The following is a 576,716-nucleotide window of genomic DNA, read 5'->3' as shown; positions in this document are numbered from 1 at the left end:
TTGTGTGAACGAAATTTCGACTTTTTTATGACCGTAATTTGTTTTAGTTGCTATAGTTTAAATGGAATTACAATTTAACATTGGTGGCCCAATTTTTCTATGAAGTCCGGATAGTTTTTTGTTTTTGTGGAAAAATTCAACGAAATAAATTTAAAAAATCTACTATCGGTGTCTTTCCGTTGAAAGGCTGTGAATGCAGAAAATGCACCGACATTCATCTTCCATGAGGCTTCCCGGTGCTATCAGCGCAAAGGGAAGTGGGAAAATGTTGTCCCAATTGTTCGTTTAATTTTTATGCTGTCCGATGGATGCTGAATTCCTTCTCATTATGCTGTGAGCGATGAGGGACTTTTGCCAATAACGCAGTGTTGTGTGCAGCGGCAGTGTTAACAGTATTAAGGACGGGATATAATTTAATTTTTCCCGTTCCGTTCCTTTATTCTTCACTCCAACTTCATCTCCAATCTCAGCTCAACAAAGGAAAAATAATTTAAAGGAGTCGTTTTGATAGGATCCAATTTTTCCCACTGCAATTAGCCGTTGGCAACTTTAAATTTGAGCAACATTCGTGAACGTTCTTTCCAGGCGCCTAGGGTGGTTGTGTTCGATGCTTTTTTTTAGTGATGAGGGGTCTAGTGTAAGTGGGATCATTCGGTAGAAAGCGCATCCATACAGTTTGGTGAGCCGCATTCAAAACGATCTCCACAAAAAGTTGGTACTTATCGGTGCTTGCGCTGACCGTTGCTGACCACGGACGGACGGCTCGAAAATTCGAGCAACACTACTCGAGCCAGCACTTCTTTAGAGGCGGAAAAGACCGATAGCCAAGTCCGGTCAGTGAGTATAATAGCAAACGATCAAAACGAACGGAAATTATGTCCCACGAATTGAGATCCGTTAGCTTTTAGCTTGAAGTGAATATATTTTTGGCTCAGAACCTGACCCTTCAGTCCTCGCACTGGCAGTCAAGGCTCGAGTCAAGGCTGGATAATAATGAAAATATAGTTCATCTTTATTGGTAAAATGAAAAGTTTCTCTTCAAGAACGGTCCGAAAATAGGACTTAACCACCACTAAACAGTACTACGCACAGGACGTACGCGAACACCCATTTAACGTTTTCGCTCAACTGCGAAAAGAGAAAACTGCGGCTTGCTGACAGATTCGAGCGAAAACGTTAAATGGGTATTCGCGAGCTTCAAACGACGCCTTTTAGTGTATTTTGGGCCTTATGTAGGTCCTTGTGATTGAGATTATAGTGCGGTGTAGTCAGTGGCGGATTTAACGGTGCGCGGACTGAGCGGCCGCGGGGGGCCCCGAGCTTGCAAGGGGCCTCGAACCTTCAGCGGCCAAGTTTGTAAAATTTATTCTTAAACAAATACTCGATAGAATACATTAATTTGCTCTTAGGATCAACAAGTAATAAATAGTAGCTGGTCAATAGTGCATTTTACTGTATCCTATAAAAGTTAATGCTAAGAACCATAATAAAATAAAGAAAGTTTGGTCCGGTATATAATCAGAGTTGAAGAGTAACAGAAGATACAATTTTTATAGCTTATTAATTGTAAACAAGCATGTATTTGCATCAAAACAACAAAATTTTGGAATATATCAAGCATAAGTAATGAAAAACTTTAATGAAAAACTTAAACAATTTCAATGTAAGCAATGCGTTTGTTCTGCATACCATTTTTAATAACAAATATTTATTGCATAATACTTGTTAAACAACATATAGATAGAACTTCGAGAAGTCAGCCATAAAACTTTTTTGTTTATAAGATAATATCTAACATTGATTTCATTGAAAAGCATATAAACTAGACGAAAATCTGTTACTTTTTACGGTAGTGCGGGGGCCCCATTCATTTTACCGCTTAGGGCCCCCAAGTGTGTAAATCCGCCACTGGGTGTAGTAAGCTTTCACGTACCTCGCCAATAATAGTTGTGTAGGTTTGTTATTGTTGTACCGAGCGTGGCAAAGGAGAAGTTTATAATTAGCAATCATGCTAATGAATAATTAAGTTGTAAGAAAAAAAATACGTTGGATGTGTGTTTGTTACTCTAGAGTGAATTAAATATAAATAAGATTGCAAAGGAAATTCCTCTTAAAATAATCAAGCGTAACATAACGATATGTAATTTGAAAATAAAGGAAAACTCTTTCCTTTACAGCTGCGTTGTATACTCCATTGAACAACTTTTTACAACCATCGCACACATGTTGCATATTGCCAGTGTACATAATCTTGCTAAGATTATACACATACATGTGTGGATCAACCTGCAATGGAACCTTCATGGCGCATGATATAGCTCGGTACCGTTTTTGTACAGAGGAACAATTTAATTAAATATATTCATGTGATGTGTTTGATGTTTTACGATGCACATTCCTTTGAAATGCGGTTCCGGCACTCGTAAGGGTATGGGTTACAAATCAAAACGCGAGCTGCTACGTCCACTGCGGGATAATCTAAGTGGTGAAAACGGCTGGTGGTTGGCGATGTTTGAGGTGAAGTTTTTTGATTAAAATCATTTATCCATGGAGAGAAAATTTTCGGAAACACTTGCCGTAATTGCTTCCGTATGATGGTTGAGGCATTTAAGAAGCATTCGATGGAGCCTTACCTCATCAACCAGCGTTATTTACCTGTACCGGTACCAAAACGGTACGAAAGTGTTTGTTTTTTTTCTTAAAATTCAGATCAAGCTCAAGCTGGCTGAGTGGAACTGGAAGATAATGTTTTTCAAATCCATTTGCTAGTATAGCATTATTAATTCTTTACAACAAAGCTGTTCCACATATGCCTGAACAAAGTACAGTTTGGAAGGGAAAAAGATGATGAAATTTAAATTACATTTCAAGAATAAGCGTCCGCTCGTTTTCTTTTTCTTTTTACTTCCAGCTCGTTGTCTAATACCGTTTTTTTCTCCCAACGCTCGTGGCTACCTTTACATCATTTGGCTTGATTTACATGGAATTTCCACGAATAAAAAAATGTGACTGAAGGCAACCAACCAGCTATTCAGGAGCCAAGTCGGGTTGAGGTTCTATTCAAGTTTCTTTCTCTCTCGTTTTGGCTGAACAAGCGAAGGTGAAGCTTGCTGTGGAGCTTAACCATTGGATCGGTGGCGAAAAAAAGGCACTAGGAAAACGGTAGAGTAACCAAATCATGACTCTGGTGGATCGCGTTTGAAGTGCGACCAACAGGCATACAAATCCCGTGTCTCATTATTTTTATCTCCGTCTCACGTTTCCTTGTGCCTCTGCTCTTCTTTCCAGTAGCTTACCAGTTTCCACGTTCGAAGCTCCACGACAATGAGAGTCATTATAGAAATGAGCAACGATGTAATTGCAGACTTCCGCTGTTTTTCCAAGCTATGGACACGAAAGAATGATGCGCGTGTGTGGGGAGGTTCGTGAAAGCTGCCAGTAAATCGCTTTCCTTGGAAAAGGTAGAATGTTGTAAACCACATAACACAGCAGGCATGAGAGCGTGAACCCAAAGACGCGTCACCAACGGCGACGACGAGTGGTGTGTAATCTGGTGGGAGAGGGGTTTATTAGATTTCAAAAGTTCGTTACCGGTGCCGCTAATTCTTATTAAAACATTTTTCTCGTTCACAACTTATTTTTACAACAAGCCACCCTCGGGAAAGTTCCACTGTACGCAGGCTTTCGTCTTATGTTTCGTCCGCCCGAGAAAGAAGAAGCCGCACGTAACGTTTTTGGTCTTGTTTTGTATCGTTTAGAAGAAATTCGTTTTTCCACTAAGTGACAATGGTATACGTAGGAATGGATTGGTGGATGATTGTTGTAACGTTCGGAATGAATTTTTCATGCGTTTAAAAATTGTCCATAAACATAAGTTTTCATCGCTCGGATTTTTTATTGTTGCGTTACAGCTGTCACAATTAAACAAGACTTTCGTGTATTGATTTCTCGGTGGACTTGTGGACAATAACTTGAATAAGAGAGGAATTGAAATATGCAGTACAATTAAATGCAAAAATATGCAAAATATTCGGAAAATGCGCATATGGTATCTAAGACTTCAGCAATAAGACTATCGGTCGGTTGAAATACGATTCATTCAAGTATCGCATTGAAGCGAGATAAGTCATCCTCTATAATCCGGCTGACGGATGGCGCAGTATGAAATTTCATGAACTGGGTTGAACTTGATAAATTTTCCGTCTACTCATCCATCCCGCAGATTGTCACCATCACCATATGCATTTTTCTTATCGAAAAACGACAATCTTTTTGTTGCGGCTCAAAGAGGGAAATTTCGTTAACCTCCCCTCGGTGTTGTGAGTGCATTTTGCATTTGGATTTGATCGAACTTTGCGCACGAGAGCATTTGCATAAACGCCACATCGCCTCTCGCCTCTCGTCTCTTATCGTTTTAAAGCAGCCGTGCGGTAGTTTCTCGGGGCTTACGGTCGGCCACAATCATTTTCATAAAATATGCATGGGGAGTGTAAAATCAAGATGATTCTTCTCCCTCACGTTCACCGAGCACCGGAGCAGTTTTTGGTTGCGATCGATCGATAGGATCGGTGAGACTAGAGTTGACTGGGGCCGGTGTTGTAATCTTAGCACACAAGTTAAAGTGTTTCCTACCCCAGCGTAACCGCCTCGACCCATAAATTATCGGATCGATATTTACCGAATGGCACGATGCGGCAATGTTATTTTACGATCGCCACCCATTTTGGCCGGGATGTAGCGACTGTAAGCTCGTTTGTCGACGGTAGAAGGGTTTGCTCGTGGTGCCTGCTTTTCGGTAACATATCACGTGCGAGATTATCGCCTTTAACCAGGCTTGGGCACCAGGCTATTTTGAATCAGTTAAAATGGGGTGTACAATCAAAAAATTTATTTCATTTGTATGAAAACAAGAAAAACTATTTTACAAAAAAAAACAACTCTACAGTTATTTCACGAACAAATCTACAAGAGTTAGATACGATGGTGCGTCCGAGGGTGCAGATATCACATGGGTGTATGTTTTAGTGTGCAATTAATAGATGTTTTAAAACACTCCAGGTGCCGATGATGGCAAGTAAAACCGATGCTGGTGTAACGGTAATGCTCGAACTGGCTTTGAAGCAAACGTTATCCTTTTCGATGTGACCGGGCAGGCAGACGCATGCATTCATGAAGCACTCCATTGTTTGTCGTTGGTTGGGTTTGTTTGTTCGTTGTTGCAGCTATCGCCATGAGCGATCTTGCGCTCACAAACGTTCCGTATCTTCTGCTGTCCACTCGTGGCGTCGCTGGCGTGCACCGGAAACTGGAAGTGATTGCTATCGCACACGCACCGCTGCTGATAGCAGATCGAGCCGGCCCCCATGCCGTCTGTGCTGCTGAACGTCTTTCTTCGCTAAAGAACGGGTTTGAACTTGACAACATTCTGATCGTGCAATGTGATCGTGTGATCGTCTGATCGTTTGAATGTTTTGTATTCGTATTCTTTATTCTAAAATAATACAATTACATTAATTAGAATCGGTTAACAGCTAAAACGTTACGTGTGCCGAAAAGCGATACCGTCCTGGCCAACGGTCGAGGTAGAAGACACCCCCACTTGACAAAAATTCAAACTTTTTGCAGCTGTAATGTAGTTACAGCAAATTTTTCCATGGCAGATTGCTGGGACTCTTGCTGGAACTACATGATACCAGCAAAAATTTAAATTTATGTCAACCGGGCACCTTCATGGGAGCCTACCGACGAACTCAGAGGTGAAAGAGGCCACCCGGCTCAAAGCCTCTATAAAACATATATACTACTACTACCGACGAACTCCAGCTCACCCCATGGAGGGTTCGCCAGTCGACTGTCACCAGTCGACAACTTAATGATGCTCCACACTGTGGCTCCCAACAATAAATAAATCAAATTGGAAGAGAGGATGGCAACATTCGAACCAACTTAATCCACTGAAATCCACCAAATGTTCGTATTACGAATTAACTAGTGTTGCATCTTATACACATACAGAAAGTGAATCGAACTAAACATGTCCAGGAAAAGTTTGTTTTCATAAGGAGCTTCCATGGTATGCATACATTCATCTAGGGATGTTTTCATTTATTCATTCGATACAACGCGCTGGTTCCGTTTCTGAAAAGAGAGAAATCGTTTTTTTTTCTTTTTTGTTATTTTACCAGGAGAAAGATCTTCTGGTTCGGGAGGGCAAGTGTTATCCCCGATCAAGACACCCATTCTCCTAAGAGAATGGGTAGTGTGGGATTCCTACCCACTAAGAAAACTCCTGGGACATGAGTATTTTTATTTTTTATCTTTTTGTTTAGTTTGGAATACTAAAATGTAACCGGTTAAAGGGTTAATGAAGCCTCGAGCGTCGTGTTTCTTGGTTTTGCTAGTAGCAAGATCATCCATTGCCTAGGCATACGGGAAGATGTTCATTGTTTATGGGAATCTTTGCTGTTGACGCCGTTACTGCCGCCGGAGATTCGATAATAGCTGCTTCTTTTCACCAAACGTAGCTTTAGACATGCGATTCAGAGCACTCTTTCTAGCACACCGTTTTCTCAGACATTTGGAAGGCATATCAGAACATTTTTTTTTTAATTTTAGAGACTGATCTTCTTTGGGAATACTCTGATCGGAACATCCCCGAAGGACCACTCAATAATTTTTTTATAAAACTTTTTTTTTTAATTTTAGAGACTGACCTTCTTTGGGAATACTCTGATTGGAACATCCCCGAAGGATCACTCAATAATTTTTTTATAAAAAATATTTTTTTTTTTAAATTTTAGAGACTGATCTTCTTTGGGAATATTTTGATCAGAACATCCTCAAAGGACCAATCAATATTTTTTTTATAAAAAATAATTTTTGTTTTTTAATTTTAGAGACTGATCTTCTTTGAGAGTATTCTAATATGCTTGCAAATGCTTGAAGAAATGCAGTGGTAGAAAGAGTGCATCGAATCGGATTTGTAAAGCTAAGTTTGCGGAAAAGAGGCTGCTATTACCGCATTACCCGCCGCAGTTAGGGCTTCAACGGCGAAGGTTGCCATAATCAAGGCACATCTTCCCGTGTGCCGAGGCAACGGCTGTATGCATACAGCAAAACCAGTAGACACGGCACACGAGGCTTCATTTTGCCTTTACCCGATTATTATTAAAACATTTTAAAAAAAGAAGAAAAGAAAAGAAAGAGAGAAACCTAAATACATAATTAATCGATTACTGAAAAACTATTAAACATCAGAAGAAAATTTCCTCATTTTCATCAATATCCGAGAGTCTCGGTTTCTTCGTGATCTGAAAATAAATAAAACGAAAGTTGATTAATTAGCATTCTTCAATCAAAAAACACCTTATTATAGGAAAAAGTTGTTTATATCTACTTACAGGCCTATAATTTCTATCTCTATACCTATATTTGTAAAATATAGGGATCTGGGTGTTCCTCCTGCGTTCTTTTTCTTCCGGTGTATAGCCATATTTGTCGTTGTCTAAGATGGTGAACAATTGTTTAAACCCTTCGCGTCTATGTGTTGATTTTCTTTGGCAATCTACACATTTCCCCACCACATTTCCCATTTTCGGTGAAGACCTTTTCTTTCTGCAAAATATAAAGTCCAGAAAGGCGCTAAGTATAGTTGTTTGGGTTGAGCGCCTTTTTGAGCGGGAGCGAATAATATCACATCTGCAAGCCATCTCGTCTCATAAACAATTGATTCTACATGGGTGCTGCGTTTGATTTATAAACATTTTTGTTACATTTTCCACAATAAGACTACTTGATGCGAAGTTTGGTAGACTAATTTCCAAATTTTTCAATTTCTCAACAACCACGGTAGGCTGTGCGTTTATATAGTTTTGTTTCAGTGCGAGCGGATTCGTAGCTCAAAACGTTTAGTATATATGAAAATAAATGAATCAAATTCAACCACTAGAAGAGAGGATGGCAACATTCGAACCAATTTAATTCACTGAAATCCACCAAATGCTCGTATCGCGAATTGACTAGTGCTGCATCTTATACACATATAGAAAGTGAATCGAATTAAACATGTCGAGGAAAAGTTTGTTTTCATAAGGAGCTTCCATACATTCATCTAGGGATGTTTTCATCTATTCATTCGATACAACGCGCTGGTTCCGGTTCTGAAAAGAGAGAAATCGTTTTTTTTTTCTTTTTTGTTATTTTACCAGGAGAAAGATCTTCTGGTTCGGGAGGGCAAGTGTTATCCCCGATCAAGACACCCATTCTCCTAAGAGAATGGGTAGTGTGGGATTCCTACCCACTAAGAAAACTCCTGGGACATGAGTATTTTTATTTCTTATCTTTTTTTTTAGTTTGGAATACTCAAATGTAATCGGTTAAAGGGTTAATGAAGCTTCGGGCGTCGTGTTTCTTGGTTTTGCCACATAGTAGCAAGATCATCCATTGCCTCGGCATACGGGAAGATGTTCATTGATTATGGGAATCTTCGCCGTTGAAGCCGTAACTGCCGCCGGAGATTCGGTAATAGCTGCCTCTTTTCACCAAATGTAGCTTTAGAAATGCATTGCAATGCACTCTTTCTAGCACACCTTTTTCTCAGACATTTGGAAGGCATATCGGAACACCCCCAAAGATATGCAATTGATGGACCACTGAATAATTTTGCAGTTTTTTTTTTATTTTACAGACTGGTCTTCTTTGGGAATATTCTGATTGGAACATCCCCAAAGGACCACTCTATATTTTATATAAAAAAAAATGTTTTTCTTTTGAGTTTTAAAGATTGATCTTCTTTTGGAATATTCTGATCAGAAAATCCCCGAAGGACCACTCAATATTTTTTTATAAAATTTTTTTTTTGATTTTAGAGACTGATCTTCTTTGGGAATATTCGGATTGGAACATCCCCAAAGGACCGCTCAATAATTTTTTTATAAAAAATTTTTTTTTTTTGAGTTTTAGAGACTGATCTTCTTTGGGAATATTTTGATCGGAACATCCCAAAAGGACCAATCAATAATTTTTTTATAAATTTTTTTTTGTGTTTTTTCAGAGACTGATCTTCTTTGGGAATATTTTGATCGGAACATCCCCAAAGGACCAATCAATAATTTTTTTTATAAAAAATAATTTTTGTTTTTTTAATTTTAGAGACTGATCTTCTTTGAGAGTATTCTAATATGCTTGCAAATGCTTGAAGATATGCAGTGTTAGAAAGAGTGCATCGAATCGGATTTGTAAAGCCACGTTTTCGGAAAAGAGGCTGCTATTACCGCATTACCCGCCGCAGTTAGGGCTTCAACGGCGAAGGTTGCCATAATCAAGGCACATCTTCCCGTGTGCCGAGGCAACGGCTGTATGCATACAGCAAAACCAGTAGACACGGCACACGAGGCTTCATTTTGCCTTTACCCGATTATTATTAAAACATTTTAAAAAAAGATGAAAAGAAAAGAAAGAGAGAAACCTGAATACATAATTAATCGATTACTGAAAAACTATTAAACGTCAGAAGAAAATTTCCTCATTTTCATCAATATCCGAGAGTCTCGGTTTCTTCGTGATCTGAAAATAAATAAAACGAAAGTTGATTAATTAGCATTCTTCAATCAAAAAACACCTTATTATAGGAAAAAGTTGTTTATATCTACTTACAGGCCTATAATTTCTATCTCTATACCTATATTTGTAAAATATAGGGATCTGGGTGTTCCTCCTGCGTTCTTTTTCTTCCGGTGTATAGCCATATTTGTCGTTGTCTAAGATGGTGAACAATTGTTTAAACCCTTCGCGTCTATGTGTTGATTTTCTTTGGCAATCTACACATTTCCCCACCACATTTCCCATTTTCGGTGAAGACCTTTTCTTTCTGCAAAATATAAAGTCCAGAAAGGCGCTAAGTATAGTTGTTTGGGTTGAGCGCCTTTTTGAGCGGGAGCGAATAATATCACATCTGCAAGCCATCTCGTCTCATAAACAATTGATTCTACATGGGTGCTGCGTTTGATTTATAAACATTTTTGTTACATTTTCCACAATAAGACTACTTGATGCGAAGTTTGGTAGACTAATTTCCAAATTTTTCAATTTCTCAACAACCACGGTAGGCTGTGCGTTTATATAGTTTTGTTTCAGTGCGAGCGGATTCGTAGCTCAAAACGTTTAGTATATATGAAAATAAATGAATCAAATTCAACCACTAGAAGAGAGGATGGCAACATTCGAACCAATTTAATCCACTGAAATCCACCAAATGCTCGTATCACGAATTGACTAGTGCTGCATCTTATACACATATAGAAAGTGAATCGAACTAAACATGTCGAGGAAAAGTTTGTTTTCATAAGGAGCTTCCATACATTCATCTAGGGATGTTTTCATCTATTCATTCGATACAACGCGCTGGTTCTGGTTCTGAAAAGAGAGAAATCGTTTTTTTTTTCTTTTTTGTTATTTTACCAGGAGAAAGATCTTCTGGTTCGGGAGGGCAAGTGTTATCCCCGATCAAGACACCCATTCTCCTAAGAGAATGGGTAGTGTGGGATTCCTACCCACTAAGAAAACTCCTGGGACATGAGTATTTTTATTTTTTATCTTTTTTTTTAGTTTGGAATACTCAAATGTAATCGGTTAAAGGGTTAATGAAGCTTCGGGCGTCGTGTTTCTTGGTTTTGCCACATAGTAGCAAGATCATCCATTGCCTCGGCATACGGGAAGATGTTCATTGATTATGGGAATCTTCGCCGTTGAAGCCGTAACTGCCGCCGGTAATTCGGTAATAGCTGCCTCTTTTCACCAAATGTAGCTTTAGAAATGCATTGCAATGCACTCTTTCTAGCACACCTTTTTCTCAGACATTTGGAAGGCATATCGGAACACCCCCAAAGATATGCAATTGATGGACCACTGAATAATTTTGCAGTTTTTTTTTTATTTTACAGACTGGTCTTCTTTGGGAATATTCTGATTGGAACATCCCCAAAGGACCACTCTATATTTTATATAAAAAAAAATGTTTTTCTTTTGAGTTTTAAAGATTGATCTTCTTTTGGAATATTCTGATCAGAAAATCCCCGAAGGACCACTCAATATTTTTTTATAAATTTTTTTTTTTGATTTTAGAGACTGATCTTCTTTGGGAATATTCGGATTGGAACATCCCCAAAGGACCGCTCAATAATTTTTTTATAAAAAATTTTTTTTTTTGAGTTTTAGAGACTGATCTTCTTTGGGAATATTTTGATCGGAACATCCCAAAAGGACCAATCAATAATTTTTTTATAAAATTTTTTTTGTGTTTTTTCAGAGACTGATCTTCTTTGGGAATATTTTGATCGGAACATCCCCAAAGGACCAATCAATAATTTTTTTTATAAAAAATAATTTTTGTTTTTTTTAATTTTAGAGACTGATCTTCTTTGAGAGTATTCTAATATGCTTGCAAATGCTTGAAGATATGCAGTGTTAGAAAGAGTGCATCGAATCGGATTTGTAAAGCCACGTTTTCGGAAAAGAGGCTGCTATTACCGCATTACCCGCCGCAGTTAGGGCTTCAACGGCGAAGGTTGCCATAATCAAGGCACATCTTCCCGTGTGCCGAGGCAACGGCTGTATGCATACAGCAAAACCAGTAGACACGGCACACGAGGCTTCATTTTGCCTTTACCCGATTATTATTAAAACATTTTAAAAAAAGATGAAAAGAAAAGAAAGAGAGAAACCTGAATACATAATTAATCGATTACTGAAAAACTATTAAACGTCAGAAGAAAATTTCCTCATTTTCATCAATATCCGAGAGTCTCGGTTTCTTCGTGATCTGAAAATAAATAAAACGAAAGTTGATTAATTAGCATTCTTCAATCAAAAAACACCTTATTATAGGAAAAAGTTGTTTATATCTACTTACAGGCCTATAATTTCTATCTCTATACCTATATTTGTAAAATATAGGGATCTGGGTGTTCCTCCTGCGTTCTTTTTCTTCCGGTGTATAGCCATATTTGTCGTTGTCTAAGATGGTGAACAATTGTTTAAACCCTTCGCGTCTATGTGTTGATTTTCTTTGGCAATCTACACATTTCCCCACCACATTTCCCATTTTCGGTGAAGACCTTTTCTTTCTGCAAAATATAAAGTCCAGAAAGGCGCTAAGTATAGTTGTTTGGGTTGAGCGCCTTTTTGAGCGGGAGCGAATAATATCACATCTGCAAGCCATCTCGTCTCATAAACAATTGATTCTACATGGGTGCTGCGTTTGATTTATAAACATTTTTGTTACATTTTCCACAATAAGACTACTTGATGCGAAGTTTGGTAGACTAATTTCCAAATTTTTCAATTTCTCAACAACCACGGTAGGCTGTGCGTTTATATAGTTTTGTTTCAGTGCGAGCGGATTCGTAGCTCAAAACGTTTAGTATATATGAAAATAAATGAATCAAATTCAACCACTAGAAGAGAGGATGGCAACATTCGAACCAATTTAATTCACTGAAATCCACCAAATGCTCGTATCGCGAATTGACTAGTGCTGCATCTTATACACATATAGAAAGTGAATCGAATTAAACATGTCGAGGAAAAGTTTGTTTTCATAAGGAGCTTCCATACATTCATCTAGGGATGTTTTCATCTATTCATTCGATACAACGCGCTGGTTCCGGTTCTGAAAAGAGAGAAATCGTTTTTTTTTTTTTTTTTTGTTATTTTACCAGGAGAAAGATCTTCTGGTTCGGGAGGGCAAGTGTTATCCCCGATCAAGACACCCATTCTCATAAGAGAATGGGTAGTGTGGGATTCCTACCCACTAAGAAAACTCCTGGGACATTAATATTTTTGTTTAAAACTTTTAAACTTTTTGTTTAGTTTGGAATACTAAAATGTAACCGGTTAAAGGGTTAATGAAGCCTCGGGCGTCGTGTTTCTTGGTTTTGCTAGTAGCAAGATCATCCTTTGCATAGGCATACGGGAAGATGTTCATTGTTTATGGGAATCTTTGCTGTTGATGGCGATTTTTCGCTACCCAACGAACCAACCAAACTCTGCTCTCGTGTACGGTTATATTGAGTGTTTTCGTGCTTTCCGACGTGTGCCCAAGAAACCAAATTCACCGACCCACCCCTTCGGTCGGGAATTTACATTGGCTTGAATAATATTTCGTCTCACATTAATTTTGCCGGGGGTACATCGCTTTCCACGAACAAATGTAAAAAAATTACCAACACGAATGTTACGAAAGGGTGCTAGCTCATGAGTGTGCTAGCTCATGAGTGTGTGACAAACCAACAGATACTAGAAGGGGACACACGACAAAAATAAAAATCGTCCTTTAGAGAGGTTGTGGGCGTTGTTGGAAAATGTAATTACGGTGCAACAATATTGCGGTTCTATGAAAGCGAAGATACTTTTGCACCGTCTAGCTTCTAGCACAGCGCAGCTATTATCGTGGATATTAGAGAACACTGAATTTAAAAAGCTTTCCTGTCCTCCGGATAGAAAATTGAATTTTACTGTTTTGTTTCATTGAGTTTTTCCCTGTACTTTTATCCTATTTCGACAGTTGCTTATAGCGCTGTACGGAGAGAGATTAATGAAAATGTTATATTTTCCTTTTTTTTGCCAAGTGGACAGTACCCATCTATAACTCCGGTTATTTATGTTCATATTACTTATCGTCTATATCATTATACAACAGAATGCATGACCTTCATGACTATTTAAAAATGACAATCCTAGTTTTTGAACGCTATTTTACCTCCTCTGCTTGGAGTTTGGAGGAGAAATAAAAGTTCTCTTAAGCTAGCGTGTATTGTACCGCAAAGAAGTATTTTCCTTGCGTCCAGCACCAAACTAGTAGGACCGACATGCACCATCATTTATCCCATCGTGGAGACCGATTTTCTCGCTACTCTCTCCGCAACATTTTTTTTTTTTTATAAAATATCGTTTATTGTACGTGTATATAAGTAAGCTTACATTTCTATTTTTAAAAGTTTTTACATGGAACAGTCGAGGACGTTTATGTCAATCACAGCATCATTGTTTCCAATGATGTGGATTACATAGTTAGAGAACAAACGTAAAACAGATATTCGTTTTGTCGGGCTAAGTCCACTTAGTCGTGGAAAACGAAGGTCGACGAAGGAGGACGGACACCCTGTTGCTTCTCCTCTCAGTCGCTGCTGCAGCAGGTCCCAGGCCGGAGCGACTCGTGGACACAAAGCAAATTTGTGCTCCAGGGTGTCTACAGACGCACAATACGAACAGTTGGGGTGTGTGGTTTTCCCCATTTTCAAGGAAAGCTCTCCATGTTCAACTTTCCCATGTGCCAGCATGAAAAGTGTTGTACGCTGAGTGGCAGACAGTCTCTTGCTGCCGATGTTGGCCCAGACAGGCTTCCAGCGGATTGCTGGCGCCCTTTGGACTACTTTGGGGTCAGGTAGTCTACTTATCATCATCCGACGGAGTGATCGGGTAGACATCTTCCTTCTGGTGTCAGCGTCGGCATAGGCGAGATGTTGAATAACAGTCCGCAGGCAAGGGTACGTCGATGGTACTGCTGCGATATTGGGCGGGTTTCCCGCAACTGCGATGTGCTGCGAACCAATACGCAGGTATCCCTGCTCGGCGACGTATCTGTTAGTCAACAGCGCGTATGAGGTGATGCTTGGGATGTGCAGGTTCAGCCCACACATAGTAAGGGTGCGCCAAAGGCTAATGGGCAGGAAAATTTATCGTGAACTGTACCGTACGTTCGTCCCACAAACCCTCTTATATTGAGCCGATTTTCCTTTCGACAAAACCATTTTCCAATAAATTTGCTCGAGCTTATCTTTCTAACGAGAAAGATTCCAAATAAAAGTAAAAGTAAACACTGGAAAAGCGCGAGTTTGTGGATCCGAGCAACGCAATTGGGTGCGATCGTTCCGTGATATGGGATGAACTAGTAATTGAAGCGCAAGCTAATGGGAAACGATTACAATTCCAGAAGGACTGAAGGAAAATCGTACTTCTCGCGAGTTTGCAATCGTTGAAGGTGTTGTGCGTAGATTTAATTAGAATGAAATAAAATGTATGGAGTGCGGGTGAGACTTTCGTAAGGAAAGTATGTCACAGTGGTTGTAGGTAGATGGAAGTAAATGTCATTGGAGGGCACACACAAACCAGATCAGCAATGCACAATCCTCCCTTCCCGCTGGTTAAATAAATTTAGAGTGAATAATAATAATGTATTCCCCTTTACTACATTCATTCCAGCATCCTAAACATACACCTTAAAGAGAGACCTCAACAGACTTAGTTGTATTCTCGCCCAAGTCATTGCTTCTCCCCTTGTCTGCTCCGGGAATGGACTCGGGCGTATATTTATGCTAATGTAATCAGCGGCAAACATAGGCGAGTTTCGTGCGACCCGACTGTGGGAAATTTTAATCGATTGATCGAACCGGCAGAATTTCCTCGTTAGCACGACAGGGAGGATATTTTCACCAGAACTGACACGATTTATAATGGGTTTTCATTTTAAGCGAACAGAGTTGAGTTTATTCTTCCCAATACTCACCCATTGGTCGTAAATCCAGCATAGAGGGAGGTTTATGTGCATTTCAGGTTAGATTTCAATTTGTTAACGGTTCAAAGCTGTTCTCTCTGAAGAAGAGCTGAAAGAAACCAGAATTCTAAGTGTTGCCTTTCCGTTGTGACTACCATTATACTGAAGGCAAACATGTATTCGCAAAATATTCGCTACTTTACTCCTGTTTGCCACTTTTCCCGCTTACGAATTTTGTAATTTCGCTCGCTAATGTTTGTTCTGTTTCTTAAATGAACTTCTAGCGCACAGTAGAACCGGTGCTGCTCCGTTACTAATGTTGACATCTTCTAATCTCGAGTAATCAATATTGCTTTAATATTAATATTATTTTATCCATTCACAATGGAGCCTGTTTTCCCTTTGACGCAGGCATACGAGTTCCAACCGATTGTCAGTAAGCTGAACCTTATTGTATGTGAGCGAAAGTGGCTCCAACAAGAGTTATATTTCGCTCTTTTCTTTCCGTTTTGATCCTTTCGCTCCTTTCGTCGTGAAGTACGGTGGCACTGTTGCCACTGTGATGAACCGTTTTACAGTAATTGTTTTTCATAGATTTGAACTTTACTCACCTCGTTCGATTTGTGCTTTTTCTACATGTTCTAGGTGTAGTCACGGTACCGGTGTCCACTAGTACCTGTTTTAATGTTTATCGGTTTTCACACATTCCGCCTGCAACCAGCTGATAACAGAGAGAAGAGGAGCGAAAGGAGTGAAAAAAGCGAAAAAAGGAACGAAAGGAGTGAAAGGAGCGACAAAGAGTGAAAGGTGCGGAGCGAGAATGTCGTGCAACTCTTTTTAGAGCAAGCCAGCTCGCTCCGCTCCCCTACGTAGGGGAAATATGCCCGCTCCGCTCTTCAAAAAGAGCCGATTTTCACAACCCTATTAATAACGCTCTTTTGTGTTTTTATCCGTCGGGCGGTAAATATGACAAGAAAAGGAACGAGAAATAGAGAGCACCTTTACCGGCGGAACTTTGTTCGATACTATTTTGATTCACTCTAGCTCAACCAAATGGAAAAGGGTTGTTTGACCACAGAATGGTAGGAAAATGAACGAATAAGCACGTCAACTTAGTTGCGGCAGGATCACTATCCAGTACCCAGTGTTAATATGTATAATAGCGTGTTTTCATTGTTGTTAAGCCGACCGTGTTGTTTCTTCGCCAAGCGGCAATCCATTGAAAAGATAAACAGCAACTTATACGAGAAACCATTCGGTAAATATTCATGCAAAGTCAAAAAGGAGATCGAAAGTCCACGCTAGTGCTCGGAGCTTCCTTCTTGCTCTGACCTAAGGGTGACCTGAAAAAGTCGCCAGCTACCCAAAGTTCGAATTCAAAGTTCGAGACCCACCGTTGCAAATTTGAGCGGCGGGAAGGCTCCCGGAGTCCTTAAACATCACAGGCCTATCTTTCACCGGTGGTCAATGCAGGGTACATATTTCTCTCCACGGGTGGTGAAGGAAAAGGGAGGACGCAAAAATAAATTATAACAAGATATTTGTATTTGGTGGAAAGTATTCGAGGGCGTGGGAGAAGATCACGTCTTGATAAGGGTAGAAAACTGATGAAGCGCAAAGAAATACCTCATTGCCGTAGGAAAGGTATGTTTTCACTTGACAATCGATTCTTGACTCCCGACTTGTTCTTCCCCAGAGGCCGAGAGAAAAAACAATTTCTGCTCCATAATAACAGAAAAATATTTCAGAGGGGCTGAGATTGTTGTATCAGTAAAGCAAATAAGGTAAATTTTTCAAGCAGATATGGAAAAGAACCATAGAAACTAACTAAACCGGTTCCATCATCAGAAATATAAGATAATAACAAACGGGGGTGAAAAAAGAATTTGCGACTGTATACAAGACTTGGTGAACGGTATTGTCCTTCCTTGGATTTATGTTAGTTTCCTTTTTCAATTTTGTTCCGTCGCTTCCATCAGCATATCGAACGTCATTGAAACGTGCTCTACTTAGGGTATTTAACCCTCGGGAAAGTGGAAACAGAGGATGATCCAATGCTGATCAATTTTTCTTTATGCCGTACCAAAGAAGTTCTTCGAGGATGGATGCATTACCCGAAGCAAATGATTTAATATCATTTGATATCGTTGGGATCATTGAACCGAATCCGGTCCCTCGTTTCGGTTTGTTTGCGCTGCTATTTGAGTTTTGTTGGGTTTTCACAACACAACATGTGCGTATTACTTAAAGTCAACAACTGTAGAAGTTATCCATCGAAGGATAAAATCTACTTTCCATCCTATATGGATAAAGAAAAATGGAATTCCAATCGACGCAAATGTGTGTTTAAAAGTCGATAAAACTATATGATGATGCAAAAGGTTTTTATTAACCCCTTCACAGTTTTGCCCAGTTTTTGTCGCCTATTTTGTTTCTACTTTCGTTGTGCGACGTTGATTCTAAGTGTACCATCTTCAAAAGCGCGTCATTACATGTTTGTACATTTTAATTCATTTATACGATACTAATCACTGAAATTGAACAAAATTTAGCACAGTATTGATCTAAATCATAAAAAAATCTAAAAAAAAAACACGGAAACTGTGAAGGGATTAACATAGCATATAAATTGTACCAAATCATTAGAATGAACATAAGAAGTCTCTCCTTTTAACTTTAAGTGGTGAAATTGCAGTCATCGAAAAGCAATGACCCCCAAGCAAGCGCATCAGTTTTATTTTGTGGATAAGTTCCCTTGCTCTTGGTTGTAATCCTCAAAAGTATAAATTACTAAGTAATGAACATTCGTCCATTATCAAACCACTCCACCGTATATTTTTAAACTGTCACTAGGTGCTTCTTGTGGAGTTAAATGGTTTTAGGTGTTAAAAAAGTGTTTCTGTCCACTTCAAACAAAAACTAACACCCTTCCACACATGATGTCTCACACAAACACACGCTACGTCATCCTGTGGTGGTACCATTCGGCCGTGTTTCGTTACATGCCGGTGAATCAATGGGTAGGCGTCCGAAGTCCTGCTGGGTAGTCTTTGCCTTCAGCCTCATTCAGTCGAACCCAATCAAGGTATAAGGGGTGTTAGCACAGCAAGTGGTGTTAGTGGCGTAAAAATTTACAGTTACCTAGTGGAATGGTAAAAGGAGTCGATCTGTTCGACAACGAAACGGTTCTCTTTCCCTATGCAGTGCGGCATTCAATGTGTTATGCATCTCATCCCACGTTTCAACCACCCGGGTGTGTCATCTATAGTTTTTCCTACCCGCTTTACCACTCGAAAATTGCCGTAGGGTGGCAAGGTAGGTGTATTCATTCGATCAACATCTTTGTAAACATCCCGACTTTCAATATTGTATCATTGCAGAGGATGACGAACCTGGCGGAAAGAGGAAGGCGATTGAATGAGATAATGGCCATGAGGGTGCTTGCTGGTAGAGTTCTTTTGGCCAGCAGTGACATTGTGAGGAGATTCGAGTTTTGGATTTCTGGTGAAGCCGTTACGCGAATGCCAGCATCGTCATGCCGAGTGTTACACAGTTGCAAAGGTTGCCGATGAGAAGGTGGTGCGGTCCCAGTATGACCACTCTTAACAACACGGGTGCTTGTTCCTCACGGTATTCCACATTTTCCTACCCTCTCCACAGATTGAGGAACCTCTTGTCCGCAGTGAAACACTTTTTGTGGTAATGAGTTTCGTTGGAAATGAAATATGAATCGTACCTCACTCACTCACGGTACCTTTCAGGGCCGTTTTCTCACGTACGTCATACGCCCTGTGGTGGTATGTGCACGTGAACAAAATGAATAGAGAGTCTCCCCCAGTAGAACGATCGTTCATGAGGTGGAAAAGTGAACGACGAGCTAGATGGATAAAGCAACTCCGGACGAAGCCAAAGCCGCTCTATTCTTACAAATTCTTCTTCTTACGTACCATGAACTGAATTCTGTGATGAGCGCACGGGAACGAAGGCGAATTCGTGGCCATTTGGGCGAGTCGTTGTTGTGTTGTGTACTGCGAGCCTTGAAGAGCTTCCGGCCTGATCATCGACAGTAAAAGACTTGTTTGCGTAGCTTACAAAGGAAGAGTGGGTACTTGCGGTGGTAGAATGACAGCCGGAAGTGATAGATGTGATTGTTTACCCACCCGGTTTGAAGTGGTCTCCTTCCTCCGGAACAGGGCTTCGCGTGAGCAAACAAACGTGGCTGGTGGCTTTTATTGTGGCTGGCGTGAGGATGAAATAAGAAGACTGTAAGCATTCTTGGTTTCCGTCGGTTGTAAAACATTCGCAATGGATTTCTATTTGCACGAAACAATCAATCAGTGGGCTAATGTACATGTGTGTGTCATTGATTTGTTAAGGATAAGAAAAGGAACAGCACCAGTAGAGCGAAAATAACAAAGAATTGTGAACACCCATGGTTATAGTTTATTTTAAGTAATGTAAACCGATGTCAAATGTAGAAGGCAATTTGTTAATTTATTTACAGTACTATTAACAAGGCTATGAGTAGTGTAGGTGAATGTATGTATGAGAATAATTATTAGTATGCAACACATAACAATTAAATGAATGTTATACTATATCCCCAACCATGAAGGTTATTACATTTGAATTTTCTCTTAAATCACTCACAGTTTTTTTATTGAGCCATATCTTTTCTTTCATTTCATGGATGTTTTCGTGACATAATACCACACAATATCTTGACAACATCTATCAATTCCGTTTGCCGAACAACCCGACTTGTTGCATGTCCGAGGATACTTTTCAAACCCGGCTCAATAAAGTTTATTTGATTTGATAAACCCGTTCCTCTTCAAGCTTTGCGCAACTTCATCCTGAACAGCAATGTTTTCTCGGGGGAGAAAGTTAGCGAAATTCAATCGAAAGTCACGACGAAACGAATGCAGCAGACAAGTCATTAGCATAAAAGTGTATCATAAAGGCATAATGGGAATGTAATCTTGCTCTACGGTTATTTAACGACTCGCCGTGCTGGGAAGGAAACTTGAAGAAAGAGTCATGGTTAGTGAACGGCTGAGAATGATATTGATTAGGTTTCGCGCTTGTGCCGAGTTGAGGGTTGGAACTTTTTGTGCCGATTCTTGTTGGTATGGGTGTTGATTCTTTCGTTTTCGGTTAAAACGCCCGGAGCTGGTTTTGTTTTACTTCCTCCTTGCTGGAACCGCTTCTAGAGACCAACAAGTTATTCTCGTTATGATGATGATGATCGTTTGCCTAGGTATCATGATACAGTGACTTAAAACGGTCGCAGGAAGACAAAAAAAATCAATGGAAAATAGGACCAAGAGTCACAGGAGAAAACATGTGGCCTAACAGTCACGGACGGGGGTCGTTCTGGGAACATTTATAGTCACGAGCGTGGCCATCATCCGCTCGGTTGCAGAAGTCCGATAACCCTACCCTCACATGCACTTCCCCGTTGTCAACCCACTTTTCACACAGATTGACATGCGGGCAGGTGGAAATTCGGTGAGACCGAAAATAAATCATAAACACGCAACCTGAATTATTTCCGTGCTGTGTTTTTCAATTTTTCATTTTAAACCTGTGTTTCTCCACCTTTCCTCTCGAGTCCTGATCCTTGCCATTACTCTTTTGCAGTTTTTCTTTCATCGCGGGTTAAAGAGGGCCATTTCGACCGTAGACGACAATGCTATACCACATGCACGTTTTTGCGCTGGCATAAACTTTTCATCGGAAAATTATGGGCCATATCAAGTCATATAATTTGCATTACTACTGATTGTTACATTCGGGATGTCGTGTTTGGGATTTTTGCATGAGAAACGTTGATGTTCTGGGTAGGAAAGTGATGCCTTGATTTATTATGTGCAGTGCATAAGCTTAGCTTGAAGTGAGTGACCTCACGTGGCTTACAATTAAAGAAAATTTGTCAAGGTGTGTAGAGGAGATTATCAATTTTGTAAACTAATGTTCGGCTATGGATTTGTGTCTTTACTCCTTTGACGTTCATACCATTTTCTGCTTGACGAGTATTGATGTTTTCCCAACATCTCCTTTTTCATTCAAGGTCGGTGTGCTTTTACTTGTGTTTGGAAAAACAAACATCGTATGGTGTTTTCAAGACTCATTTTGCTAGGTCTATCCTCTCTGTTTTCTCTTTTTGGTTTCATTTTATAGTGGTTAGGGCGAAGAAAAACAACTTGCACCTCATTTTGAATATAAATTCTTTCCATTCGTTCACTCGCCCTTCACTCCGGCTGACGATGATTTATGATTTATGCAAGCCACCATGTAGGCAGGAAGGTGAAGAAAAAATACGAAAAAAAATGTAATTCTTCAGCCGAAAAGATGGGTAGCTTTTCGTAGAGAGAAAGTATGAAGGTAACGAAGTGGAAGCTTATGACGTGAAAGGCAATCATGAAGCATTCTTGAAAGGATGGTTGATGTAAACAACCCGGAGCGTCGTGAATTACGATATTTCATGGTAAAAGCGAGCGCTTAAGAGGTGGGGAATGATGAAGTACTGAAAAGGATTTGAATGGTACTTTATTTGTCAATAAAGTTTTTAATTGTCATCTTGGACTTAAGTTTTTCTAATAATATTAATGTAATATTTTCTGTGAAAAGTACAACCTCACATTGGTGAGGAATATCAAAACCCTATAACATTAGCTGGTAGTATTTCTCAGGAAATTTCTTGATAATTGGCACGTACGCGGCAACGTAAGAAACACCCTGCTCGATGGTCGTCATACGTAAAAGTAACCTCTGTTACCTATTACGCGTAATAGTAACCGTAAAAGTTAACTTCGCACGTAGCGAACTCTGTTTCACAGGAAGGAAATCAATCTAAACGTTTTCCTGTTTGAATGCTCTATTGGCACACACACACACATACACACATACACAACCCTTCTCCTTTTGGCTGGGTGGGAGAGGGCAAATGGCCCCAATTTCCGCGAACCCCTATGCCATCGTTTATCGAGGTGTTTATCATTGCATCTAGATTTATTGTGCGAATGTTAAATTACTTCCTGCATTTTTCGGTCGTTGCTCGGTGGAGTACACTTTCCGGTTCGTAGGGCAATTGTAACGAATGGCGCAAGTTGTGGATCGTGTGTTGCACACAGTTCGCATAAAATAGAAGGTCTGACTCCCGAGTTGATTATAGTACACTACCGCAAACTTAGGCCATAAATCAAAGCACTTTTAGAGAGTGTTTTTTGAGTATTTCCAACACGGGAATACTACGGGATTTTTGCTACGTATCATATCTCTGAGGCAATGTTAATCCAGTTTCATAGTTTGTTTACGTGAAATACTGTATGTGTTCGGTTGTTTTTTGCTTCCCAAACAGAATACTGGTGAAATGCTTCCGAATCGACCCAGATTAAAGAAAGTTACTTCTACAAACTCCTCAACCGTGTTCATCCATTTCGAAATTAATCCGGTGACTCCAATTCAGCTTCACCGCCCCTAGCCGGCAACATCTTTGTCAACACCATTTAAATATCAAACCAGAATTTGATAGCAGGATCTCCTAACACGATCTGTGCGTAACGGAAGTTCGACGGCACAAGGTTTTGAGCTAGCTGAGAGAATTTATCTTTCAATTATTATCTGTCAACCGCAAGACACGGGCCGTCGTGAAAGCCGGTGAGGTCACCGCCGGCTGTTTGAGAAAGTTGTTTGAAACTTGTGCCGTTGGGACAAGAGTGGATTCCCCGCTGGATGATAATTACCGGAAGGTTGGATCGACGGAGCGACGGAATTAAGGTCGCAGCTTTAGTGGTACCGGTGACGTTGGCTTATCGAAGAAGATCTGTTTGAAGTTGATTCGGTATGCTTGGGTGTTTTTGCAGCGGGCATAAGCAATATTCGCGAAATAGCTCATTTGAAGGCACAGTTTCATGAATCTAATCTATCATAATGCACCAAAATTAACGCCTAACATCGTCGTCGAGTCGTGGCGATCCGGAAACACTGATAATATGCCGTGAATGTATCGTAAAATTTTTCAGGGATCTAGTCACCGATCGTAAAGGCGATGAGCTGGAAAAACAGCGGGAAGTGAGAGGAAAGAAGCTTCGGAAAAGGCCTTGATGCTGCTGACAAGCTTCGACATGGTCGCCTCTCATTTTCATTTATTTGCTTCTCACTTTTATTTTCTAATGATAATGCTGCCCTTGTTTCCCCTTACCGGAATGCCATGCTCTATTGTACGAATGATGCTTCTCAGCTCACGCTGCGCTTTCGCTTTCTATTCGCAAATCGAAGATTTGTCCGTTTTCAACCATAACAGCAGCCGGTCGAAGCTCTTGCGTTTATCATTTTAATAATAGCGCCCCATGGGGGAAGGTTAACAGAAAGTGCTCTGTAGGTCGTGCTCAGCATGAGAGGTCATTCATCGGGCGAGCCAGCAGGGACGAGAATCCCACCTGACAATGTCTCTTCGCCAGGTGTACGTCAACGAAATGGCGAGCTCTACTTACTGTAGCCTCGTGTGAAGTGAAAGTGAGTGTGAGTATATATGTTTCAATAGACGGCCCAGTAGGAACGGACGATAGTGGAGCACATTTTTGTTTGCTCACTCGAAACGAAAGTCTCAGAAAAGGGCCTCAGCTTAGCAAAACAGTACCAGCCGACCTGATGGGAAAAATGTGCGCGGTTGATGCAATGATAAAATTTATGACTGCCAGGACGGTCAATACTGGTGTGCTGCTACCTGCTGCGAATGGTCGAGATAAAATAAAGATTTATGTGTGATTTTTGGCGTGTTACAGTGCGACGCCATTGTTTACAGTAAACGGATCTTTTTACTACAGTGAAAAAAGTAAATAAATTGAGGTGAGGTCGGACGTAGATAATAGAGAGATTTGATAGAAAAATGTTGGGAAGTATTTCGTTTTTAATAGCAATAAAACAAACACACCGAAAGGGCAATCATGAACATGTTATATTTTTATGAGATTCATTTTATAACATAACTGATTTTCTTCGTGGAGCTGTTGTATAAAAATGTGTCCCATGTGTTTCAAATTCTGACTTTGATGGAGGCGCCTGGTCATGATGGAGACGCCTGGTGTTTCTCTTCCTAATGACTCATGGAAAAAAACTACGTTCAATGCCAATATTTTTTGATATGAGCAAATTTGTGTGAAAAATGAATAGTCTCTGTTTTGAGGATCATTTATTCGAATGATTACGTCATGTGCTAATGGAGATGCTTGAATACGATGGAGGCGCCTGATGTTGTTAGTTGCCTTTATTAAGTCTTCCAAGTCGTTAACTATACAGTTGATCATAGTTCTATCTTTTATCCGACATTAGTCCTATTATCTCAATGGGCCCATTGATGCAATCGCTAAATAATCATTCGCTTTTGTAAAACAGGTTATTTTTTCTTCTTCATTACCAGCAGGTTCGGCATGAAGTTAGCAAGAGATATGCCGTGTCTGTTTCAGAAACACGCAAAAAGAGTAAAAAAAAAAAAGATTATGAAACATCCGGGAAACCTCCGAGGAGCCACTTCAACACAAACAGCTAGTTCTGTTGAATTCCGATGCTTTGGAAATTCACATTCCCCAGGGAGTGGACCTGGTCAGTGTATTTGTATTTTTTTTTCTTTTTTCAGTCTCACTGACCTTACCCTCTCAATGATACTTTCCACTCTCGCCCCCTTCCAACATGTCATGGTCAGTTCCGGGGTAAGACAACATAATTTGTTTTTGCACTTTTTATCGTCAACTTTGCATAAACGTTAGTAAACGTTTCACAGTAAACGAACCTGCCGAGCGGGACTGCTGCCCGGAACAGTCGGGAAATCTGTAGGGATCGACCGGGGGCCCGAAGCCACCATACACACATAGCACAATCTGGATGTTTTTCTTTCTGCTCTGGATAGCCTGTGGTTTTTCTTTTTTGGGCATGTGTTGCGTTGCCCACAACTGATGTATTTCTCACAAAGTACCAACCCTTGCCCTTGTGGAGAATTTTTACGCTAACGGAATATTTGTTTAAAATTATTTTTTTGCTGTTACCTTTAACAGTTACCTGGAAATGTGGCCGCCCCATCTGCCAGGGTCATTAAAATGGCATACACCGCTGTAAGTTCGTTTCACATCGTGTCAACGAACAAACGTACCTTGCGTCCCATACATGGACAATTTAAAAGCATGCCACTTTACCTCAGGCAATAGAAAGCGACGGGTGAAAAACGCTCATGAAAAGTTCATCAATTGAACGTTCTGTCCCGCACAACGTTCGCTATCTCACTTCATTTCCTGTGGGTAGGTTTCTCCACAAGCTATTATTTAGCGTACACACTGTTTTCTAGTTACCCAGTGTTCCCTCCCAAAGATGCGAATTTTCCCTACGGAACCCGATGTTGATAAAGGTTTTACGGACGAGAGCCATGTAATTAATCGTGGTAGAACAGCCGGGATGTTTTGGGCATGGTCGTGGACTAGTGAAGAGCAAAAAACCGATGAGAGAAGACAAAAACGCATAGTGAAGAGGTATTTGAAACACCCAAAAAGGGGAAAAAACAACATGCAAAGATCACGCTAGCCTTAATAGGGTTAATTAGGGAATTCAGCTTACCCCGTCTGCTAATGGCCACCCACCGAAATCAAGGTTAGTCCAGGGCTCAAAGGACGGGCTCGCTCTCTAAGAGCTGCACTTATTATCGCATCAAATTAATTTCAATTTCGCCACAGCCAAGGTTCGTCTGCCGCTTCAGCCGGTGGAACGAAGTGATGTGTTGTTTTTGTTTGCACTTGAACTTTACCAACGAGTACAAGTTTGATTGTAGGACATTGGGACATTGGTATTCGGCACCAGAGAGTATTCTTGTTTCAATTTAAATGCGAAAGTTACTCATATGAATTCCCTTCCCCGGATGGAGGTTCGCTTCTTTCTGAATAATTATCATCCATTTTGATTCGCTTCCATTCAGTAAATAATTCTCTTTTCAAGTGAAATCAAATGTATGAGCTCCTCAATCACCGCAATTGGTATAAGTGAAAAAGGAAGAAAAACTACAGGTCAACAACATAAGCACACCAACGATAATTTTCCTATACACAGACCAGACACACACACGCATCATTCACATTCCGGTGTCGATAAATAATTTCCCGTTTACCATTTAACTGAGTTCGGGTCGGTAGCTGATTCGGTCCAGAGAAATGAAAACAACCCTGGCTCCGGTGGTTTAGATCGTTTATTAATAATTGCTTGCCGACTCATGATGAGTCCCACCTCTTACCCCAACACAGGCACAACTCATCGCCACCACTCATGGAAATGGTCACTTGGAACGAAGCGAGCGGGTTGTAATAGGAAATTAAATCAAATGTTTCGTTTCCACGAAACACTCCGACCATCCTAACGCACACCACCGACCGTTCCGATCGCCAAGTGTTCCGGGCTTGTTTTTGGGGGGCCTAGGCGGCTCCGGACGGCTCCGGCCCCGGTCGGTTCCGGCTGCCGACTAGCGGCTCCGGACGGTTCCGAACGGTTCCGGACGGCTCCGGACGGCTCCGGACGGCTCCGATGGCTCCGACGGCTCCGACGGCTCCGACGGCTCCGACGGCTCCGGCTGCCGACTAGCGGCTCCGGACGGTTCCGGACGGCTCCGGACTATTGCACCTACTTTACGGAGCCGCTTCCAATATTGGTGGAGTCATTCGGAAGCGGTTCCGATTTTTTGTCGAATTTACCCATCACTAGTGAGCAGTGGAAACTTGATCGATGGGATCTCAAGCGTGTTTTAATGGACCACGTTTCTGCGCATCATCTGAAGGCTTATTTCTTTTGTACCAGTTCCTCTTATTTCAATTTGTGTTTGCGCTACCGACCCTTACTAGCAAGCTCCCAATAATTCCACTCAAAATAAAAGCAAAAACCTACAAAGGTATATAAAAAACCGTTGTTAAACAAGGCCTTTGACTGGTCATTCATTCATACTTTCAAGCGAAAAAAAGAACGGTCGGCACGATATTAGTAATCTACTTGATATTGTAGTTAAAATTAAAAAATACATATTGTGCACATGTGTATGGTTGCTGGCATCGGCTGCGACTGATAAATAACGCCACATTAATTTCTACCACTCGAATGACATTTTCTTAATGACGAATTATCGTACCCACTCAGGTGTAACACTTTAATAGAAGGGAGCGTCACAAAAAACGACATGATTTTCCACTATCGGCAACTGTCAACCTGGTGTTGGGAATGGGGGTATGGGAAATCTCTCCACACCTTGTTGACATGTTCGTCCCCGTTCGGTTGAACGGTGTCGACAGAAGGACGGACATGTCCATGGCCACCGACAGCAACAAGCGCTCGTCAACAAAGTGCCAAGACTTGTACCGCTATTGAGATGCGGAGCTGGTGAATAATGTATGCAAGGTTTCGACGATAAGGTTCATCCACCTCGAAAAGCGATTTTAAGTACGCATCTTAAAAGCAAGGATCCGTATCAGAAGGTGGAGCAAAACGGTGATTCAATCGAAATGTAGAGTCCTTTAGCCTGCACCTTTTCTGCGGAGCCCAAAGTTGGTTCTTTATTCGTCCTTGCGATCGCGAAGAAAAAACCACTGAAAAGTAAATTGCTGGGAATTTCGTTCTTTCGTTTGATGGCAACTGCCCCATTTTGCCCGGACGTGCTATACCCTTTTTTACCCTTTTTATGTTTTCTTACTACATTTCGTGGTTTTTTATTCGGACTATCTTTACTAAATAAAATTAACAGCTGGCGTTAGGAACGAAAATGATGCCTAGCATTAGTATAACAGGCATTTCTCTTGCGAGGGTCATGAAAAATTGTGAATGAAGATCAGTGCAAAATTAAACGGTGGGCAAAGGAAAGGAAAGGAAGATAATGGATTGGCATTTTAATTTGGGAGAAACTATGATCAAATATGAATAGAAAAAGTGCCAAAATGAATGCCGCAATGACTCGGCGGATTTTTTTGTTCGAAACGTTCGACTAACTATGGATCCCCTCCAGTCGAAGAAGGAACTGGACAACGATCTCCGGCTTCATTACGTACGGCATCAATCATACACTCGTTAGCTCATTTCCGCAGTCGTCTTTCAGTTCTGTCCAATGAATGGAGCACAGATCAGATACACCGGACTGGTGCCAAAGACCTGCAACGGTCATCGCTGTTGCTCGCCCGACCCAAAAAGCAGATGTGCGTTGGAAGTGGAAGGTTTCTGCACTGTACCTCTCTTCCGTTGAGCAACGAGTTTTCCAAAATTTTCTTCGTGTACCTTTCCATCCTATTTTCACATTCTCTCACAAAAGCTCACACGAACACAGAAAATACACTGAGACGATGGCTCATTCGTGCAACCACAATTTAACCAGAGAAAAGCGAAAAGTGCTCTACCCCTACATACACACGCATACGCGCGCCATTTCTTAAGTTCGTGCACGTTGGGCTCAAAAGAACCGTAGGAAAAGGTTGACGAAGGGACGACACTCGAATAAATTCACATTCCTCGCCACCATCAGCTCAGTATCGGGTTGGAGTAGCCGGTATCAGTACTGGCGTCACCGGACAGAACTCAATACTACCAAGTGTGTCTCTGCAGACGGTTTCGTTTTAGAGATTTTGGTTTGGCGAGAGAAAATTGTCTCCTCCCGGAAACTACCGGATTTCACTTTCTAACTGGTTCAGCCGGCTTCTGTAGTGCGTCAATGAATTTCACAACGTCTAACGCAAGGAGCATCCATGGTAGACAACCAGCTACGAAAAGTGATTCAAACCCAAACAAACCGATAAAACTCGGGCAGCTCCAGCAGTTTTAGAAACCCTCTGCATAAGGGTATTCCAATAGACTGATTTTCTTTCGAACCGAATCACTTGGCAAAGGTCCTGTCAACGGAGCAACCCTAACGGGTACAGCTTCGGCTGTTACAGCTGTTTTGGAGCGTGGTGTACGAACGATGGGATGAACAAACTCACTTTCATAGGTTCTATATTCATCTTGAGTTTTCACTAGCTAATGCGATGCGTGAATATGAGAGTTGCCACTCTACCGACGGCAAAGCTGGAGAAAGTGGACTTTCGAAGACACAATAATGAATCGTGCGTGTATTGGAAATATCTGATGCCTTCCACATGGTTGTGCAAGGGTGTGTTTACGCCACGTCGGTTCCTAGGGACTGACGAAACCATGACCCTTCCGTCCGGCGATCTGTGTCAGTCCGCCAGCGTCGGTCCGTCAGCTTCGGTCCGCCAGTGTTAGTCCGCCAGTGTCAGTCCGCCAGTGTGCTTCATTTTCATGCACTCTTTTGGTTTCTTTCTTTCAACCTCGTTTCGTTACACCAGTGCTTATCATGCCAGTGACTAACATCGAACGAAATTGCAGAAAATAGGCTGGGCGGTTAACGCGTTAATGCTTTTCAATTTCAATTTACAATTTCTGGCACCCTGCTATTTGGGAACAGAATGTTTTCGACCTAGCGAAAATTGTAACAAGTCATCTCTTATCAAACGTGCATTGCAGGAGTAAATTGGCTAACAAGATAATAAACCATTTCGCAAAAGAAATATCCCCCCTAGTGAATCAATACAGGATGTCACAAGAATGGGCAATCTGTTCATCATTAGGGAAACATACTAACGCATCATATCCTGCTGCGGTCGGTGCTTGACTTTGCAGCAAAACCACAGACGTACATCCTTTTGCATCGGTTTTCATCGGAAAACAAACAAATTTCCGAACCCCTAAGCTACGGCAAAACAGCTATTTGGTGCTCTACCTCCTACTCAGAACCCATTTGCCCAGAGTTTAACCAACTGTAGGATTAGGTATGAATAAATAATTGTTTTCCGTATGCGTCCGGTCCGTAATCATAATGGTTTGGCCGGACTTCCGTCACTGCTAAGCTTTCCTCCCGAAGTAATGAGTAAGTAAGCCATAGCTACTACTGGGTAGAAAGCTGGTATAGACCCTGTTTCGGGATTCGCTTCCCTTATAGATAACCATTCAGTTTGTATTGCTGACATTTTTTAGCTCAACCGCTTGCGAAAACAGTATCCTTTGTTTTGGCAATGACGTAAGGCGTCCGGGTCATAGGATGGGTTTAAATGTTTAACTCATTCCTTTCGGTGGTTTTGGCGTGGGATTTTAATGTACCGATAGGCGCCTGAACCGGAAGCCACCTTGGCATACGTTAATGAGCACAAAGCTGAAGTGTGGTGTTAAAGTTATGACGTAAGCTCCCGTTCCATCACGGAAAGCTTATGCTGCTGGAAAATGTGTTTTCCAACAATGGATGCGGATGACACGTGCACAGATATGTCCCTTCCGGCATGGGGCCGTCATTGAAGTATGGGTTCGGGTTCGGGGTTTACGAGTCCCTGCACACCCATTGTATACCGGATTACACTTTCATCCTTCTCTTTTCATTCTGTTTCGTTTCAAAACCGAGAAGTTTGAAACTATTTTCGTACTCCCTCATGCAGCTCTGTTCCAGAGTACCACGATGATGACTCCGTATTGAACTCAACATTTCAAACGTGGCATCAAACGCGTGGAGATTGTGACAAAGCCGGCGTACGTTTCCGAAGAGTGGTTTGGAATATTCACTAATTAACACACCACCAGCACCATTTCCGCTCCAATACTCTCGCCGCTTATCATCGAAGACAACATAAGCAGGAAGAAAACGTAACATTTTGTTATGTTGAAATTGACCCACAGTCCATTTTACATCATCGAAGGAGCAACTTTTAAACCGTCCTTGGTTCGAGCGACCAAGACGGTCCTTGTTATTGTATTAGCACTTCAGGTGAAGGAGCCCGTCTCGACCCGATCCATCTTGGAAGTTAGTACGTCCTGAACTCGGATGGAATCGCTTCTTGTAGCCCACCGCGCTACCTCTCGCCGAAAAAGTAGTAAATACAATCAAGAACATGTTGGATTTAAGCGCAATACAAATTAAGTGAACAATTTAGCAAAATACGAGGCATTAGTTAACTTTATTCTTTTCTGTGTTTTTTGTGAATTTTTTGCGCGAAAGGGTTTTGTTTAAATTGGCCTGTCGTTGGTGATGGATACGGGACGACATTCATGAAATTGCCCAACGTGAGTTAAAGAGCACATAACTTCAATTGAAGAGAAAACTAGGGGCAGGTACGGTTTGCATTTTCTCCATGAATGGATAAGATGAATATTGATATTTTACCAGGGTTTTTAAAACTTTTCCCAAAGGTTATATTTCCACATTTACAACAATGAATATCCATAATGTTTTAGTACAAAGAAACTCCTGCAATATTGTGTTAAGGTTCCAACAAAAAGGAAACCAGTATCAATGTAATTTTAGTTATTGTAAGAAAGCATGTGAATTTAAGAATAATAAATATCCTATACTACTACTACTACTACTAATATTGATATTTTGCAATACAAGAAGTAAAACTTTTTCCGATTTTTTTGCCCTTATGGATTTAAGCACCGCATAATATGTGGTTTCGTGCACATGTTTAAATTGTGCATAAATAATATCTTGTTTCCGATACACTAATTCCAACCCAGCACGCCGCTGCTTCACCACCACTTCCATGTAACCTGTCGCATCCTGGAGTGCCAGTTATCCAGGTCTATTGTGTGACCCGAATATGCGACGGCGATGATGTCGTTGTAGTCTCCTTTCTAAAAGGTTTCATCTTCTGTTTTTGCGGGTGGTTGTTCTTCGTTGTCTTTGGAAGTTCGTCTCATCGGTCCAGAAATGATTGAGAGGAGTGAGGAGGGAGGCGACAGGGTGCGATAGGAGACTAATTAACGAAAGCAGCAACTGGATGTACTGGAGCTTGGAATTGCTTTTCGATGTTTTTAGGCGACGGCACCATAGTCGTTATCGTTCGGCAGACAGATTTTTTGCGACGACTGTTACTTACGAACAAACACAGAGAGAGATAAAGAGATAGCGAACAAGAGGAGAAAGTATGTACCGGTTAGCGAATGGATTCCCCCTTCTTTCGTTTAAGGGGATATATTTATTTAATTTTCTAATACTTCATCGTGGACTGTGCGCGCGTTATCTCACAGCTTGATATACTCATTTTGTGTTCATCGGCAAAAATAGGAAATTGTTTGTATTTAAAGCTGCTTTAAACATCGGCCCTTGGTGTGCACGGCGAAACGCTGCGAAACCTTCGAGGCTCACAATCTTGCAAAAGTCGTCGAGATCATTATTTGATAACTGTGTAATTATTTGTTAACAGCCTTATAAATATGTTACAGTAAAACATGTCAATCTTGTTGTTCCATTCATTTATGTCCTATATTAATCGAATCATCATGAGCATAAGGTGCAAGTTTAAATAGCGGCTTTATTAGAACTAATACCATCTAATGCAACATACAAAGACCATTAAACTGTTCTCCTATTTGTGCTCGCTCTGTTCCCGTCATCACCACTGGCGGTTGTGGTGCTGTCGGCTAAAAGTTTCCATCTCCGTGACCGTGTTTTCGCCAATGCCTCGACGAATGCTAGTGATTAAAGTTTCCGGTCATGTTTGTTCCAGTTTTCCACCACGGCAGTTCGCTGATAGTTTATATCGTTTCAGCGGGTGTTTAATTTTCCCTTGTTGCCATTTCGCGGTGCAACGTTCATTTCTAAGCGCAACAGAACTCCAACTCCAAACCAAACGAGGTAGCGATTTTAGCGCGACCAGAACGGACTAAGTTGAAACTGTGAGTGCGGTGTCGGAGAGGAAAAAGTTTCCCCTCTGCAACACTTTTTGTCATTCATCCCCAGGAAATGGCAGCAACTCTACTGGTGGCGTAATGGAAAAGCTCCAACAACCGGTGCAACCCGGGTCTAACCTAGTGGGATTGGAAATGGTTTTAGTTTTATTTTCGGGCAAAATCTTCCTCCGTCTTCTAGTGTCTACCTAAACGCAATTCCGAGGCTCGTAAACCACTCTGGAAGGTTGGTGCGGTACGTGTTTAGTATAATGATAGTTTTTGGATTTGTGTGACGGAAAGAGATTTTCCAACCATTTAATTTCACATTCAACCGGGCGCACGAACAGACGAGGACTATCAACAGAGGCGCTAGACGTGATTACGCTTACTTTCGGCTTTCGCTAATATGGACGGGTAGATAAATGAACACTAAGTGCCACACTTTCGCACACAACGAGGAATGGTTTTTAATAATTTAAATTGCAAATTAGATGCACGGTGGTGCAGCGGACGTGTGTTGGCACCTGTGATCCAACAGCTTTGCTCTTGGCTGGGCGCAAAACGTGTGCAACCGTTTAATTGAATCAAGAAATTGATGGCTACATATCACGCCTTCCGTCCAGACGGTGAGGGGTTTGGAAAAACCTTTTAATGCAGGAACATTATCGTCAGGTGCGCCACTCGCAGTTCGTGATTGGCGGCTGGGGGCCTCCAAACGAATGGGACGATCGTTATACCTCGAATCGCTCGAATATTGTGACAAAGGCGTTTTCGAAACGTTTCGTAAAGAATTCGAGCTGCACGGCATCGGAAAGCAAAAATGTTTCAAATGGCTTGCTATAATGAAGTGAACTTTGCACATTTTAAAATATGCTCAACCTATTTTGGTAAAATTATTGAATCTCCAACCTTCGTTGGGAACCGAAAAACATTCCATAAGCCAGCCATAGGAGCAACAAATGCGGTAAAGATAAGTGTTGAGTACAGCATCGTTTGCTGGAAAACAGAAGCCAATTTTGCCTTTCGCCTGAATTTGCAACAAATACTGGAAATAACCCGACCGGCTGGCAATAAACACCCGATTTAGATTCTCTACTTTGGGGCAAGTTGCATGAATTTCAATATTAATTGCGTCCGGTACTTCCGGAAAGTTACTCGGTGGTAAACTCCCTTCTGAGAAGGTAATTTGTGGAAGCATCTCCGAACCTCCACAAAAACTGCGATGCAGTGTTTTACATATATTTGCAAAATAATGATGAGCGAAAATATTCTACCAAGAGCGCTTGCATCTGCTTTTCTTTCATCGTAGCCAATGAATAATTTCCATTCCCTCCAACTCAACATTGAAGACTTCCAGGAGATGTTGATAAAAACCATTTGCCGGGTTGTACGAGCAGAAAAAAGAAAATGTATTTCCTATGCTGCGTTTGTTGATTGCAGGAAAGAATAATCCATTTCACCCGACCCGATATTATCAACAACGGTTAGTCCGCTATCCTCGCTTTAGCCCCGGAAGCGTTACATGGACCGCTGCGCCACGGTTGGAACAGAAAACATCAACCGTTTGAGAAAGAGGAAATAACTCCCCGCCAATTCAAGGAAGGTAAGTAATAAAAGTAAAAAGGCACAGTACAAAATATGTTGCCCAGCAAACTCCGAAAGGGCCGCTTCTGGCTTCGGAATAATTTGTATCAAAAGGAAAACGAGGAGTCGTACGGTACTTGCATTACATTTTCCCAATGTTTTCCCTCATTACTTGCGGCCAATGGTGTGCTGTGATCGAGATGAACAAAAGCAACCAGCCAAACACAACATGAAAAAGAAGTAAACAAAAATTATAATAAGGAAAAGAGTAGTGGCGTTGGATCAGCTGTGGGCTTTAGTAATTAGTCGAAACAACACCCTTGCGGGAGGATTGCACTGGATTATTATCGTAAGCTGGTTTATCTGATTTCCTATAGTGTAACGATTTTCGGTACGGTGTTGTTGCCTAAAACAGAAAAAGCCAGTAAAATATTCAATGATTAGGAATTATCATATACTTTCTACCCTTTTTCTTTGCGTGCGAATTTTGTGTGAAAGGATTTTCTCTAAACTATCCATATTGTCCTGTTACTTATTTCTGTATCGTTTTGTTATTCTTTTTACCCTCATTCTACACATCCACAAGACTTTTCAGTACCTGAAGCAGGAAGTATAAGCTGCTAAAATCACCACAATTGGATCACTGCACCGTTAGGCTTCCGGATGATGGTCCGGAACAACAAGAGCAGTAAATAGTCCAACGCTACACGCTACCACGGTTCCGGGATTTTCCCAAATCATCTCACCGCCGGAGCCTTTGGAACTGCGTAGCAGAAATCGACCCAAACGGCGGAAAGCTCGTTTGTTTCGCTTGCGAATGAATAGAGCAAATTTTTTATCCGTTTTTTTTTGAAAAATTCGAACACGACGGTACCGGTAGGGTATCCGTTATTTGCTTGAACTCCTCTCGCGGTACCAAGACCGGAGGGAAATGGGTCGAAATGGGTATCGGAAGCAACCTCAAAACCTTCCTGAAAAACGATTTTCCAAACTGGCGACCAACGAGAAATCATCTCGAGCTTCGTTGTGCCAAATCAAGGAACAAGGACGACGGCTACGGGTTTTGTTTTTTTTCTCAGGACCAATTACCAAGCGCTGCGGTCATGTGCAATCCGCTCAACTCGCTATTAGCAGAGTAGATCCCTTTTTCTGAATTCACCAACACCATCGCGTTAGCATCGCTCGGATGCGTTTCCGATGCACCGCAACCGTTTCACAGTAGATCGCATCCTCCCTAACCACCGGAAAAGTTACGGACTAATTCGGCGAAAGTTTTCCCCTTTTCAACCAACCAAACTTAACAAACAAACCAACACGCTGTCGTTGGCCACTTTATCGTCTCTGCCTTTTCATCCACTTCCTCTCTAGTTGAAACTCTTGGGGAAACGTAAAATTTAACGACATCTCAACCATACCACTTTAACATGGCGCTTTGAAAATCGAAAATGGTGGCAGCAGTTTGCGAGTTGATAAAATTCGAATGACGAACATTCCCTTGTGACAGCACCCAGCGGTTTCCTTCCCGGTGCCCGAAGCAGTGCTTACAACAAAATGGCTTTTCCATTTCCTCGTTGTAAAAGCCCCATCGTGTCGCTAATGCGTCGCCTAAACGCCGTAAGGACGTCCTGTTTGACGCTTGAGCGCGCAGAATTTCCCTGAATACTTTCGATGAAAATGAGACAACTTTCGACCACAAGTTTCACAACTTTTACGAAACAAAAACGAAAAATGTGAAGCCAGTGCATGGGACGCGCACAGGCGAGTAATTTACATTTACGAATTTCGATACCGTTCGACGGTAGTTGTGTGTGGTTGGAAAACTCGACATTTCGCCGATGGTCAAACTCTAATAACGACGTTACCATAGCGACAGCCGGTTTTGTCGAACGAATTTGATTAACATATTTCCATGGTAAATTAGCCTGTCTGATGAACGATTCGAGCGAAGCAGAAAACTTTACGAGATGTGGTTTTCAGTATATGAGATTTTATTCAACTTGGCCACCTGTTTTATTCAATTTGGCATGATTTGTCGTGTCATGCCGGTGATAGTTTTGTTGGATGGGGAGAAACTCTTTGTGCCAACAAGTAGAAACACGTCGAAATTATTTCTCTTGATATGGAAAGGATAAATTATCCGAAAAGTAAAAGAATGTAATTTATACTGCGTATAACTTTAAATAATCATCGATGGATGGAACAGAGCAAATAATAATTTTTTTTTTTTAATGGCACGACATCCCCTAGTGGGACAAAGCCTCCCTCCGAAGAGAGTTTGTGTGACCGAAAGACGGTATATTATAGATCGGTGGTCAGCCGTTCGTAATACCGGAGGGTGCTAGACTCGAGATTCGATCCCACACCTGTGGTGTGGTGTTTCCTCGCGCTACCGCTGCGCCATGGGCACCCCGAAAGTGAAGAATAATAAATCATTAAAATTTGTTTCAAAGTTAAAAAAAATCATTTTCAAAAAATTGTCAATGCACAAAACCAGTATCAAAACTACACAGCTTGAAACACTTTCCGCTCTCACCTCGAGGAGGTTTGGATCCGGATAACAATTCGATCAGACCGGATAGAACATCAAAAGCAATCAAATTAGATAGCTTTTAACTGTTAATAGATTGATCGGTACTGCTTCCGGTTGGGATCCTTTACCCTATCTTAGAGAGAAAGGTGAACAGAATAATTCCCTGTTAAAGTCTGTCTGACCAAATTTTTGCTCAAATCCTGAATCACCTATCTTAGTCATCAAAAGAAAACATGATGAGAACAATATATATACTATTAAATCGGATAACGGAAGCCACCGAAAGGTCTCGGCCATTCCCAAGGGTAGGATGACATATCTCTTTATAGCTCGTTGGTTCTTTTTTCATTTTCTTCTTCTTTGTGTGTGTGTGACACCTGTGATTGTCGTATCTGAGGGCCTGGGACAGCAACATCTTCTTCAGAATTTATCTCCGACCTCGAACCTTCATCTCCCCAGCGATACAAGCATTCCGTAAGGATCTAACGACTTCTAATCTCTTCGGAATCCCTGCTTTTGTGGAACACCCGATGACCTCACCTGGGAATTGATGGAAGTGAGGGTTAGCTTTGCCGATTCCACAAGATTCTGGCTCTAAATTCCCGTTCCACATGGATGATGTGTCGCCATCAAGAATCAGTATGCTTTTCGGTTCTGAATTTCTATTCCAGATTTGTTCATGTTTTTCTTTTTGTTCTCCTTTCAAGGTAATGCGGATGTTTTCCAATCAAAATACCTTGACACTAATTTGTCCACTTCCAAAGAATGCTATATGTTTCCCTACCCGGAGAGGGACGGAAAGCGATAGAGCAAATTTAATGACGCTGAACCCGGTCGACACCAAACAGATGGGGCTAGAATAGACTTTACCTTGTTTTTCATTTTCTCTTTGTTTATTTTTTTTTTCATTCACGATTTAACAAGCTCACCCACTCCAGGACACGATACGCGATTGAGTCAGAATGTAGCTTTTGACCTCAAGAAAAAGAAAAAGAAAAGAACAATTGAACAGTAAACCACCACTGGAAGCTTTAGCAACCCTCGAGATGATAAAGAAACACGGATTTCATGGGAAGCGAATCATTCAATCGTGGACATGAAATTGAATGAACCAGGGGTTAGAAACAATGGAATATGATCAACTTGGTTTAATTCCAGGAAATCGATATAATGATCATATATCATGCATTTCAGGAAGCTTTATAATCTTAATGGAATTCGGAAATCTTCATTTAGGTATCCTACATGTGCTGGATTAGCTGATGCTATAGTGAAATAAATCTTACCGAGAAGCTTTGAAATCGATGAAGGTTACGTCACGCTCATTACAGCATAATTAACTTCATTAGCAATCTGAACCTGAACCGTTGATGATGCTATTTGCACATGTCCATGTCCATGTCCATACCATTTGGTATACTGTGTTGTGATGAGGAAAGTAGAAGAGGTATTTTTTCACGCACTTTGTTTGCGAATCACGTTTGCAGGATTGATGGGATTTATGGGATTAAGCCTTAATCATCATGCAAATCAAAAATCACTTTCCCAATTAACATTGGATCTCGTTTTGTGTGTTGCGCTGTCCAATCTATTATTTTTTTTTTAATTTTGGCCTTGACACAGTTGACGGCCATGGATAAAATCAGCTGATGTGATTTTATGTACATCGTTCCGCGGTGGGACATATGTTTAAGCATGCCAGGATATTTGATGGTTGTTAATTTTATACACTCCATTCAATACCGTTTACGCTTGAATATATTTAAAGCTGTTTTGCCGTGAATTTAGACATTCACGGCAGTAATAAAACTAGGATGGTTTCGGATTTGACTAAAATGTTTGAAAATCATTGCGCGAAGATCTTACAGCAAGGAGTAAATTTAATCATGTTAAGCACCCTACGTAGGGAACCATCAGCTTTCCAAATCCCATCAAATATGCTGGATTACCCGTCTAAATAGAATCATGAACTTCTATTACGTTTCTTTTTTTCTAACTTTGCTAGACAAGTGATGCATCGAGAACGACCTAAACGACCACACTATGTGCATGAAGGTCCGAAATTAAATTTCCTATGCTAGCGCATTAAACGATCAAAACGAAAACAATCACGAAAACTTATGAAAAAATATCTCCCACTACTAATCACGAAGAGCTTAAAACACTTTTGCCAAAACTACGGAAAAGCAATTTCACGCTGCGTTTCCCTGTTTGCTCAATTAGATCGGTCGGATAACGGATCAACGTTTCAGCTGCAGGCCATTAACATCCGTTGGCATCCGTATACTGCCCGAATAGAAGAGAACTGAAAATGGTCGAGCGGAAATGGCACCATAGAACCATTTATAAAAGGGAACACTGCCGCGTGCAATAATGAAGTTTTGAAAGGAGTTAAGTGGGTGTAAATTTATGTACTGGTCATGATTTCATTAATCACTTCTTCCATCGCCCTTGAACGCGGATCAGTTTATATTTTCTAAGCAAATTGTACGTTCCTTTTCATTTTGCAGACTTGCCATGGCTGGTGGAAATCAAAATACAAACGACTCCCGGGACGCAGAACGAGATGGAACTCCAGATTCGTTAGCATGCGTGAAGCAATTATAATCACTCATAATTAAGCCGGTAACCGGGGTGAAAATGTTCATAGAGAATGGCCGACATGTGAGCAGTTACCCGTGGCCAACAGGCTGCACATATTCCGGTATCAAGCTTTTGTCTATCTGCAGGCCAAATTACCGACAGAAGTACTGGAAGAGTCATCTGTGTCTGCCTTGGAAGTTAGTTAAATGAAACGCATTTTCCTGACAGAACCTTTGGTTACCCAACGGTAGTTTTCCCAGTTCGCGATCACAAAGCCACCATGTAAATCATGGCGTGTGTTTTAGGAACGATTCCGTTTTTTAAATACTTTTTTGTGTGGAAAAGCTGAATGTATGATTTCTACTTTTCACCTAATGGGAGTCCTGTAAAAATATTCTTTCACACAGTTAGTGTTGTGTCAAGTAGCTCTTTTCATTGAGCAGAGCAGAGCCTGCTCGCTCAATTAGATGAGCAGAGCGAGCCACCTAGCTCAGCTGCTCAGCTTGCTACTGAGCTGAGCTGTTGTTACTGAGGTGGCTCACCAACTGCGGTGGCTCACCTACTGAGGTGGCTCACCTACTGAGCTGGCTCACCTACTGGGGTGGCTCACCTACTGAGGTGGCTCACCTACTGAGGTGGCTCACCTACTGGTGGCTCACCTACTGGTGGCTCTTCAAACTCATTTGTACCGGTGGCTCAGTAAACTCAGTTGTGCTGGTGGCTGAGCAAACTCAATTGTGCGGTGGCTCATCAAACTCAATTGTACTGGTGGCTCTTCAAACTCATTTGTACCGGTAGCTCAGTAAACACAGTATGTTTTATGTCCATGAACCGACAGTTGAGTAACATTGTAAAACTGATAAGTTAGATGGTCAATCATGTTCGTTTAATGCGGTTGGTAACACGTTAACCGCCATGTCAGTCCCTGGGGACTGACCGTTTCCGTTGGGTGAAGTTTTCGTTCACGTCACGTCGGTCCCTTGGGACTGACAAATCTATGAGTCGTGTCGGTCCGCCAATGTCGGTCCACCAGTGTCGGTCCGCCAGTGTCGGTCCACCGGTGTCGGTCCACCAGTGTCAGTCCGCTGGTGTCGGTCCACCGGTGTCGGTCCGCCAGTGTCGGTCCGCCGGTGTCAGTCCGCCGGTGTCGGTCCACCGGTGTCGGTCCGCCAGTGAAAGAGATAGCGACATACGGTCTTAGGCAAAGTGGAAGGGTACGATTTTCCCCTTCGTGCCCTACTTCTTGTCTCGTCCTTCGTTTTTGCAGGCTGTTTGCTCTGAGCGAGGCGCGGATATCGCGGCGCGTTTGGGTTATGTTCTTTCTTTTGCTTTTATTCTCTTTGTCGCACTTGCACGAATTGCATGCGCGTATGTGTGATTGTGCACGGGTCTATTGGACCCGTTAGTTTTTGCAGGCCGTTTGCGCTATGCGCGATATCGCGGCGGTTTGGGGTTGTTTTTTTTTGTTTCTTTTTCTCTTCGTCGTATTCGTACGCATTGCGTGCGCGGATGTGTGATTGTGTACGGGTTTATTGGAACGTTTGTACCAGCTTTGTTTCTACAAACGGTGCGGTTACTTTTTCGTCTCGTTTGCGTTTGAACCTTCTTCGTGTTATTGCTACTTTTTAATGATGCGATGCATATTAAAACCAGACGATCGTGGAACTCTTGCTTCAGCTATGTAGAGTGGGTGACATTTGCCAACAAAAAAATCTGTGAAGCATATTTGTGCAGCAGAAGCATGTAGCGCATCTACACGGATTTTTACGAAAAATAATCAATAAAAAAAATCAAATCAATCTCCATATGTCCAATCTCCAATCTCTAACTCATCTTCAGCATCATATGTTTTCTTTCATTGGCATGTTGGTTAAGTTTTCTTTCGTTTTTTTTTCTTTCTTCCTTAACTAAAATGTTCTTTTGAATAATAACGCATCAAAATATGGAACGTACAAAATATTTCGAATTTTATTCATATTGATAATGCAAATAAAATAAATAGATGAATGTAGTCGCAGTCCAGTTCTTCTCTTACGAAATTGCTTTCTCTTCCGCCTTCTCTTTTCACCCTGTAAATATATGGGCGCAGTTGTCTTCCACGTGTCTGTCAGCGTATCTTGGCAGGATAAAAGTTTCGCTGGGAAAAAAAACAAACCAAAAAAGCAAATAAAGAATTTTGAAATCATTGAAAACATAAAATGGCCCTACATCACGGGACAGTATGTTACCTTGGCCATAGCTCATGGTATCACGATGATTAGCACATCACATCTGCACCACATTGATACACCGATTCAGATGTTGAAGCTGCACAGTCTTGTGCGTGTGCATGGTCGCTGTAGTAATTAATTTGCTGATCAATCCAGTTGTTCTCTTTCGTAAATACAGATACGGGTGCAGTTATAAATGTTGCTAGGGAAAAAACAAAACAAAACTGTAAACGAAGGATTTTAAAATCAATGAAAAACTAAAACGATATCTATAGTAGGGAGTATGTTACCTTTGCAGTAGCTCATGGTACCAGGATGATTAGCGTGCCGCCCACAATCTTGCCTTTGTCGCGCCGAGTCTATGATCATTGCTTCGGTGGATGATAAGCTGTCTGGTGCGTGTAGAAGATCGTCTTTGTAGTTCATACGTAGAACAATAAATTGTATCGATTTGTTTCTCATTGTACCCTATCTCTCCATTGTTTGGTTACATTATCATTTTGTTTAATAAATAAAATCTTCCTGAATTTTTTTGACAGTAACCTATTTCTCTTACTAGTTTCAATATCACCTGCTTTCGAAAAAACCCGCTCGCAAGGCACCGATGACGCCGGAATGCACAACCTTTGGATCATTAATTTATAAAGCACAGGATACTTATACTGCTTAAGTTTCCACCATTCAAGGGGATCATCTGCTCTATGAGCTAAGGGCTCGGCATTATAGTTATCTAATTCAATTTGGTGGGATGTGCGCGTATGGAGCATCGTGTGGGGTTGATTTGGCCCTGAATCATATTCATCCCATATGCTCTCGGGCTGGTTATCTAACGGTGTTATAGGTATTGATTCGATATCAGATTCGACATTATCAGAAATATTTTTACTAATTAGATCCATTTCTTTTAGAACCGTTTTAGAGAACTCTTCTATGTCTTCTTTGTCGTCAACGCTTTTCTGTTTGAATCTTGGATCAACTAGCGTGGCTTGTTTAACAATATCGGACTCTATATACTTAAACTTGTCTAAAAGCCCAAGTTGTAGCTGTTCTACTAGTTCAATCACCTTTTTATGCTGTGTTTTGTCACTAGCATAGCTATCAACTTTTTTCTTTATCAATAGATGGATTACGCGAATTTTTGAAAGTGTCACGCATTTTTCAGCACTAATTTCTTTAGTTACTAAATCAAAAAATTTTAATATGGATGATGCTTCTTGAATTATTTTCCAATCGGCATCATCGAGGCTAATATTATAATTTAAGAGTGCTAATGAAGATATAATTGGTGCCTTATTTGCACTAAATCGGTCTATCATGTAGTATGTTGAGTTCCAACGGGTTGGAACGTCTAAGATTAACTTTTGCTGTATGTGATTTAAATTGGTTTGCATATCTTTTAGTTTCAATGTGGCCAATGCGCTTTTTCTGAAGTATTTTACTATTTCTTTTACTTTGTTAACTGTATCCAAAATCGATGTAGCTATTGCACTTTGCACTACCAAATTCAAGGTATGGGCAAAACAAGGCATATGATCTTTTTTTAAAATGCGCACTGCTTTCTTCATGTTCGCTGCATTATCAGTGACAATGCAGCTTACTTTGTCCGAAATATTAAATCTTTCCATTACATTTTCTAGCCATGCTGCTATATTTTCCGACGTGTGTCTATCTATGAATTCTTCGCATTCTAGTAAAACTGATTGCAAAACACAATCATTGATAAAATGTGCTGTCACCGCAAAATAACTTTCATTTTTGAAATTTGTCCAACCATCAGTGGTTAAGCAAATATGTTCGCTAACGTTTACCTTAGACTTTACTGTTTCTAATAACTGCTCGTAACTTATGTCTAAAAGTGTGTTGCTTAGTGTTTTACGGGTGGGAAGACTATAGCTTGGGCATAACGAATGAAACAAATCCTTAATATCATCTGCATCAACTAAATGAAAGGGTAATGCATGGTTACAAAATACTCTCAATAATTTACTATCTAAATTTTTCTTGCAATTAGCACTTAAGGGTTTAGAAATTTTTACATACTGTTCCAGTGATTTTTGAACAGTTTTACTTTGCGATGTACCTGAGCTTGTACCCGCAGATGTCGAAGGGGTTACATCGTGCTCAATATCGGAATCTACATGGTATTTAGGACGAGCTACTGAAACTGTAGGGTGCCTGGCTGCGATATGTCGCTTCATGTTGTATGTTGACTTCGACTTTAAATGCAAAATTTGCTTGCATATTTTACATTTGAACTTATTCTCCTCTGCACACTGGTCAAAATAGCTCCAAATTTCACTATATTTTTTATCGTCTGACATTTTTGAATTCTATGGTTTGGAACACTTTAAAAAAATTCTTATCCTATTACCCTAATCTTATTTATGTACACGTAAATTTCACTGGTACATATGTAGCTAGAAATATGTATCTAAAAATAATTGTATAAGTTCTTGATATAACTGAGCAAGTTATACACAATTTTCTGAATATTGTACTCACAGTGTTCTCAATAAATGTAGATTCATCGAGAATTTCCAAAGTTGTTGTCTGCAGTCGATGCGATTTCCAAATACGCTAGGGGAATACCTCTTTTTGAACTAGCATGCAAATAGCACTGAAAAGAAAACCCGAATATGGACACGATAAGCAAACACTCTCATTGGCAAATGCACTTTTCTTTAGACTCACAGTGTACACAGTGTTCCTATTCGATCAACTTCCAAAGTCGAAATGAGCTCTTATCGTCTTGTCTCCCGTATATATAACCTTGTACCCCAAAAGAACGCTGCCCATCCGCCCACCACAGACCCCTCGGTCAGAAAATTGGGACCCCAGCACAACCAGCAAGTACTTTTATTTCGATCTTTACCGGAAGTACATTTTTTCCTAGTAACATCCAATTTCGCACGAAAATTTTACTGATGCCATAGAAGGTAAGAAAAGATAGGGGAAGGAAGGTAGGAATGAAAGGAAGTAAGGCTGTAGCTAGAGATACTGATGCGTGATCCCTTTTTCCAGAAAATTCATGGGGTCAATGTTTTTTTTTAACATTGGTGTAAAACTATTGCTTAAGGGCAGACTAGGCTACCAGCAGTGATCATTTGAGACGGAGGAAGGAAGTAAGGTTGGTCATTGACCCAAATTTCCCGGTAAATCGCAAGGGGGAGTTCAGGTCCTTTCATTGCATCCTTCTACTTGATCACGCTGGAAACGACACGAGCGGATGGAGGCCGGAAGTAAAGTTGAGCGTTGCAGCAAATTTCCCGATAACTCGTAAGAGGAGTTCAGCCCAAAGCATTGCATCTTTCTACCTCATCATACTGGGATCGGTGTATCGAACATTCGTCTGGAACCTTTGTCTAAGAGAAAAATATGTTGGCTGAAATGGCTAGCCGCGTCGTTTCGTTTCCGCGCATCATCTCGACGCGTAAGTGGCGTCGTCTTGGATCGCCGAGAAGGTATCCCTACGGCCGGCCATTTTTTCGCTTTTTTCCAAAGTGTTGTTTACCTTTTGTATGGGACAGCGTCGAGAAAACTGACAACACTTTGGAAAAAAGCGAAAAAATGGCCGGCCGTAGGGATACCTTCTCGGCGATCCAAGACGACGCCACTTACGCGTCGAGACGATGCGCGGAAACGAAACGACGCGGCTAGCCATTTCAGCCAACATATTTTTCTCTTAGACAAAGGTTCCAGACGAATGTTCGATACACCGATCCCAGTATGATGAGGTAGAAAGATGCAATGCTTTGGGCTGAACTCCTCTTACGAGTTATCGGGAAATTTGCTGCAACGCTCAACTTTACTTCCGGCCTCCATCCGCTCGTGTCGTTTCCAGCGTGATCAAGTAGAAGGATGCAATGAAAGGACCTGAACTCCCCCTTGCGATTTACCGGGAAATTTGGGTCAATGACCAACCTTACTTCCTTCCTCCGTCTCAAATGATCACTGCTGGTAGCCTAGTCTGCCCTTAAGCAATAGTTTTACACCAATGTTAAAAAAAAACATTGACCCCATGAATTTTCTGGAAAAAGGGATCACGCATCAGTATCTCTAGCTACAGCCTTACTTCCTTTCATTCCTACCTTCCTTCCCCTATCTTTTCTTACCTTCTATGGCATCAGTAAAATTTTCGTGCGAAATTGGATGTTACTAGGAAAAAATGTACTTCCGGTAAAGATCGAAATAAAAGTACTTGCTGGTTGTGCTGGGGTCCCAATTTTCTGACCGAGGGGTCTGTGGTGGGCGGATGGGCAGCGTTCTTTTGGGGTACAAGGTTATATATACGGGAGACAAGACGATAAGAGCTCATTTCGACTTTGGAAGTTGATCGAATAGGAACACTGTGTACACTGTGAGTCTAAAGAAAAGTGCATTTGCCAATGAGAGTGTTTGCTTATCGTGTCCATATTCGGGTTTTCTTTTCAGTGCTATTTGCATGCTAGTTCAAAAAGAGGTATTCCCCTAGCGTATTCGGAAATCGCATCGACTGCAGACAACAACTTTGGAAATTCTCGATGAATCTACATTTATTGAGAACACTGTGAGTACAATATTCAGAAAATTGTGTATAACTTGCTCAGTTATATCAAGAACTTATACAATTATTTTTAGATACATATTTCTAGCTACATATGTACCAGTGAAATTTACGTGTACATAAATAAGATTAGGGTAATAGGATAAGAATTTTTTTAAAGTGTTCCAAACCATAGAATTCAAAAATGTCAGACGATAAAAAATATAGTGAAATTTGGAGCTATTTTGACCAGTGTGCAGAGGAGAATAAGTTCAAATGTAAAATATGCAAGCAAATTTTGCATTTAAAGTCGAAGTCAACATACAACATGAAGCGACATATCGCAGCCAGGCACCCTACAGTTTCAGTAGCTCGTCCTAAATACCATGTAGATTCCGATATTGAGCACGATGTAACCCCTTCGACATCTGCGGGTACAAGCTCAGGTACATCGCAAAGTAAAACTGTTCAAAAATCACTGGAACAGTATGTAAAAATTTCTAAACCCTTAAGTGCTAATTGCAAGAAAAATTTAGATAGTAAATTATTGAGAGTATTTTGTAACCATGCATTACCCTTTCATTTAGTTGATGCAGATGATATTAAGGATTTGTTTCATTCGTTATGCCCAAGCTATAGTCTTCCCACCCGTAAAACACTAAGCAACACACTTTTAGACATAAGTTACGAGCAGTTATTAGAAACAGTAAAGTCTAAGGTAAACGTTAGCGAACATATTTGCTTAACCACTGATGGTTGGACAAATTTCAAAAATGAAAGTTATTTTGCGGTGACAGCACATTTTATCAATGATTGTGTTTTGCAATCAGTTTTACTAGAATGCGAAGAATTCATAGATAGACACACGTCGGAAAATATAGCAGCATGGCTAGAAAATGTAATGGAAAGATTTAATATTTCGGACAAAGTAAGCTGCATTGTCACTGATAATGCAGCGAACATGAAGAAAGCAGTGCGCATTTTAAAAAAAGATCATATGCCTTGTTTTGCCCATACCTTGAATTTGGTAGTGCAAAGTGCAATAGCTACATCGATTTTGGATACAGTTAACAAAGTAAAAGAAATAGTAAAATACTTCAGAAAAAGCGCATTGGCCACATTGAAACTAAAAGATATGCAAACCAATTTAAATCACATACAGCAAAAGTTAATCTTAGACGTTCCAACCCGTTGGAACTCAACATACTACATGATAGACCGATTTAGTGCAAATAAGGCACCAATTATATCTTCATTAGCACTCTTAAATTATAATATTAGCCTCGATGATGCCGATTGGAAAATAATTCAAGAAGCATCATCCATATTAAAATTTTTTGATTTAGTAACTAAAGAAATTAGTGCTGAAAAATGCGTGACACTTTCAAAAATTCGCGTAATCCATCTATTGATAAAGAAAAAAGTTGATAGCTATGCTAGTGACAAAACACAGCATAAAAAGGTGATTGAACTAGTAGAACAGCTACAACTTGGGCTTTTAGACAAGTTTAAGTATATAGAGTCCGATATTGTTAAACAAGCCACGCTAGTTGATCCAAGATTCAAACAGAAAAGCGTTGACGACAAAGAAGACATAGAAGAGTTCTCTAAAACGGTTCTAAAAGAAATGGATCTAATTAGTAAAAATATTTCTGATAATGTCGAATCTGATATCGAATCAATACCTATAACACCGTTAGATAACCAGCCCGAGAGCATATGGGATGAATATGATTCAGGGCCAAATCAACCCCACACGATGCTCCATACGCGCACATCCCACCAAATTGAATTAGATAACTATAATGCCGAGCCCTTAGCTCATAGAGCAGATGATCCCCTTGAATGGTGGAAACTTAAGCAGTATAAGTATCCTGTGCTTTATAAATTAATGATCCAAAGGTTGTGCATTCCGGCGTCATCGGTGCCTTGCGAGCGGGTTTTTTCGAAAGCAGGTGATATTGAAACTAGTAAGAGAAATAGGTTACTGTCAAAAAAATTCAGGAAGATTTTATTTATTAAACAAAATGATAATGTAACCAAACAATGGAGAGATAGGGTACAATGAGAAACAAATCGATACAATTTATTGTTCTACGTATGAACTACAAAGACGATCTTCTACACGCACCAGACAGCTTATCATCCACCGAAGCAATGATCATAGACTCGGCGCGACAAAGGCAAGATTGTGGGCGGCACGCTAATCATCCTGGTACCATGAGCTACTGCAAAGGTAACATACTCCCTACTATAGATATCGTTTTAGTTTTTCATTGATTTTAAAATCCTTCGTTTACAGTTTTGTTTTGTTTTTTCCCTAGCAACATTTATAACTGCACCCGTATCTGTATTTACGAAAGAGAACAACTGGATTGATCAGCAAATTAATTACTACAGCGACCATGCACACGCACAAGACTGTGCAGCTTCAACATCTGAATCGGTGTATCAATGTGGTGCAGATGTGATGTGCTAATCATCGTGATACCATGAGCTATGGCCAAGGTAACATACTGTCCCGTGATGTAGGGCCATTTTATGTTTTCAATGATTTCAAAATTCTTTATTTGCTTTTTTGGTTTGTTTTTTTTCCCAGCGAAACTTTTATCCTGCCAAGATACGCTGACAGACACGTGGAAGACAACTGCGCCCATATATTTACAGGGTGAAAAGAGAAGGCGGAAGAGAAAGCAATTTCGTAAGAGAAGAACTGGACTGCGACTACATTCATCTATTTATTTTATTTGCATTATCAATATGAATAAAATTCGAAATATTTTGTACGTTCCATATTTTGATGCGTTATTATTCAAAAGAACATTTTAGTTAAGGAAGAAAGAAAAAAAAACGAAAGAAAACTTAACCAACATGCCAATGAAAGAAAACATATGATGCTGAAGATGAGTTAGAGATTGGAGATTGGACATATGGAGATTGATTTGATTTTTTTTATTGATTATTTTTCGTAAAAATCCGTGTAGATGCGCTACATGCTTCTGCTGCACAAATATGCTTCACAGATTTTTTTGTTGGCAAATGTCACCCACTCTACATAGCTGAAGCAAGAGTTCCACGATCGTCTGGTTTTAATATGCATCGCATCATTAAAAAGTAGCAATAACACGAAGAAGGTTCAAACGCAAACGAGACGAAAAAGTAACCGCACCGTTTGTAGAAACAAAGCTGGTACAAACGTTCCAATAAACCCGTACACAATCACACATCCGCGCACGCAATGCGTACGAATACGACGAAGAGAAAAAGAAACAAAAAAAAACAACCCCAAACCGCCGCGATATCGCGCATAGCGCAAACGGCCTGCAAAAACTAACGGGTCCAATAGACCCGTGCACAATCACACATACGCGCATGCAATTCGTGCAAGTGCGACAAAGAGAATAAAAGCAAAAGAAAGAACATAACCCAAACGCGCCGCGATATCCGCGCCTCGCTCAGAGCAAACAGCCTGCAAAAACGAAGGACGAGACAAGAAGTAGGGCACGAAGGGGAAAATCGTACCCTTCCACTTTGCCTAAGACCGTATGTCGCTATCTCTTTCACTGGCGGACCGACACCGGTGGACCGACACCGGCGGACTGACACCGGCGGACCGACACTGGCGGACCGACACCGGTGGACCGACACCAGCGGACTGACACTGGTGGACCGACACCGGTGGACCGACACTGGCGGACCGACACTGGTGGACCGACATTGGCGGACCGACACGACTCATAGATTTGTCAGTCCCAAGGGACCGACGTGACGTGAACGAAAACTTCACCCAACGGAAACGGTCAGTCCCCAGGGACTGACATGGCGGTTAACGTGTTACCAACCGCATTAAACGAACATGATTGACCATCTAACTTATCAGTTTTACAATGTTACTCAACTGTCGGTTCATGGACATAAAACATACTGTGTTTACTGAGCCACCGGTACAAATGAGTTTGAAGAGCCACCAGTACAATTGAGTTTGATGAGCCACCGCACAATTGAGTTTGCTGAGCCACCAGCACAACTGAGTTTACTGAGCCACCGCACAACTGAGTTTGTTGAGCCACCAGTAGGTGAGCCACCAGTAGGTGAGCCACCTTAGTAGGTGAGCCACCTCAGTAGGTGAGCCACCCCAGTAGGTGAGCCACCTCAGTAGGTGAGCCACCGCAGTAGGTGAGCCACCTCAGTAGGTGAGTTGGTGAGCCACCTCAGTTTTTGTTTCAGAGAGGTAGCTCATCTGCTCACTACACAACACTACACACAGTGCTTTTCACAACCACATGTTCCAAATCATACATAGTGCCAACTCCAGAGTCTCGGGCATTTCCGAGTGGCAGGCTCGAACTTGCTACCCTTGTCGTGTTTTTTATTTCAAATGTCGATCTTTCATGCGCCGTGTAGATAGACGGATTGGGTACACACACAAGCAGGATTAGTAGCCAACGTTTTCTACGAAGAGCAAGCAAATTGTGAATGTCTTTGTTTGCTTTCGCTTTTAAACCACGAGCCGCTCGGTTTATGGGAACGTTTAACTGCCCAATAGAAAGCCTTAATGACTGACCTTTTTGCATTTTTATGTAGAGACATACGAGTCGGAAAAGGTTCATTGTCGAGTGCAAGTATTTGAAAAGACGTTCTGTACAACTAGGTTCAAATGGTTCCATTAAATGAATCCCAGTATTAACTATTATCGTAAAGTTGTTGCTATAATTAAAATTGCCTAATGTGTATGTGATAATAACATGCCTTTGCGTTCTATTTGATAGTGTCTGCTGGATCATTGTGGTTGCCCGGAGCACAATAATTAAATCTAGATCCATTGCAAGAGATGATTTCATCACTCTCCGCACGACATTTTACATCGTCATTTTTAAACGCAGTTTATTTTATTTTTCTGGGTTACATTTTAAAAGCTTTTACTTAAAAGGGAATAGTGAAAGGCATGAAAAAGCGTTTATTTAAAGAGAATATATAGCATCATTTATTAATTTACACATTTTCCTCTTAACCATTGCCCATGTTCTAACAAGTATGTTGAAGGTTTCAGAATAACATACTCACTTCATCAAAACGACTTTTAACACTTTAACGTCGAAGAGTCTTAAAAATCTTCACACGTTTCAATAGAGCATCTTCTTACCGTCACATAGTACATAGTATTCCACGAACGAGTGCGCATGAGGTGAGGATATTGAGTGTTTTCAAAGTCGCAAGCCGGTCGAACGGAGGTACATGCATAGTTTGTATCGTTTTGCTTGTGATATGGTTATATTTTAATTAAAATCCAACCGAAACGCTACTTTCACGGTGCGATGCTAAGAACTGAAAGGCCAGAAGAAGAAGAAAAGACACCCACCGTAAGTATCTTATTAGCGTCTTCACTTTGGCGGGTTGAAGCATCTGTGGTCGCTTTACCGCGATGTGACTAACTCATCCTAAAATGAACCACCTTCAAGCGATGGCATCCCTGTCAGGAAGTATGCATCCATTCGCTTTCCGGGAACATACGGATATACCACACACACTCACACCTGCCTTCCAGGTACACGTACAACGGAGACAGCTTAATTTGTCACCGAACCGTTGTCGAACATGATGACACCGTTCCGATGATGCATCAGCTTCGGAGACCATACTTACCGATCCTGACTTGTCGGCGGAAGACAAAGCAAGAGCCATCGGTAAACGGTGAGTGAGATAGCAGACGTGATTGGTTGTTGCCCGTCGGCACTTGATGGGAGTTTTTCAATTAATGTGAATTTAATTTTCCCTAATTGAGTTTATAGTGCTTTAGTTTCTGGTAGTTTCGCTACGTCATTTTCCCGGCGCAGATGGCAGCCGCTGTCGGCTTAGCAAGATAAACACGTCCGGGTGGAGCCGCTGCTGATAGTGGTGGGAAAACTTCGACCTGGCTAAATGGCAAACACAATTCGGGCTTTGACAGTGTCGTCAAAGTTTGCACAACGCGCAAGTTTTGCATAAAATGTTGGAACTGCAAACATACGCAAGTGTTCCGGTTGTTGTCGGTGCTTTGCAACACCCGCTGTGGGATCAACTGGTTTGTGGCGATTGCTTCCGCATACAAACGAGCGCAATCGATGGGTACGAACTGCAACTCTAATGCCAGATGCCGTTTTCGTCAATTGATTTTTCCCGTATCCTACATTGAGACAGATTTTCCCTCACCGAACCGATCGCCCGGGTCAAAATGGTGAAAAGATGGTGAAATTAAGCTGTCTGCCTAAGTTTTTGCTTGGAGCACCGTAATCCGGCTAGACGGTTACAGAACGATCAATTACAATGGTGTAGATGAAAACGGTGTAGATGAAAAGATAAAAAAAAAGTGGAAAGACTGATTACATTCGAAAAATTAAATGTATTACTCATACGCTAAGCAACCGGCTGGAACCTCATGGAGCGTAGTGTGTTTTAGGGACGGCGAGTTAGGTTTAAAAATTGGCCCACGCTACAGAGCGCATCACATGTATTCGCTCCGATACATCAGCAACAGTGTCGACACTGGTTACGAGGGTCCCAAAACGCTTGGAAAAGGTCAACGTTTATGGCCCAGCGTATGTGCTACGAGCACCGAGAATATTCGCATACTAGTCAGGGTGATCCTTGTTTGATGATTGCGAAGACCAGGATTAGCTGAGTAATAACGGAGCCTTGACAAAATGTTTGGCATCCGCGTCAGCCAAAAGATAGCGAAAATAATAATCAAGTGCACCGCACTCGTCATCACGGTCTCACAGATGATGATGATGAGATTTTTGTTTTGCAATGTAAATAAAAAAAATGAAACAACATATCTTTGAGACACGCGCGTGTAAAAGTGGAAATTTGAAATTGATCGTTCTGTAGGAACTCCATCAGTCGCTTTTGTACAGTCACGTGGCAGGCACCTCGAATTAATCCATTGATGATTTTTTCGACGCGACCAACTGTTTCGCGGATAAGATTTGCCCCTCCATATGTTGGACAAGGGAGATACCGGCTATACGAATAGGAGCACGTGTACTCCGGAGAGTGGTTCCACAATTTCTGTCTTTTGGAAGTTGTGCTAACCGCTGTACGCAAGGAAAAGAGAGCTGACTGGTATTTTTCGTGAAGGGTCAGAGAGGTGGGACTCATCATCATTTTAGTACACGGTTTAAGAAGCAGGCGCAAAGTAAATGGGGGCGTGATATATTGGAACGGTTACACTTCAAATTAATTGGACTATACGGAATTCATTTTGATATTCAAAATGCCTTGGAAAGGATAAACTGATGCTACACTCTGTGTGATTTCAACTTACTTCCGAGCTACAGAGTTATACATTTTCTTGGTTAAATTTTACTTGCTTGATTAAAGGCCTGTTACGTGTTGATGTTGATTTTCTAACAAGTTATTTCCAACCAGAATACCCTCCAACGTTGTACGGTAAATGATTCTATTTTCATTAGGAAACTATTATGCGCCCCAAATAGAGTAACTTTGTCCAGAAAAATTGTAAACTCATCTCCGAATTAATTATTAAAATGAATCTTCCCTTGCCCCAGCATCCCATCCCGTCTGTGGCATCATGGTGTCCGCCAACCATGTTCTGGAGCACGTTTTCGCCCACGAACCACAGCGGTTTGATTGTGAGATCCATTTTAGCTGGTACAGATTTTTCTCCGTAAGTAATGAAGGGGAAATGGGCTGAAAAGGCACTGACTCCCGTTAACTGTTACTCGAATTTTCTCTGTTTTTTCTCTAGTATGGCAGGTCGACCCTTGAAAACTGTAATGCAAACCGCTCACCAACCGCCAAACGGCGTTGTTCCAGCCCGTTGGAAACCTCATCGGATCTCAGCCTACACACTTGAACTCAGGGTAAATTTATTCACTTTCGTCCTTAACGGGCGCTGAACATGGAGCAATTAAAACATATATTCTATTTCGCTTCCAGAAGGGGACCAGCAACAGGGACCACAACTCCTTTTTCCGGGCATCCGGATTTTTGGGCGTCCATAGCGGCCCTCGCAACTCACGGGCTTCACGCTTCCTTCTCCGCGGCTGACAATTTCTCCATGCTCCTTTCACTTGTGCTCATGTTGGGGTTGTTGTTTTTTTTTTTTTTTGTTAGTTGGCATGCCATTTTTCATGCGGCTACGTAATTAAATTTTTCGCTCCACTCAAAACCGGGTATTAGCGGGGATTTTTCGGGGACCAACCGTGCCACTTTTAAATGAAATTTTACCTCCCGGCTGCAGCTACCTGGATTAGGCGAGGATTACAGTGACGCGGTGACACTTTACGGAACACTCCAGGTCGCTAATGAATTCTAATGAAGCGCCTCTGTTAAACATTTTTATTTAAGCGGACGAGTTTGTTTCACTTTCGCAGAGCAGTTTCATTTTTCCATTGTTTATTATCGAGAGTGTTGTTGTGTCCTCCATTGGCTGGATGTATTAAAAACTGGAAAAACGACATCAACTTTAACCATATCGTTTGCCACTCAATCTTTTCCAAAGCCTGTTTTGCGATTCGCCAAGTTTTCAAGTCGATGTTTCTGACTTTCCCTTAATTGCAATGCAATTTCTCTCAAACCTACGGGAAAACTTCACCACCATTCCCCACCATCATCATTAGTGTCCGGGATATCGTTCTTTGGTACCTGTTAGGTGCGAGTATATCACAATTTCATCATCTCGATGAATGTTGAATCAATTAACACTTTTTGATGTGGCACAGTTTAACACAGTAACGTGTGATACAGCATGGCTATTTGTTCAGCAACACCTTTAGATTTTGGGCGGTTTTATACCATTCAATTGCTACTAACCTTTTCTCAGATAAACCAACCGGGTTCCCGGTGCCATGGTTGATGGCGATACGTTTGGTCGCACGTAACTGTGACGATGAGATTGGCGTGAGTTACATGTTGCTAACTGGCACCGGATTAAAGTTCTTCTTGGCGTAACGACCTCTTGGTTATGCCCCCACGCTGTTGTACGTGGAAAGTCAGTCCTCTCGTACAGGGGACTGTATTAAACATTCGCCGTATTTCGACGATAAATACCTTACTGGTGATCATGCAGAAAAAATATCCGCTTACCAACATGTTGAAGCCATTCCTTATACAATAAGTTCGTTTACTCGCGTTCTTAGTATAACCCCGATTCAATCACAAATTTACCTCTCGTTGTTTCAGTCGGGAAAAATCCGAATATGAATCGATCGCTATTAATAATTGGGTATATTTATTACAAGAGATAAACACATTAACGGCTTATTATTAAGTGTATATTATAACATCGGTGATCAGCTGTACGTAATACCGGACGTAGTGGCGACCTCAAGATTCGAACGTGGTGGTATGTCCTCTTGCCAGCTAGTAACCTCCCCATCGCAGTAACGTCTAAGAATTCGTTTTATTGTTTTACATTCCTCACAAAACGCAATAAATTCCACACGACTCGGTAGACAAACTTCCGGACAAATGGATCCAATGTAAACGGGTACGCCGCAATAATCAATTTGGAGTCCACAACGACCGGCTCTTACAGGCTGACAAAAAACAACTGTCATTTATTCGCGACTTTCTCGCTAATCGTTACGTTAATGTTTTCACCCTCGACCTTATCCCCATCGAACAGAAAGGAAAACATTAAACAGGGGTTTTTAGCGAAGCAAGCCTACGAAAGCCGTCTGGCAACGGCTGGTATGCATAACTTTTCCGACCAAAATTGATGATAATTGGTAAAAGTTTCGTGGAGCGATTTTATTGCATTAAATGCCGGCGTAGCGCGCAAGTTACCACGCGTGACGGAATTAAGAAGAATAATCATTGTGAGAATTCATTACTTTGGATATCGTAGCTACGAAAGGTTGAAAAAAAAACGAAAAGGCTATCGGGAAACGGAGTTATTGGTAAGCAACTAAGCAGTTAAAATATTCAAATTTAGACGAGGAATTTTAGAAGAATGGTACTTTTTAAATGATTAAAACAGAACTAAAAACAACCAACCATCTCAGCAAACTTGACGTCGGTTATCATTCTGCACGCGCAAACATGATTCGTTAATTCAAACAGCGGATCAGGATCCTTTTTCCTTTCCAAACAAACCAAACCAATCCTTAAACAAGCATCCATGAGGAAAGTCATGCTGCGGGCTTCCACAAGGAAAAGCGAGTTTAACACGAGTTCAAAAAAAAAAAGCAAACAGGACATCCATCTAACTGCTGACGAAAACTGCAGGAAAACATCTCCCTATTTCCATCCTGTTTTGACTAAACTGAACCAACCAAAACCCACAGTAAAACCGTTGGCGGTGAAAATTCTCAACTCGACCGAATCGTTGGCCGCACACCAGGAGTACCAGATCGTGTACCTGTTGACTGGGGCGCGCCCTTATGCGGTCATGCAGTGGACGAAGAGCAAGAAGACACTGAAATGCGTCAAAGAGCATTCCGTACGCAATACCACCGTCTTGGTGCTGACCTTCATTCCGACGGTCGAGGATGATGGTCGGTTGTTCGGATGCCCGGGGCAGAACCCGAAGGAGGTGGGAATTTTCCTCGAGCATTTCCGACATATCAGCGTGCACTGTGAGTACCATCTCCTGGTGAACCTCATCAACGTTTATGACCCATTCTTCGTCTTTTCTGTTTGTCCCTATTCGCTTCTCAGTTCACGGCTAACCTTGATGATAGATAGTTATCCTTCATCTCGGCTCCACCCTTGCAATGGACGACATCAAGGGAGGCGACCACATCTACTTCGAGTGCAAGATACAATCAAACCCGGCTTGATGTAGACTAACCTGGCTGCACAGTGTAAGTATTGTTCATGAAGTTGCGTATGTCCCGGGGCAGAAGAAAGGTTTGCGAGAGTGGGATTCATTTGTGATAGATATTCCATAGGTCGTACGAATAAACCCTTCCGTAAGGATTTATCCTATGGCGCAACTAATATCCCACATTCTCGTTGATGCATACTACTCTCTTTTGCTCGCTAGTAATCCTACAAGTCCGTCGGTAAGGGACGGCCTGCGAAATCCATTTTGCAAGCATCTGTCCAACATGATTGTCATCAGCATTCCGTTTGTCACGAAAAGCACATAATTTCAACATTGAAGGTCTATCCGTCCAGCACGTATGCCTCAAATGATAGACATTCTTGCACGTTTCATTTCTTTTTCCAGCATTCCGAACGTACAAAGCAGCACCAAAAAGTCCTATTAATTTATCAAAACCACTAGCGACACCATTCGGAATGTTTTCCCTGCTGGGATGATGTTCTGCGGTTCATCTTGTTCAGAAACATCTGCAATTACAAGTCATTTGCATAATTTTGTTGACGGAGTGAGTTCGGAATGATCTCTCCCATCATTAGGAAGGTAGAACGGATTAGGACTTAGAAATATTGGAAGCATGCTGTCGGCTTCTCTACCGTCATCTAGCTTCAAAAGAGTGCGGTTCCAAATTTTCGTAAAAAGGCGTTTGATGATTCGCCATCTATGTTATCGATCGCTAAGTGGAAGAACAAAGATCCTGGGACAAAGGAAAACTATGAAAATTCGGACGCCTATAGGTTTAACCAGATTCATAAAGGACAAACAGCATCTTCAGCTGACAAGACACGGAATGAATCGATTGAGAGGGCCAAAAGATTAAGGAAAACCATTTAATGAATTTACCTCACTCGTTAGCTCCACGTGAACCTTTAAAAACCTGTTGATTGTTGACCGAGGTAGAAAAAGAACTTAGAGAAAGGAAGGTGCAATACTCATTCGAGTCATCTTTAACGATTCCGGTTCTTAGCGGCTATTTCTTCTGGAGTGGAGAACGAAGGAAGGAAAACCGGATTGAAAAACTTTCTAAATGATCCCGTTGCTCTGCCCCTTTCGGAACTCATTACAAAATTGGTGAACAAACAATATTTAGCGAACGCGGCAACAGATTGCAGTGCGGTTCCGAGAAAAAGCTGCATATGGAAACGATTGTTATGTGAGTTTATGTATGATTTAACAATGGTATAGGAAATGCATTGGCATGGCCATACATTTGAAAAAAAAACCATCATTCAGGGGATAAATGATACGGAAATAGTGTTTGTTATCGTGAAAGTTTTATTGAATGAATAGTTAACATCTCGGCTGAAAAATTATGTATAATGTGATAAACTTTCACAGAGAAAACAAGAAAATTAAACCAGAAAATATGATTTGTGGATATGTGTAAAATATATGTCTCACTTATACCACTTTGTAACTTCTACATCGGTTAGTTTCTACTTAAGGCAGATATTTTTAATATAAAATTAATGAGCTTTTTATTTTAAATTTCGTTTATGCATCCTAAAGGTAGGCAAGCCTTAAACCAATTTTAAATTACTTCAAACCATATCCAAACACATTGAACGTCGACGCTCATAGGAACAAGCTCGTGTCGTTCCCACGGCAACAGGATCGAGTTTGACCTTGACGGCTATATTTGAAGTTCGACAGTCGAAAACCACATCAGGTATGCAAAGCGCGCTCAAACACAAACAGTTTTTCACCACACCAACATCACCGCAGATCAAACTTAAGCCCGCAAGGTGTCGGAGAAGCAAAAAGGCACAAGAAGATTGAAAGAAACTAACCGAAAAAAGAAAAACAACTGAAGAATACGCAAACCGAGCGAATTGATTTGCTATCGTGAAGGAGACCGAGTTAACCGTGAACTTCAACATTTCTTCGAATAATTCCCCTTCTGCCCTTCCAAGCCTGCTTCGGTTGCGACTGCAACGGACACACTTTCGCATCGTTTAAGGAAAATTTTAAGCCGGCTTTGACCGAGGTTCCGATCGTCCTTTGTGAAGAGCCTTCGGTTTTTTTGTACGAGCCGTCGAACAACAAATTGTTGCTGTGGAAGAGCTCCGCTACGCTCCGATCCCAGCTGGATCCGGTTCCATAGGTGGCGGAGATCATTCTGGGAACAGGAACTCCTTTCAATTGTCAAATGATTGGTGCTGAGACAGTATGGCCCCAACCGGCAGTGTTGTGAGGTATAAGATATCTGGAAGAGGATTTGGAAGCAGCAAAGATTGGTCCTAATACCAAAAGTAGGCAAACCACCGAAAGACTCAAGCGCATATAGAGATGCCTAAGATACGGCTCTTATCGAGCGATTGTGAACAAAGCGCAAAACTCTACGGTAAACAAAATCGCGTGTACCTTTAGCAACGTGTTGTACGATGTGTGTTATTGCCGGAGTGCTACCAATACACCTGGAAAGCTGCTAGAATGCTCAGTGCTACGAGCTACGGCACACCGGCAGAGACCCGAGGAAAGAAATAAAGGCGGAGACTATGGCACTCTGGTAGGAACAATTGGACGCAGCTAAGCACAGATTCGTACTCGCGAATACGTCCCAGACATCACCAGATGGACATCAAGGAAGCATGAAGAAGCCAACCTTACACAGGTTGTAACGACGTGGGATTGTCCGATCAAGCGCGAAGGTAGCTTGACCGTGTGCGTTGGTCGTCTCCAACGCGAACACCTTTTAATGCGCTCGACTCCTTCGGCTTTAGTATCAACGTGTTCGGTCCGGGCCGTGACTATGCCGACACCGGAGAAAACAACGTGTGATACTAAAACCTTGACTTGACGATAACCGAGAATTCGGTCCGCGACGTGACTACGCCGCCAACGGAGAGAGATTCTGGCGAATTATCGTTAAGTCTTTCGGATAGGGTTAGGAAGTTGGCTTTCGGTACGATCGGTCCGCGCCGTGACTACGCCGACAACGGAGAAATCGCGACCGAGGATGGGATAGAACCTTGGATCTTTCGAGAGTTTGGTCCGTGCCGTGACTACGCCGACGCCGGAGGAGACGCTCTCGAATTTTCCTAAGTCTTTCGGACTGGGATAGAAAGGTTGATTTGGTACGATCGGTCCGCGCCGTGACTACGCCGACAACGGAGAAATCGTAACCGGATTGGGATGGGACTCGCGGATTTTTCGGGAGTTTGGTCCGTGCCGTGACTACGCCGACGCCGGAGGGGACGCTCTCGAAATTTCCTAAGCCCTTGGGTAAGGAGGGAATTGAACTTGTGGATTTCCTGGGAGTTTGGTCCGTGCCGTGACTATGCCGACGCCGGAGGGGACGCTCTCAAGATTTCCTAAGTTCTTAGGGTAAGGTTGCTGAAAGGGTAAAAATAATTAGACCGGACTTCCTTTCCTCTAAAACGTCGAGGTTAAGATGATGAGAACATCCACGAGCCTCGTACCAAGACGGTCAAGGTGACCGCCTCGGATGGATTCCCATGAAAGTCTGATTTTATTCCAAATTTGTCCGTCTTATATACCTAAATGGTTTCTATGGACTAAAGAGCGCGAGCGAGTTAGAAGATCTCACTCCAGAATCCAGATTTGTTCGCAGTTGCGTAGATTCGCGTAAATTCCTGTTTCAACTTGTTCATTCATGTTCGTTCGAACATATTCGCAGTTTTTTCTGTAGAACTTGAAATCGAACATTGGCCTTTGTAACTACATTGTTGTTTTGGTTTAGATGCTTATGTTTTGGCCTGACTCACTGACTTTCGCATGATTTGGTCACGTATTCGAATCTTATGCTGGCCATGTACTTGAACTTATGTCGATCGCGTAAACAATTGAAGATTGTTTACGAGGTCGGTCGGAGCGCAACGTTCGTCAACGCGCTCTCGCTACGTTCGATCGTTCCTTCTACAATGTTGTTTCGTTGGAATTCGGCTATCTGGATTTGTACTGGATAATACATTGTTAGATTGCGCACGCTCGCGATTCGTTCTACAATGTTTTATCGTTGAAATTCGGTTAGCTGAATTTTGTTCTCGTTACAACATGTTAGATCGCGCCCGCTCGCGATCGTTCGTTCTACAATGTTGGAATTTGGTTATGCTGAAATTTGTACTTGTTACAACATTGTTAGATCGCGCCCGCTCGCGATCGTTCGCTCTACAAAGTTTTATTTATGAAATTTGTTTCGCTGAATTCTGTTTGGCGTACGCATACGTGTGGCGTCTCGACTTTGTAGTCTTAAGCGATCTAGCTTTCCCGGTCTTTGCTCCCACGCGTTGAGCAAGCCATGTTTTGATTTAATTACTAATAGGGGTTATCATGAAATCGTCGTTTCGTTTTAGCGGTCGCTAAAGGTACTCATTTGTTCATTTCAGTCGCTAAAAGTTCATTATAATGAACAAATGAGCACCCTTACCGACGAATGAGCGCCTTTAGCGACCGCTAAAACGAAACGACGATTTCATGATAACCCCTAATATTTGTCGCGCCATACGGTTAGCGCTGTCGTTGCACGCATGCTTACACATCTCGTTCCCGATGAATCGTATCCGGGAAGTCATGTGTATTTTGATCCACGATTGTACTTGGTACCGAAAGTAACAATCGTTTCCTTTACCGATTTACATGCGCGTTTGCATTGGTGCAACGACAGCGGTAATCGCTGTTTCTATGCTTTGCGTTTATCCTAAACTTTACTCGTGGTTGTTCTGTGTTAGACCAACAACCTTTTCTGGCCAATCCAAGCATATTATGGCCATCTTTGTTGGCTATTTGTTCCTTCCTTTACTTTCATTTTCTTGTCTGTGAGTAAATTTTATATTTTGACATGCCAAATTGAGAACCGATTTTTTAACTCGAACGAGACCTATCGTCCGTCCGTAACACAGGTACTGTCTAGGATTGGTTTTCTTTAGCACCTACCAGCACCGGATCGGTAACGCCCAGTCACCAACACGTTCTGCATGTCCATCACCCTCATCCATACTAAAATCAGGTGAAATGGTATTTGGGTGTGGCCAGGGTTTACAGGCTGGGGTTAGGTTTTAGTCGAAAAACAAGCGCAAAAATCAGACACTCCTCATCCACCGTGCCAGGTGGGCACCGTTTGAAGGTTTTTGCCTGAAAAAAAAACAAACAAACAAAAAGGTCCTTTTCACCACATTATGGCCTTGTTGCGAGGAGCAGTTGGGGAGCTGCTAACAAATCGATGAAAAGACGGAAATCGTCGGAAAATCCATTCCATTCCAAAGAATGTGAAAAGAAAAGTCCCCGTCCCAAGCAGGATGGCTGCCCTCCGGCGCCTGCACCGGATAAGAACTGCCATGGACCTGCTGAAGTGTGCAAATACTGTTTAAAAGGTGCGATTTCTACGCTCCGATCCCAGTAGCCGCCACTATTACAGTCACCATCTCTCAGGCGGAACGAACCGAACATTCATGAGAAAGCGCTTCGTTCGAAAAGTCATTCCAAATGGACCGCCTGAAAGAGGCACGAACACCGGAAGTAAACCAGCATCCACGTGTGTGCCTGAGTTTGCGGTGAGTAAATATTTGAGTTATTATCATTTCACTTCGAAGAGATAGGAATCTATTCCAGCATCGGCACGGGACACTTGCGGTGGCCATCATACGTTTTCTGTCTTCCAAGATATGTCAAGAGTATGTGTGTGTGTCGATTTACCGTAGTGTCCCTGTCATGGGCTGCATTTGCATATCGCGTTTAGTTTCCTTGTGTCTCGTTCGGGATCATGCCGTCTGCCAACAATTTGTGGGTGGGATGGGTAACACAAGAGCACACAAAGATAATGACTAAGAAGGGGATGAAAACGGTGACAAAGCATAAGAAAAATCAGTCAGAAAAAGGGTGAATAACGGGCAAGACCAATTGGTGCTGATGAAAAGAAACGAATTTTCCCTCACTATCTTATATATTTTCTTGTTATTACAACCGAGTGGTTGACCACCTCGGTCATCGTTCGTCGATGTTATTGATGGCGGAGAAAACCTCGGAGAAAACCACGCACTAACCACAGGCAAGAATTGTTTGTTGAATACGTTTGTGATCGTCATTCTTTTGCTTTGATTGGCGATCGATAATCCGTATAAGCTTGTCCAATTTTATTTCATGTTTCAATAATTTGTCTTAGAATCTTACAAAAGTATTCAAATAAAGTAAGATATACAAGAATCATAAAAACCCTATTTAATTTTTTCGCACCTTGTTAAATACAAATTTGACGAAAAACTTGTCTTCCTTTTCTCCGCGGTTCTTTCTACATTTGGCTTCGGACATTTATTTGCCCACGATAAAGCTTTTATTTTCCTCTTCTAGACAAATTATGCATGTCAATTCTAATGAAGAACATTCGTCATCTTTCCCGGTGTTCAGGACTCCAACTGCTTGTCGGAGTGGCTCACAAATGTTAATTAATTCATATCGAGGCGTCACCTACCCTGGAGCACTCGAGATAAATGCGACAACACGGTTTCCGCAGGCGTCCTTTTTCTTCGGGAGGCATACAATTTCAAAGATAAGAGCATACAACATCGAGAAATAAAAAATAAAGTAAGTCTTCAAGTAAACCTAAAGACACAGATACCATTACTCAGGCATCGCCACGTGGCATAACTCTTTCCCTTTTGGGACGCAGGTGACACCTGCGATTCAAATTTCGTCCACGCCTGGGTGTTGGAAGTGCGAATATATTTTTCGCGATAATGTTTGCTTATCTTTTGCACGACCGTTTTCTTTTCGTGGGTGCGCTGCGAGAGTGTTTTTAAAATTTATTTCCCATTTTATCTCCGCCTTTGGCTTTGTGTGTGGCGTGAAATATGCAAGAACAAATGAACAAAATAGGCCGAATGGCAAAGGAAAAAATACGAAACATAGTATTTTTTCTTCGCCATTCGGCCTGTCTTATTCCATATAATTTCCACCATTTTCACACCGGGGGCGTGTATGCCTTTTAAACCGTTGTTGCAACAATTGAATTGTTAGTTTTTCCACATTCCGATTTTGGAACGAAACATTTTTCCGCCCGTTGCCTGTGTTGCTGTTATATCTGGTTTTATGTTTTGCTGTTGCGCTCTATTTTGAATTTCATTTGTTTTAATCCAGCTTCCCCGCTTAATTGTTAACCTTTCAGTTCGGTTTATTTTAACGCCAACTTCCTCGTTGGGAAAATCGGTACAAGAGACGAACGAAGCTCCGAAGCTCTTGTCCCACAACCGGGAGTTAATTGAGTAACCCGAAAGGGTGGGAATTAAATTCCGCTAGCTGATTAATTCGATTGCGCGTGAAAACAAGAGGATGACTGGGAGAAAAATTCATGCAACGGGGGAAAAGGAGGATTCGTGCTGAACCTAAAACGAAACTGACATACTTTCAAACCAGTCAACAGCATTTTGAGTTTGAAGATTTTTTTTTTGCTAGTGTCTGTGGGTCCATGTCGTTTTTCACGAGGTAGTGGTAGGTGGTGGTGGCCAGAAACTGCTCAATATTTCAACGATTATCAGCGGGTGATTAAGTTCTGTTTGATGTTGAGCAATTTACGCACGATGCGTTTACGCTTACCGAACAATGCCGTAGGGGTTGAAAATTCTCGATGAAAAAGAGGACGGGAGAAGCGAAAAATTAATATGCAGAATTATTTCCGACCCATTTTTAACGACTAGAGGGTATAGGTGGCGGAGAAAGCTGTTGGCCCCGCGTGACAGAACAATTCGATTCATGTTTCATGCTGAGTTGCTCTTGGGTTGAAAATAATGTCATGTCTGTTCGGGAATCATACACGACCCCGTTTTTCTAACCGCCTCACCTTGTCATATCAGCGTTTTGCTCCGCTGAAATGGAGATGAAACGGACTATTTCCATCCAATTGCATCAGAGCAATATAGATTAACAAATTTGGAAATGTATTTCGTTTAACATCACAGTTCAGTTTTTATTATAACACAGCACGAGAAATCTAGAAAAGTTTCAATATTTGTCATGTTTCATGTTCCAAGAAAGTTCATGCCGGGAATCTTCTTGAAGCGACAAAAAGCCTTCCTTGAAGCGACATCATCACTTTGTGTACAATCAAACCTAATTGATGGGAAAGTGTCTTCGCTTTGCATGGCGGTCCGTTGACGGTACTATTCGATGCCGATCCGGTTACATTCGCATCGTGCTTACCATCGTCTAACAACTCAACGGCCATCCCGCTCTCTTCGGAAATCATCGCTTAAAAAGTTTCTCTAGAGTATAAAATGCTCCAAGAAAAAGAAACCTCTTCAAAAGAAAACCTTCGCTCTAATAAAGAGCTAGAGTGGCAACATTAGACATCGAATCTTTCTCCTCCGAGGAATTCGTTCAATCATGAAGTGGAAAACACTAATTATCCTTCGAGCATCTTTTCTTTCCTAGCACACTAGAAGAGTCGCAGGCGAGGGTCCATAACATTTAGTTATCATTTTCATCAGACTTTACGAGGAGGGACTACAAATTCTTAATTATTGTCCGTGACGCATTTTCTTACCATAAGCACTGGAGGAGAAGGTGGTAGGAACTGTGTTACCTGAGCTGGAAAGAGCGAGGTGCAAATAGCCAAATTATATGCTAAAGACGATAAGACGCCATTTGGTTCGTAGTTCTTCGTCCTTAAAAAACGCACCATGCGCTCATAAAGATAATGTTTTTAATCGTAACGTTTATGTCTTAAGGTGTTCTCTGAAGCATTTCGTTTAAGCGCTTCACTTTTAGTATGAATGCATTAAGTATGCAGCTGTGTCAATAATTTTGCTTATGAACATTTTTCATCATCATCGGAGGACAAAGAGTTTGTCGTGCAGCAGCGAACCTTAAACCTAAGGTCTCGACCTAATCTTTCTACCGTTTCACACGAGCAGCATACCCGGGTACACTGTCGTATCGATCATTGAAAACTAAAAACTAAGGATTATGCACCTTCTAGAACTATATCTAAAACATACCAAGAATAAAAACTGCAAAATGACTTAGACTATCAGAACCAAAGGTACTTCCAAAAAGTTCATCCATCCAAACCCAGTATATGATATCGATTAAAATGGTAAAAGGTCACCATAAATTCACTAGTTTTAAACAAAACATTGCACCTTTCTTGGCATTTGGCTTTCCAGTTTGTTAACATTTTAATCGTGTGCATAGGAAAGGAATGAAATATTAATTCAATTTAAATTCATGTTCTCAAACTGATTGCACGTAGCACTCGCTCGATACTGTACACCAATTCACTTGGCACGGGTCTACCGGATCACACACACAAAATGCGCAAACATGGTTGAGAAATGGTACACGGTTTTCGGCGAAATCAGCAAACATGTCTTATCGTGTAAAATCAATCATGCATTCACAGCTAGTCCTGCATAGTCACAGGCTCTCTACACTTACACCGTGGTTTTCCATTCCATAGTTGATAGAAAGGTTGAAGGAGAAAAACCCTGAACCACAGCAAACACATTTTTCTCGCATTCATAACACCATCTTTTTTCTCAATTTGGAGATGGATTTCTTTAAAACGAAGGAAGTCACACACATGCATGTCTTGTACACATAGCTATGAACATGTGTAGCATTTTGGAGGGAAGGAAAGAAAAGCGAAATTTTAGCAGAAAGAAACTATCTGCCTGCAGATGTTGGTAGGTGAATCAATTTATCAAATTGATGCACACACCAACTGCACTTTAAATATGCATTGATTCTGCTATGCTGCCGAGAAGCAAACAACTACCTAGGTCTGGCATACGTGTCATTTGTCTGCGAAACAGGAACAGCAGCGCACACGGTTTGACTGATGGGGAAGACGAATAGTGTTTACTTCGTTTGGGTCCGTCGGGTGGCATATGGAAACCCATTTATCATAAATATACAGCAGGGAAACGAAGACAAGCACCGTCGTCATCGTCGTCATGTTGACTTAAAACCTAGGCACTGTTAACGAAACGGGAACTAGTGCCAATGGCCGTGAATTCGAGACATTGGGCGAAGGAGCCAACTTATGTAGCTCTTTAACCTATTCGCACAAAAAATGGTTTTCAGTTCGCCCGAGACACCGAAGCAGATGCTTTTCGAGAACGGCATTAGAAGTAGCCTCATAAGCGTATAGGTTGAGCAGATAATTTACCCAAGTGTCCGACCGTCGGACAGGTGGATGGAAAATGTACTTGTCGAGAGGAATCAACGAATTGTTTGATCCGCTCTGTGTCGTTCGTGTTGCTTTTCAACAATTCTGTCCATACCACTGTGGTTGGAGGAAAAAATTAAGTCAATTTGCACGCTAGCTCTTGTTCGGGTTCTTTGACTTCATACGTCTGCATGCCGCAGTAAAAACTCCTATTATCAACATTAACGAACGAGCTGACTCTCACTGGCGAAAATATTACATGTTTCAACCAAATTCGACGTAGAATGTTGTTGAACCTATTTATGTAAATTAATTAAATCCCATTCAGACACTGTTACTGGTGCCACTGCTAGCACCTCCCAAACACCCGTGCATGAATCCATCCGAGCTCGTAAGGATCACAGGAGCGGTTACTGCAAATATAATTACCAAAACATTCACGAAGCCTTAGCGAGCCGATTGGAGAAGGCAAATGGCCGGGAGAGAGTAGAGGAAGAGGAATCTACAAAACCCGGAACCATAAGATTCCCCCTCCAAAACCCTTGAGGTCGGTTACGAAAAGCTCCAAACTTTCGCTTTTAAATGTTTCGTTACGGCGATGATTATTCCCCAAACGATTGAGCGAATCTCGCTTTCCTCGGGCGAAGGGAAGATAGAAATGCTAATCGGTGGAAAGGTTCTGTCGCTGGTGGTGGCAGGGAAAGCCACTTTCCGCTAGCTTCGGTTCGTTACCCGAATTTTGGTTTACGTCGCAGAAGAACAAACAAACCAAACAAGAAAACGAAAAGATGATTTGAATAATGTAACATGAAAACTCTCTTTCTCGGGAACGTTTTGAAGTCTAATTTATTCTAGTTTTCTCCTCCCGAGAGCGGTAGGGTATGATTTATAATCCCAGTGATAAACCCAATGCGATGGATGCATTAGGCGCTGAGTTTAGATTGTGAGGCTGTTGAGAGGGAAATTTTGAGCCAAATCTGTTACTAATGGCTGCCAAAGTTTTCCTTTTTCCATCGGCGGGATTGACGCGCTTCCAATGAAGTTGTAATCAACCCATCAGTTTCGACTTTGTATATTTTAACGAAAAGAAACAGCTTGCGCCTACGATGAATTACTTCGTAACCATAACGAAATGAGACTATTTTACTACTGTGTCCAAAAAGTAAGGTGACTTTGGTGCTCAAACTGAGCGCGTCAAAGGTATTGGTGGATTGTTATTTTTTTATTGTTGCTATATGTGTTTTTGATTTTTACAGCAAGTTTCATGTAAAAATATTCATCCGGATAGGAGATACGATTTATTTTGTGCGCTACTACACGTATGACCCTCGTTGGGCTAGTTTTTCAGTTCTGGCTTATTCCTGGCACGGTATTTATTCGATTGATTGATTGTTTTACAGTCTGAAGCATAGTTACAAGTCTCGTCTACAGTAATAATGCACTTCGTCTTGTCAATTTAGTCGGATAGCGCTGTTTCACCCACTTCAACGCAACACCTTTTTTCAAAAAAATTCAACGATTTTGGTACCAGTCGAGTTCCAGGCCCAAAACCTCCTCTAAAATGGTATTTACTGATACTTTCGATATTTCAATATCATCGGTGAAGTCTCTAATCATCAATCGACGATTATTTAACATTGATTCCTTAAAATTTTGAACGTGAGCTTTGTCGAATGACGAATCGTTGAGGATGATGTGTCCCATGACGCCATTTTGGCCATTGTGGCCATGGCGGCCATTTTGGAATTCACTAAACCCCTCGTAAACATTTTTTTTCGACATTACTGCATCGCCAAAAGCTATTTCAACGAATCCGCAGCTAAAAATTAGTTACGCATACAAAATTTTAAGCAAATTCTTTGCTCCCCAAATGTGCCCAGGGTCGGGTCAACGAGGGTCATACGTGTAGTAGGCCACAAAAAAAATCATATCTCCTATCCTGATGAATATTTTTACATGAAATTTGCTGAAGAAGTCAAAAACACATATTTTAACAATTAAAAAATAACAATCCGCCAATACCTTGGACGCGCACAGTTTGCGTACCAAAGTCACCTTACTTTTTGGACACAGTAGTAAGTCTATTGAGTCTAAGCAACTAATTAACTTTAAATTATTTTTAAGCCAGAACTTCTCTCTTAGATATTTAACACATATTTCATCATTTGAAACTTGTTTTTCCTATACAGGCCGGCCTCGGTTTTCTTCACCAAATGGGACTTTGACAGCAACGAAAACCGAGGCTACTGACTTGACTGACACAAAACAAACGGTGGTTGTGTACATTCTTCTTGACTGAATTTTCAGTGGTTGATATGAAGGTGTTCTTCAAACAGAACCAAAGTTCGTGTGTTTCGCCATCAAATCAATGGCCATCAATCATTTTATACTACGTTTTACTTCCTTGGTTTCCATGCCGTATAGGTTTACATTAATACATTCAGTGCTTCAATCGAAATCGATTTCTGTAGTCAAAAAGTAGTCTGAAGCAGAAAACCTGCACCACTCGTTTATGAGACCATGTTCGAATCTTCTGCGAATACAAAATGCATTGAATCCTATGAGTAAAGAACAAAGCACGCTACTATAAAGCAGCTTCGAAAGATTTGTCAAACGACGAAAACCGAGGTCGACGAAAACCGAGGCCAGCCTGTAATTGAATATCAATCCTCCATTATTTTGCCCAAAGACTACCACTTGTTTCTAACCCAAATACTTCAGAATGCTCAAACTCGAATAGATTGCTGTTTCAACAAGCTTGTTAATTTTTTTTTTTTTTTTGAATGTAATGCACAAGCACTAAAAGAGTTTTAGTTTATTAAATAATTTAATATTGCTCTGAAGATTAGTTTCGAAAAGTCATCATGAGTCTCAGTGAAAAAAAACTTACCGCAGAGATTAAAATACAATTTTCACCGACGAATTTACCGAACAATTTTACCCCGTTGTTGGCTTTCATTTACCCGAGGCATCGAACGCACCTTCAAAACAGTTACAACCGTTACTCGTTGGCACACCTAGCATCACCATAGGCATCGTTTTTTCCGCATTTGTCATTCATTCTCTTCCGCTCCATTGTGCAATTTGATGAGAAAAGTGTAGATTCGATTACGATATGGCAGCAAGTATGTTGAAACGAACGAGCTGAGACCAACTCGACGGTGTCACGTGTGGCAGCACGAATTTCCGGCCACACCTACGCCACCGGACGGGGCAAACAGAGACATGATTAATGTGTCATGTGCCTAACGTGCGATACACCTCTGTCATGGCGTACTAGTTTCCGTGTTGCCATGCATCTGGTGGCTTATGCTGCTACCTTCCTGCTGCACGATAGAAACGAAGGTGCGTGGTATGAATTCACAATAAGGTGCAATGAATGCTTCATTCACATTCATCAGCCCGATATCCCGATTTTCCGATGCGTTTGCGAACACAAACCAAATCGCCTTCCATCGTGCATGTACGCATCAAAGGGTAACACTTTCGATTAGCGTGGCTATTGTTCTTGGATCGGTCCTTAATATTTTGCGACAAAGACACGTTAAAAATTGAACCATCATGTTAAAATATGCAACAGTGTGTACAACAGGGCAAAAACAAAATCACCTGTCCTCGGGACATTCCTTTCCAATTTTCTTTTTTTGAGCCTTGCGACTTTCAACCGAAATGTAATCGCACCAAGTAGTGTTTCGCTCGCTCGTCAAAGAGATTAATTATTCCTTCAGTAGATGGAACACATTATCGCTTAATGATGTTTACCACATAGTGACGGACGTTGCAATCCTTTGTGGGTCGCTTTTCTAGGGTTTTTCCTCTTTGTTGGCTATATCTTCAACATATTTCCTGGAAGATGATCCCGACGCGGAGTGTTCGGATGAACAATGTTGGATTTCAGATGATGGATTTCTGTGGAAAAGCTAAAGTAACAGAAAAGCTCTTCTCCATTTTGGCTTTAATTATTACGTCGAGCACCAGCAAAGATGAGGAAAACCACGTTCATCTTAAGAGTGTCTCGGAAAAATAACTCCACCAGTCAGTTAATAGGTATATGTGATATCGTCGGAAATTGAGTCGTAAATAACAGTGAAAAAAGAATCAGCCAATGTTCGAGATTTTCCTTGTAACAAAAATGTTTTTGGGGATAAAGACAGGATTGTGGTAAATGTAATACAGCTATAAATAAATACAATTTTATTTCGCTGTTAGAAGCGTGTGAAATTGGCACTATATATGCATAATAAGATAATTTACTTTACTGTCTGGACGTATAGTATCACCTCGTATTTTTCCCACTATTCGTACAAGAATTGAATTCAAATTGTTTTTCAAACAATACAGTGTCCATTAGATCCCCACTCACTATATCCAAGATATATTGCATTCTTTTCTGATGTGCGAAAATACGACCCAAATAAAATATACGCTATCGATAGGCGCTTATCGATATCTTTATACCGAAGAAAGTGAACCCTTCACATCCTACCACCTTTCGATATTAGATCCTTTTTTTACAATCAACGATTTTCTTTCGTTTATTTTTGGCGAAGAGAGGCGATTTGCATGAAAAGAAGGGAAGACGAAGAAGAGCAACGGCTTTTCCAAAGGTTGCTTGTGGTAAATTCCATCCAGAACCACCAGGCGCCTCCATTTCAAGGCCGGCTGTTTGGGATTGTTTGCATTTTAGTATTTCTCCTACCGTAACGGTACCGTAACATCGTCAGCATTCAGTTTTGTAGAGAAAAGGGAGTAGGGAATATCTCTTGACTGTTCACTCAAATCCCGCCTGTTGCAAGGCTGGTAACATTTTTTTATTGCTTCTCTGTCAAAAGCAAGAGTAAAATGGAGCTGGAAAAGTGAAACTTCAAATCCTCAACCAGAGATATGCAAGGTAGAAAACATTCCACAGTCTACGCCAGCGACCGACAATAACAAATGAACTTCGCCCTGATTCACCGGAAATGGGAATCCGGAAAAACCGTTCTCGGAACGAATGCTAACGCAATCAAAGCAAGCCAGCGAGCGAGCGAGCCATGGATGACGAGTGAATTATTTGTGTGAAGTTTATTTGCTTCCGGAAAAACATTTCCTTCCAATGTGTGTCCCTTCCGGAAAATGTTGGATTAAAAAATATGCACAAAATACGCTTTTCATTTCCGTCGTCACTTCATTATGACCATTTTTTTAAATTCTTCTCATTGAAGTATGATTAGAGAATTCCAAAACAACATTCCGTCAATCCTTCAGAAATTGGGATTCAAAAAGTGGAATTTTTGGGATTATTCTATCAAAAATTTGATTGTTCATACATTAAACTTCAAAACTGAAATAATCCATTGGGAAGTTCAATAATTCACAATAAGTAAGATGTTTCACCTACGTCTACCGAGTCTCCCAGAAGTACCTAAGCCACCATGACTCACAATAAATTCGAAGTTCCATCGGTGTCTACCCAGTTTCCTAGAAGTACCTAAGCCTCAACCGAAGCCAAACCACAACGATGCTTCAAGATTTGTCGCACTTAAAATGCAATTACAAAAAATCAGACCTATAATCCTCGGACTGGGGCGACTGCTGCTGCAATGGCTGGTCGCACGATAAACACAATCTGGGCTCTACTGTATTTTCTGGCCCCAGAGGTGACCATAAACCCTCTCCCTGTGGGGGTGTTCAATCAGATTTGAAACCAGTTTCCGGTTGCAAAGATTGAAATGAAGCACTGTTGCTAATCGTGTACCGACTGTATGACGCGTAGCGAATGATTTGTTTCTGCTGTAGGAAAAGTAACCGTTTTTCTCCCCTCAAGTCCCCTGTCGCACGTGACGCACCCTTGCACCCCCACTTTCCTTGACAGGGGCTGCAAATGTTTACACAAATCGGTCTTTCATTGGATTCAATATTAATCGGCGCGATACTCTCTTCTGCATATGTTTGTTAGGATTGTATGTATGGGGTTGCTTATTCTTTCCAGCCTCAACCCACTTTCACCCACCATACCGATTATCCAAGCCTGCGCGGAATCGATTTAATCTTTCGCAACTGGCTCTAGTGCGCCAGGCAATAGATTTTATTTTCAACCGCATTTAAATGGGCGCAATTAGCTCGTCCCGGTGGTCACCCTTTTTCCTAACAAACCCTGCAGTCATCCCCGTGAGTGGGAGTATAATCTATCTGCCATCAGAAATTCAATAATCTCCCATGTTAGTGCACTTCCTGTAAATGACGCATTGTGGTGGATCGAACGACAAATCATTGAACACTGATGTTGCTCGGTACTTCAAACGATTGAATTGTAAAGTGTTTAATATGCTCAGGTAGAGTATTGCATTCACAAAATGTATACTAAATGTTTTGGAAAATAAATGTTCATATTTAAAGGCATACGAAAAAATCTGACAGGAATTCTTCCAATCCTCAAAACGATATGTCACACATATCCGACATAAATCCTCAAACACTCTTCCAAACGGTTTTAAGCCAAGGTTTGAGTACATCGAATACAAAGAGCGTAAAATGTTGCCTTTGCACAACCCGATTATATCAATCACTGGCTAACACTGAGTTTAAGTTCTGCCACAGGAGATTTATGTTGTAACCACTTACGATGAGCATGTCAACAACGATGCACCATATGTCAACTTCATTTCTCGGAACATGTCGCTGGATTAAGCACTACAACCTTGTCCACGGAAAGGAGGTAATGTTGAGAGTAAACTAAAACGACGAATGTGCTTAAAAGTCGTACAATTTACAGCTCTTACACTGAACCTCTTACAGGATCCTCCTTTTTCGAAGCAAATATGTTGAAGTTTGTATTACAGATAATAAACCGCAATCGCCATCGTTTGGAAGGAAACACCAGGAAATCTAGTCTTGCCGCTGGACTTTCAACTAGCGTCAAGACAATTTGTCACGAGCCACAAGTTGTCATCGTAATTTCCGTTCGCATCTACCCTCACCTGGCAGACAAAAGCTCTAGCGAAGGATGCAAGCAAATGGACAAACTTTTGCTAAACTATCAAACATGTAAGGCTAATTCGAAATGTTCACAAGCAACGCTACAACATTATCAGTTTCCGTCCTCGACCTGCATTCCAGATGCTTGGTGCTTTTGCCCACACGAATGTTCTACTCTGTGGCCGACATGAGAGTGTCTCTCCTCGAACGAAACAATGTAAACATGTCCAGAGAATCACCCAAACATCAGAGTCAGAGAATTATCTATACATGGACTATTTGTTAATAGTTGCATGTATCGCAAAGAAAATGGTGACAAATCGTCCCTATCTACCAAAGCTGGAACGAGTTTTTACCAACAACGAGAAAGAAACAAGCGAGGAGTGTACGTTAAGCTTTCGTTTGAAGCTAACGAAGAGAAAAAAAAAAATCTTGGGGAATCATTGTAATCTGCGAAAGCGATGGAACGAAATTAAATGAACAGTTTTCTTTTTCCACTTCACGTATCAGAATTGTATTCCTCTTTATTCCCGGAGTTTGTTTTCCTTACACCACCAAGGTGATTGAATTTGGTGGTCCATGTTTCCCCTTTTTTTATGTTCCGTTTATATTTTCCTTCCTCCACCGACTCATCTTTTCTTAACCATTGTTGCGCCAGCTGATGCATCCTTTCAAAACGGTTTCATCCAGCTACCTTATCAAGTTTTTCGGAGCATTGTTTTTTTCCTTACGGCTACCTTCCTATCAAATACTGCACTAGCAGGAAATGGTGCAGCTGTTGAAATCTGAATACGATTAAGGGTAATGCTTGCGTTTGCATTTTCTTTTGGTTGGTTGCCGGGAAACGAAGCAATGTCACATCTCGGAAGCATGCTGTGGATGCATGGGCGTAAAAGTAACTGCAGTTAAATGTAAACACATGCACACATCCACCCAGGCAGCCAGTACAACTCTAACGAACCCGATGCCAAGATGGCAACCGAGCTATGTAGCAAGTTTATCGGCGGAAACGGAGCCTCGGTTTTGGGAGCCAGATGGGCCCAACCTCGTACTCGAAATCGGCTAAATATGCGCAAAAATGATGAAGCATGCTAAAAGATGCCTGTGTGTGCAGTGTTTGGTCTTGCTAAGGCCCGGAACCCGCCGGATGTCATTGAAATTTAATAAGTAACCCGAGAGAAACAGGCTAGTGAGAGGTTTCATGTCTGCAATATGGTAAAGCAAACATGTAACGTGTTCAGTTCAATCAAACGTAGAATCTATTCAAAGAAGGGAAAAAATAACTATGAGAACATGTTTTATTACTTCGATAGACCCGTTCAAGCCTTTTAAAAGGTATAAATTCTTTGTTTTGTCTCCATTCAAGAGTATAGAATGGCTGTAAACAAAAAAAGAATAAGGAAATCCCTTTCATAGAACCGCTAACAGCCCATTAATCGAAAACAAATCGATACATAATTGAGGCGTTTGATCAAAACTACATTTGATTGTATGGAATATACTCAAAGTGAGCCTCAATTACGAACCCCGGCCAACATGTTCCTACAAAGATAAACATTTTTATTATTCGTTTTTCTGAGTATCGAGAAAAGAGCAATTCCAACAAATAAAGATTGGCTCAATGAAAATAATATCTAAGAATCGTTCAAATCAAGCATCATGAAATTACTACCGCTTAACGGGAATTTCATTCCCTTCGTTGTGCAAAGAACGCCGAGGGGAAGACAGAAGAACAGTCGTCGGCAGAATTTCAGTAACCAAGGCGTGAGGTAATCAATCTCGGTACCAATCACTTCAGCCCGGCCCCTTTAGATCCAAACAACGAAGCGCCACCGGAGGAATCCAATCAAAAATCAAATCGAGCCACCCCACGCTCAACAACTCGAAGAGCACCGAGTCTACTGAGGCCCCTACATAAATTTGTCCATCTTACCTTCCCTTTAGTTTCCTTTCTTTTGCTCAATCACCAGGCGCCTCCATTTCGGAAAGTATGCAAGAGGCAAAGAGCGTTTTGCAAACAGGAAAGGAAGGAACCGTTTTCTCAGTCATTTCCCGTCTGCCCGTGCGACAGGATGCTTCGCTTCTGATCGCCGAGTTCCTTCCCCCATTCTTGCTCGAGTATCCAAGAGAGCATCGCCCAAGGAACTTCCGGTTTGTTGCCAATAATCTTTACCAAGCAAAGAAAAGGAAGCGATCCGTGTTCCCCCACGTAGATGATTAAAGTTCTATAGTAGAATCCAAATAGAAAAAAAACATACAAACAGCACCAGACAACGATGATATGTAATAAACACACCAGCAACAGCTACTACCAGTAGCGAATGTTGCGAAAGTAGCATGATCTATAAGCATGTTTGTTGGCATAAAAGATCTTATATCCCTATTTACTGCCCCTCCCGGCTTCGTTCGGTTATTATTCCTAACTCTTCTTTTTAGGTTTGGCACAATCCCTCAAGGGATCGAACCCCTGAATACAACTGCCCGAATCGAACGTGTTACGTCGGTTCATTTGGCATGGGTATTCCATAAGTATTCTCCTTATCCGTACGACGATGAAGTTGGGGCTAGCCGTCGCAAAACGCGAATACACGATGGGAGCACGATAAATCTTCGATCCAATTTTCGAAACTCTGCAGGAATCTGAGACGGTGTTCCATTTCGTGTGCGAAATTAGATCGGTAGGGTGGTATATGGCTGCAAGCCAATTCTAGAGTTGCGAGCGAATAACAAGACATCCATTCCCCGAGCATTTGTGGCGAGAGTAATTTCATCAAATTACCTTCAAAGATCACTTGTGGCCTTTTTTTGTGGTCACTCTAGGTTTTATTTGGTAGCGAGCTAAATTATTAAGCTGTTTATGACACATTTTCACAGCATGAACAAAGGAGTGGAAAGAGATTTTCTTCTTCAGTTATTTTTTTTTCTTGTTATATTTAGTTAATAATTCTTTATTAATACGAATTGACGCGCTCTTATCTGTTAAAATTGGGTTGTAAAATACCTCTCTCAGCTACAACTTATTTACAAAATGACAACCCTGACCGTAATTTTTGAAATGGTAACCTTAACGACTCCACGATGAAACAAACTTACAAAAAAGTCCCCTTCAGAAAGACTATTAACCATCTTCATTACATCCATCGACTTGAAACCCGATACCTGTCATCAGGTGCTAAGTGGTGCGAAAGTGTGATAAAAATAAACCACGGTCCCGTTAGCCGCGGGAAAGAAGAGAAATTATCCCAAGTCGAAAAATCGAACTGTCTTAAGAAAAGGGGTCTACATTAAAAGTTATTTTACACCGCGAAGGTATCACAAAGCAGTAAAGTTTAATTAGCGGTCGAGACAACGGGTCCGGAAAAAGGTTGGGGCACTAAAGGGTAGAAGTTTACCTTTGTTCAGTTGAGGGGATTGGGAAAATTCGTCCGTTTTTCTAGCTATTAATCGAACTCTGACGTGGAGAAGGTTTCCTTCAAATAGATCCCGGCGCGAATGAAAAGCTGTAGGACGGAAATATGGTATTAAAACAAAAAAAACTTGTAAAAGTAGCGTAATTATACTCCTTCTCTAGAGCGCTTTGTCACATCGATCGCTAGAGAAACTTGCTATTATCCTTTATACCCCTTTTTGCTCGACTTTGTGCGTATGTCTCCGTTCGAAATACAAACTTTTGATAATCAGCACAAGTTTCATGAAAATAAGAAACCCTTCAGCTGACGAGAAAACTTTACACTAAAAGAAAATTAACAATAAGCATGTTTAGAGCAGATCTTTTATGTCGAATTGTTTACGCTTCCAAGAATCATCTTTTATATTTTGGAGTTATGTTATTTGAAAATAAAAAAGTTACAGCAAAGTGCAAAGCAATTTATTGTCGCCTGTACCAAATTAAATCAACTAATGATTATGTAATCGTTTGAAACCGAAAAATAAACTTTGGATTGTACAGGATAGTTTAAAAATAAAGCTCAAATATCCCAATATTGTATTATTAAGCTACCTTGAGAGGTGACAATTTTTTGGACAGTTCATACCACAAAAAAAGAAAATGATAATGCGCGAAGAAGCTGCAAAGTGAATTAGACTCAAGGAAACAGCTTTGTGAAATGCATATATAAGTGACAAGACCCAAGAAATTATCAAAATAAATCTCAAGATTAATAAAACGCAGACAATACAATTTAAGAATCTCGTAACTACAAACAAAATCATAAAAAATATACTTCCTTTAAATATAAGAGATTCATAGCATGTAGATTTTTTCAAAATTACTTCGTTTTTTTTCTAATACAGTGAAATGCAGAAAACATAGCAATGAAGTACGTTTATGTACTGGACGTGTTACCACCATTCAAAGTACTTCAAAGAAGTCTCCCAAGGAAGTTCAAAAACGAAAATGTCGAGCGTAAAAGAAGTGAAGTTCGTATCCTGGAACATATGAAATGAAATTCATGAAGTCTCTGAATGTGTTGCTCTTTTAAAGCACATTCCAGAAAAAAATCATCGTACGTTTTTCCCATGCTTAATACTTTTTACGAACCCTACACACCTTTCCATGACATAAGTATCAGTGCATTTATCGAAACTCTGAAGGTATCTAAAGCCACCTTGCACCTTACATTATTAATTGCCGACATGACCGACTCAAGGAGGTTGCTATTTTGCCCGTACATTACGTTCCATGGGAACTGTATGCGAAGATTAAAGTGAACTGTGTGTGAGGATGTGAAAATTAGTGTTTTGTTTGATTGTTTTTTTTTTTTTGAATTGTTCGACGAGCACCACCGTTTGGGACAACGTTTGGGCAAGAAACTCGGACCCTGTGCGTGCCGGGAACACACATTCATTTCATAATCAGTTAGCCTGCCAAACATATTACCCCATCGGGTATTGCCAGATCTCAAACTAATCGATAGAAGCCCGAACCCCGAGAAGGAATTGTAGATTCCCGTTTCCGGATAGGAGTCCGTTTTGCGAAAATGAACTACCGAAAAGTTGATTATCATTCTGGACACCGCGAGTCAGCTGCTTCTGTGTGCCGTCCGCAAAACCCGAGGGTCGGATCACAGAAATACTGGGAAGGTCTGTTATGCCACCACCACTCTATCGTTTCTAAACACTGGACATTAGATCCAATATATCGTCCGCAAGCCGATCTGGGTTTTTGTGCGGACCGATTCTTCAAACGGGGGCGCTCTCAAGCACTTAATGTATTCGAATCACTTTTGGATCCATCCCTCCGGATGGCGAAGCTGTCGATAGCGATCTTCTAACCCGAACGTTGCCATCACGCATCCGGTCTCAAACCTCAAATACCTAGTGCAAAACAAACAATAAATAACGGCCGCATCCGCTAAAGCCACCGAAGATAACCAGTACCGAAGATATCGCGATTAATTTTCTCACACTCCCTTCTCCAATCGAGGTCGAAGTTGCAAACACCGTAAGCGTCCTCGGGATGATTCACATTTCATGGACTAACGAAATATGTAGTTTGGTTCCCTCTTTCCAGAATGATCTTGCAGATTTCCTAGGAACGGTGGATAGTAAGGTGGCCTGTACCATGTACGAAAGCCCTAGTCCTACGAAGTAAGCACGAAATCGGTAGAATATGGGTTGCCATTGGCAACCCGGTCTTATCAGGCTCCAAGAACGTGACCACATGAATCTCATCCCCTCCGAAATCTTTCCAAAGGACAATGGGATGTGCCAGAGCATCCCATCCATACGTGCCCCACAGATTGGCGACCATTTCTTTCAAACTTACCTAGTTGGCTCGTGAGACATCGTTTTGCTCATTGATTCTGTGTGGCCGGGCTTCCAATGCAACCGTCGTTTCGAAAACGATGGTAACGGTCAAGGGCGACTTCGGTTAGTTTCAATGAACATTTTCAATCATTCATCGTCCGTCCGATCAACTATTACGATGCCTACTACGTACGGAAACCACTTAGCACTGGTGAAGGCTGACGTTAAGAGGTTTGTAAATGCTTCAGCTGTGTTTCACCGAATTTCACTTTCTTTGATTTTTGAAAAGTTTCCTTGACCTTACTATTTATTCAATAAGCTTCACACTTTGGCCACACTTTGGCCACGAGTGCTTAGCTTTGTGGAGATGCATGACAACCATCAGCTGGTAAACCCGTAATAGTTTTCTAGTAAAATGAAGAGGAGGTATACTTCATTATGTACACACGTTACACTAGCACTGTCGAGACGCCTTCTTTACTTTAAGCTATGGAGCTTAGAAAAGCATTGTAGGGATTGAGCCGAGTTAGATAAAAATGAAATAATTGAACGAAACGAACGAATGAATGAGTGTTGACATTATTCGCAAGCTAGCTGGCGATGAAAATTTGGAAGAACTATAGCCTACTAGAACGGAGATAGACCTGCGTTTTGGAACAAAGTAAGGAAAAGTACATATATTGAAACGAGAACAATTGAACAGTCTTGTGATTGATGTTGACTTGAGCGGATGAGATTAAAAAAAGAAAAGAAGCGAGAAAAATATTGTCGAATTCGAAATTTAAAATAAAAACATAGAAATGTTTCGTGGAGATCACGACAAGCATGTCAATACACTTGTCCGTGGTGGAACATATTTAACAAATATTGTTAAATAAATGAATTTATCTTATTGCAGTAAAAGACATCAAGCTAATCCCAATCCGCTCTGATGAAGCTTGATAATTTATTAATTACTTACTTTCAGGCATCCTTTGAACAGCTCCACCTCGCCCGAGGATATTTGAAGCTTCCAAGTGATCCATTTCCCGGCGGCTTTGTTGTGATGAAAGGTGATGAAAATTTAATTACGGCAACAACAGAGGGACTAGCGATTAGTCTTGTCGTACGTTTGATAATGGGTCAATTAGGCCCATTCGTCAAGGTAACCATTCGTCGGTGGCCGTCCGACGTAAAACAATCGACCGACTCGAAGTGTGGTGGAGTGGAGCAAGCAGAAACTTTGCCTTCATTGATAAAAGTTCCACTAAGACCTTTCGATTGCCACAGAGCTTTCCAAATGGCGAAAGGGCTGCTCATTCTGGGATAGTTGAGAGCATAATTGATTTGCTGGAGCGAAAATCATCCCACCACCACGAGGGGTTCAACAATACGTCTGAAACAATTAAAATGGCACTCGAGTAGTTCGCTCTCGATACAAAAGTTTGCTAAATTGCAATTCAATCAATTCGAATCAATTTATTAAAAGTTCTAAACCACCAGCGAAGCCGCTTCCTGATACCCTCCCGGATGACAGTCATGGAAGATAAATAATGGAAAACATCGGTTCGTTGGATTGGAGTCAAGATCACGCAAGTGTGCTAATTAAAAGTTGTTGAAGGAGTAGGATCCGATCCCATATCGGTGGCACACTTGAAAGCCCGCACTCGTCAGTGGCTGGTATGGTGAAAGTTTTTCCCCTCCAAACATCGTTTCGTACGATTTACCACTCCCATGAGAAACTCCTTTCCCTGCTATTTCTCCAGCTCCGAATCGTTAGATGAGCCCACACGTGCAACAACGTGCCATAATAAAAATCAGAAAAAGCTTTTGAAAACTCCGCACGACTGCATCGAAAATCACACACACCCTCGATTCACAGCGCACAATCACACAAAACTACTGCGGCATCCATGACTAAAATGAAAACGTCCTAGTGGCACAGGTAAGTGCCAACTCAAACAGGAAGTAAACTTTCCCACCGCAAAGCAATTGCTTCCATCCGTTGAGTAAAACGGGAAACTCGTTGCACGCCAGAAATGCTCAGCTCCTATAAAACTTCCCATCCCTCATTGGGAAACTGCACCCACGGGAAAATGGAGTCCGAGGGCGACTTCCGGAAAAATCACTCTAAAAAGTGAAAGTGTGGAAAACTTTATAAAAAAGGAACATTTCAGACAACTCAAATCGGGCCATGTCACTTCAGCGGAATGCTGGAGAAGTAAAACAGCAAACCTACCCTTACCCACACAAACACTTACGTTCACACCTTTATCTACGAGAAATAAACAAGTTGTTGAAACAAGTTCTAAGTAAATTACGAGTTCGAAAATTATTGAGGTGAAATAATACCTCACCCGGCGTTCCGAGTCTTCCCGTGACTCCATTTCGGGTTTTCTAAAGAGTAACCTTTTTATTTGTCTTTTAAAAGTTCGACGCGCTCGACGTGAAAATGAATGGGGGTTTTCCAGGGCCCTGCGCCAAGTGGACTCTCTGATCACAAAACCATCTGCAGAAACGGTGCCGAATGTGAGAGTTTTTGATGAAAACTTATAGCTTATTAAACTTTTTTCCCCGACCGTCATCTAACGTGTCCCATCGTCCAAGGTCGATGAGGATGGTGAAAAGGCAGAATACGATTGCCCTGCCATTACTGCCCTTCCGCTGTTGATTTTCTTTGGAACCTTTTTTTCTTCTGCCACTTACCAACCTACCGACCGCGGCCGCTTGGGAGTTGGGCTGCAAATAACGGGGCCCAAAAGTACACTTTATTTTATCTCGTGGACGGGAGGGCCTCGAACTTATCCGTGACGTCACCCAAAAGCGTTGCCTCGCTTGGCCAGCAAGCAGTCAAGTACATCATGAATTACTGCAAAGAGGTTAGGATGGTCGCCCCCGGACTCGAAAAGACATTTTTCGTATGCTTTCAGCGCCGTGACAGTAAATAGGAACCCGACGAACCATGGGACGACTTATCGTTATCGTTGCCATCATCACCATCAGCGTTGGTCACACTTTTCGGTGTGACATGGAAAATGTTTCAATTTTGCCGAACCATTTTTCATCGTTTCTATCACACTGTCTTAGGGATAGAGAGAAACGCAATGGCTTAGAACACAAACAAAGTTAAGTAAATATCCATCATTTCGTCGTGGCCGAATAATTTGATGGTACTTGAATATGTTTCGCGAAGCATAGGCACTTTTTCCTTATTAGCTTGTTTAATCTGCCACAAACTTCTCGAGAGTAAATGAGGGAGATAGCAGAGAATGAAAATGAACAACAGAAAAAAAAAACTTAGATGCCGTTCAAAACATCCAAAATGGAAATATAAGCATAACGATCCACCGATCCAAAATAAAAATTGAAACAAAGGATCAAAATAAAACAAAAGGAAGGCGTTCGTTTTACCTCTTGTGCGGAGAAAATGAATGGTATGAATTTAACTGACCGTTTTAGGACATGGACTTACTACTTCGGGTAACATCATTCATTCCGTTTCATTGTAGTTTCCTCCATGTTTACGTGAAATTCGCTACCATTTTGGTATAATGATGAAGAATGATTAAATAAATGTAAATTCCATAAATCATATTAGCTCCTTTTACACTTGAAAGATGAAAGCATCAGCACTTAAGGATGAAATATGTTTCATGCCGAACGTTATTTTGATTTTTTACTCACCATATTTCCTTGAAGAGATATCATGTACTATATTTAGTCTTTTTTTATAGGACTCAATTAAATCATATCATATAATGTATCATATAATTTATTTATTTATTTATTTATTTATAATATATGTTTATGTTGTATATTTATAATATATGTTATTATAAAAAAAACTGTATTTTATTTTTTTTTTAAACAGAAACATTAATTTTAAGGTGTATAAAATTTATTAATAAATTTATGTTTTCATGCAGGCTCCGCCAGAACGTTCCATTTTCATTCTCTGCTACTTTCTATAAAAGCTACATCGCGAAAGTTCGAAAAATTTTCCGTTAAAACTCAATTACTTCTAGCCTTTGTTTCCCACCAAAAAGACAGCGTCGTCTCCCAAAAAACAAAATCCCAATGACTGGCCGGATGGCTGCGGGAGCAATCCAATGAAACATCCTCACTTTTAAGACCACCGCTTCAAAACTATCCGATGGCATATGAAGCGTCTTAAAATCGCTTATCCTGACAGCTGAGGTTTCAAAAAAGAAAGAAACAAGGAGTGAAGGTTCTTCATAACCCGTTTTACTCGCCATCAACCTGCTCGGAAAATGAGAAAAATAAAAAAAGAAAAGTACAACACATGTGACAATCATGATCTCTGGTTCCCAACTGTGTGTGTGTTTGTGGCTCGCTATATGAATAAAAAATAAATGTGAATAGAATTTCATGAATATCAAATTTCCTTTATGCAAATTACGGGAAAATGATGATAGGATTACTTTCCGACTTTGAGTCACCTGGCAGTTTCCCGAACGTAAAGCGAAAACGGCTCTCGGGAAGCATCTTCGCGAAGGATGGGAGGAAAAATAGCCGGATTTTATATCATTTCACGGGCCACGCGCTGGTTCGTCCGTTTAGACATATTTAAGTGAGTGCTGGAGCCCGATCAAAGCTTCCGTTTTCCACGCCCGAATCCTAATCATTTATGTTCAGCAACCTGCTGCTTGGAAGCAACTTTTGCTGATGGTGAAGCAAAAGAGTAGCATCAAAATTCACCTATCTTGAGTTTTGAGCGGAAATTTTAAACCGGGAATCCTTTCGCACATACATTCACATACTTCGGACAGGTCACAATCCGCCGGGGAAGTGGGGTTCCCTTCTGGGAAAGAAAAAAGGAAAACTTTGATCAACTTAGCAACAAACCCATCCTAGTAAAAAAGAGGGTGGGGGGAGGCTTCAAAAGGGAAAATACCGACGAGGGGGCCCGCACGCGTCCAAAGCATTATTGAGGTCGTTTTGAGAGGGGGCGAAGAAAATTCCCACACGCCCGGTTTGCCATAAAATGTTGCCACAAAGTTTCTGCCTCGACCCCTCGTAGCTGTCGCTTGCGTTGGGAACAGTTTTCAGGAAGAATTCTGCGAGATTGGGTTGGAAAAAAGGAACAAAGATGTCCACCTGCAAATGCCTGTGCTGAATTTTTCCCTGTTTGCCCCACATTTTTTATCCTGGGGTGTGCTTCAATTGCTCTTTAGTAAGCTTTTTATCGTCGTGTACCTTCACTCTTCTCCCACTTTCACCAATACACCTCGTAACGAGCCACGGTTCGGTTCTTTATAGAAAAAAAACCTCTCCTGAGCAACTCCCCCGATCATAGAGTTTCCTTTCGGCTTGAGATCAAATTGAATTACTTTGTTAAAACTGTGTCTTCATCGAGCGTCTAGAGGAGCAAAATAAGGGTGATCACATTCTCCGCATTCCTGCGGATATCGGCTATCTTCCCTTATCACTTGTCCTCAAAGAGACAACAGGGACGAACGGACTGCAACTGTCCCGAAGAAATTATTGGACTACGGAAGAGAGCTCCTAAGAGTTCTCCAAAAACAGTTTACGCTGGAAGGAAGAACTAACTATTTTCATTCAGTAACGCCTAATCGCAATTCCATTGCCTGTTTGTCATCAAGTTGCTAAAGGGAAAAAGCATACCCCGCATTAAAGGCGGGAAATTGATGTTAACTGCCAAAAGTTTTCCAACACAGCCGCCAGCCTTTGCAAGTATTTAGTGAAGAATTTTTTTTTTTCATCACTGTGGACAACAGAAACCGCCACCGACCGAGGTCGGTAAGTTGGTCGGCAACACGTTAAGATAATGCTTTCTTCCGTTACTTTCCCATGATGCGATGATGGGCGGGTGTGAAACATTTAAATGCCTCGAAAAAGGCCAAGATACTTTCGCCAAACTCCAGTTACCGCATACCGGGGGGTCTTTCCGGAGTACCGCGGGAGAATACTAACGGGACAGTTTTAGACTTTCTGCTAATGAAAGCTTCTTATCGCAAGGAGAGTCAAATTTTACATCGTTTAGACAATAATATGCGATGAAAACTGTTCCTGGTCCGGTGTATCAGAATCAATTGGAACTGACAAACATCGCATTCGTTATGGGCGCTACTGCTCGACTAATTTTTAAATTAATTATTGTGTGCACTCCACAAAATTTTCCTCTCCCTTATCTTTAAAAGGGCAGTTCTTTTCAAACAACAATTTGTTTCAGGAACAAGGAAGATTAGCCCGGGCTCGGAAAGCTCATCCACCCATATTACCTTAATTGAATGCGGGACATTTTCCGAGGGTCAGAGCGCTGCCATTAGAACTTTCCCGGAACACGGTAAACGGTGTTACGCAGAAATTGTTAACACCGACGGCTACTTTGTGACATTTCCCGGCAAAAAGGTGCAAACGCCTACTACTTGCTTGACGCTTTAACCGCTGATACATGCTAAGGAACTTCCTTCCACTTCTTCTTGACTTCTTGACAACGAATCTCTAGGAGGATGACTCGGTGAGAAGTTCACATGAACTTCACCACCCATACATACACACACACTTACTGCACATATCAAGAGCCAGGACCTTCTCTTAGTAATGAAGCACACGGCTTTCTAAAGATGAGCTTCTGGTGGGCGATACAAACGCAGCATATATCCTTTTAGCCTGCGAGTTTAAAGTGCCATTTAGAATTATAGAGCCACATAAGGTGGCGGAGATTAGGGTCATGGATTACAAATACCTCTGTTACTTTCGCTTAAGAGCGTCTGATGAGTGTTGAATTTTTCGAACATCGACCACCGTGGACCATTACACCGTTTTCGAGCCCACGTAAGCATCGTTCAACTGCTTCTGTATCACTGTTCAACCGTAAGTAAACATTTGACGTCCAACTGAAATACTGTTGCCTATCTGTGCATGATCCAAACGTAAATGAATAAAGTTCAATCGCAATCGTAACGGTCGTTCCCGCATTGTATGGGGAAAATTTTTGCTGCTCTTTGAGCATCCGTTCAATCGCCTACCTGGGTAGTTTTTGGAGTTTTATTTTCAAATAACTTTTGATAGGATTATCGTATCGGCATGAAACTTTCAGAATGACTAGAAAAACTAATTTTCTATCGTTTTGCTGAACCAAAAATGTTTTTAAAGGAATTTAAATAATTTTTATTTGCATTTTTCGGTTGACACTCGTACTCGTACAACCGGACACCCCGTGCAGTCTATAAATTTGTATGGGAGATTCCGTTTCCTGTACTTTAGACCTCATATCTTTTTATTGCGATGTCGGATCGATTCGAAATTTTCAGTTATGATACTTGAGGGTATTTTCCAAAATATTGTATATGAGTCATAAATTTAAAAATTCTTCCTTCACGTCTACAACATACTACCAGTGTAGACCATATATTATAAATCGAAGGTTGCTTTTTATGCAGTTTAGTTCTGTCCTGAATACAGAATTATTCAAAGTTTTCGGGAAAGCTACATAAAATATTTTAAAACGAATAAACTTTCAGTCATTTCATACTATCGTCGTTTTTTGTTGCACTCTATCTGGGAACAGCGATATTTGTCCGATACTTTACTCTTTTTTCGTCCGCAATGTTGGTGCTAGTCATTGGTCTTCGTGCCTGTTTGGTGTAATCCATTCTTTGTATTGAGTTTTTTCATTACTCTCACCATTTACATTTACATTTATGTGGTACAATTGTTTGTATACAATACAAAACTTAAAACTAGCCTAAATAGGGTGAAGGACTCTGGGAGAGAATACAGGAACGGAATTGGGAGTTGGTGATATTGAAGTCAAATAAACCGCTCATTGCATTTAAGGTCGATAGCGACCGAAGCAACGGATCGTTCTGACCAGAACCTTTCCGGCTGGTGGGAAGCAGGAAAGGAGGTTTATCACGAACGAATCCCGCGAAGGGATGTAGCAGGGTAAGGACGATTGGAGGAGAGGGGCATCAAGGTTATGGAGGAGGAGGTTCGCGATGAACAAGGGTGGCCACATGTATTTTCTAAATAGTTTGAAGTCCGAGCAAATGCGATGCGACGGGTAGGGAGGAATAGAAAATGCAGGGTCGTTGACAAAACGTCTCGTAGCAAGGCGAGTAGTAAACTTGCGCTGCACACTTTCCTGCCTGTTCACTGCTGTAACCCCCGCAGGGAACCATAAAACACAAGAGTATTCGAATATTAGGCGGACTCAACAGCAGTACAGCACCCTCAAACAAAAAGGGTCCCTTAATTCTGTTGACATGCGCGTTATAAGGCCAAGTGTCCTGATCGCACTATCCATTATTGAATTGATGTGGTCAAAGAAGGTGAGTCGGCCATCCAGCCACACTCTAAGATCCTTTACCGCAGATACCCTCGTAAGTGGATTCCCACAAAGTAATCGAAACGGATCGGATCATGAATGCGTCCGAACGATACATTTTTGTGGAGAGCACTAGGCCGTTTACGGTGCACCAAGCTGAAAGGTCATTGAGGGATCGTTGGAGAGAATGGCAGTCAAGGAGGGTGGATACACCAAGGAAAATCTTAACACCATCGGTATATAGGTAGTACCCATCACCAGGAAGGACACCCTTGCAGCCGTTGAAGAAGATGGAAAATAGAAGAGGACTCAGGACGCTCCCCTGAGGGACATAAAGAGAAAAGAGAAGTGATTAGCACTCTGACCCTATAGGAGCGACCTGAGAGGAAGGATTGAAACCACGATAGCAATGGATCGCCAACACCGAATCGTTCGATTTTCGTCATCAATAGATTGTGGGGTAGTCAGTCAATCGCATACTTGAAATATGTGTAAACCACATCTACCTGGCGGCCAGAGGTATGGCAGGCCACAGCCTAGCCATAAGCGACAATAAAGCTCATAGCTGTGCATGCTGGAAGGGGAAGAGGCAGTTACTGAACCAGAGGATAAAGAAGGGGGGGATTAGAGGGTTATCTCAACGGGAGCTTACGAGGCACTAGAACGTCCGGGGGTTAGTCGTGAAACGAGCTTGCAACCCGTAGCGGATGCGGTTGTAAGACTGGAAAATAGACGCGTCATAAATAACACGTTAAGCGCTATGCGCAAATTGCATTTCCGTTCTGGCAGCAATTCGTAGAAACGCCGGCCTAACTAACGGGCTCTGTCGGTGCGAGCATACCGACGCCGGCTTACGGGAAAGGACACTGTTGGCCCCACGGGACCGACGAAGCGCTTAACGTATCACGACGGAACGGGGTGTGATGAACGTATTCTTGGGCACATAACTAGGTTTTAGATGTGAAAGGTGAAAGTTTTTGGAACCGCAAATAAATATACGTAATAAATTTTTAAATTTATAACTCATACAGTATATTTTGAAAAAAAATACCCAAGTATCTTCACTTGAAATTTCAAATCGCTCCGACATCTCAATAAAAAGATCTTTTGTCTGAGGTACAGGAACATGGAATCTCTGGGAAGACCGGTTGAACGTTTACGTAGGTGACACGTGAAGGTTAACCAAAGCTTTTGGTGATACACATTTAATTTTCTCATGTTTTCAGCATCATTTATGATGGGAAAATGAATAAAATTCATGTTTTCAGCAATTGTAACTACACAAATCACATTACAAACGTAAACAAACTACAGTAAACAAATGACACGATTGATTTCGGCAGTAAAAATACCGCCTACTGTAACGAGCACCTGGCACCTGAAACAGTTCTACTATCAAGAGCACCTGGCAGACAGAAGGTCTTTGATACAACATAAAAATCTTAAGTCAATTATTTAATGAATCACTAATTCACTAATTCAATTATGTAGTCTAATTTTACGACCAATGAGCTCGGCGACTCAATCATTCCAACCTTACGTAAACAGAGAAAGCATGTGCAACGAAACTAAAGGAAAGTGGTATTGAAACAGCATCGATCACTGAATTGCTACTGAAAGGCAACTTCATTCAAGGTGATTTTCTTCATGCTTGACGCGATGCAATCACGCTACAAACGGTTGAAAACGAACCAAAACCTAAAAATTAATTTGGGTTCTTATCGACATTTCCTCAGTGAATTTGAAACAATTTTTAAACTAATATATTATTCTTCGTTCTCGTTGGCAGTTTTAGGTCTTGCCTCCAAAAAAAAACCTATCAATGAATAAACGTTTGTGCAATTTTGTTACTTACTCACTTATATATTTAGCATGTATTTTTATTTGGTTACTTGTATACTTCGTATTATGCACTAAAATTTCTCTTCTTGAATTTTCTTCTAGTCAGATACCAATATTCCCAAGGAAATTTGCGATAGTCAAAGGGCAGTTTATCGGTTAACACTAGAACACATTGCTTTGGAATCTTGCACCTCCCTGGTGCGTATTCCAGAACGGAATGAGTGGTTCAAGGTGGCTCTCTTGTAGGTACTTATTCAGTATTCATACCTTCCAGAACGGAGAGTGGGGAAGGATTGGGCTTTTGACATAACACTTCTCAAATATGGCACCCCTTCCAAAGCGACATAAAGTCACCTTCTATATTTATACACGCTATGTATTCTATCGTAAAACGCTGTAACAACGATTTACAAGAACACTGAGTCCGGTGATGGTGCATCGAAAATGATATTCGTGGAAAATTATTCTCTTAGAAAGTTATTGATGGTTTCGCGTGAAATAAGGCTTTGAAAATTAGGTTTCTGGTAATGAAAACTTTTCAATGAAATAACATCAAGTAAAATGTTAGTATCATTGAAATTTAATTTATTATTAAAATGTGTTGTTTAATCTAAATTGAAATGTTATGACCTTTGAATTAAAAAAATATATGGTGAATGTATTGAATGTTTCTGGGGCCTTCCATTTATAGCTGCTCTAGGCCTCTAGAGCGCTTAATCCGCCTCTGGGCTAGAGTAATTCTTCAACATGTAATTTAAATGATTTAAGTAAGGCATAAACTCATCAATTGAAAGAGATCTTGAGATTTTGATGCAAGCGGCAGACAACAAAATTGTGGAACATTGTGATATATCGTATTTCAGGAAGGGAAGTGATACGCTTAACAATGTTTCTTAATTATATTAAATTTTATTTATCTTTTATTATGTACATTTACTATTGCGCTTTACTTCGTAACGTCTTGAACGAATGAGGGACCGAGAAATCTTATTTAATTACTAAACTAATACTACTGCGATTGTGTAGAACTTGTGGACGCAATTTTTTCCTGTTTTTCCCATTCGACCGATAAATCTCTCGCCGGTAAACCTAGCAACATCAGCAACGTTCCAATGTACACCCGTTTTTGAGCCACGAGCGTTTTGTAGTTTGTGTTCTTTTCGGTAGTTTCCGCGCACTGTTTCTCCAGCAGTCCTCTCACAGCTCGTGCCTTGGCCCGGGAAACCCGTGCCGCATGGGTGTTCCGTAGACGACGCATCCTCTGTTCCGGCGTTCTTTCCTCAGTACTGAACGATCGAGCCATATTTTCGTGGTACGTCAGGTCCACCTCGAGGGCGCCGGAAAAATTCAACGCAGGCAAGCTCACTCCCATTATGCGCTTCCGCAACTCGATCGGTTGTAAGCAAACCTTGGCCGGCTGCGCTGGAATCGCCTCATCCTGCACGTAATCAACAACTATCGACTCTTCTGTAGTTTCTTGTGGATACGTTTCTTCGATGGTCAGATCTTCCGGATGTTCGGCCGGCGCTTCAGTGACGGTTTGATCTACGGCAACACTCGATCCAGGGGGTGAGGGCGGTGCGATATTCTCAGGGAAGCTCTGATGACGCTGTTGTAGTTGCTGCATGAGCCTCAACCTTTCCTGGCAGATTGACTGCATCAACAAGTTTATCTGGAGCAATTGAAGTTGAGGGTTTGTAGCTTCCAACTTGCTTTCCTCGTTAGCCTCCTGCTGACGCTTGATTTCGGCGGCCAGAATATTTTGCACAAAGTTCTCCATTGCGGATTAACACACAGATTATGATAGAAGGTCTTGGTTTGGTAACTTTCCGCGCGAAGGATTCAGGTGGTTATGATTTGGAAATGCAAAAGTGCACCCAATATATACGCATATAGCTTTGTTTTACCTCCAACCTATCAGACCTTACGAACGTACCACTGTTGCGTAGATTTCGCATTGTGCATCGTGTAGGTAACAAAATTACTCAAGCACCAGGTAACATTACGCGGGTACGCTCCAACCAAACGGATTCTGGTGTCCTAAGGTGAGGCAATTGTTACCCAAGATATTTTCGGTTTACAATGGGTTAGGGAAGTTTACACGATTACCTCTCACGAAATGTTAGGCTGAAAAATATGTTGTACGTAAAAATAAAACTGTTTACCCGTTTGAGTGAAACCATCGGTTTCAACCAGTTAACGTTCTCCTCTGCAGACCTATCGTTTACCACATAGTTCAGGGTAATATAACTTTTTCCTTGTTCCTGTCGATCCAGTTGTCGTGTCAATGTCGATATTTCGAGTCCATAATATACAAATTGCAATATTACACAATCGATTCTCGTTATTTATTCGTAAGGAAAGATCACCTTAAACTTCCGGTTGTTTTTTTGTGCTTTGGAAGATGTCTGTTTTTTTTTGTAAATGCCGTATAGATTCCATTTGGAATTTCTTCTAACGTCGTCTCTACTGCTTTTTCTATGTTTGCTATATCGATTGGATGTATCGTCCTTACATATCCGATTTGAACTTTAGTGTTTCCGTATTAATATTATTCCTTATTTCCTTAGATTCACTTTATGAATTTTTCGATTGTTTAAATCGATGATATACGTTGGATGATTCTCCTTTACTTTTATTATGTTGAAACGACTTTCGCGTTTATTATTTGTTTTTTTCCTTTCATATACATATTCGTTTTCTTCATAGTCTTTATATTTTTCATCTTTGATTTTTTCTTCATTCTTTTTGAATATTTTGAGTATTCTTTCATTTGTTGCTTCTCTTATTATTGCTCTTTCTTGTGGATCATCTGATCGTTCTCCTACGTACACATTTCTTGGTGTATCCTTTGTAAATGAGTGAATGCTATGATTATATTTATAAACGGCTTGTTGCACTAATGTAATAATACTCATCTCTGGATTGAGCTTTTTCGTACATCTTGCTTTTTCTCTAATAGTCGAAAGACATCTCTCTATTTGACCATTTGTTTCTGAACGATTTACTGGAGTTTTGTAGATTTTTACTCCTAAATTTAATATGGATTGTTCGATTACATTCGATACAAAAGTACATTCGTTGTCTATAACAATTTGGGCTGGCAAGTCTCAGTCATATAAAAGTTGTAGTAATACTTCCTTTATGTCAGCGATTGATTTCGATTTTATCGGTCGTATTTTAACGTACTTTGAAAATTTATCAATTAACGTGATAAATAAAAAATGTTACCGTTATATGCAAATACACCGTTTTCACATAAAGTTTTTATGTGCCTGAATTATAAATTATATTTATTTTTATTCTAATGGTCTTTGCAAATGAAATCAACAAAACGAAGTTAAACCTTTATCATGTAAATGTATCAGCTTGAATACATCAAATGTTTCGTAGCGATTGAACTTGGACGTCATTTACGTTTGGATTCATTTACGTTTGGATCATGCACAAATAGGAAACAGTATTTTACTTGTACGTCAAATGTTTACTTACGGTTGAACAGTGATTTAGAAGCAGTTGAACGATGCTCACCTGGGCTCGAAAACGGTGTAATTATATCTTACCTGGAAATATTGAATTTCTAATCTAATGCCAAAAAGATTAATTTCCTTTAACTTTTCCCGAAGGAATAGGAAAACGTGCTGTATAAATCCACATTCTCCCGCTTGCACGAGGAAGCGATGAAAGGATTCCATTTTATCTAAATTCAATCATTTCCCCATTCTCAATCATTCTCCTTCTTTCTCACTCGCTTTTAGACGGCTTTGCGCAAATTACTGTTTTCAATGTAGATTTTTCATTCAGCTCCCCTCCTTGTGGCGTACTACAGGAAGTTGAGCACCATTTCGCACGTCTTTTCAATTAGGAGATGACGTAAAAAAAGTGGGAAACCCCGGTAAAGTACCGCGTCATCCAATTCAGGCTTGATCAAGCGACCCACTTGCACGTTTCGAGTTTTCCTTCCACTGCACACTTTTTCTTGGTAACATCTTTTTCGTCCTGGATGGAGGAAGGATTTAATTCGTGCGTTGGCCATGACCACGTCTACCGTATGCTGATGACGATGATCATTCTCTCTCTCTATATCTCTCTTTCTCTTTCTCTCTCTCTCTCTCTCTCTCTCGCTCTCTTTCTCTCTCTCTCTCACTCTCTTTCTGTTTTCCTGGGACGTAAAATTTTCTCCTTCTTACACAAGTGGCCCATATAAGGAATTTCCTCTGGTCACACCATACACCATAAAACTGGATAATTTCAATGTCAGTGGAATCGATCCGGGAAGTGAAAAACTGACGGAAACTCCAGGAAAACTCAGGTAGCAACGTTCGGTTGAAAGCATGTGTGCGACTGAAAGGCAGATTGCATGATAAAAGCATTGACATGGGAAAAAAACAGAAGTTTGCAAGCTTTAATAAAGAGAAAACGTGGGAAACAAACACACCCACACAGTATATGACCTTGTGGATGGTGGAAGAAAAATTGGAGCCACCATAAGCGGATAAACCAGCGGGTTCCGGCCGAATTCGAGGGGAAAATTGTTTCGTTGGTGGGAAAACCGGATGCTTTTCTTTTCACACGCTCCCACAACTCTTCGCCCTCCTTTACCGCTCCCGTCCTGTTTTTTTTTCTAGTGTAGGGAATGGAAGAAACCGTATTTATTTGCACATGAATAAATTATGTAGCTCTCTCCCTTCCACATGGTCCGCAAATAAGAGCCCATGTTTCTTTGTGTTTCTGATAGCCTCTTGTTCCAATACCTTCCTTTCCCTTCCTTTGTTTGCGTGCCACGTACGGTACGGTACCAATGGTACCTCTACGCCCATCCAGACGCACAATCTAAGGCGACGGGCTTATGTTGCGGACGTCTGTAGAGCACCGTGCGTTCCTGGGGTCGTTCCTGGTAAACACTGATTAGTAAATAGAGCTACCCTGGCCAGTAGCCCTTTACCTTTTTACTCCTTTTTTCAAAGATAAGACTTATCGAGGCGGGAACGGTGGTACATAGCCCACTCCTGACTCCAAGCAGTAACAGTGCGAACGTTAAAGCCAGATCAACCGCCAACCAAAACTTAACCCTAACAGATGTAATCCCGATAAGCCCAGATATCAACAATCTCATTTGCATTGGGTAAATATCAAAAGCTCATTAAGATTCGTTTCTGAACTGTTCGGGAAGGTGAGGAGGTAGTTTCACAAAATGCATGGCACAAAGGGACACAACACACAAAAAAACGTAGAAACATTTAAAAACATGTTGTGTCGGTCAATCAACGTTGAACATGGTGTATGGTTTACGAGTGGATTAATATTTTAATGAACTAACATGACCGCCGACAATGATGTATTATATAAACGAAAAGTGTTCTCTTCTACCGAAGGGGGCGTAGAAAAATAGCCACTCGTTAATCTTTTACCAGCACGATAAATCTTTTGTGGAGTATGAAAAACACAAAAAAGCAGTGTAAAATGAATTCAGTGGGTAAATCATAAACCGCCAATTATGGGGTGAAGGAGGGGAACTCATTTTATTTAGCTCTGTTATTTATGTTGACCAAAAAAACAGAAATAAAGGTTCTCTACCGGAAATTGAAACAGAAAATCACGTTGCCCCAGGCTCGGTGGCTAATTTTTCAGGGTAATTATTCGAATCAACTGACGATGGGGGGAAAAAAAGTGAAATTTAAACATGAGACCGATTCCCAGCAAACGTTCACGGAAAATGAAATGAAATTTAAATCAGAAAAAAGTATTGAAAATACTTCAGCACCGTGCATGATTCTGTCATCTGTCACCGAGAGCAAGTCTGTCGCACATGCAATAACGTACTAATCCATATGAAATTAATTTGCTTCAATTCAACCCTGACTTAAATTAGTCCCCCTGCTCGTACGACTGTGCATCTCCTCCTCGTTTGGTTGGTTCTTTCAGTTTGTGTACAATCGCTTCAACGTGGTACCAGATTGCCGGGTACCAGGCCTTCACTTGAAATTACAATAACGCTACATTCTATTCCTAATCCAAAGCAAATGTATGAAGCCTCCGATCGTATCGCTTTGGGTAGGACCACAAACAGACACTGATGAGCCACAGCTGCAGCGACACACAGCGTAATCATCTCGAACGTGACTCAGCAATTTCTGTTTCACCTTCTCAGCTTCGCGGTAACAGATTACGTAAGCAGATTAACCCAGCCATCATTCGTAGCAGATTCAATTTCCTTGTCGTAAGCTGACATTATCTATGATTTATTATTATGTGTCCCACTTAGACTGTCACAAGCTCGGAGGAGTATAGCAGGGTGAGGATAAGCTGTTCGCAGACGAGCGCTTCAACAAAATGGGCACACGAACTGGTGAACGGGTTAATTATCGCCAACAATGCTGTTTATAATGCACGGAAGCTGGAAAATTCCTTGCCGTTCCGTTAAGGAAATAAGAGCTTGAATATTTACAAACAAGCGTGCTCAGCAAGAGATCGTAAAATCTTATTTGTATAATATCGAAATACAGTTCCAAATCGAATGTGGAGCTTTTTGTAGAGTAAAATTCCAAGTCGCAAATTGGTCTTCTCACATGTATGATACTGTGCCAGCAAACCCACGATACTGTGCCAGCAAACTTTATCCCACGCCACTACCCAAAACAAATACTAGTACGTCAAAGTGGAAAATTTGGATAGCCAAACAACTCAAGAAGCAACAACAGCAGAAGGAAATATGATGAAAAAATAAAAAGAAACGTAGGGAAGAAAATACCGCAACCCCTCCAACAAACTTCTGGACGGGAACCACGTTGCTCGGTTGCCCTCTTTTGGTTGCAACTTGTTTTCGGAAGAATTTTCATCGAAACAGTGAACCATCGAGAGTCAAGAACCATTCAACCGACCGAACCAGGGCGTACTTTTAGCGTAGGAAAACTTACCATATTGAGTAGCCCTGGGAAATTTCGAATAAAACTACTACGTTTTCAGAGGATAGCTTTCTAAAATCTCGGCCTTACTCTTGGTCCACTCAGATCCACTAGAGAATGGCGTAGCTGGCAACAACTTATGCCACGTTGGGATACCAGCTTCCGGTACCTCACTGTGCAGCATTCACCAATCGAATGCTTTTAAATCTCTTCAAGCGTGGGGGAAAACTTTTGGCAAATGAGTTGGTGCTGGTGTGCTAAACTATTCCAATGAAGTTTTTCTTTTGGCAAGTTGATGGATATGCAGCAGCATGAAAATGTGGAAAACAAGCTAAATATGCAATTTTTTCTCTTAATTGATTGTTAACTAAGGATTATGCATGAATTAAAAAAGTTTTGTTTAAAACACTTTCAACATCGACCGTTCGGTTTGACGTGATTCAATTGAAGGAAAGTTATATCAAGTCCGGAAAATCGTTCGCTTCCCATCTTGCAAATCCTCGTTGCATCAAACATGTTATTTGGATATCTTGTGGTTTATTTCTCTAAAAAAAAAACCTTTCATCATGTAACCATATCTCACCTAATCACTTCGACACACCTCAGAGGAAATGTAAGTTCGTGAGCCACGTGTTAAGTTTACGTCCCGTTGTCTTCCGAAAAAGAAAATCCAATCTTCTATGTGAGAAAGGCGTGGGCCCACGACAGTACAGATTGCGGCTCGGTTTAAAAATAATTACCAATTACATTATCTTGCACTGTACTTGCGCTTGCTTCCCACCGTGCGCTGTTGCTCACGATACTTTCCACCCCATGAAGCAATTTATAGTCCATGGTCGAGCCATATTTTTTCTTGCGTGCTGAAAACCCAGCACGTGAAGCAGGATTTAAAAAATCGAAGCACACAATCATAAAGAGTATGAAAAATACAAAACACAGTTTTCCACAAAACAACCAGAAAAGTTAGTTGAGAGATTTTTCACTGTTACATTGTTGCCAGCAGATGATGATTTTGTTTTCTTTTTCGTTCTTGGAATGATAAATTAACACTCAATTAAGCACCGTCATGAATCCAGCGCATACCAACCACTGTTACGGATTTTTATCACGGCAGATTTCTTACCACAAAGCGTTTACAAGTTCTGTATCAAAACAAAAAAATACACAGATGGTGCTTTAATTTATTAAAAAAAATATTCCTGCTGGTTTCGTCGTATTTTTCATAGATTTTCTTTCATGTATTCAGCGTTTTTCAACTTTCGGTTGCAACATTAAAGTATGATTAGTTCTTAATCAAAAAATAATTAAACCAAAAATTCAAGATCAAAGTAAAGTGTGTTAAAGTTAACTAAACCCGATTCAACTTCAAACATTCCTAAGCTTTTTCGATTGATGTATCGCAGTGTAGCACCGTGCATCAACCCGTCATCAACTCACAGGCACCATTAGCATAGAAATGGGAAAAATGCTAATAACCGTCTGCAACATCCCGAGCCTCATCCTGACGGCACAAGCAAACTGGTTGTATAGAGTGATGGTAACACTCCGGTTCCGTCAAGTAAGCGATCTGGCTAAAGCCGATTGTACGTTTTATTCGACAGACGCCAACGCGATCTAGGTAAAACTATAAATTACATTAATAAAGTAAATGAATTCCGTCTATGAATAACTTAATCTGCGAGTTTGCGATGATGACTGCGAAGTGTATTGAACCTGTGGGATGGAAAAAACTAAAAGTAGAAAGCTGATCACCTTGATGCTCCACGGGATTTTGATGGAGCGTTTAAATCAATTAAAGCGAGAGTATAAAGTCATTCTCGAAATAGAGTTGTTCTTACGGAACTCTTCAAGGATGCATTGGAAGGATTCCGGAATCGCATGAATGCTTTTCTTACAAACTGATACACCTTTTCCAACAGGCAAAAAGATTAAAAAATGTTACGATTCAAATGTTAAACACGTCTCGTTTTCCGATACGAAGTAAATCCCATCATTTGCAACTTTTCCGGCCTGCTTATGTTTGTTCGTGGGCAAAATAACCAATTTTCCGTTATTTGGTTGGACACATGCGGTCTGGCTGCTTGCCGAACCTGAACTGCTGGACCAAAAATCCAAACTCGGGGCCAACGGGCTCGGCACGTATTTTATGATTAATTTTATCGCCCTTTGCACCGTCAGCAACAACATTGTACACACTTTCTCTGCTGGGCAATAAATAAGCGATAAAAAGGAGAAATTATTTTATTTATGATTTCGCACGTTTCATTGAATCTGAATTTCTCATGCCACGTTAATGTGACGCGAACAGTGAAATAACCTGTTTTGCTGCGTTGAAAATACTGTCCTCGAAAATAAAAGAATCTACCAAGAGGTAACGAAAGACGAAAAAGGAAACCAAGTGAATAAGAAGCAACCATTACAAATCATTTTCCTCGTCATTATCCTCAGAGATCGCGGAAGATGATTGTTTCTGCTTTTATCACTTGTCGTGACTACACCTTTTTCACTGAATTAGGTTGGTCTAAAGTGGTCGATTCTTTCGATGCCGATGATCGGTGAAGGAAGCACTCCGTTGGCGTTTCGTTTTTCTATGAATAAAAAACAGCATCCATAGCGGGCCTATGGGTAGATGTAATCTCATTTTCAACACCCTCCCTTCGCGCCAAGGGTCTTCCCCAATTCTCCCGACCGGTAGCAATTCTAGGTCAACCATGAAGCAGAACCCTGGGAAATACAAACGAACAACAAAAATTTACACCGCACCGCACCACAAACGCACCGCACCCGCTTACAAAACCCATCCGGTCGTAATTAATTTTCTCATTAAATCATTCATCGTGTCGGTAGGAACCTTTTGCCCTCGAAACACCGTGCTAGCAAGTTGGTGCCGCCGGATGGACCGGAAAACTAAACCTGCTTCGAAGAGCGGCACCAGATCGCACGTTCCACCCAAACACGCGAACTTACCGTTCGGTTGAACAATCAATGGGGGCCCAGGGCTCAAACCGTGATGGTACGTGAAATTCAATTAGATCCGTTGTCCTGTGCCGCATTCTGAGTATGCCATAGCCCTCGGAGAAAAAGAAACCATCATCTCGGAGACGAGGAGTATGAGCAGCTGCACGAAACGCCTGTGGACTTTCGATATTCCTGTCCCGATGTGCCAGTACGGAGATACACTTCAGCCGTGAGCCATTTCGACAGAACATCAAACTAATTGAACGCCACGAATTCAATAAGGAACATTTTTAATAAGATACACTTCCTGGGATTTGGCTATGGAAAACCTGTGAACTGCTATACGACTATTAAGATGAGAAAAAAGGCATAAGATATACACGATGATACTATTCGATGCCACAAGTTTTTAAGGATCCGGTGTGAAGCAATTTTGATTTAATTTGAACAGTTTTTCCCACTTCCGTTGACACATGACATCATGTTTCGGAAACTTGAAATCCTAGGAGCATTTATAAGATTGTAATTAATCAATATAAAGTGAAAACTGGACTCAATACAATTTAATTCATTCTACCAGAAACATGTCCGAATATTTTTAAAGCGAAAATCTGTTTAACTGATTTTAAACAGTCGTATGAGATTTTTGATGCAGTAAAATATTTGGTAAATAATTATATTTGAAATATCGCGAAGTTAAAACCAAAATATGAACAAACTGAAACCGAACACATCTGCCACTCAAAGGTGTGTAAACACTTTCACAGCGGACCAGGCGTACCCATGAACATAAAAAGAATAATTTGCCCACCAACGTAATGGTTCCCGTATGATTAGTTAATCTGTTTTCCTACCAAATCGCGGACCGATGGTTGGTTTCATCACCACCCTGCATACCACATAATCTGTAGTTTGCTCTGGGGGAATCATGAACAAAAAATGGACATTCCTGCTCTGGGATACAATAATCAACCGACCACAAAACAACAAGTCCGGTCAGCGAAAACCTACCGGGATCTAGTTCGAGGGAAATTTTTCGGTCTCTGCATATGCACGACATTAATTGGGCACAATAAAATATGTCCGTTCGTAACATCACTATTAGGGTTGGATCATCGGGATCTAAATCATCACGCGCAGCATAACCAATGGTAGCGGCTTGCGAGAAAAATTGCAGCTAACCCCACTGCATCGAAATAGAATTGCAAACAATTTCAAACAAATGATGCATGTGAAATAAATACAAAAAAAGGGAAAAGGATCGATAGTGCGAGTGGCAATAAATTCAACTAATCTGCATGAAATTTGTTTGAATATGTTTTATCTTTTCGCTCTCCAACACCGGAGGGAAAAAAAGACGGGAAGGCAAACATAAACCGTTTGAGGGAGAAAAAAGCCTGGATTTGCTTATTGGATTGTGAGGATGAAATATGAAACTGAGTAAAACCATCCGCAAAATAAAACATCACAACAACAGATCGAACAGAAAAATTTATGTTCAGCTGTCAGACCAACATACCAGCTCGGATTGCAAATACATACGGCTGGTAGAAGGTAACAGAAAATAAGCAAAAAAAAATCACTAAGCCGATGAAACCCCTTTCTACTTCAATTTGAAAACGGTTGCAATCTTCCTGGCGTGAGGAATTGGGTTAGTTCCTACAAGGCCTGCAAATTAAAGTCGAATAAAATATAACACAATTTCTTTTCAACTGTACGAGTATGTGTTATTTCTCTTTGCATCGAAAACTATGCACGCTTTGTACTTTCATTGCAAACCAATCGTTTTCCCATTATTGTTTCAATCACCAATCATCGGAGGCTCCCATACATATTCATCAAACAATTAAACGCAAATCCCGGATCATTATTTTTTCTGTTCGTTCAACAATTGGCAAAATTCAATGGAAATCGTTCCGAAGCTTCTTGTGAGTTGAATGCACAAATTCTCACCACCATTTCTCCGCAATTGCTCATCCGCAAATTCAAAAATCCAATTCGTAACCTAAAAAACGCCGACATGGACAAATTGTTATCTGGGAAAAACATGTTAACAATAACATTGGTGAACACGTAAACGTGTTCTCTTGCTACAACATCTATCCGACGCTAAGCCACCGCACGTGCTCATGCATATGTGAGTGTAGAGTGTTTGTGCAATCAAATAGTAAACCCTGCGAATCATGGTTGTTTCTTTTTGGCTGAGTTATTATGCCCGGGTCAGAACTAATACAAACGGTAGTTGAAACACTAAAAAATCTCATTCGAAAAATTGAAACAGGCTTGCTGACAGTATAGCGGAATAAAGCACATTCAAAAAGCTATGAAACACAAAAATGTCACACTGTTGCAGTCGTCAAGTGAACAATTAAGAGTAAAATCATTTTGTGTTATGGACTTACTAAATTCCAAATTGAAACAAAATACAAAGCTCTTCTAACAACTAAATATAAACAAAACACCAAAAAACAGTAAGCAATAGTTTGCTAAAACCTTTTTTTCATTTCATGGCTGGAACGCTTTACACTGTTGTCAAAAAAAATCTTAAAAAAAGTGCAATTGACTAACAGGTCGAGCTTCAGGTGAATCTTCTCTACATCGTGTAGTTTGAAGTGAGACTATATCTCTTCCAAGCCCTTCCAGACGCAATTTACAGCAGTAAAAAAAAGATAAACATACAAACAGTAGCTAGCAAAAATGTCACGATTCCACTAGTGTCACGGTACACTTCAGCAGAAACCATAACAATCATTCACATTCAACACGTACTTCTGGAAGCCAACAGGGGACATGCACTTCACTCCGAACATCACCCGTTGTTTTCCCCGAGCAATGTTCATCTTTCCACTGCCATAGGTGGCGTCAGCCAGAAAATGCTATTATAAGTCTTGGACGCAAAAGAAACAGCCATAAAAATGAAATATGACGCCGGATGCATCCCCGTTGTGTTACTACGCGACCCAGATCCCCATGCTATTCTTGTTGTGAGGCGTTGTTTCTGTATGTGAGCCTTACACCATAATTTCGCCACGTGCACGGTGGTGGGATGACAGAAGTAAAAGAAAGCACAACATATGTACAGTCAATATCGGAGGAGGTCTTGACGACTTTGTAGCTTGTGAGCCCAAGATAAACCAACTACAGAAGGGAAAGGCCACTTTCGACGGATGCCTCTTTTAGCTGCTCGACGGGCCAAAACTTGGAGGGAAAAATGCAGGCATGCACCGAAGAAAGCACCATCAAAGATGAGATATAATTTCCTGCCCCTTAGCTCTTTGACTTTTTTTATCGAAGTACACACTAAAGGTGATAGAAATAATGAACCATAAACCACAGAAACTTAAACGCGGATGTAAGACGATAATACGGACGACGTAGAATACTTTGTGCGCTAAGATGGTAAATTACCGTAAGTGCAGTGAACATATATGAATCTTATATCGAAAACGTACTGTGTATTACGTTATGAAAAACATAATTTATTGCATATTTTTACTTTTAAAATTGATTTAAAGAAATAGTTGTTTTTTTAATATTTATGTGCATTTTATATTTGTGATAAATGTTTTAAAAACCTCCAGCGTCTGTTTTTAAAGCACAACGTCACTGATCCTTATTGTGTATGTTTTCATTCAAAAATGTGGCATTCAAAATATTATAAGCCACTGATCTTATAGTAAGAAGTTATAACAGTAGATTGATTAAAGCGGACTTTAAAAAAACCAACATTGTTCTTTTGTACTTTTAAGATAATTTATAATTTACTTAAGTTTAACAATAGGAATCGATCTTACTTTCACACCGAGATCACTCGAATGTGTTTTTTAAAAGAAAAGAAAAATGAAAAATAATTGACTCCACCATCATTTGTTTGATTTTTCTCTCCTTCAAATGTAACCTAGACATCACACCCGAATTGTAGTCTTTCAAGATGTACTTACTGTTATTACATATTTACACAAAAACACACTTGTATCCCTCCAATCATTCACCCTGGGACCCGCGACAAGCAAACCGCCTGGTTTTGATTTATATCCCTCTGTGTTCGCCAGCGTTCCAAAGCGGAAACATTTTCGATCCGTGTCCTTGGGGCCTAAATTTTATTATTGCGTTCGTTAATAATTGATAGAACCGTAATCGAACGAGAACAGGCATCTGGCAGGGTTTGCAGACTGTTCCCTTGAGGAAACCCTACAGAATCGGTTCGATTCGCAGACCTGGAAGCGATTGCTGCATCGCCGACTACCTGAGAATTTCACATCCGTTCGAGTGATACTCTCTTCGAATTCCGGGTACCGACTCGATTGACTTGTCTGCGGCGTGTATTTTGCTTTTCTTACCGGAAAACTGCATCCAGCCCAGAAAAAGGAATCACTTACAAAATTGTGTTGAAAGGTGCTTTCGAGTCGGTTCGTGGAAAATTATAGATGTATCTTTCCTCAAAAACGGGTTTCGCGCAAATGCTCACCGAGTGAAGCCTCCGAAGTTTCCCAAGAACCATTTCTGCTTACTCGAAGTACTCGGTAGCTTTGTAGGTTCGTGGAAAAGCGGCGTTGACTCCTGTCAGTTTTTAATCGACTTTATAATTATTTCACGGTCAATGCAGATGTGTCCACCGCTCGGGTGAAACCAAGAAAGCCAAAACTAGGGCTAATAAATTCTTTTCCCACTTCAGTTGGTAATGAAAATTTGGAAAGCAAACTTTTACGTCTCCTCCGTTGTCGTCCGTAACAATATTGAAGCTTGCCAGTTCAGTGGCAACCGTAATCAACGTTCGCACTGACATGATTATCATACTTTCCGACTTCCCTTACGTACGACGACAATCAATCTTTAATGGTATTATAAAATTAACTGAATAATTGATGGCCATACTCGCTGTTTCGCTGGTGATGATACATTGGTAAAATTGATTTCGCATCATTTTGGCGTATTTCCCAAAACGTTATCGATGGCTTTCTATAAGAGTGCATTTCGGTGCTTGTTTAGTGTGAGTGTCAGTGGTTTTATCCTTGTTTTTGCCTGCATAACGACTTTAACAGAATGCAATTAACAATTGAGCAATTTAAAGTGTTCATAATTTAAACACACAACCACAAACCAAAAAGCTGCTATGGGTGGGAAATTCCGTTAACAGTATTCAAACGATACGATCAATAGCTATTTAACTTAATTTATCTTATTGGTTGAATGGTTTCCACATATAATGCGGATAGTGGGGAACAGCAAAAATTAAATTTAATCCTATTTAACCTCGTTTGCCTTTTCCGTTACATTCCGTTGAATTTATAACTTGTAAAACAAATTGATATACGATCAATCTCGAGAAAAGTTCAGGCAGAAGTCTTTTTCAATAGGCACGTATCATTAAATTTTGTGTGTTTTCTCTTTTCTTGATAGTGAAAACATGGTTTATGCTAATGGTTATCATTTCGTGCGAATCTATTTGCTGCGTTAGACATTGTGTTTAAGATTACCAAAACTGTGCAGCATGACACAAATATTTTCATAACATTCATCCTTACATACATATCAATCTATGAATCCTTGGCTTCCTAATAATCTGCCCAAAATTCGAAATCAAGTAATAATTTTTTTGATTTATAAAGCGTAATCGGAGTATTCTTTAGTCGAATATTTGCTCTTTGCACTATCAAAAGCTCCCAATTTATGCAATCATCACAGCAACAGAAGAAGTATCGTCATATTTGAAAAGTTAAAAAACATCACCACCAGTCTATTTGCCGTTTTCAGAGTGAAGCCATCGATTGAAGCATTTCAGTCGCGAATGTATGTCAACAGTTCGAATTTGTTTCCCCGGTTTCACCCCGGCGCCATGCTGTACCTTCTACTGAAATTGCATCAATTTTCTGCCAGAGGCGCGTTTTGAAATCTTACCGTTCGCGTTATGCCAAAGCATTTCCGTTAAAGCAGGCTCCGGTGATTCGTTCCGGTGGTTCCATTATCAATAACTACGAAAGCGTGTCCTACCCTGTACGTACCAAAACGCCTGGTAACGGGTGAATCCATCGAAACACGATGCAGCCAGCGCACGGTTTGCTTGTAAAAATATATTCCCTAGCTTTGACAAGATGCGTGAACCTCTTTCTGTCGATGCAAACGATTTCACACCTAGCGCTGCAAAATTTTCAATTTCCGCTGGCACTTTCGATTGCACACAACTTGAACTCTATGCACAACATCGCGCTTGAAGTGTATTCAATCAAATGTGTTTACATTCGCTACTCCGTCTGACAACCGGCTGCGATGAGTAAACCCAAAAGGTAGGTGCTGTGGATGGTGTGACTCGGGGTCCACACTACAGCGCGACGTCGCCTGACAGGAGCTGAACTCCATATAAAAAAAACCTTGCGTGATGTCGCGCGAATCGCGCTATGTTTTTTTTGCATGGAGTTCAGCGCCTGTCAGGCGACGTCGCGTTACGCGACGGTGCAGTCTGGAAAGCGTGTGAGAGAATGAACCTGCGATTGGATGAGAAAAAGTGATGAGATGAAATAAGTATCCGGCCGAGGGGATATCGAAACCAATTTAGGATCCGGAATTGTATCGAAACACTTGGTATGTACAATTCGTACAAATTAAACCGTAAACCAAACGGGGTCTGTTTTTTTCCTGTTTTATGTATAATTTTCGGTACTGGGTGGGGTTTGTTTTGTGAGAAAAGCGTTCACCAACTCGGAACAGGCCCGGACACAAACTGAATCGAGATAAAAGGATTGTGGTATGCGGTGTAAATTGGTTCGTTTCTGCTGCAGCTGATAGCTACTACCATCTAAATGCATACATTAACACACACGTACTAGAGGCTATTGTTCGTGGCATTTATTTTGTCAACAAAATGTAGCATTATTCCCCCTCGCACATTTCATCCCGTCGACAGCAACGTAATGTTAGTGCATCTAGCGCATATTTTTAACGTGGAAATAGACCGTGGGGCCATATTGCATCATCGTACTATCGGTAACATTAATCCATACCTGGAAACCACCTTGCTTCCGCTTCCAGACCGCACTAAAGTAACAAATCCCGACTTAGAACACTATTCCCTCGCCGGGGAGGGGTGACGATTAGATGGGGAAGACTGCAGTTGATGATAGGGTTATGTCTTTCGGCAGAAATGCAATTTAATTAGTGTAGATTTCCGACAATTATATTTCGCATCCAACGAAGCACCACGTCCTCCTCCTCTACCACCTAGAGATGACGTGTGGCATGTGGGTTTATCTGGCTTAGATAAGCGAAAATCTGCTATCCAAGAACTTTTCCATCGCAAACCATCCTATCATACCAACGGTTCTTATTCCCCCTGTAAATTATCCAAACAATACGAGAAACAGAGATCTCTCTGTGATGGTTTGTTAATATGAATGGAAAGAGGTGTGCCAATTAAGTAGTAAAAATAGTAACCTGAGGCTTGCTTACCAATCTAAACCCTCCACCATTGACCTGCAAAACAATTACATGTGCGGTTTTTGCCGTTATTTGATCATAATATGACAATCGTTTCAAAAATCCGTACTACTGCACCACATTTAAAAGTTTGAATGTTTTAAGATACCTTATCCTTTAACACGTTGACTGCCAAGCACACTTTTTTAGTACAATCCTTTTTAAAAAAATTTGTTTATAACATTTATTGAAAAAACAACTTTCAATGCTATGCAAAAACTTACCTTCTCAAAAAATTGATATTAAATATTACTATAATTTTTATGTTGCATTTTCATCTATTCTTTCATTACATTTATGAAACCAGCGAGTTTTGAAGGCCAATCAAAGCTTAGCTTCCCAAAGAATTGATATTAAACATTACTATAATTTTTATGTTGCATTTTAATTTATTTATGGGGCAAACATTTTTTAGAACTAATGCCAGCTGGCTATCAAAAATGATAACCATGACATTCAACGTGTTAATATTACCGCTATTGCCACAGTTTGGACCATCATAATCTGTTAGATCATAGTTTAGAGCATATATTTAGAAGAGTTTTTCCTTACATTTATTAAACGAAATATGTTACAGAAAAAATTCAATTTGTTCCAAACGTTCTCTGAATTGGTTACTCTGATGTATAACACCAAATTTACTTACTTACTTCATTCAAAAAGGAAATAAATCTTGCTGAAACCTGAAGCTTGGTTTTCTCCATTACGTCATCAAACACCAATGTAAATATGCAAGCGCAGAAAAATCCACTTAGCACGTGTCGTGTAAACTTTTCTGCATAAATAATGCAGGCAAATGAAAAAATACTCTCACTAAGGGACGAAAATAATTCACTTGAAACAAACAAAATGACCAGACGAACGAAATTGAAAACAAAAGATACACAAAAATGCACTCTGCAGCGGGGGGAGACGGTGGTTAATTTTCCCTTTTATATATAATCTACCAATGAAGCCGTTGCATGAGTGCACAATCACATGGATATTTTTTTATGCAGAAGCATTGTGTAAAAATCGTGATAAATTTTCGTAAAATCGTGAGGGCGTGATCGATGGGTAATTTAAGGAGAGCAAAAACCGAACCAGATTGGAAATGAAGACTTCAATCCAACTAAACCTCAATGTGATTTTTTTTCAACTAAAAGAGTATGTGGTGTGAAGGTCTGAACAAATGGAGCGAAAATTTCCAGAAAAATTAGAAAACACCGAGGGGGAAATTCAAGAAAAATTAGAAAACCTTAAATACCAACACGGCTCGAAGTTTATGGTAAACGAAAGTGATGCATGTCGTTATTATAAAGGATTAAATTAGTTAACTTCAAATAAACTCCGGCAGCATCATTTACTCGCCAATATGCTGTCAGCTAAATTCAGGTCATCTCAGACAAGTTTGTCCATGCAACTGGCTTCACTGCATAGTCGAAGCAAATCTCTTGCCAAAAAAATGGACAAAACAAATCGCTCCAAATAGTCTCTCTACGGTTCGAATCCAAACCGACACCGGACCCTACCCTGAACGAGAGGGCCAACCATCATCGTTCACAAAGGGAACAAATCTAGTAAGCCCCTAAGGGGGCAGGCATCACTGAAGACGGTCGTTACTCCAACAAAAATGAAGTACCCCCTGTCTGTCACTGTTTCGTCCTGCCATCTCCCGTTCCTCCTTTGATTCGCTTCATCAGAGCCCCAGGAACCGACCGCAGTTGACGCAATTCGATGCTTCATTATGAGGATTATCATCGTTTTTATTTAATCTTCACTCGGCTGCCATCCGTTGCTAGTGGCTCTGGTTTTCTGTGGAAGGCTTAATCCTCGTTATGGAAGGGCGTAAGGATGGTCTCCGTGAGAAAGTTCTGCATGTGTATGGGTGTTATATATTATGTGTTTGTTGTGTGTAGCTTTAGCTAATGAATTATGGTTTTCAAAATCATAACTCATCCGCCGACGAGCGAAACTGTAGGAAATGAAAACGGCTCCAAAAAATAAAACGAAGTAGAACGAACGACTGAGCGTGCGATTTGACATTTATGCTGACTCTCATGCCCTGGGAAATCGCGACTCGTTTACTTGATTGCTGTAATGGTTCACGGTCGTCGCTGGAAAATAGTTCCCAGATCGCCATAATCCATGAAAATTCAATCCACGCGCCATCAGCCATGAAAATGCTTTCCATTGTGGTTTTGAGGGCTTCCGCTGCACCGAATGGCGTCCTGAAAAGGTAAAATCTCTTCAGTCATCGTCAACACGTTCAATCATTTGTTTTTACCAACACAACCAATGAGGCGGTTTTTTAATATAAAACAAAGAATCGGATTTTATAAGTGAATAAAACAAAAATTCTAACTGAGTGACTAAAAAAGAACTCTTGTACCAAAACCTTCCCAGAAAGGATATAACAATCTTTGAAAACTGCTGAGAATCGATTGAAAGAAGATTTATGAAGGTTGATCTTGATGCGCGTGGTCAACAGCATTCTCATCGTTATTAGCATCATCTATGTTAAATGGAAGACCTAAGCGTCACTGTGACGTCCTTAACCTTTCACCTATATTGCAACTGTCTCGTGACCTGAACTCCTAAAAAAATAATGGATGAACACTATTTTACAATAAACCGACGTAAAACAGTCTACCTCTTATATGTGCAGAATTTCTATACACTAATGCCTCAACTTCCTCCCATCATACTCTTCACACTTGTCTTCCCAACCTCAGAAAATCCTGACAATTTTCACATTCTGAAACCCCACCCTAACGATATATCCCATTCTTGAAGCAACGTGGTCGACCGAAAGCTCCCAGGTACTCCATGTCACCAGGGTGAAGGTACCGCCAGAAGTCTCCTTCGTACATGATCACACTTATGTTATGAGCAATAAACTTGATGTTTTTTGCTAGATTACCCGTTTTGTAATTAAGACCAGCGGAGTTTACTCGAGCTCTTTTTACGGTCGGAAGTTCTAGTGAATCAAGAAGCGAAACAATCAAAACTGCACTCCTAACGAGATGCTCCTTTTCAAAATGAGGTGAATTAAAAAAAAGTACACGAAACGATTCAATGTTGAATGTTGAAAGTCGAAACAGTCAAGGGAAAATAAATGAAGAGAAATCACGACTTGTAATGAACATCCCATGAGATGTGGATGAAACGGATCTGCTTCTCCTGTACTATCTCCCTTTTTATAGCCGGTAGTTATGCTGGTAGTTATGAAGTTATGGAATTCTCTGCGCAAAGTCTCTTGTCGGTTGCATATTTAATTATTATTTTTCCTCGTTTCACCCTTGCATTCCAGAGTTCCTTGGCGAGGTCGAGCATGTGCACGTGTATGGCTTACAAATAAAATGCAATTAAATTTACCCTACGACACGTGCACTTCTCACAATTGGTTAATTGCCAGCGTGCATTCGGTGAACAAATAAACCCACGGTGAACAAATAAACGGTTCGGTGAACAAATAAACAACTATAGAACTATAGTTCACCCACAACTACTCACACTATTCCTCAAACATTACGTTCACCAACTGCTTTAAATGTCCTAAGTTCCGTCCGAAACGACCAATAAAATTCAGCTAAACCCGGTAAAATGCGTCCGTAAAAGCGTGTGTGGTTAAATCGCACACACGGTGCGGTTGCGGGCAAGTCAGTAGTGGAGATAACAGAAACCGAAACGTTTACGGCACTGAGCCAGGTGATACCGAACCGGAAGACATCCCATTTCGACTCCATCGTATGGCAGGAACCGGTTGACTGCATCATCAATTCCAATTCATTCCCAAAGGAAATCAACTCCCATTTGGTGACAAACAGAATCCGTTCGAACGGAACGAGCTTTTCGGAGGGGCTAGCTGAATCAAAAAGAAAAAAGATAATCCCGGCAAACCCAGGAAAAACTCATGCATTCCCATCTCAAACGCGCTTCGAGTCGAGGTTGTGGTAAACGTTCAGAATCGAAACTTTGCACAATGGTTATACGTTCTTCGTTCATATTGAAAAGGTAACTTTTTTGTCCGCACACCGAATTGTGTCAGTTTTTCCCTCCGCCTTCCTGGAAAAGCTTTCCTTCCACTCGACACTCAGAATTTTTCGTAAATGTGAGGTGCAGGGCCACGGTTCGGCTCGTTCGTTTTTCCCGAATCAGAATGTTTCGGTCCGAAATTTGCGCATCAATGCGGTGCAAATGCAATATGAGCGGGTTTGAACCTGAGATCGATTTTTTAGTTATGTTCTGATCTGCAGACATTAATTTCACTGCAAATCGATTGAAACAGGATTGCAATGTTTTGCCTCTCTTTTAGTGGGAAAAAGAATTCGGATGTTTAAATTTTTCGGTGGTCGTATGGAATCCTGCCGATGATATTTCGAGCAGCGGTGAACTGAATGTTTGGAACATTCTCAAGAATCAAATATTTGATTGAGAAATGGGTATTTTTATGGAATCAATTGATATTATTGTTATGTCTTTAGACTCAATCGTTCTCTTTTAATCCTCGAACCACTTTTGTGCTCTATCAAACTAATTACAAAAAACTACATTAAATAACCACTATACGCTTAAAAGATGTTTTATGAAAGGGCCCCATAGAATTTAATGATTTTGTGAAGCTTGAGGCATATTCTGACCGTAAACCAGGCTTATAAACAGTGCCGAAAATCGTAGGATTTCCTGCTATCCCAAGCTATTATCTTTTTGTTGGTGCTCCTATAAACGCGGCTGGCATTTCAATAAATCACCACAAAAAGATGATCATTTTCTCACAAAACAACATCCGGATCCGAATTGCGTGCTGCTTAATTTATTTCATGCAACAAATCTGTCTGTAGAAACGAGGGAGAGGGATTGGTTCTTGCATGCGTATAGGAACTGAATTCAGACCCAAAAACACCTCCCCAGGCCAAACTCTCGGTGTGTTCCCCTTTACAAAACCTCGAGCAATGGAACGAAAAGATTGAAAGGGTCATTTTTCTTCGATTGGTTGATTGTTACAGTGCTCCGGGAAAAGGTTTCCAGCCATTCATTTGTATGATTATTGATAGTGACGAATGATCTCGGCTTATTCATGTCTGATGCGAAGGGTTGAAGATTGATGGTTGGTATTGAAATTTATTACCTCTCTGTCGGTGGCGAACCCGCAGGGGTTATCCAGATTTGGACAATAGTTTGTGGTTTTCCTTCTCGTATCGGCGTAACGTTATCTTGTCACATCCACATCTTGTAAATCATCCTTTGCATGGGTTCGATTGGAGGCTAAATAATATTATTTCCATGTACAACATGCACTGAAGTTCGAATCTCAAAAGTTATTTTTGGAAAAAACCTAACGAATATAACCAAAGAGTTCTCCAAATATGAAATAACTGTATACTTTTATAATGTCTTTTCTGTTCTAAATTCACAATTATCTGGAGAGCACCTAGGCAGAAAAAGCAGCGATTGTTGGCATTGAGCTCCGGTACTGCAAGCCCTAAGTACGAAAAGTATTTCCGTCTAAGCGAAGCAATCGCCGTTTAAGAAAAAGAAGAGAAATGTTCGCAAACGTCTTTCATTCCACTTCATCGACAATTCCCTTTTCAAGACGCATCAGCCTAACATTTCGACCCAACCCACCGTTCACAACCAGTTCCGCTTCGTTAGTAACAGTTTAGTGTTCCAATTTTCACAATTTCCCCCCACCAAATGATGGGACGCAGATTGGTGTCGGATCGGCATCGATACCACTCGGAGCGAAAATTAATGACCATTCTCGTTGAACTTCCACGGCGCGCCAATTAAACCAAATTTAAGCGGAAAATCACCTCTTTCAAGCCGAGCAAAGAGCCAGTTCTCTCGCGATTCCATTCCTTCCATGGTGACACTCGGAATCGGAAAATCCCATCACTGAACGTAAAATGCCCTTAGTCGCCCTTCAGCTCTACGCGGCGGAATAGTAGACTAAAGCATACCGTTGCACAAAGAACTAGGAAACGTTCCAACTATAATTTCAAACATTCTGAAGTAGGATCGTACTCTTTGGGTCCTTTCTTGCGAAATTAATGGAAAATAAAAAATTAAACGAAAGAAAACACCCTCGCTGCTTAAACAGTTTATTTCACACGTACCGCTGTTTTTCCTCATTTTCCTTGCCACCGAATCCTCACGAAGTCAAAATTTGTCAACAACAATTCCAAAGTTTTATGAAGAACAATCAAAATTGTAATAAAATTGTATAAAAATGCGTTGTAACTAATTCAAGGCTGTGGAAATTGCTACTCATCAGGGATTAGTGTTTTGGTATAGGAATGGTTTTTCAAATAATTATCCACCCATGGTTTTCTGGGGATCATTGAAAAGTTTTTTTTCAACTTAATCCCATCCGTTTGCTCTACTTTCGATCGAAGGGAGTTGATTCAAGTCTGGAAGTTATTGACAGCGATTTTTATTGATAAAACGACTCTCGCTAATTTTTAAGCTACGAAAGTCAGATACAACAGAAGTGTGTCCCACTGTTTCGGAACATGCGCTTCGTTGTAAATTATTTAAGTTTGACTACTTTAGTTGTGCAACAAACGATCTAATATTCTGGCCAGAATAGCCCTGATTCGTTAGTCACTTATAACCTTTTTCAACGAAACACGACATTATGACATAATTGTTAACTTCGTAATACTCGGTTTGAAAAGAATATTTCTGTTTGAAGAAGATAATAATTTTCCGATTCCGATAATTGGTAAGAGGCTTAATGGTAATAGAATTCCATAATTAATTTTTACGGAGTCCAATCAGGCTCATCAAAGGTCCTTCCACCGACTCACCACTGTTTGCTTGTCATGCAAAGTCAACCATCAAAACGTGATCAACCTGTTACATATGTTAATGGGCCCAAAATGGAGTCCGATGCCAAACGTACCGTGTTTGCGCCAACACCACATACGTTGTCACCTCTTAAGAGCGACAAACTGGAGTAACTCCGTCTCAAAACCGTACCAGAAGAACTTCGCTAAGAAGGCACCATTTTTAGAGTCCTCGGTAAAAGAGAGCCACAGTCAGCCACTGTGACGAATGTATGTTCCCCATTCCCCATTTCCACTCTGACATGTCATAGATGGCGGACTGGAAGGTTGGAGTGTTTCCACATAGGCCACTTCCGTTCCAAGAAAACACGTGAATGCCCGGGCCGGATGATGAGGATGTCTTCTTTGAATCTTCTCAACTTTCGCTATTTTGTCGTTTGAGCTTTAATTACAGAAGAGGGTGACAAGCCCAAAACCGAAAACAAAAAAGAAAAATTCTTCCGGATGGCAGGAAAAAAGGTGACGAGGATCTCTTAGTTGGAAAGCTAGCAGAAAGGGTTGTTCAAGAGATTCGCTGTGCAAATACATGATCTTTTTTTGCTACTCTTGCTAAGTAGATTCAGCACAATTAAAAAGTCAGCAAACATAGATACGTTCAGAGGAGGACCAACCGTTCTAGGGGCCTCAATCATTTTTCAAATTCCAATTTAGATTAAATCACACATTTTTAATTCCATTGAAAAGTTTTCATTGCCAAAAGCCAGATTTTCAAAGCAATTTAGTAAGAGAATCATTTTCTTCGAATAACATTTTCTTTAAACCAAATTGACAAGTAATTAATTTTTTAATTTTTAATTCATTTTTGTTTTAGTCGATTCAAGATTCACAAACATGAATTTAAACTAAGAGGAACTACTTTTACTAAACATTGAATGTTTCAACTTGTCCCCAAAGAGGAACAATCAGTGCTTTCTCTGTGAATAGTTTATGGTTCAGATCGCCAAGGAACCGAGGATTGTTTACCCACCATAAACTTACCAATTGATTGGCTATAGGTCACCCACATCCTGCGCCCCAAGAATCTCCAACTGGGATACATTTTTAACGCTTTCCCTTTTGCTACCCTTATGCCTTATAGCTTAAACCATCCGGTACTGAGGAAGCCATATTCCATTGTTACGAGTTTATTGCCAATTAAACATTCACACAGTTCTACCTGAATCGGCGGCATGCACTCCTGAACTTGGTGATGCCCTCCCTATTGGAGTATGAAGAAGTTCGTGCATGTCGGCTTAGGCCTCCGTTTGATCTTTACTCCCAAGTACCAGTGAACGAGAACATTCTTATTATGCCTCCCTCAGGAATAATCTTGGAAAAGCAATGCACAATGCCATAGCGGCGGGCAAATCCCTCGCACAAACAAGTGCATTCTAATTAAGTTCTCCCAATATGTTCTCGAACCGGCTTTACTCTGCTACACAATCAGTCCTCGGTATAATTTGGTCGGGCGCTGGACGCCAATTCAATTTATTGATTGGTTTAATTAGCACAATGAACCCATCAGTGATCTGTAAAATCAATAATCGAGACCTGGAGGTCCGACAATTGTATCAAACCGAAACGGCAGGATATGCCTACGGAGTGGGTGGAGTTGATTTAGCTAATTCGATTTAGCTGAATATGTGGGTAGTTGCTTATGTAGGCACGCGTGAAGCAGTTTTGCTTGATTTTAACTTTTTATTCCTTTTATTTTAATCTTTCTTATCAATGAGAACTTCTATTGTTTCTATGTTTCGACGAACATAAATATGAAAATGCTGGTAGTTAATTTCAAATATTGTATACATTTGTTGGAATCTAAGTGGATAGCGCCACCTATATGTCACTGTTGGAAATATAGTTTAAATTTGAATGTTTCTTACGTGTGCCTCAACGTTAAATGTGCAAGATTGAGCATAGAAAAATACTAAATACTGAGCAGAACTTTAATCCAATAATTATTATGTTACTGAACCCTTTTTATTGTTTTGGAGGCATTTTCTTAAATTTAGCAAAGGCTTAGGTGCAATAACCAGCATTTTGCAAAGAACTCGACGGCCTATTAATATCTACACAATAACTGTTCATATCTAAAATAATGGAAAGGTAAATTTAATATAAAGTAAAAAAAAACTCATTACACTGAATATTTGTCACATCATGTATTTTTTATATGAAACTCTTTCTCTAAAAAAATGACTGCAGTTGATGAAGTCGTTTAACTGACACCGTTAACCTCTAGTCTGACAAAGCCGAGATGCAGCAGCTCCTAGCAGTCCTGCGTGTTCACCTCCACGACTCGTACGAGCGGATTTGTACGCGTCCCACCAGATGAAAACTATTTCGGTTACTTCACCTGGCATTGTGCCAGCACCACCGTCGTTCACTGCGTCAAGGTCCGTGCCGTTGGTGTCCTTCGGGCCGGCCTGGACGCGGATTTCAGCGATGGACTGGACGTTGATGTTTGCCGAGAATACGCGTACTGGTTGATTGGCGAAACGTTAATGAATGTTGGCCCGGTACCGATCACGTCGAACGATTCGAGCGGGGTCCGGAAGTGAGGATAGACGTTCGGAATTTTTAAGAGGCTACAACAATCAATCGCTTCCTTCAGCAGCACTCCCAGCTTGTACTTTCGCACTACTTCCTTGAGTTTGTCTTGGATCTTCGCAATAACAAAAAAACAGTGTGAAAGTATACGAAACGTTAGTAAAGACTTGATCACGATTTCAACACAACAAGCAATGGTAATACTAAAGATCAGCCATAATCCAATCCTGTCCAGTTTAGACCCCACGGAAATCATAAAACAACGAACCTGCGAACATTGTCTCATTCACTCGGGATAGATTTTCTCGAAACATGATAAAAACCCCTGTAACCCCGAAACATGACGGAAACCATGACAAAAACCCCTGTATTTTTTTAAATATTTGTTTTCAATATTAGTTTGCAACCAAAATTAGTAGCTATAAGTCAACTGCTACCACAAAGATTATCACAACGGAAAGACCCATTCTCAAAAAAATATCCGTGCATAAAGTTGTGTAAACATAAAAGTAAAATTAGCGCTATCACACAAAACCAATACATCGTTTAAGGATTATAAAAACATACCTCCACATTTTATTTTGATCTTATTCCTGTAGTTTCGCAGGCATATAATTAAAATATTTCAAAGTTGTTTCCATCTTTTGAACAAAGTTTCACACATTTTGCAAAGTTGAAAAATGTTTTCAGCGGAGCTTTTCTTTGCCACATTCAATTCAAATTGCAATCTAGACAATATGTCGCCATAATTCCAAATTTCTATTCGATGATTTAATTTCGAAGCAATGATATTAAAATGCCATGGAAAGAATCGTACATTGCATACTAAAGGAGTGCGCATAAATATATTCACATACAGTAGAACAGGGAAAGAATAAGACAAATCTAATTTTTTTATTATTACAATCGACATTTGCAATCCAAACGATCGTTAAAATAAGAGATAATAGTGATTATTGTATAGGCATAGAGAAAAGTGTTTCCACCACGTGTTTAATAGAATTAATGTGTTATTGATTTTGATTTAAATCTAGGCCTACAGGACAGAAAAGTATAACATTCGGTACGTATGTAAATTTGAATGGAACGCTTGTATTTGTGCCACATTGAACAAGCACATCGATCGCGACTGGCAGCTCAATGTCCTGTCGCTCGAACGGAGGTACAATGCAGGCTAAACAGGTTGCTTTAAGAAACTTTCTGCAAGGTTTAATCGCAACATGAAGTGTAGGGAATCTAAATATGACTAATGCTTCCCTGGTAAAATTTTTCCCGAAAATCATTAGCCTCAAGCCACCATGGGCAGAAGAGTATGCATGGGATACCATATCCAGTACTGGCATGACTTCTTCCTTACTCCTCCTATAGTACATCATGTTGGATCGCATCTGCAGTTTGTAGATGCTCCCGATATCATCGTAAACAATCGTGCGAAAAGCAATATGAAAGCCCTTGGCCCCCTTTTTATGGATGGCTCTAAGTTTCATCTTTGGAAAGCGTGTCTGCAGTATCTCATAGGATACGGCGCGAATGCCAATAAAATCACAACACAAAGCCATGCCCGGTGTCAGGTACACAGAGAGCATTCGGATGCCACCCACCACTTCCTCTGTGCACAGATTAGAATGTTTCGAGGGGATCAAGAACACTTCGTAAAACTGATGTGGCCGCATGCGTCCTTTCATAGAGACGGCGAAGATCTGCACAAACACTGGGTGCCTAGCTATTTGCGTGCTGATTATTGGATACTGGACATTGTGAGACACCTGATTACGTACGCCAACAATATTTTGCACGATGTCCATTGCTCGAACCAAATGGGTTCCAGCATCGTAAGTCAACGAAACATGGCTAGTGGGAATTTTCGTTTCACTAAAACTTGAGATAAATTTAGCAAAGTCGGCAATGCTTTTCGATGTGATATCTTTCAAAATTTCTCCGTCAATTGCCGTTGACAAATCGATCACGTTATTCCGTTTCGGCTGCTGATCGGCGTGGACCCGTTCCATTTCTTCTATACCAGTTTCAGTCACACTGCTACTCGTCATCCTGTGCAGCTTCAATGGCAATGTCCTAGGATTTTGAGGTTAGAATTTAGACAGAGTGTATGTGAAATCGGGCACATTCTTTAAGATTGGATTCAACGCAAGGATATCACTCACCGTCAAAAAATTATTAAAAGTTTTTGGCTCCAGAGATTAAACATCAAGTACTTTCTCGTTGAATTGAATTGTGATTGATGAGAAGACGATAGTTATCGTGAATAATTGAGTAGAGTTCCGCTTCAAATTTCAAATGATGGAATTGTTGCAACCTGCAAGCACCTAACTAACACGCGTGCAATTTTGTTCTGCGTCGTTTTCCAATGTCATTCCAGACTGAACTGAGTTGAGAACGTCGTGGAAAATGAAACAGTGGTAATGTTTAAACTGTGCGCGAATGTAACGTATTCACGTATCCTAATGATAATCACATATAAATAAACTATTTTTTGGAAGCCATTGTGATAATATTTTATGTAAAAAGATTATTCAGTTGAATAATTATTTTGCTTTATTCGACCGTGCAGTTTCATTTTCCAGATTGTGGAACATCGAGCTGTCAAATTGTGCATGAATTGACAGAATTGATTGTAAACAGTAGGATCGTGGATTTTCAGACGCTCTATCTAGTAGGCACACGTATTAGGTTGTTAAAAGTTTTTAAGTGTTATTTCATGTAATAGTGAAGTGTTATTTCATGTAATAGTGAAGTGTTAGTTCATTCCAATTTGTGTTTCAGTTCGAAACTATGAATTAATCCGATGGAAACGATTGTACGTGGTACCTTATTTTGGTGAGTTTGTTGATCTCTCGCGATATCTGAAGCATATTTTCTGTGTTTGTACAACTATCTTTACATAATGTTAGACCAATGCTGTTTTGGGGAGAAAAACGGAGCATTCGCTACTGTGCTACTTACTGAACATGATAGCAGTATGGAATGGTGTTCGTGCTTCCTCTAATGTTGTGTCCTTTACCATTTGAAACATCCATACATCCGGCGAAATAGTAGAGTTATTCCCGCGATTCCGGAAGTAGATCTTTTTGTTTACCAGGAGTCAAGGGAGTTCATTAAGTAAATGTTTGCTTGTTCAAAGAAGCTTGAAAGTTTCACTCGGAAGTGAATGCCAGCTAGGTCAAGCTACAGTAACGTATGGTTTATACGCCTTTTCTTTCATTCGTTTCATTCGTTAACTAGATTAGGGAAGCATGAATATTATGTGTTTTTATGGGAAAATATTTCACTTCGTCCTTCTCACAGTATTTTTTTTTTCTTGCAGGCAGAGGATTATTTTTCTTTCTCGTCTGACTGAAAAATATTAAAAAAAAACCAAACCTCACCGTCAGCCCTGGAACCCTGCACCGTGAGCATTAAAACTAAAATAGAAGCATAGACTTTTGAAATAAGCTCCAAATAGATCTTTTTTTTTCGTAACATAAAACTTGCATTGATCTGCGAGGGTTCGTCTACAAAGTTTTCCCTTCGTCTGCGACATTCCAAATATCAAAAATCCGTCATAGGCAAAAGAAGACGCGTATTATACGTACCATTGCGCCATCAGAATCTCGCGGATACTTGCTTTTTGTCACATTTTGCCACACACAGCTCGTGCAGCACCAAATCTGGCGTTTTTATGTTTGGCCGCATCTCAGCTGGCAGCCTTTTTCGGGGTTTATGGAACTTTCATCTAGCTCAGCTCGGTCTCGGTGGCGTTTGGCTTATTTTTAGGCTTACCGTACCACCACCGCAATGGCCATGGTTTTGAGACAATGAACTTTGGTCAACTGATGTGCTCTTCGTTAGTTGCATTTATTGCAGTGCGCTGGAGCGTAGAAAGTGAAAGAGAACAGGACATTTTCCAAAAATTTGCCTCATAGTAGAGACTAAAAAAGAATACTGGTGACAGTATTTGCAAACAGCAAATGATGCTTGTACATCTACTCCTTTGAAAAAAGGAGGCAAATTCAAACCAACCCACGGCGGCATAGTTCCAGCGAAATCAGAGAGAAAATGTCTGGCCAACAGCCTCAGGGCGGCGAAAGTAAAGCTCGAGTCGACTAACAAGCATGGCGGATTCGAGGAGATTGATTGATATATAATAGGATCATAAATGAGCTTCTCGTTAGAACTTTTCGCCAGCTTCTTTCGCTAACCGTTGTCTGGTGGGGCCTGGCTGAAAAGTGCGCCGTCGGATTCATGTCAAAACAGGGGAGTTTCCACCAACGGAGGCTGGTTCGGTTGGCATGAATCAACAGTCCTTCCGATGGCTTTTCATCCGTAACCCTCCAGTCAGACAAATATGTAAGATAGCAAAGTTAGACTTCTTGCTGTTGAAAGTCTTTGTACTCTTTTGATAAGTCTTTGTAAGTCTTTTGATTGAAAAGAATAAATAAAATTTGGTACAACAGATTATTCTATCACGTTGATTGATATTTCTATTAACAAAACAGTCACTAGCTGTAAGAAGTGAGGTAGAGTAGTTTCTCTTTATTAGGCTTTATCATGAGAATGTGTTCGGGAAGTAAAATAAAAAAAAAACAATACTATTATAAGTTTACATTTTCAATGATAAAAAAAAAATCAGTACACGTTTTGCCGCAGCCGAATCCCCGGCCGAAATTTATGAGAAACAGATCATCTCCTTCCTTTTTTGGTACGATTTTTGCACTATTTATGACGTGCGGAGCACCGGTCCAGGAACACTGGCTTCGATAGCGGTTCTGTGGGAAGAAAGAGAGGAGAAACGACATGTGAGCGTATGCGATGTCCGGTGTGAAAGGATGGAGGTTTGGTAGGGCAATTTGGCAAATTTTCTCATCAAATCTCCTGCGCTAAGGGTGAATATTTTGTCGAATATATATGTCGATGACGCTGGATGGCGATTTAGCTTGTCGTTCGATAAAGATGCATATCGGGGTATCGGAACTGTCTACACAGTCTTGTTGAAAAATGATGCCACTTTCCACACCGGTTCATAACTCTTTTTAACAGCATTTTTTCTCTTCCCAGTTCCAGTGTGAGGGCAAGATTCTATCGGATGGGGAGAAATTATTTCGATTTGCTCGTAATCACCCGTTCGCCAAGCGCTATCCTCGATCGATCTTTACGAGCAATCCACCTTGGAGGAAAAATATTCGATCACAAACCCTAAAAAGTCGATACCGTGTGAGTATAGGAGGAGATCGGGTGGTGCTAGAAGAAGGGGAGTGGGTGCTTGTGAACGCTGCCGAAGCATGCATGTTCACTGATCACAGTGAGATTGAAGGGAAAGCTTTGCGTTTGACTATTTTGGAAATCAACCAGGCAGCGATAAATTCCTTAGTCATGGCGTTTAATTTCCTGCAGACAAAGTAAACCGGATTCAATTCACATACATGCGCTCAGTTCGCAATGATGTGTATCGACAGAAGGAAAAGGGAGAGAAACATAAATGGAAAACGTTAGCGAATATGAACGAACATTGGGCCACGGTTGGGAGATGTGCCGAAGCGCACCTGAATGAAAAAGTGGATAGAGAGAAATCGAGAAAAGAAATCATTGACAAGGCTAAAACGAACCGGTTATCATTGAAAGATGGCTATTAGTATGACACGGTTTTGCTATCTCATCGAGAGTCCTTCGAATGTATGGAATTTAATTTATCCAACGCAAAAAAGGATTTTGATCATTGTGTTGTAAACGATTCCAACGAATATACGTTTTTTCGTATGTAATCTAACATAAGTAAGGAAATTAATTTACGCATAAAAATTTTTCCATTGCAAGAAGTCTTGCAATGCAGGTATACTCCATGCACGAGGCTTACACGTCTTTAGTCTAATGTTTGAACGGAAAAGTCTAGTTGTGTATGCCCCAACGAGTCCTGCCATATTTAATAATGTTTACTATATCACCATCGGGCTGTGATCCCATGGATTTATCATCCCAAACGGTACGCCCTAAGCGATATTGACAGAGTGGCGTATCGTGTACCGTATCGAACTCGACAAAACATTACTTAAAATCTTGCTTCGACTCGGCACGGGAAACCCTTTTTTTGATCTCGATTTAATGAAAAACAACACTCGGAAAAAGCCGTTGTTCAAACGATGTTCCAGCGTGGTACATTGTGCTGTTTGATGGCATTTGCTTTCTGTCGGTGGGCATTGTGCATGGGCACTAACCTTATGTCGTATGGCAAAAATAAAAATAGAAGAAACAGAGCCCTGGCTAAAGGGAAACAATTTATCTTCCGTTTGTTCGCACTAGCAAAGATAGTGTGGTGTGGACCCCTCAGCCGTAGCTCTGTCAACGTCGCGCGCAACTGGCTTGGCCTCCATGTTGTCTCCGGTTGGAATTTGTATTACCAACTGCTTTCCTGTCCAACCTCATGTGTATGCGCTTTGGGTGTGTTAGTGTTTTGTTTCCTTGCTCCGTAACACAATATTTTTTATCGCCTTTTGCAGTAATGAAGCTAGATTTGAGAGTGCCACTATCGACATTTCAAGTATTTTCTAAACTAGTGGAAAACGATTTATATAAAAAAGCAGCACGAACTTTATAAAGTACACTGCTGGACTGGCACTGCTTGAAGCTATTCCCAATCTGACGGTCCCTTCGGTTTTTTTTTCAATGGGTTTGTTTTTATAGTACAAAACAAAATAGATGTCCGTTTCTTCAATGACCGGACGCGCATGGAACGAAAATCCGTCCTACAGCGTCCAGCAAATGTCCCAGCTGCCTTTCCGGTTATGGTCCAAGATATATGGCAGAAACAATGAGATAATCCGTACCAGTTGTTGATAAGGCAAAATTGTCTTTTGTCTCGATTGTAACACTTTGCTGTGGGGCGATCGGAATTGAAACGGTTTCGTTTCCTTTTTTGTTCCCCATTTCTCGTTCGCGTTCCCGAAATCAAAGTACGACAGTCCAAACACATTCCGCTGGCACTGAATATTACTGCTTTTGCTCGCTCATATTGCACACTGTTTTGTGGCGGGGTGAACACTCCTGCTTCTACGCTGGAGTTCAAGGGTGTCAGTAATGGGGTGATGACTGCTGGTTGTAACTTTCGCGGAATCCCAAATCTTTGCAGCTCGTCAGACAATTTCCCGATGCACTTCCGGCTGCCATTTACACATTTACTGTTTTGGAACTACGACGATGGAAAAGTTTTCCAGACGGGAAGGTAAGGGTGGGCAAATTTCACTCAGACTGATCACCGTTGGTTGAATTCGTGTTTGTGGCAAAAAGACTAACCGGTCACTTACTACGCTTAAATCCTGGCCCTGCTGTTTCCATTACACATTTCACCCTTAATCGTTTGCCTTTTTCCAGACTTGAAAATTACAATGGTAAACGAACGACGACCGCATGCTGGAGGAAATCCACAAAGGAAATTGTGTCCCAGTGATTCTATATAAATTGTTATCTTTTTATTATCATTTCCGTTTTATTTTGGGTTTTGTAGCATTTTCCGTTCTATATCTGCCTCCCGGACAATCGTGTACAATGGGTACGACTACGTAGAAAGTGCTCGTACCGAATAAAAGAAGTTTTGCTGGCCTGAGGTCCTGTCAGTAAGAATGGTTGTGTGCTTTTTTGGACTTTCATTTCGTATTCGATGTCAACCTGGGTTTTCCAGAGGCGAAGAGACATGTCGTCAGGTTCCCGTGAATGCCGTATGTGTTTGAGAGCATGTGAGTATGTATTTACTTACCTTTTTATTGAGAGTGCAAATATTTTGTAACGAACGCTCCTTTGGATGGTTATCTCTTTGACTCGCCACCTCCCTTTTCTCGCTTTCGAGGTAGTTGAGTAAATGTGTAGTGAAATATTTTAGATAGATATTTCACACCAGATTGACTACTCGTATCAGCTTAGGAATGCCTGATAGCAATGGTATCGAGATGGAAAGTGTCAAACAATTAATTAATTTGGCTGTTTCCGAAACTAGCCAGTGGCCTGATCGTACTTGACATGACTGGAATTGGGGGTCATGCAATTAGCAAATTGTTTTGCTAAAACAATCTCTACCCAAAATCTGAAAAGAGCAACAAAAATGTTATAGAGTGGCTCGTGATTTGGAATCTTCCCAGTTAAATGTATAAAGTTGAACCAGGAAAATGTAGAGCGCAAAGAGCCTCAATTTTTCCTCGTTTGTTCAGGGTTTTTTTCGTTCGCATTCTACATTACATATTTTTGTCCATAATTTTATTAAACTCACACCCAATGGATTTAAAGAGCTTGTTACATTATTTATAAAATGGTAATAATGCTTTGAAACTTACGGCTCATTATAATTTTATCGCACTCAAGTGTATGATTGCGTACATTTTTCTATAGACAAGCTTTTTGTTCCGAAGCATCAGTTTTTCTTTATTTCTTTTCACAAGCATTATTCTATCGAGTTGCACATCAACTTGTTGCATTTCAGTGTCTGCTAGAATGTAGACCAAAACATTTTTTTCCTCTATCCTCCCGTACTACCGGGGCCCCAAGAAGAACTAGGAGTTCTTGCCTGTTTCGGTAAAAAAAAGAAAGCTTGATTGAATAGTGTAATATATGCACAACTCGCCCCGATCTTGCCATCCAATCGAAGGGACGAATCCGATAAATTTGTTCGGCTCGTACTGTCCTCCTAGCTGGCTGGGACAATACATTTCCTTGATCGATTGTATACGAATCTATGTCCGTGTGGGTAGAAACAACGTCATAGGGTTGAAGAAACGAATACTAAAACATTACCATCACCGAATCCATTCAGGAAAAGAGAACGGGGGAACGATTTTCGTACGTCGTGTGAATACAAAGTAGGATATTTGCCTCCGAGATGAGGTGACCAGCCTTTTTGCCAGCCGGTGCTTCGTCTTTCCTCCACGTGCTCCCTCCATGCACATACTGTATCTCCAGCGAACTGCATGAAAAAGCTCGTGATCTCTTTCTGCCTAGCCCAAGGAGCTATAGGATTTTCCCAACAGCCATTCGGTGGTGTGCATACGATTGCGCCCATCTTTGCGAGATTCTTTTTCAAGCACATCGTGTGGCCAAAGTGCACAGCAACCGAGTTGGGCATTCAGGCAGCGCGCTTTTTATCCCGTTTTTATATTTCATGAGGTGTAAAATGAGGTTCGTTTGTTTGTTGGGATTGAATGGGGTTGTTTGGTGCAGTGTGAGCCACCTGCATGTTGCAGTAACATGTGAGGAATGCCGAGGCGCCCCTTAAACAATTCGCTTCGACGTGCTTAATGCGATGCTCAATTTAGCGACTTCTACGGATTTGTATGTAATGGATGCAATTGCGGCAATTGATTCGTCGAACGTTCGATTCCCACTACGCTGGTTGGAAGGTGTTGAGAAATCATAAATCGGATCTACCACAAAGAACATATGAACAAAATACATACACTGTACCCATAAAGTCAGTACACAGCAGGCTAAACCAGCTACAAAGGCCAGTTACTTTGTAAGGAACCAATGTTTTAAAAAAGTAAAAACGAGGGATTGTTTCTGGCACTATCCTCTTCATTTTGATGTAATTTGGCCGCGATACGACTTTGGGTTGCCGAGATATGGTCAAAATAGTGTCACAACACCCTAAACACGCACCAAAAAAGTGAGTACACAGCAGAATGTTTCATCATGTTTTGTATTGTAGTTTCCTTTTGCGTGGTATTTTGGTGGTTGTTTGAAGTTTTATGACATAAAATGAGAACGTTCTAATCAATTCATCAATGGTTGATAACGAATTCACTTCTTTTTTGGCCCAAAATGGCCAGAAACGGAACTCCTTTGCAGAAGAGGTCCGATATCATCCGATTACATAAAAATGAAGGAAAACGGTACAATAAAGTTGCTATTTTATTGAACTGGAACATAAATACAGTAGTAAGAGTGGTTTAGCGATGTGAAATGGTTAGCCGTCTTGAAAATTTATCAAGAATCGATCATTTTACCGTCATACTGAATCGGATGAAGCGCATGATTGAGACGATTGTGGCTGCTGGGCCCAAAACAAGTGGCCAAACTGGTGGACAATATTTCATTAGAGGTATGGCATATCAATCAGTGTTGAATCTATTCAAAAATCATGCACACATTAAACTTAAAAGCATACAATCAACGTAAGAAGTCTCGCAATAGAGCCGTACATTCCCAGCGGTGATGAGGGTGCCCAAAAAAGCTAAATAAACGATTCCCTCGGGTTCTCATAACAATGCAAGTAAAGATCAAGAGTAAATTTACTATTTTTCAAAGGGATGGTGGAACAAAAGTGTGGAGAAAACCCACGGTAGAACTGAATCCCGCTATACGCTAAATACCAAGATGAAGGCGTCATAGTATGGGGCTGTATGGGTGCAAGAGGGGTAGGGAATCGGCAAATTATAAAAGCCAAATTGATCAGTATGTCAGCATAGATCTCATACACTATTGTTAACACTGTTTTGGCCACTTATATTGCGACCAGCAGCCACAATCGTCTCAATCATGCGCCACATCCGGTTCGATATGACGGTAAAACTATAGTTTCTCGATCAAATTTCAACACCGTCCTCGTTTTTCCGTTGCTAAACCACTCTAGCTACTGTTGTTTGGTTTATATTGAGTAAGATAGCATCTTCATACTAACTTGTTGCTACATTTTCGAACAATTGGATGATATCAAACCTCTTCTGCAAAGGAGGTCCGTTTCTGGCCATTTTGGGCCAAAAAAGAAGTGAATTTGTTATCAACCATTGATGAATTGATTAGAACGTTCTCATTTTATGTCATAAAACTTCAAACAACCACCAAAATACCACGCAAAAGGAAACTACAATACAAAACATGATGAAACATTCTGCTGTGTACTCACTTTTTTGGTGCGTGTTTAGGGTGTTGTGACACTATTTTGACCATATCTCGGCAACCCAAAGTCGTATCGCGGCCAAATTACATCAAAATGAAGAGGATAGTGCCAGAAACAATCCCTCATTTTTACTTTTTTAAAACATTGGTTCCTTACAAAGTAAATGGTCTTTGTAGCTGGTTTAGCCTGCTGTGTACTGACTTTATGGGTACAGTGTACAAAAAACAATGTATGTATGCAAAATCTCTCAGAAGGCTCTGGTAAGCACCTAAAAATATACCAAAGCACTTTGCAATACTTCCCAAAGCGGAATATCCATCGTTCGTTTGTTGACCGACGTTCTTTGCCGTTTCAGTAATAATTTCAAGCTCGTTTTTTCGAGCGCTTGTTCTTGCATATGCACAACGATAGATGGATAGCGCTTACCTGTACAGTGGAATGCCAGTGATGTCCCTAAACCACAGGACCATATTGATTTTGGCTTGGTTCGGTGCTAGAAGCGGACAGTGCAGTATTTTTTTATGGTCCTCGATTGCTTCACCGTCCGTGTTCTTGATTGCAGCCGGTTGGATGTTGGGGTGAACCATGCGTCGTTGCCAAGGACGGTGAGTTTTCATTACACTGGAGCAGAAAAAATAGATAGAGAGAAAAAAACTTAAGTATCGCTCGGAGGGAAGAGCGAAGCTTTGGCAATTAAAAGCGAGGAACAAATGGGAGCCTAAGTATGATTATCCTTGATCAAAAATGATAAAAAGGAGATGCACCCTATCGAACTCGCGTCAGCGCCGCTATCAAACGAACAGAATATCGAATAAAACGCAACAATTAACGATTCTAATTTTCTCCAACATTTGCAACCACGAACTGCAACATCATTTGGAAGATGAAAAAAGATGATCAATTCATAAAGGATAACCAAGAATAAACTCTTGTTCGGTGGTTTCAAAAAGTGTTTGAGAACATTTTCAAACGTTTCCCATTTTTTGTATCCAACGGTTCTAACGAATGTTCCATTGGTGGGAAAGAAAACAATCTTTTTCCTGTTTGGGTTTATGCTGAAACATATCCATCGCCACCCAGGGCAAATGCAAAAATGGATATGGATGATAAAAATAAAATTTTATAGTTCGCTATAAAACATTTCCGTTACCGCTGACCGTGGGAGTTCTTCGTCTTCATACGGTGCGTATGTTTTCGGACTAGCCAACCACATTGGGCTGAAAAGTACGGATTCAAGGCAGTGCTGAGTGTAAACCCCTCACTTGGATGGTAGAAAAAAAAGAACAGGCTCTAGCATTAGGACCCTCGGAAAAGCACCGGAGGGAAAGGTTTTGTCCGCATTCGAGATGGTCCTTCCAGATTTCTTTCAGTCCTTCGGTTACTGTTATTGCAGACGATTTTTCCGACGCTCTGGTTGGACGTGCTCTGCCAGACAGCGACGTATTCTGAGGTATGTACGCAAAGTGCGAAGAGAAAGAGTGAGAGGGATTGACGTTAGCTGTAATCTTTCCGTCGTGGCACAGTCGTCAAGTATTTTTCTCGAGATATGTTTTAAGCTTCGATCCAACCGAAGGTGGGATGGGAGTTTACGGGACTGTGCAAAGAGGAGAAGAAAATATAGAAATATCAGTGTTTTATGTCTGTGGGTTTCGGGGATGGAGAGGAGATTTCGTGCCGCTTTGGCGTTGGACAGCATCGTTTACGGTTTGTTTGTTACCGCCTCGGAAGGTCGTCCGAGTGGCGTGTCTTTTGGAGGAATCCAGTGGGAGGTGTTGGAGCATGGTTTTTCAATTTAATGGACTCGTTGTCGTGAGAGCCACTGATTGCGTGTTCTTTGTTTATGATCGAAGCTGGCGTTAAATTTTATTTGACATGGCATTTAAAGCACTGAAATGGGCGATGCAGCGATCCTTGCGGGCCGAATGCTTTTAGCAAACGTTTAGCGGACAAATACAGCGGCAGAGTGCCTTCCATCGCTGTAGCGGATTATTTACTTTTGCGAAAAACGAGAGAGCTCTCGAAGGCGATGGATGGGATGAAGATAAATTTAATGGTTTCGCTTATCCCTGTTTTGGAATTCGGTTTATACTTTACCATAATTTGTTACTGTAGTTATACTTATACTTAATTAACTTGCATGCATTTTTCCGTTAAAAAAATGAAATTGATTTAAAAATCTTATTTTTGTGCACTCAAGTGAAAAGGGTCTGCAACAAGGCTGCTTCGCTCTATCCTGAAAAGCTCTAAAAATCATCTACCAACTGGCTTCCAGCTAGGACACAAAGAAGCATGACAAATTTGTCCCTATTGTTGGTTTAATTTGTAAATACCGTTATACTTCGCGCGAGCCAAGGCGCAAACTGTTCAAAATGGGACAGATTGAACTGCGGCGTTAACCGTATTAAGGGCTGGAAATAAGCTACATTTTCCGTTCACGATTTTAACCTTTACCATCATAAGGGGGTAGATGAGGGAAACATAATTTGTATATTATTAGTGTAGCGCTGATAGGATTAAAAAATTGTGTTTGCAACTTTTCGTAAACGTTCTTCTCTTTCGGTTAAAAGCACTCCCATACGGTTCGGCGAACAACATTTAAAACGATTACAACGGAAATTTGGTGCTTATCGATTCTTGCACAGGCCGTTGTTTCTCGAGGATGTTTCCAAAACTTGAGGAAAACACCTCGTGATAGTACTTATCCGGAGGCAAAACGCAACTACAGCATGTTTGGCATTGCACTGATCCACCACGAAACGGTTTTATTTTCAACACAGCAGAACACATCAAAGTACAACATTCTGGCTCTGTTAATTGTTTCGAGCTACAAATTGATTCGGAATGCTATGAAAATCTCATTAGCTGTTATATTTAATGTTGGGCATTTTGTTGGTCCTTACGTCTGCGTTTATGGTGCGGTGTAGTCTGCTTTTATGTACTTCAGCAATAATAAATGTGTGCATTTTGCATTATAGTGTACCGATCGTGGGAAACGACAATTTTATGATTTTTCATCTTTTTTGCTAGCGCAACGACCGTCTTCGGTGATGCCTGCCGCATGAGAGGCTTCCTAGATCTGTTCCCTTTATGTACGTCGATAATCAGTCCACAGAGAAAGACCCAGTCTCGGTTGGGGTTTGATTCCGATGTTTGTAATTAGGAACCATGATAACAAATAATTATTTTTTTAAGCATTGCGTGTTTATAATAATTAACCTATGAAATTAGTTGAAATTCAACTATCATTATTGTTTCATATAATGTACCTGTATTTATTTTAAGCTTATATTTCGAAAAACATTAGATATTTACTGGTGATTTAAATGATAATTCCTATTGAAATAGCAAAGTTTAATATTCAAAAAAGAAAGAAAACGGTGTAATGTCGTCCGTCCGTTCAAATACATTTTTTGGGATACCATTATTAGTGACATTAGCCTTTCATCAAAACTGTAAGATCTGTAAGTGTGAAATTTAAATTACATCTATCTCATGCAAAAACGTGTGCATGTTTTCTATTTTTCCTGTGTTTTGAGCACGTTGTGCCATCTTACCATCATTCGGTGTTGTTTGGATGGTATGTAATTGGATAAAAAAGAACAAACTTTGACTGTTCCACACATTCGTACAGATGGGCTAATTCGCACAGAATGGCTTCTAAAGAACGGGAAAGAAGTAGTATAAAACATATCGAAGTCGAATTGATATGACAAGCGGAGAAGCTTGCTAGAGAACCTAACGATTCTATAGCGTCTATACACGAGACGGATGGAAAGTAAAGCACTAGGAAAATGCTTCGGTAACCCAATCAAGAAAAAGTGTTTGAAGTGGCAGCAACAGGCACACAAATCCAATTTCTCATTGTGTTTATATCCGTCGCACGATTCCTCGTACTTCTTCTCTTCCTTCCAGTAGCCTACGTTTTACCACATCCGAAGCTCCGTAACAACAAGAGTCATTATAAAAATGAGCAACGATGTTATTGCAGAGTTTCCGCTGTTTGCCCAAGCCATGGGGCATGGAAGTGATGTCCGTGTATGTGAAAGCTGCCAGTAAAACACATTGCTTAAAAAAAGTGGAAGATTGAAAACCACATAACACAACAGGCATAACGACGTGAAGGCAAAGACGCCACATCACCGACGACGACGAGTGGTAGGAGAGGGTTTAAAAGTTCGTTACGGTTGCTTCTAATTCTTATTAAACCATATTTCTCGTTTACAACTCATTTTCTGCGACAATCCACACACGGGAAGGAGCCACTGTGCGAAACCTTACCGGCGCGTTATGTTTTGCAGATAACGGTTTTGGTAATATAGCGTACGACTCCATGCATTGTTGTCGTTTGTGGATAATTTTTCATGTGAGTAAATTGTTCAAAAACAGATGTTGGTTTCAAACTTGTCCGTCAGTATTAGCGTTATACTAGCGTTATAAGTGTCTCACTTAAACGAGACTTTTAATATGCAGTTCAAATGATTACTCGCACGATGTATGTATTATTTGTCTAAGATTTAGCATTATGCCATTCCGTTTGAAAAAATACGTAGATAGTCTCCAAGACCTTTGCAATAAGGCTATCAATCGTTTGAAACGCAATTTCAATTAAGTACCACACTGAACCAAGATAAAAATCCTGCATCATCTGGCTGATGGATGGACCAATATGAAATTTCATGAACCGCGCCCGAGTGTGTTACTGGTTTACCTATTACGTTACGTTATTACGATAAAATTTACGTTTATTTCTTCCAAGAGAGATTGTCATTATTTCATTTTCGGGCCAAAGAAAATTTCGTCATCTAGAACCGGCAATACTTTCGTCGCGGCTCGAAAAGGCAGTTAAAAGAGTTCGTTTTGCTTCCCTAAATTTTGTGTGTTAATTAGGCACTTAAGTTTGATCGTACCTTGCGCACGAAAGCGGATCGTTTTGCATAAACGCTCCATCGTCTTCACCTGTCTTCTCTTATCGTTTTAAAGCAGTGGTGCAGTAGTTTCTCGGGGCTTGGGGTCGGCCACGATTATTATCATAAAATATTTATAGGGAGTGTAAAATCAAGATGATTCTTATCCCTCAAGTTCACCGAGCACCGGAACAGCTTTTAACTGCGATCGATCGAAAGGATTGGTGAGACTAAAGTTGACGGGGGTCTGTATTGTAATCATAGCTAACGACTTAAAGGGTTTCCTCCCCTAGCGTAACCGCCTCGACCCATAAATTATAGGATCGATATTTACCGAGATGGTGCTGGTAGTGGCACGGTATTGCAATATCATTTCAAGATCGCTCCTGGAAAAAGGGACGGAAAACCGAGTCGTATATCAACGAAAATGGAGTTTGCTGGTTGTGCGTGCTTTTCGGTACATATAAGGTGCGAGAATTTCCCCTTTAACCATCTTTGCGAATCATTAAAAATATTGTTTTTCTTAGTTAGGGTTAATTACAAGTTGGTCGGATTTTATACAATGCGGTAATTGAGATGGTTTTTCATAACGGTTGAGAAGGACACAATTTTTATCATAAACCACCAGGCGCCTCCATCATACCTAGAGCAAAATTTGGTTTTCTGCATGCAGTATTAGATTAATTTATGAAATTGGTTTTTGATTTCTAAATAGATATTTCTGAGGTTTCCATAATAAATGCTCTAAATTTTACCATTTGCATCGTAAACAATTTACAGTTCTCAACAGTTAATTTAGACTCAACAAATGCGTAGGGTAGTCTCCAGGTCTCGAGGTTTCATATCTAATTTATTTTGTGGTTCTTTTAAAATATGTATAATGAAGTTTGCTACTTTTGAGCAAACTCCAAACTTAAGTGATCGTCAAAATAATCGCGGATTTGTTTCGGTTATACACCCATTGACGCTCGTTGTTTCACTGACACCGAAGGGAGAGACTGGAGAAAATCCACCGGTAAATTGCAGTCACGATGCAAATAGGAACCGATCGAAACGGGCAGCCCCCGATAATGAATTGTTTGATAACACACTATCTACTTTGGTCCTTGGTATCTTCTGTTTGCTTTCGACTGTGCGTTATCATCGTTGTTTTCGATTGATTGTGGCGGAAGTTTGGGACTCCCGTGTTCCAACCGTAGTTATTTGAATGCAGTGCTACTTGTTTTATCAGCCATTCAAATCTATCGCACTCTGGTTTGATGTATCGAGGTTTTCTTACTTTTTAATTTGACATTAACGAGATGCGTTCGCCATGTAGAACAGAGAATGTTCCAGTTCGTCAGCTGTCGTTGGTGGGGCTTAAGTTTCCAGCTGTGCTTCCATCACCGATAGTCTGTCTTCCTGCGATTTGATGGCGATTTTTAGCCAACCAACCAACCAAGCTCTCTACTCTTTGCGGTTGTGTTGGGTGTTTTAGTATGTTTTTCGACGCGTCGCATAAGATGCCACGTTTTTTCACCTCCTCTTCGGTCGGTTGTTTTGACTGACTTGATGAACATTTCATCGCACACTAAACTCGCTTGGCGTTTCTCGTTTTCCACGAACTGCAAAGAGCAAATGTAAAAATTGTACCAACATTAATGTTGTTTTAGCTCCGTGTGCTAGCTCGCGTGTGTGTATGTGTGTGGCAAACCAACAGATGCAAGGAGGGATCACATGGCAGAAATGAAAAAAAAAAAAAAATAAAAACCTAAGGCACGTCGCACGCTCATCGTCGTTTGGAGAGATGGCGGGGGGTTTCGTGGGAAAATGTAATTACACTACAACAATATTGTGGTTCCATGAAAGCGAAGGCACTTTTGCGCTGTCTAGCTTCTAACGGAGAGCAGCTTTTGTGGTGGTTGGTAGAGACAGTCGGCAAATTTAAAATGCGTTCTGCAGGATAAGCATAGACAAGTTAAGTTATACTGTTTTTGTGCCTGTGTTTCTTTTTTTTTCAAAAGAGTAGCAGACATCTAAAGCTGCGATTATTTATGTTCATTTGACCCATTGTCTATGTTATTAATGAAATAATATATTAAATAACGAAAATTAAATAGTAATCCCATCGATTTGACTTCTTTTTTAAATCCTCCTTTGCTCTCGGCTCGGAGCTTAGATGCAAACAAAAAAACTGTTAAGTTACAGTTATCTTCGGTAGTATAATGATTTACCTAAAAGAATTATTTTCTTAGCGCCCTTACATCCCTTTCTATCGTTGCGCGTGGCATGCACCAAAATTTTCGCCATTTTCCCGCTCCCTCAAAATAGATTAAGCATGTGCCTCAGGCTAATGGAAAGGAAAATTGATCGCCAACTGCAACGTACGTTCGTCCCACGAAACCCGCTTATCTCGATTGCCTTTTCTTTTCGAAAAAGCCATTTCACAATAAAGCCGCCCGAGTTTATCTTTCTAACGAGAAAGATAAAAAAAAAAAACACTGGAAAAGTGTACGTTTGCGGATCCGAGCATCGAAGTAGAGTACCATCGGTCCCTGATTTGAAATAAATTGATAATTGAAGCGCAAGCAAACTGGAAAATGATGACCATTGGAGAGGGGCTGGATTAAAATCCTACCTCTCGTGAGTTCACAGTGGTTGAAGGTGTTGAGCGTAGATGTAATTTAAATGAAATAAAATGGAACCATTTTCGTAAAGAAACACCGTCCCCTTGGTGATTGAGTTGGAAGGGCACACACATGCACACATACTCATACAAGCATGCTGGTACACAATTTCTCTACCCGTTGGTTAAACAAATTAAGAGTGAATGATAAAACAACCTCCCCTTTACCCCTCGCTTGTGGTTCATAGGGAAACCTCAATAGGCTTGGTTGCGCACCCGTTCGAATCACTCCTCGCTCCCTCTTCTACTCCACGAACCACCCGGGTGTATGTTTATGCTAATGTAATCAGCGGCAAACATTAGCGCGTTAATGGGGACTCCGAGGTTCGCCCGACCCGACTGTGGGAAATTATAATCGATCAATAGAACCGGCAGAATTTTACCGTACGCAGGGCCAGGAGCACATTTTCACCGGAAGTGGTTCGATTTATGGGTTCTCATCGCTAGCAGAGCCAAGAGTATTTTTCCTTATAAATGGGTTATTCGTCAAGCTGAGGTGGGTGGTGTGTTTGTGTGTGTGTGTGCTTGTAAATTTTCGTAATACCAGATGCTAATGACGACAGTTCGACACAGGAACGAAATCTTTTTGCCGATTATAAAGGGAAAGGCAAGGTTCCCGATTGGAAGAGACGGCAAAAATAAAAAGGGGGGGGGGGTGAAAGTGCTGTGCAAAGTTAGCATCGAGTAGTAGGACCGAGAGCAAAGTTAGTAGGATAGAAGAGAACAGAAGTTGGTGGAGAGAAGTAGAATAAAACAGTCTTCCGAGTTCTGAATATACCAGGGTCGCTTAACGTGAAGATCAACCTAAAAGTAGATCTTAGTTTCCCAACTTCAAACGTTCAAACTAAAATCAGAAGTGTCTAAAATCACAACCAAGCTTAAAACAAAATGTGAGCCACCCTGAGTGAACTGTGGGTATACAGCGGAATCGGTACAATTGTTGACATATTCAACCATCGCTTAATCAATATTGATTTTATCATACCATTAATTTGCCTTTCGCTAACGTTCCCATGCAGTCGTAAGTAAGTTACATAATTTTATCTTACCGAGACGGATACTATGTAACCCGATGTGGGTGCAATTTTTTATTCATATTATTCATTTTAATAATGCTTGTTTTTCGAGGAAAAAAAGGAACGAGAAATAGAATCCACCTCAACCGGCGGAAGATCGTACCACACCGTACCGGAAGGATCCTTATTTTCCGTAGTTATTATGTTGAGATACTCCAGCTCGACCGGATGGAAAGGAGTTATTTGAGCAAAGGAAGGCAGGAAAATGAGCGAATAAGAACTACAACATAGTTGCGGCAGCATCTCGACCCAGCACCCAGTGTTTATAAACCTAAGTTGATGTCTGTGTGTGCATGGTAGCTTGTTTTTGTTGCCGTGGAGTCGATCACATTTACGGCTCTCGGGTTGTTACATTACTTAATGTTTTTTCCCCTCCTCCTCCCCTTCTGTGTACATATCGCTGCATCCGGTATTCACATCTTGTGTTCCAGCGTTCACCGATCCGGCCGGGATGCCAAGCGACAGGCCGTTGGAAAGTTAAACAGCAAGTAATACGAGAAAGCATGTCGAAAAAAGGATACACAGTTGAGCAAGAGTAAGAGTAAGCTTGTACTCGGAGCTTTCGTCTCACGCCGAGGAAACGCTTGAAAATGCCGCCGGCTACCCAAACAGACGGTACGAGACCCACCGTTGCAAACTCGAGCGGTGTGAAGTTTCTTGGAGCTCTTAAGCATAACAGGCCTATCTTTCATCGGCGCGGTATGTGGGCACCGGAGGGGACATATTTCTCTCCACACGGACTGAGGGAAAAACAAATGCGAAAAAAACTCGCCTACAACAAGATAATCAAACTGTGTAGGGTTTGGAGAACTGTGTTGGAGGGAATGGAAGGGGGTCATGCCTTGACAAGGGTGGAAAAATGAAGAAGCGCCAAGAAATACCTCATTGCCTTAGGAAAGGCACGTTTTCAGGTGACATTCACGTTAGATTGTGTACGCCTGCAAAGGATCCCTGGTTTGCCTTTGGCTTTCCCCACGCTTCTTACTCTCCTCCTTTTCTTCCCCAGAGACATTACGAGGGCTCTGAAAAACTTTCCTATCCCAGGGGTAAAGATAACGGAGATGTAGAACAGCAATCGGGTTGAAACGAAGAAAGTAAACAAATTCCTTTGCAAAGTGAGGATAAAGCATTGAGCCACAATGTTGCCGACGGTTTATCGATCCCGTCCGATGGCTGGGATTTTGTGCGTCAGAAAGAAAAGTTTTCAAGCAAATGTGGAAAACAATCTACAAGACCAATGGTAGAAACTAACGGAAACATCTCCATCGTCAGAAATGAAAGATGACAGATAAACAGAGGCGAGAGGGAACGAAGTGACGGTGGCCACGAAGCGATATGTTGGTAAACGTTATTGTCCTTCTGGGTGTCTGTTCGATTCCTTTCTCAATTTTGTTCCGTCCTTCCCATCAACAAATCGAACGTCATCAAAAGGTTCCCTTCTCAAGGTAAGTCTACCAATTGGGAAAGGAACGGTGGAAACCGGGGTGGACCCCAATTGGGATAGGAAAGGTTGAGCGATGATCCAATGTTGATCAATTTCTCTTTATTTCGTGCCGAAGAATTGTCATTTCTTCGAAGATCCATTACCCGGAGCAAATTATTGAATAACATTCGATATCGTTGGGATGATTGAATAGAAACCGGTCCTTTGTTTCTGTTTGTTTGCGCTGCTCTGTGAGTTTGGTTGGGTTCTCGAGACCTAAATGCGAGAGACTGCATCTTCAAATTACCCATAACGATCAACAATTCTAGAATCTATCCAGGGAAAGATGAAATCTATTTTCGAACCTGCCAGATGCGGTGAAGGAAAGGGGAATACTTGCCAAGTCGATGTAGAAACGGTTTGTTTTATGCTTGGATGGGACGGAAAATGCACGATTCAATTCATTAAGGGCACGGTAAACGTAGTGTAATCGCAGATGTTATCGTAAATTACGCTAGTCTCTCGTGTATTATCGATACCCGGGCGTATTCTGCGCTTTGTTTATGTTTTGCATTATTTGTGGGCGATGTTTCACTAGCAAATTTGGGCAAAAGTTGAAAGATTTTTTCGACGCTACGGCTTCTATATTATTGCTTTTGGTTGAACATACAAAAACTACATTCAATAACCACAGGATTTCAATAAATATTGAATTATAGCGCGGTCAAATGAACTGCTGGCTCGTTTGTTTACGTTTTTAACCGGATTACGCTTGCGATTATTGGGTATGATAACCAACATTGTTTTTGACAGATTGACTAGCGTAATTCACGATTACGCTAGTGATTACACTTCGTCAATCTTACCTTTTAGAATTAATAATTCATTATAAATCCTTTTTAAGCAAGCTCATCACATCCACAAACAAATATCATTGTCAATGTTCAGTAAGTATCTTCCAAATTTAGGGATTAAATTCACCTGCTCCAGCTTGCAATCACCAAGAGTATAATTGAAATGGTTACATACTAAGTAACAAGCATTCATCCATTCACTGGAATAACGAAGATGGCCTCAATTCAACCACTCGACCGATTACAACAACTGCATCGATACTTAAACTGTACTGTGAAGGTATTCATTAAAACACCTGCTTCTCTTCGTTGAGAGAGCGAGTCCTTTTCCACTCCAGACAAAAAGCAACATCCTCCCTGTTGTTGTGCCACACACAAACACACGCTGCGTCATCGTATGGTTCCATTCAACCGAGTTTTGTAACATTGCAAGGGATGAATAGGTAGGCGTCCGGTGTCCCGTTGGGTAGTTCTTGTATTCATCCCCATTCAGTTGACATCGGAACCAAACAACTTATACCGTCCTCATAGTACTAAAGGTGGTGTTACTTGAGGACAAATTGAAGGTTGGTGCAGTATCGAAAGCTAACCGATTCGCCCGTCAATGGAACGGTTTCCCTCCCCGGTGGACGGCATTCAATGTGTTATGCACCTTGTCACGCGCCTCAACCACCCGACCATGGTCGAGTTTTCTATGGAATTTCCTGCTGGTTCAACCGACCGAGGATGGCCGTGGGGTGGCAAACAGTACCCATGGTGTGTACCGTCTCGTGATGTATTCATTCGATCAACATCTTTGTAAACATGTCCGCTTACAATAGTGTGTCTTTGCAGAGGCTAACGAACCTGGCGGATAGCCAGCGAGGAAGTGTAAGAGATGATAGCCGTGAGAGGGTGCTTGCCGGTAGAATTCAGTTTGCCAGAAGTGACACTGCCGGGAAATTCGAGTTTTGCGGTCGAGTGAAGCCGTAAAGCGAATACCACCACGCCATGCTGAGTTTTATTTCGACGGATGCGGGTATAGAGTCGCCGGTAGGACGGTGTTGCGGTATCCTTAAACCCAGTAAGGCCACTCTTCACACCACTGGTGCTTTTTCTTGTCGATCTACCGGCTTTTACCGTTCTTCCCGAAGATTGTGGCACCTCTTGCCTGTAGCGAAATACTTCTTGTGGTGATGAGTTGCGTTGGAAATGAAATATGAATCGTAACTCACTCAATCACGGCTCCTTCCAAACAAAAGGGCCGTTTTCACACGTACGCCCGTACGCTTTGTGGTGGCATGTATACGTGAGTATTATGAATAAACAGGATCCCCCATCCACAGTGGAACGATCGTTCACGAGGTGGAAAAGCGAACGACGAGCTGGATAGATGTACCAACTTCGAACGAAGCTAAAGCCGTTCTGTCTTTACCGTTTCTTTTCCTTACGAACCGAGATCCTGCGGTTCTGAGGTGGACAAAGAAGGACGAGGTCTAAGTCGTGCCCATTTGGGCGAGTTATTGTTGTGTTGTGCGAGTTGTGTAAAGCGTCCGGCCCGATCGTTGGACGGTAAAAGTTGTCATTTGTGTTTGTGTGTTTGGTTTTCAAGGAAGAGTGGGTGCTTGCGGTGGTAAAGTGACAGCCGGAAGAGATAGATGTGATTGTTTTCCCTCCCGGTTTTAAGTGGTCTCCTTCCACCCGAACACGCGCAAGCAAACAGACGTGGCTGGTGGCTTTTATTATGGCTGACGTGAGTACGAAATAAGGAGATATAAACATTCTTGTATTCCATCGGTTGTAAAACATTCGCAACGGATTTGTATTATCACGAAACACTCAATCAGCGAGTCAATATGTGTGTAATTCATTCGTTACGGACTAGAAAAGGTACCGCTCAAGTAAAGCGTCAAAGTAAAGACATTCCATTAGAGATTGTACAGCATTTTTTTCTAAATGTGTTAATTTTGGGATTCGTAAGAAAACATTTACATTGTTGGTATGCTTTAAGTGGATTATAACCCAACATCATGACTTCTTTCTATTTTATGTACAATGCAATTTCTAAATTTGTTAGCAGTTTTTGAAAAGTGTCAAACATAAACATTTTCATTGTTCTATAAGAAATAGTACTCCGATGGTTCAAAATTTCGCAAACGACTATTACTCTTTTATACGTTGTACAGTTTAGAGAATTATCCCATGTTTTACGATGGAACATGAATCCTTTCTTTAATTTAGTTGGCGTTTTACTACCACAAGAAGCCTTCAAAACATCAATTCCGTCTTCCGATGCTTTTCCAACCGATGCGATGGTTCAATAAAGTTGATAAACAATTTCAGTTCCTCCGCATGCGTTTCTCATCTTCATCGTGAACACCCGTTTTTTCTCAGAGTTTTTGCGCGCTCAGGCGTTATAAAAGAAAGCTGAAGAAATTCAATCGAAAGTCATGACAAAACGAATGAGGCAGATAAGTCGTTAGCATTAAAATGTACCATAAAGGAATAATGGTAATGTAATCTTGCTTTACGATTATCCAATGACCTTCCGTGGCGGACGGGTCTTAGAAACATGGACATGGAAAACCACCACATGGCCGAGTGACTGGAAATTATATTAAGTAGGTTTCGTGTTTGTGACGAGTTGTCCGTTGGAATTAGATTCTGGGTGATATGGTTTATGGTTTATTCGTTTTTTGGTTAAATATCAAACTTCAATATCTAATCTGCAGGAATTGCATAGCGTGGAGAAAATAAATGTACACGATAGTTGTAACACGCGGCTGCGAAGGTAGCAATCGTCATCTGGAGAGAAGGTAAAGAAGCCGGTCATTTTTTTTTTGTTCCTACATGATTTGAGTCCGGATGCCAGAAAGTCATTCGTTCATGGTGATGGCCGTTCACTAGGGCACCACGGTGCAGTGACTTCACGGTCACAGAAAACAGAGTAAAAATAATCGATGGAAAACTTGTAACACCAGCCGGAAACATGTGACCTAGCAGACACGTGGGTCGTTCAGGGCTCAATGATGAGTTAGGGCAGCAACAAGAGCACAGCCAACATTGATTCACGCGGTTGAGGAAGCTCGATAGTCCTGCCCTAACAGTGCCCTCTGTCCTTGTCAACCCACTTTTCGCACAGGTTGACATGCGGGCAGGGAGAAATTCGGTATGACGGTATGAAAATAAATCACAAACACGCAACCTGAATTATTTCCGTGCTGTATTTTTCTATCTTTAATTTTCTAACTTTTTTTCTCCCTGCGATGATTTCCCTCATAGCGATTTCATTCCCCTTGTATCTCGATAATTTCCGTGACTGTTTTTGCTTTTATTTCTCGTGGAAAAGGGAGTCATTTCGACCCCACATCACGACCACTATTTCACTTTGCTCCGGTACAAACTTTCCATAGGAAAATTATGGACCAAAACAAACCATATAATTTGCATAACTACTGATCGTTACAATCAGTTGGTCATATTCGTATTCGGTTTATGCATAAGAAACTTCGATGCTCATGGTCTGCAAGTGATGTTATAATACATATGTGTAATGCGTTAGCTTTGCTTGAAGTCCAGGGAGAGCTTAAGAGAAAGAAAAATGTGTCAAGGTGTAAGGAGCTGCTTATTTGACTTTTCAATCAATTGTTCGGTTATGGTTTCGGGCCTTTCCCTCTTTTGATTTTCATAAAGTTTCGCATTTGACGAGTGATGAAGTTTTTCAGTTCTTTTAAACTTTCTTTCGTTTCGTTTAACAGCTCCATTTTATTCTTTAGTCTTTTTCAAGTGATTCGCTCATCCTTGTCGACAACAAACATTGTGTGGTCATTTCATGACTCACTTTTCTCACCCTCCCATCCCCTTTTTTTCCTTTTTGTGGTTTTATTACCGAGTTCCCCCACTATACAGTGATTCAGGCGGAGAAAAACAATTTGCACCTCATTTTGAATATAAATTCGTTTCATTCGCTCACTCGTCCTTCAATCCGGATCCGATGATTAATGAATAATGTCATGAAGGAGAAGAGCGAAAGGTTGTGAAAAAAATACTTAAAGTAATACTTCAGTCATAAAGACTGGCTCTATGTTGATAGAAAATACGAAGGTAACGAAGACCAGAGAAGCAATCATTAAGCCTTTTTCAATCGATGGTACAACGAATAACGCTCAGTGAGGAGAATTATGATATTTTCATAGAAAAGGCAAGCGGTTAATGGATGGGAATGGCTGTAAATGAGACTTACGATGTAAAGAACGACTGCAATGAAGAAGAGATAATTCAAGTAAAGTCAAATGTTCATTCTTCTTCGAAGTAATCATTTCACAAATTCGAAGCAATAGATTTCAACATTAGGGTACATTTTTAACACCCTATCTTTATCATCAACTAATGTTTGACTAACATAATTTTTGTCAAGCCTGAAAAGCTTGTAGACACCGGAGGGAATTGAGGAAAATACTACCCCGCAATGAATGGTATCAAAATCGTATAACATTTTCCGCTAGTATTTCAACGGATAATTTTACCGTACGTGACAAAGTAGCATACACTCTACTATTTCTTTGTCGCCACACTTAAATGGAACATTAAGTTTTTACTGTAAATCCAACTGTCCATCCAACTCTCCCAATAACACCCATTCTTCTTTCAGTTTAGTAGTGGTTGTTTCGGTTTCCGCGGACTTCCAGGTTTCCTTTTATCGTTGTACAAGGATTTATTGTGCAAATGTTAAATTACTTCCCTTATTTTTCGGACGCCGCCCGGTGGAATTCACTTTCCGGTTCGTCGGGCAATTGAAATGAATGGCTTAAGTCGGGAAGTTTTTGTTGCGCACAATTTGCATATAATCCAGCAGGTTGAGATTATCTAGTTCATTAAAGTCTGCTACCAAAAATTTAGGTCATAAATCAACGTGGTTATACCCTCAGGGTTTGTGTATTTCCAACCACCTGGAGCTATTACAACAAATGGATGTATGCATGCGACGCCCTGCTGATGACTATTTTTTTGTTTTCATACGTAGCTTCATGTTTTATGTTTGCTTCCAAACCCACATTTTTCCAACTCTCATCTGATGTTGAATTTTTATTCTGCATGTGTTCGGTTTTTTGTTACTTCTATCCCTAAGAGAAAATTGTTGACTTGGTTTCGAAATAGAGTAAGTTGCTTCCGCAAATCCCGTATTCATCCAATGTACCACTGTATTGTAATTCATGAACTTCAGTTCAGCTTCGTCGCCCCTAGTCAACATCTTTGGCATGCCGTTTACCGTTTATCAACACCATTCAACTATCAAACCCCCATTCGAGGACAGCAAATCCCCGTCTCGCGTGTCATTCCGCAGTGAAAGTTCGACGGCACAAAGTTGCGGGCTGACGAAAAGCAATTACTATCTGTCAACCGCAAGGCACGGGCCGTCGTGAAGACCGCCGAGGTCGCCGCCGGTTGTTTAAAACTTGTCCCCGCCGGTGTTCAGTTGGATTATCTGATAGGCCGGATGGGACGATAATTCCCGGAAAGGTGGAACGATGGAGCGAAGAGATTTAATTGGCTTGGCGATGCCTATGGCATTGGCTTATCTAAGATGAACTGTTTAGTGTTGATTTGGCATGCGTGGGTGTCTTTGCAATGGGCGTAAGTAATATACGTGAAATGGCACATTTGAAGGCACAGTTTCATGAATCTAATCCATCATAATGTACCAATAATAATGATAGCATCATCGCTGGGGCGTGACGATCCAGAAACACTGATAGTATGTCGTGAATGTACTGTAAAATTTATATCCGATCGAGTCATCGATCGTAAAGGCGGTGCACTGGAATAGCAACCGAAAGTTTGGTAAAAAATTGGAAAAAATCTCGGAAAAAGGATCTGATCCTGCTGACAAGCAATGGAATGGTCGCCTCTCATTTTCGTTAATTTTTTCTCATTTTTATTTCCTAATAATGGCTCCGGAATGTCATTCAGCAGGACGGCCTCAGCTGAGCCGGATGTGCTCACAATATCCTGGTGTTCAGATGATGCCACTCAGCTCCCGCTGCGCTTTTACTTCCCATTCGCACATCAAAGATTCGGCCGGTTTGATCCATCGCTGCGGCCGGTCGAAGCACTTGCTTTTATCTTTTTAATAATAGCGCCCCATGGGGGAAGGCTAACAGAAGGTGCGCTCTAGGTCGTGCTCAGCATGAGAGGTCATTCGTCCTCGTTGAGAGCAGAAGCAGATGGGGTCGAGGAAGGGGAAAATAAAAACGAAAAGACGCTGGCAACTACAGCCTCGTGTGAAGTGGCACAAAACAAACGAAAAACATTCTTCCCACGCCCTAGTTTATGTCATCCATGCTAAGTGAGTGTATGTGTGTCAACGGACGGCTCGCAGGAATAAACGATAGCAAATTTGAGCTTGCTCTCAAAAAAAGTAAATGGAAAGCGTAAAAACGGACCTCAGCTTAGCAAAACAGCACCGGCCGACCTGACAGGAAAAGGTGCGCTGTTGATGCCATGATAAAATTTATGACTGCCAGGACGGACAACGCTGGTGTGCTACGGCTGGCTGCGAACGGTTATGATGAAATAAAGATTTATGTGCGATTTTTGGCGTGTTTCAGTTGCGACGCCATTGTTTAAAGTAAACAGATCTTTTCATGACAGCAAAAACAAAAACGTCCTAAGTCTCGACGGCGAAAGTCAGGCGCAGATAATAGAGATATTTAGTTGAGGAAATTTTGTGAAACTTTTACGATTTCAATAGAAAAAATACGAAAAGGAAAATCTTGATTATCGGCTAATTTTATGAGAATCATTTTTATAATAAAGTGTTCTGAACTTTTATGGATCACCTAGTCATGGTGGAGACGCGTGGTGTTTCACTTCATAACGACCCAAGGATAAACATCTACGTTCAATCCACATAGTGCATCATATTTCGAGCAAAGTTTTGATACATATTTTTGAGAAATATTTATAGGAATAAGTATATCATTGACTTAAACAATGCCCTGATGGGTTTCTTGCAAATGATGGAGGCGCCAGGTACTTCACGTATAAAACGCGAGCCAATTTAAACATTAAAGTTTAGTACGAGTCTACAAACTTTCCATTTCTTTAAAAAACATTTGCCGACATCGGTACTAAATCAATACACAGAAAGTCACAAATAGTGTTCGGGTTTAATGCCCTCGAAAAAATATCATATAGCGAATAATTAGAGTACACAATTTACTGTAAACGATGCAAATTGTAATGACAATGCAATCTAAAAAAGGAAGGAAGGGGTGATTTGACGACACAGCTATGCTAATGGGCAATGGTAAGATTTATGTTACATCAATTCTTTTTATTTTACCTTCCTCGGATTGACTCCACCATAGAAACTGGTTCGTTTTGCAGAGTTCATTGTTCTCACCTTTGGGAATCAGTAATTTAAAAAGACTGCCAAATTTGTAGACCAAGGTAATACGCTACGCTGCTCATTTCGACTAATCATAAATTTCGCACAAAAGCCGTTTCCCACTTTGTTATGTTGTGATTTTCACCTCCTGTATTTCAGTCAAAATATCCAATATTCAACGACCCCATTTTAACCATCGTCAACAGATCACCCTGTTTTGTTAAACAAACCCTATTGGGGTGAGTAAGAGATACAGCATGTCTGTTTGGGGAACATAAAAAGGAATGAAAAAAGTAGAAGAGGATAAAATTTCCGGGAAACCTTCTAGAGGCTACTTCAACACTAACAGCGAATGCTGTTCAATTTCAATGCTTTGTGAATTCTCATTCCTCTGAGGAGTGGACCGGGTGAGTGTACTTGTCATGCCACAGCTTTTTATCATACTACGGCTTTTTCTGCTCGATTATGCGTTCCAAGATCCAATCCAGCCTCCCACACCCTCTCCCAACATGTTGGGGTCCGTTCAGGGTAAGACAACATAATTTGTGTTTGTACCCTTTAACGTCAACTTAGCATAAACGCTCGTTAACGTTTCACCGGTCGGGCGAGGGGCAGCTGCCCGAGAAATGTGGAAAAATGGGTTAAAATCTGTTGGGATTGACCAAGGGTCGATCGAAACCACAAAACAAACATCCGCACAACCCGCGATCGACGGTGTTTTTCTTTCCACACTGGTGGGCTTGCATTTTTTTTTTCCTTTTGTGTTGCGTATTTCGTTACCCAGAATTGATGTATTTCTAACATGTCATCCCTTGCCCCTTTCGGAGAGTTTGTAAACAAATGAAAGGTTTTTTTTTACTTAAGTTTTTGTTTTGTTTTTATCTTTAACAGTTACCCACAAGCGCTGCTGCCGCCCCATCAGCCACGGTCATAAAAATGGAACACGCCGTTGTATGTTCGATTCACGTCATGTCCACGAACAAGTATACTTACTATATATGGACAATTTATTTACATGCCACTTCAACACAAGCCAGCGCCATTTTTGGATCGACAAGCGAATTAAGCTCATGAAAACTTCATCAATCGAACATTCCCCTGAGTAAGTTTTTCACAAGTCGTTTTTCAACACACACTGTTCTTTTTCTCGAAATACGGTCCTCTTCACGGTAGCTGTTTTGCGCACGAGAACGGTAGAATTATTCGTGGAAAAACATCCGGGATGTTTCGGGTATGGTCGTGTGTTAACGAAATTCAAAAAAGAAAGAAGCACTCTACAAAAAAAGAGCTTTCCCTCGGAGAAGACGTGAACACGTAGTGGAAAAATATTTGTGGGGCGCAAAAAAGCGATTAAAAAAAGCACAGTTTACGCTAGACTTAATAGGGTCAATTAGGGGATGTTGATGCTCACTCCGTCTGCTCGGGCTACCCTCCGAGGCCAAGGTCAGTATGAAACCCAGCCTCTAAGTGCTGAACTTATTATCGCATCAAATTAATTTCAATTTCATCACAGCGGCCAAGGTTCGTCTGCCCCTTCAGCCGGTGGAATGAAGTGATTTGTTTGGATGAGTAAACGACGGGCGTGTTGGTTTTGTTTGTCGTTGAATTCGGCCGACTGGTACACGTTTGATTGTAGCACATTCGGCATCGGTGAGTATTCTTGTTTCATTTTTAATGCAAACATTACTCGTGTGAATGGCACTCCTCGGATGGAGGTTCGCTGCTTACTACTTAAATATTCATCCATTTTCATTCGCTGCTATTCAGGAAATAATAGTCTTTTCAGGCTAAATCAAATTTGCGAGCTCCAAAATTGCCGTAAAAATGTAGGCGAACAACAAAAGCACAACAACGTTCATTTTTGCCAATCCCAGGCACTCACACACGCAACATTCACACCCCGGTATCGATAAATAATTTCTCGTTTACCACTTAACTAACGGACCTTACCCAAGCCGACCCACATCCAGTCCGGGTCGATTGCTGAAAACAACCCTGGCTCCGGTGGTTTAGAACGATTGGTAATAGTTGCATGCCGACTCATCGCCACCACTCATGGAAATGGTTCCTTGGAGCGAAGCGAGCGGGTTGTAATAGGAAATTAATTCAAATGTTTCGTTCCCACGAAACACTCTGGCCATCCTAACGCCCACCATCGGCCGGTTCGTCCGCCTAGTGTTCCGGGGGCCATTTTTTGCCGTCTGCAAAAGATAAACGAAACTTGCGAAATGGGTCACTACCTGAGAGCTTTGAGGTGTTTCTTTTGTTGCTTCCGACTTAACAGGAAACACTCGACGAGAGCTTTGAAAGTGCCGGAAAATAAGGGAATGGTTCTAAACTTCGTTCTCTCCGTCCCCCGGATCCTCCTCATTTCTCCATGTTGTTTAATGGGTGGGGAGGGGAGTGTGAGTGCCGACGCTTAACCTTGGCTTAGGAAGGTTAGAAGGGAAAATTAAATGACGTGCACCATATAACCGTGGCATAGCGTTACGTGTGAAAAGCTAATGGCTTTCCTGTCCGGTTGCCGTACGAAGAGCTTTGTGCTCCGCTTTTTATTCACTCTCTTTCTCACCCGGGTGGCAATATTGGGGTCGGAGAACTCTACCCTCACGGCGTAGCAATGATGGTGAAACTAATATTAGAGTAAATTCTTCGTTTCAAGGTTCGCTACGGCATTCCCCGAGGTGGTGGAAACCTGGTGGAAATCTGGTGAGCTTCGTGAGCAAGTGAACAGGTACTGTTGTTAGAATTTAGCGCGCCCGCAACCAAAAGCTAGTCAGTGGTTTTTGACGCGTGTGTGTGTTTCTGGCAGGTTTATGTTGAACTAGCTTCTTTTCCCTTCAGTCACCTCCCTTTCGGGCTTTGATTCGTTTTCGTGTGGCCAGAGTTGGTTGATGGAAACTGAAGCGTGTTTAAATGGATCACATTTCTCCTTCATCCTATAAAGGTACTCTTTACTAGCAAGCACTTAACAGTTTTACTCAAAATTAAAATAAACGACTGTTCAGGAAGGGGTACATTGTACTTTTTTAAACATTTGCGCAAAAATTAAAGGGGTTAGTTTACATAGATGAGTTATTCATTCGATAAACCTCGCCACAAAGGGAACCTCATAGGGAACAGCGTCATGAGTGGTGGGTCAATTAGATAGCAGATAAAAGGATCGTTGCACGATATGAAAGGAAAATTAAATTAAATTACAGTTTACCGGATATGTCGTGACGTAAGTTTATCCACACCGGATAATTTGCATACTTTCACGAGAGGTGGAGAGATAACAGTAGGCGCGTATTTCTAGTCTATTTGTTATCAATAACTAAAATTACAACAACAAATATCCTGTTGCTTTTTTGCTCTTAAGTAGCGAAAGTCAATGCTATTGATTTAATCGATTCGAACCTAACCTTTTTTGTGGATCCTACATTTGGTTCTTGTTTGGTACGTTGGGTTCCGGTTCGGTACTAGATTTTGAGCAGGCAGAAATCAAGAGGAGAATAAAACTGCCTTATTGAGCTCCAAGGCATTTATTTTGTGGACGTTAAGAAAAATGGCAATGGGAAAGAAGAGACAATGTGAAAGGGAGCAACCTTGGAATAATTTTAAACTATAGAAAAATGGCAAGAAAAAGTGCCCAAACAGAATGCTACTATAAGTCAGAGGATTATTTGTTTCGACACGTCCGACCAAGAATTGTCCGCCTCTCCAGTTGACGAAGGAGCTGGAAAACGATCTCCGGCATCATTACGACCGGTATCAATCTTTCACTCGTTAGCGCACTTCTGTAGTCATCGTCCGGTTTGGGCAAATGTACGGCAGACCGGACTGGTGGCAAAGCCGCCCTGGTCGTCAATGTGGCTCGCCCAAGCCAAGAGTGTGGGTGGAAAATAGAAAATTACACGTCTGCCGATTTTTTCTATCCCATTTCCTTTGGTCGAAGCCAAGACAGAGAACGAGATGCAATGGTGATGATAAATGGAACATATTTCATGTCTCCGCTTAAAGACTCTTGAATTGGTCGATTTATAGGACGAATCTGTCTCATTTAGATTTGTCACTTGCTGTGTGCCACTTTTACACGCTCTTGTCACTCCATTGTGGTCCTTCGTTTTGGTTGAGGTCACCACATCATCGGGATCCGGTTCAAATAGATTTATACTTTTTGATATAATTTAATGTCAACACCTAACTTGTTAAAAAGATTATTTTATATGATTCTACCGCAGTGATTCACCTTGATCTCCATCCCGATAGTTACTAGTTGAAATTGTAAACAACGAAGCCTTTTCATTTTGATTAATATATCAAAAATATTTCTCACTCTACTTGTTGAGCTATATCCCACACTTATGTCCGAATACTCACACGGTTGGGGTAAATATTCGCAGTGTTAGCATCCAATAAATTGGTCCGTTGGGCCAAACGTGGCCAATCGAGATGATCGATGTTGTATCAGTTGTCGTTTTATCGAAATCATCGATCGTAAATCTTCAGTGATTCTGTACCACACCCATTTCCTTTCGCTCACTTTTGACCTTTGAAATTAGTCTCAAAGCAGGCACCCCTCATCACTTGCCCGTCATCATAGTATTTTTGCCTAGAACGTCACGAGCATCTGAAAAAAATATAAGGACCCTTTCTACGGAGCGTTTCTGCATTGTGCCTGTCTTCCGTTGAGTAATGGGTTTTCCAAAATTAGATTCACTTCTTCATTCGCATATTTTTCGCACACGCAGCACATAAGCTAACGAATACGCACACACCAAACAAATTGGCATTATCGCCCACGCGTGCGGCTGCAATTTCACTGAAGAGAACGCAGCGGACCGTGCGAAAGAATTTCCATTTCAAGTGGATTTTCCACTCGTTCTACTCCTACATAAACACATACACAAACGCTCACCATTTCATCGTTAAGCGTTTCTTAGGGTGTTCTCGAAAAATCCGCGTGAGGAGGTGGGTGACGGGACGACGTTTTGCCGCTCGAATAAGTTCACATTCTTCGCCACCATCACTGACGACATAAGACATAACCCGAGTGTGTCCCTGCAGACGTTTTTCGTTTTAGGGATTTTTGTTTGGCGAGTGGAGAAATCCCCATCCCAGAAACCACTGGATCTCGCATTCACTTTTCTGCAGCGCGATAATTTATTTCACAACTTTCTACGCAAGCATCATCCATAGATCGTCAACCAGCACAGGAAAGTATCAAAGAAATCGACCATAGCCGGACAGCTCGGACAGTTTTGGAAACCCTCTGCGGGAGAGTATTCCAACGGACTGATGGTAAATTCGTACGAACCGAATACACGTAAAAGTCCTGTCAACGAAGCCACCCGAACAGGTTCTGCTTCGGTTCTCACAGCTGTTTTTGGGGATGGCATGCCTACCAGGGGATGAACAAACTCACTTTCATCGATTCTGTATTCATCTTGGTTTTTTCACTCGCTACTGCGATGCGTGAACATGAGAGTTCGGTTCGTAGTTTCCCAATCCGGAGAGAGTGGAGTTTGGAAGAGATTAACCGCTCCGGAAGATTTGAAAGCAGCAAGAATGAATCGTGCATGAACCGGAAAAGTCTGATGCGGTCCCGCAAGGTTGTGTTATTTTTTAAATTACATTCAATTTCGGCATTTTAACAACTCACAAAAGTCACTAAAATGTTATCTTTTTTTTAGTTTCAATTTCCAACACCTGACATCCAAGAATGACTGCAATTGGTTACAGCATAATGGAAAATAATCAGTAGCTCTCATCCGAAGTGTGTTGCATAAGTTTTTTGGTTGATAATAAGCCAATTGCTCAAAAGAAATAGCTTCCCGAGTTAATCAATATACAAGAATGTCACAAGAATGGACAATCTGTCCATCTTTTTGGTCACATGCAAAACTATGAGTTCCTACGGCGGTCGGTACTTGACTTCGCAGCAAAACCACAGACCTTCTTCCGATTACATCGGTTTTCACCACAAAGCTAACAAATTTCCAAACCCTGAAGCTACGGTATTTTAGTGCTATTTAGTGCTCTACCTTCTCCTCAGAACCAATTCGTCGAGAGTTCAACCAACTGTAGGATTAGGTATGAATAAATAATTGTTTTCCGTATGCGTCCGGTCCGTAATCATAATGGTTTGGCCGGACTTTCGTCGATCTTGGCTCTCTTTCTCACAGAGCAATGTGTAACTAGTCATTATGGCCAGGCCGTTACAACTAGTACACTTGTAACGTGCTGCTATCGCTTGATTGAAAGTGGGTAGAGTACCTATTTCAAACTCCGGAGCCGTCATAGATAACCTTTTTATTGTGGTGCTGAAAGATTTGCTAGCCACTGCCGCTTTTGAGAGGAGGATCCCTTTTTTGCGATGACGTAAAACGTTGGGTCTTACGCTGGTTTTAATGTTTTATATCCCCTTTCTGACGTAATGGCGTGGGATTTTAATTTACCGATAAGCGCCTACCTTGGCATACGTTAATGAGCACAAAGTGTACTTCTGAGCGGCAGTGGAGTGTTAACATTATGACGTAAGCTTCCATCCCACCTGGAACAGCTCGTGCTGTCGGCGAACCTGCTTTTCCCAGTCAGATACTATACAACATTGGCTGCGCAAGACAAGAGGACACGTGCACTGATATGTCCCTTCCGGGATGGGGCTGAAACATAGCCTCTGGTTGAGACTTTACGAGTCCCTGCACACCCATTATACACCGGACTACCCTGGCCTTCTCTTTTTATTTCGTTTCGGTGCGAAAACTAGATGGTTGGAACATTTTTCGTACTCCATCGTTAGGCTCTGTGCTGGAGTATCACGATTATGGCCCTATATTGGAATCTGCACCCTATACGTGGCATCACGCGCTCGGAAATTGTTCCACAGTCTGGGTATGCTTCCGAAGAGTGGTGTGAAAAGTTCACTAATTACCACCACCACCACCAGCCCCATCTCCACACCAACATCATCGCAAACCAACATCAGCGCAACTCGTCATCAAATACAGTATTAGCAGGAAGGAAACATTATATCCTACCTCGATGGGGACAAGCTACCGGCCCATTTTAAATCAGCATACCAGCAGCGTCAAAACTTTTACCCCCGTCACAAGTCCGTCTGAATTTTAAGGCAAGGAACAGACTCGATTAATCTTTGACGTTAGTTTACTAGAAACTCGAATGGCCATGTTTGGCCCCCACGGCATTGTTTTGCCTTTGATGGGTTCTAAACAAGAAAATGCTGGCACCAAACTCAATACAAATTAAGAGAAAAACTTAACCAAACTGGAAGCATTAGCTAACTTCCTCCTTTTCTGCATTTTTTGTGAGTGTTTCGTGTGGAGAAATTCATTAAATTTTTCAACGTGAATGAAAGGTTAGCTAAGGCTTAAAGCCTTTATTGATGGGGAAAACTGTAAGCTACTTTGCGGTTTCACTGGCGTTTTATTTGTGGAGCTTGTACTTCTTCTGTTCGCAATCGAAGAGAGATCCTCACGAGCGCATTTAGACTTCTTTTATACCACTCTGGTACTCTACCTTCGGTACTCTCGTCGTCTACCTTCGTGCTTATCTCTTGCCTGACCTGATTTAGTGTGCATGTGCCTGATTTAGTGTTCATCACTGCTAGAAGCAGCTACACCAAATGTCAAATGGCAATGGACAGTAGTGCGGTATCACCACAAATCGATCATCGATCCTCTCGATCAGCCGATCCGTCAGCTGATCGATGAAGTTCCCTTTTGGCTTATCAATACTATCAGGCTGTCTGTTCTAAGCCGAATTGACAGCTGCCGTTAGAAGCAAAAGTGTTTCTAACAATCCGCGGGTTCGTTAATTCATTTATGTTTCTGTTTCAATATACACTTCAATTATTACAATTTGTAAAAAAAACTTGTTAATAAGTAAAATAGCATTAAACCTATGATAAACATTGGTTCCTTACATATGTTTTCCTTTTTAGATTTTCTGATCAATTTTTTTTAGATGTTTTAGCTTTTAAACACAATCTTTCGTTAAGTTCCGGTGCGTTTGCTTCCAAGTAACGTCGTAGAGACCAGACGAAAAATAGTTTGAGGACCCCTATGTTTTGCAAAACGGATACAAAATAATTCATTTGAGAGAGATTAATTTTTATTATATTTTCAATGCATAATATTTTCTCGAATTCTAGCCTTTTTCTAGCAAATTGGCCATGGAGTATGGGCTTCGCTTCAAACACTTTTAGGAAAACCATGTATTTGAAAAAAAAAAAAATGTATAGGTTGGTGAAGGGTGTTCAAATTTTAGTTATCAAGTTTTCAAAATGAGCCGGGGTCGTTTCCAATCACACGGGAGACCAACCGTAAATATTGACTACAGTAAAAGCTGTTCAGCCCCTTGAACGAGCTTCGTGCTCACGCACTTGGTTTTACGTTTCCGATAACGCCCAACACGTGGTTCTGTGCACATGTTTAAATTATGCATAAATAATAGGTTGTTTTCAATACCCAAAATCTCAGCCGGAGCCTCTATTGCTACGCCGCCCCCATTACCGCGTCTCTTGCGGCATCCTGGCATGTCTTTTTCGAGTTTTGTTGAGTGACAAGTGGCTCGAAAATTCGAATGTGAGACGGGGACGTTGCCGCTATGGTCTTATTCGTAGTAGATTTCATCTTGTTTTATTTTTGTTTATATTTGCTTGTTGTTCGTTTCTTTGGAACTTCGTCTCATCGATCGTGAAAAGATTGGGAAGGGTAAGTCGAGAGAGAGGGTGCACTCGACGACTAATCAACGAAAGTACCAACTGGATGAACTGGAGCATTAAATTGCTTTTCGATGTTTTTTTTTGCCAACGACCGTTCTGCAGGCGGGTTTTTCCAACAACCGTTAGTAACGAGCACCGAGAGAGGTACAGTATAACGGTTAGAGGATGGAATACTCTCCTTTCGGTTCAGAGGATATATTTATTCGATTTTCTAATACTTCATTGTCGAGTGTATCCGTTATCTAACTTCTTTCGTGTACGCCAGCAAAGATTGGAAATTGTTCGTAATTCAAGCTGTTTAATCCTCGGCCCCCGGTTGCGCAAAGCGATTTGTTATGCACAACATGAGGTGTTTCCATCAGTAAAACCAATTTCCGTGTGGAGCAGCGGAGGCAAAACGGTGTGTAATGGAGAGATTAGCCATTTCACTAACAATGGATTTGAAGTGTTTTGCCTTCGTTCTATTTCGTTTGAAACCCCTGAATGAAGAAACATTATTTTGCAATGATAATTTTGATTTTGTTGGATGTTTGATTATTTTTGAATTTTAAAATCGCAACTTGTTTTTCTAAAATCGCAACTTCTTTATTTAAACTAATATCATCGAATGCAACATACAATAATCATGAAAAGGTTCTTCTATGTATGCTCGCTTTTTTCCATCATTACTACTGGCGGTTGTGGTGTTGTCGGATAATAGTGTTCATCTTCGTGACCGTGCTTTCGCCAATGCCTCGGCCAAAGCTAGTGATCAAAGTTTCCGGTCATGGTTTGTTCCAGTTTTCCACCACAGCAGTTCGCTGATGGTTTTAATCGTTTCAAAGGGTAATAGACCTTTTTTTTTGTTCCGGTGCAATGTTCATTTCTAAGTGCAACAAAACTCCTCATCCAAAGCCAAGGTACTGTTACTGCAATTTGAAAGTACAATAAAACGGCGGGCCAATTTGAACTCGAACGGCTCAGTACCATAAAACCCAAAACGCACAGTCGCGTTTGTGGGTTTGAACAGAAATTTTGAGTTGGTTTGGGGAAAACGCTTCCTCTACAACACTTTTCATTATCCTCCCCAGAGAGGGAGCAACTTTTCCGGTAGGGTTATGGAAAACCTCCAACATCAATTGCAGGCTATCCTCGTATGGTTTGATTTTCGGGCAAAAGCTCCCTCCCTTTACTGGTCTGGTTTCTACTAAAACTCAACCCCGAGACTCGTATCCACTTGGGCAGGTGGTGGTACGGCCGGTGCGGTACGTGTTTAGTATAATGATGTTTAGATCTGTGGAACGGAGGGAGATTTGCCTTCCATTTATTTTCCTAAAGGAGTCGACAATATTTCCCAACGGAGTTGACAAGGCACTGGACGTGATTACTCTACAAATTCGCGAACGTAAACGACTAACAAACAGAATTCAAATGTATACACTTTCATGCTGGAAAGGATTTTAATGATTTAAATTGCAAATTACATGCACGATAGTACAGCGGACGTGTTTTGGCACCTGCAATCCAAAATATATGCTTGCAGGTAGGGGCAAGACGTGCGCAACTGTTTAATTATATCAAGAAATTGATAGCTCACTGGCACGCCTGTTGCGTCCTGACGGTGAAGGGTTTGGAAAAACTGGTTGATTCAGCGTGGCGTTCGTAATTGTTCTGGGCTTCCAAACCTATAAACCAGAGAAAACCTTAATTCGAACAGAGTCACGTTTTCTAAGCTGTTCGTATAAAATTCGAGCATGTAAAGAAGTCTCAACCAAAACAGTTTTATTAAATTTGGGCGATTTAAAATGGGTTTTTTTATTCTTGTTTTGGTATCAGCATTGAATCTCCAACCCTCATTGATTTACAAGTTTTCCCTTAATATAAATGATTTGTGTATTTGCAATTCAACTAAACCAACGGTGAAACAAACCAGAGCCCGTAGGTTCAGCATAATCGTTTGCTTGAAAACAGAAGCAAGCTTTCCTGTTCGCCAGAATTTGCAACAGATACTGGTAATAAATAAACCTCTCGGATGGTAATAAACACCCGGTTCAGATTATCTACTTTGGTGCAACAATTTTCATGAATTTAAAAAGTAATTGCACTCTTCCGAGTTCTAAGAACGTGATTTGTGAGGGTATCCTTTACACTCAGCAAAAAATACGATGGTCTGCTCAACATTATATTGCAAAAAGGGATAATGGAAGAAAATATTCTTCCTGGAGCGCCTGCATCTGCTATTCTTTCAGCGTTATCATTCAACCATTTCCCTTTCTTTTAACTTAACCACAGGGACCTTGGAGGTGATGCAAAGAAAAACCATTTGTTGCAAGGCTGATGCGGAGAAAAGAAGTTGCATTTTCCTTGGCTACGTTTGTTGATAGCAGGAAAAATATGATCCTCTCCTTCCGGCCGGTTTTTACCACACAACGGCCACGTTTATCTCTTCAAACAACTAACGTGCATTGTCCACCACCTTTGGCTTAACCCCGGAAGCGTTTCATGGGCCGTTGCGTCACGTTTGGTACGTCCAACCCCTTTCGAGAAAGGGAAAATAACTGTCCACAGTACCTTTCAATTTTTCCCAATGTTTTTCCTCATTACTTAAGGCTGATCGGATATTGCGATCGAGCTAGAGAAATCGCACACAAACACAAAATGAATATAGGAAAAATACAAAATAAAATATGCGAAAAGTTTTCCACTTAGTTTAAACAACACCCTTCAAGGAAGTTAGCAAGGGATGTTTATCATCGGCTTAAGCAGGTTGATGTTAGTTCCCGTTGTGGACGGTTTTCTACGGTGGGTCTTGTTTATGTTTGCTTATAAAATTTGGCGAAAACAATATCCAATGATTATGTGAATTCTAGAATACTTCCATTCCTGTTACTTTTCATATAATGCATTAATTTAATGAAATAGAGTTTTTCCTTACACTATTAGAACTGACCCTGAACTCCATAAATAGCTCGGTTTGGAGTCTATTCCTTTCGTGTTTTTACTTTCCACTATTTCGCTCATCCATTCGGGAACTATTCAGTATCTGAAGCACGAAGTAAAAACTTGTGTAAATCACCACAATTGGCTTTCAGTAGTGATGGGTAAATTCGACAAAAAACCGGAACCGCTTCCGAACCGTCCACCACCGGCTCCATCACTAGCTTCCAGCACCGTGAGCCTTTCGGATACTGGTCCGAAACAACACTGGAGCGATAAATAGGTTAACGCCACATCACCACCACGGTTCTCACATTTTCCCAATTCTCGCCCAGAGCCATTGGAACCGCGTCGCAGGAATCGAACCGCACCTCGAAAAGCTGGGGAAAATAAAAGTTTTTTTATTTTATTTTTCTTGTTGGAAAAAGTAGAACCCAATGGTAACAGTAAGCTATCCGTTTTTTGCTTGAACCCGTCGCACACTACCGACCTGGAAGTAAATGGTCGAAATGGGTATCGGAAGCGGCCATAAAAGCATCCTGACAACAATTTCCCGAACTGGAAACCAAAGAAAAATCATCCCGAACTTCGTTGTGGCAAATGGAGCAACAAGGACGACGGTGTACCTATATTCATTTTTACCAGAGCCAATTACCAAGCGCTGTGGTTGTGTACAATCCGCTCAACTCGCAGTTAGCACTGTAAGTCCCTATTTCTGGATTCACCAACACCATCACGTTATCATCGCCCGGATGCGTTTCCGATGCACCGCAACCGCAATTCTTCCCAACCACCGGAAAAGTTACGGACTAATTCGAGGAAAGTTTTCCTCTTGCCAACAACCAACCAAACAAACAAACAAACCAACTACGTTCCTCTCTGCGCTTTCACCACTGCCCCACTTGCGGAAACTTTTTGAGAAACGTAAATTTTAACGACATCTCAACCACATCACGTTCATATGGCGCGTCGACAATCGAAACTGGTGGCACCAGTTTGCGAGTTGATAAAATTCTAACGACGAACAGCCATGGTGCCGGAACTTTCCGTTGTGGCAGCACCCAGAGTTTTCCTTCCCGGTACCGGATGTGGTGCACACAACACAATGCCATTCCCATTTCCACGTCGCGAAAGTCCCATTGTTTCGCTAATGTGTCGCCTAAACACCGCAAAACAAATCGACGTCCTGTTTGACGCTTCAGTGCGCAGAATTTCCCAGAATATTTTCCATGAAAATGAGACAACTTTCGACCATAAGTTACATAAATTCCCAAAAACGAAGATGAAAAATGTTATAACGCGCACAGGCGAGTAATTTACATTTATGAATTTCGATACCGTTCAACGGTGGTGTTGTCGGAAAACTCGACGTTTCGCCGATGGTCAAACGCTAACGATGTTACAATAGCGACAGCTGGTTTTGTCGAACGTATTTGATCAACATATTTCCATGGCAAATTAACCATTCCGGACGAACGATAGTGTGTGGAGATGGTAGGCAACTTTACGAGGTGTGGCTTTCGGTGTGACAGATTTCCAACCTGTTTGATTAAATTTAAGTTAATTTGTAGAAATTATTCCACTAGATACGGAAAGGACAAATAATGGAAAAAGTAAAAGAACATTATTTATACAGTGTATAATTTTACATATTCAATTGATGGAACAATACAAGAAGTAACAATTCATTTAACATGATTTTAAAACACTGATGGTGCAAAGCATTTGTGTCAAAACCAAACAGGTTGAAACACTTTTCACTTTCACCTTAAAGAGGTTTGAAATAACAATTCTATCAGAATGGATAATACATCAAAAGCAAGCAGATTAGATAGCTTTTCACTGTAAACAGACTGATCGGTGTAGCTTCCAGTTCGGATCCATTTCCCATTCCAAGCGAGAAAGGTGTACAGATTAAAACCGTGTTAAAGCATGGTCTTGATCGAATTTTCCTCAAAACCCGAATCAACTACCTCCCGCCTATTTCTCAACTTTGCTTTATCTTTTGACACGCATCCCGACCACGTCATCAAAGGGGAACGTGACCAGAATAATATAGATACCAATAAATCGGTTAACGGAAGCCACCGAAAGGTCTCCGGCGCACTCCCAAGGGTAGGCGGCATATCTCTTTATAGCGCGAAGTCTCTTTCTTCCATTTTGTCCTTCTTTCACCGTGTGTGACACCTGTGAATGTCGTATGTGAGGGTTTGGGAGAAAAACACGCTCCTTGGAAACTTTCCTCGGTCTCCACCCTACATAACCGTACCGGAGATGCGAGCATTCCGAAAGGATCTAACGACTTCTAATCTCTTCTTGGTCCCCTTTGTGGAACAACCGAGAATGTTGGGGGAAAGGCATGACCCTTGGGAAGAAAGGCATTTTCGACTCCACCAACTCCCAACACTAAAACTCCGTACCACGTGTTCAGTGCGTCACAATCATGAATCGAAATACTTTTTTGTACATTATTTTGAACAGTCTAGGAAAAAGGCTTTCCAATCAAAATACCTTGACACTCATTTATAGACGTCCGAGAAATGTTATTTGTTTCCTGTCACGGAGAAAGACGAACATACAGACCAAATCTAGAAATGTCTAGTGTTTCGACAGCAAAACAGATATTGGGACTTAAATAGGAATTAATTAATTTCCATTTTCCTTTTTGTTTAATTTATTTTCTTTCACGCTTTAACAAGCCCACTCGATATCACGTGTAGCTTCGTATCTGAGCACCGCGTAAACAATAAGGCGATTCATGCAACAGTAGAACGTTCACGATTGGAAGCTTTAGGAAGCCGCGAATAGCGAATCATTCAACCGTGGGAATAAAATTGATTCCGGGTAAGAGAAGGGATTCAACAATCATCTTCTGGTGTCGGATGAAGGAAAGATATTGAAGGGATATGTTTTTTGCATTCGAAATGGAGTTTTTCATCCAAAGCTCAGAATGTAATTCAAATGTACATTCATATTTGCTTCGTACAACCTTTCGATTGATGGAATGGAGCTGTTTTTCAAAGTCAACACTTTTTAACTTACGAACTACTTATAAGATAAATTTAGACACTGATACAAATCTATGTATTAGTGTTTTGCTACTCTAATTTTATTCAGCTCGGCGGCTTAAGGTATGATGCTGTACTATCCGTCGCATAAATAGCTCTTTGAACCCTAAAGTTAACCAAGCGCATGTTTTTCTCTTTCCTAAATTACTTATACATAATTTAGTAATTACTTATACATAAAATAAGTACATTATCAACTTCGTTGAAATCCAGGGAATCTCATCATGCGTTAAGAGCACTCGATCTATCGATCGTTCCAGGGTGCTATCCAATATTTGCGACAGTCATCTGCAAATCTCCTCAGTGCTCGATTAGTATGTGTCTTGTTTAATTTCCATCATCCGTTGGATTTCCATTAACTGTTTTGAATAAAATGATGGACAGCACAAATCAAAAACCGAAAAGAAAAAACCTTTCATCCGGTCCAACGTTGTTGAAGTAATAAAATTGTATTCGTGCTGAAAATCTCTCAGAGCTCCACCATAAAAATTAAAATCACTATCCCAATTGACAGTCGATCTTGTTTTGTGCTTATTGTAGTCTACTTTATGTTTTACTTAAAAACATCAACATCCAGCACACCGATGGCTTTACCCTGGTAGCAGTTGGATGGAGGCCTTGGATACAATCAGCTGATGTAATTTGATGAACATCGTTCTATAGTTATTTGGTTGGACAGGTGATTAAACACGAACAACACAGATTGTTCAATGACTGTTGATTTTAAACACTCCGTTCAATTACGTTTACGCTTGAACATACTGAAAGCCATGTTGCTGTACATTGAGACCTTGAATATGTTTGGAGATCATTAAATTTTAATCATCTTATAGAACAATCAACTTTCAAAATCCCTTCAATCCTGCGACGATTCACGGTCCAAATGCAATTCTGAACTTCCATTACGGTCCCTTTTTTCTAACGCTGATAGACAAGTGATGCATTGATAACAACCTAAAACGTAACACGAAACACATAAAAGATGAAAATTATACCACGTCTTGCAGCTCCGTTCGCACTTCAAACGACCAACACGAAGAAAAAACCCTGAAAAAATATCTCCCGCTGCTAATCGCGTAGAGCTCAAAACTCTTTTGCCCAAACTACGAGAAAGCAATTTCACGCTTCGGTTTGCTGTTTGCCCAATTAGAACGTTCAGATAAAACATCAACGTTTCAATTGAAGACCCTTCGCATCCTTTTGCATCCACTTGCAGGGCAAATACAGGAGGGAACCGCAGGATATTTCGAGCTGGAAATGGTCGTGTGAATGAAGTACCATAGAAAGATTTCGTAATGAGCCATTGAAAGGACATACGTGGGTTTAATTTTATATACCGGCCATGATTTCATTTCATAGTCGATTAAAGAGGGTTTATTTATGTTTTCTAAACAAAATGTATGTTCTTTTCATATAGCAGATCTCGAGCTGGATATGGAACACTCTGGCAGACGTAAATCAAAATGCAAACGAAATCTGGGAAAGGGAACGAGGTGGAAGATACGAATCATTTGAATGAGCAAAGCTATTAAAATTCGCATATAATTAAGCCGATTTAACTCTGGTCAGTAATAAAATGTTCATAGAGTTTGCCAAAAACGGCCAAGCGACCTGGAAGGAAGGAAACGAGCTGAATCAGTTGTAACCAGACCAGGACCATTACATTCGCGGCTGCATTTTACGACAGGAACGAAACGCATTTTTCTGACAGAGCATTCGGTTTCCTAAGGGAGAGGTATCTCGGTTCGTGACCACCGAGTCACCTCGTTTACCATGGCGCATGTTTTGGGAAGGATACCCGTTTTTAACTGCTTCTTGTAATATGGAAAAACCTGCACCATTGCTTGCCCGAAGCGTAGGTGTCTTATGAAAATACCATGTTCATGACAAGCTCTAAGTGGAAAGCTAAAACAAGCCGTCACTCATAAAAATCAAAAGGATTATTTCATCGTTTTCACTTTTCTTCATTTGTGCATGAATTAACCTTTCTTCTTCCTCGCCCCATCCGTCTCTTCACATCACTTTCTAATGACCTGGTGCTGTTCACCTTCCTCTCATCCCTTCGAGTAGCATCAAAGGGCTCATTCATCTCGTAGCCCTCTTTCTCGAGAACTTGGAACTTAATTCTTTCTGCACAGCGACAAGAAAAACATCAGCGCTATTTCAGGTGCTTTTTGCGAATCAGTTTTCCATTTTCCAGCAACGGGTTTCTCAAATTTCGTTCATTCGTACGCCGCGTAGATAGACGGGAACATACACTCACACACACACACACGTAGGATTAACGTTTGCTATTTGCTGACCAAAGTTTGCTGCGAAGAAGTGCACAGCATCCCTTTGAACTCGCCTTTCAACTAGCCGCTTTATGGGAACGTTAAAAGGCGTAATGGAGGGTCACAACTTGCGTGTAGAAAAAATGCGTTGGAAATTATTTATCGTAAGGTGGTGCTGGGCAATAAACATAAAAGCTCAGGAACCACTCTTCGACCAAACCAGCCAGGTTGCGCTTTTTAACATATTCATAGAAAAAAATAAATAAATAAATGAAAGGGTTGGAAAAGACATTCTGGAAACATTAAATGTTTCGGTAAAGTCAACTCCAGTATTCCATCATATCGTAAAGTACTGCAAACACTGATTGTCCTCGGGGCGACAATCCTCATTCCCCTTTAGGGAATAATTAAAATTGTCCAAATGTGACTGGTATGCCTTTGCGTTTTATTTGATAACGCAATAATTAAATCCGGAACGTCAAGGGCAGTTACGGGTTGTGTCCATGGCGAGAGATGATAACATCCATCTCCACAGGACGTTTTACATTCACATTTTCACGTCAGTTTATTTTATTTTTAGGGTCGTGTTCTGGAAGCTGCAATATTTAGGCAAAGAAAACAGCCGCTTGTTCGTCTAAGAGAGTTTATGGAACCATTTAGTCAATTTATTACATTTTCAACTAAACCACCTCCAATAACGATTGCATTAAAAAAATAGACAAATGTTCATCGATGATAAAAAATGTACCCAAAGTAAATGGAATGAAGTAATTTTTATTGTAAAGTTACATCTTTTAAGTACTTTCAAAAAATATTTCGACGGCCGGCTCACTGGCCTTACGGTCCTTGGCCGAAACTTTAGCCATAGCCGACAAAACCAATCGTGTAAGGATGTGTTTCAGTTGTTGTAAGGCATTCATGACTAAATGTTACTCCGTTTAAACTTTAAAATGTTGGAATAAGTCCTACCTGTTAATGTTTTTTCGATTGGTTGTAGTTCAGAGGCATAAGGAGGGTTAGCGGTGTGGGGTATTTCAATTATATTTGAACCGTTCAATTCCTCCGATGCTCTTTGCGCATGATTTACTGTGCCCAGGTATGTCCAAACCACTGAATCTTACCCATTATGATGTTTGCTGATAGTTGTCTTATTTCGGAAGACACTCCACACTATACACTTCTCAATTGGCCGGAAGTCTAGACAGGAAGAACTGCGACTTTGTGCATAGTTTTCTCACAGGTTTTCAGCCATGATATGGCGTTCTATGGAAGTTAAGGGATCCCAAAACATTTTAAATATACAGTTAAGGGATCCCAAAACATTTTAAATTCCCAAAATTTTTAGAAAAATATAATTTTTTCTTTGTTTCTAAATAAAAAACTATACAAAAAACGCAAAAAACAGTGTGACAATTTTTTGAGCCATTTTCTCAACTTGGCTGAACTGTGAAGGGGTTATGATGTAACCAAAACGCGTTTTTCACGGTATGATGCCAAGAAGCAGAAGGCCGAAGACGGCAAGGCACAGACGCAAGGGACGACACGCGTGGAATATTATTTGCGTCTTTACATGTCGTCACTTTACCGCCCTGACAAACACGTCCAAAATAAATCACTTACAAGCGATGGCATCCCTGTTGGGAAGGCTCCATGCATTCGCTTACCGGGAGCGTACGGGAAGACTACAGCCACATGCATTCATCCCATAACGATGCAAACGTTATAAAGAGCGAGCTTAATTTGTCACCGAACCGATGTCGAGCATGATGACAACGTTCCGATGATGCATCAGCTTCGGAGATCATATGTACCGATCCCGATTCGATGGCGAAAGACAAGGCAAGAGCTCCCCAGGACAGACGGTGAGTAAGATAGCAAGCGAGTTTGCTTGTCGACCGTTCGCGGCAAAGGTGCCACTTGATGGAAGTTTTTCAATTTATGTAAATTAAATTTTCCCTAATTGAGTTTGTAGTGCTTTAGTTTCTGGTGGTTTCGCTACGCCATTTTCCCGGCGCAGATGGCAGCTCCGGCCGCTCTCGGTTCGACAACACAAACACGTCCAGGTGGAGCCGCTGCTGATGTTGGTGGGAAAACTTGGACCTGGCTAAATGGCAAACACAATTCGGGCTTCGAAAGTGTCGCCAAGTCAAAGTTTGCACAACGCGCTGGTTTTGCATAAAATATTGATGCTGCAAACAAACGAAAATGCTCCGGATGTTGTTTGTACTTTGCAGCACTTGCATGTTGGATTGGTTGGTTTAGGGCGACCAATCGCCCTCGAATCGAGCGCAATCAATGGGAAACCGAGTGCATTTTTTCCTATCACAAACATGCGTCACGTGGTTATCGAATGAATGTTAATGATTTTATAGAAAATTAACTTTAGTGTCGTAGTTATGCGTTTTGTCTTGTTTATGCCCTTATTAGACAAGGATTTTATCTACCATCTTTGCTCAGACTTTTACTATCAAAGAAGGCTCCAGTATGATAGCATAGCTATCATTGCGGTAGATCCTAGAAAGCGACGAATTGTCTACTTGACCCGTTTGTGTTGCCATTTGGAGGTTCGGCGATTCAACATCATATACTTTACAGTAGGCTAGCATTGTTTGATGCTTAGTTTACACGAGGCGCAACACTCTGAAAATACAGGCGAAAATATAATTTTTTCTGTCACTTTTTTTCGCTTCGTGTAGACCTTAACATTCATAAGCCGATGCAGATGTTAGCGCGTTCAGTGTTGATTTGGCTGTTTAATTGTAAAAAAAACGGCACAGAGGTATTGTGTACCTTCGTGTATGCGCTTCGTGTAGACCAAGCATGATGCCGATTTTCTAACCGAAGCTACCGCTCGGCTGTCGCGGACCCCCTGGAGGAACTAAGCTGTCTATCTTACTACTTGCTCCGTCATTCGGCTACACAGGTGTAATGAAGAGATTAAGTGTGTCAGGCTTAATAATTGCACGGTGCACCAATACATTACCACCGTGTAACGATTATTTTCCCAAAACGGTAGAAAAAGGCCAAGGATCTTGGAATAGCCTATGTGATTAGAGAAACGCGTATATTTACCCTTTCTTCGGGGATAAAGGCCCTGCGCTGGGTTTTAGTTATGCAAAAACCGAGCCTTTGACAAAATATGAACCATCCGTGCTAACCAATTGCCTGTGCATTTCTAAATGCAACTCGACTGATCCTCGAACTATCTCTTTTCTCCCCTACTGCATTTCGTCCACCGAAAACTCCTATGAAAACTGCTTACCAGCCGCTAAACATTTTCGCCAAGACGCTTTTCCACCTCGCTCGTAACCTCAATGGCTATCAGAATACACCTTTAAACCCTACCTAAAGTTACTCGCTTGCGTTCTCAACGGACACAATTTTGAACATTAAACACATGTAATCTATTTCACTTCCTGAAGGGTTGCCTTCGCGTGATGCAGCAACAGGATCTACTACTCCGTTTTTTCGGGCACCGTGGCAGACGGTTTCTCTATCCTTCCTTCACTCTCATTCAATCCCATTTAGTTCAGAAGACCATGCTGAGCATTTTCATACTCCCACTTCGGAGTGGCTACTTTACGTTATTGATTTTTTTTTCTATTTTAATACACTTCCTCTCTTCCCTGAAAGTAAGCTGTTTTTCATCTGGTTAGCGAAATTAAATAATTCTCCCCGCTAAAAACCCAGTATTAGTGGGGACTTTTCGGTGGTCACTTTTTCACGCAATTTCACCTCCCGACTAAAACCACCTGGCTTTGATGAGGCTTACGGTGACGCGCTGACACTTTAGGGAACACTCTTGATCGCTTTTGAATTTTAATGATGTGCCTCTCTTAAATGGTTTTAGCGCACCAGTTGAATTTATTTCACTTATTCAGTGCATGACAAACACCATTACAGGGTCTATATTCTACAAATTATGCGGCTTATTATTATTAAAATCTGATTAATTTACATGAACTTTAAGTATATATCTTTTCTCTATCCTGTCCTCTTTGCTTATTTTCCAAGTTTACACCTAATTTGTTTTCCAACTTTCCCGTTATTGAATTTCTCCGAAACCTTCCAACGCTGGAAATCATCACCTTCATCGCCGTCACTACCATCGACATCATTGGCTCAGGGATATTGATTTTCGTTAACTGTTATGCGAGAACAGATTACAATTTATCGTTGATGAAGGCCACGTGCATCACAACCTTCCTTGGGATCACTAGCGTGGTCTGAGAGTCAATATTGCAATGTCTTCCTTCTCACTCACTCCAAGCGCCAGCATTCCACGTTGAGCTCTCTGATGTATCATCTAGCTGCAATTCGCTGAGTATTTGTTGCCCACTGAAACGAACGAATTGTCAATCTATGCAAGCGCTTCATGTGAGCCTGCATTTTCTTCATGGGTTGCGTAATAGATATTTTCAATAACTCGTACCGACTCTAGCTGGTTACGATCGATTTGAAGGTTTCCAAAAAGAATCCTTTTCCAATAAGAAGGTTTTTACGTTTCGTAACCAAAGTAAACATATTATTCCCATAGGTGTGTGCACCTGCTGCACCTGATGTACGTGTGAATGCTTGTGTTGTTTCAATCTTACCATGGTTCGTTATCGGAAACGGTCGACAGGAGCAATGGAGCTCGTAAGACAGTACTTAATCACTAGCTACAGGTGATGACAAATACGCAGACTACTCGGAACACAAGGCTTTCTCAGAACACCGGTGTCACTTACGAAAACCCGCGAACGTGTTTATTAGTATGAGACTCCTTCTTAGGGAAACGAGGTCAACGTCTTTCATTTTAACCATTGTCGTCATCACCATCCATCAGCATTAAAACATATTCTGTTGTTTACCAGTTATCAGAAACTACTTGGCGGTCTTAAAGGATTGATGGGGTGGCAGAATTGGTTAAATAGCTTCTTGATTCTGGCGCCAACTACAGGAGGAAACATTTGATTATACAATCAGTGCCATCAGTTTAGTCCTTCTCCGTAGTATCTCGCAATGCACTCCTTACTTTTACCAACAAATATTAGTGATAACTGCCGTTGGATTTTAGGTCTTTTGTAACTTTTGTATTATTTGGTTGACATAACCAAACAGTTAGTGCACATTTTAATAGATAAACACATTAGCATGTACGAGTATGCAACACGCAACAAATCATTTACATTTCGGTTCATAATTTTTAAAACTTCCGGACAACTGGATCCAATGGCAACGGGATACGTCGTAATCATTAATGTCGAATCAAAAAAGAATTCAAAAAGATCGTGGGGTGAAAACTATCCGGTACCGATGACCAAAACCATCCGACAATCGTTACGCTAATGTTTCGACTCTCGAGCTCTCGAAATCATCGAAAAGGGGATAGAGGCCTTTTTTACCAAAAAGTGATGATAATTGGTTAAAGTTTTGCCGAGCGGTTTTATGTTGGTTTCTTGATTGCCTTGAAAACCAGATCGTCGTAGCGCGCGTGCCACCACCACGCGTGACGGAATGAAATGCGAATGATTATCGTTGTAAGCGCCTATTCGTTTCCATTTGTTGCTACCATCCTTGAACATTCTTGGGTTGTTCGGTGATTGCTGTTCAACTTTACAACTATTTATAATTCTTGGAAAAATGTAGAACCGAGCTCAAGAAACCTTCAGCATAGTTGTGGCGGATTCTTTATATTTCTGTGGACGTAAAAAGCATTGTTTTGAGGTTAATTTTTATTTTTTTAAACTAATTTTAATTCCAGAGCGGTTTATAGTGACTTTAAATATATGCTTTATAAGAAACTACCATAATTAGCATTCTGGCTCAGCTTTAACAGACAACTTATTGATCTTGTTAAAGTACGACCTAATTCTAGAATATCTGATATGCTAGTAACGTCCCTCAACTACTAAAATGCTTAGATGAATAAATCTGCAGAAATACGAGTACAAAAGTTCAATGTAGAAAACACGTTATTATTGCAGTTGCGGCAAAGAAAACTAACACTGCTAGAATGTGTCTTCGCTAATTTGCTCGACTTGACTGTTATGTTCTGTTAAGCTTTGCTGAGCTTTCATTTCGGTATCCACTACAGTAATATGCGAGGTTCCTTCCACTATTTGTTCCGTCGGAAGCGGCATTTTAGGTTTCGTGATAACGACAGCCGAAGTTTGCTCAGCTTTGGAACCGTTTTGTGGTGACCCTGCGTGGGAGGAAAAGTATCGAACATTAAATGGGTTGTTACTCGGACTTCCTTTTTGTCACTTACAGACTGATTCGTTCACGTAAACGCGAAGTGGAGTTTTCGGTGAACCCGCCTTCTCCAAAGCGCTCATGTGCATGTACGGCTCGTTTAGTCGCGCATATTGCTGTCAAAATAAAAGACGATGAATTATTTTGTCTTCAACCTTCACTAACCGGTCGACATACGCACCTTCCGCAATCTATTCGGCAGCCGGCTGTTGAATTCATCGAACAACTCCTTGAAAGTAGGCCTCGCACATGGATCTTCCTCCCAGCAGCTCTTCATAAGCGAATAAATCTCCGACGGAGCATACGCGGGTTTCTCCATTCGATAGCCCTGCGTCAACAAACCAAGAATCATTTCGTTCACCAGGACAGTCGAGTACGGTTCAGTGCCGAGCGAGAATAGCTCCCACAGCAGCACTCCGTACGCCCAAACGTCTGAGCGGGTGCTGAAGATGCGATCCCGGATGCTTTCCACCGCCATCCAGGCCAATGGAAGCAGTGCGTCGTTGTCCGATTTCCTGTAGACGTCATCGCGACGGATTACTCGAGCCATTCCAAAGTCACCGATCTTCACGATACTGCCCTCGCAGAGAAGCACATTGCGTGCGGCCAGATCACCGTGGATGATACCGCTCGTACTGAGATACTCCATTCCACAGGCGATCTGGCTCGCCCAGTACAGGAGGTCGGTTGTGCTGAACGGATACCCGGCAGCTCTGAAAGTGGTCATGTAAGAAATGTAACGAAAACAATTATTCGTAAAATCATTTCGTTTTCTTGCACTTAATATGGCATCTCACCCAGATTCTGGAGCAGCACTGCCAAACAATCCGTCGTCGACATTATTTTCGAAATGCGGTCTGTTTTGTTGCAGAAAATGTTTCATATTTCCAAACCGACAGTATTCCATTACCAGCAGTAGCTCTCCTGAAGGTAGAAAACAGTTTGACAACATGCATAATTCTACTCCTTCGGTCCTGGGCATCCTTACCTTCACCCAAATTCTCCACTACAGCACCGAGTAAATTGACCACGTTCAAATGATGACCGACGTGGACGTGCACTTTCAGCTCGGATAGCAGCGTGATCAGCATCTGTTTACTGGGTCGCTCCTTGGGCTCCTTAACGGCCACCACCGTCTCGAGCGATGGATCTTCTGATATTCCGGACACTTTCCCCATCCAGGTAACGCCAAACTCACCCTGCCCGAGCCGTTCGTACAGTTGCACCTGCTGTCGGGATATCTTGTACACGCCCGGAAGGAAGTTTATGCTTTCGCCACCCGCACCGTCCGTACTCTTAGCACCATCTTTGGGTAGTTTCACTTTACCCTCGGTGTACTTTCGATAGCCCCAAACGATGCCGACAAACAATAGTACTCCGACGGTGGCAATGGCAAGCACCTTGGTTATAATCTTGCTGTTCAGTATCGCCTTCGCTTCACTCTCCGAGTTTTGCAGTATAGTCTCGGCGAATCGCGTACCGTGTTCTGAAAGAACTTCACACACCACAATACCAAACTCTTTGGGAGTTATCACAAACACATGGTACACTTCGAACGCTGTACGGTGCATAGAACTGATCATCTGTGTTGGATACAGTATGTGTTTATTATTATGGCATTATTATGGATTTAATTCATCCTGATTTTCAATTACCGTTTCAAGTTGTTCCTTGTCGCCAGTGTCTCTGCACTTGTCCCAAGTTTGATAGTCACACTCGATGAAGTAAAGCTGAAACGTTGGGCTATCAACGCCACGACTACGACAAACCAACTCAATGGGATCCGACGATACCATTTCAACACGCTTCGGAGACAACGTTACCTCCCAATCACCTTATAACACCGTAACAATCAATTAGAATAACTAGCGATAAGTGTATTTAATTCGTTTTACGAAACTCACCTTCGATGAATACGTCCCGACTGGTGTTCCGTTTGATCCCATTGCCCACACGACACTCGACCGTATACCGTCCACTCTCCCATATGGATGGACGGAGGATGGTCAGTGAATCACGCTTCCACTCATGCCGGATCATGTACCGCTGTGTACAGTTTCCACACAGCGCTTCGGTTGGTGTATCATCCCGAAACCACGAGCAGTATACTTTCTCCGCATAATACTCGTAGTTGAACGCAATTACTACCGGTTTGCTAGCGACGATATCTTGACCATCGGTTCCAGATTCCTTCCGTACTCGGATGGTTGTGGCATTGGTGTTTCCCTCCAAGAAGTAGATAAAATCTTCCGTCGAATTCAAAACATACATCTTTAAGCTACTAAAGTAGGTGATGTTTGAATCCGAGATTTCCGGCGTTTCACATCGGTAAGTTCCTGAATGTTCTACCAACGGGTTGATAGACCACCCTTTGAGTTCTTGATGAGCTGTTCTAGTTATTGATGATTCAATTGACTTGGACACTAAATTAGCTAGCGCTCCATTTGCCTATAATAAACAGTATGTATCAGTATGCCGTTAAAAAGCTTTTGCGAAATATGTCATACCTTTTCGGCTTTCAAAGCGGCGGGAATAATGGACAATCTCGGTGGAGCGTAGCCAGAGCCACATCCAAGATTTGTCAATTTACCAGACGGAATAACGATATACGAAGCCCACATCTGAAATACAATCGAATACATTCCTTTGTCAAACGAAATTTTTTCGTCAAACGTAACAACATACCTGGTGGCTGCTCGTAAAATGCGGTTTTTTGTCGAAATCTACAACCACAATCTATTCGTTAAGTATCGGTCGACATTTAGCGTCCACAATCTTTTGCACTCACCGTCTGTTCTATTTTTTAAAACAAGTTCATGCTGTTTGTCAAAGCGATCCCGACACAAGAATCGGCTTTGATCATTATACAGTCCATAGTAAATTGTCAGTCCATACATGCTGCTGTAATCGCCTTTCACGGGATATCCCTGGAATGGTAGGATTCCTTTGGAATTCCCTTGAACAATTATCCTAGAAACGTTACCATACTCACATCCATATCAATCAAATCTACCTCTGCTCGGGGAGATGTTGGCTTACAGGGTACGAGCCACACGCTACCGATGGCAATAATGCTGTTCCCGGGCACTAGCGGCTGCTCGGGATCGTCCACGAACAGATAGAACGATGTCGCATGAAACTCTGCTTCGAGATCGCCCAAATGTAGGCGGAACACATCGTCGTTGATCCATCCGTACTGCTCCCGGTATTGTCGCACTTCAGCATCCTTCGCACAGTAGTACCGTCCGACCTGCCCGATGGACGCGTTTGTAAACGTAATCGACGCACAGTGCGAACCGTGGGATTGATTCGGTTCGCTGCATGCTGCCAGTACGGTAGAATTCTGAAAGTGCGATAACGTACACTCACACTGCTTGGTTGATCAGCCCCAAACTGATGTGTGCCCTTACCCAAGGGTAGTTTTCCTCACGATACCAGCTTATCGGGCTCGACGAAACGCACCGCAACGATTCCGACCCAGCGCCTTTGTCCAGGGTGTACTGCTTGACGTACGGTTCAATCGTAGGTGACCGCATTTGCCGATCGTACTGCAGCATATAGTCGGTAACGTAATTCGCTACGAGGACATTTTTCATTAACCATAGCTAGTTCGTACTCACGTGTAGATATTTACCATCGAGTGTGGAAATCTGCGACACATCTCGTGCAGAAGCAGTAAAAACCAATATCACTAAAATGAAAATGATCATCTTTCGAAAAAGTGCACTAGGGCAACCTTCTTGCAGCGGATCGGTGACTGAACTGAGACGAATAAAATTAGCCCATTCAAATGCCACTTATTGCACACTCGCCTTATCAACCAAAGTATAAAAAATCAACTGTGTCGAGTAAAGCAGTTTCGGGGTACGTAACAGCCAGCTGTAGACTAACTGATAAGTGATATGGATATACATGTTTGTTTTCAATTTGGAATTGTTTCCAACTCGCGCGGTCTGACTTTTGGCCTGTGCTGAATTGTAAGTCAGAATAATGGGCGAGCCAAGCGAATCCGATCAAAATGTAAAAGAAAAAAAAACCCTTTTTGTGCTGGGCCAGTATAAGTAAGCCGTTGTGCTCCTCCACATCATTGGAGAACCACCGTTAGATTCGTGTTTCACGGTGTATAACGGGATACTTTTCCAGCGCCGAGGACGTTAGCACCGCGTCCATCATTCAAATTCGCAATCAATCACCCAAAATGGCTTCGATGCCGATGATGCTCGAATTCCTATGGTGCTCCCATCCAGTGCTGCTTCTGTGGGGATTGTTTCCAAGTTGGCTGCACATCTGTTCCAATCGCACTGCTTGTCTTTGTAAAAGAACGTCCCGATCTGCATTACAGCTGTTCTGCATGTACCGATGCTTTCAACAACCTTCGATGCAAGAAAGTGAAAACTGTGAGTAGGCCTCCAAGCCGGCATTTCCTCGACCATCGCAGCAATAAAACCTACATTTATGGAGACAATGTTGAATGAGATACGCTCTGGTCTCGCTTTTTTCCGGCAGCGCATAAACTTCTCAGCCAGCCCTCAGACCCCGTAACTCTATCTGATCATCGTTGCACGTGTTCTTGCTGATGTCTTTCATCCGTCAGTAATCTTGATCAACCTCAACGGAACCATTGCCTATGCAAACAGCAATATTAAACCCAACGACAACAACGATTTCAGCCAGCAATAGAACCGTTTCGTCACTCCCTATGGCAATCATCGGCATCGGTTTAACGTCCTCGGCTCTGATTGTCGCAAGAAGTAACACACCATGGTGAAGCTTAAGGTGTATCAAAAGCCAAGCTTTTGTCATTTGTATCCTTGGCCACGTTGTTTAACCATGAAAGTATGATGTCGAGTCGGTTTTTCTTCAGAAAAGATTGAATAATTTTGTTTCAAAATGAATAAATATATATCCCAAATTTTATCGCAACGATTCCTTTGGCTAATAATATCAAAGAAATTGCATTGCACAAATGGTTTTGACATTTCTTTTTGCTTTATCATTTACCACATAACCTTGAGTTCAACAGCCTTAGTGTAAGCTATCGAAACGCCATTGCTGAGATGTGTTGATAATTCTGTGGTGTAGAATCGTGTGCCGAAAAATGTGCAAAATAGTGTGTATATTGGTGATGTGTCATAAGAAATCTTACATTGGAAAGTAAGATTCCTTGTACAGGTAAGTGTTCTTCATAATTTTTCATTACAGCAACGAAATACCTCCAGCAACACCTTATGGTATTCATGGTACGTGTAGTACAATTGTAATTGTCTGGTCAAAGCTATTAATCAAACGTAATTGCTTATCTTTCCTGTTCTTTCAGGGTTCAGTGCAACAACGATATGCGATGTATAAATAGAGTGAAATAGTGTGAAAATTAAAGAATACATTGTGTCGATGTTTAAGTTTGTTGATTACATTTCAGCTCCGGGCATTCGGGGGGCCCGAGTAGGGGAGTATGGTTAGGAGGGTATGGAAAGGGAGTGGGGAAGCTTGAAATTGGGGAAAAACCACTCAAAAGTCACTCAACAACGCACACAATCAAACAAAATCCTGTAACAAGAATAGTCATGTAACAGGAACGTTAGGAGCATGTTACAGGAGCTTTTCATCAGGGACACATTTTAAGGCCGCCGACTTACATTCCGACGTCGTGTGTGCACCGCTGCACCTAGAGCAAGTTTCCTCTTTATTGCACTCGGTGCTCTTGTGCCCAAACTGCTCGCACCGGAAACACCGCAATACATGAACAGAAGTGCTTATCGCACAACTGTCAAAACCTATTTTGACCTTTTTGAGGTCCTTTAGATATTGAGCCGATTCTTTGTCCACATCAATCACGACATTGTAGTTCTGTCACTTGTAGAACCTGCTTTCGTACATTCCAACAAGCTCCAGTGTAGTGAACGGGATCCCTGCATTATGTTCTTTCAGAACGGGAAGCACGTCCTCGTCAGAGTACTTCTCCGTCATCCCCATTATCCTTACTCTGGACAACGGCAGACAAACGGAATAAGCATCCTCGAGTTTGGACTGTACTTCCTTCCTAACCTCATTTAACGTGACTTTAGGACACTGCACAAAACCCTGACCTTTCCTACCAAGTTCGACACCTGCTGCCTCCTCGGATCCAACCGGTCGACTCATGTCTTGTCGCAAGATTGATCCACCTTCGGTACTATTACCAAGGACTTGGAGAGCTTTTGATTCGCTACTTTAGCCACGTCCTTTTTTCCATTTTTTGGCCCAGAGCCAGCCCCCTCCTTAGCACTCTTAGTTGCCACGGGCTTGGGACAGCTCTTCCCACGTACAAATTGCTAATCATATTTTTAACGCTATTTTCCAAAATACTACTCGCCCCACTTTTTTTGGCCACTACTGTAGTAAAGCTATCACTCGCCTTATCCATGGTATCGGTACAAGTATCGCACAAAAACATCACATTTTTTGACTTCTTAATTGCCTTTGCAACCAACTTTGTCAGATCGGTGCAGAGGTAGTGAAAGTGACGGCCGCAATCATTGCAGACGATCGGGTCATCACTAGACGAAACGACCACGGAACATTTCTTACACTCCATGGCCGTTTAAAACAAATCCGAGCAAAACGTTCGCAAGTAAAAGACCGCTCCACACGCTGCCGGCTTCACCCACATAAAACACTTGATCGTTTGGCTACCTAGACCAATACAAGTACACCGCGGAGAACACCGCTCCCTCTAATGAATAAATAAATAAGTAAATAAATAAATAAATAAATAAATAAATAAATAAATAAATAAATAAATAAATAAATAAATAAATAAATAAATAAATAAATAAATAAATAATAAAATTCCTCTCATCTTTTTTAAGTCGTGAAACAATAGGTGGAATCGCATACGGATTTGTTTATTTAACCATGGTTTAATCTGCCGTCTAGCGTTCATTTTGGATGAACCGCGTTCATTTGTCATTCATTTGTGTCAAATTAAACCACCCTACTACCAATTTTGAATGAACTTAGGCCTATCCCCGTGGATCGGAGCGAGACGCAGCGACTGACTTGTGCTCCGTCGCATTCGCGCTGCAGCGCCGAAATTTTTCAACCCGCTCTTGAGTGAAACTTTGCATGAAGAATGAAATAAAGCGACGGATGGAAAGCATAAACCGTTACAGTTTGAACGGAAAGTTTATTTATTACCTTTGGATGGCACCGGCGCTGCCAACAACGGTAGAACATTTTCCAATGTAAACAACATTGACGCTTTCAAATCTATTATCGATGCACAATAAAGAGAAGAAATAAAACAAAAAAAGCCCCTTAATGGTTATTCCTAGCCAAGTGCATCACTCAGAAAAAAGATAGTCCCACTAAATACCTATGCCATAATATTTATATCATCTCAATCGCCTCAGAAATGATTGTGTTTTAGATGATCAAAGATGTATGAATTCAAAAGCATTCGAAGCATTCTCGTGCGGTCTCTTCAAAGCAACACTCGATAGAATAAAGAATCCTTCGACAGAATTTCTATATGTGGGTATGTTTTCATTTACGTTATTACAAAATCGTGTAAGTGTTACATACCTATAATGACAACGAGAAAATAGACAAATATAATTCAATTTATTGATGATATTTATCAGTTAGCTCGGAACGATCTGTTTGCGCATGCACATGCACATGCATATCAGCAATTCCTGCGTTAGGAAAACAAATTACAAGTTTGCCAGTTGCTGGCTCAAGTTATGTTCTAAGAAGGGTGGATGCGATATTTTTTCTCTCCCGTATTCAATTTTTACTCTTCTCCCGCAGTTGCTACCATTGCTACCGCTGTACGTTTTACACCTGTGAATGCATATCAAAGGTAAACGAATGCATATCAAACTAACATATGTTCGGCTATTCACAAAGTGTGTCCATTATATTCAAAACATCAAAAATATATCTCAGCAATACATTGATCTTTTGAATCAATGATCTCGAATGGCAATTATTGCGAGGTGTTTGACGTTAGAGATTAATGTTCGCCATTTGATATTTGAAATATAGAATTCTTTTCTCGACGGCGTGGGTTCGAATCCCAACCGAGACCGGACCCTCCCCTGTACGAGAGGACTGACTATCCACGTACAACAGGGAAACAAGTCTCGTAAGCCCTTAACGGGCAGGCATGACCAAGAGGTCGTTACGCCAAGAAGAAGAAGAGAATTCTTTTTTGAGTTTTATCTTCGGGCGTGAAAGATGTCCAACAGTGGGGCGTTTTATTTTTTAAATAATCGACATAGACTGTCCTTATACCGATTAAATCTTGATTAGTAACGAACGTTTGCATTTCGGGAATAACGTTGACATTTAAAAAATGAGACAAATTTTAACGACTTTTCATGAAAAAACGGAACACGTTAGAAACTTTCTGTTAAAAGCAAATTAAAGAGTAGCATTTCGTTTAAATTTAAAACAAGTTTGACAACAACCATCTACGTTTGATTGTGTGTTAAACATCCAGCTTATTAGCGGACCACGTGACCAACGATTGTTTAAAACCAGATGGCGACAAGTGGTTAAAAAGCCTAGTATTTTATATTACTTTTGAAGCTTGTTACAGTAGTTTTAAAGCCAAAATTTTATGTTTTTTTAATATAATAAATTTTAAAAGTGAAAATCAGCGAGAAGGATTTGCCCAAAGTCGCTGTTCTTCCTGTCAAGACTTCCGGCGTATGGAGAAGTGTATAGTGTGCAGTGTCTTCCGGAATAAATCCACTTTATCAGAAAACACGATAAAGACCATTCAGTGGTTTGGACATACATAGCCACAGTAAATCATGCGTAAAGAGGATCGGAGGAGTTGAATGGGTCAAATATAATTGAAATATCCCTATCAACTACAACCAATCGAAAAAAAAAAAACATTTACAACAACTGAAAACATTCCTACATGGTTGGTTTGGTTGGCTACGCCAAAGTTTCGGCCAAGGCCAACTGGCCGTCGGAAGTTATTTTGAAAGTACTAAAATCTTAATCTTACAATAAAATTTACTTTATTCAATATGCTGGGTTGACTTTTTTCTTATCGTCGACGAAATTTGTCTATTTTTTAATGCAAACGTTAAGGCCGTGTTTCTCAGTTCAAAGGTTAATTACAAAGTAACGGTAATCTTTGTCCGGTAGTGGTTAATTTTCTATTCAGCTGAGCAGTTGCTACACGAGTTTATGTATTTATATTAGGGTTACCAGCATTAAAAAAACGAATGCATTTTGACTAAGGAGTGCCATTAACCTGCTCTCTTTTAAACTGTCAATACATGATTTCACCTTATGCTGAGAAACGAATATGTTTCCGGCGGAAGAAGATGTTGGAGCGCATTTTGCACACAAAACTCGCTTTTGATAAGAGCTAGATTTTTATCCGTTACTTCCGAATGCTGTCTCCAATCGGTGTATAGATCTGTGTGTAGATCTTTACTAGTTTCCAAAAGACGTAATCTCATGAAACAATCAAATGCTAAGCAATGAAAAATGCGATGCGACATCGAAATCTGAAAAAAAATCATTGCAACTTGCAGTTGGATGTAGCGGATGTGGGTAAGCTGTGCAATTAGTTTTTACCAGATTTTGGCATGGCCTATCTTTGTAAAAGTAATTTCTTATCTGTAACATATTGCAAGCTAGGTATGAACCAAAGTTCGTGGAGGAAAAAGTACATCTTTGATCATTCGTATTGTTCTTTGCTCCGTTCTTTCGTTTTGCATGTTCTTAACGTATAAAGCACATGTTACACAAAAAACATGCAACTTAGTCGCTTGGTCACTGTTAATGACGAAGGCAGTACACTGCGCCTAGCGCCAGTTTGTATTTAAATTTAAATCAAACATTTTGCGGTCATATTTTAGTACCTTTTATTACATGTTAAAAATGTGACGAACAACTGTAATGATAACACAAAGAAATTCCATGCGCATATGTATATTTAATGCTGCGCGAAAATATAACAAAGATAATCATACGGTGCGATCGGTTGTCGCCACACCAGTGTGGCAAAACAAGAATCAGCTGGTTCTTGTTAGCGGTTCTATTTACAAGGTCAACGCGCGTGCGTTATACACATGTGTGTATCAAGCGACGCGTGCGTGCAAACACCAAAGCGATTAAAGAAAACCCTAGTTAAACCCGAGGGTGTACAAGAATCTCGGTGGACTACTGGAACAATTCGAGATTAACACCTCACACGCTTCGGACTGGCAGAATCAAATGGTAAGTAAAAACTTTAATAACAAAGACAAATATATACATCATTCACTCTCAGGCAACATATCAACTCCCAAAGCCGAAGGAACGGCGGAACACCTGCTACCAGGCGAGCAGAACACATCAGGAGGTTACAAGAGGACCGCAGAGGGGAGCGAGGCAGCAGAACGAGAAAGGCAGAACAGAACAGAAGAAAGAGAAACAAACGGAACAAGAGTTGTGAAATGTTTTTTGAATTTTTTCACATTGTTTTGCAAAGGTTCAAAACAAAGCTTAAATTTGTTGAATTATTTCATTAATTATTTCATACGCTTCAATTATTTCATGAACTCCGGTGCTGCATCAGAAATGAACGGAGCTGCTTTAATAGGAAAAGTAGCCGAACACTTCACAGAAAAGCAGCGGTCATTTTCCATAGCGAAATGTTGGTGGGGCATGGTTTAAAACTAAACAAACGATTGTCTCGCACCCTAGGGTTCTGCGGGTAAAAGTTTCGAGCAGTATAATAAACCATGGTTTCTGGCATCGCATACGCTCTGACTTCAGCGATGACGATGGTTTATTATATGATGTGTCTGGGGTAGTTGTTTAATAAACAAATCTTCCGCGCAAGATATTTTATTGTAAAATATCCTAAGGGAAGTCGATATTTTTGTGGAACTAGGCAAAATAATATACATTTTTAAAATTGGAGTGGATGAAAAGCTTTAATAAAAAAGTAAAAACACAAATAAATACCGGTTATGTCGCCGATGGGCAAACGAGTGTTTAAAGAACATTCGGCAATTTAACACCTAAGTTACTATGGATAGGACTAGCCAACGTGCATCTTTTTCATATTTATTAGCTAATCGAAAGCACGTGAGTTTTTTTTTAAACAGAGTTGGTTGGATTATAGGGCTAAACCAAATTGGGTATTCCCAGTCTTCAGCGAACCGAACCATATCCGGTTGTGTGAACAAAGGCAAAAAATGGCGTATTCCATCTAATTTTTCTAAAAAAAGAGGAAACGGAAAAGTGAGAGATATGTACGCTATATATTTTAGCATTTTCTTATAATTTGAATGCAGTTTCCAGTTGAGCCAAATGCCTTGCTTCGATACGAATCAGTCGATATAATTTTTTACGAAATGGAAATCCACTAGAATATTTTCTGTGGCATGAATTAGTGGCAGAAGATTTATTTTGCTTTAATTCCCGTTGTAAAATTTCCCACCACTTGTACACAAACCAAAGCAAATGGCAGAATGGCCAATGTTTATTAGAATTACACAAGGTAAAAGATTTCACAGGTTTGTGTTTTCCGTATCGTGTTGTTATTTTTTCATTTGTAGTTAATAAAAATGTACCAATGCCAAGAAAACAACTAGTGAAAATTTTAAACAATAAAGAAAAACAAAGAAGTTGTTTTTTTTATTAAAAATTGATTTGAAAACGTTCAGAGTAACATTTCAAATTGTTTGTAATCAAAGCGCAAAGTAGGCTTTGTATCAAAATTGCATCCAATGGTTTAACATTTAACCATGGTCAATTGAAACGGTACGCGATACCAAATTCGAGCGGCTAAAATAGACCATCGCTTAATTTAAGCCATGGTTAAAAATTAAACAAATTCGTATGCGATTCCACCTAATGTGTTAAAAAGTATCTTATTGTTTTTATTTGCCTGTAATTACCATCTGTAACCGTAAACTGCCCTCAGTTTGAATACGTAAGGACCGGACACGACCGGTTCCGATTGTCTTTCGACTAGAATTTTAATGTCAAAATGGCGATTTGTTTACTTTTGGTCTGTTGTTTGCAACAGATTTTGTTCGTTACTCTAGGTTGAACATTACGCTAAAGCCTGTTTTGGCAGTAAAATTCTGGGCAAGATGACAGTAAAAGCCTTCGTCTAATAAGGGTATTATAGAGAACTACAGTAATAACCATACTGAGTCTCTTTTATCAGATAACTTATTAATCTTGTTAGCTTAATCAATACATATTCTTCATTTTACAATATCAGATATGTTAGTAACGTTGTTCATCTACTAAAATACGTAAATGAATAAATGTGTACAATGGTTGAATGTAGAAAAAACGTCACTACTGTAGTTACTTCACAGACTGCTTAAACTGCTAGGGTAAGTGCACCCATAGTGGAGCTAGTACCAATAGTGGTTGTAGTGGAATAAAATCCTAGCTCTATGCCGATATATATACAATGGAGTTATTTGTTCTTCTATGAAATGTTCTTTGATCTTCTGCGGAGTGTTCAAACGATGAACCATCCCATTCCGTAATATAGAAGCTCCAAAATTCATATTTTTTAAACAGGTTGTCCCAACATGCTGCATTCCTTAAGAATCTATAACGAATATCATGATTTCCTTAAGGCTATAGATCACTGCAAAATCATTAAAACCATATGATTTTGCTATTTACATACTCCAATATAATTGATTTACACGAAATTAGTGTATTTTAGCTTAATTTTATTATATTTTCATAGTTTTTACCATAGTGCCACTATAGGCACAAAAACCAGAGTTGTTCCTATAGTAGCCATAGATTTTTTCTCAAGTAACACACAGAAGAAAGGAACGAGTATATTTTAGTTTTATTCCGTTTTTGGTCCATATAATCAGGTTAATTTAGTGATTTTATTCTGTTTCTACAAAATAAACAAAGTGGAACTGGAGAGAATCGAAAAAGCAAGACTTAGACGGCGAAAACAGCAAGAGGCTCAGCAGAAAAAGCAGAGAAAAAAAGAAAGCAGGCGAAGGATACCCTATAAAGCATGTACTCTAGTTTTAGATGTAATATTCAAAGCATTTTTTATTAATTAAAATTGGACATATTTCGGTAAAACAATACAGTCTTTTCAATGACAATGCATTGGTCAAGAAGCATTTTACCGTTCTGTTTGAAATATGCTTCAAAAATAAGCTATAGTCAACATATATTCAAGTTTTTCGTACTACCACCACTATAGGAACACGATACCACAACTATAGGAACCATACCACCATAATAGGAGCAACCGACTAGGAAGAAAAATACGCTTTTTTTCGTGTATTTTGTATGGTTTACGGTGAAAATAGATGTTTTTCAGAAGAAAAGTCATGTTTCGATCATAATTGATTCAAATATGTAGAATATTGTGTTCTTAACACTCATAAATTACACTCAATTGGTATTTACAGTGCTAAGTGCACCACTATTGGTACAGTTACCCTAGTATGTGTTTTCGCTAATTTGCTCGAACTGCCTGCTATGTTTTCATAATCATTGCTGAATATTAATTTTGGAACAGGAATCAACAGTAACAGTAACTTGCGAGGTTTCCTCTACTGTTTGTTCTTTCGGAAGTGGCATTTCAGGTCTTGTGATAATGATAGCCGTGGTTTGCTCAGCATTGGAAGCGTTTTGTAGTGACCCTGCGTGTCAGGAAAAGTATCGAACATTAATCGTGAGGGTCTTCAATCTTTCTTCCTTCATGTCACTTACAGGTTGATTCGTTCACATAAACGTGAAGTGGAGTTTTCTGTGAACCCACCTTCTTCTCCAAAGCGTTCATGAACACATACGGCTCGTTTAGTCGCGCATATTGCTGTCAAATTAAATAATGGGCAATGAGTTATTTTGTCTTCAACCTTCTCTAACCGGTCGACATACGCACCTTGCGCAATCTATTCGGCAACCGGCTGTTGAATTCGTTGAACAACTCCTTGAAGGTAGGCCTCGCACAAGGATCTTCCTCCCAGCAGTTCTTCATAATGGAGTAAATCTCCGCCGGAGCGTACGTGGGTTTCTGCATTCGATAACCCTGCGTCAGCCAACTAAGGATCGTTTCGTCCATCAAGACAGTCGAGTACGGTTCAGTGCCGAGCGAGAACAGCTCCCAAAGCAGCACTCCGTACGCCCAAACGTCCGAGTGGGTGCTGAAGATGCGATCCCGGATGCTTTCCACCGCCATCCAGGCCAATGGAAGCAGTGCGTCGTTGTCCGATTTCCTGTAGACGTCATCGCGACGGATTACTCGAGCCATTCCAAAGTCACCGATCTTCACGATACTGCCCTCGCAGAGAAGCACATTGCGTGCGGCCAGATCACCGTGGATGAGACCGCTCGTACTTAGATACTCCATTCCACAGGCGATCTGGCTCGCCCAGTACAGGAGGTCGGTTGTGCTGAACGGATACCCGGCAGCGCTGAAAGTGGTCATGTAAGAAATGTAACGAAAACAATTATTCACACACTCATTTCGTTTTCTTGCACTTAATATGGCATCTCACGCAGATTCTGGATCAGCATTGTCGAACAATCCGTCGTCGACATTATTTTCGAAATGCGGTCTGTTTTGTTGTAGAAAATTTTTAATATTTCCATACCGACAGTATTCCATTACCAGTAGTAGCTCTCCTGAAGGTAGAAAACAGTTTGATTACGACTATCATAAGAGAGATTTTGAATAAGACCACACCTTAGGGCCTGGGCGTCCTTACCTTCACACACATTCTCCACTACTGCACCGAATAAATTGACCACGTTCAAATGATGACCGACATGGACGTACACTTTCAGCTCGGATACCAGCGTGATCAGCATCTGTCTATTGTTGCGCTCCTTGGGCTCCTTAACGGCCACCACCGTCTCGAGCGATGGATCTTCTGACATTCCGGACACTTTCGCCATCCAGGTAACGCCAAACTCACCCTGGCCGAGCCGTTCGTACAGTTGCACCTGCTCTCGGGGTATCTTGTATACGTCTGGGAGAAAGTTTATGCTATCGCCACCCGCACCGTCCGCACTATCACCACCAGCTTTGGGTAGTTCCGCCATACCCTCGGTGTACTTCCGACAGCCCCAGGCGATGCCGACACACAGAAGCACTCCGACGGTGGCAATGACAAGCACCTGGGTTATGATCTTGCTGTTCAGGATCGCCTTTGCTTCGCTTTCCGAATTTTGTAGTAAAGCCTCGATGCGTCGCGTGCCGTGTTCTGAAAGAACCTCACAAACCACAATTCCAAACTCTTTAGGAGTTATCACAAACACATGGTACACTTCGAACGCTGTACGGTGCTCAGAGTTGGTTATCTGCAATGAATAAAATATGTCTTTGCATTTATTGCATTTGATTGAATTCATCCTGATTTTTGTCTTACCGTTTCAAGTTGTTCCTTTTCGCCAGTGTCTCTGCACTTGTCCCAAGTTTGATAGTCACACTCGATGAAGTAAATCTGAAATGTTGGGCTATCAACGCCACGACTACGACACACGAACTCAACGGGATCCGACGATACCATTTCAACACGCTTCGGAGACATCGCTACCTCCCAATCACCTTATGACACCCGATCAAACAATTAGAATTACTAGCATTACCTGTATTTAAATCGTTATACGAAACTCACCTTCGATGAATACGTCCCGACTGGTGTTCCGTTTGATCCCATTGCCCACACGACACTCGACCGTATAGCGTCCACTCTCCCATATGGATGGGTGGAGGATGGTCAGTGAGGCACGTTTCACCTGAAGTCGGATCTCATACTGCTCGGTACAGTTTCCGCACAGTGCTTCAGTTGGTGTTCCATCCCGAAACCAGGAGCAGCTGACTTCCTCCGCGTAATATTCGTAGTTGAACGCAATTACTACCGGTTTGCTAGCGACGGTATCTTGACCACCGGTCCGAGACTCCTTTCGTACTCGGATGGTCGTAGCATTGGTGTTACCCTCCATGAAGTAGATAAAATCTTCCGTCGAATTCAAAATGTAGACCTTTAAGCTACAAAAGTAGGTGATGTTTGAATGCGAGCTTTCCGGCGTTTCACATCGGTAAGTTCCGGAATGTTCAACCATCGTGGGCTTGATTTGCCACTCTTTGATTTCTATACTGCCCGATCTTGTTAGCGATGGTGTTAATGTCTTGGACCGCACATTCTCTATCGTTCCATTTATCTGTAAAGGACGATATGTATCAGTATACCATTTACAAAGCTTTTGCGAAACATGTCATACCATTTCGGCGTTCACCGCGGCGGGAATATTGGACAGTGTTGGTCGAGCGTAGCCAGAGCCACATCCGAGATTTGTTCGTCTACCAGACGGAATAACGATGTACGAAGCCCACATCTGCAATACAATCGAATATAATCCTTATGTTTCTTCGAACGTACCAACATACCTGGTGGAAGCTCCAACAATAGGGTTTCCTTTCAAAATCTATAATTACAATCAATTCTTCAAGTTTCGGTCGACATTTGATGTCCACAATCTTTAGCACTTACCATCTGTCGTATTTCTAAAAATTACTTCATGCTGTTGTTTAAAGTAATCCCGACAGAAGAATCGGCTATGATAATTATACGGTCCACCGAAAATTGTCACCCCATCCATATCTTTGTAATAACCGTTCACGGGTTTTCCCTAGAATGGTGTGATTCCTTTGGAATTCCCCCGTACAATCAACCTAGAGACGTTACCATACTCACATCCGTATCAATCAAATCTACCTCTGCTCGGGGAGATGTTGGCTTGCAGAGTACCTGCAATACATTACCGATGGCAATTATGCTGTCCCCGGGCACTAGAGGCTGCTCAGGATCGTCCACGAACAGATAGAACGATGTCGCATGAAACTCTGCTTCGAGATCGGCAAAATACAGGCGGAACACATCGTCGTTGGTCCATCCGTGCTGTTCCCGGTATTGTTGCACTTCAGCTTCCTTCGCACAGTAGTACCGTCCGACTTGCCCGATGGACGCGTTTGTAAACATAATCGACGCACAGTGCGAACCGTGGGATTGATTCGGTTCGCTGCAAGCTGCCAGTACGGTAGAATTCTGAAAGGGCGATAACGTATACTCACGCTACCTGGTTGGTCAGCCTAAACTAATGTGTGCGCTTACCCAAGAGGAATTTTCCTCACGATACCAGCTTATCGGGCTCGACGAAACGCACCGAAACGTGTCCGACCCAGCGCCTTTGTCCAGCGTGTACTGCCTGACGTACGGTTCAATCGTAGGTGACTGCATTTGCCGATCGTACTGCAGCATATAGTCGGTAACGTAATTCGCTACGAGGACATTTTTCATTAACCACTGCTAGTTCGTACTCACATGTAGATATTTACCATCGAGCTGCGGCAGATCCCGTGCATAAGCAGTAAAAACCAACATCACTAAAATGAAAATGATCATCTTTCGAAAACGTGCACTAGGGCAACCTTCTCGCAGCTGATCGGTGATTGAACTGAGGTGAATAAAATTCACCCGTTCAAATGCAACTTATTGCACACTCGCCTTATCAACCAAAGTATAAAAAATCAACTGGGTTCGAGTAATGCACTTTCGGGGTACGTGACCAAAGAGAAATCATTATTCCCATACAAAAAAAAAATAAATGATTTCATCAATTTAGAAAATTTCTGGAAATTGACTCAATTGAAATATGAGTCTCCTGATTAAACCTAGCATGACTGGTTCAGAAAATGACTAAACCAAAGCTACATTGCAAAATGCCAATTTATTACGTCATCAGTTAATCGTTATGCCAACGTAACGTTCCTTAGTATCCACATGCTTCGAACGACCCGAAGTGTGGTCAGAATCAACGAACTGCAATCGATGGAAACTGATTGTCTTCCATTATAGTTGTAGGGCTCTACAAGATTCTCCAGAATTTTTCTTAACCATAAAGTTTCCCGATTGACTTCTTCAAAAGCCACGTATTCTAATTCCATAGAGGATAGTGTCACGCAATGTTGTAGCCCACTTGACCATGGTACTGCTCCTCCTGCGTACTTGAATACGTATCCTGAAGTTGAGCTACGTGTTTTTAAATCACCAGTCCAGTCGGCATCTGAGTATCCAACGAGCGCTTCTGTTAAGTTACCAAACTCCAATCGAACATCTTTAGTCATGTTCAGAAAACGAAGCACTCGTTTAGCTGCTGTCCAATCAGCTTAACTAGGTGGAAACGTTTCTGCCAAGGATGGAAGCACTTACAGCTGTATCCGGTTCTGCACATACGGCTATATATAGCAATGCACCCAGTGCGATACAAGTGGAGCACTAGAATCGATAGTCGACGTGAATCCAGTATCCTTTGGACTCATCAAACCCGTGGCATCTAGAAGATCGCAACGGGAAACAATTTCATCACGCCAGAGAAACGCTGTACTGGCGATTACGACGTTGAATATTCTCTCCCAGGAATAGTGCAGGTCCTCCGTAATTTCGAATTTACACTTCAGAACGTCCTTCACACAATAGATATCTTCCACGTCGCTACTTCTGATGATGATATCGTCTACATAGATAAGAAAATAGATACTTATCCCGTCAATTTTCTTTACATACGTTCATTGGTCCGAATTGGTCCGAATTGATTTGTTTGAAATTCAGACGCAACAGTACAGCATGTATTGGGTGGTTCCAACATCTTGCCGATTGTTTCTGGCCATAGATGATTCGTTTTAGTCTGCAAACGTAGTCTTCCTTTCCTTTCTCCAGGAGTCTAGGTGGCTGCTTCATGTACATTTATTCCATTAGCTCACCATACAGGTAGGCGGTCTTTACATCCAAATGACGAAGATAGAGGTTCCGCCGTGATGCCACCATTAGGAAAGTACGTGATCTTGTTTGCATGGTAACTGGAACGAATATTTCATTACCATCATTGCCAAACTTCTGTTCGAAACCCTGTGTGACCAGCCGCGCTTTATGTTTCAGCACGTTACCGTTGACGTCTCGTTTCACTTTAAACCAAGATGATTAAATACTGAATAGGTGACTTTTTAGGAGGTATTTTTTTAGAAAATGGCGACCGTGGCTTTTGACAGCATGGTGATAAACAGCATAGAATGTAAACAACTATGCAAGTAACCAGAAGGTACGTGATGTGAAACTTCGACACATTTGGTCGAAAAATAGGTGACCCACTACAGCCGACGGCTTCTTAAACATTTGCCATCCGAACAAAATGAAAGCAATTGAAGAATCGGTTTGTTTGGTTCTCAAGCGTTGTTGTTTGTTTATCTTCTAAGGACGATTCCCGCCAAATTTGAGTATCAGCATACTGTCAAAAGCTATTTTTCGATTTTTTGCAGTATAGACGTCAAAATGCTCTACATTCCGCTACCTTATATAGTGTGTATTTATCTTGCTTTAATCACTCATTTGCTCCCGATTGTTTCCCTCCTCCTCAGGCAACTTCATTAGCTCCCAGGTGCCCTTTTTTAGCTTGCGATTTGAGCTCTTCCTGCATTATTTGGTACTTTTCAAATTTCGAAGGACAAGACAAAGCTTCCTTAAAATATCTCGGTTCATTCATGTCAGCTTGTAGGGGTGGATGGGGTAATACGCACCCCTTAAGGAAAACTAAAATTTTCTAACAACTTGGCTCTTGATTGTTGATTTTATCACTGGATAGGATTCATAAAGGTTCAAACTAGTTACCAATTCAGGAATGTTTGCTTTTTTTGCTAAGAAAAACGTATTTTTTTCAGTTTTGAAAAAGTTCAATTTTTGATCGATCTGTATCTGGTTGAGGCAAAACGCACCTTTGCTAGGGGTAATACGCACCACAACAAAGGGGCAATACGCACCACAACAAAGGGGCAATACGCACCATAACAAAGAGGCAATACGCACCACAACAAAGAGGCAACATCCACTGTCAAATAGAGATAGTTTGTTTACAAACTGGTGCATTTTACCCCGACATACTGGGTGCATATTGCCCCCATTCATAGTTCCCCACATTTTCAACTAAAATATGAGTAAATTTGCATACTTTCCAAAATTTTCATGAATAGTCTCAAGCACTGATTCTCAATTCACTAAATTTCGTATTCCTCGTGGGTAAATATCGGTTTTTGCACTTAATATTCCTTAGCGGAATGGTAAGTCACATTATAACAAAAACTGTCTGAGCTGAGAATCATTTTGTTTTGCGTTTATTTCGCGTTTCTGTTGATGTAGAGCTATCAAACTCACAGGGTGACCATATTTCAGGTTGATCTTGCAGGGTGACTACTTTTTACGCGTTGAAAACTCGTTTTTCAATGGAAATGGGAAAGGGTGCGTATTGCCTCAGGGGTGCGTATTACCCCAGCCACCCCTACGTCCATCTCGTACATGTCGTTCCTCTTTGTTTCCCACAAGCCATGCATTGTGATTGCATCACAACAATGATTGTACGATACAATGATTTCTTTTGGGGCATCTTCGTTGAAACGTGGTTTCTCAGCCAATTCAGCTCCAGCAGTCAGTTCAAGAAATCGTGCGTCTTTGTTCACTGGACCGAAAAAGTCCGTGTCCAGGCTGGAGCCCCTTTTACAGCCTTTTACGATGGATAGCGTAAGCTGAAACACGTTGATCGTCTTTGTGAACTCCGTTATCGCATCTTGAAACCGGAATATGACATCTAGCAATCCTTCATTAATGATTCTATACACTCGAATATGCCATCCTTAAGCTTCATTATCGCCCTGTCAGATTGGAGACCGGTTTGTTTTGAGTTTCATAGATGCAAATTGTGTACACATACATATATAGTCAACCATTGGAAAAAGACGTTACTGTTCACAAATTGTATCCGCGCTGTGAATGAATTATTTTAAACGATTGGACGGTTCTATTGAATATCTGTTATGAAAATGGTATATTGTGGTATACACAAACCATAAGAGGGCCCATAGAAAAGTAAATGTAAGATTTATTCTTATCAATCTAGTAAGCTTAGATGTGCTGCAGTGAAGGTAATTGCAAGAGAGTATTTCAGATTCCATGATAAACAAGCTCAGCGAAGGAGAAACAGTATTAATTTGCCCACTGAGGAGCAGTGAGTTGGCCTTTTATGCCCTTTGAAACGGGAAAAGAAGTGGACGGAACCAACCAACGGAAGTTAAGACGCTCAACTATACGTTAAAACGATTGAATCTGGTGCCAGAGCGCAGGGATGCAGCAATACAAACTCGAACGACTAATATGTGGGTTGGCGGAGAAAAGATAATGTTTGTGGATGAAGTAGGGTTACAGATTATTGACCAGCGACACCAAATTTTAACCCGATCGATTGTCCCCGACCCCCGCTCACAACGATCTTCCGTTGATCGACAACTCACCGGTTCTGCACTTCACTCGGTGCATCGCACATGCACGATCTTCATCAGCTGAGTGGGATTCGCAACGTGAACGCACGCCAGCTGAACCTTGTGCTGGCGAACTCAGTTTTCCAGCCGTCAAACCTCTTCTGCCCATTGACCCGCACCACCCGCCGTTTGATTTAGCAGTTAATTTTACAAACACCTCGCAGCCTAGTGTTTCTAGTCGACCCAGGATGAATAATTTTGCTAAAACTAATTGTCACAAGCTGAACGGTATTCTCTCCCGCACCCGCATGTTCCGCGACGACATTTCTGCGGACAATCCTGTTGGTATCGCGTCCCTTTTCCAACGACGACTAACCTTGTTGATTTTGTTTCTACTGTCAATGCCAACCTCGATAAAGGCTGCCAAGTGGACGCGGTCTTCACCGACTTTAAGGCTGCTTTTGACAGAGTATGCCACAGTCTACTTTTGGCCAAGCTCCTCAAACTGGCTTCTCCGAGATGATCACGGCTTGGTTCTCCTCCTTTCTTTCTCCTCGCGCCTGTCGGGTTAAAGTGAATCATTGCTTTTGCGGTCCTTTTTCTTGTCCTTCCGGTGTCCCGCAGGGGAGTGTCCTTAGTCCCCTTCTCTTCCTCATTTATGTTGATGATATCAGCTATGTACTCCCACCCTCGTCTTACCTCCTGTTCACTGATGATCTTAAAATCTTCCTTCCCATTCACAATCCCTCTGATTGCTTGTTGTTACAATCCCTCCTGAACCTCCTCGTGGATTGGTGCTCTGCTAATTTCCTTACACTTCTCTTCTCCAAGTGTTCCACTATTTCCTTTACATTCATTTTAATCCTATCCAATTTTCCTACTCTCTCGCAGGCACACCTCTCACTCGCGTTGATACCATCCGTAACCTAGGAGTGATCCTCGATTCAGGTCTTCTCTTTAGGAATCGTCTCGAGTAAATTATAGCCAAGGCCTATAGAACCCTCGGTCTTCTTCGCAAATACGCAGCCCATTTCACCGACCCCAAGTGTTTAAAGGCTTTATATTTCAGCCTGGTTCGCTCCATCCTAGAGTATGGCAGTGTGGTCCGGTGTCCCTCGTGTTCAGGCTGGATAGCGAGGCTTGAGGGTGTCCAGCGTTCGTTCACTAGGTTTGCTCTCTACCGCTGTCTTGACTTCCTGGCCCCTAGAGCAGACTACCAGACTCGGTGTCAGCTTCTGGGTATTGAGACCCTCGAGTCCAGGCGCAATAACGCGCAGACCCTGTTCGTTGCGGTAGAAAAATGTAGAACCGAGCTCAAGAAACTTTAAAAGTAGTTGTGGTGGTTTCTATGTTTTTTTCTATTTACCTTACACGTATTTTTGTGCGTTACTTCTGTTTTTGCAACTTCTTCTTCTTCTTAGCGTAACGACCAAGTTGGTCATGCCTGCCCCGTTGAGGGCTTACAAGACTTTTTTACCCTATGTGTACGTGGATAATCAGTCCTCTTGTACAGGGGAGGGTACGATCTCGGTTGGGATTCGAACCCACGCCGTCGAGGTGGTGAGCCCCGGCGCTCATGGGCCGATTTTCTAACCGGCGCTACCGCTCGGCTGTCGCGGACCCTGCAACTATGTTTAATTTTACAGCAGTTACAAAAAAACTTGTTGGCTCAAATATATGCAACTTATTAATCCTGCCAGCTTAAAATATGATCAAATCATTCTATTCGTATGCATTAACGTGTATGTTAGCCCAAGTAACATTTTAAGTTTTATCATGGTTCTAACGATGTTGTTCATGCTCATCATTGAGTCTCATCTCAAGAGTAAAATATCTTAAAGGCTGTGATAAAACATTCATAAACCCGTTTTAAGTGTAAGAGGGCCCACTCTACAGAACGTTGTCAAAACCATCCCTTAAAACCTTTTCTAGACCTAAAATCACTGATTGGTTTTAAGAGAAGGTTTTAAGAAGGACTTAACAGCGTATTTACAGACTCTTCAAGTCTACTAAGATTTTAGACTTAATGAGCGGTTTTATAGCTATCCTCAAAAGGTTTTAAGGATGTCAAAATTATTAAAACTATTTTGCCTGCTGAGAAACCTCTAAAAACCAATTGGACTTGGTACCCCCATGTTAAAACATTGATAAAACTTGTAAAAATCTATTAGGTCTTGAAAATGTTACTTGGGTAGTAACGTCTCTCAACTACTACAATATTAGGATGAATAAATCTGTAGAAATTCCAAGTATCAATGTAGTACGAACGTTATTTCTGCAGTTGCGCCACAGACAGCTAGAGAAGCTAAGGCTTGGTTCATTTAGAAATGGGGCACTTTATCTGAAAGATGCGTGGACAAAAATGGAAACTTTTTACAGCGTTTGGTGACAACAATATACACTTCAGTTGGTCAAATTTTCACGCTATTTAGTTATTCCTGCTGACAAAACCGTTAAGTTTGCCTAAGTCGTCCGTTGCGCGAGTGATTAAAAAGTACAAGGAAACACAGACAACTGCCTGCAAGGTGCAAACTAAGCGGCGGAGTGGAATCGTGAATCGTCAATTGCGATTGAGAGTCATTTGGAAAATCAAGGCTAACCCAAACATCTCGCACTATAATTTGGCAAAAAATCTTAACGCCGACCGCTCTACTGAACGGCGAATACGATTTCGAGAAGGTTTTAAGTGTTTTAGACCCAGTAAACATTCAAATCGAAACTTGAACTAACAGACAATGGACAGAAACCGGGTTCAAAAGCTGTACTATCACGTGGTGACGAAGCCGCATGGTTACATTTTAATGGACGATGAATCGTCGCTACGTTAAAGCCGATTTTAAACAAATTCCGGGCGTTAAATTTTATAAGACTTATGCTCGTGGCACTGTCCCCAATAGGTTTAAAATTGTTTTGGCCGCTAAATTCGCTAAAAGATTATCATATGGCAAGGAATCTGCTCATGTGTCTAAAAGACCACCGTGTTTGTGACGAACAAGAACATGAATTCGCACTTGTATAGGATGGAGTGCCTTATGAAACAAATTTTGCCAATTGTTATGTCTCATGATGGTCCAGTCATGTTTTGGCCTGATATAGCAAGCTCACTTTATAGCAAAGACATGGTACAATAGTACAATGATAGCGGTGTAAAATTCATATAAAAAAAAGCTGAATCAACCGAATTGCCCCCAGATCCAAGAATTGAGAAACAGAGGCCCTCTCTGCCCTAGTAATGAAACAAAAACTAAAGAAGAAGGGAGCAGTAACTAAGGAAACTAAAACAAATGAAGAATTGGTTTAATTTACTGACTAGAACAGCGACTGATGCTGCTGTGTGCTGGTTGATGGGCGGTATCAACAGAAAAGTTCGAGAATTTATTGGTAAAATTGAAGTATATTTTTTGTAATATTATTTTTAAATATATTATATCAAAACCTATGATTCATTCAAACAATTCAATTTCTATTGAATTAACGGAATAAAAGATACACGCAATTCAAATTGCCCCATTTCTAAATAAACCAAACCTTAGAATGTGTCTTTGGTAATTTACTCGATTTGCCTGCTATGTTGTCATGAGCATTTCGGAGCATTAAATTCGGAACAGAAATCCCCTACTTTACGGTGAGCGAGATACCTTCCACCGTTTGTTCCGTCGGAAGAAGCATTTTAGGTTTCGTGATAGCGATAGCCGTAGTTTGCTCACTGAAAGCGGTTTTTGGTGACCCTGCGTGAAAGGAAAAGTATCGAACATTAAATGAGTCTTTACTCGTTCTTTCCTTTTGTCACTTACATACTGATTCGTTCACGTAAATACGAAATGGAGTTTTCGGTGAACCCGCCTTCTTCTCCAAAGCGTTCATGTGCATATACGGCTCGTTTAGTCGGGCATATTGCTGTCAAATGAAATAATGGGCAATGAGTTATTTTGTCTTTGACCTTCAATACTCGGTCGACATATGCACCTTCCGCAATCTATTCGGCAGCCGGCTGTTGAATTCATCGAACAACTCCTTGAAGGTAGGCCTCGCACATGGATCTTCCTCCCAGCAGTTCGTCATAAGCGAATAAATCTCCGCCGGAGCATACGCGGGTTTCTCCATTCGATAGCCCTGCGTCAACAAACCAAGAATCATTTCGTTCACCAGGACAGTCGAGTACGGTTCAGTGCCGAGCGAGAATAGCTCCCACAGCAGCACTCCGTACGCCCAAACGTCTGAGCGGGTGCTGAAGATGCGATCCCGGATGCTTTCCACCGCCATCCAGGCCAATGGAAGCAGTGCGTCGTTGTCCGATTTCCTGTAGACGTCATCGCGACGGATTACTCGAGCCATTCCAAAGTCACCGATCTTCACGATACTTCCCTCGCAGAGAAGCACATTGCGTGCGGCCAGATCACCGTGAATGATACCGCTCGTACTGAGATACTCCATTCCACAGGCGATCTGGCTCGCCCAGTACAGGAGGTCGGTTGTGCTGAACGGATACCCGGCAGCGCTGAAAGTGGTCATGTAAGAAATGTAACGAAAACAATTATTCACACACTCATTTCGTTTTCTTGCACTTAATATGGCATCTCACGCAGATTCTGGATCAGCATTGTCGAACAATCCGTCGTCGACATTATTTTCGAAATGCGATCTGTTTTGTTGCAGAAAATGTTTCATATTTCCAAACCGACAGTATTCCATTACCAGCAGTAGCTCTCCTGAAGGTAGAAAACAGTTTGATAACATCCATAAGTCTACCCCTTCGGTCCTGGGCGTCCTTACCTTCACCCAAATTCTCCACTACAGCACCGAGTAAATTGACCACGTTCAAATGATGACCGACGTGGACGTACACTTTCAGCTCGGATAGCAGCGTGATCAGCATCTGTCTACTGGGTCGCTCCTTGGGCTCCTTAACGGCCGCAACCGTCTCGAGCGATGGATCTTCTGACATTCCGGACACTTTCGCCATCCAGGTAACGCCAAACTCACCCTGCCCGAGCCGTTCGTACAGTTGCACCTGCTCTCGGGATATCTTGTACACGTCCGGAAGGAAGCTTGTGCTATCGCCACCCGCACCGTCCGCACTATCACCACCATCTTTGGGTAGTTTCACTTTACCCTCGGTGTACTTTCGATAGCCCCAAACGATGCCGACAAACAATAGTACTCCGACGGTGGCAATGGCAAGCACCTTGGTTATAATCTTGCTGTTCAGTATCGCCTTTGCTTCACTCTCTGAATTTTGCAGTAAAGTCTCGCCGAATCGCATGCCGTGTTCTGAAAGAACCTCACAAACCACAATTCCAAACTCTTTGGGAGTTATCACAAACACATGGTACACTTCGAACGCTGTACGGTGCATAGAACTGATCATCTGTGTTGGATACAGTATGTGTTTATTATTATGGCATTATTATGGATTTAATTCATCCTGATTTTCAATTACCGTTTCAAGTTGTTCCTTGTCGCCAGTGTCTCTGCACTTGTCCCAAGTTTGATAGTCACACTCGATGAAGTAAAGCTGAAACGTTGGGCTATCAACGCCACGACTACGACAAACCAACTCAACTGGATCCGACGATACCATTTCAACACGCTTCGGAGACAACGTTACCTCCCAATCACCTTATAACACCGTAACAATCAATTAGAATAACTAGCGATAAGTGTATTTAATTCGTTTTACGAAACTCACCTTCGATGAATACGTCCCGACTGGTGTTCCGTTTGATCCCATTGCCCACACGACACTCGACCGTATACCGTCCACTCTCCCATATGGATGGACGGAGGATGGTCAGTGAATCACGCTTCCACTCATGCCGGATCATGTACCGCTGTGTACAGTTTCCACACAGCGCTTCGGTTGGTGTATCATCCCGAAACCACGAGCAGTATACTTTCTCCGCATAATACTCGTAGTTGAACGCAATTACTACCGGATTGCTAGCGACGATATCTTGACCATCGGTTCCAGATTCCTTCCGTACTCGGATGGTTGTGGCATTGGTGTTTCCCTCCAAGAAGTAGATAAAATCTTCCGTCGAATTCAAAACGTACAACTTTAAGCTACTAAAGTAGGTAATGTTTGAATCCGAGATTTCCGGCGTTTCACATCGGTAAGTTCCTGAATGTTCTACCAACGGGTTGATAGACCACCCTTTGAGTTCTTGATGAGCTGTTCTAGTTATTGATGATTCAATTGACTTGGACACTAAATTAGCTAGCGCTCCATTTGCCTATAATAAACAGTATGTATCAGTATGCCGTTAAAAAGCTTTTGCGAAATATGTCATACCTTTTCGGCTTTCAAAGCGGCGGGAATAATGGACAATCTCGGTGGAGCGTAGCCAGAGCCACATCCAAGATTTGTCAATTTACCAGACGGAATAACGATATACGAAGCCCACATCTGAAATACAATCGAATACATTCCTTTGTCAAACGAAATTTTTTCGTCAAACGTAACAACATACCTGGTGGCTGCTCGTAAAATGCGGTTTTTTGTCGAAATCTACAACCACAATCTATTCGTTAAGTATCGGTCGACATTTAGCGTCCACAATCTTTTGCACTCACCATCTGTTCTATTTTTTAAAACAAGTTCATGCTGTTTGTCAAAGCGATCCCGACACAAGAATCGGCTTTGATCATTATACAGTCCATAGTAAATTGTCAGTCCATACATGCTGCTGTAATCGCCTTTCACGGGATATCCCTGGAATGGTAGGATTCCTTTGGAATTCCCTTGAACAATTATCCTAGAAACGTTACCATACTCACATCCATATCAATCAAATCTACCTCTGCTCGGGGAGATGTTGGCTTACAGGGTACGAGCCACACGCTACCGATGGCAATAATGCTGTTCCCGGGCACTAGCGGCTGCTCGGGATCGTCCACGAACAGATAGAACGATGTCGCATGAAACTCTGCTTCGAGATCGCCCAAATGTAGGCGGAACACATCGTCGTTGATCCATCCGTACTGCTCCCGGTATTGTCGCACTTCAGCATCCTTCGCACAGTAGTACCGTCCGACCTGCCCGATGGACGCGTTTGTAAACGTAATCGACGCACAGTGCGAACCGTGGGATTGATTCGGTTCGCTGCATGCTGCCAGTACGGTAGAATTCTGAAAGTGCGATAACGTACACTCACACTGCTTGGTTGATCAGCCCCAAACTGATGTGTGCCCTTACCCAAGGGTAGTTTTCCTCACGATACCAGCTTATCGGGCTCGACGAAACGCACCGCAACGATTCCGACCCAGCGCCTTTGTCCAGCGTGTACTGCTTGACGTACGGTTCAATCGTAGGTGACTGCATTTGCCGATCGTACTGCAGCATATAGTCGCTAACGTAATTCGCTACGAGGACATTTTTCATTAACCATAGCTAGTTCGTACTCACGTGTAGATATTTACCATCGAGTGTGGAAATCTGCGACACATCTCGTGCAGAAGCAGTAAAAACCAATATCACTAAAATGAAAATGATCATCTTTCGAAAAAGTGCACTAGGGCAACCTTCTTGCAGCTGATCGGTGACTGAACTGAGACGAATAAAATTAGCCCATTCAAATGCCACTTATTGCACACTCGCCTTATCAACCAAAGTATAAAAAATCAACTGTGTCGAGTAAAGCAGTTTCGGGGTACGTAACAGCCAGCTGTAGGCTAACTGATAAGTGATATGGATATACATGTTTGTTTTCAATTTGGAATTGTTTCCAACTCGCGCGGTCTGACTTTTGGCCTGTGCTGAATTGTAAGTCAGAATAATGGGCGAGCCAAGCGAATCCGATCAAAATGTAAAAGAAAAAAAAAACCCTTTTTGTGCTGGGCCAGTATAAGTAAGCCGTTGTGCTCCTCCACATCATTGGAGAACCACCGTTAGATTCGTGTTTCACGGTGTATAACGGGATACTTTTCCAGCGCCGAGGACGTTAGCACCGCGTCCATCATTCAAATTCGCAATCAATCACCCAAAATGGCTTCGATGCCGATGATGCTCGAATTCCTATGGTGCTCCCATCCAGTGCTGCTTCTGTGGGGATTGTTTCCAAGTTGGCTGCACATCTGTTCCAATCGCACTGCTTGTCTTTGTAAAAGAACGTCCCGATCTGCATTACAGCTGTTCTGCATGTACCGATGCTTTCAACAACCTTCGATGCAAGAAAGTGAAAACTGTGAGTAGGCCTCCAAGCCGGCATTTCCTCGACCATCGCAGCAATAAAACCTACATTTATGGAGACAATGTTGAATGAGATACGCTCTGGTCTCGCTTTTTTCCGGCAGCGCATAAACTTCTCAGCCAGCCCTCAGACCCCGTAACTCTATCTGATAATCGTTGCACGTGTTCTTGCTGATGTCTTTCATCCGTCAGTAATCTTGACCAACCTCAACGGAACCATTGCCTATGCAAACAGCAATATTTAACCCAACGACAACAACGATTTCAGCCAGCAATAGAACCGTTTCGTCACTCCCTATGGCAATCATCGGCATCGGTTTAACGTCCTCGGCTCTGATTGTCGCAAGAAGTAACACACCATGGTGAAGCTTAAGGTGTATCAAAAGCCAAACTTTTGTCATTTGTATCCTTGGCCACGTTGTTTAACCATGAAAGTATGATGTCGAGTCGGTTTTTCTTCAGAAAAGATTGAATAATTTTGTTTCAAAATGAATAAATATATATCCCAAATTTTATCGCAACGATTCCTTTGGCTAATAATATCAAAGAAATTGCATTGCACAAATGGTTTTGACATTTCTTTTTGCTTTATCATTTACCACATAACCTTGAGTTCAACAGCCTTAGTGTAAGCTATCGAAACGCCATTGCTGAGATGTGTTGATAATTCTGTGGTGTAGAATCGTGTGCCGAAAAATGTGCAAAATAGTGTGTATATTGGTGATGTGTCATAAGAAATCTTACATTGGAAAGTAAGATTCCTTGTACAGGTAAGTGTTCTTCATAATTTTTCATTACAGCAACGAAATACCTCCAGCAACACCTTATGGTATTCATGGTACGTGTAGTACAATTGTAATTGTCTGGTCAAAGCTATTAATCAAACGTAATTGCTTATCTTTCCTGTTCTTTCAGGGTTCAGTGCAACAACGATATGCGATGTATAAATAGAGTGAAATAGTGTGAAAATTAAAGAATACATTGTGTCGATGTTTAAGTTTGTTGATTACATTTCAGCTCCGGGCATTCGGGGGGCCCGAGTAGGGGAGTATGGTTAGGAGGGTATGGAAAGGGAGTGGGGAAGCTTGAAATTGGGGAAAAACCACTCAAAAGTCACTCAACAACGCACACAATCAAACAAAATCCTGTAACAAGAATAGTCATGTAACAGGAACGTTAGGAGCATGTTACAGGAGCTTTTCATCAGGGACACATTTTAAGGCCGCCGACTTACATTCCGACGTCGTGTGTGCACCGCTGCACCTAGAGCAAGTTTCCTCTTTATTGCACTCGGTGCTCTTGTGCCCAAACTGCTCGCACCGGAAACACCGCAATACATGAACAGAAGTGCTTATCGCACAACTGTCAAAACCTATTTTGACCTTTTTGAGGTCCTTTAGATATTGAGCCGATTCTTTGTCCACATCAATCACGACATTGTAGTTCTGTCACTTGTAGAACCTGCTTTCGTACATTCCAACAAGCTCCAGTGTAGTGAACGGGATCCCTGCATTATGTTCTTTCAGAACGGGAAGCACGTCCTCGTCAGAGTACTTCTCCGTCATCCCCATTATCCTTACTCTGGACAACGGCAGACAAACGGAATAAGCATCCTCGAGTTTGGACTGTACTTCCTTCCTAACCTCATTTAACGTGACTTTAGGACACTGCACAAAACCCTGACCTTTCCTACCAAGTTCGACACCTGCTGCCTCCTCGGATCCAACCGGGCGCGTAGATCGACTCATGTCTTGTCGCAAGATTGATCCACCTTCGGTACTATTACCAAGGACTTGGAGAGCTTTTGATTCGCTACTTTAGCCACGTCCTTTTTTCCATTTTTTGGCCCAGAGCCAGCCCCCTCCTTAGCACTCTTAGTTGCCACGGGCTTGGGACAGCTCTTCCCACGTACAAATTGCTAATCATATTTTTAACGCTATTTTCCAAAATACTACTCGCCCCACTTTTTTTGGCCACTACTGTAGTAAAGCTATCACTCGCCTTATCCATGGTATCGGTACAAGTATCGCACAAAAACATCACATTTTTTGACTTCTTAATTGCCTTTGCAACCAACTTTGTCAGATCGGTGCAGAGGTAGTGAAAGTGACGGCCGCAATCATTGCAGACGATCGGGTCATCACTAGACGAAACGACCACGGAACATTTCTTACACTCCATGGCCGTTTAAAACAAATCCGAGCAAAACGTTCGCAAGTAAAAGACCGCTCCACACGCTGCCGGCTTCACCCACATAAAACACTTGATCGTTTGGCTACCTAGACCAATACAAGTACACCGCGGAGAACACCGCTCCCTCTAATGAATAAATAAATAAATAAATAAATAAATAAATAAATAAATAAATAAATAAATAAATAAATAAATAAATAAATAAATAAATAAATAAATAAATAAATAAATAAATAAATAAATAAATAAATAAATAAATAAATAAATAAATAAATAAATAAATAAATAAATAAATAAATAAATAAATAAATAAATAAATAAATAAATAAATAATAAAATTCCTCTCATCTTTTTTAAGTCGTGAAACAATGTGTTAAAAAGTATCTTATTGTTTTTATTTGCCTGTAATTACCATCTGTAACCGTAAACTGCCCTCAGTTTGAATACGTAAGGACCGGACACGACCGGTTCCGATTGTCTTTCGACTAGAATTTTAATGTCAAAATGGCGATTTGTTTACTTTTGGTCTGTTGTTTGCAACAGATTTTGTTCGTTACTCTAGGTTGAACATTACGCTAAAGCCTGTTTTGGCAGTAAAATTCTGGGCAAGATGACAGTAAAAGCCTTCGTCTAATAAGGGTATTATAGAGAACTACAGTAATAACCATACTGAGTCTCTTTTATCAGATAACTTATTAATCTTGTTAGCTTAATCAATACATATTCTTCATTTTACAATATCAGATATGTTAGTAACGTTGTTCATCTACTAAAATACGTAAATGAATAAATGTGTACAATGGTTGAATGTAGAAAAAACGTCACTACTCTAGTTACTTCACAGACTGCTTAAACTGCTAGGGTAAGTGCACCCATAGTGGAGCTAGTACCAATAGTGGTTGTAGTGGAATAAAATCCTAGCTCTATGCCGATATATATACAATGGAGTTATTTGTTCTTCTATGAAATGTTCTTTGATCTTCTGCGGAGTGTTCAAACGATGAACCATCCCATTCCGTAATATAGAAGCTCCAAAATTCATATTTTTTAAACAGGTTGTCCCAACATGCTGCATTCCTTAAGAATCTATAACGAATATCATGATTTCCTTAAGGCTATAGATCACTGCAAAATCATTAAAACCATATGATTTTGCTATTTACATACTCCAATATAATTGATTTACACGAAATTAGTGTATTTTAGCTTAATTTTATTATATTTTCATAGTTTTTACCATAGTGCCACTATAGGCACAAAAACCAGAGTTGTTCCTATAGTAGCCATAGATTTTTTCTCAAGTAACACACAGAAGAAAGGAACGAGTATATTTTAGTTTTATTCCGTTTTTGGTCCATATAATCAGGTTAATTTAGTGATTTTATTCTGTTTCTACAAAATAAACAAAGTGGAACTGGAGAGAATCGAAAAAGCAAGACTTAGACGGCGAAAACAGCAAGAGGCTCAGCAGAAAAAGCAGAGAAAAAAAGAAAGCAGGCGAAGGATACCCTATAAAGCATGTACTCTAGTTTTAGATGTAATATTCAAAGCATTTTTTATTAATTAAAATTGGACATATTTCGGTAAAACAATACAGTCTTTTCAATGACAATGCATTGGTCAAGAAGCATTTTACCGTTCTGTTTGAAATATGCTTCAAAAATAAGCTATAGTCAACATATATTCAAGTTTTTCGTACTACCACCACTATAGGAACACGATACCACAACTATAGGAACCATACCACCATAATAGGAGCAACCGACTAGGAAGAAAAATACGCTTTTTTTCGTGTATTTTGTATGGTTTACGGTGAAAATAGATGTTTTTCAGAAGAAAAGTCATGTTTCGATCATAATTGATTCAAATATGTAGAATATTGTGTTCTTAACACTCATAAATTACACTCAATTGGTATTTACAGTGCTAAGTGCACCACTATTGGTACAGTTACCCTAGTATGTGTTTTCGCTAATTTGCTCGAACTGCCTGCTATGTTTTCATAATCATTGCTGAATATTAATTTTGGAACAGGAATCAACAGTAACAGTAACTTGCGAGGTTTCCTCTACTGTTTGTTCTTTCGGAAGTGGCATTTCAGGTCTTGTGATAATGATAGCCGTGGTTTGCTCAGCATTGGAAGCGTTTTGTAGTGACCCTGCGTGTCAGGAAAAGTATCGAAGATTAATCGTGGGGTCTTCAATCTTTCTTCCTTTATGTCACTTACAGGTTGATTCGTTCACATAAACGTGAAGTGGAGTTTTCTGTGAACCCACCTTCTTCTCCAAAGCGTTCATGTACACATACGGCTCGTTTAGTCGCGCATATTGCTATAAAATTAAATAATGGGCAATGAGTTATTTTGTCTTCAACCTTCTCTAACCGGTCGACATACGCACCTTGCGCAATCTATTCGGCAACCGGCTGTTGAATTCGTTGAACAACTCCTTGAAGGTAGGCCTCGCACAAGGATCTTCCTCCCAGCAGTTCTTCATAATGGAGTAAATCTCCGCCGGAGCGTACGTGGGTTTCTGCATTCGATAACCCTGCGTCAGCCAACTAAGGATCGTTTCGTCCATCAAGACAGTCGAGTACGGTTCAGTGCCGAGCGAGAACAGCTCCCAAAGCAGCACTCCGTACGCCCAAACGTCCGAGTGGGTGCTGAAGATGCGATCCCGGATGCTTTCCACCGCCATCCAGGCCAATGGAAGCAGTGCGTCGTTGTCCGATTTCCTGTAGACGTCATCGCGACGGATTACTCGAGCCATTCCAAAGTCACCGATCTTCACGATACTTCTCTCGCAGAGAAGCACATTGCGTGCGGCCAGATCACCGTGGATGAGACCGCTCGTACTTAGATACTCCATTCCACAGGCGATCTGGCTCGCCCAGTACAGGAGGTCGGTTGTGCTGAACGGATACCCGGCAGCGCTGAAAGTGGTCATGTAAGAAATGTAACGAAAACAATTATTCACACACTCATTTCGTTTTCTTGCACTTAATATGGCATCTCACGCAGATTCTGGATCAGCATTGTCGAACAATCCGTCGTCGACATTATTTTCGAAATGCGGTCTGTTTTGTTGTAGAAAATTTTTAATATTTCCATACCGACAGTATTCCATTACCAGTAGTAGCTCTCCTGAAGGTAGAAAACAGTTTGATTACGACTATCATAAGAGAGATTTTGAATAAGACCACACCTTAGGGCCTGGGCGTCCTTACCTTCACACACATTCTCCACTACTGCACCGAATAAATTGACCACGTTCAAATGATGACCGACATGGACGTACACTTTCAGCTCGGATACCAGCGTGATCAGCATCTGTCTATTGTTGCGCTCCTTGGGCTCCTTAACGGCCACCACCGTCTCGAGCGATGGATCTTCTGACATTCCGGACACTTTCGCCATCCAGGTAACGCCAAACTCACCCTGGCCGAGCCGTTCGTACAGTTGCACCTGCTCTCGGGGTATCTTGTATACGTCTGGGAGAAAGTTTATGCTATCGCCACCCGCACCGTCCGCACTATCACCACCAGCTTTGGGTAGTTCCGCCATACCCTCGGTGTACTTCCGACAGCCCCAGGCGATGCCGACACACAGAAGCACTCCGACGGTGGCAATGACAAGCACCTGGGTTATGATCTTGCTGTTCAGGATCGCCTTTGCTTCGCTTTCCGAATTTTGTAGTAAAGCCTCGATGCGTCGCGTGCCGTGTTCTGAAAGAACCTCACAAACCACAATTCCAAACTCTTTAGGAGTTATCACAAACACATGGTACACTTCGAACGCTGTACGGTGCTCAGAGTTGGTTATCTGCAATGAATAAAATATGTCTTTGCATTTATTGCATTTGATTGAATTCATCCTGATTTTTGTCTTACCGTTTCAAGTTGTTCCTTTTCGCCAGTGTCTCTGCACTTGTCCCAAGTTTGATAGTCACACTCGATGAAGTAAATCTGAAATGTTGGGCTATCAACGCCACGACTACGACACACGAACTCAACGGGATCCGACGATACCATTTCAACACGCTTCGGAGACATCGCTACCTCCCAATCACCTTATGACACCCGATCAAACAATTAGAATTACTAGCATTACCTGTATTTAAATCGTTATACGAAACTCACCTTCGATGAATACGTCCCGACTGGTGTTCCGTTTGATCCCATTGCCCACACGACACTCGACCGTATAGCGTCCACTCTCCCATATGGATGGGTGGAGGATGGTCAGTGAGGCACGTTTCACCTGAAGTCGGATCTCATACTGCTCGGTACAGTTTCCGCACAGTGCTTCAGTTGGTGTTCCATCCCGAAACCAGGAGCAGTATACTTTCTCCGCGTAATATTCGTAGTTGAACGCAATTACTACCGGTTTGCTAGCGACGGTATCTTGACCACCGGTCCGAGACTCCTTTCGTACTCGGATGGTCGTAGCATTGGTGTTACCCTCCATGAAGTAGATAAAATCTTCCGTCGAATTCAAAATGTAGACCTTTAAGCTACAAAAGTAGGTGATGTTTGAATGCGAGCTTTCCGGCGTTTCACATCGGTAAGTTCCGGAATGTTCAACCATCGTGGGCTTGATTTGCCACTCTTTGATTTCTATACTGCCCGATCTTGTTAGCGATGGTGTTAATGTCTTGGACCGCACATTCTCTATCGTTCCATTTATCTGTAAAGGACGATATGTATCAGTATACCATTTACAAAGCTTTTGCGAAACATGTCATACCATTTCGGCGTTCACCGCGGCGGGAATATTGGACAGTGTTGGTCGAGCGTAGCCAGAGCCACATCCGAGATTTGTTCGTCTACCAGACGGAATAACGATGTACGAAGCCCACATCTGCAATACAATCGAATATAATCCTTATGTTTCTTCGAACGTACCAACATACCTGGTGGAAGCTCCAACAATAGGGTTTCCTTTCAAAATCTATAATTACAATCAATTCTTCAAGTTTCGGTCGACATTTGATGTCCACAATCTTTAGCACTTACCATCTGTCGTATTTCTAAAAATTACTTCATGCTGTTGTTTAAAGTAATCCCGACAGAAGAATCGGCTATGATAATTATACGGTCCACCGAAAATTGTCACCCCATCCATATCTTTGTAATAACCGTTCACGGGTTTTCCCTAGAATGGTGTGATTCCTTTGGAATTCCCCCGTACAATCAACCTAGAGACGTTACCATACTCACATCCGTATCAATCAAATCTACCTCTGCTCGGGGAGATGTTGGCTTGCAGAGTACCTGCAATACATTACCGATGGCAATTATGCTGTCCCCGGGCACTAGAGGCTGCTCAGGATCGTCCACGAACAGATAGAACGATGTCGCATGAAACTCTGCTTCGAGATCGGCAAAATACAGGCGGAACACATCGTCGTTGGTCCATCCGTGCTGTTCCCGGTATTGTTGCACTTCAGCTTCCTTCGCACAGTAGTACCGTCCGACTTGCCCGATGGACGCGTTTGTAAACGTAATCGACGCGCAGTAAGAACCGTGGGATTGATTCGGTTCGCTGCAAGCTGCCAGTACGGTAGACGTCTGAAAGGGCGATAACAACGTATACTCACGCTACCTGGTTGGTCAGCCTAAACTAATGTGTGCGCTTACCCAAGAGGAATTTTCCTCACGATACCAGCTTATCGGACTCGACGAAACGCACCGAAACGTGTCCGACCCAGCGCCTTTGTCCAGCGTGTACTGCCTGACGTACGGTTCAATCGTAGGTGACTGCATTTGCCGATCGTACTGCAGCATATAGTCGGTAACGTAATTCGCTACGAGGACATTTTTCATTAACCACTGCTAGTTCGTACTCACATGTAGATATTTACCATCGAGCTGCGGCAGATCCCGTGCATAAGCAGTAAAAACCAACATCACTAAAATGAAAATGATCATCTTTCGAAAACGTGCACTAGGGCAACCTTCTCGCAGCTGATCGGTGATTGAACTGAGGTGAATAAAATTCACCCGTTCAAATGCAACTTATTGCACACTCGCCTTATCAACCAAAGTATAAAAAATCAACTGGGTTCGAGTAATGGACTTTCGGGGTACGTGACCAAAGAGAAATCATTATTCCCATACAAAAAAAAAATAAATGATTTCATCAATTTAGAAAATTTCTGGAAATTGACTCAATTGAAATATGAGTCTCCTGATTAAACCTAGCATGACTGGTTCAGAAAATGACTAAACCAAAGCTACATTGCAAAATGCCAATTTATTACGTCATCAGTTAATCGTTATGCCAACGTAACGTTCCTTAGTATCCACATGCTTCGAACGACCCGAAGTGTGGTCAGAATCAACGAACTGCAATCGATGGAAACTGATTGTCTTCCATTATAGTTGTAGGGCTCTACAAGATTCTCCAGAATTTTTCTTAACCATAAAGTTTCCCGATTGACTTCTTCAAAAGCCACGTATTCTAATTCCATAGAGGATAGTGTCACGCAATGTTGTAGCCCACTTGACCATGGTACTGCTCCTCCTGCGTACTTGAATACGTATCCTGAAGTTGAGCTACGTGTTTTTAAATCACCAGTCCAGTCGGCATCTGAGTATCCAACGAGCGCTTCTGTTAAGTTCCAAACTCCAATCGAACATCTTTAGTCATGTTCAGAAAACGAAGCACTCGTTTAGCTGCTGTCCAATCAGCTTAACTAGGTGGAAACGTTTCTGCCAAGGATGGAAGCACTTACAGCTGTATCCGGTTCTGCACATACGGCTATATATAGCAATGCACCCAGTGCGATACAAGTGGAGCACTAGAATCGATAGTCGACGTGAATCCAGTATCCTTTGGACTCATCAAACCCGTGGCATCTAGAAGATCGCAACGGGAAACAATTTCATCACGCCAGAGAAACGCTGTACTGGCGATTACGACGTTGAATATTCTCTCCCAGGAATAGTGCAGGTCCTCCGTAATTTCGAATTTACACTTCAGAACGTCCTTCACACAATAGATATCTTCCACGTCGCTACTTCTGATGATGATATCGTCTACATAGATAAGAAAATAGATACTTATCCCGTCAATTTTCTTTACATACGTTCATTGGTCCGAATTGGTCCGAATTGATTTGTTTGAAATTCAGACGCAACAGTACAGCATGTATTGGGTGGTTCCAACATCTTGCCGATTGTTTCTGGCCATAGATGATTCGTTTTAGTCTGCAAACGTAGTCTTCCTTTCCTTTCTCCAGGAGTCTAGGTGGCTGCTTCATGTACATTTATTCCATTAGCTCACCATACAGGTAGGCGGTCTTTACATCCAAATGACGAAGATAGAGGTTCCGCCGTGATGCCACCATTAGGAAAGTACGTGATCTTGTTTGCATGGTAACTGGAACGAATATTTCATTACCATCATTGCCAAACTTCTGTTCGAAACCCTGTGTGACCAGCCGCGCTTTATGTTTCAGCACGTTACCGTTGACGTCTCGTTTCACTTTAAACCAAGATGATTAAATACTGAATAGGTGACTTTTTAGGAGGTATTTTTTTAGAAAATGGCGACCGTGGCTTTTGACAGCATGGTGATAAACAGCATAGAATGTAAACAACTATGCAAGTAACCAGAAGGTACGTGATGTGAAACTTCGACACATTTGGTCGAAAAATAGGTGACCCACTACAGCCGACGGCTTCTTAAACATTTGCCATCCGAACAAAATGAAAGCAATTGAAGAATCGGTTTGTTTGGTTCTCAAGCGTTGTTGTTTGTTTATCTTCTAAGGACGATTCCCGCCAAATTTGAGTATCAGCATACTGTCAAAAGCTATTTTTCGATTTTTTGCAGTATAGACGTCAAAATGCTCTACATTCCGCTACCTTATATAGTGTGTATTTATCTTGCTTTAATCACTCATTTGCTCCCGATTGTTTCCCTCCTCCTCAGGCAACTTCATTAGCTCCCAGGTGCCCTTTTTTAGCTTGCGATTTGAGCTCTTCCTGCATTATTTGGTACTTTTCAAATTTCGAAGGACAAGACAAAGCTTCCTTAAAATATCTCGGTTCATTCATGTCAGCTTGTAGGGGTGGATGGGGTAATACGCACCCCTTAAGGAAAACTAAAATTTTCTAACAACTTGGCTCTTGATTGTTGATTTTATCACTGGATAGGATTCATAAAGGTTCAAACTAGTTACCAATTCAGGAATGTTTGCTTTTTTTGCTAAGAAAAACGTATTTTTTTCAGTTTTGAAAAAGTTCAATTTTTGATCGATCTGTATCTGGTTGAGGCAAAACGCACCTTTGCTAGGGGTAATACGCACCACAACAAAGGGGCAATACGCACCACAACAAAGGGGCAATACGCACCATAACAAAGAGGCAATACGCACCACAACAAAGAGGCAACATCCACTGTCAAATAGAGATAGTTTGTTTACAAACTGGTGCATTTTACCCCGACATACTGGGTGCATATTGCCCCCATTCATAGTTCCCCACATTTTCAACTAAAATATGAGTAAATTTGCATACTTTCCAAAATTTTCATGAATAGTCTCAAGCACTGATTCTCAATTCACTAAATTTCGTATTCCTCGTGGGTAAATATCGGTTTTTGCACTTAATATTCCTTAGCGGAATGGTAAGTCACATTATAACAAAAACTGTCTGAGCTGAGAATCATTTTGTTTTGCGTTTATTTCGCGTTTCTGTTGATGTAGAGCTATCAAACTCACAGGGTGACCATATTTCAGGTTGATCTTGCAGGGTGACTACTTTTTACGCGTTGAAAACTCGTTTTTCAATGGAAATGGGAAAGGGTGCGTATTGCCTCAGGGGTGCGTATTACCCCAGCCACCCCTACGTCCATCTCGTACATGTCGTTCCTCTTTGTTTCCCACAAGCCATGCATTGTGATTGCATCACAACAATGATTGTACGATACAATGATTTCTTTTGGGGCATCTTCGTTGAAACGTGGTTTCTCAGCCAATTCAGCTCCAGCAGTCAGTTCAAGAAATCGTGCGTCTTTGTTCACTGGACCGAAAAAGTCCGTGTCCAGGCTGGAGCCCCTTTTACAGCCTTTTACGATGGATAGCGTAAGCTGAAACGCGTTGATCGTCTTTGTGAACTCCGTTATCGCATCTTGAAACCGGAATATGACATCTAGCAATCCTTCATTAATGATTCTATACACTCGAATATGCCATCCTTAAGCTTCATTATCGCCCTGTCAGATTGGAGACCGGTTTGTTTTGAGTTTCATAGATGCAAATTGTGTACACATACATATATAGTCAACCATTGGAAAAAGACGTTACTGTTCACAAATTGTATCCGCGCTGTGAATGAATTATTTTAAACGATTGGACGGTTCTATTGAATATCTGTTATGAAAATGGTATATTGTGGTATACACAAACCATAAGAGGGCCCATAGAAAAGTAAATGTAAGATTTATTCTTATCAATCTAGTAAGCTTAGATGTGCTGCAGTGAAGGTAATTGCAAGAGAGTATTTCAGATTCCATGATAAACAAGCTCAGCGAAGGAGAAACAGTATTAATTTGCCCACTGAGGAGCAGTGAGTTGGCCTTTTATGCCCTTTGAAACGGGAAAAGAAGTGGACGGAACCAACCAACGGAAGTTAAGACGCTCAACTATACGTTAAAACGATTGAATCTGGTGCCAGAGCGCAGGGATGCAGCAATACAAACTCGAACGACTAATATGTGGGTTGGCCGAGAAAAGATAATGTTTGTGGATGAAGTAGGGTTACAGATTATTGACCAGCGACACCAAATTTTAACCCGATCGATTGTCCCCGACCCCCGCTCACAACGACCTCCCGTTGATCGACAACTCACCGGTTCTGCACTTCACTCCGTGCGTCGCACATGCACGATCTTCATCAGCTGAGTGGGATTCGCAACGTTAACGCACGTCAGCTGGACCTTGTGCTGGCGAACTCAGTTTTCCAGCCGTCAAACCTCTTCTGCCCATTGACCCGCACCACCCGCCGTTTGATTTCTAGTGTTTCTAGTCGATCCAGGATGAATAATCTCAGGCTCCTTAATTTTGCTAAAACTAATTGTCACAAGCTGAACGGTATCCTCTCCCGCGTCTCGCATGTTCCGCGATGACATTTCTGCGGACAATCCTGTTGGTATCGCGTCCCTTTTCCAACGACGACTAACCTTGTTGATTTTGTTTCTACTGTCAATGCCAACCTCGATAAAGGCTGCCAAGTGGACGCGGTCTTCACCGACTTTAAGGCTGCTTTTGACAGAGTATGCCACAGTCTACTTTTGGCCAAGCTCCTCAAACTGGCTTCTCCGAGATGATCACGGCTTGGTTCTCCTCCTTTCTATCTCCTCGCTCCTGTCGGGTTAAAGTGAATCATTGCTTTTCCGGTCCTTTTTCTTATCTTTCCGGTGTCCCGCAGGGGAGTGTCCTTAGTCCCCTTCTCTTCCTCATTTATGTTGATGATATCAGCTATGTACTCCCACCCTCGTCTTACCTCCTGTTCACTGATGATCTTAAAATCTTCCTTCCCATTCACAATCCCTCTGATTGCTTGTTGTTACAATCCCTCCTGAACCTCCTCGTGGATTGGTGCTCTGCTAATTTCCTTACACTTCTCTTCTCCAAGTGTTCCACTATTTCCTTTACATTCATTTTAATCCTATCCAATTTTCCTACTCTCTCGCAGGCACACCTCTCACTCGCGTTGATACCATCCGTAACCTAGGAGTGATCCTCGATTCAGGTCTTCTCTTTAGGAATCGTCTCGAGTTAATTATAGCCAAGGCCTATAGAACCCTCGGTCTTCTTCGCAAATACGCAGCCCATTTCACCGACCCCAAGTGTTTAAAGGCTTTATATTTCAGCCTGGTTCGCTCCATCTTAGAGTATGGCAGTGTGGTCCGGTGTCCCTCGTGTTCAGGCTGGATAGCGAGGCTTGAGGGTGTCCAGCGTTCGTTCACTAGGTTTGCTCTCTACCGCTGTCTTGACTTCCTGGCCCCTAGAGCAGACTACCAGACTCGGTGTCAGCTTCTGGGTATTGAGACCCTCGAGTCCAGGCGCAATAACGCGCAGACCCTGTTCGTTGCGGTAGAAAAATGTAGAACCGAGCTCAAGAAACTTTAAAAGTAGTTGTGGTGGTTTCTATGTTTTTTTCTATTTACCTTACACGTATTTTTGTGCGTTACTTCTGTTTTTGCAACTTCTTCTTCTTCTTCTTGGCGTAACGACCAAGTTGGTCATGCCTGCCCCGTTGAGGGCTTACAAGACTTTTTTACCCTATGTGTACGTGGATAATCAGTCCTCTTGTACAGGGGAGGGTACGATCTCGGTTGGGATTCGAACCCACGCCGTAGAGGTGGTGAGCCCCGGCGCTCATGGGCCGATTTTCTAACCGGCGCTACCGCTCGGCTGTCGCGGACCCTGCAACTATGTTTAATTTTACAGCAGTTACAAAAAAACTTGTTGGCTCAAATATATGCAACTTATTAATCCTGCCAGCTTAAAATATGATCAAATCATTCTATTCGTATGCATTAACGTGTATGTTAGCCCAAGTAACATTTTAAGTTTTATCATGGTTCTAACGATGTTGTTCATGCTCATCATTGAGTCTCATCTCAAGAGTAAAATATCTTAAAGGCTGTGATAAAACATTCATAAACCCGTTTTAAGTGTAAGAGGGCCCACTCTACAGAACGTTGTCAAAACCATCCCTTAAAACGTTTTCTAGACCTAAAATCACTTATTGGTTTTAAGAGAAGGTTTTAAGAAGGACTTAACAGCGTATTTACAGACTCTTCAAGTCTACTAAGATTTTAGACTTAATGAGCGGTTTTATAGCTATCCTCAAAAGGTTTTAAGGATGTCAAAATTATTAAAACTATTTTGCCTGCTGAGAAACCTCTATAAAACCAATTGGACTTGGTACCCCCATGTTAAAACATTGATAAAACTTGTAAAAATCTATTAGGCCTTGGAAATGTTACTTGGGTAGTAACGTCTCTCAACTACTACAATATTAGGATGAATAAATCTGTAGAAATTCCAAGTATCAATGTAGTACGAACGTTATTTCTACAGTTGCGCCACAGACAGCTAGAGAAGCTAAGGCTTGGTTCATTTAGAAATGGGGCACTTTATCTGAAAGATGCGTGGACAAAAATGGAAACTTTTTACAGCGTTTGGTGACAACAATATACACTTCAGTTGGTCAAATTTTCACGCTATTTAGTTATTCCTGGTCTAAGATATTCGACATGCAAGAGGAGGAGCGTAAACTAATTGTGCACAACTATCTGCAGCATCCATCAGTGTCATCTTGGGAGCTGACAAAACCGTTAAGTTTGCCTAAGTCGTCCGTTGCGCGAGTGATTAAAAAGTACAAGGAAACACAGACAACTGCCTGCAAGGTGCAAACTAAGCGGCGGAGTGGAATCGTGAATCGTCAACTGCGATTGAGAGTCATTTGGAAAATCAAGGCTAACCCAAACATCTCGCACTATAATTTGGCAAAAAATCTTAACGCCGACCGCTCTACTGAACTCGAGAAGGTTTTAAGTGTTTTAGACCCAGTAAACATCCAAATCGAAACTTGAACTAACAGACAATGGACAGAAACCGGGTTCAAAAGCTGTACTATCACGTGGTGACGAAGCCGCATGGTTACATTTTGATGGACGATGAATCGTCGCTACGTTAAAGCCGATTTTAAACAAATTCCGGGCGTTAAATTTTATAAGACTTATGCTCGTGGCACTGTCCCCAATAGGTTTAAAATTGTTTTGGCCGCTAAATTCGCTAAAAGATTATCATATGGCAAGGAATCTGCTCATGTGTCTAAAAGACCACCGTGTTTGTGACGAACAACATGAATTCGCACTTGTATAGGATGGAGTGCCTTATGAAACAAATTTTGCCAATTGTTATGTCTCATGATGGTCCAGTCATGTTTTGGCCTGATATAGCAAGCTCACTTTATAGCAAAGACATGGTACAATAGTACAATGATAGCGGTGTAAAATTCATATAAAAAAAAGCTGAATCAACCGAATTGCCCCCAGATCCAAGAATTGAGAGACAGAGGCCCTCTCTGCCCTAGTAATGAAACAAAAACTAAAGAAGAAGGGAGCAGTAACTAAGGACAGTAAAACAAATGAAGAATTGGTTTAATTTACTGACCAGAACAGCGACTGATGCTGCTGTGTGCTGGTTGATGGGCGGTATCAACAGAAAAGTTCGAGAATTTATTGGTAAAATTGAAGTATAATTTTTGTAATATTATTTTTAAATATATTATATCAAAACCAATGATTCATTCAAACAATTCAATTTCTATTGAATTAACGGAATGAAAGATACACGCAATTCAAATTGCCCCATTTCTAAATAAACCAAACCTTAGAATGTGTCTTTGGTAATTTACTCGATTTGCCTGCTATGTTGTCATGAGCACGGAATAAAAGATACACGCAATTCAAATTGCCCCATTTCTAAATAAACCAAACCTTAGAATGTGTCTTTGGTAATTTACTCGATTTGCCTGCTATGTTGTCATGAGCATTTCGGAGCATTAAATTCGGAACAGAAATCCCCTACTTTACGGTGAGCGAGATACCTTCCACCGTTTGTTCCGTCGGAAGAAGCATTTTAGGTTTCGTGATAGCGATAGCCGTAGTTTGCTCATTGAAAGCGGTTTTTGGTGACCCTGCGTGAAAGGAAAAGTATCGAACATTAAATGAGTCTTTACTTGTTCTTTCCTTTTGTCACTTACAGACTGATTCGTTCACGTAAATACGAAATGGAGTTTTCGGTGAACCCGCCTTCTTCTCCAAAGCGTTCATGTGCATATACGGCTCGTTTAGTCGAGCATATTGCTGTCAAATGAAATAATGGGCAATGAGTTATTTTGTCTTTGACCTTCAATACTCGGTTGACATACGCACCTTGCGCAATCTATTCGGCAGCCGCCTGTTGAATTCGTTAAACAACTCCTTGAAGGTAGGCCTCCCACATGGATCTTCCTCCCAGCAGTTCGTCATAAGCGAATAAATCTCCGACGAAGCGTACGCGGGTTTCTGCATTCGATAACCCTGCGTCAACAAACCAAGAATCATTTCGTTCACCAGGACAGTCGAGTACTGTTCAGTGCCGAGCGAGAATAGCTCCCACAGCAGCACTCCGTACGACCAAACGTCCGAGCAGGTGCTGAAGATGCGATCCCGGATGCTTTCCACCGCCATCCAGGCCAATGGAAGCAGTGCGTCGTTATCCGATTTTCTGTAGACGTCATCGCGACGGGTTACTCGAGCCATTCCAAAGTCACCGATCTTCACGATACTTTTCTCGCAGAGAAGCACATTGCGTGCGGCCAGATCACCGTGGATGAGACCGCTCGTACTTAGATACTCCATTCCACAGGCGATCTGGCTCGCCCAGTACAGGAGGTCAGTTGTGCTGAACGGATACCCGGCAGCGCTGAAAGTGGTCATGTAAGAAATGTAACGAAAACAATTATTCGTAAAATCATTTCGTTTTCTTGCACTTAATATGGCATCTCACCCAGATTCTGGAGCAGCACTGCCAAACAATCCGTCGTCGACATTATTTTCGAAATGCGATCTGTTTTGTTGCAGAAAATGTTTAATATTTCCTAACCGACAGTATTCCATTACCAGCAGTAGCTCTCCTGAAGGTAGAAAACAGTTTGACAACATGCATAATTCTACTCCTTCGGTCCTGGGCATCCTTACCTTCACCCAAATTCTCCACTACAGCACCGAGTAAATTGACCACGTTCAAATGATGACCGACGTGGACGTACACTTTCAGCTCGGATAGCAGCGTGATCAGCATCTGTCTACTGGGTCGCTCCTTGGGCTCCTTAACGGCCGCAACCGTCTCGAGCGATGGATCTTCTGACATTCCGGACACTTTCGCCATCCAGGTAACGCCAAACTCACCCTGCCCGAGCCGTTCGTACAGTTGCACCTGCTCTCGGGATATCTTGTACACGTCCGGAAGGAAGTTTATGCTATTGCCACCCGCACCGTCCGCACTATCACCACCATCTTTGGGTAGTTTCACTTTACCCTCGGTGTACTTTCGATAGCCCCAAATGATGCCGACAAACAAAAGTAATCCGACGGTGGCAATGCCAAGCACCTTGGTTATAATCTTGCTGTTCAGTATCGCCTTTGCTTCACTCTCTGAATTTTGCAGTAAAGTCTCGCCGAATCGCATGCCGTGTTCTGAAAGAACCTCACAAACCACAATTCCAAACTCTTTGGGAGTTATCACAAACACATGGTACACTTCGAACGCTGTACGGTGCACAGAATTGTTTATCTTTGATGGATACAGTATGTGTTTACATTTATGGTATTTGATTTTCTTCATCCTGATTTTTGTCTTACCGTTTCAAGTTGTTCCTTTTCGCCAGTGTCTCTGCACTTGTCCCAAGTTTGATAGTCACACTCGATGAAGTAAAGCTGAAACGTTGGGCTATCAACGCCACGACTACGACACACCAACTCAACGGGATTCGACAGTACCATTTCCAGACGCTTCGGAGACATCGTTACCTCCCAATCATCTTGTAACACCGGAACAAACAATTAGAAAAACTAGCAATACCGGTATTTAAATCGTTTTACGAAACTCACCTTCGATGAATACGTCCCGACTGGTGTTCCGTTTGATTCCATTGCCCACACGACACTCGACCGTATAGCGTCCACTCTCCCATATGGATGGGCGGAGGATGGTCAGTGAATCACGCTTCACCCGATGTCGGATCTCGTACCGCTCGGTACAGTTTCCACATAGTGCTTCAGTTGGTGTACCATCCCGAAACCACGAGCAGTTGACTTTCTCCGAGTAATACTCATAGTTGATCGCAATGGTTACCGGTTTGCTAGCGACGGTATCTTGACCACCGGTCCGAGACTCCTTTCGTACTCGGATGGTAGTGGCATTGGTGTTTCCCTCCATGAAGTAGATAAAATCTTCCGTCGAATTCAAAACGTACAACTTTAAGCTACTAAAGTATGTAATGTTTGAATGCGAGCGTTTTGGCGTTTCACATCGGTAAATTCCTGAATGTTCAACTTTCGAGGGCCCGATAACCAACTCTTTGATGGTGACACGTGCCATTCTAGTTATTTTTGATTGATATAGCATGGACAGCAACCTACTCACCGTTCCATTTGCCTATAATGGACGTTATGTATCAGTATGCCGTTCATAAATCGGTTGCGAAATATGCCATACCTTTTCGGCGTTCAACGCGGCAGGAATAATAGTCAGATTCAGTTTTTCAAAGCCAGAACCACATACAAGATGTACCCTTATACCAGATGGAATAACATTGTACGTAGCAGTCACCTGAAATACAATAAAATGTAATAACCGAAGATGCACCGGTAGCCATCCGGGGAATAATACCTTGGAATTTAGGTGTATTACAGGAAATATTCCATCTTTTGGTTGAAACGTAACAATGTTTTTGTCAACGCTCGAAAAGTGCGGTTTATCGTCGAATTCTGCAATCACCATCAAATCGAAATTCGTTACGATCAACATTTAGGGTCCACAATATTTTGCACTCACCATCTGATCTATTTTTAAAAATGAGCTCATGCTTTTTGTCAAAGTGATCCCAACAGAAGAATCGGCTATGATAATTATACGGTCCACTGGAAATTGTCACTCCATCCGTACTGCTGTAAACGCCTTTCACGGGATGTCCCTGAAATGATAGAATTTCCTTGGAATTCCCCCGGACCATCAACCTAGAGACGTTACCATACTCACATCCATATCAATCAAAACTATCTCAGCACGGGAAGATGTTGGCTTACAGGGTACCTGCAACACGTGACCGATGGCAATAATGCCGTTCCCGGGCACTAGCGGCTGCTCGGGATCGTCCACGAACAGATAGAACGATGTCGCATGAAACTCTGCTTCGAGATCGCCCAAATGTAGGCGGAACACATCGTCGTTTGTCCATCCGTATTGCTCCCGGTATTGTCGCACTTCAGCATCCTTCGCACAGTAGTACCGTCCGACTTGCCTGATGGACGCGTTTGTAAACGTAATCGACGCGCAGTAAGAACCGTGGGATTGATTCGGTTCGCTGCAAGCTGCCAGTACAGTAGACGTCTGAAAGGGCGATAACGTACACTCACGCTGCTTAGTTTGTCGGCTTGAAACGGTGTGTGCCCTTACCCAAGGGGAGTTTTCCTCACGATACCAGCTTATCGGGCTCGACGAAACGCACCGAAACGTGTCCGACCCAGCGCCTTTGTCCAGCGTGTACTGCCTGACGTACGGTTCAATCGTGGGTGACTGCATTTGCCGATCGTACTGCAGCATATAGTCGGTAACGTAATTCGCTACGAGAATATGTTCCATTAACCACTGCTAGTTCGTACTCACGTGTAGATATTTACCATCGAGTGTGGAAAGCTGCGGAACATTCCGTGCAGAAGCAGTTAAATTTATCATCTCTAGCATGAGAACTATACTCATCTTTCGAAAACGTGCACTAGGGCAACCTTCTCGTAGCTGATCGCAGACTGAACTGAGGCGAATAAAATTTGCCTGTTCAAATGCGACTTATTGCACACTCGGCTTATCAACCGAAGTATAAAAAATCAACTGCGTTCGAGTAATGTAGTTTCGGGGTACGTAACAGTCAGCTGTTGGCTAACTGATAAGTGATATCCTTATACATGATTGTTTTCGGTTCGGAACTTTTCCACTCAAAGTTTGTTGGGAAATAGTTATGCATAAATTAATAAATTTTGTATATAATAATAATAAATCGTTCCTAAAGCAGTGACCATGCAAATAAATGCAAAAACTTTGCAGGATTGCTTTCATGTGGCAGGGGAGACGCTCCTGGATTTGATTAACCAATCGATGGAGATGGATGTTTTTCCGAAGGCATGGAAGGAATCATTGGTTGTACCTATTCCAAAGCTGACTGGAGCTATCAAAGCGGAAGAGTTCCGCCCCATCAACATGCTTCACACTGTCGAGAAGGCCCTGGAGGTTGTTATCAAAGACCAATTGGTGCAATACCTGGACCAGACCGGACTACTGGCCCGGGAGCAGTCGGGATGTCGGGAAGGACATTCCTGTGAAACTGCTCTGAACCTGGTGCTTGCGAAGTTGAAGGGGACAGTGGACAGCCGGTGCTTGCAGTTTTCTTGGATCTAAAACGGGCATTTGAAACATTATCGAGACCCTTGTTGCTCACAACACTCAGACGATTCGGTATTGAGGATAGGGAACTCAGTTGGTTCAGCGATTATCTGACAGGTAGAACCCAGAGGACTATTTTCAAAAACTCTGTTTCAGATCCTGTTGGAAACACCCTTGGGGTTTTTTGCCAATCCTGGAAAGTGGTAACTCCCCTCCATATGTTGGATAAGGGAGATACCGGCTACATGAATAGGAGAGATTCCTGTCTTATGGAAGTTGTGCTAAACGCTGTACGCAAGGAAAAGAGAGCTGCCTGGTCTTTTTCGTGAAGGGTCACTTTGATCCCACCACTTCGTGATTTGCCTTGGATATTGCTTACAAATATCTTATGATAACTCCGCCATTCTCAAACCTGTGTTGGGGTAAGAGGTGGGACTCATCATCATCATCATTAAATAACGAGCGCAGTTAAGTGGTCCTGTTGTGCCGAATGCTCGGTAACATGGACCGGTTGGGACACAATCGATGGCCCCGGAGTATCGTCGGAGGGTTCCGACCTTTCCGTACTCACTGTCACAAACGAAAGCGCCGCTGAAGCAAGTGTAGCTGCTGTGGATGCTGCTGGTGCCAGCGTTACACGAGATACCTCGAACAATACAGGTGGTTTACGCTGCGGCCTCTCTTTAAACACAAGCGCGGTATCGTTCTGTTTTTGTGCCGTTACGGTGCGCATCGGTGGTAGGAAAGAACGATTAATTTCTCTTTCTTTCTCCGGGACCTTATCCGGCATCGCAATCGTTGCGCTCTGGCAGCCTTCCGCATTCAACTCCGTCCTGCCGTACCGCAATTTTAAGTGTTCAATCGCAAGTTGAACCGTTGGAGGAAAAATCAACGACATGTCAACCATTTTGCGCGCCTTTCCTTGGAGAGCTTCTCTCAGGCGCTGCAGGTTTTCGATGTCGCAGAAGCCACACAGTTTCGTCGACCTTTCGTAGGCTTCGATAAACCTCGGCCACTGTTTCGGCGACCCCGAAAACACCGGCAATCTTCAATCCGTCACCTTACGTGCGCGTATTTGCTCCTCCGTGAATGGAGCATAACTCGGACAGGCTGCTTCCTATGGTGTTTTAGTATTCCGTGGATCGTATTCAGTGCCGTTTGCCGTGTAGTGTCGTGATGTGTGTGAATGTGTAGTGTAGAGTGCATTTGCACTAGAAGTGATGTGTTTCGTGGTGTGCGAAAAATGGCGCTCCGCTTGCGCCAGCGCGTCCATTTCGCGTTGCCACTGTGTATGCATCGCTCACTCCCTTGCGATGCGTTTCTTCATCTCGAGCTCGTGTTCCCTTTTTTCGAGCTCTATCTCGGCAAGCTCAACTTGTCTTAATCTAAACTGATAGCTTTGCTCCAGCTCGTGCTCCTTTTTTTATACTGTACTAATTTTTTAGAATGTTGCAAATGCAACGTGGGTGTGAAATAAAGGAATTCTTTGAGAATTTCGCTTGTGGGAAAAACTAAAAAACTAGTCCTTTATTGGTCTATTTTTTCACACTGAGTGTGCCACATGTGTGGCGCCCCTTTATATCCTTTTGCCCGTGAGTTCCACGGGCAAAGTAATCTGTTGGTACTCAGCCCGTTACATTGAGCTGCTCCGTTACAAGGTTTTTACAAACCATTTGTAGCAAGCATATACGGCTCATTTAGTCGCGCATATTGCTGTCAAATTAATTAATGGGAAATGAGTTATTTTGTCTTTGACCTTCACCAATCGGTCGACATACGCACCTTCCGCAATCTATTCGGCAGCCGGCTGTTGAATTCATCGAACAACTCCTTGAAGGTAGGCCTCGCACATGGATCTTCCTCCCAGCAGCTCTTCATAAGCGAATAAATCTCCGCCGGAGCGTACGCGGGTTTCTGCATTCGATAGCCCTGCGTCAACAAACCAAGGATCGTTTCGTTCACCAAGACAGTCGAGTATGGTTCGGTGCCGAGCGAGAATAGCTCCCACAGCAGCACTCCGTACGCCCAAACGTCTGAGCGGGTGCTGAAGATGCGATCAAGGATGCTTTCCACCGCCATCCAGGCCAATGGAAGCAGTGCGTCGTTGTCCGATTTCCTGTAGACGTCATCGCGACGGGTTACTCGAGCCATTCCAAAGTCACCGATCTTCACGATACTTCCCTCGCAGAGAAGCACATTGCGTGCGGCCAGATCACCGTGGATGAGACCGCTCGTACTGAGATACTCCATTCCACAGGCGATCTGGCTCCCCCAGTACAGGAGGTCGGTTGTGCTGAACGGATACCCGGCAGCGCTGAAAGTGGTCATGTAAGAAATGTAACGAAAACAATTATTCGCACACTCATTTCGTTTTCTTGCACTTAATATTGCATCTCACGCAGAATCGGGAGCAGCATTGTTAAACAATCCGTCGTCGACATTATTTTCGAAATGCGGTCTGTTGTGTTGTAGAAAATGTTTCATATTTCCAAACCGACAGTATTCCATTACCAGCAGTAGCTCTCCTGGAGGTAGAAAACAGTTTGATTACGACTATCATAAGAGAGATTTTGCATAAGACCACACCCTAGGGCCTGGGCGTCCTTACCTTCACACACATTCTCCACTACTGCACCGAGTAAATTGACCACGTTCAAATGATGACCGACATGAACGTAAACTTTCAGCTCGGATAGCAGCGTGATCAGCATCTGTCTATTGTTGCGCTCCTTGGGCTCCTTAATGGCCACCACCGTCTCGAGCGATGGATCTTCTGATATTCCGGACACTTTCCCCATCCAGGTAACGCCAAACTCACCCTGCCCGAGCCGTTCGTACAGTTGTACCTGCTCTCGGGGTATCTTGTACACGTCCGGAAGGAAGCTTATGCTATCGCCACCAGCACCGTCCGTACTCTCAGCACCATCTTTGAGTAGTCTCACTTTACCCTCGGTGTACTTCCGATAGCTCCAGATGATGCCGACAACCAGAAGCACTCCGACGGTGGCAATGGCAAGCACCTTGGTTATAATCTTGCTGTTCAGTATCGCCTTCGCTTCACTCTCCGAGTTTTGCAGCAAAGTCTCGGTGCGTCGCATGCCGTGTTCTGAAAGAACCTCACACACCACAATTCCAAACTCTTTGGGAGTTATCACAAACACATGGTACACTTCGAACGCTGTACGGTGCTTAGAGTTGCTTATCTGCAATGAATAAAATATGTGTTTACATTGATGGCATTTGATTGAATTCATCCTGATTTTTGTCTTACCGTTTCAAGTTGTTCCTTGTCGCCAGTGTCTCTGCACTTGTCCCAAGTTTGATAGTCACACTCGATGAAGTAAAGTTGAAACGTTGGGCTATCAACGCCACGACTACGACACACGAACTCAACGGGATTCGACGATACCATTTCAACACGCTTCGGAGACATCGCTACCTCCCAATCACCTTATAACACCCGAACAAACAATTAGAATTACTAGCAATACCTGTATTTAAATCGTTTTACGAAACTCACCTTCGATGAATACGTCCCGACTGGTGTTCCGTTTGATTCCATTGCCCACACGACACTCGACCGTATAGCGTCCACTCTCCCATATGGATGGGCGGAGGATGGTCAGTGAATCACGCTTCACCCGATGTCGGATCTCGTACCGCTCGGTACAGTTTCCACACAGTGCTTCAGTTGGTGTACCATCCCGAAACCACGAGCAGTTGACTTTCTGAGAGTAATACTCATAGTTGATCGCAATGGTTACCGGTTTGCTAGCGACGGTATATTGACCACCGGTCCGAGACTCCTTTTGTAGTCGGATGGTAGTGGCATTGGTGTTTCCCTCCAAGAAGTAGATAAAATCTTCCGTCGAATTCAAAACGTACAACTTTAAGCTACTAAAGTAGGTAATGTTTGAATGCGAGCGTTTCGGCGTTTCACATCGGTAAGTTCCTGAATGTTCAACTTTCGTTGGTTCAATAACCAACTCTTTGATGGCGGCATGTTCCGTTCTAGTTATTGTTGATATAAATTTCTTTGACAGTAACCTATTCACCGTTCCATTTGCCTATAATGGACGTTATGTATCAGTATGCCGTTCATAAATCTGTTGCGAAATATGCCATACCTTTTCGGCGTTCAACGCGGCGGGAAAAATAGTCAGATTCTGAATTTCTAAGCCAGAGCCACATACAAGATGTACCCTTGTACCGGATGGAACAACATTATACGTAGCTGTTACCTGAAATACAATCGACTGTAATAACTTAAGATGTGCCGGTAGCCATTCGGGGAATAATACCTTGGAATCTAGCTTTCGTTTAAGATATATTCCGAATTTTGGTTGAAACATAACAACGTGCTTGTCAGTGCTCGAATAATGTGGTTTCCCTTCAAATACTGCAATTACAATCAATTTGTTAAGTTCAATTTGTCTAATCAATGTGTCAAGTCGGTCAACATTTTGCGTCGGCAATTTTTTGCACGCACCATCAGATCTATTTTTAAAAACGAGTTCATGCTGTTTATCAAAGTGATCCCGGCAGAAGAATCGGCTATGATAAGTATACGGTCCACTGGAAATTGTCACTCCATCCGTACTGCTGTAAACGCCTTTCACGGGATGTCCCTGGAATGGTAGGAATCCGTTGGATTTCCCCCGAACAATTATCCTACAGACGTTACCATACTCACATCCATACCAATCAAATCTATCTCAGCTCGAGAAGATGTTGGCTTACAGGGTATGTGCAACACGTGACCGATGGAAATTATGCTGTTCCCGGGCACTAGCGGCTGCTCGGGATCGTCCACGAACAGATAGAACGATGTCGCATGAAACTCTGCTTCGAGATCGGCCAAATGTAGGCGGAACACATCGTCGTTGGTCCATCCGTACTGCTCCCGGTATTGTCGCACTTCAGCATCCTTCGCACAGTAGTACCGTCCGACATGCCCGATGGACGCGTTTGTAAACGTAATCGACGCACAGTGCGAACCGTGGGATTGATTCGGTTCGCTGCATGCTGCCAGTACAGTAGACGTCTGAAAGGGCGATAACGTACACTCACGCTACTTGGTTGGTCAGCCCAAACTAATGTGTGCGCTTACCCAAGGGTAGTTTTCCTCACGATACCAGCTTATCGGGCTCGACGAAACGCACCGCAACGATTCCGACCCAGCGCCTTTGTCCAGCGTGTACTGCCTGACGTACGGTTCAATCGTAGGTGACTGCATTTGCCGATCGTACTGCAGCATATAGTCGGTAACGTAATTCGCTACGAGAATATGTTCCATTAACCACTGCTAGTTCGTACTCACGTGTAGATATTTACCATCGAGTGTGGAAAGCTGCGACACATCTCGTGCAGAAGCAGTAAAAACCAACATCACTAAAATGAAAATGATCATCTTTCGAAAAAGTGCGCTAGGGCAACCTTCTTGCAGCGGATCGGGGACTGAACTGAGACGAATAAAATTCGCTCATTAAAATCCGACTCACCGTAGCAACCGAAGTGTAAAAAATCAACTGTAAATTCTCGGTGTTATCATCTCTTCGGGTAATGTAGTTTCGGGGTGCGTAACAGCCAGCTGTTGGCTAACTGATAAGTGGTATCGATATGCATAACTGTTTTCCATTCGGAATGCTTTCCTCTCAAAATGTGTTGAGAAAAAACTATGAACAAATTTCTAGGTATTTGAGGCCAGCTTTCCTATCGCTCCATGGAATGTTCCATGCCGTTCACGTTACCCTTTCTAGGTCTTTCTGTAGAAGGTGTATTGTGTCGGAAATTGGACATGAAATAATCAGGCCCTCTTCCTGTTCGACCAGTTCCTGATCTTTAACTCAAGACCCCATCGACATTAAATGCAAAAGCACTGTTACATCGCAAAAGTTGCCTAAAAACACGTCTATCAAACAGTTCGGTTAGTATGAGGTTTTCCAAAGAAAGGTACTTGACCCGAGTTACAGCATATTGTACCAGTTTTTGTGCTCCACCGTACATGCAAGCCCTACTACTTTAGCTTCTGCTACGCATGATAACCCACATTATTGCGATGCGAACCCCCTCAAACAGGAATAAAACAATCAGTTTCAGGAACAGTTTTACAGTGCGATTCCATATTTTCTGGCATATTTAAATATCGCCTACGTGTATTTAAAATCCTTTTGACCCAGGATGTCACGGATCGCGGTCGCTGGGGACCTCCCCAATACCTGGAGCTCGGCTAATAGTTCGGGAAGTGCGCAGTATTTACGTGGAACGAATTGTTATCAATGCAAATTGTTGTTAAGTTTTTATAATTAGCTTTTTTGTGAGTGAAACCGTTCCGTTTATTGCGCAGTATTAAGGTGTTATCGTTAGTTTTTATTAGCTTTATGTGTGTGAACACTATAATTATTTTTGATTGTATCGGTTAGCACCAGCAGTTTTTTTTGTCTGATTCTGCGCCAGCATCAGAGGAGGCGTAAAATTTATGTCAAGCTTAGGGCCAGCGGCAGCCGAGCGGTAGCACCGGTTAGAAAATCGGCCCATGAGCGTTATGGCTTACCACCTTGATGGCGTGCTTTCAAATCCGAACCGAGACCAGACACTCCCCTGTACGAGAACACTGACTATTATCCACATACACAAAGCGAAGACGGCCGTTACACCAAGAAGAAGAAGAAGAAGAAGGGCCTACGAACGACGTAAAACTTCTTTACGCGAACGGACACCACGCGCGGCTCGTTCGTGCCCGATACGATCGCGATCCCCAGCCGAAGTGAGTGAGCTATCAGTGAATGGACCACGGCTTATCCATCGGGTCAGATCCTATCACAACAACTATCGCTTTAAGCGCCTTTTCGTTCCCGTTTATTGATACCATCCTCGAACATCCTTGTGTTGTTCAATGCTGCATGGTGATTGCTCTTCAACTTTATTCGGTATTGAGTTCAGAGAAAACGTAGAACCGATCTCAAGATACTTTAAAAATAGTTGTGATGGTTTCTTTTTATTTCAATCACCATTACACGTATTTTTGTGTGCTACTTCTTGTGTTTTACCAATTTTAATTTCCGAGCAGTTGTAAAATAGAATAACTAATTGCATCAAATATATGCTTTATATGAATCTACAATAATTACCATTGTGACTCAGCTTTAACAGACAACTTATTCATCTTGTTAAAGTACAATCGAATTCTGGAATATCTGAAATGTTTCTAACGTCCCTCACCTACTAAAATTTTAAGAAATACAAATGATCAATGAACATGGCCGTGCACTTTCAGCTCGGATACCAGCGTGATCAGCATCTGCCTATTGTTGCGCTCCTTAGGCTCCTTAATGGCAACAACCGTCTCGAGCGATGGATCTTCTGACATTCCGGACACTTTCGCCATCCAGGTAATGCCAAACTCACCCTGGCCGAGCCGTTGCACCTGCTCTCGGGGTATCTTGTACACGTTCGGAAGGAAGTTTATGCTATCGCCACCCGCACCGTCCGCACTATCACCACCAGCTTTGGGTAGTTTTACTTTACCCTCGGTGTACTTCTGATAGCTCCAGATGATGCCGACAAACAATAGTACTCCGACGGTGGCAATGGCAAGCACCTTGGTTATAATCTTGCTGTTCAGTATCGCCTTCGCTTCACTCTCCGAGTTTTGCAGCAAAGTCTCGGTGCGTCGCATGCCGTGTTCTGAAAGAACCTCACACACCACAATTCCAAACTCTTTGGGAGTTATCACAAACACATGGTACACTTCGAACGCTGTACGGTGCTCAGAGTTGATTATCTGCAATGAATGAAAAATGTGTTTGCATTTATTGCATTTGATTGAATTCATCCTGATTTTCAATTACCGTTTCAAGTTGTTCCTTTTCGCCAGTGTCTCTGCACTTGTCCCAAGTTTGATAGTCACACTCGATGAAGTAAAGTTGAAACGTTGGGCTATCAACGCCACGACTACGACACACCAACTCAACGGGATTCGACAGTACCATTTCAACACGCTTCGGAGACATCGCTACCTCCCAATCACCTTGTAACACCGGAACAAACAATCAGAATTACTAGCAATACCTGTATTTAAATCGTTTTACGAAACTCACCTTCGATGAATACGTCCCGACTGGTGTTCCGTTTGATCCCATTGCCCACACGACACTCGACCGTATACCGTCCACTCTCCCATATGGATGGACGGAGGATGGTCAGTGAATCACGCTTCCACTCATGCCGGATCTTGTACCGCTGTGTACAGTTTCCACACAGCGCTTCGGTTGGTGTATCATCCCGAAACCACGAGCAGTATACTTTCTCCGAGAAATACTCGTAGTTGAACGCAATTACTACCGGTTTACTAGCGACGGTATCTTGACCATCGGTTCCAGATTCCTTCCGTACTCGGATGGTCGTGGCATTGGTGTTACCCTCCATGAAGTAGATAAAATCTTCCGACGAATTCAATACATACATCTTGAGGCTACTAAAGTAGGTAATGTTTGAATCCGAGATTTCCGACGTTTCACAACGGTAAGTTCCAGAATGTTCAACCAGCGGGTTGATGAACCACCCTTCGAGTTCTTGATGAGCTGTTCTTGTTATTGATGATTTAGTTGACTTGGACACTAAATTAGCTAGCGCTCCATTTGCCTATAATGGACGTTATGTATTAGTATGCCGTTTACAAAGCTTTTGCAAAATATGTCATACCTTTTCGGCGTTCAAAGCGGCGGGAATAATAGACAAATTCGGTCGAGCGTAGCCAGAGCCACATCCGAGATTTGTTCGTCTACCAGACGGAATAACGATGTACGAAGCCCACGTCTGAAATACAATCGAATACATTCCTAATTTTTCGTCAAACGTAACAACATACCTGGTGGATGCTCGAAAAATACGGCTTTCTGTCGAAATCTACAACCACAATCCATTCGTTAAGTATTGGTCGACATTTTGCGTCCACAATCTTTTGCACTCACCGTGTGTTCTATTTTTTAAAATAAGTTCATGCTGTTTGTCAAAGCGATCCCGACACAAGAATCGGCTCTGATCATTATACAGTCCATAGTAAATTGTCAGTCCATACATGCTGCTGTAATCGCCTTTCACGGGATATCCCTGGAATGGTAGGATTCCTTTGGAATTCCCCTGAACAATTATCCTAGAAACGTTACTATACTCACATCCATATCAATCAAATCTACCTCAGCTCGGGGAGATGTTGGCTTACAGGGTACGAGCCACACGTTACCGATGGCAATAATGATGTTCCCGGGCACTAGCGGCTGCTCGGGATCGTCCACGAACAGATAGAAAGATGTCGCATGAAACTCTGCTTCGAGATCGCCCAAATGTAGGCGGAACACATCGTCGTTGGTCCATCCGTACTGCTCCCGGTATTGTCGCACTTCAGCATCCTTCGCACAGTAGTACCGTCCGACCTGCCCGATGGACGCGTTTGTAAACATAATCGACGCACAGTGCGAACCGTGGGATTGATTCGGTTCGCTGCAAGCTGCCAGTACGGTAGAATTCTGAAAGTGCGATAACGTACACTCACACTGCTTGGTTGATCAGCACCAAACTGATGTGTGCCCTTACCCAAGGGGAATTTTCCTCACGATACCAGCTTATCGGGCTCGACGAAACGCACCGCAACGATTCCGACCCAGCGCCTTTGTCCAGCGTGTACTGCCTGACGTACGGTTCAATCGTAGGTGACTGCATTTGCCGATCGTACTGCAGCATATAGTCGGTAACGTAATTCGCTACGAGAATATGTCATTAACCACTGCTAGTTCGTACTCACGTGTAGATATTTACCATCGAACTGCGGCATATCCCGTGCAGAAGCAGTAAAAATCAACATCACTAAAATGAAAATGATCATCTTCTGAAAACGTGCACTAGGACAGCTGATCGGTGACTGAACTGAGGCGAATAAAATTCACCCATTAAAAACCGGCTTGCGGCACAATCGCCTTAGCAACCGAAGTGTAAAAAATCAACTGTAAATTTTCCCTGTTATCATCTCTTTGAGTGAAGTATTTTCGGGGTGCGTAACAGCCAGCTGTTGGCTAACTGATATGTGGTATCTACATACATGACTGTTTTCCATTCGGAATTCTTTCCTCTCAAAATTTGTTGAGAAAAAACTTGCGTTCCCGCAGGTCCAACTCGAACTTTGGTATGTTCACGTTCGGGCTCAGTACATTCCACTCGCCACAAGTTTTCGCTATGCCCAAGTAACATTTCCAAGACCTATTAGACTTCAACAAGTTTTATCAATGTTTTAACATGGGTGTACCAAGTCCAATTGATTTTATAGAGGTTTCTCAGCAGGCAAAATAGTTTTAATTATTTTGACATCCTTAAAACCTTTTGAGGATAGCTATAAAACCGCTCATTAAGTCTAAAATCTTAGTAGACTTGAAGAGTCTGTAAATACGCTGTTAAGTCCTTCTTAAAACCTTCTCTTAAAACCAATCAGTGATTTTAGGTCTAGAAAAGGTTTTAAGGGATGGTTTTGACAACGTTCTGCAGAGTGGGCCCTCTTACACTTAAAACGGGTTTATGAATGTTTTATCACAGCCTTTAAGATATTTTACTCTTGAGATGAGACTCAATGATGAGCATGAACAACATCGTTAGAACCATGATAAAACTTAAAATGTTACTTGGGTGCCTACGAGCGTCTCCATAATGCGCCGGAAGTGAACTCACATACTGGCACATGAGCATCGCTGGTGCAATAGGCCGTCGGCAGATGTAGTAGCAGGTGTCGAAATTGTTTGTTTGCAATACCTGCAATTGAAGCAGGTATTTGTCCGTGGGCTGGGAACCTTCAAATGGGCGAAAGGGAAGCAAGGTATTCCTGACGGTCCAGGTACCTGGCCTCAAAAAACCTAGTTGGCAATTATAAATAATTGCCTTAACACGTTCCGTACCAAGCACAAAACGGTATAGTTTCCTGCGGGCCCAAAAAACGCAAATTTTGCTTTGCAATCGTTCGTACGATTGCGAATGGAATCGTTCGTACTGTGTGTGGGACCGATCTACCCTTTGGTCCGTTGGAGAGAAAGAGATAGAGTTATTGTCATCTCGTTCTTTCTAGCCGAAAGGTACCGAAGTACTATTTTTATTAGCGTCTTCCACACTTGATGCGGTTCCGCTAAAGCAAACGCTTCACCCATATTTGGGTACGCGGGCCCCCAGGAAACATAGCCGTTACCCATATTTGGGTGACGCGGTACGGAACGTGTTAAAGACCAAATCGGCGTAGTGCGAGTGCCACCACGCGTAACGGAATAAAATCGTCCTATTAAATTTAGTTTGAGCGTTACTTAGCGTTATTTCGACCAAGCGTTTTTCGACTGTCGCGCCTCATCAGGTGTTTCAACACCTCAAACCAAACACGCGAATAACAAACAGTAGATGCTTGGTTGGTTTGTTTCCACAACATACCATAAATAAAATAATCATTTAATAACCGAAACATAAAAGTCAACATGAAAGGTACGTCAACTGTCCTAACCTTGGTTATTGATTCACCATACTTTTTATGGGATTGTGGATGTAGTGCGCAGTATTTACGTGGAACGAATTGTTATCAACCCTAATCGTTATTAAGTTGTTATAATTAGCTTTTTGTGAGTCAAATCGTTCCGTTTATTGCGCAGTATTAAGGTGTTATCGTTATTTTTTATTAGCTTTATGTGTGTGCTGTGTTTCGAGCTTTGTGTTTTTGTTTTTTTGTTTACGAATTCAAATTTGGTGAAACATTTTGAAAACTATAATTTCTTTTTGATTTTGGGGGTCCGCGACAGCCGAGCGGTAGCGCTGGTTAGAAAATCGGCCCATGAGCGCCAGGGCTCTCATCACTTCTGCGGTGGGTTCGAATCCCAACAGAGACCGGACCCTCCCCTGTACGAGAGGACTGACTATCCACGTACAACAAAGAAACAAGTCTCGTAAGCCCTTAACGGGCAGGCATGACCAAGAGGTCGTTACGCCAAGAAGAAGAATTATTTTTGATTGTATCGGTTAGCACAAGCAGTTCTTTTTGGACTGAAATGTCTGATTCTGTGGATGTACAAGATGTGGCTCGTAAGCCCTTAACGGGGGCAGGCATGACCAACTTAGTCGTTACGCCAAGAAGAAGAAGAAGAAGAAGAAGTGCTGCCATTATTCCAGGAGCCACCACCTGAGCTTAGCCAATTGTTTATCAACAAGTCATTCATTGACAATATCCCCCGATGCAACGGTGTATTTGCTTTCACCTCAATGGGCGTATCGGTGAAAGCAAGAGATCGCGGACAGCAGACAGTGAGTGGCTCAAGGCTTATCCATCGGGTCAGATCCTATCACAACAATTATCACTTCGCTTCCGTTTATTGATACTATCCTCGAACATAATTGTGTTGTTTAATGTTGCATGGTGATTGCTGTTCAACTTTATTCGATATTGCGTTCTTGGAAAACGTAGAATCGAGCTCAAGAAACTTTAATAATAGTTGTGATGGTTTCTTTTTATTTCTATTAACTTTACACGTATATTTGTGTGTTACTTCCGGTTTTTGCAACCAATTTTATTTTCAGAGCAATTATAAAATAGAATAAACTAGCTTGACGCCCCGGCGTTGCTCGGTGCCGAAGGGATTGAGAAAAGAATTATGGTTTTAACTATTACTTGAATGATATGTTTGAATTTAGTAGTTACAATAACGACATATTTAATATCTTTGTATAAACCTTAGGGTGCCTATGTTGGATGATGGACACCTTGACATTTGTTTACATGCTTGTTTTGTCTGTGTTAGTAAAACTGAGTTTAAATTGTACAATTTAGATGATTTCATAAAAAAAAATAGTGATCAAACAAACCTTCAACAACATCTGCAGTACTTTAACTTAATGTGTGAAAAGTTTCAGAAGCGGCGGTTCAGTATTGGTCGAGTTTTTAGTGTAATCAGAACTCCATACATAAAAAAAGCTAAAATATGTAGTAGATAATTGCACCACATATGTGTGATTTGTTCGAAACGGCCTCGAAACTATCGCTACTAGCTTTTTTTAATTCCTACGTTGTATTTATGTCTTTAGCTCAATGCAAAACGCGTACTTGTCGTGCCACTATCCAATCGCAAGAGAGCTACGATACCGGTAAAATTTATCCTAGCCTGCTGCGTTGGTAAAAAATGCACCCTTGAAACGCAGAGTTGAGAAACGTCTACTCGAACCTACTTGGTACGTGTTACACAATTCAAACCAGCCTTGTGTCTTCGTTAATTTGGTCAACTTTCTTTGATTTCAAGACAGGAATCCCCTACTGTAATTTGTGAGATTCCTTCCTCCCTTTGTTCCATCGGAAGTGGCATTTTAGTTTTCGTGATAACGATAGCCATGGTTTGCTGAGCTTTGGAAGCGGTTTGTGGTGACCCTGCGTTTGAGGAAAAGTATCGAACATTAATCGTGTGGGTCTTTAATCGTTCTTCCTTTATGTCACTTACATACTGATTCGTTCACGTAAACGCGAAGTGGAGTTTTCGGTGAACCCGCCTTCTTCTCCAAAGCGTTCATATGCATATACGGCTCGTTTAGTCGGGCATATTGCTGTCAAATCGAAATAAAGGGCAATCAGATATTTTGTCTTCAACCTTCACTAACCGATCGACATACGCACCTTGCGCAATCTATTCGGCAGCCGGCTGTTGAATTCATCGAACAACTCCTTGAAGGTAGGCCTCGCACAAGGATCTTCCTCCCAGCAGTTCGTCATAAGCGAATAAATCTCCGCCGGAGCATACGCGGGTTTCTCCATTCGATAGCCCTGCGTCAACAAACCAAGAATCATTTCGTTCACCAGGACAGTCGAGTACGGTTCAGTGCCGAGCGAGAATAGCTCCCACAGCAGCACTCCGTACGCCCAAACGTCTGAGCGGGTGCTGAAGATGCGATCCCGGATGCTTTCCACCGCCATCCAGGCCAATGGAGGCAGTGCGTCGTTGTCCGATTTCCTGTAGACGTCATCGCGACGGGTTACTCGAGCCATTCCAAAGTCACCGATCTTCACGATACTTTTCTCGCAGAGAAGCACATTGCGTGCGGACAGATCACCGTGAATGAGACCGCTCGTACTGAGATACTCCATTCCACAGGCGATCTGGCTCGCCCAGTACAGGAGGTCGGTTGTGCTGAACGGATACCCGGCAGCGCTGAAAGTGGTCATGTAAGAAATGTAACGAAAACAATTATTCGTAAAATCATTTCGTTTTCTTGCACTTAATATGGCATCTCACCCAGATTCTGGAGCAGCACTGCCAAACAATCCATCGTCGACATTATTTTCGAAATGCGATCTGTTTTGTTGCAGAAAATGTTTCATATTTCCAAACCGACAGTATTCCATTACCAGCAGTAGCTCTCCTGAAGGTAGAAAACAGTTTGATAACATCCATAAGTCTACCCCTTCGGTCCTGGGCGTCCTTACCTTCACCCACATTCTCCACTACTGCACCGAGTAAATTGACCACGTTCAAATGATGACCGACATGGACGTGCACTTTCAGCTCGGATAGCAGCGTGATCAGCATCTGTCTATTGTTGCGCTCCCTGGGTTCCTTAATGGCCACCACCGTCTCGAGCGATGGATCTTCTGATATTCCGGACACTTTCCCCATCCAGGTAACGCCAAACTCACCCTGCCCGAGCCGTTCGTACAGTTGCACCTGCTCTCGGGATATCTTGTACACGTCCGGAAGGAAGCTTAAGCTTTCGCCACCCGCACCGTCCGTATTCTCAGCACCATCTTTGAGTAGTCTCACTTTACCCTCGGTATATTTTCGATAGCTCCAGATGATGCCGACAACCAGAAGCACTCCGACGGTGGCAATGGCAAGCACCTTGGTTATAATCTTGCTGTTCAGTATCGCCTTCGCTTCACTCTCCGAGTTTTGCAGCAAAGTCTCGGCGAATCGCGTACCGTGTTCTGAAAGAACTTCACACACCACAATTCCAAACTCTTTGGGAGTTATCACAAACACATGGTACACTTCGAACGCTGTATGGTGCATAGAATTGGTCAACTGTGATGGATACAGCATGTGTTTACATTTATGGTATTTGATTTTCTTCATCCTGATTTTTGTCTTACCGTTTCAAGTTGTTCCTTTTCGCCAGTATCTCTGCACTTGTCCCAAGTTTGATAGTCACACTCGATGAAGTAAAGCTGAAACGTTGGGCTATCAACGCCACGACTACGACACACGAACTCAACGGGATCCGACGATACCATTTCAACACGCTTCGGAGACAACGCTACCTCCCAATCACCTTGTAACACCCGAACAAACAATAAGAATAACTAGCGATAAGTGTATTTAATTCGTTTTACGAAACTCACCTTCGATAAAGACATCCCGGCTTGTGTTCCGTTTGATCCCATTGCCCACACGACACTCGACCGTATAGCGTCCACTCTCCCATATGGATGGGCGGAGGATGGTCAGTGAATCACGCTTCACCCGATGTCGGATCTCGTACCGCTCGGTACAGTTTCCACATAGTGCTTCAGTTGGTGTTCCATCCCGAAACCACGAGCAGTTGACTTTCTGAGAGTAATACTCATAGTTGATCGCAATGGTTACCGGTTTGCTAGCGACGGTATATTGACCACCGGTCCGAGACTCCTTTTGTAGTCGGATGGTCGTGGCATTGGTGTTTCCCTCCAAGAAGTAGATAAAATCTGCCGTCGAATTCAAAATGTAGACCTTTAAGCTACTAAAGTAGGTAATGTTTGAATGCGAGCGTTTCGGCGTTTCACATCGGTAAGTTCCTGAATGTTCAACTTTCGTTGGTTCAATAACCAACTCTTTGATGGCGGCATGTTCCGTTCTAGTTATTGTTGATTTAAATTTCTTTGACAGTAACCTATTCACCGTTCCATTTGCCTATAATGGACGTTATGTATCAGTATGCCGTTCATAAATCTGTTGCGAAATATGTCATACCTTTTCGGCGTTCAACGCGGCGGGAAAAATAGTCAGATTCTGAATTTCTAAGCCAGAGCCACATACAAGATGTACCCTTGTACCGGATGGAACAACATTATACGTAGCTGTTACCTGAAATACAATTGACTGTAATAACTTAAGATGTGCCGGTAGCCATTCGGGGAATAATACCTTGGAATCTAGCTTTCGTAAAAGATATATTCCGAATTTTGGTTGAAACATAACAACGCACTTGTCAGTGCTCGAATAATGTGGTTTCCCTTCAAATACTGCAATTACAATCAATTTGTTAAGTTCAATTTGTCTAATCAATGTGTCAAGTCGGTCAACATTTTGCGTCGGCAATTTTTTGCACGCACCATCAGATCTATTTTTAAAAACGAGTTCATGCTGTTTATCAAAGTGATCCCGGCAGAAGAATCGGCTATGATAATTATACGGTCCATTGGAAATTGTCACTCCATCCGTACTGCTGTAAACGCCTTGCACGGGTTGTCCCTGGAATGGTAGGATTCCCTTGGAATTCCCCCGGGCCATCAACCTAGAGACGTTTCCATACTCACATCCATGTTGATCAAATCTATCTCCACTCGGGAAGATGTTGGCTTACAGGGTACCTGCAACACGTGACCGATGGCAATAATGCTGTTCCCGGGCACTAGCGGCTGCTCGGGATCGTCCACGAACAGATAGAACGATGTCGCATGAAACTCTGCTTCGAGATCGGCCAAATGTAGGCGGAACACATCGTCGTTGGTCCATCCGTACTGCTCCCGGTATTGTCGCACTTCAGCATCCTTCGCACAGTAGTACCGTCCGACCTGCCCGATGGACGCGTTTGTAAACATAATCGACGCACAGTAAGAACCGTGGGATTGATTCGGTTCGCTGCATGCTGCCAGTACAGTAGACGTCTGAAAGGGCGATAACGTATACTCACGCTGCTTAGTTTGTCGGCTTGAAACGGTGTGTGCCCTTACCCAAGGGGAGTTTTCCTCACGATACCAGCTTATCGGGCTCGACGAAACGCACCGAAACGTGTCCGACCCAGCGCCTTTGTCCAGCGTGTACTGCCTGACGTACGGTTCAATCGTGGGTGACTGCATTTGCCGATCGTACTGCAGCATATAGTCGGTAACGTAATTCGCTACGAGAATATGTTCCATTAACCACTGCTAGTTCGTACTCACGTGTAGATATTTACCATCGAGTGTGGAAAGCTGCGGAACATTCCGTGCAGAAGCAGTTAAATTTATCATCTCTAGCATGAGAACTATACTCATCTTTCGAAAACGTGCACTAGGGCAACCTTCTCGTAGCTGATCGCAGACTGAACTGAGGCGAATAAAATTTGCCTGTTCAAATGCGACTTATTGCACACTCGGCTTATCAACCGAAGTATAAAAAATCAACTGCGTTCGAGTAATGTAGTTTCGGGGTACGTAACAGTCAGCTGTTGGCTAACTGATAAGTGATATCCTTATACATGGTTGTTTTCGGTTCGGATCTTTTTCCACTCAAAGTTTGTTGGGAGTTAGTTATGCATAAATTAATAAATTTTGTATATAATAATAATAAATCGTTCCTAAAGCAGTGACCATGCAAATAAATGCAAAAACTTTGCAGGATTGCTTTCATGTGGCAGGGGAGACGCTCCTGGATTTGATTAACCAATCGATGGAGATGGATGTTTTTCCGAAGGCATGGAAGGAATCATTGGTTGTACCTATTCCAAAGCTGACTGGAGCTATCAAAGCGGAAGAGTTCCGCCCCATCAACATGCTTCACACTGTCGAGAAGGCCCTGGAGGTTGTGATCAAAGACCAATTGGTGCAATACCTGGACCAGACCGGACTACTGGCCCGGGAGCTGTCGGGATGTCGGGAAGGACATTCCTGTGAAACTGCTCTGAACCTGGTGCTTGCGAAGTTGAAGGGGACAGTGGACAGCCGGTGCTTGCAGTTTTCTTGGATCTAAAACGGGCATTTGAAACATTATCGAGACCCTTGTTGCTCACAACACTCAGACGATTCGGTATTGAGGATAGGGAACTCAGTTGGTTCAGCGATTATCTGACAGGTAGAACCCAGAGGACTATTTTCAAAAACTCTGTTTCAGATCCTGTTGGAAACACCCTTGGGGTTTTTTGCCAATCCTGGAAAGTGGTAACTCCCCTCCATATGTTGGATAAGGGAGATACCGGCTACATGAATAGGAGAGATTCCTGTCTTATGGAAGTTGTGCTAAACGCTGTACGCAAGGAAAAGAGAGCTGCCTGGTCTTTTTCGTGAAGGGTCACTTTGATCCCACCACTTCGTGATTTGCCTTGGATATTGCTTACAAATATCTTATGATAACTCCGCCATTCTCAAACCTGTGTTGGGGTAAGAGGTGGGACTCATCATCATCATCATTAAATAACGAGCGCAGTTAAGTGGTCCTGTTGTGCCGAATGCTCGGTAACATGGACCGGTTGGGACACAATCGATGGCCCCGGAGTATCGTCGGAGGGTTCCGACCTTTCCGTACTCACTGTCACAAACGAAAGCGCCGCTGAAGCAAGTGTAGCTGCTGTGGATGCTGCTGGTGCCAGCGTTACACGAGATACCTCGAACAATACAGGTGGTTTACGCTGCGGCCTCTCTTTAAACACAAGCGCGGTATCGTTCTGTTTTTGTGCCGTTACGGTGCGCATCGGTGGTAGGAAAGAACGATTAATTTCTCTTTCTTTCTCCGGGACCTTATCCGGCATCGCAATCGTTGCGCTCTGGCAGCCTTCCGCATTCAACTCCGTCCTGCCGTACCGCAATTTTAAGTGTTCAATCGCAAGTTGAACCGTTGGAGGAAAAATCAACGACATGTCAACCATTTTGCGCGCCTTTCCTTGGAGAGCTTCTCTCAGGCGCTGCAGGTTTTCGATGTCGCAGAAGCCACACAGTTTCGTCGACCTTTCGTAGGCTTCGATAAACCTCGGCCACTGTTTCGGCGACCCCGAAAACACCGGCAATCTTCAATCCGTCACCTTACGTGCGCGTATTTGCTCCTCCGTGAATGGAGCATAACTCGGACAGGCTGCTTCCTATGGTGTTTTAGTATTCCGTGGATCGTATTCAGTGCCGTTTGCCGTGTAGTGTCGTGATGTGTGTGAATGTGTAGTGTAGAGTGCATTTGCACTAGAAGTGATGTGTTTCGTGGTGTGCGAAAAATGGCGCTCCGCTTGCGCCAGCGCGTCCATTTCGCGTTGCCACTGTGTATGCATCGCTCACTCCCTTGCGATGCGTTTCTTCATCTCGAGCTCGTGTTCCCTTTTTTCGAGCTCTATCTCGGCAAGCTCAACTTGTCTTAATCTAAACTGATAGCTTTGCTCCAGCTCGTGCTCCTTTTTTTATACTGTACTAATTTTTTAGAATGTTGCAAATGCAACGTGGGTGTGAAATAAAGGAATTCTTTGAGAATTTCGCTTGTGGGAAAAACTAAAAAACTAGTCCTTTATTGGTCTATTTTTTCACACTGAGTGTGCCACATGTGTGGCGCCCCTTTATATCCTTTTGCCCGTGAGTTCCACGGGCAAAGTAATCTGTTGGTACTCAGCCCGTTACATTGAGCTGCTCCGTTACAAGGTTTTTACAAACCATTTGTAGCAAGCATATACGGTTCATTTAGTCGCGCATATTGCTGTCAAATTAATTAATGGGAAATGAGTTATTTTGTCTTTGACCTTCACCAATCGGTCGACATACGCACCTTCCGCAATCTATTCGGCAGCCGGCTGTTGAATTCATCGAACAACTCCTTGAAGGTAGGCCTCGCACATGGATCTTCCTCCCAGCAGCTCTTCATAAGCGAATAAATCTCCGCCGGAGCGTACGCGGGTTTCTGCATTCGATAGCCCTGCGTCAACAAACCAAGGATCGTTTCGTTCACCAAGACAGTCGAGTATGGTTCGGTGCCGAGCGAGAATAGCTCCCACAGCAGCACTCCGTACGCCCAAACGTCTGAGCGGGTGCTGAAGATGCGATCAAGGATGCTTTCCACCGCCATCCAGGCCAATGGAAGCAGTGCGTCGTTGTCCGATTTCCTGTAGACGTCATCGCGACGGGTTACTCGAGCCATTCCAAAGTCACCGATCTTCACGATACTTCCCTCGCAGAGAAGCACATTGCGTGCGGCCAGATCACCGTGGATGAGACCGCTCGTACTGAGATACTCCATTCCACAGGCGATCTGGCTCCCCCAGTACAGGAGGTCGGTTGTGCTGAACGGATACCCGGCAGCGCTGAAAGTGGTCATGTAAGAAATGTAACGAAAACAATTATTCGCACACTCATTTCGTTTTCTTGCACTTAATATTGCATCTCACGCAGAATCGGGAGCAGCATTGTTAAACAATCCGTCGTCGACATTATTTTCGAAATGCGGTCTGTTTTGTTGTAGAAAATTTTTAATATTTCCATACCGACAGTATTCCATTACCAGTAGTAGCTCTCCTGAAGGTAGAAAACAGTTTGATTACGACTATCATAAGAGATATTTTGCATAAGACCACACCTTAGGGCCTGGGTGTCCTTACCTTCACACACATTCTCCACTACTGCACCGAGTAAATTGACCACGTTCAAATGATGACCGACATGAACGTAAACTTTCAGCTCGGATAGCAGCGTGATCAGCATCTGTCTATTGTTGCGCTCCTTGGGCTCCTTAACGGCCACCACCGTCTCGAGCGATGGATCTTCTGATATTCCGGACACTTTCCCCATCCAGGTAACGCCAAACTCACCCTGCCCGAGCCGTTCGTACAGTTGTACCTGTTCACGGGGTATCTTGTACACGTCCGGAAGGAAGCTTATGCTATCGCCACCAGCACCGTCCGTACTCTCAGCACCATCTTTGAGTAGTCTCACTTTACCCTCGGTATATTTTCGATAGCTCCAGATGATGCCGACAACCAGAAGCACTCCGACGGTGGCAATGGCAAGCACCTTGGTTATAATCTTGCTGTTCAGTATCGCCTTCGCTTCACTCTCCGAGTTTTGCAGCAAAGTCTCGGTGCGTCGCATGCCGTGTTCTGAAAGAACCTCACACACCACAATTCCAAACTCTTTGGGAGTTATCACAAACACATGGTACACTTCGAACGCTGTACGGTGCTTAGAGTTGCTTATCTGCAATGAATAAAATATGTGTTTACATTGATGGCATTTGATTGAATTCATCCTAATTTTTGTCTTACCGTTTCAAGTTGTTCCTTGTCGCCAGTGTCTCTGCACTTGTCCCAAGTTTGATAGTCACACTCGATGAAGTAAAGTTGAAACGTTGGGCTATCAACGCCACGACTACGACACACGAACTCAACGGGATCCGACGATACCATTTCAACACGCTTCGGAGACATCGCTACCTCCCAATCACCTTATAACACCCGAACAAACAATTAGAATAACTTGCAATACCTGTATTTAAATCGTTTTACGAAACTCACCTTCGATGAATACGTCCCGACTGGTGTTGCGTTTGATTCCATTGCTCAAACGACACTCGACCGTATACCGTCCACTCTCCCATATGGATGGGCGGAGGATGGTCAGTGATATACGATTCCCCTTACGTTGGATCTCGTACTGCTCGGTACAGTTTCCACATAGTGCTTCAGTTGGTGTTCCATCCCGAAACCACGAGCAGTTGACTTTCTCCGAGTAATACTCGTAGTTGAACGCAATGGTTACCGGTTTGCTAGCGACGGTATATTGACCACCGGTCCGAGACTCCTTTTGTAGTCGGATGGTCGTGGCATTGGTGTTTCCCTCCAAGAAGTAGATTAAATCTGCCGTCGAATTCAAAACGTACAACTTTAAGCTACTAAAGTAGGTAATGTTTGAATGCGAGCGTTTTGGCGTTTCACATCGATAAGTTCCTGAATGTTCAACTTTCGTTGGTTCAATAACCAACTCTTTGATGGCGGCATGTCCCATTCTAGTTATTGTTGATATAAATTTCTTTGACAGTAACCTATTCACCGTTCCATTTGCCTATAATGGACGTTATGTATCAGTATGCCGTTCATAAATCTGTTGCGAAATATGTCATACCTTTTCGGCGTTCAACGCGGCGGGAAAAATAGTCAGATTCTGAATTTCTAAGCCAGAGCCACATACAAGATGTACCCTTGTACCGGATGGAACAACATTATACGTAGCTGTTACCTGAAATACAATCGACTGTAATAACTTAAGATGTGCCGGTAGCCATTCGGGGAATAATACCTTGGAATCTAGCTTTCGTTTAAGATATATTCCGAATTTTGGTTGAAACATAACAACGTGCTTGTCAGTGCTCGAATAATGTGGTTTCCCTTCAAATACTGCAATTACAATCAATTTGTTAAGTTCAATTTGTCTAATCAATGTGTCAAGTCGGTCAACATTTTGCGTCGGCAATTTTTTGCACGCACCATCAGATCTATTTTTAAAAACGAGTTCATGCTGTTTATCAAAGTGATCCCGGCAGAAGAATCGGCTATGATAAGTATACGGTCCACTGGAAATTGTCACTCCATCCGTACTGCTGTAAACGCCTTTCACGGGATGTCCCTGGAATGGTAGGAATCCGTTGGATTTCCCCCGAACAATTATCCTACAGACGTTACCATACTCACATCCATACCAATCAAATCTATCTCAGCTCGAGAAGATGTTGGCTTACAGGGTATGTGCAACACGTGACCGATGGAAATTATGCTGTTCCCGGGCACTAGCGGCTGCTCGGGATCGTCCACGAACAGATAGAACGAAGTAGCATGAAACTCGGCTTCGAGATCGCCCAAATGTAGGCGGAACACATCGTCGTTGATCCATCCGTACTGCTCCCGGTATTTTCGCACTTCAGCATCCTTCGCACAGTAGTACCGTCCGACCTGCCAGATGGACGCGTTTGTAAACGTAATCGACGCACAGTGCGAACCGTGGGATTGATTCGGTTCGCTGCATGCTGCCAGTACGGTAGACGTCTGAAAGTGCGATAACGTACACTCATGCTGCTTGGTTGATCATCCCCAAACTAATGTGTGCGCTTACCCAAGGGGAATTTTCCTCACGATACCAGCTTATCGGGCTCGACGAAACGCACCGCAACGATTCCGACCCAGCGCCTTTGTCCAGCGTGTACTGCTTGACGTACGGTTCAATCGTAGGTGACTGCATTTGCCGATCGTACTGCAGCATATACTCGGTGACGTAATTCGCTACGAGGACATTTTCCATTACCCACTGCTAGTTCGTACGTACGTTTAGGTATTTACCATCCCGAGCAGAAGCAGTTAAAATCAACATGTCTAAAATGAAAACGATCATCTTTCGAAAACGTGCACTAGGGCAACCTTCTCGTAGCTGATCGCAGACTGAACTGAGGCGAATAAAATTTGCCTGTACAAATGCGACTTATTGCACACTCGGCTTATCAACCGAAGTATAAACAATCAAATGCGTTCGAATAATGTAGTTTCGGGGTACGTAACAGCCAGCTGTTGGCTAACTGATAAGTGGTATCGATATACATGGTTGTTTTCGGTTCGGAACTTTTTCCACTCAAAGTTTGTTGGGAGTTAGTTATGCATAAATTAATAAATCTTCTACAGTGCTTATCCATAATAAATCGTAAATGATATATCCGCTATAAATCGTACCTAAAGCAGTGACCATCGAGATTCATCGTTGAAGGAATGACTTACCGGTTTGCCTAAAATGTATCAAACTGTTTTCGTTCGTGTGAACGATTTCTAGCTTCGGATCGTTTCGAGTAATCTTCGATATGCGACGTTGGCTTCTCTTTTTTCTTTCACGGTGTTTTCTCTTTTATTTTTAATTTCTCATCCATAGAAAGTTAGTTATCATCAATAAGGTTTGATTTCTAATCCTATCGCTTGTAACTGGAGCTGGCAGCGTGGAATTAGTCAGTTCTGTCGAAGAAAGGCATACGGTTTCACGAAAGAAAATAAAGCATCTTCTCCTATCCAACCATCCAAAGTAACGGTTGAGTTTCGTCTGTTTCGGTTTACCCTGGCAAGACAATGTATCCACCTCGAAGACCATCAGTTCAGTCCACGGAAAGCTACCTGATCCTTAGATACAACCGTCTGCAGTAGTGGCCTCTTCTGTCCTCTTAAACATCCGGAACACAAGCACTCATAATACGTGCTTGTAGCTGATGTCACTCACACACACACATGCCGGACGTTCCTGTTTCTTAGATAACGAGCTGATTGCGGAAGCGAGGAGGCTCCGGAAAATCTCCCAGGTACTCCGAGTGCTTGATGCCGAAGCTGTAGGACGGTACATGGCCCAGGTTGATCTGCTCGGTGTGACGTGATCATGATCGGAATGGTTTGGATGATTGGAGACGATCACCACGATCGCAAGCGTATTGTGAAGGAAAGCAAGACACGAAATGCGTAAAGCAAAAAAAAGAACATAACGAATTGTTTATAAAAAATGGATTTATGAGACTAAAATTTAGTTTTCAACACCTTCAAGGAACTGTTCGGGATTTTCAAGTCCAATAACAGGTCTTAAGACTGTTCACATATTTAGGAGCCTTCTGGGACAGATAGTCCGAGTGCCGGATGGAAAAGGAATAGGCCGGTCCATTTCGGAACACACCCAAGCCCTGGGGGGATAGTTCACCCAAAACGAAAGATGTGGACGTAAATGATGACGAAACGATGAAGGATGGCACATGCATAAACAAAACGAAGAAATGAAAACGATATTGCCGATGTACAGAGGAAAGATAAGAAATACAGGACAAACACACACGTAGGGAATGGTTAAGAAAAAGCGGCGACAGTCCGCACGCGACGGAAAGCAACCATACCTTTTCCGGATAGTGTGCCGCCGGGCCCGGCTTGAGCGCTTCGTCCGTCGGCCGCCGGAAGCGGGTGGCCATCGAGAACATCGGCGCCCGTCTTACCAGCGGATCGATCTTCGCATCGTAGTGACCGGGACCGGGGAACCCAATGCACTCAGGAAGAGTCTGCTTTTGCCGGCCGGTGATTGTATACGCGGGGGCCGAACGGATCGGGCCTTCCTTGCTCGAACCGAGCACATTCGGGATGTGGTATTCGTTCGGGGCTGAGATTTGGAGTTTTCGGTTGGTGTGTGTGTGTGTTTTACACGATACAGCAGCAGCATGATAAAAGTAAATGAAACAAACGAGTCAGGCTGTTGTGCTGTTTGCGTTCCCCAAATGGGCTGTGAGAACCCAATCGACAGCTAATCGTATCGCATATTTATAGACCGACCAAACTACCTCCCCCGCACAAAAAGCCTTCCTTTTTTGAGGCCAGAAGGCAAGCCTTTTTTTTTTGAGAACTAGATCAACACAGAACAGTTACAGATGAACGGGGCGGCACATACTCATGCGGTACGGACGGCCTCAGCCCTAGCGAACAAAAATGAAAGTAAGCGGCCATAAACGGCAAACGAAAGCATTCGCAAACCTGCAAAGGACTACAGTGGGAGAGTGGGCACTAGAAGCCCAACTCAACACCAAAGGCAACGGAACTACAAACTAATGCCTAAAGACAAACGTGCTACAGTAGTAAACAAGAGGAATGGAATCGTGTGCATCCAATGCCTTTGAGACTGCGTGTCCCTTTTAGGCCCGGAAGTGTCCGGTGCAAACCATGCGCTGATGCTGGACGTTAGCGAGCTGCTTCACTCCGGCGATGCAGTTCGGCACCAGCCCTTCGCCGATCGCTTCGACCGATGCCGAAGAACGCTCCTCGGTGGTGGTCTTCCGTTCGCGGATCACCTTCATGCCACCGGTCGTGTGCGTGGTGGTGACCGTCTTGGTCGTGACGCTGCTCTCACCATCGCGTCCATTCTGTACCGCACCGGTTGTGCTGGTTGTGGTTGTGCTATTGCTACTGCTGCGATGGTTACTAGCGGCGTTGGCAACGGTTCCGTTGGCGATCACCACCGACCTGGAGGTGGATACGGCCGTCGACTCGCCACCGTTCACCACAACTAGCAGTCAAATCACACGTGAAGTTGGGAAGATAACATAACATACAGGCAGGAACACAAGCATAGCAGATGAGCGGCGCGACGAACCGAAAATGATATGTGGAGGGGAAAAGAACAAATAACGGAAACGATACGACCATAAGACAAACTGAACATGCGCTTGGGGAACTGAGGGTTCGCCAGATTGTGGGATGCTGCAGTGCGACATTCGCCATGCGCAACACACACAACGCAACAGCGGGTTCCGTGAGAAGCGTATAAAAAGCATTACCTGGGCCTTCGTGTGTGATCGTTTCGTGATTTACCTTCACGCCGAAGCTGTATGCCGGCGCGCAGTCAGTGCGGCACTTTTCCGGCTGGTACGCCGAAGGTGCTGGAAGTGGAATACAGATTGTAAACGCTACCGATGTATGGAGAGACAACATTTAACCGTGGTTCACTTCCAACTTACCCGGTGTATCCCGCAGTGTTTCACCTTTGTGCTTTATACCGAAACTATAGGCTGGCGAGTGATCGAGCTTCACCTTATCTGGATTGTACGCACCGGGCGCTGTGAATACATAACATTTGTTTTAAGTACTTCAACTCTTGGGAGGATCGTTTGGGGTGTAATAAAGTGCTTTCACCTAGTCAAAAACATGAGAAATTTAATAAACGCCTGTTAAGAAATTTTTTTTCCAAATTCTACAATACCATGAAGTTCAAGCATCTTTGATTGATTCAATTATTTCTACTTTTGATTCGCTATCCTTAACTACTTCCTACGTCTATCGTTATCTGTCATGCTACCATTCTACAGGAGAACCCTCAACATACCTGGAACTTCGTTCGGTTTCTCGCGGTTCACTTTGATACCGAACGGATACGCCGGTGAGTGGTCCAGTTTCACCTTCTCCACCGAGTACGTGCCAGGTGCTGGCGTTGTGTCCACCTTATCGATTACGGGCCGTACGCCGAACGTATACGCAGGGCTGGTGTGTTGCTGTACCGTCTCCGGATTATACGCACCCGGCGCTGGAATGACGTCGATCTTGTCGATGTTGGGCCGCACACCGAACGTGTAGGCCGGATTGTGGAAGGTGTACTTCTCGGGACTGTAAGTGCCTGGTGCGGGCGTTGGGAACGACTTCGTCGAAGCTGGTTTCGCACCGAACGTGTACGCCGGGGTGGTCGAGTCGTGTACCTTGTCGTTATCGTACGCTCCCGGGCCGGGTATGGCACTGGGTTTTTCGACGTTCGTCTTCACACCGAACGAGTACGCCGGGGATGTTTTGTCGATCACTTTATCCGCATCGTAAGCACCCGGACCGGGGATGGTGCTAGGCTTCTCCACGTTTGTCTTCACTCCGAACGAGTAGGCAGGTGTGGACTTATCCAGCACCTTGTCGGAGTCGTACGCACCCGGACCGGGGATTGCGTTTGGTTTCTCCACGTTCGTCTTCACACCGAACGAGTACGCCGGTGAGGACTTATCGACCACCTTGTCGGAGTCGTACGCTCCCGGACCGGGCACCACGCTCGGTTTCTCTACGTTCGTCTTCACACCGAACGAGTACGCCGGAGTTGATTTGTCGATCAGCTTGTCAGCGTCGTACGCGCCCGGGCCGGGAACTGCGTTCGGTTTGTCGAGGTTTGGCTTCACTCCAAAGGAGTACGCTGGAGCTGACTTGTCGACTGCTTTGTCCGCATCGTACGCACCCGGGCCGGGAATTGCGTTCGGCTTGTCCAAATTTGACTTCACACCAAACGAGTATGCCGGCGAGGACTTATCCACCTTGTCGGAATCGTACGCACCGGGTCCGGGGATTGCATTCGGTTTATCCAAATTAGTTCTTACACCGAACGAGTATGCCGGCGAGGACTTATCCACCTTATCGGAGTCGTACGCACCGGGACCAGGAACCGCGTTCGGTTTCCCAACGTTCGTCCTTACCCCGAATGAATAGGCCGGAGAGGACTTGTCATGTGACTTATCCGCATCGTACGCCCCCGGTCCAGGGATCGCGTTCGGTTTATCCAGGTTCGGTCTAACTCCGAACGAGTACGCCGGTGCGAACGTATCGTGGGACTTATCCGCATCGTATGCCCCCGGTCCAGGAACACGATCGATCTTGTCCGTGTTCGTCCGCAGACCAAACGAATACGCCGGTGTGGTATGATCGACCCGGTCGGCATTGTATGCACCCGGTCCGGGAATAGTGTCCGGTTTGCCTACTTCCGGCCGCAGTCCGAACGAGTACGCCGGGGCGAACGAATCGTGCGATTTGTCCGCATCGTACGTTCCCGGTCCGGGGTTGGCACTGGGTTTCTCCGCCTTGCCACGCACTCCGAAGCTGTACGCGGGACTACTGTCTACTTTGGCCTTCTCGGGAGAGTACGCACCCGGCGCGGGGACATTGTCCGGCCGGTCGATTGTCGGGCGGATGCCGAAGCTGTACTTGGGCGTACCGTCCAGGTTCGCCTTCTCCGGCGAGTATGCACCGGGGGCCGGCGTCGCCTGCGGTTTCGCCACGTTCGTGCGCAAGCCGAAGCTGTACGCGGGCTGATGATCGAGGTTCACCTTCTCTACCTGGTACGCCGAGGGCGCAGGCGTACAGCTAGGCTTATCGTGATTGATGCGCATGCCGAATGCGAATGCGGGTGAGTGATCGATCAGCTTCTTCGCCTTTTCCGGCTCGTAAGCGCCCGGTGCTGGCGGGATGAAAAGCGCGGGTGATGCATAATGCAAGGTTTGGCACGTGCGTATGTCGGAGATGAAGTAAGGCATGAAAATGGAAAACACAAAAAGAAGAAAAACAAAGAACATGAAATTAAGCACTATCATACGTGTGACGTGGTGCAGTTATCTCGTCTTCTGGATCCTGCACTGACTTCCTTACCAGGATTTGCGTTGGGCTTCTCGATCGAAGGCCGTATACCGAAGCTGTACGACGGCGTAGCGTTCAGCTTAACCTTTTCCGGCTCGTACGCTCCCGGTGCTGGCGTGTTGTTCGGCTTCTCCATGATCGTCTTCAGCCCAAAGCTGTACGCCGGCTTCTTGTCCAAGGCTAGCGCCTTTTCAGGTTGATATGCGCCGGGAGCTGAACAGAGTTGGAAGGACATGAGTTATTACCAGCCCAAAAGCCGCTTCCAACGAGTACTTACCGGGCGTTTCTTCAATCTTCTCCGGTATCACCTTCAGTCCGAAGCTGTACTTTGGCGATTTGTCTTTCAGTACCTTTTCCGGCGAGTACGTACCGGGCGCTGTTTCGGGAGTAAACAAGCAAAACCGTGAAAGAAAGAAAGAACCACCGTGTACAAGATAGATACATACCAGGCGTTTCACTCCGTATCTTGCTCTCGGTCTTGATTCCGAACGAGAACTTGGGCGCACTATCTAACACTACTCGTTCCGGCTTATAGTCCCCGGGAGCTAAAAGATATTGGCACGTGTTGTTTTGGTGTTCGTTTCTTGGTTTCGTTTTGTTTTCGTTTACGCAGGGAAAGTGTGGAGCAGAGTTCTGTGTTTGCTTGTTTTTGGGTTGGTGTTGGTTAACTCAGCAATGCCAGTTTGTTAGACTTCAGCGAAGAAAGTGATCGCAATGCAATGTGATTAGTATTCGCCACGCGTCCAGAGACGGTTTCGTTAACTGTTCTCCAATTCCCTTCACCCGGATTCCCGATTCCCCTGGATGTGTATGTGTCCGTTTGTGTATTTCGGTGCATAAAAATCCTTCCAAATCAAACCTTCAAACAGTTTCAGTGCGAGGGCACCACGCTTCTACCGGGGATTGTATATTTTAAAGCAGCTACAAAAACTCTACTCTACAACGTTGGTTACAACGAAAAACCAAGCTAGCGCTACCAAATCCAAAACCGGAAACCATAAATGCTGCACAAATCCAATAGAGTTCACCTGTCCACTGCGATAGTGTTATCTAGTTCTCTGTTCTGACTTTTTGAGGCTGTTTTGGGTCGCGGGAGGAGTGTGTTTGGTCGGGATGAATGATTCGTGTACGACCGGATGACGATGTTGTTGGTGGCGACGGCGATGGGATGAGAATGGTGTTGATGATGATGGTGATGGTGGTGGCGAGCTTCGAGAGCATGTGGGTCTGTGAAGATTTTAATTATGGCTTCTGAGGGATGCACTAGCATTAATGGATGAGTAGAGTATGATAATAATGATCGTGTCGGTTTGAGGTTGCCAAAACCCTTTGACAAGTGGTTACACCAAGATGACCTTTCGGGTGACGTTGAAGATGCAATGAAGATGAAAGATAGGAACGCTGGGGCAAACCCATCTCGCCGCCATAAAAAAGCACAAGACATGCGGGAAGCCGCATGGCAAAATAAACCCAACGCAACACGGAAAGTGTCCACGGTACCTGGCGTCTGGCTGGTCGGGTTAGGTGGCTTCTTCACGCCGAACGTGTACTTCGGGGCCGACTTTACCAGCATCTTGTCGGCCTTCTCGATGTTGTACTCGCCCGGCGCGGGCGTCAGGTACTTCGGGATCTCCTTCGGCCGGCTCTGGAGGCAGTAGGCTGGCGGTGCATCCTTGCCCTTGCAGCCCAGCCCGGTGATGTTGTACAGCGGGCCCGGGCTGAACGATTCCGTGCGCGGTTTGTGCCGCTGTCCGAAGCTGTAGGCGGGCGCGGCTTGCCTTTTCGAGTCGACCACTTTCGTACCTAAAACGGAGGAGGAATCGTTCGCGTGTGGTGAGAACTAAGGCTAACTATGGTTTCGAGAGCGATGGGGATCGTCCGGTAGTGGCGTAACACCCGCACACCGTTTTATTTCCCTTTTTCGGCCAGCCAAGTCCCAATGGCCTATTAAACGGGTTAGCCGTTTCGTTCAACACCGAGCAGATGATGCTGTTCCGGCGTGTGGGCGCAAATCCCAGTCGCCATCCTCAGTATCACCGAGTTGTGCCCTAAGCTGGACTTATTTTCACAACTTCCAAGAGCCACTCGTTTGGAGGGGACTGAGTGTGCCTTTGCATTTGGTGCGAAAATAAATATTTATCACGAACGGGAAGCGGGTGCGTCTGTGTGTCGACGTCGTCATCGTTTGGAACGGATCTTTGCGTGAGCGCGACATCCGCACTGGCCGCGCATCGCCTTAAAAGGTAATGTGGAACTTTTTCGTCAAGATCGACGAGATTGCAAGGGGTATTATTGCGCACTTTGCTTGTTGTTCTATTCGTCCATCATCATCGTCATCGATGGCGGGCGGTGATTGGTGAGGGTTTCTTCCTCAACGCAAACACCCACCACATCGCGGTGTGGTACCGGCTGGCTCGTGTCAAGAACGTGGCCTTCGGAGAGGGTCTCAACGCTGGCGGAAGAACAACACTGTGTCCACTGATCGATCGTAATTCGAATCGAACCATTACACAGGCTGCACCCGCACCCGCATGCGGAGAGACACATCGAGTTCGGGGGGAAGAGACATGTGCCAAGTGTGTGGACGTGAGCATTCGATCGACCACCTTCTCGACGACGCGGTTTATGACGACCACGATCCGGAGGAAACCGACGATGGTGCGAGACTCGCTTGTCACCCACGCGCAACGGCTTCGACCAGCATCGCCTCTCGCTCGGCTCGACTGCCCGAAGTCGGTGACTCACCGAGTAGCTGTGGTAGAAGGTACTGGGGCCCCGGGCCACGGTGTTCCGCCGCGATCGGACCGCGCCGCTTCGTCGGAGTCCAGGGACGCTGCTCGAACCCGCCCATCACGCGATAGGAGTCCCGGTAGTGCTTCTTGATCGTAGTGCTCTGGTGCCGATGGTAGGTGGTCTCCGCCGACGACAGATGTTTCGTTTTGACGCTCGCGAGCACAACCTGTGGATGGCCGGGAAGAGTTGTTATTGCAGTTGCAGAAAGAGGCTCGCCAACATAGGTACAATCCGTGACATCGACACGAATACTGGATTCACCAAAATTTACCATCTTGCTTGGAATCAACGCTCCGTATCAGCTATTCTAAGCAACGGGTATAACTCCGAGTTCAGGAAAAGGGAACTAACGGAAGGGGTAACACTTTTTGCGGCAGCTCAAAACACTCTTTTAATCAACCTGAAAACGAGGATTGGAAAAGACGGAAGTTGCAGTTCCGACTCCTTTCGGCTAAATGAAAACAACATTCCCAAGCCTACTATGCCGCAGACTTGCAACCTTTTTAGTAACATGGTGAAATAGATGGTGAACATTGTTAATTCTAGCGCTTCCTAGCTGGAGGTTAAGACACGAGGTAACTCTTCATTATGGATCAAGTTATAATTATGGGAAACAGCAACGACGGGAAGCGGGTACGCTTTATTGCTTCCTTTCCGTGAAAGCAAGTCGGCGTCGTGTGTGTTCAAGCTCGGCTCCTTGGTGGTTAGTGCCAGTGCCGCCTAACGAGTGGTTGCATAAATCCACACGACCTTCCTGCCAATGAAGGAACGCCATCCAAGAACGCCGTTCATAGCGTGAAGTTTGCACTGCCCCTGCTGGAGGTTGTCGTGTTGCTTTTTCCCGACCTTATCGTGTGTTTCCAGGTGTATCCAAGGAAACTTTCCAGCACGCAACCCTTCGGAACGACCCGAAACCGAATCCACGACATGGAAGGAGCCGTTGTTTGAAGGCACTCCGGAATGCCGTCGAGCGATTTTGTGTAAATAAGTGCAATGATTAGTGCACTTGCAAGTGCAGTGAGTTGTGAGCATACGATGCAGTTATTCCTGGGTGGTGCATGAAGGGTGTTTATTTCTTTTTTTTTGGGTTTTGTTTCAATGAAAGGGTTATTTGCGATTTCGAGAAGGTCTGATTGCATCCCGATTAGCCTTTTGACGAATCACTCCCGACATAACCTCGGATACCGTGCATTCCAGCTTTCCGAGGGTTCCGTGATCGATCGCGTTTCACATGCCTCGAATTAAGGCTGATGGAACCTTGAGCAGTGATCCCCGGACAACGGCATGAATGCCCGCTCATTGTCGTTGTTTTCCGGCGCACAAACATGCGTTAAGATTGCTAATTGAGGAGTGATGGCGCGCGCTTTAAACAAAATGGGTCACAACGCGCCCGAGACGAGACGCGATGCCCTTTAGCAGCGACGCGCCACAAACTACCGTATTGTGAAGCGAAATCCCTTGGTCGTGCTTGTCTCTTCCTCGACAGAATTATCTGACAGACGATGGGGCTTGAAGGGTTCCCGCTTCCCTCAGAGCTGCCCGAGAAAAGATGCATTTCTTGTACGCACGAATATCATCCCGCCCGTCAAAGGCGAGCACAACTTATGGGCACCTTGGCTTTGGCTTTGGTTAAATAAATTGTTGCACCGAGCACAGCATAAGCGTCGCCGACTCCCATGGGGATCTAAGAGGCTCGAAGACTCGGGCTGCTGCCTGGTATTGATTATGTCACCCCGCACAGCAAACGTGGTGTGATACCACCCGCTCCCTGAAACCGAACAACCACGACACGTCCGTGGGACAGGTTGGAGTGGCGTGCACATGCAGACACCCTGTTCGGCTGGCCGCCGGCTTTTGCCCGTTTGCCCTTCTACCGTTTCCATAAATGGCGCTACCGCGCGGTGTCCGGTTTCTCCGCTCCGCCTCCCTGCTCCTATCTCCGCTAGCAGCGTCCACCGACCGCGTGGACTATCGACAGATTCGTTTGTTTTCGCTGCTGCTGCTGCTGCTCTTTTGATCTCCTTCCGAGGTTACTCTTGAACTATTTTCGAGATATATTTTCGAGATTCGTGCCTTGTACGGCGGGTGCCGTCGTGTGGTGACGGAGAAATATATCTACCGAGCAGGACCGAATATAGGCAGCAGAAATGCTATGGTATGGGTTTCAAAGAGAATATTTTAAATCAACCGACGTGCGTTGAGGGAGGGGAGTCGGCAAAAGAAACAAACAATGATCCAGCCCAAAAATAGCAAAAGGTTGAAATCAATATGTACATTGTTGGATGATAAATGGGAAGCGACGAAATGGACAAACATGGACAACAAAATACGATGAGTGAATCATAAAGATTCGTTTGATAGAAAAAAAACAGTGTGAAATCATAAAATCAGTATGAAATTTTTAAAAGTAATATTCATATCGATTGATAACATTTAATCATTTTAGTTACACGGAATTTAAAGTTTCTAAACGCTGTTTCTTCATATGCAACACTCTTCTTTGTGAAGCAAGGTGAAAGCATATTGTTAGAAAATTCCCTTCTATTCAACATAGAAACACGAAATTATAAACACATTTTAGAAAATATGATAAAAACACAATACAACAGCAAAACAGTTGATTTTTTCGACAATCACAAGTGAATTATATCGAACCAAAATAATCCATATTTCCAATGCAAATAAATAACCAACTCAGAATTTTAAGTACAATAATAGTTGCACTTATGAAACATTACATGTTGCCAGGACGAATGGATTTTACAAACACTGGTTTGAGATTCAAAATACGTTTGAAAACTAAAGATAAGTGAACAAACAAACAAGTTAACCACTAATTGCCTTGATGTGTTATTCACTCTTGTATTCAAACTTAATAATTTAATAAAAGCTAAAAATCAATCCTTTACCTCAAAATATGTTCCCACATTCTTGTTTATCCCTCCCAAATGCAACATATCAGCTCTTCGCGTAACCATCCACTTTCATTCTCACGCTTACGTTCTTGCGTAAGGTTCGAATCAATCCAATTTCGGTCCAAAAGCGCCAGCTCGGCTGCCGTCCCGAAAGGGAATCGATTGGCCAGGAATGCCACCCGGTTGGTTCTCCTCTTCAAGGAGCGCGTGTGCCGGGTTATCTCGGTCGAGTTTTGATTGAACACACCAGCGAGACCCCTTCGATCCTTCGAAGACACACTCGACGGCGACAACTTCTTCGTCGGCCTTCCCAAACGTGGCCAAAAGCAATTACTGCCGTGAAACGGAGTGGTCAACCAGTGTTGTTTCTGTTTCTGTTTTTTTGTTTTTGCTGCATGCCAAGAAACATTTCGCAACAGATTGTTTCTTTCTCTCTTCTCCTCTCCTGAACGTCCTCCTGCACGGATCGCCTCCTCCATCTCCTCGATCTGGTTGATGATACCCTGGAGGCAAACGGTACCATTTTGATGACCCGTCTTTTCTTGACTTTTCACTTGCGCGTCCGTCCGTCCGTGCGTGTGTGATGCTAATAATCCAGTCGGGAATTCCATGTTTGGCTTGACGCCCAACGAAAAAAACACATGGAGCTCTGCAACCGGGGTAACAAACGAAACGGACGGCATTTGGGAAGAGAAAAAAAAGGAGTGTGATACCAATCGACACTTTTATTGGGTAATTAACACCACCTATTAGTAGCGCCGACGACATGTCGAATACGAATCTCGAAGCTACCTGTAAAAGGAGCTGAACTTGTGAAAAAATGCTTCTCTTTGCATAAAAGCATACTAAGTAGGCCAGTTTTGTCCCGTGGCAGGGAGGGGGCGACTATCCGGGGTGCATAGGGTTGCAACTGCAACCGGGCCGGACGAGGACCAACGGGTGACCAACACCAAAGCCACCCCGAGGGCCTGAAGGACGACCGGTTTGGGTAAAGAAAAGCTGTCCTTCGTTTGCAGTGGTCCCAGTCCGATGACACGCCATTGTTTCACAATGCTGCAGCATAACCGCAGAACCCTTTTCATCGCAAATCACTCGCATGTATGTGTGTGTCCCTTAAGACCGCCCGACAGACGTCCCGCGGAACACCGGGGTGTTTATTTATGTAAATGAAATGTTGCATCCTTCGTTCGTCCGTTTGGGTGTGGGACGGAGGGCGAACCATATGCGTGGAAGAAAACGTCCGGTTCGTTTGCTTTCGCCAAGGATAAGTAGGTGAAAAGAGCAAATGGCAATAACAAAAAAAAACCGGCAAGTTCAATGTCGGCGACGTTTCATGAAACAATCGTCTCAAGGCAATGGTGTGCCACGCCGACAGGAAGTGGCTAATTTATGCCCGGATCCGTGGCGAACAATTTTTCCGTGCGCTGTTTTCCCTTTCCGCTTGTTTTCCGATGTTTTCGGGGTGTCGAATGGCGGAAAAAGGAGGAATGATTTCCAACGAAAGAAGTGTGAACGATAGTTTCCATGCCGTGATTGATCCCGTCACACATCAACACGAGAAATGGTAGATGAGTTTAGTGCGTGATGGTTGCCGAAGTTGCGATGGACTGTCCTTTTTTTATAAGCATCCTCAAGACTTGTAAAGTAATTAATATTTATAATACCTGTCGAAGCATTCGGGTTATTTCATCCAATTTCCACACTGAGGAACGGACTCACAAAAACAAGATCCTAATTTGGCCTCAACCAAACCAAGTCTTACGTGCCTTCCAGATGTCGAATTCACATTCGCCCACATCGTGCGGTGCGTGATGAAGGTGAGGGGTTTCTTTTTTTTATATATCACTCCCCATTCTCACCAAGCATTTGCTCACATTCAATCACGAAACCATTAAATGCCCACGCAGCCGAAAAAGCGCACCTTTTTTCCGCCTCGGCGTCGTATAAACATGTCGCGGCAGGCAACTACACTCCCGGCTAATTACAGTCCCCTCTTTTGCCCACCGCAGAAATCCCAACCAACACATCGTGCAGGACGGTTTTTGCACTTGCTTCGAGAAGGACTTTATGCCATTTTTTTTGTTTGGTTTTGGTTTTGCTTCCTCTCAACTGCCAATTCCACCGATTAATCAATGGAAATTAGCGTCGCCAGGGGTTGCGCTCTCGAGGCGAGGGAAAAATGCGACATGCTTCCGCAATGCAGGGAACCATTTTTCATTCCCTCCCCCCCCCCCCCCTGTCGTGGTACCTTCTGATGTGTTGTGGGTGGTCAGTTCGTACCTAAGTACCCGAACCCGGGAGGTCACCGTTGACATTGATCTTGACGAGCACTGCAGCGAATTGCGTGACGCTCGTGGCATTTTGCATGAGTTGTTTTCATGTTGGTTTTTTTTTTATTCCTCCCTTCGCTTCTTTTGCAACAATTTGTCACAAATCTGAATGGAAATGGAGGGTGAAGGTATGCAAACACAGGTCGTTAAAGGGAGCAATTCATTCGTACATCGTTTGCATTTTAATTTGGAATTGAAAATCGCTCTAGCTTTTTTTTATTCTGATCGCAGGATCGGCATTCAATTGAAAAAAAAACTAAACAAATGCTGGCGCCAATCGAAATCAACACAAACTCGTGGGAAACAGTGTGACCTCTTTAGAACGAACGCGTCGTGGGTTTGATGTAGATTAAAACAGGTTTAAGAAATACAATTTTAACACTCTAAATCCATTGCTCCCACATACATGTCAACGACCAAGAGGACGAAAGGTACAATAAAAAAAAATCTTATAATAATAGAGCAACTTTATGAGAGTTCAATGCACAATAAATTTTCATTAAAAATTATTTTCTTTTATATTCTTTACATGAATTAAAATAGAACTTATACCGTAAACACTTTTCAAAACATTTCATCAACCAACAAAAATTAAATAACATCGAAAAAGAACCTCATTTTTCATATTCGAGTTCGTTTCTTTGACCTCCGTTGAAGTCGCTCGAAAAGTTTGTTAACTACCTGCCATTACGCAATTAGCATATTCTCCGCCCGAGCCGTATCGATACAGCGCCAGAAGGGTTAATTGGAAACTGGAACTCGTCGCCGACAGAAACTGGTTTCTTCTCCGCCCCTCTTCCTCCGCTGGATGCGGGTTTCGATTCTAGATCAGAATCGCTCGGCAACGTCGTTCCTTTGTGCTGAATGAAGTGTGGATTTAAACAAATCCATCACTACGTGGAGTGTGTTGCAAGCAAGTGAAGATAAAACTTCATTTCAAAAGCTATAAAACTCCGAAGGCGCCCGAAAGTTCCAGTAATCGTTTTAGAATTAATCATCAAACAACTTTCTTCCGCGGAACTGCAGTTAAATGGAGGCACAAACCTGCATGCCCTCAAAATACGCGCGGATACCACTCCCATTCCCGACGAATCGGTGTTTGTTTCCTTCGGCAAACAAACATTGCGTAGGGTCTCGTTGTAACTTCTGACCTAGTTCCGTTCCTTGAAGCTCGCTCGAGCCCACACCAACACCGGAAACGGGAAGCGCTAGCCGAAGTCAGCTTGTGTCACGTGGAATCCGCAAACCCTTTCAACAGCGAAGGTCTGCGAAACCAAAAAAAAAAAACGAAAAAAAACCAAGCCCAGACACTTCCCCAGGGCAACCGGGGTAAACAAGTTCCTTGTGGACTGGTGGGGATGGATTCCCTCGCAGGAAAACCAGAAACCAACAGATGCGCAGTATTTGGCTGTGCAGTAATTTTTGGTCCTCCGAACGCCGATCGGAATCGAGGCAACACATTAAATTCCGATGGTAAAAGATTAACGAACAGCAGAGAGCGTAAATAATTTGCATCTGCTTATAAAAAAAAAGAAGGGAACATGTTTAACCGGTTGCACCGGAGAAGGAAATGGTGAAATGTGTATCGTTTGCCCGCTTAATATTCCTTTTAAGTCGTTCGATTCTTAAGATTGGACAACTCCATTTTAAAATAAAACCAATCAAGTCGAATTTCTTCCAATAGAATGACACTTTTTTCGCATACAAATTTTGATTCTTTATAACTCACGCAAAGTTTCCCGTTTTTCAAATTGGCACACTATCTTTTCGACCGAAAGTTAATTGAATGGGTGATAGCATCGCAAAAAAAAAAACAAAAAACAAACCATGCATAAATTGGATTAAATAACATTTTACGACATCACCTTTCTTCCTTCGAGCGGGACATAAAATGGGCACCATCACTCACCGAGGGGGGATACCCTTAGTGCCAAAACCGGGGAATTGATCCGTTGGCAAAAATTATGGCACGGTTTCTGTTTCTTGATTTTTTCACTTCCTTTTTACATTTATTTCACCATCCCAGGACACGCTATTAACTGATTCGAGCAGGGCGCGTGCCGTGGCACGGTTTAGATCACTATCGTTAAATGATGCCGGTCGGGCGGAAAATGTTTTCCATTAGCACCCGACGAAAAGGGCACGGTTGGAAACGAGAAATTAAGAAATGACAAATGAACTGTCCCCAAGAGTGGGATGGATGGTTACGGGCAAAATAAACAAACAAAGTTAAATTCGAATAACTACAGGCACGATCCTGGAAAGTTTATAAGTGCCGAAACAGGATGAAATTGAAACCGAAGAAGAAAGTTTAGGCAAACAAAAATCCTTAGTAGGCGAGTACCGTAAACGTGCAGAGGAACATCCGAGAAAGTTCGCGTGGCGATAGTATTTTTGCCTGCGTTTTTTTCCCGTCCCGTTCTCCTCTTTTCCAGGCTATGTATTTTCGACATACCGCCCTGCTGTCCTGGCAACGTGGACGCCGTGGCTTGTACCAGTGCTTGTGTTTATTGTACTTGCCGTGTGCCAGCCCAGCCGCTTGGTCTCGGATTTCGCGCATTTCATAAGTTCGCGTTCCTGTATCCGTGACATCAAGATAAATCGATAAAAAATTTCAGTCCGTTCGGTTGCGGTGCGGGAATGCAAAACACGCGGTGCATGGTCATTCACACTCGAACAACTGTTTTGTTTCGTTTCGCGAAAAAGATCACGAAAGATTGCGCTAAGCGTGATAGAATTGGCCAAGGCTTTGTCGTACATGAAACTGGCTACTGCAAAATGCATATTCGTTCGTATCGTGCAATTTTACTAAAGCTAGCGGTTGGAAAGTGTTTTGCCTTTTTATTCTTTTCTTGGTTAACATTTGTTAAACAGAACGACAGTGTGCAGACACGCAGAGAACTTTTTTGTTTGGATACGAACGTGTGAAACGAGCAAGATGGTAGTTTGGTTTATTTTTGTTTTTAGAAAACTGTTACATGAAACAGCGAATGGGTTGATGTATTTAATTAGAAGATTTATTAAAATTTACACTAACCTCGTTCGTTTTGTGGACCTTTCACGTGTCGTTTGAAGTTCGTTTTGCTCGTTCGGGTTTCTCAATATTTTAGGATGTATTTTTTCACAGCACTAAAACGAACATAAAAAGACATATTTGTACACACATTAGTTACCATTTGTGTTCACCAGATGGTCTTTTATAAGTCCATGTTAAACTGTCCTGTTCTTTAATATGGCTAGAAAACCAGTTTTTTAATCACATTCCGTTGAAATTGATTCACAGAATTCACTCGTCTTAAACGACATCCGGATAAATAAATTTATATTCACCAAAAACTATAACTTTAACTGCACAAAACACTTCACAAACTGCTTCTTCTAACTGCGTGTACCAAAAAAAAAAAAACAATGCCAACTGTGGGTCGTTTTACCTTCGTTCCAGTTTCAGCCGTACCAACAGACTGCTCGGGTAGCAATGAGTCAATGTGACGGCCTGCTGAGTACTAATATACCGACACTCTCGCCGTTCGTAGTAACCAGCGGCTCGCGACTTCTCACGGTTCGCGTTCAAACCCCCGCGAATGCGACCAACGGAAAGGTCTGGTCTGAGAGTGAGTTCTTCGAAATGCTGTCGTCGTCCCCAATCCTCCCTTTGATTTGGGGGGGCAAGCATTGGAATGCTTGTGGAGCTCGCCAAACTCGCGAAAACAGGCTCCGGACCAGTTTGCAAGGGGAGTTAAAATCTCTGCGAGAGCAGCGAGTTCTTATGTTTGGAGCTCATGATTCACCGATGAACGATACTATGGCTGGTGGAATGGAGATCTCCGTCCGTTTTGGGGCGCTTGTTTACTTATTTGGAGTTTTTAGCTTGGAACTGGTATATTATGGGAAACCGTATTCTCTTGCTGAAAACAAATGTAGATGAAAGGTGTCACGAATTATATAAAGCGCTATCTAGAAACGTTTTAGAATAATCCACACCGCATTACCAATCACGTGGCGTGGAAAGTTTTCTCTCCATTTGTTTAATGCGTTTTTATTTTGTACCGATTCAATGGGGGGAAAATATTCTGCAACACGTGTTTCATGTTATTAATTTTTTTTTGCAAGTTCTCTCCTGAGTCTTAACCACTTTTATATGTTCTGTTTAAAATAACACCACAGTAGCTGAATTTGAATCTTAAAAATGAAAACACAAGAGCAGTAATTACATAAAAGTAAAAAAAAGCGTTTTCCGAACAATAATTATCTTAAAATAAGGATAATTTGTTCAAAATAGGAATTGTACAATTTGTTATTGTATGAAAATATGAAAGATATAAAGTTCACTGTCGATAAAAGAACAGCCTTTAATAAGCTACAAAAGCAAGAAAGATAAAATCTAAAACATAGCTATCCAGTCACAAACTAGATATTAATTTACTAAAACCTGCCATTGATAATATCTCTTATTTATCATTAAGCATACACAAAACTTAGGTGCTTTAAAAATTATCATCGCTTTTATCTTACATCTAACAAAATTCATACAGTTACAACGTAAACACCTTTGGGCAGCCAACGCTATAAATTGAGGATCCACCATAGATGTTTTAGTATAGAAAAAATCTTGCTTTTTTATGGTTTCCAAACATAGTAAGTGGAAGAATAAAACACTTTGTTAGCATCTGTTTCAAACTTCTAATTTACTCCCTTCTGTTCTGGAAACGAGCAACTGTTCGAAAAATCCATAAACTACAACCATTAATAACATTGAAAGGGCAATTTTCTGCTCAAGCTTCGAAAACTTACAAGAGCTCGTTAGCTAATTGTGTGTTTTGCCCCGAAGCAGATCCGGCGATTGTTGTTGTTGTGCTGCCGGTTGGGGCATAAGACAACGCCAGTTTTATGGACTTCCTACCCAGTGACACCTACACCCGACGGTCGTTTTACACCATGGGATGCCCGTGATGGGGTCGTGATGAGTAGTAGTAGTAGTAGTAGTAGTAGTAGTAGAAGGAACTATCGTTGTACGATTTCCAAGTTGGCAAGTTGTGAGACACGCTGAAACTTTCTGTGACACACCAAAATCTGCCTGCTCTGCCCGGGTTGCAGAGTAATTTGTAGACAGAGCCGATCTGAGGGGGGAGGATGTGGCAAACGCTGCGGTCAACAACCGTGAGCCAAGGCATTTCCTCCTGGAACGTGGGTGGAACCATTCCGCCGTTCGCGTTCAGTGATTCGCGTGCGCGCGCCTACTCCTGCGCCTAGACGGTCGCTGTTTGGTGGCCTCCTTAAAGGTTGCGATTTACCGCCGAACCATGTGCGGGAGTCGCCTCAAACCGGGCCGGAGTAGGCTTGTTGCCAAATGGTTGGGAAGTTTCTTTTTACGACCCCCCTATAGGAGAAGAGACCAGATTTCGGTTCACCAAATAACTCACGTCACAAAACTCGATCATTTCCTGTGTACGGCCAGCGGTTGCGGCGGGTGTGCGTGTTTGTGGTGACGATGGCGATGAAACTTTTCTAGCCATTTTGGGCCATATTTTCGACCCGCATTACTCGATACCCGATTCCGAGACCGCAAGACGGTTTAATTTGCATCCCGCCAGCACGATTGGATTAGACGAAGCGGATGAATGATGTCATCCCGCCGGTCCATTTACGAGCGAATCCCGCGCGAAGCTGGTGGTTGCATCTTAGGGCTTACGCCCCTGCATTGTTCGGGGTTCGGTCGCGGGGCTCATCTCACAGTCGGTACATTTTAACGGAGGTGCAGGTACAAGGCAGGTCTTGGTTCACTCGATTAAGGAGTGTGCTGACAAGTCGACCTCGCTCGGGACACACTCCTCCCGCGGGGGGAGGGAGGGATGTCGACGATGTTCAATCCAATCGGGATGTCACCGGGCGACCTGTAGAGACTTTCTAGAAATAAATCACTTTTATTCGACGACAAGTACCCGCACTCACCAATTAGGAATTGACCTACTTCTCTATTACTGTCCTCCGTCGACATCGACTTTTACGATGTGATATCTCAACTTTTCCCACCTTGGTACAAACACAACCCCCGGAGGGGTTTCGCGATCCTTTTACGTTTAACTGGCACTGCCGGGCAACGAAAATTAAAAAGAAATAACATCGACACAATTCGGTTTCATTTCATACAAGACATTTTGCTTTTTGTTTATTTGTAGTGTAAAAAAATGGATCGACATCTATCCAATAAGATTTCCATCGGTATGTTGTTTGTTCTTCTCAGTGCGTCGTAATCATATGCTTTGCTGCCAACGGTTCGGCCTCCCCTTTCCTTCCTTTGCCGACCCTGCTGGCCGGAAGGCGAGAGAGAGAGAGAAAGAGCGAGGGATTTCAATGTCAGAATCTCGCCCCGTTCGAACTCCATCAGTCGTATCCTTTCGTCCTACCGTCCTTTTTTCCGTTCCAAACAGTGCGCTCTTCGTCTTCTCCCACCATTTCCGGCCAGCTCTGGTCAGAGCTGGTAGATGTTTGTTTTGTTTTGATATAGTTAAACCCGCTGATGATTCACTTATTCGGTACGCATAATTGTATATGTGGTTGCTTTTTTTATCTCTGCTTTAGCTTTACGGCGCACATACACAGGGCATTCTCTCTCTCTCTCTCTTTGCCAGTGTTTGCGCATATGAGTTGTCGATTCGATTCTTGCATTCGTTCACTATTAAAAAAAAAAAAACAATTTAACGACTAATTAGCATTAGCTGGTTTTCACGTAATTTTTGTTATTGTATTCTGGTTTGTTTTATATTTTGTTTATTTCGTATTCTGTTTGTTTGATATCAATGCTATATGCTAACCGTAGTCTACTTCCAAAGGCCCCACCCAAACGACGGCGCTGGAATGGGGTGCCCTCACTTTTTTTTCATTTCCATCGATCGATCTTGTCCTGTGCGATCGAGAGGTGTTGCTACATCTCCACCCTTTCTTCCAAACCCGATTTAAATGAGGACCGGATGGATTGTTTTAAACAAAACACTAAATGGCATACCTGTTCCTTGTACCTACTTCTCAACCGGCGATCATCGCCACTCGATCGTCCTGTCGTACTTGTTTTGATTTGATCTTAGCAGTTCGCTTACGCTTAGCTTAGATAATAGTAGTAAGTTAATAGTAATAGTATCAGTAGAAGTTTTGCCACTAGTTGCTAGACCATGCCCCACTCTCGTTATCGCTTTCCGTACCGGCACCGTCGCCTTCCCCCTTTCTCACGCACTATTCCTTCTACTGGTTGAGTTGCATCGGTAAAGTTTATTGATCAATTCATCATCAAGCAGGATATATGATGCAGTTGGTAGGGCTACGATTAAATAATACATAATAATGCTATCTATGGTCCGGAGGACGTTTCGCGCCCGTTAGCGATTCCTCGGATCAGCCGGAGGTGTTTTGCCGACAATCGGAACGAGCTACAATCCACCCCGATAGCTGATCACTGATCATCCGTTTCTCTCCGCCGCGTTTTCGTTACTATAGAAGACCAAATTTACTATCGGTAGACAGCTGAGATATACACAGTATACACACACACTTTAGAGTACTACTGTGGACGTACAAACGGATATTGTCTACACGGGTTGAAAAGAAACAATGGGACAAAACGATATAATCCATGTTGTTGTATGATCTACATCCGCTAGATACGTAAAAAAAACTCGAACGAAACGGGTTCTGTATATACAAAGGTTGTAAAACAAAGTGAGAAAACGTTCCCCGGCAGGCAGGTGGCTGCACAGGGCCCTAAACGTAAGCGAAAAGACAAGAAATACCTATTTCCTACTGAACCGTCCCTGCGTCGGTTGTGAAGCGAAAGAGGGACTGGAAGAATGCTCCCACGAACGTTTCAAAACCCGCATCAGCCGGAGGGAAACATAATCTTAAATATCACTTAAATACCATCGTCCTACACGTGTTCCCATCGTTTGCACAGCTGACGGCATTTGTTTTGTTTTGTTTTATTCTCATCCTCATCTACTATTTTTCCGTTTTATCTCCATTGTACGTTCTGGCGGCCAGAAACACATCCCGGCATCATAGTAACCTTTGCTGTTTGATTCTGAAATTCCGACCCTTATCCGGCTACTTAGACCGGTTGCGTAGCTACACTAGAACTGGTATGTAAGGGTTAGTTTGCGTGTGTGTGTTTTGTGTGTTGCTTCTGTTATTACTACTAGCGACGCTCAAAGTATTAATCCTTGCATGCTCTCTACTGCACCGACACCATCTACCGTCGTGCACAATCAAATCACGTTTATCACTCATTAATCCTAGCGTTCGTTCGCTTTCGGACCAATCTTCCTGTAAGTTGAGATACTGGTTCTTCTGGTACTGCGTATCATTAAGGGTTAAGATAGTACGAAACTGCGTGCAGTGAGGGAAAAGAAAGTACCCTCACTGACGGAAGCCGTAGCTGGTGGCGTTTCTTTGACGTTTGTCTCCCCAAAACATTATTTTAGCATCGTCCAAAATTCGTCAAAAATCCGCTCATTGCCCATCATCATTCTGTACTTCACGAAACGAAACAGACAATTGAAGCCATTTCACAACTGTATCGAGAACCCCGGATCTGAACGGAACCCAAACGTATACTAGAACATATAAATCTGGCACTCATCGCGCTTGCTCAATTCCCTGACGCTCAACTCCGCGGCCTCTACTCCCTTTTCTTCCGGAATGCGCGTGGCCTTCAGTCCACTTCATAAATGTTGGCAATCGTCGAGGACTAGCGAGAGTAGGTTTTCTGTTCCTTCTTCTATAAGTTTTTTTTGTTTCTGCTACAAACAAAACCCTGATCGTGTTTCATTGAATATAGTGTCGAAAACAGTCTTTTGCCAATCAGGAAGTACAATGTACAAAAAGTAAATGTTTCATTCATTTGTATAAACGGTTGGCAACTTTTGTGTGCTTAATTAGGAAAATAGCATTAAAAGAGGCTAAGAAACGACTGTCGCTGCTGCGCCGGTTGACGAAGGTAAAATGCCACTCAAATAGTTAGAACAGAACGTAAAACTCCACGCAGCACTACTGACTGCAGAGGACGATCGGCTTAATCTGTGAGTCCCTGGGCAACGGCAGCTAGTTGATCCTTCAGTATTCGGAACCCGGGTCGATCTTCGGGACTGTGTGACCAGCACTTTTTCATGACCTACAAGGGTTTGGGAAGAACCGGGGCGGGAAAACGAATTAGTTCAGAAATGTTTTTTGTCCGATGCTCGGTAGGTACTTACATCATAGATTTCTTTAGCGCACGCTTTTGGCTTCTCAAGGATGATGCCACGCTGGACACGTTCAACGACTTCAGTGTTTTTTAGGCGACCGTACGGCATCTTGCCGCAGGTGAACACTTCCCACATCAGTACACCTGAAACGCGGCAAGAGGATCCGGTTTAGAATAAACTTCCCTCAAAGCACGGATTTATTGCCGATTGCCTTACCATATGCCCAAACGTCACTCTTGGATGAGAACCGCGTATAGTTGAGCACCTCCGGTGGGGCCCATTTTATGGGGAACTTGGTGCCACCAGAGCTGGTGTACTGATCGTCCAACACATACCGTGCCAACCCGAAATCGGCCACCTTCACGGTGTTCTCTGACCCGACGAGACAGTTGCGGGCGGCCAAATCGCGATGGATGTAGTTGTGACGCTCCAGGTAGGACATTCCCTTGCAAACCTTTACCGCGAGAAGTAAATGGAAAACGCATTAATGTTTAACTACGCGAATTATCTCTCGCCAATCGAGACGCTCACCTGTATGCACATATCCAACAGAAGACCCATATTGCCGATCAGTGATTGCTCATGCCTCCGCAGGTAGTTCAGCAGCGAGCCATGCTTCATGTACTCGGTGATGATGTAGATTGGGCGGTGCTTCGAGCAAACACCATACAGCTGCACCAAGTTGGGATGTTGAAGTTTACTGAATCAGCGAAGGAAAGCATTTTCATTCGGTTAGTAATATAATATTACATACACTTTCCGGTAGGGCGCGCTACTTACGTCATCACTTTTGCTTCCTCGATGAAATCATCCTCCGACATGGTGCCCACCTTCATCATCTTGACTGCAGTGTCGATCGAACCGCGCCATTTGGCACGGCGCACCACACCGAACTGACCGGAGCCCAGCTCCTCCAGGATCATCAATTCCGAGGGATGAATTTCCCATTTGTCTGTGAATAAAAGTTGGTGTAAAATTACTACCAATACATTACAATACCGATTGCAACGAGTTCGGAGATAACCTACACTCAGCAGTTTTGATAACAAGATCGGTAAAAAGAGAGGTCGATGCTAAGCTATTTTCTGCATCGCCATTGTTTTGACAGCTAGTATGAGAAGTGTTTAAAAACATTCTTTCATGATGTAGGAGATCTTCGTCAGAATATCTTACATGAAATAGGTAACCGGAAATTCTGGATCACAGTGTTTCACTTGTGACACATGTCCTCGTGGAAAGTGTCGTCAAATAATATCCCGAGTAGCCAAAAAGGCTCCGCGGTTCGAAATCGTGGGATATGGATCCCATTGGTCGCCATAATATGGCCCAAATCCAGTGTGTATGCCTTTCTCACGTGCAACCTTCCACCCAACGCCTCAATTACTTGTTCAGTATAAACATTAAATAAATTTACACAAACATTTCGAGTCGCTCATGATAAGTAAACAAAATTCAAACCAATTGTCAAAAATATTCTTACGGTTTCGGCTCTTTACATGGTATGCTTCGACCCTCTTTTTTCACTGATCTTGGTTTTGAAATTGTAGTTCACATTTTTCTTTTTTCTTTTTGAGTAGAAAATCAACAGTCTGTAGATTTTATGAAACATTTGCTTCTGTTCACTAATTTCTTCATAAGCAAGTCACGAGATTAGCGTGTTACAGTAAAAAAATCATAAACAACCTGGAGCGATCCCGGATAATCGGGAGTCTACTGTACTTATACTTTGAACGTTGCATGATCGAGACGATTTGTATTTTGATTGGTTGAAAAAAATCTCTATTAGATTACCGTGATGTTAAGGAGGTAATAATTCTTAGGTGAGATGACGCAATCACTGAAATAGATCTTGATCTTGATTGCACAGATGACGAAATCGTCTTACCGTGTGATAAACCAGCGGTCGGTGGCACTGGACGATCGCACGGCGAAGTCTTCAGGCGACAGGCGAGCCCACCGGAATTATGGCGATGGTAGTTTATCAAGTCCGGTATGGTTTCACAGCAGTGCTTCTCGGAGAGGTAAAATTCACTGCGAGCATTCTGTTTGATATGGTAGTGCTTCACATGCGATTGTGGTCTGTTTGAGAGAGAAAGTTCAGGTTAGCTCATCCTGCCTTCAACCGGACGGGGCGGTAGTGGACACTTACACTTTGGTATGTAGCGATAGTGTGTAGAGACCCTTGGTGGATGATTTGCGCACCACGAAGCAGCCCTCCTTGTCGTTCTGCTTCAGCAACGATTCGGCGCGCTGCCGGGACATGTCACCCACGTACCAGTCGTACTTCTGCAGTCCCAGCAGCTCCTTCTCCTTGACGTAGTTGCTCGGAATGTAGCCGATCGTGCCATGTTGATCCTTCACCTTCCACCAGTGCTCCTGTGAGTCGTCAATCACCTCGTACTCGGCATTCTGTAACAAAAACACAAAATTAAAATCCAGTACTTTTCCGCGCAAGCAGTCGTCACTTACCTTTTCGAGCGAAAGATCGCCACTTTCGATGGCCTTGAAGGGGTAGAGCGCGACGACGATCTTCACCCGTGGCGATACATCCTGTTTGGAAACGGAGAAAAACATATATTACTTCACAGCTTCTGCAACCGGGGCGCATATTTAAGGGGAGTTGCTTTAATTGGTGCCAAGTAAAGTATCCGGTCTCGAAAAAGTCAAGCATAACGAATGATATGAAATCGGGGCTCGCGAAAAAACAAAATCCCACATGGCCGTCGAAAGGAAATTGCAAATAACGAACGATTAATTAGGAGTCTTTGCCTTCATTTATTTTTTTTTTTTTGCAACAGTCAAGATGCATTTTTATGAAACAAGTGCGAAAAAAACCCAAGCCTCACTCTGAAGGGCACACGGCGGTTTGCAATCGGTTTCGGCGTCGCTCGTTATAATGCACCGTCAGACGCCCGTGACGACGATCCGCTTGATGATGGGCCGCGCGTTACGGTGGCCTCCTGGCCGATGGACAAATCCGCTTTACAAGCCGGTGGCAAACAAATTGAGCCACGCCGAGCCAGCTGGAGCGAATCCGATGGGCGTCATCGTCGTTCGTGAGAAACTTCTCAACACCATATCTCGTCGATCCATGGGGCTCTCGAATGATTTGAATGTAAATTTTTATTATTTTCGGCAACTATAACGCCTCTCCCCCTCCCTTTGATCGCACCCCAGTCCCCACCCGGTTCGACTTCCGATCTCGTGATAAAGCCGCCACCAGAGTTTTATAATATTATTAACGATGAGAAACAGCCAGCGTTTCAGGCCCCGCGAAGGTCGATGACTAAATTGTCTCCGCGCGTCGGGCCGAACCCAAAATAAAGCATAAAACATAAACAGAAAAAATGCAATCCCGTCGCATTAAGGGTTTTCTTTTATCGCAACTTTTGTTTTCTTCTCGCGAGAGCCGTGAAATTGAGACCGGAAATGGATGACTCGGTGGCCCGGCATTTCTTCGTCGGGGTTCTTTTGCACCGTTTGCACCGGCAACTTCACCATAAAAACAAAAATGTATATGTATATTTATATATATATGCAGCCGCTTACCTTCGTGTTCGGTGTTCCAGGCGTTGCTGTTGGACCACCGGGCATATTTAAATCCCCACCGCCGTTCACGTGCAGACCAACACCGTTGAGGGACGCCGTTTTAAAGGAATTCACAGTCGGAGACTGAAAAGGAAAGCGAGGGCGGGGAGGGGAAACATTAGCATCGGAAGAAGACAAATATGAACGTAAAACCCCTGCTCGTGTATTAAAATTCCCAAAGGATGGGCACCGTGTGATTATACCGTTTTGAGGTGGAGGATTTTAACTTCTGCTGCGTTATTGAAACCACTATTATTATGTCACTGTCTATTCTATTTCGGGCTATCATCTACCCGAACGTTCGCCCGCATGTCATACTGACAGGATGGGTGCCTTCTTCGGGCTTTGTGCTGGAAATCTCGCGGGAAAAACTCATAATTGCAAGTCACAATTTGGTCTCACAATTATTAGGCTTGTCATTTCTATAACAATCTGCCTAAATTTTAATGGAGACCAGAACTAGAAGAGGATAATACGATTGGATGATAAAATATTATAAAATTGTGTGCGATTAAACTAATGGCAACTTTTAAACAAAACAAGAAGTAATAAAATTTAAATCATTAAAACCTTCTGCATTCATATACTTTGATTAAAACCTTTCGATAGTCAAAAAGGTCTCCAATTTTACTGGAGACCAGAACTAAAAAAGGTAAATGCGGTCGAATGATAAAATATTAAATAATTGTGTGCGATTAAAGAAATGGCATTTTTCAAACAAAACGAATGGACGAAGTTTTCACAAAATTGAACACATTAAAACTCTCTGAATTAATATACTTTCAATAAAACCTTTCGATAGCCAAAACGGTATAATTTCTTTAATGGTAAATAATCAAACTTTAAATGCCTTTTTCGGCAGGGCGCGGAACTGATGTCGCGACGATCTTGTGTGGATGGAACAAAGAGTCATCAAATGACAGTAAAAAAAGTAGGAACCCTCAATAAAAACAGTAACTAACGAAACCAAAGCATCAAATTAGCGTTTAGAAGCCGGTCCCCGGGTACGAGGGGTGCCGTGTAGCAGAAAAAGTAACATCGAAAAGATAATTTCGGGAGTGTGTACGGTTGCATCGATGCGTGCCATAAAACCATAAGTCATTCTACCGCAACACCGAAAGACGATTCGACTCGCGGGGAGGAGAACAAGAAGAAAGAATGTAAAAAAGCCCCCTGGATCCTGGACCCCAAAAAGCCAGAGGGGCAAAGGCGCGACAAAATGACGCTGGGTGTTGTACGGCAGCGCGCACCGTAAATCGGGCGAACATCGAATCGTGAGAAAATATTTCCCACTGTCGATCGTTCCGTGTGGAGGACAAACAGCAGTCCTCGCACAATAAGCAAAAGGGGAAAAAGGAAAACGAAATAATAAAAAAAACTGTGGTTGATGCCCATCACCACACTCTAATAAGGATGGTCGCATTTAACGAATTTAATAACCCAACTCAATGGGGACCATCTTTGTTTTCCTCATCAGGGAAAGGAGCGGCATGTAGATTTTTCTCGTCTTCCCAATGCTACGCAGAAGATCATGCATCAGCAGTAAAAAAAATGTGAGATTTGGGAAATAAATAAAACACAGCAAAATATCAGACACATCAAGTTTGCTTCAGGTTTGCTGATCGCGAACGATCGGATCGCCCATTACCGTCCCATAAAGGGAGGGAAGTCAGAGAAATCGTCCAACAAATCGACAGCAATCCAACCGGAGCCCCTCCCTCCTACTTTGTAATCGTCGTTTTGGCCGGAAAAATGGGACCTTGAATCGGACGCGAGGGTATCGAAGATTCACATGCAGGATAACAACGGGATGGTCCGATTCTGGAAAATAAGAGTTTGTGTGCAAGGAAAGGGGAACGTTGACACCGTAGGGATCGTGTGAGCTGATTTGGAGAAGGATCCAACGAAAATGGGGAGGATCCATGGACGATCCCTCCCGCTCCTGTACTGCGTCCTCCTCGAAAGGGTATCAAATATCGTTCGTCCACGCTGTGAGATGCGACGATGCGCACCCTGCAACAACACACGATCATTTCCGTTGATCGCCTAATAACCCAACGGGCTCGGGATGTTCCCCTCGAGGGTACCCGTACCTGTGGCTGTGCGACGAAGGTGGGCGTGATGTTGCCTAAGCTGCTCGAGCTGCTGTTGAGATGATGGGATGACTGTTGGGATGTTTGTTGCTGCAGTTGAGGCGGTTGCTGTTGCTGCTGCTGTTGTTGTTGTTGGAGGGCCGCCTGGAGGGCTTGCTGCTGCTGGAGGTGCACTTGCTGTTGCTGCTGCTGGGGTGAGGGATGCTGCAGCGACGGTGAGTGGGACTGGGAGTGCTGCTGCTGCTGTTGCTGCTGCTGCTGGGGCGGCTGCAATGGCACCGTACCGGAATGATGCTGCAGGGATTGCTGCTGAGGATGGGCCAACGGTTGCTGCTGTGGAAGCTGCAGATGGCCGTTCGGCACGTTTGGGCTGGTACTTCGGGTAGAATTTTGGGCAGGAGAGCTTCCGGTACCTGCAACAGAAAAGAAAAGAAAAGGAAGCAAACACGATTTGATTAGTGATCAACTTTTTTTCCCATCAGTTCCATCAGTTAATCATACGACACTGGAAACATGTTATTTAGGGATAGGTTTAGTCCTCTACAGTTCACATTTAATTATAAGGTTTATAAGCGACACGCGATCCAAATGATGGCCACGGTCTCCTTCGATCCCGATCATTAAACTGTGCGTTTACGCTGCTGCTCCCACTACTCTTTACGCCTGAGCGTACTGTCATTTTCGCAAAACAAAGGAACCACCAACATGCCCTCCGGTCGCGGCTAAAATTACCACCGGCGGAATGGAATGTTTTAAGTGGCCGAAGGAGGACGCTCCGTAGCAACCATAGCAGTATCATAATTCACGATTAGGGCCTCCTCAGCCGTTCGTGTTTTTCATTCATGCCGAGCGCGTCCATTCATTCCTGGCAAGTGTATCCCTTGATGAAGAGGAAGCAGACCCGAGTGGCCGTAAGAAGTTTTATAAACCCGCAAGGCACACACACACACACGGGCGAAGAAGGAAGTGCAGATTTGCTCTTTGTTAGCCCCTCGAGGAGGATTCGCTTGGAATGGTAAGATTTTTCATTCAGAATTTTATTGCACTACTAAAAATTCGCAAGCAACCGTGGGAAGGAAAAGGCGTGTCCGATTGCCGTTGTTCGGTTAAGGATGGTATGGTCCGTATAGCTCACGAGCCATTCCTCCGTTTTCCTACAACACGGTGCGTAATTGCGTAAGGAATGCCACGAGGCGATCACACCGGATTGCACACCGAAGAACTTCCCCCGACATAAAGTGCGCGCACAACATGCACCTTTCGCTCGAGGGATGCAAAGAAGAGAGAGAAGAGGTGTGTGTGTGATTGATCACTTGGCATGGCATCGAAGGAAGGAAAGCCAACGTGCGATGAGTCAACCCAGCGTGCGGTGATCCGCGGTCGAGCGATTTGCAATCCCGTGTACGAATAACGGGGACCAGCAGTCAAGTCAGGTGATCGTCGCAGGAAATGCCGGCGAAATTGCACTGTTTTCACGTATAATTGGTGATAGGCCAATCCACTAAGAACGGGGGACTACACGGAAAGCTAACGGATAACCTTTTTTCCCTTCCAAACGGAACGGTGGACATTGCGCCTTGCTACCCGCGAGCGTTTCCAGCGGTGGCAATTAAGATCTAATTTATTATCCTCAGGCCACATAAGCAACAACAAGCAGGCAGCCCGCGAATTGATTGCGCGTGGGAACGCTTTTCCTTCGTTTTGGTTCTGCTTCGATCTCTTAGAACAATGATCTCGTCAAACGAGAAGGCAGCGAGTGTCCAAACATTTCGCTGTCAGCTGTCAGATCAACCGTTTACACCGGAGAGATTACTCCAAACACCTCCATCCGGGGCGATAATGCAAAGCGATGTACTTTATCATCACACTGGATTATTCCCTCGTTTTTCCCTTTCTCTCGCCATTTCTCAATGATCGTTAGAAAAATGGCTCTATAAATCTTACCATATTTCATAGTAACCGTTCTTTGCCCGGTGCTTCTCGCTGTTGTTGAGTTAGAGGAAGCAAACAGCACCTCTATCTAACACACTTAGTTCTGCGCAGCAGGTGCCTAGTAAATGGCCCGAACGGGCCGAGAATGAAAGAAAGGAAAATTGCACCCATCGGGGGTTGTCGTAGCTGGAAAAAGGCACCCTCCAAATGCGGGATCGCGTTTCTTCCCGGGCGTGTTGCATAAGGTTTTCAAAAAATAGTGAGCTCTATGTCCATGATTGCTCGCTACTCGGAGCCCGAGGGCAAGTGGAGTGTTACTTGTTGTGCCGCTAGGGTTATTTTTTCCCTTATCTATGACAAGTATAAATGCAGCTAGTTTCATGCTTTGTCCACATTGGAAGCATTTCGAGGTGCTGTAGTTAAGTTTTCCTTTGTTCGATTGAAGTAACGAGTAGAAAATAGTACATTTCTGGATTTCTTTCTTGAAAACGCAGGCTTTAAGGTACGTTAGTTTGGACAAGTTCTTTCAACCGTGTAATAGAGGAAACTGTTTCATAGGGTTTCTTTTCTTTAGCGCCTAGTTCAAGAACACGTTTCATACTGCATTCAAACGCTCTGCTCAACTCAACCTTTTGTCTTTCACTGGTCTTCCGTTGCACTTCCGCTGTGTTCCGTCACGTTGATGACCGGATATGTCAAACGGTCTCGGTGCGCACAAAAAACACCCCCACCCGGTTTGAACGTGGAAAACAATTTCTATTTTCACGCCACGAAGGCATTCGTTGTGAAAGACACGTTTCAAAACCTTCCAATAGGATGCAATAGCTACTAAAATTAACTGCTAGAATGCGTCCACCTCCGTGCATCTCAATCAGTATGCGTCGAATCGGAGCGGAAAAGAATCGACAGTCGGGTTGTGAATGAGCAATTTCGTATTTCCTGCAGAAGAGAGACGTCACGCTTTAGACCACGATCGCAAGCGTTTCGTAACGTTAACCCTGGCTTCCGGTTCAACTAAGCATGGGATGAAGTGTTCGAGAAGTGTCGAATAAATCATGACGAATCCCGCATCTCGACATCAACATTTTAGCAACCGATTAATTTATATCTTAATTACTTCTTGCCAAATTATCAACCGCGTCGATCGACGATCGTGTGCCCCCGACGCAAAAAAAAAGTCTACTTCGCGCAAAGTGAAGACGTAACAAGCACAACATTAGTGCCGACAAAATAATCTAATAACCACAAATGGCAAAATTCACACCGCCACTATATAACTCTGGTGGTTCTCTTTGTTCGGGAGCGAAAATAAAAATGGTTTCCCTGCAGAGCTCGCTAGAGAGAGGTTAGACGTCTTCACCGAAAACAAACTGCATCCCACACTCCCACACCACGTTCCATCCCCACCGGGGGGTTTTCAGGTGACGGTAGACTAAATAAATTTTAATTGTTTTTTGATTGCATCTGGCGCGACTTCCCGCGCGATTACGATCGGGTCAGACAGCGTAAAGAAGAACCAAAAACAAACGCTGACGGATGGATAATAAATACGCTAGGGGGTGATCTGTGAAAAAATAAATGCCTCTCACGGAATGTTTGATGACGACGACGACGACGACGGGGTTAGAACAAAACAAAATGGTCCCAAAATATGTTAGCCGCCTTCCACCCTGGAATGTCATGAACAACAAAAAAAGCCAAAGAAAAAAGGTCGAAATGAAGAAACCAAAATAAACCACGCGACCCCTTGCGAGCTCGAATCGAGCGCGCGTCTTTTTCGCGTCGTCGACGACGTCGAGACGTTGCAGGCTTGAAACCCGAAATGGTAATTAAGCTATTGATGACCGGAAGCAGATATCGCCGACGGTTTTGTGATCTGAAGCTTCATTTTCGGTTCTAATAACGCAGATGAATAAACCGGGCAGCGGCGAGCGTGCGGTGCAGAAGCGGAAAAATATTCGGTTCCCATTTCCTTGAGGGGGAATGCAGATTGTCGGCGAGGATCATCTTTCACTCGATGGGAAGTTTTATTAGAGGGAAGAAGAAAGCCAAATGGACAGTATAAAATTCTAAAGGTATGCCGGCCGGCGCAAGGTTAAAAACAAACCTGATGGTTGGGAAGAAGAATTAAGAAGGTGTATTTAAATGCGGGAGATTAGATATGCAAGCTGATCGTCCATTTACTCCTGTTTGTTGTTAGCTTAAGCTGACAACTCAACAAGCGCGCACCACCACAAATTTAAATGAAGCAATTCGGTTGCCCGCGAAAAGCGCGATAATTCGAAAATCATTTCATCCGCGGATCACGGATTGTGTTTTCCGGCGCATCCCACGAGGGCATCCGTTTCGGGTCAAGGAGTATTCTTAAGAAAGGGCAGCAAAGGGAGATGTGTTCTGATGAAAAGTGTGCACCGAACCTTGACGAAGAACATCGTTAATCCAACTCCCGCGCAATGGATTTCCCTAATCCATTAAGGGATTCAAAATTTAGTTGTCGTAGAATGATCGAGCTGTTTTATTTTTCCTGTACGAATTTTTCCCCACCTTAATACACTTGGGGGAAATGGTTGATCATTTGTCACGGAACGTCGTTTCGGTACACCTCACTCGAATGTGACCTTTGCTTGGCGTAACGAAAAATGCACAAGGGATCTAGAACTTTGGAGCCACTACAAATTGCCACTTTCAGGTGTGAAAATTCCTTCTTCACACGACAACAAGCGATGCGCAAAGAACTTGTTGCTCTATAAAACCCAACCACGACCGGGCGTGGACCAGGGATCCCGCGTAGTTAATAGCAGGGAAAGCGACGGACGGAACCCGGGGGCACCAAAGACTGCGGGTGACTCCTCTAAAGTTCCCGAACCGCATGATCACCGTGTGTTTCGTTGTTGTTTCATAATTAAAATTCGAGAAGAACCGAAAGTTTCCGTTCTTTGTTCTCCATGCGACGGGGGACGACGGAAAGTTCCCTTCCAAAACACGTTCACGACACATAAATGTTCGCCACCGATAATTAACGCGCCGCCACGGATGCGTGAACCCGGTGAAAGGGAAAATGCGCAGACACGAGAAAACTCAAAATCAAACACACAAAAAAAAACCAAAGCCAGCAGAGTGGGGTTTGGCGTTAATTGGTCGCTCCGCAGTCGAGAAACAGACACGGGAAAGTGAACAACAAGTTATCCTTGAGGGCGAGCTCTCTCTCTCTCTCTCTCCATCGAAGCAGACATGCACGTTTTTCCAATGTTTTGTATTTTAAAGTGGAGTTCGTCGTGACATATTGACCACATCTGGAGCAGCAGCCGGTCATAAAGATCCTGTTTGGCGATACGGATTTTCGGTAAACCTGTTACGAGGTCTCGCCGTACCGAACGACGCATTAAGGCGCCAGCGTTCCCCGAAGCTCTGATCTTTTGCTGCGACCGGTGATATTATCTACCCGAGAAACCCGATCATTTATTGCACGCGGTTAACCTTACAGCCTTAGTTGTAAATCTCGCTAATCCACCGAAAAATTGATTGAGCATAATTCTAAAGCGGTAGCCGTCCGGAGGGAAGTTGTTGGTTATGCGCGCGAGGCGGTTGCATTAATCCTCTTCACGGCTTCAAGCACCAGCCCTCGGGCAGCAGCAGTGTTAAGACGTTCTCGAGTGTCTTTTGGCCAACAGACCGAAAGAAACATAATAATAAACCCTGCTGCCACCGGGGGAGTTCACCCATGCCCCTTCAAGCAGGCGAGAGCCATTTTCAGGGACACGTCAGAATGACACTCATAATTACCGTCGACAGGCGAACGAAACCACCGCCGTGTGCGTTGCAGAGGGATATGCAGCCTTGCTGGTGCTACATTCTAATTTAATACTATGACGCAAGTGGTATGTAGCAAACGACTCCATGTTAAAGGGAGGAAAAAAAGAAATCCTCACACCACCTCCCCGCCAAAAGACCCATCAACCAACACAAACGCCACACAAACGCACGGATTCTTGATCCTCCTTTCATTTTGCAGACGATGACGATGAAGGTGGCTCTCTGGTCGACGCAGGGGGAGGTTCATGGTGCACGATCACCTTCGGTGGCCAGTGCTCGGCTGTGTCGGTGGCACATCCATCGTAGGCTACATTTATTGGCCCCTTAATTGGGATCAACTTTTTACGACGACTTTTTGTCGTTCCCTACAGAAGATCCTAAGACCGTCCAGTCCCAGAGGTGGTGGTGCTAACGAGTGTCTCTCTTCCCAACTGCTGCCAAGTGGAACCAACCTGGTCACCTTTCTTTTTAGTTCGGGAGCCCTGGGGCTTACATGCCTTTCAAGCTACCTACCTATCTCCATAAGAAGCTGAGAAGCTAAAAACAAAATTTGTAGTTGGACCAGAGGGGTTTGTTTTTATTTTCTGGCAACAAAAAAACTAGCAAAATTGCACCCAAGCGGAAAAGGTCACGATGCATTTAGACTGGAGATTAACTTTACTGCCCGCACCGATCGTACACGATCGTCTAGAGGCGTGTCGTTTATTGTATCTAATTTTAACAGCTGGTTGCGAAATAATTTTAAATTAAAATAAACATTTATTGCGGGCTCCAATTTGTGATCTTTGCGAAACGAAAACGGATCGTGGCCTAATGATCGCGTGCTGGGCACAGGTGGTTTGGGTTGTGGGTTTGGCAAAACCGGCCTCACGAGAACAGGTAGCAGAACGAGAAAAAAAAACGAACCGAACACCACCGCCCCGCTTGTTTGCATCGAATTATGTCACAAATTTTTACAACGTCCAAATCAATCGAGGTGATACTGATTGGATGCTTTGTCCGAGCAAGAGTGGGCAGTTAAAAATCGGTAGATCGAAATGTCAGTTAAAGATGAACGGAAAAACAAACCTGCTCCACCTTCATTGAAGTGTTACAACTGAGGTAGGCTTCAAGGGAATTATTAACGACGAGTTAAACTTCAAACAAGCGTCGTAAAATCGACAAAGACCTGTTTGAAAAGGTGGCCAAAGTAGGAACCCCAACCTGTGAGTTAAGCAGTGCATCCGAGCCCACTTTACGATTAAGCATGATCATCAAACCAGAGGGAGCCTAAAAGCTTACGGTATCACCTGCAAAAGGCGGGTTCTTCCAGAAGGTTTTGGGAAAAGTATATCGAATGGTATGGTTAAATACCTCAAGGAAAGCCACAACCATCGAGAGAGCGTGAGCAATGGATGAAACGAAACATAAGTACAATTAAATCCCTTCCCCATCCCAAACGGGGAGGGAGATGCTGTAATCCGCTTTGGATGTCGGTGGAAATTCCGGTAGCTGGAGGATAAGAGCTTGGTGGCCTTCAAAGCCCCCGACTCTCGGTGAGCAAAGCTAACGGAACACCTAACATATAACTGGCTCGTTTCGTGATTTGTTTCCAGCGCCTCAACGCTTTCTCGACGATTTGGCCGGATAGGGATGGGCCAGCCGCCATCGATGCAGTATATTTTACTGCCGTGGGAATGCAACTGGCTGAAGGTAGGAGACGCGCGCCCCCTGTAGTTGGTCACCTTGGCATATGACGTGTATGAGACCCTCCCGCCAAAGGTTGGGTGATTTATCACCCGAAGGGTCCGAGAGGCGGTGATGTGTTCCCAAAATTCGGTTAAAGGCAAAGCGTGACACATTTTACGACCAAACGGGAATTTTTCCTTTACCCTTTCCCGTTGATTTTCCTGGAGCCTGATTTTGGTGAATGTTTTAGTGTTTTGTTTGACAAGATTTACGGGTGTGGTTTTCCATTTTCGTTTCCATTTTCTTGCGTGTCACACGAACTATAAAATCTGCCACTGATTGCCTTCCAGCTGAAGGTCACCCACGCCCCGAAGGGTGGTGGTGCGAATTTTCATTCAATGGTAATTAATAAATGGGGCAAAGTGACGAAACACGTCGCACGATAAAAAAAACCCGCAAGACGCAAGGCTCGGTGTTTCAGCAAGAACTTTCAAGGCCAAACGATTAGTAAACTGGAGAACTGCCAGCGCTCGAGTGGGGTTGCTACCGAACGGAAAACTGCGCACCTGCCGTTTGGGTGTGAGAGGTTCATAAAATTAATTCAACAGCTTTTGCGAAAACGAAACGGCTTGAATTTTTATATAAATCGTCATAAAACACTTCAAAGTCATTACGGCCTCGGTTGGACACCGGGGAGAGCTCACTTGACAGTCCAAGGGTTCTGGGGCGCCATGCGCGCGTGGCTTCACGATTATTTGCAGACAATTTAACTTTATTGCTGCGCTAGAAATTCAAACCCTAAGTGGCTACAGATGGCTGTCGAGTGAAGAGGGCCCCTTTCGAGTCTAAAGGGCCATCCATTAGTCAGAACTTTCGCAAGCTCCCTTAGCTGCATGTACCCGTATGATGCACAACTCCATCCAGCCGGGTTAACGTGGTTCTTCTGCAATTAATTGACTGTGGCACAGTTAACTTTTCCACTTGGCGCCAGCAGATGATCAAGTTGTCGCGGACTGCGCCTCGCGTTGGGATGCGCAACCGGGCCCGTTTGGGTCATACGCAAGACAAATTATATGCAAGTTGCACCACCGAGACCGATTACGGCGCGTAATATGATCATGTGAAATTATCATTATTGCGTTATTTACCATTTGCATGCAGGGCTATCGTTTCCCTCCCCAACCCTACTCTCGACCGAACTGTTACGTAACGGATGATTGATACCTTCAGCATAAATATATTTAGGCTGTGATGAGGGCACACGAAAAATGTAAACTAAGTTGAGAAATAACTAGTAAACTAACGGTGGATGTACGCCACGCAACGATCTTTTAATTTATGGGTTTGCGAAATAATATTAATCAAAAACCCATTTAAAAACTAATGGCTATTTTCGTTTCGTAGCGGAATTGTTGCAACATAAATCATATTTGTAAAATACATCCCCATGTTTGGCCGTGGTTGGTTAATGGTTAAACGTATTTTGAAAATTATTTTTAAATTTTATACACATACCACCATCGGTATCCGCTCTATCGATTGCAGTGAAAGTGAAAATTTAACAATCGCTAAATGGCTCCCAGACTGGGGAGTAGGAACAACTGGAGGAGGTATTGTTATTGACGGTACATTAATGCTTCCATGCCGATCAATGATGTGTAGCCCACCAAGCAGCAACAGTAACAACAAAAAAAAGAAACAAAAGCAGCACTCACATCTCACATCTTGGCCAATCGAAAACGCTAGAAGGCATGAATGGAAAACGAATTTTCCCGACCGGCGCGCGCTTGTCGCTTCCGTGCAAGTGAGAGTGAGCAAGCAAAAAGCAAGAGGAAAATTTCACCGACACCTCGTGATCGAATCGGCTCTTTGGTTTTTTTCTTTTCGTGCTTGTTTTTGTGCACCTCAGATGCAGCAGTTTCAATGGGGTCTCCCTGCTCTGACGAGTTAAAACATGGCGCCCGCGTTCGACACGATTGTACAAGAAATAGAAATTAACGCAACAGGACGATAAACAAAAACATACCCCCGGTGTCCCCGGTCGGGTTTAACTGTAGTGTAATTGATGCAAGATCAGGCGATACTATGGGGTGGTATGTGTATGGGAGATGCGGGCGGAGAGTGCCACTGCAGCCAGCAAACAACAAAACAAACCATTAAGCTCCAAATAAGCCTCGTCAGAATCGTTTAACACCGCCCGAGCTCTGCCCGTGGTTTTGCGCAATTTATATGCAACAACGCTAAATGGATGTTGTCGGCTTCTGGAATGGGTTGGTGGAGAGGCCCTTCCCTCTGTTACCACACCGTTCCTTTGAGTGGGTGGCTTGGGTGGGTTGGTTGGTTGGGTTGGTTCACCGTCCCGGCAGCTGTAAACGATGTCGCATTATCCTATTATTATTGCTGTCAGTCATGGTGTCACCGGAAGGGTGGGAAGAGAGGGCGAGTCAAGCTGTTTGTGGCCGAAGTAAAGCCTGCCCGCTTCTTGCTGCTCATTAAGCCAAATTGAATTAATTGTCCGCCGGGTAATGTGAGGTGGTTCCATAAAAGATTCTCTCACCTGAGCTGCTCAGTCGCCAAACGGCTGAGAGTCGTTGGCACGGGGACTTCTTTCGGAGACTGCCTTCAATTAAAGCCAACATTCCCGCACAACTTCTAGTCGCTTCGTATTCCGGAGCCACCAGCATCCGAATTGCTCGTTTTAAGGGCAAAAGCCCAGGACCAAGACGACGACGACACGGATGACAGCAACGCAGTGTGTGCAGCGGCGAGTGCCAATTTAGGGCACAACTTGTCGAGACATTTAAACGCACGAATACACCGTGTTGACACTCTTCCCCCCACAAAGGCACCATCGACGAAAGGATACCCGGGGAGGCACAGCATCCACAGGGCGCACACCTGCCTGTGACACAGACGGCAACAAACGCGGCTGCCATTGACAATTCTTTTCGCACAACTGTGCAACGCTGTCGTGGACGGGTAATAATGCTGTGTAATAGCATAAAATGGGTGTCCGCACCGTCGGCGCTAATTGCGGTGCAAGCCCGCGCCGCAAGGTTTTCAGGAAGTCAAAGGGAAGAACGATCATTAAGCAAGGATGAAAAGGTAAAGCTGAAAACATGGCGCGCCGAAGGTAAATGCTTATCCTGGGGCTATTTGCTATCATCGGTCGATGCAACTCGAACCACTGCAGTTTGCTCTATTCTGTTGACGAACTTGGAGTCAAGAATCGATCGTGTTTGGTTCTAAATTCAACAGGGAACTGATTTGCCAAAGTACTTGCAATAGGTTCACTTTAAGTCACGCTAAAATAGATCAGCTAAAGCTGGTGTTATCAGATTAAAATTGATTAATCAGAAAACTCAAATTAATCAATGAACACTGTGGGATAAATAAAGTTTCTCCATAGATTCACGGAACCACACTTATTGAATAATATGACTTAGAGTAATTGTAGAATTAGAATTGGATTGGTGTACGAAAAAGAGGCAATTTTTGATGGAATTGCCTCAATTCGAATGAATCTCGGCTTAAAGATTCATATTAGAGTTGTGTAATTCAGATTCAGATTCAGATGAATCTGAATGGTTCTTTGCGTTTTAGAGATTCAGGAATCTTGAAACGAGAGTTTCACGAACCCTAAAGACTCATAAACTGATGAAAATGAAGTGCAAAAAAGTTATTGCAAGGACCCTATCCCCCCGCCCTCTTCTTTTTTTGTTGGTCCCATGATCCACACCAATGAAAGAATCATTTAGATTCGTAACAGATCCATCAAAGATTTACGAAGATTCATTAAGGTCCTGAAAGATTCATAAACTTTTACAGATTCGAACCCATAAAGATTCATGAATCCAACAAAATGTATTAAACCAACTGTTTTTGTAAACAAAGCCAAGTTTATGATTTTACATAGGATAATTCTTGTAATTAATTTTAAAAAAAAGGCCTACTACGTTCAGGGTGACACTACACAGCCCCATGGCAGTCAACGTGCCAACCAAACCCCGTTATTGATTCCCAAATAACGGCCAAATTAAAAGTGATTAATTTCAAACGCCTATTTTAATCAAACCTATTACATTCTCTTCCGGCAGCAGATCACACCGAACCATCTTGTCCGGGTTTGGTAATAAATCATCCTGAGTATGTATGGCTATCGTCTAGCCGCATTAATCCCCGCAATCCATTAAGGCGGCGGGATGAACCGCCCGGTAAAGCCGCACCCCGGACACGCTAACGAGACACGATAAACAGACTCAATTAGGGAAAAATTACATTTCATTAGCAAACGGGGTAGAAGATTGATTTACGTGAAAGGCAGACGCGAATCAAGCGAAAGTGAAACAATCCGAAAGAGACTCCTCTCGCTCTCTCTCGAGATTCGCCGCTTGATGTACAAAAACACGGCACAAACAAATCTCTGGTGGACGTTGATGCGATTGGTTTGGGCAGAAGGAGAAGGAGGAGTGGGGCACACCATACAAAGGCCTCGGAAAACCTCTTGTTCGTGGCTCAATCCCGTACCGCGGGGCGAACGTTCAATTTCTCCGCTCATTGAAAGTGAACCGATCATCCAAAATCTCATGACCCTACCGCGATCGTGTGTTTCGTGGGATTTTATAAGACGGTTGATCGGTGGACGATGGCAAAAAATCCTTCACGGAAGCCATCATTAGTTGTGTGTGTATGTTTGTGTATGTGCGTACCAACCCGTGACGGAGGAAGAGGGTGGACAAGCGGCCATCCATTCGCGAGAACCATTTGACCTCTGTACCGTTTTGATGAAGCAGCAGCGATCGTCGATCGTACTACAGTGTTGTGTAGTGGCTTCGAAAATTGGCACACTCATAAATCCTCACGAACCTAAAAACCCTCCAATCGAAACCGTTTCCAATCCACCACCGGCTCCTTCTCCCTGCGCCTCTAGCAGAAGGCGAGCAGTAGAAAACAATCACATCAATCGATCGTGGGGAGGCTGATCTCGCGCGCGTTGGCTCATCGGAGGTCAAATCGTGGTGATGGCGATTGCGATGGCTTACCTCTAGGGTCTTAGGAGCACTCTCATCAGGAGGACAGGAAGGGACGCGCCAGGTAACACGGTTCGGCCGATCGGTTCGAAGATCGGTGTGCAAACATGGCGATCGAAGGGTGATTATGAAACCGTAACCTAGCCGTAAAGTCTATGCATCCACGGCGAAATCGAAACACCGAGAAGAGTTTCCGAGGAGTTACTTTGCCCAGAATGGTGGGGGAGAAGCTTGGTGGTGCTAGTAAACATAAATTCGCTATCTCTCTCTTTCAAGTCTACCAAAGAAGAAATCGTATGCAAAACCAACTTGTAACCAAACGGTATGAAAGGGAACGATCTTCTCCGTTGGTACGTTCATCAGAACATGGCGGTGGCCTGCAGAACAGCAGAAGGTTGGATGAGAGGAGGAATGCCCGGTTGCGAAAGGTTAATTCGTGATTTTGATTTTCCATTCTCGGACGCCAAGGGACTACAGGCTGTGGAGAGGAGTGAGGCTGTACAACTCCATCCGATTTACTTAGAGCTTGGTGGACAGAGGGAGCAGGTTGGCTGCTGACGTTGATCGACCGACCCGGCGTCTACCCGGTAGCTGCTACGGTAAGTGGATGCGCTAGGCACAACAAGACGGTGGTGCATACATTGCCGTACGCAAACTTATACAGCTTCCCATTACAGAGTGTACCGGCCGCTTCCACAGCTCGACATACCAAGGACTGTTGCGCACAGCAGGTTGTGCACTTGGCGTAAGGTGATTCGCTTCGGGGCGATCTGTTCAACACCTTACAGAACAGACACAAACCAGGTACCAGATCCGTGGCACACAACAAACCGAGACAAACCTTTGAGAGAGAGAGGGACGGGGACGGTGTGCGGAGGACTCACACATTCTCGGATGAACCCTCCCCAAGCCGTAGAAGGCTTACCGCGCTCGGTGATCGCCAAGGGGCAACAATGCCCGTATGCGGATCGCCGTGAGAGTGTGCACGCCGTCGATCAGGTTGACATTTTCCACGCCAACTGTTGGAGAAACAATGGCCGCCTCGAAGGTGCCACGGGTGGCGAGGCGTGAAACAGCGATCTTTGACTTTGGGGCACGACGACGACGACGACGACAACGAGACGACGGGTGCGCATGCGACATGCGAAATGTGTAACAATGTTGCAGAATAATAGGATGGGCGATTCGTGGGCTTCTCCCAGAGCCCAGAGTGTGACATCCATCACAGGACACATTTGCATTTACTTCGTTGCGAAATGTGGGTCATAACGTCAAGACTGTTCTTTTGTGTTTTTTTAGTTCTCCACGCGCAGGAGTTCGCTCGTTTTGGCAATCCTCCTCGAACGGATGCACCGTTTGGAAAAATGCTGCTGCTGTTACATTTACTGTTTCCTCACCACCTTGACGGTAGGTTTTGTGCGAACTTCTTACCTAGTCTCCAGACCGAGAGAAGCGTCATTGCTTCGAGGAACGCTCGTGCGCACGGTTACGCTTGAGCTCTGGCAGCGCCTACTTCTCTTCACACCAACAACCGTCCTCGGATCGCAAACGGTGCTAGGGTAGGGTGCTTTCTGCCTACGGTCGACACACCGAACACTCTCCGCTGCCGCCTGGCGAAGGCTCGTCGAATTTCTATGCTATTGATTGCAGCAATGGCCGGACCCGATATATCCAAGCGGCGCGCACAAACACCACATCCACTTTCACAAGAGTGTTGTAGCGGAAAAAAATTAACTCCACCAAAGGGACAGACAGACACTAGAGAGAGAGAGTACCGCACGACCGACGGTCGGTTGAAATAATGATAATGATACCGAATAACAAAAAAAAATGACAGAACAGCGTCAACAATGTCGACGACAACAGACAGAACCACTTCACTTCAGTGCTCGACGAGGTTCGGTTAGATACTACCACTCCAGACAGGTCACACGCCCCGCCTCACTTTGCCACTACTTTCTCGTTACCCGCGCCAACCAGCGGGGATATTGTCTTATCAATTGGCACCACTTGAGCGACAACTTCAAACATGAGGAACCGTTCGAGAGGGGAACAGCCTCTATATGCACCGAATATCGACCCGCACACGTCGACCGAAGGGTTGACAATCTAACCAACACCTTCCGATGGGCCGAAGGATTGACACTATTTTCCAACGATGATGGTTGGAGGTTGGCGATCGAGGGGAGGTTTTTGCGTGCGTTATCACGACGTTTTCACTCCAGCAGATGTTAATTGAAGCTTGTTTGTTTGTTCACTCTCTTTTAGGTCAACCTTATCCACTGGCGAACGGAGGTCGCGACGCACTAGCCCACTGCGGGAAACTCTAATTTTCTCTAATGCCTAAGCTCCACCAAACTGGAAATGGACGACACCGCGAAACATGTGCGCTTGCAACCAAGAATCGCACCAGACTAATCGCTCCGCTTCCCTTCACTTTCCGGCGGTGGCGCACAAGGTGGTCTCCTAGTGAACAGGTGTAGTAGTAGTAGACAAGGGTACACTCTTCACGCCGCTCCCTTGCTGGCGCAACCGAGCAAGAACTTCTTTTCGCAAGTTTCCCTTCTAGTGTTTTTTTTTGTTCCGCGAGACACCGCGTGATGAGGTCGTTTTGTTTCGTTTTTGTTGCCACTAGACTTGAACACTCTCTAGAAGGAGGTGTGTACCACCAAGGGTAACTACTAGATGCAGCGTCGACCGCGACGGTGATCCTCCGACATCCGATTGCGCGAGATCACGATCGAGGAAAACACATAATACCATACGGCACACACACTGGAATTGAGCTGCTCGTGGATCGCTTTGGGAAAATCTTTTTCTTCTAACGTCAAACCGCGGGCAAAAATCGTTCCATTCAGTGGAATCGCTCGATTGAGACTGGGGCCAAGCTAGCTTTTACTTTTCGTCACGGTATTGTTTCCCTATCTATCGCCCATTTCCCCACCCCACGGTCTTGGGTGTCTCTCTTCCCTTCTCCCAACCAACCTCGACCGCCCCAAACGTTTTACAACTCATTGACTTTTAGCAGCATCTCGCGGTGGGATGGAAAATGTTACACATTTCCCCTGGGCGCACACAATTTCGACCGCCTGGTTTGGGTATTTACTACCACAATCGAACGGGCGAGCACACAACGGCGGACAAACAATCGTGTAAAGGCACAGGAAAAGAAAAAAAGAAGCGTTTTCTACAACCAAAGCCGCAGATCGTGATGAGAAATAAGAAACCCGTGCACGAAGACGGTGCATCCGTGCCGGGCTAAATTGAAGACTACAAAAAGACGCACACACGCACACACTGCGATCGTTTGTAGTGCTAGTGTTAGCTGGTGTAGTAGGCCGTCGTGATCGTTGTTGTGCCGTTGTTGTTGTTGAAACAACCTATTGTGGTAATAGTAAACGGAGGCGAAGACGATTTGGGGGGGACGACCTGCATCCGCTGCGGTAACGGTAGCGAAACATGGCGCCATGTCATAATGGACATGAGGGAGGGGGGGTTTTTGGTTTTCCATTTTTTCACCTTTTAGTATTTTTTTTTTTTTTTTTGTTTGCTACAACCACCACTTTCCCCCTCCGTCGGCGGGAAGCGGATTGGGGGTGGGTGCAACGAGCAAAAAACATGTTTACGAAGCTGGTAGCGATACGATGCTGATTCGTTCCTAATATAGTGCAAGAAATTTACGACGCCACACCGGGTACGCATACGGGTTGCGAGCAAGGGGAAATGCATTCAATTTTAAAATAATCTAAGAACAAAAAAAGTTCGTACACTAACCTAATGAAACTCGTCTTCGTGCGATTTTCGTATCTCAACAAAAGATATTCTGCATAAGGACATTTTTCACTATGCTTAATGAAGCATGTTCTTTAGAATCTTTCAGATCTGAAGATTGTGTTTTCTGTTGTTTAATGGTTATCAAAACTGTGTACAATGTTAATCAAAACGATCGTTTTGTTGTTCGTTAGTTGCGAATCGACTAGATCAGGGGAAGTCCAGCTCGCGAACTGATTTTATTCGGCCCGTAAGAAAATGTTAGTGCTTCATTCAAACAAAAAAACCCATCTCAATTTTCATAGGATTTTTTCACGATGTCAGATTTTTTTTCTTCCCAAAATTGAGGATTGAAATTGTTGAACGAGGTGTTCCTGTTTTATGTTGAAAGAATAAACTTAAGATTCACCGAAAAAAAAGTATGAGAATGTAACTAGATAATCGGGAGGAATCAAGAGGATTCTAAAAGTAGGTCTAGTTAATCTTGCTCCAACTATAAAGAATCAGCAAAAGAGAGTCTGCTCAGTCTTGTTTCGATTTTAAAGTAACAGATATTTGAAATCGGAAATATGGCTGCCCTCGAAAAAAACCAGCGAAAATGTAAAACCTTTATTAAATGCGATGCTTTAAAAACTGCATTTGAACAGATTTTACTAACGCTTCCAACAGCTCCCACACTTCGGGTGCATAAAATCCCATCAATTCTCGAGGAGGTGCTTCCCGTATATGCCCTGTATCCCTTTAATGCTATGGTGCCACACCCTACATCCGTCCCCATTCGATGGTTCTCGTCTGAAAAGTGTCTTTCAGGAACTCTTCCCGCCGGTGACGGTGGGTCACACCGCAGCACTCTTCCGTTCGTTTTGCGACATAATTAAGCCGTACCGAAAGGATTTATCCGGCCCCCGTGAAGGCACCATGCACCAGGGATCACCATTCACCGAACGTAATGCATCGTTAGCGTGCACATCCTATCCACCCTGGTCACGGTTGATTGTGGGGGAATAAGGGTAAAGGAAAAAAAGTCATCGCGATGGTGTGGAAAATAAAATGAATAGCTTAGCGACAAGAATCACTTCAATACGGGATGGTATAGGAAAAGGGAACGAAAGAAGGGTCATAAAAAAAGGTGCTGCAACAGCAAAATCTGCAGAAGCCACCACCGCCTTCTACTGTTTCCTGCGGTCCGAACCTTGCATAGGGAAAGTTCATTCCAGAACGAATGAGCTTCAACATCGCATCTACTGCAGCTTTCCAACCGTGTGTGGGTCACCGGCGTCACCACCGGATGGCCGCCGGCGGGATGAAGTCCTCGTGACCTCAGGAAAGTATGCCACCCATCGTCCACTTGGCAGCTGAGAATAAAACTTTCTTTAGGGAGCAGCCATCCATTCAAATGCATTCCACAAAGGGAACGGTCGAAGCTCTTGCATCCAATCATTCGGATGGGTTTGTGGATGGTGGTGATGCACTTATGATGGTCGTTTGCGGCAACTTGCCCCGAAGGGAACCGAAAGGAAAAAGACGAATGACCTCCCATCAGTGGTGGAAAGGCGGAATGAATCTCACACCGGTCGCGACGAACGTGTTCTACTTTGGAGCAGGCGAATGTAGGAGTAGCTTCTTAAAGGGTATGTTATCATTTTTCACATGACTGAGGACCAACGTAGAAAAGTCCAAAAATGTATTTCTTTGTAACAAAGGATGAAACTTGACACTGACAAAAGACTTATGACTTAAGACAAACTTTTCATGGTAAAATCTCGAATCCTTTTTCTCTCCGGGAACATTTCAAAACGGCGATTATAAAACACTCTTTTCTCTTTTGAAACCAAATAATCTTAAATTTGTTTTGTTTTCCTTTATTTTTAGGTAAAGAAAAGCATCACGCAGTCAAATGTTAAATGGCGATGGTGACGTAAGAGAGGGCGCCCCGGTTCACCGCTTGCCATTAGAAAAATTAATCTTTTCAAATCGAGTAACACCCAACCGAGCACGAGCGAAATAGAGAAGGTGAAGAAGAAAAAAAGAAGAGTATCCTCTCAAATCAGCACCCCTATAATCATCACTTTCCCAATGGATGGTGCGGATGGTGGTGTTTTGCCAAAACTCAATCTCTGCCCCAAAAATCTTCGCCCAACTTTCCCTCTCTTCTTCCTGTGAAGCATTTTCCGTACAACAACTTCACCGCCAAGAGGTCTTTGGCATCTCTTGCGCACGAAATTGAACCGAGACTGCCGCGAGGATTCGTGAATGATAGCGAAGCAAAGGGGAAAAAAATCTGTGACGGAGAGTGAAAGGAAACAGTGAGGAAAATACGAAAAAGCACCTAAAGCCCGAAGCAAGTAGAATTGAACCAACGAGAGGTGTAGAGGAGATAGCTACATCGTTATCATCAGAAGAAAAAAAAGGCTGATGAAAACGGTATATTTGTAACCCCATCAGCCACACACAGTCACGCTGGTTTCCATTCAAGCACACACAAACACACCGACACCAGCAGGGCGTCCGCTAATTGGTGTGGTTTTTCTCCTTATAAATATTTTTCTATCGGTCAGCGGTTCATCACCTCCGAAAGTGCAACCTTTCGAGGCTTGGCCTCTCCAAGCCATCGTCCAACAGCGACGACGCCGACGGGGGGTGTGGGTTCAAGTTCCGTCCAAAAACACAAAGTAAATACCAGCCAGCACCGCGCGGTGTACACACACGTGTGTTACGCAGTGGTTGCGTTTCTGTTTGGCGCGTTTATTGTTCACGCAACACAACTCAACAACGCACCACCACGGGGTTGAGTCGACGGTGCGCCTCATTTGCGGGACGTCACACTTTGACCGCTTCTCTGGTGTTGACTCTTTTCAGCTACACTTCTTGGTTTTGTGGTTCGGATGGATGTTGGCACTACTTCGACCGTTGAATCTGCAGAAGAGCTCACGCTGCAACACGCGCAGATGGTGGCAATCATCTCTTCGCTGCCAAAGCTGCCAAAAAAGTTCACGATGATTCGACACCGATTGGTGAGCCCCGTGCGCGCGGGAGTCTCGATGCGAAAATGGAAAATTGCGACACGACGACGCGGCACGCACGTCATAGCTCGCCACTTCGACACCTCACGCCGATGATGGTTATCATTTTCAACAGAGCCACCTGTCGGCGGAGCAACCTGTAAAACCGTGCCCGTTCCTCCTATCATCGCAGCAAGCGAAACGTCAAACGCTCCAAGTGAGTCGTGAGTGAGAGCAACAGCTGCAACACCTTTCAACAGTTCAGCAGCGAAAAAAAACCACGCATCCTTGACTCGACACAGTACACCAATTGTCGGAGACGATTGTCTTCTCAAAATGGTGGGCTAAATGATTCCTAACCGTCCGTAATTTGTAATGGCACGTAATGGGGCAGGATGATGATGCTGCCTGAAGTGAAACCTCACCACCACGGGAGCTGAACAAAGCCGATCGAAGAGATCCTCACGAAACACTTGAGACGTCAGCCACAGCTTGATGGGTCATTGCAACAAATTACAAATTGAACACCACATTCCACTATCAATCTCAATTGCTTCTGCCGCGTTACGCTGCATCTCCTCATGGTAACTCCTCTTCGGTCGATGCTACGTTTCGCGTGAGAATTGTGTCGCGTGGAATCCTGTCACCATAGTCCAAGACACCTCGACCGATACGAAACGGATAGGGACGAAGCAATCACACACAATGAAGGATGATGTGATAACGATCGGTGAAAGTGTGATCACCAATGGTGTGCCATATAAAGTCTCTTATCTCGCACTAATGGGTAGGGACGTCTGGTATCTTGTTGCATTATTTCAACCCCAATCTGTGTAGGTACAAATTGGATAATCTCCACACTGTACCTTGACACCCTTTTGGCCCAAGGAGAACACTGAAGAGGCGTTAAAAACATTACCAGCGCAGATCAATCTGTGCCTCGTAAATATTTTCATAATCTGGAAAAAATCGACCATTTCCCGAACAAAATGTTTCACCGGAACACAAAGCGAGCTCGGCTGAAGCTTTATAAATGACATAATCGAGTGGAGATCTCGTCGGGTCGTAATAGGATTTTTAAGTAGGGGGAGGGAATGGCCAGATTTGTAACAAACAAAAAAGGGTTTAACACGATCAGATAAGAAGGGCAACAACGAAAAGAACAGTGCGATCGCGACGAACGATTTGATGTTCCTCTTCCGCCCATCAGCTGTCATCGAAGGAAACACAGACATTCCAGGCACACACAAAATGCGAAGGTCTCGACGGCGAAAGGAGGTTGCGGTATTCTCGTTCCCGATCTCATTCTACGCTGCGTTTCTTGGGTCTTTCTTCAAGTCAGCCAAAAACCGTCCGCCATCCGCCAGCCGAAATTTGAGGTTATTCGCCTGGTTACCCATGTTGTTTTTTTTCGTTGGTTCGTTTGTTTGTTCGTTAAGCTGACCTTTACCGCCCATAAAAATACGAAACAAACCCGAAACTCGTTCCACCGCGGTTCATGTTACTTCCCGGAATGGAACGGAACAACCATCTTCTCATCGTGCGCGCGTTGTTGCATCTCGAGGTGACGCCGATGTGGTTGGAGCGGGTGGTTCTGGGTCACAAGATTGCATGATCTGTGTCCGCCTTTTGTTCGACGGGTAGAGAAGATGCTTCTATGCTGTTCCCCGATCTCCGTTGCTGCATTTCCTTCTCTCTCGGTTTTGATTAAACCATTCGTCCCGCGACCCAATCGCCAAAGCAGGGCGTAGCTGTTTTCCATTTCTTCCCAAGATTGAAAGGTGTCGATATCGATCGGTGTGTGAACCTCCCGTTCGACGTCTCAAAAGTGCAGCCAACCTCTCGTCTGCGCATATGGCTCCGGCGCACAACAACGAGAATCCCGATGATTGATGGGTGAATGGGTTGCGTTCTCCCTTTTCCTTTCCGTGGGGCTTCATTTGGGTTTTCTTCGATTGTGCGCGCCGCGTCTGAACAGGGGTGTGGTGCGAGTTCGATTTTCGTTGCGGTTCGAGGCGATTTTCTCAACCGTATGAATGTTTACAGCGGTCCCACCGACCGGGAGGTCAATGTTTGTTCTACGAATTATGATACACATCCAAAGCGTTCGAATGATACGGAGAATGACGCTCTCCCGTTGAAGGGCAGTTGAAGACGTGTTGGATTTCTTTGTGCAGCGATGCTTCAACTAGCAGGAAGTCATTCCGTTGGCCTTTGTCAGCAGGGTTAAGCCTTTTAAAATCGAGCTGTCATGTGGATAATGGAACCACAGTGCATAAACCATTCCCATTATGAGTCAGAAAAGGTTCTACGTAAGCCTTTGTACATGATCAATTCATTAACGGGTACGTATTATGCATACAAAGTATATCGAAACATTTACCCAATATCCAATATTTCATAACATCAATTCTCTTCGTTACAGATAGCCATAATCAAAGCGGTTCAAACCAAGAATGTAATAAATGTATCGTGCCACACTCCACATACCGCAAACAAAAAGGAAATACGAGAGCAACATATTTGCAACTGTACTGTGGTCTACACGCGCCATGTAACGTGCGCCGGTGGTAAATTGATCAATTTATAGCTTTATTGGACACTCGCAGTCGAAAGATACACTTTCCTTTTGGGGGCCGTCCTCTGTTTCCGTTATCAATCACCCCTTTTCACTTCCACCCGCCGCAAAAAGATTAGATGGGGAAGTAGGAAAGCGCACGTGTGTGTATTCGTTCGGCTCAACAGGTCAATCAACGTCGGTAACATTTTTACAACGGCCCGGCGACACACGACCAACCCGATGGGAGGTACTCAGAACATGCGAACATACTGTCGACGTCCAAGTTCACTTCATCAATATCGTTCCACCAAACCAAACATTGGCTCACCCCAAAATACGACGAAGGGACTTTCGGTAGTTCACCAGCCCGAACCGTTCCTGGGGTGGATACGCGAGTGACACTTTATTGGCCCCTTTCGTTATGTTTGCCGAACGGAAGGTGAACACGACGTTGGCCGAGAGCTGGCAGTGTGTTACTGCAACCCCTAGGTGGGTAAAAACCACCCCAAAAAACGAACCCCTTGGTGCATCAGGTGCGCAAAAGGCGCCCACCGTTAAACGCCTGTGTGCCCGCGATGTTGTAGTCTACATTTCGGCGTTTTCACATCAATTTTCTTCTACAAAATTTTCCAAACCGGCCACAACAGGTGTGTGCGATTCGGAGCGGGCCGTTTCGATATTTTCGACGTGTGAACCCCTGGATGCCGATTTTATAGCCAATCCAACGGAAACGGAGGATCGAAATCGAACGAAACAAAATAAATCCTCAATCCGGCGAAGGAAATCGATCGTTTACGAGGGTTTTTTTCCCTATCTCTATCTCTCCTCCTAATCACCCGCTGACACCATGCACATCCATTAGGAGTAATTAAGTCAACACCGAAAAACTCGCGTTTCCCCCCCTTTGTTTCCTCCTATGCACACATTAGAATCGGGTGAAGATGAGCTGAAACGAGCATTAATGGGTCGATGATAAAACGCGGGCCATTAGGAGGGCACGGAACGGGTTTTTACGAGCAGCTTAGGTACGAGGATCGCCCCCGTCGTCGTTCTTTCCCCCCCTTGATTTGCATTCAAATTTTGCCCCGTCCCGGAATCGGTCCGTATCATTTTACATATCACCGGTACAGGGCCGCTAAATGATCCGACGGTTGCATACAAGGCCGGAGGAGGTTCTCAGTAGGTTTTCGTGTGTGTATATTTTTCATCTGCACGTGCTTACCTGAAAAGACAAGATCAATAAAACAAAATTAATTACGGTAGGAACGGGCACGGATAGGCAACGCTAGCGCATTTATTTCCCCTTTCCCATGATAACTCATAAAAATTTGTCCCGGCCTAATGTCGCAGCTAACGAGAAACGATGAGCTTTCGGAGCTGGGCGCGCGTGCACACCCTTTGGAAAGCCGGGACAGTTAGGGAAGCAAGACAAGATCGCTTAACAGAGCGCACACTCAGAGGCAAACACACGCCAATGGATCATCGCGTTTTTCCTCCATCTCCTCCATGATAACGATTCGGCTCCGGTTGGAGGGATATGCATATATTAATGCGACTGTAGACGTCATTAACCTGCCCGGAGGAAACGTGACAACTGCAAAACTGAAAATACCTCCTCGCTATCCTCTTAGTGGCCATTCTCAGCGACGGTAAGCCATTTGCCTCGCCGGATGTCGGCCCTCCCCCGGATGGACGTGCTGAAACGCGGTGCTTGATTGCAGTCTACGTGAACGACTCTATTAGCATATCTTCCCCGAGCTCGTTGCTTTAAGAGTAACTGCAGATCGCCGGCGATCGAAAACCCGGCGATGGATGGTGTTGTTTGCATTTTGCTGGAAGTGCATTTTGATTTGACGGGCAGAAATAATTCCTTTCAGGTGGACTCGACCGGGTGGTGGGTGGATTTGCATTGATTCATAAAACCGAAACTACGAACCCGCTTCGTTGAATGGGAAAGCTGACGAGCTAGACTTCACATCTGGGATTCTCTTCGCCTCTCTCCCATCGTTCGTTCGATTTAATCAAGCCTTGCATTCAAATGTAAAGAGCTCCTTACAACAAATGCCCGTATCGTCGATTCTCCCGATCACCGTCGTCGTCGTCGTCCCGACAGGCTGTCATGGGAAATGAGTTAATTATGAGCCGCTTTGGCTCCTTCTTTTCCTTCCCTTCTTCTTGCATCCATCAAGGATCAATCGAAACGGACAGGTTTCGACGGAGGGAGAGGCTTTCCAACTTCCCGCTTCGGTGTTCAATAAATTATTATTGTTACCACTCACTTACTCGAGGGAGGAGGGAATAGCAAAATGGGGGCAGCCAACGAGGGCTTCATCAGCATTTTTACAGCAGCATTCCGGGGTTTACACCGACAATTAGAACATTTCCCTCCATCCTCCAATCGGTGGAACGAAAGCCGAACGCTTTAAGTCGAGAGCCCTCGGGAAGTTCTGCGTGCACCTGTCCAAAAGTCGGATCGGGTGGAGGATTTAATGCTATCGATTAAACAGCGCTTAGCGCGGGTAAAGTGAACAAAGGTGAGCATGTTTAGGGAAACCTCGGGGGTTAGAAGGGAAACGAGGCCATCACGAGACCTGACCGAGGCCGGGAGAGGGTTTCAAATTGAACCAATTGGGCCCGGGTCGGGTTTTTCGGAACGACCTCATCCCGAGCATATATACACCTGGCGTGAAGTGGTGGTGGCCCCCACGCCACCGCCACAACATTCGATGACAGGGCATGTTTTTTTTTGCTTCTGCTTCTCCAAAACGCAACACTCGTCGCGCTCGTTACCAGAAGAGCCCGAGTTCTCGCCGTGCCATTGCGCCATTCATGGTCGAACTCTTTACCGGCTGGGTTTTTTTACGTCTTCCTCCTCGTTTGTTGGCCCGGGGAGGAGGAGGAGGAGGTTAGGTTCGGAACAACAGCCTTCGGTTGCGAGGCGCTTTGGTCGTTCACCGGCACCGCGTGGCGGCACGGTGTTGTTTCCGGTCGCGGAACGATGGTGCACATCATATAATAGCTTTCCATTAATGTGGAAATTGTTCCACATTCGGTTCCATGCTACCGGAATATGCCACGCTGCCGCGGGTTTGGTTTAGTTTGATCAGTGCGCGGGTTCGTCCCGATGTTTGTACAACCGGTTTCTCTAAGCACAGACAGAGCGGGGAAAACCCCCGAACCAACAGTTCGGTATTGATTCGCGAAACACGACGTATCAATCACGTAGAACGGGCTAATGGGTTGCGTTTGGATGCTGCGAAACTCGGAGAGGAGGACTCAGAAAGATAAATTTGGTAAAAAAATATGGGTGCAAACAATCGTGCCATAGAGTTTTGTTTAGATATAAAACTTGTATGATCTCGTTTTTAAGATAAGAACTTTCTTCATCAAATCAAAGCCATTTTGAACGAAGTTGATCAAGCCTCGACAAACGATGTACTTTTACGCTTGTCGAATATGCCATCATTATTATTTTATCATTATTATCATGAATTGGAAAAATTACAGAAGAAATGTGCGAATTATAAATCCAAGCTAACAAGTATGTGGCTTCTTTTTTAAACTGTATTACTTTGACCAGAGATGGATCATAGGATAAGCAAACTAAGCAGTTGCTTTGGGTTCCGGCCTTTCAAGCGCCTCTTCCTTATGGCTCATATTTTTTCTTAATTTAAATATTATTTATACTATTTATTTTTATCATTTTGCAACATAGATGCTTGTTTTTATCAACTGTGTGGTCAGGTTGTGAATTTTATTTTGAATGGAAGTAAATGAAGAATATGAAAATGTAAACAAGATCGTACTTATCTGAACTGTGTTTTGATGCAGAAAAGGTGTCGCTTTTTTTTGGGTAAAAATATGAGATTGTTGCACTAACGTAAGATAAAGAGATCTATGAAAATGAATATGGATAAGCAAAAGTAATGCCCTACACATTTCAAAATACAGTAATTTTGATTGACATTATTCTAACTTTTATCTTTTTCAAACATTTCACGATTGTCAATTTGATTCATAAAGGGTGTCCCAGAAAGTATAAGCACGATTTCAAAATAAGGTTAAAAATAAAACCTGTTCCAGAAACTGAATTTTTGTTTCATAAATTGTGTTTGGGTTCTGTTCTGGACTATTTACGAAAAACAAAAATTTTAAAAATTTAATCTTATGCTAATGACCGCACTTTTGATCTGTCGCCTCCGATATGGCTTAGCACATACTTGTCATGAACGGTTTTCGACACTTTTGAACGGTTTTACAGTTTTTTTGAAAACTGTCGATGTTTTTCGCAGCTTTAAAATGTTTTCTCAAGTGTGCCTTCGTTAGCGCCCAAAATATCTCAATTGGTCTGGTCTTGGTCGACTCTTCTTCGAACTGATGCATGAGGGATGACCACACAGCAGCTTGTCGTACAACTTCCGGTCCCGATGTTTAATGCATGCAGCCTAATTTGCACTCCGTTTCGATTTCTTTTGGATTTTGTACGATTTTAATTTCAATCTTGCCTTGTCTCATTGGACGTTACTTTTTGACGTACCCATTTGTTGAGCCACATCGCGAATGGAACTTTCCTATTTTTGCTTGAATGCTTTTGCTCTTTCCGGGTTCAACTGTTGGTCGATAGGACCAGGTTTTTGACCACTTTTCGGCGTATCCTCGAAGCTGGACTCCTCCCGAAACTTTTGGATGGCGGTTCGTACGGATCCGATACTCACACCTACCGATTTCGCCAATTTCCTTAGCGAAATGTAAGGAGTCGAACACCATTTGTGCAGAACGCTTTTGCGTTTTTTGACGGAAATGCCTCGCATTTTAACAGAAACGGTTGAAAAAATAGTTTCGATGCACTATCTAGTAGGTTTGAATGTAAACAATCAAACACCCGAAGAATCAACTGTTTGGCGTCATCCGTTTTCCAGAAACGTAATTTAGAAATCGTGCTTATACTTTCTGGGACACCCTTTAGTACCTAAACCATATTGGTGGAAAATGATTCTCTTGAAAAGTTATTGATAGTTTCGCAGGAAATGAGGCTTTGCAAAGCATGCCTTGGACAACGGAATGGAAAATTGTAAAATTGTTTAAATTTGATTCCTCATTGAAGTTGTGTCGTTTAATGTAAGTTGAAATTTTATACATTTTGAAGTATAATATTGAATGGTGAATGTATTGCATGTTTTTGGGGGTTTCAACTTATAACTGCCTGGGGCCCCTAGAACGCTTAATCCGCCTGTGACTTTGACTGTAAGGAACTGTTCATGCGCACCGGAAGTAAATATTCCGTTTAATACTACAAATTATTGATATTCCAAACTAAATTCAATTTATTCAAGCTCAGATTCGACCCTCAGAGACATTATGTAATGAAATAAATATGAAGCTGGGTGAGAGTCAACTCGAGGAAAAATATATCATCTTCTAGTCCAGAACAAAGTAGAAATACAGGCCAAAAACATTAAGATTTTTTCCTTACGATCCCCTCAACAAGCTTCAACAAGCGGCCTGGATAAAAGAAAATTCTGCACCTTTTGTACTACTGTTCCCTTCGGGGAACCGGGACCGTTGCCGAGGGTTCATAACACTTTCGGATTCTAACCGGCACCCGGCGCCAAGACCGCAAGCAAAAGCAGGAATCCGATCGAACGAAGAAGTTTTCAGCGTTTCATCGATTTTATGTCCAACAGGAACCGGGAAGGTGCGAGCCGCGAAAGCCGCCACGCTGTTAGAAGGTGGAAAGAGTACCGTTAGCACGGGCACGATTATGCAAAACATGCCGTATGTTGTGTGTGGAGTCGGCGAAAAGACCTCCCATTGCCATCGCCTCCTCCGGAGACGCTTAACGTAACGCCGCCGCCCACCGCCAGCCACCATCCCTCCGATTCCCGGTCAACCTCTCGGTGGGGTCGGTCTCTCTATTCGTTGTTTCGTGCAGCAGGAGGCGGCGGCGGCGGCAAACGGTCACCACCAACCCTACACCCTCTCATCCACTGGTTTTCCCTCTCTCCCCTCGAGTGTATCGAATCGCGACGACGACCACCGCGCGCGCGCGCACGCCGATCTCCACCGGGCGAGAGTTGGCCAACTCGCGATGGAATCGTAAACCATGTTTCCCCGATGTGTCCGTCTTGTGCATCGTGAGCATGGGTAATTGATTTCAGATAATTAATGACTGCGTCACACAACCCCACCCACCGCCAACCCCACGCCGGCTTTTCTATGCTCTCCGGGACCGTAGAATGGGCCGGCGGGGGAGCAAAGGGCATTGGATATCGGTCGCACACTCCTTGAAGATCGATTCCCTTGCGCAATAGAGGCCTCCCCTTTGGTTTAGGCCGCGAGGTTGTGGCGCAGGAAAATCGAAGCGGAAAGGGGTGAAATAAACGATCTTCTACTACAAGCACATTACTTCACCCATTTTTCCCCGACTCGCGGCAACGGGGGACAGGGAAGCTACCGGCACTTACGGAGCCGACGGCTTACAGTTTTAGATCAAAAAAGACCATCACGTATCGCTAACAGTATTTATTTTACCCGTCGCTAATAATAACTGACGGTTCGATCGATGCTGGCCGACAAATGCAATGGGTAATTTCGTGCTTCCTTAATTAAAATTTGCCTCCGAAGTGGTTACGAGTAATGAATGCTCGTCCTGCTGAAGAGGTGGTGGTTTTAGAAATTGAGTGCCCTGAATTATTTTCGATTTATGGAATAGAAATAAGATATAATATTTATTTGAATCAAAATTATGTCCACCAGGGAGCTTTCCACCGATTGGGGGAACGAGCAGCTAACTTCACAGAACTCGTCGTTTTTATGCCAAGGAATGATATTACTTTGGATCGTTAAATATTTAAAAATTATTTAAAATCAATGCGTGATATTCGAGGTTCTCCACGTTTATTGTACCAAATTCGTTGCTTGACAAACGATTGTAAACTAGTGGATGCAAAAATCAAAGACACAAATTGTAATTAAATTAATAGACGAGTAAAAATACACAGTAATTAATTTACTTTTCTTGCATGAACGTACGGGGGTGGATCAAAGTAAACAAACAAATTACAACCAAAGACAACTTTTGCGAGTTTGACAACTTGCTCCCCGAACCGGTTGCAAAGCTCCCCGGTTGGTTTGCACTATTCCCCTAGCTATCTGACACATTCCCCTATATGATTACAAAGTTCTCTCAACCAGTTGAAAATATCCCGTATGCGTTTAAAATGTTCTCTCTATCTATTGAAACATACCATTATATGGATCGAAACTCTGTAAAATTCGTTTTGAACAATTGATTATTAACAACATATATCCTGTAAATAGTAAATTTCCATTTCCATACTCCAATACTCCTATATCCACAAGGGATCACAGTATATTCACCAATTTAAAAAAATAAACTTTTGTCCACCATTCACCGACACTTACCCTTATTACTACCGAAGTTCAGCGTTACATTGTTCCAAAAATTCAAACGACACCCGAACACGCGCATCTCTTTAACGCGTTCTTTCATATTCCCAAGGACACTGCTCTCCGTGAGACTCACGCACGGAATCATCTGGTTCCGGTGGCCAACGTTCGGTGGCCACTTGAACGACACACACACACGGCACACAATGAGGAAAACGCCTACCACTGGCACCGCCAATCGGAGGTTCACTTATCCACTTTCCGGAAGGAGGTTTTCGAGGCTTGCCTTTCGTTTCGCAAATCGAATTTATCCTTCCTCCTTCGCAGGCAGGGGAATGCACACACGTCCTTCTGTACCTGCACGGCACCACACAACGTAACACACAACGGATCGAGCTACCCTTTTTCAATTCGTCGATTTATTTCAAACTGCTTCCACAACTGCACAACTGCTGCTAAACGGAGGAGAAACAAAACAGGACACGCAAACGATAAGCTTCAACTGGCCCGTAAAGAAAACCAATGCTGCTGCAAGACACCCTCAGAGGGGTTGCACCAGGGTTAAATATCAAAAGACTACCGCGGCGTTAAGCCACAGGAGCGATGGAACAACAGAGTGTAAAACGAAAGAGAGAGAGACCTCTCGAGATTCTTATTTTAATATGTCTTCCCAGTCAAGGTGGTTTAGTTTGTGCCTTTCGAGAACTCGAGAAGTGGGATTTTTCGATCGCGCACCACCCAAACTAGTTGTCCAGTCCGGTTTGCAAATTCACACACGCACGCACACACACACTGGTTCGTCCTTCAGCGCATCGTTAACACATTCGCGCACACCCCGAGCAGCGCCCGTTCTGCGAAACGTGGCGAATGCAGGATCAACTTTCCAAGCTCCAACCACGAAGTTGCTGATTTTCTTTTTCCATTTCTGCGTCCACAAAGCTACTGACAAACGGCCAGGTTATCTGCACACGTTCTTCTTGCAACTTCTTTTGCAAACCGAACGCGGAATACAAACTGGTTTCACAAAAAAGTTGCTTAATCTGCAGCTCCCGAAGAAAGAAGACGTGGACGCGATCGATGAAAGAGAACGGCACTCGAACGGAGGAACAACAGTTCTTGCCTCACATTGCGTTGATTTTCAGCAGTCCCGAAGTCCAGACTGAATCTATCACCTACGCGAGTCTTAAATTGCCGAGCTGCAACGACGAGTTGCTCTGGTCTGGTCGGATCTTCAAAGAGTACACACTTGCTGCGGGCAAACCCGTGCATTGCGGTCAAGCCACGGATCCAATCGGATCCGGTTCGCCTTTTTTTGCTTCTGGAGATCCTGGAACCCTCGAATACCTCATCGTCGTCGTCGTCGTCGTCGTCGTGCACCTTCGACCGTGACCGAAACTAATGAAAATAATTACCACCACCACCACGTTGTTAAACAGTTCCCGGTGGAGAAGCTGGAAGCATTGCCGAGTCGAGTGTGAACATGAACCGTAACGAACCTCGCGGGGCGATTAATGTCTTCGACGAACAGGTATAGACGTTACGGTACGGAGTAGTTGGCCTGCACATGACCACAAGGAAACCACTCCGACGCTTTTCGATACGGAGCTTAATCGTCATGCACAGAGAAGGTCGCGGTGTATCTTCCCTTCTGACGAAGATGAATTGAGCTCTCTCCCTCCACGAGGGGGGACACGCATCTCTGGCCGAAGATTACGCGCGTGCCGCCATCTGCCCTTCACACACACACACACTTCACACCTGTACGCAACCGCACACGTGCGTGGTCAGGTTCCGTTTCGTTCCAGATTCATCAGTTCGTTCAACCACCAACGATCCAACCTTTATTGACACCTGCAGGGCACCGACACCCAAACACACACACAAGGTAAATGAAGCTATTTGCTGCTTTCTTCCAATGACACTCAATGGCTCAAGCAACAGCAGCCTATTTCTTTCCCCTCCTTCACTTGATCCCGACGGATGATGCATTAGATATTCCGGGATGGCACGGGCTTCGAGGTCATCTCTTGTGGTCGCCAGGTACATCTCGGCACGGTACGGCGGATGCAATCCAGGCACGCCATGCAGGGCCACCAGCAAACCAGCACCACGCCAACGATTAACCGCAACTGAGCCGTACGGCTTCTCGTGTGAATATAACGTTTACAGCTTGCGTAACGTAAAAAGCACATTACGGAGAGATAACATGAATGTTTGGTTGTTGGTCCCCCATCTCCCAACTCCTCCCGCCTCCCCGGGGGTTGTCATTCATGCTGTGTGTGCCCCATGGTGAGGTAATAGATAAGACCCGATGTACCGTTACAACCGGGCAGACCGTACTCCAACCGCAATTACAAAAGCTCAAAGGGCCACCTTTACTGTAGCATAGGAGTAGTGAACAATTTTAACTAAGAATTCCCGGGAATTTGGGGTGTTGCTTTTTTCCGTTTAACGACAAGAAAATTAAACAGTCTTCTTATCACAAAACAGACTTACATGTTTTCCCGCTTCGAGACATGGGTGCATCTAAACGTCGCTGCTGGGCAAAGACACTTCCACCATGCACCTGCTGGCCTGGGTAGATGGATTTAATGGCGCCTCTGCCTGCCCGACGGCGATGCACACCACCGATAATGCAAGGCGAATGTTTGGAAGGAAAACCAATTTTTAACAACACCACCACGAAGCGACACGAAGTAAATGGATGGATTCAAAGTTTAGATAACTTGAGCAGGTGCAAGATGTAAAAGTAATTGTCCGGTGTAAGGACACCCTCGAATGGCATTTGCACAAAAACGCTAAAGGGCGTTCCTGAAGCTATTTCTAAGCTTGAATCCACTGATCCTAAATGCAATGGTTCATGGCGGATCTTCAGGTGAATGATTTTAATGAGAGGAAAGAATGAAACCACAGTTACTGAAGAAAGCGTACCCTTAGAATAACCATTCACCAAAATGAGATATTTCAACGCGCCAGACCTAGAACCACCTCATCTTATGCAGCAGCTTAAAAGTCTAGCGAGGCAGAAGTTGACCGCACAGCATCTCTTCAAGGGATAGAAGACAGCCAACCGATCAATCATTGCCACCCGTCACCTTCCGTACACCTTCGCACGAAACTCAACCACTTTGCGTGCGTGCGTTCCGCATTTGTCGCTGGATTGTTGCCGTAGGATTCTCTTCTTTCTGCATCGTCAAAGACGTTGAGGAGTTGGTCGAAGCGCCTTTACCGAAGAACTCGCTTCTTCGCCGATCGCGTGCAGAGGCCACTCCCTGCAACTCGAGACCGGAGATGGTGATGCTGATGATGGTTGGTGATGGTGATGGTGATGGTGGTGTCCCACTTTCCAGCCGATGGTCGATCGTGTCGATCTTCTTAACCCACAAACTCCCGCAGTGCCACCCGTCGGGCGCAACCTGGGCGGGTTGAGAGTTGCGTAGACACACACAACACTTTGCTGCGGCACTCTAGGCTTGCGGTGAGACTGAGTGAGAGGCAGGCAAAAGAACGACCAAGCAATAACAGAAGTAATGATAATTATATTCATTACCCATTAGTCCACCACCCAACGGCGTTTGGGGCCCGCGAGGTTCTTCTCGGGCTTCTCCAGGTTGAGCGTGTTACTATCTCACCGTTGCAAACGTGTTCGCCGCCCGACTCCGGAGACTCTCTGTAAGTTGCACTGTCAGACCTCCCCATAAACGCTAGTCCGTTGTGCCTGAAGTACTCAAGTGGAGCTTTGCTTGCCTAGGCTCCCTCAGGGTGGCTGCCCTGCATCGTGCGTATGCGAACACCGCCGTTCGTCGATGGATGGTACATAAATTAGGACTGCTAGAGTGAATTATTGGACATTGCCTCAGGCGCAGGGGTTTGAAGGTAATAGCACAGAAACCTTGTCCTAGTACAGTTTTGTTCTACTAAACAAGAACTTAACGGTTGATATGTTTTCAATTGCTACAAATAGATCGTGCCCGGGGATCTCGAGCGAAATATAAAACGATCGAACATATCGAATAAACTCAACCAAGCAAGGACTGATCAGAAACTAATCCCACCAAACGGGTTATTACGTCATGGTGGAGGTGTTGCAATTGATGAGTGTATTAAGGTAGAATTTTCTTATCCTCCTCCTTGCGACAAAAGCTGTACCCTTCGTTGATGAAGATGGATCTAAATTAGTACTTAGCTATCTTCCTCTTGGTGCATTACTGTATATTACGGAAGAAACACATCCCAACGCAATGTAAACACCATCCGAAAACCAGTTTCGGTGTGGTCGATAAATATCCAACAGCGGTATCTAAACCCCGATGGTGAACGTGCTCGAGCAATTATGAAGCCGGCGGGCATATGTCGAACGTCCGACCAGCAGCATTAACGTACGTAACCTTTCTTCGGGTCTCCATCTGGAAAACGGTTGCCCATTTGTTCCGAATAAACGCCATAAAACTCGTCCACAGCACGGGGAGTATTACCTTCCACGTTCGCCCTTAAAGAACTCGCTTCCAACCGGCTAGATGGAGATATGGGAGTCGTTGCATCATCATCATCATCACCATCACGCGCCGTTCCTAAGGCTCGTGATGCACATTGGTACAGAGGTATATGTATGCAGCCCATGTGATGTACCGTCGGACAAACGCGTTGGAAGGATGAACACTCGTAAAAACTTAATTGGAAAGTTCTCTGTGAGGTGTGTTTCTTTTTTTTTCCTCTCGACTTCGCTTAACTTGTCACCGACCGACCACCAAGAACCTGAGGATTGAGTTGGACTTTTGCTCCGTGTTATTGGAGGAGAGGGGGTTGTTGTCTTGTCGTTGAAAAAACGAAAAACGCAAGCACGCGCTTGCTGTATCGTGTGCAATTTTATGCAACGCCAATATTTATGACCCTTCACCACGTTCGGATGGCGACCAGTGTTTCGGTGTTGTTCGGGGCTCTTTGGGGGGCGCCTAGTGCGTGCGTGTGTACATCGATAATCCACACCACACCCGTTGCCCGACCGAAGGGTGCATTTTTCCTTTTGCGCTACACCAGCCAGCCGATCTGCGACATCGTCACAACACGTCATTCATCAACCACAACAGGTTGAGGTTGAAGGTATGGAAGCGGGCAAAAGCACAGCCCACTCCAAGATACGATCGAAGACATTATCGATGGTAAAGGATGGCGAAAAGCGAAGGGAAGGAGGGGGATTTTTCATCGTTCCAGGCACGGAGTTGCACGAGCAGATTGAAAACGATTAAAACCACGATGAATAATGGGTATGATGTGTGAGGAAGGAGAGAGAAAGAGAAATGTTTTAAAAACAAGAAACCGATCAGGATATGGATGCAAGGTTTGTTGATGTCATTAATTAGACTCCTGTCGGAGTAAAGTATTGGCCATCCGGTGATGATGAAGAGACAAGACACTTGTAAAAATAAATCTAAAACCATACTCTTTTTACCGGCGCATAGTTTATGTAATTGTCTATGAATTAGTGATGAGAATAACCGCTTTTTTTTAAAGATTTCAATCAGAGTGAACAATAATCACGAAGAATTTGAATCACGAAGATTGAATCTTTAGAGAAAGAGTGAATGAGTGAGTAAAAGAGTTGCTAGTCGTCATAAAAATTTGAATCCCAAATAAGGATTTGAATTCCAAGAGTGATTAAAAGAGTTATTAGTCGACACAGAGAGTCGAATCCCAAACTGGGATTCCAATATTCTCATCATGGTTGAATATGAGCATGGGGTGGATTTTAAAACGAAAATGATTATGCTTTAGCCAAGACTAATTTTGTCATGGCATTTCCAAAAAGGCGTGGCTTTTCTTCGCCACAGTATGCTAATCATGCAATTATAAAACCAATGAATCCTTTAACCTTCCAGCTCTCTCTTACTTTAATGAATGCAAACCATATGGTGTACACTCCCGAAAACCGCAAAACATAGCTCGATTATGCTGCACCACAAAACAATATGTACGCAAAAGAATTGTTCCTTGAACGAAATGGAGCCGCTTGAATTGTTCGGTTTGTTTACTTTCGGTGCACCAAAGGCACATCGGCTTTTACACGGACGTTGTGTCTTGGTGTGCAGATCGTCGAGAGCAAAACCACAAAAACATATTCAAATTACAGGTTACATTAGCACCCTTCCATGGCGGAGGGTTGTCCGCTGTAAATAATTCGTTCCTCTCGTGCCTCGGACCGCATCTTGATCTCCATTGTGCGATTCCTGTTGTATGCTGTTGCTGCGTTGGGTGAGGGATGAAAACGAGAGCCATAATAACACCGGACCGATGGAAACGATCGCATTTCCGTAGCCAAGGTCAAGTCAATGCGCTTTCAATGGAGTGCAAAAATATTATTATTAGTACCACTGTTCGATGTAATTTGTTTCGCCCTTCTCCATCGCCATCATGATGATGTTGATCATCTTTGACGTCTTCTGCTAACTTTGGCACGCAGCTGTTGCACCATTTTTTCCAACGCTCCGTTCTCCTTCGATGTAGTGCAACGAAAACAATTGAGCAGGCTGACAGCATCCCATCTTCTGGTGGAGTGCATTTGTGTAAACGCTTGTCCAAACGTCATCGTCAGCGACGATCGAAGAAGTTAATCGCAGGCAAAAGCAACGCAGCTGAAAACGGGTTACATGTTGGGTGGAGTGTAAACGACTTCTCAACAGTCTTTTGAGCCACGAAAAATGGCCATAATAATGACAGCCCTCCTCTCCTTGATCGACGGACACAATCGGAGGCCAGCAAAACACACTTTGTACCGCAAAAAGAGAGTGAGTTTTAACACATTCCCTTTTCGGTGTCAGTGTCAGCCGCGACGATCGAAAAGCGGTCCAAAAGTGAATCGATCGAAGGTCGACAATGTTTTCCCTCTTGATTGGGCTTCGCTTACGCGCACTGCCTTGGCCGGAATGGTTCCCTTGGGTGAAGGAGGTGTTACGGTTATGGGTTACGGTTTATTTACCATTGGGGGGTAAGGGCTATAATTTGTTAAATTAATGCAATCGTTTTTTTTTTAATTTAAACAGGACGATATGTGGTATCTTGTTCAAACTGTTTTGAAAAAACCAACAGTATTGTACCATAGCATATAGTTTACTCTAAATTATACATCGATATTATTGTACTTTCATTTCCTAACTTAAAAACAAAAGCGCTCCAAATCGGAAATGCAAACCGATCTCTTTCATTAGCGGACGAAACAAAGTAGAAATTGACTATGGTCGACCTTCGAATCGGGGCAAAATGCAATCCCACACACATCCGCTCATTCGCGCTTTTCAGGGCCCCGACAAAATGGCAAACCCACCACCAGAGAAAGCTCAGTCAGTCCCAGACTCCACCCAAAACCCTAAACCGACGTCATTTTCCCCTTTTGGCAACGCTTTCTTTCGGCTTTAATCGAAATTACTTTTACTTTCCTTCCGCCCGATGCGATCTAGTATGTTGTGACTAACTCTACCGCGAGTCTCTCTTTTTCTCTCCGTCGCTGGAACTGTCCTCATTATTACCCTCGAACGATCTGGAGCTCAATGGTCGTCACCGCCACCGCCATCATCATCATCATCATTATCGTGAAACGATCGATCTATCTACCAACTTCGAAACGGCAAACTTCCTTCACGTTCAAGTCCGCCCGGATCCGTTGGACCCGGGGAATTAAAATCAAACAACTGCCACACTCGATGGCCGGGCCTGTGCGCTTGTGGCCAAAAACGGGAGCATTGGGGGGGTCAACGAACCGGTGCGCGCTCGTGGCGTTGGCGGAACCGCAAAACCACGTCGCGCTTAATTTCCCACGAGAAAAGCAGAGAAACCCACACCTTCCCCCAAACCAGCCGACCAAGTGGTTGTTTCACTAAGCGCACCGAAATTGGACTTCCGAAAATTAACTCCAACTCCGTCGGTCACAGTCGTCGCTGGCGGAAAATTCGTATCGAAAACGACACCATCATTTCCCTTTTTTCCTTCCAACCGGTCTTTTTTGAAATACGAGAAACCGAGGAACTGTATCGAAAGAACAGTACTTTCCGCGGCGAGAGTAATTTATCCACCGATAGGATGGTAAATACAATCACAATCAAAGTCAACGGTAGGCCATTGAAAACCGAACCATCCCGATTCCCTGAGCCCTGAGGTCGACTTTTATATCCATCACCCCGACACCAACGACCTACTTTCTGGTGCCGCGAAAAACTCCCCCCAATCTGGATCAAATCGAACCGAAATTGTGCGAAAAACATCCATCCATCCCAGGTTCGCTCACTCTCTATGCGTTCGTCTGCGGGAACAGAACGCTCTAGGGTCCCGAGGGCAAAAAGTGCAACGAAACCTCGGAAGAAACTAAACTAAGCCGCACTTATACTTTGAAGTTTCTTCCAAGCAAAACCGCTCGCGACGAAGACAAAATCACAACGAAGAAATGGAGGCTAGGTCCGTGACAGTCAAATGCCGTCCTCGTACCCTGGCAAAGGGTGGTACGGTACGGGGGTAGGACCAACTCCGAGCGCGGCCTTTTCGAGGCCTTTTTGGGGGTCTCGTAAAACAAGTTGTTTAGTCAATGTGTTCCGCTCCGTAGCCAAACGGCTTGGCGAAACCCCGAAAGAAATGTTTGACGTTTCGAAGACGAAGACGAAAGGCGACACGAGAGAGACCAATCCCCTTCCGAACGAGCCAAAAAAAAAACAGGTCTAAAACAACCGTGGCGAAATTCGCGTGCTTACTCGCGATACACCAAAACTCTTTCCCATTCCTCCTCCATTGAAGAAAGGTTGGGCGCGATGGAGAAGGTTAGGCTTTTTATTTCTTTTTCTTCTGGTTTTTCGTTCTTCACTCTTATCCCCCGCCAGAAATAGTGTCGTGGTTCGAGGTTTTTGTTATCGCAACATTATTTTGATTTTTTTTTTACCTCCTTTGCCTGCCCGGGACAACCCGATTTCCCGCGAGGCGCTTCGAGCGGCCTATTAATGATATTTTTCCCCCCGGATAGCCGCTTGCGATTACGCTCGATTCGGTGTCCTGCCGGGGTATGCGAGGAAGGGAGAGAGAGAGAGGTCGGTGGTGGATTCCACTACCTTTCCAACCGTCTATAAATCGTCCCTCCCCGTTCGCGAAGGCAAAAGGTTCGATCGGGCTGAGGGATGAACGCGCAAAAAAAACCCTTGTTCGCCCTGGCGCAAGTTTTGGCTGATGTGGTGGGATTTTGTCAGCAGCGAAATGAGGTCACCAGACATTTAGGGAGTCGGTGTGGTGTTTTTTTTTTTTTGTGGTTCGTAAGGCTTCCAGAGGAGTTCCCTTTCTCGCGATTCGGTGATTATGTCGGTGTTGGCGATATGCTTTTTTTTTCTTAGCCATGCTTGCCTTTTTATGTGGTTACTATTCCAATTCGTGCTTTTGTGGCCTACGATACTGAAAACCTAGTCCTTGATTACTGGTGATTACATTTTTATAGGTTACTTAGTTACTAGCTTATACGATCAATTTGTGTTATTTTTAGTTGTATCCAGGTTGCAAAGTATGATGAAGGAAATATTTGTTTCGCAAAAGCGTTTTAAAAACACTAGAGCCTATTTTTACGAAACTCGAACGATAGAAAATTTCCAACTCAAACGTCACGTTTGGTTCTCGTTCGAGAACTTTTTTGTCGACCGCAGCAATCCGTCAAAAAATGTGGGGAAAATTGCATTACGGTTCTCGAGCGGAAACTCGAATTCGAACAATTTTTATCCGTAAGTCTAGTGCTACAGATTTTTCATTGTTTACAAAGTGCAACAGTTTGACAGTTGCGCTTGGAAAAAAATCGACGAAAGTTTCATCGACTCGAACAAGTGACCATAATGTAATTTTCTCTAACGTTCGAGTTGACGATTTTCGAGAATCATAATAGGCCAAAATGTTACCTATTATAAAAATCAACTCAAATATTTTGTCCACAACGTTGTACATTGTTAATTCAATCATGTTTTCACTGCGTGATCATTATACGATCACGTACCTTCGTATGAGTATTCCTCGATGTGATGATGCATTCACGAAAATGTATTTCCTTCACCATCAAAGGCATTTTTGATGCGCAACGCAAAAATTTTGCACTGGAAAATGATCATTATGCGAACAATTTTGTGAACAACTTTCCGCTCCTTCCTCCGCTTTCATGCACACAGGAAGCGAACCGAGTGACAAATGCAGCTCACCGCGAAAGCCGGAAAACGGCCCGCAAAAATTACCCCAAAAACATCTGTGCGCGCGCGCGACCACTTCCGATCGTGCAGGCCCCGGTTATGAGTGGTGGAGCCGGAAAAACAAAATGAAAAACGAAACGAAAAATCCAATTCCAAAACACAACCATCAACCACCGGCCGGCAACCGCACCTGGGGGAGGTAATCCATGAAGCGTGTCCCAATTTTCCATCCAAATGCACTCCTACTCCTCCTCATCCTCCTCTTTGTCACTCGATCGACGGGTTTTGACGAATTTTCCAACGAAACAAAGCGTACACACACGCAAACCGAACTGATCTCCGCAGCGTCCAATTCGAAGGAAATACGATGAATTAAGCATGGATCAGCAATCGAAAGTGATTTACCGGAGCGTATCGTCGCCGCTCGTCGAGGAGGAAATGAAAACGGTTTTAGATCGGACCGCGGGAGGTTGGGAGTTAGTGGCGCAAAAATCGAGAGTGAGAGATGTTGAGTAATTTTGCACCAGCTTCCGGAAAGCCAGGCCAGGCCGGAAAGTGGGCTACCACCCGGCGTCAATCCGCAGCTTCGTGTTCGCGCGGGGGAAAGTGTGCGTCGATTAATATGTTTTATCTCCTACCGCATTTTTAAAACCGCGCGAAAAAAGTGCAATGATCGATGTTAATTGTTTTTTTTTCTCCTTCCCCTTTCCATCTTTCGTGAAGATGGGTTGATTTTAAAATTACATAGCATATCCATTTATTCATGTTTAAGAAATTACAATCGTTGACTCAACTTGCGTCACGTGCGATTTTGAAAGGTGTTCCGGAACGTTTCGAACAAACTTTCTTCGCCATTTATAAACGCATCGGTTCCCACATATGTGTGTTTGTGGTATCTCAAAAAGCTATCCGGATTTATCACGACGGAATATTAAAACCCAAAAGAAAAACAACTATCTTACGAAAAAAAAGAAAAGAAACACCAGAGTCATTTTGGGACTGATGACCTTCGGTTTTTGCGCAGTCCAACTTGCCATTATCATGTTTCAGGCGCCCGAAACCAGTTCCAATCAGTCCGGTTCACCAAGTTATGGATGTGGACCAGGCCTGACCAGAGTACCATCTTCCGACGAGACCAACCATTGGGAGGTACCAGAGGCAACAGGTCCGGTCGAAAATATTATTGCTGGCCGCTTCGATCAGGCAGTTAGGACCGGTTCGGTGAGATTTCGAGATCTTATTCGAGAAAAAAAACGAAGAACGAAAGCAAGATGGAAGGTGAGAGCAGCACAAAAATCTGTCGCGCGTGGCATCGCGCGCCGTTTTCGGATGCTGCCCCCCCGAAGCACCGAGCGGCGTTGTTGTTTTCGTATCCATCACACCATAAGCGTGCACGTGACCTTCACACCAGCAGGGGTTTTCGCTACGTGATTGGCATCCCGAGGTGGCCATCTTTACCATCATCTCGGTTGGGGTTTTCCAGCAGAGGCTTCCAACTGGCCGGTCTTGAAGCTGTGCAGAAGTGTTGTTGTGTGGTCAATAAGCTTCGGTGCGAGATGCAAAAATCATCTCCAAGAACATCTCTATTAGCGCGTTGCCAATCATAAACCCATAAGAGCAGCTTACGATGTTTATTTTTCTAGTTTTTAATTCGCTTCGCTGGCCTAGCTGCCTTGCCGAGCTTGTTGTCCGGCACACAAGCAGTGATTCAATGCCATCCAGCGTTAAGGAGACGCACGTACATGTTCTCCCAAGATAGCAAAATGTTGCATAAAATCGACAACCGAATGGCGGACGGCGGAATTCATCCGGCCTAATGATTGACACTTTGGAGAGCTTCCATTGTGAACGTCCAGACATGGAATAATTTTTATCCGCGCATATCACACAAATCCAACGGATCTGACACGGGGAAACGCTTGACATCGGACCGATTCGTGCGCAAGAATTCTCACGATCCCGGGTGACGGGCTTCGAACCGTCGATAGGCCAAGTGCTCAAGATCAATCTTGATCGACTCACGGGCGCAGGACAATTGTATAATCCCGGTTGAGTGTTGCTTATCCAGCAACATCGATTGGATCATACGTTTTATTCTAGGCAGTCCACCAGCCGTTACGAGGCCGTTTAATGCATTGCAAGCCCATGGGCCTCTCAATCAATTATTATTATTCCTACGCCGCATGCAGTCACTCTCTGCGATAAAGCTGCTCGAAGGCCCCGGGTACCCCGACGGTAATGGATGGTCCGAGAAGTCGCTTTGATATGCACCGCACTACGCCGTCTGTGCCAGGTCCAGATCCAGGATTGCAACTCGCTGGTTGGAGCTTAAAACCTTCACCTGAACGTACGCAACATCAGGACAGAGCGTTGCGAGTTGGTCAGCTGGAAAGAAATAGACACCACAACACAAAACCCTCGGAGAAGGCAGTGCGCAAATGTACGCAAAACCGTCGACAGGGCCACAGCACCACATCGATCTGCTCTCCGGCGTGTCCGATTAGCAGAAATAAGAGGCTAAAAAGAGTCCCAACAACCGGCGCCGCTTAACTATGCCCGCGCTGTCCTGCCAGCCGTATGTTGTCAAGTTGTGTCCACCGTGCGGTGGTTTGCAATCGCCGGCTGCTGCTGTCCGGTTGCCCCGGGTGTGGACCACCTTTTTCTTGAAGGGAACCTACACCCGTAACAACTCTGTCTTGCTGCTCGCCCCACAGCGATCATTTCTCAAACGAGCCGCAGCATGTTGCCGCGACAAACAAAAGTGCGCATTGTTTGCCCTGGCGGTGCGCTTGCGGCGTCGGATAATTTCTCAAACCGCACCGACGGCTGGCTGGCCGGACCGACCCCAAACACCCAGAAGCTGAACTCTCGAGCGACAAAAAAAAACGAAGGCTACATTTTCAACTGCAAAGTGTTGCAGCAAAAATTAAGTCCAACGATCTCCGGACTCGGACTTCTCGGTCTGGCGTCGTGGAGGAGTTTGGAGAAAGGGTACCAAAGCAACGTAGAGACCAACGGGGTTGGTGGTAAGAAACGTTTCTCTTAAAAAATCGCATTCGCTACGCTGCAGCAAAACGCTGGTGACGACCGGTGGCCTTTTCTCGCGATCTTTGTGTTTTTCCTTTCTCGATTCGTTTCACTTTTCCTTCCTTTGCTGGTGTCGCTGGTTGCGCCCCCACGATCGGTGTGTGTGTGAGTGAGTGTTTGCTGAGCTCCTAAAAAACTAAAGAAAACTATACCATAAAACCGGCCGATAGTTGTTGAAGTTTTACAACGGAGAGTTGCATAAGCCTCTAATGATAGTTGCATTACCGGACGCTAAGCTCACCACGAGAACTTCATCGACCGGTCGCAATCGCTTCGAACGGTGTACAACACGAGCCGCCGGGTTACGACGACGGGCCTTTGCCATGCAGTTTGACATTTCCTCATCCCCCGGGGCTCCAAAGCAACCCAAGTGCCCTCTTTCGTCTACTTCTTCTCCTCGAGAGAGATGCTTCGGTAAATTTGCATAAAGATCTCTCAGCATTCACACCCAGCACTCTAGAAGCTTCTTCTTTTCCTACCACACGCGCCAGGGGTCACAGAAAAAAAAAACATCTTACCGGAACGAGAATACTGGAAGGAGGTAGGGAGCGAAGTCGATATCGGGTTTTAGTGGCGTAGCAAAGAAAACCTCCTACTTCGCGCGGGCAAGAGTATTCACGCCAGCAGCGCAATGATACACGAGCTGCTGCTAGCGCGAACCTCGTTTGCCTACTTAAAGTTTCGTACTTAGCTCAACCGGTTTTTGGCCACAAGGGTTCGACTTCTACATACACTCCTACTACGCAGGGACTGAAAACCCAGAGCAGCGAAGGAGAAGGTAGGACGGGAAAAGGGACCGATAGAAAGATGTCCCACCGAAGCAAGTTGATAGTCTGAATGGCTACATATGCTGGGTCACCTTGGTCAAGCTGGAGTCTTTCATGCTTCTGAAGTCCACTCCCTGACTGGTGTCCCACAGGGAATGGTGCTTTCTACAAGCTGTTGCCTTTAATATTCTTGGCGCGTTAAAAATGTTGATCCTCACGCTCTTATCGTGTTATGGGAGATTGTAGAAGATTGCTCTAAAAGGAACTTTTTTGGAAATAGGAGAAGTACTCCCGAATTCATGTGCAATTATTCGTTAATTATAGGTTAGGAGCGTAGGAAGTAGACATCGCATGATGATATGCCACAAGGATGGGAATAATTGAATGGATCAAACAGATCCGCCAACAAATGCTCCTTCTCCTCGATCAGCCATTGGCAGACGGGAATGGTATTTAATTACGCTAATGGTACCGACCCCAGCGATCCCGATGTAACAAGTCATTGAACCACGGCCATTTGCGTAACGCCACGGTCGCCGCAAACGGCCGAAACATTATTTATACATCGACCATAAACTATCACTAAGCAGCTCTTCACGAATATCGAACGGGGGTTTGCATTCATCGGAACACAGGGAACCGAAAGGAAGAAGGAGCCTGTACTCTGGAAAAGAGTACTGCTGAAGCTACCAAGGAAACAAAACAAAGAGCTCGATCGCGAGGAAAGAAACCTGTCTCCCGACCTTCTGGAACCAACAGGTACAGCCGCACGCACACACAAAGGCCGGGGCCATGGGATGCCAGGTACGGGCGAAGATCCACCAACACACCAGCATCGAGATCCACTGGACTTGTACGGTCGAGGACAAGTTTCAGGAGTCCGAGGAGCCATTAGAGATCGACGGGTGAGCGGGGTTTCAGGCGCCCGGGCAAAGGCCGGAAAGGAAAGGAAAGGAAAGAAAAGTGATCGTGGAAACGTTCAGCTCAAGAACGCCATTTCCTAATGCCAGTGTGTGTTTCAGGTCGTCGCAAACGTTGGATCGGTTGAAAACTTGAATGAACATGTCCGTGGGTTGTTGGTTCAGTTCTTTTCTCCCCCCTCCGGTTTCTTACAATTTCACTCTCAAACCTGCACACGTCCTCCACAAACACACACGTTTCTTCTGTTCGTTTTGGACCACAGAAATCCCTCCGGGATGGACGGCACCGTTCAATCACGTTACACTTTCGGGACGACGGCGGATCGGGAACCTACAATTACGGCGATCCACGGAAGCAAAACACCGTCGGCGTGTCACGACGGTGGTGGAACAGGCGACGAAAGTAACCTTCACCACCATGGGCTGGAAAACAAACAAACAAAAACGTGCCGCCACGGCAAATACCAGGCGAACCACAATCACAACGACGACGACGACGACGATGACGATCTGGGTTGCGAGATTTTGTTTCTCCAGAAAAAAAGGAAAAACAACGCTCCTTGTCACACACGGGCCGCACTGACACACTTGACACCTTCGTCTGCGATTGTAACTTTCGAAATCGAATCCCCACACGACCGTCGTACACAATTTCTTTTCCCGCTGCCTTTATCTTTGCAACGACGCACAATTCCAGGGCCGAGGAGCCGAGTGCTCGCTTTCAGTTTGCGGCCAAAGTTGTCGCGAAATGTGTATGTGGAGCCATTTCTAACACGCCTTTTGCGACCAACCATTTGCCAACTCCTGTTGTCCGTTGGATCGAGCAATCCAGAATCGTTTGACCGAGTAAATTGATAGATGGACCGATTAATTTAAATCAAAACCCATAACAAAAACACTACACTGAAGAGTAATCGCGCACTAACCACAATGGATTCGATGGATGTGCCATCGAAGACATCAGTAGCCAACTAACTGGGCTGATGCGCAGAGAGGGAAGGTGGGGTAAAGCACTCAAAAAAAACAATGGGTCCACGAGAACAGAATCCGTACGTCCGAAGCGTACGGCAGGAACGGAACAACTGAACCCGCGGTGTCCGAAAACCGTGCCATCAAAACACCCGTGATGTCTCTCCCGTTTCGTCCGCCCGCACGATCACGTTCCGACGTGTTCAACCGAAACACACATACAACCCTCCCGACGCACGCACACTGCCGCGTCGGAGCAAGTAGGCAACACACCACCACCAACAAACCGATGTCGGTATACAAGATCCGGAGGTTGCGATCCGCGGGTTGAGCTTTTCGCGTTCGCGATCATAAAAAGGTTCCCAAAGGGAATGTTCGCAAACCAAACAAAAACCTCCAACGGGGGGTGTTGTGGTGGTGGAACCAACTTACTTCGGGGATCGTGTGCGAGACGATCGAACGTCTCCAGGTCATCTCTCAACTCTTTCCCTTTCCTTTTATTTCTTCTGCGAGCTGCAAAGCTGCGAGATGCAGGATCAACTTGTTCCGAATGCATGGAATGGGTTTGGGAATGATGTTCGGTGGTGGCAGGGTGTGGGTAGCAGATCTGCCACGCTGCGTACAAATACACACCGTGGCGGGGCTTCGATGTGGTGGTCAGTAGACGGATAGTCCGCGGGCTGCCACACGGCCAGAACAGGTCGATCATCACCCTCCAGTGTTCCTTCTTCGCGGTACGAGAAAGAACTCGAGAAGCTGGAAAGCAACGGCTTCCACGGCCATTATACTCACTCACACACTACCGGAGTGAGGAAAACGGCTTATCCCAGTTGAGGAAACCCTTGGTTTGGCTGCGGGTTGAACAATCGTCAAGAAGATCGCCCTTTAGCGGGAAAAGGAAAGTACGCTCCTCCTCGCTGCTCTTTTGCCAACCAAGGGGCAAGATCCAATACATGTCATGCTGCGCTATCTACGGTGGTCCTCACAGTCTGCATGCAGACGATCGGCAAAAACACAAACCCCGTGTGTGCAACCCACGGTATAGCCCTGCGGAACGAACACATGCAGACGAGGACAACGACGATCAGACGATCCACCACCGCCGCGGTTGTTGGGCTTTTCTGTCGTCTCGAGGGCGCACAAGACGAAACAGGTCTCGTTCGGGCGACCAACGCGAGCGAGCAGGTCGTAAATCCACCGTCGTCGTCGTCGTCGTCTTGGACGAAAATGGTCCAAGGCGAGGCGCGTTGGAAGAAATGCGCCACCTCACTTGAAGCGGCGGAGGAAGAGAAGATTACAATAAAAACATGATCTTTCATTGTTGTGCTCGCTTACGCCGAGAGCCACAAGGGCTTACGTCGTTTGTGTGTAGGTACGAGCATGATTAAGTGATTGTCAAAAGGGGGAATCAAGGGGAAACCGTTGGCGGGGCTTTAGGGCAGCAGCAAACGGAGTGAGACGATCGAGCTTTACGATACATTTATCTTTTTGCCCGGTTTTTTTCCCTATACTATTTTTTCGAGCTCGTTTGAGCTCGGCAGAAATAGGCTAAATTGCGGCGAAAGGTCACTGTACTGCAGAGCGCATTCAACAATCGGGCTGAGTAGGTTTTTAACAGTAGAACTATCTTGTTGTAGACTGAATTTGCATGATCCACTAGTGCGTCGGTCAATTTACATACATGATTCCGCTGATCGAAGGACGAACTTACCTAAAAAGAAAGAAGAAATTAAAACATATTAAAACCCATTCTTCAACAGTCATATCTTTGTCGAAAAAAAGAAATATTATAAAATATTACAAAGGACATTCACATATATGGAAAGTGTCAACAACTTCCATCTTGTATAAACAAAATCTAAATAATAACTAAAACTAACATAGTGATAGCTGGTGAGGGGCCTGTTAATTATTACGAAAAACAAGGAAAGGATAGGATAAGTTCATGCCATCTAAACCTTATCAAAGGGCTTTGAATAAGTTTAATTTCGGTGTGAAAATTTTAAGTTGAATGCTTTTCATAACAGTTAATAAAGGTTGTTTCAGTGTTTATTAGAAAACCTTGCGGTAAAGTGAAGAACCTGTTTAAAATCCTAAATAAGTTATTAGATATGTTTCACTGAAATCGCAAGGTTTGACTCGTAAGAAACATTCACCATCTTTGGCTTATTTCCGAGTTATTTATCAAAAGTGAATAAAAAGTTAGACGTAAAATGATTTATAAATAAATAAAAATAACAAAAACATAATCCAAGGACTTCCATAATAAGTTCCAAAAACCTCTTCTGCAAAATTGCAATAAGAAACTCGATGTCAGTGAAAATTTGGCCATGCATAAAATTCCAAAACTCGCTGGAACTTGTCGGAATACTTTATTGCCGCGTACAGCCATCCAAGCTGTCGGTGAACGGAATTTATTGCATCGGAAAATATATAATCGAATGCGAGTCTTATGTCACCAATAATTTTGAAAAAAAAAGGTTCGTTTCTGCCAGTTTGCTCATTGACCGCAGCAGTTTAATTGTTACACGATGGAGTCTCCGTGATAAATTTTACAATCTGAACAAAAAATGAAACTGGGTTTTCTACAACCACAGGTCATTTTTCTGTACATCAAATATTAATGCAAAGCTTCGACGTGGGTGGTCTTGGCCCCTTTTTCTTCCCAACGTGAACAGCTGATCCAGAAAAAATCTATCGCTTTTAAGTCACTCGTTAAACCATCGGAACGAAAAAAAGTGGACCTCGGGTTAACGGAGGGCTCCGGTTTGTCAAGTTTATCCCTTTGCCGAATGTACTCGCCCGCTCTGTACTTGGGGCGTTGTACAGTTGTTCCTGTTTAGGAGGTCCATTATTATTTTTCGAGACTCAATTACATTTAGAGTGCACTCTTATGTCTGTATGTTCCAACCGCGAGAGGGCCAGTAATAGCCGTTCCGATAAAAGAAACTAATCTTAGCAGTGAAAAACTAGAAACTTGTTAACCAAACTATGCACACCTGGGCAGGCGCTTTGTGGTGGGTGTAACACACAAAAAAAAACACATGGAAAAAATACAAACTGGCCACAACCAGCACAGTCGAGTCGAAAGGAAAAGAAAAACAGCCTGGGGTCGAAAGCTGGACAGAGCGCAGAGCGGACATTGTGCATTCTGGTAACTGCATGCTTTATTTAGACAACTGATTTGAAGGTCCGCGAAAACATGGCCACCGACAGCGCCGGAGGGCGTGTGTGTATGCGGCGCGTGCTCACGGGAACAAAAGTTAAGTAAATTGTTATGAGCTGCTAATTGGGAGGGAAAAAATGTGGCCGCAACGGAAAGGCTCCCCCGATCGCAAATGATAAGGTTCTCCCCCTGTCGGCTTGGGGTTAAGAAAACGCTGAGGAGGCTGCACGATGAGGTGGTTTAATGTCGGGTGCACTGACTGCAAAACCCGCATATCGAGCAACAAAGAACGGACGGAAGTGGGGCTTGCGAATGTTCAGTCGCCAGCATTCGTGGCAAGCGCATATTTGAGGGTGAAGGCAACCACAAGATAACAAAACGGAGTTCGCGCACAACAAAAACCCGGGCGATGCATCATACTTTCCGAATCGTTCTTTCAACCGATTTGTCAGGCAATTAAATTACTTCGCTGGCCGGCTCCGCCACCGCCGGCGAGATGGGAATGTGGCGCACGCGAATGGGGCGCATGATTCACATGCTTTTTCCGGGTGAATTAAACCCCAACTGGAGCGAATTGTTGCGAGTTAATAAAAAAGGAACTCATCGGGGAGCAAGAGACACTCTGCGCAATGTGTTGTGCTGCGATCCTTTTTCTCGTAAATTATGAATCACATAAACCCATCCCTTGCGCTACCGGTAGAAGGACCGGATGGAAATCGATTGCCGACCAACGAAAAATCGACAACAAGGCATCAACTTTCGCCCAAAAAATACCAGTACGCTTTTCTTCCTCTGTGCAACCTCTCGAACCTTTCTTTTACGACACAGGCGTAAATTGCAATCTTTGCGCTTGTTTGTCGATCGTAAAAAGCACTTCGTAAATATCGGTGTGGCCCTTCGCACCTTCCGATTGGCCAGTGTTTACCATGGCAGCAGCAAACAAAGCTACTGCAAGGCTTTACTGCTGCCCACGTTCAAGGAAGGATAAAAGAGATACCGAAGATAGTACGGCTTGCAAAAACACACTAAAAAAAAGATGACGGAACAAGAAACAACTTCCTCCGTCGGGCTACCCAAAACTCTGCTCGTCCATTATTTTTCCCTTACCAAAGGGTGCAGGCCAGTGACGTCAATCTTAGCCGACCAACGGACGGACACCGTGCGACAATCACTGCCTCGAGGGCGGAAAAACCGGAACGACCGAACCGGACACACCGATGGAAAAAAAAGCGAACGGCGGCTATTGGATGATCATTTGAATAATTTATTGAAATTGATTTCACAACACCTTCGGGGCAGCCATCGTGGCCCCCTCGCACACCAAGCCAATGGGCAGTGGAAAAATGGAAGAAAATGTCTCAAAAGACCGGTCGAAGGTGTGCAATACATAATGAAGAAGGAAAAATTGAAATGAACACAAGAAACAAAATTGCAAACGACTGCCACTCGGATAAGCAGGACGAAATGAACTCCCGGCTTTGGCTTTGCTGTCGGTGCCATTTGGTGCCACAATGGTTTTATGGTAGCTAAAATATTTTCTTCTTGTTTTGCGCAACAAGCAAGCCGACACGAAAAAGCTATCAATTTGCTTCGAATGGCTAGATTTATGCCCGAAAGGCTAAAGGTGTAACTGGTGACATTTTCTCGTTAAAAATCCTTTTCCATCTCCATCATGAAATGGTTGCATATTAAAAAAGATAATTTTATGGTTTTTATTGTACACTCCCTCACCACCTTCTTCGTGAGCTCCCCCTTAAACCATTAAACGCATTAAATTAAATAAATTGAGCGGAACACGATTGGGAGGATGACAAAGCTAGAATAAATCAAACTCCCAGGACGAACCAATCTTTCTCCCTCACTAATTGTGTCCATTCACATAGGCTCACGTAGGGGGCAACAACCTCCCGGGCGACATATGGTTAACACGAGCAGGCTTACATCATCCTCCCCCATCCTCCTTCACTCCACCGCTTCTGATTTGCTGAACTCCATGAATGTTTCCTCGGGTTGGAGAAAAGATAGAACGGTTGGAGAAAAAAAAAGAAATGCAACGTAGGCACCTCGAACGAAAATCTCCCATAAACCCTTTTTTTCCCGTACACCATTTCATCCGCCTGGGACACCACCGGCACTCCGGTGAATGGACGGAGGGGTATGAGAATACCCGAAACTCATAAATGTCGATCTTCTTCGATGATGCTCAAGAACGAACTTTTATATTCCCTCCAGTCCGATTCCTCCCATGCTCGGGTTTTCCGGGTCCGGGTTGCTGTGTTTGTTCTCACTCACTGCCACTTCCCAATCAGCCGTTCGCCTCGTTTTCGTTCAAACGAACTGATAATAATCTCAGTCGGTGCCGCCGCCGCCACGGTAAAGCTTCCTTATAAAGCTTCCCGAATGGGCCACCACCACCATCACCACCGCGGGCGGGAAACGAACGAATAATCTTCACTAAACAAATCAACCGAACCGAACCGGGCGAACGGAGCAAGGGTCAAAAGAAGAAAAAAAAACATCCCTTGTTCGCGGTGTTCCAGAAAGCATCAACTTGATCCTTCTGCGCCGGAGTTAATACGGCGAAGAAAGTACGTAAAAACCACCCCATCACATAGAGCCAGAAGACCGCACGGTACGAACAAACGCGATGCGAAAGAAATATGCGTACTTCAGTCTCTCACCTATCTTAAGGGACGGGGGGAGGGGGGGGGGGGCCTTGTCTCCCCACACGGAACGCAGAAGAAAGAATAAAATATATGACCGCCATAAAACCGGGTGAGCGCAGAAAGAACCGAACGCTCCGTGACTCCGCGAGAAACAATAAATTTAAACGTATGCACCAAGCGACGAACCCTCCCGTTTTTTGAACGATGCGACAACAACGACGGGTTCGGTCGAGAATGACGGACGGGTAGTAAAAATCGTCGTATTTAAAATTTCGATTTATTCCCCGCCCGAAAAAGGGAGGGGGAGGGACCCGGTGGTACGGGTCCGAATCCCGGGAAGAATCCTCTTCGCATTTGCCTTCGCGGAGGGCAACCGTTTTTCTTGGAATGATTTTCACGTTTTCAATTCCATAGCCCGAACGATTATCTCCCCACCTCGTCGAAGTGCGGGTAGACAAGTGGGGGAATGATTGGATCAATTACGGGAACCATCTGCTAGATCGTTTGATTAGATTTTATAATGCCCACCGTGCTCTTTCCATTTCCATTTCTTCTCTCCCTCTACGTGACGTGACCGATGTGGAATCAGGTGAGTTATGCAAAACTAAGTCAATGTTGGAGCAGAAGAGAACCTTTTCTCCCTCACTCATTAACATTCGGGAACAAATAGATCTATGTTTGGTTTCCATTATCATAGTTTGGAAAATTCATTCGATCAAAATTGAAACTATTTAAATCTCGTTAGCCTATAGGCCAGTGTTCCGATCAAGGGAAACCTATTAAAACCCGACCTCCTGCTGCAAACCCGAGGACAAACACACACAGATGGTACGTACGTTTAGGAAAAGGCAAATTAACGACAAATGCGTTCCTTCCGGAACGGGGCAGAACGAACCAAACACACACACAAAAAGGCGACCGCTAATTGAACCACCAAGCAACAGGTGCAGCTGGTCTTTTAACCGCACAAATCCATTTCCGGTGCTAAATTTTCGACCTCAAATGTGTCCCTTTGTAGGCAAATCTCGGCGCAATTCATGCCGGTTCTGGCCAGTACGCCACTTTTGCGATTCGGTCGTTATTAAGGAGGAAGGCCCGGCCAAATTGGTTGCCCCATGTGCACGCGCGCGGTAAAACAGTTCCCAAATACCTAATGACGCTAATTAGCCACCATGTTTACACACATCAATCGTCATTGACCTCCGTGGGTGGGGGGGGGAAGGAAGGAGCGCTTTTACGGACAGTAAAATTCTTCTCTTTCCACTGCACATGATGTCGTTGTTGGCCCGAGAAAAATGATGATGCTGCATGCTTGCTGGCTGGTGTTTCTGGTCCTCCAGAACGCTACGTGACGCGGCTCGGTACGCTTTTGTGATACGACGCGTTTCGGGCCGTGTCGTCGAGGTTACGATCGTTAAAGTTGGTTTCTGCAAACTGCCGAAACACTGGCCAGCCATTAGGAAGATGAACATTTGTCGTTTGGCGGCCGCAATGGAACCACAATTCGTAGTTACTATTGTCTCTCGAGTGTCTAATTGGTTCGTGTACTTAATCAACCATTTGAACAAGAGGTCGAAGCATCCACTCGACATTCAAGCTGTCCTACTTACGGACCGAGATGATGTGTGTCTTTATTATCGTTTTATATCATCTTTGCAATAAACACGAATAATAACCACACGGAAGTGCAATCAATCCTCCCATCAGAAAAAAGACTTTCGCTGCACGACGTTGACGTAACAACACACAGAGCGCAATCATGATCCCACGATCGTTCGACGATCGCCATGTGGTTGCCTGCTCTCTCTCTCAATGCTTGCTTTGATTTGCGCTCGGGGCGGACAATCATCATCGTTATACTTTGCTCCTTTTCCACCATCATCCCTCTGCAACAACGAAGGATATGGTTGATGCGCACGATTAAGAAGCAAATTACTATTCATTGATGATATAGTCTTGCCTCCCTTCCTGCGTGTGGCGCAGGGATCGTCGAAACATTGACTCACCCATTTTCCCGACTCCGAAGGGGCACGTGTGCGTTCGCGTGAAACAGGTGAAGAAAAAACAAAAACAACACTCTGCACGCGGAAACAACACCCACCAGCTTCCATCAAGCCAGCACCTCTCATCATCAGGTGCACCTTTACGGTCACGACGTTCAACAAATGCGATTCGATCTCGTCCATCACGAGCACCGGGGCGGGCGGCGGGCTTGAAGGGAGCTGCCACAGAAGATCTGCCTTAACAAAACGCACAACCCTGAGCAACCGGAAAACGCTGCGTTAAGCGACTGGAAAATGGCACGATTCCGTCAAGACGGAACAGAAAGATACTTCCGGTGGAGGGATGGGGAACAGCTGTTCCAAACTTAACTCGTGCTGTTGCACATTGCATGGGGGAAAACGATTCCAGAACTCGGTGCAATCGAATTTAGCGAAATTGTTTTCGGACGAGAATGGAGAAACATCAACTAAACGCTTGTATAATTGCAACAAGGTTAATTTCCACGAGCGGAAAAATTGCATGTCAGACCAGGGCTTATCTGATTTTGAGCGCAAAATTATCAGCTTCATCGTCAGCCTGTTTTACGACGACGAGGTTAAAATGGTTTTGCTTTTCAAATTTAGCGAAGAAAACATCAAGATGTCTTTCACTCGCAGACACGCTCGAAAAGCACGTGCTCCAGAAGCAGTTTAAAATATCGTTAGCATGTATTACTTTTCATTCCCATTTTAACGGCTCCATCTCACATTATGAAGCAATTCGAAAACAGTAATAAATGCAGCATGTAGAATGCAATTCAATTTGTTCAAGTTTGAAAAAGAGCACAGGTTAATTGAAAAGTAATTACAGAGCTGTCAATGTCGTATAATACAAAACCCCCGTAGCTACCGGCATTCCTTTCTTATCAGGGCACTTTGGTGTGCATTTTCCGGAGAATGAGAAAAATACACCGCCTCAAATTGATTGTCACGGAAACCCTGTTTTCATTTGTGAGGTGCATTAACAAAACGACAGTGGATATTTTTCTATTTTACCTAAACCTCCACTGAAATGCATGCGGCAATATTTGGACACATTTGTTACGAGTGCTCCGTCCCATTTCATTAGCACAAAGTAGGGAAGAAAAGAAGGGAAAGCCGAATCCGATCAGCACCTTTTGTCCATCCACCTGTAAAAAGGATACACTCCGGGATCGGTGGTTGGCTTCCTTTTGAGTTCTGGTTTCGTTGCCCACTTAACGATGCCCGAGTTAAAGGTCTAGGATCCCGGGATAAGAAAGGACGGAAACAACCTGCTGCGGGTGAAGCTGGTTTCCAAATTTGTTACGGAGGAAAAACGTAGGCCCGTTGCAACGTCATCGAAGAGCGGCTGCAGCTAACGATGCGATGAAGCGCATTCCACTGACACTGAAGGACGGTCGTTAGGTCGTTAACCAAAGGTTCGGGGTTTGACCGATATCCTCTTAAACCGTTTAGCTGATAGGAAGCTTTTCTTTGCACAGGTAGCCCAACGAAAGAAAACGCTTCGAAGGATACGCCCGGTACGGCATGGCACATCCGGTGCAACGAAGACATTTTTTCCGCCTGCGACATCATCTCCCTTCCCGATGAAAACCCGAAAACATGGGCACATTACAGTGAGCACGAGCCCGCATTGGATCATAACTGCAAGTAATAAAGCAACCACCTCAGATGTAGGATAGTCCGCACTGCGAACCTTCAAGGAAAGGAAAGGAAGAAAAGAAAAACAAGGAAGCACGAAAGCTTCTGAAACTAGCCGAACACTGAACGCCCTCAAGTGCAGGCAGAAACAACACGAAAAAAAAGGGGCGAAAAGGTGCGCCACCTTCATAAACCGTTAAAAACAACCTGCCTAGTCGCACACCGGCGTGTGGTGTGTGTGTGTTTCGTTCATCTGCATGAACAGAACCTTAAACATCTTGCGCCATGCGCATTCGGGACAGGATAGGACCAGGAAACGCTAGCAGCAAACCAAGCCAAGAGGCCATTTCGCTGCCGACCTTGGTGACAGGTTGGGTTAGGTAAGGTAATTCGAGGGCAAAGAGGAAGCAAGCGGCAAAAAAAGCACACACAAGAACCCAAATTACCTACGGCCAACGACCGGTTGTAAAGCAATTGAAATGTCATTCTAAAGTGTGGAATGGGGTGTGCATACAATGTGCATTGAGTCCTTTTATTTATTTACATTTCTTGGTTGTTTAAATTTTTAAATCGCGGTCATTAAAAGGTTCAATTTACTGTTTAAAGAATCCTTCAAAAAGAAATTTAAAAAAATGCCAATAACAATTTAGCGGCGAGCGAGAAAAACGCACTGGCATATTTTACGCCGCATGTATGATATTTGACAATATATGGCGCAATAAATGTGTTCGTGTTAACGTGTCTCATGGATTCTTTGTGGATTTCCTCCGTCAAAGTCAAGATTTTAACAGCGAAAACGAATACGAATTGAGTTGGAACTCAAAAAAAATTGTCCTTCCACACTTTAGGGAGAATTCAGTTTTGGGTTCCTTTTTCGAATAGGTTGCGTGAAATTAATGCTTTTCGCTTAACGATTGCATATAGAGTTACACAGATTCAGATTCATGAATCTGAATGATTCTTTGCATGAATCTTTAAATGAGATTCATGAATATTATAATGAGAGTCATGAGTCCCAAGGATTCGTTAACTGATAAAAAGTGATGAGCAAAAAAAAGGGGAAAAGAGACTCCTTTTTTTTTGGTCACATGATCCAGGCCAATGGAAGAATCAAGGAGATTCGTGAAAGATTCATGAAATATTCATGAAAATTCATTAAACTTTCGGAAATTTTATAAACGTTTGAAGATTCGAATCCCGAAAGATTCATGAATCCATCTTAATGAATCTTAATCTCTTTGCGAATTTTTGTGTTAAATATTAAGTGCTACAAGAATAGAAACAAAACAAAAAAAAATTGGAAAAATTCAAATCATTCGATCCGATCGTCCGATCACCTACTTGGATTATTGTTGTACTCCGGCCATACCGTTGCCACCTGACAGCCGAGCGCACGTCGATTCAGGCTTCTGCAGCAGGACCACTTCCGGCCCAACCAAAGCCCCAGATGGTAGCTGAACGATTTCGGGCTGTACTCTTCGCAGACTGAAGGGGAAGAAACAAACCACAAAAAAGGGGAAATAGTGAAACTACGTGAATCATCGCTTTAACGCGCAGTGCAGACAGCAAGACGTCGGGAGGCAACTAAGATACGGGGTTGCGGTCAACCCATCCATCAATGCCCGGACGCGAAGCACTTACCCTTCCGTATCGAGGAGATCCACTCCGTCCGGTCCTTCTCGCTGTCCGCCACTAGGTAGAGCGTGTACTGGGGCAGCGTCGTTCCCGGGTAGATGCCGTCACTCTCGCAGTATCCTACTTGAAAAGGATATCCCTGCAGGAAAGCGGAGGGAAAAACACACGACAAGAAGAGTGTTAAAAGTATGACGAGCAGAGAACGCTGTATCCCACACTGGACCGTGGTTTTTGACGTTTTCAAGTAGCTAAAACTAGGACTCACATCCGGTGCCGCCGCATCACCGCCTTCGCCGTGCAGGAGTGCCGGTTCCACGAGCCGTACGCCTTTCACGCTGATCCGGCCCCGTTCGCGTCGCTTCTGTGGATGTTCCCGGGGGCACGCGGAATGGAATGGGAAGCAAAGAATAGTTTGTAACATAGTTAGCACCATCCATATCTACCACCTCTGCTTCTACTCCTCCACGAGGAAAACTTTTCTCCCTCAAGCTCGTGATGTTGTGCAAAAAAAGAAGTATAATCGTATCGTAACTCGTTCGAACGGTGTTGGTTATAGCGAGCGTGTGTGATGATAGTTTTGGTAGCGAAGCGCAAAAGTTGGTGCAAAATGATGGAAATGATTAAATGAGCAAAAGCGTGTTCGCGTGTGACGGACGTGCTTGAAAGGGAGTCTGAAGGGAGGTAGAAGGATACGAACAAACCACAAAAAAGGTGCAGTTGAACCGACGAGAAGGAGCAGAAACTATATCCAGACATATTAATTGTTTTCCTTGAAACGAAAAAGAAGGAAATGGGAAGAAGTTCTACGGCGTACCAAGAAAAAGGATATTTATTTTGATAAACGTGCAAAGTAGAACTGAACTCTTGCAAGAAGAAAACTAAATAATTGGAATACTTTACAAAGCATGCTTCTAGAAAGGGGACGAACAAAGTACAAAACTAACAAAAATTTATCGTAAGAAATTATAACTTCATAAAACAATTATCGTAAGTGTAAAACATTTTATACCCGGGAAGGAATATACGAATGGTTCAAAATTAAAATGTATCAATCTATGGCACCATTTGCACCGTGAAATCATATAGAATACATTTTCCATTTCCCCTCAGGCACTCTATCGACACACTCCCCGGAAGCAGTGACGGAAATATCACTTTTCTGCAACGGTGCGTTTTCACAACGATGTCCCATTTCCTGCCTGCGGACACGGACACCCCAAGCATGATGAGAAGTGATCTACGGAGGAAATTGTGCTTTCCTGTACCGAGGCGGGTACATGAAAATGTGGGACACGTGTTACACCCCGAATGCAGATACCTTTCACCGAACCATTGGATGCATTCCATCGTAACACGATTGGGTTTAAAAATTCTCACTCATCTTTTCATTTTTTCTTGTTTTTTTTCTTTTAAGACATACATCACACGGTAAGACGCTCCTTACGACTGGAATTGGACTCCTGGCCGTAACGAAAGAAGCCATATTTTATGAGCTTCAACCGAGCGTCGGATTGTTCGGGTTCCGTTCGGGCAATCTATCTAAATTATTCACCATGCCAGGCTTACCGGGAGCGTCCAGTGACCTCCGACCACTCCAGCACCGAATGGATGAGTTCACACTTATTTAAACCCCGGAGTGGTACCAACAGAAGCCTACCGAAACTTCCACTCCGAGGGAAAAGAGTTCATGAACTCTTCAGAGGAAGATTAAATTCAAATTGTTTTCGGAACATTTTTCATCCCCTTCAGGCTTGATGGAAACCGATCGAAGAGGTGTTCTAATGATGTTTGCCCGCTTCCAAAGGCGAAGTCCGCTGACTAATTGCGTCCCTAAAGAGGATCGTGTAGACGACCCTCTTCCCATGAATTCTTCAACAGTTGCACCGACAAAAATGACGATCGCACTGAAAGGTACTCAATTTGTCCCCGGCGGCACGTTATGGTTGTACATGAATTGATCAATCAACGTGCCAAACACTCCGCAGACCTCGGAAGCGTTAGAAACACCGATGTAGGTCGGTGTATACGGTGCGAAGAATATTAGTTTCCCTTTTTCCTATCGTTACTAACGCGCTATAAATTAATCATCGTTTCGTTTTGGCTTCCCTCTAGTTCACATGGGGGACCCTTTTAACCGACAATGTCGTCAACGCGGTACAACTCTCCGGTGTGTCCTTCTCCGATTCCATCCGACCCTTTCGATTGGGTCAAATATACTCCTCCCTTCGCCCACCGGCTGAGAACGTAGGAGCCCAAGAGCAAACTGAAACTGACAATAGAGGTTCAATTTTCAAACCTCTTGGAGATGGAATGAAAAAGAACGTAAAGATGACCCAACCCAAGCATGGGTCATTTGTAGGAGGAGGGAGGATGGGGAGGAGAACCTTTTACCCATTGAGGTCCTCCCGAGGCATCGGAGGCGAACTCTAGCGATTCGTTCGCTCACAATGGGATGTAAAGAAGCCGGTCGAGAGAAATGGGACACACCGCGGAGGGCTCGAGGGGGTGGGGTTTTCAGTGACGGAGTTTTCCGGGACACTGCAGCGGAAGATTGTGTCTCCCCGTCCCAGTGCATCTCTCTATCGAGTTCTATTACATTGTCAAACACACAAGATTTGTAGCGTTCTATAAATCATGGCTGCAGCTTCCACATCATTCGACAGGCTTCTCCTTTCGTCGGTCGGACCAAATTGAGGACGAGTGTCATATTCCTTCGATTCCGTCCCTCCCCACACACAACCCTTCGTCTGCCCATACGAAAGGGTTTCCCTATATTGTAAAGAATCTGGGAGTGCTCCACCCGATGAGCACCCGATTGTGGAAAGGAGGGTGAGAATGAACCCTTCGGAGCCGGACACCACACAATATCGCGGGCTCTCTCGAAAGGGACTTGGGTTGTTGTTCCAGCTGATGACTGATTTATGCCCTGTTGGACGAACGGAGCAACTTCCAATCACCGATCAGTTAGCCCCGACACGACAATAGTTCGCAAAGACAAAGCCCTGAAATGGGCACTAGGTTGAGGGAAGGTAAATCTGAACACAAATTGAAAGTTTTCCTATTTTCCAGTCAACAGAAAAGGGATTCAGTTGGAAAACGTTGTCCCACAGTAATGTTTGTATTGTGCATTCTCATGTATTGCAAGTTGCGCTGAAGAGTTGTAAGAATATTCGTTATATAAAATCCAAACAATTTTCTTAATCGTTTTAACATTTGCTTATAAATTCTGAGCCATTAAGATGTATGAAAGCCGTTTAACACGTTAACTGCCATGTCAGCCAAAAGTGGGTGACAGCAGCAATCAGTTCTAATAAGTTTTGAACATGAAAACTGTACTAATATTAAAAACAAGTTTTTTACTGCCAAGCGTTTTTAGCACAATCTTGATCTTTTTGATAAAATTTGTTTATAACATTTTGTTAAACCAACGATATTCGAAGGCCAAGCCAAGACTTACCTTCCCAAAGAATTCATTTTTCATAATACTTTAATTTTAAGTTCTCATTTTCATTCATTTATGGGATAAAAACTTTTTAGAACTATTGACAGCTGGCAATCGAAAATGATAGCAATGACAGTCAACATGTTAAAAAAAGTAAGCCGGTCGCCAAAACATATGATATAGCCTACGGTATGACCTCGAACTCAATAAACATTAGTAGCCAACATGCCGTTATCATGAAGTTCTGTGCGAAACCAAGCGTATCGAGAACTTTATCGATAGGAACGATTATTTAAATATAACAAAAATAAACCCACAAAAAATACCACAACCCACCACACTACCGAAACAAAACAGTCGTACACACACACGCCAAATCTTATCTGGGTCGACTTGCGACGGCCACAAGGTCCATTTTCAACCACTTCTTCTTGTGCTACGACTGCCGTCCGGACGAACCGTTTTAAACCATTTTCCCGAACCGGGGATTAGATTGGCCCGGTGCCAAAAAGGACGGATATAGGCTCAACCTGGTGGCAAAAAGACAGGCAGAAAATTGCTGAAACTACCGCACATCGAGTGGAACCTGCCAACGGAACTATTGCGCACGGAAGCAGCGACCGAATACCGAAGCGCACACACACACACACATGCCGAAAAGGGCATACCGGGGCGGATTCTCTACCCCTAGCAAGGGCAACTGAACCTAAAACGGCGGACAGCATGGAAAGTTGGAAAAGCTCAAGGAACGATGCGCTTTAAAGTGATAAATTCAATCGCACCGATTGTATCTTTCGAGAAAGAAAGGTTTTTGGTAGTAAAACACAGGGGAAAACGTAATAGAAAGGTATGATGGAAAAGTGTACCCTATCTGGATAAACGAATATTATGTTTTACAACAAATTTATTTGCATACATGATTTTGACAAGTAATTTATGTAGCAGAAATATTAAGCTGACATACCTTTAATTTTCTATCGAATGTAGCTTCAAACAACTCGTTTGAAACTCACAATTAATCCTTCACCTCGAACAATGACAACGCCACCTTCACACTTCAGTCTTTCGTCACTTTATTGTCTTGTTTTGTATTTTTAATTATTCCTTCCCACGGCTCAACTTTTCCCTCCCGATCGTCTAACCGGCTTCGGAAAATACAAACAACAACGAACCGACTCCGGGAGGATGCGTGTTGGTTTGGAGATGCAGATGAAAATTATCGACCAAGGGGTGGACTGTTGGTCAACAGAGAGATAGAGAGGAAACGCACACAGTGTAACACAGTGTGTCCCGCCCGCTTTTACTCCCACCGAAGACACGTCGCACGAGCACAGACACAATTCATCAAATCCGCAGCAGCTCTCAGGAAGGATGATTTTGATGATGTGTTCCTTTTTTTTGTTGTTGTCTTCCACCAACCTTCAAAGGATTTTTATCTCCGCCAGCCTTCGTGGGATACCGAACTTTACTACGCAATAATCATGGAGCATATGTGTGTAGCGTAAAACACACCTCACAAACCTTGGCACAATAGGAAGATCATTTTATGAACACTTTTCGGAACACGGTTGCGGTTGGCGGGTGCAGAAAATATGCACATTTCGCTCGAAAACGTTTCAGAGGGAATCGGTTTCCACTTATAAAGGATGAAAAAAACGGGAAAATCAATGCCCTCTCCGACACGTTCACTAATCCCAATATGTTTTCCCGACAAATTCACTCCTACAGACTACGACAGGCTGTAGCTAGCTGACACTTTTTCTTCAGCACCTATTGGATTTCAGATTTTTTTTTCCAAACGGAAGCCGGAAAAATTGAACACGATTCACTACACTTAAAGCGCCGGACATGAAACGCCTTTTATCTACGATTAGGCTTCCTTCAGCGGTATGCCAAAGCTAGCAAAGACAATCTGACCGATTTTCACACAGGATACATTGATGGGAAACTCGCCAGCAAACGCACGGGAAGGTAGCACGAAAATCACGCCGACTTGGATCGCTTCCGGACGGCTTTTCGATTCGCACGAAACAACAAAACTAACGCAACGCACGGAAGAGCCGCCTGCTGCGAACGGTTTGCGGTCGGGTTTTGCTAGTGTGGCTTTTTTTTTCTTTTCTTTTCTTTTCTTGCCCGCTTGCAAACAGGATAGGGCGGCTCCTGGTGCTGATTTTCCTGGCACCAACACAGGCTCGACGGTAGACGCGTTTTTTCCGTCGTCGTCGTTGCCGGAAAATCGACACCCTAACTGCGAAGCCCGGAGGGGCCCGGCCCGTACACCAACACTAGCGAAGAAGGCGTACTGCACCACCCTTCGGATGGTTGTACAAACACTTGTACATCGTGCTAGGACTTTCCCGAACGGCAATTGTTATAGGTATGTGTGTGATAGATGGAGAGAGTTTTCCCTGATATAACCCTTGACAGGACAACAACGTTTACCTTGTGGTGAATAGATTCGGTCTATTTAACAACTTGCCTTGAAAATCTCCACACAAAATACTTTCAGTTTTTGTAAGAAAAATTCATGTGAATGATTGAAATGCTTTTTTCCCAATGTTATGCTAACTCAGTGAACATTTTCTGTTAGGTCAAGCGTTACCATTCAACGCAATGTTTTGCCGTTGACGAAAAGTTCTTGCTGAAAACGAGCCAAGGATCAATTGCCGAGGGTTTATCAGTTCACCACTAGCTCACACTGATACAACCATAACCACGCGAACAACGTTTCACAGGCGTACTACTAAGCTTGCGAAACCCAAACATTGGAATGTAACATACCAACATAGAGACATTTCGAAAGACCCTTAAAAAAAGTCGTGTCACAAGGGAGTCTCAACCCCGTTCTACCGTGTTTTTTTCTCACCTTCTCCCTGCGTGTCTAGCGAGGGGATTAACCATTACGGCGATTAAAGGGAACGTGCATCATTCCCAGGCCGGCGGGTACATTTGGAAAGTTTTAGGGGAGAATACGGCTGCGACGTCGTGCCCACCCTCTTCAGACAAGCCCCCTCGCGGGAGGGCCGGGTGTGGTGAATCATCCTTGCGTGGTACACGCGTTTTCCGTGAAACCGTCCGCCACCGTGTCGAGTACCCACGTCAGCAATCGTCGACGCATCTTTAATCGAATTTTCTCTCCCCAAACCAAGCGCAACCAGGGTGTGTTGGTTGCAATGGCATGCCTACAGCGGAACATTGAGGGAGGCGATTCACTGGAAAAATCTGTACGAGACAGTATGCACTTTGTCCCATATGCACGCGTGTGTGCAACGATGTGTCAAGGAATCGAAGCAGAAGGACACAGATGAGCAACTGTAATGAGAATCTTGGTCGCTGTCAAGGGGGCTCGTGATTGAAATAATTCATACCAACACGCGTGAAGAGAGCAATCAGCGCGAGGAGAATTGTTCGGGATTAGGAAACGACAAGTTGTGATAATGAGGAGCTTAACATTAACCCCCTGAGATAATAAATGCAGTACCATTGAAAGACATTAAAAAAATTGATTCAAACGTCACTTGAAATTGTTCATTTCCCGAAAGATATACTGAAAACTGTATGCATATCGTGGTTTGAAAATCTTCATAATAAAATTACGAAAAAAAAAACTGTCCATGAACATAAATCATTCAATACTAAAAACATTTTTTATAATACGGCAACGCCCAACATGCTCAAATAAATATTTAAAAAAAAAACAATATTCAATATATTCAACAGAGAAACATGTAATAACAGAGCCCTCTGAAAAGTTATACAACACAAAACCTGGAGAGAAATTTCTGCTACAAAATTCTACCATAGAAATAATCACTATTACCATAATTGTGCGTTGAAAAAAATTTTAAATGTTATTTAAATAAATTTGGTGTGTATGTAATGAATATGTTAGTAAATTACATCAATTAACAAGAAAAGGCTTTAATACTAATATTTATCCAATCTTCGCTTTTATCAAAGCCTTATTGAATTTATTAAATTTATTTCAGTTTCATGGAGTTTTAATATCAATTTCTAAGTTATTTTCAATTCTTTTCAATTGTTTGCAAGTGTGCTTTCCTATCTTTAACGTGTTAGTTTAAAATAAAGTTTAATTTACAATGTTTTACTTAATAGTTTTATTCCATTTATTATATTCTTAAATACTTGAAAATAGAATAAAAAAAGAACTATTGCAAAAGGATATGACAAAAAACCTTACATTTTTTAAAATTTGAGTTAGAAACAACGATTCAAAATTAAGAAGATACGGTGGAAAACAACTTTTCAACAAAAAGTTTTTACGGAGACAGCCGTTTAGGACAATATTTTCCCGGATTGTGCACGGAACTTCCTATTCAGTGCGCATGAAAGGCGTCCTCGATGGCACTCCGTCCCAGATGGCGTTTGTTTAACAAGTGGCCACCCAGCCCACCCGCCGAAGCTGGCGGAGCGGGGTTGGTTGGTGAGCGGGGAGGGGCAAACTATCGTCATTTATTTACTTCCAGCGCGCCCTGGCCCTCGTTGTTGATCCTGGGCGTTTGTATGTATTCTCTCTGGCGCGCTGTTTGTTGTTTTAGTTCGGCGCGTCCCGAATGACTACGACGACACAGTGCAATAGACCATCGACCTCATTTCGCGTGACGGCACTCCCTGTTTCCTCCGCCAGGTCCTTGTGCTTCCATTTCCGTGTCCTTCCGAGAGTTTATTTTTAACGTCCCAAGCGCTATGCTTTCTTTCTGCGAGCCGACCACTTATCACATAGATTGCGCGCACACCGAGTGTGCAGTTATTACAGAGGTCACTGAATGGGGTGGTGGGGGATAAGGGGTTGATGAGATGGGACAATAAAAACGGGTCTGCACCACTTGCTGGTGAATGGTGGGTGGCATTTAACTCCCCCAAGGGTTCGAGGACACAAGACGTTGGCGCGCGAATATGATAAGAAAACTGAACTTGGTCGCTATGGACAATAAAGCGGAGGCAAATATTGCACAACAGGGATTCTCTGCTGTTATAATTGATTGGATGAACGAGAAGGCATGACGCGGGTTAACCGTAGACAATATAAGTAAGTTATGAAAATAGACAATTAACTTTACAAAACATAAATCAAATGACTAAGGAAATGGGAAGTATAGGAAACATGTTTATTGAGAAGTGAGATAATATCCACAACCTGCATAAAATATCGCAAGCAACTAAAATGAATCTGTCCGAAAAATAGTTATTTACAACCGCGAAATGATTCGCAAAAGCATCCATTGTTCCGCGAAACAATTAAAGTTAAATATGCTAATTGAAATGCACCCCCATCCACGGCATCCTCGCCCGCTAATACTCACAGGGGTTGAATATCACTCAGATGAGCTTCGACGACAATAAACTTGTCACCCGTAAACGACATAAACGACAACACAAAAGCGGAGAAACCGACACCACCCGGGTTCCATTCTTTCGCGGGAGAAATGATCCGATGAATCACGGGCGCTAATTCGTAGAAATATGTATACACGTCCCGCCGAAGGTGGGCAGAAGCCTTTGACTTGCACGATCGGTGGCAGGGGGATCGCAAAAAAAAACTGCGTGTCTTGCGAGATGTCCCGCGCAAGAAGGTGATCGTGGGAATTCCGTTCGTGTCGTTTCCATCGGTCACCGATTCGGAAACTTCAATCGAATCCGGCCGCTCCGCAATATTCCGGATGTCAGTTTGTCGGTTTCGTTTGTTTAAAATAGATTTACGGGAAGGGGTGAGGTTTTTGTTGCATTTTATATATCACCTTACCGCCAAAGTGGGATTAATTTGGCACGCCGACGATCAACGCCTGTTTCGCCGAGAACACAAAGCGTTTGCGAAAATATATTAAAACAATCATCATCATCATCTTTTTCCCGGCCTGCTGAAGATATTTTGCTCCGCAGGGAGAAGGAAAAAAACGCACATCAACAACATTTAACATGTCCAATTCTTAATGATAAAAAAACAACCCACCACCATATTATCGGCGCAAAGTCGGATGCGAAGGTATAATTCAAATAAAAGGAACGAAAAAATATCAACCACCCCACACGTCTTGGCGCATCTCTCTATCTGGAAAGAAGAAGAAGAAGAGGGGGGAAAATGGGAGCCAAACCGCGCACATCCGCTAAAATTCGCCGCTAAAACATAATCACCGCTGACACTCGGATTCGGACCACCGGCGAGCAACGGAACCTGACCGCCCGCCCGCCTTCCCGATCGGACTCGGCGCGTCTTAAGAAACGCGTTCGAAAGCGTTTGCTTTTTTTGAGCGATATCGGCCCGTTACGATCGCGGGATTGGAGTAAATATCAAATTTATTAAATCGCACACTCTTTAACAGACGCCGCTCGCCGCCCGAGTGAATCATTAGCTGGCCGAGTTTCGGAGGGCGCAACACAAATTGAATCCTTTCGGATAACCTTCCCACCCCCATCGCTCTTTTTCCCAGCCCCTGCCGCACGATGGCGCCCCTCCCCACCCTTTCGGGAGGTGATACTGAAGGCTGTTACATTTGCGTGTCTAAAGTCGCGCAGCTTCACAGCGTCCCGACACGCTGATATTGTTCGGCGAATTATTTCGTCTTTTTTGATCCCCAATTTTTCCGCACCGAAATTTCTCCCCCTTTTCAGCTGAACGGTTTCCGCTTCGATGGCGATTTTTTTTTTTGTATTCAAATGATTTGTTTGTTTGTTGTTTGCCGCCTGCCGGAGGAGGAGAAGGGGTTCAGCGAGGGAAGTTCAGAACCCCAACTAGACAACGCGATTTATAGCGGCTTCTTTAATCGGCTTGTTAGAAACCCCGGATCGTGGTGGTGGTCGATCGATGTGGCAATCTATGGGGAACATCTTCACAACCTTTGGGTTGGGATTGGATAATTAAAAGGAGACAAGCGAGGCAGATTTTCGATAACAACCTGATACCTCATCCCGCGTCGAGAGGGATGTATTTGGAAAGGTTCGCCTATGCCACGACGAACATTGTGATCACTCGTTGGTGATTGTTAATTTTATTGTCGAACAAACAGTACGATCGTGAACGACGTAATCGGTCATACGAATAAACGAGCGATAAATGAGGTGAGATAGAGGGCTAAGAGAGACATATTTACATAATCCCAATTCATTATACACATATTAATAATGCCTTTTAAACTATTCCAAGCACGATTGTTCGTATTTTTGAAAAATCTAAAGAACTAGGAAGTGCAACAACAAGTAATACATTCTGGGTAGAGCTACTGTTCTATGTGCAAACGAATAGTTTCATGCAAATAGTGTACTATTTTATGCAATTATTGGAAAGAAAACCTTTCATTTTATTTACCTTCTTTGTTACACACAAAATCGCAAACTATTTACCCTCCTGGTTGGGTTGTAGGAACATCCTAACGTTATCGCAACCGGTTTGTCCACGAGCAGTCCTTCGAGAGGCATGCAACACTTTCCTAGCGAAAGGGTTTTCTCGTCTATTCTAGTTCACACGCATTAAACATTCCGCACACATTCACGTTACAAATAAGTAATATCTGATTGTCTGCCTTTTTTTTTTTTGTCAATGTGTGTTTGGCTTTAACACATGAGGTAACCAAAAGTTATTTAAATGCTTCATTAAATTATCTTCATTCTTCACTAAAAAGATGAATTAAAAAGAAGATTAAGCAAAAACAGGGTATATTTGCTGGGCATCGGGATAAAGGACACAAGCAGAACAACTCATCTCAACACGGGATGAAAAAAAAGGAAATTGAAAGGAAGAACAAGGAAAGACGGAAAAAAAACAGAACACAAACAACAACCGGATAGGGATCCCATTGCTGGCATTACGAAGTCCCGCCAAAATCGCAATTTTGCGCGTCCACCTTCGCCACGCTGACATTGATCGATTGCAGTCTCGCACGGCTTTTCGGGTGTATCTTTTATCGGCTATCGACATGTGAGCGTTGGGGACGGCGACACTGGGTGGTCGAACGCCGAAGTTCCAGGCGCCGATTAGTACGATGTTTACCGATGCGGCCTCTTTCCTTCCACTCCCACCCCATCATCAATCCCAGAACCACACATCCAACAACACGCGGAAACACACAGTTAGGTTAGGTACATTCATTGATCGAAAGCACTATGGGTTAATTGAGTGGCGTCGCGTCGCCCTTTCCCAAACAGCAAAGCACGGCGGCGATGACAATGATCGATGGAAGGCGCACACAACACATGATCGGGCGATGAAGCGATGAAGAGATGACGATCGTGCGATGATGGTTAGGTTTTTTTTTTGTATGTTCTGTATGATGGTTTGCACTTGACGCTTAGTGTTTCGGGCAGATTAGGGTGTGTGGTGTGAGTTTAAATTGCGAAAAACAAATCGACTCAATTTGGCCAGCAATGTTTCAACACCTACTGGCAATAGTCCATGATGAACATAAACTTGCTCTTATGACCAAAGGACTATGGTTTTTTTTAATATTTAAGTCGAAATAAGTTGCAAGATGCTGTTTGATCTTTTATTTTACAAACCAGTTATCAAATTGTTATTGCTCAAACTTTTATTCAATATATTTTTAAAAGATTTATCTCAACGAAATTTGATAAACTAAGCCCCTTTCCTTTTTTAGACAATACAACAATGGCTAAAATTGGTTACCATATCTGACGAAACCAGATGGGCTTATTTTAGTTAGCTCACATTAAGTTAAGATTTCCAAAGGAACAATATTTTCTTATTTTTCTGAGTGTAACGACACGAATATGTTAAAAGATAGATAAGATAACGTTAAGTAAAGATAGATAAAGATAAGTTTGATAAGCTAAACGTAAATCATACTGATTTCTGTTTATATGTTTTCTAGTTGTAGAAAAAAAAACTCACCAGTTTGTAAAGGTTTTTGTCGCAGTATTAACATAGTTAAAGTTCGCTTTTATAACCTTTATCTACACAAAAATCGTTTTTAAATAATGTCAACAAAAGCCAATATGTTTAATTCTGAATAAAAAAAATTGAAATAAACTGATATTGGATGAATAATTGCAATATTCTGGCAAATTAATAGCGCCCTACAAATCCGTTAAATACGGTAACCGTAACCAATTGTACATGTTGAGTGGCATGTGTTTAACTTTCAATCGCAAGCAAGAACGATTCAATCGATCGATCCTTAATTAGTATTGTTTAGGGCAGCATCTAAGTTAATCACAAACTAGCGTGGTAGAATGGAACGAAATCGAGATGAGAACAAAAACAAATCCATTCCTGCGACTATGTTAACGATCGTTCGCGATCGCCACCATGCTCTCGCGACTCAAATTAAAAGATCTGTGTTGGGATTAATTGACGTTTCGTATGGGTGTGTTCGTGTGTTTGAATGATTTTTTTTTTTGTTCTTTTCTATTTGCACCATCGTTAGTAGGGACGTATCAGCCACGAGTCGTCCGGGCATCGCGGGAGGGCGGGTGGCCACGCTTCACTTACCTCCAGGTTCCCGATGTCGTAGTACGACAGATAGAAGCGCGTCAGCTCGAACCAGCGCGTCTTGTAGTTGACCGGCGTGAAGCGTTTCTTGTTCTGCGATCGCTTCACCATGTAGCCGCCCTTCAGCACGAAATCGCTGCGCCGTTCGGTCATCATCGTCGTGCGGGGCGCCTGCCGCTTGCACTGCTTCCGGTTGCTATTGTTAATGGACTAGCTGCACTGACTAGTTCCGGCATCGACTAGCAGAGACTGGTGGGATCCGTTTCGGGACCCGAAACCTATGGCTTATCTATAATGTGTTTCCCTACTTTCGCACCAAGCTGCTGCGAAGCGGATGGTAGCGGGATGGTTCCCTTATGGCCACCGGTCACCGAGGATAAATGGGCTGACTACGCTCCTTCACCCAACGATGCACATTTTCCAGCTCCGATTCACACGCGATCGCTTACGATACACATTCACTTGCGACTAAACGCACCAACAAATTAACTCGTAACTGGTGACACTGTTTCATGCTTCAAAAGGAAAACCGCCTCAGCTCATTTTTTAACCATTTGGTCACAACACAAACGACCAACTAGATACGCACCTTCTGGGAAACGACAAGCAAAAACAAAACGATCAATCATTGCCCAGCGAGATGATTTGTTCATCGCTGCGATTAACATTTAATCGATGACCTACAATCTTCTTATCGTGCGCAGCAACATAATTGTCCACCGAGGGTAGATTATCACGACGGGGACGGCCATAGAAGAACCGAGCGTCGGAAAGACACTGTAGAATAATAAAAGGTGTGTTTTGAACACCAAGGAGCGCACCAGAGGAAAACCAAACAAACACAAGCGCTCGGAGGAAACTATTCCAACTGCATCAGCCTCAACCGATACTGATAATCTGGAAGACATCCAAAGAATCAAATATGACTCCCTGCTGGGCATTCGACGCGTATCACCATACCAAAACAGCCCAAAGGCCCAAAATTTACAACGTACTTCAAACCAAAGGGGGGAAATCTGACTGAAAAACACGTCAACGACACGTTTGACACGCAGCTGGAAAAGAAGAAAAACCAAGTTCCACCTCCGAACTCGGCCCGGAACCGGTTCATTTGCATAGGCATTAGCGAAAAAAGGCACTGGTCAATCCATAAGTCTGGGACCTGGGACTTCGGGAGATAATGCGGATACGGGCGGATTCGCATGGCGACAGGATTGAGGGGTTGTTTTAGTTCCTTTTCATTTCGTTTCTGTTTCGTTTTTTTTTTATTTTGCTTCAACTGCCAAGTATGGCCACGGCGTGGCACTGGCCCAAGGGAGAAAGAGTGCGGCGCGGTCTGGGCGCGACACAATGGCATAATTAATTCAGCGAACGTTCAGATTTGTTCCGATCGCATCGATCGAGAGTTTTATTTGTTTCGCTCGAACGAGAAACCACGTCCGAGCGGCAATTCTTGGAACAGCGGTTTCCAAGTCGGTGGGTGATCTTCGCCCCGCCGGCGAGTTCTGACTGTTTGTGGAGCTATATCCTCTCCCCCATGCGATGTCTTGGTTTCGCGCGAGTTTTGACTTGAAATCGGTCCCAAGACGGGCTGAGAAAGCATTGCTTTTTGTTATCAGAATACTTTAAAAATGATTATGCATACATCCCTACTTGCTCGCATCGTAACAACTGCAAAGAAACTCTTATCCAACAGTGTGAGTCAAGAAATGGGGCATTTAAAGACACATTCTGTGACTCATGGAAAGCATGCATGATCGTTTTAGGGAGCCCTTTACAACCCTTCCAGGTTCAAGCCGGATGGATAGAAAGAAGGAATTTAAATCACACACCATCGTCACCAAGATGCCGTTGGACCACTGCACATACCTTTGCAGAAATCGATGCATTCTTCTGGCATGACATCACATCACACCGGTTGGCAGTGGAAAGCGGAATACGCACACACACGAAAAGGAAAACTGAACCTTTCAGGTGTAAAGGCCCTTCAGGTGTAACAAATTGCCAAGTCCGTACAAGGGAAAGGATCCGGTTTACCTCCGGCGCAAGTTGAAGAAGGTTGTCCGAAATCAATCAAAAGGTGTTCGATGGATGGATGACTCAACCAATCTTTTTCATTCCCCTGGATGTAGGTACTTCTTTAGCCACCTGTCCAGTCACGATAGGGGACATATGGCGAGAAGAAGAAGAATGCTCAATTGGCCACTGGACCAATATCATGCAAAAACCGGTCTGCCCTCCAAGCGGAAATCGTAGCCATTCCACGCAATCGGACGTTAATGTTTTGGATGCGGGTGGTGACGAGCCCCTCCTCCGGGGATGGTGCTTTCCCTCAAAAACTGATGACAAATCGAAGGAACAGCAGCAATGGTGCGGGAATGAAAAGAAATAAAAGCTTTGTTACAAAACAGGAGTTAGCGTACGGACCAGGAAAAAGAAGCCAGGTGAAAGTGATGATTTTCTTAGAGGTGCAAAGTAGGCTACTCATCAATAATGGCGATGAGTAACAACGATTTTGATTTACAGCTGATTCACTCAATGCTCTCGATAAGCTGAAAAAGATTGTTCTAAAGTAAGAATGGCAGATAAGGAATGGCACGATCGTTGTATTGCACTGGTGTCGTTCCTGATTCTAAATTAAACTTCTACATTTCCAGTACCAACAGCACTCGACGGAGCTGTTGGTACTCGGCGGTAGCGATCTTGTTGTTTTCCCCCTTCTTCTGTGCAACTGTGAACGGCCAGCCACATGTGTTTCGCATGTGCGTTGGCGTAGCAACGCTGGGTTAACTAGATTTGCGGTCACCAACTTCTTCTTCGCTCCATCGTCAATCTGTTCTCGATCGTTTTCTCCCGGTTTCTTCACAATGGAGTTGATTGTGCGCTGCGAAACCACTTATCACCGTCGCACGCAACTGGTCTTATCCTTGAAGGGCAGCAGGAAGCACGAGCCGATTGCGAGCGGGTGCGAATTTATTTGCGCGTACACACCGATGGAGCACTGTCGCCGCACATGGTTGTCCGCGGTGTGCCCTATGACCGATGGCTGACCCTTCGAGGCGGTCGAGGCGAACCGGAGCAACACTTGATCGCGGGACCGTACGCAACACACTACGCGAAAGAAGCGAACCGTACAGCCCGTGAACCACCACCGCCGGGCGGTTCCATCGAGCGGAACATTCTCGTTAAGTTAAGGCAGGACTTGATTGCAGCCTACGCACGAGCGGCTGGAAATGGAGATTTCGACTGGTCCGCGCCGCCGTTTCCGTCATTCCGGTTTTTTTTTTTCGTACGTCTGGCAGCCAAGAACCACACGGTAGCGCACGACAACGACGACAATTGGGAACCACAAACGCTTGGCAGTGTGAGTTTGTGTGTGGGTATGGAGAATGATCTCAACGGTACGAATTATTCTTCACGCTATGGAAAAACTTCCAGACTTCGACTAGCGATCAACTTACGGCGAAAGAAGCAATCCAGCACCGGAACGCGACTGACAAACGGGCAGTTTGGGGGACTCGTCACTCGTGTGTATGTGTGTTTTGACTATGCTGCGAGAGTACATCAGCCCACCAAACCGCACTAAAAACCAATGCACTTTACCTTACGCACCCCAGAAACACATGGAATCGTTTAACAAACTACGGAACACGATGCTGCAGAACTGCGTTACACTCTCGCCGAAAATACGCAAGGACTGTGTGTGATGTTTTTCTGCGCTACACTTCTCGCGATCTCGCGTTCCGCCGTAGCGAGTCGCGCTTGTTGTTTTGACAGCAGCGGGCAGAAAAAGAAACACAAGCTGCTGGCAGTTTGGGCGAATGTCAACACGAGCGACGAACCGTGCTGTAAATTGATGCTGGGACTTCATCGAACTGTCAAGTGTAAAACTTCAATTTGATCGGCGTCGAAAACCAAAGGAATGCAGTATCCAAGCGGGCATAAGCTTTTTTTGTTTTTATTGGACACATCCAGTTTACTTATAATAAAATAGCTCTTTCTCAGAATCCTATCCTAAACGAAAAGAAAGAAAATGCTTTAAACTATCGGCCAGTAACTGGTACCGGGATGGTTGCTACCTAATTCGAATGCTCTTTGCGCAACTGCCAGGCCCCGATGGCGTACCGGAACCAAATCAGCATCAGATCTCGCCCCATCTGCAGCCACGACCAGAACGGGGTCAACTTGGAACCCTCGATCTCTGTCCAGTTGACGGCGATTTCCTCGATCGGAATGTTGTACGACTGGGCGATAAACAGTAGCTCCACGTCGAACGCCCACCGTTCAACGTGCATCACCTGGAAGAGCTTGCGGGCGGCCGAACGCGTCACCAGCTTGAAGCCGCACTGCGTGTCACGTACTCGTTTCACCGCGAACGTCCACACGAGAAAATGAAACCCATGCATCAGGATCGTACGAAAGAACGTCCGCTTGGCTGTCGCTTCCTCCTCCAGATGGGCCCGCGAACCGATGGCCAGTGCATCCCGGTGCCAGTCGTTACCGCACAGCTGTGCGATACTTCGCTCGAGCTTGCCGTAATCGGTAAACTTTGTGGCACCGTCTGCGTCGGCGAACAGCAAAAACTCGCCACGGCTGCTCAACATACCCATCCGTACGGCACCTCCTTTGCCACGATTTTGCACCAGTGCCAAGACACGCACCTTTTCTGTACCGTGCCGTTTAACATATTCCAGCGCTACGTCCACCGTTCGGTCGCGGCTTCCATCGCTGACGACGATCACTTCATAAGTAAAATCTTTCTCTTTACGCGACCGTTCGTCGAGATATTCCAGACACTCGTCTAACATTATGGGCACTAAAATTTACAATCGGTATCATTGAATGCAAACCTTTTCTATAGTAATGCAATAACATACGTCTTTTTTCCTCGTCAAAGGCAGGGATGATAACGCTTAGTTTCAACGTTGGTTCGTCAGCGAGCGATGGGAAGGGCAGGTTTTCCCCGCTGGTGGGGTCCGTATAAAACTGTTCATCCTTGAAGCGAATAATTTTTGGAAAGGCCGTAGTTGTGACTTTCAAAATTATTCCTAGCTAAAAGATGGCAAACCACAGGGCATCAAATTAAGGTATGTAACATGACCCAAAACATCACCTACTTACCACTACGAACAAGAAAAACACGGAACCGGAGCCAAAAAGCAGGACCAACTGAACAAACTCGGTGGTCAACATTATTGCAATTTATCACTCTTGCCAAACCTTTAATTCATTGTTGGAAAATTTAAATCACCAAATTATAATACGTTTCCGAGAATGTGAAACACCCGATATCTACACAGCCACCGTTTGTTCTTCGACTGTTGCAACAGCAAACTGTGCGTGCGGTATTTTTGCCACACAACGCGTAAAAAAAGCCGATTTCCAAAACATTCAAACGTCATCGTGAAACACATCGGCAAATTGTGCAGCGTTGTCGCAAGCCAGTGCTGCCAAACGAAAACTTATCGTTTGTCATTTTGAATTTTACAAACAACCGGTAAGGTAAAAGTTTCACTTTTGTCACACTTAGTGGAGGGTATCCACAAAAGAAATTTTGCATTCATTGTATCGATCATGTAACGAAAAACTTCTTATAGTAATGTAGAGAAGCTATCTAAGCATTCAATAAAATTTATATATTTCATGTTTCACTCAAAAAAATCAATTTCCCAACACACTTTTTGTCGCTCTTTTGGCCCACCTGTGTACCAGTTTTGGCCCGGTTAACAATGCCTATTTTATGTGTTTATTTTATCGCTTTTTATTTCATTTAAATCCAGCTAGGTCAAACTGTTGTGATTGTTGTCAAAAACGCAAACGTGAAATGAATCGAAAGCGTTATTTAACGTTCTACGATGCATTGCAAAAAATCCTGCATACTAAAATGATGAATATCATAATGAAATACACTTGATGTGCATCCTGGACATGCGTACTAGTTTATTTCAAAGTCAATTTATATTCATCATTAAATAAAATCGGTTCAACGGATCTGTAAAATGAACAAGCCACCTACAAGCCTATGTTGGATGGTATCGAAGTACATGTTGCTCGTAGGATGCTCTAAAAGAAAATAAAAATGAAAATATATGAACATATACGAAACTAGGATAAACATAATATGCAGTCAATACTTACTCATTTTTGTATGTTTTTCTGCAAATGTTACACGTAATAGCAGTCACCGAATGTGATTTCCTATGCTTTCTGTATGAATCGATAGACTTCCATCTCTTGTGGCATGTTTCACACTCATACCAGTCGCTCTTCCCATGAGAGTTAGCCTGGAAATGTACCATGGTAGTTTCTTGTTAACGATAGGTTTATAGCCAAAAGAAAACTGAAGAATAATCGTAATTACGTACTAAATGGTACACGTAACTGCTATGATTGATATAACCTTTACCACAGTGTTGACACGTAAATATGATTTCCTTCTTATGCCATGTATTTATGTGGGAATTGAGTTGATAACCATCGTTCACTCGCTTCGGGCAATATGGACAAGCATGTCCCATTTTCTTTTCATGTACTCGTTGCACGTGATGTTTAACATCAACGTGAAAACTACCACACACATGACACTGTTCTTTGCCTTCGTTCGAATCCTTAGGATATTTAGGTTTCGGCGGGGGAACCGCACTTTCGCCATACAGTGAAGGCAAAGAGCCATCAGAATCACTATCATCTTTCGGCATAAGATTCACCGATTCGTCATTTTGGTTCATCATTTCATTGGAAGTACTTTTTTCATTCTCTTCACAGTCCCCAGTTAATGTATGATCCATAGCTTCCTTTTCGGCGGTAGATGTTAGCCTTTTCTCACTTGCTACCGATGGTGCAGTATCCGACAAAGCTTCTTGCATAGCTTCTCCGTAAAGCGAAGGGATAGAATCATCGGAATCTGATTCATCCAACGTTATTGTCTCAGTGTTACACCCGACGGCGGTTTCCCACAAGGTGCTTGCAGCTGTACGCTCAATAGAATCAGGAGCACTCTTATCGAAATTCAGGACAGAAAGTAGCGTTTTGAAGACGACATCTTTTTTCAAGCACATGCTGCGAAACATAACAGAGTTTCTTATTACATTACAGCATACATGGCAGATGGCGTAGGGTAGCTCTTCTTTTACAGATATCTACAAAACAAACCAAGGCCCTTTAGAATTAGTATTCATTGTATACAATCATTAAGGAAGCTACGAACGTACCTGAATCCCCGTGTAATACAGCACGTCCTCCGCAGTGAATGCCGAACCAATCGCCTCCGACAAAGCCATCAATCTTTCTTGACACAAGCAAAACCGACAAATGGTTCCTATTTCTTTAACTCGGGACGCCATAGTTGAGCTTTCGTTAAAGAAAATACAGTCGATACAAGCTGAACCTGGTGCAAGGAATAAAAATAACGAATGCAGCTATGTCGCCATACATTTGTTTACTAACAAACATGTAGCAAAATGTCAAATATTTGAGGGTATTGCGATTTCTCGACGATACCTGTCAGTATTCTCGACGCTGTCCCATACAAAAGGCAAAAAACACTTTGAAAAAAGCGAAAAAATGGCTGGCCTCTATTACAAATATTATTTATATTTTTATTTCTGTTGGTCTTCAAACTAAAAATACTAAAATGACCATGCACTGTATGAGGATCCTAAATAACCATGCGTTATTTAGCGTAACAGGAACAAAGCACATGATTTACAAACAAGTCCTTTTCAAGCATCGTCCAAATGACCAGAACCAAATTATGGAACTAAAAAAGCCGTTTAAAATTTTCCAGTTTCCCCTAGATGCCTCTAGAAGAACGCTGATGGCTTTGTAAATCTTGTAACAATTCATGAACATGCTCCAACAAAATCATCGAATATTCACATCTCGACAAGTGTTGCTTACAATCCGATCCTCCCACATTCCTATGTGGGATGATATTGAAGTAGGTGTTGCTCGAATGTTACACTACAAAAATTAAAAACATATTGTTATTGCTGGGTTTATGCGAAATTTTGCATTGACTTACTTGTTTTGGTAAATCCTTCCACAGTCCTTACAAGTGATAGAAGTCACCGAATGTTCTTTTCTATGTTTTCTGTATGAATCGATAGACTTCCATTTCTTGTGGCATGTTTCACACTCATATGAGTCGCTCTTTCCATGCGAGTTAGCCTGAAATTTTACAAAAGCATATTCGTTATCAATAATGAGTTCAATTTCTAAACAGAAAAGAAAAAAATATGGATACTCACTAAATGATACGTGTAGCTTTTGTAATTTGTGTATCCTTTACCACAGTGCTCACAGGTAAACATAATGACCTTTTTGTGCCATGTGTTTACGTGGGATTTTAGATGATATTTGTCTCCCAGTCGCTTCGGGCAATGTGGACAATTAAACCCTATTTTCTTTTCATGTACTCGTTCCACATGACGTTTCACATATGGATGAAAAGTACCACACAAATGGCACTGTTCTTTGCCTTCGTTCGCATCCTTAGTAACATATTTAGGTTTTGGTGGTGGAACTTCACTTTCACCATACAGTGAAGGCAGAGAGCTATCAGAATCACTATCGTCCACAGTTATTGGTTCTAGGCCCACCACACTGTTGGAAGCATTATTTTCGTTCTCCTCACATACTGAAATTTGCGAATGAACACCAGATTCTTTTTCGGCAGTAGATGTTATGCTTTCTACACTTCTTACAGATAATGCAATATCATCGTAAGCCTCTTGCATGGCCTCTCCATAGAGCGATGGGAGAGAATCATCGGAATCTGATTCATCCAACGTTATTGTCTCAGTGTTACATCCGGCAGCGTTTTTCAACAAGGTGGCCATGCTTGGAGCCGTCTTCTCGAGAGAATCGGGAACACTGTTATCCGCATTTAGTACCGAAAGTAGCTTTTTGAAGACGACATCATTTTTCAAACACGTGCTGCGAAAACTCACTGAGTTTCTTATGACTTTACAGCATACATGGCAGATGGCGTAGGGAAGCTCTTCTGTTTCAGATATCTGCGAAACAAATCAAGGCCCTTTAGAATTTGTTTTCATTGTATACAATCATGAAGGGAGTTACGAACGAACCTGAATCCCCGTGTAATACAGCACATCCTCCGCAGCGAACACCGGACCGATCGCCTCTGACAAAGTTATTAATCCTTCTTGGCACAAGCAAAACCGACAAACGGTTCCTATTTCTTTGATTCGAGGAGCCATAGTTGAACTTTCGGTTACGAAAGTACTATCAAAACTAGCCGAATCGGGTGCAAGGATTGGAAAATATCTAATGCAGCTAGGCCGCAATACATTTGTTTACTAACAAACATGTAGCAAAATGTCAAAATGTTCGCAAGACAGAAAAGAAAACACGAAAAATGAAGTTCAGTGTAGACAATCAATGTTTCGAATAATCCTCCGTTACAAATAATTTAAATAATTTTTAATGCTGCGATAGTTCTCAACATAGAAAAATACTTCATTAGCCTATGTGAGGATCCTAAAAAAACCAAGCGTTAACGCCAGCAGAAACACAGCGCATGATTTACAAACAGGTCCTTTTCAAGTGACTTCGAATTGTTCTGAACCAGCCCGATTATGGCAGCAAAAGTGCTCCTACAAAATCATCGAATATTCATATCTCGACAAGTGTTGCTTACAATCCGATCCCACCACATTCCTATGTGGGATGATATTGAAGTAGGTGTTGCTCGAATGTTACACTACAAACATAAAAAACATATTTTTATTTCTTGCGAAATTTTGCATTGACGGTTTATGCGAAATTTTGCATTGACTTACTTGTTTTTATAAATCCTTCCACAGTCCTTACACGTAATAGCAGTCACCGAATGTGTTCGCCTATGTTTTCTGTATGAATCGATAGACTTCCATTTCTTGTGGCATGTTTCGCACTCATACGAGTTGCTCTTTCCATGGGAGTTTTCCTGAAATTTAACCGAAGCATATTTGATTTTAAATTATTAGTGCGATTTCTTTATGGAAAAGCAATTATACGAATACTTACTAAATGGTAGAAGTAGCCGTCATAATTAGTGTATCCTTTACCACAGTGTGGACATGTAAACTTTATGTGCTTCTTATGCCATGTGTTGATGTGATCTTTAAGATGATATCTTTCGGACAGTTGTTTCGGGCAATATGGGCATGAAAACGTATGCTTCTTCTGATGCACTCGTTTCATATGGTTATAGAAATAGCGCTGAAAAGTACCGCATAAATGACACATTTCTTTGCCTTCGTTCGCATCTTTAATAAATGAGTCATTTTTAACAGGAGGAACCATAGATTCGCCATACAGTGAAGGCAGAGAGCTATCAGAATCACTATCATCTTTCGACATAAGATCCACCGATTCGTCATTTTGGTTCATCATTTCATTGGAAGTACTTTTTTCATTCTCTACACAGCCCCCATGATCCACAGATTCCTTTTCGGTGGTAGAAGATGTTATTCTTTGCCCATTTTCTACGGATGGTGCAATATCATTCGAAGCCTCTTGCATAGCTTCTCCGTGAAGCGATGGGGGAGAATCATCGGAATCAGATTCATCCAACGTTATTGTCTCAGTATTACTTCTGGGGGTGTTTCCACCGAAGGTTCCCATGCTTGGAGCAGGATACTCAAAGGGTACGTTAGTACTTTTTTCTGCCTTTAGTAACGAAAGTAGCTTTTTAATGATGGTATCATTTTTCAAACACGTGCTGCGAAACCTGACTGAGTTTCTTATAACTTTACAGCAAACATGGCAGATGGCGTAGGGTAGCTCTTCTTTTTCAGATATCTGCGAATCAAACCAAGGCCCTTTAGCAAACCTGGCCCCAAAGCGTGATTGTATACAATCATTAAGGAAGCTACGAACGAACCTGAATCCCCGTGTAATACAGCACGTCCTCCGCAGCGAACACCGAACCAATTGCATCCGACATGGCAATTAATCCTTCTTTGCACAAGCAAAACCGACAGACGGTTCCTATTTCTTTGATTCGAGACGCCATGGTTTCACTTTCGTTAACACATTCAATGAAGGTGCAAAAATTGGAGAATATCAAGCAAAACTATACTGCCATTTGTTTACTAACAAAAATTTGTCGAAATGTCAAAACGCTGTCCAAATAAAAAAGAAAACATACATATTGTTTTGATGAAGTCGCATGTAGACAACTGATGGTTTGAATAAACCTCCGTTGCAAATAAAATTTTCATTCACTTTATTTTCTCGAGAAAACAGAAAATTGATTAGAAATCTTCTGTATATTCATGAACATGATCCAACAAAATCCTCTGAAATTGGTATAGCTGCAAACGTTCCACAGTCCCTCACTAGTAGTTAACATCCATCTATAGCAGGGATCGGCACACGTTTTCCAAAAAGAGCCAGATGATTTAAGAGAAACCGAATGCGCCGGCCGGATACTTTAAACGATGCTTTAATGTTTTCAAACCCTTTATAATGGAGAGAGGAACTTTCTAAATAGCAGAGTTACATAAAAAGTGGGAAAAGATAAAGTATTTAAAACGTTATCTATAAACATATAATAGGAACACCTCGTTAAACAATTTTCTTCATTTAGAAGAAAACAAACCAGGCAAATCCGATAAAAATTGGGATGGGTTTTTTGTATGAAGCACTAAAATATTCTTACTGCTCTATAGTGAAAAATCGAAAATCTTTGAGTGTTTAGTTTAGTAGAAATAGCTGATCGTGTTAAGAAATAATGACAAATGTAACTTGAAAGAATAAAACGTAGCGTGCGCATACAACTGAATACGGACTGCGTACAGAGGACACGAACACGGAATCAGCATATGTTTAGCTATGTCCTTGGCTGAATCGTCTCAATTGGTTGAGATTCCAAACTTTACTAATTTGGCACTAAAATCTATCTTGTTGGCAGCGAACATTGAGTATCAACTAAACAGGATGGTTTTGCCTCATATTTGGGATCGGATGTCTACCAGTAGAACGACTTTCCTTGTACGACTTGTATCGTTTTAGCCATTTTAACTTCAAAGTCACTTCAAATTTTTCCTGGTGTTTCTGAAAACTAGTTTTTCTTCTGTCTTGTTTAATTTCTCAATGCAGCTACTTCTAACAAACATGCACTAGTTCTAATTGGATGTTTGCTAATGCCATGGTCCAATATTTTCATTTTTCAAAGAGGTATGCTGGAGGCATTTGTAGATTTAACTTGTGATCGGCCTTTACAATCCGATCTTCTTCCATAACTATGTAGGATGATATTGAAGTTGATGTTGCTCGAATGTTGCACTACAAAAATTAAAAACATATTGTTATAGCTGGGTTTATGCAAAATTTTGCATTTACTTACTTGTTTTTGTAAATCTTCCCACAATCCTTACAAGTGATAGAAGTCACAAAATGTTTTTTTCTATGTTTTCTGTACGAATCATAAGACTTCCATTTCTTGTGGCATGTTTCACACTCATACGAATCAAGCTTTCCATGCGAGTTTTGCTGAAATTTTACTTATATGAGTGCGATTTCTACAGAGAACAGAAACAATATGAATACATACTATATGGTAGAAGTAACCGCTATAATTTGTGTATCCTTTACCACAGCGCTCACACGTGTACATTATGTCCTTTTTGTGCCATGTGTTGATGTGCTCTTTAAGAATATATCTTTCGAGCATCTGTTTCGGGCAATATGGGCATGAAAATCTATTTTTCTTCTGATGCACTCGTTTCAAATGCTGAATGAAATAGCGCTGAAATGTACCGCACAAATGACACTGTACTTTGTCTTCATTCGCATCTTTGGTAAACGAGTCATTTTTAGTTGGAGGAACTTTTGATTCACCATTAAGTGAAGGAATAGCGCTATCAGAATCATTATCGTCATTCGATATAGGATTCCCTGATACATCTAGGTCCACCACACTGTTGGAAGCATTATTTTCGTTCTCTTCACAGACCGCAATGAGCGGATGATCAGGTTCCTTTTCGATAGTAGAAGATATCAGCCATTCTTCACTTTGTGCGGTTGATGTATTAGCATTCCAAGCTTCTTGCATAGCTTCTCCGTAAAGCGATGGGAGAGAATCATCGGAATCTGATTCATCAAGCGTAATTGTTTCAATGTTACTTTCTGCAGCGTTTTCCACCAAGTTTCCCCGTTTTGGAGCTGTACACTGAAAGGGTTTGCTAGTACTTTTATCCACATCTATCACGGAAAGGACTTTTTTCAGGATGATATCATTTTTCAAACACGTATTGCGAAAACTGACAGAATTCCTTATGATTTTGCAGCAGGCATGACAAACGGCGTAGGGTAGCTCTTCATTTTCAGATATCTGCAAATCAAAATATGACCAATTGCAATTTTTACATCAAATCAAATTACCAACACGATGATGTACGAACCTTAATTCCAGTGGAATGCAACACATCCTCGACAGCGACGGTCGTACGCAAGGCCTCCGAAAGGGATATTAAACCACTTTTGCAAAAACAAAACCGACAAACGGTTGCTAGATTTTCAATAGTAGCCGCCATAGCTAAACTTTGTTCTTAAACTTTAAAACAAAAAGAGATGTGCAGAAAATTAAATGATTGGGCAGCTCGCTGAGCATTACGATCTACTGCAAGAACGACTAAAAACAGTTTGCCGCCGTACATTTGTTTACAATCATCCATCTAGCGAAATGTCAAAACATGTTTCGCTAAAAAAATATATGAAAAGTGACAACCAAACGTTTCAAATTTAACGTTTACCCGTGCTTGTTCCATACGGAACCGTCTCACGCGGCTACCCGGGTAGTCCATACATTTTGGATGGGATATTCCTTTTTTTTCTGGGGGATCCGCGACAGCCGAGCGGTAGCGCCGGTTAGAAAAATCGGCCCATGAGCCATGAGCGCCGGGGCTCACCACCTCGACGGCTTGGGTTCGAATCCCAACCGAAACCGGACCGTCTCCTGTACGAGAGTACTGACTATCCACGTACAACAGGGAAAAACAAGTCTCGTAAGCCCTTAATGGGGCAGGCATCTCTTGGTCATGTCGTTACGCCAAGAAGAAGATTCCTTCTTTTTGCACTTCAGACCAAATATCTTTCTATTGAGACGTTCTACGAAATATCTTGAAAATTTCAGTAAAGATACTTGAGGACTCCGTGACAGTAGGGCGCCGGTTAGAAAATCCGCCCATGACCCTCCCCTGTACGAGAGGATTGATTATCCATGTACACAAAAGGAAAAAAGTCCTTGAAGGTATGGCATGTCCAAGCCAAGAATAATTTAAGGTTGTCCACTTCAAATTTTAATTCATTGCACTGAAAGAGTGCATCCTTCTTCTGGCAGCTTAAGCGGCAGACGATTAACGGATAAGGTAAAATGTACAATTATTTAGATAACCATTTCGGACATCATCAAACGACGGACGCCTTATTCTGTACGACACAAATGTTCACTTTTATTAACACCTACAAAATTTGTGTGAAAAACGACAGAAAAAAGAGTTTGTAACGCAAAACAAACAAATGCCTAAATTTGTTCATGTGTTTTCATCACAGTACGAATTGAAAGAAATGATAAAACCTTGCGCTTTATGTAACTTCCTGTCGTAAGTGTTTCTGTGGGGAGGATCAATCAACGTACTACTTGTTCGTCAATCATCATTGTAAACTACTTTCACCATTTACAAACTTTTTCCAGTAGCAATAGAATTTATTTCCATCCTGCAGAATTAAATCAGCATGCAAAAAGTGGAACAATAAAACAATCCCAATAAGATAATATTCCTCACCAGTGGCGAATAGAAAGAGTATTAATGTTTGGTGCTGTAGAATGTTCAATTTCAAAACTGGTAGCAATTTAATAAAATAGCATGTCACACGATTTTCTTCTATTTCTCCTCATTAGATGCAGTGTAGTTTGTGTGCTATTACAGAAAAAATGCTTCCTAATTTTAAATTTAATTTATACTCACGGTCGGGAACAAGGTGGTAATGATCTATTTATTTTCCCTTTTTTAACAAGTTCAATACGTACTCTGAATTGCGCCAATTAGGTGGACATGTGTACCATCCTGATTCGAATGTCGTCGTTGTTGGTTCCGCGTACAACACACTGTATTTTTTTCTTTAATTTTTACTAGTTTCTCGTTGAAACACTTTCTTCGAGAACACAAAGGGTCTGTTGTGAGGACTGCCAAATAGCAACAGTTGTGACAAAAAACAAAAGATAAACAGCCGCGACTATCGGTGGAAAATTTTGTTAATTCATTCATAAAAATGTTTCCCAGTTCTTAGTACAATCGTTATCATTTGGGGATATTTATAAAATAATATTAAACTGTATCATAACGAATTGATTTGCTACCGAAATATCTCCGTCAGTCAATGATTTGAGCAGCACAGAGATATGATCTAAAAATCTTGTTTTGTTTACGTACCGTCTACGTTGAAATCATATCGTGATGGAATCAAGAAGTAAAGTGTTTGAAAGATTAATCGAAAGAAATCAGAAGGTACAACTATGCTTACAAGTAAGAGCCATTCCATCGATGGTCAGGGACATTATTGGTTGTCGGCCGTTACAGAGAACTTTGTTACAATTGTTTTGAATCGGCTGTTGCTCCTAGCGTACTGGACATTCCTGATACCGCAACCGCTGCTGCCGACCCCATGATGAACCGGATGCTACGTGCCTATGTGTGCTTGAATGATCTCTACAGAATGATTGATGCTTACCGTCTGGATCGCTCGCGGGACCGCGACCGCCTACGGCGATCGTTGTTCCGATCATTGTGACGGTCTCGATCGCGACTGCGCTCACGGCTACGGGATCGACGGGTGCGATCCGGTGACCTGCGTCTTTCACGGTCACCTCGATCGCGGGGCTCACGTTCTCGGTCTCGACTGAAAAGAAAAGCATCAGTTTTAGCCCATATTAATAACGCATTTTTCAACGACGGTAAGGAAACGGCACCTTAGTTTGGATTGGTCACAAGTTTATCTTCCTCTCACTACTTACCCTTCTGATTTCTCTTTGCGATCATCACCACTACGTGGTTCTCGTCTAGAATGGTAAGCAAACGCGGTTAGTGAAGCTTATTGAAAGGTGCTACTTAAACTGCATGGTGCACACTTACACATCCTTTCGCTCACGGCTTCGGGCCAGCGCGCGGGAGCGTCGATCTAGCTCCCGTCCGCCCACATACCGTGATCGGCTACGATCCTCGTGGTCCCGATCGCGCCCTGTTTTGCGGAGCTCCTTCTGCCGCGGGCCAGCCGTTTTCTCCAGTTCCGCTAGCTTTTCTCGAATTGCCAAGAAGCCCAGATGCAATTTACCACCGAAGTGGTCCGCGAGCCGAATGTCGTTGTCGTGAATGCCCAGATAGGCGGAGCAGACCTCACAAACGCGTAACTTTTGCTGCTGATACGTGCTGGCCGGAATTGAGCTACGGTACTCATGTTCGGCCCGTGTCTTTTTCCCTCGCAGCTCTTCTATCTCCGACATCAGCTTCATGCTCTCCTCCACCTGCCCTGCCTCACCTAGAGCCTCTGCCTTTGCAAGTTTCTTACCGATTTCCTCCGCCAGCTCGTGCACAGCGTTCGCTTTGGCGGCTACCTCCGCCGTCAGTTCTTCCTGCGTTTCCGCCAGCCGCTTTTTTGCGGCTTCCGTCCGCCGATCGCAATCGTTGATGAATGCTTGCAAGTGCTCCATTGCCTTAGGAAAACAAAAAAATCATGTTAATTAACGCAGCTTCGAGCAAAGGAATGGATACTTACATCGACGTCATAGTAGTAGTCCTTATTTTTCGATGCATTTTCATAGTCAGCACGGAGGGCAAGATCGTGTACTTTCGGGCATTCGCCTAAATCCATTCGCTACTCGCGACAAACAGGCAGGTAGATGGAAGAGAATAAAAAATAGAACCAACTTTTGTTTAGTACCTTGTAGAAACAGCGACACGTATACCGAGAACTGAAGCAAAATCTCGCATGAAAAACAACAACAAAATCGCACCATTTCAGCTCCATTGGAACAGCTTTGCTTTAACAACCAATGCGGGTGCATCAATTAGAATCAATTTTACAAAACATTTGAACAAAAACAAAATATAATTTGTTACAAAGGAAAGTAGATCAATTTTTGACTTCTGTTGTTGCTGTAGCGTTTCGCGCATTTTGATTAACACCTGTAAATGCAAAACTTTAGTTGAAAAAGGTAAAAAAAACAAGTAAAACTCGACTAACTCATCGAAGTACCTAAGAAGTAGCAATATTTCAGTAATGATTTGATGATGGATCTTGTGTTGTTACTCACCAAACAATTAACACCATACACACCCAAAATGATTACACGCCTACTGGAAACTTTGTTTTGCTCAGTTTGCTTCATTTCCTACCCTTTTTCAGATCTAACCCGAATGGTATTGGCATCCTTTTTGCAGAGTGATTTTATGGTTAATTTTTTACCTAATTATTATATGTATATTTTAAACAAAAAGATGTATGCACATTTGGTAGCATTAAGTCGCGGTTCAAAAGTTTATAAATTCGAACTTTCTGAAATTTTCTGCAAAGTGGATACTTTTAATACTTATGTAAACAGAGTTTAAAAATTATGGATTGCATATTCTTCTTTTAACAGTTAAACAATTGTACACAGCGATTAACAGATTGCTGCAGCTGTTAAACAAGCAAAACATTATGGAACCCTCTACAGCAACTCTAATGTTAGTTATATCAAACTAGAAGTATGTTTTATCGATAAAACGATAGTCTCACCAAATATTTTAAATGCTATACTCGTCCTTAACTACAGCTGCAACAATCTACACTATTTCTTTTCCTATTTGTTTTATATGAAGTATCGTTTGCTGCCAGAATTGCTGATGTAGAAATAGATTACGTACCCGTAATACCCGGACAGTAGACGTCCATAGGAGCAGAGATTCGATCAAATTCATACGAATCGGTTAGATTTTTGTTTGTTGTCATACGTACCCACAAAGAACTTGTTCTATTTCGTCTGATAACACAAACGTAGACCAATGGCCACAGTCTGGGCAGGGGGTGGCTCAGAGCTTGGGTATACAAATGTTTGCTTTTTTCGTCTGGCAGCCCAGAACTTCCCTAGGCGAGATTGGAACTATTGGTATTTGAAGATTACTCGTTGATTACAATAACAAAAAAAAAAAATACATACTGGCAAAGAGTGTTCCCGAAGTTTGCGTTCGATAGATAACTCGTCGTATAACAAAATGCAAAACAAAACAGATTATCGCAATATCGCTGCCAGTGGTGGGTGGGGGGGGGGGGGGGTAAGGAAACAACGGAAGTTTGTGGTTTGATTTTTGGAAATCGGTTAGAATAGGAAACACTTACGTACGCCAGGAAGCAGCAGCATTCTCTACAACCCGCATCGCAGAGAGTGACACAAACTCCTCGGCGGTTCCTGCACGAATCTCTAGGCAAGTAGGTTTTTTTTTGTATATTTGTGTGGGAACTTTAAACCGTTGGCATCTTGGAGGAGGGTGAAAACAATCGTGCTACGGGTTATACTGGAAAACGTTTCCATCAAGGGGTAACCGATGTGCGACGATTCGGGCACAGTGTACTTACGACTCTGCTTCAGATTATCATCTTGAGATCGTCCCTCATCAACTCATTGTCTTAACCGTGCGCGTGTGGCACAAGGGCACTTGAACCCAATTAGGTCACGCGCTAGAGAGCCATGCGGATTTTCTGTATTTTGTGTTACACGCCGCAAATGACCCTTTCTGTGCGAACGAACGCCGGTGCCAACGGAGGAGCTGCCCTAAGCATTTGATATGGGAAGGTAGATATTTGCACGCTTTTGCACTAGAAGGCGACAGTTTTGATACAAGGGGAGGATGGAATACTGTTTAAGCTTATCATATGATTTTTCGATCCGTCGCAAGTAATGTAAACTTACCAATCACACGCACCTTCGCTTTCCCCAATGATTTTTATACCGTTTTGTATCATTGCGTTTTGATATGATTTATAGTAACATATGAGGAAAAAGCGACGTGTTGTGACCGTCTGTGAAATAGAACAGAAGCGACAAGTGGAAAAAAATAGAGTAAACGAAACTCTACACGACACGGATAGCACGCGGTAGAACCTAGTATTTTATCATGATAAATACATCAAGTGAGTGTTACGTCGTGCGGTTTTAGTTCGAACATTGGAGGGATGCTTTTTCGTGGGAAGAGATGTGCCGACATCACCAGGAAAGGACAGTGGAATATACCGTTAACTAGCATTGAGAGGTGATGGAATTCAATATTCTCTACTTACCGTCGAGGCGAGGATCTCGTGCGGGCAGCAGCCTAATAGAAAACTCTTACATACTTTGCTGTCGTAGAATTTCACCGAGTACCGATTGGTTTCACCTAAGCGGGGATAGAAGAAAACACAATCCATTGAAAGCAATCCCTAATGACAATACGCGCAAGAGGCTGGAGGTAACAATTTTTTACTCACCATTTCTAGCTGTTCCCATTAGCTGGTCAAGCATCGCCCGCATTTGATCGTGTGCCGACATGATCAACACTGTGTTATTTTACTGTTTGGCCAGTTCTGCTCAATCCTTTTTCTTCTACCAATTAAATAATCGTTTACTTAAAGCACAGCACACGCTTGGATTTTCACTGCGAAGAAAATTATGACAGCTGCCAAACACGCCAGCGCCGAATAAAACACTTAATGATAATTCAGGTCATAGCATTTATTGAAATATGACAAATGACTGAAAAAAACAATGGCAGTTATTCCAAGTCATTTTTATGATAGAAAATTACAAAAGATGCGTAAATTAGTGATAAATTGTGATTCGTAAATTTTTTGTGAAAACTCCTTTATTGGAGTGCTATTGGAGAATGTTTTAAAATGTTAAAACTAAATCTAATTTATTTGACCTCTTTCTTCGCGTACCTTGGCCAGATCGATCAGATGGTAGCAATTGTTTAGGAAAAGTAAATAAATACGTGTGGTACTTGTTAGTTCAGCCACGAAAAACGTTACTAGCGGCACCAAGTGTACGTATTTGTCTATTTATTATTTATCCGTTTCTACATTGTTGCAGTGAACTGACCTTATCGTTTCAGCAAATAAAGAATGTCGCTATTTGTTTACATCGACGACGTGGAGCTCCTGATGGTAAGCTGATAGCACAGAAAAGTGAAAGTGTAGAGCAACATGTTGTGATAAGCGTGAGCTATGGAGTCAAGCGAGAAAAGTGAAAACAAAATCAAAGAAAAGTTGAACCTTCACGTCAAGAAACGTCTGCAAGAATCAACGAAGGATTCGCCTAGGGATGAGAACGACTTGAAGGAAAAACCCAATTCGAGTGCCCGCACTTCGGGACCCCGAAGCAAGAGACAAAAACCAAAGAATGGATCAAAACAAACTACCAGTTCAACCGCCGCAGCGGTCCCAACAATCTCTGCTCAGGGAATCAAGAACGAGCTGCTCCTTTCGCCTGGAGCAGCCAATAGTAACGATACTACCAACAGCAGTATCAATTCCACCGATCAAGATGGAGAGTTGAATGACCGAGAGGCGTGCGATGCAGCAGGATCAACAGATAAGCCACCAAAAACGGGGCAAAGGATGGACATATTTTCATGTATTCTGAACCAAAAGAAAAGTTCACTGATGCGCGATCCTGAAGTAATTACTTTTCTCCAAGCGCTCGTAAAGAATAAGAAATGAGATGAATGGTTGATTATCGTTTTAAACTGTGTTCATTTAACTGGTACATGTCAACAATTTGCTGTAGGGTTTTAGTGGGTTAGAAACATTGAAATAAAATCGTATATTTTGGTTTCTTGTAATTTTTGTCTATTCGATTTGCTCAACTGCAATTGTTATGCTTTTTTATGTGAAAAACGTTCAAACCAATTCTATCACGAAACGAATGTGCTGTTTTCATTTTTATGGCAACCAAGGGAAACACCCGTCACTTTAAAATGCATAGTGTGCAAGAGTGCGATCGCTGCATGGAAGTGATGACTGTTAACTCTGTCGCACAGCCACTGATCTAGTATAAATAACGAAAGATAGGACCAAGGCTACTTAAGCAGGTTTCCCAAACATGTTTGATTTCCCGAACAAACGGTTGTCAAACAACAGTTTGTGCGAGATTGTGTTGGTGATTCAATGTAGATCTGTCAACGCTTGTAGTTCGCTAGTTTTGGAAGATTTGTTTTGAAAGTGTAGAAGGGCAAAGAGTAAGACGGGCGTCCTAGGTTGTAAAGGAAAAAGTACAGCAAACCTTCTCTGCAGCAGCGAAAAACAGCATTGAACAGATCTGGTAGAAAATCGATAAAACCGAGAGACTCGAACGGGGTAATTTTTCCGTGCCACAGCGACGCTGGAAGACTCGTTGGCCCACGATTACATGACTCAGTGTACAGTGTGGATAAGTGACACCAATAAACTAGCATCGAACATTGTTGGAATGCGGACAGTGCAATGGAGCGTATGGAATTGCTAAATGGTACATCCGAGAAGCGTAGTTCCGCGCTGCTCGACACGGAGGATAGCGACGAACATCCTGAATCTCTTTCTCCGATGGATGAATCACGTAAATCCTCCACACCCGGTTACGACGATAAGAATTACGGATCATTACCGTCGCGCAATGAGGGCGATGGTGGGGAAAAGTGCATTGATAATGATGAAACCACCGAATTGACAAAACTGCTTCAGCCACCGGGGGACGGTGCGCATTCGGACAAAAATGGAGAGGATAATCATACGGACGGTTCGTCACCGGGATTGAATGGAAAAAATATTGCTCTTGTTCAGCCGAACAACCACCGACGGTCGGATGAACCGACGGAGCTGAGTTTTGAAAAGTGTAATTATTTGCTTTTAGTTACAACATAAACATAATGGAGTGAAGATTTGGCTATAAAACCAGCGAATTTTGTTTTTTTCAGTTCCTGAAAATCACGAAGAAAAATTGAAGCGCATTAAAATCGAAAATGCATTGGACGACCCAAAGACCTCCTTGGACTCCTGGAAGCAGTTTGCCAAGTCCGAGTACGGGTTGATAAATGGTAAGTGTCCGCTCAGCTCGTCGGTAGTAGTTTGTTTTATGGTAGCCAAAGCCCCCAACAGAGTAGGCTAAATTTCGCCAAGGTCGAATTGTGAACGAGAGCGAAACAACTGCGCGCGTGAAAGTTAACATGGTACCACCATACGCGAGCCACCATACTTGGCAAATTGGTTCGAGCGTGATGAATTAAAGTTGTTAGGAAGCAACGATGCACATCGAACGAGTTTATCGTGTTTCAATGATCTGCGCGAAACTTGTTGTAAATGCGACACATAAAACCGTTGCGCTTTGATAACAAAAGAAAACCCTTAAAATAGCAAAGCAAAAGGAAAGAGGTAGTCAACGAAGTTTATTGTCTTACAAATTCTTGCTCTTTTCTCCATTAGATGACTTACGTCGAAAGATTTGGCCACTGCTGGTCGGTGTTGATCCGCAACAGGTCGACCCAGCGCCATCGCTGGAAGAATTGAACAACCATCCCGAGTACAACCAGGTCGTGCTGGATGTCAATCGCTCGCTGAAGCGTTTCCCTCCCGGCATTCCATACGAACAGCGAGTGGCATTGCAGGATCAGCTGACTGTGCTGATCCTTCGGGTGATTATTAAGTATCCGCATCTGAAGTATTACCAGGTAAGGACCATTTGTAAGTTTTGGCATGAGATGTGGAGTGCGTTGATTGCCTTCACTTTTTTCTCTTTTTAGGGATACCACGATGTTGCAATAACATTTCTACTTGTTGTGGGTGAGGAGGTGGCATTCCACGTGATGGAAATATTGTCCACCAATCATTTGGTGGAATGCATGCAGGAAACGATGGAACCGACACAGCGAAGGTTGATGTTTATCTACCCTCTGGTACGACGGGAAAATGCTGCCTTGTGTAGCTATCTGGAAAGGTGAAACATTTTTTTTGCCATGTTGCAACTGCAAACCCGTACACGTAACTTATTTCATTCCCGATGATTGTAGGTCGACGGTGGGAACACTTTTTGCTTTGCCGTGGTATCTGACTTGGTTCGGGCACAGTCTCAATTCGTATCGCTCGGTGGTACGATTGTACGACTACTTTCTGGCGTCCGATTTTCTACTACCAATTTATGTTACCTCCGCGATCGTTATTTATAGGCAAAACGAGATTTTCCAGGAGGACTGTGACATGGCCTCACTACATTGCCTACTATCGCAGGTAAAGTTTTACTTCTGTAGTACAATGGCACCATTTTAACGGTTGTGATATTTTTGTTCAATCCTCTACAGTTACCTGAAGATCTCCCATTTGAATATTTGCTGAAGAGTGCTGAAACCCTTTATCGAAAATATCCTCCCAGGGTGATTGAAAAGGATGTTGAAAACATGATCGCCAAAGAGTGAGTTGATCAAACATTTCTTCACTTGGTCTTCGTGGAAACTAAGGAATCTTTTTTTTATTTCGTAAAGGAAACAACAACGACTTGTCGAAGAACGTGAACGCGAATACCGTAAGCTTTACGGCAAAAAGCCACCACCAGTATCGAACTCCATCATTGGTCGGTTTCTACCACATCTGCAGCTGTCCCGACGCTCGGTATTCGTTACTACAGCATTTTCGATTCTGGTCGGATTCTGTGCGTATTACTACCGAGCACACTATATGTCCCTGTCGGGGATCAGATGAGGCGAGCTGTTCCGGCGGTTACCGTCGTCATTTATCGTCAGTGCTTCGTTCAATCCACTGCTGGGAAGCGTCCGGCGGTGGAATTCGAGTACGGCACTGGTGCAGTAAGCTGGCAATGAAAGGGGCCAAAGGAACGATTCGGTGGACGGTTTGTGATCTATTTTTGTTTCGAACTCATCTTTCCCTCTTTTCCATCCAGCCACTCATGCATGCTTCCCCAATATATTCCAGTCATTTTCATTCATGTACTTTTCCTTGTACGTGTCCAGATTTGTACATAACTCTAGCGAATTGTTTTTATTATTTTGCTGCTGGGAAATTGGGTCGGTGTGCGATCATTTGCGTTTCGTACAAGTTAGGGCAACGTAGTGGATTTAATTGTGTAATACTGTTTCTTTTTTGTTGTGCGATATTTTTTGTATCATAGAATATTAAGAATAAAAGCCTTTAATTGCTTAAAAAACGTAGTGGAGTTTGAATAAAAACTTAAAGAAAGAAATAACATACAAATTTTTAAACGAAATATCTGAAACCTTAGGTTTAGTCCCTTCTGGCAGCACTGCCTAACTGTAGTGCTGGACAAACTGAATCCCTACAGGGACTCGAATCTTTCGATTCAAATCCATTCTGAGATCCGGATCTTCGAATCCGAATCCCAATCCGTCATATCATACATGCTCATCTAATGCCGATTTTTCATATGATGTGTTACTTTAACAATTGTACAATCAATGGTTGAATTGATCCAAAGGCTAAATCGAGCTTGTGAATGGTCCCCAGGACCATCTGGATCGCTATCTCTATCCGCTCCCAGGGGGAACTGTTTCATTTCAGTTCCGAGGCAACTACCCACCACTATGCGCCAATTTGAGAGAGAAAAGAGAATTGAAAATTCTCTCGCAAAATTGCAAAATCTCTCCCAACCTTGGGAGTAACCTTGGTCTAGACTGCAAAAAATCGAAAAATAACTTTTGACAGTGCGCTGATCCTCAAATCTGTCAGATGGGATTCAAATCTTTGGAATCCGTCAAATGGGATTCGAATCTTTAGAATCCGTCTAGGGATCGAATCTTCGAATCTTCCGAATCCCGATTCTGCCAACACTACCTAGCTGGCCGGCTGTCAAATTTGTTTACTTTTAGAGCAGCGTTTAATTAGCGCCCGCTTGTTGTGCTAAACGCAGCATTTTCTGCGCCGTGCGTTGTTTTGGCCGTCTTTCTATTGTGAAGCGTAGTAAGCTGTGGATCGGTAAAGTTTGTGGTTATTCCGGATTCCAACATCGAGTTCATCTAGTGTTATGTTCTCCGGTTCATGGTACGAGGTCCCATAATCAATCAATCAATCGTGCCGGCAAAGCCCAAACGTTGCGCAAGCAGAACAAACGAAAGGTATGGTTTATAGTTTTATTTCTCTCGATGAACCTATCTTTTCTTTACATTATTTACAGTTCAATACAATATTCTTATCCTATGAAGAGTTTCGTTCATCCTGGACGATAAATAGCAAGTATTATTTATGTTTTCTTTGCTTTTAGGCGTGTTGAATAAGTGGCAAGTTTTGCCATTAGCTACGCCGTGTGAAGCGTACGTGTTTTGGAACCAAAATAACGTTGACACTGCAACAGTTTTCGTGCTACAAAGCGGTGAGTTTTCATTACGTGCGTAAAAATTCTCTCTTCGTTCCTTTCCTCTTCCTCTCTTTCATACCAGTAAATCCAATACAGTGCTGATGTAACAGTATCTAAATTGTCCCACAACAGAACAATCATTAAAACATACACTGACAAAATACAATATAGTAATATCATCTAGAAGCTCACACTGGTCGATCCTGGTCGTGAATGCTCGGTTAATCAAGCACCACCAACCGGCAAGTCGTTTCTCTTCGTCTCCAGCATAGAACATCTTCCCTATAGCACCCTAACGTAAATTAAGCAAATTAAATTAGAATACAGCGCTGCTTATCATTAAGAGTGGGGCCTAGAATCTTATAGCAAAGTCCGTGAACGCAAACCGCGAACAGGTTCCCCAGTTGATGAACTCTGCTTTATCGATTTTTGATCCCGGCGATCCCGTTTTGGAGAGCCACTCGACCCTGAAATATCGGAGAGAAAAAGAAAATCATCGTAAATTTTTATTCTGTAATGGTCAATCGTATTTAAAATATAAATATTCTTGTGCACTGTTATTTCACGCGAAACAATACATGTTTGAAACGTTTCGCAACATTCTCGGCATGGTGGCATTCCACAAGTTATATTTATTCAATTGTTTTTTGTGAGCATTCCATAGCCCTGATTTTACGTTACACTTTATCATATAAAATATGGTTGTTTGCGTTCAATGCAATTGGGTCAACCAGATCGTAAAAATGCTACACCAGAGTTAACATTTCCCCGAATTTTACCCGCGATATCCTTTGCTCGACCTTCCTTTTACTTTCACGATCAAGATCATATGCTCGGAAACGCCATCACTGTTTATCTGTTGTATACGAGAAGAACAGCGAGGTCGTTAATTTATGGGGCAATAGGAGGCCCCCATTTCTTTGATACTCGTTTCACCTTCCCCAAAAGCCACAAGCTGCCCCAGCAAACCACGTCGAATATTCACGGATAATTCGTTTTGCAATCCATGCGCGTGGGGTACTATTCGGATCAACCGCAAGATAAACACATTACGGTTGTCTACAGGCGCGATGAATATTAGAGAAAAAAAAAATCATCTTTTCATCCTGCAAAGTGTCACTGCACGCTAACGTGGTTAGATTGAGTCCGGCGTCTGATATCTGTCGGTCAGTGGTGTTTTTCGTTGAATCGTCGCCAAAAAGTTTGCGCCACAATCATCGGACCCTACCAACAAACCAGTTGCTAGTGCTTTGCACTGGTTTCTACACCCAAGCAGTATGTGTGTTACGATGAGCTATTTTTAGAAACCGAACCGATCGCAGTGTCCTTCCTTTCAGACCCGATGCTGCTGACGGGTTTTTTGTCTGACGCTCGTGGGGCATCTTGACGATTCCAACGGAAAGATAGATCCTCAAGTGGGGCATGCCTATGGCTAGGGTTGTCGTGTAATGTCTGCAGTTTCGCCTTTTGCCACCCTGATTTTAGTTGATTAGCACGATGTTTGCTTCCCGGTACATTCCCGGTACATGGTTGAAGCACATCTTATGGTTTAGCCTTCACCTAGTTTTCCTTTGACGGGCGTAAGTAAACATACCATACCACAATACATCGCTCATGTGCACGATTTAGCTAAGAAGTTTACCGGAAGTTAGCGTGTTACTTACATTTTGCCGACGTCACCCTTGGCGCCCTGCATCTTGCCCATGATGGTGCCCTGCTTGGAGTTTTTCACCCATCCTTTGATGCCGAGCGCCAGACAGTTGTCTCGGCAGTGCTTGGTGAAGCCACATCCTGGAGAGGAAGAAAGAGAATTATTAAAGAACCGCAAAACAAGCAAAATATATTATCGAGGGTGACAATGAGCAGGAGGAGCTCTTTCAGGCAGTTGCCGTTGATGGTTTCAGATTTTCGAAGGGCTCCAGTCCAAGGGCTTCGGCACGACATCGACACGGACAGTGGACGCCAAACATGTTTGGCAACGGTCGTTCGGAATCGCTTTGCTACACGTGCCGCCCGAACTAGTCGCATTTCTCTCTTCGCGTGCAGCTTCGGTGCAGCATCTGCACGAGACGTCGCAACCAGCACCGACGACGCTCCGTCCGGTGATGGCCATAAATAACGATCAAGAAACAATGCGGCGTCCAAACACAATTAAGTAATAGGATACTAAATGAGATTCGATTTGCGGGGCAACGGTTGGAGTGTGCCATCGGTATGAGAGTAGGGGAAGGTGATGCTAAAAATATGCAACCAGTTCGAGTTTCTGGTACATTCGGTTTCGGTATCTGGTTGACGCTTGTTTGCGTGGGGATGATGTGCTCTTCTCTTCGACTACTAGCCCACGGTGAAGCTCCTTTGGTTGGATCCGAGCGGGTGGCTGCCTTCGGTCATATCGTCACGTCTTGGATTGATTCAAAGTCGATTCGTGTTGATCTTCAGTTCAGGCTTGGTATGAATGTTCGAGAACCGGGCAAGAAGTCGGTCAATAGCTGAAATTGACAGGTTCGCTTGTTCCCAACTATTCGTGACATCTTCTTGCCTTAGATTGAGTTAAAAAAAAGTTGAAGGTGTCCATGGTAAAAAGTGTGGCACCAAAGCGTAGTATTCCAGTCTCACTGTGTATTGCGTAAAAAAGAGTTCATAAAAATACTTGACACGAAAATAAACCATTGCAGCCGTGTTCTCGTCAGTAGACATGTGAAGTGTCGTTGGACACATTTCGAACATTTCAACGCCGAAAAACGTAGTAACCTCTTGCTCGTTTGCAGACCCCGCTTGGGAAAGTAAAAGTAAACAGACAGAAATAGAGCAATTGAACATTGTCGTTGGGAAAAGGTTTGGCAGACGTCCACGAGCGGATTGACTATTTTCCGATCGCTGATAACATTTACTAATCTTTTTGTTGTGAAACGTATATTATTACAGTGATGTATTGGAGTATGAGGAATGAATTCTTCCTCCTTTATGGTATCGCTATCGTAAAAGTGCACCCTGAGGAAATCGAAGCGAGACGGCGAAGAATGTTGTTCCGCCTAAAAATAAATATCAACGGAAGCTAATGACAACGGGATACGATAGGATTGCTACACAATTGAACTGGCGTGATAGAGCTTCGTTTGTACGGCTGAGCCATAAACTTTCCATTAAAAATACCACTTAACGGTAGCCAACAAATTTTGAGAAGTCTAGTCGGCGATGAAAATTCCATTCTCAAACCAGGCTGTGGTTTCCGCACAGGAAGCCGAAAATCAGTTTCAATCAGAATATTTTTTTCAACTGCGCCACAAATCTTGCCACAGGAGATAAATTTGTCTTCGTCGCTCAATGAATGTTTCCCCTGGCTAAACACATTATCCATTCTTTGATCGATTTTTTGATTTTCCGGTAAAGTCCATTAATTAAAAAAAAACGCACCTTGCACCTGACCGAAGATTTCGAAGTCGCACTGCACCAGCACATGATCCTGCAGATCCTGGACACCCATAGTTTAGAAGTTAAGAAGTAACTTTCTTCAGACGACACTAACGATAAAAAGTAGCAGGCTGTTTCCTTAGTTACACAACTATGACCGAGAGGTATATTTTTCTATGTCACCACGGACAAGGTCAGCAGGCACTGAGGCTCTGGTCGATGCTCTGGTACTGGTTGGATTCCCGGCGGTCGTATCCCGCTAGCTAGCTAGCTGCTAGTTCCGATTCTCGTTTCCGTTCCGTTGGGCAACTCAATGCTAACTGGCGATGGCCGCGCACGGGGATAGCTCATTTAGACCCGCTCATTTGCCACGGTGTGATGCGATGGTTTGGCTGGTTTTGTTTTCCCCTTCCCTCGCGGGAACCTTCCTTCCGTTTGCCCGCGGAACCGCAATTTCGTTGCCTGTAGTGCGATTGCGCTGAAGGCTCTCGAGTTCGGAGAGCAGCCGCCAGAAGCTTCCTTCTGCCGATCGCTGTTCGCTCCCGTGGTACGAAAATATCCACACTTCCACAGGCAACCAGCGATCGTCTTCGGTGGCCACGGTACTGCCTCGGCTGTTATCTTAACCTATGCCGGTCGTGGTGTCACGTTGACGTGAGTGCGAATGGATGTTGTATCTGATGTTTAAAGATGTTCGGGAGTTTTTTGTTGTTTGGTGGAATACCATCTTTTTTTTTATTTCACAACACAATATTGAATTTCTGTTTGTGTTTCGTAAAAAACGTAGAGAGGTATCCGATAGGCACGCGATAAGTGGAATGCGCAAATAAAAGCGGTATGGTGGCACTTGATTTTTTTTTTCCTACGGCCACTAGAGTTAGCGGTACTTTCTAGAAGATATAGACATTTTCTTGGGATGAATTGATATTTTTCGATTGGAATGATTTGTTTTAAATAGATGTCAGAGAGACCATACATTTGGTAAGATTAATGTTTTATGCTTGTACATAATTTAATTTAAAAAAATAAACAAATTACAATTTACAGAAATTTATCATATCTTGTGCCTACCAAAGCCAAATTACATTGATTGTTTTGTTAATGGAGACGCCTTGTTCTCCACGAATGATTGTACTGCATCCGATGGAGGCGCATGGTCGTTATGAATTTGTGTACGAGACACACTGTTTTCCGAATGAAACTATACGTTAGAATTATAATAAAAATGAACAAAAATCTTAAATAGTTCAAAAATGATAAATTATGTTCGTTCATTTCATTTTTAATCTTGTGATCGTACATGTTTAATCGTATTTGTGTCGGGAGCTACTTCTAACAATTTTCTTCTCGACCCACGGTGGGAAAACCCAAGCCTTGAACGAACACAAAAACGTGCCCGGTGCTCTTGAGCATCCCAGTCGAAGGATTTCGATGGCGTGTAGACAAACAAACTACAACTTGTAGAATCTCGTTTTCCCCCCCGCCTATCGCAATGTAAATTATCCACTCAGTTGCTATGCGTGCATGTATGTTTTTATTAGGCTTGAAAAAGATTAATGTGTGGAGCTGCGAATGTGGGAGAACTAAATGCACTGTGGCGTTTCAATCTTCACTGTCGTGGTGTAATTAAAGTTCAACGAACGGCAACGAATGTCTTGCGGTGTATTTCACTGTTGCGCATTGAGATCGCCGTGCAATATGTATTAACCTTCAGTACGACATTTTCAACACTGCATGGTTTGCATTTTGCGTTGAGATCAATTCCTTCTTAAAACGTGAGATCTAATTCGTTGTCGAACTAGCTACGAAGTGAGTTAAAATTTGAGTTTATTTTGAAAGTCGAAGACATTTCCACGTTCAAAAAAGATGTTTGCATCACAGCATAATTATGTTATTCATCTAAAAAAAGAATATTTCTTGACAATTAAATATTATCATTGTTTGTCGTAACCAGCGTGGCCTTTACCTTGAATATTTTTCGACCTCTTTTGCCGCACAGTTTTTGTCGCCTAGAATTTTGGAACCCTGCCAACGTACCCACCATATGGTCTCTAGGTGGGGTATTTTCTTCGTTCTATTTCCCACCCGTGGGTTGGGTGAAACATTGTGTCAGGCGGTACAATCGAGAATATGCTGCCCGCCGCGGTATTTCATTAACATTTCGGTCACTTCCGATGGTAAGCGCCATCGCGGAGGCTTGTGCCAAATGAAATGATGTTGTGTAGTCGGTGTTGTGTTGTTGTTTTTAACCTAGTGCCAGTGTTTTCGTGTGACTGTGCGTGAAGATGTAATACACTAATGGGCAGTTGGTGGTGTTAATACTACACTCTGCACAATTTATGTAGGAAGTGCAATGCATTTAGTTCTGGTCATTGCACTTGCTTCATATTGCTGCAACTTTGTTCTGGTTGCTTGTTGTGTTGACTATCTGGCCGACTCGGGTCAATGAAAGGTACGCCGGGGCAAACAAATGGTCCCATAAATTTTATCGTTGTTATTAGCACTGTTTTTAAGTTAAAAACTTTGTATTACCTACTGTTTTCATTCAAGAAAAAGTGTTTACTTTTTTTTGGTTCAGATTGTTGTTTCAAACTTATCGCCACATGTAATCCATCAGCGATGCTGCTCAAAATCCCATTAGCGTTCTAGCGTCACCATCAGACGCCGATCTTGTACAAGTGTTCGTGGATGTGCGTAAATGCGCGCGCTATTTTTATGCTGCGCTGATCGCATTCAAGCGGCGGGCGCGTCTCATTTGTTGGCAGACACTTATTAGCATAATCTCGACCGTGTCGCTTCATTAGAAGCGTTGAGCAGGCATGTTCATCAATTGGGATCGTTATCAGTATCCTCAGAAGAGATCAGTTCGAAAATACGCTACGCGTGCATAGTTAAAGAATGGCGGCATAGTTAAGATCAAGAAACGAATGCGTCACTCCAATATTATTCAAGGCTTTACTTGCTCTGATTATTGATTCTGCTGATTTTTTAACATAATCTGTCACATTGTTGCACTGCGCGTAAGATCATCGTACTACCTTGGATCGGTTTTTCGGTTTTAATACAGTGTAGCCCTTGGGCAGACCTGGAGGGTACCCAATCAGAGACCGTTCAGTCGTATACCGGAGGAAATAATTAATTAAATCTAAAATAAATAAACGGACCTTCCCTAGGTCCGTAACAAAAATTAGCCCATTTGCATTCATTCATTCATTCGTTTCCCGGCAAAGTTGAATGGGTTGTGTAGGGGTGATTTATGGAATTCGTCGACATCGTACGCAGTTGAACGAGTGACTTTTGTTTAATACATCCTAAATCACCTATTACGACATCCAGTGGATTACGGTCAAACGTTTGCCAATTAGAGGGCCGACAAGTTGGATGCAGAGCAAAAAAAAATATCCTCACTTCCCTCCGGGCTCCGTTTTACATTCGTTCCATGGAGTACCGCGCCCCGGATGCGGCTAATACTTTTCCTACTTTCCACACGCTTACGGCTGACCGAGGATGGCGCACGTCAATTTATCAATGAGTCCCCTGCCAGCATGGTGCCAATATGTGATTTATGCGGCGGGACCGGCAGATCGCCAACGGACCATCCCGAACCACTTCCAAATCATTCCCATCCAGGCAGATGGAACTTAGCGATGAACTAATGATGGTCCATTTTACCAGCGCTCGCAAAGGCACGTTCGCTAAAGGCACGCTCGAAAACGTTTCTAATTGTATGACATTGAAATGGTTGTACCGCTATATCCGCCGTGAAATTAACGGTGGAATGAGCATGAAATTGGCTCTGCGTTTCCTCCCACCGAATAGGTTTGTAATGTGGCGCGAAGGTCAAGAGCACACTCAAGAACATTTGAGACCCTTTTGAGCGAGGCAGAAACGTGACAACATAACGACATTTTCAATTTGAATAATCCCAACAAACGTGTTCGTTAATGGGGATGAATAAATTTCACTCTGTTGATTTGCTGCTTCCCTGACTTAAAAATTGTTTAATGCACATTTTAAATGAGTCATTACAATTACGACTACCCCAGATGTCGTACCGACAATGGAATGTTCGAGACTACAAAAAAAACCCTTATCAGTACGTTGTTACGTCAACGGGGGTTTTTTTTGGACCCTACAAACCGTTTTGTTGATTCTTGTTCATTAAATTTGACTGCATTACACTTGTGGCCTTTTTTTCCTCTCTTGATATGCTAGTTAGGTTTGGGTCGTTAATTTTTTTACTTTAACTCTTTGAATCGTAATCAGTTTCGGATTTTATATGAAAAATAAAGACAATCGAAACGTTCGGTTGACGGTTTCGCTTCTATTATATACACAAAAAACATATGTTGCATTTATAAATAAAAAGGAGTGCTTGGGCGCTTTCTAGTGGTACTCCCTTTGTTCGTACACTTTTTCCGCAAATCGATACTTATCGCTAAAGTATAGTGCGCACAGTCGGCTTAGCGAGTATGGGTCCTTAGATGATAGAAAAAAAAAATCCTAACATACCTAACGCTTACTTATACGACTATTACACACATCCTTCGTCAGACATACTGCTGGGTGTTGGTTTTTATTCAAAGGCTTCCTTCAAACATGACATAGACGAAGTAGCAAGGTATCTTTTTACTTAACAATTTTTCGCATATGTTTTTAACCGATCTGTTTCGGATTCTACAAGCCTTTTTCGATACATTACACATACTGGCTAATGGTGGTTTAGGAATGCAATAATAAGAATAGAGACGTGCGTACACTTCTCACCAGAAGTGGATATGGTATACCTCGATGTTTAAAAAATACCCCGGACTACGTTACGGGGGAGCGTTCGCCCGCAATAGCTCTGCTATTGGTTTATCTTCAGTGCTTTAAAGTGGACCAGCTGCGTCCACCCTTTGGGTGTGCCCCCCTTTCGATCCTAATTTGGCTCACTTTGTCGGCACGTGACTGCTGTGATCGCCGTTGCTCTTCGGATCGTCGATGATGGTCAGCGGTACGGCTTCCAGGTTCCGGATCACCTGATGGTTCTGGTCGGCCACAATGTGGTGTTCCTGCTTTTGGTGCTGTTGTAGCTGCTGCTGTTGTTGATGCTGCTGATGGAAATGTGTATGCGGGGGCTTCTTGTCTTGCACCACCCCGCCAGTGTTGTTAAGATCGGCCCGTTCGAGGGCTTCGAACAGGCGGCGCTGTTTCTTGTTGCGCTCCTTCTGGAAGAATAGCCGAATGTAGTACACCGGAAACACGACGCACTGGCCGGCCGGTTCCTCCGCGTCGATGTAGACACCGCGAACCAGCACCGAGTTGGAGCAGTTTAGCAGGATCAGCAGCAGAAGCGAGACTGCATGTGTAATCCAGTTGCTTAGCAGTTTTTCATCTGCGGGATTACGAGAGGGTGAAAAAAGAGCCGTTAGATTATTTTGGATTTTCGTACTGCCGAAGTAAAGTACCTGGTAGGAAGTATGTATCTAGCGCTTGCCAAATGCCTCGCCACACGTTGATTGTGCCGATAAAGCTGAAGAACAGGAAAAAGTCCGCGACGACCACGCGCCAGAACCCGGTGAGGCGATCGCAAGTCCACCGCATTAAGGGCTGCAGCGAGAAGGTCAATCCGGTCACACCATAGCCAATAATCTGGAGGTGAAGCAATAAGCGGGAAGAAAGGATGATAAATATCTGAATGACAAATGCTGTCAAGGTGCCGAAGACGCTGTTGGTGCTGATGGTGGAATTCTATGGAGTTCATAAGTTGTTTGTGTACAGCAAACGAACGTAGGTGATACTGACTGATTACTCAATTACCCTCTCGGGTATGACCCATTGGGGAATTCTTTTGTCACCTCATCAGCCCCGCCATTTGTGTCGCGATTTGTGCGTGTTCACTGTGCGAATGGATGGATATTGGCAGCGCGTGGTATGGAAAATTTCGCTCAACACGTCCACTTACCACTGAGGCCCACGCCGAGGTGCCCTGATCGTGGGGGAAAAGTTTGAGGTCCAGCAGTACCCACAGGCCGCGCCAAACGAAGACGACCAGCGAACCAATCACCAGTACGGAGAACATGCAATCGAGCACGTATAGGCCGGGATCTTTAGAGCCCTGTGGAGGAGAAAGTAGCAATTGCAATAGAAAAGAATTTTTAATACCATCATTGAGAGAAAAAGGAATATAAAGGAGATGTTTCGAGAATTGTTATAATGGTTCTTTATTGTGAATTTTTCTCCTGAAATTGCTTGATAGAGAGTGATTCCTAGTACAGCTGTTCATATCAATGGTAAAATTAATGTAGTAAGGAAAAGTTGATCATTTGGGGGTTTGACAACTGAAACTCGAATAATAGGAGTTGCCATGGAAATCATCAACTTGTAGGAGTACTAAGAAACAAGTACTTTAGAAACAAGATGTAACATGAAGAATATTAATAAGAGGAAATTCATGAAGAAATGAGGCAGATCTTTGATGTGAATAATTTAATAATGTATTTTTGGAGAAGTAGATCATTTATGGAGGAATAATCAAGGGAAACTCCGATGAGAAATTGGATGGAAGTATGGTGATTAATGGAAGTTATTAGAGACCATCCGGACCTGTGAGTCCGGACTCACTCTAATAGTACCTAACAAAAAAAGGGAACGAGATTTGGGATAGGTAAGACTGAAAATAGGCTCGGGAAGCCGAAAGTCGTCTTCTTTTTGTCTGTTAGAAGGAAGTAAAGAATACATTTTCGGTTCCACTTTTACCCCCGTAATTCATTTTGGGTTTCACTTTTACCCCCCTAAAATTTATTTTAGTTTACTTTGCCACCCGTGTTTGTAACAAAAGGAAAAAACACCATTTTAGTTGTCGGGAATGCGTCTGATGTCCAATGATTCTGGTCGCGATGGTCAGTTTTGTCCATGCTATGTAAATTAAGTTGTACTAAAGCTTTTATAAAGTTTGCTTTTCTTTTACAGCCTTGCGAACGACGTCGCGTCAATTTGGTAAGTCCCAAAAATATACAAACATTAACTTCTACCAAACAGGCGTGGTAAAACAGGTAAATAAAACCCCTCAGATGGTACAAGTTTGTGTTCCTTATCATCATTTATCGTGGGGTGCGCTCCGTCGTGGGAATAAGATCAAATGATAGGCAGCGAACCGTCGGATTGTGGACGCGTCCAGACAGCTGTCTGGGTTTGTTTGTGGGATAAAAATATCCCCTCACCGATAAAGTCCCAAATCAAATCGCCTGTGTTTGTTTGATAATGGAAGCAATTAATCAAAATTTGCGATGAGATAATTAGGTTGTTTCTTTAATTTCACGTTTATTGCTGACCGATAGAAGGTTAGTCCTTATCTGGCCCGAGACCTTTGTGGCGAGCGTTCTGAGCGTAAGGTATGCAAATGAAATCTCTTTGGATGCGGAACATAACATAGGAAGTCTTCAATAAAGTCGGCGCAAATAGTTAAGCTCGAAGGACAAACCTATTTGTCGTTCGCTATTGAGCTTCCACGTGTATGGAAAAAATATTGCATGCAACAGGACTGATGATATTCCTTCCCCCAGTGTAGCTGGGCGAGTTGACAATTAAAAACTAGCGGTTACGATAAGGAAGTGAGCACTTAAAGGCGTTACTTAAATGCTTAACGCTGGCCGTATTCCTGTTGCGCTGTACACGTTTGACCGCTTGGCCAACGGAGGATTACTTTTAAAGGCGGCTGGATAATGGAGAGCCCATGACGCTGTCGGCTCAAAGGTGGAGTGTATTCGCTTGTTGGCTTTTCCTAGTGTTTAAAGGTGGGGTTTTATTGCATCGAGGTCCTGAAGAGAGTACCGCCGTCGGTCAGCTGTAAGCGTATTATATCACCGATGTCCGGGATCTAGACACGTGCAGGGTTTGAAGGTTTAAAACAAGTGTTTGTCTCACGAATGTCATAAGAGCAGGATGTGTTGTTAAAACGCCCGTTGGGGGACGGAAAATATTATTCCACCCTCCCGGTAAGCCCATTAAGCTTAGCATGCGAAAGCGATTACTGCGACTGCGGCCCCCGGGGCGCGCTTCTCACCGTTAGCTTGAAGTACGTCGGTACGTCGAAGTACTCCCGCCGCGAGTCGTTAATGATTAGGAACGGGGTGCCCATGACGTTCCGCACGCCCTTCAGGCAGGCCAGGATGAAAATACAGCCCAGTGTGATCAGCACCACGTACAGCACATCGTGCGTCGTGTACAGATCGATCAACTGCCAGCCTCCGCGCCACCCGTTCACGCAGATGACGCCGTAGATGGCGGTGTACATGCGCGACCCGAGGTAGTACGCTATCCGGTGCTTGTCCGCGTTCAGGTGCCGCCGGAGCGTCGCCTGGAAGATGTTGAACACGATGTGGCCCACGATGCCGATGACGAGCGAAACGACGAGGCTGGTCGTCAGGTCCGACGGGAAGATGTAGTCGCCCATCAGGTTCCAGGTGCCGCGCCAGTAGCACACCACCAGCGGGGCCACGACCAGCGACGCGTACAGGTAGTCGATCAGCTCCAGCAGGAGCCGGTGGTAGCTCGCACCAACTCTCGCGCCGGCAATACCATCCTCGATCCCGGCGATGCTGCCCCGCATACTGACGTTGCCGGGGCGATTTCCCTCCGTGTGTGTGACTTCGTTCTGATCCCGTTGCCTTAGGCCACGCGCCGTTTAATCACTGCGGTGGCGAGGTAATCACGCTTTCAACACCTGCCAACAATCTCCACCGACAGACATCCACGCACGGTCGCCGCCCTTCCGTCGCGCGTTGATGTACATTCACTTTTTTCTTAGCCACACTGCGCCGGCGGCTTTCTAGGTCCCGTCGTGACACACACAACTATTTCTCCTTCCTTTTTTTTCTCTTCTTTTTCGGACTTACAAAACTATCGGCGAACTAACCCGGAGGCACCCGTTCTCACATTCTCTCAGTAGTCAGTTCACATCCAGCATCCGCATCAGCTGTAGCATTGGACGCACCGATGCGGTAGATTGTTTGCATCCACTTTCGTGCTGCAGTCGTAATTGCACAGATGAATCACCGCACTGCAAGCAATAGAACATACCGCCTTAGAATGACCGTTCGGTCGGAATCGGTCGCCCCGATAACACCCGCCCTCGTGCGGCTTTTCACGGTCACACGGCACGGAAAAAAGGTCCGATTTCGGTCGATACCACCACCGCCCTCGATAAAGAACGACATTATTGTGCTTCCAATTGGTGGTTGCGACTGGCGACCGTGTAGGTGTCTGCTACTACTTCCCAAAATGATAAACAGGTGAACAGCAGGTTTGCTGCTGATAAGAGCGGGAAAACAACGCCGTCATACGGTGAAAATGACCTGTAGAGGCAAGAACCATACGTCACTTCAGATGCGAACGCAAAACGGTGGCGCACACATAGCGAGGTATCCAATGTTTTTGGCTCTCAGTGATAGGCAAGATGAGGCGCTTACGCAGGAGCTCGCATGCGCGATAAGAGATAACATTCTACCAAACAGACACAGTGCAGATGGTACAATTTAAACATATGCACCTTAGGGTTCTGTTTTCCAATCACGCAACTCCACACCTTCTCCACACAGTGGGAAACACAAGGGCAATATCTTTGGCAGATTTTAATCATCTGTCACTTGCAACGACGCTCCCCACGGCCACTTCGTTTGTTGCTATCGGCAACAGCGTCCAACGAACCTAAGCTAGGCTACTAGTAGCTGAAGATAACGCGTCAATAATAAAGGTATGGTGTAAAGGAAGTGAAGCGATGGAATCGGGTCAATCAGTCCGTTAAGTGGTAGCGGATTTATTTTAACCGAATTGCCCGTTATAAAGATATGGTTAGGAAGGGAAGCACCGTGATGTGTCATAGGAGGGTCTAGCCGGTAGGCAACTGAGGAGCACGGGAAATCGACTAGGCTTTACTCGTTGTGGGTTTGCCATTTGCCATCGGTAGGCGATCAACTTTCCGTATCGTGTTCACCATGATCACCTTGCACGGGGGCGACTGTTATGCACTGGCAAACAATGTTGCTACCACCATCCGCCCGCTGTACGCAGATTTTGCGGATCGTCGACGGCGTCGGTGTATATATATTTTTTCATCTAGCGACTCACAATTTGAATAAATCACACGAAATGGGTACGGCGTGCGCTAATGTGCGGTTATGTTAAATTTGATGATAATCCAATTGATATCCGTACGCGGTCACTTTTGGCGCACTGTCCGCAGGCCAGTGCGTACCCTATACGCACCGCCGTACACAAGATTTCGGAAGGGGAATTTCTTGGCTTTTCACAGTGCTCTGGCTGCTGGTGCTCGTAAAAGGATCCCCGAACCCCACCGCTAAAGGGACCGATTTGCACGGTCTACACACCACAAAGTCCACTGTCACTGGTAGCCGTCGAATGGCTCCTTTGGTGAGCTGAACACCGAACGTCGGTTCTGGTGTGGAGTGGTCGGCACAACGGATCGAACGGCAGCGGAACGGTCGCGAACGATCCGCGTTCGATCGTGAACGTCGAAAACGGTACCACTTCTGGCGATCTGTTGGCGGTACCAGGGCTCAGCAAGCGCGCGGGAATCGAGTAATCAGATTAGCCCGAATCATCCGAATCAGCCGCAGATCGGGAATGGACTGTTATCATCCAAATTGTTCTAATCAGCCACTGGGCCCCGCTGCGTACGGGTCCGTCTGCTGGCACACGAGTGTGTAGGACGATTGTGCGCCACTGCGACCGGAGCCGATCGTCGCAGTCGACGCAACCCCGACCGACGACATCATCGCCATCGTCGAAACCCACCCTCTCCTAATCCGCACATCAAGCCTGCCGCCCTCCAGCAGCTGGTGGTGGTCAGTGTGGTGCTGGTGCGGCATCGCAAACGCGATGTTTGTGCGTGAGAGTGACCGGTCTGGATACTGGAGGAGTGACCGTCCAGCGTCCGGTCCTTCCTGCACACATCGAGCCTGTGTCCGAGTGTCCGTGCCAAGGGGTCAGCTTGTTGTTTCCTCCCTTCGGTTTCGTAGTGTGCGACTCCACTCGGTGTCGGTCCGGTTTTTTGTTTTTCACAGCGGAAATACGCAAATCCAACCATGCCCCCGGGCAATGTTGCCATACCTTGGAGTGGGTGCATTGCGTCTGTCAGCTTGTTGATGCTAGTATAACAGATTCCAGTGCAGTATCTGTTCGCGATCAGATAGATGTGCTAGTACTGGATGGTACAACTCTCGCTGTGACACTTGATCCAGCAAATGCTATCTATAGCCACCCTTGGTGGATAGGTGTATGCGTTCCAATGCTTCATGTTGTTGTATCTGTTTTGTAGGATCATTATCGTCCTACCTAGGGATACGATCAGTTCGGCTTTTCCTTGGTCGTTTCTTGATAGTCCTAACAGCTGGTACAAGTTCTAAGCGCTTCTTCGTGGACACCGCTAGTGAAATGTCAATGTTTATGAACGAAGTTTGTTGATAAGCTACTCCAGAATGTACGATGACTCGCGACAAACATAGGATCTAGAAGAGTCGATGATCTACTTTCATTTCTTCAGTTCACCAAAACTGGGTTCTTTAAAAAAATTCAGCCGAGACAAAATTATGTCTTGGTCGATGAAAAAACAATTGTGTTTTATTTATTTTTTTCAAACCGGAAAAGATTAGATTTCCCCGCTGATCCTTGGAATTTTACACAAACTTGTCCCCAATAGCCGGGGATCTTATGGCGTACTCTCAACGGAGCGCAAAAAGGTAAACCAAACGGAAGCTTTGATTTGTTTGGCCTCCCATATGGGGACATATGCAGCTGCGTGTGTGTGTTTGTGGTGCATTACATTGTGAAGCAAGAACGCACTGGACTGGACGACCCTACCCGGCAGTCGGTTGATCCCCCAGATGGCGCGTTCCGCGAATCGCGATCATAAGGTGAGCGTGTTCGTTACGCCACGGTGGACAGTCGAGCGAGAGGATAGCGAGCGTCGTCTAGCAGCGAGACCTTACCACGATTATCAAACAAATACTCGAGCGTTATCAACGCAATAAAGAGATCAGCGGGCGAACTGCTCCGTCCCGCTGTCTGCTCCAACGCTGCGCCGGGTTGAGCCGCTGTCGACTGTGTAAGGGTGATGTACGCAAGCCGTCTTGCGTGGTCTACGGTGCCGTAGGTCGGCCAGAGTAGCTCCCGTATCAACCCGAGGCCGTTTGGTGACGGCGGCGGCGGCGGTGACAACAACAACGCACCGGAATTGGGTACGCATCTCTGCTTCCGTATCAGTAAGCAAGCGCACGGAGAGAGAAGGAAACACCGGTGATAATCTCGGTTCAGTTCCATCGTGTGTAGCTTCCAGAGCATGAATCAATCGGCGATGGGGATTTTCCATCTAGATCCAATTTGAATGAACGGTTGCATCATGTGTGTGTGTGTGTGTGTGGGTTTGGGAGCGACACATCGGATGCGGCATCGGTGGCAAGGATTATCGTGGTTTGCCGGCGTGATTAAACAACCGTTTTCAAGGTAAAATTCCACTCAGTTCGATGGGTGCATCGTTGATGCTTGTATGTGGTGCAGTTTGCGGTTTCAGCAAAGTGGCATCACAACAAACATGTAACAGATTCATTGCCCTGTAACACTTTCATGGTTAATCTTCGGAGCCTTTAGATGGCTTTTCAGAGTACGAATGAATATTGCGATGGCGAATTCATAGCTCAGTCAATCTTCGACATAACCCGCCGACGTACTTGAAACTAGACGCTACCATTTGATAAACAATATTGTTTAATCAATCGTTTTAAGTCGATTTAGTTTGTTGTCGAAGAGAAGGTTCTTTGATATTAAAATAATACGGTCTTTTGGCAAGTGGATAAAATGTAATTAGTTTTACAAATTCTATAAACTTGATTGGATGCTAATATATGTAGCACTTTAAGACATATAACTTCTACTGGATGCTAATTCTTCTTGCACTTTTAAGTTATATCGGATTGTTGTTATTCAACTAACTTTTGTTTATCTATTTTAGAATAAATAAATGTTACTACAATGTAGCATGGAATTGACCATTTTTATGTTGCCCACCGTGGGCACACATTGTGACCATGTTTTGCAAAAACCCTCTCCATAAAGTAATATAGATCAAGTGGAATGAAAACCAAACGTGCTTCGTTGCTGCTGATTGGAGAAATCCCGACTATCAATCGGACAATCGATAAGGGAAAGCCTTCGCCTGGCGCGCTCGAACTCGATCTGAAGAAACCGCTTACCTTGGATTTGAAATACGTCGGCACGGAGAAATAACCATCCGGACAATCGTTCACGAACGGTGCACCGGCAACGTTACAGAATGCCTGCACCGAGGCTAGCAATAGTAGCACCACGAGCGATGCCTCAATGAAGAACAGCAGGTTCGGTGGGGCGTAATGATCGATCAGTATCCATCCGCCACGCCAGGTACTGACACACATCGCACCGTAGACATACGTGTAGATACGCGACCACAGGTAAAACGCTACCGGATGATCGTCCGTGTTCAGCCATTGCTGCAGCTTGCCCTGCAGAAGCATAAACAGCAGGTGTCCACCGAGTCCGAACATCAGCAGGACACTCATGCGACACAGTTCATCGTGCGGAAACAGCAGCGAATCCATCAGGTTCCAGGTACCACGCCAGTACCCGACCACTAGCGGGCCGATCACCAGCGCCGCGTAGATGCTGTTGACGATGTCCGGCACGTGCGGTCCATCGTCGAAGGACTTGCGTGAGCCACCGGTGAGCTGGTCAAGTCGTAGGAAACTACCGCGCATAATGCAACGCCGGGAGGGTGTTCAAACGTAACTCAAAAACGGATTCGACAACGACACACTCAAGAGTCCGGATCGGCAGTCCTGTGGGCGCACACACTGTTCGCCAATGTCCCGAATCGCTCACGCACTCTGGCACTGGTGGGGCGTACTCGTGGTCGTTTGTTCCCGTTGTTGTACATTCACTTGCACGCTGGCAGCACTATCGCTACGGTAAATCCTACTCGCTCGCTATGATGGTAACTTTCCTATAGTGGCGCTTCTTCTGACACGGAGACTCCTCCCGTTGCACTGCCCGGATCGGCACACTCTCGACGTACGATCCAACTGCCCTGAAGACTCGAGAAGCTCCTGCTCTTGCTGCTGCATGCGCAACCCTAATCAGAACCGCTGCACTCCGGCCGACACCGATCGGAAGACTGATGGTCGGAAGTGTGTCAATGGCTTTATAGTTTCACATCGCCGCCAGCTTGTTGATGTGCACCGTCGATGTGTGGCGGACGCCGGCGGGGACACATTGTTTCGGGCGGATCCTCTTGGGCCCGGGGGCGATAATGACCGGCCGTAAGAAGAAGCATCCTATCGTGCCTGGGAGCTGGCGTGACTCGTTGACAGGTGGGACGGAGAAGATGCATCTTTACTCGGAGATCTTCGCAGCGGTCGGATAGTGTATCGATAAGATTGTCGTTGGAGCGCTTACGCTTATCATCCACACACGAGCGCAGCACGGCCCGCGAGAATGGAAGATGTCTCTTCGGCTCAATTCCTGGTTCCAGGGAAACCTACTGCACGCTGATACGCTGATCTGTATCAAAGATCGGCTTCCTCTCCGCTTTGGAGATACTGAGCTCAGAATTGACTAAGTAAGAGGCGCGGGAAATTTTTCGGACTGATATGCCCGATTTCTAGAAAGAAACTTTCCTCAAAATCGTCTCGGTGGTCAGGAGATACGCGGAACGGTGATGGGGTAACCGTTGGCAACTGTCTTATTGTTCGGGTTTATCTAAGGCTACAACGATCGGCCATCTACGCGTTTTTGCTCCAGTGCCTTTCGACTATGGACTTCTGCGTGCTAATTCGGGAACACCAAAAATTGACAATGGCACAGCAATTGTGGGTGTCGGCGAAGTCCGGCGGCATCGGACGTCATAACTCTACGATTGCCTGTGCCTTGCGAATATTTCTTATTCTTTGCTTTGGTGTCACTTTACGTGTTTGTTTGATAAGCTAATACTTTGAGGCCTTTTCTGCATGACAATGATAGCGAACGATTGGGAACTTTTTGACTAGACAGGTGTGAAACAAAAGAATTTCTCCGAAGACAGCCAGCTGTAAACAAATGACGAAAGGCTTCGAGAAGAGGTTGTTTTGTTTACGCCATGACAGTATCATGTTTTTCTCACGCTCATTTCAACTCCCTTATCGCTTTTACCTTTCTTGCCGGCCCGTAATGTGGGTTGTATCGAGGTGAGTCCTCACGTACCACGCTGCCCTCTGTTTCTGAGTCAACCAGCGAGGAAAAAGGACACGTGATCGAGGGGTGTCGTGGGGCAGAGTCGCACTCGGAACAAAGCGGGCCCGTATCTGGTGATGAAGACAAATCTTCGCGCGGGCAGCCGGCACCTTTTAATTGCCTATCATTGTCAATCATCAGTATTATCGATGAAACTTTCATGATCGATAATACGATGGTTTTAAGGAGCATAAAAATGGCGCCATTGGATAATGGAGCAGCTGGTCATGACTTGCTGCCGTTTGGATTTTATTTGTAATGATGCGACTGATGCTAAGTAATTGTTTTGGTTTATGTCCATGGTCACAACGTGTGGTTTCTTGGTTAAAAATAATTTCACAATTTTTCAATTTAAGCTTCCCTTCGATCAAGGTTTCTGGTCTTTGTTTGACAACCAGAAATCTAAATGAGAATTGGATAAATCTTCTAGCAAAGATGCAAACATTTTCATTTTTGCTTCATCGTCGAGCATAAATTACCCTTGAGGAGAACACAGCTTGAACTGCCGTTCAAAAACATCAACATCTCCACGAGGACGAAATCTATGTCGGGCAGATGTTGATGTTGCTCCTGAGCGACGAACAAACGACGGGACGAAAAGCGAGCCACGGCCATCCCCAAAACCACGGTAGGCTCTCAGAGTCCCCCCTCGGTCCTGTTTCGTAATCGATTTAATGGTGCTGCAAATATTTACCTTCATCCTGAAGCGCGTCGGAAAGCTAAACATTGCCTCTTTTCGGTCGGTGAGGATGACGAATGGTGGCGCTAGGAGATTTCGGACCGACTTCAACAGGACCAGCCCGATCAGGCAGATCGCGGACACGGTGAGCGCCGGCCACGGGTTAAACGCTGCGAAAGATTGCGAGAGAAGAAAAGGAAATAAAAACAACGAGATGAAGATGGCGACGAACGGGATGGTCGCAAACAAAGGAAGGCTATCAAATGAAGGGTGCAATACAAATTTGTACCATTTCCGCAAAGCAAATTAGACATACCAAAACCATCACGCTCTGTCACACAACAGGGTGTTTGTTGAAGTCGGCAAACAGCACGCAAGGAATGTCCTTTTCGCGATCAATCTTTAATTGACCACCGCGCGACACACGGAGATGCTTATGATTGGATTAAGGGCTTTATAATCGATTGAAAAAATAGTTGTCCACCGTTCCCCGGCGTCATCGGTCCGAGCGTGGCTCCCCATCGGAGCCTGTTTCAGCTAATCGCCATAATAGATGCAGCTGAGGAAACTGTTGCATTTATTAGTGACCCGTCCGGGTCCGCCAGGGGGGAGGGGAGGTCGTAATTACCCCTTCGTCAGTCGTGCCGCGTAATTGTGTGTACGTAATGTGCAAAATAAAGGCAGGTTTACGGACGGTTACAGTTACACCCTTTACGCCGTGTTGCCAAAGGTAGCACAAATGTATCGGAGATGGTCGGAAGAATGGTTGAGCTCAAAGAAGGAAGGTTAGGGCAGTTGATGTCTCGTTTTTACTACCGTTGTCGCTATTTTTAGACGCCGATGGTTGCGATGATAGCTATAAAATGGAGCCGTTTTGTATGTTGATTTATGGTGCTGTTGAAACTGGGCTGCGTTATGTGTTTTTGTCTTTCTTTTTTTTCGTTATCTCCTCCATACAACTTGATATGCTGAAATTTCCTCTGCAATCAAATTATTAAACAGTCAGGTTTTATTTTTAACTGGTTCCATATAGTTGCAATTGCGATGTAAACACACCTTCATCAAACATTTGCAAACCGTTTATTTTATTGCACAATTAAGTCGCAACGGCAGCAATGCCACTTTCAAGATATATGTTTTAAAGATATACGTCCAGAAAGAAGTGGAAACGGTCTTAACTAGTGTTGGGTCAAGTAACACTTTTTGATGTACCGTACTGTGATACCAAACACAGTTTACTGTGCTGTGCATTTGTGGTAGCACAGTAAAGTATCCTACAGTCATACATCATCTCTATTTATTCAGCAACACCTTTTCGATTCGAAATGGTCAGTGTGTGCAAAGTGTTTGATTCAAAAATTGTGTGCAGAGTGTTGTAACTCTGCGCGCAAAAAACCACAAAAGGATGGAAAAGTGTCCCAGGATTGAACAATACAAAATTGGTACACAGTTTCTAAGGAACAACTAGGATAAGGTGCTTAATTTTACTTGATACTATGTTTGCTCGATATGGGCTTTAGCCCTTTACACTTCCATTCAACACTTTAATATATAATCCATAAGCTATTTAAAGCAAATTAAAATGTGTTCCTTATAAGAAATCAGTAGTCGTTAAAAGCTAATCTATTCAAAAATTCTGTTTTTGGAATTTTAAATTCGTGGCATTCGTGGCTGTATTCTTGGATTTGGTCCTATCGCGCTTGAATCGTAGCATTTTTTCGTATGGTTGCATTTTTTTATACAAATAATAATGTAAAGATTATGTGATAACGATGTTCAAAATTACAAGACTGGTTTATACACTTTATTCTTATAATTTGGTAGCTATGGTAGGGAATCTCGAGTCTAGCACCCTCCGGTATTATGAACGGCTGACCACGGATCTATAATATACCGTCTTTTGGTCACAAAAACTCTCTTCGGAGAGAGGCCTTATCCCACTAGGGGATGCCGAGCCACATAAAAATGGTAGCTATGGAATTGGTATACCAAGGAACCAAATTCATAACATTTATTGGTATAATGCTATGAAAATTTACTGTGGTACCACAATGTTTTTCTGTGTCGTGTGTGGTGCCACACTTTGCTGTGCTGTGTATGTTGGGTAGCACAGTAGCACACGACCTAACACTACTCTTAACCAAATGTGTCAGATAGCTTATATTGTGGTGCTGGTATTCGAAGCTGGGGACAACTAAAACTGGCTCGTCACCTTGTTTTTTTTTTTAAACTTGACGTCAATCCTATCAGAATCGAGTATTCCCATGCGTCATCCATAATTACTTCTTCGATAAGTAGCGATGGTGTTGCACACTGATATCAGATTCAAAATTAGTTATTTTGTACCAATTTGTGCGTTCCTATCTGTTCAATGATATATTTTCTTTCGGCTTTCATTAAAATACATATTAAATAATATGTAGAAATTGTTAGATTCAAATTTTGTTCAGCCCTTTGGTGGTTGTAAATAATTTTGAAGATCTACCAACAAAATTTAAGATTGGTGATGCTGATGTTTATGCAACAAGTAAAATAAGAGCATCAGCTGTAACTTGATGTAACTGAAGTAGATGTATGAAATGAATGTAGCTTTGATTTGTTTATGACAAAAGGACTTATAAACATAAAGCTAGAGAGTGTAATAATTACATATTTCAAGTTCAATTAATTTTCAACAATAAAATAAATACTACATAGATAAATTCTGTCCAAAAGGGTTTGCTATTATTAAAATTGTTTAAAATAATGGGTAGGTGTTTGTACGTCCAAAAATAAAATATATTTTTAATTGCGGTATATCTAAAAGAAAAGATAAACTATACTATGCGAGAATGTTTTAATTCACTGTATCCAAACACTTTCGATCATAGGAAATGTGGGTCTTTGCTAATAGAACTGCATCTTTCTCATGAGAAAAGCTCCACCGGTCCAGTAATGGAAGGTGATTTTTATAATCAGCCCTATTAGATTGCACTCAACCGATTAGCAGATCATTAGCAATTGTAAATGGAACGCCTCGAGGCCGGTCAACCGTACCACATTCTTCGACTGCGTGCTCGCAAACGGGTTTTTGACTTTAGACGAAAGACCGGCACACAAAACACGTGACACTGCGACACTCACCGAAGTACGACACCATCACCTCCCAGCCGCCCCGCCAGTGCATCAGGCAGCCCATGCTGAACGCATAGGTGTACACCCGGTTCACCAGCCACCGCTTGACGGTTCCGGTGCGACTCCTCGGTGCGCTCTGGGCCAACGCCAGCCCCGCATTCAGTGGCTCGCGGAGCAGCGCAAAGGTGGTGTGCAGGGTGGCGCCGAGCACGAAGCACAGCCAGCCGGGAAAGTGCGGCCGGTGGAGATCCATGTAGCCCCAGGTGCCCCGCCAGTGGGCCACCGCTAGCGGCGTGATGACGAACAGCGAAAGCAACGTGTCGCCGAGATGCAGCAGCCGTTTCCGGCACCGACCACCGCTTCCGGGTGCAGAACGGTGCCCGCGCGACGGTACCACTACCGCCGGTCCGAAGGGACTCGACTGCTCGTCCAGAGGTGACCGCTCTTCGACACTTTCCGTGTCCCGTGTGGACATCATCTTCATCTGATTCCCGCCACAAACTGCGTACACTTGGTCAAACGAGCACACTCCTCGATAAAGCACTCGACCGTTCCGAGATCTGTTCTTTCCGACCTCAAAAGTAGATGCCTGGCGCGCACTGACCGTCTACATCTCGCGGGATTTGGATCAAGCAACGATTTGCAGCTCCATCAGGTGCTGAAATCCGGTTGAAAACCTTGTCACTTGTAAATTACTTAGGGCAATCGGTAACGATATCATTTGGTGGCGGAACTAATTAACACGGAACCGACGGTATGACACATTTCAACGTGGCACCGTTTGGCACACTTCACTGTCATGATCGGAGCAGCTGGTTCTGCTAGTTTGGGGCAGCCGAAGGGTGTCTTGGGAGTGGATTTTAACCACCAACAGCATCACGGACCGTCCCGTTGATAATCGGATGAAATATGATTCCACTCACTCGCGCCGTCACATATCTTTCCTCCGTGCTTATCCACGACGCGGATGAGCTCGGTGCGTATCACCGGTGGCACATGGCGGAGGCCATATAAAACGGTGTGTATATCTTCTCCTTTCCTTGGCGCCTCCGGCCACCGTGCGATCGGGACCTTGTGCGCGCACTGCCCGAAGATCCGGACCTGTTGATTGTCGCCGGAGTACTGTAGCGCCCTGGAGCATCCAGGATATATGGTGCCGCAGAGTTCGCCTGTCAACAGCCCGTTTTTCGCCACACACACTTTTCGCGCCACTTCCACTACAGCGGGGTTTCGCCTGCGCAGAGGGCGAAAAGTGCACAGCGAAGAAAAAACTAAAACGGCGTGGCGTAGCCGCCTCACCCGCTCTTTGGTATCCGCGCCAGCGAACCCAGCATGGCAACGATTCGAGAAAGACGATATGGCCCGATTTGCGTCCATTTGCGCCACAGTGTGGCTGTACGCACGGGTTTTCCCGGCGTCCGGCGGAAAACTAGTAGGGTTGCAGTTTTATTGCCTCCCGATAAAGTCCTCCGACGTCGGGTTTTAGTGTCTGCAGGGAGATAGGGCTGGCTATCAATTGTGCCCGACAAAAAAGCAGCGCTTTCAATTTTTAAAGTTGGTGATCGAATAAACTGGTTGTAATTTGTTTATTAAGATCCTGAACTTTTGGACGAAAAAATCTGCTTAAAGCAATTCTTGGTACTTTTCATTGATTTTCCCTCCATTTTCAAATTAAATCGTTTGTTTCGCAGTGGAAAGTTGATGCCGTTAGTGCATAATGTCAAATGCTGCCAGTACTTAACTACTCTAAACTACCGTTTCAACTAGAAATATTTTATGAGTGTAACTTTTATGTTAATTATTGCATTACTTTGGACTTCTTTGTTTTGAATGCTACACAAAGCTATCCATACGATAACATTTGTTTGCAATTCTCGTAAGAAGTAGTTTTTTTTTTGCTTTATTTGATTTTTATTTGATCATTGTTATTCATTTTGTTTAGGTTTTTGTTTCTGGAGTTGAATTGAAGCGTATTATTTAAGATCTGTGCTGACCTAAGTCAGTTGCTGCACAAAGTGAGGTACTCTGAATGATAAAAAACGTTGTTAAAAAAATTTAACATAAGTGGATTGAACTTGCCAACCGATAAATCGCTAATGTTGTTTACCTGATATATCATTTTAAATAAATTTATCCCTCTTGCCCTATTTCCGTTTGATATTTCGCTTCGACAAAACCAGTTCGAATCGGCACAATAAATTAAACCCTTCACTTTGGCCGCCAGTGGAGCGAATCAATTGATACATGTTGGTCGATAAGTGGCTAGAAACATCAACCTAAGCGGAGTTCTGGGTACCCCACGGTACGATCGTTTATTCTGGAAAATGCTCCATCATTCAAACTGTACGCCGGCACGCTCTGGGGTAAAATAAGGCTGTCGATAGAATGATTTGTTGTCTCGATAAGAATAGCGTCGTTTTTGCATGTAAATATGCTAGTCCTTCCGCTCGCTGCCCAATGAATATTTGTTTGGTGTGGACGGATGATGTAAAAATACGCTTGTTTGGTAATTTAATGTGTTAAAAAAGAAAATACTCTTTCCGGCTGATGAAAACTGGGAAGAAACAGCTAAATAAAAACACATTCAGTTTCGTATGATATTTCGTTTATTTTAACAACCTACAATTCCAACGTAACTACAGTAATGACCGGTTTTCCCACAGTTTCCCACTGTGTAAAAAATGGTTTATACCTGTTCCAAACAACGAACAACTTTCCAACAACCAACGTGATCCGTTTTCGGTCCATTGCCTGCCCTCCTTCCCTGTCCCACATTTGTTTACATCCGAGCATTCAGTCACCTGCATCCTATTCACTACACGTTGGTAATGCACATTCAAATTACACACATTTACAGATACGCACACGCACACACATACACTTACGGTAGCTTAGAAATTAACGTTTCCTTGTGTCGTTTGAAGAGAGTGAATTAGAAAAAAGCAACATCTGCCAACAAGAACACAATACAACGATTGCGTCCGTTCGTGGTCTTTCGCTCATTGACTCCGTTGCGTTACGTTTTGGTACGCCAACTCCGGGATACCCTTGTTGGTACGCTAGTGTTTCATCCTAATTGGCGATAGAAGATCTACAGTACAGTAACAGTCATGTCGGGCAAATTTCATCCAAACGTTTAGGGCTTCTCCGTTTGTTTTTCCCACTAGTCACAACGCTGTAGTGTTAATTGGTTTGTGTCTCAAGTGTGTCTCTATTTACCAACACTTGGTATTTACTTGGTCTTACGAATATGTTTATCTTTTTATATTTATTTAGCTCCTAACTATCGCGTCGTTTGGGTGCCCACACTTCGGCCAGACATTTTGCCTCGAGTCTGATGCACGAAACATTTGTTAAATTGTAATTTTATCTTTATCAGTAGAGAAAAGTTAATTTGGGGTGAGAGAAAGGCCTCAGGAAGGGGGGTTTTACACATGCTAGTTTTCGTTTCTTTTGGTTTAGTTCTTCATGTTGTTGTAATACTAGGAGAAAAGTCTTAGTTCCTTGTTGTGGATCGTCTCGGTTATCTTTGCTTTGACGCTCGCTGGGAGCTTATCTAACATTCCGCTGATCTTCCTATAGTGGAATGCTGATCCAACCTCCGCGCTGATAGCGCTTGGTGGACATAAACCTCACCAGGACAAGTGTTTTATATTATTTTATTATACGCTACAAATGCGCGTCTCACTCGAAAGTAACGGCAATAATTATTACACTTTATGGCACCTCGCAACCGTATTTTGCAGTTTAACGGGTTGACCAGGTTTCTAAGTATGTTATCACTTTGTATTCCGATGGCTGTTTGGGTTTGTTCGTTTGTTTGCGTTTATTTTTTTTTACTACGTTCAAACAACATTTACAGGGGTTTATTCGTCTTGTTTTGCTAACAACATTTACATTTGTGGCTTTGCACGAGATCAGAGTTTCGCTATTTTACACTATAATATTCATTCGATGGATATTTCTGTACACTTCTGTTTGCAGGACATACTGTAGAACCGTAAACTTTAAGCATTCGGGTGAAAAATGTAAAATGTTTTGATACCCGATAAGAGTTTCTCTTCCAAAGAAAAGCTAATATTCTCAAAGTATTATAATTACTTCAATTAATTGTGTGCAATGAACTACATTTAATATGCTAATGTGTTTGGGTTTGCGAGACAATTGTAGTGTAGGCGCATTGTGGTAAATGGGATGAAACGGCATTTCGTAGATGCTAAGGAACAGTTCTCTTGGTTAGAAAAAGGAATAGAAAAGTGATTGAATAAACAAAATATTGCTAACGGTTAACTAACCCACAAACACACTCACTCCAACAGTTGATTGTTTTTTCCGTAGTTTTTCTCAGTAGAAATCGTAACAGGTATTTTATAATAAAATATTCCCCCGGGTGAAATATGTCGTATCATTCAATTATTGTTTTACGTTTGCGGTCAAATTCTTAACACGGTCGTCACATTCGGTGGCTTCCACCGGGACAATGATGCTATTTTGCTTCGCCGGCACGTGTCCCACCGTGTGCGTTTTATGTTCTCCTTCGATGCTTCATAATACTGTTAGGAGCTTAAACGATATGAAGATCCTATTCAAGTCTGCCCTCATCTCCGCGTTTGGAACCTCCCACCCGTCCCGTACTTCCATCTAAAACTTAAGATTCAACAGTGACCGCCGCTTGGTCAGTCCCTTCTCCTTCTTGTCCTTCTTCGCCAGCGCACTCTCGGCTGCGGCGGCCTCCTTGGCGGCCGCTTTGCTCAACTTTTTGCTCTCCTTTGCCGCTGCCTTCGCTTCCTTCTCCAGCTCCTTGATGCTCTTCGGAGCGTTATCGTCCTTGCCGGCACCTTTGGCGTCCTTGGTGTCCTTCGTTTTTTTCTTGCCCTCTTTGGCGTCCAGCTTGATGTCCTTCGAATCTTCCCGGCGCAGAAATTTGGGCTCCTCCACCACCGGCGAGGCGGGTGTCGATTGCGCTTTTTTATGCAGTATCGGTAGCACGCGGCCGTTGGTTTGTGTCTTCAGCTGAGGGAGCTTTCGTTGCGTGGTGGTTTGCACCGGTTGCGATTGGCTACCGCTGTTGGTCTGTTGGGGTTTCTGTGGCAGGACCATTGCCGATCCTAACGCTGGAGGAAGTGCTACTGGTCCGGCCGTCGTGTCAAGGCACTAGAAAATGCAAGAAATAAAAATTTTATTAGCCCTCGTGTAGCAATTCTTTTTATGCGATTTTTGTTTCTATTATATTCAAGTGTAGAGGAAAGTGGGGTAAGATAAGATACCAGTAAAATGCCGCTTTTGCGGCCATATTTTAGGATAAAATCGATGTTGAACCGATCAGGCATCCATCAAGTACAAAATAATATTATTTAACAAACATATGAAAGAATTGAAGTCTTGTTGCGGAAACAAAAACAATATATCGGTAGTAATAGTCATCGGTTTTCGTTCAAATTTTCAAAAATTATTCAATATGGTACTGGCCAAATTAAATTAAATAAACTTTGTACTTATTCTGCATTCATTACAAACAAATTAATAATTTTCTATACCTATATCTATGATGAAAAAAATATTGCAAATTGCTTTTGTTTGGATTATAAAACAAATTTAATCAATTTAATCAATTTGTTGAACGGAAAAACGTTGCCCGCCAAAGGGATGTTTGCTTAACTTTTATGAAAGAGAAATTCAAAATGAAATAAATATCTTACTATGTTTACGCCTAAGACTTACATCATCAATGGATATCCTGGGACAACGAATTTCCTCCGGGAAGCGCCACGGTTTCCGCAGGTGCGGTTGCGTTTGCTTCCAGCCGGCGTATCCGAGGGCAGCCTTCTTGAGGTCCTTCACCATGCGTGGGCCGAGCGTGTGCGTTACCTTGTTCACGAGCCAGGGTGGCAGCGTACCCTGCGGATCGCAGTGCGCTACGTACTTAAGTATACAGCCAGTCTTTGAGTTTTCCTTCGTCCGCAACACGAACCCGGTGATGTACGACATCGCGCTGAGTGATGCAAGAGAACACGCATGGCAAGACAAATTCAATGAAACACACATTCCAGCATAGCTTGCAGCGTACGTATGGCTGCTCCGCCCATCCTTACCGTACGTAGCCCTTCTTGGGTGGGTAGTTCTTGTGCGGGACCGAGCGCGAAAGGAGCATCTGTTCGCCCTGGGGACCGGTGTCGAGCCAGGACCGTTGCAGGACGAAATCCCGAGGCTTCAGCGGTGGCGGACAGGACACTGAAAAGAAAAAACGAATCGCAACACTGTTACCTACTGCAGTGCCATGGAAGAGGGGTTGCGTTTGGTTGGGTGACACCGGACAAAGCGAGAAAAGGGCTGATAAAGGAGCGGTCCCTTCAACAATGGGGGCGAAGCCGGTTTGCTATTCGTACTCTTCGAAATCTCAAGTGAACGGGTGCAAAATGAAGCGTGTCCCTTTGGAACTCGGTAGCCCGTAAACTAATATGAGTTCAAAGATGAACAGTAGAGGAAATGCGAGCTTGATAAATGTGCACCCGTAAAAAGAAATGCCATCCGGAATCGCTTTTGATGCAGTTTTCCACGATAGATGGTATCAATGATTGAACATTCTTCAAAAGAGACATCCTCAGCTGCCTTATAGTATTTCAAAAAGCAATGATACATTACGGACTATCAATCTTATATAAAACAAATCCTAAACTCAAACAATATTTAGGATATCAACATGGGGTTTTTTAATAATGAAATTCGAAAAAATGAAACACAGTTTCTCTACATAGAAATTTCCATCTATGAGTCGCTCTAGCTGTGCATACGACGAACACAATTGTTCCCTTTGGTGTGGCAGTCATTGAAATGGTTCAATATTCATAAAATGGATGGTTCTATTCCTTTTTCCATCCAAACATCCCCAGAGAACAAATGTTCTATATGCCACGGTCCATTACTCACTGAATGCAAAATATTCTTGCTTGTCCTTTTATACGCGCACGCTGTTTGGCATGCAGTCACCGGCATCGGGGACTCCCTCCTCGGATGAAACATGAATTTACAATGCACACCCGTGGCCCCTACCACGGCCCTTTCGCCAGGACATGATCTAAGAACGGTCAGTTCTTTCTTTTTTATTTCCTTTGTTTTGCACGAGAGAATTCTAATTAATTTAATACCATGCAGTACATCGTGTATAGGAGCGAGGTGGAGGTAAAGCAAAGGCAAGAGCGAATGGAGCTCGAAGAGACGTGCTCGGATTTCCCTCGACAGGTGAAAAGTTATGCGGTTGAACGCCCCAGCGCCAACAATATTCCATCGGTATAATAAAAGGTGCTATACGGTGCTGTTAATAGAAAGGCGCTCGCTTACATTGCTCGAAATTCCGTAAATTTGTTTCCCTTGCTGTAAGCTTTAATATTGACTGGATAAAATTGAAGGCGAAATACGGGTGGGAAAACGAAATTAAATATCGTAAAAAATCAATTCCACACTTTATGTCGTCCCGTCGTCGGTGGGGTCCTTGTCGTTGGCAAGCATCTGGTATATATTGCTCGAAAAACGGTTCTCAAATATCGCCGTCGGTTTATTAGTATGTGCATAATCATAAAGGTATATAATTTCTCATGAATACCGCAGGAACGGACCGTTTTATGTTTAAAACAGAAACAAAACGGAATAAAACCGTCTGTGTCTAAAGTAACATGCATAAATGCATTCCACTTAAATGGCTATGCGACTGTGTTGAAACAAATCATTGTTTTCGTTGTTCTTTCTATTTTATCAAGGCAATTAAAAATACTCTTTTCAGTACAAATTGAAAGTGCACTGGACGGATGGTATATTTTACTTTGCACGTGTTTGCCTTCGCTGCCATAGTTTATTTTCTGTACGAACATAAAATGTTCAACAAAACTTCTAGAAGTAAAAAAATCCCTCCACTGACCAGCCAATAACGTGGCGGCGAGTAAATGGTATTTAATTTTTGTGCCCCAGATCCATGGAGCCATACTTCAATTGCTGTGTTACGTGTTTTGTCCCTTGTTTTCCTTCACCTTGCCACTCGAAAAACACCGCAGGCGCAAATAAACACTCACGGAGACCCAGGATATATACTTTAGTCCCACGGCGAGTGGCGTGCTACATCGAGCTTTAATAAACTCGTGAAATGTTTTTCATCACCCACCTTGCCCCGGCACTCTTGAGGTAAACGATGTAAACCGGTTGAAAATATGTTTGAGATTTTTGCACCCTAATGAGTGCCGTGGGAGTAGTATGCGAAGATGTGGAGTCGAGAAAATATCGAAAAGTATGAATATTTCGACCGCAGGAGGGGCAATGGAAACGAGGGGTTGATTTCTGCGAAGGGTGAGCGGTATGCGGGACTAGATTAAATTACTTAGAAAACAGCTTGCCAGGGGGAAATTGTTTGGCTAGGTCAGGAGCGGTGCTGCTCCCAAGCAGAGGGTTGGGCTCGTTAAACTGTTTTTGTCGATTGATGTTCTCGATGGGGAAAAAGCGGTGGAGTGTGAGAAACATCCGTCAAATATTTGCAATTAGACCCTTTTGCGGAATTTTCACAAGTTTGATGGAGCATTCGTAACGAGAATGTTTGTATTAAAGTGTAATATTTATTGTTGCTTAAAGTAATGGTTGATAATTCTATTTTACTTTTATACTTGGAGTAATGTTTTCTTGATAATAAATCTTTCAGAATGCCCCGTGACCAATTATTATCATGTAATTTCCACGTGTTAGAAAATATATTTGGGCGCCCCGAAAAAGTGAAACGATAAAATAAAAGTTATATCGTCAAAGTTTTAAATTATGACATGCGGACGTTCAACTTTTATTTCGCCGTCGCAAATGTCCCGCGAGGGAAAAGCGACCTTACTTTGGTGCACGACAGCCTTTTTTTTTTTTCGAGCACCAGCCCACCGACAATCGTGACTCGTTATATGTGTTTTATTTTGCGACTTCCAACTTCAAGCCAGGGGCGGATCTGTTTTGGAAGCATTCAAGATTAACAGGATGTGTACCGGATTATCTGGATGAGTTGCAATGAAGAACGAGTCGGAACTTAGATTAGCCGTAGGTAGAAGGACTAGAAGCATTTTGTTGTTATGAAAATTTCTCCATTAATTCGTAATTATTTTCATTTTTGTGACAGTTTTGCATCCCCCAAACGTTTTCCATCCCACGGGGTTATTGGTATGCTAATATGATGGCAATACTTTTGGAAAAAAAAACACGCCGTTCCCCTGATCAACACCACAAGTAGAGTGGAAAAGGAAAATAGAAACCACCCGCAACTGAAACCTCATGTCCCCCTCATCCTCCTCCTCCCCCTTCCCCCTTTCGCTAGCAAGTGCTTGCGAAATGAGACGGGAATGCAAAGTGGATGGAAATATGAAACCGATGCTAATCCGCTTGAAAAGTGAAATATTATGCCCCCGGAGAGGCAATCGGATATATCTCCACTCGACCCGGCGTGTGGTGACGGATGGGCGCGAGTGGCGGATGAGGGAAAGATGCCAAACTTTTCTCTTTTATTACCAGTTCACTGCATTAGGGAGTAGCACGAGCTAACCAAACCCACAACAAAAAAAAATGTGCAAGCTAAGGAAAACAGCAATGGAAATGGTGTGAAATGGGATAGAAGCTTCCGGTGGTCCGGAAGAAAAATGGCCTCACGGAGACCAGAAGAGTTTTCTTGCAGCGTTATTTCATTTTTTGGAGTTTTCATTTCTTTCTCCGCTTTATGTTGTGGTGTATTTTTTTTTCGCGAGACGAAACCAGCCGGTGATATTTCGAAGGGAATTTAATTTGAGCTTGTTTTCGAAGCGTTTTTAAATTGAACAAATGTTCCATTCGATAAGTGCAGAATTTGAAAACAATTAATCTTCGGATATGGCTAGCATCAAGCAGACCATTTTTAGGCGATATTTCTTATTGAAAAGTGTAAAAAGTTCGAAGATCGCAAACATGTATTCTTCGTCATAATATGGATGTTTGAATGATCGTTTTATATTTCACCATTTTCCAGTTTTCCATCAAATTTTCAATCACAGCAAATGTCCACGCACATGAATTTCCACGAATTCTTTTTTTTCGGTGGCGTTGTTTCATTACCTCGAAATCAAACCTCTCTCAATCCTACCGATCGAACCTGAATCAGAATATTTGAAATTTAAATGACATCGGCATGGAATTGCTTTCTATTTTGCCGCGGTCGTTACAACTTCGACATGAAAAGCGGAACTTCCGTAAGACCAATCGGACCACTCCTCTGCACGGTGATCAATTAGTACTCCGACGAATACGGCCCCGTTTTCCATCGGTGTCGTCTTTTCGGGCCGACATACTTCGACATCTGCAAACCAACATCAAACGTACCGCGGGTCTGCCTTCCCAACCCCCCCACACCCGCCGGTCTTTTCGCGAACCGCCCCTGCGGACCTCGGAAGCTGCCATCCGAAATTGCTTCACAGTCGGATTTCGCTAGACCCTTTGCGAACCTTGAACCTGAATCTCGCTGGATGTACGCTGGAGCTTTACCTAGCGGTAAATTCAATTTGTGGTTTTCGACGGCTTCGCTTCGCCTCCGGACTCCGGCGGGCGGGAACCTTCGGCCCCATCGGTTCACATCCGGTCCCTTCGGTGTCCCTTCCTTCCCCGCTGGAGTGCCGTGCAGCTTCTCAACTCGGCTGTGGTTATTAGATTTGAGCGGTTCCAAGAATATTTTGCTCCATTAATCGGTTTAGCAAAGGGTCCTTCGGGTAGCTGGTATCTGGGTTCCGGAGGGCATTGAAACATGTGCGCCCTGTGTGCGAGAGCCTATTTACTGAGTGTGGGTAAGGCCATTTAGAGAGCGGGAAATAAACTTCATCCCTTCAGCAAACAACTTTGCCCGCCCTTTAGTAGCTGGTGCAATGTACGATCACTTTAAGCGGAAGTTACTGTCAATGTAACTGTAATGATATTTTTAATGACAGCTTCTCGACCGAGTTGAAACAATGGGAAACCATAAATAAAACATAAAACCCTCCGAACCGCCGCATTGAGCTGGGCGGAAATTAACGAATAGGGGGTAGAAATCGAACACAAATTGCGGCAAATAATAATCCTTTTATGTTTTGCAAGTCATCATCAATTGGTCTGCGGTAGAAGTTGATCGATTTGTGGGTGATTGTGTGTGTGTGTATATTTTCCATTAAAATCACTGTAACATCTTCGCCATTTTCCATCGATGGCACCAGTACCGCATGGTTTTGATGTTATATCGAATGACGGTCTCCAATCGTTTGAGTAAAATCCAGGAGCAATTTTGCTATGTTTAATCGCACAGGGATTTATGTACGGTTGAGTGGAAATTATATATGCATTTTTTATAACGTTATCAGTTCATATTTTTCTCACTTCCTTTAGGTATGAAAATATATATCTTTGCAAAGCGATGAACAGCTGAAGAAACAGGAATTTGCAGCGCAAAACAACAACGGGCGTATTAATTATTTTCCTGGAAAAAAGCGGAGCATCCGCTCTTAACTTTTTCCCGATAAACAATAACACTTGGGGAAGTGGTAGAGTAGAGCACTTGCTCGAAAATAATCAATCGCATTTCACAGAACCCATATTGCGTTTCTACTCCGGCGAAGCAGCAACCTCTCTGACCAACCGGACGGAGGATCTTAATCTTGGTGCGATGAACGCCCACCAAACTTTCTCGGAAGTAAGTCGAGGGAAAATCGAGACAGCAAAACAGTAAAAAAGCATCGCTTTTCCTGGCGGGAACGAGTCGCATTTGTTTCAATTAGAGACAATATCCAGAGGATGTTGGTGGTGGTTTATATTTCAATATTGTCTTAGAGCCATCTCGGGGCGTTTGTACGTCCAGGGCAGGGCAGGAACTTTCCTGGTTTCGGAACGCCGAGGAGTGTTTTCCTTCGCATCGATTGCTCGACGCGTGGAGTGGATGGAAACAAGGTTTGTCAAATTTCCTACACCCACCCCGCCTCTTGTTTAGACCTTCTTCACAAGCGAGGGAAATTATCAAGCGAGCCGTATCCGGGATTTCACTTCTTATCCTTCGAACATGCGCTTGAGTGAATGGGTCGACCGGGGATAACATTTTCATCACCTCATTTGTTTCGTCCCACGGATGAGACACGGCCGACGGGTAGCAAATAATCAAACCATTCTGCGAAAGCTCAGATTGAGCCGAAACCACTTTAGATGTTATCCTCCCCCGGGATGATGGTGGGGCATGCTAGTGGTGTGGCATCCGCGAAAAGGAGCGATACCATACAGGCGATATGAAAAATAGGCTTTTCGCAAGAAAACCGTCCCCCAGATGCGGCGATCGCCGGCAGAAAGCAGTGGCAAAACGGAATCACAACAATTTAGCCGCTTAACGCCTGCGGGACGGTTTTTCCCCAAAAGCGAGGCACACTCGTACACTCTCTCCCGGCGGTCGTCGTATCAATTTTCCTTCGTCTAACGAACGACTTAAATTGGACCCGTTGGTCCCGGCGATCTTTGGGATGTCGCGAGGGATACAATCTGATCTGTTTGTACGCTGGAATGGCTGCTTTACAAAGTGGATGGCGTTAACCTTTAACTAGAAGTAAAGAGTCTTTATTTTTAATTTCTTCATTGAAAGCTATTTCAAATATATAAATTCACATGAATCTCGAATTTGTATTCTAAGTAGTATCTTTTTTAAAAGAATAAATAATAAGTTTCCCTAGTTGATCATTGAATATTCTTGTTTCAAATTGTTGTATCAAAAAGTTGTTGGGAGACATTCACCTCGCGTTACATCGAACACCCAAAGGTTAAGAAGATCCTGTCCCCATCGCTTTGCCAGGCAGCCAGAGGACGACTTTGTTTACTGTCATTAGCCTCGTTGTTAGTCGGATTTATTTACAGCATTTACAGCGATGCTGTCTACTGCGACGAAGCGAGAGATAGAAAAACAGACAAAAGCATAACGGGCCCTTCCAGTGCTTGTAATACTGAAGATTCATCAATTTTCCGCATAGAATAATGGAACCTTCCTTTCGCCGTGCTTTGAGGGTGAAAAGTTGTGCAAAATTTGTGCCGAAGTAGCTAACTCCTGTGCGTATCCCGCGTGTAGAACGGTACATGCTGTAACAGTGTTCTCAAAAAAGTTCGTTACCAACTCCGCGGGCTGGCAAGGAGAAGAAACAAGTCGAGCAAAATCCGAAGCAATTTAAACCAATTTACATCTTCAAACCATCGACTGCGGCATTTACACATGGTGCTCCCGACTCGGCGGTCGTTGCGACTTTTTGGATGTGAAATTTTGATTATTATCTTTATGGATGACTGAAGCGAAACAAAACATTGAACAAGAAGAAGAAAGAAAAACGCGCTGCCAGGCGTAGGCGGAATGTAAGCAAATCAAAACAACCGCTCCTTCGTTGTTGCTCGTGCAGTATTTTTGCTCAGCTGGTCCGCGCACGAAGGATGTGTAGAATATGGTAATGAGCGGTTTCAAGTTTTCTGATAAGTTAAAGTATTCGGCCAAAAGTTTCCCGAGCGTGTGGGGGTTCGGTTATTTCGTGATGCCAGGAAACTCGCGCGAGTATTATTCGTTTTTGTTCATTTTACGAAATAATAATCACACAGCTGGGAAAATTTACATTCTCGCTTTTCAGAAAATTTTATCAAATAATACTTTTCCTTAAGACAACCAAATTTAGCGACAACCCCCACAACACAGCATGTACTCTGCCTTTTCAAGCTTGGTTCCCTTTTTTTTCTACACAAATGAAACCATTAACAACTCCCGCTTGACGCAATCAAGCGTAAAGCGAGCGAGCACCCGCAACCGGAAGGCCGATGGAAAACCCTCTGCTTCACGGTTGTTTGTGGGGCTTTTTCCGGCGGCGTGCCACGCTTCAATTGCGTTTCAAGCTTAATAGGTTACTTTAGACGAAACAGTAAGATGCTTGAGCTCGTTCCTTCCGCAAACGCGGTGCCACATGTAGCTCATTTTGCAGCAACGACGAGCTTACGGTGTTTAAAACCACGATGCCTGTGTGTTTTCCGGGGGGGAACGCAGGGGCATAGGGTTCGCAGTTCCACTTGAGCGATATTGATAGCGAGCAATTGTGCAAACGTATAACCGTAGCATTTGCGTAATGAAAGTGCTATAAAGTTGGCGGAGAAAATATTTGCTGGAAAGTAACGATAAGCGAGAGCGACAGTTACTAGGGAGACGCCGCGGATGAGGTACTTTTAGGGGTGGCTTTTCCCTAAAAGGCTCGGATCGTGCCATTTATTGGTTCCACGCTCGTACAATTAAAGTTGAAAATTTTGAAACCAACCCTGCATCAAACGGTTCAACATAAAACACACGCGTGCCGGTAAACGTGAGGTTGCGCAAAATCGTCCTCCACAAATCGTCCCGGCAATATCAACAGCACGTGCCTGCCGATGAAAAGAGAACCCTCCCCGCCCCCAAAAAGGGTCGTACATTTAATTACACGAATTATCGTTATGCTGAGTGCTTAAGCTAAGCTAAACCCACCCTGTTGAGCTTATGCGGCAGATTTTTCCCAGAACCTTCGCAGTTGACTCCGATTAGCCGCCTAAGAGCGTTATCTTTGGTGGGAAAAACGGAGTGAGCGAGCGAGAGTGTGTGCGTATGTTGATGGAGTGCTAGTTGGAGCTACCGTTAATGGTCTGCAAATCTGTGTAACATACTAACAGCCCCGGTTCCGGCACTTCGGTCTTCGTCAATGTGTTGATGAAGTATGCCGACTCCGTAACGGGTGTTATGAAAAATTAATTTAACCAAAAAGCCACCCTTACGCGGCCGTTGGTTCTAAATGGTTTCTGCAAGGACATCTCTCGCTCTCTCTCTCTCTCTCTCTTTACATAGCGCGCGGATTAGGCGGTAACGTATCTCGTGCCGTTTTCGCGAAAATGGACCAAGACGGCGTAAAATGGGAATTTGAATAAATAAAGCGATTCGGTGTGTATAACGTGCGATAACGGGATACCTTTCCTCGGCCCCAAAACGTCCACGAGGGGTCGACGAGTATGGTGCCGAAGAGCTTTCCCCGGATGTGGGTAAAAGTGGGCTTTACGACCGCGCGATTCGGTTATCACATTTGGCGGGTCGGCGATAACGCGTAGCAAAAGGGAAAATCACTCAAAGCCCCGGGTTGATGTGGGTTTTTTGTGCCAAGGTCTATAGGTGTGTGTGTGAGCAGGATGAAAATGGCCGCTCGTGACGTATTATAAACACCGCGGGGTGCCCGTAATGCGCTAACCATACACAAGGGTGTTTAAGGTGAGTAATTCGTGACGGCACCGTTTTTTGTTTTTGGTTTGTAAAGGAGGATATCATTCGCACCCAACTACCTTGTTTATCTTCGACATGAGGTTTTCTTTTTTCTTCCCTTCGTCAAGGAAAATGCGTAGGCCGCGCGAGGGTGCCAAAGCCGCGTAACGGGACGTAACGTGTTTCGTTTATCGCTCATCAAACTGTGCTATCGAACGTTTTATCGCAGTGCGGGGGTGTAATCAAACACTCGACACCCGCCGGCAACAGGAAGTAAGCGTTCGTCGCCTCCCTCCGGGGCTATCCTGGCCATTAATCAAGCGATTAAAACCGGCTGTGTGAAGCGGCGCACTTACTTGCGTAGTAGCCGACGTCATTGTTGACGTTGAGTATGCCGATCTCCTCGCTCGCCAGCATGTGCGAGTCCCAGACCTTCCGGTAGTCCGGATCGTGCAGCACGTCGAACACCACGTCGGCCGTGACGTCCGCGAACTCGGTGTGGATCTTGACCATGTTGAAGTTGCAGCCGGCGACCGGTCGCGTGTAGACCTGCGTGTCGGACTTGGACAGCTCGAGCGTCCAGCCGTCGTGATTGTCGACCAGTCGTTTCAGCGCTTCGAAGTCACTGTCGTCCGCTATTCGTGCCATTCGCCTTGCGGATTGGAGGTTGGTGGCGCTGGGGTGCTGGGTGTGGGTGGGGGCGGTCGGGTCCGGATGAGTCCTATCGTCGAAAGGAAACCGAGAAGCAGAGAAGATGGAAATGGTAATGAAAAACATTCTCCCACCAAGAAATGGCGCATCTTTCGACGCGCCTGAAGATGGGTGGCGGGTGGGGGGAGGGGAGTCGATCAAACCATAAATACCCAGCTGGAAGGTCTCCCATGCCGCAGCGAGGAAAAGAGAGCCGGGCGAGGTTGCACCGTAAAGTCTTAATCGAGTTAAGATATTAATTCCCGCCTGCCATCGTTGTGACGCCAACAACATTCCGCCCTCCCTTGATACTTCATTATTCGCTGGATGATATTATTAGACGCTTTTGGGGGTGGTAAAGCCCACCCACCACCACCGCTACAGTCTAGGGACTGGGTAAATTCCCCAACCGTGCCAGATTCCCGAATTTCGATTCCTCCAAAAGGGACTTCTCCTGAAGTGCTGAGTTGATTGACGTATTTCTTGAGTTCCGTTTCTTTTTTTTTCGTTGCGTGGGAGCAGCTCCGGGAAATTCGTTTCCTCTATTTGTGCAGGAGGAAAAAGGAAGGGAAGCTACTTCTCCATTGTGGCGTTGGACCGACACACCCTGCGACAGAGTTACTTTCATCTTGATATTTTCCTCACCCGCAGCGAAAGCGCGCGATATCGATTGGTTGTTGGAATAAATTATAATTTTCGTCGCTATTTCCAATCCCCAAAAGAGGGCACCCGCGGTTAATCAAAAAAGGGTACCCGGTCGGTTGGGCAAGGTCACAAGGAGGAGGATCGAACCGAAAGAAAATAAATAACACAAACAAATACAAATGGTCCCACCGGCGGGTTTCGGTCGGGACATTGAGTAACTCGCCATTCGGGTTTCGACAATTTGGTTAGCGATGCGTGCATTAAATGTAATTATCTTCATTAAGGTGAAACGCTGCTCACGACTGTCGCAAGGTGCGGCACAGACAGGGGTGTTAATGTGTGCCTGCGTGTGTGTGGAGACAATTAGGAGTCGTCGAAAATCAAATTGTCCGACATCATGATGTGACCGGCCGCCATTTGGGGGTTATAGGTTATGTTTTTCACCATGTGGAAAAACCAACCCCTCCCATCGGAAGCAAGGGTTCGGTCATCGGTGACATTCCATGTCATCGCAACCGGCAAAGTAAACTCCGACACCTTTCCATCTGGACACCTGGATGGGGTAGTGTGCAAATAGCAATTGAATCGATTTTTCCGAATCTCGTTGATGCGTTAAATGTCACGTCCGTTGCTTCTCGGGTTCCCCTCGAGCTGTCCCCTCGGGTGAAAATGTACAGGTGGAAATGCCACCAAACAACAAAGGCTAGCAGCGAATTTTGCGTGCCAAACGTTAGCGCAGATTTATCGGCTACTCTACCCGAACTCACCTCCCTTCTCCCTCAGCGGAACGTTGTCGTCATGGGACTGCAATTCACTTTTACGAGCAACTAGCCATAATCAAGGCTCATCTCCAATGCGATGCCATAAAAGAAACGAGTCGGGGAAAAGGGTGTCATAAAAGGTACGCTTTCTGCAGAGAGTAATCAACCGATGGTATTACTTTGCGTACACGAGTGTGGGACGGGGGGCTTATAATTTACTAAAACATCCTTTTCCGCCAGCAACTGGTGGCAACGCTCGTTAGTAGGACGGAGAAAATCACACATTGAACCGGTGGAAATATAAGCTCAAGGGGCGGCACAAAGGAAAAAAGGGGAAAACATTCACAAACGTCACAAGGTAATATTCTACGTCGGTTCAGTTGGGAAAAAAGGAAACCCAACACACGCGCGGGGTCACACTGTGAACCGTTTATGATTATCTACTTTGTTTTCTCCCAAACTTCCGTTTTTACACCAACACGGACATCATTTTTCCTTCGTACCCTCGGTGGAAAATCACTGCATCGTGCAACGGTGGTGCAGTTTTGTTTCACTCATCCGTGTGCAACTGTATGTGTGTGTGTGTGTTTGTTTTAGGTTCATTTTGCCACGCCGGATCATCTCGTTCCGGCGTAAAGTTATGACTCCTCCCCGCTTGCGGGTGCGTCCAAGGTAGCGGGGTGAACTTCCCAACCATGTTCCTTTTTTCCGTTTTCCAAGTATTACAACGAAGGGGCTAGGGAAAGTGTTGAAATACGAGAAATAAATTTTCTGCAAGCTTTTCATTTTCTCGCTCAAACCCGAGTTTTTGCTGCTCACTTTTTCGCTACCGTCGCATGTTATCTGTCAGTGTTATGGCAGCCGAACCGGGTTGGCCTTCTGCTGAATCGTGTGGTTAGTCACCCCCACCTCCGTGGCTCCTCTGGTTCCCGGTTTTGGTATGAAATATCAAGCCACCCCCCCGCCCCTGTCCCTAGCTTACATTAATCATCCCATCCTTGCGAAAGGTTGAGCATATCGGGAACTTTAGAGCTCATTTTGGAGTGTATGATCCTAGCTAAGTATGTGCCCGTGGGTTTTGGCCGGGGAATGCACTAGCAAGATCAAAGCGAAGCAACCAGAACCCGGCCGAAAGGTAACACCGAATCCATCCCAGGATGGAAAGCTTTGAATAATTATCCCAAAATTTCCGAGGGACTCCATCGTCTGCCAAAATTCTCCCAACCAACTGTTTCGGGGCGGGAATCGTTGTATCGCATTTAAATGTTTCAAGATAACGGCCGAACGACTTTCGGCTTCGGCGTGGGCTATAGGCTTTTCGACTTTAAAAATAGCATTTCCGCCACCTACGCAATAAGGATGTACGTCGAACTTTGTGGAGGAATGGCCTGAAGTGGCGGTAGGTTGTTCAATCTTTTCCTAACACTCCTCGCCCCGTTCGAAGAAAGTGTGCGTCAAATGTTGCCCTCGTGCCGGTGACAGGCTCGTTCAGTTCGGGATTTGCCGCCGGCACAGGAAACCTTTATCCTTCCTTCCGACCACTCACTCACACTCATCCACGCTGCTGTCCCACCTGTGAACGGCCGTTGATAGATGACATATCCTTCAACCGGGTGTGTTTTTTGTGTTGCTCTTCCGTCGAACATTCCGAAAAATACAAGAAGGTTGTCCTTTCTATTTCGACCCGTTTTTTTTTTTTTTTTTGGTTTTGGAGCTTCGAGCTCTCCAGTCGGTGTTTTGGTAAATCACTGCCTTAAAGGGATTTGAGCGAACTGAGGAAGAAGGTCGTCGTGCCCGCGTAGGTAGGAAATGTGCATACCTTTTCCGGCCACAATGTGGTTCCCAGTTGGGCCTTTTGAGTCAGTTCGTTCGTTTTCCGAATTGTGATTTTTGTCGCTTCCGTGCCGGGTGTACCGAAGGTTGAAGTTAAAACCCGGGAAAGGTTTCGTGGTATTCCGGACGGGGGGAAAGAAAATGTTGTTCTCTTTTCGTCAAGTATGTCAAACGGATGTGTGGAGCACGTCATTTTGCCGGTTCGCTCGAACGCAGGTGAACTCATGGCGTGCGGTTTTTGACGCTATGGCAAGAAAAAATCACACACCGAAACAACAAGTCGGTTTGTGTCTTCCCAGAATTGAGGATTACAAAAAAAAAAGAAAAGTAAAATGGATCCTTTCTTAACCATCCCATCACTCCTTCCGCCCACATCAATCTGTTGAGATATCTTTTTTTCCTTCATTCATGTTGCGTTTTATTTCCACGCCCACCCATTCCCCGGGAGATACGGGTTTTTTTTTGCTGATGGTTCGTTGATTTCGGAACTGGCACGTCGTCGGCGGTCCCGCATCCATAATGAGCTCGATTATTTTGTCCTTTTTCACAAATGTTTTCCTTTCCCCATGTCGGAACGACGGCCAACGGTGTGTTTATCAATGGAACGGATTCGTCTAACACCAAGTGATGGAAGATAGAAATCCAATCAACGCGAGGTGATAGCAGTCGAATGAATTGTGCTCGTCAAGGGTGTTTTCTGTTCGGTTTTGATGGTGCTGCTTTGCCATGGAAAATACAACATTTGCTGACTCCATCATCAACAGATGATCGTGAAATGAACAGGTTAAATATCGGTTCTTTTCTTCGCTGGAGTTTGGGAGTTGTATTTACGTTTCATTGCATATTTTGCCACACACGAACCGGCTGCTAAATGGAACAAAATTTAGCAACAACCGAACCTCTTTTTTATCAAACTTTCTGCCCGAATCGTACCCGGATTAATGGTCCATTTTCTAATAATACGCTCCCATCACGCAACCCACATGCGGCTTATTACGGGCAATGGTGGGGAAATTAATTTTCGCCAAACATCCATTTTCCCGCACGCAACCCAATGGTTGGGTGGCCGATTTATGGGCACGCACTTTTTCCTACCCGCCCCAAGTAAAAAAAAAGGTCCAAGATTCAATTTACGCACACCGGAGGACCGGGATAAAATTTAATGTTTGTTCAATTTCCGTCCACCGTTCCCGTCATGTGCCTTTACGATTTCATTTTTACTGCCCCGGTTTTTGCGGGGCGGGTAGGTGGTTGGGAGAGGGTGGTCGGAGTTTCCCAGCGACAAGACGAGCACTGATTGACCAATTCATTCTCCCGCCCACGGCCCGGGCATGATCATATATTTGCAGTTATTTATGTATTTATCATGGACAATTTATTTCGTCGGTTCAATCGATTCGGTTCGAGCAGGAAGTTCCCGCTCCCCGATTTCACAACTTCCGGTGAAGTTGATCTCACTCTTACATGGATGAATTAATGCTAGTTCCCTGTTTTTGTCTCTACAATCATTCCAATGGGCTCGGAGATGTCTTACCAAAAGCCATCGCTTGAATTATTTCTACCACTTGGTTGGCAATTTTCTCTTCCCCCCTTCCGAACCGTTCTTCTTCCGTATCCAATGGTTACTGTAGCCTCTTCGTCGGGCCCAAAAGTTGTAAGTGTTTTACTGAAAGACTTCCGTCTGGAGTCCTTTTTCTCCTCGCTTTTTTGCTTTCGGTTTGAAGACACATTGTCGTACAAAACGTTTTTCGTTTCGCGTACACAAAAGCTCGCCTAGCACATGACAGGCGTTTGTTAGGTTGCTTAGTCGTGGCAAGTGTGCCTTTGTGTGTCCGTGTGTGTGTTCCCATGTTTTGTGATCAAGATGGAAGATACTGTTGAGGCGCGAGTGGCAGGCGGACAAAGTGTAAACGGAATTTTCCTGGCGCTGAATCGAAGTACAGATAAGTTGCGATGAAGTTTCGTCGCGATTGAACGAAGCGGAAGTGATTGGGAAGTTGGATGAGGACGGACCGGGGGAGGGCGGGCATGATGTGACAACATGCCTTGAGGGTATGTTAAACTTTTTGTACGGTCCTTCCCCCCGTGTGGGGATGCACGTAACTCGTTCCGCATTGTGGCCGGCAGGTGCGCCAACATACATGGCTTCAACCTTATACACACACACACACACACACACACACACACACAAGGGAAGCAAACAACTAGTAGCATAAGGAGGGGACACCCATCAGGATGGCACTTGAGAGCACATGAGGACCTCCTTGGGCCGTGTCGGGATGGAGGCCAGTATCTTTGCGACATAAATGATTCAGAGGCTTCCTGCTTTTGAAGCTAGAAGTGGCATCTTTCTGTCCGCGCTGTGAAAAGCAGGGCATCCAGGGAGACACTTTTCCCAGAAGTTTCTCGCAAGAGGGAAGATCCATGTCGTACGCCGGTGGATAAGCGTGGTACCTTCCATGCTCAGGGTGTGTATAATCTGGGTAGGGGCGCTAACTAACAAGATTCTCATCGCACGGAACCGAGTTGGAGAAATTGTTCTGGCAGGGCCATTATGTGCATCCAGGAAAGGATGCGAAAATGTGGCTCGACTGACACATGTCGGAGTTCATGTGTAAGTGTGTGTGAGTTGGAGGATCAGAGTTCCAGACCCCAGCGAGAACTGATTATCAATTCCACCCTGATAAGCCGGAAATCGATAATATTCTACTTCCGCCCAACGTCACGAATAAACGCTTTCTCGAGCGATGTTTGCTCGGGAAATGTTTTTCCCTAGGACGATCGACGTTTCCGAAAGAGGCGTACGTTCCAATCAAGATCAATTACATCCCACTGCCTGCCTGTTTGCAGGATGTCAATTGGGGAAATTAATTTTATTTCCAACCACATTTGCCGAGCTTTTCCCGAGAAGTGTAATGCAATTCGAGAGCAAAACACACATTTATCTTTCAATTGAAGCCCGAACCGTCCCGTCCGATTGTCTTTTGACGGTCATGTCGTCCTTCATTAGCCCCAATCATGTCTCCCTGGGCAGCAAGGGTGATGGTGTGGGTGCGTGTCCTGAAAAGAAACCCTTATGGAGCTGTAACGCCACCCGATGCTCGCCACTTGATGGACGGCCGTTGACGTGTCCGGAGTTCGGAACATGAGCACCGAGGAAGGAAACTGTTTGCCCAGCTGTCCACATTACTTCTGGTACCGGGAATCGGTTGCTTTTCATGGACCAACCGAAGAGAAAACAGCATCATCTGGCCTTCTGCTGCTAATTATTTAGCTCACTAGTTGGATATGTCTGCGAACTGACGCTTCACTGCCTTTTAACAGTCGTTTCATACGGTCATTTCTTTACCTCCTTTCTTTTCTCTTGCCACTCCCGCTCCTCTGTTTGTTTTCCGGTGGCGGTATCGGTTTTCCTTTCTCCAAATAAAACGACTGTTTTTTCTCCATTCTCCACCACCACCGCTGGCAGCATAAATCATCCCGGGTAGATCTTTTTACCCTACAACAAGAAGTGCCCCAAAATCGGCCCGCTGGCATCGTTTTATCTTGTGCTAGGCCGAGTCTCGGCATGCGAGGATGGGTTTAGCTGTGCTGTTTTGCTGGCTGATTGTTATAATAACTGGCCTTTGTTGACTTTGGGCAACCGGCGGTCCTTGTGTGTGTGTGTGTGTGTATGCGGTTTTTGTCAGCACCGACATTCTTGTGACAAATGTCACATTCGTTATGATACGGTTGCGATTTATTTATGTTGCTAAGCCTCGCATAGTCTACTTCCCTCCGCCCCTCTTCGCCGTCCATTTTAATTCGGGTATCGTGCTGGATGATATCAGACATTACCATCAGATGGAATGTGATAATGCTAAATAATGACTTTCTAGGAATAGCACTCCTACTTCTCGTCGACGTTTTGATCATGCCACGTAGGGCGTATCATATTCATCTGGCGCAGTCACACACGATTTAGCACAAGTAGCTACGGCATGACGGCAGACGTTCTGATGGTATCAAATTAGGATCTAAATCATTCCATTGCGTAGCGTGAGTGAAGCAATGTAGCGAATTTTAATGGATTCGAGAGTCAGGTTGGCCAAAAACAAGCTGTTTATAGCCTGACCCTAAAATTGAAATCAAACATCCTTCTCATCATTGGAAATGTTTTTGGTTTGCAGAGCTTGGAAAATGATGTTTTGTGTTTTGTTTTTCGAAAAAATTAATATTTTCATTCCGCTCCCGGTTGTTTGAATAGATTGATTGAAATTTCCTCCCCATCAAAGCCAACATCATCGATTTGTGCTATGGCACGCTCAGTAGAAATGTCTGTTAATTTGTGTGGAACGCTACGATTCGATACCAGCTTTTGAATGTATCCGTGCTCCGTCCATGCCGACAGAAGTCAATGCTCTATTTATGGCGATACTGATATAATCTGCACGATAAGGACGAGCCGACGGTATAGAAAATGGCCACCAATCTGTCAAGTGAAATAAAAGCGTTTGATGTTTATTTAATGGGGTAATGGAACGGGCGAAGGAAATTGAATGCCTTACTCCCCTGTTGTCAATTCTACCCCACTTGGAGTTTAAATGAAAAATTACCCGGCAGCTGAAATTGAATTTCCTCCCGAGAATAAAAGCTGTGTGCTCGCGCTTAGAAAGAATATTTTAAGCCGTGTGATTGAAACATTGTCCATCAAGAACCAAAACACGTTCCTCGGTACCGTCGGGACTACACCGTCCGACGCCTATTACGATCGGGAAATGTGTCCCAATGGAGGCGCCTGGTACTTGAACGCCCCATCCGGGTTCTCCCGTCCGTGGATCGGTTTCGGTCCGGTGCGCTTCAGCGGCGCCCTTGATCGTGTTCCACTTTCACACTTCCACTAATTAAGGCCACCAAGACACCCGATACACGATAGCACTGAGGGCGCACAAGCTTTCCCGAGGGAAGCCATTTAAAAAGAAACATGATACGCCACACAACGGCTATACACGCTAGGGTTTCACCATTACCGATCGACGATACCGATTATTCATTACGTGGCGGAAGGCAATGGAAGGCGTTCGTACAAGGTGTAGTTTTTTGCCGTGATTTATTTTCTGGTCCACCACTTACTTGCGGTCTATCGGGCTTTTCCCTAACCGGGTGGAAAACTCAGCCGAGGCCAACGGTCCCATTTGAACCGGTTTGTGGTTTGCACGAAACCGAGCATAGTGGCGAATAGTAAAAGAGCGAAAACACAAAACGAAACTGCCTTTACAAACGAAACACACACACATTCAAAATGTGGCCGATGCCATGTGACGTGCCGTGGAAAACTTTTTGGGCTCGTCCCGGAAAGGCGCAACAGTGTATCGGGTGGCAAAGAAGGGGTCTTGGGAGGGGAGTTGATGAGGGGGAAAACCACGTGAGAACACGACGACGTAGCGTTCTTTCTTCATCCTTTTCACAATCCCTTTTACTGTGCCCGCATCAAATAATGCTGTGCACCAATACTTACGCTTTCCCGTATCGCGTGCTGGGTTTTCCTTCGCTTCGCACCGTTCACTCCTGTTTTGTTTTTGACTCCTTCTGCTTCGTCACGCTCGCTCGCACACACTCAAACTGGAGTTGCACGGAAAAGCATGCACGCACAGACACATGCAACAACAACACATACACACAGACGAACTCGGATGCACACGTGGTGCGGTTTTGTTTCACTGTCGAGTTGGTAAATCTGCACGGGTTTTTCCTGTTGTTGGCCCTTGACGATGCATCAAACCGTTGCTTATCTGCACATGCACAGGGAAAGGAGTTTTCTCGGTAGCCTTCGTTTTACCAGCGCTCGTGTAAACATTGTTGAACAACAAAACCATCCGACCAGGAACTGCATTATGGTCTGCGACCGAACATTGAAAGTCTGCAGTGCATCCGGGAATGCTTCATTTATTTACTCGGTAATGCTTCTTTTCACAGATGGTTTTCTCTTTTTAAAACCATTTGTTAATAAGTATTTTACAACACGATTTTATTTGCACTCAGGAAGGGGTATTCTTTATCGCACTTGGTATAAATGTTACTGCATGCCAATTTATTTCGTCAAAAATAAACCTGCAATCCGTGGGCTACTCCCAAACTCCTATTAGTGTGTCGGTTTATTTTATTTGCAAGTGAGTAAGGGGGAGGTGGTTTAAGTAACTTTCTTTCCCGTCGCAAATAATCACTTACGGACCTGCCCTGATACGTATAATTGGCCGGGATGGGGGATGACCGTTGGCTCGTAAACCCGAATTGCCCACCGCCCGTACCAAAACGTGCGGAATCCTTACGAGACACTAACTAATCTTTAGCCCCAGGATAACTGCGATACACTTTCGGACCGAACGGCGAAACGGTCCCCGCCAGCCAAACCAAACGAAGCCGTCGCCATGGGGTCGCGGGTGCGGAGTGCGAGAACGGCAGGATAGGAAAATCACGCATCAAAATGCAGCATTATCTTCGCGCTACGGCGCCCACATACACACTACGGCACACTACACTACTACCACCAGCAACGCGCACTCCAAAAAAACGGAACCCAACGTGACACGCGGCGACGCGTCGATGCGGCGTGAAAGACCAACTGGCAAGCCAGCCGACGACGAGGACGACCTGGGTCCAGCAACCGACCCGAGCGCAACGATGGTTGAAGGTTCACTCCGACCGTGCTGCGGGACCGAGGCGGCTTTTAGCCAGAAGGTAGACTACACGCGAACCTCCGATAATCGCCGTTCGGTTGATAGCGCAGCGTTCGAGCAGCTCCCGTTCGGACTGCTCGAATGTGCCGATCTACTACGGGAAGCGCTCCCCCAGCAGTAGTGCCTGTTTCTCGGCAGGAGCTTGACGTTTCGTGCCGCTCCTGGAGCGCAGAATGTCGGATGCCACATTGTCCCTCGGCTCCGGGTGAGCGTGTTTGCCATTCATAAACAACCTTTCCCCGAACCCCGAGGAGGAAGCAGCAGAAGCGCATGCTCGGATCGAGAGGGAAGCACGGGTAAACACCACTGCACTGCACTTTTACTGCGGCCTCTGCAAACACAGGCTTTTCGCCGGATCTCCCTGGAGGGATGATTCGGAGCTTTTTGTTGTGGTGCTTGTTTGATATTGTCGAATTATCGTGTTTATCATTGCGCTAAATAGGTATAAGAATGTTACTATCAGCTTTGCAATGTTTTCTTTTAGACCCAGTAGACTCTTTTTGACGATGAGTACGCGCTTTATTTGAAATCTTCAAAGTATAAAACGAATGGTTGCCGTTTCCGAACTATGTTTGGCCTCCTTAAAATATAATACGGTACAATACATAGCTTTATTCTAGTTGAAAAATCACGGGTTATAGGTTGCATCCCACGAATACAATTTAAAAACACGGATCGCAACATGTCGGGTTCAAAACGATCACGCACAGCATAGAACTCGCAAACCATTAAACTCTAAGCGAAGGAACATGAAAAAAGAAACGCACAGTTGGAACCTCTTATATGGTACCTTTTTCTTCTGTAAAACACTTTTCGATAAGCGCTGTTTGTGTATGAGGTTTTCTATTACGAGCAATCCAAACATCAACAAAAACGGTAGAAGAGGATGATTGATAAGAAACTGGTGAGCATTGTTAAAAATAGTCGCAAGCTATCGTGTACAAAGTTTACTACGTACAAAGTTGTGATGTTTTGGAAACATTAATGTGATTGTGACGTGTGCATTGTATTTTTACTAGTTTACGGCTCATTTAGATTTTACTTAGTCAATGAAAAAAAAATGCCAATCGCAATACTTTTCTTCTACAACTAGCATCCGTTTGAATCATGGCACCAACGGTCGCTCGAAAATCAATAGTGCTCGCCGGAGAGATTAGGTTATGTTTTCGTTGTGAGCAACGTTTTCAGACCGCGTGATCAGTTCGTCGAGCCTTCATCCGTTCGCTGGTTGCGTTTTTAATGATCGGCTCTAGTCGGTGTTGCAAGAAAGCTCCTTTCGTTGAAGAACAAAGACGACTTTCTGATCGAAGGTACCATTTTGGGATTCATCTTTTCTTGTGTTAATCCAACTGTTCCATTTGCCTTTCTGCTGGTAGTGTTTTGATTAGTGCGTCGATAAATGGTGCAAAAGTACAAGCTGTGAATTGTTTGCTAGCTGTCAAAACGGCAGCACCAGCTGACAGTGCTCGCATGTCTGTGTGCGATTGCGTGTGAAGAGGGTGAGCTGTTTGTCGAGATCGTTGTCGCAGTGAGGTGACAGTTCGTGTAAACAAAACTTCCGGCAGTGTGTTCGATAGTGACCGGAGAAAAATTAAACGGAGTCACTCCAACAGCCCCGCGTTCGGCTAGGATTTCCCACGGCGTAGAAACGACTTCTCGAGTTTGAGGCCTATTTTTGCACATTCCCAAATCATTATCGTTCCGAAACACAGTGGAACACGGTTTCGCAGCTCGGCCGGATTTGTACGACGACTGCCGGTAAGTGTCCATCGTGGTTGTGATTTATGGGCAAGGACATTCCGTTTCGGCCGGTACCTTATCGAGCGTTTTCCCTCCTGGGACACGGAGGCCCGGTTGCGAAGCTGACAAAGTGCGATAAATATCATCAACCTGCAAGTGGGAAATTTTTCGGTAACACAGTCACGCAAAGGAAGCATTAATTATAACCTGAGGTGATAATCTTTCCGTACTACGTTTGCACTTTATTAAGCCCGGCCGAAGGTCTGATAACGGAAGCTGCTAGGCTAGCTGGAAGGTGGCTAAAAATACTCATTTGATTGATTGTGCCATAATTTTTATTTTCAAGCATTTATGCTCTCTCTTGCACATGGATTTTTCTTTGCAAATCAATATTCAGGGTCCTTTTTACCACGTTGACTACCAATAGCCCACATAGTGGGTGACAGGCCTCTCGGAACATGTCACGAAACTCATGTAGTATTGCACTAATAAAGTGGTAGGTTGTAGTAGTTGTTGAACATTAGACTAAGGAAAGCTTAGTCCATTTGTTTTTGGTTTAAAAACAAGTATTCGAATTTTTTTTATAAACAAAATTTATCAAAAATAATTAATTTCTAATTTCTTTTAAAAATAACGCTTGGCAGAAAGATTCTTCTTACAAGCTTATTTTCGAAATGAAGTAGAGTTGTAGAAGTGTTATTTTTTACATATTCGTTTCGGTTTATTCATCTGAAACATAATGGCAATTTTAAATCTCTACGTTAAACTGTTTAATTAAAGGGATTATTTGTGACATTTTCTTCTTATAACGATTACTTATTAGTTTCATTTTCTAATTGAAATAAATGATGTTTTCTGCAACGTTTTTATCCTTCCCAGCAATAACCGTGCTTTTTGGAGCGATATCAAGTATCGATTGCAGCTGTTCAATGGAACGTCTATTTTTTCCACGACGCGGTACACACACACATTCCAGGCGTTCTCTCATTCGCCTTATGTAGGATCGCTTTCGCATAGCAAAACCACCATTGCCGGGGTGATTTTGTTGCCCTTCTCAGGAGCAAATTGAAATTGTATTGACCTTTTTGCTTCCCCCTTACCTGCCCTGTTTATCGGCTAAATCGAGAAGAAACGATTCTGTGGCACGACTTCTTCATTTTATCCCGTCCCGGCTATATGTCCTGTCCGCTGATCCAGTTTTGTGTGGGCTGCCGGACTTCTCGTTTGCGGTACACGGTTGCAACGGCACCGAACCGGCATCGCGATGAAGCAATATCGAGGTGGAAATAAGCCATGAGGGAATAAGGGAATTTGATCGGCCCGGTTCAATTCCGACATTTTTTGAAGGAAAAGCTTGTGCTGCCAAAGAGAGGTGGCAAGAAAAGAAAAAGAAAATGCCCGGTAAGCTGTCCGTACCAGTGCGAAGCAATTTTGTTTTCGTTCTTTGGAAAGTTTTTCGATGCTTTAGTTGTGCACAGCCGCACGAAGAAAAAGGACGAAAAAAGATGAAATTGAAAAAGATTGGGGAAAAATGTTCTTGAAAAGCTTTAAAATGTTTTTTTAACTTTTCGGGGACACAAGATCAAAAGGGTCGGGAGCAGGACATTTAGCCCGTTTTGCATGATGTTCATCGATTTTTTTAAGGGTCTTGTCGGATACCAGGAACGTCCTGCCCAGCTTTTTTTTCGCCCCTCCCGTACCTACGTTTAATAGCGGCCGTGTAAAAGCGCAAAACTGCCGCGGGATAAGAGGTTGTCCGTATTATGTTCTTAGTGTATTTTTCTGTTCGTTCCGTCGATTGTCGTTGACGTTGAGGGGGAGTGGATGATTCCTGTATTTGTTGTTTATTTTTCTAACATTGCATGAATAAAATAACAGGCTCGTTTAGGCGAACGTATCTCGTTCAAATATGTTCCCCCGCAATCCGCCAGCGGAGAACGAGGGTCTGTTTGGAGATCGAACAGATAAGCGATGCCTTAAATTTGAATGTATCTCGTTAGAGTAGGTCCATGTCCTTACCCGGGATTGTAGGATTTAAGATGAAGCGTACTTTTGATGGCATTTGATAAAGTTACTACAATGAACAATGCTCTTTCATTTTAATATACATTAATGCGGTGGTCCGTTGGAGGCATTTTTATTCAATTTTCTACGCACTATGCAGAGGATGGGCTGCGAAAGAGATCCGATTAAAATGTCGAAAATTGACATTTATTCTTTTGATTTGTGCAGGGCGTTTTTGCTCATCATTGCTCCAATTTCTCTACCGTTTTCAGGCAATGTACTCAATGATCATTATTCGATTTCATCTCGTGATGTAAGCAGTTTTCCGGCTTTCCACAATACTCACCGTAGCCTTGGGTGGCCAATCTCGAGCAATTCAATTCAAGAACCGTTGATTCTTGAAGAGGCCATACTGAAGCCCGCAAACCTCTATGCTTACTAAGACGCACGTGAAAGCATCGCTTGAAGTGGTAGGGATTATTTTTTATTTATTTATTCTGGTTTGACTTTTGTGACTTTCACCATCACTCCGTTTTCGCCATCGCCAAATGTTCCGGGTTCTTTTTTCGTGCATCCTTCGCGTAAGTATCACTCATCCACCCGGAACAAAATCACGCACACCGGGGTGAAAGGATTTTTTCCGGTCCGATTTCGTTTTCGTTTCTTCGAAAAAGATAATCACGAACGCGAAGGGTTTAAGGCTGCGTCATCTTTTTCGATATTCATCCTTTAGCAAAAAACCTAAACAATCATCCACATTTACGGTTGCGAGAAACTCGCTTCTCCGCATTGTTTGACTTGCTTAATTTTGGCCCATTTAACCTCACTCTTGTTCGCTATTGAATAGAATGATAACATTTTCAACAAACGGAGTTGAACAAAAAAATATTCCGATACAAAACGTTTCGGTCGAGAAAAAGGAAAAATCGATCGCGAAGTTTCTTTCCACCATCCCACGCCTATCACGGAGGATAACACGGTTGTGCGATTAGTTATCCTTTGACCATTCTGTTTGTCATCCACTGTTGACTTGTGGACCGGATACCGTTCGTAGTGGGATGGCTTTAATTTCCTTTTTCTTTCATTTCCGAGTGGGTCGAAACGTTATGATAAATGAGTACAGCCTCCGCCACCGGCATTCCGTGGCATTCACTACGGCTGGCTGATTAATTGGTTAAGGGTCGTTTTTTAAGGACGCCCCCAGTTTTTTTGCTTCCTTTCTTGCGTTCCCTTTAAAATAATTATGAAATGTTGTGACGCCTTGGAAAAGGAACAAAAGGAGCTTTCCCTGCTTATGGGTCTGCTAATGTCGGTGATGAAATAATTGGCAGAACAGCCGGTAATTGAAAACAAATTAATGAATGTTGTTTACTGGTTGATTGATGTGCTTCAAGTGGGACTTGTTTCAAGGTTTTTGCCAGCAGGGACCCATCATCCCGGCATGTAATGGTTGGTAATATGGTCCTTTTGTGGTTTTATTAATTTGCCTAGAAAGTTATAATTGCGTTTGGAATGTTTTACTACTATCAATCATTTTTAAAAGCGCGTTATTTATTTGGTGTAACATTGTAGCGCATTTTGACGTGGGCGAACAGGGAATAGTTTATTAAGTTGTTTGCGTGCGCCGAGCTCCAAAATAAGCTCATAAAACCATAAAAACTGAAATGACTGCACAATTTACGAGTGCAGTTTTTAAAATGCTTTACTACATTCCAACGATTTGTGCAACGGTTGGAATAGGGGAGTTTTTAAATTAGTGGCCATTTTTTTTATCGGATACGATGAAATTCAATGTTCGCCCCCTTTTTAACCCAATGCAATAGAAACAACCATACCAGAAGCAGTTTCGACGAAGGTAACAAGAAAAGGCGATAATAATATGCACCATAACAACTTCATCGTAATTTTCTAACCTTACCCTTCTGGTGAAAACAGTTGCTAGTGCATTTTTATAGAGTTCAACTGGAACGGGCATGCTTTTCAGGCGAGGAAGGTGGTGGAAAAATGCAATTTAAATTGCAAACTATGCGACCGGACAACATCATCTTGCGCAGTTTTATTTACCCTCCGGCCGGTCAGATGCATTCCAATAGGAAACGAGATGCGTGGTTCTGTTTTTTACAACTTTGTAACTCAATTTTCACGTCGGTTCACTTGGTAACGTAATTGCATATACAATTTTTCTGGACATTCATCATGGATCGGTCGGAATGCATAAACAACTCCTGGGTGATGGATAATTATATCTCACAGCTGGTTCTCTGGAAGTTGTATAGAAAGCTCAACAATGGCAGTAGGTGACAAACATGTTTGGAAAGGGCTTTATCCACTAGTTGAAACATATTTAATAATTGATCCAGAGTTGGTTGAAGACCTGGAAAAATTTTATAATATTTATCAAACCGACGGTTTTCGAACACCAAGCCGAGATTAAGCTTCTCAATGAATGAGTTTTTAATATTACTATACTTTTTTTTGTTTGCATTTTCGTCTTTTAGGGGGTATTTTTTTAATACTACCGAAAAAGATACTCAGTCAACGTGGCAGTAAACGTTTTAAAAGATTATACAAATAAAGTACGCCAACGAAAGATTAATATTTTAAGATAATATATTTGATCTTTAGCGGATCATAGCGTAAGAAAATGCTCAAGCAAGACTCTGTCAGATAACACAGTTAATTTCAACAGATGACTCTAGAAATGATTTTATTACTTCATGAGGATGGATTTTTCTTTTCAATGAACGTTGGTTATATTTTACAAATAATAAAATTTTAATGAGATATTTTATGATCATTTAACATCGACAACAATTTTGTCCTTTATTTGATGTATAATAACAGTCACTTCCCAAAGAAACCTTCATGATTTTTTATTTATAATTAATCATGCATATTTACATATATTTAACCTTGAAAACAGTCATCAACCGCTGGAACTGATCTTTCCGAATTCCATTTCATTTCACTGCCAGTCAACGACCGTTGCCGGACCGTTTCGCGGCATCGTTCATCACTCGCACTTGACATTGAATGGTTCGTGGTCAGTTGTTGGTGTGATTAATAGGTTGATTGCCGTAAAGCATACCGCACCGGTGGTGAAGAACCGGTGGTTAGCTTCCTTGATGGCTCTCTTTTCTCGTATCTACCCCGCGCAATGCCGCGTATTTGATAAGCGGAATTATTGAAGCGCAAGAAAGCGTATAGATAGTTAACGTCCTGCCACGAAACCGGAATACGCTATCGTCGCGCTTGGCTGGGCAGACGGATGATGTGTTGCGGTATCAATTGTGACCGATTATTGGCGCAATCCAGGGCCGACTAACAAAAAAAAAAAAGGCAAGGCTACAATCCACGGCATGGACGTTTGTGCGCCCGTGTGGCCTATGTTGGCGGAAGTGGAGATGTTCGCGTGTACCGTTTTGCGTTCTATTGATAAGAAAGAAGACCGCGCCATTGTCGATGGCGTGCTTGATGTAGACTGGTAGTAGTGGTGCCGATGACGTAGAAGCTTTACGTTATATTGCAACATAAACGTAGAAAAATATGAGATCAGCCTTAATACAGACACAGTTTCTAATCTAATGCCCTGCCCGTTGTGTATTTCCAGTACCCGCCACCATTTGATTGAGCCACTATTCACGCATACACAGCCAGAGTGCGCTCCCCGCAGAGACAGGTGTTATTTGGTTTCACGAGGCTTTCACGATTCACGGACCGTGGAGCCGAACGATTTGTGACATAATCCCGTCAGCAGCAGCAGCGTGCGCTTGGACCCTTCGGTTTCCTCGTTCGATCCCGTTTCCAAACGTCTCTTAGGACCGAGAGGGAGAACGAAATAGGAAATAAGTCCCAAACAATAGCGGCGAAGAGCAAAAGCGGTTGGAGCAAGGTGCAGGATGGAGTTTGATTCCGGTTCCGACGAGCTGAACCAACGGATAGCCGAATGGTTGCGATGGGATAAGGTAAGTGGAGCGTAACGCCGAACCGGTTGTGATCTGCCACCACGATGTTGGTCTTTTTTTTCCCCGCCCCTCACCCGGATGTTGGCGATGGACCGAAAGGGATACCCCGGAAGAGATTTTAAAATAATCGTTTGGCAAAATGAAATTTTCTGTCCCGTTAAGCAGCCCCGAACGGGGTTTTCATACGTCTCCTGTCGACCTTTTTTTCATCCCCCTCCCCTTCCATCCACAGAATGACAAAACCGCGGACGAGATCCGCAGCCTGGCGGAGCGTAAGGAGTGGAAGGTGCTCGGTGGACGGTTGCTGCAGCGGCTCACGTTCGGCACGGCCGGGCTGCGCGGTGTTATGCAGGCCGGGTTTAACGCGATGAACGACTTGGTGGTCATCCAGTCGGCGCAGGGATTGGCCAAGTACTTGCTGCAGTGCTACCCGTCGGCGGAGGATCGATCGCGGGGCGTGGTACTGGGGTACGATGGGCGGTACAACAGCAAAAGGTGAGGTCTTTGGGAACCGACAGAGAGTGATATCTATTCTTAAGGATTGGGTCTTTGTTGTGTAAGAACATTGTGTATAAAATTCATCTGTTCATTGTATCGTAATGTTAACACACATCCTTGGCCTTCTCGCACAGGTTCGCCGAGCTGAGTGCGTGCGTGTTCCTGCACGAGAACATCCCGGTGTGGTTGTATGGGCGGACCGTGGCCACGCCGTTCGTGCCGTTCGCCGTGCTGGAGCTGAAGTGTTTGGCCGGCATTATGGTGACCGCATCCCACAACCCGAAGGAGGACAACGGCTACAAGGTCTACTGGACGAACAGTGCACAGATCATTCCACCGCACGACAAAAACATACAGACGTCCATCATGGAAAATTTGGAGTAAGTACGAGACGGAGTTTATTTGTGTTTCACTAATACAGTTAGTTGAAGGTATAGTATTTGTTTACTTGTTGGATCTAACATATCTTGCTTAATGCTCATCTGTTGTACAAGAACTTTGTATTCTTTTTTTGTTCTACTTTGTACGAAACTTTTGTTATTTTGAATCTGTTACTTTATTAGTTTTTATCTGAAAACTAAATCAAAATGATAAACTAAAATTAATTATATTACTTCATTTGGGAAGTTTATGTTTACCATGATATACTTTTAGATTTTCTGATCGCTGATACTTTACTTTCGAGAGTATTGGATTGATTTATTTATTATGATATTACGGACGTTGCCGTATTGTTAGAGCCAATAATACTTTTGGTATTCCCTGTTATATAAACATGATGCTTTTGCCAAGCAGATGTGAATAATGCTTTTCTCTAAAGGGAACCTTTTAAATTTTTTTTTTTCATTTTACATCCGGATTCTCTCCGTTTTGTCGATGGTTACAAATTAATGAAAAGGATAACAAAGTGCTTAAGAAGCTAGCTGCACAAAGCGTACTTTGGGGATTTAGAAAGGAAAGCACCACATCACACAGCTTTATTGGAAGAGTTCGGTGTGTTACTTCCTGTTTACATAAATCATCCCGTAAATTAAAGTTAATACTTTAATTGAAATGCAAAGCTACAGCTTACCGACACCATAACCGCCATTGCCAGAAGCTCGCCAGAGTGTGCTTCACAACTTTTACTTAGCGTGCCAAGGCGGTTTTTTTTTCTACTGCCACGACTCGAACGCCCGCTTTTGTGTTTCTCCCTGCTGTTCTGTGTGCTTATTGTTGGCGGTTTGGGGGGAAAAAAGATGACGATGGCAACTTTCTTCTCCTTATTGATCCGGCTTCGTTCCTGCAAAACAGCTGGCAACAACTCAGAACTAAACCAGCAGCTCTGCTCGGTTAAAGAATAAGTCCCACAATTCTTTCAACGTGATATCCTGTAAAGAAGTGACGATCGCGACGGAGGGAAGCTGTGTGGGTGAGGTCATTCTGTGAACCGTGCCAAACAGTGTGCAGCAGAAGAAGGCAAGCATTTCCTGTGGCTTCGACGTCGGGCCGGTGAAACCGTAGGAATTAATTGTGGGATGGTAGTTTCAGCACTTTGAAAATTAGTTTGGGAGTGTACCGTGCTGGGCGGAAATGCCCCGGGACGAACGGGCGGACGGGGTGGTGTTGATTGTGATGGTTGTTCGTTACCGCAGGACGCCGGCTCTGGCATGGTGGAACTTATTTCAAGGTTCCAGGTCAGCAGTGTTGTGCGGTGGTGTTAATATACACAATCAAACCCGACCATCATCTTGGGATACTTTGGGCTGCAACTGACGCATTAGTTAACGGAAAGTTAGGACAAGTTTGCAAGTTCTTCGAAAGTTAGCTGATTTCGATCCGTCCATTCCTTGGCTGACCGTCTGTTACAACGGATACATTTCAAGGTGTTTTCGTGTGTCATTTTTGTGGGAATCTTGAAGATAAGATATTTACATTTTAGAGGTACTTTTTAAGTCTATATTTGGTTAAAACATAAATCTAGTAGAAAAAAGGGTAAAAGAGTAAATGAGGCCCCGGCCGCCATGTTTTCGATCGTGGCTACACCTCTTGTGGACGTTTAAACTGAATGTATGCAATTGGTGATACATTAATTCGTTAAATTCAACCTACGAATATTTGAACCGTAGTGTGTACCGTTAATTTCTGCTACGCAATCAACCTAGGGGGTGCGGTATGAGGGGGGCCCACGGGCCCCCCTTATTTCTCAAAACTATAACAAACTCTCTTTTTCGGTAGACCTAGCGCAGTCCGCTCGCTGCGCTCGCTGCGGGCGCGCCGCCGTTTCCAAATCATTTCTTCGGCTAAACTCATTGTTTCATGCTGTCCATCATGTGTGGTATAGTTTACTTACTAGTAACTTAACATGTAAAAGTATGTTAACCCGCATTCAACCTCCACTGCGTGATTAGTTTAAACCGTTATGTTCTTTTAAGCGAACCGTTAGCGTTCAAAAATCGAAACGAATGCATGTGTCGCGCTTTGCTTAGCTTCAGGCGCTTAATGTGAACCAGCAGGAAGAGGAGAATCTAGCCCGGGGCCTCATTTACTCTTTTACCGAAAAAAGGGTTTAGAAATAATCTAATTTCTTCTTTAAAAAATACGACTTTTTTTAATTAGCTTTTAGAGACATTTCTGGCCAGCAGACATAATTTTTGCGCTTATTACCAACCGTCATTCTTATTTCATTTAATTTGCTCAGAAACTGTTTCCAAATTGTTCATATCGATTCATTGCAATAACAAGGAATGTTTCGTGGCAAGATCGTGTGCATATTTTACGAGGAAATTTATAAATTTCTACCCCGTTTTCACATTTTCAACGCATTGAGCCGCGATCGTATCTTTGGTGCTACATACAATATAAGTAACCACTACGTAAAGTAATATGAAGTGATTTTTTTTCTTAAATTCTGACAGATAATATCAAAACTTTACTTTATATTTATGGGCTTTAATTTTTTTTACCTGTAAAATTTCGAACTGAGAGGGAAATTCAGTGACTTAAAGTGACAGCTAATCGTTCATGTTTATGTCAGTTTAAAATCAGCTGTAGCAAATCGAAAAATGTTTTGCAATATAAAAAAGTCTTATAATCTTTATTCGCAACAAAAGAGTGCTTAATAATAACGTAATCATATTCGAGTAAATCCACAATTAATCCGATGATGCTTTAGTGACAACTGCTGATAGTAGAGGTTTCTGGGATAATACGCATCCCTTAAGCAAAACTATTGAGTTTTCAATTACCTTTGCTAGTGGTTGTTGTTCTTATCAGTTCATTTGGTGCATTAAGGTTCAAAGTAATAGCCTGTTTGGGAGTTTCTGCCTTTATTTGCTAAGAAAATCACGATTTTTTTCAATTTCTAAAAAGTGTAATTTGTATTAAATCTGGTTGAGGTAAAATACACCTGTGTTTAAATACACCATGGTAAAGCAAATAACCAAATTGATGAATTAAAAAGATGAAAAATATCCTGTGATTTGAACATATATGAAATTCAAGGGATCAATGCTTTTTTTATCAATGAACGCATTTTTTATAAGAAATTAGAAAGGGTGCGTTTTGCCTCCAGGGTGCATATTACCCCAGCCACCCCTATAGATGGCCTTTTAATTCTTTACGTTCCATATTCGGAACATTTAAACAGCTAATCTTTTTTAAGTATGGAGCTTCATACTGAAATTGAATGAAACAAACAATATCTGAATAATTTAAAAGTATATAACATTATTGAATCAGATAATTAAAAACTCATTTATTTAAATTGTTGCCACAACTGACCCTAGTTGTGCAAAAAATACCTGCCAATAGAGTTATGTAAGTCGCTAAACGGTGATAAGAAATAATGTTTTGTCAATAAAAACTACTTGGTTTCATAGCTTTATGATGGTGAATTAATTGAAATGTTTTTGTGCAGACACTGCACAAATGTGTCCAAAACATCCTCATCCTCAGCCCTCAGAAAGACCCTAAATTATGCTTTCTCGGAGCGACCTATTAGAAATCGAAGTTTGTCTTAATCACTAACCTTTGGCGCTGGCTCAGCAAGGAGCTTCTCGTTGAGATGTAATTGCATTAGAGTGTGTGTTTATGGAAGTTTGTCTAAGTAGAATATTTGTGCAACATATACGGTAGCACATTCGATTTTTGGTTTCCAACATCGGGAAAGTAAGGAAACTTGCTCGTCCTTCCTAGCGGTTCCGGGTAGAAAACATTTCCAAAACAAACTATCTAAGTTTTTGTCCGTCTTCCGTTTTACTTTTCTCCCTCTCCGCCCTCCTGCCACCACCGATAGACCGCTCGAATCGTCCTGGAACGTCGATCTGCTGCTGTCGGATAAACTGAACGATCCGTACGACGAGATGGTGGAGCTTTACTTCCGCAAACTTCGCTCGAACGTACCGGCGCCGTTCATCAGCGAGTACAACACCGGCAGCCCGGTGCGCTTCGTCTACTCGGCCATGCACGGTGTCGGCTATCCGTTCGTGGAACGGGCGTTCGAGTGCGCGAACCTGCCCGCAGTCATCGCCGTGCCGGAGCAACGCGATCCGGATCCCGAGTTTCGTACGGTAAAATTCCCCAACCCGGAGGAGGGCAAGTCGAGCCTGGTGCTTTCGATGCAGCTCGCCAACGAAACTGGCTGCGGGCTCATCCTGGCTAACGACCCGGACGCCGATCGGTTGGCCTGTGCCGAAAAGGATTTCAAGTAAGTTCGAGAGGGGGGGGGGGGGGGGGGGGGGGGGGTGTACGGGAAACACGAACATGGTTTTACTAACGTTGGGTTTCTTTGCATGGTTTTGTTCTTGTAGAGGAGAGTGGCGTGTTTTTAGCGGCAACGAGCTGGGTGCGCTTCTTGGCTGGTGGTCCATCCGCTGCTACAGGGAGCAGTTTCCGGACCGGAGCCTGTCCGACTGCTATCTGATTGCGAGCACGGTAAGCAGCAAAATGTGCCGCTCGATCGCCAACGTGGACGGGCTCAACTTTATCGAAACACTTACGGGTTTCAAGTGGATGGGTAAGTAAAGGTCCCTTGTCTGGCTTGCCGTGGAGATGATTACAAGTTTGCATTTCGTTAGACATTACTTTTTGCTGATAAATAATCCCCTTGTTCCCGTTACTTCAAAGGTAATAAATCGGTGGAACTGCTTGCCGAAGGAAAAACGGTCCTGTTTGCGTTCGAGGAAGCGATCGGGTTCATGGTGTCACCCACCGTACTCGACAAGGATGGCGTTAGTGCCGCCTGCCATCTGGCCACGATGGCTTGCTATCTGCGGGCCACCTCCAACCAGTCGCTGGCCGACAAACTGAACGAGCTGTACGACATTTACGGGTTCCACTGTACGCTAACGTCGTATCACTTTTGCTACGAACCGCCCGTTATCGAACGCATATTCAAGCGAATCCGGAACATGGGTGGTGAAGGAAACAAGCCGACCGATGAAAACTACCCGCAAACGATCGCTGACGGGCGCTTCAGGATTGCGGATGTACGGGATCTTACCACCGGGTACGATTCCTCGCAACCGGATGGCCGTGCGGTGCTCCCGACGAGCAAGAGCTCACAGATGATAACGTTTTCGTTTGAAAATGGCGCCGTCATAACGCTGCGCACGAGCGGTACGGAACCGAAAATCAAGTATTACGCCGAAATGTGTGCTCAGCCAGGACAACGGTAAGTTTCCGCGTCTAAGTTTATGTCTCCGCTAATAAGGGAAGCTTTTTTAGTGCAGTTTTCAACCATTTTGTGATGCTATGCTTTTTTGCTCGATTCGAGCAGACACTACAACCTAGTACACAGGGTGTTTGGTAAAGTGTATAATTTATCCTTATTTTAACCGATATCTTCTTTTTCTGTCTTGCAGAGATTGGGACGGCTCGAGGGCAACACTTCGTGAGATGGTCGATGCAATCGTCACGGAGCTGCTGCAGCCGGAGGAAAACAATCTTACGCCACGGTCTGATTAGAAATCGACCATACGTGCGGCAAGGATTAAATCGTACGCCACATTCTCAGAGCGTATTTTCAAACAATTGACACTTCTAACAGCAACGAAACCATTTGCATCCAATCTCATCAGTTCATTCCGGGTAGTAAAAGTGATGAACATATCGCGAAAAGATATGGAGAAAAATGTTATATCATATTCGTAATCCAAAAGAACTCAACTAAGCTCCAGCTAAAACACGCGAGCGCCCGAAACTCGAATGACGAAAAAGAATAGCTCACCGAGGCATGCATCAATTGACAAATTATGAAATAGAAATCACAGAAATGTAATTCTGCTAGATAGTGCGCTGTTCTCTTAGCTTTCGTTGATTGTGTTCTATATGATTCTAGTTCCTTAAAGGATAGTCGGAAGTAATGAACGTGTAGAATATTTTTTAAACCCAATGTATACACATACCGACTAGCACCGTTTATAACATAACGTACCGGGTTTGATGTCTATATGTTGAATGATAGCCGATAATAAGCGTACCAATAATGTGTATGTATGTATGTGTGTGTATGTGTGACTATTTATTTTCTCCAACAACCATTATGTCCCCGATTGATACGATTTTGTTCAACCTAAGGTTGCTCCTCGAGCAATGCTTTTGTTGAAGGAAAAAGGAAGGTTTTTGAAACAACAACTGTTTATAAGCTGTGAGAAGGTCATGTAAACGGAATGGAAGGAAATAATAAAAAAAAATAAAAAAAAACTATGCAACATTCTGCAACTTTGCGCCACACCACATTATGTCATCATCAATTCATCCATTATGTATATCCATATTTAAATAAGCCCGTTTCATTATGTTTGGCATGAGTGTTTCTTTATTCTACATTTATCCACGAATTGTTTGTTCTACTCATATCTTCCTCTCTATTGGCTACAATGTCAAACTGCACCCCCTGTCTGCCTTCTGCACCGGCCTACAACACAGCAAATGGAACTGAACGGTCACGGCACGATCGGCCACTAGACCGACCTAGTGCAAATATTATTAGAAATCTGTTCTACCCGGACTGCCCGGCCTCGGTACAGCTGCGGCTAAGCCTTCCTAACTGCCCTCGCTTGTTGCTAGTGGTAGATAATGTTCCGTGTGCAGTCGTGGTGTGCAGTTACATTTTATTTTTATTACATACTTCTCACCCCGTATCGGCACCCAGCACACAACACGCTCATTCGACTTTGGTATCATTCAGACGTTCCGCCTTGTTTGCTGACTTTCATCCTAGTTTGTCGTACACTCAATTAAACGTTACATTTGCTAGTTTAAAAACGGAATAAAGGTAAAACTGTAACACGTTGTATACAGCAGTGTCTATCAGTGTGTCTAGCTGTAAAAAACGATCTGTTTGCCAGCAAACAATCATAACAAAGTGTGAACTTGTTTGTAATGTGCGAGTGTATCTATCGTATGGAGGCTTTGCTTACTTTAAGCTACCGCCTAATTGTAGGTGAAAACTTTCGAGACACCAGAACTGGACTCATGTCCCCCCTTGGCGAAGGGGAACGGTTCTAATGGTTTAGGAAGGGAAAGAATGGAAATTCGGTACTAAAACAATACTGTCAATAAATAAAAGCTATCGTATTCATCTCCCTCTTTGGCGGAAAGGAAAACACAAATGAAACGAGCATAGCACAGTCCCATTTTCCTGCATCGAGTAGGCAGCGATATGCCAACATATGCCCTCTTGGATGCAACCAGCGTTTACTCGTTCACCTTTGTGCAGCAGGAAAAGTCACAGCAATCGGCCGTCGGATTGCATCCATTGCAGGGTTCGCTGATGCCGTTGCCGTTCCCGTTGCCTTGTGCGGCACCATTGCGTACCTGCTCCCACTGAGCCCGGTTGCTATCGATCGTGTCGAGAAACGACGACGTCTCGGGGAATATCTGCACCAGTATCTCGAACGTCGGCCGGATGACGGTTGTTAGAAACTCGATCTGCAGCATCGGAATGCAGGCTTTCTTGCGATCCATCATCGCGTTCGGCCGGAGACCCATCTGCCTCTCCAGATCGCCCTCGGCAAAGAACTCCGCGTACACCAGATGCTGGGGAGACATATCGAAAAGTGAGTATAACAAGCGAAAACCCTTCATAAAGGACATTCTTTTTGGCTTACCGCTACGTGTTGCACCGTTTTCCAGGACTTAATCTGATCGTTCAGATCGCAGCAGGTGATCATGAGGGACAGCAGCAGCCGTTGATTGGCACCCTCGGCCAAATTTTCCGCCCGCAACTTCTTCAACCGGGGCAGGATGCGGAAGTGGTTGGCCAGATCGGTCGCCAGGATGAGCTCGCGCAGATAGTCGATGCACTCCTTGAACTCGGTCGTCGTTAGACCGTCGAGGATTTTGCTGCTCGAGTCGTTCAATATGCAGATGGCTTGCGAAAGATGGTGCCGCTCGTTGACGCTTCCCTCGCTGCTGTAGAGCCGGGCCAGCGGGCTGCTCGTTTGCGTCTGGTACGAGTTGCTGATGCCCCGGTGATCGAGATCGTGACAGAAGGCCGCAATCAGAAAGGAGAAGCCCTGCATTTTGCTACAATTGTTATAGCAGGAAACATATTACGTGACAGGTTAATTTCGATTTCTTCGTGATTTAAGTATAAAGTGCAGTGTGTCATTACAACGTTTCACCGACCAATGAACAAATATTTCCCCACTTGAAATTGTCCATGGATGACAGAAATGTATCTGTCTGATATCAACTGTGCTGGAAACATCAATGGTCACTGGTCGGGAAAAGATTGTAACGTTTCCGAACGATTTCCTTACGTGATAATGCCTCGTTCGATCAGGCGAAGGTTCTTCATGAGCGAGTAAGCAAAGTGTGCAACGGAGAACGCGTGCCACCAGTTGTGGTACGGCGTGTCCCGGTAGCCCTTCTGCACCAGCAGCACGAACCGGGCGAGCTTGTACTCGTGTATCTTGAAGCTGCCGACAAAGTTCAGGTCGTAGAACATGCGCATCGCCAGCTGCACCGACCGGGCGTAATCCCGCACGTCCCGCGGGCAGAAGTCGAACCGTGGAAATGCGTGGTACTGCTCGTCCTGCTGCTGCCGGTCCGGTTCCTTTACCGCTTCCAGGGCGTGATTGACCTCCGCGTCCGGTACCTGGCCGGGTCGTGCAGGAAAGGGAAGAGTTCAATCAATCTATTAGGACCGTCGCCGCGAGCCGCCGCAAGCCGGCTCGCCGTGAGCCGTACCTTCATGTGGTAGAGCAACAACTCCTGGGACAGCTTGTAGCGGGCCTCCGCCTTCTGGACCTGCTTGTGTACCAGGGCGTGCATAATACTGATGCCGCAGTAGACGGAGAACGCGGTCGCCACCTCCTCGTCGCACTTGTCGAAGTGGAATCCATTTAGCTGTTTGATAACGAAGTGAGAAAGATGCAAGGAAAAACGTTAAGGTTTTAAAATGTACAATGTTTTACCCATAAAAACTAACACAAGTAGCCCTCGATTGCCATGACAAATTCATAACCTCATACAGTAACACATGCCATCCGAGCAATCGTTTATTTGAACGAATATGCCATTCCAAGATGGTTTCGCCTTGCTAGGTTACCATAGGCAACTTGATGGAAACAACTATGAATTTATCGAAGAACCAGCAGGTTGGGGGAAGTACGAGAAATTGCAAGATAGAGGTACGAAAAACGAAACGAAGCCAGTTGTCGATATACGCTTGTTGAAGGACCGTTCCGTCCTCCAGAACCATCACATACCCCACGGTCCTACCACGGATACTGCAGACAAATTCCGTACCAATGCATCTGATATTATCCCACATGACTTGTACTACGGTGTGCGGAACCATTCCGCATGGTTCGATTTGTTTCGATGTGAAGAATCTCATTCTGTTTCTGTTCTTCCGTTGCAACATGGATTAACACAATGGTGGTGGTGCTGGTGGTAGCAGAATGAAGTGTGGAATATTTCGGTGCCGTGTTCGGCTGTTGGAAACACACCGTCGGTTTTGCGGCGAACGCCAGTAGGGAAATCTGCAAGACGATGTTTTCCATTCAACTCGTTCCAATGGTTGCCACGTCCCGTTGGGGAACATTTGGTGATTGCTTTTGGCTGAGCCGCATGCAATGAATGGAAGGAACGAGTTGATAGAGGAGTATAGAACTTTATGTCGAACATGGCAGCGTAATGTGAAAACAAGAAGAGCTTCCAGTAAAATGGACCCTGAAGGGGTTCGAAATTTAAAAGCTTTCCGATACCAGAAATAAGACAAATGGCACGAAACGAAACAAATGGCATCTCGTTCGGACCCTTTTTCGATTTGTTTCACTTTACCGGCAACTTTCACTTTACACCGGTCTCAGCGGGAGTTAAAATGCAAGTTTTAAGCAGTGCTCCCAGAAGTATTTGATGGATTTACCCATTCGGAAGTGGACAAAGTCAAACAGGGAGCTTGTTACCACGGTTGGCTTCGTGAACGTTGCGTTCGCCGGCAATCAAAGTGTTCGAACAGTCGAGGGGAAAACTATTTACAAAGTGATTGGCCCAACCCGTGACCGTCGAGGATTTGCAACTTTTTATCCACTTCCCCACCATCCGATAGTTTCAATGGATTTTAAATTGAGCCATAAAATGGAGCTCACCGGTGGTGTGGAGAGAGAAAATGCGCGGAGTCTATAAAAAAACTCGCGTGCATCCCGGAGTGCAGGAGCGTGAGGTGTGGGAAATGATTTTCCTATTACCATTTATGACATTGTAATGTGTGGTTTTACGTCTGGTTCGGTTTCGGGACGACGTAGTTGGGCTCGCTGTCGATATGCTGGTGGTGTTTGCCGACGATGGAACGGACGATGCACACTATTGATCTAATCTCGCAATCCCCGGACACAAATGGACCGACATGTTGAATCCTTTCCCGCTCAGAGGCTTTCCCCAGGAAGTAATTAAAGTGGAATTGTTGTGGCATGCTTAGCAGCCGCAAGCTTTGGGGAAAGTTCATTTGCGGTGCGATGGTGATTTCTGATTCCACCGGTCGCTTTGATGTCGTTTGCTGGTGGAAGCCTGGATCGAAATGAGTAATCTCGATGGCCTTTCGACGCACTAGAACGAGATATTGCGTTTTGCGATGTATTATCCACCGGAGATGATATAATGCGTTTTCCCAATTCAGCTATTTGAACGAGCATACAGACTTTGCCACCTATGGTAAGCTCTAACCCATCGATGATTGAAATAGCTCATCAACTGTTGTCTCTAAAGCATGTGGTATTGAAATACAGCATTTCCCGGCTTTTTATTCCAAAGTCCCATCAAAACACTAACAAGTGCCAGGTTTCATCTGACCAGTTGCGCTCTATAATGGCAACAAATGGACTTTGAAATAAAAAGCCGGGAAATGCTGTAACTCACCGAATTTTGTCTCTAAGTCATCTGACTTTGTCTCTAGCACCATCTGGGTTTGTCTCCAGTCGAAAAACAGGGAATAAACAAAGTAATTGTAGCAGGGAATGCTACATTTTAAAACTCTAAATACTACTTTTTTTGCATTCTTTTGTATGTATTTTGATGTATTGTTTGTAGCTTGTAGCTTGTAGTATTCTTCTAGAGGTTGCTATCTATGTTAAGCACTAACCCATCGATGATTGAAATAGCTCATCAACTGTTGTCTCTAAAGCATGTGGTATTGAAATAACTCATCGAATTTTGTCTCTAAGTCATCTGACTTTGTCTCTTACCCATCTTATTTTGTCTCCGGTCGAAAAACAGGGAATAAACAAAGAAATTGTGATTATTCTACATTTGAAAACTCCAAAAACTAAAAGCATTTATATTTTTGTATATACTAATACGTTCATTGTTCTTGGAGTTTTACAATGTAGCATAACCACAAAAACTTTGTTTATTCTCTGGTTTCGACTTGGGACAAACCCAGATGGGTTAGAGACAAAGTCAGATGAGTTAGAGACAACAGTCAATGAGTCATTTCAATACCACATGCTTTAGAGAAAACAGTTGATGAGCTATTTCAGAACAAAGTGCGTTAGAGACAAAATCACCCGCTTTCGAGGCAAAGTTGGCTGGCAACGCCTGTAATGAAAATTGTCATACACACGCCGTGCTGGCTGGTTTTAATCATTCAATTTGAAAATTCCCATTAATTTACACCTGAATCGTTTTAACCTGTCCACTTTTCGCAGAAACTTTTCACAGAAATTCATTAAACCGACCGACCGACTGCTTTCGCTCGGTAAAACTCAACCCATTCTTGGAAGGCGGCTCTCGTTTCCTAACCTCCTATTAACTTTATCTTCCACAAACCGTGTGATATGATACGTTTCCTACCGTCGAGCAACGGGGCATTGTTATCCGCCCGATGGAGGCAACTTGTTCCAACTATATTACCGACTGAGTCATGTTTCATGGACGCAAGTTACGCACATGCACATTGTCGGCTCCGGGCGAAAGTCGATATGGAAAGCCAACCGCCCCACACCAAACACCGATGGAGTGGAAAGTTTTCCCAAACCAAGCAGCGGTGGTGGGAAGTTTTAAGCACTGCTTGTTTACTTTTTGCCCTCGAAACTGTAAGAGTCTTTTGAAATTGGATTTTGTGCGAAGATCTTTTGACGGCTCGGAAGTATTTAGGGCTTTGTTTTTAATTCCACCGATGTTTGAACCTTACGGTAATGTAAAGAATATAATGTAAGGTACAAAAAAAAAACAATGGAAATAATATGGATGAAACAGCAAAGTAATTTAGTTGCTTCATAGAAATTTTCTAGTCCTATTTCTAGAAAAAAACAACATATTCTCTTTGCTAAGTATTTTTAATATTAATTTCTTGGAACGCCATGAAATGTTATATTATTAAAAATCTCAGTTTCTCCGAAAACCTCCAAAGCTCGATCGGAATTCCGTGCCCCCAAAAAAACTGTCAAATTCAACTTCGACAAATTGGCTCACGGTATGGACCGGTGTTTTCGGTAGAGACCTTCTCCTGTCCCTCACCTCTCCCCTACTATCTCCTCGTTACCGTCTTGGAATCAACTAGAGTTGGACACCTGTTCATTTCATTTCCCCTCGTGACATCGAAACACTCAAATGGGAAATCCAATAGTCCTTGAAAAGAAATACCATTACTACCGGGCTACCGGGTGGGTGAAAAAAAACACACAAGCACACACTCCTACACACCGGATCCGAGAGGATGCGTCCATTTCATGGTGTCGATGCGTATATTGTGGAGATTCAAAGCAAAGCTTCGATAAGTTCATTAGAATCAGCAAACGGCAGGCCACTATGTTCCGAAGGGAGCAGGAAAGTTAGGCTAGGTTGCCTGGACGTGTGCGACGAGTAGACCGGGGACAAACAAGACTCACCCTCGAAGCTCGGGAGCTTCCCAATGCAGTCGCAAGTTTGTTGAGATTTTTATTAGCTTGTGACACAACGTATTTGCACTTTTTGCCTTCCTTTTTTCCTGCAACACTAAAAAATATATGTACGTACAGCTATGGAAACGCAATCCGCATCGGCTAATAAAATTCCCATTTCAAATCATCGCAACATTCTAAGCCGCAGTCGAAGACGTCTCGATGTCTCCAGAGACAGAAAGAGAGAGAGAACAGGCGAGATTTCTTTTCGTTCTTTCGCTTCCTTCGGGGCTGTCAAGACGCTGATGGCGTTGCGACAACCGAGGGCTAAGAAGGCAAAAATCATAAACCACCGGTGTTGTGTTCACCGGGAAAGCCCGAGAAAACTCCACCGAGAGGGTCCAGCTTTGCAGGGCCAACCCTTACGAAATTGAATTACAACTGCTGAATACAAATCGTTTCAATCATTTCCGCTAGGAGTATTTCCTGCCCGTCGGCCTCGTCCGAAACGTCATACTTTCTTTCCCCCACCGATCCCCTATCTGCCCTTTGGTTTGCCACAAATCTGCAAGAAGGAGAAAAAACCGGCAATTTCAGCTCAATCCTGCAGCTTAATGGTAATCAATTTGTAGCAAAACGCAAAAACCGGCGGTAGCTGATTTTTCATGCCCATTGTGCAGCTGATTTCTCTCTGCTTTTCTTCCATTTCCATCAAGTGGGAGTAAGTAGGATTTAGATTTTTCTATCCCTGTTGCACAGCGTAGATTGAAGATTAAAACAAATTGCCTTCAGCCGACGGGACATTTTAAATTCATTCCCCAAGCAACCATTTCAGAATGAAATGGGTTGAAGATTGATGTTTTTCTATTCGTACGCTAAGAAAAGCGATGTTGTTTTACCGTTCATGAACCGGAAATAAAAAAAAAACAATCAAAAAGCTTAAATATTACAATTAAATTCCAACGCGTTGGGGAGCGAAAAGCTGCAACAACCTTTAATAAAATCTGACACCCTCTTGCTGGCATCAAGATTGACATATTGGGTGTGCTTTAGACATCCGGTAGCCCTCCCCCCGGTCGCTCCGCTCAGGTCCCGCACTGACCGCACCGAGTGTTCGTCGCCGATGATGGAGGGCGATTAAATCAATCAATCATCTAACATGCCACCTCCGCCGGGTTTAACTAGAAGAAATGGAAAGAATTCAATCACCCTTCGCTGGGGGTAAGGAGAGAAAAGAGGGGGGGGGGGGGGGGTATCCGGCATCCTCTTAACCGGCCGGTTGTTTCTCGTTTGGATTTACTTTTCTGCGACGTTGTAAGATTGTCAGCAATTTCGCTACACGCTACATGAAGGCACGATTTGCTTATTGATTGCTTCCGGTTTGTTAGGTTAGGTGGTGGGGACAAAGGCGAAGCGAGAAAAAAAAATGTGTGAACAAATTTGATTGCCGGATTAAAAACAAAACAAAAAGGTCCACCCGAAATGGAGGCGCCTGGTGATTAACTCTAACGCCGTGGGAAAATTCGAGCCCAGCTGAGATGTGTTTAAAAGGGTGCACATTTCTTACCTTGTTACAGAGTTGGGCCACCCCAATGACGCCCTCTTCGTCGCAGATGGGAAAGCAGAGAATGTTCCTATAATGGGAGAGAGAAAAAAAATCAAAATGAATGAAATGAAGGAAAAAGAAACGGATTCATTCATCACGGAAGAGGCAGCACAAGAAGAGGTTGATGTGGTTGCCTTAAAAAAGGAAGCAAAAAGTACGAGCACGAACGTCTCATTTTATTGTGCGAGTTAAACACCACCCACTTCTGCGAACGGCCCCTTCGCAACATGTTGACGCTAATTGGAAAACTTTGTAGCCACTGATTGATAAGTGAGATACTGTGAATGGTGTGTCGCCGACGATTAGGGGATTGATTTTTTGAAGCAATATCAGTATTTTTTTCCGTTTCCGTTTCGTTCTCACTGTTCCGGACGCTGGTGGATGTGGTTTGAAGTAAAATATGTGATAAAACCACGTGATTTTAATTTTGGATTAAGGAAAACATGATCAAAATTTTAAGTTTGAGAGGTATACATTTTTAAAACTAAGTTCTATCGTTCTGTTAACACGTTAACTGCCATGGCAATCATTTTTGATAGCCACCTGTCAATCTACTACATATTTTAGCTTTTTTCATATATGGAGTTCTATGTACACTAAAAACTCGAAAAATATTGAACTGACAATGCTGAAACTTTTCACACATATAGGTTAAGCACTGTAGATATTATTAAAGGTTTGTTTGATAACTATTATTCTAAATTTTACAATTTAAACTCAGTTTTACTAACACAAACAAAACAAGCATGTAAATAATTGTCAAGGTGTATAGCTACATCAAGGTTTATACATCACGGGGAAATTGATGAAATATCAAACATGTTAAATATTGTAACTATTACATTGAAATTGAACTTTTTTATTATTGAAAAAAAAAAGTAAAACCATAACTCTTTTCTCAACCTCTTCTACACCGAGCAACACCGGGGCGTCAAGCTAGTTAAAAATAAAAATCAAAGTATAAAATAAAAAAAATAAGATTTTGTCAAAAATTAATTCTTTGGGAAGCTAAGTCTTAGCTTGGCTTTTGAAAATCGTTAGTTTATAAACAAAGTTTTATAAACAAATTTTATTAAGAAGTATTGAACTAAAACAAGTGTGCCTAAACGCTTGGCAGTCAACGTGTGAAAAAAGCTAACATCCAAAATAGTGCTAGAAGACGAAGATGCAATATTTCACTACAATGAAATTGAATTCAACCAGGGAAGAAATAAATGCAATATTGCAATATCTGTCACTTTGAGCAGAAATGACCAATTTTGTTTCATTGTAGTGAAAGATTGCAGTCGTCTTCCGGTACCAAAAGATTCATGAAAAATATTACCAGAAGTAGACAAAGTACAACTTTAAGAACAAAAATGTGCCGCCGTGCAAACAACACTTGAGAAGTGTTTCCTTCCGTGCCTTCGGAAAAACGCCAACCGAAACAAAACCGATATTGAGGCAATTGAGTGGAAACGACAGGCAGTAGAAAATAAACACAATCAACCGGCGTCTCGAATCCATCCGGAGTGTTTTGTAACGACGGCCAACGACGGGTACGGAAACCCTCCCATTCGCTGTTGCGACAGTCACTTACCTCGTTTTGAAGCCCGTCGACTCGTCAACCCCTTTGTAGAACAGCGGATGTTGGTACGCGTTGCGGATGTTGAGCAGTTTGCCCGTTTGTGCGACGTAGCCCGCGATTCCTTTGCCACTCTCGATGCGTATCTCCTTGGAGGCCTGCAAAAAAAGGGGGGGGAGAAAACCGGATAAAGAATGTGTTATAGCGTCATCCGTGTTGCGGGGAACGACTTCGAGTATCGGGTGTATCGATCAAACTAGTTCCCCGGACGAACGATCTGACGTGCGTCCCCTCACCCGAAGGTCCGATGAACCACGGTGGGGAAAAAGGTCCAACCCAGGGAAAATCATCACCACCCGTTTGGGAATGTGTTCTACCTGCACTACGGTCCGCTTATTGCGCCGAAGAAGATTCGGGGATTTATTTTCCCAAACCCACCCGGGCTCTACACCGGGGTGAAATTTCAGCTGACGACCGTATGCTAAGCCGCGTCTGCTGAGCTATGCGCTTTATTGTCCGTTTGAGTGCGACGGGGGTTTTTTATCGTTCTATTTATTTACTCGATTGTTTTTCACCGTTTTCCGTTCACAACATTCGTCCCGTCACCGACCACTTCTACTGACTCCTTCGCCAGACCCAACGTCACGTTGCAGAAGGCCGAACGGAAATGAAATAAGCCCAACGGGCGACGTCGCATTTTCGGCAGTTCGGCAAATATTCAATACCACGGGGCCGGCATTTGGCGAGAGACAAAAATCCGTGCCGCTTTTGGAAGGATAATACAAAAGCCGCTTGTTTTTTTTATTACTCTGCTTCGTGTCTATTTGCAAGGAGATGAAAAGACGGTGACATAACTAGAGAAACCGAAACTTCGCTGAAACAGGTCCATGTATTCCAAATAAAAAAAAAAAAAACAAATAAACAAACCTTTATCCAAACGAAAGCAGATGAAAGAGATGTCAAGGCTTTTCTTTTTAATACGAACCAAACATCCTTTGTGCCAACGTTGCAATTATCTGGTTTTATGTACGAGAAAAAAGGAAAGGGAATGGAAAATCTCCCTCCATATTTGTCCTGGTTAATGATTCGGTCTTTTAAGCACAATTTAATTGATGTTACGTTATTCATCACATCGCTGCTCTTTATTGAACAAACATCGCGAATAAATTGAATTTGATATTAGTTTGAAAATAAACTTTAACGAATTCTAGCAAAATCATCAAAGGCAATGATCCTGTTATTTATTCTTTTATTTTATATGCAAAATTATGCAATAAAAGTTAAAGCATACAATATTGCGAGCTCGTAATTGGAAATCGATAAATTCTACAACAGCTGTTCAAACTAATTTATTTTCTGGCCATCATTATATGCCATTCATTTGCGTCTCTTTTTCCCTCGGTATAAAAACAAGGGAAAAATTCTCAACTATCGAAAAACTTTTCCCTCCTTCTGCAGCGCATGAAACTATGCTCGCCAATGGAACGATGCATAGCACAACTTCACTCAACAGGTCAATCGATTCGGTTTCGAAATAATTTCCTATAATGAAACCCATCCCGGAATGGCCCCTGCTTCATCGGTGCCGAACATCGGAACCGGGGCTTACTCTAGTAGTAACTATGCTCGGGCTCACAACTCACCTCATTACCATCGAAGACCTTCGAGACCAGCTCGCCGGTGTGTTTGTCGAGCAGAAATAGAGAGCACCGTTCGGCGGCCGCCAGCTCCTTGGCCTCCGTCATCACGCCCCGCAGCAGCTGGCCCAGATCACCTGGAAAAAAGAGGGCACGGATGGTTAATAAATGAGAGCATTGACAGACAACTGTTTCGTGGGATGGGAGACTGACGACCCGCCTGGGCCGAAAGAACCGAAAGGCACTCTAGAAGCAAATGAATTTCCCGAATAGAACAGTAACGAAAAAAAAATAGTGGACACGAAACACAATATCACGATACAATTTTTTTGTTCCCTTCAAATTAAGAACCATTGACAGAAGCAGTAGAATAAACAAAAGTTTTTAATTAAACTGAACGTGGAACTCTTCTTATCGAACGCTGGCGAAACTCGTTTTCGTCACTTCGATTAAATATTTGATGCAATTTAAACTGGTTCACAGGGGGAATGGGCCAACAATAATCTTTTGTCCGTAAGGATCCTTATGAAAATTAAAATTATTATGAACATAAAGGAACTTTCCAAGATGCAATTATAAAGCGCATTTCTTGACTCTTTATCGATAGATAAAGAAAATTTAAACAATCTCGTTCGCCTCCAAAAGCACACAATTTGCATTATAAATAATCGTACATAAAATAAACCAATTAATGAAGAACTTAAAATTTGCATCCCAAATGTGCAAGGCAAAAATTATATTCATAGCCTCCGGAACAGCTTGCTTATGACTTATCTCGAGAGGGAGAGGGGGAAAACTTAATTTACTCGTTCACTTCCTCCTGCCCCGAATATAAACCTATTGTGTGGCGTACTCCGGGGGTCGGCTTCGACAATCGCCAAAGCTCCCCAAAGGCAGCCTACCACATCTGCACGGCACTCTGGCAACCCCAATCACTAGGGTTCTATCTTAATTGGAAATTTTCCATCATCCTTTTATGTGAAGCACGCCGTTTTTCTCTCGCAACAAACGCGCTGAGCGGCGTCACATTTTTCCTGCCCCCGGTGGGGTTTTATGCTTCCCCCATGGACGTCGGATGTCCAGGGCGACTCACTCGGCCGGTCCGGTTGCAGCGAACTGTTGCAGCCAGGGTGGACGTTCCTTCCTTCCTGGGCGGACGAACATACGAACGGAGAAACTAATCATTTGAGCAATAAGCTTGATCGTATCGTTTTAGAGATTTTATTTCGAAACGTTACCTTGCCGTCCGGCTTTGGTGATTTAGGGACGAAGGGTAGGGGAAGGTTCAGAAGCGGATGATAGCGAACACCGGAACTCAGGTGGGCACGGTACGGTACAACGTATCTTCCGAAGGATAAAGCGAACGGAAGCAGCTGCTTTTATGTGTTGTTGCGCCCTTCCGACGAAGCGGAGACGAGTTCTCGACCTACCCCACCGTTCGGACCGGGCCACCGTTGGGCTGTATTTATGCTCACATCAGCCACAGCTCTCCTTCCACCTGCCCGAACCGGGTCTCCACCGAACCGAACCGGAGCAACATTGCAACAATGCGCCATTGTTGGGGCCCCGTGTTGTGCTACATTGTGCTCTGCTCGCACAAGCAGAGCTACAGTGTCGGTGATGAAATACAAACACGTGGTGGCTCCTGAAGGGTGGCATGTTTTCCACAAGAAAAAAAATAAACCTCCTCCCATCAAACGAGCGTGGCGCGCCGAAACAAGGGAAGCCAGTGAAACGTAACAGTAGATCATAACAGATACAAAAGCGTCCATCTTTTGTAGTGAGCTTCTTTTCGCGTCAGTATGTGTGAGTGTGTATGTGTTTATCCTACTTTCCGCCTACTTTTTCTTCGGGTTTCGCTCGCCATTATCCCGATCATTGCAAGCACGCGTGAACGTTGTGAGCGTTGCTAGTGCTTCGGGAAGATGCTGGAAACATTATGCTTAAATGTTGCAACAAACCAACCCGGGACTCCCGGACTGGGTCGCGAAGTGGAGTGGAGGTTTTGTTAACCTGGGGGTGAGAAGCGGGATACTTTTCCTCGGTGTGTTATGATAGGACGCAGACAGTTGACTGACCTACAACGCTGGGTTGGAGATTTACTGTCGGTGAGAACTGACATTAGCAAGATAACACGAAACATAAGAGTTTTAGTTTTTTCTACAAGCGAACGATGCCGCGAGTCTGTTCTCAATAGGAAATCTAGGTCAACGAATCTTGGATGACCAATTTTCATGATTTCCTGCTCTGAATACAAAGAAGAACATAACTGAGCGTGTTGTAACGTTAGTATAACCACAGTCAGTACCACCAGAGCGTGATCGGTTTAAAAAATGTTGGAAATGCTTCTGTGTTTCCATAAAAACGTTGAAAATAATAATATATCAATAAATATATTAATATTAACATATGAAAGCACCAGTCAGCTGCGAGCTATTACAGCTTACATTATCTAATCCTTAATATACTGGAAAAATCTGAATTTGTAAAAAGAAAAACCATTTCAAGCATAGAAAACCCTTTGTTGTTTTCGTTTTGCAGTACATATTTTTTGAAAACTCGAAAATTTTTAAAACGATTTGTTACCAATCTTTCAGTATTGTTTTTTTATTTGCACTTAATGAAACAACATAAAATCTAATAGTTATTCGATTTCGTTGTGATTACTCACTTAATAAAAAATGAGTTATGAAAGACATCAGGAAAATATATATTTAATAAAAGTTTATTTTAACAGATGGTAAACAACCAAAGAAAACGGTGTGGTGTCCCACGCTTTTGTTTGAACAGACTTTAAAATGTAAACCGAACAGAAAAAAATATAATACTTAAGCATTTTTTGTGGGAAAATATGAACTTTACAATCAGCTTCCGGATTGAATGAACTGAAAGAGATGCTCACCAGGGCTATTCCTGCTGTTTATACAGTCATTCTATAAATAAACGATCCAACAATCAGCCCTGTCAGCCCCTTTTCCTTTATCTTACGGAGCGGAACTAGCGAACAGAAAACAATAACAAAACTGGATCTATTCCACATTACTTAGCAAAGAAGCTAGAATCAGTTAAGACAACGCTCAAGCAAGCAGCGCCCGAAATCGGCCTCTTCATGGCATCTCATTCCGTCGTTCCACTTCCGTTTCATTCCTTCCTTCCGGCCATTGCTATTTTTTCTACTGTTGACAAACATAACATCGTCAACAGTCGACGAGAGTGGTGAGGGGACATGTTGGTTCGGGCGGGTGGAGGCAGCCAGCTGATGTAACATTTGATGATCAAATACCTAGCCAGAGTTGGTTCCCTCTAGTGTCTGTTGTCGTGTCTGTCACAGCGTGTGTGCCACTATTTTTTCCTCCCCACCCCTTACTTCACACGTCCGGAAGTGATCAACAACAACGCAGCATACAACGGCCACATGCTCGAACGGGTTCGTTCGGGAGGTGTCAATTGCTATGGTAACGTTTATTTATTTGACTTTTCGATACTCACGGCACTCGCTCGCTCGAGAAAGAGAGGCAGACGTCGATCGATGATTGCGTGCTGGAACTGATCGCAGGCTCTAGCAGACGGTGATGTTTTGGGAATTTTCCTACGAGTTTACGATCTTCTTGGAGACGTAAGAAGCAGCTCACATTATCACAATGTCGAAAGAAGCAAAATCAAAAGTAGAGAGATCGCATTCGAAGGCAAACGGTATTTTCTATTAAAGCAAAGATAAGGGTTGGACATTGGTTGCAATAAAAGTCAAACAATAATATTCCTAATTTGTGCACTAACTTCCAAATTCCTAACGTCTAAAGTTATGCAAACAAAACAACGGCCAACACAGTGCGAAAACGGCCGATGTTGATGAAGCGATACGCCACAATCGAAACTCACATCGAAGGTCAGAAGTTGGCCATTTGCTCGGCTCATAATAAATATAGCCATCATTACGACTTCGATCAAAATCTACGCCAAGAAGGCATACGCACGAGAAGACAAACTCTCTACAGGACAATCGGACGGACAGACAGACCGCGAGATCTGCGGGCCTTCCGGGTTGGCGCAAGAAGAGCAAAACATTCGGAGAGGAAAAAAAAACAAAACAACCAAATCCCAAACATCGGTCCCTGGAGTGGCGGGTCATTGTCGTCCCCTTTTGGCCCGACCGGCGGGAGAACGCACCCCGCCCAACGGCCGGCCAAAGTGAAAATGGAGCACAATTTATTATTATTGCTGGGAATAATCGTAAAAATAAATCACAATTTATCACTCGCGGCGCATGTATTTTGAATAGTTGCCACATGCGGCGAATAAACGAAACGAACGAACGTTCCGGGTTTTCGGTCCGAGATTTTAGTACCGCTCGTGTGCGTGCGTGTGTGTTTGGGTGTCCGCACCGCAGTAATGAAAGATAGGACAACAAAGTGTCACACCAGAAAAGGGACAATTTCAAGCCGTCGACATTGAGACCCGCTCGCCGAGCGTTGTTGAGCAGCTTTTGGGTGGATTTGTTTTTGGGGAAGACGACCAAAGCGCTCCGAAAGCCGACGGAACGGAGTAAATTTGTAAGCTCATTTATTTAGTGCTAGTAAAACAAATAAACGAAGGCCGAACGGACCCGGTATGGCCCGAGACGCTTGTCCCATATGGTCGGCGAAACGATAGCGGTGGATAATCTCCAGTTCCGGTTGGATGCTCATTAAGAGAGAACTGTGCTTTGTGGAAATCCCGGAACTCGCCGCCCACCCTTGGGAGCGTTGTCATCCGGTCTATGGAAGAACTTTTTCTATCACACAAAAATCCCAACTTAATGCAACACATGCTATGCTGCCCAGGAACCGACGTGGATGGAGCGGTCGAAGGCTTTGTGTGACACACCGAAACACACGGTCAGTCGTAATGGATTTGTATTTTCGCTGAGTCAATTAAATGTATGAGCTTCACGCAGCCCTCATCGGAGAAGGGTGAGAAAAAGTTACAACCCAGCGTTTGTCCACTGGGCATGTTAGGGGCGTGCGTTGATGCCGGGAACCACCTACATTCAGCGGTTGGCACACGTATCCCAAAAAGGGCCAGATGATTCCGAAAGCGCGAGCCAGATACCTTAAACGATGATTTAATGTTTCCAAAGTAATACTAACCCTTTTGAATATAATATCAACTTTCTAAATAGTAAATTAAAATAAGAAGAGAAAAAAGGCTATAATTTTAAAAATTTTATCTTTAAAACTATTTAAACATTTTCATACTTATTTTCGTTGGATTATGATCAACTTATAAATTTTGGTTTATTTTACTGTGAATTTCTTTTTTAAATTGTACTTGAAATAAATCCTGTCTACAAATTGTTTTAAAATAGCATAGTTTTAATTGCGTACTCTCTGAGTAACTACAATAACTCTGCTTCGATATGTTTTCAATATTGCGAGCCTTATTTTGGCTCCTAATCGATATGGGAATTGTATTCCTTGAATGTTGTTTTTTTGGATGCAAAGTAAACGAGTTATTGCTGTCGGATTTTGAACCCGACTTAAGATGGTAGGAAATTTAAGAACGATCAGTAATACAAATACGATAGAAAAAATCTAACAAACTGTATAAGAGAAAGTCACTTGGTATAGAATAACTCGTTCAACATTGTTGCTCTTCGTTTGGAGAAAAAACCAAACCTGATATCGTGAACAAATTTGGTAAGAATGGAGAAGAAAAACTAAAATGTTATAACGGGCCGGATAAAATCAGTTGGACTTTGCCGACCCCTGACCTACATTATAGCTCACAAATTATACACGGATCGGCTGCGATTGGGAATTATTCATCATTTGTCGACCAAAGCGCCACCAAGGATGAATTATTTAATGTCACACTCCTTTTCGTCATAAATCGTATTCGACGAGCTGGACGATTTGTTATCGGCGTTTCCGTGTTTTTTATTCAACGCGACGAATGCCGCATTCTGTTTCATGAGTGAACTTATAGCTGGTCGGTTTTGGGGGAGGAAGGAATTGATTTTATCAATTCAACATTGCGTGACATTTGGGAAAACAATTTCATACGTCGGTAATATTGATAAATGGAATGCCGGAACCCAATTGATTCGGTTAAAATTATTTAAAAGCTTAATCGTAAAGAATATGTTAGGCTTCAGCTCGACTGTTTCCACTTGAAAACATTCCAATGTTAAATAGCATTCTTAGAAAATTCTTCGAAATAGTTTAAAAAACAATCGGTTTATGTAAAGAACCATTCTGTAACGATAAATTATTTGCATGTCACATCATAAACATGGCACTAAACAACTTGTTTTTGTTTCTCTAACATTTTTAACGGCCATTTTTCCTGTCCCATTTCATTACGCACCACTGCTGCTGGCATGCTTTTCTTGCGTTTCCATTGCACCATGCACAGTAAACATTTCCCGGTGGCAACAATTTTCGGCTCAGCTTTTAGTTTTCCTCTGCTGCAGAGCTGTTATTTCTCCACCGTTCCAAAAGTTCCACCGAAAGTTCCAGTTGTGTGTCTGGTGACGTTGATTTATGGTGTAAACTAGTGAAAATGAACTGCCGGTTGCATGCAGAGCAGCACGTACCGTAACCGTGAACGCGCCAAAGGTGCTGCCCGGTCAAGGCTAGCAGTGAAAGGACGTACGCCGTATAAAAAGGGGACACAAAAAAACATCGAAAGAAGCTTCACCAAACCGGAACCAGTTGCACGACGAAACCAACCAACACTTTCTGTGATTCTAGCCACGGTCAGCGAAACCATCTTTTTCCGAGTGCTCCGGTTTCGGGGAAGCGAAATGAGAAAAGAACCAGCAAACATTCCCTCCCCCGGTCCTCCAGCATTTCCCGACCTTTCCCGGTGAAGGGGAAAATGATTTTCTTTTGTATGTATGTTGGTTTTTTTTAGCGGAAACACTCATCTCATGTCCACCACGAGGCGAGGTGAATGAAAAATCGTGAAGATCAAAAACTTCACTGCCCGACGGGGGAAGATTTTTCCGAACCATTTCCTCCCGTCATTTCCCGTCGCTCTTGAGAATGAAAACAAAAAAAACGACCACGGGCCTCAGCACCGGTTGAGACAAAAGACAGCTAGCAAACGGAAAAGTTTCCCATCGTACGTTCGATTGACCGAACTATGACGGGCTTTTCCCGCTTGGCCGAGGAGGTGGGTGGTACTGGTTTTCTCGCCCGAAATATCAAAGGAACCTGACTATCCGTAGATTCATGCAAGTTGTCCTTTTGTCGGACAAGATAACGTCTTCCGATGGGGCGCACGGTGGTCAAACCGAACAGAAAAGACATTCGTCTTTGGCGTGTTATCTTCTTTCAGCCGCCTCCCTGTTTGATGTTTCTAAAACGATCTCATGAAAGGAGCAATTGAAACAATACTCGTTTAGATAAGACCACACAAACTATCTCAAACAAACCCTCCGGAATGGCGAATGCGAGGCAACACCGAGGCCAAGAAATTCATACAACACAGTTTAAATTCCCTTTGGCTCAGCATGGCATTGCATTCATGGTTTGCTGGTGGACATATCTGTCTTCCAACGTAATCACACCAGGTGTCCGGTAGTTGCTGATTGAATGCCATTAATTTATCAAAAGTCTTAGGACAATTAAAACCACTGAAACAATACCCAATTGGTGGAGCACCGATAGAGGAAGCCCATTATTTACTTTCCCAAGTGTACACGGGGCAAATTTAATTGTTTGCTACTCGAGAAGAAAATAAAGGGCGGCAAAATTGGAAGAGCAAAGTTTTCCTCCCAAGACGCAACTTTCCGAGGAAATAATGAAAAGCTCGTTGTCGATAGTTGAGGCTAACGTAAGCTAACTTTTCAGCTACTTTCGAAAACCCTTGCATCGTGCATCGTTTGGGATGAAACTACCGACAAGCAAAACGATAGGATGGCACAACTTCCTGAAGGCAAAGTGCACCGCTACCAGATGCATCTGATGGGAAGCCATGTTTCACCAACCGAACTTCACCAAACCCACCGTTTTGCCACACGACCCGTGGGTGCACAACGCGGCCAAAGTTTTGTTTTCCGGAAGCAAAACCTCCCGTCATTGGTGCCTTCAGTGTCAGGGTTCACCCGTTCGTGTGGTACTGTTTTGCGATGCTTTTATTTTACGCTACAATATTGAACTTTTGAATCACCAACTAATGCCACCAAGGCGCGCGATCGATGGCTCAGAACGGAGTGAAATCAACCACCCTTACGGTTGTGATGTGATTCAACCCGGTTCGGATAAAGGGAAGCAATATGCAAAAAAAAGACAGCAAAAACACTCTTAGCGTCGGATAAACCCGGAACTGGAATGGAAACGGAAGCTGCATACATATATGCCCGTAGTTTGAAGCATCTAACCCCCCATCGGGCTAGAAAGCTGTCCGTACCGGCCGGAAGGTAAACCAATCCCTCAAAAAAACAAAACCAGGAAAAACATAAAATGGAACACAACATATGTATCTCTATCAACGGGCGAAATCGCATCTCGTGCGTGCTGTACGTGATGTATATCGTGTGTACCGGGAAGGCTGAAATGCTTGCGGAAACAAAACAAAAACAAACAACCCGCTGCCGGTTGTTCGAACGTTGAATTGTTGAGCAAACATAAAGTAAAATCCGTTATAACAACAGCGACATCCGAGCGAGAAGCTGAGAACCGTGGGGGAGGAAAGACCATAAAACCGGCCCCGGAATTGATTTCATCCCGTGACGCGCGAACGCTCCAACCACGTACGGATGGACGCATAAAAGTTGTGCATCGTAAATATGAAATTTTAGCTTGTGCAAAAAAAACAATATTGTCCACCGAAAGAAGGAAAGTAAAAATGCACCCAAGCAAGCGATTGAAAGGTTGGTTTGAGTAAAAAAAAAAGACGAGCTATGTTGAGCCGTTTGCTTGAGGCGCAAAAACCGGGACGCATTTGTTGGCCTGCGAGCAAATATTCATCTTCGTTGTCAAGCGACTCACCCGGCGCGTTCGACGTTCGCGAATCAAATACAACCGTGCCACTGATAACACGTGCGGAATTCTTCTTCCCAGCGCTTGCGGCAGCATGCCCCGCGGAAAGCGAGCGTAGCTAGCCCCTCCTCCCTCCGGCTTTTCCGCTCCCTTTACCAACACACCTCAACAACGCCGGGCCGGGCGAACCATAATTCATTCGAATGCTCCCCCTTTGTGGCTTGACAGGTGCCACCGGTGTGATATGAGGGAGCGCCATTGTGCTGCGCAAAACCCCATTCGGGCGTTTCATTTTATGGTCCATCAAAATAATGTTCCGCTCCCGGTTGGGGGGGAAAGGTGGGGCTGATTCGATTCGGTAGTTAGGTTAGGTAAGTAATTAACCACTCGGTTCATTGTCTTTGTATTACGTCGGGGGAAGGAGGGAGGGGTCTGGGAATAGCGAGGATGTTTGGGTTTTGGGCGGTAATAACGTGGTTTTGTAGAACAGATAGATGACAGCGTTGGTGAGCGGAGTTGCTACTGGCGACGGGTTGAACGATGAGTTCTTGGGCGCCTGATGGCGATAGTATCACCAAATAAAGGGTAGACCGCGGAAAGTGTGAAACTAAATTTCCTCCCAAGAATCAATCAGGTGTTTGGTTCGGGGAGCCTCTGGGTCCTTTTAATTTTATAAAGTACTTCAAAGCAATTTGAACATTTGATGTTCTTCCCCGTTACTAACGCAGTTGATCCTGAAAAATATGAAAACAAGTGTTGTGCCTCATGATCGTGAGATTCATTGGATGGTTCGCGTAAGATTCATTCATATTGATTCATGAATCTTTTGAAATGAAAATGATTCAAATATTAAAATATCAATTACTTTTTCGAAATCCTAATGAATTATCATGAATTTTGCATGATTTTTTCACGAATCTTTATGATTCTTTAATTGTCGCGGATGAAGCGACCAAGAAAAAAGGATGTCTCTTTTCCTATTTCTTTGGCTCTAATTTTATGTTTTCTAAACATTAATGAATCTGTGATCTGATTATTACCAAGAAGAAAAAAAATCATTCAATCCCTTCTTTACATTTAAAGAACAAGCAGCGTTTGCAAACAATTTTTGGATGCAACTATTATTTGGACGTCAAAGGCAAGGCACAGAGCCTCAACACTATGAGAGTAGAATTTTTGACTACACACAAATAGAAGAAATACACTAATAGACTAATGAGCCCAATTATATGAAGTTCAAATAGTAAGTATCAAACAATACGATCAGGCCGCTCTTATTGAAATGTTTAGAAAAATACAACTTCGTTTAAATCCTGATGGTTGAGTTTTTTGTTTAGCCAATAAACCCCTGAGCATAGCTTTACGCAAGCTCATGCGTTTGCGTTTTTTTTCCCATGGGAGAGATAGGGGCTGTCACTGGTGTGTTATATTCTAAAAATAAAGTATTATTGGCGGCAGAAAACTGTGTTTGACATGAAAAACGAATGCAAATGCGTAAAGCTGTGATCAGGGGTTAAACTAAACAAACTAGTGATGTGCGTACTGAGTAAGAATGAGTGATTGAGTTAAATCTTACTATTGAATGATTGATTTAAATCCTAACGGATAGTTTTGTTACTCCTTATCCATTTGAATATTTACTAGTATTTAGAATCTCAAAGGAATGAACGAGTGAGTAAAAAAGTTGCTAGTCGTCATAGAGATTATAATCTCAGTTTTGGGATTCGAATTAAGAACGGGGACCCGAGTCCCCGGAATTCTAATCCCAAGAGAGGATGAGTAAATAAAAGTATTCTTACAGAGTCGTAAATTACCACCATAATCCTATACCTTACACCTGTATCTTACACACAACTTCCTTTCTTCCTATCCCCATTTGATATGCCCTCTGTGTTTACTTGTAACTCTACTTGGGATTTGAATCTCTATGACGACTAGCAACTCTTCCACTCACTCATTCTCTCTTTTCAGGTTCTATTCCCTGTTCAGGATTTTAATTTCTGCAACGACTAATAACTCATTTTACACGTTATAAATCACAAAAGAGTGACTTCACTCTTCATCACTAAAGATTCGAATCATCACGATGGTTGTTCATTCTGATTCAAATCTCTAAAAAGTGTTGTTATTCTCATCACTAAAATATCAAATCATCAAACAATTCTTAGTTTTGATGTTTTTTGAACAGATGAACAGTTTTTTTAAATTAAGATTCCAGATGAGAAAAATTAAGGCTTTTGTTGAAGGATCTACAACGTGGATTCTTACCTTGTTTTCCAATAGTGACAAAATACGCAAAAAAAATTTATCGAAAACTTTTTAAAATTTTCAGCCAGTTCGTAATTTTCTCCAGTTCTTGGAAATGGACCGTCTAACATACGAACCGACAATATTGAACTCCAACGGACCACCACCCGGAGGGAGACCGTTACCGGCGACGGGAGACGGTGATAAAACTTTCCACAATCAACCACACAACCACATGCCCGGGGTAACCGCCAAGCGCCACCGTGTGCGATGCGCAGTTCCGATTGTTAATTAAATCGAATTGAATTAGTTCGCGTATGCAAATGAAGCGCCATCCCCCGACCCCCGCCCCCTAAACCTTCCATGCGCTCCCAATTTGAGCCAGCGCTTCTGATGGATGGCGACGATGCAGGTACGTGTGTGAGGTAAAGCTCTATGCACTTTACACAAACCGGCGGCCGGCAAACGAACGATCGTTCAAAAACCGTGGCTATCAACAGTCTGCCACTTCCCGTTGCGCTTTAAACGCACTTCCCCGCCGCCCTCGCGGTTCCGTGCCGTCCCGACCGAGGTAATTCAACCAAGCCGACAGACCACGTACCCGAGGAAACCGAGCGAGAGGATGGGGGTGGACCCGGCGGAAAACATGTGTAAGATTAGATAACTTCCCTTTTTTTATATTTCCCTGAACCAATTGCACGCTCAATCAATTGCCCCTCGGGCCCAAACCGAGAGAGCACCCCGACCGGTGGTGATGCAATAAAAGTATTAGGGTTGATAACGAGCGTGATTGTGTCCATCCCTTGCGCCAGCGGGGTTGTTTTGTTCAAGTTTGCGTGGAAAATGAAAATGGCAAACAAATGGAACAACGCGTAAGGAACACCGGAAAGCAAAACGTGTGTCGTGCAAGTGGTGAACACTTTGATAGGAGGGGCAGTGGTCTCTGGGAGGAGATAGGTGTTCCCTTCGGCGCAACTGGCGAAGAAGAATGCTAACGAGTAGACTTAATGACGACCGATTGCCGTGCGATAAGAGGCGACGCCGCCGTACCTCGATTCTCTGACCTCATCGTGAAGCCGGCGAGTAAACCGGCACGATCGAGTGCACGAAAAACGTGCCTAATTGCTAGGAACCGGGTGACGCCATCACCAAGGGTCGCCCTTCCCACCCCCCCACCACCATCGCTTCCTCATTAGCGATGACGTTTTAACTGGGAATTCAATTTCCGCTTTAAAACAAGATAAAACCGCTGTCACTGTCGCTTCACCCTCTTCACCGGTGCGACTCTCGTTGATGACGACAGACATTTCAGTTTTGTGTGCACGGTGGAGCGATGGGGAAAGGTGTTCGTTTGACAACGCGCACGAACCTCACACCACCCTCTTCCTGAGACGATCGAACGGGGCCCCATCAACCCGAAACGACTGGCAAGATTGACGTTTGACAGTTTTGGATAATTTGTTATGTTCATTAATGAGTTGAGGGGTTATCTGCCACCGTTTCCGAAGGTTATCACCGGAAGCAGCGTCTCGATCTCAAAATATAATGAACGCCTCGAGGTGGGTTGACATTTTGAGGGAGAAAAAGCTTTTCATTACTGCCGGGAGCCTTACTTTTAAGGGCAAATGTCAAGGAGATAAGTACTAAAGATAAATGTGATGTTGATAAGAACGATTAATGGTTTTATGATCAAGTAAAAATACATAACACACTAACGACGAGAATCAATACTGGGGTATGCAAATCTTCGATGATGAGAAGAACTAAAAGACTTGAACTTGAATTTGAAATAAATCGGCATCGTCGTTCAATCACATCAAGTACGAGCAAAAAACCAACAACCCACAAGAGCACAAAGCTGGCCCCAGTAAAACTGAGAATTGAACACAATTTATTACTTTATATCTGTTTACAGCGCTCATTACAATGATACGATTAAAATACAAAACACGTGCATTCACACTCCCCCCACCCCACCGTGTCTCCTTGTGGCACGAGAGCACGCTGGAACACGGTGTAAACGCTATCGAATGATCAATAGCATATGTTTTTCCCACTTGAGATGCACGGTGTGATAAAATGGCGGCGCGATGCGCGGACTCGATGTTGAATAGTTTCAATCAAAACACACACACACACACATATACCAAGCGTGTTTACCAATGGAGATAAGATAATTTTGTGCTTACATGGATAGCATTTACATGATTGCCCTCATTGCTACTGGTTTAGCTTTATATGAATTAATTATAGGCGCAGTGTAACGATTGCCCAAAAGTGGCTTACAGTATGCAATGGCAATGTACAGTATGTCCCGTACAAAAAAAAGGAAATCGTTACCTTAGATTCAAATAATTTTGTTCATAGAAAATGATTTTAAAAAAATATATAATATTAGTTAGGAAATCGTTTTTTAAACCGTCATTGATTACATTACTAAGTAGGTCTACCATTTTTCTCGATCACCTTCTCCAAACGGGAACGGAATCGAAAGCATACCTTCTCAATGTATGAGTCAGTTTTCGAGATCCATGCCTTGGCAGATGAAGCTGCCAGGGCTCCAACAATCGGGCTAGAACGCTCACAGGCCTTAACCTGAACATGTGCCCTTATTGTTTAGTCCAAAGGGTGCAAGTCCGGGCTGGTGGGAGGCCAAGGGTAATTGCCCAAAAATATCATATTTTTATTCAGCCTCGCTTGAACTGTTTTTGAAGTATGTCACGGTGCTCCATCCTATTGGAAAATTACGTATTTTTGTGCCCCAAGGTTGGGTTTCATCCATGGCAGAACGTGGTCCTTCAAAATGTTCATATTAACCTCGGTATAAAATTTTAATCCAGCTTAGATAAATGCTGGAGGCATTTTCAAGCCATTTTGAGCAACCCAAAATCTATCTCCTCCGGTCGAATGTTTGGTTGTAAATTTGATTTTCAGGTTCTCTGGAACATCCTCAATCTTCTTCCGCGACATAAACCTGTCTGTACGTGTGTTAGATACGGGATCGACGATGAAAATTTTTTCATCAGAGAATACGATGACGGTATTCTTTTGTTTTAATGTTGACACCAAACGTATTGAGAACTCCAGCCGTAGTTGTTTGATTCGGTATGTTCCAAGGTGCCGCTTTAATCTGACTCTGGATGAACATTTCAAGTCATGTTTGATCAACCCATGCTTTTTTTTGAAATATCGACTTCCTTAGCCAGTTTCCAGATCGATCTGCTACGATTTTGCTTCACTCTCATTGATCTGAGGACCTTCGGCGTGCGAGTAGACCGTGGAAGGCCACCTCCTGGCTTTCGGGAACTTGGTCCATCAAGAAGTGATCGCTAGATACGATAAACGGTAGCCAGGTAGCATCCAGCAATCGGTAGAATTTGTTTTACGTGCTTTTGGGCGAGCAGTAAGCTAGTCACAATCTTATTTGCAAACATTTTTCTCAACTTTATTACTCCAGAACCACTGTTTTGATGACATCGTCTCAGTGTTTACTACCAGATTTTTACACACACACCACGGTAAAAATAACGTTTGAAGCTACCCAAAAACAAGCACTGAAAACTTTAGCATTTTTTTATGGGACATACTGTAATTGTCAAAGTAAAGCATTCCAAAATACCTCGAATACGAATAATGGTATTTATGACTTTAACCTTGGCTCTACTATTACGCATTAAGGCAATGCCATGATGAAACGCTCCGTTCGTCCGCTTGTTAGCACCTCCAACTTACCTATCTTGCCCAGCAACCTGCGGGCCACTTGTAGCAGATTTTGGCACTGATCCCGAACTCGCTTCTCCTCGTACAGCTCGAACGCCGTCACCAAGTGCCCCAGCACGTATCTAAAAAAAAAGGAGACAAGAGAAACTGTATTTGGATTGCGTCGTTTGAAAGCAGACGTTACCAGACGGTCAAGCATTGCCCCCGGCACACCTACCGGAAGGTGTCGTCGATGTAGAACTGATACCGCGATCGGGACGAGCCGTCACCGGCGATGCAGACGAACAGCGCTATCTGCTGCTGGTGTGCCAATGGCGTACCGTTGTGCGGCTGCTGGACGGACGCGTAGTTCAGCTCGTTCAGCGACGTCGTCGAGGAGGCGGACGTGGTCGAGGTCTGCGATTGCAGCTTGCTGACCTTCGGGCCGAGAATGTCGTAGATCAGTGTGTTGTGCTTGTTGCCGACGACCTGCAACGGTGGTGAGCCACAGAGAGAACCCGTTAGTGACGAGGTGTTAAGGAGGTGTGACGGCGTCCGGTGCGTCATGTGCGGATTTCGAAACGTTAGCCGGTAGCCGGCTTACGCACCACTGACGTCAAATGTAACGCGCCCGGCCGGACACGACGGAAAACATCTGCTCGGAAGGGTGTTAATTTCGGTGGAACTATTCGCACTTCCCGCCCGTGGGGAGAGAAAAGTGCGACAAATCGGCGTATCACGCAAGGCACATGACGAACGGTTGGTCTAATTTTGCAGCGAATTAAATCCCCTACGTTGGCGCTAATACCAAGGCGCGGTTTCTCGAAAGTTTTCTCCCGCTTTCAAGAGCGGCGAAAGTACAAAATTAATTACAGACCGTACCGTTTACGTTCTTCGGTGGAGTGTTTACCTATTACCATTTCTTCCAGATGTTTCAGCCGTCGCTAACGGGACGAGAAGCAATTAAGGAACGATCTATGGTACAATTTACAGCAAGAAATTAACAGTAAAACGACCAGCGATACTTAAATGTTCCATTAACAAGTCGATGAATTTTTATTGTAGCCATTTTTGTGGAGCAAGCTTTTCCTTCAACATCTTCGTGGTTTCTTCGACTTTTACAAAAATTCCAGCTGAGACTCAGAGTGTCGATGAAAAATTAAATTAAATGATTTTAAATAAAATAGAAAGCACCCGCTGAGGGAAACCCCAAACGTCGAAATCGCAATTAAACGTTCTCCAACGAACTCGAGCCTTCTAAACGAGAAGTACGATACTTGGGAGCACACTAACAGGCGCTAGTACAGATTAACACGATTGGAAGAGGTATATTCCGTTCGCCAATGTAAGTTCAAAAGTACGTAAACGCATCTAAACGAGGAAGTTGACAGTGGCCAAGAGCACTTAATCAAATGAAGCTCATTACATTTTCACTGAGCAGTTTTTTGCTTTTTTACCCGAACATTTCTCGTCTGTTCGGCGGCTCGTCTGTCTTGAAGAGGAACCAGGCTACGAATGTTGCCACTTGGGAGCGACATAAGACGGCAACCAGTCGGCATCATGGCGCACTTTTAATTGACTTGAAAGGCTATTAAGAGTTATGCTTTACGCTTCACTTCCATCCGGAACGAAGCTAGTGGGAGCTAGATAAATATAGATTTCCAACCGGGCACATTCCTTTAAAGTATTTTATGGGAGCAACAAGAAGGCTCTCACTAGAAGCGAAGCCAAGGGTCTGCAATCGATATTTTAGAAATGTTGAACCAATTTCGTTTGTTTCTCTTAAAGCTGCGCAACGGACATTAGGACAAGGGTGAATAATTGTCCGATCCCGTAAGTACCCAAACCTTTAAAGTGTTCTCCACCAAATCTCAACACGCCCAGCGGGGGATAACGGATAAGATAAGATAAGAAGTTAGGAAATTTTGTACCGACCGCAATGCAGAGCAGGCACTCCCCTGGCCCTCACGGAAGCACCGTACGTTTCCAAAGCTTACTAACCGAAAGCAAACGCGACTCGACCTTCCCGATCCCGCAGTGCGTCGACATCTATACAGTCTTTCCTTCTTCGTACCAGAATTACATCAGAAATCCGATCCGAAGGGAAGAGCGCGCTCGCGACGAAATCGATGCGTGATTAACGCCACGTGGAAAATGTCTCCGATCGGAACATGACGTTGTTTAGAGTTAGCGTCGTTGGTAACTGCTGGTAAAGGTAGCGAGACGGTTTTAATTATCACTACCGCGAGGTGTTTAGTACAGTGACTCACGTACGCGACCCAAATGCATTTCGCATGACGAAATACTCTCCCCCTGTGTTCGTTTCAACGGGAAAAAATCTTCTCTAAAATAAATAAACCCCCAAAGCGCCCGCCCGTCACTGAGCTAATTGTGTACGCAATTGTGAAATCCGAGCTTTCTGGCTTGGGGGGTAGGTGACGACGACTCCAAACATGACATCTCGTACGTTTGCCGAGTGAGTCACAGACGTATTTCGTCATCGTTGTGACAATGTCGTTTTGGTGACGCATTTCAAGGATAATCTTAAAATAAAATCATTCCCGAGAAATTTAGCACGAATTTAGCCTCGGGAAGGACGGCATGCCTGGCTCGGGCACTGCGTGGTTAAGATCCTCCGGTGGGAGGCTAAGCTTGCACGTAATTCGTCTTAATACATCAATAAAAATGGAGCGCTTGAAGATGATGACATAAATCACGGTTTTTCTTGCCACAATTTCCCGTCCCCAGCGGAGGGCGTGCAACGCCATGCCGGTACCATCTGCAGTTTATTTGGTATTAAGCGGAAATGGTACTACTGCCGTGGCCCTTTCGCCCTCCACACACACTCAGAAACTTGTCACATTTGGGAGGATTCTTCCGGGTGGCAACAAACCTTTCCGCTGCTAGCAGCATCCAGGGTAGGTGGAATGAGGGGACGGGAGGGGGGAAAGACTTGCAAATTGTTATCATATTTCACGCCACAGCAACATCACAACGAACGCCACCAAGCCGCCGTCTACGGAAACCCAAGGGAAAAAGCATCGCGCTCCACACAAAAAACAGTCCGCCAAAGAAATGCGTCACGCTGAAGATAACAAGAAGCGGCCTGGAAGAGACCGAAGCCGAGCCGGGGGATGGGTAAAGCTATGTGCTAGATAAAACGGTGCGATTAACCGAGTCGCTGGGTGCATTGTGTAAGAACAATCTCCGGCGTGAAGCCAGGATGTGAAGCCGATGCTCCTCGGCGAAGAGGGAGGAAACAGAAAGAGTGGCTACGGATGGTACTTAAGAGCTAGCCCCCGAAGCCAGCGTGTCGGTCGTACACCGTTCCCGGGGCAGTAGTGTACCTCGGCGTGATGGTGAACACCTTGGCGAAGGAAAAGGCCAGAGCGACCATCTTGATATCCATTTACCTGCGGGAGTTTAGCTCGTTCAGGTGGCGAAAGATGCAATAAGTGGGGGATGCCCGCCGGAGACATCTCGAACCGGGCTGGAAGATGATGGTTCCCGCATCAAAAGTGCACTTGTTGCTACCGCCTGGCTCGTGGAACAAGCTCGACAGCATGTCGAAGGAAAAGACAACGCGCTTTCGTCGTACGGAACGTATCCGCATCCGAGGTCGGGCGCGCTGGCAACATCTGGCAAAAGGAAGACCGTTCGCTGCGGTTGAGGATGCACCGGATGGCATTGCGTGTAATTGTTGAAATAATCAAATTTAGAAACACAAACCCTTGGGAAGGAATGCGCTTCGAGCGTAATTGTTAGTTTAAGATTGATCAAATAAATAAAGTCCACCGCCAGCTCCACAGCATGCCCGGCCGAATTCGTACGGAATTCATTTGAATCTTTCAGCTGCAGCGTCGTGTTTAGAGCTTTCGCACTGGGTTTTCCACTGGAGTCAGTAACATTTGCATGGCGTACGTTGCACATTATTTATAGCTTCCAGCCCATTAAATTGAGATGCTGCGATTTATTCGACGACTAACCGGATCCCTCCCTCCCCCACGTAACTCTCCCTTGCCCTAAGTCGAGACATAATTTATGCGAATACCACGGGTGAAGCGTCGTCGTAGTGTGGGGGTGGAAGTGGCCCACGTCTTTTATTGCCCCGGATGTTCGGGAAAACGGGAGCGGAAAACAGAAATTAAAAGCTTCAACCACCAACCGGCACGAGGAGGCAAGAGGTGAAAACAAAAGGGCACAAGAAAAAACAAAGAACCACACGCACAAACATGCCAAAGTTCGCAACCGTGGAAAGGTAGGAAAGCAAGTCGGTGTTTGGTTAGCGTAGTGGTATTTTTCGCTTAGGCCACTTTTTCGCTCAAAAAGAAGGAAGTATCTCCAAACTTTTTCCCTGGTTATTAATTATTCCGCCAGCTTCACACTGCCGGTTGCCACCCGTTGTTGCCGGCAGTCCGTTTGCGTAATACTGTTCCCCTTCAAAGCTTAGGGGATGAGAGATGAAAAGTATTTAACAAACAAAAACTCCGAAAAAAGTCCATCGTCTAGATGTTGGTACTTCAATGGGATGAAATGGAACTTAAAAGTAAAAAACAAAAATACATTGCATAATCCGTGTGGATAAAAAAAAAAATGCTAATGGAAAGAGGATTTACTCGCGAACGGAAGGGCACATAAATTATTGGATGGATATAATATTTCCCACCGAGGGTAGTTTTCGCTGCCACCAGTCAGTGTAATAAAGCTTTAACATTTTCTGAGAAAACAGGAATGATGGAGAGAAAGTAAAGGAGCAATAAAAGCATATAACTAGTGTTGGGTCGTGTGCTACTGTGCTACCCAAAACACGTTGAAAACAAATTGTGGTAGCACAATAAAGTGCCATGCAGTCATGAAAATAAAGTGTATAACTCCTTTTGACTGGTGGAAGTTGGAGAAAAATAATTTTCCCCTCTTATACCAAATAGCAATTATACGAACTCCTTGTATATCGGCATTCGTCAAGCATAATTTAGAGTGAATTTTCATACACTGATTGTGAATTACGACTATGTTTTGTAAGGACCATAGAAACAAATTTATAAGTGATTCACATAAACATTATGCACATAATTTTGAATAACTATCAACAACTGAAGTTATACAATACAAGTAAAAGTGAAATAAAATCACTTAAAATCTAATGTTGATACTGAACAAATGTTGTATGACAGTTTACAGTGCTACCACAAAAGTACACCATAATAAACCAGAGTGGTGTAATTCCGATTCCGATTCACGATTCCAAACGACACTTTGCTTCTTTTTTGAGAATCATGAATCTTTTAATGAGGGATTCATAATTCCCAAAGATTCAATAATGTTAAGAACAGAGAAGTAACGCAAAAAAAAACTGGGAAAAGAGGAATCTTTTTTATTGCCGCTTGATCCACACTAATGAAACAATCATGAAGATTCGTGAAAGATTCATGTAAAATTCATTAGGGTTTCGAAAGATACATCAACGTATTAAGTTTCCAATCTCAGAAGATTCATGAATCCATCTGAATGAATCTTAGGAAAATGATTCATATGAATTAATCTCTCTTGAAGAGTTATAAGGCACAACACTACAATAAACTTGTGTACGTAGTAGCATAGCACAGAACCTTAAAAAAAAGTTACTTGACCCAACACTACATAAGATAACGTTCTATTGAGAGATTCCTCGTACGATAGGAAAACATACAAAACAATGCTTATTAAGGTAAAAGAACATAAACAAGACCCAAGACCTACGAAACCAAATCTATAGATCATTAATTTACAATTTATGGTAAGTGGAAATCCCTTACCTAAGGCGCCCGCAAACTGAACCGAAACCCCATTCCGGGCTGGTAAAGCTCGGTGACCATTGAAGCAGCAAAGCCAAAACGACGAACCAAGCGCTCGAGAACCGCTCCTTCCTTCAGGCCGCCCGAGGCGAGTGCAGTGAGGTGGAAGAAATATCGAAAAATTCCCTCCTCTCTATACCGGAATCTCATTTCATGGCGGTTTGCGTTAATGTGGGATCCAATTTGCGATTAAATTCCAGCTAAACTCAGCCCTAGCACGGCGCGTGGCAGGTGGGCTGTGTGCCTGTGCTCGTGGAGAGGGAAAACGGATGCCTCCACTAGTCTGGTGTCGTTGTGTTTGTGCTATTGGGTGCGCTGTTGAACGCACCGGCTCCGGTGGTGGGAAAGGATTCGTCGTCGTTGCATGTCGTTGCCGGTCGTTGAGTGAGCTTCCACCTCGTTCTCCCTACGCGAGCGCACCCAAAAGCGCTTCGGCCACGTGCCCCAATCCTTGCTACACACGAGGGAGTGTGGAACCGCATGGCGTGTGCGCTAGCATCGCTACCTACTCAACTATCTCACGGAATCCTCCGGGGAGTGGGCCGTCTATGAGATTGGCGCGAACAGGACACACGCGGACCATCTGGCTAATAGTTTCCCGGTGAGTTACCGGTGGGCGCCTTTGTGGAACCTGCTTCGGACGCAACCGCAGCAACTGCTCAGACAGTTGGCAGTGGCATAGCAATAAATATTATATTTCACACACAATTTACACAGCGCAACGCAACGCGGGATGAAACTAAATACCGGACTCGAGTGTGTGTGTGTTGGGCGGACACGGCTTTACTTAAAGGGTGTCACCGGGGCGCGCATGCAAGAGCTTTTCTGTTGATTGGATTCGAACGTGTTCCCTGCCATTACCACGTATTAAAAGCACACAAGCGCATCGTGCACCTTTCGACACGTTGGAGGATGTTTTGATATGAAGACACTTATTCTAAATAACTCATCACTCATATCTGCAAACGTTACTATTTTATTTTGTTTAAGGTCACCGTCGGTTGTCGTCTCAAGACATTGTTTATCACCCCTTTGACGCCGTCTGAAATAAAGAATATCACATCTACAGTTCACCGAAAACGGTCAATGAACCAAAAATAGATCGATCCGATTCCGCGTGTCATCGAATCGGTTAATCGTTCGAAAGGCACTTGCAAAGTGCAGTACGAGCGAAGAAAAAAGTGGCACACAATCCCGTCACCAAACGATGGCATCTTTGCGATTTTATCGTTCTACCGTACCTACCGGGTCCTCCTCCTTCACCAACCAGGAGGACCAACGCCAGTCTTTACCCCTTTTTGACATCAGCGAATCCCCAACCGACGTTCGTTTGTTTTTCTGTCGGTGGTGCTCGTTAAACCCGACGAGATGTACCGGTTGGAGTTTCCTTTTTTTTACATATTTTCATATATCAAAATATGCGAAAATTGATGATACGCATTAACGGGGGCACTTTTGGCGCACGCTCGAAATTGCACTTCGGTCGGTTTTTTATGGCAAACGAGACTCGCGTGCCACCCCGAACGCCACATCACGATCACATTTTCACCACCAGCCAAACCGGTTACTCCGGTGTCGCCGAGCGGTTATTGATAACACCTCCCGTAACGTCGAGTCGAACGCCAATGGGAGGCATATGATCGAGCGCCACCATGGTGGGGCCAAATTGATTCCATAAACCACCAGGCGCCTCCACCGGCACGAACGGGCGAGGAATATGAACCAATCCACAGTCTCTCCTCTCTCTTTCTCTCGTTCGCTCTTTCTGCTCGAAGAAGTCCACGGGGGGATTGAAATGAAACCACTCTACACTCTAGCGCATTCGGGTTTCCCACCCCATTCAACCCCAGTCTGGGACGAGATAATATTCGTTTTACTCCCCTCCGCTTGGCCACCCTTCTTCGGTCGACCACTTTTCCCACCCGAATCGTCGCACACGCCACGAGTTACGCCAGAAGAATTGCTACAATTTACAGCAAAGGAAAGGCGATGTAGTCTGTGGACGTTTCCCTTTTTCTTCGATTGGAACGCTGCCAAACGATGCTGTCCTTGAAAAACCGGTGACGGCGGGTTTCAACTTCAACTTTCGTCCCTGACATTGAGCTTCTTCGCCGGCATGGTGATGCCGGGTTCAGTCAGTGACGCAGCAGCTACTGGACAATATTTCACGATCATCCCGCATCTTTAAGCGGTCGACCGCGGTGTCGCTTTGCGGCATTTGTCCGAATGCATTAAATTTTACAGGGAAATCTGTCAACGCAAACGGGCGAACGGAATGAATGATTTATTTTGAAAACCAATTCAGAAAGGGGTAGAAAAGGGCGAGTGCTAACAAATTGATGTTATGCATTGAAAAACAGCATATTTTACATTGGTAAAAGCCAATATAAAATATTTTTTACATTTTACATCTATTTAATTTTAATAATAAAAACATATGTATGTACTTTAAATACCAGTTACTTACCATTTCGATCACCTCGGAAAAGTCCTTATTCAGATCATCTATAACGAACGGGTATCCATTATGGTGCGAGCCGCTGCGAAAATGTGTCGAATTAATCTGCGGAGAAAAAAAAAGGAAAACAGTTAAATATTGGCAATTTTCATGTAATCCATAATTACATCCCTTCCATAGCGTACTATTATCCCGTTTGTTAATTAAAATGGTTAAAACCATGTATCATAGTATCGTCCTGGTAGAGCTCCTTTCTATGCTATAATCAACGAACCAATCACATGCTCGGACGATGAAGCGGAACCACCCGGATGGATCTTCTAAAGTACACACGGAACCCGTTTCCGGAAGCTCATTTTGTCCGGTATCATGTCACCATCGCACGCATGAAATGCATGATGACGGTGAGGATCTCCTGTGAGGTCCAGTAGTTCAAGCGCACACTCCAACCCCCCTCGGGAACGGCCCCCGTTGTGGTCGGGATGAAATGGATTATTTTCTGCGTGATTTAGTCGCCGGCCGACGGTTTGCAGTTGATGGATGACGGTCGACCGGTACGACCCGGCAGAGCACCATCACAACGGACGGACTATAAGGTTCAAGCAGTGGGCAGATCACATTCTTTCTTCCCAGCTTTTGCATGACGGACGCTTCCATTGGGTCCTCCCATTTATTCGTCATGACAAACACAACACGAACGATATTGTCAAGATACATTTTTATGATCCCCCGGACAACTTAGTTGGAAAACACATGTCCATGGGTTGTTCAAAGGCTTTTCACAAGAAATTTTGCTTCTGTAGGAGTTGTTGGGATGTTGTTTGTTGTTGTGCAACGTGGGTGTCAGTAAGAAGATAAGCGCATTTGAGTTCAAAGAAGCTGTAAACGCTTTCATAATTCTATTTTTCTAGGATAAGAATCGAATTATCAGTCATACGAAGTTTTTATTCCGAAGTGTCAAACGATACGTTGACAAATTTCATAGAAAATCAATTCACTCAATTCTAAATTCATTGCATACTGTCGGTAATGAGTAACTGATAATAATAAAAAATTAACAACTTAATTGAAAAAAGCGAAATAAAGTGTACTTTCAACGTTCCTCGGAAATATTTCAAACGCCATAAAATATATGCAGAATTACAAAGTAACATTGATCCGATCAGGGACTTCAAAGAACTCCATTCCATTACGTTCACTAACCAGATGATTTCAATTTAACACTGCCGGAGTTTCTTTATGATTTTAGCATAATGAAAATTCCTGTAACAAACGACTACAAAGCGTTTCATAGCGCGTGACCACTTCGGTAATTAAATAAAGTGCGTTTAGCAACCGGCTCAATAAAACTCAACAATGGTTTTCCGCAAGACAAGCAACGATCCAAGAGTTAAACCAACCAATCACTCATCATAGCATAAGACAACAGCTCGAAAGGGGAAGCAGCGCCTCACCAACGGCTTTCAAAACGGTCGTTGCCCGGCGCATCACTCAAAAACCCTTGTATCCATTTTTGGCCGCCCGGCCCATCGTTCTTATCGGTCTAATGACAAAGCTCAGCCCGGAACGCGTTAATCCTCTAGGGTCTTTCAAACGCAGCGCCACGAAATGACGGACCGAAGGAGGACCAGTTTTATGTTTGCTAATGGAAAATAATTCGCATAAATTGGAAACTTTTTCGCCAGGGATTAGGGCTTATTCAAACTGGCTGGTTCTTTTTTTTTTGCTACTCTATCTCTTTCTTCCTCCGCCATGGAGGGACTGGCTTTTGGGACCGTCTCCGTCTTGTGGGTTCGCGCCGAAGCCCCTTGTCGACCTTCATCACTCCGGTCGACAAACAACGCGCGCGCGAGATAATGAGGAAAAATAGATGCCCTCCAACGTTCCGGGACGCTCCGAGGAGCCCGCCGAAATTCCGTATCGGGAGGCAAATATCCTTCCGAAGCCCGAAGCCCGAAGAAGGTTGACCACAGATGATGAGACGTAATGACGGTTTTATAAAATGTTTTTCTTTTCGGCCGGTTTTCGGCTCGTCGCTCGTTAGTCGAACGTTACCACCAAGCGCCCCCCCAGGGGGCGGGTACGGGGAGACGTTAACGCGAGTTTCGAAAAAGATTTTACGCACGCCTGAGATTGAAAATAAAAATCTCATCGCAAATTTTCCGCCAACCGCCAAAACGACTCCACACGCTTTTAAAATGCAAGACACAGACGCTTCTCGCTTCATATAAATCGACCAACACACAACATTTGCAAACACACACACACATAAACAGGACTACTAGCATCTGCGATCGATCGAAGGACGAAGGAACTGGAACATTACTGATCCAAAGTGGCACACGCTCTGCATGCTCAATACATTTTTGGGAAGATTACTGCGGTGTGGTTTTGCTGTCGGCAAGCGAATGCAGTCCACGTTGTTCGAGGCTGTGTGTGTGTATGCGACTTCTAGTTCATCGGAGGAAAAATACCCCATCTTTGGCATGGAAGCTTCAGCTCATATTACAGCAATCGTGACTCCGGCGCGCAAGCATGCGGCAAAATTATCCGATCCAATCTGGCATTCATCGACGTGAGCATCGGTTGGGAATCATCTGCGACCGGGCGCTTCTCCGTACGGTTTCCGTTTCATTTTCCATGTGCTTGTATGAGGCGAGTCGGGGAAAAAATGAATACTCCCATTCGCTCTGCTTCGTTATTAAGCCCGACTCATCTCGTGACGCTTGTGCGTGAGCTCGTAACATCGTGACGCACCCCTTGCCATACCAAGTAGTAGACCGATCGACCGACGTCGGTGGAGTCCGGATTTAATTTTTGCCACGTAGGCCGAACAGGAATGGCGAAATAGTACCGTACACCCTGCTGACATCTTCATCTGGCCTTTGCCGGCGTTTTGCTCGGCCCAAAAACTGAGTCGAAATGTGTGGTTCATACGCAAAAGGCAGGGTTGATTTATGGGTCCCAAATCACTGGCTGCCACTTTTCGGTTCGACAACCGGCACCGGGCCTATAAATCAAAGCAAGTCAAATGGAGAGCAGACGTCCGGAGTGGTGCGGTGAAAGTAGGCGGTGAGATCAAAATCATCTTCAAACAGAGCATGAAACTTTTTATCATAGAAAATCGTAGATTGGAATTGTTTCAATGTTCCAAACCATTATGCTATCGTTTTGTCTTTCGGAAAAAACCCACCCTACTTATGGAATGGGTATTAAAATTCTTTCGCATGATTATACCGCTCAATTACACTCCTGTTTAGCATTGTCCTGCTTAACCACTTGCGGATCCTTAGCTCAAGGTAAAAAGTTTACCATCTTCTCCTTTTTCCCCCTTGAACGGTTGGGAAACTATTTTAGAAAGCAAACCCCTCGGGCACAAACGAACAAGAGAACCAGCAACAACCAACCGGTTGAAGCTTCCAGAGAAAGGAAAAAGCATCCTTGGAACACAAACCGGAAGGATGGTAGGAAAAAAAAGGGGGGGACAAAGAAAGAACTCACAGTCTGTGTTTCTGGAGGCTCACACACTCGGGAAATGGGTGTGAGAAAATCACAAGTACCACACTGAAAGCATACTATGGCACGTTGTTCATCAGGCCAGTTATTCACGCCGTGGGGTGGTTGAATGGCGCAAAAGGACCGCACCCTGCCCCTGCCTTCGTCTGAAACACTTCGCCGTGCAGCAAGCTTTTGAAATGCGAACCCGAATGGAAATTAGAGTTGAAAATAGAGCCCGACAGTGCGCCCTGGCAGGGTACCAAAATTGCGCCCCTGTTTAGCCAGACACGTCCGGTCGGTATCGGTTCGTTCGCAATCTAGTCTTAACGTCTCCCGGCGGCGAAAGGTTTGCGAGGATCCCGGAACCGGAAGTGCGACGGTGAAGAAATGTTTTTGACAACGTTTATGAGAAAAATGCCGAACGATAGGGGAATACTACGCTCCCCTTCAAAGTATGGAGAACTGCGGAGAACTGTGATGTTGGTGAGGGGGATCATAAATTTTCCTAAACTTTCCCGTGCACCTTTGCGTCAGAGAGCAGGCGATGAAAGTTGCTCTGATATCTAACCGGTGAGCAGTTGGGAGACGATCATGAATAATCGTTTGACTTTCGACCGGATGGAAGATTATCCTCCTAGGTGGTGGTAGCTTTATGGAAGCCACAAAACCACCTGCTTGCATAAATACCGAAATGTCACTGAAATGCTGCAGATTAAAGTCAACGTTGGTATGAAGCGAAATGGTACTATTCAAACGGAGTAAGCGAACACCAGCGCATTGGATTATTTTTCAGCGAGAAAAACCTTCGCTCGCAAAACTAATGAAAAGCAAAATCCAGCAATATCAGATACAACTCTCAATTAGATCATGCATTCGCAAAACACAGTTTCCAACCGTCGACAACGTCAGCCAGTATCTATTACACAATACACAACGGCATGGGTTAGGACCGGTTGGGAGAATGATGATTGCAAACTGTAATAAAAAATAACCCCCCTCTGACCACAACAAAACCCACCGGTTGCATGCTACGCCCATATGTAACAGTAATTTCCAGGGGGCATTTGCTCGCTCTGGGAAAAAAGGCACGCCTTCAAACAGCAAACTAGCGCCACACGCGAAGCTGACCACTATTCAAGCGAGAGTGCCGTCATAAGTTATTTTTTTATTCCAGAGAATGATATAAATAACAGTCGAAATTTTCACAGAAAGCCAAACCAGTTTTGCAAGCATTGGAAAAATATGTTCTCTTTTAATATACAGTTTCACTACAAAGCGTAGCTCAAAACACGTATACAGCTTCTTCAGGAAATAGCCATGCCTACGACACCGAACGAGACATGGAAAATCGTTATGATTATGGCACAACTTGCCCTTACACGGGCCATACACAGTGCTTTCTTCGATTACGTTGCACTTTTCGTCAACGATAGTGCACATGGCATTTGCCACTACGGGGTTCCACCTCCACCCAACGATGGGTTCGGCACGTGACAGAACAAATCGATGGGTGTTGACGGCAGCATCTCCGGTTTACTATTTATTACATTATACCCAGCGATCGGAAAAAACGATGAGAAAATAGGGAAAATTGTCGTATCATTGACGATGGGGACGCTGGGATGGTTTGGATGTTTTGAAGAAGATTAATTAATGGCCGGTATTTCAAGTGGCTTTTTTAAGGGAAAAAGTTGTTGCTGAAAACAAAATCGAAGCTACATTTCATTCGGTTTCATCTTCATCGTGATGGAAATATACAAGTCTATCGTTTGAAGTAGGAATTAATTTTGACTGTTCAAAGTTTCCACGTTTTGTTTTACATCTAAATTTCGACTTCGGTTATTTTCAGTACATACCAAAAATTTGTTATTCTGAAAACATTTTTTTTAAATTTTAATATATTGTGTTAAAAAAAAACACTGTTATACTTGATGAAAACCATTGATCCACCAAGTAAAGCACCACCATAACCACAAGCGTGTTTAACTCGACCACCAATGATGCTAGGCAGAGTTTACTGTTGGAGCTGTCGTTCATATTTCATTTTTAGCATTCCATCAGCCGGTATGTATATAAATACTTCTAGCTACTTCCGAACCGGACAGAGGAGAACAAAAAAGAAGAAGACAAAATGGAAAACATCCCCATTCACATCCCAGCACTTGGAAAACGCTCACACAATGTGGGCGGATGAATGACGGAAGAACTAGGGGTATCTGCGTGAAGAAAAAAAGTGACTGACAGATTTTGAAATATTATCGCATTATACGGTATCTGTTCCTTTCTGCCTCGGAGAGAGAGTGGGAGAGAGTTTGACGGCTCAAATCACATCAAATCTAGCGTTTATCTCCCCTTAATATCTCCCTCTAAGCTCTGAGTTTTGGATGGGAAAGGGTGAAACGTGTCTGGAATCAGCGGTGAAATGGATACAAGCCAAGGGTAAGCAGTGACTGATCCTCAGTATCCCAGAAAAGGAGGTTGTACCTTGCCGGTCGTGTAGGGGCAGGAGCTAACAAAATGTTCTACAATGATCTGGAATAGTTGTAACGAAGAATATACGGCCGATTTTGAATATTTTTATTAAAGCTGCTGTCAAACCCAACGAATATCCACTGTTTGTGCAAAAACAACCTACGAACAGATTCCGCCGTAAATCTAATCGATCGGCCACCCTGTGCCGGAGCAAAAGGGACAGCTTTTCCTGTAACATTCGCCTGCCGTGGTTGTTATGTATCACGTTTGATCAGGGCACAACACGACACTACAAGAGAACAGAAAAATAAATTGAACCAAGGCACGACAACTAACGAGCTGATTGCTCTCAATCAAATGATGTTATCCATCACCGGGAAATACTCATTTTTCTTCAACACGACACCACCACCGGAATGGGCTAGTGGAAGAAAAACGTAGCGCAAAAAAAAAACCAAGGGCTAGGAAAATTTCCAACGCATAACTGGTTGATCAAAACGACTCCGACGCTGCCATCAGAGTTCTCGATGGTAACGGTTATGAAATGATTCATCGATAGGCATCTCTTCGCATCCCATCAAAGCAGGTACCCTTTTTCATTTCAGGCTTTTCCCAGGAAACGACCCAAGATGATAATAAAAACGCAAAGCGCACTCTCTGCGGAACGTGCCGAAGCGGTCGGCCAGGCACTTGGGTTTGCTCTTAAATTCTTTCGAAATAAATGTATAAAGGGTGCCCCCGGTTCGTGGCATGCAAACCGGCCTGGGAAGCGGTCGAGCCGGGCGAGAAGATGAAGATCCCACTTGTGAGGCACACAAAAACGGTTTGAAGGATCGTTCGGCTTGAAGTGTAACGTCTTGAGATAATAGACATTGATGTATCAACTCTTGATGCGTTCGTGCTTCTCTGGCCCGGTTGGCTTTACACCCGACGGGGTGCTTTAATTAATAATGGGCGCACTTAGGACAATCGCTTAAAGCGGGGGAAGAGCGAAACTGTGTTGCTAAAAACTGGAAACCCATTTCGCAAAAAAAAAAAATGCAATAAGAAATTAATTTTGAACCCTAATGAAGACGCTTATCTAATTAGTTCCAATGTTGTAGGTTTCCTTTTTGGAAAAAAATAATTTCATTTTACATACATTTTTTCATACCTTCCAATTGCTTGCTGGACACAAAAACACGAGGCGTACTCACTTAAACGTACCAACAATTTCCAACCGGCTTCGCCCGTAATTGTATCACGAGTCCGAGCCGAAAGCGGAAAATTGCAACAACAAGATGAGGTGGGAAGGGAAGAAAGAAAAATACGAAAACTTCTTGTAGCGCAAGAAAGTGTACCTCATTATGCTCGGTACGTTGGTGTACCGAAAATATCCTTAGCTTCGTGCAATTAAATTTGCATCACATTGAACATTGGCTATCCGGGGTGGTTTGCCTTCTTGCGGGAGGTACACCCAGTACCCCCGTGGCACGTAAAACACGGATCTAATGGTGCCCTACGAAGAATCCACGCTCAAGAGGAGCCAAAAATCGGTGAGGGAGGAAGGAAAAAGAACCGGATGAATTATGGTAAGATAAGAAAAACAGGTAAACCTCTACCATAATTTCAGCGCGACTCGTTAGAGCACCACGGTTGGGCCGAAATAAACCGAAGAAAAAGCGATGCAGATGAAGTCTCACCGTGGTTAGGGGCGGAAGGAGAAAAAAAGGAAAGAAAAGAGTCAGCCCCACTAATGACGGAAGTACACCCCGGGTGGGACCGTAACACACAGTAAAATAAAAATATTCCCCATCAAATTATCTTAGACTGATGACCGTCGAGCGAACCCCCGATCGTGGTCGGGCCGTTAGCGTATTACAACCGGATGATGATTATTCGTTTTGATAAGAGCTTTGGAAGTATGACCAAAAAAACAAAAATGTAGCAAAAACGTACTACCCTGTATTTGGGGGGTTACCATTAGACAAAGGATTGCATAGTTTTTTTTCTTTTCCATTAAGTTACCGGCTTGTCCAAAATAAAATACTGAAGAGAGAAGGAAACAAAAACTAGCAAAAAAAAGCTTAACCGGACCTCTTGGTTTTTTGTGACCAATTTCAATTAATATTTCTTTTTTTCTCGCCGGAATTGCCACTCAATTGCGAGGGCACGGGGCCCCGATGGGCTGACGTCAATGGAAGGCTATTTATTGCGATATGAACCGATGAACCGGGCGCACGATTTACACACAGCGAGAAGTCCCGGCCCCAATGTCACTGCGCTTCCGTTCCGGAGGAGAGAAACGTCCTGTCCAAATGACCGAACAACAACAACCCGCCCCCCCGGGTTTCCCCGACCCGAATGGAAAGGGGATCGTAGGTTTCCAGTTGGAGGGAATTAAAACTAAACGGGGGGAAACGGGAAAACGGGTATGGAAAGAAAAATACGGTAGAGCAGCGTACCACACGTCAGACCCAAGCAAGGTTATCCGGAGATATAAAGACACATAACCAGCATGCTAAAGGTTACCAGCGAGCACTAGCACTCGAGGAACGAACGCTGATGACGATGATGGAGTGAAAGATAGAAAGGATGGAAAGTAAAAGCTTTCCCGCCGCCGGTGGCGGTGGGGCTTGGAAAAATGCCTTTTTTTATCTTTTTTATCGCGAACGACGTGCAGAGAGTTTCCTTCTCCTTCAAACCTGCAAGGGACGGAAAAGGGTCGACCTTTTGGGGGGAAGAAAGGAAGGCGGGCAGGAGGCAAAACTAGACACTGATACTGTGTTATTCATTCGGCGAGTTAAATTGGCCCAACCTTATTTCTAGTAGAATGTCGGAAGGCAGTAGGTATTATGTTACATAATACGTCAAATTTTGTCAACAACAAAAATAAGAACTTTTATTTTGATGTTGAACCCTTAAACCGTCGAAGAGCAAGAGAGAAATCCACTTTAAATTTGATGCAATTGTAAACAAAAGTTCAACCTTATTTCCATTAATATTTTAATATTGTTTTCTGTATTCATTTCCTACAATATTATTTTTGGTTTTATCGAAAACTGTTCCACATTTCGAGTTACCGAAAGATGGATTTATTTCCACCCAGGAAAACGACGTAAAAGAATACTCCCCAACCCCCAGTTCGATAGCCAGAATCTTCGGGCTAGATAAGCAAACGCGGTAGCCTTGGGGCGTTGTGTAGCTTCCTATCTGTTATCTACGCAGAAGGCTTTACGGCGTACCCTTGCCATCGTGCACGAGCATGCTGGCAATCTCCCATCCGTTCGGTCTTTGACGTAATCCAATGCTCGGCCTGGTTAAGTAAACCGTTCCGGAAAGAAAATGGGTCAAAATCACACAACCCCGCGCCTTTGGCATCGAGGAGGATGATACTTCTTTGCATTCAGGGCGCTTCCCCGAGGAAGGATCCGAACTCCGCAAGACTTCCTGCCGGTTCCCGTGAGCAAATGTTCGAGAAGAAAGTGGAATGGACAGTGTTCAAACCATCAACCGTTCGGTGAATGGGATATTTCTGCACAAACACTATTTATGAAGCGCAAGCTTGCCCCACGCTGGTATTACAATCCGAGTGGTGCTATCCAGCGGCACTCAACGGTGGATTTAGCTATTCATCGTTGGTCCAATAAAGTTGCCTTTGGTACTGGCCAAACGGATTACAGAGCTCGTCAGGCTGGTCTCGGTTTCGTAGCCCGAGCGTTCGTTGGCGTGGCGAAAGTAAATGAAACTAACTTATTAGGCCAACGATTAGCCGAATGATGCTCCAGTGAGGCGGGGAATTAGGGAGCGTGTTCCGTGAGCAAACGGGATTACACACGGGAAGTCGTGTCCTGCGAGGGTGGCCTTCTTTAAGGTCAAACCGTAACCGACCGGGGCGAGGATTAGCCAAAGCGGGGGAGGAGGAAGACATAACGTCTTACTACGGGGATGCAGAATTGGAACTCGACCCGGAATGCTGGCGCATTGGGAAATCTAGCGCTATTTAATGGCAATGATGGAGGCTAATAAAACGGTACCCCTGAGGGAAATCAATCGTCGTCACAATGAAGCACTTTACCCGGAAATGCTACTCAAATGCCCAACGGTCATAAGAACTAATTAGTGTGCACTTCTCTGCATCATAAATTGGGGAATGTTAATTTTAATTTTCATGCTATCTCGACCAGTTAAGTAGAACAATTCGAAGAAACTTTGGAGGTAATTAATATCTTAGCATAACATGTGATAAAATTCAATAGGCATGGCTGGGGTAATATGCACCTCTGAAGCAAAATGTACCGTTTAGAATTTCTTATGAAAAACGCGTTTTGGTCGCTAGTAGTCATCCTGCAAGTGTGAGCTAAAATATGGTCACTCTGTGCAATTAATAGCTCTACATCGACAGAAACGCGAAATAAGAACAAAACAAGAACATCACCAGTTCGGTCATGTTCTGATATAATATTTCCAACCATACTAAGAAAAAAATAGTACAAAAGTATAGGTTTTTACAGGGTTACATAGTTCTTTGAATTAGAATCAGAGCTACAAACTACATATAAAAATCTCGGTATGCAGATTTACTCGTATTTTAATTAATTAATAATTTAAATCATACAACTATGGACAGGGGCATAATGCACCCATTGGTCGAGGAAAACTGCTTCAGTTTGTAAACAAACTAAAACGAATTATTATCCTTCAAAATTAAGATGATGAAATAAAAGCATTCAAATCACAGAAAATTTTTAAACTTATTAACTTATCCCTATTTGGTTATTTGAGTAAGGCATTTGCATTTTGCCTCACTATTTAGGTGCGTACTGCTCCGTTATGATGGTGCATTTTACCCCAGCACAGGTACATTTTGTCTCAACCAGAAAAAGATAAAAAATGAGCTTTTGAGAAATTGGAAAATTCATATATTGTTTAACCACAAAAACTGAAATTCAACAGGTTACTTGTTTGTACCTTAATGAACCAAATGAATTGATAAAATCGACAATCACTTGCAAAGGTAATTGAAAACTCAATAGTTTTCCTTAAGGAGTGCGTATTACCCCAAGAAGATCTATTTATCTTTTGGTCAAGCTGGGCCATTGATAAGAGAATTCATATTTTGATCAATCATCATTTGATCTAACGGAAAGCTTATCCAAATAAATTCGATTTTCCATCAATACAAAATAGACTGTAGATGCTCTACAGCCTAACTTATTCTGAGGGCGAAGAGGATTCACTTTCATTTTCACCCATCGCATGCTGATTAAAAGCCCATAACCCAACATTGGAATCCATGCCCATATGGTGGACGGTAGAAGAAGAGCAACTTCCTCCAGCACGATTACCACACTCACACACATGCCCTGTTATAAATGGCTGCACATTAGGTGAAACGATTTGTTCACACCGAGAAAAATCCTCCACCCATCCAGCCAAATAGGAATTGATTGGAAAAGTAATTGCGCTGGATTGTGTTGACCGTCGGCGTCTTCCGTGTCCTCCGCAGAACCGCCGGGATTCCAATCGGAAGAAACAGCAGCACGGGTAAACGGCACGGAGCGGTGTGAAGAACACAAATTGCACGTAGCGCGCTACGAGAAAATTACATTTATCCCCCTCATTTTCCTCTCCAAGGCGGAGGGAACTGTGGCGAAACACCATCGTGCACCATTCCGGGCAAATTGCATCACGCCGTAGACATAGTGGTTTGTTTTGTTTTGCAGTTGTATGTTCCTGCCCCCAGCTATTACTATCAAATTAGGCCGAACCCAACAACGACCTCAGAGGCATGTAAGATGTCACCATTTTTACAGGGAAAGGTAAAATATGAACTGTACTGTTAGATAGCATAATATACAAAACATATTTGCAGCACTAAAGTTTATAAACAACATTTGTACAGTAAATCCGAGTGGTGGAACGAAACATCTACCTATCGTAAAAGGTCCCTAAACGTTTAGATATAAGAAAGGCAGCGTGTTGACCTTCGGACCTAAACTAGTTGGATATTTTGTAAACATCTGTGTATGCAAGAAACGAACAGAAAACTGACTCCTCATGTAAAATGGTAAAAATACAACCGGAAGCCTTTCCTTGGATTGGTGCTAACGGTCCGTTATTTTGCACGGGGCCAATTTTGCGGTGTCTCACCGACCGATCACTTCGCCAACAATCAATCTTCCCCATCGTTGGTCCCGCCACAACAACTCTTTGTGCCACTCTGAAGTGGAGACCGCATCAACGCGAGCCGTCAATCTGACCGCGCGAATAATGTGCTTCCCGATCGCTCGTCCTGTCTGGCCACCCTGCAGACTTGCCAAAATCACAAAACGAAAACCTCGGCCGTCGTTTAATGACAATATCATTGAGACACGGCACAAAAAAAAGGTAAACGGTTTGCGGGCGGGCAAGGGAACAACAACGACAAAGAAACTGGGGGAGCAGCGCAACACATTCGCATTGTGGTATTTACTCGCGATACGGCGGGGCGGTCACGGGGAGACATGCCTTTGGAGAGAAGCGAGTAGAAGAAGCGCGACGGTTGGTCTCGCACGAGCCGAGTCTGAGATAACGATCGGCCGGGGCCTTTTGCCGGGTTGGTAAGACGGTGGCGGCGGGTTGTGTGACGTAAATTGCGACGTCAATGTCAGTTCCCGCGGGGGTTCGCGAGACGAGCGCAACCCGTAAGAAATCGCAGTCGCAAAAAAATGGGGAACGCGAAAGGAAACGGCAAGCAGAGCGTTTAAAGTCGTCCCAATTTCGTCGTCTGCCGGCTGGAGATCGATCGAACGGGATATTTCGACGGTTGGGTACGATTCACCAGGCCACCAAAGCGATCCTCGATCGAAGAACGAGTGAGCTAATAAAACGATTGAAGAAGAATAATAAACGAGTCTTTTTTAAATACACCGCAAAAAAGTACTTACCGAAAAGCGAATCTCCTTCTCGAGCACGTTATCGTTAATGACCTGTATGAGACCTTCCTCGCTGGAGTGGAGAATTGGCACCAGAAAAACGTACGGAGATCTCGTGAGGGCCTTCAGCTGTGGAGACAGACAAGCGGTACAAGAAAATGCTTCGGTCGATTAAAAGGATTAAAAACAAATCGTCAAATCGCTGGAGAGTACTCAAATAAGTCCTTGTATTCCCCTTTGTTTTTCGTATTGTGGAGACAAGTGACACTCATTAGGGTCACAAGTGAAAGGATGGAAGTTCCGTGCAAAGGATCACACCTCTTATCTAACCCCTACCCCGAAAGGACGTTGGACCGGCGCAGTTCCGGTTTGATTAATGTGCAAACCTTCAACGTTTTCCTTCTCTCTATCGCCCTATCCGTGGGTCGTCGCTATTTTTTATGGCACCCTTAATTTCGATGGTGATGCGCATTACATGCTTGAAATTCGCGTGACACTCGCTATTCGCGTCTCTCCCCTTCCGGATAACGTTAGTGTTTTTTGTTGTTTTTATTGGGGTGAGGCGTTTGCATCAGCACTTCATCAACTTCGCTGCCTATCACAGTAATGTTTCGCAATATCAGCTTAGGCACGAGTTTTGGGGCAAGTGATCATCTTGTTTTTTTTGGCCTTGGGTTGCTAACGATGTCATTTAGGGAGTTGGGGTGATGGACACGAGAAGAAGAGAAGAAAAAAAGCTAACCGAGGCGCCATTAGCGAAACGTGTTCCGTGACATCATAAACATGCCTTGCAGTCGCGATCCGGCGTGTACGAAACAAATATTTTATTGCGATATTGGGGAGAGTAGTGCGAGCCATGTTGTGTTTAAAATATTGCGTACTTTCGTGATGACATGTGCGTCGGTAATAAAACGGAACGCTTATGTGGGAAATTGATGCCACGCGGCAAACGCGATTTTGGAGCGATAAATTGCTGAAAATTTACGCTATTATATAAATCAAATCGATTTAAATGTTTCGCAACGTTTCGAACATTGTACCGATAAGAAAATGGGCTCCGTTCTTTTTCGATCAGCTCCTTAAACTCGATCATATCACTCCCGTTTTTTTTGTTTTGCTTTCGTTTCCCGTTAATTTATATCGAATCAGCAAACTCAAGGACCCGTCCAGAATCTGTATCTATCAAATTACGGACCACCATCGGACCCCCAAGGTTTCGTTATGGCCACCGGGGGTAGGGAACCTTCACGCCAAGCGAGGACAGGCAAAACAGTGGTCCTATCGATGCCCGCGTGCCCAATCAACGCTTCTCGGTTCAGAATCTGATCAAAGTTAATTAGATTTGCTTCGCTGCGATACCGAAGCCGGGAACCGGAACACAATCGACCCATTGACGACAACCCACTGCAACCGGCCTTACCCTTCCTTCGCCCTCCCCGGCGGTAGATCAACTTTCATCACCGTGAAGATCATTGCGTATTCGATTGGAAGCCAAGCGGGGGGAACTTTCGCTACCGTTTGCGGAGCATATGGGGTATCGTCCCGTGTCTCAGGGTCGGCCGATGAATCGGGTTACGTTTCATCGGAGGGGCTGTGGTCACCGGCCACCGTTGGACGGCGGATGAACTTACATGAAGATTGATTTTCATCTGCAGCTCCAGCGAGTTGGTGGTGGCGGACAGGGATTGAAATAGATTCAAGATAATTAGCGGATCGCATGGCTCGTAGCCGGCCAGCGGACCGGCCGCCGTTGTTTCCGCGTATCCGGCGTCGCCGTCGATGGACTCGCCGCCGCCGTCCCCGATGATGGCATTTTGTCGTGTCATCCCGGGCGAAGTAGGCGTCGCGCAATTTAACTCCGCCGTCGCCATCGTCGTCACGCCGTCGCCGGTTGCTTCCCCCATCGGCGAGGATGCGCTATCGGGACAATCATCCGCGTTGTACGACATTTTCGTCTGTTTGTTTATCAATTTAGATTCGCCTGCGCTATCTTTCACTTTGTGCACCACTCGAAGCGGTAAGCTTTTTGCTCTTGAATTCTTTTTCGCGTTTTTTTACTCTTTTACACACACTTTAAACGCCTACTGTGGCGGTTGTTTTCACTTGAACGACGCAACGATTTCAGTTAGGATAACACTTTTTACCTTTTTTACAATCATGCACGCCGGGATAAAGTTGTCACACGACTATCGTAAAGCACATTAAAAAAAAAAGAAGAAAACACAACTCGTATGATAACACACTTCGGGTGGTTGTACAACGGGCTAGATTGAGATGATCTTATGTTTGTCGACGACAATATTCTAAACACTACAGGATCGGGGCAACCACCAGGTGAATGCCGGCAATCGTGGCCGGTGGCGATAATTTGTTTTTGTTTTCTTTTATCCTTCGCTGTTGACAGCCGTTGCGAAAGCGTTACTTCGCCGCAACCGTATGAGCGAGCATGGCGTAAAGAAATATTGCGCGCGTTTTTCTGTTTGCGGTGAAAATATTCTATCAAACATATTAGAGATATCTACCAACTTCCAGCAGTATCAATTCCCTCTTCAGGTTATTTTATTTTTATTTTTCAAAATTTAAAAGCTACTGGCAATAACGACCAAAATGATCGCTCGTAAATGCATGGAATTAAATGGAACAACAAAATATCATTATAATAACCACAATAAAAGATAACTGACGGTAAAAGGCATTTTTCAAGAAATAAAAGCTACCGGTTGATGATACGATTTTAACGATAAACAGGCAAGATACAAATAAACAACCGCAAACAAGGTAATTGATCGTTGTTCAATCAATTTATATAACCACTGCATCCCGACCGAGGTAGATACGCGGGGACCGTAAAGTAAGAAACGGTGATAAATTTGCCCCCTAGGGACTTTTTTGGTTTTATTTTATCCTTCGTGTCGCTCATTCCATGCTTTGCTTACACACAACACACTTCACTGCACACGCAATCTGGCCGGTGGCTTGCTGTTGCTTTTGCTTTCGAATTTATTTCGGGACTCATCGGTAAGGATTCCACCGTCGCCGGTGCGGCAGCGATAAACACACGTGGCACTAAGTAGGGGCTCTTACTTTTCTTCCTGCGGGAAGGAATCTACCGACACCGCCGCGTACTTCACGGTCACGGTCGCACCTAGTGAATGGTGCGTCGCCGGCGAAGCGAACTATGGCAATGACCACGCGGATGATGCTTGTTTCTGCTGTTGGTCGGCATGGAGGCGCCGTGAACGAAAGTCGGAAGCATGTTCCAAACCATCAACGGCGAAGAGAACGTACCACGCCGGTCGGAAGTAAACTCGCGACTGTCGTTACGAGCGCTACGACTTGCACGCGGTGTGTGCAGTGAAAAAACTTCGCTCGGAAATGTTCGGGCCGGTGTCAGCACACTTCGTGTTTCCCACTGCCTGCCGTAAGTATGACAGTATAACAAAATATTTTGTACGTTGTGTGTTTTTTCGGAACTGTCACTCTCGCTGCTGGCAGAAATGTATGTTACTGTTGGAAGAGTAGAAAATAAATGTGTATTATAATTGTTTCTTGTTATACGTCACCAAATACTGGATCCCCTAGTGGCCTCCTGCCTTGGAAAGTTGATGTTTTATCTGACGGTATATGGAAAACTTGTAATCGTCCATTCGTACACTTAATTCGAAACATAACATACAATGCGAAACATACAATGGCCACGTGGTGTGTTGGAACCATTTTGGAAAACAGATTTACACAAGACATAGTTTACGTTTCTTGAAGCCCAATGCAGCGCTGGTTATAGTACGTAGAAAAAAATACTGCCCATAGATTGTCACCGTATGTACATATGTGAGGCGGCACCAGAACAAGCTTTATGACCCACGATTTGTGCTGCCTATCCGTCGGCATAGTTCGTATATCATGGTTTGTGGCTGCTTCACGGATCAGGGTGTAGGACCGTTACACCTAGTAAGCGGTTTTGACAAAAATTGACAATATATGCACGATAAGCCGTGTAGAAGGAATTCAAGATGTTAAAAAATGAGCATTGCATGACGTGTAGAACTTTCGTCCAAAATTGTTCGTAGTTCGTCATGAGAAAACAGCAACCAAAATGATTAACTTTCCTTCGTGATTTAACAATTAAAGAAAAATCATAGATGGTCACTTAGGGATGTACTGTATTCGTAAGGTGGTATGCTTAAACATCCTAAATTTATCTTGCTTCCTGTAGGATTGCAAAAAAATCTAATCTGCTTTCGTCGTGTCCGCGTCCGTTGAGCCCGAAGAACGCGCGCATTGTGTGTGCGCACCCCTTATGATTTCGATTTGTCAAATGTTGGAAGCGTTTTCACCGGGCGTGTCAGTGGAGCCCGAGAAAACTTTTGTAACTCGGGGTCCACACTACAGCGCGACGTCCCGTCACGAAACGCGACGTCGCCTGACAGGCGGCCGAACTCTATACAAAAAAAATTTCGCACAAATCGCGCTAGTGTAGAAACATCGAAAAACGCGACGTCGCGATAGCTCTTGTCAAATGTCAATTCGAAACGAAAACAAACCGACAGCTGGATAAAACGTAAACAAACCGATTCACAAACGCGAACAAAACGAGCAATATTCTTCACGAAACATCGGATTTTGCGTTGTACTACTTATTTCTAGGCTTCACAAATGTAATTCAGTTATCAAACTCCGTTATAATTGATATTTTTACCAAAGTTTTTTCGGGTGCCGAAACGTAAACAAACTGCTCTTCAACAAGTAGGAGATGATGTGGAAATATATACTTCCTACGGCGGGCCAAAATATCGTCGTTGTCTGTTTAAGTTTGTTTTCTCAGTGAATTTCAAATGTGGAAGCGCCAAACTCACTCAGGGTGCATAAAATACGTAGCTAAACAAATACGATGCATTACTACCTCAAAATTCAATAAAAAATGTTAGCCGAGTTTGCGCCCCAATGTGATACATATTTCCACATACTCTCCTACCTCTGTCGCGCTTGGCTTGCGCGATTGTTCTGCCGAAACTGGGCTACTTTTGAAACGGGACGTCGCGCTGCATTGTGGACCCCGAGTAACTCGGGGTCCACACTACAGCGCGACGTCGCCTGACAGGAGCTGAACTCCATATAAAAAAAACCTTGCGCGATGTCGCGCGAATCGCGCTAGATTTTTTTTGCATGGAGTTCAGCGCCTGTCAGGCGACGTCGCGTTACGCGACGGTGCAGTCTGGAAAGCGTGTAAGATATTCTGTTTGGTTTTTAACAACATCTCAGATAAAACAATTACCCATAAAATACAATTTCATCTCAAATAGCATCAAATTACTCCATAGATTAGACACGAAGGATTTTAAAACATTCTTTAAATCGCCGCCAAGATTCGATGTCAACAGTTTAACTTTTCAAATAATTTCAAGGTTTATACACACATTCAAAGAAAACCGAGTTCACACCTATTCGGCCTTTTAGGAATTCATATCACGCAGCGAGCGAAAGATGGATGCTCACTATAGTGGGCAATCCTAAGGAGAATACTGTAGTATTTGCATAAAGTAATAAAGAACTAATTGGGAATTTATTCTTCCAATACCCCGACATGTGCGAGCATAGCGTAACCTACAAGGTGTATTAAAAAGTATAACCAAGGTGTATATAAGCTGCTTTGCCATCCTTTCAATCCCTACAGGAATTCGAATCATTGGGACTCAATCCGGTTGACTAAAATCGAGTATCATTGGAAACGAATTTAGTCGCAATTGTAAAGAGTCAGAATCCGATAAAATAGAGTAAAATTTAATCGCATTGAATTGAGCCACAAATGAGCCACAAAATCGAATGGGTTCGAACAAATTTGAAACGTGTCTGTCAAATGCGATCCAATCCGATTGAATCCGGGACGGGAGCGCATCTTCGAATCTTCCGAATATCCGATGCTCCCAACACTACTACAGAATCCGTCAGCGCGGCTTTTTCGTGCGTTCCTGCGGAAAGAACAGCGACATTTGCAATTTCAGAACACACATTCCGAGTGCGTGGAAAAAAGTGCTACTGATAGCCAAAAAGCGACCCTTCTTGCACTATTCAGTGCTGCAAGGAAGTCGTAATTGAGATCGAACTGGTTCTGTGCAGGAAAACGTACATTTTGAGTACTTGAAGTGTGGCATCGATCCGACAGCAGCTCCGGAGGAAAGCGTAGCGTCAGCGGAGTGTTTTTTCATCTTGCGGCTACAACAAAGTATGGTAAGTGTTCTATCGATCCACTTTTGACGAATTTGATACGTTTGTTTCGTGTTATTAATGTTTTCATTTAGTAAACACGGTTGTTTACTGATAATTCTCTACCGATCACACGCACGCCATACGTACACACATACATACACACACATACACGTTCACGCTCCGTTGGAAAAACCGCACGGCGGGAACAAAAAAAAAACCAGTCAAAGATGTCTCGCCATCCGCATGACGCCAAAGTGTACGTCGGTGAGTTAGGTAACAACGCTAGCAAACAGGACATCGAGGAAGCGTTCGGGTACTATGGACCGCTGCGGAACGTGTGGGTTGCCCGCAATCCGCCCGGTTTCGCCTTCGTCGAGTTTGAGGATGCGCGCGATGCGGAGGATGCAGTACGCGGGCTAGATGGGCGTACGATTTCCGGCCGGCGAGCCCGGGTAGAGCTCTCTACCGGTCGTGGTGGACGCGGTGGTGGAGGTGGCGGACGCGGTGGACCACCGCGCGGCGGTAAAGGTGGCCGATTCCAGTCGGACGATCGGTGCTACGAGTGTGGCGGACGTGGCCACTTTGCTCGCGATTGTGCCCGTTCGGGTCGCCGAGGACGCAAAAGGTAGGTAGCAAGTCTACCAAACGGGTAGAACCGTTTGTTTGGTGTGTCTCTTTCTATTTTACTGCCCAACCTGCGCGGATACTGTCCGCGGAACCCTAAACACATTCGTTCCTGCACCTCCATAAGCTTTATCCTTCCTTCACACCAAAAGGAACAAATCTCTCTCTCTCTCTTTCCCTGTCCCCTACGAGCAAAAAAAAAAGAAAAACTTCCAACCTTACCACTTCACCTTTCAACAGTAGCTTTCGAACTGGTACAGTAACAGCGAAGCCACCGAAGGCCGCCGACGACGGTCAGCATCGTCGAGCCCTGCTCAAATGGATAATCTGCGTTATTTGATGAGCGCATTGGAACACTTCGATCGAAGCATGCTCGATCACTTTGGCAACCTCTTCTCCTAGCCTCCTTCTCCGGAGTATTCTTCTCGCTCCCGATATGATATGACGGGGGCCCAATTCGTCTCGGCAGCCTAGACAAAAGCAAAGAACGATCCTATCGATCGACCGAGTCGTCAACACACACCTTTCCCGTGGATGCGAAACGGCTACGAGAAACCGGAGGCCTGCTCGGCGGGTCCCGCGGCTCCGTAACTCCACTCCGTCCGTAGTAGTAGACCGTCGTAGAAGCGGCAGCGCGGCGGCGGCATGGAACTGGCATGGAAGATGGCAAACAAAACCAACCAAGCGTCCTTTACCAACGCGTGGCAATTGGTTTGCCACAAAGTCTCACACACACACACTCAGACATACGATCCGCGGGTTTGGTGACACCCGCTCCAGATCCGATCGGAGGTTTCGTCAAGCATCTCTGGCTCTGCTGCCACCACCAACCTCCTCGTCTGGTGTGTGTGTTGGGTGGGAGGGGGGTCGGTGGTAGAAGACGGTCGCAGCGGCGCCCCCCTTCGCACAGAGTCGTCTAGAACTCCTTCAGCGTAGTTGTTCGTCGTGCAACGTCGTGCGTCGCTACATTTATTAAAGGTCTGCGTGTGCAAGCGACGAAGCGCTCTTCCAAAACCCAATTTCCCAACCCCGGCGGCACGCAGCTCGGCGAAGCCATCGAGAGAAAGAGGCGATTGTGCTCCGGAACTTCGCTTCGGCCCGGTTTTCCTCCGCCCGGAACACACACACACGCACTGCAACCTCAGGAGAAGTCTTTCCCCTTTGCCCCTTCGCCCCCTACCAAGGGGAGATGGGAGTTGAGGTGAGGGTGTCCCTGGTGCTGTACTGCGGTCTGTTTTCGGCAAGCAGGGGGAAGAGAACCTCCCTGTGTTTCTGCGCACCACTGCTCTACACAAACCTCTCTTCCACTAAACAACTAGAGCTTCTAGAGCATCTCCTTAATTCTGCAAGCGAACCGCGTGAGTGTTTCCGTTAGTTAAGCTATCCCAATTTTAACCATTTTTCCAACCAACAATTTTTCTCCGTTTGTTCGTGTTTTTTTTCCGCACCACGCCACGGGTTGCGAGATATCATATGCGAGCGGTGGCCGCATTAAGAAGACTAGAGGGAAAGAAGAAAGAACCGACTGCAGCTGCTGAGGAATGCGATTTTTGTTTTGCTAAGAAAACCGATAAATGTTTCCTGTCTTCGAAAGCATCAAGTTTAGAGCGATGAAATGTTTTATCAGTTCCCTCATCCCCCGCTCCACCAAACAATCTGTTCCTTTGGTTGTGGCAAGGGAACGACGACAAGGGTGGCGGTGATCGGGAGAGAATTTATTGTAAATAACGTATATGATGACGGGTTTGTTTTTCATGCTCCCCGCTTTCCCACGCGATGGGTAGGGAGTGGTGGCCATTGCAAATAGGCCCGAGCACGAAAACTAACTTCAAGCGAAAATTGTTGAACGTTATTGTAAAATGCTATGGAAAATCCTGTTCTTGCGATCGCTGTTTGTGTTGCATGGTTGTAAAGATCGTTCAAATTGACGCGGACCCGATAGCTGGGAAAAAAACAAAACCACCTTACACTATTGGAACTAATTAGTTTTGTTCTGTAGGACCATTACACGTGTTATCGATTGCCTTATCTAATGTGTTGTTTTCTTTTCCGTTCGTTTGTTTTCACATTGTTTTTCTTTCCTTCTCGTCCCCTTTTTCTACGCTACGTTACGTGCCTGTGTACGTGATTTCCGATCCATTCCGCCCTTCCCCACCACTAGGTCTCGCAGCCCACGATCGCGCTCGCGCGAGCTACGTACCCGTTCGCGTAGCTACAGCCGTTCCCGCAGCCGTGACCGCCGTTCGCGCTCGAAGGGAACGCCCAAGCGGAGCACTCAGGCCGCCCGCTCGGTGAGCCGGGATGTGAGCAAATCGCCCCGCCGTACCTCGCGCAGCCCCCCATCGAGAAGTCGCTCCCGTTCGGCGAAACGGTCCGTGTCCCGCTCACCGTCCCGCTCGGTGTCCCGATCGCACTCACGCCATCGCAACGGTGACCACGACTAGGGTGCAGCGGATACACGGAAGACGACGAGAGGAGGAAGGGGTTGATGCGTCCGATGGAGAATATCATCATGTATCTTGCTTGGCTACATCTCTCTAGAATACTAGAACACACCGTGACTCGCCTAACGTCTTCTCCTCCTGTAATGGGGGAGTTTCAGGAAAGGAAGGGAGAGGGGTTTTTTTTTGGTAGGACCAATAGAGAAATACACAAACACACTCAGACGCAGACCACCGAGGCTTAAAAGGCCCTCCTTTAGGCTTAGAAAGGCCGCCTAACGGGGGTGTGTAACCAACAAAACAGAACAGACAGGGCTTATAATTTATAGTAAAACAAAACAATAGGAGCGGAACGTGTGTGGTGAACCGGTAGGTTCGAACACACACTGTTAAACATCTCCTAAGCAAACTAAATGGCGTAACCTTTCCTACAAACGATATAGAGGCGTTCTGCTATTAGACCACCAGAGTCTTATCCTTATGCTGCACCATAAACGGTAGTTCTAACAACGCAACGATACCGAACAACAGCAGCATAGAAGAAAGCATGACGAGTGGTCAAACACACACAGTTTCACAATGTAGTATTCTCGGGTCCTGGTCGACACACCGCGTCGAAGCCGCCCGGTTTTTTTTTTAGTTTTTGGTAGTTTAATCGACGACGTGCATCTCGGTGAACTGAACGTTTAGAGTAAAACGAATGCACCGAAACCTTAGCGGCGAAGAAGCAGAAGAAGCATTTTATTTTATTCAGCGAGAAAGGACTTTGTGTGTGTGCAGTGAAAGTAGTAGCATTTAACCATGGTTTGACCACCGTTTTTGTTTCTTTTTTTTTTGAAAACCTCACAATAGAGCCGGACGACAAGACACTACTAGACTCGGATCTCCCCGAAAAAGAAAAAAAAAACAGGCGAGAGCTTTTGGACTTTCGCAAAGCAAAGGCACACTATTATCTCAAAATATGAATTTTTTTTTGTATCAAAGAACGCTATGTACAATTTTGTGTTTACGGTTTCTAATTACAATCTGTACTTTTTGTTCGTGTCGTGTGGCGAGTTAGATAAGTGTTAAGCAAGGAAATGTGTATGTGAATAAAAATTAAAACGATACAAGTCTCGAAGTACGTACCTAGCCGGTGAATTATTCGCTAAAAATATCCTACTTTCGGAATTCAAGCCGGATGCCAAATACATTTTCAAATCCGGGTAATTAACCTTGTCCTGTTTTCGTGGCATAAAAATAAAGTTTATTTCGTACACTCCACTAATTTTAACGTAACGTTCAAGTACATACAGATATGCATGCTTGCCCTCCTTTTAGGCACGAGTGTCGTTGAATGGCTACCATTGGGGTTTTTTGGGTTGGTCCGGCGTTATCGGGCAGTGCCAGCGAGCTGCAGCGCCTACGGATATTCCGGTTCCGTATCTTCGTCGTCGATTTGGAAAATTTTCGTCACCGCTTCCGTGTTCAGTTGCTTCGGTCCTTCGCAGCTGGTGTCCGTGCTGGAGCAGGTCTGAAAGCAGAAGGGAGTTTGGTTCAGCGTCCAGAGACGGCGGAGGAGCCAGCTTTCATCCCGAATTTTACCTGACAGTTGCACGATTTCGGTTCCATATACTCGTACTGTCGCGCCACAAGGTCCGCATCCGGATGGCAGTGGCGTAGCAGGGCGACCGCTTTCGTACGCCCAGCGTGGACGCACACCGGATGGTGCGAGCGTTTGTACGGGAAGCGCCAGTCAGATATTTCGTTCGAATCACAGCGACCCCAGCAGGAAAGTACGCTCACGTGGTCCCAACACTCGCGCCCCTTGCTGTCCGTTTGCGACACGCGGTAGGTGAACAGGCGCTTGTGGCATCCAAGGTAGACATCCTTCGGGCGGTTCGCAAGCTCCGAGTCGGAATCGGCCGCCGATCCACCGCCAAGTGTGAGGATCATACAGATGGCTGAAACTAGCAGGCGGCCGGACGCTTTACCGGCCATCGTTTCGAAGGAAGGAATTCAAACGTTAACTAAAGAATTCTGTAAACGAGGTTAACCGAGGGGGAACTTTTCTTCACACTGAAGGTCAGGGAATGTAATCCTAGGGCTTATTTCGAGCAGCAGGTCACAAAAAACGGCACCGAACCCGACGGTTGCAGCATCACTCCTATCACCTTCGACGGTTTCGAGTGGATGAGGTTTTAATCAACCGAAGCCATCGGTTTTATACACATCCGCGGAGTCACTGAGGAGGATAGCTTCATGCCTCGGACATGCGCAACGTTCACGCATGCAATCCGCTTTCGATGGCAAAGTGACCACTCATTCATCCTAGTGTGTGGGTGTACCATTAGGGGGTTGATTTTCTAGTCCACGCTTCCAAGAAATAAAAACCACGAGTCCTTTTTGTGCCTGCCTGTGGAGATTAAGCCATCGCACGTAGCGTAGAAGGCAGCACTTGAAACAGCTGACTCGATAGGGGCTCCTAGTGCTACAGCGGAACTCAACCGGGCCCCGAACAACGGAACAAATGCAAATGTAATCGGATTGCCAGTCAAGCGAAATGGCCGAAGTTGAGAATTATTGAAATTTAATGGACAACATCGTAACGACAAAGACGCACTTTTGTCGTACTATTGCGCGGCAGTACTGCTGGACAGCAATCGAGACAAAAATACAACACCCGTCGCCTGGTCCGTTTTTGTGGAGCGAGAAATAAAATCACACAAAGTCATCTCCCATGGGAAATGTCCACCCCACGGTGGACACGTCTTGGAAGTTGGTATTTCATCTTCAAAAAGGCTACGTAAAAACATGTTGAGGAACGGAACACAAAAAAACAAACAGCAGTCGATTTCGTCAAACCTTTGGGATTTTCGCATTGCTCGATAACTGTTTCAATTGTTGATTTGATATGAAACTGGCCAAAATCAATCCAATTTCATAAATAATTGATCAAAGCTACCTTGTCATGAAAGCAAAAGCTATTTTATCCAACGTTTAGCACTGTAATCGTTGCTTTAAACCGTACTCGTCTTTGGCGTAGAAAGCTTACTTTAGAACGTACTAAGCGTGTTTCAATGCTGTGTAAAATATATCTGTTAAACTTCGAGACACGAAGACACTTGTGAATATAGACAGACAGTTTTAAAGAACATAAAACTGATCAAATGTCTATTTCTTCTATATTCCCACTGCCCTAAAAATGGCTTTATATTGTTCGACGTCATAAGTTAATTTTTGCGCCAGATTATAATGATTTCCACATTATTTTATCCTTTGAATTTCCGTCGCATGATCGAACCACTTGTTGGGCAAATGTATGTACCGGACCAGCAAGAAGAACCCACGAGGCTTCACTCTGCGCATGGTCTCAACGTGTTGGCTGCTAAACGTTGCCCCCTATAAAACGGTCGATTCCGGTCACCGGAAGCATCAGTGTTGGATCGGTCAGTTAGCAATCGGAAGCATCCCGGAACAAGCGCTGCCGCTTTACAGCTGCCGTGCTACTGCTTCTGCTACGCATGATGGTGATATTAAGCCCAAGGTGTTAAGTACAGCAAGAAAACATTACCAGCAAGAAGGGATTTCCTATACGTTGTGTTGTTGAACAAGGGTGACGCCTTAAATACTGTTTAAATTTGACTTGCTCCCGTGGTCACGTTCGAGGACCGTTTGGCTGGAAAAATGTCATGGCTTCGTCTGGTGACAGTGATATTGTGTGCGATTATGCTCGCGAGGGCCCGGGAGACGTGGCAAAAACCGGGATGCCATAAAGTTGGTGAGTACTGTGCTCCATCGCCTTCTTCAACGTGAAGTGTCGGTTGGTTCAATACAGTTAGTCCATTTTTATCCATCGCCCGCAGGACACACGCGTAAGATAAGCATTCCGGACTGTGTCGAGTTCACGATTACCACCAATGCCTGTCGAGGGTTCTGCGAGTCGTTCGCCGTACCATCGGCGCCGTTCGCTATCGTTGGCCACAAACCTCCACAGCCGGTTACGTCGGTGGGCCAATGCTGTAACATAATGGAAACGGAGGATGTGCGGGTGCGAGTACTGTGCGTGAATGGCATAAGGAATCTTACCTTTAAATCGGCCACCAACTGTTCCTGCTATCACTGCAAAAAGGACTAAGGATGACGATGGGCGGCGCAGCCAGACCATCAGCTAGGCGTTCTATTCTAACTTTGCATGGGGATTCAGTGATGGTGCCTAATTGAGGTCCCGACAATGCATCCGTTTATTTACCTCTGAGCCATTTGTTTGGGAGCCATGTGAGATAGTCGTGTTGATCGTGCAAACCGTCAATAGTGTACAAAATATGTAGTTATTCCCTACGATATGCTTTAATGAACCAAAAATTTCAAACTGAAAAGAATAAAACCATGTCCTGAAATATGTAAAATGAGCATTTATTAAATATGAACGTATAATTCAAATTTCAAAAACAATGTAATCACCACCCAGCCAGCAATATCTGTCAATTTTTGGTAACGGTCCGCAATCGGGTCTAACGGAAGCACGAAAGACCGTCAATCCAAGCCGATGGGTGCACGCACACATGTAAACACCTGCTTCACGCACACATAAGCAGTAGAGGCAGCCATTTTTTTATTTTATTATTATTCAATTTATGTCAATAATAAATTCATAATTTCAATCCACATATTCGTTTATTTCAATAAATATACATTGAATTTCAAATAACAACAATTACAATTACAATATTACTATTCGTTACGGTAACAATACGTTTACACTTAAGATGTCCATCCTGTCTCCGTGTAAAATCCGGGAGATGCCTTTTCCATCGACTGTACCGCTCTGCGTCCGGATCAGCTTAGCGTCAGAATGCCGGGAAGATTCGGGGTATGACTTCTTGGCTGCATCTGTTGAGAGGCCTCTTGCTCAGCACAGCGCCAGAATGCTGGGATATGTGGTACAGACGATGCATTCTCTATCGGCTGCAGCGGTTGAGAATCATCCGGGACAGCACAGCGCCAAAGAACAGCTACCGGCAGCTGCCTTCCAAAACACAAACAGCAAACGCGGCTGTTTTATCATTATTTCATCTGTTTCACATATATAACACTACTGATCACGAAAAGAACACTAAATCACATATTTAAAATTGAAATTATTCACAACGCAAAGGTGGGCAAATATGGCGTCTCGTGTAATACCCATATCGAAAGCTCCTCTTGCACTGAATTCATCGCCGTCCCATGCACACATTCAAACATCGACAGTCCGCTTGCGGCGGGGATTTTCCTTCTACTCGCCCTCGCCTATGTTTTTGACAGATATTGCTGGCTGGGCAGTTTTGACGTTTCAGCTGTCAATGCCTCACATGTTGACGGGGCATTGTCAAGTCAAGAAATGTGTGTTTTCGCAAACATTGCGGCGTATTGAACAATTCTTCAAGTTTTCTGCATCGGAGTGTGTAATTTCTCAGGCTAATATGACGAAAAAGAAACCATTAGGTTAGTATTACATGAGGAATATGAACGACAACGATTTTATTGTGGTTTGTTTGTGTTTGCAGGAGTTGGGTTGAGCCGGGACGAGCGAATGCTGATAGTCGTCGGTGAAATCATTCAGGAACTCCTGAAAGCGCACAAGGAGGGCAAGGATGTGAATTTGAATCGGCTCAAAACACGCATCTCGTCAAACTATGGCCTGGAATCTGCACCTCGGCTGGTGGACATCATTGCAGCCGTGCCGCATGACGCTAAATCAGTCCTTCTTCCGAAACTTCGTGCGAAACCTATTCGTACGGCCAGTGGTGTAAGTAAGCTGGGTTGATACGTTTGAACACGATTGTATGTTATTATTTGTTCCACCTTTAGATTGCTGTGGTTGCTGTGATGTGCAAACCGCACCGTTGCCCGCACATAAACATGACGGGAAACATTTGCGTGTACTGCCCGGGTGGGCCGGATAGTGATTTCGAGTACTCCACGCAAAGTTACACCGGTTATGAGCCAACGTCGATGCGTGCCATCCGCGCTCGCTATCATCCCTTTTTGCAGACGCGCCATAGAGTTGAGCAGTTGAAACAGCTGGGCCATTCTGTGGACAAGGTGGAATTTATTGTGATGGGTGGAACGTTTATGTGCCTGCCGGAGGACTATCGGGATTTTTTCATCCGGAACCTGCACGACGCACTGTCCGGGCACAGCAGTTCGAGCGTAGCCGAAGCGGTGAAATATTCGGAAAAATCTCACACCAAGTGCATCGGCATCACGATCGAAACACGTCCCGACTATTGTCTCAAGCGGCACCTCTCGGATCTGCTTTCGTACGGTTGCACACGACTTGAGATAGGCGTTCAGTCGGTTTACGAGGACGTAGCAAGAGACACCAACCGGGGCCATACGGTCAAGGCAACCTGTGAAAGCTTTCAGATGTCGAAGGATGCCGGATTCAAGGTTGTTTCGCACATGATGCCTGACCTGCCGAACGTTGACATCGAGCGGGACATAGACCAGTTTATTGAGTTCTTCGAAAATCCAGATTTTCGGGCAGACGGTTTGAAAATATACCCGACACTGGTCATCCGTGGGACCGGACTATACGAGCTGTGGAAGACGGGCCGATACAAGAGCTACCCACCGTCGACGTTGGTAGATTTGGTTGCGAAAATCCTCGCCCTTGTGCCTCCCTGGACGCGAGTGTACCGGGTGCAGCGTGATATCCCGATGCCACTGGTTACTTCCGGCGTTGAACATGGAAATCTACGCGAGCTGGCGCTGGCACGCATGAAGGACCTCGGTACGGACTGCCGGGATGTTCGAACGCGCGAGGTGGGAATACAAGAAATACACAACAAGGTGCGTCCGTACGAAATCGAGCTAATCCGTCGGGACTACGTGGCAAATGGTGGCTGGGAAACGTTCCTGTCTTACGAAGATCCAAAGCAGGACATTCTCGTTGGCCTCCTTCGGTTGCGCAAATGCTCACCGGAAACGTTCCGCCCGGAGCTGATAGACAATTGTTCTATTGTACGCGAGCTACACGTTTACGGTTCCGTGGTACCGGTGAATGCGCGCGATCCTACTAAGTTTCAGCATCAAGGCTTCGGTATGTTGCTAATGGAGGAAGCAGAACGAATTGCAAGGGATGAGCATGGTAGTAAAAAGCTCGCAGTTATATCCGGGGTTGGAACGAGGAACTACTATCGTAAAATGGGTTACGAGCTCGATGGACCGTACATGTCCAAGTCATTGATATAAAGGTGACATGATGAATGTAACAAACGCTTCGTTAAAGAGTATGTAAAGGTATATTATAATTCCAAAAAGGAACTGTTACGTGTATTCTCTTGTACAACAATCCGATAAATAACCCTTAATCCCTACACGTGAGCTCTATTTACATGAAGATCACCTCGAGTACCGTATGAAAAATGCTTTTACAACAAAGCCCTCGGCACGGAAAGGTGCTCAATGAAATTGTCATAAGAAAGGTAAATCCTCATCCCTTCATTGCTGGAACTGTCGGCATGCAGCTGCCCTAGAAACCAAAGCAGTTCCTTGCATACCGGAAGCATTTCTTCCGCCGCACAACCGTTGAAGAGCACGGAAAACTTCACCGCCTGCTGCTGTTGCTGTACTAGATGGCGAAAGATTTCCTCTACGTACTGCTGACTCGTCACAACGTGATGGGCGAGAATGCGGATGGAGAGCAGAATGGGGGCTGCTTGTGGCTGCAGATGCGTGCCCGTGACGCTGGACAGAAAGTTGAGGCAGCTGTGGATAATATCGACGGAAGATTCATGAAGCAGTTGATCGGTCGGCATGAGATTGTAGCATTTGTGCAGAAGCCGTAGGCTACTGGGATGAAGTACTCTCCCGACAAAACATTTAATGATCCGTGCCAGTGTAGCTTCGTTCCTGTCGGGGGGGAAAAGATTGAACATAGATTAGCATTTCCGGTATTGTGAACAGGGAGGTGTAAACTTACTCCTGCTCGTAGTTAAGGGCAAGTTCGAGCGTTAGAATAATATCGTCTGCAGCTTCCTGTTCCGTCACAGAAGCCAAGAGACGGATCATAACCACCACTAGTCCCTGAGAAAAGAGCACCTTCGTGCCCTTCGGACTGGATCCGACGATGTTTTGCAGCGTCCAGAGGCATGTTTGCTGCAGTGGCCGGAAGTTGAGGTTTTCCGAAAGTGCAATCAGATACGCACCAGAGAAACTGGCTATTTTTTCGCAGCAAACATCATCCCCGAGCGACAGATTGCACAAACATTCCGCGGCTAGCAGTTGCAAGTTGTAGTCGTTTCCCGTCAGCTCCTTCACGATCACGTTGATGGCACCAGTAATACGTATAAAGTGGGAGATATTTTCCCGACTTTGTTGGAAGCCGAAGCTTAGACGTACGAGATCGAGCGGCTCGCAGCGCTTCCGCCGTTTGATGCGACCGGCCAATGCTTTGATTTCCTGCTCGGGAATGTGTTCGATGACACCAATCGAATGGTGCAACTCGCCCAGTCCTGCACGATTTCGGTCGAGCTCCTTCTTCCGGTGCGATTTCTGATCCAACTTAAGCTCGTTACGCTTTTGGTTGCGGATTTGTTCCACCAGCGGCTGCTGGTCGACGTCCATTTTTGTTGGAATAGCTTTGCTTTGTCCTTTAAATGCAAGCAAACTAAATTTTTGGAATTGAAACGATGACAGCTTTTGTTTCGTGAAGCGCCGTATACACGAACTGCAATGATGACAGCTTCAATTTTTGCTTATTTTCCGCTGTCAGTTATATTTTTTAATTAAATAAATAAAGATAATTAATTATCTAAAACAGTCCATCATTTAATATCGTTTCTCTTTATTATTGACCTTTTGACAGACACATAATTTTTCGGATTTCATGAGTGATAAATTCTAAAGTTAAACAGACACCAATATGTTAATCCTCTGCGGCTTCTTCCTCCTCGTCGAACTCCCCTTCTTCATCAGCGGTAGCTTCCTGATACTGCTGATACTCGGACACAAGATCGTTCATGTTACTTTCCGCCTCCGTAAACTCCATCTCGTCCATTCCCTCGCCAGTGTACCAGTGCAAAAATGCTTTGCGTCGAAACATGGCCGTAAACTGTTCGGTGATGCGTTTGAAAATCTCTTGTATTGCCGTAGAGTTTCCAATGAAAGTAGACGACATCTTCAAGCCCCTTGGCGGAATATCGCAAACGGCCGTTTTAACGTTGTTCGGGATCCACTCGACGAAGTAGCTACTGTTCTTGTTTTGCACGTTGGCCATTTGTTCATCAACTTCCCTCATCGACATGCGGCCCCGGAAAATAGCAGCCACGGTGAGATAACGACCATGACGAGGATCGCACGCCGCCATCATATTCTTAGCGTCGAACATTTGCTGAGTTAGTTCAGGGACGGTAAGTGCGCGATACTGCTGAGCACCGCGGGAGGTGAGCGGGGCAAATCCGGTCATAAAAAAGTGCAATCTAGGAAACGGCACCATGTTAACAGCCAGCTTACGTAGGTCAGCGTTCAGCTGGCCGGGAAAACGAAGACAAGTCGTGACGCCGGACATAGTGGCCGAGACCAGATGGTTCAAATCGCCGTACGTTGGTGTGGTCAGCTTCAGCGTTCTGAAGCAGATATCGTAGAGAGCCTCGTTATCGATGCAGTAAGTTTCATCCGTATTTTCAATCAGCTGATGAACACTCAACGTGGCATTGTATGGCTCCACGACAGTATCGGAAACCTTCGGCGACGGGACGACCGAAAATGTATTCATTATACGGTCCGGATATTCCTCGCGGATCTTAGAGATGAGGAGCGTTCCCATTCCGGATCCGGTTCCTCCGCCCAGCGAGTGAGTTAGCTGGAAACCTTGCAGACAATCGCAACCTTCGGCCTCCTTGCGAACGATATCCAACACGGAGTCGACCAGCTCGGCTCCCTCGGTATAATGTCCTTTAGCCCAGTTGTTCCCGGCGCCGGACTGACCGAACGCAAAGTTGTCTGGACGGAACAGTTGCCCATATGGACTAGCACGTACGGAATCCATCGTTCCGGGCTCGAGATCAATCAGTATGGCGCGCGGGACATATTTTCCGGAAGACGCCTCGTTATAGTACACGTTAATTCTCTCCAACTGCATGTCCGTATCTCCAATAGATTGTCCGCAAGGATCTATGCCATGCTCGTTGGAAATCACTTCCCAAAACTTGGCCCCAATCTGGTTACCACATTGGCCGGCCTGAAGGTGAACTATTTCGCGCATCTTTCCAAACTATATAGAAATCAAAATTGTGTTCCCTGTTTAATCTAATTTAAATGATTTGGAACTAATCTACTTACCAAGTCTCTTCTGTCTTAGCTGTGTAAATATCTGACAAACCGGATTGTTTCGTCAAACTAGCGACCAAACTCTTGGGAGCTTCGAAAAGAAATGAATTGAAATGCATCTCGAAGGCCAACATGTAATTCTTTCAATGAGTGCTATGATTGCTAACACTCACAAAAAGTATATATCTATGCTGAATCACATCATATTGTACCCACAAGTGAAAGCTAAACAGGCACCAGTTGGTAGTTATGGTAACCCCTATTACTTTTGTACAATCAACCTCTTTTAGTCAAGCAAAGAGCAAACGATTAAATAATAGCGACGGTAATGGTTTAGATAAATTTGGTGAAGTACGAATGGCTACGCGCAGAACAGGACACAAACGATTCAATACAACACAATTTAGTTCCATTGATTCACATTTTAGGCAACAGCAGTTTCAACGGCACAGAGCTTCTAGGTGCTTCGATAACTACTAACGATTATGCCATTATGATCGAAAAAAAAACACTAGAAACCCGATTATAAAGGATTCCCATTTCAAACTCGTGCAAAGAATTGAGGTATGTAGTTCTGTGGGTTTTTTTTTGTTCAAAAATCTTAATTTTGAGGAAACAAATGTTTCTTTCATAAATTACGTTAAAGATATTTCATTGGGATTTTTTATTATTTTCACATATTGTTTTGTAACACATCGTTTGCTCTCATCGCAAATTGATTTGTTTTGTCACTGATTGTTCTTATGTTATCTTTGACAAGTTGGATCGATTCAATTTCTCGCTGTACTCCTTCCCATTTCTAATGCCATTTTGAAACTTTAATATTCTTGGTTGGGATGCCTTTCTTTAACTGTATTTCTTAGTTTCCTTTTTTATTACTTTTTTATACAATTTATACAATACTAATTATTTTGTTAAACAACTTGGATTCGCTTTTCGCCATATTTTCCCCTCTTTTACTTATAGTACTTTCACTTATATCTCTTTTCGATTCATTCGTGTTTTTTTGTTGTGCTAGATAGTTGATCTTTTTGTTTTTGTTACTTTGATTTTCTGGTTTCGGTACTCTACGATCCTATTACTATTATTTAGTCAATACATTTCGGACCCTCCTATTTGCACGTCATGTGCCAATTACTTTGCACTACTTAATAATAGCAACTGTTCAACCAACCACGTCGACTACACAATCGTGGCTTAGTTTCTTTTTGTTGGATTTTCGATTTGGCGCACCGTTTGTTTTTTGTTGTTGCATTCTTTATCGTTAAGGATACCGCTATGCATTAATGTTGATTACACAATAGCTAATATAACGTACAAACATTCGGATTTTCTTAGTTTGAATGTTTTCCAACGGCTAAACAATTAGTTTTGTGTTTTTGTGTTTTTCCTTCTTTCCTTGATATTGCAGCAGGCAGATATTCAATGATAGACAATTTCTTCGTAACGGCATGTTGTTTGATCTTTTATGTTCTTCTAACCTGTCTCTTTGAAGCTTCAGTAGCCGGATGAACGGGTTTTCATGACAATCATTACTTTATCTCCACCTTGTTTCTGCCAGCTAGCCTAAGAGCAACAATAACGGAGCAGGTTCTCGCTACAATGCTACAGTTACTTTCGGCCCGGTGCTGCTGTGTAAATGTGATTATCTGAGAACAATTAGCGTCTATAACGATTTATTGATTTCTAAAAGTCGCTCCTAAACTATCAATTCGTTATTTGCGTCACTCTACGCAGTGTCTGCAAACTCCAGGAAAATGTCTTCTGCAAACTTAATTGTATTCCGTTGTGGGCTTCTTTTACTCCACCGCAAATTTAATGCTGCCGCAGACGCAGTCGCAGTGTCGTTTGGATTATGTTTCTACATTCTGACGGATTGTAAGCTCAGTTGTGTATTGTTACGATGCAGCGGTAAATTCCTAAACACTCGAGTCCTTCTAACAGTATTTAGATAAACCGGAAACCAGTCAGAAACAAGAGTGGCATGCAGACGCAATGCAAGACGGAAATAAGACTAGGTAAAATAGATACTATATGAATCGGGAACTGATTTCGGATGCTTCAAGATTCAACATTGTTATGCACTATTGCAGCTATGTGCTGTTCATTTTCATCAGGCTCTAGTAGCGTCTGTTGTGTATCCTATTCCGGAATCAAACAATCGGAATTGCTTGCCATGTAGTAATGACTTACTCTTCCAATATTATAACATGCGTATAACAATTTATAATCATACTTTTCGTGGATCATGTTGTTTACAAATGCGGTTGAGCTACAGGCTTGTTCATCTAAACATGCCTCCTCCGATGTTAGGAGTAACGGGTTTCAAATAGATTTTCGAGATTTGTGTTTTCTTGCAAATAACGACGAATCAAGTAAGAATTTTTCTTTACGTTCGATATGTCCGCTCAAACCATCAAACTTACATTCTGCCGATTGTTGCCTGTTGGTGCCTAAACACTATATCTGTCTTAACTGTATATGACTGGTTTTTAAGATTTTTCTACCATTTTGTTCAACCTGTTTGGACAACCTGTATAGTAATTCTGCACTACGAATTAAAACGTTTGTTGTGACTGATGTGGCGCATTGTTCGCAGATTTGTAGTATCCATATTTGTTTGAACAAAAGAAGATAGATGAGAACTTGCCTGCCAAGACAGTGAGAGAGGTATATCGTCAGTAAAAATATTAGTAGTAGTAGTAGTAGTAACAGGAGTAGTAGACTTGCGATCCACTACAACCAATACTATCGAGAGCAGAGTTATCTGCTTCAAGAACAAAGACTGTACATACGTGTGTTGAACTTTTCTATCACAAAATTCTTCCTTCATCCGACCTCAACGACTCTTAAGATTTATGTTATACGTCTCTGCTGTGTACACGTGGGAAGATGAAAGTTTAGAGAGCGTACAAAGCTTTTGTTTTATGCTTCCCATTCCTTTATCATGCAAGTGATTGATCTGCTCTGATTTTGATGTCTGAAGCGTATGCCACCAATGTATACTAAACTCTATTTAAAGCTACTGCATCAATTTTTTATAAGTTTTTTCTTCTAATAAGTGTTTGCTTTGTTTGTCTAGTTGCTTTACCCAGTGTGTATGAGCCGAATTTGGCCGAATTGCCTTACTGGTTGTTTCTTAAACCTTTTTGTTTCCATTATACTAAACTGTTCTTTTTGTTTGTATCTGTGTGTTGTGAATGGTTTTTTTTTAAATTTTTTTTTTATCATTATCAATTTACGCCCGGTTACATATCTTCCTGTTCGTCTCAGCATTGTTATCAATTCTAGCTAATTATCAATTTGTGATCGATCGAAGCACTTAACAATTTTGAAAACACTTCTATCACCATTTATTCTGTAATAATTTATTTTCGAGCTACGCCGACTGACAGTTCAACACATCCGCTCTTAATACTGTAACAAAACCTTCTTCCGTATCCATCGCCGTAACATTCGTGTTGGATGGTTTTATACTTCAAATTAATTATCCGTAACAACTTAGGCTACCGAAATGAACTTGTTTAATCTTAGCTGAATAACAAAACCTTCACTTATTTTCGTTTCGCCATTTTGCACACGATAAAATAGTGTTGAAAAGAAAACTAGACTCAAAAGATCATCATTAAGCCAGTAACACGCATTATATATTCTAGATCGATTCGCTGTTCATAATCTTCCATGGATTTTGTTAAAGTTATATCTTTAATCCCTATCGTTATAACAGTAGTAAATATGTACCCCTCGCTAAGAGCTAATTGTGTGCAAATGCAAGTAGATCAGACAATTACACACACACAAATATACACACACAGACACTGCCGTACTACCACAGGATAGAAACCGGTAGGGTGCACGCGTGGTGTCCATTTCCGGCGCCTTCACGCGTACTTTGTGAAAATATAGCTAGTACCCAAAATCACATTTGACGCGACAGACGATGCAATGGAAGTAGTAGTAGTTGGATATACTAACACTACTGGTAGTGGCATATTCAATTGCAACAAACAGCAGCTATTATGTATAGTGTAGTCCCTAGTGCTAGTCCTTCCGTATTTTCGAATCCATCGTTCTACTAAATTCCCGTTTATCACCTCTAAAAAGTAGAAATCAAGCCAAGTTGTGTTTGGTTTTCTTTGTTTGTTCGCTTAGATTTGCTTTCGAAATTGACATTCTTGATTATCGATCGTTACATCTATTAATTCCTTACCAGCACCCGTTAGTTTGGCCGTTGTGTGTTTCTACGCTTCGGTTTCGTTTTTCTTCTCTCACCCGAATGTCCTGCACTCTCCTTTGCTCTGCATGTTCCACATTTTCAACCGAGTTTTCCGCATCACACCATAGAAGAAGCTGTGTATTACACGTACATTTAATCTTACTCTCAGTTAAAACAGTTTTGGTCTTTCACAGTTCACAAACTTCGCAAAGGCAACATAGAATGTGTATAGTACACCAAATAATTTCCCTCGCTGTTTCCCACTACGGTCGCATATCCCACTCTGACAGCTTGTGCGTGGTAGAGTTTGTGAAAATTCTTACTCGATACGGTACCGATTAGTGTATTTTTGCTGTAGACTAATTGATTGATTGATTGATTTTGTGTCCTCGTGTACAGTTTCATCCATTTTGTATGCTTTTTATTTTCCTAAGGAATTTGGTTTTGAGTTTTCCTATGATAACTCAATCGGTGTTATACTTTTCTTCACTTTACTTTTTAATTCTGTCCCGTCTTCCGCCGAATGCAATCTTACTCCCAGGATACCCTTTCTGCATCATCCATTGAACGTACGGCTTTCAAATCCACTTTTTTGATCGGTATCCATTTTTGAAATTGAACACATTAGCTCGATTGTTCTTTACCATCCTTCCAACTGGTTGTTGGCTGCTACCGTGTTTCACCTTCGACACAGTGGAACATCTCTCCGCAGTGGGGAAAAGCGGTACAGTGTGTGAGATAGTGTGTTATCTGGTTTGATAATTCAATATGAATTTTACTAAGTATATATATGTATATATTCTTCCCTCTATTCGGACGCTCTACGTTTTTGTTTATATTTTTTTCTAGATAGATGGGAGTATAGAAGAATGTGAAAAGATGCAGTCTCTAAACAGTGCTACAAGATTTCCAAAATCCGTTACCGCTTTACCGCCCTTTTTCGCTTCTTACGTTTGACATGCTAGTACTAGTAAGTTGCTACAGCTGATCCACAATTGATTGTTTTGGTTTTGATTGTTTGTTAGGGTAGAAAATGATAACAAATTGTTATTAGAATAAATTGCAAATTATATTCCATGCTCACGTATGCTCATCAGGTAGATATAAAATAAATAACTTTGCTCCCTTGATTCAAGCAGATTAAACTGCAACCTTCCATCCATTTCAGCCGGACCGTAAGAACGGGTATGCCTTTTCCCCCGATAAGTCCTGATTAAACATGCTGCTGTGTCGCGAACAAATTCCATTGGTTTGCAACCATGAAGTGCCACAAGTGGTGTTCTGGTGATGCCCTTGCCACCGAAACACGGGCGGATAAATTAATATTCAATTACAGTATACCCGGAAATACTTCTTTACCACCCTATGAACAGCTGCACGTAATTCGTGATTGACTTTCTTTTGATTTTGGCTATCGCGAGTACGTCATTCGTCGGAAAGTTGTTTGTTTTGGGGTTTTAACGCTGTAAAAACTCCTTGAAAATGCATGCAGCAAACCGTTGGAAGTTTTAGGCTTATTCATATCTTTGATAGTCAAAGTATGAGTTGCCTCTTTCGTTTGGTTGTTTTTTTTTCTTTCCAACGATTTTAGTATCATTTTCGTGTCGTTTCTGCCGTCTGTAAAACAACCTTTTCACCGTGTTGTCTTTGGAGTTTCGGTTGTTTTGGTTAGTGGCTGGTTTTCAATTTCATTTTCCAGTTTCCTCACAACGCTCTCTCCCTTACGCAGTTGACCACCATTCAGTTTGTGACTGTTCGGATTGTTTCTAGTTCCCACTCGCTCGGCGGAAGATTTGCCCATACCCGCGACAGCTCATGTACGCCGTTACATTTCCGCATTCGCGCCGTATTTGACCTAAAAACTGGCTCCGTAAGACACAAGCTCTCCGCTCCTTTCCGGGTTTCCGAAGGTCGCAATCTCATGAATATTTAAATGGCGTCAAGCTTTCTGACGATCCTTGTTCGTACGGTTTCGGTTTTGTTGTTTTCGTTCTCCTTTTTCTCTATCCCCCGCGGTTCATATCGGATATTTTTCCTCCCTTTCTTTAAACCACGTGGCAAACCACTAGCGGCTGAGGCTGAGCGGCGAAATTCCAACAGTTTTCGTTTTGCAATTTGGATTTTACATTTTCTTTCCGAACAACCACTCCGCCGTCAGCAAGCAATTTCCTCCGACTTGAGTTGGTTTTTCCTCTCCAGTTTTTTTTTGTCAGATCGGTGGCAACGGGAAAGCAAACATCAGAATCGCGTAAGCGTGCTGTAAGCGAAGAAAAAATAACCGAACAAGTGATGGTGGATTCGCGTACGGCCGAAGGATTCGCGAACAAGACGAGAAAGAGGTTCGAAAATGGTAGGGCGAAGGTGGTTTTCCACGTTCCACCAGAAGCAACAGGCACACCGTTGGCACTGGGAGCGAACAACGGCAGGCGTAAATGAGCAGTAAAATAAGTGCTTATGGGGCAACATGATCGTCATGCCATGGGAATGCTGAACCGACGAACTGTTTCTTTTTTTTTTTCTGGCGAGTTTGTCAGATTCGAGTGAAGAAAACACAACGGGGAAATGGCGATTTCAATTTCTTATCAATTTTGCGGGGATGTGACTTGTCTGGTAAGTACGGAGATTTTTTTTTCTTGAGTAGTTGTGTTGAACACTGTTCTACACTTGCTATGAAATGATAGCAAAAAAGAATAAGAAATGAAAATTGCACACTTTGCCATCCCCACTGAATTTCAAGTGGAGTACGAATGATTTTTCATAGATGCAATGCCATTCCATGCTTTCAATACCAATCTCTACGTCGAGAAGGATTGAATGTTTGTCTCATAATTAACAGTAGTTTAATGATTTTTTTTCCATTTATGCCTATGGTTGTTTGTTTTTGTTTTGTATAGTGTAGCTCGTTGACTTTAGTTTGCCAGTTTGATTTAGTGTTGACGACTACGTACACCGCGTGTCTAACGGGTTCTAACAGATTAAACATGTTTAAGATCACTACGTATATGTATGTAGAGTTTTGTATATACGTAGCTATGTTGTCGTGTTATTGATCTGCCTTAGTTTTCCGTTTTTTTTATATTTAGTTAATTGGTTTGCTTCGTCCCCAATTAGCTCCCTTTCTTCAATAGGCACATATTAGCAATTTCATTTTTTTAAATAATTCGATTATGTCCGGGTTGTTCGTTTTTTCATGATTTGGTTTAGTTTTTCTCATTTTTTTTTTGACTGGTTATTGGGGTTTGAATTCTTGTCGCACATACATCTGCGGGTACGGGTTTCTCTCTACGGAACTACCAAACAAAGCAAGCGGTTAACGATTGCACGTGATACGTGTTTTTATTTTTCATTTGCAGAAGTATCCTACGCATGCTACGTTTGCAGTTCTGTGCCATGTATCTACGTCGCAGGTTTTGACCGCGACACTTAATGCTTCGGCAGCGCGCTTGGAAGGTAAGTGCATTTTAGGGTGAATTTACTTTTGTTCAATTGCTGCAAGAGTTGATGAAACTCGCTGACCGACACACACACACACACACACACACATGCTACGCAACAAGGGCTATAAGAGATGCTAGCGTTGGAAAGAAGTTGAAGGAAAACGGGGAAATGCAAAGAAATCATATTCCCCAAAACTCGCCTTCACACTGCGCAGAGAACGCGACGACGGCAGACGAGGGTATTGTCATGAGTGGATTGATTGACTTGGTTGATGTTTTACTAAATTTTCTTTTTCTCTCTTCTTCTTATGTTCTCCCACATCCTTTTTCCATTGGTCCTTCAGAGTAGAGTGTAGATGAAAGTGGGCGAAAGGTGAACGGGTTCGTGACTCCCCAGCTAGTTTCTGGCAAAAACAGTGCGAAACGTCGAGTCACCCGCTTCCATCTTCCGTATAGATTGCTATTTCGTTACACACTAAGTTACAAAACGTTCCTATATTAGAGTTCCGGCTACGGCGGAAACGTGTGGGGACATTCGAAACCACGCAGCAGCCCACAGCGCAGCCGACAGGGGGCTGTGTTGGAGGCTTTTCCTAATTAACACAGCAGCAGTGACCCCAGCGGAGCAATACTTGACACTTTGGAGCGGAAGCGATAAGCATGTTTACGGGAACGGCAGAGAAGGATGTCATCCCGGAGGAACGAAGCGGCTGGAGTGCGGAGAGCGGCGAGAGATTCCAGAATGAAGCACACTTTGTAGAGTTGCTCTGGACGGATTGACAGAGTTGTCGCTGGAGTGGGGAGAAGAAACCGTGGAGGGGATGCAGCGAGAGCCGGGCGGGGGGCGTACTAGAAGAGCGTTTCCTTGGACCACTTGCGCGACGGGCCCGGGATGCAGGGGTCGTTGGTGGAGAGGGCGGGCGCGGACGAGGACGGGTCATTGTCGTCGTCATCGTCGATCGCCAGGATCGGCAGCTCGAGAATCACAGAGGGACTTTTGATGTTGGTAGTGGCGTTGTTGTTGTTATTGTTGCTGGTGCCAGCGCTGTTCTTAATGATGACGTTCACCTCGACGCACTGCTGCCTCGTCGAGCTCGGCTCGGCAGATGCCCCTCGGTGGCCATCTTTAGAATTGCCCGCGTTTCGCCTGGTGTTAGTCTTGTTTGGAGCTCGTTTGGCACTGCCCGCGTCCATGTCGCTGTCGTCGTCGCCATCGGGCACGCGCACCGTGATGGTCGGCAAACCCGACACCGACCGTGCTCTCGTCCGGTCGCAGCCCGCTAGCGGCACTTTGGGAATGGCTCCGAGGGGCGACTGACGCAGCTGGCTGTGGACGCTGCTGCTGGTGTTGGTGCTGTCATTTGGCTGCTGTCTTTCGATGATTGCTCTGGTCTCGATGCGGTTCCCCACGCTCGGCCGCTCCCTGCTCTCGCTCGCTCCCTTCGCGCCGGATCGATGGCTAATTGAAAGACTACTTAAATAGCTAGTGTCAGTTGTTGGCTGGTGGTGCTGGTGCTGGTGCTGGTGCTGCCGGCTGCTGTCGAGTTCGTGCTCGAGCTCGAACCGTGTCCCGCTCGGTGCGTCGCGTGGCAGAAGAATTCCACCGTCCGCCTCCTCGTCGTCGCACTGGGCCAGCGTTGACTGGCGACGGTAGAGGGCGCCCCGGTTTGACCGCTGGGCCCCCGCTGCCGGCTGCTGCTCTTCGTCCTCCTCGTACGGCATCGTTAAGCTCAGCTCGTCGCTATCGGTGCTGAACTGCTGCAGATCCTCGTCCGTGTCGGCCCCACTGTCGTCGCCGAACACCGAGTCCGAGCCGCAGCTCTTGGGCTCCGTGTCCTGGCAGTCCGCCGACGACATCTTGAAGGAACTGAGCGACGCTAGGGGTGCCCGCCGGACCGCGCCACCACTCCCGCTGGCGTTAGCGTTGGCACTATTGCTGCTGGTATTGCGTTGATTGCTGGGGTGGCCACCGACGCTGGCCCGCTGCGTCTGGTGCGCCGAGCTCCCGTTCGCTATGCTGGCGTCGTCGATGCGATGCCCGTTGCCGTAAGCACGACCGGACGAAGATGGCTGCCGTTGACGGTACCCGAAGCCGTCGTCCACGGTGCACCCGATCCCGACCGGGTACTCCGAGATGCAGTCGATCGAACTGTCGTCGTACAGGGAGGTGACGAGCCGCGGTCCGCCGGTCGAAGTTGACGGCTGAGGCGTCGGCTGCAGACCCGAACCCCCCCGGCTGCGACTGGTTGAGGGGCGCTCCGAGTCGCCGGTGGTGCTCCGATGCGCCACCCGCTCGCTCGGGCAGGGCGACGATTTCGGGGTCGCTTCGATGATGTTGATGCCGGGATAGAACGGCTCCCAGTCGGCGGTATCGTCCCGGCTCTGCTGCCTCGACGGTGACCGCGATATCGGTGGTAAGGAGGAAAGGCCAAGCGTGATGGCGGAGCATCGCCGCTCGAGGAAGGAACTCTCCGTGCTGCAGCACGTCATCGCGCTACTGCGGCGAGATTCGTTGCACTACAATCAGAAACGGAATGGATTAGATTTACCCAACCTCTGACCACAAGCAGCCAGGCAGCCCGCTCACCTTGTTCGGCACCGAAAGGTAATTGCTTGGATATCCGATTTCGGCCGTCGTCGTAAACTGATCGAACTCGTCGTCCGCCTCCTCGCCGTCGCTCTCCATCACGTAGTCGTCCTGCCCGAAGCTTCCGCCCATGTTGTAGGCACTAAGTACGCGCGACGACACCGACACGCTGTTCCGGTGCCCCCGCGTGCTACTGTAGGAGAAGCGCCTCGACGGGTTCAGCAGGCTGCTGTAGCCGCCGCTGATCGACGACATCCGGCGGCCACGGCTCAGCATGGGCGGGGCGCTCACGTTCCCGAGCGATAGTAATCGGTCGCGCTGCAGTCCCGGGTAGTTGATGTTCAGCTCTTCCTGCAGCAGGGAAAACGCGGTCGCCTCGATCGCTTCCTGCAGTTCGCGCTCTTCTTCCTCCTGGATGACGGCCGCTGCGACGGCTGCTATCGTTGGATCCTGGAGTTCAGGTAAAACGGTTTTACTTGCTTAGGTTTAACGAAAAGGAAGTTCTTTACTGATGGGTTTAATCAAATGACAATTTCAACGGGTTTTGTTTATCCATGGAAAAACATTTAATTATGTGGATTTTATTTACTAGACAATATGTAAGCAGTCGAAATATTTTATCGCTAACAAATTCTTAATATTTTCCTAGAAAAGCGTACTTCTTAGTTTATATCACAGACAAAAACTTGTCTTGTTGTAATTTAAATTTAGCTTAGAGAATATCTTAAACTTTAGACAATATGTGATCGACTTTCAAGTTTACGGGTAAAAACATTCTAAAAAGATAAAAAGGTTATAGTGTACTGTACTTATACAAAGTTAGCATACTGTCTAAGAAAACAATGGTCCGCAAAATGGGGTTTACAAATAAGTTCTTCATCGTGATTTTTTTTATTGCCGAACTGGAACTATAAGGAATTTTTGGCTTGTTTCTTTATTTGCTTGTGGTGGATATTATGTGATATGTTTGATGGTCTACTTTTAACTAGAAATAAGAAACGAAAACTTCTTTAGTAACGGAGGTTGTTTTCATATAAGGATTTTTCCAAACCGGAATTAAAAGGATTTTTCTCTTGTTTCATTATTTGCTTGTGATAAATGTTATGTGAAAAGTTTCGTGATCAACTTTGAACGAAACGGAAACTTCTTTAGTAACGGAGGTTGTTTTCCAATAAACATAATGAAAGATTCAAGTTAAGCACGGGTATTTGTGCATAAACGCTTGCAGACAAATCCTCCGGCAGTTGAGCAGGTGAGGGTGGTGTGGCGCTGTTCGGTAGAGGATCAACATGTTGTGGAAACAATATGCTAATTGATGTTGCTCGACCTTTCCACTTTCGTTCGCGCTCATCCACGTTGCTGGAATTTATTTTCTCATCTGCTTGCCATTTACCCAACCCCTCGGGTCGGGTTGCGCGCGGGGTTCGCGTGGGATTATGTTTCCACCATTCTTCCAAGGGGGCGCGCGAGCCGAGGAAAGAATGGTTGCGGTTTTTCAATTGGCCGTTTGCCAAGTTTTGCGCCGCTGTTGCATTCCATCCGGTAATCCTGTTTGTTTGCGTTTGGATTTTCCACACTTTGTTTGTCTTTCCCGGGGTCGGAAGTGAAATTGTTGCTATTTTGCGTTCGCAGCAAACACCTCCCCGGAATCGATCGGTGAATGTTTCATGAAGCTAATGTCTCCACTCCAGCCTAGCTAGACAGGCTGGGTGGCTTTAATTCCTTAATGAATTATTAACCGTCCGGAGGGCGGTCCGGAAGATACAGCCTGATACGCCCGAAACGAAACTCACCTTGAGTGCCTTGGCCGTCGACCGCGTGCGGCTCTTGTAGATAACCAGGAACACCATTAGGCCGAAGAAACCGCCGAGCGTGGCCGCTATCCGGACGCCGGTCATCACGTCGTACGTAGCGTAGAACTCCATCCTGAGCCGCTCCCGTTCCCGGTCGACCTGCGTTCGGTTGCTGGAGAGACGAAACGACGGTAACAGGGGGGTGGTTTGGGCCGGTTGGTGGGTGGTGGAGGTGGCGGAGGAGACGGTAGGGGTGGGAGTGGGGGGCTCGGTTGGCTGCGGCCCGGTCTTGCTCGGGTCGCCAGTGTGCGTGTGCACCGTAACGGTGCTGCTTGGTCCGGCAAGGTTCGGACCCGCACATGGCCACGAGAAAGTATGTAAAAGGGGATGGGACGGGACGGCGGGAAGGGATCACAGGGTGGTTCGTAGGTTTTTTTTGCGGGACAGTTTGTTTTTTTTTTTGTTTTCGACAGTACAGGTTAGGTAGACAACGAGCACACAGAACAGATGGACAGTATTAAAGAGACGAGAGAATATGATCGGCGATGATTAGAAGGAGGGAGAGAGGGAAAGAGAGAGAGAAATAGATATAGAAACAGAGAATGGAAGATAAAGAGAGACAGATATGTAGACCCAAAATGACGGATAAATGAACGGGCGTAATGAGGCCGCCGCAAAGGACCAAGCGTGAGGATGAGTGCGGGTTGTGGTTTTCGTCATCACAACTCCGGAACCGGCTTTGGAAAAAAAAAGCGTGGTGCAGAAAAGGTGAGCCATGCCATGCAGTGGAGTGAGAGGGGATGGATGTACGCATTACGATAAATATAGCCTGTGCCGTATCGCACACGGGACGTCCGCAACGACTGGACACTTGTTTCGAGCCCGGGGTCAGCGTGCGGTTTGCTATAATTCCCTTTCAACCGCCATCTTGTCGCAAAAGATTAACATTGTCATTCGGGTGCACGCCACCGTGCGGGGCCGGGCTTCGTCGCTGCTGGTTGAAGTGGTGAAAGATAAAAAGTGATCCCGTTGCGTTGACGTAGGTCCTAACGAGCTCGTGGTCGCTTTTCTTTCCCCGCTCGCGAGGTTATTCTTTCTGTCATCTCATCGCTATGAAATTTTCAATCCGACCGTTGCACGCCTCGCGACGTACCGGCGAGGAGTGTCTCATTTTGAAAGGTGTCTCCAAGGCTGTCTTTTCCAGCCTTCCGCCAGTTTGGCCGCTCGCAAGCTGGAGGCTGCTTGTTAGCGGGGCGGGATTAGTGCGAGAAGATTTATGGGCCAGTAAATAGCAGGTGAAGCTGGCACCGAACCAAATGCCACCGGTGGTGAAGCTGGAGCCGACGTTTATCACGGGCCGTGACAAACGGAAGCAAAATGAGTAGGAAGGTAAAAATAAACCTCTCTTACATGAGGCGGAGAAGAACTATAATGATAATGGTGGTTTAGTGAATGAATTTCCCTTGTAATTTAAGCGTTGTCACCATTGCACTGCGGAATATTATGAGAAGGATGGTCTAATTTATTGATTAGGGGACTGTTACAGGGCCAACGCGCGTAATTCCTTTTCAATTGGATCAAACCTATGCAGTCATACTTATAGTTTTAGAAAAAATCACTATCTAGGCAAAGTCCTGACCGCCAACTGATTTTATCCGGTCCGTAAGAAAATTTTAATTCTTCTTACAAAAACCCATGTCAATTTTAGGTTTTCTTTTAATCATTTGACCCTTTTTAGCAAATGTAAGGTGAACCCTGACCTAGAGTTTTCTTTTGCTGAAAATGTGTGTTACGGTACGACTCAGAATTTTCGGGTTTATATATTTTTGAGGAGTTTAATTGGATCAATCTTTTTTTTTCTCTCAAACTTAAACATGTTGAGTATGATACTAATTTAAAATTTAAAATTTCTGGATATAAACAAATTTTTGAATTAAAGTTTCTCCGTGTTAAGAAGAAGTTCACTGAAGAATCAATTTGTAAAAAATAAGTTCTAGAAAACATACGTGAAAGTTACAATGACTCGAAAGTAAAGTTCCAGGCGCCTTTGTCTAGAAACTCCTAAAAAACACCAGGCGCCTCCATTTTGAAATTCGGTGAAAAACACCAGGCACCTCCATCGGTATAAATTTGCTTAAAAGTCGAATACTGTTTAGGTTTTATAGGTGTAATTATCAGTATGAAGTGTTATATTATTGCATGATTTATCTTAACGTACTGACGTTATTTTGTGTTTCTTCCAGAGAATTAGATGGACCCATCGCGGTGAAAATCTTGTTCCAATCCACAAATCCTGCTCCGTATGGCCATTTAATGGAGAGGAATGAACCGATTGCAAACGACCGAGACCGAGAGTGCCCAAAGCACTCGAATGTGCGCTGACCTTCACGCTGCCGAGGGCGCCCCTAATGAGATCACGTAGTGCACTGGCGAGCTCATAAAGCAGCATTTGCCAGCAGCACTAAGTGCCCACCGCGCGATAATCCTACCTTCGCGGCCGCAAATGCTGCGTGCGGGTCGAGCAGATGAAGATTAAATTACTAACCATCCCTGCAACCGCCAACGGCCGCTGGCCGCTCGAGCTTCCATTTTTCGCACCATCGGGCTCGGGCCACTATCTCGTGGCTGTTAATTTGTAAGCGCACGGTCTAATGGTATGGTGTTAGCTGCGTTCAGAGTGGACAAGCGACGCGATCGGAAAAACGGACGAAAAGGGCAGACGGTTGTTGCACTGTAGCAACAAGCTGGCGCGGTAGATGCGATGTAATTAAAACCACATGAGCGAATCAACTATGGATGGGAGATAATGTGAGCATGGGAGACAAACCGCCCACGAACACGGGGGCGTTCGTGTGCCAAAGTTTGTGGTCCCATTTATCGTGTATCGATTTCACGTTCCAGGGAGGAGAGCCAGAGTGCATCGATCAATAGTAACGTCAGTTGAGAGGTGAAGAAGGGAAGGAAAGAGAGTGTTTCAGTGGCAGAAGAAGAGTGATTATCTAAGGTAGTAACTATTTTCTAACGCACAACATGCTTCGGATGAAGTAAACGGCATGCAGGATGTCGGGGGAATTCAGCCGTGGGACATGCGAGGAAAGTGTAGGACGTGTGGGTTCTGTGTTTTCGTGTTGTTTTTGCCAGAAGGAAAGGACTTTGTCCGGGAGGTTGCTTGTTACCTGAACTCCGGTGTGATGTTGCTGTGGCTGGGTGTGGCCGCGGTTGACGAATGGATGAAGAGATCGCTGGCACCAGGGCCCGGTTCGGGTGATTCTTGGCCCGCACCACCAACACCACCAGGAGCAAGTGACGAGATGAAGGCGGGTGGGGCGGATTGAAGTGTTGCGGTCCGGGGAGCCTGCAGCTGCGGGCCGGCGGAAGTCGACGCGAACACCGACGCCCCGGTCGAGCCGAACGAGTCCGAGTCGGTGGAGCTGGCGGCGAAGGACGAAGCAAGCGACGAAGGCGACGAAGGGTTGTAGGGGGAGTAGGACAAGGACGAGGAGTAGTACAAGTGCTCCGGCTGATGCACTTGCCGTTGCTGGTGGTGTTGCTGCTGCTGCTGCTGTTGCTGGTAGTGGTAGGATAAGGTCGGCGACGACGGATCTGACGCAACTGACCGTCGCGCGGCTTTTCCCATTGCTATGGAAACATTCTCTGTGGAAGAAAGGGGGGGAAATAAGCGAAACAGGAAGAGAGGTACAATTAGAAAGCCACATTACACGGTCGCGGGGTTCGCGCTCACTCGGACGAAGCAACGCAACGGTTGGGGAAAAGAAATATACAATCACAAGCAACACAACGGCAGACGTCAGTCAACACGTGGCCCGTGCTTCTTCAGTGTAGGAATGTTTTATTGACGATGACGTCACGCTCCGGACGGCGTTGATCTTGTGTTATGATTAAAAGGTGCTATGATCCGTCCATCTTCACGCTCCCTTCCCTGCCCCAAAAACGACGAAGGCCAAAGTCATAACAATTTACAGCAGGAACGCAATTCTCGGCATGTTAGTTGTTTGATTACGTCCACGACTTCAGCCCTTTTTTTCTCCCTTTCTTAAAATGGGTTTTCCTTCTTGTTCCTCAAGTTTTGGGAGGAAAGTTTTTTAAGCAATGATGCCGTACCTTTATCTCTTCATCCCAACCGCAATCTATTTAGACAGTTGTAGGATGTTGTGGTTTACCGATCCGTAGCGGTAGGATTATGTTGTCGATGGAATTGACTAAGATGAATGGCGAGGAAATTCCATGTAGCAAAGTGGTCTCCATGCATAAGTCTGTTCTTCCCTTATTTCGATAGGCATTCTTTTAGCATTTTTCAGTTCGTCAAGTAATTTTCAATTAAAACGTACCGGTATAAAACTATTCTAAGTGGATTATCTATTCCGCTTTGTTGCATTTCAAGATTTTTTCCCAGAAAAGTAAATTGCTTTGTTAAGGATGAGCGATTACTTGAATCATTATACCCTTTTCTTGCACAAATACGAGTAGTAGTAAACAACAATTTGAATATTTTTTTAATGTTATTTGTTCATGTTTTGACGTACATTAGATTTTGTGAATGGCATAACTCGTTCGTAAAAAGGGTAGTATTGTTTATTCACAACATTTTTGTTTTCACCCATTCTTTGCTGTGCAATGGATTTAAAATAGAAAACATTACATGCAGCTCTCGTTTTCATGTTTTAGGATCTGTATTTCACGCAAATCCTCCGTAAAAACATTTTCCTACTTTATTAGTTTACAAATATAAACAGTAACAATTTTTTTATATTTAAAACGAAAGGTATTTCGCTTTTGAAAGTATAGCTTAAATGAAATTATTTCCAATAACTTTACAATTCTTGCGTTCGTTGACTTGTCGTCCGAAAGCTAATGCAAATAACGTTGTTAGGAAATTAATTCGTGAGAACGGTGTTCCATTTATTTTATGTCAAATTGGCCTTCCTCAAAATTGGACACATTTCAAGCCGCATGCCACCGAAAGTAAGATTTTAATCATATACCGAAAGAGATTAAATACCACCATTACTCGACGCTAATTATCAATTCGCCAAAGTGGAACCAATTAAGGGCAAACAACTACCACCACCGGTACTCCAATCACACAGTTGATTACTGGGGCAGAGAAGCGGCTTGCCACCAGACCTCCTGCTTCTGCTCCCTGACATGAGTCCCCGATTTCTTGTGCTGAAAGTAGTCACCATAGCCGTCCGTCTGCTGCTAAACAATCCCTCGGGTACGCAGTAGACGATAGGGGAAGCAAAGTATTTAAACAACCCATCGTTATTCGGTTGTTTCGTTTGCTTGGTCCGGTGTTTGTGTCTGCCTCGGCCGTACCTTATTGTCGGGGCCAGAATAGCCCTGCACAAGAAGCAATACTCTGCCCCAAGCGACACACCGCTAGCAAGAGTGTCCCGTGAAGCTCGTGGAGAACAGATATTCGGGATGGTAGAGTCTACCGGTTCGGTGTGCCTATACAGGGACCAGAACATCGGAGCTCATAAATCATGGCGTTCACCAGACCGAAGCACCAAATATTCGAGTCTTCCCTTACTGCAGCTGAAAGAGAAACTATTTCAAGGTTTTTGTCGGTTCGTCGTTTCAACGTCAGCGTAGATTTACCACTGAAAAACACACTGTTCGGGTTGCATGAAGCGAGTTAGTACGGAGAAACAGTACCGAGACTGTCATGAAGGACAAGCTTTCGGTACGTAAAACACTCCATTCACTCTAGATGAATCTATGCAGCGAGGTTGAATCAAAACAGGGCTAGGGACACAGAATAGGCTTTGAATTATGGTCCTGCTCACCCTACGAAGGATGCACCATCAGGGGACAACGCTCCGTGTCGCCTGTTGATTTTTGATAGTGCCACCATGTACAAATTACCGCTTCAAACTCTCTCATTCTCTTTCTCCTTCTCTGTCACTCTCCCTCTCTCCTTTCCGGGTAATTGTACTGGTTGGTTTTATTGATTTATATGAATATTCATCAGTCTCCAACATCGAGCGGGGGTTGGGATGTGGGGGTGGTTACTAGAACGACAATAATGGTACGGATATGGTCAAACATCACACACGCCCCGCTCGCCGCGAGGGAGGCGGAATGTGTGCTCTCCTGTGGTTTGCGCCCGGGTTAAAATATTACGGTATACGGTTATTAATTCAATTATGGCGTATGGTGTACGGACGAACATCACCCGGTAAGCGGGGGGTGTGTTGGCTGTCTGGGTTGATTTTGTCCCGAACCACCCGACAATGCCGCGCTGAATCGGAACAAATTAAGGGCTATCATTGGTCACGGAATAAGTCAATTAGCTCGATCGGGACGCAAAGCTTTTGTAGCAGCTGGAAATTGTAAAATTATGTGACGGGAGCGCGAGAAAGAGAGAGATAGAGAGAGTGAAGGAAAAAATTAACTGAAACAGTGCAACGTTGTTGCAAATTTGATAAAGACCATAAATACACATCGATAAACGTCAGCCGCACTGAATAATTCATCGCACATTTGCGATTGCAAAATTCCCGTCGATTACCAAGGATTCAGTGTAAGGATAGTGAATTAACCCGCAGGGAGTGGGAAGGAAATTAATTGTTTCAACCTTCTTTTTTTTACTAACTTTGCTTGATTAATTTCCGTACGACGTTAAGGACGGTTTAGTCAACAGTCACACAAATTAACTTTAACTCTGAAACGCTTTGGCAGATCGTTTCTTCCACTGATCGATAAATAGAATCCAGGTCCGTTTAACTGCATCAAATCAAAGAATGCGTTGATATAATTTCCATTCTTGCACACTTTCCTTTCTTACCCCGACCCGATGAAAGTCGACATCAGTACGAGCGAACTGCTCCGGTTGTGTTTGAATGATTGGCCATAAATCACATCGGTTGCAATCGAATCGAACTGTTCGGGGCAATCACACACCCAACCGAGCAGATTGGAATCATGGCGAGAAGGTTGCTGGAAAAAAACGGTTGCTTCCATGCTGGTCCTCAACGATTCCTAAACTCCTTCCTTTCCATACGCTTGCATTGAAATAAAATGCACAAGATTCTATGGAGTTTTCCACATACACTCACCCAAACACACACCCGCAACCATTTCAGTAAATGGTCTCGTTTCTAACCGTAAATGTAACCGACATTGAGAGGTCTGGGGTCTGCGTGAAAGTGTACGTGGAGGCGATCGAACACAGATCTTGCCAAAGGAGATAGGATTTACTCGCTCCGTCGTGCAAGCTGAGATGGTGGAAGGTGAATTTCGCAATGGAAGAAAATTGAATTTACCTCGAAACGCTGTAATAAAATCAATATCCTTGTGAGACGACCGATCGGTGTATCAACCCATGCCGGTTTTGGATGATAGAAAGTTTGGAAATCGCATAAGTTCGTTAGAAAGATAGTAGAAAGAGTGATAGTGGTCTGATATTTAACAGCAAATTCTGGCATAACGCGTTTTATATACAAACACAACTTAATATTAGTTATTGACAGACCAAGAATAATTGATTGGTATTATTGAAATGGTAGTTATTAATTTTTGCTCATTCTTTCTCTTTTCAGTTAATTTCTGGAATAATTGACCTTATCAATGAAGATACTCTGTGATGACCAAGATTTAACGGTGATTGGAACTAATGGGTCGAAGAGTAAAAAGTGAAAAAAGAAACATCGGAGCAGCACTCCTGTGAGGTGTATGCTGAGCAGGAACAGTTCGTTAAAGGTGGTGAGCGATGAAAAAAAAAAATACACAAACTATACAACCGGAACAATCAAATTGAATTGCAAGTATTCCTTTTTGTTCGCTTTTACGCTTGCGTCACCCTTTCAATCATTTATTTAAATCGACTGGAATTAATGGATGATTTTTTGAAAGGGGAGGAATCAAAAATTTAACCTCCATCAACTGAGGGATGAAGTGCGAAATTGTGTGGAAAACCGAAACCGAACTATCATGCCGGTCCGGATGCATTGCGTGGGAACCCACCCTGGCAAACCCCGGCGGCGAGCCAAATGTAACATGGGAATATCGTGTATCTCGTTTCTCGTCGGTTTATGTATGCAAATAGCGCATTGCGAATTTAATGTACAATAACAAATGCCGCTAGGCTTATGGCTGAACTGATTGGCCGCCTACTGCATCTTGACAGGGGCCATCCTTCCAGCTCTGGTTTCGGAGCGCCGAAATCGAATCGGCTGGTTTATTGTTTTACGAGCGATTACCAAATTATATTCTCGTCGGCTAACGGCTGCGACGCCCACGTATCGCAATAACCCTCCAGAAAGGAATAATCCCCACGTGTCCGTCTCGCGAGAGTGCGCGATGAAAAGTGGGTCAGCACTTTTGAGACGTTCGGTTCTGGGCAGGATCTTATGTACCAGCTCATTAATCATGCCACAGCCAACCTCGGTCTCGGTGCACCGTCTCGGCGGAGAAACTAGTTGGCCAACATCGGAGAAAGAAAACAAACAAAAAACCATTCGAAAGCAAACGCACACCCCGAACGGATGCTACCGAGAAGCGAGCTTTTGTCTAAGGATGATGTCTGCAGCTAACGATTCATTGTCGAAATGCGAGCGCAAAATTCGGTGTCATTCTTCTGGGAAATCAGGGGCGTGCTGGGAGTCGCATTTCTCTTCATCTTGCGTTGCGTTACGGGAGAATTCACTTTAGCGGGTACGCATATTTTATGGCCCACCATTTATTTCGTACATTTGGAAGGTGGTGTTTTGTTTTGTGAAGTGTAATGAACGCAAAACTTTTTTCCGGAATGAAAACGGGAGGCATGATCGGGAAATATTTTTCCAAGCAATTCAAAGAAGCAAATGATTTTATTCACGGAATTTACTTTTGCTAACAGTTCTGAAAACCTGATATTTTGTCAAATGAAATTTATTTTCAAATTATGTGTTTAGTTAAATAGTCTTTTAAGAGTAAAGAGATTGCCCAACAGATCATATTTATTGGAAAATTGCGTGACAAGATTAATCTGTCTTATATTGTATGTTCAAACTGTTACAATTTCGCTAAACTATCTTACATGGTAAGAACCCCAAAAAGTAATGCAAATGATGAAACATACGTTTTGTTTCATAATAATGCTTTGGTTGAAACTTTTTATAACGGTTATTTGAAGCATGTATTTGAAACCTAATAATGTTATATGGAGTTTTGCATATCCAGAATTATTTTTTATGTTATTAGGAGGTGTTTTGCAGCAATATGTTTTTGACGCTTGATTTTCAACATTAGAGGTTTTAATGCTGGAGCATCAAATTTGAGTGTCATTTTTGAAACAGTTGTTATTTCTTTACAATGTTTAAAAAACCTATACATTAGTTTGATATTTACCTCTAGGGTACTTGTACCAGGGTTGAAAACGTGATAGCTACAAGATAATTTACTAACGCAAGCTTTAAAGACGCATGTAGTAATCTACTCTTCATTCCATTCTAGGTTTCCTTCAACCGATCTTAATATTTTTAAAAAGAAATATACACCAGGGAGAGACAACAGGAAGCCCGGGGAAAACAAGCGTTCCCGGCAAAACGGCATCACTTATCTCGTTGACGTCTTGTCTCGCGTAAGTATATTTGGCGGTAATGATGGCACGGTATGGCACGGTATGGCACAATATATACAAACTATCAGCGATCAACGTCAATTGACTGAAACCGAACACCTGACGTATGCGTACGCTTCCCGTGACGGTACACACGCACGCACTCGCAGCTTCGATCGATGTGTTCCACCAGGGTCGGATTAAACTTTGGTCATGTTCGACCGGGCGAGCGGAGAGGCTTGCGTCTGTCATGTCACTTTGCTGGCAATACGACGTACACCATACATTTTTTGCGTCCCATTTTTACACCCCTCGGTTGGAATGAGTTCATCCAGCTGCGCCACCAACCCGTCGATTAAGGTATCTTCCGTTTTCAATCTCACACGATTCCACATTTTCGTTGCAGCAGTTCCCTCCGTTCGGTGTGTTCGTCGCGTTTGCGTGGAAAAATTCGATTCGAGCATTTTGGACGAAATCGAATCGAATGCGTAAATATCTGGCAGCCGTTCAATCCGCAGCCGAAGAAACAGACGATGGAAATCAGCGGTAGGGGACGACGGGGCCCGGAGGATAAAAAAAACCACACGTTACCATTTTATTGTCTCAGCCGAACGGAATTGCCTTGGCTGATGTAAATAAGCACTGCCACCACGACCAACGTTCGAATGGAGCCGACCCATGGCAGCGACGAGAAGTTGAAGCGGAAAATTGAGGAAAATTTGCGCCAACAATAGGGTAAAATCAGACAGGGCAGCCCCGTGGTGTGAGGGAACGGCATCGTGAGACATCAGAACATCAGAGTTTATTCTTTTCCAATCACCATTTCGACCGATATAATCAATAAATATGGCGCACGGTTGGTTGCCGCGCAGCTCCCGACATCGATGGCGACCCGGTTGGGGCACGAACCGTTCTCTGGGTCTCTGCCCTGAACACGAGAACTTTTCCCTTTCGCCAACGGGATCGATTTCCATCCAAACGAATGTTGGTGCCGTTTGCTGCTTGCAAGGAACAGACCGTGAAGATGGATGTGGAGCGAACGCGGTAGCAGAAAAGCAACCGAATGGGCTATGCTGAGATTCGAACGCCCGAATGCCGACCGGATTCTGCCCAAAAGCGGTACCCGGTACCAGGAAAGTTTTCCTCGCGATCCGCGCTCACGTGCTGCCGGAAAAAGGACGTTGAAAGTGAAGGAACATAATGCAGGTATGGCTTGCAGATGGACGGCGGACCGATGGCGACGGTGAGTTTGGTTTGATTTTTCATTTATTCTCCTTGCACGTGGCAACGGAAGGGTGAGGAAAAAAAACCGGACCGATGAAAACCGGGTTCCCGTGCACGAACGTTTTCCGAAGGACGAAAAGGTGAGAAAATGTATCCAAGAAAGGGAAATCAACCTTCCATTTTGTTGGTGCAACGCTTCGAACAGAAGGCCAAAGGGGTTTTGGGGCGGCGGATGGGTAAAAGTTTTTCCATTTTCCCCGAGTTTCTCAACCGCACCATGATGGGATCCGGCTGGCTCCCGGTGGCTCGATGAGCCGTTGAAAAATGGCACCGAAGGGCAAATGGTGGGTTTCGTCGGGCTGCCATTCCGTTCTTCCGATGTTTGTTCCAAAGCAGTTTCTACTCTACGATGGCATTTTGGTTTTCGGGTAGAAGTTTCTTTTTCCTTTTTTTCTCCCCTCCAAACACACCGGATAATCCCCTTTGAGCAAGTGGAGAGTGAAATGTCATCGACAGTTTAATCCACCTTTGACGGTCGAGCGGACGAGCGACGGACAGATTATGCTCCATCGATCAAGCACCGATAGTCTGGTGTTGCACTCTTGTCGGTGTCCTGTTTGGGGACATTTTAATTCATTTTCTTCGCCCGAATCACGATAGGCAAGCAAGCATACCCTCGGGTCTTTATGAGCACTAAATCAGAGCGAGCGACACGCCGACACAATGAGCTTCCAATAAATGTCCTATTAAGATCGCTCGGCAAGATGGATGAACTGCTGCCAACGCTGGACGGCCCGCTATTGTCCGAAATAAATATGTGTGCGGGCCGTTAAAGGTGTCGACTGAATTATAAATCATTCGATGGGTTTCAAAAAAGGCGAAGAAAAATAAGGCAACATGGTATTGAATGAAAATGCATATTTGTGTGTCGGATAGGAGCCGTATTTTTATCTCTGGCCATTAATCACATCTCTCCGGAGCGAAGAGATTCTCCCCGGGGCGGCAAACGTCGGAAAGCGAGAAACACGTTTATGAAAAAATAAAAATCAATTCAATGGAATTTTATAGCACACTGAACGTGGCGCATATTGAATAACAATCGAATCCGTCACGACCGCCAACCGTAGCGAGGCGTGTTCCAGTAACGGCGAAAAGGACACTTGGCTGTAACGAAACCAATCTGATCCTGGCGGCGTTTCATGCTCGATGGCCTAGAATAGATGCCGACACCAGTCCGGAAAAGAAATGGCGCAATGAGGGTAGAGCAAAACGGAGAGCGGAGCAAAAAACAAACAAAAAATAATGATAATAAAGCGAAAATAAATTGCATGAATCTGACAAATGAAGCCCATCGGTGGGCAGCTGTTGGAGGCTCTTTTTTTCTAGGAAAACGGCTTTTGCCTCCGCCGCCGTGGACGGACGAGAAAAATCAAATAACGATAGTTACTTGACCCACTTCATTTGTGGCGAGTTCATCAGAGGCTCGTTTTTTCCTCGCTCTCCCTTTGAATACGTTTCTCGGTACTTCGAACTTTCTTCCTTGCCTGCTGACAGCTGTCAAAAAGGCCGTCTGTCGAATATCCATCACTTGACAAAACACGCCCAGAAGGAGGGGGGAGGGGCACGCAGGAAGTACTGAAGTATTTTTACGGCAAGCCCTGCGGAGTGGCGTTCATTTTTCTCCGGATGATTTTTTTCTTCTGATTTACGGCTACGATAAGGCTGACAGAAGGGCGGTCGTAGTAAGCCGAGGGCTAGGAATCGCCACAACTAGATGACGGCCGGAGGCGTCGTGGGTTGCTTGTGAATGAGATCTAAAAAAGGTTCATTAAGGTACCCTTCGTATGGACTGGATGTTTGAAAGATTTATGACGGTGATTGGCCTCAGATCTGGTGGTTTCGTTGGGTGTTGGATTTATTTAAGAAAATTACATCAAAAGTCGCTTTTATTCCTGCAAAAAAGCATAAAACAGCATCCTGGTGACTAAATTGACAATATGGCCACCAAATGGGGAGCAGATGGAAGAGGTTATACGGTTATTTAAATGCCAAACGTATAAATGAGCTTTAGAGTTGACTAAAATGATCTGTTCTTATTTCAAGCATCTTCAATACTTGGTTGAGCAACAAGATTCCATGTTCCATGAAATCCGGTGTATAAAGATGTTGATCTCTGTAAATTAATCCTGGAATGTTTATTACATTGAACGGATAATGTTGTTTATGTGAAAGAATATAGTACGTTCAGGAGATGTACAACTATCGTTTATCTAATTTGATAAAAAGAAAACTTTCACTACACATGTGTCGAGAGCAATTATGAGTTGAGAGACTCATCTCCTAATATTCAATCATTAGACATGCGCTTCTTCACCTTGTCTGTACCTATCTGGGCTTAAATAGTAACCTCGGAAGAGTTTCTCGCAAGTGCAGGGAAAACACGCCACACCGAAGTTTGCAGGTTATGAGAAAAGTTTTCCCTCGTTTCGATGCAACTCCTTCGGGAGTCTGCCGTCACGGGGCGAGCGGTATCCTCGGCTGCAGGCTGACGGATGGAACGCGGTCGCCTCATCCATCTTTCCTATCATCACCACGCCACGCATATTAATACAATCTGACAAATTGAACGGATTCATTTCCGGCTTCCGGTTCCGTGCGGGCCAACGCGACGGGCGATTTTCCCTTCCATCGCTAGCAGCGGTGCGGTTATAACGGTTGGTTGAATCCTTTCGTTGTTCCCTTTATTATTTCGTTCCGGCGTCCCGTGTAGGGTGCGAAACCTCCGGAAGAGAAAAGCGCGCCGGTTTCGCAATCGGTCACCGACGGTGGTGGAAGTTAGTAGAGGCAGTCATTTTTAGCGAGGAAAATTTAGCATAACGCTTAACTTCAATCCATTACCGGAACGAGCACTGGCTGCGTTAAGCTACTCGCTGGTGGTGAAACTTTAAAAAGCACTACAACAGCTTCCCGAGCGGAGAAACAAGCACGCCGTCTTCTTCTACGAACCGGGGTTTCCATTTTCTTCCCAAGCGCTGGTGCCGTTGCTGCTCGTGCTTTGTCTGCAGCGAGATTGAGATTTTAAATAAGTAAAACCGGTTGTTTAATGAAATATTAAGTGGCACCGACAGCGAGAGAGACGACAATGGCGAATGGTATGTCCCGCCGATAAGCGCCAATGGATTGCCGGGACAAGAAACGCGTGCCCCGGAGGTCGAGTGAGGAGGTGGATTATCGAATTAGAGCTAACGATGATTGGGTTTAGTGTGGTTTCTGTGCCCGCCCGAATGATGATGGCGTTTTGCAGATGGAGGCCTTTTGCTGTTTGTGGCCACCGGCACAAGCAAACAATCGGTTGTATCGGAACCGACAACCGCGCTGAGACGGAACGCTGGGAAAGGGTTTGCCTAATCCGATAAGGATATGTTTCAATATCGCTCATTTGGTTCGGTGTACAAACACGAACACCGTTTGATCGGTTTCCGATTTTCGGTTTTCGGTCGATTGAACATTTCCAGCCAATCGTTGAGCTTCCCAGTGGCTCGCGTGGCGATTTTCGACGACGCCAGGTCAGCATAATCCTTTCTAATGCGAAACAAACCCCACCAACCCCCTGTGAGGGGTGGGGGAGGTTGAGCTTCGATTTCTGCCCGGTGTTGGTGAGACTTCCGTCTGATAGCACATTTCCCTGCCGTCGTGCTGACGCAAGGCGTCCGGAATCACATCAAACGGCTCCATTTGCCTCCGATGAGGTTGGGGTTAACCTTCAATCCCGGCTCCCGGGTGGAAAAGTGTCTCCCGCGACATTGCTTCCGATATTGATTTCCTGGCAAATTAGTGTCAACTCATCCACGTTCGACACGGAGCTGGTTCCATCGGCTCGGCTATCTTGTTATTCCAGCCAGGATGGAGCAAGATGCTTGTCTTCCATCGAGTGCTTGTTTTTTTTGTCAACCCTCAACGGATCCGGTTTCTACAGCGATTTGCGGAGAAGGAAATCAAGGCAGGGAAATTACCTCAGGAGAAAGATTGATCGAACTACGGCACCCTCCGTGGATCCCAGGTCCAGGGAGAATGACCGTGACGCGCGAGGGTAGCGCAAAGAAACGATGACGCTGCAGACTTTCGCCGGCTCGAGATGGAGGAAGTTTTCGTGTAAAATAGCTATCGCAAGGCGTTCGTTTCCGGGCGACGGAAGGGTGCCGGGGAAAATGTAGCTGCTAAATAAATCAAGGCACTTGCAGCGGCGAGGGAATATCGATCGGCTCACGTTATTGAATATTATACCTGGCCCGTTGGGGGATAGAATAGTTTTTAATTGGTTCTATCGATCAAGGTCTTGAACTGGTTGGTACTTGAAAAACCGAGAAACTCTCGTTAACGGTTTAATTAGCAACTTGTATTGGTCCTTTTTGTAAACACAAGGGGAAAGCTTTACCAAATTGAATAAATCTGATTACACTTTTTATGAACAAGAACAATGAAAGCTTTTTGAAACTTTAAGAACACATCAAATGAAAGTTATCGAATATCGGATGCATATAAAGTATGATAACTTACGATAGAAAAAAATCTAATTTCATTGGAGCAAAGTTTCTTTTTCAATTGGAAAACAATATAAAAGTAGTTTGGAGTATTCCATATTCCAAAATTGTATTTTTAGTAACATCTGCAAACATCTGCAGACTCCAATCAGAAATTGTGGCTTGCACTGTTTTCAAAACTTAAATATTTACTAAAAAAATTAAATAAAACTAAAGCATCCAAGAGGTAAGAATATTAGTGTTATGCCGTATGAATCTTTTGGCGAGATTCATTCATATGAACCATTCACCTAAGATTCATTAAAATGGATTCATGAATCTTTTGGGATTTGAATCTTCAAACGTTAATAAATCTTTCGAAATCTTAATGAATCTTCATGGATCTTTGACCAATCTCCATAATTATTTCATTGGCATGGGTCATGCGACCAAAAAAAAAAACAAGTGAATTCCTCCATTCATTTGTTGATTATCGCTTTGCAGCACTTGATGAAACTTTGGGATTCATGAATCCCTAAAACGCAAAGAATCATTCAGATTCATGAATCTGAATCTGAATTACTCAACTCTCAGTAATATGCATTATACGACGTTGATTTTTTTCAATCTAAATTTGGTTATTTTTCTGGGGCTTTCTAACACTTTTGCAATCTTAACTATAAAAATGAAAATGTATTTAGTTGTAAAGAAAATCGCGAAAGTTTTGAAATGGTAATTCCAGTATTATTGAAGTAAATGTTATTTCTTCGCTAAAGGACGTCTGCATTTAAGGGTTAAATTAAATTCCAATTTTGATTGGGTACATTGGACATGGAACAACAAATTTTAATACAACGGAATGTACCACTGATTGTTCCTGAAATAACACGTATGTGGCACGCACGTGAAACGCTGCACAGCGTAACCATGTTGCACAGCATTCCAGGGCCATGTTTACACTTCGCATTCGAACGGGTCAGAAAGTCAAGCCCCCGGAAGTACCAGCATATTAGCGCGTATTCGAAGGAAATTGATGCAAATCGATCCAGCATGGCTCTCATCTCGACCGGGTTCCGTTTTTCCCAGCGGTAGTGATGATCTGCCCCCCACCGCCTCTTAGCCTTCGGGAAAAACGCATTCCATCGAGTCGTCGTTGTTGCAAAATGGCACCGGAGGTCACGGCGTATGCAGTTGAAGCCAATCGGGCCAAATGTAAAATCGATTTCCAATTACCGGATGCGGATATGAATCGAAAATTTGACTAACAACTTGTACGCACACCGACCGAAACGACGGTCCACGGTGCGTTGCCGATGGTTTAATCAGAGCCACTATTCAGTGGAAATTTTAGGACCGATGGATGCAAATTAGGCGAAGGGCGAAAGGGGCCGGGGCCGGGAGGAAAGGAATTTCACTTCGCTAATGGGCAGCTGGCGGTGCAGAGCAAATCCTCCTGGCTTCGATTGGCCGGATGTAGCTTATCCGCTTGCTGCTTCATGATTTTATGCAAAATCTGTCGGGAATGAGAATCATCCATTGGCATTTTCTTTAGCTCTCCACTAGCGAGCCGACTGAATGGGACGTAGCGGCTAGTTTGGTCTGCACCATTTCTCTTTTTTTCACTCGTTTTTATGCAACACATTTCGAGCAACACCGAGGCCGTGATCTGGCTAATTTTATTACGCCACTGTTGTGAAAATTCGTTTCGGCAGGCGACACAAATCCTCGATTTTCATGGTTTTTTCCCTCCCCAAGCACGATGGAAGTTCTTTCTGTTCTTTTTTTCTTCTTCACTTCCTTCACCGAAAGGACTCTTCGGGATGTTTTGGGACGCACCCGACGTGTTGGTTTTTTGGTTGGGGAGTTTTTTCCTCACTTTTGCCCACCCGATTAAATGTTTATCCCATCGGAGAATCACTTCTAGCTTTGCCCTATCAGCGACTCTTTTTCTTCTCTCATTTCACATTCCAATTCTGTTTTTGTTTCTTTTATTTTCCTCTGGCTCCAATTCGTAACCCACCGAATGGGCGATTAATTAAAAATGAAAACATTTCCAATTATCCTTCTCCAATTTTCATCACTTTGGCGAACGTTGCTGCACACTGTCGCCTTTCAGCTCGTTCAGGGTTTGTGGAGTTGGTGAGAAGAAAAAAAAAGGAAATGGAATCCCACCCAACCACAAAAGGAAAAGGAATGGAATTTCGGGAAAGCGAAAAACAAAACCGACTACACATCGAACGATCGCTCCCGAGAGTCCATTTTTGACTCCGCGAACCACTCTCAACCCGCGTTCTGTTTTTTTTAATTCTCTCAGTTGTGGGGCTTGAAATAAAAAAAAAAACCACCCGTCGAACCGTAGCTTGACACCAACTGTAGCCAAGCGTTGCTTACTGAAATGTTAATTAACCCACCTTCCTGCTTAAAAAAAATGGAACAACTGCAAACGAAATGGATCACACCAGAACAAATCTGACTATTGGGCGCAGCGAAAAGTGAAGCAAAAAACTCTCAACTCATCACTTGTATTTCCCCGCTGCTGACCGTCAGGTTCGTGATGATGTTTTCCGTTTCGACCCAATTTTGCCAACTCGTCCACTCCAGCGGGCACAAAACTTCGGTAGACTTTTTCTCCCGGAGCGCGCCCGAGTTCAGTTTTTAATTCCAGCTCCATTCCCGATTTTTGCGAAAGTTCCACCGTTGCAAATGGTGTTGTTTTCGGACGGGCACTTGTCTCTGTGTTGTTTCACTGCTTTCCTCCCTGTTGCTTTCTACGCGAAATTGTGTTTTCCCCTTTTTTAAAGAAAAAACGAAACATGAAACATTCCGCTTGCTTCACATCGGATGCACTGCCAGCCTGTACTAGTTTCTTACGAAGGAGTTTTGGTGCAACTTTTCCTTCAATTTCCTTTTCCATTTTTTTTTTCTTCTAGCCTTTCACCCCATGTTCTTTGGACAGTGGTGGAAATTTAACCCGGTTCATTGCATAGCTTCCACCTTCCGCGGGATCTCCTTTGCATCCGCCATGTCACCGACGTACCAGTTCCAAACTAGTTTCTGAAGTGAGTTGCAAGTGTTGGGACGCAAAACTTTCGTGTTTTGATTTTACTCGGGCCCCAACTCGGCAGAGGGTTGGGTGAAATTCCAACTTAGTTCGACCGGTATGAACTTGCCAGTTTGCCTCCGGAAAGCGGATGAATCATTTATCATGAGTGTCCAAAACTGTGCAACGGCCCGCAGCTGACTACTTCCGGTGGAATATTAATGTGGGACCCCGGACTCGCCCACCGGGGAGAAAAACTCTTTTTAACTGTTCAACCGATTAGAAACTCTCTTTAAAAGCAATTGAATTAGGTAACTGCTGACGTGATCAGTGAAAATGCCCAACAGTTTGCAGACTTTTTGGCTTGGGATGTTAGTCATCAACCAACTTTTCTATCTTTTTGTCTACTTTATGTAAATTATATACATGTTCTACATATGGACAGATCTTTTTCCTCAAATTTAAATGGTTTTACGCTTATGTAGTTAATGTAAGTAAGTATAATACAGCTTTTTAGTTTATTTGCTGTTGAGTTTAGTTGTTCTGCATAAAAATCATATATGAAGGTACACACTTCACTACTGCTTAAACATGCATATGACTCGTAAACTCTATGCTCTCTTACGACTACTGAAGTATGACACCATCAAAACATAAGTGAACTTACTGGTTTAGGTCTTAAAAAAATAATATACGGATTTCAGTCACCACACACCTTCCACCTTCGTGAAACTTCCGCACAGTGTGTGTACCTGACCTGAGCAACTCACCTTCAACCAAGCCGGGGCGACCCCTGAATGTCGTTGACAAATTTCATCTCCTCAAAAGCGACGCCCATTTTTGCATATCATTAGCTGACACGCGCGACCGTCGTATCGACCCTTCGCATCGCAGCATACTTTTGCCCCCCCTCTCCCCCGCTCCTCAACCGAACCGGTGGCGACTTTGACGCTTACTAAACCGTACCACTTTAGCATAACAGGCTCAGTCCGTTAGGTCCGGAGCACGGTGCGGTGCAACATAAAACGTTGTGTCGTTAAAATTACATGCATTCTCTTGGGTGGATGAAAATTTTTATGACCTTCTCACCTCCGGAATCCTCGGCGGGATGCGATGGTTGGCCAGGCTGGTCCGATACACGCCGAAAAATGGAAGCGAAGCGGTTTGGCTTTCATCAGCCTGATGTAATGGAAAATTATACATTTTCCCCTCGGAGTGAAGTGGCTGCTTCTGCGCGCTCACTTTCTGCATTCCATTTTATGCAAACTCTTAGCGACGACGATGACGACACGAAACGAAGGGTCGTTTCAGGGGGATTCGCCTTCTTTCATCCTCCCAAAAAAACTGAAATGCCCAAATGATATCGTTTCTTTGAAGATACACTTTGCTCCTTCAAGGCGAGACAGTTTAGCAGCCCAATATGCTTGCCTCGGGGGCATAACGGTGGCCCGAGCTGAAGCGAATTAGATTATTTTACTCTTTGTAGCATAAAACTTTCATTATAATCCCACCCATTCGTTCGTGACTTCGTTCACGGGGTTTTTTTCTGTGCGTGCCTGCGATAGTCCCAGTTTTTCAATATACCCGCCTAATTTCTCCATTTTGCAGTCCACCTGTTAGCGGAATTTCTTCATTGTCGATTCAATCTTATTTTGCTGCCGCTTGTCCCGGCTCGCCGGGTTTGTGGCTCTTATCTTTCGCTAAGCGTAATGGGATGGTCAAAGTGGGGTTTTTTTTATCACCAAGGTTTAATGAAAAATTTGTATTCGGCAGTGGCTAAAGAGCCGAAATAAAATGTGTGTTGGAAAAAGAATAATTATTATTCAATCTCCAAGATAACTACGAAGTATGGTTAACGAAAACCATTCCTATGTAAGGATTATTTTTATGACACTAAGCAAGTTTATTTTTTAGAAATTTTATTTTGATGAGTAAACTACTAATGATGTTTTTAAAACTTTCATTTACAAACTGTACACATAGAGATTCATGTCATATAAAAATGTCAAGTATTGTCAGACCTTCGAAAAAAATTACATCCTCAGGAAGAGTTGAGTGGCAAAACCGTTGCAAAACAATGCACTTCAAATGCAACCAACAAAAGCAGCACAAGAACTGCTCTGAAGTGCAGTGGTGTTTGCAGCGACGTGTTGCTCAAGAGGTAGATGAATGAATTACATAGGAACCGCAACGATAAAAGTGCACAAAAGTGGAAGGATACAGTATGGACACCATATCAACTGTACGCTTCTTGTAATGTCTTCTATTACAAATCCTGAACAGGATGTGCGGTGACTGCCGGTCCCAGTACTTCGATGACCCCTTTTTGTCCTACCAGCGATGGGGGAAAAGTTGAGCTGGTGAAAGAGTCGCTATTTGAGAGTGGCTCTTCCAGTGGGACTCACTTGTGCGAAGAAAGACGAAGACGAAGTCGAGTGGTTTAGATCTCTTGACAGGGCAAACTTGTCAGTTAATGCCACTTGAAGCGTATATTCATCGTGCGCTGCTAAGAAGCTGGAAAAGGAGGCTTTCCAGCCGAACACAAGAGTTCGAGCTAGGGAAAATCCGTAGGGCTGTGATGCGACGGTTGAACAAATCAATTCCATCGCCCCAAGCAAGTGATGATGTGCCATTGATGACGGCGTTAGTGATAGTGCTAAATACGCTGAGAATTTTGTTTTCCGATCGCTGTTTTTAACAAAATAAAGCCTGTCTCATAGTAAATTGAGCCAAAGAAAGCGCGCTACTGTGGCGCCTCTAGTGGCGTCAGCCGGAAACTAATATTTTTAGTAGTATTAGTAACTTGTAACAATGAAGATGTGAAAGTTTCAGACCTGTACTATTGTTTTTCGCTAAATGCCGTATTTTGAAAATTGAACGACCAAAAATAAATCCGCACAAATAACTGGAGCGCTGGTGGAAAGATTGACAAGGCCTGGAATCCATAATAAAAGCAAAGAAAAATTAAAAGTATTTTTCTTTTATACAGTTATACATAAGGTTTGTTATAAAAAATAGGTTTTTACTTTTGGCGTGTTCCCTGTTCTTATAAATTCACATACTTTTTTTTGCCGATTTTTCGACCTGCCATTATTCTACGGTTGTCTTAGAGTGGTACAGGGCCAATAAGATTCACTTTGTACCAAAACCAAATTTCCCAGAGTTTCGCCTCATCGAAAAACACTGGGCAGTCTCAAAACTTCGTCTTAGACAAACTGGTGGAATAGTTACAGATGTTCTTGGCAAGAGGAAATGAACGGAGGCTGCGAAAACGGTGCCCCATTCCACGACATGGGCGTTAATGCAGGAAACAAAAACAAAATACGTGAATTTAAAAAAACAGGGAACACGTAAATAGTAAAACCCTATTTTTATAACAAACTTTATGTAAAACTGTACCAGAGAAAAATACTTTTCATTTTTTTGTTTTCTGTTTTAATGGGTTCCCGGTGTTTTCAATTTGCTCAGTTGCCTTGGTGCTGTAGTTATTTGTGCGGATTTATTTTTGGTCGTTCAATTTTCAAAATACGGCATTTAGCGAAACACAATAGTACAGGTCTGAAACTTTCACAACATCATTGTTACTAGTTACTAATATTACTAAAAATATTAGTTTCCGGCTGACGCCACTAGAGGCGCCACAGTAGCGCGCTTTCTTTGGCTCAATTTACTATGAGACAGGCTTTAGTTCGTCGTACTGGACTTCAACCACATGACACAGGGATAAAAATATTTATTACAATTAACGATTCGTGTTTAGAAATGAATAGGTAAATTATTGTATACCTTCAGTTTTGGTCCATGTCATATATATTTATCATAGATTCTCAAACATTCTACATTTCCGAATAATTAATCAAATCATAACTCAAAACATACAATCACAGTTCAAATTTTCCAATGCAAGTTTTCTCAAAGTTTTTTTGCAATTGAGACTCTATGATCCAAATGTTAAAGGTAAAGTTTCCATAAAATATGTTGGTATTTAGGTATTGAGTATATTGATATATTTATCATAGGTTTATTCAGTGAATTTTCTGATTATTCGAGGGATTGATATAAGGTGAGTGGATTTTTTTAGTTGTAAGTAATTTTATCCAACAATTGGACAAATTAATGACTCAATTTGAAATATCTGTTTAATTAGGATAGGATAGGATTGAGAACCGCTGGGCCATATAATCTGCTCCATGCCAATTAAGCATGTTTATTTTAAGCATGGCTTAAATGCTGCAAACGAACGACTTCATAAAATTCCACACACTCCAAATCGCATGCGTTCGAATGCACCGCAAATATTGACGCAACAGCCGTGTAACTCGGTCGGAGGGCGTATTGTTTACGGCGCTACGGCGTTTTGAATGTTGTTTGCTAATGTGGGCGTAGGTTATTATTGCAAATAGTTGCACCGTTGTTGGCCGCTTTTGTCATTTGAAGTGGCGATGCATTCACCAGTCCCCTCTCCCATCTTTCTCGTTCGCTCTTCTCAAATGGCTACACACACACCGAATAGTGGCAACACTTCAGACAACCACACGCTTACACTTCACATTCCAGGCCAGTACTGAAAGCGGTTGGCTCCCGGCCAGGCGAGACGTCGAGGTCGGTCTTGCCACCGGCAACATCAAATAATCAGCCCCGGTTTCGATTGATAGTAGTTTAAAGCGAAACGTCGACTGTTGGCTGCGGGAAAGGCAAGGTGAAAAAAAGGCTACAGAAGATTTATGGACCAAAACTTCAATTAGTTTCCAAAGCGTTTAAAGAAGGTGCAACCATCGTGGTGGTGCCAAAAGACTTTACGCTTGTAATATTTCAAACCCATCTTTTACATTCTGGACGAAGGCGGAGAACTCCGTCCATTAATCAACCGTGTGGTTATTTTTCCAAGTCGTGATCTTAATTTATGCGATATTTCTTTTTATTTCGCTCGGTTGATGCGGCATGTTTAACATGATCGGTAATATGAAGAGTAAAACAGCTCCATTAGCGTTTCAGCGGTACAGGAGGTACTTTCCCTTTTTTTAATGACGTCGAGTATTAAAAGTCAATTAATAATGTTCATACGTGTCTTTTGTAAAGAGAGTTGTGAGTCTTGTCACTGTTTTCTTAAAACGATATGCAATGAATGGATTAAAAAGGAATTCCATCCTGAAGAGGTTTTTGTTTATCGATATTCCTCTATTTGTCATAAATCAAATCACTCGTTCGCTCAATAAACCCCCTCAAACAAAATCATCCCGATTGAGTGCGCCAATAATAACATTCTGATGGATTCAAAGCAACAGCTGGAAGGAAGTTGAAGCACAATGTCGTGCATAGTTTCGCTTCGAGGAAGTTCATCCAATTCGATGCGGAAATGCGTGTCACGGTAAGGGCAACTAATTGGAGTCGGCTGGCCATCTGGTTCACGTTGAACCGTCCGCACGAGCTCGAACGACTCGACCACTTGACTGGTCATGGTCAACGTGGGTGAGTTATGCAGTCGGAATGGTTGTAAAGAAACCACTCACACTTCTCTCCCCCCCCCCACCCCCCTCTCAAGAGGCGGCCATCAGTCGAAGTGAGAGAATTAATATGCCCGTTGATGCTTTCGACACCGTGGAATAAATTGAGAGCTTATTAAGGGATGGATGTTCGGTCTTCCGCGAAGGCCATGCCATGGTGGCATCCACCGAAGGGAAGAATCTCTCGTCCCACTTGTCATCACCTTCTGAAATTTATCCGATGACACGGCGCCGAGACGAGCGTGTGGCGGACGAATGGGTGGCGATGGAGATAAAATTAACGACCAAATGTCAAACGTCGTTCGGTGGTGCAGATCATAGCCACTCGATTGGGGCCGCGCGGGGGTTGGAGAGCATTGTGGAAAGGAATCAATCTTCCTTAGCGCACTTCCGGTGAAGATGTTTGGCGCACGGCAGGGCGCCTCTTTCGCGCCGCTGACAAATGGTGTTAAAATCGTGCGGCTAGATTGATGGGCACGGGAAGGGGCAGTTGAGGGATGGAGTGCGTAATTTATTTTGGCCTATCAAAGTTGACGCGCGGTGTAAAGTGGAGTTAACTTAACTGAAGTTTAGGAGTGTAATTAAACTGTATTTAAATACAATACCCGTATTGTGAAAAAAGCTCCATAAACATTCAGTTGCCATGTTATGAATTATGTTATTCACAAATGTTTCATTACGCTTTAAAAAATATATCGATAACACTTTGTAATTTAATATTTACCATTATACGCGGTGGGATCTGATTAAGATTGGTTTGTTCAAATTTACAAAAACCCTTCATCATTTTTAAACGTACAGTAGGTTAAATAAAAAATAAATTATTTCAATACTTTTAATAAACGCAATCTCACCAAATACTGTTGATATCTATTGGAACTAGGCGTTTATTTCAGTCTTGACGAAGTTTACCTGAACGGCTATATTGTTCCCCTATTTGTATTGCTTTAAAACCCATCCTCAATAATAGACGACTCATTAAACAGCGCCTTCAAGTTAAGATTTTTCTACGAACGGAACACGAAACACTAACTCCAACCATCATTCACCAACTTGCCTCATAAATCATCCTTCGTGCGTTCTGCACGTTCGCGTTTTTCCTGCCCAGCGGCACTAGACAACTCCAAAAAGTGTTGCTTGTCATCCGTACCGCCGTGTCGTGTTGGTACGGTTTTTTTTATTTTTCGAACGTCGTTTTATCTGCATTTAAGTAGACCGACGGAACGAGCTGTAAATGAAGCGAACGGGTGGGTGGGAGCAAGGAAAGGGGAGGAGGTTCGGTAAACAACCCTACGGAGATGGAGATGTTCAAAACTAGGACAGCACATTATCATTCATCGTTTGTGGCCACGTGGAGGGAGACAGAACGAGGAAGAGATACGGAGAGGGGCAGAAGACGGCGCTATCAATCTACCGCTGAAGAGACATGAAGCAAGTACACGGTTTGTTTTTTTCCGTACTCTACAACTTGCTCGTAATATTATGTTCGTAGTAAAACACGAACGAAAGACATGGAATCTACATGAAATCGTTCGCCCCCACTTCTGCTTCCCAAAAAAACAGATCCCCTTCCTCGTCTAGAAGAGGAAGTGCCAACAAGAATCGATGGCCATGTTTTATAGGTTATTTCATTCAGCTTGACTGTGGCCGGAGGATTGGCCCGGCAGCTCCTCGCCGTTGTCTGCGCTTGCAAATGGTGCGCCGTGGCGTGGCGTGTCTTCCCCTCGTTCGGAGATCGTTTGAGACAAAGTTGTACCCACTCCGGGGCCGGAAATCGACCAGCAGGGAGACGATGGATGGACGTTGGATGACGGGGTCGTAAAATAAGCGTCCTAACGGTGTCAATAAAATTTACCAGCTCCCAAAACGGAGAGGTTTGGTTTTTGCACGCGCTTCGGTTCCAACTCCGCATAGCGGAACCCAGGGTGGCTTTGTTTTAACTGAACCGCGTATTTGGAGCTTTGGCTTAAGTTTGTTTTTTTTTTTTGTCAGATTTGGTAAGGTTATTTTTTTGCGTCTCATGTTTGTCGTACCACCCGATCGCAACGCAACTCGCTCGACATTCTAATTCCTGTCTTTGCAAAAAAAAGAACATGCAAAATAACTGCCCTCGCGAACCGGCTGAAACCATGCGCGTTAAGCGAAGTTTATGGGCAAAGTTGGACGGAATCAAAAATCGATCAATTTTTATTTCTTCATCGTTTCCTCATGCAACGAGCACGCGGGAGGCGGTACGCATCAACGCACTCTTCCGATGTGATTTTATTTCAATTGGATTGTGTTCCATTCACTCCAAGCTTCTTGCAGCAACCAAGGTGCTACAGTGTTTACCTGCTTGTGCTTTGGTACCTTACTTTTTCCTTCTTTCCAAACCGAGACGAGATTTAGGGCTGCTGCCGAAGCACGGAGCGTTTGATTGAGTATAATTTTATGAGCGTGATTATTTGTTCCCGTTACCTGGTTTTTCGCTTCGTCCCCGTGCCGAGTGGATGATTATATTTGGATTTATTTGACTCTATCACATTACATTCCATTCAATCTTGGTAATGGAAAAATGCTTCAAAACAAAATAATTTTTTTAGACCCTGTGCTGATGATGGCGAAAAGCGATTGAAGCGGCTCCCGAACCTTGGGGAGCCATTGGCCTTCGTGTTGCAGACACCATCGGAAGGGTGTAGATGTGACCCTCGGTCATGTTATCACTAATGCCAGTTCGGTTGGGTTCCATTTTTGTTTCACCGAAAATGTGCAAGCTGGTCAACTGGGAGTTTATCTATGTCGTTTCTACAGCTCACGCTGGGAGGGTGTTTAAAAACGGGCCCCCGATGAAACATTTTGTTACTAAAGCCTTTGCCGGGTGCACTCGTTGTGTTCAAAATTAATTCCAGTCCCATTCTGCACTCGTCGTCCGGACTTTCGTTGACATCATTTTATTCTGTTGTCACTTAGCACCACTCCGTCGAATCCAAGCAGCTTGGGTGCACTCGGGCATGGGTTTTGGTTTTGATAGGCAAATGTTTTTTTCATGAAAAAGGGATTCTGCTACTCCCATAATTCCTCTGTTTAGGTATTTACTCTCTGGAGATAACATGGACGAGTTTAATTTGAAATAAGTGGCAGATTTTCGTACTCAAGAAGGATGTTTAATTAACAAAAAGGCTTAAAGTTAGATTGGTTTAATTTTCCTACAATTGCATTGAGTGAAAATTCCAATTGAATACTTGGAATACTGGAAGTTCAAAATAAATACAATTTTTGGCATCAGATGTGAATAAGCTGTTTAAGCGTCTAGTTTTTTTTTTTATATTTTCATTCACTTCAAGTCTGTAACATTTATATAAGCTTTCAATTATTTACTGATATATTTTTTTGAATTTTCCCTCCCCTTTGTTTAAAAATCCAGGCAATTCTACAAATCACCAGGCGCCTCCATCACCTTGCTCGAGCCAGTGCAGGAGGACTTTCAATGGAAGTTTGGTAAAATAAAAAAAACACCCTGGCACCCGGTGTAGCACAGTAAATCTTAATGCGAACAGATTTACCAAGACAATCAACGCACTGGGACCAGACACACCACGCCACATCAGTCAGTCAGTCAAGTCAAGTCAAGTCGGCGCGTACTGTAAACAGTTTTCACTGTTCGGTAAACAATTTGATCAATATTGGCACGCTCTCCTAGTTCAATATTGACAGTTTCGGGCACCGCGGAGTGCTGGCTAGCCGTGCCGGATCGTTTCCGGCGCAATCGGTGTTTATCCATTTACGGTAAGTTGTTGTGAAGACGAGACGAAAAACGCCGGCAGTGCAGTGGTGGGGAAAAATTGGGGAGAGATAAGATGACTGGGTTTTTTGTTCAACTTTACTGTGGCATTTTCATAGCGTTCATTTTTCGCAAAAAACCACTCCGCCAAGCGGTGCCTGCGTGTGTACGCCGGTTTGTGCGTGAATTGCTCGGTGGTGCTTTTTAAGCTCATAACATTAAGAGGCTTAGCGGGAAAGCAAATGGAAATTTTTGATTTTCGGGCCCGTGATCAGGCAAAGTGGTTTTGGTGGCCGACTTGCGGGGGCGTATTTCGGAACGAACGGAAGCTGACGGGAATGACCAAGAAAAGGGAAGATAACTTGTTTGTTTGAGAGAGAAAATGTTGTCCTACGGATTTGCTTTGCTGTCGAATTGCGCAATGATGGATGGAATGGCTTTTGGGAATTTTAAAACGTCAAGTTCTGCTTTAATACAGCCACAGTGGTGCACACAATCTTACTTTCTTATCAGATGTGTAAAACTCACACAGCCACACATACACACTCTCGTTCATCCATCATCCAGCAACATTTGATGATCGTTTCGTTCTGTACGCCTTCGCTGCTGTCAAGGATCAACTCTGTCCGCAAAGTCGTGTCGGGTGCGTGTCAATTTTTGTTCCACATCAAACTACCTACCGGTAAGCTCGGGGCACGTCCTTGGCAAATATATATAAAAAGTAAACCCGTGAGTGGAAGGGAGTGAGATTTTTAATTCATCATCTTTAATCTTTCGCACATTTTCGCTTCAAGTCTCCCGAACAACGGGCTCGGGCGTTTGATACCTTTTTGGTTTCCTTTTCCCGTTTCGGGGTGTTTTTCTTCGTCAAAAGCAACACGCCGGCGCCACCAAATAGGATCATGTGGCGAACGGCAGCCGACCGGACGGATGCCGGAGGTTTGAAAAATTTATTTTTCCTGATTGAGTTTCATTTTGTTTGACAAGCAGTTTTTCAGCTCCACTTATGTTTCCCCTGTTGCCGTCGTTTTTTTCTTTCATTCTTTTGTTTGGAGCGAATGTATAATAAACGGAGAGGGTAGAACGGTTGAGTTACGTTTGACCTCTTTGGGGTGTGGTTTGACTTTGCCCGAGTTGAAAGTTATGAAGTTTTTCGGCCGGCGCTCGTTATTAGGAGCAAAATAAATAAAGGTCAAGCACAGGACGAGTTCATCGTCGCAAATGTACAATTCTATGTTAGCAACATAAAGAAGACTTATGTTTTTATTGTTTCGTTTCGGAAGCAGTGGGATTTTGTGGGTTCATTCAGTGAAAACAGAAGCACACTTTAAGTCTTTTTAAACACTTTTTAAAAATTTCAAAACTTTTTCAAACAATCTAAGTTTTGCTCTTAATGCAACTTTTTACTATTTCACGATAAATATTTCTTATTTCATCATAAATAAATGCTGATATGTACACAATATTTCTATGATAAAATGCTAGTGAAAATGACGCGCCGGGCTACAGGTTTCATTATTATTGATTATTCTCATTTTACTCGTACGAAACACACATGAAACCACCATCCCATAATACGTTGATAATCTTTTATCGCTGGCAGTGTGGTTTTTATTCTTGACCAACGGAGTACAATGGTCAAGACACGGAATGAAATGGAGCAGACGGAAATCCGTCCGTCAGGAGGTTAGATGTGATACGCGGTAATGCCGCTGGTGGTTAACGAACCGGAAAGGGATTTTTCTTTTGACGTTTGGTGCGTTTACAATATACAAAAAGGAAAGAGAAAGGAAGACGAAACATTCATCAAAACATATGGAATAAGAATTGATTTAAAGTGATGTATTCGAAAATAAATTGAACTGAGTCAAAATAACCAAGTATAGTAACTATGAAAAATTACTTCAATAGAGATTAGGCAAAGTTGTATTTCACAACATCCCACAGGTGCAGAATCGTGATGCAACACATCGTAAGGAAGGTTGAATGAAAGAATAGTTGGCACTCGTTGCCTCTGCTTCTGACATGAAAGGTACAAACGAAAAAACAAGACGAACAACCTGCACACAACCTAACACACGATACTGTTTCACCTTTTCCGTGACAACCACGAACAAAAAGAAGCAACAAGAAGATTATGAGGATTGTTAGCCACCAGCTGATTCGTGATTTTGAAAATTTTCATTCACGCTAGTGCATCTCTTTTCCTAGATACTTCTTTTCGTGTGTATTCTTCTTTTTGTTTTGTTCCCTCGCACACCGAAGTTTTCTTGTGTTGTTGTTTTTTTTCTTTCATGTTGCTTGTTAGTACTAGGGATCGTTCCAAAAAAGGGGCGAAACCAACTAAGGATAACATCACGCGCAAGAGATTTTTGAAGCAGCTCACACGCGTGACATGAACTGCTTTGTTGCTAAAAAATCGTATAGCGCATGTTGGAAGCAGCACTAGGGTGAACACCATCGTGGTTGCACACAGCCCAACATAATAGATCACCTGCCGGTTCCATCCCCGTCAGCAAATCCTTTTGGCTTCCACTCGCATGTGATGTGGTTTTGTTGGTGCACTTCAGGTGACAATCCTTCCCCCGGAATCATGCCAGTGTGTTTGTGTGTGCGTGCAGTCACCCACGAGTGAGCTTTTGCTGTAGGCTCATCGGATTAGCACATGCATCGAATTGTCACTTCCGGTTGAGGTAGATTTCAGGCGGGGGAAACGGAAGCGCAGGATTTGTGCACGATGTTGTGCGCGTTGAAAATAGATCCCCGGGAGCGACGGGAATAAAAATCGATATTCGCCGGAACCAGCGAAGGCAGCAACCATCAACACAAACACATCCAGGAGGGAATGCTCGAGGGTAAACTAAGCCACGTGCCTGGCAGGTATTCGTCCAGCCACGGGATGTGCGCGATTGAACCGAATGAAAACAAATTTGAATCCGCCACTTGCTTTCTGCAGACCATCCAGAGACCAGAGTCCGAAATTGAACCGAGCTGGCTCTAAGGGGGGAGAATCGTTTCGAATCCAATCGGTAACATGCCGGTTTTAGCGCATTCCGAAAACATCGGGCATTCCGGCTTCGGGGTGGTGAAAATCCCGGAAGTATTTCCCAGGCACGCGCAGCGAATAACAAAAAGTGATTGGAACAATATTGTCACAACTGATGATGTCACCTCTTGGTCACCCCACGTCCTCCAGGACAGCAGACCCCGATACCGTGCAATCCGCTTTTCGGTTGTTTGCCGTCGATTAGTTGCGCGAACGAATGGTGACACTATTTGCTATAAACGTCAGTACGAAACCGAAACCAACGCTTTGGCCAACTCGTTTGGGGTTGATTCTTATGGTTGGTCGAACGCGCGATGTCACTACTTTCTGCGGAACTTTCCCTTCGGGGTGACGACGTTGCAATCGAGTTTGACGATGCTTGCGTGAGTTAAGAAATTAAACGTGCGACGAGTTTGGATGTTGAAATCGGAGTGAAGTTTATTGAGTAAAATTTATGATTGAACATGAATGAAATGGAAATGCGGGAAGGGGACGGGAAGGAACGATGACCCTAAGCGTCCGGCGCCGAAACTGCAACGTAGCGATTTGGTGGTCGGTTTGGCCTCGCGGCGATGTTCGGTTGCTACCGGGTGTCGCGTAGCGTCGGTGGCGGGTGTCCGATAGCGGCGCGTGGATCAGCCGACTGGAGGTGATTAACCGGCTGGGTTAACTCTCCTCTTGCTAAATTTGAGGCTCCGTCCGAAACACATCGCTGGCTGTTGGTGCTTCGAAAGGTGGTAGATTTGGTTTTGCATCGACTTCAATTTTGATCGTGTTCTTCCTTCGCTTGATGCAAACATATATTGTGACTATGATGGCCACTAATATCGGTGTGATGAAGGAGCTGGTTATCGACCATTGCCATGACCATGAAAAACTATTGTTCTCCAATTTAATCTGTTCCATCTCGCTCCGTAGATCCAGGTTTAATGTATGCAGGTGTTCGATGCTAATGTTTACTATTTTCCGACGTTGTTCTACCTCTGCTCCATAGATGGGTAGATGTATAGCGGAACCCATGATGTCCATCGTGTTATTTTTGATAACTTTGCCATCGACGAAAACCTCACACGAAAAGTATCGAATCAGGAATGATCCGAGGAGGTTTTTTGTACTGGTGCCGCATGTTGAAGTTAGTGTGAAATTTACTGTGGAGCTGATGAGTATATGAGATGTGTCCAAATTGTAAATTTCTTTTTCTGCCGGGTTCGATACGTAATCGCAGGTCGCTGGCTCGTCGTGCATTAATTTGGGTACGCATTCGCTGTCGTCTTCTTGTAGCTCTTCCATATCGTAAAGGGTTTTGTCAAGGTTGGAAACGATGTAGGTGTCGGATTCGTAGGAGAGGTGGTAAGGATTGGGTACATGTATTTTCTTATGGTTATTGTTAATCGGGTAAATATGAAGCTTCTTATAGATCTCTTGTCTTAATTGAGGTACGCTAATTATTAATACTAGCTCATCCTTGCTGATTGCAACTTTTGTGTTTGTATATGTAAGGGCCTCGATGGCCGTATGTACCTGTAGTTTGTTTTCCTTGATGTCACTTACTATTAAGTCTAACTCATACTGACTCAACAAACGTATGTTGGTCAGGCCTAATTTTGCTAGTGTTATGCTTTCTAAGATCGTCGAAACTTTTTCTGATAGATATTTAAGGTTCATATATATATTAATTGAGTACAGTTCCATATTTGAGCTACCGAATATGGTTATCGCTTTTTTAATGGTATCCAAGTTTTCTTTTAATTGTGAAGATAAATCGTTATTCATGGTGATCTGAGCGTTATTGTTTTTTATAAGTTCATTGATTGATGCATTTATGACCTTTAAATCGTTAGCGTCTGGGCTACCTGCAATAAATTTCCAAACTGTTCCTATGGCATCCCAGCGTTTTTTCCTTTGTGGGATTGTAGATTTAAGTAACCCTGCTATATTTTTAAATTCTTCCAATATGATTTTTGTGTATTGTGTTTCTTCTACTTTCTTGAATTCTGATTCGAGGGAGTGAATTTCGTCCTTAAGATCGGATATCGTAAAATGATGAATGTAATAGTTACGTCCAACGCATATTCTAGCTGTACCCCTATCAAACGCCAGAATGGGAATGTTGTCCATGCTTGATAAGGAAATGTTTTGCCCAAGTACCATGGGCAGCCATCTGTAATGTAGTTTTAATGGAATAATTAATTAATAATTTTTAAATCGTTTTGGTGGATCTTTTTTCCATCTTTCGTTGTTACTGTAGTTCTGTTGACTTTTTCTATTTCAACCTTTTTATAGGGCTTTGCTTGTTTTAGTCTTCTTTTTGTTTTCATAAAGGCCTGAGCTGAATCGTCTATTATGTTTTCTTTTTTATCTTTGTTGTAGTTAGAAACATCCTTTTCTTGTTTTATCTTTAAATTGAGAAGAACTTTAGTTAAAATTGAAGTACTATTTATCGAAGGTGTGATAATTTCGAATGGAGTAAATTTGGTCGTAGAGTGTATTGAATTATTGTACTTGTGTACTGCCAGTTGTATAGTATCGAGTGGATTTAGATGTGGATTTTCTGATTTGGTGATCCTGTATAATTCCAAGAGTGTCGAATGAAACCTTTCTACAATACCGTTCATTTCGCTCCTGCCTGTGGCTGTTACGAATGGTTTGATATTGTAGACGTTAAAAAATTGTAAAATTTCTCCTGAATTGAAAGATTTTTCCCCATCCATTACAATTATGTCAGGAGGTTCATGCTTCAAGACCATTTCCTTTAGTGTTGGGAATACGTCTATTGTGGCCCTCGATTTGATCTCTTTTACTTGTGCATATTTCGAAAACTTATCAATGCATGTCAGAAAATGATACTTTTCCAAAAAAAGTATATCAATATGCATTATTTCGAATGGTTTACTTGGTAAAGGGGTGGTTTTTAAAGGCTTATTTATTGGATTTCTGTTATATTTGCATTCATTGCAAATTAAGCAGTCCTTAATGAAACATCTAATCAAGGATGTCATTTTTGGAAAGTAATATTTGCGTATTATTTGTTGCTTATTTTCGTCGATACCTCTATGGGCTCTATTATGCTCTTTGCTTATTATATCTAGCTGTTCAGAATGCGACTCTATGTCTGCAAGTATAGTTTGTGTAAATCTTATCTTCAATATGTTTTGTTGACTAAAATTATTTTTGTATGTTTCCTGTATTTTTCCCATCAGTGACTCACTAGTATAAAGTCCATTTAATTTAGATGGATCGAAATGAGTTTGTAAAATTGATAAAATGTTTTTGTCGCTTGTATCAGCAATTACAACGACAATTCTTGTGAAGTTAGGGAATGGATGTGTCACTTTGATATCCGGTGTTCCTTCTTTAATTATGACCTGATGACGGAAGGCATTCAAAGGTCCTTCGGTGGAGGGTATAAAGAATGTGTCACTATCGTCTGCTGAATGCTGTGTTGCAGTTACTGAGCAACATATTCTACTTAATGCATCAGCTACGACGTTTGTTTTACCGGGTTTATAAATGATTTCATAGTCGTGCTCTTCGAGATACGACTTCCATCTCTTCAGTTTAGCGTTTGTGTTTTTTTCGGAAAGTGTAAAAGTAAGGGGTTGATGGTCTGTCAGGATTTTAAACTTAGTCCCATAAAGATAATTCCTAAAAGTTTTTAGAGACCAAATTATAGCTAACATTTCCTTCTCAGACGTAGAGTATGCCTCTTCAGTTTTCGTCAAAGAGCGAGAAGCGAAATGTATTGGTCTATCTTGTCCCAATTCTCCTTGCGATAATACTGCGCCAATTGCATAGTTTGAGGCATCAGTAGTCAGCAAAAAAGGTTTGTTGTAATCTGGATAAATTAGTATATCTGAGGATGTTAGTATTGATTTTAATTTCTCGAAACACTCTATTTGATCTGGTGTCAACGAAATTTTTTTGCGTGGGGAAAGGTTCTTTTCTCCTCTAAAAATGTTAGTTAATGGTTTTGCTATCTTGGCAAGATCTTTAATGAATTTCCTATAATAATTCATTAATCCTAAAAATGATCTTAAACCTTTTATAGTTGTCGGTGTGCGAAATCTTGTGATAGCTTCTATTTTTTTAGGATTCGGTTTGATTCCTTCGTGAGAAACTACGTATCCGAGAAATTCTATCTCTTGATGCACAAATTCCGACTTGTCTAGCTGCACCTTAAGGTTAGCATTATTTAATGTTTTTAAAATTGTATCTAAGTTTTTAAGGTGTTCATCTAAGGCTTTTCCTAATACGATAACATCGTCCATGTAAATGTAACAAATTTTGCCGATGAATTCTCTCAATACATCGTCCAAAGTTCTCTGGAATATTGCTGGACCGTTTTTTATTCCGAACGGCATTCTCGTGAATTCGTACTTCCCATTATTCACTGCAAAAGCTGTTTTCTCTATGTCTTTTTCATGCATTTGGATTTGGTGGAATCCTGAAGCTAGGTCCAACGATGAAAAATATTTGTGACCTTTCAATTGTTCTATTACAAATGAGATTTCTGGCATAGGATAACGCTCGCTGATGGTCTTTTGATTTAATTTCCTATAATCTATGACCATTCTTACTTTTTCCTTGCCTGAAGCATCTCCTTTTTTTGCAACAATCCATACGGGGAAAGTCCATGGTGACCTTGATGGTCTTATGATACCATCTTTCAAAAGCTTTTCAATTTGACGATTGACTTCTTCTACGTATGCGGCTGGGTAAGGATAAACTCGTTGATGAATTGGAATTTCATCAGTAGTGTTAATTGAGCATTTTACGTTAGTTGCATACGTTAGCTGTTTATCTGATTCATAAAAAACAGCTCTGTTCATGTGTAGCACTTTCAACAATTTTTCTTTGATTATTGGGTTCAAGTGGTCGATGCGAAAATCGGTCATGTTATTACTATTTTTCCCATTTTCATATGTTTTCCAAGGTATAGTAAATGGTGTGCCATCATCAGCAGTAATTTTGAGGCATCGATTTGTAAAAGATATGTCGATAGGAAGATTATCTAATATGTAAGTTCCTATTATTCCGGCAAAAAATGGATGAAAATCGTGAACAAGAAACTGAAAAGTTTTTTTGCATTTAGGGGCAAAAAATTGAATATTTATTGCCGATGAGGTATTGAATTTTCCACAAACAGAACTTATATTGTTTGCAATTATCTTGTAAGGGCGATTAACACTATAAGTGGAAGCTAGTTTGGTTGATATTACATTTATGTTAGCGCCTGTGTCGATTAAGAATGGGAATTCTCCCCTCGTTGTTTGCAAATTGATGAAAGGGAGGAATGAAGTCACCAATTCGCGTTCCATTCTAAAAAATTACACTCATAAGCATTGTTTTGTGACTGGTTGTTATGTGTGGTTGGTCCTGTTTCAAAATGTTGGGGTTGTGTCATGCTTTGGCTAGGTCCTGGTTCAAAATTTTGGGTTTGTGATAAGTTATGAGTAGGTACGAGATATGTCTCGTTTCCTGAAAATGAACCACCTACTGGAAATGGGGCATTTTCCATTTGAGGGATGGACGTATTTTGAATCGACTCGAGATAAGTCTCATTCAGTGGGGTGGAGCCTTCCATGTATTCTAGTGGACCGTAATCAGGAGGTTGAGAAACGTCCAGGGCATTAACGTGCCCATACTGTGTTGAATGTGCCCTAGGGCGTTTAATGTTCGGCCTGATGTTTGATTGCAACGAATGATCAACTTCCATTGGGACTGGACGATCATTTCTTATTACTTGAGGAAAGCGGTAATGCTGTTGATTTGTAGGATAGTTAGGGAAGGGTTGATTTGGACGATAACTATTTCCAGTTGCGAACTGATTTATGTTTTGTGGGGAAGCAAATCTTGGTTGAAAATTAGGTCTCGGTTGGTTAAATTGTGGAAATGGATTAGGTTTGTACACTGGTGGCTGTCTGTGAAAGGTGGGATGATTCAATTCTCTGGGTTTGGGCATACTATGGTTCTGTTTATCCGTGAAGGGGGCGGATCTCACATCCATATTGAAAAATTCTAAACAGTAGTTAAAAGCACTGCTTAATGAATTTGGATTATAGTTTTTTAATAAAAAACTGAGGGGTTTTTCCAGACCTCTGATAAAGCTATCCAAAGCTTTTTCCCTGAAATAGTTGATATGCACTGTGTAATTTGTGGCATATTTCGGATCCGATTGGATTTGCATGACTATTGCCGTTTGCAAATCATTAACCCTGCTAAAATAGCAACTTAATGATTCTGATGGTTTTTTTCGAATCATGGTTAATTCGTAATCCAACGTCTTAAGATCTCTTTTGTCCTTATAATAAAGGAGAAGAGTTCTTTTAATTGTGTTCCAGTCAGCTGCAACACAATTCGAATCCAAAACGTCTGCGGCTTCTCCTTTGATCTTTCGTCGAATTGTACCCTCAATAATGTGATACTCGACTGAATCGCGAGGGAGCCGTTCGTAAATTTTTAGCACATTCTCCACTTCTAAAATCCACCTAGGTAAACTTGATCCAGTTCCGTGAAAATCCGGCAAATCTTTTACATAGTCCGGCACCTTGCCTAATTCAATAAACTCTACTCGGCTCATTGACGGTTGGGCCTGTTCTAACGGATTCATTCTGTTCTGTGAATGAATTTCGAAACGTTTCAATCTTCGAAAAATGATTACGAAAAAAAAACTAGTTAGGAATTAAAAATTATTAAATGGTACTTCGACTTTAACTACCGAACTTTGCGATTCGAAATTAAAATTTGCTTACTACCTATTTAGTTTGCCTATTCCACTATTTTTCACTTTAAGTCACTGCGTAAATAATTTCACTTTGATTTTCATATAAAAAATATCCACTTTAAACTTAAGACTAATTAATATTATTTGACTCCGACTCACAGCAGCAGCAACGAAGTCTGCATCTCCAAGTTGTCCACGTCGTTCGGGTTGGGATGAAAGGCCGCGTGATGCTCTGGATGGTCCTTTTTGGAAGGTCTTCCTACTACGGGTCCTCGGCGTCGATCGTAAGATATGTTACGATGTGCAGCAAACTTGTTCACTTTGTGCAGGTTTCTTTTTTAACTTCACCTCACTTGTTGGAACTTGTTAGTTACTTTCAGGTCCCTATTCGGGCGCCAGTTAAGAAATTAAACGTGCGACGAGTTTGGATGTTGAAATCGGAGTGAAGTTTATTGAGTAAAATTTATGATTGAACATGAATGAAATGGAAATGCGGGAAGGGGACGGGAAGGAACGATGACCCTAAGCGTCCGGCGCCGAAACTGCAACGTAGCGATTTGGTGGTCGGTTTGGCCTCGCGGCGATGTTCGGTTGCTACCGGGTGTCGCGTAGCGTCGGTGGCGGGTGTCCGATAGCGGCGCGTGGATCAGCCGACTGGAGGTGATTAACCGGCTGGGTTAACTCGTGCAACGTAACCGTCTTGCTATCAGAGACCCGGAGGAGAAAGTTCCTAATTCTATTAAACCACTGTGAACCATTATCGTGCGGTTCGGTTGCTGGAAACGACCGAGCGGGAGGAGTTATGCTTGTCACATGGTGGTAAGGGTTCTAACTTTTACTATGAAAACAAACTCTAAAATACACAGACACACGCTCACGAGAACTCGTAGCCCTCGGCTACAACGATGTCTAGGTGCTAGAACAATCGAACCGTATTCTTCCCTTCGTGGCCGGATTTTCTTACCTTCTTATCTTTCGTTTATCCCCGCTTAATGCATGCTGCAACACATACTGCCAGAAGGCACCAGTTTTTGCGTTGCAGGAAACTTTCACCCAAGCCAAGACGAACCCACCAAAATGGAAGGAAGTGTCATCGGAGGAGTCATTAAAATGGATCTCTTATGCGTTTGTACGGAAGAAAGTGGAACGTGGAAGTTCATCGAGCCTGAGTTGCACAGCTAGCTGAAGCAAATAAGACGACATAGCGACGTATGCCTGTGCGGTGATGTCGACAAACCTTCCACCAGAGCACAAGAGCCTCCATCTCCTTAAAGGATAACACCTCGGGGGTTAAAACTTACAACGAGCGAGCCAAAAGGCACCACCGTGGCGTTCGGGCGTGCCAAGAATAACGATCGCACCCTTGACGAGAGTGAGCTGTGCCGGATTAATTAGATTGACGTTGTGGGACTTCCAACTTAATCACGGCACGCCACAGCGCACACGCACATGCAAACAGTGTAGTCTCTTTCGCTGCCGGTTGCAGGTAATGCCGTGGTAATAAACGGATGCCGGGAATGTTTTCCCGCTTTGCACACCGAATCCTTTCTCGAACTGTCGAGCATCCTTGCGAGCGACTTCTGAAAGGAGTTGATAAGTGTGGCTCCGATTCCTGGCGCGCGCACTGCGAGTCCGATTGCGCTGCTTTTGTGTGGTTGACATTGGTGGCGAATGTTGAATACCAGAGTGAAAAGTCCTTCTTCTCTAACGTGAGTTGGTCATAATTTGGTTAGTTTAATCGTAAAACTATGTTGTTGCCAGTTGCAACGTTTCCAAAGTGGTTTACACTTCGTGTTTCTAGAAGTCTAGGGTAAAGATGAAGATACGGTGAATTCGAATGAATTTTAATCAGATTTTCAAGGTTATTCAATAGAAAGGAAGTAGGAACACTTTGTTGTTAATGTCGAAAGTAGTGAATACTTTATTGTAGAAAACGTTATTAAGTATATTTTTTAAATAATATGATGATTCCTTTCCTGAATCAGTTTTCTGTAATAGTAATTTTAATTTGTAAGAAAACGTCAATTTACAGTTCAATGATCAAAAATCACTCGCAAATGCAGGTTTTCCCTTCTAACGGAGAGTATCACTATTCTGTTTTGAAAAGCAGTAGGTTTTAAAGGATTTTTTTGCAGGCTCCCTAGCGTCCGACTATTTTAACGAGGTATTTGAACATATCCTCTTTGAACGCCTAATCAACCGGCACCAAACCGGGATTTATTTTCGATTGGCAGCAGGAAAAAATATCCCACCGATAGATCCAACCTACCCGACGAAATTCCCATTCCGTTTGTCAGTTAACAGTCGGCACGCTCTATGGAAAATGCAATCCCATCAAAGCTGTTCCACGATTGACTCAATTTAAGGGCCGTTTTTCTTTTCCCCTTCCCCAACCCGAGCGGATGGGCCATCGATCAATTTTACACACCACCACCCGCTCTGGGTTGTAAATCCCGGTTCCGTGATGTGAGGAAAAATAAATAAATCGCTCGCCGACGTTTCGTTAAGTGTGCATTCGCAGTCGCCCTGCCGGAAAATCGCTTCACGGTCACGCGGGGACACCAGCACGTGGCGCTGCACAAATCACCCCACTGGTGCTACGCTGGCTGGTGTTGATGATTATTTATTCTATACCAGCATTTGACGACTGGGCCATGTTTTTCCATTTACATTTTCCATCCGCGCTGTGTCTATCCAGTGGCGCCGGCTTCAAAAGGAAAAGCCGAAGGTGTTTTTGCCGCAAGAGTTCGTTGGAAGGAAGAACATTCAAGTTGCTTTTTTTCAAATAGAATAAGTCAATCAAAACGGAACCATGAATGGTATTCCTAGTGGTGGAAAAAGTTGTTCACGATGGTGTCGTTCTACTTTACGATCGCAAATTTAATAATATTATTTCGCAACCATTCGCAACCTCCGCGAACTCCCCGACGTGTTCGCTTTGATGTGAGCCTCCGAGTGGGTGTAAATGAGAGCGAAGTATAACAAATCTAAGCACGATGAAAAGAACGCTATTCGGGCAGCCTCTGACAGCCGCAGTGTTCTGATGGGAAAAACGACAGGGATGCAATAAAAAATAATTTCATTACCACGATCGGCGTTTGGGTTTACGCTCGCTGCGGTACATTTTTCGGTGGAGAAGAGTTTTCCCGTGCGTGCAAAACGGTGCTTCCCGAGTGGCCCGGAAAACGATGGTTGTCTGCGGTACGCATTTTGTGGTCACATAGTTTTACAAACAAATCGTGCTTGTCTTTCTCTCGCATCCCAGGCCAAGCCTTGAACGTTGCCTGCGTTTTGGTGGTTGCTGTAACGGGCATTGAATCAAAGCCAACTTTTCCCATCCATTAGGGGAGGGAAAATGAAATAAAATGAAACCACAGAAATAGTTGCCGCGCACCCTTTGGTGCGCTTTTTTCCATCACTTTTACCAACCGCGTTAACCTTTGACGCCCTGTGTGCGCCCTCGGAGGTTGCAACGTGCCGAAGGACGAAAGGATCATAAAATGTGCCCCTAGCAAAGCGCCACTCGGTATGGTATGGTGGTCAAGTGATCGATTCAGGAATAAAACTATCAGCCCCAATCGGGGTTTTCATTGGCCACCGTTGGGTCGGGAATATTGATTTATTTTTTCCCAAAACGATTCATTGGCGACCTGTATAAAATCACAATCCAACCAGGAAGTTAAAGGGGATTGTATTGAGGTGGTACAAGTGATTTTTTAAACGTTTTTATCGATGGCTATAAAATTACATGTTTGCCACACGTTGGTTCAATGTTTGCATTGCAGCACGTAAATCAAATTATATTAATTCTTAGATTTATTGATAAACGAACACTTTTTGCGTGGTAAGAAAATTCTTTAAAAAAAAATGATTTTTTTCTTTGGGAAAACTCGTTCGACAATTTGAACATTCCTTCTACGCAATGGAGGCGCCTGGTCTTCTATGTGATATAACCAACTAATATCCCGAGAAGAAAATGATTCTAGACGGTGGGACTCTTTGGGCGTTTCAAGTAAATTTAGCAGTTTTTGTTTCTTACAGGATTTTTTTGTTTAAAAGAACTCATGCAGCCACTAAAACATTCCTTATGTCTGGTCGTCCACGCCATAGACTCGATTAATATCCCACGGGAAAATAATTCTAAAAATTTCCGAAATGCTCACCATTCTCTTCGCATTGAACAGAGGGTAGAACTGAAGTCCTTAGTGGATAAAACGACTCCAAAGTACTAAAGGGAAGGCGTTTTTTTCCACCCCGAACCCAACCTTGGCGAGAGAGGCATACGGGAATTACTCGATTGTTTAAACGCATTTCGACGCATTTCTGGTGGTGTGTATCGATTTTACAGGTTGACTCGGCTAGAATCGGGGCCGAAACCTCATAAAAGGTTTTCGCTGTCGCTGGGAAAACGTATTTCACTCGGTGGAAGTGTTTTTGTTCCCAGTTTTCCACCATCGAAGGTAAGTTGGACTGAGTGCTGTGCAGTGAATCTCTGCAAATTCCAGTTGAGTGAAGCAACAAAACAAAAAAAACCACCTACAAACCCCTGAAAGCATTCCACCATACCTTTGTGTGTGCTTCAGCAGAGCAAATCCGTGGCGTTCGCCCGAGTGAAATCGTCGTACGTCGGAAAAGGGGCGCTACAAAGAAGCTGTTTTCCACGAACCGTACTTCCCGAAAGCATCCTGACCGTACTTCCCGAAAGCTAGTATGTGTGTGTGTGTCTGTGTATTGTCATCTTTGTACCCGTTTCGCTCGCCTTTGGAACGGCTTGATGTTCCACCCGATTTGCAGGACTTTTCCGGGCAAAGGAAGCATACATACACACACACACACCCATCCACCCGTATGTTGTGACACTCGAGTGGAGGAAATCTTTTGTGTAAATTGCATTTGACAATTTTATTGTTTGCTATCTATTTCCGTGCCCCCTGTGCCCCTGTTTCTGTTCCTTCTTTTCCGTGAAGGTGATGTTTTGCTTTGGTACGCTTTTCTTTGTACCACCTGCCGTTTGCGTCGGTTTTGTGAAATGTACCACCGGAACCGGAAACGGTTGTTGGCAGTGGACTCGCCATAACATTGCAGCACCGTGACATTCGGGATTTGTGTTCCGGGTGTTCGAAAGGCACCATCTGTGCCAGTCGGAAGTGGGATTGTTTGAATACGTCCTGCATGGATCGTGTCTGGCCGGGATCGTTGTAAATGTTGGTTCAATATTTGTGCAATCCACCGACATTCGAGCGCGTGTGACATTCCAAGGTACGGCTCGTTTTGTCTGTTCCAAAATTATAAAAAGACCCTCGGTGTCAGGTCAAGTTTAGGTCCCACGAAAACTAGGGCATGATGGATGAGAGAGCTTTTTTCTAAGCCTAAATAATAGTGCGACTTTAACATTGAGGGAGCTAGGGAGCATGTCCGAACCTTCATCAACCTAGCGAGGTGAAGACTTTCCCGTCATGAATATTAATTCAACGCATCTGCTTAGCATCGCAAGCAGGCTAGTTGTTATTAATCACGACGCAGTCATCTCCACCCAAACTCTGGATCGCATTCGTATTCCGGTCGGTGCGCGAGATGAATGACGTGATAGTAGAGTGTTCGTAGTTCGCTCGTAATAATTTATCCACCACCATTCAACACTTGGCTTCAGCGCGTGCTGGTCTGGGTTTGGCTGTGATTTCGCTTTGGTTTTACTTATTTTGGCACGTTTCTGTATGGTGTTACTTATGCTGGCAAATACGGTGGAGATGCCGTTTGGGAAATGATTTATTTAGTGTTTTTGTTGATTAAAAGGACAATGCTATCCTCTGTATTCTGGAAAATTTCTTTAAATTTATTAGTTTGATTAATCTCGAAAGTTTAATCTGTGATTCTAAGAAATTTATGTCTGTATAGAAGAACATGGTTTCCATTAAACTTTTCCAGGCCATCCCTGGACTTGAAATAAAATGGTTCCCGATCATCATTGTAGCACATAACAAAAACACCACCACGCACGCAATCAGTCCCATTGAAGGTGATATCAATGCCTCAGGAATATCATGCGTACGGTTCATGAAATTTCATTGCGTGTTTATGTGTGACTTTCCGTAGGGCATATTCGTTATGTTCAATCTTTTTCCGCCTGCTAGACATCGTATGACGAGAAAAAAAGGTACCTCAAGTTATTGTTTCTACTTCGTTTCCCGTGAGCCTTTGAATGGCTTCTTCTCGAGCTCAGCATTCGTTTCGAGGGTTATTTTATTGTTTTTTTTTTCGTTTTAAGTTCTGAAAACCCCGTTCGCAAATACCATTCGAAACAGATTGTTAATTATGCCGTTAAGACGCGTGCTATTTTACGATAAGTGAGCTGTTTCTGTTGGGTTGCCGCGCGTGGAAAAGCCACCAGCATCCATAACCGGAATGATATCGATAATATTTGGCAAGCTGGGCCCCGGAAAACTGGTTGAAAAACAACCCCATCTAGTGCTGCTAGTGTAGAATCCGGGTGGGTGTTTTGGGTGAGTCGCTAGAGGGCCCATTCAAGAGCGCAGTAATTTGGGCAATAGAGTGAAATGAAGTTATGGAAAATGGCGGAATGTCGTCCCCGGGTGGGTCTTTTAATCTGTTTCGGAATGGAAACAGCACTCGGAGGCCGTCGCAATGGTTGGTTGAAGCCATCATAAATGCTCATAATCGAAAACGATACGACACTGGGGTGTTGTAGAGTCTAGTTCTCGTTCATTGCACCATCGGATTACGCTGGCTGACGATAAAATAATTTGGTCGTTTCCGTTCGGGGGGAAATATTTAGTGGTTGTTTTGGCTGTTCCTTAAAGCTGTATTAAAGTAGTTCTACTTCGCATTTTTAAGCAGCTAATTTTCCTTACCTCCTTAGAGTCCTTGCAATGGATTTATTCCTCCGGGAGCATACCTGCAAAGTGAGCGAGAGAATGGAAGGCGATATCAATATTAAGTACGGCCATGGAAGGGTTTTCGTAGTTGATTAGATTGCTTAAGGTAATCTATCCCCTACTCCCGCCAGCCCGCACTTTCCTTTTGGACGTTCCCCTTTTGCGCCAGGGAAAATCCAACTCAACCTCAACGACCCGATTCCCCGAACCGAGCGGGCTAAGTAAACCCATTAATATCACTCAGAAAGGTTACACTTTCACGGTCAACAGCTCTCTAACCTGTTCACCGATCAGTCAGTCCCCAAGGGTTGGGGTTGTCCTCGGCGTCCGGCGGGGAGGGGCTGTGCTATTTGTTCGTCATTGTTTTCTGTCTGATCCACCCATATCACCCCTTCTCCCCGCCCCGCCGGGTGGGATGTGGACGTGCTACCCAACAAAAGGCGAAGGTCCTTTGCACGAAAAAGTGTTCCGAGTACGAGTCCCGGAGGAAAAACTATACGCCTCCCAGTTGTTGGGTGGGTCCGGGGGTTGGGCTAACCTGGGGGTAAACATGTTTGACCAAATACACCCCACGATTCCCAGCGTTTCCGGATCACAATGGGAAGGTTGTGTTTTTTTCCCCCTCCCGCCCTAGAGGGGCCGTTGAATGGCCAATGGTCGAATGAGAAACGAGAGGTAATAATTTCTACCCACCCCCATAGCCGACTTCAACCCCCGGTTTCCCCCCCCCCCCCGAGCAAGTTGTTGACTCTGTCAGCCCTTTTTTATTTGGACTCTTTGTGCGTTGGCAGAAAATCAATAACGAAAAATCATCTGCCGTCTCAGCTGACGAAAGTGCTTCGGATGGAGAAAAAGTTCGACGTTCGATATATCTTGGACACTAATGGTTTCTCAAAGTTTTCGCAAAAAGAATTGTGACACTAGGAATGTGTGTGCTAGTGTGTGTGTGTGTGTGTGATAAACAAGCAACATGACAGTCTCCAGTAATCTCCTCCTGTTACCGTAGGGACATTCATCCGTCATTGGCAACCGTTGGCGAGCAGTGTTTCGTCCAAGCAAATACATTTTTCCCTCACGGTAAATACAAAAATGAAGCATTTCATATCGTTCTCCCTTCGGCGTTCGGGGACTGGATATAATCCTTCCATTTCGATCGGGTGGTGGAAAAACAACCCTCCTGGAGGTCCCTCCCACGAAGGATATTCGTTTTCCAGGCTTCCGTTAAAGGGGTTTTCGTGCTGGTAGCTTGGTACGATGCTTGTAAGTATTGTTTTGCTTTTTTTTACATCTCCATTTGACACACGAAAGGAGGCCACTTGAGTGAAGAGATAGCTCATAATCACGGTTAAGAATCGATTAATCTCGGCCCCTCAAACTCGGCCGGCGTACCACGTTCCGTCAAATGCTACACCGGGAGAAGCTGACAGTTTATTTAACGACTTTTACCCACATCAAACGAGGCTGGCTTGGGCACCGGACCGGTCGGGTTTTACACCGAAGGACAACCATTGAAACCAGCTTCGATGTTCGAACCACACGGAGACCTAAAAATTAAACCCCCACCAATATCGACTACAGTAGACACTTTCGTTCCTTCATCGTGTTTCCGTTCGGTTCTGGGAAGCATTAGCAGAAGAAGGAAATAATGCTTCCCAGATGCTCGGTGGGTTGCCTGTGACGCTTCCTGCACGACGACCTTCCGTAAAGGCGCCCACACGTGCACGCCCACCGTTAGCGAGAAAGTCGGAGGGTTGTTATTTACGATGATATTAATTATCCTTTCCTGCGCGCCATCATCGGTTCCCTGCACACCTTCCGGGGGCCAAAGGTGAGGCAACCTAGAAGACGGATGTCAGCCACTTGGATCTCATAATGTCATAACCTTTTCGAGTGGAAGCGTCAACTCAACCTCGCACAAGGCTCCAGGGTGTTTTTCACCTGTTTTTTTCTCTCCCTACCACCGTTTTGTTCGGTCTTCGTGTTCTTCGTGGCCCACACCACAATTGCATCTCCACCAGTCAAGCACATTAAATACTATGCAGAGTGGCCCAGAGAGCCCTCCGTTTTGTCCTGTCACCTTGTGCCTCAGTGCTTAAGTCCCGGGCCGTCCCGGTAAGTGAGCAATTAATTAAATTCCTGAAAATCAATAACGCCAAAGTAAATTTAATTTCACTTCCCACGATTCAATCCCCACCTTCGGCTCGAAGCAGCGCGAACGTGGTGAAGGTGAAATTTATAATATTCAATTTGCCAACTTTTGCTTCACGGCTTCTCAGCTTCCACCGACGCCATCCCACACGCTGCAATTGTTTGTGATAGCCTGGCTTGGTGGAGGTAGCAGCAACACCACCAACAGCAAGGATATAGTTTATTATAAGTCACCGAAGGTAATGGCAGCGAGCAACAGGCACGTCGCTTGGCTGGAGTTGATTCACGAGCCTGCCTTGTGCCGGAAGGTCGGCACATCGTGCTACCGTCGTCTCGTGCGGTCGCTGTTGTTTTCCGGAGGCCACATAAAGCCACGGGTGCGCGCAATATTCCGACGATCGACGCTGTCTCAAGGATTCGCTCCCCGCTAATGCGACAAAACTCCCACCTGTAGCGTGGCTTTACGTTGATCCGCAAACAAGAAAGACTAGAGTAAAAAGAGACTGTGAAAAAAAGTGTTTTCCGAGGATAATCGCACCGTGAGGGAGAGACGTAGGGTTAGGAATTTTCGGCGACCAAACCGTGAGTTACGCATGCTTGTACTACGAAGCCGGGTGGGAAGCATCAGGCGTTGTTGCTAGCAATGATTCACGGTAATTGGTATGGTTTTGCTTATTACGAGCAAGGAACTATGCCAAGTTTTTTTTTCTTGGTGGAAGACTCTCTGTTTGAAACGTGTCGTTAACAAATATTTCTATAAGAAATTACACATGAAATCTGGAATACGGTGAACAAATATTTTGTCGCCAAACTCTCCTTTTGCAGGAACGTATCGTTTAGAATCACATTTAATCACCCATAATTTTCCATCCAGGGAACTTTTCAACCCAAACGCGACCCCCGCGTTGGCAAATTTATACACCACAGCATAACTGCGAATGATTTGTGTGCCGTTTCGATCAAAATGATAAACCGTTGCCCGCTGGGTAGCGGTTATTTATTTTTCACTAAACGCCGCAGAGTGGGTTTCTTAAAGAAGTTGGCAATTTTCCCGAGCGCAGGGAGGGAGGGAGGGAATAAAAGGGCAATCAAGAATTGTTTCGATCGTCAAACGAGCCGAGCAAGCTGGAATAATGGTTCGGCAAGCAGGTGAAACATTTTCGTGAAGAATTTCTGTTGCTCGAGAAAGTTACTCGACAGTTGATTTATGTTTTCATCTAATTGAAGGAAGGAGAGTTTTGGCCATGGCTAATTGGAATCGAATAGGTTTATCAAACGAAGCATGTTCTTCAAGCGATGTTGGACGTTGAGAGTCTAGCAGATATTAATTCTAATTGAGCAAACAATTTTCCCATAGGATGATACAATTTGATTTGAAGTTTTTCATTTTTATTTTCTTAATTAAGCTTAACTTAATATTTTTAAATTGAAGTTATCATCACGTCGCATTTGAATTGAAGCTCATCCTTAAAAACCAAATAAGTTCGAGGTTCCGTTTATCTCTGTTTAAATATCTCTGTAAATTAATGTTTGATAATATAGCAATGATAGAAGAGCAAACATATTTAATCTTTTCAGTTTGATAAATGAACTTGAAATTTTAAATATACATCGGCCACATTTTCATCCACCATTATGCTATTTTAATCTTCACAAACTGTATATGAACTCCTGCCAGTAAGGGAAAACAATTCCTGCCACTCAGCAAACAAGGCAGAAGTCGATGGAGCGAGTGACATAAAATGAACTCATTCGTTTCAAGTGAGAAAATCACTTCTCGCGCAGTCCGGCCCTCCGCGGCCCGCCGCGTCCCGAGCTATCTCCAGCCCCGGAACAAATCGCAAACGCACGACGCACTGCAGATCATCTTGCCCGAGGCCGTGTGGCAGTGCGGCGTTGTTTAATTTGTAATTTGTAATTTTTTATTGAAATTCAACGGACCATATTTGGCCCCCTTGAAGCGTTTAAGTTTAGTACAATACATAGCTTAATACTATTTACATCTAACGGGTGACCGGTTGCACCCCACGAATAGAAAACAAAAACGCGGATCTAGACATGTCAGGTTCAAAACGATCACAGACTGCATTAAATTCGCGGCACATAACAAGAAACGGGTCTGAGGATCCAAAACGGGTACGACGAACCTCAACGTCAAGTAGCGTTCTAGCACGGAGTGTTCTCGCAGGGACGTATAAACAGAGCCCAGAGAGAAGTTCCGGCGCGTCAATATGATGGTCAAGTAGGCCCGCAACAAACAATCTCTGCGCGGTACAGTTACGCTGTCTGAGCGAGTCGAGGCCAAGTAACGCGCATCGTCCATTATAATCGACCGGGACACTCCAGGAGCGTAAGGCCAGCCGCGTAGCCTTTCGCTGGATCGACTCGAGGCGCGCCTGTGGACGCGGGCCCGACGGCCACCATACCACAGAAGCGTACTCCACGACAGACCGAACTAACGAGCAGTACAGCATCTTTATGGAGGCGGGATCATCGAGCTCGCGTGTAAGTTGCCTCAGCAGACCAATCAGCTGGTTCCCCTTCGCGACGACGTGTTCCAGGTGGTCGTGGAAGCTCAACTTTTCGTCAAGGAGCACTCCTAAGTCACGAACACAGCTTTTCCGCTCCAGGACCACGCCGTTCAATGAGTACCCGTGAACTAATGGTCTACGGCTTCTAGCAAACGAAATTACGGAGCATTTGTTGGCGCATAGCTCAAGACCGTTCAGGGTACACCACGACTGGAAGGTCAGCAAGACGGCCTGGAGTTGGACCTGGTCGGCATGGCTTCGGATCGGAAGGAATAGCTTCGCATCGTCAGCATAGAGGAGGTGGCTGCCAGGGGGTAGTACAAGCGTGACGTCGTTGATGTACAGCACAAAGAGAAGCGGCCCCAGGTTGCTTCCTTGCGGTACCCCCGAGGTGGCACTGATGCTGCGCGACGTGTGCGATGCACATCTGACGCAATATGAACGGTCACTCAGGTAGGACCGCATCCAGGCCAACAGGCAGTTGGGCAGTCCCAGGACGCGAAGCTTGGCGAGCAGCAAGGAGTGCGGAACGCTATCAAAAGCAGCTTTGATGTCCGTGTAAATAGCGTCGACCTGGGAGCCGGCATCAATCACTCTATGGCAGTTGCTGACAAACTCAACGAGATTGGTAACTGTTGATCGTTTTGCGGTGAACCCATGCTGAGCCGAGCTGACGTAATTCGAAGCTGCGACAAGAAGCGGCTTATAGACGAGCAGCTCGAACACTTTGGCGCAGGCGCTTAATGATGTGATGCCTCGATAATTCGCAGCGTTGTTTTTGTCGCCTTTTTTGTACACTGGGACCAGCCACGAAGCTTTCCAGGTCGCAGGGTAAATTCCCGACCGAAACGACTCGCGGAAAATTGCGACCAAGATAGGGGCCAAGGCAGCAGCGCAGCGTTTCAGGATCAGCGACGGAATCCCATCAGGTCCAGGTGAAGTGGATGGCTTCAATCGCTTGATCCCCTTTATCACGGACTCTACATCGACCGATGGCAGGTTCGGGGCCATGGCGTCCTGCGGTACGTAAGCGAGCGCATCAGCTATCCTCGCTTAACCTCGCTTCTCGCGTCCCCACACCACCCCCGTACGCTCCGTTCGCACCCTCGCGCGGTTTGCACGGGAAATGGGATCTTCTTGTAAACAAAACCGAGGGCCATTAACTTTAATATTCACTCCCTACGTAGCCATAAAGTTTAACTAACTGAAACATACGATTTTTTACGACCATTCTTTTTCGGCGCCGTCCTCGGCAGCTGGGCCAGGGGGCGATAAGGGGGAAAACGGTTGCCGGAGGAAGAAAGATCCCGACCAAGCGGCGGAATTCACGGTGCTGATGGATGGGAATGTGGACGATCCATTGGTGGTGGTCGTGGTGGTGGTGGTGTTGGTGGTTGGTCTAAAGTGAATCAGATAAGTAATCTCGCAGCGGAAGCAACTGTTCGGAGAAAAAGGGAACCGAAAAAATTGCGAGAGAGATAAAGAACAGCAGCTACAAAGGGAAAGAGCTAGCATCCACGCCTCTAAAGTTGGATTGGAACATACTTTTGGAGAACCGTTTTCCGTTTTGCCCGCTTTGCCGCGGCAGACGAATTATGTCACTCGGTTAGTAGGCGCCTTCTTGAAGCGATGGAAGCGAAAGGAAGACTCGCCGAAATGCTAAATGAAAATGGTGGCAAATTGAAACCGCCAGGCTTGGAGGGTCATAAATCACACCCCGCGAAAGGACTTCCGGTTGTGCAATAAAGGAATGTTGGTAAAGGGGTGGCAAGCCGGAAGAAAAGACACAAGCGAGTCAATGTCCCCCGATGTGGATCAGGAGAACTGTGAAGATCAAGATCAACCCTAGGAGCAGACCGAATACATTACGAGACCGCTTTTACGAGCCTTCGACCAAAAAACCCGAAGGGTTCGCGACACGGCGGGGTTAATATTCACGACCATAAATCTAGGCCCTGGGAAAATGAGCCCCTAAACAGACCGTTTTCAGCACGGCGGATTTTCCCCGTTTGCTAGCCGGTTCGGGTGGCGTTAATGATGCTGCCAATGGACAAACTTCTTCCGAAGCCGTCGGATTCGGGTCGGGTTTATCAACGCTTAACACACTGTCTCGCAGCTCAACCGATGGTTGCGCGGATTTCCCGGAATGAAGCAATAATGAAAACGGCGCACCGGAACCGGATTTATTCCGTACCCGTCTGGAAGGGGTGGGGGTAGCGGAGTGGAAACGTGGTGGTAAAACTTTCCCCAAAAGGATTGCCCCGAAAAGCTCGCACCTCGCGCCGAAAGATCATACCAAATTGAATAAAGAAGTAGTGGGCAGGAAATTCGAAATAGGAATGTAATGGAGTTCTTTTAGTTTTGCTTCCCCCGGGAAAACCACCCCCATAACAAAAGAAAACAGAACAGTTTACCAGTGATTTCCGGCGGATTGCCAATGTTCCGTCGTGTACAACAGAGTGAATTGTCGTGGGTCGGTGGTTGGGCGGCTGGAGAAAGTTTTTCTTATTTTTCCCTCCCCCCAGCGTGATGGCAGCAGTGTATCGTTGTTGGTGTACGATACGACCGTGTCCCCGGGCGAATCACAATGTCCTCTCGTTAGGACATCCTTTGTCCTTGTAGCAAGCGCGTCTCGTGAGTCAAGTAGGGCAAGGCCGACTTGCAGAGAGAACACCACTATCCTGCACTGCACGTAGACTGTGGAGAGACGTTGACTGGAGAACCCCCTTGACTCCGGGTGAAAGGTACGGAAGAAAAAGGAGTAAAAACCATACACACACACACACACGCTGTGGACTGTGATCCGGCAGAGTAGACATCGAGGATCCGGGACCAAGCAGCGAATAGACTTCTGTCGCATGTAAAAGCGCTTGCGTACGCTCGGATGCATGTGCTCCGGCAAACCAATAAACCTTCCTTACTACGCACAGCAACTGTCCAGTGGCCGGATCAAGGACATCCACCCGGACAGCACAATGGCCGGTGGGGAACGTAAAAAGGGCCATGCTCGAATTACGCAGGACACAAAGGACGCGCAACGATAACAATGAACAGCACTACGGCCAGGATGATGATGCTCGTGATGATGTTGATTATTATGTAGAAAAGCATATTTTTCTCCGCCAGCCGAGGATTTGTAGCGGGCTCGTCTATGCCCGAGTTCTATTCCGTCCGGCATCGGTCGTCGAGTGAGGCTCTTCAACGAGAAGCTCGTTCGTTTGTCCTCGTAAATGTGTGTGCAACAAACCCAAACTGCGGACACAGTTGAACAACGAAAAACCAAGCATCAAGCCGACCAAAGTCCGAGGAAGGTGAAAATTGGAAAGAAAAACAGTGCCGATCTCGTACGGCCCCGGGAAATCCATCGGTGATTTTTCAAGGCCCAACGGAATGGAGCCCACGTCGGACAACGGATTACGCGCGGTTCGGTAGCTTAATGGAGCTCGAATGGTCATCTGCCCGTGACTTGTTGTTTCGTGGACAGTGTTGGACGTATTTTTGACATTGGATGGTGAGGTTTTTAGTGAAATAGGACTAGTTTTATAATTTCATTTTCATTCCTACTTTATACTATTTTTCGCACTTATATTTTACACTGCTATGGCATGGTTTTTTTGTCGGGTGCCCGAAAACATGACTAGGTTTGAGGATGGTGACATTTTCGAGTGACGTAACAACCTGCCGCACAACCTGGAAAGGGTTGGCTCTTTCGGTGATACGATGCAGCAACTCACGACCGGCTGCTCATTAGCTGACGTTTAAGTACCTTCCAGCAAACTGCCGGCCACTAGGACGGAGCGAGTTCCGAAACGAACCCGTCCTGTTGGACGAAGATAAAACCAAACTAAACCCAGGAAAAACCGGACACACACACACCTCCCGAACAATCCGTTCGTCGGGGTACGCTTTAATGGAATCGCTCGCTTCTGCCTCGGTCGGTGGCTTCTTCATCTGCTTCCGGGCTGATGATGGTGGCTCTTTTGTTGGGTTTTGTCGAGTGGACGTCGACCGGCGCGATCCGGTATCAATGTCTGGTTGATGAGGCTGCCGAGAGAATCTCGACGTATAATGATGTCCTTTATCGGGGGTGTAGCGCACTCATGCCGTCATCGTAAGCGCTCGTGTTGCAGATTGTTTTACATGCACTAAGCGTGCTGAGTGTGTGGGAAAGGAAGATGGGGTCCATGGCCGGGCCTAAGCCCGAAGTCAAACAACGTGGAATAGGGCCAGAGGGTAAGCTTTAAAACAACCGCATCGAAGATAAGAAGCAGAAGTTGGGTGATGTTTAACATTGGAGAGATTTACAATTCGCTTGAAACTGCAGTAACGTTTGCATTTGAAAAAAGTAGACAAATTTTCATCGGTGATAAAGAATAAGTTAACCAAGCTGATGGAATGAAGTTAATTTTATACTAAAGTTACATCTTTTAAGTATTTTCAAAAAATATTCCGACGGCCTTTAGCCATAACCGACAAAACCAATCGTGTAAGGATGTTTTTCAGTTGCTGTGAGGCATTCATGACCAAATGCTACTCCGTTTGGACTTTGTTGGAATAGGTCCTACTTTTCAGTGTTGTAAATGTTTTGTCGATTGATTGTAGTTAAGAGGTACAAGGAGGGTTAGCAGTGTGGGGTATATCAATTATATTTGACCCGTTCAATTCCCGTTTCAATTTGCGCATGATTAACTGTGGCCTGGTATGCCTAAACCACTAAATCGTACACATTAAAGATGCTTAATTCCGGAAGACACTCCACACTATACACTTCTCCATACGCTGGAAGTCTTGACATGAAAAACAACGACTTTGTTAATATCCTTTTTCAGCCACGATATGACGTTCTATGGGAGTTAAGATCCCAAAACATTTGAAATATACAGTAACAATCTTCAAAAGCACCATAAAGTACCAGGGTTATTTACCACTTTTCGCCGTTTGGCTTTAAATAATCGTTAACCACATGGTCCGCGATTAAGCTGGATGTTGTAGCATACAATCAATGTTAGGCCACAAAAAATGCTACTCTTTATTTTGCCTTTAAAGGAAAATTGCTAGCGTTTTCTGTATTTGCATGAGAAGTCGTTGAAATTTGTTTTTTTTTTAATGCAAACGTTATCTTTTTATTCAATCTTAATTAAAATAATTTTATAAACTTTACTTTGGCTCTAGCATTTTACATCACTTGTAAATAACTTAATTCAAAATCTCTTTTCCCAAACTTTAAACCTTCGTTCAACCTAATGCATTTCCGAAAACCCAATTGTTTTCCAACCCATTGTTCGCCATGCGAGTTTGCTAAGTTTTTCTACGAAAAACACTGCTCCACAAATATTGGTGCACATAAACCGACCACCGTTACGCTGTCAACCGCCGGTGGCATGATTCCCTTGAGTTATTTTACGCTCATCTTTAATTACCGCTCGTAAATCATAACATACTTAAAACGGAATTCAACTCGTCGTGCTCATTTAACGCCAGCGGTAATCATGATGGCATTCCATCATCTTCAGCTCCCGAAACGTAGCCATTAAAGCAGGCGTAGCAGGACGCCAAGATAAATATTGTTTTCCTGTTTATGATTGCCGGTTGCCTTCGGAAGGCGTTTCGGTGAAACCCATGAATTTCGGGCATGTCACCCACGTCGCGATGTGCATACAGGGGAGAAGAGAAGAAAAAACCATCAAAAACCACCCATCAGACGCGCTGACGCCCGGGAAAACTGGTGGTAAATCGATCGAGCCCCATTGCGCCCCGAAACGGATCCTGCCCTCGAGGGCCCGGAGCTATGCGTCAGTAAATCTTGTTTACACTCGAAACGGATATGCATACTTGAAATGGTTCACTCAAGTGAGAGAAATTCATTCGAAAGCACACAGCAAACAAATAACTCCCCACAAGAGCCGTGGGAGCGGGAGTGTAAAATAATAAAGTGAAAATAAAATCTCCCACATACGGACAGATGGAAAACCCTTCTACGCACATTTGGGAAGGGTGAAAATAATGTCCCTTCTCATTCATACTTTTTCTCACCACAAAATAGCTCGTCAGCTGACGAACGATAAGTGTCACGCTAAAGTGTGCCGAATGACTCAGCAAAAGTGTGGAGGGGAGCGGAAGGGGCCAACGTTGATGCCTCTTGAGGGGGGGGCGGAAAAAAGGCGGAATGGAAAGCGTCCATTAGGCTATATTGCCCGTTGCCAGATGGGTCAACAAAACACCCTGCCCGCTGGAGATTCGATGGAAATATTGATGGCGGTGGACGGTGTCGAATATTTATAACCTCACATCATTTCAACTGTCCAACGCCATCCGGCGACCGGTTTGATGGTAACGGGTTGGGAGGGTTGTTTCATTTTCGTCTTTCGAGGGATGGAAATATATTTTCGTCTGTTCATAGAATAGAATCCCCGCACGTGTCGTCGGAGAGAATTTGTACCGTAAAAGCAAACACATGATACAGAAGATGGAGTGTTTTTGGCCACATTTTATTTCTCTTCAACTACCCTCACATCTAACTCACTCATGCAAAACTTTCTCATTTGCAAAGGAGGGAGGGAAAACTCCACTCGACCGTGTCGCCAGACGTCTGCAAATCTAGAACTTTTTCGAGCATCCTTTCGAGCTGATTGGGAATTCCTGTAGTGCGTCCTGGCAATCGACATTCTTGACGACAAACTTCACGCTGGCAAATATAGAAATGCTTCAATGGGCAAGCGGTTTTGGTTTTTCTTCTCTTCGAATATTCCAGAGACTTTTGAACTTCCCATTCAACTTAGCTCAATTTTCCCCATTTCTTGCAAAAGTGTTTCCAAAAAACAGTTCCAACATGGTCCACTCGGTTGCGAGGCGTTTCGTAGAATGTGTCATTTATTTTATGCGCACATATGTGTCGTCCCTTTCGCCTCCCGCATGTTGATCACCGGAAGGGATCAAAGGTTGTCCCTTCCAAGCCAAGACGTCGCGCGAACATCCGGTGCGGAACCACATCTGGGCCGTTGGGCGAAAGTTATCGGAAGGAGAAAATTCGCCCAATGCTGACCGTATCATGTCATATTTAATTGAGCGTGTAATGCGAAAAATTTTCCCTTCCAGCCATCCGGCAGGGAGTACGAGATTCCGTGCGAGTTTTGCGAGCTGGCACTTTTGGCACGTGTTTCGGCCGGCTAGGAATCTGGACTGGTGTGTCCCACGGGGGCAATATTTCGAGCACGAGATGACTCGCTAAGGAACTCCACTCCGGAATCGTGCTCGTAAGCGCCGGCTAATGTGTCGGGAAATCGGAAAATTGAAAACCAAAACTCTCGCGCTGGGAGAACCCCGTGGGAGTGTCGATAAATATGCTGTTTGCAATTCCGTTTGTCATCGTTGCTTTTCCTTTCCCTTGGTTTCCAAAACAATCCATTGAGGAAGCACGAAGGCTGACCGAGGTTTGGAAAAGGAAGCCTTTGTCGTCGTGCTGATGTCGGTGGGGGAAAAAATATGGCGCTCACGTTCGCGCGGGCGGAAAGATTCGCTTCCGGCCACGTCCGTCCCGCCGTCCTGATGGGCGATCGTTTGCTATCGAAGGAAAACCATCCGACACCCGGCCATAAATAAAAGAGGAAGCGCCAAACGATGGCCAGAGCTCCGGTGGGACCATCGGTGATTGCAGGAAAGGGAGCAAACAGACAAAAATCATGTTAGAAAAAAAGCAGTTGGTTTGCCTGTCACCCACCTCGGGTAGCGTACCGAACTCACACACATATACACACCACTAGAGAAGGATTTGTGGAGCACGCTGCAAACACACCGTCGCAAACAATCGATTGACAGCTCGGAAGGAGGGAGGAAAACAATCTTCGATGACACGGCAACACTTGCATCGAGCGAACGCCGGGCAACGATCAATCTGGTGGTCAGGGAGGGGTGGGGATGGGAGTCCTTGGTGGGAAAATTCACTGCACAGCGATCATCGTGCACACTAACGACACCCATGACGATGACGACAGCGACTACCGAGCGGTCGTTGTCCGAGATTTTTGCCCCGCTTTTCACGACACGTTTTCCCACGTCCCTGTCCGTTGACTAATGACGCGCTGCATCAGCGCACGGTCCGGGTTTACCAGCACAAACAAACACCCATGTGTGACCGCATCAGACCCGTAGCGAACTCGATCGCGCGGTCGATGAAGCCGATGATGCAGCCGGTGGTAGTTCAATCTTTGGCAGATAAACTAGCGAGTGGGAAAAATAAATCTCGCCTAAAAATAGCATTTGTTTTGACAGATCATATTTTACTCCACCAACCAGTCTCTATCTCTCTCTCTCCCGCTCTCCCTTTCTTTCTCTTTCACTGTTCCGTTCTGCGCATACCAAGCGGGTATTTTGTTTTTCTGTTTTTACGGGAGAGTTGGAACACACATGCAGAACCTGACGCAGGCCGGGTTGCATGCAACATCTTCCGTTTGGTTCGAACATTTGGCGCACGGGGAGGATTCGCGCGGTTCATCCACCGATCGTGAGCAGCTTGGGTTGGAACAGTTTTGGGGGTAAAACAGCCATGACCTGCCCACTTGAAGCAGTTGGCTGGGGATGTGTTCGAGGGGTTGGATATTGCGATTGTTTTGTGGGGCGGCCAATGTTGAACCAACTAATCGCGTGGTTGTTGTTGATGATTTAGTGGTGAATTAAATTAAAAACGTCTGCATGACATAATAAAACGCATCTGTTTGATGCGTTTGCTTTGTTATTTTTACAGTTGCGCATATGTTTTCTCCCATTTTTAAAATTTGCGTGTGGACCATATTTAAAGTTTATCTTATGCATAGGAGAGATACAATTTTTCATATGGTTAAATTTAGAATGTAATTCTCAATGCATCTTTTATTCAGCATCAAAACGATTATTTGGCCGATGGCCTTTATTTTATCCTGAAATTTCGTGGATAAAAATCTTTGTAGAAAAGAATTTATCAAAAGTCTTTAAAGGAAAATTTGTTTAAATTGTAATTCCCAAAAAACATTTAAGTTAGTGGTACTAAAGACATTAAAGTTAAGTAAATTTTGCATAAGTCATAGAAAAACTTAATATTGTCAAGCGTCGAATGTTATGCCAAAATAAAATGCAAAATTATAATGCGTGTTTGTAATTTCAAAAACAGCTTGCATGGAAAGTAAACTAAACTGCTTCCTAAATATGTGAATGGAAGCATAAGGTTGACCTTTTAATCTGTTGAAAATATGGTGCATCACCTATAACACCTTGGTTGAAGTAATCCTCTTTCGGAATATACTTTCGTGTAACGCACACTTTTCTAACAAACAGGTGGGTTGGAAATATTCTTAAGGAAAATCCACTTATTTTGCGAATATTTTTATCCGTTGCGTAGGAGACCTGGAAAATCCGCCTTTGGATCGGATCAACATCACAGCACATCTTTTAGCCACATGGAAAATGTATTGTACCCAAGTAATGCGATTATTTGTGTTTGGAAATCTTCTTCGAAAAGTTCGTCATCCGCTGGCGATAGCTTTTATAAAATAGAAGATATGTTCGGCAGCATGAAGAACCGACCCGCTTGAGAAAAAAATACAGATACGGAAAAGAGCAGACTACGAAAACATCGGGAGTTCATCGGAGGATTCAATATTTCCGACGATGGCGTAATATAGGTCAGCTATAAACTTAAGAGAAAGGAAAAGATAAATGCGTTTCGGTGTTGATATTTTTTTTTGTTTTGTTTTGTTCGCACAATCAGCCAAGCTGATGTATATATTTTGATCCGAGTCTGGCGGCAAAGGCCGTTGGAACTCACCACAATGGTTTCACGATAAGCATTCCGAACTTTCCACCCGAAAACCATGAATCATCCGCGTGGTACGAATCGATACGCTCGTAATATGCCCCATCATTTCGGCGCACGAAATTTTCGAACGTCTAAAACTAAACGAACCTCCAACCATCCCCCCTTGCCCACCGCTCCGGGGGCGGCAGTAACACCCCCTTGATATTCTGCTTTCCATCACGCGCCAAACGATCCATCATCCGAACAATCGAATAAACGCCACACGGCCCCCGTACCGGTCGGAGTTTCTGGGACGATCATGAGGCCAGCTGTCGAAATGGCTCCTCAGTCCTCTACCCTCTTCTCCACCGTGTCAGACAGGGGGCCTAATCGTATGCGATCGATTCAATACCCAACCCCCCCAGAGGGGGGTCCGACCGGCGTGAGGCGTCAATAGTTTTCCAATTTTACCAATCAACCGCTACCAGTGTGGAAAATCGCTCATCGCACGAGCACAAGGGCGGCGAAGGGCGACGAAGTGGGGAGAGGGCTATGCTTTCCCGGTCTAACCTTCTCCCCCGACCAGACCGGGCGACCGTTGGCGGTTGGAAATGTCATTAATCGTGGTCCATAAATTTTCCAAACTTCAGAACGCGCCAATTTTACTGTAAACATGCGTAAAAATATTTGATTCCAAGGACGGCTGAGGCCAGGAGCGGTACCAACGTCCATTGTGGGTCGGTGAATAACAATAACATAATCCACCGACCGTTAGTCCCCCCCCCCCCCTCCCCCTTCGGGTGCCCTTACAGTCGGGTTTGGTTCGAGCGGTCATTTCCGTCGGGAAAGAAATAGCGGCAGGGAAAATGGGAAGGCCTCGATGTGCTCCCGATCTCGAGGGGGATAAATTCCAATCAGGTATGATTTTTTCAAGGTGTGTGCTTATTCCGTCGGTCGTCGAAAACTCGCAGTTGCAAGCAGACTAACACACTACCAGACCGAAGTTGTCGAAAGATTACTGGACCTAGGTGTTTTTTTGGGGGAAACTAAAATCCGTACCGAGATTGTGAGGCCCGCCATTTTCATCAGTTTTTTCCGCCTCTTTCAAATCCAGCGTGATACAGGAAAAACTCAGCCGTGATTGGATTTTGCTCGACACTCGATACCTCCCTTGTCGATCGATCGATAGCGGAAGCGGTACGAAAATGGGCGAAAACGCCACGTTCGGACGGGAGAATTTTATTCACCGGAAAATCCAACGGTGGCCATGTTTAATCACCGTTCGGCATGGTCCATGGTTCCGAATGGTAGTGTGAATCAGATGATTCTGTAAATTAACATCCATTGTGCTACCGAAGGTGATTCATTCGGAATCATTTTGAATTTGATCGAAGCCGAAGTTTTTTTTATGGTTTCAACCGATGGTTTCGGAAAATAACTGTTGATTAATACTGTTTCTCCCCGCTTCCCATTTAATGTTGAAAACCATCCACATAAAACTCCTTTCGCTACGATAGTGAAAGCAAAGAATATATCATCGACATAATGAAATTAAACAAACCATTCCCCGCTGAAGCGTTGGCTCCGAAAATAAACTACTCGCCGCAGCATCGCCCAAAGAGCACTTCGGGAGATTTATGGAGAGGGTCCCGCAAACGACAAGAGCCATTAAAACGGGGCCTCTCGTAAGGATATCGGAGCCCAATGGCCGATAAGTTCTCGAGGGCTTTTCTCGGAACACAGAACGGAGGAAGAAAAACGTCAGCGAAATAATGCCGTCCATTAGTTAGGACGCTATGGTTTAGTTGCTATATCCTTTCGGTAGCCAACACACACACCCACAAACAGAAGAGTGCTCAATGGAAAAGAAAGTCCTCGAGCGTCCAAACCCCCCACTAGAAGAGGAAACGGGAAGCTCATGATGACGAAAGTTTGAAGGGTGGTTGTCTACGACAATAGCAAATTGAAATATGCTCCGCACCGGAATTCGGTATCATTTGGAGGCAATGGAGGGCGAAAGGGTAGGGAAGGAATGTTGTCGGAATGATGATGCTAATCGCAATCGTTGGACCCGCGTCAACACCCGGTCACATCAAACCCGGGGGTTTTTGGGGCCGGCTATCTCGTCGTCGCCATCGTGTGTTCGGGGGAAGAAGATAAGCCGGTTGGCTTTTTGAGGAAAACCGGAATTTTCCCGGGAGCGTTTGCAGCTGGGTGGGTTTGTCTACGCGCGGCCTGCTAAATGGCGGAATAAAAATGTAGTCACGTCAACGAACCCCCGAAAATTCCCCAGCTAGCCGCCCTGATCATTATCGTGCTCGGTGGTGTGTGTTCTGCCTTTCGGGGAGAAGTTGGTGTTTCCGTCGGACGTGCGAACAAGGAAGCGATTGACACGTTCTCGGGATGGATGCTGTCCCGACCGACGGAATCGGCTGATCGAATTCGACACGTCAAGACACGACCAATCCAATAAATCAGTTCCCTGTCCGGTTCTGCGGCAGATTCGGTGTGAACACATTTCATTTGTCCCTGATCCTTCTTCTTGATCGAACCCAAGAGGAAAAGTGCGGTGTGGGAAACTATAAGGAGATGAAAGCGAACCCTAAGCCCGGAGACAACGGATTAGACAGCAACGAATTGGACACACATACACACACGAAGGCACACGCGGTTCTAGGCAAACGTCTCTGTTCGCCGGAATGTCCCAAAATTGTGGCACAACGTCGATTGGAAAAAGCCATCCAGAGTGGAACAGATGCGTCCCGATCCGCATCGTTGCTATGCGACTCTCGAGACGACGGAACTAACGGATCGTTGGAATCGTGCGGAAGCCGGCGAAAGGCATCTAAACCCGGTACGATAGACTGACCGCTTGGGTAAATAAAGCCAAAGTTATGAGGTCGTAAAGTTTCCACCGCGGGCTCCCCTTTCGGCAACCTTTTCCTCTCGGTTTCTCAACGGGTTTTTGGTTCCCGGGGAGCACCAACCCTAGCGCACGCCTTCAGGCCCGTTAGTGGGCAGTTAAATGTTTATTAAGAAGAGATGCTGGATGCCCACTTTTCCGTCCCATCCCATTGCCGGCGCTTAGATCTGGTGACAATAAATTCCCTCCCGGCAACGAACTGCGTGAAATGTGTGTAAATCTATTTCCGTTTGACGAACCTCGGCTCGGCTGCCTAACCTCGCACCCGTGAAGTTGGCCGGCGAAATACAGGCCCATTTAATGGTCAAATAAACGATGCCGAACGAGCGTCGAATGTTTATGTCGATTGTGTGTGGATGGGGGGTGTTTCGGTGCCGAAGGGAGTGGAATTGTGTGAAACTATAACATAAGAGCAGTACACATGTCGGAGGAATTTATTGCAATGACGTGAAATTTCCTTCACTACCGATCACTGTCACTGTCGACGAGATCATCATCATCATCATCATCGTCAACTTCATAATCGTGCTGGTTGGAAGCAAGTGGTTTCTGTCCGATCATTTCCACCGTGAGGCGATTTGCTTTAATTATCATTAGTATTGTTGGCTATAATAACATTCAACATTATCTTTCCCCCCCCATCCATTTTTCATTACCTTTGTATCTTTTTCATTTTGCCTTCAAACTCTTTCCGGTATGAAAACAAAGTTTTCTATTCTCTTCTATTTTTTCCGTTAAAAATATTCCCATTAGAGCAGGGATGTCAAACATGCGGCCCGCGACTGCTTTGAAACCGCTTTGGATCCTTCAGTATTGGCTTTCGTTTGAATAGCAAAAAGATTTTTGTGAAGGGTTCCACGAACTGCGAATTGGAAGAGAACTGAACGAACATCAATTTAAACAATTGATATAAGAAATTGATATACAATTTTGATCCACATCACGCCGATATATGGCGGTTGACAAGAGCAAAGGTTTTGCACATAGTTTTCCAGACAAGCTAATAAATAGTGTTCATAGAAAATAAATGGGATGAACTACAAGAGCAATCTAAATAAAATCACAGATTTGGAATAATAAGTTAGCTGTAGTAATAATGCTTTTTTGTAAGTAAAGTAATAATAAAAATGTCAAAATGTGAAAGTGTAAGACATGATTGACTGTTGAGATAAAATCACACTCATTAGAACATATTTTCATCAATCCAATCAATCATACGTTTTGGTCCGCAATCCTTTGTTGGGAGGAAATACGGCCCGCGAGGTCAAACGAGTTTGACACCACTGCATTAGAGGGAACTCAATGAGCCAAGAAATTTCTTTTCGCTACTTACTTTATCTGGTGCATTACATGTTCATGCTCGAAAGTTTCTCCTCTTCGCTGGTGTTCTTTACCTTCACATTTCTGGTCGTGTATTGCTCTATGGTGTGTAATATTTTCAGACGGTACTAGCGAACTTGTTTTAAGAGCGGAGTTCGTTTACGTTGTCTACCAAATGCCTTCACCGCTAGGAGCGAGTCGTTCTAAGATTGACGGTTGACATCTCACCGGTGTTCGAACAAAATTTATTTAAAACAGAATGCAAACAACCTATTACCAGCTTGTGGATAGATTGGGTTGGTTGGTACACATACGCACACGTACGGTCGTCACTCATCGGTTTGTTAAGCCTGTGCCACGTGATTGCCCATACTTGCTCACCGAGAGTCGTCTCGTGTCTGGCTCGGGACACGCTTATAAATCACCCGAGACAGGGCTTATGATAAATTGTTTTCTGCCAGTCATAATAGTCTGCGGTCTGTAAAGTGGCCGTTTTTTTTTCTCACGTCCCCCTGGTTGAAAGAAGGGGAAAACTTTATTTTCCTACGATTTGGAATTGGTTGACGAAATAAATAATACGAAACATTTATTATGCAACTGGTTGTGGTCCGATGTTTTCCTCCTTGTGATACAATTATTTTCCGGAAATCAATTATCTTTCAATCAGAATATTCTTGTAAAATAGTCCTCCCGAATGGGGATCATTTTCTTCTTTTATTTCTCAAAACCCAACCACATGAGATTAATGAAGAAAAGTTTCCGCTTTGAGTGTCTCTACTCGCGCCGAAGCTGCTAGCGTCGCCTCGTACAGCCTGGTACGCCTGCTTGAGCTAATGGGTTGTTTCCGGGACCTAAATGGATACCCACTTCGGTTGCAGGCCGCGCCCATAACGAGGTATCACTAAACGGAGCCCCGCGATGGCACGATGATTATGATGATGGCGGTGAGATGTTGATGGCGATGGTGATGTGTTTTTCGATTACCAATTTCGTGTTCCTAGAAGCACCTCGTGCTGAACCTCTTCCGTGTGATGATACCTCCTGCCACCCCGCGCCCTCACGACGCTTTATTGCCAATCGAAAAACATCGTTGAACGTGTTTTGAGACTCGCGCGCGCCAGAGAGATATATCGAAAGAAAAAGGCAACCCCGTGCCAGCTCCCGGAAAAGCGCTAGGGTTCGCGCTTTTCGCTCGACGACGCGACGTGCTCGGTTCAAGTGACTTTACCGTGCGAAAAGTTGACGACACAACGTACTGCTTTTTCCTTCCCCGAAGGCTACTGGCATGCGGGGCATGTGCTGTATGCCATCAGAAATGGGTTCTCACCCTTCCCACCGTACCCTCCCGCACACGCTCCGTATCGCACCATTTTATGATGTCGATGATTTGCATATTTTTATGCCACTTTTGTAGCACTCGTTTCACCGTTTACGATCATCATAGGCACACTTTCGACACCTTCACGCCCAACCCCGGGTGAAGCTAGCGAAGACATCCTGACCCCGGGGGGAAAGTATGCAAGCGAACCGTGCCACTTCCGATTGGGAGAGCAATGAGATATGAATATCAAATCGAGTTCGCCAACAAATTGGTCCAAGCCGAACGGAACGGCTTCGAATGGGAACGGTTGGCCCACTCCCAAACACACACAACACGGAAGAGTTCGTTGTGTTCGAAGTAGTTCGCAAAGAAAGTGGGCGACCATTAGCCGAAGAAGACTCGAGCCTGGAACCTGGAATCAAATCGAGGCCCGAAAGCTCGAGTCGCAGCACGACTTGATTCAATTTTTCACCCTGTTGCTGTGAGTTCACACAAAGGATGGACGATGAGGGGGGATGGTTTCGGTGAACGTGTGATGCTGTGAATACGGAATTAGTACACCCGGACTTCGATCTTTGGCCTTGCCTTGTTCGTTGATTCGGACACGTGCCGGGATCAACTTGTGCCCGGGTTGTGAGTCTTCCCGAAGATGGCACGTGTGAAACCGTTCGAAGCGATCTCGAAAAATGAAGTGCTCATCTTTTTTGAAACCAACACACTCACACACGCGTGCTCGGCGCTCGATAAAAGATCGTCCGTAATCACTTCTGTCAACAGAAGTGGACCGGAAGGTCGAAAAGTTATCCGGTCGTGGTTTTGGGCTTCGACTGCGGTGAAGTTGTTCGAACTATTTCCCTCTCCCACTTCGCTTCAGGTGCGGGTTTTCCTTCCTCCTGTCCTCTTCCTCACAAACATATTCACTTCAGCCAACCTGCGTCTGAATACAGCATATTCGGTGATGCGGTTTGCTTTCGCCTGTTGCGTCGCCTCGCTAGCACAAGTTTTCCCACATACCACACACACACACGCACTCACAGACAGACACAAAAGTTACATCCAACGACATGATTACGAATGTCGCTCGGTTGTGTGGTTCCGCACCTTTTTCCCTCCTTCGCCGTCGTTCCCGATTCGTTTGGGCACAAAACACAATTTAAGTGAGTGAGACCTGGGACCTCTCTGATTGTGCGATACTGTGGTGGGGGAGGAGCAATGTGGAAAATCGAATTCACCTTCCATCCTGCTGAGAGCTTGAGAAGGCAACAGGGATAAATTTACTGTAACAAACTCGTGGTAGAAGTTTCTAGCTTTCGGATGGAAGAACGCAAACGACGGGAGAGCGATAAGACCGGTACCGGGTTGGAGCGATTAGTTTCCCGGGGAAAGTTTTCCCACACGACCGAACATCTCCCGCCCAAGTCCGGTGTTCGCTTATCGTTCGTTCGACTTTGTGTTTCCCATTGGATGAATCAATGAGAATGTCTCTTATCAAACTTTGGTTTTAGAGATGATTTCGGTTTTGGGCGATGACTTTAGGTTGATTGTACTCTCGGCTTGATATCTATTAACCAAACGAGGCTGATAAAAGAGTTTTGAGCAAAATGTGTTTCGTCGTTTGGTAAAGTATATTCGATTCATGTTTTTGCACAAGAATTGTTTTTTTGGACCAAAATATGCTTATGTTGTGCATTTCCGGATAGACGTTGGGTAAATCTATATTTATTTACAGCAACAGTATTCAGTAATTGTAATTGTACCGATCGTTTAACGATAAACTTGAGGTAATGTATGGTAATGTAGAGTACCTTTCTAAGCATCCAAAAAAATATTTTTGAGTTTATTCTATGTTTTCGCTGAAAATTTATCAAATTCCGAACACCCTTTTTGTCGCTATTTTGGCCCACTTTGTTTCTATTTTGGCCCACCTGTGTACCAGTTTTGGTCCACATAAAAATGCTTATTTTATGTGTTTTATGGTTTGAGTGATATTAAAAGTTTAATTTGATATCTTAATATCAATGTCAATGTCAGAATGCATACACATTTCGTTTCAGTTGAAACCAGATTTCGTTGCATCTGTTTTGGCCCACTTTTACTATTTGTAAATCAAATAATGTTTTGATATTTCCTAAAAACACTCCTAAAAATTACTAAAATCAGCTTATAGCATGATTTGTTGAAAAAGCGACTGCATCATGGATTTTAAAGATTTTCTCGAAAATTATTAATACAGTTGAAAACTTTATTTAACTAGAATAAATCAATACGTTTATTTCAACTAGAATAAATCGATACGTAAATACGTTAAAAATGATTCGAGAGCATTTTTATTTGCAATCAGTATGATAATTGATCTCTCGTGTAGTCGGCCAAAATTAATTGCATAGGTCAAAACTAACGTTATACAATCAGTTGTAGAAAATGCTTGAATACTGTTGCTGTGAATAAAAAGCAGATGATGAGAAAAGTATTATAAGTAGAAAGTCTAAAATTGACCCGATTGAAGCGAATATAAGCGATTATGTTCAGTTCATTTTCTTTTGTCTTCCTACCTTTGCTTATTCGTGAAAGAATATGTTCACAACAAACACAATTTCACACGTTGAGTTGCTAAATGGCTTCATCACTTTCGTCTGGCGGTGGCGTTAACTACTCATCACAGTCAAACCGTGGCCACACGCCGTGTATTGAAAGGGAAATTGGTTTTCCCAACGCAACAGTTCCGTGGCACGACGCTAGAAGCGTGTGAAAAAACGGAGGAAAACCGGTCCATTCCGTTCACACTGCTGACAGTCACTCCGAACGGCCACACTAAACCTAAGCTGTCAATGACCAATCAGTCAATCTGTAACCGGATGGAAACCCTCCCCTCCTCCCCATGGTTCGCTGACTAATTGCCCACCAGGATGATCATCCTCATCATCATCTTTCGGCAGTTTCACCTTCTTCTGTTTTTTTGACTTAAGGATGCGAAATAAACCTCCATCTGGTCTCAGCGAAGTGGAAATCGGATCCACGCTTCAGCAGCGCAAACGAGTCATGGGTTGCTTTTCCGCGAAGTGAAAACCGCTTTTTCGAACAAAATCCGACGCAAACTAACCTCAAACTGAGGGAAAAGAGATTAAGTACATCGTTAGCGCGTGCGGTCCAAGGGGGGGATGAGTGGGAAACGGGTGACCGGTGGTGAGAAATGTCAAATGTGCCACGTGTGCGGTCAGCGAGACGAACCGAATTTTCCGGGGCCGTGGCACGCGAGTCGAATGTATCCGTCACGCAGCCGAGGGAAAACCACAGATTAGCAGTCGAATGGATGGATGGATGGATGGATGGATGGATGGATGGATGGCTTCGGCGAGGGGGGAAAGAAACTTTTCCGGTTGGCTGGTTTGTTGGCTCGGGCGGTAGGATTTGGTTGTGTTGTTTCTTTTTTTACCTTTTTATTTTTACTTTCAACCGCCCATCCGAGGTTAAACGCATCACTTAAAAAGTTGAACGCAGTGAAGGTCGTGGCCGGTTCGTGGTGGGAAAGTGCGACTCTGGCGCTGCGTTCGGCCCGGGGTCTAATAAGTTTCCCGTTTCCTTCGTAATTTTCCTGCCCACCCCCACGGACGTTCGAACGTTGGCGAGCTCCAACTTGTTGAGTGCGTCTGGTTTCACTCGTACGCGTTAAGATTTCTTCCATCGCACAGCTTCATGTTTCGGTTTTCTTCGATTTACTTCTTTGCAGTCGGTTTTATTTTGGCCAAAAGTACCTCCCGGCATGGCTCCACGCGGGAGGAGGATCACCGTATTGATGCTGATGATGATGATGATGATGATGATGATACTGGTACGAATGCTGTACTTGAACGAATTTGCTCGGACTTCTCTCGGTCGATGTTTTCTTTTTCCCACCGCTCGCTTTCTCGTTGTGATCTAGCATCTGCTTTCGTCGGTCCTTCACTTCTGGAACAGCATTTTCCGCCTCATCGGAGAAGAATGTTCGATTTGTGAGCCATGCGATGGGGCAGCATGTCTTCATTTACGAACTTTTTTCACCCACGCCCACCACAGATGATGTTGGTCGGAGAGGTTGACTCAATCACGGTGTTGTTGTGCCCGTGTATTTTATCTCCCTTTCGTTCGAAGAAAGTAGCCAAGGGCAGAGATCGGT

General features: G+C 43.6%; 23 protein-coding genes across 26 annotated transcripts; 6 read left to right on the top strand and 17 right to left on the bottom strand.

The window, feature by feature from the left end:
- Positions 1–169,322: 169,322 nt before the first annotated feature.
- On the bottom strand, positions 169,323–171,837 carry LOC131293491 (vascular endothelial growth factor receptor 1-like). The gene is made up of 7 exons (XM_058321567.1): positions 171,471–171,837; positions 171,222–171,400; positions 170,555–171,149; positions 170,364–170,490; positions 169,748–170,279; positions 169,583–169,682; positions 169,323–169,516 (listed from the first exon to the last, which is right to left on the bottom strand). The coding sequence occupies exons 1-7, from the start codon at positions 171,835–171,837 to the stop codon at positions 169,323–169,325; spliced, it is 2,094 nt and encodes a 697-aa protein (XP_058177550.1).
- A 71,889-nt stretch (positions 171,838–243,726) lies between these two features.
- LOC131293489 (outer dense fiber protein 3-like) lies at positions 243,727–244,620 on the bottom strand (the record flags this gene model as incomplete). The annotated part of the gene is made up of 2 exons (XM_058321566.1): positions 243,727–243,831; positions 244,354–244,620. Coding segments are annotated over 2 exons (372 nt in total), but the record flags the coding sequence as incomplete, so codon positions are not given.
- Positions 244,621–245,136: 516 nt separating this feature from the next.
- LOC131281333 (uncharacterized) lies at positions 245,137–251,240 on the bottom strand. The gene is made up of 9 exons (XM_058310662.1): positions 251,120–251,240; positions 249,875–250,177; positions 248,821–248,919; positions 248,652–248,750; positions 248,387–248,587; positions 246,324–248,198; positions 245,959–246,057; positions 245,779–245,880; positions 245,137–245,507 (listed from the first exon to the last, which is right to left on the bottom strand). Exons 1-9 carry the CDS (start codon positions 251,223–251,225, stop codon positions 245,137–245,139), a joined length of 3,255 nt encoding a protein of 1,084 aa, XP_058166645.1. The 5' UTR covers positions 251,226–251,240.
- A 13,293-nt stretch (positions 251,241–264,533) lies between these two features.
- Positions 264,534–340,635, bottom strand: LOC131282735 (tyrosine-protein kinase Btk29A). Its single transcript, XM_058312270.1, has 14 exons — positions 340,480–340,635; positions 327,840–327,935; positions 327,581–327,713; positions 327,281–327,424; positions 271,324–271,736; positions 269,192–269,314; positions 268,112–268,192; positions 267,792–268,051; positions 267,528–267,721; positions 266,423–266,594; positions 266,174–266,342; positions 265,859–266,096; positions 265,652–265,785; positions 264,534–265,569 (listed from the first exon to the last, which is right to left on the bottom strand). The coding sequence occupies exons 1-14, from the start codon at positions 340,633–340,635 to the stop codon at positions 265,471–265,473; spliced, it is 2,412 nt and encodes an 803-aa protein (XP_058168253.1). The 3' UTR covers positions 264,534–265,470.
- A 3,767-nt stretch (positions 340,636–344,402) lies between these two features.
- Positions 344,403–345,770, bottom strand: LOC131290913 (dolichyl-phosphate beta-glucosyltransferase). Its single transcript, XM_058320103.1, has 3 exons — positions 345,601–345,770; positions 345,357–345,531; positions 344,403–345,295 (listed from the first exon to the last, which is right to left on the bottom strand). The coding sequence occupies exons 1-3, from the start codon at positions 345,670–345,672 to the stop codon at positions 344,559–344,561; spliced, it is 984 nt and encodes a 327-aa protein (XP_058176086.1). The 5' UTR covers positions 345,673–345,770; the 3' UTR covers positions 344,403–344,558.
- Positions 345,771–346,499: 729 nt separating this feature from the next.
- LOC131293488 (zinc finger Y-chromosomal protein-like) lies at positions 346,500–347,759 on the bottom strand. Its single transcript, XM_058321565.1, has 4 exons — positions 347,691–347,759; positions 346,845–347,618; positions 346,618–346,763; positions 346,500–346,542 (listed from the first exon to the last, which is right to left on the bottom strand). The coding sequence occupies exons 1-4, from the start codon at positions 347,757–347,759 to the stop codon at positions 346,500–346,502; spliced, it is 1,032 nt and encodes a 343-aa protein (XP_058177548.1).
- A 600-nt stretch (positions 347,760–348,359) lies between these two features.
- LOC131280964 (zinc finger protein 16-like) lies at positions 348,360–351,539 on the bottom strand. Of its 2 annotated transcripts, none has more exons than XM_058310211.1 (4): positions 351,368–351,539; positions 350,509–351,285; positions 350,283–350,428; positions 348,360–348,441 (listed from the first exon to the last, which is right to left on the bottom strand). In XM_058310211.1, the coding sequence occupies exons 1-4, from the start codon at positions 351,497–351,499 to the stop codon at positions 348,399–348,401; spliced, it is 1,098 nt and encodes a 365-aa protein (XP_058166194.1). In that variant the 5' UTR covers positions 351,500–351,539; the 3' UTR covers positions 348,360–348,398. The 2 variants fall into 2 exon arrangements, with proteins under 2 accessions (XP_058166194.1, XP_058166193.1); XM_058310210.1 differs by lacking the exon at positions 348,360–348,441 and adding an exon at positions 349,901–350,203.
- Positions 351,540–352,840: 1,301 nt separating this feature from the next.
- LOC131281414 (zinc finger and BTB domain-containing protein 7B-like) lies at positions 352,841–354,095 on the bottom strand. The gene is made up of 2 exons (XM_058310744.1): positions 353,892–354,095; positions 352,841–353,821 (listed from the first exon to the last, which is right to left on the bottom strand). Exons 1-2 carry the CDS (start codon positions 354,021–354,023, stop codon positions 352,958–352,960), a joined length of 996 nt encoding a protein of 331 aa, XP_058166727.1. The 5' UTR covers positions 354,024–354,095; the 3' UTR covers positions 352,841–352,957.
- A 1,666-nt stretch (positions 354,096–355,761) lies between these two features.
- LOC131286332 (putative RNA-binding protein Luc7-like 2) lies at positions 355,762–360,149 on the bottom strand. 2 transcript variants are annotated; one of them, XM_058315282.1, is made up of 7 exons: positions 359,989–360,035; positions 359,803–359,897; positions 359,435–359,544; positions 357,262–357,360; positions 356,622–357,199; positions 356,504–356,548; positions 355,762–356,388 (listed from the first exon to the last, which is right to left on the bottom strand). In XM_058315282.1, the coding sequence occupies exons 4-7, from the start codon at positions 357,355–357,357 to the stop codon at positions 356,217–356,219; spliced, it is 891 nt and encodes a 296-aa protein (XP_058171265.1). In that variant the 5' UTR covers positions 357,358–357,360; positions 359,435–359,544; positions 359,803–359,897; positions 359,989–360,035; the 3' UTR covers positions 355,762–356,216. The 2 variants fall into 2 exon arrangements, with proteins under 2 accessions (XP_058171265.1, XP_058171257.1); XM_058315274.1 differs by lacking the exon at positions 359,435–359,544 and having other exon boundaries at positions 359,989–360,149.
- A 289-nt stretch (positions 360,150–360,438) lies between these two features.
- Positions 360,439–361,295, top strand: LOC131281109 (uncharacterized). The gene is made up of 2 exons (XM_058310361.1): positions 360,439–360,542; positions 360,612–361,295. The coding sequence occupies exon 2, from the start codon at positions 360,724–360,726 to the stop codon at positions 361,216–361,218; it is 495 nt and encodes a 164-aa protein (XP_058166344.1). The 5' UTR covers positions 360,439–360,542; positions 360,612–360,723; the 3' UTR covers positions 361,219–361,295.
- A 481-nt stretch (positions 361,296–361,776) lies between these two features.
- On the top strand, positions 361,777–364,542 carry LOC131288285 (TBC1 domain family member 20). Its single transcript, XM_058317408.1, has 7 exons — positions 361,777–362,368; positions 362,451–362,570; positions 362,956–363,200; positions 363,273–363,466; positions 363,540–363,756; positions 363,828–363,937; positions 364,008–364,542. The coding sequence occupies exons 1-7, from the start codon at positions 361,981–361,983 to the stop codon at positions 364,222–364,224; spliced, it is 1,491 nt and encodes a 496-aa protein (XP_058173391.1). The 5' UTR covers positions 361,777–361,980; the 3' UTR covers positions 364,225–364,542.
- A 1,661-nt stretch (positions 364,543–366,203) lies between these two features.
- Positions 366,204–369,335, bottom strand: LOC131281709 (acylphosphatase-2). Its single transcript, XM_058311056.1, has 3 exons — positions 369,266–369,335; positions 367,516–367,642; positions 366,204–366,318 (listed from the first exon to the last, which is right to left on the bottom strand). The coding sequence occupies exons 1-3, from the start codon at positions 369,333–369,335 to the stop codon at positions 366,204–366,206; spliced, it is 312 nt and encodes a 103-aa protein (XP_058167039.1).
- Positions 369,336–374,164: 4,829 nt separating this feature from the next.
- On the bottom strand, positions 374,165–378,131 carry LOC131282408 (uncharacterized). Its single transcript, XM_058311862.1, has 4 exons — positions 377,310–378,131; positions 375,210–375,362; positions 374,713–374,896; positions 374,165–374,639 (listed from the first exon to the last, which is right to left on the bottom strand). Exons 1-4 carry the CDS (start codon positions 377,853–377,855, stop codon positions 374,194–374,196), a joined length of 1,329 nt encoding a protein of 442 aa, XP_058167845.1. The 5' UTR covers positions 377,856–378,131; the 3' UTR covers positions 374,165–374,193.
- On the top strand, positions 376,216–429,144 carry LOC131282406 (phosphopentomutase). The gene is made up of 8 exons (XM_058311861.1): positions 376,216–376,243; positions 421,638–421,992; positions 422,225–422,487; positions 422,625–422,870; positions 426,767–427,177; positions 427,281–427,486; positions 427,597–428,143; positions 428,334–429,144. Exons 2-8 carry the CDS (start codon positions 421,927–421,929, stop codon positions 428,434–428,436), a joined length of 1,842 nt encoding a protein of 613 aa, XP_058167844.1. The 5' UTR covers positions 376,216–376,243; positions 421,638–421,926; the 3' UTR covers positions 428,437–429,144.
- On the bottom strand, positions 392,997–404,286 carry LOC131282409 (START domain-containing protein 10-like). Its single transcript, XM_058311863.1, has 4 exons — positions 403,995–404,286; positions 394,448–394,586; positions 394,077–394,347; positions 392,997–393,509 (listed from the first exon to the last, which is right to left on the bottom strand). Exons 1-4 carry the CDS (start codon positions 404,284–404,286, stop codon positions 392,997–392,999), a joined length of 1,215 nt encoding a protein of 404 aa, XP_058167846.1.
- A 1,026-nt stretch (positions 429,145–430,170) lies between the features above and the next one.
- On the bottom strand, positions 430,171–478,626 carry LOC131281533 (cGMP-dependent 3',5'-cyclic phosphodiesterase-like). Its single transcript, XM_058310871.1, has 12 exons — positions 478,309–478,626; positions 476,690–476,806; positions 463,821–463,916; positions 455,758–456,008; positions 455,553–455,662; positions 440,614–440,744; positions 438,986–439,128; positions 437,368–437,434; positions 431,668–431,826; positions 431,238–431,575; positions 430,584–431,001; positions 430,171–430,512 (listed from the first exon to the last, which is right to left on the bottom strand). The coding sequence occupies exons 1-12, from the start codon at positions 478,624–478,626 to the stop codon at positions 430,171–430,173; spliced, it is 2,490 nt and encodes an 829-aa protein (XP_058166854.1).
- Positions 478,627–482,650: 4,024 nt separating this feature from the next.
- Positions 482,651–487,212, top strand: LOC131282007 (serine/arginine-rich splicing factor 7). Of its 2 annotated transcripts, none has more exons than XM_058311388.1 (3): positions 482,651–482,905; positions 483,106–483,509; positions 485,670–487,212. In XM_058311388.1, exons 1-3 carry the CDS (start codon positions 482,903–482,905, stop codon positions 485,950–485,952), a joined length of 690 nt encoding a protein of 229 aa, XP_058167371.1. In that variant the 5' UTR covers positions 482,651–482,902; the 3' UTR covers positions 485,953–487,212. The 2 variants fall into 2 exon arrangements, with proteins under 2 accessions (XP_058167371.1, XP_058167372.1); XM_058311389.1 differs by having other exon boundaries at positions 482,977–483,509.
- Positions 487,213–487,351: 139 nt separating this feature from the next.
- LOC131282008 (thyrostimulin beta-5 subunit) lies at positions 487,352–487,929 on the bottom strand. The gene is made up of 2 exons (XM_058311390.1): positions 487,534–487,929; positions 487,352–487,462 (listed from the first exon to the last, which is right to left on the bottom strand). The coding sequence occupies exons 1-2, from the start codon at positions 487,927–487,929 to the stop codon at positions 487,352–487,354; spliced, it is 507 nt and encodes a 168-aa protein (XP_058167373.1).
- A 1,662-nt stretch (positions 487,930–489,591) lies between these two features.
- LOC131282009 (thyrostimulin alpha-2 subunit) lies at positions 489,592–490,066 on the top strand. The gene is made up of 2 exons (XM_058311391.1): positions 489,592–489,709; positions 489,795–490,066. Exons 1-2 carry the CDS (start codon positions 489,616–489,618, stop codon positions 490,064–490,066), a joined length of 366 nt encoding a protein of 121 aa, XP_058167374.1. The 5' UTR covers positions 489,592–489,615.
- A 1,243-nt stretch (positions 490,067–491,309) lies between these two features.
- Positions 491,310–493,168, top strand: LOC131283001 (elongator complex protein 3). The gene is made up of 3 exons (XM_058312560.1): positions 491,310–491,415; positions 491,478–491,719; positions 491,782–493,168. The coding sequence occupies exons 1-3, from the start codon at positions 491,394–491,396 to the stop codon at positions 493,165–493,167; spliced, it is 1,650 nt and encodes a 549-aa protein (XP_058168543.1). The 5' UTR covers positions 491,310–491,393; the 3' UTR covers position 493,168.
- Positions 493,169–493,194: 26 nt separating this feature from the next.
- LOC131283000 (uncharacterized) lies at positions 493,195–494,589 on the bottom strand. The gene is made up of 2 exons (XM_058312559.1): positions 493,898–494,589; positions 493,195–493,827 (listed from the first exon to the last, which is right to left on the bottom strand). Exons 1-2 carry the CDS (start codon positions 494,539–494,541, stop codon positions 493,347–493,349), a joined length of 1,125 nt encoding a protein of 374 aa, XP_058168542.1. The 5' UTR covers positions 494,542–494,589; the 3' UTR covers positions 493,195–493,346.
- Positions 494,590–494,842: 253 nt separating this feature from the next.
- On the bottom strand, positions 494,843–496,180 carry LOC131283025 (tubulin beta chain-like). Its single transcript, XM_058312583.1, has one exon. The coding sequence runs from the start codon at positions 496,178–496,180 to the stop codon at positions 494,843–494,845; it is 1,338 nt and encodes a 445-aa protein (XP_058168566.1).
- An 8,567-nt stretch (positions 496,181–504,747) lies between these two features.
- LOC131282026 (uncharacterized) lies at positions 504,748–511,915 on the bottom strand. The gene is given in 4 exon segments (XM_058311407.1): positions 504,748–506,415; positions 506,486–506,935; positions 508,279–508,609; positions 511,431–511,915. Coding segments are annotated over 4 exon segments (2,934 nt in total).
- Positions 511,916–576,716: the final 64,801 nt, after the last annotated feature.

This window comes from Anopheles ziemanni, chromosome 2 (genome assembly GCF_943734765.1).
Source record: "Anopheles ziemanni chromosome 2, idAnoZiCoDA_A2_x.2, whole genome shotgun sequence".
Classification (NCBI taxonomy): Eukaryota; Metazoa; Arthropoda; class Insecta; order Diptera; family Culicidae; genus Anopheles; species Anopheles ziemanni.
The sequence above is the reverse complement of the archived record's forward strand: the minus strand, read 5'-3'. Positions and strand labels throughout refer to the sequence as shown.

What these genes read in the sequence shown, in the direction of transcription:
- LOC131293491 (XM_058321567.1), bottom strand. Translation starts at nt 171,837, where the DNA reads ATGTATGTTTTGAATTCGACGGAAGATTTTATCTACTTCTTGGAGGGA. An exon ending in AGTGGAGAATTTGGGTGAAG is followed by an intron (nt 170,491 to 170,554) that starts GTAAGGATGCCC and finishes TTCTACCTTCAG; the next exon opens with GAGAGCTACTGCTGGTAATG. An exon ending in AGTGCTGCTCCAGAATCTGG is followed by an intron (nt 170,280 to 170,363) that starts GTGAGATGCCAT and finishes GACCACTTTCAG; the next exon opens with AGCTGCCGGGTATCCGTTCA.
- LOC131281333 (XM_058310662.1), bottom strand. Translation starts at nt 251,225, where the DNA reads ATGGGCGGGTTCGAGCAGCGTCCCTGGACTCCGACGAAGCGGCGCGGT. An exon ending in CCCGACCAGCCAGACGCCAG is followed by an intron (nt 248,920 to 249,874) that starts GTACCGTGGACA and finishes AATATCTTTTAG; the next exon opens with CTCCCGGGGACTATAAGCCG. An exon ending in AACACTGCGGGATACACCGG is followed by an intron (nt 245,881 to 245,958) that starts GTAAGTTGGAAG and finishes TTCCACTTCCAG; the next exon opens with CACCTTCGGCGTACCAGCCG.
- LOC131282735 (XM_058312270.1), bottom strand. Translation starts at nt 340,635, where the DNA reads ATGATGACCGAACGGCGCAGCGATTTCGTGCTGAAGGGCGGCTACATG. An exon ending in GTGATGCGGCGGCACCGGAT is followed by an intron (nt 327,714 to 327,839) that starts GTGAGTCCTAGT and finishes GCTTTCCTGCAG; the next exon opens with GGATATCCTTTTCAAGTAGG. An exon ending in GATCTCCTCGATACGGAAGG is followed by an intron (nt 327,425 to 327,580) that starts GTAAGTGCTTCG and finishes CTTCCCCTTCAG; the next exon opens with TCTGCGAAGAGTACAGCCCG.
- LOC131290913 (XM_058320103.1), bottom strand. Translation starts at nt 345,672, where the DNA reads ATGTTGACCACCGAGTTTGTTCAGTTGGTCCTGCTTTTTGGCTCCGGT. An exon ending in TGTTTTTCTTGTTCGTAGTG is followed by an intron (nt 345,532 to 345,600) that starts GTAAGTAGGTGA and finishes GCCATCTTTTAG; the next exon opens with CTAGGAATAATTTTGAAAGT. An exon ending in CTTTGACGAGGAAAAAAGAC is followed by an intron (nt 345,296 to 345,356) that starts GTATGTTATTGC and finishes TGTAAATTTTAG; the next exon opens with TGCCCATAATGTTAGACGAG.
- LOC131293488 (XM_058321565.1), bottom strand. Translation starts at nt 347,759, where the DNA reads ATGGCTTTGTCGGAGGCGATTGGTTCGGCATTCACTGCGGAGGACGTG. An exon ending in TGTATTACACGGGGATTCAG is followed by an intron (nt 347,619 to 347,690) that starts GTACGTTCGTAG and finishes TTTGTTTTGTAG; the next exon opens with ATATCTGTAAAAGAAGAGCT. An exon ending in AGAAAAACATACAAAAATGA is followed by an intron (nt 346,543 to 346,617) that starts GTAAGTATTGAC and finishes ATTTTCTTTTAG; the next exon opens with AGCATCCTACGAGCAACATG.
- LOC131280964 (XM_058310211.1), bottom strand. Translation starts at nt 351,499, where the DNA reads ATGGCGTCTCGAATCAAAGAAATAGGAACCGTCTGTCGGTTTTGCTTG. An exon ending in ACGGCTACTTCTACCATTTA is followed by an intron (nt 350,429 to 350,508) that starts GTAAGTATTCGT and finishes GTTAAATTTCAG; the next exon opens with GAAAACTCCCATGGAAAGAG. An exon ending in GGAAGGATTTATAAAAACAA is followed by an intron (nt 348,442 to 350,282) that starts GTAAGTCAATGC and finishes TAATTTTTGTAG; the next exon opens with TGTAACATTCGAGCAACACC.
- LOC131281414 (XM_058310744.1), bottom strand. Translation starts at nt 354,023, where the DNA reads ATGGCGGCTACTATTGAAAATCTAGCAACCGTTTGTCGGTTTTGTTTT. An exon ending in TGCATTCCACTGGAATTAAG is followed by an intron (nt 353,822 to 353,891) that starts GTTCGTACATCA and finishes TTTGATTTGCAG; the next exon opens with ATATCTGAAAATGAAGAGCT.
- LOC131286332 (XM_058315274.1), bottom strand. Translation starts at nt 360,049, where the DNA reads ATGTCGGCACACGATCAAATGCGGGCGATGCTTGACCAGCTAATGGGA. An exon ending in ACTACTACTATGACGTCGAT is followed by an intron (nt 357,200 to 357,261) that starts GTAAGTATCCAT and finishes TGTTTTCCTAAG; the next exon opens with GCAATGGAGCACTTGCAAGC. An exon ending in AGCCGTGAGCGAAAGGATGT is followed by an intron (nt 356,549 to 356,621) that starts GTAAGTGTGCAC and finishes TTACCATTCTAG; the next exon opens with ACGAGAACCACGTAGTGGTG.
- LOC131281109 (XM_058310361.1), top strand. Translation starts at nt 360,724, where the DNA reads ATGGAGTCAAGCGAGAAAAGTGAAAACAAAATCAAAGAAAAGTTGAAC.
- LOC131288285 (XM_058317408.1), top strand. Translation starts at nt 361,981, where the DNA reads ATGGAGCGTATGGAATTGCTAAATGGTACATCCGAGAAGCGTAGTTCC. An exon ending in CGCATCTGAAGTATTACCAG is followed by an intron (nt 363,201 to 363,272) that starts GTAAGGACCATT and finishes TTCTCTTTTTAG; the next exon opens with GGATACCACGATGTTGCAAT. An exon ending in TACATTGCCTACTATCGCAG is followed by an intron (nt 363,757 to 363,827) that starts GTAAAGTTTTAC and finishes AATCCTCTACAG; the next exon opens with TTACCTGAAGATCTCCCATT.
- LOC131281709 (XM_058311056.1), bottom strand. Translation starts at nt 369,335, where the DNA reads ATGGGTGTCCAGGATCTGCAGGATCATGTGCTGGTGCAGTGCGACTTC. An exon ending in AATCTTCGGTCAGGTGCAAG is followed by an intron (nt 367,643 to 369,265) that starts GTGCGTTTTTTT and finishes CTTCCTCTCCAG; the next exon opens with GATGTGGCTTCACCAAGCAC. An exon ending in AAGGGTGACGTCGGCAAAAT is followed by an intron (nt 366,319 to 367,515) that starts GTAAGTAACACG and finishes CCGATATTTCAG; the next exon opens with GGTCGAGTGGCTCTCCAAAA.
- LOC131282408 (XM_058311862.1), bottom strand. Translation starts at nt 377,855, where the DNA reads ATGCGGGGCAGCATCGCCGGGATCGAGGATGGTATTGCCGGCGCGAGA. An exon ending in CCTCGGCGTGGGCCTCAGTG is followed by an intron (nt 374,897 to 375,209) that starts GTAAGTGGACGT and finishes CTTCACCTCCAG; the next exon opens with ATTATTGGCTATGGTGTGAC. An exon ending in AGATACATACTTCCTACCAG is followed by an intron (nt 374,640 to 374,712) that starts GTACTTTACTTC and finishes GTAATCCCGCAG; the next exon opens with ATGAAAAACTGCTAAGCAAC.
- LOC131282409 (XM_058311863.1), bottom strand. Translation starts at nt 404,286, where the DNA reads ATGGCACGAATAGCGGACGACAGTGACTTCGAAGCGCTGAAACGACTG. An exon ending in TGACGTCGGCTACTACGCAA is followed by an intron (nt 394,587 to 403,994) that starts GTAAGTGCGCCG and finishes TTTTCTTTTCAG; the next exon opens with TGTCCTGTCCGCCACCGCTG. An exon ending in CCCAAGAAGGGCTACGTACG is followed by an intron (nt 394,348 to 394,447) that starts GTAAGGATGGGC and finishes TGCATCACTCAG; the next exon opens with CGCGATGTCGTACATCACCG.
- LOC131282406 (XM_058311861.1), top strand. Translation starts at nt 421,927, where the DNA reads ATGGAGTTTGATTCCGGTTCCGACGAGCTGAACCAACGGATAGCCGAA. An exon ending in GGGCGGTACAACAGCAAAAG is followed by an intron (nt 422,488 to 422,624) that starts GTGAGGTCTTTG and finishes CTTCTCGCACAG; the next exon opens with GTTCGCCGAGCTGAGTGCGT. An exon ending in TGTGCCGAAAAGGATTTCAA is followed by an intron (nt 427,178 to 427,280) that starts GTAAGTTCGAGA and finishes TTGTTCTTGTAG; the next exon opens with AGGAGAGTGGCGTGTTTTTA.
- LOC131281533 (XM_058310871.1), bottom strand. Translation starts at nt 478,626, where the DNA reads ATGTCGTACAACGCGGATGATTGTCCCGATAGCGCATCCTCGCCGATG. An exon ending in AGATGAAAATCAATCTTCAT is followed by an intron (nt 476,807 to 478,308) that starts GTAAGTTCATCC and finishes CTGTCTCCACAG; the next exon opens with CTGAAGGCCCTCACGAGATC. An exon ending in AAACGGTGCAACACGTAGCG is followed by an intron (nt 430,513 to 430,583) that starts GTAAGCCAAAAA and finishes ATGTCTCCCCAG; the next exon opens with CATCTGGTGTACGCGGAGTT.
- LOC131282007 (XM_058311388.1), top strand. An exon ending in GGTCGCCGAGGACGCAAAAG is followed by an intron (nt 483,510 to 485,669) that starts GTAGGTAGCAAG and finishes CCCCACCACTAG; the next exon opens with GTCTCGCAGCCCACGATCGC.
- LOC131282008 (XM_058311390.1), bottom strand. Translation starts at nt 487,929, where the DNA reads ATGGCCGGTAAAGCGTCCGGCCGCCTGCTAGTTTCAGCCATCTGTATG. An exon ending in CGAAATCGTGCAACTGTCAG is followed by an intron (nt 487,463 to 487,533) that starts GTAAAATTCGGG and finishes TTCTGCTTTCAG; the next exon opens with ACCTGCTCCAGCACGGACAC.
- LOC131282009 (XM_058311391.1), top strand. Translation starts at nt 489,616, where the DNA reads ATGTCATGGCTTCGTCTGGTGACAGTGATATTGTGTGCGATTATGCTC. An exon ending in ACCGGGATGCCATAAAGTTG is followed by an intron (nt 489,710 to 489,794) that starts GTGAGTACTGTG and finishes CATCGCCCGCAG; the next exon opens with GACACACGCGTAAGATAAGC.
- LOC131283001 (XM_058312560.1), top strand. Translation starts at nt 491,394, where the DNA reads ATGACGAAAAAGAAACCATTAG. An exon ending in GACGAAAAAGAAACCATTAG is followed by an intron (nt 491,416 to 491,477) that starts GTTAGTATTACA and finishes TTGTGTTTGCAG; the next exon opens with GAGTTGGGTTGAGCCGGGAC. An exon ending in CTATTCGTACGGCCAGTGGT is followed by an intron (nt 491,720 to 491,781) that starts GTAAGTAAGCTG and finishes TTCCACCTTTAG; the next exon opens with ATTGCTGTGGTTGCTGTGAT.
- LOC131283000 (XM_058312559.1), bottom strand. Translation starts at nt 494,541, where the DNA reads ATGGACGTCGACCAGCAGCCGCTGGTGGAACAAATCCGCAACCAAAAG. An exon ending in GCCCTTAACTACGAGCAGGA is followed by an intron (nt 493,828 to 493,897) that starts GTAAGTTTACAC and finishes CCCCCCCGACAG; the next exon opens with GAACGAAGCTACACTGGCAC.
- LOC131283025 (XM_058312583.1), bottom strand. Translation starts at nt 496,180, where the DNA reads ATGCGCGAAATAGTTCACCTTCAGGCCGGCCAATGTGGTAACCAGATT.